This window comes from Caretta caretta, chromosome 10 (genome assembly GCF_965140235.1).
Source record: "Caretta caretta isolate rCarCar2 chromosome 10, rCarCar1.hap1, whole genome shotgun sequence".
NCBI lineage: Eukaryota > Metazoa > Chordata > Testudines > Cheloniidae > Caretta > Caretta caretta.
Genome location: NC_134215.1, coordinates 58,113,691 through 58,649,508, shown reverse-complemented (window position 1 = coordinate 58,649,508; position 535,818 = coordinate 58,113,691). Strand labels below are relative to the sequence as shown.

General features: G+C 41.3%; 6 protein-coding genes, 1 long non-coding RNA gene and 1 other non-coding gene across 21 annotated transcripts; 5 read left to right on the top strand and 3 right to left on the bottom strand.

Annotated features, from left to right (window-relative positions):
- Positions 1-41,789: 41,789 nt before the first annotated feature.
- On the top strand, positions 41,790-41,983 carry LOC125644464 (U2 spliceosomal RNA). The gene has a single exon (XR_007359024.1). It is a non-coding gene; the product is annotated as a U2 spliceosomal RNA (small nuclear RNA).
- A 4,005-nt stretch (positions 41,984-45,988) lies between these two features.
- Positions 45,989-120,184, top strand: LIPC (lipase C, hepatic type). The gene is made up of 10 exons (XM_048866734.2): positions 45,989-46,171; positions 46,380-46,509; positions 96,323-96,510; positions 98,573-98,752; positions 101,941-102,058; positions 105,317-105,550; positions 107,072-107,314; positions 113,267-113,387; positions 114,878-115,096; positions 118,857-120,184. The coding sequence occupies exons 2-10, from the start codon at positions 46,428-46,430 to the stop codon at positions 118,978-118,980; spliced, it is 1,509 nt and encodes a 502-aa protein (XP_048722691.1). The 5' UTR covers positions 45,989-46,171; positions 46,380-46,427; the 3' UTR covers positions 118,981-120,184.
- A 10,327-nt stretch (positions 120,185-130,511) lies between these two features.
- On the bottom strand, positions 130,512-257,944 carry ADAM10 (ADAM metallopeptidase domain 10). Its single transcript, XM_048866285.2, has 16 exons — positions 257,634-257,944; positions 219,109-219,259; positions 191,963-192,081; positions 189,027-189,185; positions 178,317-178,420; positions 174,565-174,714; positions 172,086-172,178; positions 169,814-169,997; positions 156,373-156,536; positions 153,705-153,888; positions 146,594-146,744; positions 143,655-143,838; positions 141,525-141,633; positions 140,799-141,019; positions 133,327-133,453; positions 130,512-132,715 (listed from the first exon to the last, which is right to left on the bottom strand). The coding sequence occupies exons 1-16, from the start codon at positions 257,686-257,688 to the stop codon at positions 132,621-132,623; spliced, it is 2,250 nt and encodes a 749-aa protein (XP_048722242.1). The 5' UTR covers positions 257,689-257,944; the 3' UTR covers positions 130,512-132,620.
- Positions 257,945-260,493: 2,549 nt separating this feature from the next.
- On the bottom strand, positions 260,494-265,232 carry LOC142073383 (uncharacterized). Its single transcript, XR_012670230.1, has 2 exons — positions 265,160-265,232; positions 260,494-260,655 (listed from the first exon to the last, which is right to left on the bottom strand). It is a non-coding gene; the product is annotated as an uncharacterized LOC142073383 (long non-coding RNA).
- A 204-nt stretch (positions 265,233-265,436) lies between these two features.
- MINDY2 (MINDY lysine 48 deubiquitinase 2) lies at positions 265,437-374,950 on the top strand. Of its 3 annotated transcripts, none has more exons than XM_048867543.2 (9): positions 265,437-266,225; positions 291,980-292,037; positions 302,299-302,363; positions 307,018-307,176; positions 309,579-309,681; positions 321,815-321,957; positions 349,240-349,413; positions 355,734-355,916; positions 363,302-374,950. In XM_048867543.2, exons 1-9 carry the CDS (start codon positions 265,542-265,544, stop codon positions 363,422-363,424), a joined length of 1,692 nt encoding a protein of 563 aa, XP_048723500.2. In that variant the 5' UTR covers positions 265,437-265,541; the 3' UTR covers positions 363,425-374,950. The 3 variants fall into 3 exon arrangements, with proteins under 3 accessions (XP_048723500.2, XP_048723499.2, XP_074989151.1); XM_048867542.2 differs by having other exon boundaries at positions 363,299-374,950; XM_075133050.1 differs by lacking the exon at positions 349,240-349,413 and having other exon boundaries at positions 363,299-374,950.
- A 12,289-nt stretch (positions 374,951-387,239) lies between these two features.
- On the bottom strand, positions 387,240-416,228 carry SLTM (SAFB like transcription modulator). 2 transcript variants are annotated; one of them, XM_048867539.2, is made up of 21 exons: positions 416,016-416,227; positions 414,909-414,996; positions 406,730-406,794; positions 406,146-406,334; positions 405,828-405,875; positions 404,715-404,742; positions 402,898-403,366; positions 402,299-402,348; positions 399,481-399,599; positions 397,429-397,578; positions 397,235-397,344; positions 396,961-397,121; positions 396,245-396,336; positions 395,833-395,996; positions 394,532-394,712; positions 393,810-393,934; positions 391,869-392,039; positions 390,911-391,225; positions 389,488-389,629; positions 388,373-388,530; positions 387,240-387,908 (listed from the first exon to the last, which is right to left on the bottom strand). In XM_048867539.2, exons 1-21 carry the CDS (start codon positions 416,187-416,189, stop codon positions 387,800-387,802), a joined length of 3,108 nt encoding a protein of 1,035 aa, XP_048723496.1. In that variant the 5' UTR covers positions 416,190-416,227; the 3' UTR covers positions 387,240-387,799. The 2 variants fall into 2 exon arrangements, with proteins under 2 accessions (XP_048723496.1, XP_048723497.1); XM_048867540.2 differs by lacking the exon at positions 405,828-405,875 and having other exon boundaries at positions 416,016-416,228.
- A 10,560-nt stretch (positions 416,229-426,788) lies between these two features.
- Positions 426,789-521,937, top strand: RNF111 (ring finger protein 111). Of its 9 annotated transcripts, none has more exons than XM_075133046.1 (15): positions 426,789-427,151; positions 442,076-442,965; positions 444,007-444,129; positions 447,060-447,186; positions 470,790-470,953; positions 473,625-473,822; positions 474,595-474,914; positions 475,978-476,233; positions 478,575-478,917; positions 488,217-488,342; positions 489,395-489,521; positions 509,937-510,029; positions 510,986-511,081; positions 517,030-517,157; positions 517,437-517,668. In XM_075133046.1, exons 2-15 carry the CDS (start codon positions 442,095-442,097, stop codon positions 517,546-517,548), a joined length of 3,084 nt encoding a protein of 1,027 aa, XP_074989147.1. In that variant the 5' UTR covers positions 426,789-427,151; positions 442,076-442,094; the 3' UTR covers positions 517,549-517,668. The 9 variants fall into 9 exon arrangements, with proteins under 9 accessions (XP_074989147.1, XP_074989150.1, XP_074989149.1 ...); XM_075133045.1 differs by lacking the exon at positions 517,437-517,668 and adding an exon at positions 519,135-521,937 and having other exon boundaries at positions 426,790-427,151; positions 475,981-476,233; XM_075133047.1 differs by lacking the exon at positions 517,437-517,668 and adding an exon at positions 519,135-521,937 and having other exon boundaries at positions 426,790-427,151; positions 517,054-517,157.
- Positions 521,938-525,305: 3,368 nt separating this feature from the next.
- On the top strand, positions 525,306-532,242 carry CCNB2 (cyclin B2). Of its 3 annotated transcripts, none has more exons than XM_048867531.2 (9): positions 525,308-525,891; positions 527,557-527,685; positions 527,765-527,890; positions 528,313-528,483; positions 528,558-528,716; positions 529,091-529,327; positions 530,208-530,348; positions 531,567-531,677; positions 531,954-532,242. In XM_048867531.2, exons 1-9 carry the CDS (start codon positions 525,868-525,870, stop codon positions 532,056-532,058), a joined length of 1,203 nt encoding a protein of 400 aa, XP_048723488.1. In that variant the 5' UTR covers positions 525,308-525,867; the 3' UTR covers positions 532,059-532,242. The 3 variants fall into 3 exon arrangements, with proteins under 3 accessions (XP_048723490.1, XP_048723488.1, XP_048723489.1); XM_048867532.2 differs by lacking the exon at positions 525,308-525,891 and adding an exon at positions 526,007-526,196; XM_048867533.2 differs by lacking the exon at positions 528,313-528,483 and having other exon boundaries at positions 525,306-525,891.
- Positions 532,243-535,818: the final 3,576 nt, after the last annotated feature.

Here is a 535,818-nt window from a genome sequence, read left to right as displayed (position 1 = left end):
CTATTTTAGTATTGCAGTTCTAGGAGCAATGGGCCCAATTCTTCTGTCATCCTGATCAGAATTCTGATTAATCCAATTGAATCCAAGGGGGTTACTCCAATTTACTCTGAAACTCAGTTACTCCAGATCTACACCAGTGTAACAAGGCAGAATTTGGTCCCATGTTTCATGGTGTAAGACAATTTTGCAACAGATTTTCTGTCCTGTGAACAGGCAAGGGGGAACAGAACTTACCGGCAAATTCCCAGTATACATAGCCAGCTCTTACACCTCTCACCAGGCATCCACTGAGATACAGGATGTTTTGGGGACGGAAAAGGGACCATAGCCAATCAGCTGGTGAAAGCTAGGTCAGCCCCTAGGCTGCTCTAATCTGCTCTGGGACTGGTACAGAAAATCAGGAAAGCTTCCTGCTTGTGTAACCAGAACCACGCAGCCATTAGTTTAGAACTGGAGGAGAGATTCCCTTACAATTACTTTAAAGTAAGGCATGATCCAAATTCAAGGCATCATGGAAGGCATAGCTTGAAGTGATAGGTTTAGACCATACTCTTTTCCCTTTGCCTTTCCAATACACATTTAACTGACTGTTCTTAAAAATACAAAGAATTTCTTTGCTCTTCCCCTCTTCCATTCTGTATCAGCTCCAGAGAATGCCAATAGAAGTTCCATGAACAAAGCACAAATACAGTCCAATGGAGATTGGCACTATGGATAATGGAGAATGCTACCCTTACTGAACAGAGTTTTGTTTTAAACAAAAGTCTTATAACTGTTATTGCACAAACCAGGGCATTTAGGAGCTATTGCAACAGTCTCTTCATCAGTACAATTAAGCAGAGAAGTTCCATTGGAATCTAATCTAAATCTGAAAAAAAAGTGTCTAAAATTTAGACTGGGTAACTTGACCATTGCTTCATTTGAACCCAATCAGTTTCATGCATAAGGGTCAAGGCGGGGGGAAAGGTGGGCCGGGGAGAGAGGGGAATAAATCCATAAAGAACAAATATCACACAAATGAAACAGCTAAGGAGCTGCAATACAAAACAAAAAGCATGTCCACAGACATGTACAATCCTAGGTAATGCCAAAACCACCAGCAGCAGCTTCATCCTCCTGGTCAGTAGATTATTACCTACAAGTGAGCTGCACTGTTCTGGAATAACAGTTTTTTATTTATTGGTCAACTTAGCCCTGCAGGGCTTCCTTTGTCTGCCAGAGAACAGTCTTCTTTGCCTGGCATAAGGTAGGTATTCTTTTACCATCTCTCTCCAAATCTCTATTAATTCTTAGTCTTCTTCTAGTGTCCTCTGTATGTGCTTGAGAACAGCTGGGGTCTGGTATCTCACAACCACTCTATAGCAATCTGAATATAAGGAGCAGACAATAAGGGATTTGAGAGAGCACTTTCTACGGTGAGTAGGAACCAGAGCTTTCATATTAGAGAGCACTGCTTTGAACAGCAGAAGAGCTAGAAAATCTCTGGATTTACATCCTCACATTGCCAGGATGCAGTCATTTCTGATGGACTTGGAAAGTATAACTCAGTGCTATTTGCAAATCCCAATGTTCTTTCCGGGTTGGAATTCTTCCTCAGCAGAGCTGCTGAAATTCAACATTTCTTCCACAAACCATTCCTTATCACAGTTTCTTCAATGATTAATTAGACTCAGTGCTGGTAGCCTTGGTAGGCTGGGATGTGTTTTATTCCATGCCAGTAATAGGAATGCATGCACAGTGAGAATTCATGACTCACAGCTTAAAGGAATTAATTCTTTTTCACATTTGGTTAGTCATTTCTGATGATATATATTGCTTTGAAATATTTCTACCAACACCTTTCAGTCTTTTTTAAAATATATAGTCAGGAACTAATATCTGGTGTGTGTAGCCACAAAATCATAATGCCTCGGTTTCCTATGTAAAGTTGTAAGAACAACTTTTAAAAAAAAAAGTTAACACAGAGCCAGTAGCCATTTTGATCTTAGAGTTGCTACAGATGACACACATACACACTGCTCTTCCATGGAGATGTTACATTTGCTCTTTCACGTTTCTTTATTGTTTTCCTTTATCTAAAATAAAAGTCTTCAGACTAAAAGTATATGGTTACTCTTTGTGTTTGGAAAAAAAAATAGCATCTCAACACTGGAATGGGGCATACACCCAGGGCCGTCCCTACCCATACGAAAAGTACAGAGCTGCGGTAGGGCACCAGGAAATTTGGGGCACCAAATTTCCTGGTCACAATCAGTGGCCATTTATTTTCCTTTACAAAAATGCAAGAGCAACAATGCATAAGTTTCCTTCTCCTGTGCTCTCTGGCTTTTTGCTGTTGCACTGACTGTATGGAGACAAACAGTACTTCTTGGGGGACTGCTTATCCAGTAAGGATTCTGATGCCATGAAATGGGGATGTTATCTGATGATGCTGTATTTTAATCATCAGTTTAAAGGGCAATTACAATATAGCACTGCTCATTAAGACCGACAATGCAGAACTCCTTACTAAGAGACAGGGCCAAATTCAGAGTGGTGTAAGCAGAGGAAATACTATTGGCTTCAGTAGGGCTGCTTATACCACAGCTGACTTTAGCCCATGATTCTGGGCAAGTACTATCACTTCAAGACCTGGTGGAACTCAGTAAAAAGCCTGAGGCAACAGGAAAGTGGTGATTCAGATATTCTTATCTTTTTTTAAGGAAAGAAAACAGTCTATCACCACCACACACAGCTCCAGCCAGCCACAATTAGCTCTTATCAGATCTTGTTCAGCGGTGTTGCCAGGGAAAGACAACCCACTCCGCGGTGAGTGGCAAGAAATGCTAACATAAATGGTTGGCCCTTGAATGCAGCCAGACTAACTCTTCCTTGAGTGTTTCAGCTCCTTTCACAGCCTTACATTCACTTGAAGCACAGAGGCTGAAGTTCCTCTGTGTACCAAAACAACAGGTACAGCACTGGCAGTGGCCGTTGGGTTTCTAACTTGACCTTTGTGCCTCAGACAAAGGTCTGGGGGAGAGAAGTGCACAGTGTTCATGCCCACAGAGGCTTTTAGCTCTCTACACTGCACTAAAAAGTGTGATCTTGTTAATTAATGCCAGTTACACTGCGATGGGGTTTCTGGTGCTGTGAACACCTGCCCACTATAAGCTGGACTGGAACCACCAACTCATTTCACACAAACCATCCTACAATCATTAGATGTCAACAACTTTTGGTCACCATCACCTACAGAAAACCAAGGAGATGGTGTCTGAATCTCATTTAGGAGAACATTTGGGGCTCAAGACCAAGGCCAGGGTAAAGGTTGTCATTAGTTAGTAGCACATTCTGGTGACAGTTCAGCACAAAATAATAGTTGCAGTGCAAAAATCTCATGAAATCATTAGTTTGCGAGACTGTCACCATCTTGGGCCAAACATAAGATTTTAGCCTCATCCAAAATCCAAACCTGAACATAGGTTCTTCTACTGTTCTAGTTATCACCTGGAACCAGAACTGCAGGGTGGGGGTGAGAGAGATCCAGCAACATGAATTCAAATGTGAACTTAATCCCCATACACCTCATGAAATCTGATGTTTTGTTCTTGATCTATCTCCTACCATTAACTTGGGCTGCATTCATCCATTGACCTAAAGGTGAAAGAGCTGGGCAAAAATGAGAGCCTCTCTTTTCCTCTGTGTTGTCTCTGTTCTCACTCCTCCTTTTTATTTCCTTCTACTCTGCTCTCTCTCTCTCTCTCTCTCTCTCTCTGCTGTACCCTGCATATGTGAACAACAGCAGAATGAAAATGACTAAAATCCTGATCTCTGAAGCACTTCCAGCAATGCTCCCTGACTGGGGAGGGAAATGATACAGGAACTGGAGACACCAGCGGCTGGGCCTGCGGTGTGGTTGAATGCAATCTTCGTGGCTGGACTTGTGTTTCAGCTGCTGTGTATCCTAGAACCGAGATTTGAATCTTGTTGCCAAAAGGCCACAGCTCCCTCAAATAAAGCAAGAGAAAACCCCCACTGCACAAGTGAGAGTAGTGATAAGCTTGCCTCAGCTAAACAAACATGCTGCACTGGCTTTGGTGAAATTATTTGTATTATGGGCACACCTAAATCCCTCAGTCAGAACGGGGGCTCCTTTACACTGAAAACTACCTAAGGACATGTGCCCGGGCCCTGAAGCACTTACAATCTAAGATGACATTTGACATACAAAAGGAGGGGGAAAGGAATATGTAAAATTTGTCTATTTGACTGTATGGTCATTATTTTTCTCATAATTATAAACAGTAAGTCCAGCTATCCTTATCTTACCCTCAATCAACTCATTTCATATATACAGCAAGCCAGCAGTGGATCTTGAGGAGATATTTGGAGGAGGTAGCAAAGATCTTACAATCCATTTGCTCATTTTTACTGGAGTCATACCCTGAGCTGATAAGTACAAGGATTTCACACACTGACTCCTAAATCCCAGGGCTGCTTGGTATGCTAGATCACTGTTCCATTTCATATGTATATTCCACAGTATTAATTTAAGTTTGTCTGCATTCACTTTATTTTCAGTCTACCTACACTATCACCTTAAAGATAAATCTCCCTGAATATTCTTCAATTTATTTATCTTCAATTTCAGTATCCTCAGCAAATAGTTATCTTACAATTGATATTGCTATCCATCATAATTAGATACAGCAATCAACAAAAAGATGTCTCATAACTGACCCCAAAGGAAATGCACCATTTTCTAATAGTCACTCAGTTACTTGTTTCTGAGATTGATCTCTATCCATTAAGCTATTTTTCCCTCTCACACAGAGAGTCTTCACTATAACATCACCATGGGACCTTAAATTTTTTTTAATGTAAATTTATTCTGCATTATATCGCCTGTATTAGCTGTGCCAATCATGGCAGTGATACTGTATCCTTGAAGAAATGCAAGAAGATAATGAACCAAAACCTTCCTCTCCTAAATCCAGCTTGATTGGCTCTTATAAAATTAAGTTTTTCACAGTGTTCCTTCATGAAATTCTGCAAAACAGACTGCTAATATTCTCAGTCACAACTGTTGTTAAGGTACCTAGGCAACTCTAACTGCTTGCCAATCTTTCCTAACCTTTATCTTGAATTATGTTTACCCCAGAATCTGCTCTTTTAAACAACACATTGGGATTTAATTTCTACTCCCATTTCCCTTAAAATTCATGGGTATGTATTATTTGGACCTGCGTTCACTCTAAGAGATTGCAGTGTTTAAACAACTGTTTCCATTCTTATCTATACACTAGCTAACACTTCCTGTGTCCTAACAGGAAATCTGATCTCTGCCATACACAGTTCTTTATCCTTTCATTCCATTTTAAAGCCAGCTGGAAACTAATTGTTCTTTAAGGGCAATGAAGTGACAGGACATCCATTAGCTTCAGTAAGAGCAGAATTTGGCCTTAAGTCTTCTATGTCCTTACAGGATTTCCCTAGACTCCCCCTGAATTTCCCCAACACCCTTCCCAGTTACATGCAGTGGTGCCAATTTAGTCGTTGGTTGGAAATTTGAATTGAAATTGAAACATTAATACACACTTTAAAAGCATATACAGTATATGAGAAAATACTTGTACCTGAGAAAGCATAATGGGTTTGAAAAGTATGAACAAAGACTGGCTTCCTCACACAGCTGTTATTTATGACAATGTTGGCACATTTGTTTCGGCTATATTGGCCTACCTAATAATTTCAAATTATTATTTATAAGCAAGGTCTGAATGAGCTCTCTCCTGACAGCTAGTGATGAGCCAGGGGTAGATGTAAAGGCTTCAGGACCAGACTGTATTTACATGAACACACCTACTCTGCCTAGGTATCCAGCGGACAGCTGTGCTACCAAGTGATCAGTTTTGGCTGGTATTGGGTTACAAATCACTTAAGTATTAAATGTGGGGATTATGAAATGTTGTTATCCTTATTGTAGGAGTAAAGGGCAGCAGAACTGTGCTTAGTCTGACTGAATGAGGGGGTCTCCCTCAGGGCTTAATTTGCACTAGGGCTTGCCAGGGCTGAGCCCAGGCACCTCTAGGCTCAGCAGTTCATAGCCCTGGGACCTCTGGGCTTCTCACATCAGTTCTGAAAGTAACAAACTAGCTTGAGCTCCAGCACCTCTTTCGTTACAAATTAAGCACCGGTCACCCTCAACTGAACTGCACTCCCTAAGCGGAAGGTTTGGATGCCAGATCCTAGTGAAGAGAGAGAGAGAGGGTGGGGTAGAGGTGTTTTGCTTGATTAACTGTGTGGGCTCTGCCTATTTGACCTGTCCCCTCTCCTGTTTAGAGAGAGAGATGATTAGGCTTCATAAGTGACCACTAGAGCTGAAATCACTAATAATCAGGTTTAAGAGTTTAGACCTGCTGTGGGACAGTGTTTCTGTGGAAGAGACAAACCAGCCAGCACTAGCAGCGAGGTTCGCCCACTGAGAGCTGGGTGGAACCACGAGAGACCAACTCGCAGAGGTCACAGTGGCAGGTGGCAGCAGAAGGTGACAGTACAGGGCCATTGGGGACGGAGCGGTAGAGTGAAAGGTGGCATGACAAACAGAAGCAGCCAGAGCACTGGACTATGTTTTAGTGACTTCACTACAGAATGTTAGATTTGTGACTGGGAAACTTATATAAATACATTTCCTAGTAGGCCAAGATTTTTAAAATGCATTATTTGCCAAGGTCATTATCTCACATCATCGCTATCTCAAGAGGTCATTATCTTGGGGAGTTTCTGTACTAAAAACTTTATTATAATTATTTTTATGTAATTGGTCCAATGGTCCATCTATCCCAGTATCCTGTCTTCCAACAGTGACTATTCCAGGTGCTTCAGAGGGAATGAACAGAACAGGGAATCATTCAATGATCCATCCCCTGTCATCCACTCCCAGCTTCTGGTGAACAGAGGCTAGGCACGCTCAGAGCATGGTGTTGCATCCCTCCCCATCCTGGCTAATAGCCATTAATAGATCTAACCTCCATGAACTTATCTAGTTCTTTTTTGAACCCGGTTATCATTTTGGCCTTCACAACATCCCTGGCAAAGAGTTTCATGGGTGACCGTGCGTTGTGTGAAGAAATACTTTCTTTTGTTTGTTTTAAACTTACTGCCTATTAATTTCTTTGGGTGACACCTGGTTCTTGTGTTAAGTGAAGACATAAATAACACTTCCTTATTCATTTTCTCCACATCAGTCAAGATTTTATAAGCCTCTATCATATCCCCTGTTAGTCATCTCTTTTCCAAGCTGAAAAGTCCCAGTCTTTTTAATCTCTCCTCATATGGAATCGGTTACATACCCCTAATCATTCTCTGCCCCTCTCTGAACCTTTTCCAATTCCAGTATATCTTTTTTGAGATGGGGTGACCAGAACTGCATGCAGTATTCAAGATGTGGACATATCATGGATTTATCTAGTAAAAAAGTGGAGGAGCTTGGTTTGCCCGACTGATCAGTTAAGCCAATACTGAAAACCTATATGAAAAGCCTGCAAAACACCATGCCTCTGCCATGCATCAACATGCAGAAAGCCTTATAAGCCAGTCACTGTCAAAGCCAGTTTTAGAAGAACTTAATGAGGCTGTTAAGAATGTCTGTGAACCAACATGGCTGTTGCATCATACTTTTTATTTAAGCAAGAGATACCACACACAACAAACTGGAGGCCAATGTTAAGTGCATTGCCACTTGTTAATCCTGAAGTTGGACACTGGTTTCAAACAAGACTGGCAAATGCTTGCTATCTTTCTGAAAAAACTCAGCTGACTCTCTAGAAGCATGCAGTGCAACAGTGAAAGACACAGCAGTTGAAAAAGTGAAGAACTTTCTCACCATATTCAAAATATGTGCATTCATGGTTGATGAAGCACCAATACAAATAGGCATCAAGTATTAAGTCATTGCGTATGTTATCTTGATGTCTGTGGTAGGCCAGTAGATGCATTCTAGATGTTCAGGTTATAGAAGACATATCAGCTGCATCTGTGACATCTTAGAAGAGTTAAATGCTTGTAAATTGAACCCCAAACAGATGGCTGCTTGTGCAAACTTCTCTGGAAGACATAGTAGAGTACAAGCTTTGCTCAGAGAAAAGGGTAACCCTAATCTCTCCTATACACACTGCAGAGACCATCTACTCCAGCTAGTGCTAGTACAAGCCGCAGAATCTTAAAAAGACATTAAAAAGCCACAAACTTAATGGCTGATTTTTGCTGAAAAAAAGAGTATGAGTCCAAAAGGACTGAACATCTTGGAAACAAATAGAAGATACACTGGGATTGAAGTTCAAATTAGTCCAACCTGGGGAAACCTGCTGGCTTTCTCATGAGCGATGCTTGGCTGTTGTCTTAAAGTTACTGCAACCGTTATTACTGGCTTTGGAAAGCATCCACCAAGATAGGACAGATTTAAGTAGTGAGGCTGGTGGACTACATTTGTTACTAAATTCAGAGAAGATTATTGTCATTCTCTCTCTTGTATGTCTACTGTTGAAACCACTTGGGTCATTAAACAATGTCAACCAGGCATCTGCTACAACAGTGGTAGATCTTTGTCCAGCAATAGAAGCTACCCTTGGATCAATCAGAGATATCCATTGAAAATGTACTGGAAGAAGCAAAGACTTCAGTCCAGAAGCTGATTAATGAAGGTACTTATATTGACTCTTTAAGTGAAGAGGACAAGAAGTGTTTGTTAAGCCAACTGAAAAAGTACACAGACTCGATTCTTACAAATCTACAGTAGCAATTTCTGGATTCTACTCAATCTCCATGTAGCTTTTACAGATGCCTGTCTTATAAAACACCTACAGTGGAGTGGAGTGAGGCACTACCAGCAATAGAGCTGCTATGTGATCAGGACAAAATAGAGAATTTTGAACACAGAGTGGAATATTATACGATGAACGAAGATTTAACTTCAACTTCTTTCTCCTCACTAGTTGTTCGACCCAATCTTTGTGCTATGTTTCCTGGGATGAAAAAAGTAGGAATTTATCACTTGCTACTCACAGTCACAACCGCTACAGTTGAGCATACTTTTTCCTCATTGAATAGAATTTTGTGTTCTGAAAGAAGTCGCCTTTTGCCTGATCATGAGCATATCATAAAGGACCTGAAGTAATGGACATACAAGAAGACACCAAAAAGTGAAAAATTACAAGAAACCAAGATAGATGTAGATGTAGCTCTTCGTAGGAGGCTTGAGTGGCCAACTTTAATTTTTGTGATGATTTTAAAACATGAGTTAAATCTAATAAAATGGTTGTGAAACATGTTTCAGTTTTTACTATGGCGCCATACAGCCCACCTTTGCCCTCACAGTCTCAACCCTTGTTGGCCTCACCCGCCCTAAATATTCCAACACCTCCCCTAATCTCAATTCTTGGGGAAAACACTGCTTATCTTTGATCTCTGTTTGCCCACTATAACGAGTGGACCAAATACATGTAGATGAGTGATGTGGTTGTCTCACAGAGAGAATAACCTTTAGTTCATGTGGGAGAGGCCTTGCTGTTAAAAAAAAAAATCCAAGTTACTTTCCTGGATCCCTGTTTGTGTGTGAGATTTACACGGTAATTGTATCTCTGGTCATATGGATTATTATACAAGTAACCTTGTTTGAGAATATATTTGAAGAACATGTTAATTCTGCAGTCTTTTTAAAAGTGTGGCAGCATTGTGGCTTCTATTGTAGAACCCGCAAAATAGTGACACTAGCTGGTGACCACTATTCACTGTGTCTAAGGAGTGAATTTTCATCAATGTTTGTTTGAAAGCTTCACTTTACAGTGCAAATTGTTGCATCAAACTGTAATCTGTTTCAAAGTCAGGTGAAAGGGAGTGTTCTGATTTTGTTACATACTATGAGACACAGAGGGCCAGATTCTGGTATAACATAGGTACCTCTGGAGTAACGTCACTCAAGTCCGTGGATCTGCACAGATACAAAACTTAAGAGAGATCAGATGCAAAAAGCTGGAATCAGAAACTTCCATGCTACTTTGGAGTGACAATTATGTGGATGTCCTACTGCTAGCTGGTTCACCTAAGATGTTTAGGAGTCTGTTACTGTTCCAGATAACAGGCCTAGTTCTTTAGCTTAAACAGCAGAGACTCCTTGATTTCAAAGCAAGCAGCGGCAGGGTTTTATCCCCACTGAGTACCACATTGAGATTCTGACATTCATGTAGATTTCATAGTTATTTCAATACAATTCCACTATTTACCCTCAATTAAATAAACAATTATATGGATTTAGATGCATAGGTCACTTAGGCACATCTGAAAATTTTACCATTCTAAGTTATATTTTCCTTTATATCAGTACATCTTCATATTTTCTTGTATAGTTCCTACCACTGAGGCTATAACTGAAGAAATACAAAGCCCAAAAGAAACAGGATTAAATGCTACTAAAATACTGTGCTAAGATTTTGTAATTTCAATATTTAACATTGTGTTCTGACACCAATAGATGTGTATTTGGCATCACAGGCTAAAGCAGATGTTAAGGCAAGAAAACTGGTAAACACTCAACAGTGCAAAAGGGTTCTATCCTGATTCAGGACTTGCTGAAAACATGCTATGATTGGCTAATGTTGTGTCTGCCAATTAAAGAGAGCTAGTTACATTATTTATTTAAAACAATATCTTTTAACAAAAAAAAGGGTTATTTTTCAGTGGGTTGTTCAGGAGCTGATCATAGTTTCCTCAAATGCATGCATTATTCATTAGTATTCAGTCTATGGGGGTTGTTCATAAACTGTTCACTTTGATTAATCACCATTTGTATTATAGTCGCCTGGTATAGATTTTCTGTTCCCTGACTGGATGACAGATTTTTCAGTCTAGAGAATAACTTCTGTTTTCCCATATACAAGGAGAACCCTATACTTTCAAACACAATTCCCTTTATTTTACATTAAAAAGAACAAGCGAGCACAAAAGTAATACAGATACAAGCTACATACAGCACAATGATGATTATAAGTGCTAAATAATGAATAGCCCACTTCTGAGATGAACGTTTCAATAACATGAAACAAACTTCTGGGACATTTTACAGCAAATTGCACTTAGGTATTTTATTCACAGCCATTCATAAATGAAGTGTTTGGGTTTTTAAAATATTTACACAGTTCTACACTAACTAATTATTCAACTCCTCAGAAGGTTCACAGGGTGCTTTACTCATTGTATGTGTCTCCTGCACCTTAGAACTCCTGGTTCTCACCCAGCCCTGTGTTTTTGGGCCGCAGGTCCATCACCAGAATCATAAGGAAGCCCAGCAATCCAAGCCACTTTAACACTACTTCCCTCCTCCTAAACCAAACACTTGCACCCATACAGAATCCTACTGAAATCAGTTGGACCTCTCGCACAGACCTCCATGCCCATACAGTGTTCCTAGTGTCCCAATCAAGTCAATGGGACTCCGAGCACAGACCCCTACACTGTACAGTGCCCCACACCAAAGTCTGTAGGATGCTATATGGACACCAATTCTGCACTACTGGATTAATTACAGGGCTAGGGCCTTGGACTGGAAGCTCCTCAGGGAGGGACCATGTCTGTTTCTGTTAAGCACCAAGTCCTCTTTTGGGCACACAATTTTTTTTTTTAAATGATGGGAATAAATTGCTGATTTTTCCTGACTTTCTTTGCTCACTAGTGAAAAAGAAAGGCGCTGTAGCAGAACGTGAGTATGCAAGGGTAGCTGTGCTGTACCTACTAAACTCAAGTTATCTATGGCGAGAAAACCTTCAAGTTCTGGGATGTAATCTCTGCTTTCAGGCTGCTGGATAAATCAGGCAGGCACAGTTGTGCTTCCATTCACAGCATAGGGGCAAAGGTTAATGGAACTGGCAGCCTCTCCTAGAAAATTTGTTCCCTACATCCATTGTATCCATTTGCAGTTTGAACAAAGTGTTATTTTGGCATGTGGCTATTCCCTGGACAAACAAGTTTGCACAGATCAGTTATTTATTTAGCTGCTTTCTTTTTTAAGCTGTTTGTTTTAGAAATAGTCTAGCAACTGAACATCTACACCTAAAAACATGAAAGGTGAAAAGTTCAGGTGCTATGAGGTGTCTGGACAGAGGGACAGGAAACTGAGCATGCTACTGTGATTGAGCAGTTTAGGAGGTAGATAAAACCTTTAAAAGGCTCTCATATCTTATGCTGTCTCATGCTTCCTGCTCTCAGTTTCCAGGCAGAGTCTGAATTTCCTTTTAAGTATCTCTGACATCATTTAGTCCAACACATAGCGCTACAAGAGGCTGAACATCAAATGTCTTGAATTGTGTATTAGGTCTCTCTGCAACCTCCTTCATCTTTGCTTCTGGAAGATTAACAACAATCCTGTAGCTAACCCCTTTTTACACACAAAGCATATGATTGAGTCTCCTATTACAATAAATCTATATCCTTCTTTTGCTTCCCAGCGTTCTCTCATTATGCTTTGCTGCACAGTGAAACGATCCTTTGAATCATATTCAGTGCCAACCAGTACCTGAAACCATAAGCACTTCATTTCCCTATATACTATTCCTTTTATGTGTCCAACAGCATCTCCTGCCTTTTACCTATTCACCATTTGAGAGCCACTAGTTTTATCTATACTGCGCCTCTAAAACACCCTCCACACAGTTCTCAGATATTCTGGGGCTAAAATGACAACACTCCTACAGTACCTTTGGTCTCAAAGCACAATACAAACTATGCCCACAAATCACTTCACACACGCCTGAAATGAAGCAACTCATAAGCTGAAAGGCAGCAACTGCTTAATAGTGCATTGCAACATGACCACAGTAGTTAGGTCAGCAAATGGTGAATAAATTTGTTCCATCTGAACTTGCTTTTGGGTTTTAGGGTAGGGGTAGGAAGAACGTAATTACGGCAAGTTGGAATTTGACCAGGACAACAGTCTCGAAAGATTCTTTGGGAGTTTTAAATGACCATGAGTGATCAGGATCTTAATTTTACATTTAATCTGGAAGATGAATGGTCACTGTGTTGTCAATGAACCTCTAACTGGTTTGCCTCAGAACCTTTTAAATCAATATCTTATACCTCCTACTCTCTATCAGACAAAGATTTTACACTCAGTACAATGCAGTCCCCCTGTTTCAACACAACAGCCTGGTTTTAAAGAGAGGACTGGGAATGCTTATAATTTACCATGTGTGTTGAAAAACCTTCATTTGTTTTGAACTAATTTCAAGTTCTAATTGAACTTCATTTGTTTTGGTCTGCAGCAGGCAGAAAAAAAACAAAAGCTTCTAAATAATGGTTTGGGAACAAACTAGGCTTCTATTAGCAACTTTAAAAAAAAAAAAAAAGGATCTCTGAGCTCTGCCAGCTCCCTTGAGCAAAAAAGGCTAGTGTCCTTTTCTGTTCTCCCTTCTGAAAAAAACTAAACAGCTTCACTTACCAGTGAAAATACCTTGAAATGTTGGAAATAGCAATTTAATTATTTCTACTCTACAGTAGTTCTATGACTTGATTTGCATTAGTTCAATACAAAATAAACGACACCCTGAATTTAGAGAGCTGTGAATGACTGGAAAGGTATGTGCACACTGCAATTAGACATCCGCGACTGGCCCTGGGGCTCCTGGGGTTTGGGCTAAGGGGCTGTTTAATTGCAGTGTAGATGTTGGGGCACAGTCTGGAGTCTAGACTCCAGGACCCTGTGAGGTGGGAGGGTCCCAGAGCCTGGGTCCAGCCCGAGTCCAAATGTCTACGCTGCAATCAGACAGCTCCTTAGCCCAAATCCAGCGAGCCTGAGTCAGGTGGCATGAGCCAGCTGCGGGTGTCTAATTACAGCATAGACATACCCAACGAGGCCAGAAAAGAGAGCAAATACAATATGACGACACTGACACAGGTCCACAATTTCACTCAGATTCACCAAGTTCTAAGATTCCTTTTATGTCAGGTGTGGTGCAACCAGAGCTCTTGGACCAGAGCTGGCCCACCTAGTGTTTTGTGTGGAACCACATAAATACATTTCAATTTTTCAGAATTTGATTTTTCATTTAAAAAAAAGTTTCTAGCCTCGTGACTGCAAAGAAAGCTTTCAAAATACGAAACTGTGTTGTCTTGATTCTGCAGACAGCCATAAGCAACAGCTCAAAGGTGTGAAATTTTCTGCCTCAAATTCATCTCATCAAGATGTGAACTCTAAGCCTAATGGTGACACTTCAAATGTGAGCTATTTAACCAACTATTTTGTAGTTGATCATTTTAGCAGATGGAATGGGAGAAGGGGTGGGAGAGAGGGAAGCGGGAGGCTGAATCTTTTAGCCTGTAAGCTTTTTAGAGCAGACACTGTCAGGGCCTGGTTACAGCTGCCCAGGAGAGTAAGACCACCCACGATGGCCCTGTGTAGCTCCCTGCACCTTGGATCCAGAGGTAGGCAAGAGAACGGGGGCAGCATGCTGCATTCCCTACCCAAACCCCTGGGATAACAAAAGGCGGTAGAAAGGTATAGAGCCTGCAACTGGCTGGCCAGCAGAGCTAAGGGCTGGCCTACACTGAAAACTTGCATTAGCATAGCTACCTCTTCCACGGGCTGTGAAAAATCCACACTGCAAGAGATGTAGCAAAACCGGAGTAGACAGAAGAACTCTTCCATCAACCTAGCTACTGCCTGTCAGGGAAGTAGATTAACTGCAGCAATGTAGTTACTGTAGCGAGTGTCTAGGGAAGCAGAAGCTGTGTTGCTATAGCATTTTAAGTGTAAACATAGCCTTAGTCAATACCAGGGGAGGGGAGCAAGCCACACCTGGAAGTAGTTGGTAGCAAGGCACTCCTCCCTTCCCCACTTCCCATCTACAGGAGCAAGAGGAGACAGGGGCTCTTCCCAGATGGCACATATACACACAACCCTGTACTCAGAGCATCAGGCAAAGCACCAGTAGTTCAGTTACTGCATAAAAGCCCAGGCTACCCTACAAACTTTTGCTGACCTAGCTTTGTCGGTCAAGAATGTGAGGAGGTGTGATTTGTGACTGATAGCTCACTAAACTCAAGAAAAAGCTCCTTGTATAGCTTCTCTTCTACCAATATAGCATTTTCATTTTTATTTTGCTGGGGCGGTTGGAAATATTACCTGGACTAAGCTATACTGGCAAAAACACAGTTTTGCTATTATACCAGCAAAGCTTTCCAAGTGTGGATGCGGCCATAGCATACTGGTGTAGCTATACTGGCAAAGCGATCCCAGCAGTACCGGATTTATCATGGTGCCAATGGCTCCAGAGTGCCGGGCCCAAGCTCAGAACACTCAATACTGATTTCCTCCCCTCTCACAGCACTGCAGAAGCCAAGGCTCTGAGAGCGAGCCTTGGAGCAGCAGGGATCCAGCATGGGAGCTGAGAACCCATGGGGCCCTGGGAACTGTAGTTCCTTGGCCAGCTCCCTGCCTATAGATCCAGCCCTGGAGCAGGGAATGAACTACATTTCCCAGCATTCCCTTGGCAGCTATCAAGAGGAAAGGGAGGGGGAGGGAGTGGGGAAGCTGTGAGACCCCATGCACCGCAGCTTGCTGTGAATGGAGAGCTGGCTGCTAGAAGGGGGCAGAGCCACCCAGAGGATTCAGGGGGCCTGGGGCAAAGCAATTTCGGGGGCCCCTTTCATAAAAGAAAGTTGCAATACTATAATATTCTCCGGGGGCCTGGGGCAAATTGCCCTACTTGCCGACCCCCCACCCCAGGCGGCTCTGGAAGGGTGTGGCACTGTGAATGGGGAACAAGTATGCCCAAGGAGTAGAAGGTTTTGGCCCAGATATCACCCTCAGAAGACTTCCCCAGACTGCATTAGGGATGCTGGTGTGACCTTGCCTGGCAGCCCACAAAAAAGGAATTGGGTGGACTAAATGGACTGTGCACCTCTCTTTCTGAAGGGAGGTATGTGGATCCCACCAGAAGTTAAAATGAAAAGTAAGGAGGGAAGGCTCTACTAGAGGACCTGGGCAGCTTTAGATACAGTACAGGAGGATTTCCACTTCTGAGCCATGGAAGCAGAAATTGGCTTTTCCTTTCCAGATTTAACTAATATTCAGAAAGGGAATCTAGCACCTGCCTACCAGATTTGAACACCCTCAAAATTCAGGAGTGCTCAAGCTCAATTTAGGCTGCTGTTACTTTATTTCTCCCAAATGAAATATACTGATCGACTGTAATTTGCTGTAAAAAAAGTAGGATAAAATTGAGCAACAAATGCTGGCATCTTCCCAGTGCTAACTAGGGCTGGAATTGCTATTTTCAACAGCCATTATCATTTTTTTTAGTTTTGTTTGTTTAAAAAGAAGACAGTAATATTGCATTGGCAAATTCCCCACAGAAACAAAGAGTGGAACAAAAGAATAACAAAAAGACACCTCAACTTTTATGTAGGACAGTCTTATAATATGGATCCAGATAGCCTCCAATCACACAAGCTCAAAATTGTTCCACTTTGCTGACGTTTTGTAACCGGGTGGGAACCAGTCCTGTCTGTGCGCTGGGCACAACCAAAATTCCTACTGAATTCAGAAGTGCCTTGCTTTGGTAACCATACTACCTGATATTTTCACCCTTTGTAAGCAAAGCAGGTTTACACTTAGTAATTAGGTGGGAAGACTCTCAGAAAAAGTTAGGTGATGTAGGAGGTGTTGCTTATTCACTAGGTAATGTGAGACCTTCCTGTTACAACAGTAAACCAGTGCAGCATAGAATGCACTTTGCTCCTAGAGTCTAGAATGGGGTCCTTTGCTTCTATACACAGCCCATTAAAGACAATGAAAAAACTCCCACTCACTTCAACAGGCTTTGGACAGAACTGGTTATACATGGGGTAACTCCACTGTCTTCATAGGGTCCTGGTACCACAGCGGAGCAGGACCATGTGAGCTTGTGGCAGAGCTGCTGCTCAGGGATGGGAACCTCCTGGCACGACAGCCTCCAAAATCATTCAGGCTGCACTTTCTGCTCGACTATGTGCTACCTGAGGGATGCATGGGAATTGGTCGCCTCTGCTGGAGGTGATGGGCATCTCAGGTACTTAAAGCCATGGCCTAGAGGAGGGAAGTGCCTAACTGCAGAGTATGCGGCTGCCTAGGGCCAGCACTGAGGATTTAGAGTCTATAGTGCCGCCGTTGCAAGGTTCAAACATGCTCAGCCTTGGAATCGCCACCCCTCCTTAGACTAGTAGCTACAGCTATCTAAGGCTCGCCTCTGGCGATTGGCCCCATGGCTTTAGCCAGAGAAGCTGCAGGTGGCTCTGTGACTTCTGGGGGCCATTAAGCTAGGAGCAGATAAAGAAACTGGAGTTAACCTCAAGGAACAGAGGTCACCCATAAGAAAGGAATGTCAAGGGAAGCAGGGAAAGAGGAAGCAGGTCAGGCTTGCAGGGGAGAATAGCGTCCAAGGTAGAAGGGAAACAGGCCTGGGGAGAGGTGATGGTGACCAGGTAGTAGACTAGCATGTAGATGGGAGCAGAGGGAGAAAGGCTGATGACTTCAGGTTTCCAGGGGTTAAGTCCTCACTTCGGGGAAATGGTGTTTGCAAGTGGCTTGCTCAAATGGCAGGATGGATGCTGAGGGAGGGATTTGTCAGAATTGATCAGGTAGCTGCTGGCTTTGGGACTCTGAGCGGAGACTAGGACCGCATACTGTGACTGGTGAAATAGGGTGGTTCTGGAGACAAGGCTATAGAAGGTCTGAATGAGGAAGGAGATAGATCTGTGGGGAGTTTCCCCTGATCACGACAGAAGTTCTGCTCACTGGACACTGGTAAACCCACGTGAGTGTACAGCTGAATGAGAAAACCTGGGGGCTGAGGGAGCTGTGTGTGGCAACGCAGATAGTCACGCAGAGGTGTGTGATCAAAATGCAAAATGTCCCCGAGATTCAGCACCGGGTATACTATGGCACTGCCGCACCAGGCCCACAATGATGACATGCGGGCTCACAAATATGTGTGACACCAGGGCTCACAGAAGGTTAATCTGGCCCTGGATCCCAGTATAGATCTGGCCAAAGGCTACAACCTACCCTTGACCCTTGTATCAAACTCCCACAGGTAATTCTGTTGTGGGTTGAGAGGAATACACTCTTAAATATAGAATTCAGCCCATCTCACAGAACAAGTTTGAGTCCCCTGCATCAAAACAAGGCTGTATAGCACATTTTCCAGAAAGACCTTCCGATTCTACAGATGCATCCCTCAAGTGAAAATCCCTCTTCAAGGCTCCCCACCATACTGCGTACACATATATTAATATGTACCATATAGAGAAGGCCAGGAGAACATCTGGGACAGTTTCAACCTCTAGGTAAAATAGCCTTCCTCAGAGCAGGAAGTTTATTGAGGGAGCACTGCATGTTATGAGATAGGACTAGGACAGTTCTTCCATCCAATATAATGAAGTTGGAGCAAGCAGTGTGAGACTTAACATCTCTGTGACTTTCCACCTCAGGAGGCCACAACAAAGCAAAGGACTTTTTTCCAAAAGTATTTTACTGTAAAAATGAATGAGTAATATTAATGCCTAAAACATGCATCCTGGGAACAGGAGGCTGCAAAATATTAAATTAACTCTAGACTAGATTAGCATAGCTTTGATCTGCAAGAACAGTACTGGCAATAAAATGTAACTTTGTACTGAATTATTTTTAAACCTCACTGTAGTTTCTTCTATTGTTGTGTGTGTGCCTAATCTTAACTTCAAATTCAACATGCAAGTGACCCCCTGTGTTTAAGTCTAGCCCAGATTTATGCAGAACACACATCCTCCTTTTTCAAAGGGTGACTGATCCAAGTCCAACAACTATTGTCAAAGGATGCATTTTATTTTTGGTTTAATGTTAGCAGCTGAAGTCGAAAATTTGAAGTTCATGCCGAATGTGTTTAACAATGTTATATTTTAATAAATCAGATAACAAGCCAAAAACTCCACCCTAATACTCAAAAGACTGTCAAATTTGCCATCACAAAATGCACAAACGAAGGTGATTTTTATTCCCTTGGGCGACTAGCATACCCAGACAGAGACTGTAACAATCACTTTTGAAGTTTTTCCATTTTATATATATCTGAGATTCTGCCACTCAAACCGGTACAGTGAACCTAAGTTTAGAGAAATATAAAAATGAAGCCTATGTCCCAGAAGGTACTCACGTGCTTTAGTTAGTACACGTGTAACATATTTACAATTTAAACATTTTACACTGATTTCCCTCTCCCTGCAACTGAAGCTTTTAAGGATCTCTGTCCATTTTCTTCTAAGGTTGAGAACTATTCTCCTCATGAACCTTCTCACTTCGACAAGGATACTCACAGCATATTCCTTTTGCGAGGAAAGTAGCTGACTAGCGCTTCCTATAACGTTGCTGTTCAGTCATGGAGCTGTGGCCATCCTGCCATGAACCCAACAGTCTCCCTTCTGAGAAGCTTCAAAGATCCACCTGCTCAGGAGGAGCAAGCTACAGTCATTCCTAAACCTGGAGTTGCTGCACACTATAGTGCAAAATGCAACAAGGCCACGAGGGCCATTCACAAAGCCTGCTCAGATGGGTCAGATTTTCAGTGGGCCTCCTTGAGTGTACCTGCAGACAGATCGAGTGCATCCATTTTGCATACTGAAAAACCACCAACTGAATTATGAGTGCTTAGACTGAACAGAAAAGGAGACTCGCACTCATAAGCATCAGAAAAAACTAAAGAGCCTTGAAAAGGAAGCACTTTGTATTGGAAAATGGCTGTATGTATTGGCATTTTACATTTGAATTTTTGTTTATTTGGTATAATGGAAAATTGCAGACGTTATACAATGTCAGCTATTACCATGTACATAATAATTGGGCCACATAATTCATTTCTAGTAGCTGTTAGTAGGAAGCCAAGTGTAAAAGAAATAGTTTATGACCTAGCCCTTTTACTATGGATTTATGGTTGTGTGTGACCTTCAGTTAGCAAAGCTAATGTGATTCATTACACTGAAGGAATCGGAGTATGTTTTCCAAACTCTTATTTTGAATCCTTAAAATCCTTTGCCTTTTGGTTTCTTCTGTATTCATTTTGAAGAGTGAGTAATTTAACATATGAGGTAGTTTTTCTTCCTGTAATTGGCTCATCCATTTAAAGATAAATAAAGCTAGCACTGCTGCTTTCCTATTTATGTTTGTTTGTTTTTTAAAATTAAATTACTTCCCTTGAAACTAAATAATAATGGCTCCAACTACAAAAATCAAAATGAATAGCGTCAGCAAAAAGGGGGGGTGGAGTGCACCACAAAGAATACAAATGGAAGGAAGAGATGAAATGTCCAAGCTTGCAATCTTGATATAGCCAAAACTCCCAGTGAAGCCATGCCTGACTGTAAGTGATATGCTCCATTCAGTATTGATGGTTTTGCTGAATACTCTACAATTGCAGTGATCTGCTAAAGACTTAATATCTTTTGTTACTGAATCCAAAATGTCACATAAATGCCCAATCCTGTAATCCCAAGTAAGGGCTTCCTATGCAGGGGAGGGAAGAAAAAACAAACAAAAAAATGAAATGAAGGATAGAGATATAAAAAAAAATTATGGTTAGATCAAAGACAAATACAACCTGTAATCTGCTCCATTTCTTAGTGCTATATCGATTTTGACAGAGGTCCTGAACTATGTGCAATCTTAAAGTCAGGGTTTTAATAATTACAGAAAATGACACTTGATTGTATTCTTAGCTCTTCAGAAATATTATATAGTGGATAGATTAAAATAGAGATGTGACCTTTATTTTCTATCAAAATAAAGAGATCACAAATAAAGGTTGATTTTATTCAACATAACTGGAGTTGGATGTACAGACTGTTACACTAGAGACAAGCACTGTTGAATACTCCAGAAGCAAGGATGCTAACTTCAGCCCTTAAAAGAGGGGGAAGCAAGTCTTCAGAGACAAGGGAGCTGATTACTTTCCTCAGATGATACCAGGAGGAAGTAGATTAGTATTGCCACAGGAAGAGATGAACACCCCAAGATGTAGCAGGCTGATTACAGAATAAGATTGCTTTGTAAAGATTAGATTAGTGGTCTCAGAAAGAGGTAAAACAACTCAGGAGTGACATGTCCAAATCATAGCCAGCATGACTTAGTGCCTCATTCTTCAGTTATGTATCTAGAGGAACCATCAGTTCATTGTAGGAGGGCCTTTCAGATACTGGCACAGCTCTGATGAAGTTCGGCATAATTTGTGAAGGCCTTTGGAGTGAATGTGCAATTCTTGCATTGCTTTCGCATTTCAATAAAGTGCAATTCTACGGTAACATGTTCAGTGTTTGATTTATAATAACCCAACCCCATTTTCTAACCTGAAGATGTAGATATGTACTGACCTCTTCTATTTTATCAAACCCTATTGTCTAAAATAAATCACTCAAAATAATTTTGCACCATCCAGCAATAGATCACAGCCCATGCTCACATGCATAATGTTTCAAAAAAATTTGGTTGACACGATGCGAGCAAAATTTATTAACAGCACATTTGCTTTAATCTATCCAAAAGTACAGAATAGTATAATAAAGCAATACATTGCATTATTATTTACTTCAAAATGAAGCCATATAGAATGCATATTGTAACAAATCTCTAGCTACGTAAGATTTCATGGTCGTCTTCAACACAATAGCCAAATAGAACTTCACAGCAACAGCAGGAGTAGAACTCCGGTCCCCCTGCTCCAAAAGTATAGACTTTTACCAATTACATTGGAGGAGAATTCCCATTAATTATGGAAATGAGTAGACTGACACACAGTTGAGTAGTTTTGATTGCATCTAATGGAGGGCAGTGGTATATGAACACATTAGCTGCTTCGTTGCTAGTATATTTGTCTCTAGGAAAAAATATCTATTTTAACATGCGCTTCCTATCCAGCAGTAGGGATTGCTTAAATTCAGCTGTTTAATAAGCTGCCATCACTCCACCTATAGGCTAACACACTGCACTATACTTTATATAAAATGCATAAAATGTATCTATCCAAATTTACCTAAGATTTCTAACGGAATACAGAATGAGTGATTTAACACAAACCATTCTGCCAATGCATCACTGCTCCATTATTTTACAATTGTTCTGAAACCAGGACTAAGAATAGCTCCATTAACTGTCAAAAAACTGATTAGAGAGACCAACGTGGCTACACCACCACAAAAAAATAATTGTAAGATGTTTTAATGTGTTCTGAAAATTTTTGTCTGATCTGTAGTTTCTCCTTCAATATAACAAGGCAGCTTACAGCAGACATGGCTTAAACTGAATCTGAATTCAATGTGTAGCAAAGAATCTCATATTTCCAACTATAAGCCTGTAGTGCTTTTCATCTAAAAAGGTGAATAACAGCTTGAAAAAGCTTGTAACTAAGATTAAAGCTTAAAACCTCCATAGACCTTGCAAAGAGCATTTAAAAAAAGCAGCAGATGGGAAGGGTAAATGCCTTTGCACACTGAATTATCAAATACCTGTGAACCTGGTATTATTTGAAACTGATGTTACCCAAAGATCTACCCAAATGTTGTCTTATGCAATCAGTAAATTAACAAAGTTTAATTTTATAGCTAATTTCATAATAGTGCCACAGGTGCCATGGGAGCAGACCTGGGTTTTGGCAGACAGGACTCTTACCCTGCTAACGCTGGGCCGGTCTCTTTCCATTACTGATCGTGGGTACCAGGGATACTGAAACTGGGTCTTCGTGGACAATCCATTCTGGAGCTCAGTGTCCAATCTGAAGGAATGGAGGTGCACTTCATGGATTTCTCAAGATGATACAGTTTAGACAGGTGTCCACAGATAGGGGCAGACCAAGCTGTGATTAAGCACATGGCTCTCACAAGGCAAAACAGTCAGCAGCTGTGTCCATCTTTGAACGGAATTAATCCATTACAAGACAGGCTGGGCTTATGGTTTTGGATCCACCATTTCAGGCAGCAGAGATGTGAGGTGCCAAACAAAATTCATAAAGAAAGGTTTGTTTTTAGAACAAAACAAAAAAGACGGGGGGGAAAAGAGTGAGGAATTGAATCCTGACTGAGCTAAGGTAACAAAATTCTACCCAGGAAGTGGCAGACAACATTGGTTCCCTCCCACCACCACAGGCAGGGAGAGGGAACTGCAGAACGGTTGTAATTCTTTGTTTTTATGTTTTTCATATCCATGATCTGTAATCTAAAACATTAACTCAAAAGTTTTTGGTATGGGAATGTACAGTTATGTGTGGAAAGAAATGTATTCCTTTAAAATGTCTATTCCTTTAACATTGTTGTATACATTGTCTATTCCTTTAACATTGTTGTTGTATCTGTGTTGGGTCCCAGGGTATTAGAGAGACGAGGTGGGTGAGGTGATCTCTTTTATTGGACTAGCTTCTGCTAGTGAAAGAGAGGCATTCAAGAGTTTGTGTCTCTCTCACCAACAGAAGTTGGCCGAAATAAAAGAACTCATCCACCTTATCTCCTATTCCTTTACCAGGCATTCCTTTAAATGAGTTCTATTGTATAAAAATAGCAGAAATATGTAAAGGAAAAAACAGACAACATTTTCCTTAAGCTCTGCTACCAACAGCTAGCCTGAGTACATCTTCAAGCACCCAGTCTGGGCCAGAGCTATCTTTTTGACTTGTGGTATTTGGAGGAAAGGTGCTATATAAAACACTTTATGGACAATTCACTCAGCCTCATGACACTCCCAAGAGGTAGGTTTTATTATACCCTGTGTACAGATGGGACATCAGTGCCACAGGGAGGTCAAGTGACTTGCCCAAGGTCACACAGGAAGTCAGTGACAGAGCAGAAACAGAACACAAGTCACCTAATTTCCAATTCTGTGCTTTAACAACTAGACCATGCTCCCACATCTGCCTTTAATAAGCTTTTAAAAATGGCTGGGGGAGGAGGGGAGAAAATGTTCAGTTCAACAAGTTTCAGAAACCAAAAGGCTACTTTTCCTGTTGTGTGGGGTTTTTCCCCTTCAATTTCCAAACTAAATTGGCAGTGATTCTAAGCAGACCTACACTGTGTGCCTTTTATCACAGCTTTCTGTGCAGCTACACAGGCACCTGCACATCACGTTTTCAAAGTGATACTTTTAACCGAGACTGTCAGTCAGGAGAAGGTAGATCTGTAGATGCTTTGACAAGCTGCTACTCAGGAGAACTCACTGGTTCCATGGAACACCAGTATCTTGGAGAAAGTATAGGAAAGGAGAAACAATTGATAATAGATCAAGATGGGGTGAGGGAGAGACAGATCTCACACTAGCAGAATATAGGAGTAAGGGGAAGCTAAAGAGAAAACAGAAAGAGAACACATTAGTAATGTTAGCAGCAATATAGATAATTAATAATATTTTTTCTATTAATAATAAAAGCACCATTGCCACCACCACGTGTTTTAACAAACAGAAGGGTCTTTTCCTGCCAGGTCATATATAAGTGACACACTAAATAATGTCCCAGTACTTTAAAGTAACTCAGTTTCCAAGAGTAAAAAATAGTTTGCATTTATGCCATGTGTAGCATATGAAAGAGTGGGATGGATCAATGAACTCGAGCTTTCATGGTATTTTGTGGATAATAACCCTGTTTTATCTGTGATGCGTGTTGTGGATTTATAGATTTTTAAAGCGAAAAGGGATCATTCTGGTCAGCTACTCTGGACCTCCTACATCATGAGAATCATAGTATTTCACCAATAATGCTTGCATCAAGCCCAATAACTTGTGATTGAATTAGAATATATCATTTAGAGAGACTTTAAAGACTTCAAGTGATGGAGAATTTCCAATCTCTCTTGGTAAACTGTTCCAATGGTTAATTGCCCTCACTGTAGAAATGGTCATCTTATTTCTGTTTTGAAGTTTTCTAACAATCTTCCAGCCATCGGATCTTGTAACACTGCTTGATTGAGACAAAAGAAACCTCTAATATTAGAAATATTCTTCCTGCATAGGTACCTATAGACTGATCAAGTCACCTGTTGAGATTCTCTTCAATAAACATAGACCAAACTCTTTCATTCCAAGGCACATTTCCTAGATCTCAAATATTCTTATAGCTCTTTTTCTAAACAGTCCCCAGTTGTTATATGGGACACTGGATGTTGTTAGAAAGGTTTCTTACTGACTTTTGTAAATCCGACATGTTTTTCTGATGTCAGTTCATGCTGAGAATAAGAGAGGGTAGGACAAAGAGTAAAAGTAATCTTGAAATCCCTAAATTTTTGATGCCATACATCGAGCAGAAGGGGATGGGGAACATACAGAAAAACCTGCCTAAAGAGAAGAGTTGTTAAGCTGCTTTATTATGTATATGACCCCATTCATGTAACGCTCACCTATTTCCCCTCCCACAGAACACACCTGATCAGTCTTGTCATCTGATTAGCCCTTCGCTACCTTTTGTCTTTTAGGCAGGTATGTTCATTTGCTTAAAGCTACTGGCTGAACGAAATCTACTTTAAAAAGCAACAAGCACAAACTGGTCCTTTGGCTGAGTATATCATGGCTACACAACCATCACCATCATGCTCTCTCAGTTACCACATTTTCGCTTGTGCATATAGCATATGCCCTGTGACTTGTTTGCAGTGCATTTGGCTTCAAATAGTTGCTACTCACCGATGGAGCATAAAAGCTTTGTGCTATCTATTTTGCCCCCGGTAAAATATTTCCACATATAAATTAAATACACCCAGAATGAAGCAATGCAGAAAGTAAAAGAAGATTCCAATGTTTTCTATAAAAAATTCCCTCTCTCCTAGCGGACTCCAGAATGCTAACATTGGGGTCCACAGATAGAAGTGGGTGTTTCAGGGCCATGAATACTGAAATTTTACTAATCTGTTACAACAGAAACAACTGTGCTAAATTCAGTGTTTAATAGTTTTCCTAATTCCTCATTTCAACCGTAGAACATCAATATCCATAGGACACTAGCACAAAACAGATTGAATTCATGCTCACAGTCACTTAATTTTAACAATGACATGTTCCTGCAAGTCACTGCAATAGCTATGGACACCCGGATGGCACCATAGTTCATCAATTTTCTTACGGTTAATCTAAGACTACAAGTAACACATAAGTGTTTCACCTATTGCCAGTGGACTACTGGTATTTTTATTTATGCCAACAGAAGTTGACAATTTTTAAAGCATTCTGCAATGCCGTCACTAAATTCCTCCCAACCATTGCTATTACTTTCCAGAACAAATCAATTTCCTAGATACAACTGTCAAGGTGAAAAAAAAAACAATGGGTCATTGAACGCTGAATATTCCAAATGTTCACATACCCTAAAGAAGCCACGCTTCCGGTTTGCACACACTAAAATACCTTCCACGTGTCTCCAAATAGTCATTCCTACCACTTCCAGCCCAAGCAAAAAGGAAAGAATGATGCACATGTTCCATGCATGAGGCCTTTTCATTTGCCATGGGTGAGATCTAGCTGGAATGACAAAGGAAAACAGACTGCTGGGGTCCTGGCTGGGATGGAAGGGAGAGGTGGGGAAATCACCCTTGGCTCCTACCCTCGCAGCCTGACTGCACAGTCCCAGAGGGCACTGATGGCTCCCCTCACAAGGCAGGGAGCAGCTTATATTGCTTCTCCTGGACACGGGCTGCCATTCACAGCTGTTTTCTTTCCCCACTTGCCCTTCCCATGGGTACTTGTTTTATTGTGTCTTCTGCTCAATTTCCCAGTTTGCCCTGGTTTTTGGTGAGCCACCTTTTGAGGAGATAAGAAGGATCTTTCCCACATCACAGGCTGCCTGTTATCGGTGTACGTTTTTCGCCTTCAACAGACTGCACCGGAGGTGTTTCTGGGGAGGGGTATTGGACTGTCAAGCTGTCTGGAGTGGTTCATGAACGTGGGTGCCAACCTCAGGGCAAGCGGTTACAAACCAGCACACAAACCCCGAAATGGTTGTGTTGTGAAATTAGATTTCACCAACCAAGTATCAAGTGTTAACTGCTCAAGCACTACATCAGCCTTGACATAGAGTCACCGACAGCCCCCTTGAGCTCTCCTGTCTATCTTGCCACCCAGGCAAGCCTGTCTTTGTGATAAATGGCCCCTCACATCAAAAATCACAATATTCAGGTTACTCCCAATCACTTACTCCATGCCAATTGTACCTTAGATCTCTCAAAGACAGCGCTTGTAGCCAGTGCTATAATAAACATTTAGTTTAATAACTACAAAAAAGTAATAAGTTATTTACAAGGTTTAAGCTGCTAAATACACATGAGTTACAGTCTTAGGTTTCAAAAAGTAACAGATCTTGCACATTAAAGCAGCTTCTACACTTCCTTTAGCACTAACCCAAACTAAGCAGCTTGGGGATCCTTGTTTATGCTTAGAAATATTGTCCTCTCCATATTCCAAGCAGCATAATGATAGAGATCTTTCTGGTCAGGAATTTTTATTCCCTTCTCCCAGATGAGAGGAGGATTCGTGCACATCCCCTCTCTATGGGGTACAGGGAACAAACAACAAAATCTTTTGTCCACTGATGTTCTGCAATAGTTCCTCTGGTATCTATTGGCTCTCTTTCGTTGGGCAGGAGATAACACTTCCTGTGGAAAACTAATATCTCACACCTGGTAATGTTTCTCTCCTGACTGTGGGGGTTTCCAGTTACATAGCAAACACTTTTATAGTTTCAAAGCAAATACTTAAATATTACTTTATAAAACATAGGATACAGATATTATAAGAGAGATGAATGCATGAAGCAACTCTCAAGCATTTCATGAAGTCCAAACATCTCTATAGATCTAATACCTAGTTTAACAAAACTATTACAGGTGAGCCAGACTAGTTTCCACCTATGCATTTGTCAATGCTCAGTGAGGTCTAGGGACCTTGGTATGAACTGACACCTGGTCTGCCAGCGTCACATGAACTATTGAGTTATTTGCACCAACTGTGTATCACATGTCCGGTATAGGTTAACTGAGATACTAGGATCCTGAGTTATTGCTGAAGCCCTGGGCACTGGCAGGTGCAATCTGGCTGGATCCTTACTCTCTGTTACATGGCAATGGGAGGGCTTCAATGTCTGGTGCAGAAAGACACTTTTCACCTCATCTCTCGCATGAGGAAAGCACGGGAGTGGTGGAAAAGAATATCTCTGGTCTTCCTGGTCCTGATCCTTGGGTAGGATTCACAGGAGGGGGCTAGTAGTACTCCCCTCTTAAGGGCTGCTCTGTCTTCACAGCTGTTGGTTTGCAAACTTCTTTGGAGTTATACCAGCGGGTAGTTTGTGTGGGATGATGCCACCTGGCAGTTTCTCCCCTGGGTCTGTTATGTCGCAGCTAATAGCACTTGCTGACTTGGCTTTAACTAGATCTCTTTATGAGTTATTCAATGCAGTGTCCAGACCAAGCGTGCTATTACACCCAGCGCAGTTGAAATGTAAACGCAGTATTCACGTAGGTGGTCAATGTAGCCATTTCTTTTCACTCTAACTTTCCTACTTGTACTTCAACTGGAAGATATCTGTGGCTTTAAGAACAGCCCAAGGACAGAGGGCTCCCAGATACCTGGCAATTAATTGCAGCTTGCTTAACCAGTTCAGTGTACCCCAATTCTTTAATGTCATGGAATGTATCTGATAAGTGTCATGCAAGGTACCAATGAAAAGCTCATGACTCACTGGTTATTCATACGGCACAATGTAGCTGCAAACAACTGATGCAGAGTTATGGAGAAACTGAAATTATATTTTTTAAAATGTGTTCACCAGCTGAGCAGGCGTTACCCCACCCTAAACAAAGGAATGTGGTTTTTCCACCTGGACATTACTGCCAAAGTACATTAAAAAAAACAATGAGAATGTATTTACATATTGCCTAAACAGACTCATCAAGCTAACAAGGGGTGGAGGCAAACCTCACACTCTCACAAGGGGGTGGGGGTGGGGAGAGATTGACACTCACAGATTTAACGTTCATGTAAATACAGCGGTGGGGGCAGGACTTACATAATTTGCATTTTAGCAGATAATGCAAGCATCACTGAGTCTGGTATCGTTTATAGCTTAGAGTGCCAATCTCAGGGCAAAAAGAAAAGGAGTACTTGTGGCACCTTAGAGACTAACCAATTTATTTGAGCATGAGCTTTCGTGAGCTACAGCTCACTTCATCAGATGCACGAAAGCTCATGCTCAAATAAATTAGTTAGTCTCTAAGGTGCCACAAGTACTCCTTTTCTTTTTGCGAATACAGACTAACACGGCTGTTCCTCTGAAATCTCAGGGCAGACTGTCAGAAAACAAGGCAGACACCCCAAACTGGTGATACATCCTATAATTAGATTTCATTAAACCAGTAACAAATGTGCACTCCTGGACTACTATGTTAGTCTTGCCATGGAGCCATGGACAGTCCCCGTAAGCTCTCCAGCCCCTCAGACAAACTGGAGTTTATGATGAAAGGTTATTAAAATCAAAATTCACCACACATTAGGTTACTCCCACCCCCAACGGGCCAATCACTTACCCCAGGTCAATGGATACTCTTGATCTCACCAAAGACAACACTGTAGCCAATTTCTCTAGTAAACTAACTAAAAATTTGTTAGCTAAGAAAAAGAAATGAAAGTTATTGAGGGTTAAAGCAGTTAAAATACATTACAGGTGAGTCTAAGTTTGTAGTCTAATCTGCTAGTTCTCCATAAGTCTCTCCAGGTTGCCCTAAATGGCTTTAGGGACCTTGGTCTTGCATCTGGAACACCCCCTGACAGCATCCAAATAGATCAGAGATACAGGATCATTCCCCTGAATCAGTATTTATAGGCCCCACTCACAGAAGGCATGCTGACAAGCGTCTTGACCCATGTAGGTGCTTCCTTTGATGGCGAAGATTAGGCAATGCAGACTGGGACTGTGAATCCTTTGCCGTTTAATGGTCCTTGCTTTGAAGTGATCTTTTCATTTACATTTCCAAGGCTCCAATTTCCAATGGGCAAACATAATGTAAACACAATGTGATAGCCAGAAACAAACAAACAATCTTTCATTAGTTTTCATGAAGTTTTACATATTAAGTGAACTCACATCTAAACACTAATATCCATTTGGACTTGGTTAGCCTTAGATCAATATAAATCAACAGGTTTTAGATGAGCGAAAAGAACACTATTAGTGTTGGGCAAACGTAATTATTGGGCATATGCCATGTATATGAACAGCCCCTTTTTTTCTATTCTAACAAGTGAATTGGTTTGAACACATTATGATCTTTTACCATTTCTTTGGTTTCTATTAGCATGCGAGTGAATTAGCCTGCTGCCTAGGTTTTAGCTTGCAGCCTGCTAGGCAGCATCACACTCAGCAGGAAACTTCCTTCACCGGGAGACTCCATGTCTCCTTCCTCACAGTTTGAGTGAACTTTATGTCGGGGTAACTCCAGCTGAAGTAACAAACTGTTGGATATTGACCCTAAAGGAGCAGCAAACTAACTTTCCTCTGATTGTTCCAAAGCACATGTTTTTTGGGGGAGAATTCAAGGCTAAGGAAGTGTAGAGTCATTATCAGATGTTAACCAAAGCCGGTGGAAGTCTGGGATCTGCAGACAGGCTCATGGATCAAAGGCATTGGACCAGGGCTACCCAATGCATAGACAGAGGGCATGCTGGTTGCTGACTGTGGGCATCCCAGGCAGAGCACTACAGTAGCAAAGCTTTTGGGCACTTAAGAGTTATAGGGTAAGAGGTGACAGCTCTTCACCAGTTTGGATTGTCCCACAGAACATAACAGCATCTACCTTCCACTCCCCCATTTAAAATTAATTTGGTGCTCACAAAAAAAAGATGCAAAAGTTAAACTTCAGAGAATGAGATCCGCAGAATGTATGGGGCGCAGATTCCCTCCCAACCCACAATCGACATGCCTAAACACTGCCCTGAAAATAACTACAACACACACTCAGCTAGGCTTTGACTCAGCACTAGTGACTGAAGTGTAGTGTAGTGTAGATAACTTCTGTGTAAATGGCTGAAAGCCTTATTAAAAAGTTTGCAATTCTTATAGCTTTGTCCGTCCATCATAGGAATTTGCAGAGCCGGGTATCTTAGTATAAGAAATGGAAATTCTTATTGCCTGCCTTAATAAGAACCAATCCTGCTCCCTTTGTACAGGCAAAGCAAACTTTACACAGCTCTTCAATTCAAGTTACAACACATTTTGAATCCTTAATCTGTAGTATTTGCAAATAAAGCAACATTGAAAAACCCAGACAACTAGCAACAATCCTTATGAAATACATCCCTTAAAGACCACATCATCCAGAATAACATCTGCAGTAACCAGATTGACAAGTCTCACTGAACTTTGAAACACTCTTGTTACTTCTCCAAAAATAATAAGGGAGAAAAATGCAGACAGATTACTGCAATATCTGCTGGTACAAATCCCATTAAAAGCCATCACATTGTTCTTCATAAATCAAGATTGGGTGAACTGACCAGAACCCTTACGAAAAACATGACCTGAACGCAAACTGAAATCAAGGTTCAAAAGGATGAAATGTTTAAAAAAAATTCTTTTAAAAATATCTTTGTTGCATGCCTCTGCCTAGCTCCAACAGAAACTGCTGAAAATATTTTTATCTAATATTGCAGATTCAGATAGTGCTTCTCTAAACTTTCTAAACAAACTTTGAGCTTAATCCAATTGAACCTCTGAACTTTCAAGGATCTTCCATCTCTAAAATAAACTCACTTCCTATCATATAATCTTCTATGAACACAGGAAATGCCATACTCCATCAGACTGGTGGAGTATCTAGTCCAGTATCCTACCTCCAACAGGTTTCAGAGTAGCAGCCATGTTAGTCTGTATCCGCAAAAAGAACAGGAGTACTTGTGGCACCTTAGAGACGAAAATTTATTTGAGCATAAGCTTTCGTGGGCTAAAACCCACTTCATCGGATGCACGCAGTGGAAAATACAGTAGGAAGATTATATTATATATCTCACACACACACACACACAGAGAACATGAAACAATGGGTACTCTGAAACCTGTCATTATGCAAGGCACTGAATTTAGCCGTATGGAGTGGAAATCTGTCAACTTCATGAAAAAACTTGTACAGATACAGACAGACATCATCTTCCTTTCCAAATGCAAACAGATGGACATCACCAAAAGGACTGAAGGTAAAAAATCCATTACAATCTACATACTACACAGGCTATGCTGACAGATTGTGCCACACGCTCTCAAAGAAACTGTGGAACCACCTGATCAACATCCTCTACAGCAAACAGGTAAAGATTAAGAATGAGCTCTCAAAACTGGATACTCTCATAAAAAACCAACCGTCCACACAAACTTCCTCGCGGCTGGACTTTACAAAAACTAGACAAGCCATTTACAACACACACTTTGCTTCTCTACAAAAGAAAAAGGATGCTAAACTATCTAAACTACTACATGCCAGAAGGGACCACAACAGTAGTTCCCTTAACCCACCCAGAAATATTGTTAATCTATCCAGCTACACTCTTAGCCCAGCAGAAGAATCTGTCCTATCTCGGGGCCTCTCCTTCTGCCCCTCCACCCCCACGAACATGATACAGTTCTGTGGTGACCTAGAATCCTATTTTCAATATCTCAAGGAATATTTCCAACACACCTCTGAACAGCATACTAACCCACAGAGACCTTCCAACCAACACTACAAAAAGAAGGATTCTGGGTGAACTCCTCCTGAAGGTCAAAACAACAGACTGGACTTCTCCATAGAGTGCTTCCGCCGATGTGCACGGGCTGAAATTGTGGAAAAGCAGCATCACTTGCCCCATAACCTCAGCCGTGCAGAACACAATGCCATCCACAGCCTCAGAAACAACTCTGACATCATAATCAAAAAGGCTGACAAAGGAGGTGCTGTCGTCATCATGAATAGGTCGGAATATGAACAAGAGGCTGCTAGGCAGCTCTCCAACACCACTTTCTATAAGCCATTACCCTCTGATCCCACTGAGGGTTACCAAAAGAAACTACACCATCTGCTCAACAAAATCCCTGAAAAAGCACAAGAAGAAATCCGCACAGACACACCCCTAGAATCCCGACCAGGGGTATTCTATCTGCTACCCAAGATCCATAAACCTGGGAATCCTGGACGCCCCATCATCTCAGGCATTGGCACCCTGACAGCAGGATTGTCTGGCTATGAAGACTCCCTCCTCAAGCCCTACGCTACCAGCACTCCCAGCTACCTTCGAGACACCACTGACTTCCTGAGGAAACTACAATCCATCGGTGATCTTCCTGAAAACACCATCCTAGCAATTATGGATGTAGAAGCCCTCTACACCAACATTCCACACAAAGATGGACTACAAGCCATTAGGAACAATATCCCCGATAATGTCACAAGAAACCTGGTGACTGAACTTTGTGACTTTGTCCTCGCCCATAACTATTTCACATTTGGGGACAAAGTATACCTTTAAATCAGCGGCGCTGCTATGGGTACCCGCATGGCCCCACAGTATGCCAACATTTTTATGGCTGACTTAGAACAACGCTTCCTCAGCTCTCGTCCCCTAATGCCCCTACTCTACTTGCGCTACATTGATGACATCTTCATCATCTGGACCCATGGAAAAGAAGCCCTTGAGGAATTCTACCATGATTTCAACAATTTCCATCCCACCATCAACCTCAGCCTGGACCAGTCCACACAAGAGATCCACTTCCTGGACACTACAGTGCTAATAAGCGATGGTCACATAACCACTACCCTATTCCGGAAACCTACTGACCGCTATACTTACCTACTTGCCCCCAGCTTTCATCCAGACCTCACCACACAATCCATTGTCTACAGCCAAGCTCTACGATACAACCACATTTGCTCCAACCCCTCAGACAGAGACAAACACCTACAAGATCTCTATCAAGCGCTCTTACAATACCCACCTGCTGAAGAAGTGAAGAAACAGATTGACAGAGCCAGAAGAGTACCCAGAAGTTACCTACTACAGGACAGGCCCAACAAAGAAAATAACAGAATGCCACTAGCCATCACCTTCAGCCCCCAACTAAAACCTCTCCAGCGCATCATCAAGGATCTACAACCTATCCTGAAGGACGACCCATCACTCTCACAAATCTTGGGAGACAGGCCAGTCCCTGCTTACAGACAGCCCCCCCAACCTGAAGCAAATACTCACCAGCAACCACACACCACACAACGAAAACACTAACCCAGGAACCTATCCTTGCAACAAAGCCCGTTGCCAACTGTGTCCACATATCTATTCAGGGGACACCATCATAGGGCCTAATCACATCAGCCGTACTAGCAAAGGCTCATTCACCTGCACATCCAGCAATGTGATATATGCCATCATGTGCCAGCAATGCCCCTCTGCCATGTACATTGGCCAAAACGGACAGTCTCTACGTAAAAGAATAAATGGATACAAATCAGATGTCAAGAATTATAACATTCAAAAACCAGTCAGTCAGAGAACACTTCAATCTCTCTGGTCACTCGATTACAGACCTAAAAGTTGCAATTCTTCAACCAAAAAACTTCAAAAACAGACTCCAACGAGAGACTGCTGAATTGGAATTAATTTGCAAACTGGATACAATTAACTTAGGCTTGAATAGAGACTGGGAGTGGATGCGTCATTACACAAAGTAAAACTATTTCCCCATGGTTATTCCCTCCCCCTACCCCCCACTGTTCCTCAGACTTTCTTCTCAACTGCTGGAAATGGCCCACCTTGATTATCACTACAAAAGGTTTTTTGTTTTTTTCCTCTCCTGCTGGTAATAGCTCACCTTACCTGATCACTCTCGTTACAGTGTGTATGGTAACACCCATTGTTTCATGTTCTCTGTGTATATAAAATCTCCCCACTGTATTTTCCACTGCATGCACCCAATGAAGTGAGCTGTCGCGAACGAAAGCTTATGCTCAAATAAATTTGTTAGTCTCCAAGGTGCCCCAAGTACTCCTGTTCTTTTTGCGGATACAGACTAACACAGCTGCTACTCTGAAAACTATGATGAGAGTGATCAGTTAAGGTGAGCTATTATCAGCAGGAAAGAGAAAAAAAAAAACCAACCTTTTCATAGTGATAATCAAGGTGGGCCATTTCCAGACATTGACAAGAATGTGTGAGGAACAGTGTGTGTGTGTATGTGTGTGTGTATGTATGTATGTATGTATATATGGGGGGGGGGATAAACATGGGGAAATAGTTTTAACTTTGTGTAATGACACATCCAATCCCACTCTTTATTCAAGCCTAATGTAATGGTGTCCAGTTTGCAAATTAATTCCAATTCAGCAGTATCAGTTGCTTCAGACAAGCAGCTCTAAAATAGACAATTATAGGACAACCTGCCATAGGGAAAGTTTCTTCCTGATCCCCATTAGTTAGAGTTTGAGTTCATCTTATAAACCCTCATGCTTCAAAATATATTATTCTGCACTTTGGGGTTTGTTTATCATGGCTATTCCTTACTCTTTCATAGATTCCCATTTTCATTGTTCAGAAATATTTTCAGATTTGATGTGTATTTTACCCATTTCTTCTTTGATTTTTGTTGTCTGCTTGGTCTTCTCGTTATTTTATTTAAAACGGTTTCAGATACATTGCCTCTCCAGAGGGATTCAGGTTTTGCTCTCATAAGCGTGTTAACTCCTAAGAGTCACCATCAATCAGCACTTGAATGTTTAATGTCTTTCAATATCCTTTGTTTTGCCACAGTTCTCGGGCTTTTATTTTAAGTGCTTTCAAGTGTATCCCTCTTCAAATATTTGCCTACAATGATCCCTGGTTGTCTTGTTCTGCTGTCTTCTTTATTCATAGGAACGATCAATCAATTTCTGAAACAAGCCTGCTCTCTATCTAGTATCAGAAACATTTGCCTCCTCCCAAGTGCAGCCAAGGAAAGGGAGGTGAGTAAGCATTGTTGTTTTTACCATGCAGTCATCTCTTTGTGATGTACTTTTATTTGAAGTGAGGGAGGTGAACAAGCAAGGCTGCTTTAAAACAGAAATTGCACTTGTCTTTGCTGTTTTTGCTTAAAACCTTGAAGCTCTGTTCCCAAAAGGAGAAGAACACAACAAAAACATAAAAATGCCATGCATGAGGCTGGGTTGGGTTGCAGTCTTTCAATGAAATTCTTTATGTATGTTTGAGTAGTTTATTTTACATGCAGTACAATGAAGGGAAAAGACCTTTTACCTGAACAAACACAAGCACATGAGTAAGCACAGACTTAATGCACTTCGTCACACACAACAGAAGGCCGTACACCTGGCAAGCATGCCTGATTCTTACCACGGGTTCCATGAAATATCTATCATGCTTGTGGGGGCAATAAGTTCCTTTACATGTAAGCTTTGCCATGTAGAATTATGGAAGGCTTCCCCCTCTCCCCCAATCTTGACCTCCTATATCACCACTTTTCAGAGTAACAGCCATGTTAGTCTGTATTCGCAAAAAGAAAAGGAGTACTTGTGGCACCTTAGAGACTAACCAATTTATTTGAGCATAAGCTTTCAAATAAATTGGTTAGTCTCTAAGGTGCCACAAGTACTCCTTTTCTTATATCACCACTGACCAGGCACTGACGTAAAAACAGGGCTTCTTAAATACACAAACTGTTCATAAAAATCAAAACCTAGAATCCATAAGAAGATAGTTGTGGTGGAGCTCACTCACCCTTGCAGATCCCCTTTGCATTGGTGTGGGGTGTTGTCGTGATCTTTGACCTCAGCATCTCCTGTCAGCTACCTGCCTCTGGCCCAGGGTCTTCTGTGGCTCAGCCCTCAGGCCAAGACACTTAGAGTTCAGACCCCATTCTTTCAAGGCAACTAAACACATTACACATTATCTCTAAATAAAGGGCACTGAAGGAAGTAGACTGAAAATGTAAATATTTTATTTACTGAAATTACACAGAAGAACCCACTATTACTATTCAGTTTTATTTATGTCTGGCTATTGTTTAATTTTCAATTCTCTTTTAAAAAAACATTTAAAATACAAGTTTCTCAGTGGTGCTGGTTAAGGGTTTTTATAGTTATCAATGAACACAGCTACACAGGATGTGGTAAACTGCCTTTTTTTTAGCTACAAGAATGCAATTCTGAGCCCAAGGTACGGATTCAGGGCAAGTATAGGTGACAACCGCTTGATTCTGAGTGACCAGTCCAGAAGAGATGTCACATGCATCATAAGCAATAAAACAGACTGCATCTTGCAGAAGACACTCATTTCACAGGATCAGGTCCATGCACACTAAGTTATTTTACTCAGAAGATGAAACTCACTGGCCCCTTAAGACATTGGAAAACATTGTTACAAAGCTCATTGGCCCTATTGCTTTTCACCTCAAGCCTTGGGTAGCTCAATGGAGCTATGCCAGCTGATGATGTGGCCCATAATGTTTCTTCTCAAGCTGAAAGACAACTTTGTAGTATGCTGCTCTTTGTCTGTAGGTGGTTGAAATCCCCCTTGAAGAACATAAGGAATACTGCACATCATTATTTGAGCTTTAAAAAAAAATGGAAGTAAAGCTACTAAGTTACAGAGCTCCAAATTCCAATATTTTTCCTTGGGATGCACCAAAGCTTCTGCAAATACCAAACTTCCCTGGCTGACAGACAGCTAGTACCAGCAACTTCAACCCTGTACCTCAAGAAAGGACTACGGTGTACTCCCATTTAGCCAAAACCCTATTATCCGAACCTCCCCATTATCCAAATCCCTTCCTTGTCCCCCAGCATGACATACATGCAGGGCAAGGAAGGGATTGGGATAATGCAGAGGTTCAACTTCAGATAACAGAGCAGAGCTCCCACTCCCCCACCCCACCCCCAGAACTGTGAGGAGCATGAGCCCCTGGCTACAGGGGTGGCTTCCCTACTGCTGAATGGCTCCTGGGTCAGTGCAAGAAGCCAGAGCCAAATTAACCTTTTTGTGGGCCTGGTACCAAACATATTTGTGGGCCCCCATGGGGTAAGGGAGGGGCTGGGGGCAAGCACAGCAGGGCGAACAGACAGGATCCCCCTGGGGTGGCACGGAACTGGTACCTACCTACCTCTGCCAGAGCCAGGTCTTTCTGAGCCAGTTTCTCTCTCTCTGAGCTGCAGCTGGTGGGGAGTCTGACTGCAGTTACTCCTGTAACTAGACTTTTAGTGTCTGGTCAACACTGCTGACCAGACACTGGCAGGTCCACTTTTCAACTAGACTTTCTGGTCAAAAACCAGCCACCTGGCAACAGGGGCACCGGAACGGGGGAACCGGGGGGCCATGGCCCCATCACTTTTAGAAGTGGGAAAGCTATGCCCTCCCACTTTTTTCCTGTCTGGGGGTGGGGAGCGGGGTAGGGAAGGAGCAGAGAGGAGCGAGCCATGGGTGAGGCCTCAAGGAAAGAGGGATCAGGGATGGGAAGAGACAGACTGAGGTCAGGACCTTGGGGCAAGAGGCCAAGTGTGGTCAGGGCCTCCGGGTGGAGGACAGGCAGAGCCACAGGGGGAGAGGAGTGCAGGTGAGGCCTTGGGGGGAGGACCAGAGCAAGGGAGGCTACAGTCCAGGTGCAGTGGCTCCCCCATTTCTCAGGGCCTTCCAGCACTACTAAGTTATTTTACTCAGTTATTACTAAGTGGGCCCAGCCTGACGGTGCCATTGTAAACCCGGTACTTCAGGGAGCCTTTTTCGGCCCCACTGTCATGGGAGTGAGTGAATGGGGAAGGACAGGGGAGCTGCAGAGCCAGTGATCCCTGCAGGTACAAGATGTAGGGAAGGCTGCAGTCCTGGCAGCGCAGAGCAGAGTTCCAGCCGGGGGGTGGTGGCTCTGTTCTGTCCTGCACCTTGCACCTGCAGTGATTGGGTGTCACTGGCCCCCCAGAACCCTCTGCAGCCCCACTGTCATGGGAGTGAGTGAGTGAGTGGGGCAGAGCTAAGACCACTCCCCAGCCAGGACTGTGAAGAGGAGCAGCCTCGAGCCCCCATTGCAGAATGACTCCTGCCCTCTCAGCTATCCAAACTCCCAATAACCTGAATAAAATCCATGGCCCTCTCCTCTGCTATTCAGATAATCAGGAGTATACTGTAGTGATTAATTCCCTGAAGCCAAATCAGGACACAGCAAAGTCCATGTGTCCCAGGTGCCGGCTTCTCAAATGCTTTCCCAGGTTGCCTTTCCAGTATCTAGTTGCGTTTATAATCCTCCAGTTCCCGAGTCCTGTGTTTCCTTAGCTTTGTAGCCTCCAACTTTATTCAGTCAATGGTGCAGGGCCCTCTACTGTGGAAATCCTACCCAGAGGCACTGCTGCTGCTTCAATTCCTGTTTCACTTGAGGGTCTGCAGTCAATGCGTGGAGCCCCAAGAGCAGCCAGCTTGCCCAAGAGACACATCCCCCAGCAGTCTCCACCCATGGGACTACTATGGAGTTCCAGTCAGATTTTAAAGCCATCTTCTTTTGGCAGCCCCACCAATACCAGCTGCCCTCTTCCTAGCATAGCAGCCCCCTCTAAGCAGTGGGATACACGTTGTACTCCACACATACCCTAATAGGAGTTCCATAAAACAGTTACCATAAATATAACCATTAAAACATTACAAAGCTTATTTTGTCTAAACCAAATAGAAACTTCTCAGTCACCTTATGAGAGATGCACATTACCAAGATGTAAATTTTGACATAACCTCACATATACATATAGTTGAGTTGTGTGTGAAAAGCATGCTTCCAACATGCCTTTTAATGTCACCAAACAGCCAAATCAGAATGGTCACAGGTTTTACGCAAAGATCCAGCAGGAATCCTAAACTTGGAGATTCCAGCTTCAATAATTGTCTATATGGAAACAGACATCTATGGTATGCCTTAGGTCTGCTGCAGTCACTATCTACTAACAAACCTATTGGAAGCTAAATTCCTATGATAATACGATCCTTCCTTCAACCAAGGGATATAGCCTGTGAATTGAAACAAAGGAATACCATTTAAGAAAATGATCATCTAACAAAGTGGGTATTCACCCACGAAAGCTTATGCTCCAATACGTCTGTTAGTCTATAAGGTGCCACAGGATTCTTTGCCGCTTTTACAGATCTTTCTATGCCTTTCCTATATGCTGAAAGCTTTTGTGTGATCTCTGTGTGTTACTGACTACAATTTTGCAAATACAGACTAACACGGCTGTTATTCTGAAACCTGAATTTAGTAATGAGAGCCAGTCTGCAACCCAATTGAGACAGAGCAGCTCAAACAAAGTTGGCAACTCATTTATTGCGTGACCTGTCAAATATGTGGTAGGATTGGCTAAGTTACAATTTAGATATGAAGCACTTTTTCTCTGTATTTAATCAGGAAACCTCTACCTTTAAAGCATATTCTATTGTAGGAGATCCAGTCTTCTCTTGATGAGTGTGTATTAAAGTTAATTGGAATTACTCATGTACATCAAATGGCGATTAGACCTAGGAAAAAGAAAAAGACCCTGATCACATGTAGTGTGAATGGGATAGCCTTACGAGGGGCCATTGTGAGCAGTGACTTCCCTTAGAAAACAATGGCATCTGTTTTCTGTTGGCTAATGTGCCATAGCATGCAATTTTATGCTACATCAATTTATCTTAAATGCATGCTGTGGAATTTCTCATTCTAGTACTGTACAAGTATTCCCAGAGCAATGCCCGGTTTCTAGCCATTATTGCTCGTATTACTGTCAACGCTGAAAGCAAATTACTAATGCTGCTAGCAAAATATGAATTTGCTTTATATAGCAGAAGTATTACCTGGAAATAGGAGTGTTGCAATAACATGACCATTGACTTCAATGTGGAAGTTGATCGGGGTGGGGAGTGGGGGGTTGGAGGGACACACACAACAACACCCACAAGAAAGTGTTAATTGTGCATACTAGTTGGAAATTATGCCCCAGTTAAAACCTTTAGACCAAGACAGATATTGTCATGAAGGAACACACATAAGCACAATTTGTTAAAGATATTAAATTGTTTTAATTTCACAGCACCTTCCATCTAAATTTCCAAACCATTTTTAAACCTCACCTGAATTTAGGCCTGTGAGGTCAATTGTGTCATCATCCTAATTTTTCAGAGGAGGAACAGCAGTCCAGAGAATTTAAGTTACTTGAACAAGGTCACAAAAAGTGTGACAAAACACCAGAAGAGAACTCAGATCTCCCTTACATAGAAGATGAGTAATGATTAGTTTCCTCATACTGAGGAACCAGAGCCACTTCCAGACAAAGCAGATGTCTTTCCAGATCTCTAACAATATGTCTGTGCTTGTTTTTGTCTATGGCATGTTTTATTGTGCTTGTTTTCTAATGTTCTGATAGTATTTTTTCCTGTCAGCTTGTTGTGACAGTCTATACTATTATGTTTACCATTGGAGGACTGAAGAGACAGTTATTCAACAGTCCAGACCGTACACTGAGTAATGTCACACTGGTGTAAACTTCTTACTTGGGTTCATTCCCTCTCTACCCATTGTTTTCTCTTGATCCTTTTAACTGTGACATATCTGCAGTATCATGGATGCATGCAGCCACTGACTTTACACGCGTTTTTGGGTGCGACAGAGAGCTGAAAACACCTTCATACTTTCTCTCAAGCTCCCCTCAGGTTTCTGAGGAGCTCCCCATAAACAGCCACAAGCCCTCTGAGGCAGGGTCTGTCTTTTTGGTCAATATTTTTACAGTGCCTAGCAGCTAAAATCAAGGTGTAGTCTCTGTTCTTATCAGTTTAATATCTGATATGTCCTTAATTTGAGGACTGTATATTAAATTGATTTTTGAAACAGGGGGCTAGAAGAGGATCTTACTCTGTCCACCCCATGCATTGACCTGGTATTGCAGTGCCTCCGGGAATAAAAAAAAGAAAAAACAATTGAGTGGGTCGGGGTCCATGACAAGGGCTCCTAGGCACTAAGGTAATACAAATAAATAAGATAGTGGAATTTGCTTCAGGTTTTTGTTTATAAAGCCTAACAAATCAATTTATAGTACTAATATGGGATTCAGATCCATCTGGGCTTCTGAGCTGCCAAATGAAAGAATGTCCTGTAACAAGTTACAGCATGCTAAAGGAGGAAGGGTTCAGAGGTGACGTTTGAAAATAGCTTTTAATTGTAAGACCAATTGAACAATGAAATAAACTGTGACCATTGCATAGAATGGATCATCACTGAGAATGCCACACTCAGGGCTGAGACACCCCAAGAACTAGTACTTTATTCTATCATGAGAGTCACCAAACCAGTAACAAAATGAGCTTCTGTAGTCACACTAGTTAACAAGAAGCGAAAATCGCAGACCGCTTTAGGCATTCCAGATCCTGGTTCCCATCCAGACAAATTAGTCTAATATAGTGAGAGGTTACTGAAAACCCAATTCACTGTACATGAGGTTCTTCTACCAATCCCAAAGGATGAGACACTTATCCCCGGGTCAATATATATTTAGGATCTTACCCAAATATGATGCTGTCAGCCAATTCTTAGTAAATTAAAGATTTTATTAATAATAAAAGAAAAAGAAGAGTTAAATGGTTAAAGAATCATATACAAGTGATTGGAAAATCCTCAGATCAGAATTGTAGCATTGATGGTAAATTTGCTAGTTTGCACAAAAGTCTCTCTGGAATCATTCCAACAGGTCAGAATCCAAAGGCAGATTAGATGTAGACTCAGTTCAAGTCTTTCCACTCATTTTCCAGGGTATTTCAAGTAACTACTTGGAAGATCTCAGTCCCATGGCTTAAACTTTCCCTGTTCAAAGTTCAGCAGACTAGAGATGCAGAATCAGGCCCGAGGTTTCTCTTTTATAGCTGGAACAGGCTGTCAAGTGTTTTGAGCACCCCATGTGACTGCGGCTCCTTCTTTGTTGAGCACATACTGACCCATTCATGGAAGTTAACATTCCATTTCCTATGCATTCACAGGTAATCTAGTTACACTGATTGCTGGTCATTCATTAAGAATAGCAATAGATAAACTGAAGACAATATAGGTAATATTACCAGTTTCCTGCAGTGACTCACATCTTTGATCTTCAGGTTAACTGAACACAATCGCATACATAATGTAAAGACAATTAAGACATGAAAGGGACTTAGGCAAACATTTATCATCTCCCTTGATTCCTATTACTACTAATGAATGGGTTAGTGATTGCTGGTCTGCTTACATCTCTTTGATATTCACACATATGAATTGTACTGATTACAATTGCAATGCCTTTTGTTAATTTATGGGTCATACACAGGGGTTAGTAGTTTGTTATGCTGGTGAACCAGTTAAGTGTCACAATCCCAAAATGATCACCGTGTGCTCAGAAACAGGTTAGATTAGTGAGAATGATAGGAGCAATCATGCAAATTAAGGGCTTGAGAGGATAGGATGACCCTATCTTCTGGTTTCAGCTATTCCATCCCATGCAGATAGTTCTGGAGTTCTTATTAAAGCATTTTCTCTCTATTTGCTATTTCTAAACAGCAAATCCTTGCAAACAAAGTATAGCAGAGAGTTTACAAAATACTCTTTAGAGCACACTGAGTCTACTTAACCGTTCTGACAATATAGTTCCTGTGACACTTATGTTCTCATTAACGAGGTCCTCCAGTTCTTGGGAGAATGGGAAATGGCACTCTTCCGCTTCAATCATATGCCTTCACTTTTAGCTCCACTTTTTCCTAATTTAAGAGGATGTCCCAGTTCCGATTTATAAAGGAACCCATGAGATGTGGGTGAAATGCAGGATTTGAAGGCTGCAAAGTTTATAGAACTGTAGAAACATTTTTCCAGTTGAGATTCAGGAGCAAATGCTCATTACATTTTTCCCCCCTCAGGTGGGAAGAACTTCTGATGTTCTCTTGATTCCCTGAAGATCCATATTTTTGTGCAGCTGTAATCTCTAGGTGACATCAGTTAGCCAATGTTCTTCCACCTAAGTAGTCCTCCCAACTGGCACAGTGTGAACCTTTCATAACAAAAGGAAAGAACTGATTAAAAGTAGCCAGTTTGGGATTTTAGTGTGCCCATGGAACTCAGGATGGTTTTCACATAAGAGTTACCACAGCTCCCACACCGGTTAGTAAACTTGGACAAAGATTTGAACACATCTGACTGAACTGTGATTTTGGGTGGAAAAAACTGAATGTCACATTTGTGCTTTGCTGTGAGGACTTTTTGTTTTGCTTGAACGGGAATAAAAATAAGCCTCAAGGCACTACAAATTCCCATGAAGAGCCAAGTGAAAAAAGTTAATTTGAAGTTCTGTAAAGGGAGAATTTGGTTCACAAAACTCCATTCCCAACACCTTCCAGCATAAGAGGTGAGATACCTATTTTTCATTCCTCATCTTGGTATCTGCACAGTGGGGTAGAGATTAATCCAATGGCACTAGAAAGGCTCACCTGCAACATCCAGATCATCTCCCACTCCATAAATCTCATGTGAGGGGATTTTTTAGGAAAGCCATATCAGGCTCCACTCAGAGATCAACCCAACAGTGTTTAATTACTTTGGCCCAAGCAGAGGACTTGCCTCCAAATCTGCTGGTTCTCCTAAGATCCACTGAGATCCTGTGCCTCTTCCTCATCTCAGCTCCATTGGAGGGGGACTAATAAGGATTCCCGCAGCTGTGACTGCTCTTGGGACACCCAGGAAGGTCTCCAGGAAATCCAGGACGGTTGGGAGCCATAGACATGTCTCCAGGGAATCTCCTTGGGGCTAGGCAACCCTTTGTCCTTGGCTGCTCAATTTCCAAGAAGTCTACGGGCAGGCAGTTGAGACAGCTGAGCCCCCCCAGTTCCCTAATACTGTAGAAACCTAGCTTAAAAGCTAAATTTGTTAAGGAAAAAAAGTATGTAGAGATCTACTAATATTTCAGAAAAACAAAGTGATCTTCAGTGACCTTTTCAAGTTTATGATAGAAATGCTCAAAATGATAGTTAAACCATGGTGATAGGAATCATGAAGTCAAGCTATATGTAAAGTGGTGCACTGGATCAGCAGGTTACAATGCTCCTGTGGTAGTAGTCTTTGCATTCTGGAGTGAGTTTGTTACAACAAAGTAACGCCTTATCCCAAAAGTAGTTCCAGAGAACTTTGTGGAACTGCATTTAATATAAGGCATTACTCCACTGGAGAAACGGTGTCAAAATCCATCCCTAGGAGGAACTCTGTCACCTTAAAGAAGCCTTTTAAAAAAAAAGTTTACTATGTTCCCTCTAAATGCCTGTAGTTCCCTCAGCACTACACCTCACACATGACCAGGGCAGAAACAAGCAATGCTCCCTGCCTACTTGACACTACAGTACACACCTTTGTAGTGACATTCATACACATCACAATTATTAACTGCCTGCTCTGATTTCCAGTAGACAATGTACCATAAAAACAATGACAGGTTTCAGAGTAACAGCCGTGTTAGTCTGTATTCGCAAAAAGAAAAGGAGTACTTGTGGCACCTTAGAGACTAATCAATTTATTTGAGCATAAGCTTTCGTGAGCTACAGCTCACTTCATCGGATGCATGAAGTGAGCTGTAGCTCACGAAAGCTTATGCTCAAATAAATTGGTTAGTCTCTAAGGTGCCACAAGTACTCCTTTTTTTCATACAAACAATGACTTTTCTTTGTAGTCACCCCTACACTCATTAACGGAGGGAAATATCAGTTAATTGTGCTTTGTTAATGAATTTCTCACACAAGATAAAAATCTGCCCACTTACTTTAAACTAAAAACATTTTCTTCTTGTACAAGAGCAGTTATCTATTATAGCACTGAAGTTAGCAAAACTATTTATTAAGTGAGGCATTTCAGCGTATCACATTTGATTCCTCCCACGCCCCACTGGCTCCCTTCTACACACACAAACCCCAACTTGGATGTCTCTAGGTTTGTGAACTATTTAGATTAGTCTTTTTTTTCCCCTTTTAGTCATTTTGCAATATGTTCAGACTGAGCCAACCAACTCTGAGCTAACTACCCGCCACCTTCAGCTGCATTTCAGAACAGAATATTCACCCTCATTGTGATCTGTTCAAAACTGAGCATTGCTGAATAAGGTAGGGATCCAGCTCTAAATTTAATTTCTGCCAAAAGCAACATAAAATGAAAATGTATGTGGATGAAAGCAAATTCAGTTCACATTAGAGTGAGGCACAGAAGGAAAATATTGGAACAGTGAACAGAACACTTAAAGGTTAAAGGTTAACAATTAATGGGTAACCATTCCTTCCAAAGTATTGATAATCTTCCATGTCTCTTTGGCAGCAGAAAATTAGTAGTGAAAGCCTCAGTGTTCGTGTGGAAAGAGAAGAAATGAGAAGTTTCCGATTTCTCTCACTTTTGTTGCTTTTCTTCATCTTTACTCAAGCAAATACACATGGAGGGAAGAAAAAAGGTAATATACTGGCTAATGTAACTACCAATCATGATTTCTGTTTCAAAGTTTGTGCTATAAAGATTGAGAAACTGACTCTTTGGGACTCAACATGCTTTTTTGAACATTATGTTCTCTTAATCAAATGCATGGCCATTAAAATGACATTTATAAGAAAATGTAGCTGTTTTTAAATGAGAGGAAACCATTCTCAAAGAATGTAGCTGTAAGGTAATCTGACCTCTAACATGTTTGACGACAGTTAAGTTAAAAAATGTATTTGTCTGAAAACTCTCTTGAACCAATCGTGCAATCTGTTCTGTGAAAGAATATTTTCTAAAACAGGGAAAAAGGTCTCCAGAAATTTTACAAATTGCTTCATTAATTTATTTATTGGTGGAGTGCTGCTGGAGTGAAAGGGGTATATCTTTGAAATCTTGTGTGTAGAATCATCTAAGTTGTTGCACCCCCATTTTCTATGGGAGTGTGCCATTTTATGTTGGAGTGTCCCTTTGATTATTGGAATATGACAACCACAAAATAGTACTAAACCTCTCTACTTTGCAGGACCAGCTCTAGGCACCAGCAAAGCAAGCACGTGCTTGGGGTGGCACAATTCCAGGGACAACATTCCGGCCACCCCCTTTTTTTGGGGGGGGGGGGGTTGGGCAGTTGTGCTCTCGGAGCTTGGGGCTGAAAATTTTTTACTTGGAGCGGCAAAAAACCTAGAACCGGCCCTGCTACTTTGCCAAAGTTAATTTCATATTCAACCTTGTAAACCACAAATACTAAGTAGCAGTTTTCCTTCTTATCTAAGGTTATTTCCAATATTTTAAATCTGGAGGGGATAATATAGTTTCATCCCTAGACTGAGGTGAGATCAGGGCTGGCTCCAGGCACCAGCTTTGCAAGCAGGTGCATGGGGCAGCATTTAGAATGGGGTGGTGCCTTTTGGGTGGCAGCGGCAATTCGGCAGCAACTGCTTGGGGCGGCAAAATTGGTAGAGCCGCCCCTGGGTGAGATGTAGAGTTGTACACCGGCAGTAGAAGTATGTCCTTTGTTGGTAGCTGTGTAAGGTTTTATGATAACAATTCTATTAACTATTTCCCATCAGAGAATACTATACACATTACTTGCACAGTGATTTCAATTCGGGAGGGGGGAGGGGGTTCTGCACCCCAAGCCTCACTTTGTGTTTCCACTTTCTGACATAACAAAAACTTTAAGAAAAACCTCAGTCAAAACCAGTTTCACTCAAAACTATAATCTGTTCCAGGTTCCCACACCGCTGGGCCACAGGTACTTAAAAGGCTGACAACTCTTAGCAAAACATTGACAGGCCTACACTGAGTTTCAAATTTTTAATACAACTCAGATGGAGATTTGTTTGTAGTTTGGGGTTTGATTATCTCCATATAAAACTTTGTGTGTTAAAAGTTCAGGTCATTCATCAAAAACATGACAGCAGGTCACTGTACCCCAGGTCCTCTAAGGTCAGAAGGCTCACTTGATGCCAGTGCCCACTCCCACTCCCTTACCACCTCTGGCACCTTTTATAACAAGGCTACCATTCCTTTTTGTAATCTAGGCACAATTATGTCAATGGACTCCACTTGTTTGCTCTGTTTCCCTAACTTAGAATCTACCTAGTCTTCTAAGAAGCACATTAAGCATGTGTCCCATTAGAGTTAGCAAGCACATCAACGTTAGTCTTTTTTAAACGAGATACGGTTGATTAAAGAAACAAGAATAGGTAACGCTAAGAATTTATTTTAAAAAAAAAAAGTCTGCTCTGTTCTCATCTGCCCAGAACATGGCTAGAATGGTCTGCAGAGCTTAGTTACAAAGGTTAAAGTCTGGTTGCAGCAGCCTTGCATTCCAGAATCAGATTCTTATCTCACATCAGTTTTATACCACTATACCTCTTGACCTCAGTGGAGTTATTCTCAATTATTCAAGTAATAACCATTATTCTTTTTAAGGATTAAAAAAAGAATAATCAAAGTGTGAACAGTAGTCTAAATTTCAGGTTTGAAATACATAGAATGACACTCCTTTCAACTGGATTTGAATTTGTGGTTAGGTTAGACTTGGCCCCTCACCCTTTCAAAGCAAGGAAATTAAGCACCGGGTAGTTTATTGTGTGAGGGTATTTAGAATGGAAAGACACTAGCAGATGTCATTTACTTCAGTGGGATTTGGTGGGTCATTGTTGCCTCAGAAAAGTCAGGCTCTTTAGGTTAGGACATCTAAATATGGATTTAGGAGTTAAGCTTTAAGTACCCACATTTGAAAATTTTGGTCCAAGGATTGGTCTGACTGGTCTCTGCTTAGATGTTGAAGACCCAGATCCCATTACATTCCTTGCATCCTTTGCCAGAATTCCCCGTTGTTGGACAACGTGCTATAGATTTGCTGGCTGCTGCCCTCTACACCATCAGTGGATGCATTTCATTAGAGATACTGTGTAGACATACAGCAGCAAAGTCCTTTGGAATTAAGAGTTCTATCACCTAAAAAGGTTACTGCATCTTTGAGGGCTTCGCTGAAGATTTTCAAGATCTGGCAACTGCAAAAGTGAAACTCCAGACATGAATCTTTCCCATTGAAATCCAAAATATAACTTCAGTCCAGTTCAGAACTTTTCTTTTGTTCATGGAAATACCCAATCCTAGGGTCTAGAACAAAGAACTAGCCATGCATCAAACAAGCTTCAATGTTTTCTTCTAATACAAATGACTGAACATCTTAATGAGGGGCTTACATTCACCAGAAGAAGAAAACATAATAGGCATTCACTTGATGTGTGCATTGCTTTCCTTTTCCTGCTACTATTCACACAGTAGCGATCACTTATACAGCACACTAGAAAAACTGGAACAAAGTACATTTTCTTGATAATACAGTAGTGCATCTATGCAGCACTGCAGAAATGTTAATTGTTTGTGGTTTTCTTCATTCCTTTCAAAGTAGAACAGGTGATATCGTTTTAGTGGGAAATATCAGTCTATAGATACATTCATTATTAATTATTTTCGCCAATGCTTGTTGTTGTTTACCACTGGCTTATGTGGCATATTTTGTCATACGAGAGCTATGCTGAATCTACTTGAAGTTTCAGGGTTAATAGTGGGGTTTCATTAACTATATTAATAATGCAGTTTTCAACTTTATATTGCTCAGCAGAGTAGCCTTAGTGTAGTGACCTCTTTTCCTATGTATTAGCTACAGCTGAGAACGGTTTGCTGAAGCTAAGTAAGGCTTCATATGAAGTCAGAGAGTGTGGCAGTATTTGGATGGGCCAGCAGCCACTTCCAAGCAGCATGCATAAGATTTCCTAGCAGAATAAGCAATAACCAGCAAGAGACACAAAAGAGGCCATCTATCTGCACATGCCAAGTCTGGGTGATAAGATTCATTACTTTGGCACCGGGCCAAAATGAATTATGATCCTCTTTATACTATTCCCCTTTTAAAAAAAATTTACTGAAGAATTTCCCTCTAAAATGGTTTACCCAACAATGAATTTGTGAAAAACAAAGGCAGTTTACACAGTTATGAACTCTTGTTAAGTACTCTGATTTCATAAAAGTGGCTCCAGTTCTTACCCATTAGTGTGCTGTAACTTCCCTGAAAGTGTTAACTTGTAGAAGGCTAATTTCCTCCATAAGCAGCTAGCAACAGCCTCATGACCTCACATTATGATCAGCCAATGAAAGTTTATTCTGGGAAAGCAATGTATGTGGCATGACACGCTCCACGGTCTCGGCAGTTGGATCTATGGCAACCTGACAGCACCTGCACACGCACACACACTGTTCAAGTTGCTTGTGCAGTTTCAGCTAAGTTCAGTTGAATTCGTCTTTTACCAGTAACACAAAATGGACTTCACTTTTCTAATTGGCCTCCAGATTCAGATACAACTACACCAAGTGCAACAAACGGTAAATACCAAAAAGGACGCGACAAAGAGGAACCCAGTTGAAATGGATTATGAGTGGAGAATCTATTCATACATGCAACTCTCTCTAACAAATTAAGCCACCTTGCACCACATAAGTCCTATGACTTACTACTGTTCAAGAATTTGATTCTCCCACTCGAATTCCCATGGCATACTACCTTACTCTGCAGCTAAATTACTGGGACCACTCACAGGGTAAGGTATTATACAATAGGGCTAATGGTGTCAGAATAAGGCCCCAAGGCAGCAAACAGGCTCCTATTTCCAGTCATTATAGCTTTGGAGTAGACAGACTCCCACAAGGCTCTGCTTCCGTGGCATGTTATTCCACACATTTTATGCTAAGCAAATATATAAAAACAGAGCTGAGATTAGATTGGTCATTTTCATACTTCTGTATATTAAGTCATTTACCCATAGTTCTCTTATTTCAGGTCAAACGTTCTGTAGCATGCCACTGAGTGATTTTAATTCCATATTTCAAGTGCCACTGCTCCACCATTGGGTAATGACGGGTCATGAGGCATGTTGGAGGACATCAATTAATGTTTAACTCTGTGTTCATAACTCCCCATTTACAAAGGCCACTCAATTAGGAGTCCAGTCAAATGTAAATTTGTCCTCCTCAATCACTTACAATACATGCTGGCTATAAAAAAACAGTCCAGATGAATTTTGATTTACCAGGATGTCCATGTTAATAAATGTTAGCAATTACTTAAACTTCAGACACTGTTCAGGAACAAATCCTATTTGCCTGGAAACTTAAAAATGTTTTTTTATAGACACACTAATGTTTATATTTTACAGGACTCTCAGAGGGAAAGGCTTGGTAAGGTGTGGTATTAGAGGGTCAAGTGGGTATTGTTTTGGATTGATCTCATCTCTAGTTGGCTATTTTCTGATTTGGGGATGAGAAGAAGCTGGTAGTTTTAATTTTTATGTAACTAAATTTTAACCTAGGGCAATAGCTTGAGACCCCCCCCCCCAGGGAGTTTCTGTATTCAAATACAGAATATATACATATCAAATACATAAAATATTTTATGTATTTGATATGTATATCAAATATTTTATGTATTTGATATGTATATATTTTGTTATACTAGCAATATTTCCACTCCAGAGCTTACATTGTACTGATGAAATATTTTTAAACCATTTGAGAATGGACTATGTCTAGGACCGTTACTGTTATCCAGGGGAATGCTTGAGAAGTACTGCATTTCTCACCACTGATTACAACCTCTGTAGTGATATATTGTTTATTACAGATATGGGGAAATATATACAAATATGAACTAACTGATGTTTGTAAGACATCTTGAGGGAAGCTTAACCTACAGCTTATCTCAGATACTTGATTTGTAAACTATGTATCTCTGCTAAATTGTATTATGAAGAATCTAAGGGGCTTTCCATATTTATTGAACTTATGAGCTATTTAAACCCCATTTTAAAAGGACAAGTCCTAGACTCCAACCCAAGTGCTATCCCCTGGAAGCTCACTAGGGAAAGTGGTTACCAAACCTTTTTCAGGCAACTGAAATATAACAAAGACTGATCTTGGCTAAATCAGCCAGTTCCTATTCAGATGTGTATGTCTAACCTACAACAGAGTTCCATAGCTATTAATCCCAGTTTCACAAGTGCATATAATTAAGAGAGCTGGCTAGCAGTAGCTTACCTGGACCCAGAACAGAGGCTCACCATTGAGAGCTAAATTGTCACAGCCTTTACTCAGCCATGCAGGGGAGTAAGGTCACCTCTGTTTAGCCTGCTCAGATTGTAACACCAGCTACAGAGGGGAAGATGGTGCTGCTTCACTGACTTTGGCTCAACCCACCTCAACCCCCAAAGTAGATGAACAGGTGCAGTGGGAGCAGTAGACTGTTCTGTGAAAAGGATAAAGTACAGTTCCTCCCTTGTGCTTGGGTGGAAGGTAACCCAACCAATTCATTCTCTGGTCTGCTCCTGGGATGGTGCAGCTATGAGGTTGTAGGAAGGTTGTAAAATGGCCATCTAGACTTAAAGTAGAGAAGGGAACTTAGATTATCAGTCTCGCAAGTCTTAAGTGCCAATATACATACCAGCAACTGGGGAGCAACTGTAGTGGAATGCTGCATTGAGAGCCAGCTGGCTCATCACTCAGTAATTTATTGTGCTCCATCTCCATCATGCTTACCTTCTGCTTACCGGGGAATAGAAATTGAAATCTACATCATTATGCAAGCTTTTTCTTTTAACAGAGAACAGTTTTTTTGGTAAGGAAAATAATAGATTGGAATTTTCTTAGCAAATGAGATCAAAGTCATGACAGCTGAGGAATTAACAAGAGGTGCTGCATGGGAAATCCTAGGTGACAGCTTGCTTTGATGAGGTTTTTAAAAAGTATGTAATGTAAGATGTGTATGTGTGTGTGGTATGGAACTTTTGTGCTTCCTTTAGTTACTAACAGTACAGTTTTGCCAGTTTTGCAAATAAAATCACTACAATCACTACTAAGAAAACAAAGGCCAAATTCTGCTCTTGTGCAGGAGTTGGTCAAAAAGTAGTCACAGAAGTTGATGGAGATGCTCCCAATTTTTTTTTATTGGGTAGCTAAGATCAGAATCTGGCCACTGCAGTCTTTAGGTTTTTATCTAATAGAGAATAAGTAGTAATAGCAGAATTTACTGGGGCTGAAAGTTGGGGCTGATTTCTACTTCTGTCAGATTTGAGGATATCTACAGAATGGAATCTTATATACAAATGTGATTAGAGAAGTGCTAAAACAGGAACCTACTTGAAAGTCATGCTTAACTATGGACTTAACAGTGCTGAGCACCCACCTGCCCCCACTGGAATGTGGCTAGAAAAAATAAAACAAATCAAGCAGACTAGACCTCGTATTTCTCCAGAGCTAAACGGATCTAGAATGTCAACTCTTCCGTTCTAAATACAGAACCTGTGACTTTTCTATTGGGTTCTAAATCTGGCAGAAAGCATCTCTCCACTTGCCCTTGAGCTGTATTAGTGGGGTGGGGTTGTGAGCAGCAGGGCAAAAATGTTTACACTTGACTGCTCACAGTTAAGTGCTTTAACTGAAGGGTTTTTAGGGACCTACTTATGGATTGAGGTGCCAGACTATAGGCACGCAAGCTTGAAAATTTTGGTTTACATGCACACTTCATAGAATCATCAGACTGGAAGGGACTTTGAGAGGTCATCTAGTCTAGTCCCCTGCAGTCATGGCAGGACTAAGTATTAACCATTAGATGTTCTACTACAGCACACAAACTACTGTGGATATTGGCAAAAAGAAAAGGAGTACTTGTGGCACCTTAGAGACTAACCAATTTATTTGAGCATGAGCTTTCGTGAGCCACAGCTCACTTCATCAGATGTGTACCGTGGAAACTGCAGCAGACTTTATATACACACAGAGAATATGAAACAATACCTCCTCCCACCCCACTGTCCTGCTGGTAATAGCTTATCTAAAGTGATCAACAGGTGGGCCATTTCCAGCACAAATCCAGGTTTTGGAATCTCCTATTGGGCTAGAGCCAGCTCCTGTTAATTCAATGGATAATCTGCCACTGACTTCAATGGAAGCTGGCACAGATCCTTATTAAGAGAGTTTGTTGCAGAAATCTCACACCAACATAAAAGAAGATATTCCAGACTTTCTTTCTGGAAAGTTTCAGAGTACAAATTTAGGTAGTAAGGGACTGAATTGAGTAACTCAGGCCTTGCCTATACTAAAGGGAAAAGTCTATCTAAGCTACGCAATTTGAGTTATGTGAATAGTGTAACTCAAATCAACGTAGCTTAGATCTACTTACCATGGGGTCCACACTATGCGACGCTGACGGGAGACTGCTGGATATATAAATTGAGCTAGAAATATGCAATATAGTATAGAATCATAAAAATGACAAGCAAAAAAAGATTCAAGAGCAAGTCACGTGAAGTCCTGAAACTGCAGAGACAGGGTACAGGGAATTCCTGCTGGCTGTTTCATAGGGAGGGAGAAGCATGTCACAAAACGTCCTTTCCCTTTCTTCTGTCTTCTCTGCCATACTTGTATTTAGTTCCCTCCATCCCATGCAAAAAGGAGTGCAGGGGGGGGGTGATTTCCTGTGGAGAAACTAGTTAACTTTCTGCTATTTTTAAATGTTAGATGTCAAGAACTCAATCCTACAAATTCGAGTGCTCTCCATAGCCACTGAAGTATGAAGTGTAGTAATCAGCCCCTTCCATTTCTACTTAGTCCAGGCTGGGATTTGGGGAAACGGTGACAATAAGCAGCACAGGCTCTACTTAGCTTTGAAGATAGAAAACCACAGTGCATCTGTGCCCAGAGGCTTCGCTTAAGAATCTCCTTTATATTAGTTACCACCAAGTCCTGCCTTTTTTTTTCCCCCTTCTGCGAAGGATACTACCATATCTATGGGTGTTGAGGTACTCAGTTCCTCACAACAGTGACTCCATAGTGTTGGGGGTCATGTTTCTTTTTAGAAATTGTCTTGCTGCAATAAATTTAAGGAGAGGATTATATCACCCTTCTTGAAGGGGGATATCATACCTACTGTGACAAAGTTCCTCCTCTGCCTTGGTGGGTCCTGCACTTATTGGCAGATTTTCTTGCCTGAGAGATTCACAACAGCCTTCAGTTTGGCCACTTTTGCTAGTGGCTCAAACCTGCTGTTCACTCAGCTAACCTCATCACTGGCCAGCATGGGGAAAACGGGAGGGGAACGATCCCCGCAGTCTCTGCTGATCCACCTAGTGGGTCGGGGGACAGGCCAGGGACCTTCCGTTCTGGTGGGACCTACAGTCCAGGACAACTCCTCCCCTATCCAATGGGGAGTTGGGGGGATGGGGTGAACCCAGGCCCGCCCTCTACTCCGGATTCCAGCCCAGAGCCCTGTGGATCACAGCTGTCTACAGTGTTTCTAGTAGCAGCTGTGTGACAGCTACTTTCCCATGGCCTCCTCCCCACACATTCTTTATCCTGACCACAGGACCTTCTTCCTGATGCCAGATAGCGTTTGTACTCCTCAGTCCTCCAGCAGCACACCCCCCACTGACTGAAGTGAGGTCCCTTATAAACCAGGTGCCCTGATTAGCCTGCCTGTCTTAATTGATTCTAGCAGTTTCTTAATTGGCTCCAGGTGTCCTAATTAGCCTGCCTGCCTTAATTGGTTCCAGCAAGTTCCTAATTGTTCTGGAACTGTCCCTGTTACCTTACCCAGGGAAAAGGGACCTGCTTAATCTGGGGCTAATATATCTGTCTTCAATCACTCTCCTGTAGCCATCTGGCCCGACCTGGTCAGACTACACGCTTCTGTGCACTAGGAGGTATTCTGAAAGCCTCCCTGTACTCCCCAGGGTGAACTTAGTTTAGGGTGACCAGATGTCCCAATTTTGTAGGGACAGTCCTGATATTCAAGGCTTTTTCTTATATAGCGCCCATTACCACCCTCCCCCCCCGTCCTGATTTTTTTTTCATACTTGCTGTCCAGTCACCCTAAGGTAGCTCTACATATTCACCAGTGCAGAGCTGTGGCTAAGTGCCAGAATTTAACTCACAGAGAGCAAAACTTCTTTCATTTAGTAAACTCTGTATGCTCAGTATACAGAATTTGAAATGTCCTTATTTGTGAGCATTGTTCAGCGCACATGGTGTTTCATTTCTTTCTTGTTGACCTTGGCTTGCCGAAGTGAACACCACGTACTGGTCAACTGTAGACTGTTTGGAACACAATTTTTGTAAAGATAACCCTAAAATCTAGGGCTTAAATTCTGCCTTTGAGTAGGACCTTTCTGCACAAGTAGTCCTATGAGTTTCAGTTGGACTACTTGTTTAATAAAGTACTACTACTACTACTGGCTCCATTAGAATTTAAAGGGCATCTTTCTCCTCTAATTTCATGGACTGATTTCTAATCATTTCATCAGCAAGAAAAAAAAAGCAGAAGGAGACAGTTCTGTCACCCTGCTGATGGCTTGTGAAAGGTTTAAGGGGGGTGGGGACATTTCTGTCTGGTGCTAATAATATTTACATTAAGGTGGTCTAGGGCACACTCCCCCTTGAAAAACTAGAGCTAATATAATTATTTTCTCCATAGTCAGCAATCTAGTCTGCCAGTTAAAATACTTCTGAGCTCTCTGGACACTTGCCCAAATTAAAGCCTAGATTTCCCTCAGACCCCTTTGTGCATACTTACGCAAATTAATTCTAAGTATTGGAGAGAATGTTTAACTATGAATGAATGATCCAACTCCTGTTCCAGTTTTCTTTTCAATATTTCCAGTTTTAACAAGGTGATTTAACTCAGACTATCAACCTCTGTACGTAATACCCTACTGTAGAATAGATTTGACAGATCTGTTTGCCCTTCTCTTCCCCATATCTCTCTCTCTCTCTCTCCCCCCCACTCCTTAGATCATTACTCTGAATTTATACTAAATACAGAACCATGAGCTTTCCCAAACACATTCACAGAAACAAAATCTCAGTCCTCCAAGGACCAGAGCAATTTCTGTTAGGCATTTCAGTGCCAAGGCAGGTCAGTGAAGTTATTATTAGCTTTAATTAGCACTCCTCCAAGCTATTGAATTCTTTACCTGCAGCCAAGAGGCATGCAGGTCAGTGCAGAATTCTCTTACTTCTAAGATCTAACTCCCATTCTCATTATTACAAGCAAGATACAAATATCACCAATGCAAACTGACTTTTGGTAAAGTAAGATTTGACCCATGTACCCAAAATGGCTATACAAGCAAAACTTTAGAGGAAAGAAACTCTCCACAGAGAGTCTAAGAATTTGTAAAGAAAATTCATTTGGTCCTACTAATTACAGACAGACCATGTGTTATATGTGGTATAACAGGTCACAAACAGATAATTCACACACTTAGCTCAATCATGACAATGTACAGTACTTTTAGGTCTGTGCTTTATGAGTCTGAATATACATGAAAATTGACTCCTCCTCCAAAAATCTGAACTACAAATACCAGGGCAGACTCAGAGGTCCAAAAACAAACTGATATCAGTTATGAAGTGGTCTAAGAATTGATGAAAGTCCACCAGCACATCATTCTCATGCACTATATGCATATTCTAACAAAGTGCCATGAGACCGGAAGCCTGACAGCAGCTCTCATTATTAAAAGACACTGCCACTTCATTGAGGGAGCTGCCGGAGGATTTATTTGGGAGAAAATATAATATGTAAAATCAGTGATTTTATTGGGATTAAGAGACAATCCACAGGGAAATCTTAAATCCAGAGATACAAATACCATGAAAAATAAAGTACAGCTATTACAGGAATTAAGAAACAAGATATTGTGTAAAACATGACACAAAGTACTAGCCCCCAAGAGAGAAATGCATCAATGGGTATTAGCCAAGTTGGTCACGGATGCAACCCGTGCTCTGGGTGTCCCTAGCCTCTGACTGCTAGAAGCTGGGAGTAGATGACAGGGAAGAGTTCACTTTATGATTGCCTGTTCTGTTCATTCCCTCTGAAGCACTTGGCACCGGCTACTGGGCTAGGTGGACCATTGGTCTGACCCAGTATGGCTATTCTTATATCCTCCACCTTACCCCTCATATAAATCCCACAGGATTAGAAAGAAAGTGGAAAGACTGAAAACATGCGGACAATACAACAACTCTTCAGTCAGCAGGCCTGGATTCGCTCATATGTGCTTGGTGAACTTACACATATACCCCTCCCCCCCCCCGCATATATCTTGGGGGAGGGGGAAACTGAATGTCGGAAAAAAATGGTCATAGCACAGCACCACTCACTCAAGTTTAGCCCACTGCCTCCCCATCATGATGGGGGCAGGGTGCAGACGGGCCAGTGTTGAGTGAGCGACATTTGTGACCTGGCACATAGGGTCACAGTACCACTCTGGTCTAGGGTTCCCCAATGTCCATGCAAAGGCCCCAAAATTCTTTGGCTATGCCATGTTACTCAGCTTTCACAGTGAAAAAGCAGGAGGCGGCCAAGAAAACAACAAATAAGCACTGCATGTCTTGGTGAGGTAATCTAGGTACAGCAAGGGTGAACAGGAGGTCATCAGATGTAGACAGGCAAATGAAGTTTAGCCCTCCATTAACCAAAACTAACTAGTCAACTGAACACAGATGTTTTCTGTGACAGGCTGGGGGCATGTCTGTCGAATTGCAAACTCCATTTTGGTGTGTGAATGCCATTTTGTGATTATAACCTTCATTGTGATCTCCATGTTGGATTATGGCACCCAGGTAGTGTTGAAAGCTAGTCTAATCCTGACAAGGTCAGTCTGTTCTTATAGATTCATAGATATTTAGGTCAGAAGGGACCATTATGATCATCTAGTCTGACCTCCTGCACAACGCAGGCCACAGAATTCCACCCACTACTCCTGTGAAAAACCTCTCACCTAAGTCTGAGCTCTTGAAGTCCTCAAATTGTGGTCCAAAGACTTCAAGGAGCAGAGAATCCTCCAGCAAGTGACCCATGCCCCATGTTACAGAGGAAGGCGAAAAAGCTCCAGGGCCTCTTCCAATCTGCCCTGGAGGAAAATTCCTTCCCGACCCCAAATATGGCAATCAGCTAACCCCTGAGCATATGGGCAAGATTCACCAGCCAGATACTACAGAAAATTCTTTCCTGGGTAACTCAGATCCCACCCCATCTAATATCCCATCACAGGTCATTGGGCCTATTTATCATGAATATTTAATTACCAAAACCATGTTATCCCATCATACCATGTCCTCCATAAACTTATCGAGTTTAATCTTAAAGCCAGATAGATCTTTTGCCCCCACTGCTTCCCTTGGAAGGCTATTCCAAATCTTTACTCCTCTGATGGTTAGAAACCGTCATCTAATTTCAATTAGGGTTTCAATTAGGGTTTCAATTAGGGTTCAATTTCTAAACTTCCTAGTGGCCAGTTTATATCCATTTGTTCTTATGTCCACATTGGTACTGAGCTTAAATAATTCCTCTCCCTCTCCGGTATTTATCCCTCTGATATATTTGTAGAGAGCAATCATATCTCCCCTCAACCTTCTTTTAGTTAAGCTAAACAAGCCAACCTCCTTGAGTCTCCTTTCATAAGACAAGTTTTCTATTCCTCGGATCATCCTAGTAGCCCTTCTCTGTACCAGTTCCAGTTTGAATTCATCCTTCTTAAACATGGGAGACCAGAACTGCACACAGTATGCCAGGGGAGGTCTCACCAGTGCCTGGTTTAACGGTACTAAAACCTCCTTATCCCTACTGGAAATACCTCTCCTGATGCATCCCAAGACTGCATTAGCTTTTTTCACAGCCATATCACATAGGATGACTATGAGCCGCCAATGATCAACCAATACTCCAAGGTCCTTCTCCTCCTCCGTTACTTCTAATTGATGCGTCCCCAGCTTATAACTAAAATTCTTGTTATTAATCCCTAAATGCATGACCTTACACTTCTCACTATTGAATTTCATCCTATTACTATTACTCCAGTTTACAAGGTCATCCAGATCCGCCTGTAGGATATCCCTGTCCTTCTCTAAATTGGCAATACCTCCCAGCTTTGTATCATCCGCAAACTTTATTAGCACACTCCCACTTTTTGTGCCGAGGTCAGTAATAAAAAGATTAAATAAGATTGGTCCCAAAACCGATCCTTGAGGAACTCCACTGGTAACCTCCCTCCAGCCTGACAGTTCACCTTTCAGTAAGACCCGTTGTAGTCTCCCCTTTAACCAATTCCTTATCTACCTTTCAGTTTTCCTATTGATTCCCATCTTATCTAATTTAACTAATAATTCCCCATGTGGCACGGTATCAAACACCTTACTGAAATCTAGGTAAATTAGATCCACTGCATTTCCTTTGTCTAAAAAAATCTGTTACTTTCTCAAAGAAGGAGATCAGGTTGGTTTGGCACTATCTACCTTTTGTAAAACCATGTTGTATTTTGTCCCATTTCCCATTGACTTCAATGTCCTTAACTACCTTCTCCTTCAAAATTTTTTCCAAGACCTTGCATACTACAGATATCAAACTAATAGGCCTATAGTTACCCGGATCACTTTTTTCCCCTTTCTTAAAAATAGGAACCATGTTAGCAATTCTCCAATCATATGGTACAACCCCTGAGTTTACAGATTCATTAAAAATTCTTGCTAATGGGCTTGCAATTTCATGTGCCAATTCCTTTAATATTCTTGGATGAAGATTATCTGGGCCCCCCGATTTAGTCCCATTAAGCTGTTTGAGTTTCACTTCTACCTCAGATATGGTAATATCTACCTCCATGTCCTCATTCCCATTTGTCATGCTACCATTATCCCTAAGATCCTCTTTAGTCTTATTAAAGACTGAGGCAAAGTATTTGTTTAGATATTGGGCCATGCCTAGATTATCCTTGACCTCCACTCCATCCTCAGTGTTTAGCGGTCCTACTTCTTCTTTCTTTGTTTTCTTCTTATTTATATGACTATAGAACCTTTTACTATTGGTTTTAATTCCCTTTGCAAGGTCCAACTCTACTTGACTTTTAGCCTGTCTCACTTTATCCCTACATGTTCTGACCTCAATAAGGTAGCTTTCCTTGCTGATCCCTCCCTTCTTCCACTCCCTGTATACTTTCTGCTTTTTCTTAATCACCTCTCTGAGATGCTTGCTCATTCAGCTTGGTCTACAACTCCTGCCTATGAATTTTTTCCCCTTTCTTCGGATGCAGGCTTCCGATAGCTTCGATTTAAAATAATCCCAGGCCTCCTCTACCTTTAGATCCATAAATTCTTCAGTCCAATCCACTTCCCTAACTAATTTTCTTAATTTTTGAAAGTCAGCCCTTTTGAAATCAAAAACCCTAGTTGCAGATTTATTTTTGTTAATCCTTCCATTCAGTTTGAACTGAATTAGCTCATGATCACTTGAGCCAAGATTATCCCCTACAACCATTTCTTCTATGAGGTCCTCACTACTCACCAAAACCAAATCTAAAATGGCATTCCCTCTAGTCGGTTCAGCAACTACTTGATGAAGGAATCCATCAGCTATCGCATCTAGGAAAATCTGAGCCCTATTATTATTACTAGGACTCGTCCTCCGGTCTACATCTGGGTAGCTCACGAAAGCTCATGCTCAAATAAATTGGTTAGTCTCTAAGGTGCCACAAGTACTCCTTTTTTTTTGCGAATACAGACTAACACGGCTGTTCCTCTGAAACATGATCACACAGTTTCCATTAGTATTTACTTTATTAAAAACATTGAAAAGGGCTCTATCCATATCCAAATTAGATCCCGGCGGTCTATAGCACACCCCAAGCACTATCCCAGGGGAGGCTCAAATAGTTTTCTTCCCCAATGTAATTTTTGCCCAGACGGACTCTGTCTTATCCATTCCATCGCTTCTTATTTCTTTACATTCTACCTCATCATTGATATACAATGCTACTCCACCACCTTTACCTTTATTTCAGTCTTTCCTAAACAGCACATACCTTTCAATACCTGTAGTCCAGTCATGACTACTATTCCACCATGTTTCTGTTATCCCCATAATATCTGGTTTCACTTCCTGCACCAGTAGCTCTAGTTCCTCCATTTTGTTACCTAGGCTCCTCGCACTGGTGTACAAACATCTTAATTTTTGCTGTTTGGCCTCACTCACATTCTGTACCCTATTAGGCATGGCCAGTATAACCTATTAGACAGCCAGTATAACCTATTAGACTGGTATCTACACTGCCCTTCCTCCTTATATACATTCTCCTACCCACGGCTATATCCTCTCTTACTTCGTTTTCTTCCCTCACAATGCTAAAATCCAGCGTGGAGATTACCTGGACATCTCCCAACCATCTCCCCCAAATTCCTAGTTTAAAGCTTCTTTGTGCTCATGTTATAGGTGGGATACCTACCACAGGGCTAAACAAAGAGAGCCATCAAATCTGATGGGCTAGTAGTTGAGACTATCTGCAAGAACAATTAACAAGGAAGGAACTGCAGTTTCTCAGCCTGAGCCACATGGGCCAGAAGGGGAGAGGGAGACTTTTAAAAAGATGGCTACTTCTCTGTGGTGGGAGCCAAATTGCATGTTATGGTGGCTGGCAAATAGATCAGGTTAAGAAGAGGAAGCGCTGCTTAGCCTGAGGACAGTGACCAAACCCAGGACTCAGACAAGGCAGACTGGATTCAAGGACTGTTTATTTTCCAAAGATCTGTAACTCACTAGTACTTTCAAGTGTCTATGGTTAAGAAATGCCTTTGCTAAGACTGTACTCTCTGCTTTCCTGACAGTATAACTAGAAAGCAGAGCTCCTCCAGCTAGGTGGATTTTGGGGGAATGTGTTTAAGCAACTGGGGGCACTGGTAGCAGGGTCCCACTGGCCAAGAAGAATGTCAGACATGGGGACTGCAGCTATCATATCAATTTTTTCAGAAGGCCTGTTGAGTGCCACAAAGCAAGCTATCATTCTGATTGACTGCCAGTAATGTCATTATCTTTGTCAGTAACATGCAGAAAATGCACATATCTGAGTTTTCCTTCTTTAGATGTACCATTTCCTGACACCAAAGAGCATTCTGAACATCAGAAAATTGTGCATTGCTGGGGTAGTCACACACCACCGGTCACAGTAATTGCTTGAACATATATTGTGTCGTGTCTTTTTGCTAAAATTAATTAATATAATGGGAGTTGTGTACCTGATTTCCCACATATCAAACTAAAAACAGTTAAATGAATGTCAAATCTGTCATGAACCTCTCTCTTGCAAACATTAAGCAAAAAAAACTCCCCCCAGAAACAGGCCTAGCTAACAGCATTACTAAAGTATAACTCTGCAGCTCACCCCTCACAATCAGCTTTCAGAAAGGAAGAGAACTAAATATTCAAACTGATTATGATAATGAACAGTTTGGTCACCGACTAATTCATAAGGTTACAAAGCTACGTAAAGGTTTCAGAGTAGCAGCCATGTTAATCTGTATCCTCAAAAAGAAAAAGGAGTACTTGTGGCACCTTAGAGACTAAGGTGCCACAAGTACTCCCTTTTCTTAAAGCTACCTAAAGGTTGTCAAGTACTGATATTATAATAGGTCCATATTCTGGGTTCAGATGTGCACTTAATCTTCCATTTTTCAGTTGCTGGAGGCACTAACAGATCAGAAAGAATAAGGCACTTATTTTGGAATTTTCCATTTTGCTTTTAAGCTAGGGATGAATTTTTTTTTTAAACCACATGCAGCCTCCAAATTCATGCAGTCAGAGGATTCATAGAAGATCAATGGCTAATATATATTTTCTTTAATTGGGTTTTATTAATTTCAGCATTCCATAGTAAGATTCTCTCTATTTGCATGACAAGGCTTCAGTATTGGTATGGTTGGACATACAAATTTACATAGAAGGTTACTTCATGGTGCTTTATTCTGATGCTCAGTCTGCTGATAAAAGCTTTCAGTTGAAAGTAACCTAAAATATTATATAAATATATATATGAGCAAGCTAATTTGAAACAACATGACATGCTTTGATAAGCACATTTCAACTCATTCCCAAAACCAAGACTCATGTCTGATATTATTTAACATGACAGTCACTCACAAATCTCTCATTAAATCAACGTGTATATTGATTCTTTGCCTGTGACATTTTCCTTTCATGTAATGGACCTAAAGCACATGAATCCAAAAAAATACAACTCATGCATTCAATATACTTGATCTGCAACAGCCAGTGATTTATAGGACAGTCCTGTGACACTTCAGATATTCCAAACATGGAAGTGAATAAACTATCCCAAGATAACATCTGATGAAGTGAGCTGTAGCTCACGAAAGCTCATGCTCAAATAAATTGGTTAGTCTCTAAGGTGCCACAAGTACTCCTTTTCTTTTTGCGAATACAGACTAACACGGCTGTTCCTCTGAAACCTATCCCAAGATGGCAGCCACACAAATTCCTTGAGTCAAGTTGTTTAAAAAAAAAAGGGGGGGGGAGGGGGGAATGCTATGGTTATCATCATTACAGTTCAAACTTGATGGGGGAATTTAGGATCTTGTTCTGCCAGCACTAAGTTAAGCCATGTATTTATTTTATGCAAACCTAATCACTATTATATCATATACAGAAAACACAAATAGGTTCCCTGTTTATGGAGGAATATGTAGCTAAAGTATGAAAATTCTTGTTTGCACTTGTTAAAAAAGTTATGAAACATAAGAATATAACATAAGTTATAAGAATATAACATAAGTTGCAAACATAAGTTCACCTCCTGAGAACTGCAGAGTTACACCCCAGGGGATCTCCTTGTTACACAGAGGTTTTGGGTTGAAGCAAGAAGATCCATGATTAGTTCACCAGTATTGGCATATACTGCAGTACAGCTCTGCTACAGCTCTCTGACCTGTGGTGGCTTATTTTACGGTTCATTTAACGTGTGAAGTTGTTTTGGATCAGGTAACAACTAAACATTTCAACTATCATGCCTGCTAACCAGTGTGTACCCTGTTCCACCTACATTCCAACAAGCAGCACTACAAGGTAGGGGAGGGGTTATGGTCAGACAGGTAATCACCCATCCGTATTACAAAAAGTTCCCTTGGACATTAGTCATTAGAAGTTAATAGTGGAGACCAAGGACCTGACCATCTCCAAGGTAGCTCTATCCAAGCCATGGTGACTCTTGGTACTTGAATCATGCCAACACAGACATGTCTATATGACTCCCACCCAGTCCATTCAATGTTTGTTCTCATGCTCCCAGCAAGTGTGTCTTTGGAAAGGTTGCTTCTTGCAACCAAGTAGGTAGCCATACAAAAGCAAATGGGTAAACTGAGTCACAATTTTCATAAAAATACTGTAATTTCCTACAATCTCCACATCTGGCCTGTAGGTCTCAGAAAAGGGACAGGATATTTGAGTAATATGTTATTATGCAGACAAAAAGCTCATAGCTGTGGTGATGAGCTCTATAAACACTCCAAAAGAAATACCTAAAGAACAGAAGTGATAAGCTTGTACGAATAGGCTGTTGTATTGCAGTGTAGCCAAGTGAAATATGTATACAACGTGCTTAAATAGAATTTTTAATAAAATACTTCTCCTTTATTACATGAAAGGCTGGCTGTCAGTGTCACTTGCAATACAATGAAATTAAAATAAAATTAAAATTCCTTTTCTAGGCAATAAAAGCAGCATTCCTTCTTTGTTTTCTGTATGTAGGTTGGTTGCGTTTTGCAGGGCTTTTAAAAATAATTTCAGTTAAGCTTCTAATTTGATACTGGAAATCAACTATGTGCAAGAAGGCAGCCAACATTCAATCAACAAAAAAAAGGTAGGTCTTTTCTTGCTGCTTTACTTTGAGTTTTGGATACAAAAACTCCAATGCAGCCAGTGTTGTTGTAGGTTAACAAAAGTGGAATAAGGGGAATAAGTTTTCATTTTTGAAACTTGGGAACATTGGCTCCAGAGTATGAAAATATTCTTAAGGGGACAATTCACCCCCATTCATCACTGTGATGAGTGCTCACAGTTACTTGAGCTTAGCAATGGACAAAGGTTTCCAAGTTCTCCTTTCATGATGCAGAGCCAGATTGTGCCGCTCAGCCTAGGGCCCAGGTATTTTCCTCATTTTACCCTAATCTGAAGGAAAAAAAATTCATTAAAGGACATTTTATGATAACATATTTGCTTGGAGCAGGGGTCCTAACTTTGCAAAGATCAATTCCTTGGAGGCTGGATTCTACAACTCCTCACTTTTCTTCCCCCCCCCCCCCCATTAGCCACAGCTGCTAGTTAGCTCTTTAAATAGCTGCCTAACAGCAAGCCTTGGAAATAACACCAAAAAAGGCTCTAAAGCAATGTGTGTTCTGATTTGCGAACAATGATCTGAGAAGTCAGGAACAGCCCAGCTGGTTCTGAGGTGACATTCACTGTGAAAAAAGTATTGTTTCACAAGTGGTTAGGTAAAAAACTCTAGAATTCCCTGTTATTGTCATGTGGCGATTTTCTTCTAAATAAGCCATTCTTAATGTTAAACTACTTAATAATAAAAGGAAATAATCAAGGCAAACTCTCTCACCACCACCACCACCCACAACAATCCTATTTTACCTGAAGCCTTCAGCTTTATGAATTTAGCACAACACTTATTTCCATCTCAATTTGCAGGGAGTTAGAAGAGAAAATCTCAGAGCATTCAGATGGGAATAAATACTGTATGAGTTAAAGACTGCTTGTCTTTGTTCTGCATGTTGTCCACTCTGAGGACAATTGGAATACTCACAGGAATACAGCCAGTAGGATTTGACAGGTTTCAGAGTAGCAGCCGTGTTAGTCTGTATTCGCAAAAAGAAAAGGAGTACTTGTGGCACCTTAGAGACTAACCAATTTATTTGAGCATAAGCTTTCGTGAGCTACAGCTCACTTCATCAGATGCATTAGGATTTGACAGTATGCCACTGGGGGCGGGGGGAGCTGGTGGGAGGAGGGGACAGGCCATGTGAACCCCAGTCACCCTATACTCCAGTACTTTTTCTTTCAAAAGGTGCTGTCTTTGGCATTCCTGCTAAGGTAGACTTGTATGCAGTATATATCTTCCCTCACAAGTGTGTCAAACCATTTGAGTTCAGCTGGCAGAAAATGCAGAGGCAACTGCTTTCAACTGCCTACATTTTTTTTTAACACCTATCCTTTTTATTGTAATACAAAAGAGTCCATGTGGCGCTGTAGGAAGAATGAGATCATATGCAGCCTCAAATAACTCTAAATATTCATTGTTGAGGTAGTTTTAAAACCATGCCAGTTTTGAATGGCTACATCTCTAAAAATCCATCCTCAGTTCGTTTACAATGATGACATCGCTGTATAAACCTCCTTAGCCCTCACACACTTGGCTATGCCAAGCATCATAAATGTAACCCTTCTGCCAGGTGGAGCTGGCAGCAACTAGGGCCAATTTCAATATCTAGGGCAGGGGTCTCAAAGTCCTGGCCCACGGGCCATCTGCAGCCCGAGAACCTCCGCAATGCGGCCTGCGGGGCTCCAGCAATTTTGGGGCCCGATCTCGCCCTTGGCCCTGCCTGCTGCCCCCAGGCGCTCCCTCCCCCCGCGCGTCCACCGGATGATTTAAAATGGCCTGGGGCCCCACCCACCCCCAGCAGCGCAGTGGAGCTGAGCAGCTTCCTGCGCGCTCACTCCACGTGGCTGCCAGCCCCTCCCTGCGGCCACGGGGCAGGGCTGTGCCTCCGCGCACTGCCCCAAGTGCCCCTGTGGCCGATGGGAAGCAGCACACTGAGGCCCCCCGGCCCGCCCCGCCTTGTTAAACACTGCACTGCCTGACCCCCTCCCAGAGCCTGCACCCCCACCCCTTCCCGGCTCCAAACTCGCTCCCAGAGCCTGCTCTCCCTCCCCACGTCCCTCCAGCCCCCAAACTCCCTCCCAGAGCCTGCACCCCCTCCCCAGGGCCAGCTCTAGGCACCAGCAATTCCAGAGACGGCATTCCAGCCATCCTTTTATTTATTGATTGATTGATTGATTGGGCAGTTGTGCTCTCAGAGCTTGGGGCGGCAAAAAACCTAGAGTCGGCCCTGCCCCTCCCCCTTCCCACACACCTCCTCCTACCCCCAAACTCCTTCCCAGAGCCTGCAACCCCACCCCCTCCTTCTACACCCCCAGACCCCCTCTGCCCAGAGCCTGCACCCAGTACCCAAACTCCATCCCAGAGCCTTCACCCCAGACCCCCTTCCAGAGCCCATCCTCTCACTCCTTCTGCACCCAAGCTCCCTCCCAGAGCCTGCACCCCAACCCCAGACCTCCTCCCCCACCCAAACTCCCTCCCAGAGCCTTAGGCAGGTGGGGGGCAGAGTTTGGGGGGCAGGGGCAGAGTTCTGGGCAGCATGAGTGACATTATTGGCCTGCTGGGAGGATTTGAGGACTGGCACTGGCCTGAAGGTAAATTGAATTTGAGACCCCTGATCTAGGGGTTCCTTTTAACAATACAAAACAGAACTGGCTTGAGCCCCTATCCCAACTCAGAAATTTACCACTACACCAGGGCCCCTCTAAGAGAATATCTCCCAAGCACTGAGTCAATGTATAACAAAAGAGCTTTTAATAAAAAGGAAAGGGAACCAAGCTGGGAAACACCACAACCACATTCAAGAGCATACGACCACAAGCAAACCCAACCTCACTGTGTGTTGAGCAGTGTCCTTTGCCCCATTTCCCATCTTGTGGTGGGAAAGTCCAACAAATCAATGTCCCTTTAAAATATCATTCCCCTCTCCCTCCGCTGCACCCCACTCACAGTTGGCTGCCCTTGGTTAGTGAAGACTCAGAGTTCAGAGGTGCATTCGTGTGGGGAAGCAGACACGAGGCTTGAACAATACCTCTGCTGCCCCTGGCTACTGTCTCCTGGCCATGGGCCCACTGTCCTCAGCCGCTACTGCTTCCACAACATCATGTTCTGAGGTTCCACCACTTAACCCAGCTCTTGATGATTTCAGCAGGTAGCAGGGCACCTCAGAGCCAGTGCAGTCTCCATGTTCACTGTCCCCACACAAGGCCTAAGTCTTCACTCCTAGGCTAGCTCAGCAGTGATGTCAGCTCTAGGAATCACCAACCAGCAACAAAAACTCTTAAGTGAGTCTAATCAGCTCCATCATTACACACTGGAGAGGGGCCCTCAAACAGTGTCTAGGACTCTTTGGGCAGCATCCACATCCTCAGTAAGAACACCTGTCCGTACCTAGGCGCCTATCTACTTGGCATCCATACCCCCTGCTTAGCAAGTGAGGGTGAGTTGAGAATGACTCCCTCAGTCAGGGCATGCAAAGCACAGTTCTGCTGCCCGTTACTTGTACAATAAGGGAAATGTTTCATTAGCCCTGCATTCAAATACTAGAGTGCTTGTAACTGAAAACCAGCCAAATTGATCAATTTGGCAAAGCAACTCCATCTACTGTTCCCCTAGGCAGAATAGGCACATCTATGCAAACATGATCAGCTCCTGAAGTGTTTTCCCCTGGCTTATCGCTAGCTGCCAGGGGAGAACTCATTCAGACCCCTGCTTACACCAGCAATATTTTTAGAAGCCTTCTTTGCCTGATAATTTCACAGCCTCTAGTCTACCATTCTCCTAATGAATACAAATTTAAAAAAACACGATAATTAAACAGAGAAATATTTCATCCTGTCAAATATTTGGCTGTCTGGAGCATGAGGAGAGGCTGGGATGGAGAAACTGATTTGTCTCCATAGCAATAAGAGGAAATATACCTGTAAAACTGTCTGCATTGATCTGCTGCAAGACGATTATTAGAAACCAGTCCAAATACCTAAGCAAATTTCAAGCATCCTTCACAGGCAGTGGTGACTAAAGGGCCATATATTGTTTAGTTACTGCCACACCATCAGGTTAGCTTCCCATTCTGCCTTTGTCATGGTCAGACTTCATTTTCTTGCTGAGGCTTACAAATGGTGCTTGCCCTCACCTAGCCATATCCATAATCCAGGACAAATTGTCTTACTTCCAAGTAGTTTTTAAACTAATGAATGTTAAAATAATGAATTGCAGGACATAAGAAGGGGGGTGGGAAATAAAGCAGGTGCAAAATACCCTTTCTTTATTCAACCACTGTAGAGGGCTCTGCTGAGAAGGCTATTTTTAAATTATAGAGAAATTCAATTCTCATACATACTGTATGTAACCCACAGCTTTGCTCCATCACTTGCACTGCTCTATGCATCATATGCCTCAAGAAAACACTTTTGTTCCTTAAAAGGAAGAACATTTCCTTCTACCAAAAGCCCACCCTATATCCAAGCAGACAGATGTGAGACATTGTGTCTTATCAACACAGTGGTATTTGATAGGTGTGGGCAGTCAGCAATACCTTCTTTAAGTATCCACATCCAATGCCGTGTGCCTAATCACTGCAATATTTGCTCAAGTGGATGATGCTCAGGGAGCATGCCTTAAGCATGTCAGGTAAATGAAGCTGGACCAGAATTTTATTTGTTCATTCTCATTTATTCCCATTTTTCCTCAAGCATCAGCTCTGTCCCTAGATTAGCTCTGGAACAGAACACTTTCACAATGGCAGGGCTTCTCCCCAGCTTCTAAGCATACACTGCCCCATCCTTTGAATAGCTTTACTATCCACACATGAGCAAAACCACAATTGGTTCTTCAGTTCACTTCTCAGCCAGTCTTTATACAGCCAGTGCAGCTCTCCACTTGCTCTACTACTCTTCTGGAACAACAGGTCCAGGGTAACCTTCCTGGGTAGCTGGCTCCCTGTTCCAAGGCCCCACCACAGGAGTTAGTTCCACTCCCCAGGCCCTGCCCCTTTTAATTGTCTCAACTGGGCCCACCTGCTCTGACACAGGGGTGCTCCACTTGGTCAACTCACAGGGACCACCTATTCTGTGATAAATACTATGAATAATTTTTGGTCCATCCACAAACATTTTCAGGGACATATTTCAGATAATTCACTTAGGTTACCTGCATTTCCCTCCATCCCATCCCCAAGAATCAGGAAGTTTGAGTTACCCAACTATATTGTGACATTAGAAATATACAACAGATGCACCAAAAGGATTCAACAGTTCCACGGAGCACCTCTCTGGGTTATTTTCTACCTCCTATCTCCATGTGAGTGAGAATGAAGAGAAGAGAATGGTGCGATGAAGATGAAGAGAATGGTGCGATTCCTTCCATAAAGGGTTGAAGCCTAACTGGAAAATGTTATTTTAAGTGGCAGGTGAACCTTCCATAGATAGATGGGTAGATAACAACCATCCAGGTGCACATGTGGCCTTTGTGACACTCGATTAAGGTTACAGGATTCTTTGCATGGAGATAATATCAGATACTAATTAGGAGTGGGTAAAGCGGTTTGGCTAAATCAGCAATCAAAACCTTTGCCCAAAAATGAAATCAAACCTTATCCCAAGCTTGAGAAGTGTTGTTAAATTTTGTTGTCAATTTTTCTTTTTCACTTCATTCAGGCAGAGACCACAAACCTGCCGAAATACCATGAGAAAGGCAGTCCTCCTGGCATTGCTGGCCTGGCTGAAAGCAAGAAAAACTGGAAGTTGCACACAAAAGCATACTCTTCTGAAATTGCCAGTTCAGTTTTTCAGACCTGAGAAGTTCAGTCAGCTAAACAGCTAGGCAGCTAAATTTTTGTATGTTTATTCCAACTTTGGTTGGAGTGCTGTTGTAGCCAGGTCAGTCCCAGGCTAGACACAAAGCGGGTGAGGTAATATCTTTTATTGGACCAATTTTGTGAGCTTTGCCCCACACTAATATTAACACTAGATCATTCTGACAGAAATTGTACCAGTTGCAAAATTTTCATTTCTACAAAACTGTCTTTTAATTTTCATGCAAAAACATTTCTAATGAAGGACGCAGTTTAAAAAAAAGTACATCCTGCTCCCCTTGCCTCCATCAGAAGCCCTTGATATACTCTGCCAGAGCACTTATTCTGCACAAGTGTTTGTTTTGTTCATGAGAAAAATTGTCATGCACTAAGTAATTGTGTTTTTACTGCAACCCCTCTAAGAAAAGAGGTAATAAAACTGAAGGATTGGAGGGAAAATTATGTTTAGGATGAAATGAACACTTTTTTTTTAAAGGAATAATTCTCACTACATTTCAGCAAAATGTGTCCTTTAGAGTGGCTACCACACAAAGTATTAACTCAGGACTACAGAGTGCTTCAGAAAAAGCATATCAGTTGACAGATTAGAATAACTGCTACATACCTTTGAAGTTAGAATGCTTAGAATACAAATACTGTAATTATATAGTTCTGTAATTATAGTTAATAGTTACCAGAAAGGTTAAAAACGAACTTGTGCAAAATAAAGGAATCTCTCTCCATTTAATTGAAGGTTTTGCTATTAGATTTGTCAGTCCTAGATGGAGGAGAATGTATTTCTCTTTATTTAAAAACAGCATGCTCTTTTATGTGAATCCATAGAGAAAATTATGGAAGTTATTAAACTCCCTGGTAGAAGTGTAATAGATGGAACTGGGTAGATTTTTTTGCTTGCAGTGTGAGTTGTTTAGTCTAGGCAGCCTCCATAAATCTGAACAAAATCCATGACGTTGCTACAAAACAAAATGAAAGAGAAAGAGGACACATACATCACATAATCTCCATGGGGGTTGGGTCAGTTCTTGGAAATGAAAGTGAATCTATCTTCAGGTGTTATTTACAGGTTATACTCAGGAGCCTTAGAAGCAAGAGAATTTCAGGAAACTATTGGCACCCAACACTCTTGGACCTGGAGTGCCTGTTCATCTAATATACCTTTTAAAAAGAAAATTGCAAGGCAGTATAAAAGCTATTCTAATTACTAAATATCTATATTAATAGAATAAACAATGGTGGAAGCAGCCATTATGGCACCTTCCTAACTTTGAGAGATAATAAAAGCAGCCATGCACCTGAATGCATAGAAAAACAAAAGATACCTTCAAAGGTTGCTGTGAAGTATTTGTATATTTCCTGCAAAATTCATGCTGGCTCTAAAAAAAGAAGGAATAGAGCTCACCATACAATAACTTTCAAAGTCTACTGCCTCTTGAACTTCCTTGCTGTATTTATATATAAAATACCTATTAACCAGTTCTTGAACTAGAGACTCTGCTAATGCTGCATTTCTTAAATGAAGCTTCAGACACTAGGTTAGCTCTTAAGAACACAAAGCAACCCACTACAACTCTTTGTTACCATTTAAATACCATCCACTGTTCAACTCCTTTCTTCCCACACTATGGGGACCACTCCAGCAGGTGTGTATAATGTGTGCTTTGGAGGAATAGGGACCGCAGTATGGAGAACTGTCCATGTTGAACTAAGGAATGTTCAGGCCTAGACCATCACTTCTCCACTATAAGCTATTCATTCTCAAGCTGACTGGGAGCTCAGAAGGAATTTATTTGATACCTATTCCTCTTCTCTCAGTGATATCAGAAGAGTGGATAAGTTTTTCAAATATTTTTGCTATCATTGTTCTCTGTCATGCCTGGCCATGATACAGAGACTCCACTGGTTTCTTTAGCTGATGATCTAGTGACAGTGGACAGAGGCCAAGTGTCCATGATGATATTATTACATTTATTCGCCTTTGATATGGCTGAGCACAAAGTATTGCTGATATGCCAGCAGGATCAAATTGGCCAATGGGATTGTTCTTTAGAGTCTCTGTTCTCTTCTTCTCTCGCAGATCTCAGAGAAGAACCTGGGAAGTAGCAGACAGTGGATAGCACCAAGTAGCTGCTCACTTGTGGTGGTGACAAAGGGTTCCAATCAGCCATGGTCACTGTGGCATGTATACAAGGCTGCCGGGGAGACTGTGAGGCACTGTGGGTTGCTGGTAGCACTCAATTCTAAGTTTCTTTTTCATCAGGCTGCACTTTGATCAGAATTGTCCTTGTTTGTCCAAGACACAGACATTAACTAACTTAGCTGCAGCTCAGTCTGGGGTGGGCAGAGGTGATGCTGGCAGTGCAGTCTGCCTGCTTAGCCTAGGGGGTCTGACATCTGCGCATTTCATCTGTGCTATGTCCATCTTTGAATTGCATTTGCTTCCCACTTGCTTTCAGGGGCAACTGACAGTGTTGATCCTAGTCTAGTAAATTCTATATACTCTAGGAATGGCTCTCTTAGGGGCCAACTCTCACACTATGCTTTATTATGATGGCAGAGGTATTTTTCCGGACAGTCACTGCTTGCACACTCTTGGAGAATGGAGGGTCCCCAGGAATTCAGTGTCTGTGATAAACCAAATTTATTAATTGGAGCATGGTACCAAACACATCATTTTGGTCAAACACTGGATAATATAGTGTGTTTGGTTGGGGTGCCAAACAGAGTGGGGGCTCTCTGCACTGCATATGTGAGACAGATTAATTTGTTGAGCCTTTATTTACAGTAAATCATCATGATCCGAGATGCCACAGCATTGGGCATATAAAAACCATAAACTAAACAAGACAGTTACAGTGGAGGCTTACAAAAAATTCATCAAAACATTACTTTTGATGTGCTTTTCATCAGTAACAAAGGAAACGGGTACAATGAACGTTTGTTGGACACAACCGGAGTTCCGAAGGGGCAGGCGTGCGGGATGGAAAGGAACTACCTACTGCAGTGGGGAAGAGTATTCATCAGAAACAAAATGGAACTGTAACCCACTAGTCAGTGTGTTACATGTCACCACATGGGCCTGGTCCACATGGAGGCTCATGCTTTAGCTCTGCAGATCTTGGGTTCAGTCACTGGAGATGACCAAGCTGATGGATGTCACAGAAGCACTACTGTATTTCCACAAAGATCTGTAAAGCATAACAGAACGGAACAATTTTATATTATTTTTGATTGGTCACTGACAGTAAGAGCAATGTGTACTGTGAATTCTCTATATCCACACACCTAATTGCCATAGATTTATACATCCTTGGTGAAAATACCCTATCACTTACAGTGTGACCAAGTGGCCAGAGCCACAGGACTGGAGGTCAGGATTCCTGATCAGCCAATGATCTTGTGGCCTTCAGCAAGACACTTAGCCTGTGTGTGTCTCAAGTTTCCCCATTTGTGTTGTGTGTGGTGTACTACATACCCATCTCAGAGCGCAAAGGTTAAAATAACTGTAAAATGCTTTCAGCTCCTCAGATGACAGGCACTATACACATAAAGCAGTTTTATCATCACGTTGACAAAAGACATTGCATGTTTGACTACACAATGAATTTCAATACAGTGGAAAGACATGGTTGTTCTTGGCAGAGGCTGAAGAAGTATGATTTATGCAGCATATCCTTTCCCATTCTGAATCACTGCTCTCTCACATGCATGAACTGCCTTCTCACCTTCTTTGCCCTACAGAATGTAACAGATGCTGGATTCAATATACCAGCCAAAAACTGGGAGCATGGGTAGATTTGTTACATACACCATGTGCTACATAGAATATGCACAGCAGGGGAAGGTGACTTTTTGGTGACAAAAAAATGTTAAGACAACAACACAAAATTAACCTCTTCTAGGGCACCTGACTGTCAGGATTATATTTACATAGCTGTTCTGATGCATAAGACCATCTTTCTCCTTCTGACTCTTTTAGTTGTCGCGTCTGTGCCTTGAACAGAAGGGCTGCAAGGATGTCACTCTTGCGTGATTTTGGTAACATTTGTACACTTACATATCTAAGCAATAGCAGATGTTCACCAGTGACATAACAGCTCCTTTGCTTTTCTACCAAGACATTGCTTTCGCTTTGGACTTTGAGTATGTAAGAGTTTGACCTCCTGGATAAAAAGTAAATTGTTCATTTTCTCCAGTTTTCATTCCTTCATATTAGAGATACTGTGGTAAGCATTGCTGCGTCCCCACATTTGCTATAGGAACATTAAGGAGGAGGATTCTCATGACTGCATGATTCAGATTCTTTGAAGGTTTTCCTAGACACTGGTATGGAGTTTCACATTGCCACCCATACTAAATCTCAGGAAAAACTTCCTAATGGTAAGAACAATAGGACAATGGAACAGAGTGCCTAGGGAGGTTGAAGAAGCTTCTTCACTGGACATTTTCTAAAGGACGCTGGATAGCCATCTGTCTTGGATGGTTTAAATACAACAAATCCTACATTTTGGCAGGGTGTTAGACTTGGTTACCCTGGTTGCCCCTCCTAACCCTATGCTTCTACCCAGTATGGTTTATAGCAGTGGTTCTCAAACTTTAGCAACCCAAGGACACCCATTTTGATTTACAGATTTTTGGGGATCCCAAGCCTCCTGCTCAGTCCCAGACCCCACCCCCATTCCATCCCTTCCCCCAAGGCCCCACCCTACCCCCCTCTTCCTGTCCCCTGCTCACTCCATTCCCCCTCCCTCCATCTCTCACTCTCCCCCACCCTCACTCACTTTTACCAGACGGGGGCAGGGGATTGGGGTGCAGGAGGGGGTGCAGCTCTGGGAGGAGTTTAGGGTGCAGGCTCTGCATAAGCATATACCCTTGCCCCCCATGCTTAGCAGCTTCACCAAACAATGTTTTGTTTTTCAAGTTTGGAGTTTTAGGGATCATTCATCAACTATGCTGAACTGATGGCCAGCTGTGGTGGGGAGAAGCTGAACCAGCTGTAAGCCAATCCTGGGGTCAGTTTCTAAGGGATGTTCTAATCTGCACTGGCTTGTAATGACTTCCCCGTGGGACCAGCACAGATAACAGTGCACCCTGGCTATGCCCCAAGAATGCCGCTCCCACCACCAGAACTGGAGGAGGAACAGAAGGGGCTGGCTTTATGCCATCGAGCTGGGCAAATCCTCAGCTGCCTATTTAGGACGGGATTAAGGTCCCTTCGCACGGCACTAGCAGTACAAGGAGACCTGAGCAGGGCCAAGGATTTGGCCCATATAATCTAATTTTACTTCCTTGACTATTAACCTGCGTTACTTCCAATACTCCTAGGTGCTAATTGTTCATATAACCAGTCTATGCAATGCATTTCTTTTATTCACTGCTCCCTCTGTTTCTTACAGCCCTTCGTTGCATCTCCTCTTAAGTTACTCCCTGTTCCTGCAACTTGATAAACAGGAACATGCTGCTTGTGCGCACACAGAACCCTAGTGATCTCAGTGTGGCTCTCAATGGGTGCAAAGATACACCCACACAGAAGGAGCTGCAAAATCCGGCTCTTATACTGTGAGCTCTTCAGAATAGGGGAGGCCTGTTCCTGCGTGGTTGTAGAGCAGCTAGCATCACATGACCTGGCGGCTGATGGTGGCCTCTGGGCACCACTGCAATACAAATAAGTAATACTATCGCCCTCTTTAGTATATTTAGTGGAGTTATTCCGCTCTAATACTGGAGTAACTCGGATCAGAATCTGGCCCCGTACATAAGGAAATCCAAGAGAATTTGTAAAATGAGTAGTTAATATTAAGTAGAATTTAAATCGGCTTACAGTTCAATTGTATACATATGACGTGGACATTAAATATAACCAGTATCAAGTGCATTTAAGTTTTGTTTTTCACTGGTTGCAATATCTGCTTCTTAAAATGTGTATTTCCCTTCCACATCGTGCCCTTTTCATATAACCAGTGGGAAACTGCCCTGTTTATTAGCAGCCAAAATCAATGAGGTTATTAGTGACGTCAATAAAGCTCTTGGCATGCTGCTAACCTGTACTCCTCTTTTTTTGGGGCTGATGACTGTTTCTGTAGCCAAAGAGCAAACACGCTCTGGTTGAATCATTCATAAGCACCAAAGCATGTGGGGCGGGAGCATTAGAAGGAGGGTTGTTTGTTTGTTTGTTTTTATAATAAGCTTCCATGGTGACAATGTGGTAGGTTTTAAAACCAGAAATATATTATAACCTTGAAGACATTCCCTGTCAGATTATATCCATTGCCACTGTGTCCACGTAATAACTAGCTACTAGTACTATTAATATTTTTTAATTTATAGGCATTTTTATGGTACTTATCTCCACAGCATCTCAGCTTTCCATAAACTTTAATGAGTTTGCAACACTAATATGAGGCAGAGGCCAAACTAGAGGTTACAGAGAGGTTAACTGACTTGCCCAAAGTCATAATGCAAGCCTGGGGCACAGCTGGGAGAGCCAGGTATCCTGACTCCCTGTCCTGTGCCTTGCCCACAAGTTCATCCTTCCATGTTTGTGAGTGCCACTGAGTCACGTAGATGAAATTGGCCCAAATTTCAGAGGTGTTCAGCACCCTGCAACTGTGGTGGAAGTTGTGGGTGCCTGGTGGAAGGCACCTGAGCAGCTACTATGTGAGGTCTCACTATATGTTGAAGCTGACTATCCTGGGCATCCTGGTCATTGCTAATTAATTTATTTTCCTCCATTATAACCACATTTACCACTCTGTGCTCCTTGCTCCAGCTTTCAGCACAACACCATAGGGGACTCAGCAACTATGATAGTCAGTCCACTAATTAGGGTGGCTAATTTTGAACATCCAAAAATTGTGAGTAGGGGGCTTGTCCCTAAGACATGCCCCTTGACCAAAGTTTTCACTCCTTCACAGGTGTGCACTAATTATCCCGCTGTCACCAGTCCACTTCTGAAGTGGCTAAATTTCAGTGATATTTTATATACGTCATTTGGGGAGCACACCGTCCTCTTGAGGATGAAAGGCACTAGAGCAATTTTCAAGATACCTTCAGAAGAAAAGTAGGGATCTGTGATATTGCATGCCAAGAGAAACTACGTGGAGCTAACTTGCCTTCTAAGATCAGAGTAAACACTTGAGACCTGAGCCTGCATGGTCCTGAGCACACACTAAGGGGTCTGAGTGCCCCCAACTTCCACTAATTTCCAAAGACATTCAGCAACTTGTAAGCCCTTTGCTAGCCTACTTCAAATCTGAACAGCTTCTTTCTTGTTGCTTGGCAGCTGCCCTCTTAATTCAGTGTTTGCTCTTTCCAAGCTGTCAGATCTGATCCTGTTTGGTGATCTCATCCTAACTGTGACTGGGCCCGCCGCCTATACCCTCACCTCTTGCTCCATCCCAGACCACTCGGAGACTTCCTTGCTTGGCAGCACCAGCATGTACTTTATTTACAGTGTTAGACTGTCTCCATCAATACATATCAGTGCTTCCATGCCCTTGCACTGTGTTCCCACTTTCTGTCCCTTTCTTTCAAGGAAGGAAAGGTTGAAGTGTCCCTACTCTGAAAACTCCCCTTGCCAGGCTCTCCTAGCTGCTGCCACACCATGCCCTCCTCAAGCACTTCCTTCCTGTGCGCCTTTTAAACCATTTTGCTGTTAATGGGCTGATTAGCTCATTAATTTCCTAATCCCAGTCTGACCTGGTAATCAGGCATAGCCCTGATCAATTAGGTCTTTGCTGGGGGAATCTAATTAGTGCTAATACTGACCAGAGTGCTGACTCATGCTCCATCTCGCAGCACTCTGTCACACTCACCTTTAAGATTAAGGGGATTTTCCTGTTGTTTCTGATTCAACATTAGACTCTCCAATTGGATCCCAGCAGGTATCACAAGGAAAAACCTCACACACTCTCCGGAAAGCTAAGAACACACTTTTTCAGGAAATTTGATAAAATCATTCCAGTTTTGGTTTTTCCACATACCAGGAATACACATGTAAAATACCCAGTAAAAATCAACATTGTGTGAGTTTGTCATAGATTTTCTTCATTGAAATCAAACAAACTTCCTTTCAAAACTGAATACAGCTTCAAGCTGCTTACTTCTACTGTACCACATTTGATGGATTATGTAGAGCTAAAGACTTAGTGGCCACAGACCCAGCTCAGTTTCCACAAACCATCCAACAACAACAACAACCATTCCAGTTCTAACAATAATTCTAATACTATGCATAGAATTTCAATTGATTGTTCAGTTAATTTATGATAAATCTCTTCTCCCCAACAAAATATCATAAGCAAAGATCAAAGAATTTCAAGAAATTCATTTCTTTTTCACCATTCCTACATTTGTTAACTGGTACGGTGCCTACAAAGAATGACTAATGGCACCTGGTGAATCCAAGCACAGCCTGTACTCCCAACATGGAAATCAATCACAATGAAACCTCAGCCTGACTAGGAAAATTGTGTCCATGAAAAAAAAGTCAAGGTTTTAACCCAAAACGTTTCCTTTATTTTGGGAAATTTGGTGCTCAGGAAAATTGACAGCCCTGGAGACTGCAGTTCTCTAGCCAAAGACCAAGAACAGCATGAGCAGTGGAAGCTTCCTTGTACTGCTCCACAAATAAAGGGATGAATGGATAGTTCAGTCTTCATGGCCTAATATAGTCAGTTCCTCTATTGAGGTTCACAACAAAATTTCTGGTTAGTGCAAATATTCAGGATGTTTTTAGGTTGTGTACACTGGCCTACTGTGAATTTTTAAATAAGACTTGAAGTTCCATTGTTCATTTTTCCAATTGTTGTATTTGTAGGGGTAGATGAGTAACAGGAGCAGAATTTTCCCATGTTTGTGGTTGCCACTAGGTACCACAGCAATGCAAATAGTAAAATAACAACTATACTGCATTACACTGTTGGAAATTAGTGCAATCTACCCAGCTCATTGATGGTTATACTCTCCAGTTTCCATACCCTCAAAAAATGGAGTACAGTCTCTTTTCCAGTTTGGCCCATGTAACATTAACATTTGTCAAGAACACTGAAATAGAAGTGTTCTGTCTAAACAGTGACCTTTACAATTTTCTTCAGTCTGATATCTTAGCATCAAAGCCCAAACATGTGGGCTTTAGAAATTGCCATAACGGAGCAGACCATGTAGCATCCTGTCTCAGAGTAGCCAATAACACACATTTCAGAAGAAGGTGGAGGAAACACCATATCAGAGAATTATACACGTAATAACTTGCATATAAGGGAATAATTCATATACCTAGGAAATTAGTGGCTGGCTTATGCCCTGACGCATGAGGGTGTATATCCCTCAGATGTTTTTAACCTCTAATATAACTCTGGATTTTCTGGTTTCCCCCAGCTTCTATCAGTGAATATCTTTTTAAGATGACCTGCAAAGCAGGGCAGGAAATACATGCAGAATAAAGTGTGCCTGCGTAATTTTCAGACTAAACCAGTCACTCACTGCTCCTTTATCTTAGGCAAGGTTTTATCTCAACAGACTCCTGCTAAGACATTCTGGTTAAAGGGAGGTTGTTTGTTGTGTGTGGGGGGGGGGAAATAACTTGACAAAAGGGTGAGGGAGAATGCAAATGAGTAGCCACTGCAAACAAATGACCCGATGATGTGAGGTGCTGAGCACCTGAATCTCCCATTGAAATTAAAGGGACACAATAGTGTAAAGCATCTTGTAGGTTCCAAGTCCAGAGGGGGGTGGAGGGATAACTCAGTGGTTTGAGCATTGGCCTGCTAAACCCAGGGTTGTGAGTTCAATCCTTGAAGTGGGCCATTTAGGGATGTGGGGCAAAAATTGGGGAGTGGTCCTGCTTTGAGCAGGGGGTTAGACTAGATGACCACCTGAGGTCCCTTCCAATCCTGATATTCTATGGTTCTATGAATGTCATCTTAGTGTCTGGTTCACACACAGCCTGTAGGTATCTGCAATAGCTGAGTTTTGTTTCTCACTTTTTGAGAGCATCATTGCTTTAATGGTATTAGAATACAGATTTTTGTGCCTTGAGTTTCCCTTTTCTGTTAAAACTCTTAATCAAGAAGAAAAACAAATGCCACATCAATATGTTATGGCTCTGTTTCTACAGTGTCTTCAGATCTTATACATCATTAGATTCATTGGGCTAAATCCTTAGATCCTGACCAACCCACTGAGGATTCTCCCAGCCTAGCAGCACCTGCTATGTCCTCCACCTTCCCAGATTATCGAACAAGGGGTGCAGCTGACACATCCCTTTGACTCAGAGATCCATGGCTGCTGGAATGCTTTGGAGTGTGAGCCTCTAGTGTAGATTAGAGCGTAGGTCGGGCTGCTGTAACTTGCATTGGGGGCTCAAACAACCACAGCATCCAAAGGCACCTTTTCCTCTTTCTTCACCCTCCACTTCATGGTCTTCCATGCTTAACGTAGCTTGGCTGGGCTGGAGGATCTCGCCTACGTTGTTTTCATGGATGTAGGTGTAGGATCTCCCCAAATGTGGAATTCTCCCCAAACTATTAACCCTGCCAGAGCAAGGAAAACACAGTGCTAGAGCAACAACGGGTTAAAAGTCCAATATTCTATGAGCCTGTAGTGCTACAAAAAGGCAGCTTTATACCTTTGAAAATGGAGATTTACAGCTTCCAGTGGGACACACATCGTTTACTACTAGCTGCCCAAGTTAATGCACCTTATCATGACTTTTAAAATATAATTTGCTACATCCTCTTCTACAGCTGGGGTCATGGTAACTAAGGTGATCTGGCTTTACAGGGAAAGTGATAGAAAAATCCTAATAAAAACGGTTTTAAACTCCCTAAAATAATTTTTCTGTAATGCAAGTGGTATACAGTATAGAAAATACAGGACAAAGGTGTGGTACAAAGGTTTTTTCAGCACTCATTTTGGACAGCCTGCATAACTCACTAACAGCTTTGCCAATTTGAAGTAATTCATCATCCCCAACTTAAGCTAAAAAAACCTTTATATCACACCACATAAATCTCTTCCTGTAATATATTATGTGAAAGAACTTTACGGATTAGAGCTGGAGTGCTTGATATCTATAAATTCAGAATAAAAATATTATGACAGGAGATTAATGAAAAAGAAAACACCTAATCAGTGTATAGTATAGAGAATCTACATGAATTCAGTCTAAGGTAAATAAGCAGGAGATTTATTTAACTTGGTCTTAATGGGACCAAGAACTAAAGAACTAAATGTTCTTTAATTCCAAGTCTTTTTTGCTAAGAAGCTTTCTTTCTGAATACAATGCATGAACAGACATAACCTGCAATGCATACCATTTACAAGAATTTGTTGCAGAAATAACTGCTTTGGATCATCTCTTGTTTATCAGACACCCACTGTAAGAGATGATGAAGAAAATTTAGGACATGCCCAAAATCTTCTGGGCCCTTTGATCTGAAATCAGTGAACACATTAAACTGTTATTTAGATGAACATCCCTAGTGACTTTCAAAGCAAACAGCTACTATGTGCTTCAAAACCAGGACTTCCCGGGCGGCTATTTTTGCCTTACTAATTCTTCCAGATTAAAACAGTAAAAACAAAATAAAGTTTTAAAAATTCAAAGGGTTAGATGAAAGGTAAGGAAAAAACAAAAACAAAACAGGAACACTAGAAAGAAGAGAAGGCAAAACCAGAAAGGCAAGGGGAAAGTACTAGCAAATGAAGTTTCCATGGGAAATATGTATTTCAATATTTTTAGCACCATTTCTACTAAAATCCAATTCTCTTGGAACTGCAACAATTTAATATACTCAGTCACTAAGTTATTTATCTTAGACTGAGACATCTGGCTTTCTGGGAACTTGCAAAGACATCAGCTTAATTCCCTGTAGCTTTACCACAGGCATAGCTCCGCTCCAGAGCCACCCATCTTCAGTGTCATGCAACAGAGCTATTATAGTGCCAGTGGTTTGGAAGACCTTACATGGTTGTTACTCTGATGGGTGAATTTCACCTCCCTTAAAGAGAAAATTTCACACACTGGAGAACTTCTGTAGAACAATCCAGGCATATTTCTACCTTGTCTTTCTCATAAACATTTTCACTATTTTAGCTAAATTTCAAATACAGGGTCATATTTCACATACTTTATGATCACTCTTCTCCTTCTGCCTAATACTGCGGTGCAGGAGTTACAATGAAATTGTGACATCTCAGCCATTTCCATGGCAAGTTGTCATCAGGCTAGATTGTCACTTCACTGCAAGATCATGCAGAAAGAAAAAGCGGGGATGTGAGGAGGAAGAACACTTCTATTTCTAGCACAGATATCTTTAAACAGAAGTCCAAAAAAACCAGTCACATCCTTTGCAAAACTGTCCTCTTTTTTCAAATTTCACCCTGTCAGTATAGCCCTGCTGTAAAGTGAAACGGGTATGGCAACCATACAGCTATGCAATTTTCTCCCTATCTTTTGCAATATATAAGGAGAAGAGGAGGAAAAGAAAAGAGAAAGAAATCATAATGTTCTGACTTAGTTGGTTATACAAGATATACACACAGTTTGAATCCTCGGATCAAACATCCTACCTCCCACATTTCTTATGTAGAGATGGGTTGTCTATTCATAACAAATAATTCAACAAACTTAGCCATCTTTTTTCACAAATTATCCATGAACAAACTTTGATTTTACTAATTTGTTCCTTATTCAAAATTGTTTGACTCAGCTGCTGTGCAGAGACCACTGTAGATCACAGTGACCAATATATTGTCTCATTGTTCATTTCTACTCACCTGTCCATTTATATTCATCCGTTGTCTCTTGTCTTATATTTAGATTGGTGCAGGGAATGTCTTTTTGTTCTGTCTGTACGGCACCTACCACTACGTGGTCCTGGTCTAGGACTAGGGCTCATAGAAGCTATGGTAACAGCAATAGAAACTATGAAAAGCGTATTTCAGCCTTATACATGTTCTTAAAAGCAGGAGGGAAATGAGAGCTCAAGATGGGCATCTGCACACTTTTGGCATGTATCTTGGCTAAAAAATTTAGTCACACATTTTCATACAAATATTTTCAGTAAATATCTCTGTAAAAGGGGAAAATCATTGGGATGAATGTTTGCAGAAAATAAATAAAAAGGGGCACATACAGTAAGAGTATATTCACAGTCTGTATTTGAACAAGTGTCCATGAATACTTTTTGCAGTATTTGCCCAGTTCTAAATCTGATCAACTTCAATAAGAATTTATTTCCTGTGGGAATTTTGTTGAAATAAAGAAGGGAGGGAAAGGATAATTACTTCCCTTTTACTTACATCTTTAAATGAATGTGTGTTGAGTTTAACATTTGTGGAACATACTAGTCCTAAGAATTTCTGGCAAGACTTCTTTTTGTTTCCCAGTATTGCTTCAAGTAGAATTAAGGATAGGTTAGGTGAAATTCATAGGGTATTGCTTTCAATTTAACAATCGCTTTCATACAGTAGAATACTGGACAATCCCTCTTGTGCTTGACAAACACTATTTAAGAGTTCAGAAGGTTAAATAGAACAAGTGTGTCTATTTAGGGGGATTAATTCACCCTATTTTATGAAGATGGGGTCTCCTCTAAACCAGTAACTAAACCTACATTGGCTATATTACTGTGACTGACAGCACACTCTACAAGGCAGAAGCATTAAAATCATCAGAACACTCTGACTAGGCAAGCTCACCCTTATGCAGTGGGCCTGCACAAAGCCTATGCACCATATAAATCCCATTTAAGCTCAATTTAAGGGTCCATGCACCCTAGATGAACATACCATGAGGAAAACCATGTTACCCAGTAACTAATGAAAGATGCTTAGCCCTTTCAGGGGTGGCACATCCTCCTAAATTTCTTTATATAAGAATAATCTACACTGTCTCCCTTTCAGAGACTATAAAGTGGAAGTCAGGAGACATAGGTTCTAATCCAGACTCTGTCTGAGGACTCTCTGCCTCAGTTTCCCCATCTGCTGAGGATAATCACCACTTGACTGTGGTACTGAGAGGACTAACTGATGTTTTTAAATTGCTTCAAGATGAAAGATGCTAAAGTGGTGCAAAGTTGGTATTTATATTAACCAGAAAAGGAAAAAGGGCCTCAAGCTGTTGAGACTCAGGCTCTTTCCATAAGGTTTTGATTTTTAATGAATGTGAAAAAGGGTTGACCAACAACTTCATTGGCTTTTGTGTTTCAGTCTTTGCCCATCTTTTAAACTAACCATTACTGCTGCTACACTTGGCTCCACAGAAAGTAAACATACTTGGAAAAAAAGATTACATCCAAGTTTTACACAACAAAAGGCAGTTTAATAGGGGAAGAGAAAGATTAAGAAGAACAAAGCACAAGCACCAGAAAATAAATGTCTGTTTGGATGGTTTTTGAGCCAACACAGTATTTACAACTAATGAGGGAAGCAATGTGGATTTGGCAAGAGGAGAGACAATTAACATAGCATGTAGAGTAAAGCAGAAGGCGAATCTGTTCATTTCTGTTTCTTGACATACAGGTTATGCTGCTTGTGCTGCTTCCTCTTTGAAAACCTTGAAACAAACACAGTATTATTTGACTCATATGTGAATATGTAAGGGAGCTGTTCAGAATAGACAACAGCACATGGGAGCTAAACTATCACAGCACTGAGCCTATGTTCACCGCCATCTCTTTAAAGATCTGCTAGAAAGGCTTTTGCTGGTCTTTTTATATTCTCAGAATCATGAAATGCTGTCATCTGAGACACACTTAGGCATTGGCAGTTTGCATCTCTCTTGGTCACCAGCCTGAATACTTACAAGAGAAGACAGTTCTGAATAAACAGCATCAACAGGAGTGTGACTAGGGTATCATAATAAACAGGTGATGAAGATCTCTGATCAATTATTCTTGATATAAGAAACCTTTGCAAGTAGCGTGCACTCACTGATGTTTTAAACCCAGGTCTGGATTAATGCTGGGGCTTTAGGGGCTGCAGCCCAGGGCCTCGGGCTAAGGGGAGCCCCGCAGGCCTGCGGCCCGGATGCAGCCCACTATTTCTTTCTATCCAGCCCACGGCAAGTCTCTGCACTGCAGGCCAGATATTGGTCCCCGAGCCTCGGCACCCCGCCTTTCCCCCATGGGCATGGAGCTGCAAGCGCCAGCTTGCCGATGTGTCCCAGCAGCCCCTAGGCGAGGAGCCTTCAGGGAATCTCTGCATGCTGCCCCCGCCCCGAGAGCCAGTTCTGCAGGTCCCAAAGCCACTGGGAGCTGCGGGGGTGGGCGCCTGCAGGCACAGACAGCATGCGCTGTACAGAGCGGCCTGGCCCCTCTGTCTAGGGGCCAGACATGCCGGCCACCTCGGGTAGCAGAGCAGTGCGGAGCCAGGGCAGGCAGGGATCCTGCCTTAGCCCTGCTGTGCCACTGCCCAGGAGCCACCCGGGGAAGTGCCTCCCAGCTGGAGCCTGCACCCCTCATCCCCTCCTGCATCCCAATCCCCTGCCCCCGCCCTGAGCCCCTTCCTGCACCCCAACTCCCAGAGGCCCCACAAAATCTAATAGCCCCAGGCCCACAGGAGTTAATCTGTCCCTGTTTGAACCACAGATCAAACAAATTGTACTTAATAAAGAAAAGAACAGTTGTGCTTAACCTGAATATTATTTACAGCTGTTTGTTCTACTGACTTGCATCTTCAGTGATATCAGTGTTGGGTATTTCTTCCGATTGTTCTTTCTGTGGAAGGTAGTTAAATAGTTTCTATTCTAATCAAATTTGGAAACCTAGTGAATAGGTCTAAAGTTCTTGCTAACACATGTACGCACATTCCAGTTATCCATTTTTTTTAATATGGCACAAAATATAATGGATTTTGTCTAGAACACAGTAGGGTAGGATAAGGATAAGGATCTTTGCTTAGTGGCTACTAATTGTATCTACAGCCAAAATCTTTGGTCCTTTTTAATGTTGAAAAAAGTTCATTAGATACAGACCACAGACCTGCTAGGTCCAGTACAGATTATATATAACATAGAGCAGATTGTCATATATATCTCACAGACTTATTTCCTGTGTTTCCCTACAGTGTGAAGCGGGGGTTTTTTGTTGTAGGTCTCAGAACGTGCCCTCCCACAGTGGTGCAGCTGAACTCCTGCACAGGGAAAAGTTTGGGGAGGACAGGCTGTTTTTTATTAGCCAATACAAAAATCATTTCTCTGGAATGGAGTAGGTGTTCACCTCCAGGTAGACGTGGGGAGGATTCTAACTTTCAGAGAAAAAATATCCCTCATGCTTCAAAGGTAAAGAATTCACAAAGGGAAACACAAGAGACAGCCACACGCCTTGTCACCCAGACTATGCATTAGTATGCAATTTTTGTACAAAGTAACACACACACACTCTTTTGTATTAACAGTTTCATTGACTGTTCAGGGGAAGCATAGGAATTGGCTCAAAAATCTGCTATATCAGCCTAAATTTAATCACTCTTCAGGCACCATGGACCACTAAGGCCACCAATACAGCCTTGCCTGTATCCCAGCCCATGAAATCCATACATCACCAATTTCAATTTTTGCTTTGTGCCATGATCTTCTTTCCAAGACCCTGCTTGTCTGTGACCTGTATCTCTCAGTCCTGTTATCTCCATGCATAGAATTCTACTTGTTCATGCTAACTGCCCAGGCCTCTTTACTTTCACCAATCGTCTTTCAAATGAACATCAGTGCACACGTACAGTATTCTAACTGCATAGCAAACACCAGCTGCTGTTTGTCCCTGAGAACCAAGCAGAGAGGATTGCATTGGTTTGACTCCTTCCAGTTCCCAAGACAATGTCACAATCCTTCCTGTTGTGTTTTCCCCCCAAAGGACAAGGAGTAGATAGAACCTGTTGACCAAACCTGGGGAGTGTTGAAAGTTAGAATGTTGGAATGACAAGAAAATGTTGCACGATCTGGAGCCCTGATGTTGACTGCACACAGTAATTTGAGTGCACTTTGGCTGGCCTATCTTACATATATGTCTAGTGCCGTATAAACCATAATAATCTGGAAAGTAAATGACATGCAAGGAATAACTGTGCTGTGGCTCCACATTTCCAAAACCAGCTTAACCTTTTTTCCAATAATTTTCCCAGCCAAAGAAACTCCAAAGCATTTTTATTCCCTAACTAATTTGGTTGTAGGAGTGCCAGTTTACTAGTGTCTAGGAACGTCTCCAGACTGCAGTGATTGCCCACTTTCAGAGCTGCGGGCCTCATCTCCCTCTTCCTCTCCCCCCTACCCTCCACCCCCACACACTTCTACTGTTTGCCAGGAGAGCTTTGGCTGAACTGGAAAAGGAAAGACATGGCCCTAAGTGCCCTGCTTGAGTGGAGCAAAGCAATGGTGCCCTTCTACCCTGTTTGGTAATCTTGTGCTTGGGTAGAGCAGGAGGCCACCTTTGCTTTCCACCCTCCCAGCCTGATTGGGCCAGTCCTGGTCATATTGGCCGAATTACTCTCCCATAAGGAAGGGAGGCAGTTCATATTGCTCCTCCTGGGCATGAGCTGCCACTTACCACTGTTTTCTTTCCCCACACACCCTTTCCAGGGGTGGTGGTTTGGTTTTTTCCTGACTTTACTACTAGATTTCCCTACTTTGCTCTGGGCTTCGGCCAGCTCCTTTCTGAGGGGAGAAGAAGGCTCTTTACCACCTCACACTTGCAGTTAGCGGTGGGGGCTTTTCACCTTCAACAGGCTCTCCACTGGGGAGGGGCACTGAGCTATCAAATTATTTGCGCCACCTGTGTAGTGTGTCCAGGGCGAGTTAACTGAGGTATCAACGGGCCTGAGTTATTACTAGGGCACCAAGCACTGATCATGTGGCAACTGGCTGGACCCTTATTCTGCATTGCATGGCACCAGGAGGGCTTCAGTGTCTGGCACAGAAAGGAATGCATGAGGAAATAGAAAAGGGGGATTTGAAGTCTTTCTGGTTCTGCTCCTTGGGTGGATTTACAGGAGGGGGCTAGCGGCACCAATTTTTTGATGACTGCTCTGCATTTATAGTGATTTGTTTGCAAACTGCAATGCACTTATTCTGCCAGGTAGTTTGTGGGAGGAGCCACCTGGCTGTTCCTCGCAAGTCACATTATGTCATAGCTAAGGCTAAGATTTTATCTCGGATATTTTTAGTAAAAGTCATGGACAGGTCATGGGCAATAAAAAAAAATTCACGGAAGCCATGACCTGTCCCTTATTTTTACTAAAAATAATGTGACAAAATCGGGATCTGTGGGTCCTTCACACTGCCAGTGGCAGGGCAGCTGGGAGCTCCGGGGGCCCACATTGCAGGTTGGGTGTTGGAGCTCCACCATGGCTGGGAGCTGCGGGGTGCCCCTGCTGCCCGTGTCGACTTGGAGTTCTGGAGGCGGGGCTACCCGCAGCTCCCTGCCCCTGTGGGTGGCAGGGGACCCTACAGTTCCCCACAGCTTCAGGCTGAAGTCACAGAGGTCTCTGGAAGTCACGGATTCCGTTAATTCCACGACCTCCGTGACTAAATCATAGGCTTAGTCATAGCTAATACAAGTTGTGGCCATGGCTTTAACCAGGTCTCTGTGTGTGGTGTCTTACTCACTGAGGGTCCAGTTCACGGCTCTGTGAATAGTTTTCAGACTTCATTATTGCATGCAGTCTTGTTTTAGCCGTGTTGATCCCAGGATATAGGTGAGTGACGTAATATCTTTTATTGAACCAACATCTGTTGGTGAGAGAGACAAGCTTTTGCGCTTATATACACCTGTAGAGCACTCTGTAAACTCAAAAGCTTATCTCTCTCATCAACACTTCTTTAAACTCATTATTACTTAAACTCCGATTTAAGAGTTCCACACAACGTTAACTCTAATTTTCTACATTACATCCTGCCATTTTGTGTGAGCTTCAGCAGATTATGCTTTGAAAGTGTACAGTTTGGGGAGTTTTGACAGGCACTTCAAAGTGAAAAGAGGCTCGTGAATAGGGTTTTAGATAAACAGCAGGAACACTGACAACACTTCCAGCAAGAAAAGCGCTGAAAGATCAATTGGTGAAACTAAAGCACTCAGAAAGCATCCATCTCATTAACCCTTGTTTATTAATGGACAAATATATATATTGTATCTGGGATTGGGGTTGCCTCCATGACCATCCTGGCTAATAACCATTGGTGGACCTATCCTCCATTAACTCAGCTAATTGTTTTTTGAACCCAGTTATAGTTTTGGCCTTCACAACAGATGCAATGAGTTCCACAGGTTGACTGTGAAGAGTTCCATGGTGCGCTCCAGTCCACTAGTCTATGCTATGCCTCCCCATGACCTAGGTCACAAGCTGCTACTCCTCAGTGGCTTGTGCCAAATTTTAAGTATCTACTAATTCTGGGGGCCTCAGTATATGGGTGGCTGATTTTCAGAGGTGCAGAAGGTCAGTGATTCTCACTAGCCATCCAAGCATGGAAGTACTCAGAATTTGAAACTTGGGTCTATGGCTTTATTAACTTGCGTATTTCTATGACAGAATCAAAACACCACAACTGACTACTGCAGCAGCCAACAGAGGCCAGATTTTTCTGGCTTTCAGCAAGTGAGGAGGAACAGGAAGTATTCAGGAAAAGTATCTCTTAGGCCTCCTGCTAGGTCCCCAGGGGAGGACTTTCCATCAGAGCTGCACCTTAACTCTAAACTTACAAAGACTGAGCAGGATCATTCCTTTACAGCAGTCACACAACACTTAATCATGTACCCCAACTCCCAGCAAATCCTGATAACAGATGTGCTGGCCTTCCCTGTTCTTACAATCCAACACCACGCTACAGCTCTCTTGTAGGTGTCACAAAATCATCATTAATAGGAAGCAAGGAAAAAACATCCTGTAATTCTGCAGCACATAAGGAAGCCATAATGGCATTTCCTGCAAATGGTCACCATGCTGCTTTGCAGGAACCTAGACTATTCGTGTCAAGGGAGATGGATGTGGCCATCTTGCATAGCCTTTTCTGGAAGGAGTTAGTCTCATATTAGGTTTGCACTTATAGAATCACAATTATAGCTCTGGATCTCACTTACTTGAGTAAGAGATAATATTTCCTATGGAGGAAAACCCTGAAATTGAATTTGTCAGCTCCCAGGGAAGCGGCCTTTGTTTTATGTATATATTTCTTTTCATGTACAGTGTAACACATTTTGAGCTAATCTTGCGCTCAATTCTCTGTAACAGACCTTCCAAGTATGTCTTAAAATTCTTAGTCCTGATTAGCACTGGATTTTTGAGCCTTTTTATTTTGAAAATATAAATGCACTATGGAACTTTGCAGTTATATTTTACTATGTAATTGACTAGCTTCTAGAAAAACTACAGCGACAGAGTCCACTCTGAAAGCTCAAAATTTCATACACTCTTTTCCTCTTGAAAACATTATGTGCATTAACAGATTGAGGCCGTGGGTGGTATGTGACTCCCGCATTTGGGGAGCCTGGACCTGAATGTTGGAAGCTCCCTGGAAGTGTGGAGGCCACCAGTGCCTGGACCATGGCCCCTCCCCCTGCTCTGCCCTGAGGCCCGCCCCCAATCAGCCTCCTCTCCCCAAGGCCCTACCCATGCTCCACCCCCACTCCACCCCAGGCCCTGCTCAGTCCTGTCCCCTGCCTACACCTTTCTGCCCTTCACCCACCGCTGGTACCTCTCTGTCCCTTCCCTGGAGTGGTTCCCCTCGCCTCTCTACCTTTCAAGGGTCCACAGGGAAGCAGCAGAGAGGCAGGCAGGGGGGAACGCAGGGGGAAGTGGTGGACTGGAAGCAGAAAGAGGAGCCATGTGGATGGGGCCACAGGGGAAGAGCGGGACATGGGAGTGGGACCTCAGGGCAGAGCGGTGGTGGCACTCCAAAGGTGCCAGGCTGGCAGCGTGCCTCTAAAGGGAGGTGTGCGGTATCCTGTTTGGGGAGGTTTAGCCTCCCCTGGCCTATTATACCCACTACCCACGATTGAGGGACTCCTTTGTCTCATAACACAGCAGACTCTGTTGGAACTTTTCACCTTTGAGCGTCATGAATAAGTTCCAAACTGGATTTTTAAGTTTTTCCTCCCAGACCTACCACCTAGCCAAAAGCTCACATCACAACCACCACATTCATACAAAAATCCCAATATGGTAATTTAATACTGAGCAACATCAAAAATATATATGTCAATGTATAAAATGCAGAAAGGTAAAGTCCCTCTGTATAGTAACTAGCAGGAATTCAGAGAGCAAAAGTGTTGAAAGAAAATGTAAGAGGAAAAAAAACAAAGTAAGGGTGTCCATTTTATTTTCTTCACTATATTTTTAAGTGTTCTTCTCATTTACTAAGAATACAATACATTTTATACCTTGGTGTAGGTAATATTCACAGCTCCTTAAAGTGAGTCCATGGTTAAGCATATCTGCTTCTTTAAACTGCCCCCCTGGTTTGCTGTGGCTTTATCTTTTCCTAATATTGCTCTTCTCTGAAACCAAAGGCCTCGCATACAAATTCAGCAACTCATGACTGTATGCTGTGAAAGAGAAATGATCAAGCTAAGTTCTAAATAGCTATAATGGTCAAATTGATTTTTAAAGAAAAATATGGCATACTGCATTACTGAAGCTGAGTGTTACAACAGTTAGCAAAGGGTTAACATCTCAGCTTTATTAACTTTATCCCCCTTTAAATGGCTGAATTGGATTTTCCTACCTGTGAAACATACTACACTGTCTGGAGTGACTTGCTGTTACAAAAGGGAATATATGGTAATTAATGACAGAAACAGAAAGCAGCTTCTCACTACAGTAATGCAGTTTTGGGAGCTTTACTGCCATGCCAAAGACATCATTAGCTTGACAGCCAATTAAAATATATTATTTGTATCAAATTTTAGATTCTAAAATGTAATGTCGAATGGGATGCTTATAACAAGATTAACAATGTTACAGTCTGATCTAAAGACAGAGAAATCAGATGTGAATGATGTGCTATGTATTGTGTAATAGAAAACCCCAATATTGCATGTGAGTAGTCCCATTGCTATGCATGCTTCCAGAATAAGAGCCAGCTCTGTACATTTATCAAAAGCCTCTTGCAATGTATTGAATTGACTCAGTTAATGTCATCAGAACCTGTGGTTACATTTATAACTGGAACATCAGAGATGGATGTATTCTAGAGATAGGACAGTATGTCAAGAAACATGGTTTCTGAAAAATGTCCGTAGGCATAAAAGTCATGAGCATTGATATTCTCAAACATCACTTTAATAATGCTCACTTTTGGGAGATGAACTACACACAGAAACATTTCTAATACAGTGGTATATTTTGCATGTATTAAGCAGCTTTCATCCAATAACCTAAAAGTACTTTACTCACTGTGAATCCCATTCCCCTACAAACCAACCCAGATTCTTATCCAGAGGAGCCACCCTCTCTTCAGCCTATCCCAGGACTCAGCTTCTCTTTGAAACCACCCACCCAGAAGGGAGCAGGGATAGAGCATACCAATGGAACCTCAGTCTGTGAAGGGCTCCCCTTTCTTCCTACAAGCACAAGGTCCATCAGCAAAATGCCAAGTCTCATTTACTTCTCTTAGCCTTTATCCCATGCTGGACAGTGGACATAAGCTCTAATGAATGTTTAGTTCCTAGAAATCTCCTAATATTAAACTTCCAATTTGTACCCTTTTTAACCTAACTGGACCTCCACGATGAGATCAAGAAGGCAGAAAATAAATAAATAGTGTAAAATTCCTTCCTGACACCAAAAACATTAGATTGGTAAGACCCACGGCATCCTGATAGCTCACTATACTACAACAACAAGGAGGAAGTACCGGGCAGGTAAAGATGCAAGGGGCCCCCAAATGCACAAGAAGCGTTTAAATTGATGGAAGGGAGATGCATCAGGGCCAAATAGCTTCTCAGCTCCACCCTGGTTGACCAATAGGAGACAGAGAACCCAAGGTAGGAGGGGCCCAGCTATGATATTTCCAGGTATTTGCTCATGATTAGGCCTCAACTAGAGTATTGTGTCCAGTTCTAGGCGCCACATTTCAGGAAAGACGTGGACAAATTGGAGAAAGTCCAGAGAAGAGTAACAAAAATAATTAAAGGTCAAGAAAACATGACCTATGAGGGAGGACTGAAAAAAAATTGGTTTAGTCTGGAAAAGAAAAGACTGAGAGGGGACATGATAATAGTTTCCAAGGACATAAAAGGTTGTTACGAGGAGGAGGGAGAAAAATTGTTCTCATTAACCTCTTAGGATAGGACAAGAAGCAATGGGCTTAAATTGCAGCAAGGGCAGTTTAGGCTGGACATTCGGAAAAACTTCCGAAGTGTCAAGGTGGTTAAGCACTGGAATAAATTGCCTAGGGAGGTTGTAGAATTTCTGTCATTGGAGATTTTTTAAGAGCAGGTTAGACAAACACCTGTCAGGGATGGTCTAGATAATGCTTAGTGGTGCAGGAGTGCATCCTTGAGTGCAGGGGACTGGACTAGATGACTTCTTGAGGTCCCTTCCAGTCCTACAATTTTATGATTCATCCCCTGCCTTTCCCTTATGGGAGCTGGTTATCATACCTGCTGATCCAACTAACATCTCTCCTCCCACCACTGGGATGGGGAGCAGGGGAGAATGACATTCTTTGCAAGTCCTTTTAATGAAAAAAAAATTGCACCTGCCTGAAGTGAGTCAGTAGGATCCAGCTGTCCTCTGCTCTTCCTGCAGCTGGGAGAGGAGTTTGCCTGGATCTAAGCATCCCCTGGAACCGTCCTGGTACTAATGCCTAGTGAAGAAGGATGCTTCTTCCCCTTATTAGGAAACATCACAACCAGGAGGGTCACTCCTTCGAGGTCCCATAAGGACCTGAACTTCTTGCCACATATGCAATGATCATGTAGTGGAAATATCCTATTGTAAAGTGACACAGAATGTGAAAGGGGCTTTTGAAAATTTTACCCCAAGTCCCATTTTCAAGAGAGACTCAGGCAGTTAGGCTCCTAAGTCTCTTTTGAAACTGGTATGGAGGAGCCTAAGTCACCTAGGTGCTTTAAGAATATTCTCCTGTATCTCCTACAAGGGTATGTTATCAGAAAGTACATGTACCACAACCTATACAAGGAATTTTTATCTTGACTTTCTAGAGACAAATCACTTGAGATCCGCTCTAATGGCTTCAGAGGTCACCCAAAACCCTAAACAGAATTATATGCTTGTATTAAATGGTTGCTTTAGCATACTGCTACTTGCTTTGCATCTACTAGCATATATACATTAGTTATATGTCCCCTGCAGAGTTACTATGTTATTGGCTATGCATGTAATAATGTTGTAGAGTCACAACAACTGTACCTTATCCTTATGGTAGATATTGTATCATGCACCATAATTATAAGGCCCATATTTCCTGTGTAATTTCAGTTATTGTGAGAGACAGGCTCAAAGCAAACCTCAGATTCAAACAGCATCAAACTTTGAAAAAGGTCAGCTTTTGACCAAGCTTTGCAGCTTATGCCTAGTTATTAACGGATTGTATTACGCAGCATTTCACTCAATAGAAGTGTATTTTTTTAAATAACTTTATTCCTCCATGTATTTTAAGCTGTACTGCATAAATAGTCTTTGCAGGTTTTGTATTCCTTGTTACTAGGTATGTTATATAAATTTCATTTCAGAGGCACTGGGGTCACAGCATCAGCACATTAGAATAAAGAAAAATCAACACAGCTCAGCAACCAAATTTCGACTCTATACAAACACAACTGAAGAAGGCTGTCTGATTTTGTTTGATCAGTTGGAAACTCTTGACAAATGCAGTTTCAATGCCTCTCTTCCTCTGGTGATGATAGTCCATGGATGGTCGGTATGAACTTCACATTATTTTCTTTTTAATTCAAGATGCATCTGATCTGATCTACTTCCCTTCTTATTATGTTACTACCAAAGTATCTTCCAAGGAAAGGTTAGGAAAAGAATGACTGCATATTTCCTTAGTAGGAAACATATCTTGAAATAGTCCAGAGTCTGTTACTCCCATTGAATTCGGAGACCGAATATCAACCTCTCATAGAGGAGACCTGTGTTAGAGATTATTTTCATATTCCCTGGTTTAAAGCCTGTAGAGTCTGAACAAGTAGCTGAATTAATGTGCTATGTCTCTAAAGGCTCAAGTACTGATTTCATTTCTGTTCTATTTGCTAACAGATACTTCCAGATTGTTATTGAAAAGAAGTGCTCAAAATCTCCCCACATCTCTTTCACACACACCTTGAAGAGAAATTCTCTATAAAACACTTTCAGCTGAAAATGGAGCCTTGAACAGCAATAAATAACCACTGAACTGGTTCCAAGTTAAAAAAAAAAATTAAAAAGCCAGTTCAAAAAGCCGTTCTAGTCTGCAGTGAATTTTGATCAGCTCTTCAGTTTAAAAAAATGTTCATTTAACAGACATTCAAAGCAGAATCTTATAGAAGCCACACTTACTAGCAAAGGTGGACAAAACTGTCTGAGCAAATCTTTTATCACAGAAAACTTTATAGGGCATTGCCCCCAAGCACATGGATGTAATACCTTTTGGCATTAGTAGGAGCTACAGATGAATAGGGATGGAGAATGCACCACTAAAATTATTTCAGTAAAGGACCCCAAACAAATATGTAAGGGAAAAAAAGATAAACAACTCTCTTCCGAATTCCCATTGAGCTTTTTGTAACAAAATGGAAAATGACGATGCAATTTGAAATTGGAAGAGGAATACCATATCAGAAGTTTGGACACAGTGAACCAGGGTTTCAACTTGTTCTGCAACCTGGTTAACAGTTCCAGTTTTGTAAAACTCAAGTGAAGTTCCCCATATCAGGTAGAGACATGTAAATTCAAGAGATTTTATTTGGACCCTGTCTACAATGAGGTTGAAATCTTGGCCTCATGGAGGTCAATGGCAAAACTCCCATCAACTTCAGTGGAGCCAACACTTTACCCTGGGTCTTTAACCAAACTGGGGGACCTTATTCAAACACTGTCCTCATTGAGCAAACAATGGGCCTGAGCCTATTCCCACTGAAGTCAGTGACAAAACTTCTTAACTTCAGCATGAGAGGGATCAGGGCCTGAGTTGGAACGCCATGCTTAAGCCAAATTTAAACATGGATTCTCAAACTCTGTTAGAGGGTCAGTGGAGAAGAGATTTAGAAGCCTGTAAGTGCCCCGGTGAAGGGAATGTATTCAATTAGTTTAACTTAATTCTGACAGCTTTAGCAATTAGAAAATTTGGCTGTATTAGATTTGATAGAAACTAAGGATTCTTACAATCAAAAAAGCATTAGGAATTTATGACCCATTGAATTGAATGGGACTCCTCAGGCAAATATAGGCTTCATGATCAAACCTTTAAAAAAAAAAGAGAGAGAGAGCGAGAGAGAGCGAGAGCGCACGCATGCTCACAACAAGAACAAAAGCAGGGCAGGACAGATTTCAAAATGATTGATGGAATTGTCTAGAAAATCAGAAGTCTGGAACTCTAGATGCCCAGCAATCTTTCACCACCACACCTACCCCTTTCCCTGTACCTAGGATTTTTGGAGGGTAGCTGCTGTAAAATGAAATATGAGAAATTACTCAGTTATCCCTAGAAGAGAGAGTAAATACAGTGGCACCTGTTCATTGTCAAGGGCCCATGTCAAAAGGCCCAAAAGTTGAATGCTTTTGATATTGGCTCTTGAGTTTGTTTTATCCTTCTGATCTTACTGCTATATGCAATCATTTTATCGTCATCCTCAGAAGTGATATACAAAACCTGATGACTACTAAATAATCCTCCTTGCTCACATATTCTCGTTTTCATGTAATTAGTTGTCAGGAATTGCATAGGAATGTACTTGGTAAAGAGGTTCTTCCCCCCCTCCCACCCAAACCCTTTTTTACAGGTAGATGGAATGTTAGAAGGGTGGATCTGGAAGATGGTAGCAGCCCTGAAATCTCAGCATAAACAAACAAATGTGATTATTGCAGACTGGCTTACACTTGCTCACCAGCATTACCCTATAGCAGCACAGAATACACGCAATATAGGACAAGAGATAGCAGGTTTCCTGGAATGGCTGGAGGTAAGCGCCCCGAATCAAAATGTGTTTCTTTGAGCAAGAGCTATTTTCTCCTTTTGTTTATGCTTTCACCTTAGTTCGAAGTTATGTTGTTAATGTGCTCTGCTTCACTCACTTACATTCTTTCATTGCAATGCACAAACAAATTTCTTCCATAAACTTTAAGATGACTTCATAAAAATTTTATTGTGCAAGAGAGAAACAGCAAGTGGCCTTCTGTTTATTAAAACATTTGATATTACTTTAGAGATGTGATCGTTTCATGCTACTGTAATTTTCTTTGTTCTGTTAGCACTTCTGCAGGCAGCTGTTTGTCTGAGTTATAGACCTGTACTGGATAATAAAGCTCAAGTTCAAAACACTTAAACTGACAGTGGTCGGTGGAAGCAGGGGAGGGATGAAAGAGCAACACATTTTCAGAGCCTGGTTTTGCGTGAGCATCACTGGCAAGAAGAATGGGCTTCGCTGGACAGGGGCGGAGGTGTTTTGGCTTCAGTTCCCATCTCTGCCACAGACTTTAAGGGTGATCTTGGACAAGTCTTTGCTTCAGTTCTCCACAGCTGGCACTAAGCACTTTGGTCCCCTCAGGCCCTCCCCAAAGTGGACTCAGCTGCTGTGGAAGCAGCAGCAAGGCCTGAGCTGTGCTAATGTGATGACTCCCAGCATTGGCCACTGCGCCTGGTTTCAGTTAAAGAGGGAGCACCCTCACAGAGACAGACATGTGCTTCAAAGCTGTCCTAGCTGTGGCAGGCAGCCATGCCAGAGCTGCATTGGTCTGATGGCTACCAGCTACTGTTTTTGCCATGATGGTGATGGAGGAGCGCGATGATGATATTTCAGCGGATGGGGGAGTGAAGACTGACAGAACAAGAGCTACCCCTATAAATCAGGTGCTTTAGGCAGCCCCCTATTTAGTGTGCACACACACACAGAGAGAGCTGGTCCAGGATTCCCCATACGTAAAATGGGATAATGCTTCCCTACCTCACAGGGAAAATATGAAGTCACAGGCCACATCTACATGAGAGAGATTTGTTGGCATAGCTATGTTGGTTGAGGTGTGAAAACACACACACCCACAAGCCTAGCCAACACAGCTGTCCTGGCAAAAACCCCAGTGTAGATGCAACTGTGCTGACAGAAGAGTGCTTCTATTGGCAGAGCTCATGTCATCTGGAGAGGTGGTGTCGCTATGCCACCAGAAAACTTTCTGTCAGCATACACTGCATCTACACTCAGGGTCTCTGCCAGTATAACTGTGCTGGTATAGCCGTATCAGCAAAGTCTGTATAGTGTAGACCAGCCCACTTCCTTTTAGTCACGGCTATGTCTACACTGAACTTTCTTTTGGGGGGAAAAAGAAGTCTGTAAAGTTGACTGAGAAATTTGTAACAAACGGTAATGAAGAGCAAAGCATCTACCATCGGTGATGGCAGGATGATGAGTCCGGTGGCACCTTAAAGACTAACAGATTTATTTGGGCATAAGCTTTTTTGGGTAAAAAACCCACTTCTTCAGTTGTATGACTCCATGCATCTGAAGTGGGTTTTTTACCCTCGAAAGCTTATGCTCAAATAAATCTGTTAGTCTTTAAGGTGCCACCGGACTCCTTGTTGTTTTTGTGGATACAGACTAACACAGCTACCCCCTGATACTTATGGAGAGTGGACACTATACCACAGAGAGCACGAAGATAACTGGTGTCACCCTTCTACTTTGTGAGATTAAAAGTAACCTTTGCTCTTGTTCAAACTGGGTCATGGTGGCAGTGACCTGAAGTGATATTTTGATAGCTGATCTATGTGAGACAAGCGGGTGGACTTAGTGCAGTTCCCAGAGGAGAGGTAGCACATCAGAGACATCACTGACGATCATACTTGCTAGCTGTCTCAGCCGACAAACCAAGGACTGACTACAGCATGGGGCTGAAGAAGTGATTCTGAGCACATTGCTGTGGCAGCATGGGTGGATTCCTTTATGCTGTGTCCCCCCAAGATTTACACTGGCTGTCACCTTTCACAGCTTTACATTCCATTGAGAGGGAGATTAAATTCACTGGAGAGAAAGTTCATAAAGTAAACAGTGCTAACAAAACACAGTTGTGTTGAAACTAATGAAACAACAACAAAAACTACCCCCAGCCCACTTAGCAATGAGAATTTTCCTTTCCACCCTCCAGAAGTGTATTTCTGATGTGTGTCCAACTGCTTAGAGCCAGATGTGAACACCTGAAATGGCCACAGTGGAGGTATCAAATATTTCAGAGGTGTATGTGTTTTAATTGAAAATACAAAGAAAGCCAATCTTAGAGTTCCTAGTCCAGGCGTTTAGGAGGCATCATTTCTAGTTTAGCAACGTCTGTTAAGAAAACTATTAATTTCAGATTTCCCAGGTGTAATTTCTGAGAATCACCTTTCACAAGAATTTACTGTTTTCCCTCTAAATACTTCTCTCTAGTGGAGATTGAGAAATGTAGCAGAATAACATGGCTTCCGGTAAAGTCCACCCTGAAAGGTTTGGATATTTCTGTAAGAGACACAAATACCACATTTTTCTTTCCAACTCAGAAAATTCTTGTGCCTCAGAGTGTAAGTGAAAGAGCTAAGATATATGCCGTATTGAGTAGGAAGAGTGATGAGCCCAAGGCCATTCTACTTCAGTGGGCTTGTTTCAGATCAGATACCCAGTTGTACAAATTAGTCCAAGAAATGACACTGATGTATCACTTTACATTTCTGATAAGAAGGCCTGTGATACTTTGCTTGCAATATGCATCAGTGTCTCAGTATGAGGTGACAGGACACTATATGTAAAGGATTGTTTTACCCTGTATTTAACACACATCCAGCAACTGAAAAGCAGAATACTGCAGACACAGATAATACAACACCTGCAACATTTCTAATGAAGATCAGCAAACCCCTGCTATTTCTACCCAGGGCGTACCTGAGCAGAGTATGTGAACAACAGTGTCTAATTGTATGGCAGTTTCCTGAAGTATGCACATGTCCAGTAGAAGTTAAATGAAGTTAAAACCAGCAAATGCCTTTTGTGACCTAAGCACCTCATTCGATCATTGGTATCAAAATACAAACTGGCTTGTGTTGTAACCGATGGGAATTCTTAGACAGCAATTACCAGTTTATTTTTCATTTTTTATGCACCTAAATCAAACTGCTGATGTCTTCCAGGAATCTGTTCAATTTTCCAGAAGCAATGTTCATCTAATTGGGTACAGCCTAGGAGCTCATGTTTCAGGGTTTGCTGGCAGTTATATTAGTGGCACAAACAAGATTGGAAGAATTACAGGTAAAAAAAAATATTTATAACTTTAATAGAACAGCCAGCTGGCTTCATTGCTTAAGTGTACTGATACTTAACAGCCTTATGTTACAGCTTACATTAGAACTATAATTTTTTAAAAATGAGCAATCTTATCTTCACTGATTGTGTGAGTATATAACAGTGATATTTACACTGGATTTTCAAAGGTTTTCTTGTAATTAATTTATTTCAGGAGTCCTATGATGCAGTGTGCTAAATAAATTTACGTTTGTACTGGTCTTCTTTTCTAATATAATTATTCCAAATTTTTACACACACACTGAGGTCCTGATTCTGAAAATACTTAGACACGTAAGCAACTTTGTATGCTTGAATAGTCCCAATGAACTCAATGGAACTATGCAAGTGTGAAAATTTACTCGTATGTGGGATCAAAAACTGAAAGATCTGCAGATATTGTTCTCTGTGGGCGTATTTTAGTAGTTATATAATTATTGCAGATATTCATGTCTTTAAAGGAAGGCCCATTGTTTTGTATAATGTAGTGCTGAACAGAGGTAAGCCAGACACCCATCATTTGGAACTGGATCCCCAAAACAAATATGTTTAAATCCAGTGTTTTGTTCAGGCCCACCACTATGAGGGAGCAAAAAGTAAAGTCTATAGCCTCAAGCTCCATATATGTTACAGTTTGCAGGACATCCACTACAGGTCCTAAGGTGAATCCTAGGGCAAAACTCTTCTGATTATTAGGTCTTATGAGTAAGGCCCTGTGTAAATAAAGATTTCATGGAGGGCATGGAAATCATGAAAATGCCTCCAAACTGTGATCTCTTAAGTATTTGTCCTTGAAACTGATTACATTTACATGTGAAATTCATTCAGTCCTTGAAATTGACTAACATTTGTTGTACAATTCATTCCATCCTCAAAATTGATTAATTTCAGTTGTAAAATTTATTCCCTGCAAACTCTGTGAAATTCAATACTTTGCCATGTCTGCTATGGTGAATTTTCTTTAAAAAAAAAAAAAAAAAAAAGATTTACGCAGGGTCCTACTTATGAACCTTCTTACTTATTTGCCTTCTCCAACCTGATCAAAACCAAAGTCCACACAATATCTAGAGTCCGAACATAAACCCTTCCTGGGGTTTGCCTGTTTAACAAAGGAATAGGAGATAAGATAAAGTTCAACTCATGCCTTTGCCCCAGGCGTGACAGCTCTCAGGATTCCTACCTCAGGCCTGCTCATTCTACACCCTATATTCTCTATTCCTGAAGAACTGCTCCTACCTCCCTTATACCAGGTGTCAAAATAAACCACTGCCTTCAGTGAGCCAGCAGAACTCACTGGATATTGCTGGGAAAGGGTTAACACCTGCTCACAGGGCGGGGTGTCTCAGGCACTGCCAGCCTTCTACAGATCTGTAGGAAGAATACCACAGCGTCCAAATGTATTTTCTCAGTTCACCACATGATTCTTTTTCTTTGACAGAAGCTGTAATAAGTGGTGAAATAAATGGAAGAGAAGCACATTTAGAGTCTGCCAAATGCTTGATATTTAAAGGCAAAGTGCACCCTTCTGAAAATATTTCTCTTAGCTGTAACCACTGTACTTTTTTCTTGGCTGGCCAACGCCTGTGCAAGGGCTCTGACAATAAAAAAAATGCAATTGTTGTATTTTTAGAGCTGTGAAATAGTCCATTTTGGACTAGCTGTGCATTGACTGCCGGTTTGTTCTCCTTCTAATGTACATTTTCTTGAAGTTACTCATTTTCTGCAGTGGAATGGTAATTAGAGCCTTGATCCTGCTTCCGCTAAAGTCTCTGACAAAATTCCCATTGACTTTAGTGGTGCAAAAGCAGGCCTCATCAGAAAAGCCATACGAACTCCACTTGCAACAAAGAAGCAGAATTTAGCACTTAAGCTTTTATTTAGGCTTTGGTTGGAAAAAGAAGCAAATTTCTCATTGCAAAAAGTTTATGCTCTAATGGGAACTAGATTCAGTTTTGAAGCTTCTCCCACTGGTGTAGACACTGGGCTGAAATTCTTCTAAGCACAGAATCTTAGGATATCCAGTACTTACGTGTTCTGAATTGGAAGAATTACAGCAAGGATCTTTCTTCTAATATTTCTGTACACCATCTTCCAGCCTGAGTCCAAACCAGGGAAGTGCAGAGGTCCAAAAGCATCAACCTAAGGATTCCACTCAAGTATGGTCCAAGTTCTGGGCAAAGGTTCAGAGTGCTTCTTATTTTATCCTAAGTAGTTTGGCCATCCCTAGCAGGAACCCTCAATATACCCTTTACCCTTTAAGGGTGAGCAAGTGAGAAAATGCTTAAAATAATTAAAATCCATTATTTCTAAATATAATTAGGTATATTCTTCAGTAGCACTGAAATAAGCTTGCAACAATAATCTCCATTAACTGAACACTGAATGGAAAATATCTACAAAAATTGGCCACACATTCGTTATAGCCAACTTTACTTTTAATACACATGTGCCAATTCTGCTCCCATTAGACAAGGGGATTTGCAGGACTATCCAAGCAGCATCTGGCCCAGAGTAGTCTTCTAGACACAGAAAAGCAGCTAAAAATGTACATGGGACATTAAAAAAAATTAGTTCTTCAATAGCCCTCAGAAAGTAAGGTGATAGGCACCTTGGAAAAATATTTAATAAACTAAATCTAACACTCCAAGTCTGGAATATTTTTTCTAAAGAGGGATAATTATTAGCCTTGAAGTACAGTCATTTGATGGTGGAGAATCATTCTGAATAAAAATAGATAACCAGACACCAGAAGCCTTTCTATAAACAAACCAAACATTATGAAGTCTCAGGTCTCAAATGTAAGGTAAAAGTCAAGCTTAACATGGAACACCTGTCTGCAATAGGGCCTCTGCCATGTGTGACCTCTGCAGGATTTAAAAACCAAAATTAAGTAAACACCCACCCAAGCAGACGTAGTGGCAGTGAACACGGCTTGTCTACAACAAACACATCTATCTCTTCAGGCTAGTGTCCTTGTATATATAGCAATTACTGTTTGTTAGTGTCTATATTTGCTTTTAACTCTTTGGGTGTAGTTGTGTTCCCCCTACTCGTGGCCTTTTTGTCCCTAGTCTTGTTTCTTAGCATGAAGAAGGCAAGCCGTCACTAAAAGTCTGGGCAGTCATAGAGTATGTTTTTCTCAGTTTTATGGTATTAATTTCATAACTTCTTCTGGTAAATCAAATCTACTGTAACTCTCAAACAGATTATTTGCATTTATTGTAGGCCTTGACCCCGCTGGTCCTTTGTTTGAAGGAATGTCACCAACAGACCGTTTATCTCCAGATGATGCAAACTTTGTAGATGCAATTCATACATTTACTCAACAGCACATGGGTCTCAGCGTAGGGATCAAGCAGCCAGTGGCGCATTTTGACTTTTATCCCAATGGAGGCACCTTTCAACCTGGCTGCCACATCATGCATGTGTATAATCACATTGCACAATATGGAATCACTGGTAAGAAGTGCTTTTTGTCATGTCAAGGAAGCATTGCAGTCTGACTGACAGCAGCTCTGAGAAACTTCTAAATGTCCATATGCAATTAAATAGCCTAAAGTATCACCCAATATAAACAACATACTGTAAAAGGGAGCTTTTCTTAGCTAGAAACTGATTACCTGATTTTTAAGCTGCTCTAAGCACCCACAGTTCACATTGACTTGAGTGAGAGCTCTGGGCACTTAGCACCTCTGAAAATTAGGACAAAAGCATCCTACTATCAACCAATTTGGAATGAGTCCAAGGATACTTATTTTGGGTACTGAGGCAAGAGGAGAGTTTACCCTAATTAAGACAGATACATTTACAATGCAATTAGTTATTTAAAATCAAATAAAATTCAGTACTGTACTACTTACCTCCCCGAATTACCTCCCCCCTTGCTACCCTCACAACCCTCAGGTACTACCCTGCAAAGTGGACAAACTCGCTCGCTCTCTCTCTAGGACCTTATTGCCAATTAGACAAGTAACAATCTAAGTTTTATATATAGAAGCTCTGTCCTAGTGTAGCGCAATGTAAATGTACAGAGACACCCCTGAAGGAGGTTGTAACTGCTGCAATATACTGCCGGAAGATAAGGCACTCATGCAGAGTGACAATTAGAATGATTTGCTGAAACACCAGAACAGGGCAGAGTTTGCCCAGCATACTGCATTCCAAAACATTTTCAGCTGTTCTCACAATACCAAGAAATAAAGCTATTAGATAGCCCATATCTGGCTTCAGCAGCTATGAATTAGGAAGCTCATGAGTGAGGATGTGTTTTCATAGTCTACCATGGTATATAACCACACAGAGAGGAAAATAAGATATAAAACTGTAATACTAAAGGAAAAGACTGTTAAAAATTACTTTTAAATTGAAGGCTGTTGATAGCAGCATGAAGAATAAGTACCCTAGTGTCAGGCTTGTTTCTCAACAATTTACTGTGGGAATAATGCATTCATGTTGTTCCTGTTGAACAACAACAGCTGCAAATGTGATTCATCAGGGAGGTTAGTCACTTAAATAGGTGTACGATATGCCAGGTATTACAGGAACAGCCAAAGTGCAGCACAGCGTTCTGCAGTGCAGCCCACAGTGGCTGTCCTCTTTAATATGAAGTGAAGTCTGAAAAGACTACAGATACCAGCATGCTATGTTCCATATGGAACAGCCAAGATGGGGCATTGCATTCTGGTATCTGTAGTCTGAACAATTTTATTAAAGAGGAGGATGTGTACAATCTGTTCCATTTTGTACACATTAGTTCCTGCTACGTTTGCCAGCTCAGTCAGTGTTTGGATGCTCCTTGATAGAATTAAGAATTCTACATGTGTCTCTGCGGGGATTGTCTAACTGATAGGATTTAGTAGTAAATATGATGTGTTGAGAAGGATCAATAAGATTTACATGGCAGCTTACTACACTGCTTTGTAACTGGCATGGGAAGTGGGGGCACGGGAATGTCAAGGGTTTTGCTATTATATTTTCCAGGGATCACTCAGACAGTGAAATGTGCACACGAGAGGTCAGTTCATCTGTTCATTGACTCTCTACTGCATGATGATAAGCAAAGCATGGCCTACTGGTGCAACGATATCCAAACCTTTGACAAAGGAATGTGCCTCAGTTGTAGGAAGAACCGTTGCAACACCCTGGGCTACAACATCAGAAAGGAGAGGCTCCAGAGAAACAGACGGCTCTTTTTGAAAACACGAGCACATGCGCCTTTCAAAGGTTAGTAGGTACACTTGCTCAGGAGCCCAACTAGAAAATGAAGTGAGAAAATTAACTAGGTTTTTGGATCTTGTTAAGTCATTTGCCTAAGTGATAAAATCACTAGGTCAAAATCAGTTTGTCCAGATAGTTGTGAATCCTAGTGGGCTTTTCCCCCCAGCCATTCCCTCAAGAGCTCTCTTAATATTTTAATGGGAGAAGCAAGTTGCATGCTTATCACACAGTAACTGTGGATTCGTGGTTTCTAAGCTGCTCAGGTCCTGATCTGCAGAATTTTCTTATAGCTAACTCAAACCGAACAATTGGTATAGCATATGCAGGCTGCCAGCCAAGCCAAAAAAAAACCCCCATAATTGCTCATGGAGACCTGTAAGACCTCCCATTCTGACTGTGGTACAAATTTTATCTGTAATTAGTCTATAGCAGACATACAAATGATTACTTTTCAAACAGAAGACAGAACAGAATAGTGTGGGTTTTTATAGGGTGGAATTGTAGAACTAAAATGAAGCTACTGGAATTCTAGAGTTATCTTCATTAAATCACTTTGTCAGGAGCACAATAACAGCTCACTATTTGAATTTGGAGAGAAAACACATACATAATTACACCAATTACTATTGGGGAGGGGGTGGAAATAGGTCTGATAGAGAATTACGGAATAGAGGCCTATCTGCACTATAAAAATTGTCAAGGGACCTGGTTACATACTAACTACAACATGAGTTCTCAGCTTTGGGACTGAGGGATGGGAGGATGGGAACTGGTATCAGGGGTTCAAAGCCACCATACCCTTTCCATATTGCTATCAGTAAGGGAGGTCTTAGAATGGAAGGGGTTAAGAACCACTGAGTTACAACACAGTGAACACACAGTCCCATCTTGTAGTGTAGCTGGGTCCATGCTAATGACTTGGAAACACAGTAAGAGCCCATCTACACTGCAAGACAGAATCAGGTTTAACCATGTCCCAGGGCTATTGTGCTGTAACCATGTCTACTGACACAATTGCTTTTGTAGTGTAGACGGGCATGGGGTGAGAGTTTGAAATAGTAAAGTAAAGAACACACCTCTTTTCATCACGCCCAAGGTCTTTGGTGGCATCCAATTACCTCTCGAAATCAGGACTGAGTCCTCCAGCCCAGGTCATTTCCTACAAATAGTTCTTACAGTAGTTAAGATGACTTAACTGCAGGTGGCAGACACACACCATCCCATTCCTGACCCCCACAGCTGTATGGGGGTGACAGGGCATTGGATAGTCAGGGGCAGCCAGAGTAAGAGAGGGGAAGGAAAGGCAAAGGCTGGCAGCTTGGGGAGGATGTAGGAGGAGGAGCCAGGAACAGGCTCCTCCCCTTCCCCCCACTCGACAGCTCTTCCCCTTTCTCCTGCTGCTGCTGCCACCTGCTGGCTCCAAGCTCACAGGAACTAAAAAGAAAGAGGCAGGAGAGCGCTGAGGTCAGAGGAGAGAACGTCTCTCTGTCCTCAGGGCTGTTGCCTGCATCACAGAGCATCCAGCAGCGTGGGAATTGCAGGGGAAAGCCTGTGCTACAGGAGATTCTGCTGGGACTCCACAGATGCAATGTGTGCCATGGGCAGTCTGGCCCACACGGTCTCACATGCTGTTAAAGAGAGTATGAGAATTGTCTGAAGGAGACACTGTGTTCAGTCCTTCTCCCTCTTTTCAGAAATAAGCTATTTATTGTCACCACTTTGGATGCTGAGAGGTTGCCAGAGGGAAAGGGGATGCCCACATAGTTTGCACATCCCTAGAACAAGCTCTGCTTATGTACAGAACTACTGAGTTTTGCTGCTTATCCTTTGCAGTATGATGTCCCCAGTGCTCAATGTATAATTCAATGTAATGCTTTCACACACATTTGGCTTCTTTTGAAAGATTTTTGGAAACCCTTCCTCTAATCCTAGTTTAAAATGCATGGCATTTACTCCAAACGGGGAGGCTACAAGCACAGCTCTGGCTCAGCTACTCAGACTGGACTGGATTTAATCCATATGAAAACAGAAAAAAGTTGACATTTTCTGAATTTCCTATTTTATTTTATTTTTAATTATGTGGTAAGCTAACTGTCATGGAACACATCACTCACCACCGGACAGGTGCCTCCTCCTGGTTGTTCTGGAGATTAGCTCGAGGCCAACACCCCATCTGTGGTCTGCACCCCATCACTCTTTCTCCGCAGTCCACCTGCAACCCTCTCACAGCATCAGGAGCCACTGCATCCTATTCATGGTTCAGTCCCCTAGCCACGTGACTATCCATGTTCCCCTCTTCTGGGGGAGTTTAGTTCATAGTCCAACCACTTCCCCAGTGGTGACTGCAGTCAATTGTCCTGCTACGTCCCCAGTGGCAAGTGGGAGGGACCCAGGCCTGCTCTCTACTCTGGGTCCCAGCCCAGGGACCCTCTGAATTGCAGTCACTTACTGCAGTCCTTTGCCTCTACTATCGCTACTACATTTCCCAGGCCACTTCCTCAGTCTCAGCAGCCCATCCGGAGCTCTCTCTCTTCTCCCCAGGTTCCTGCCTGCATTGCTTTGTCCGAGATGCTACAGGATTGCAGCCTACTCCAGACACAGTGCTCCCTCCTCAAGCTCCAGGCAGCTATAGCCCTGCTCTTCACTGAGGCTCTTTTTATACGGAGCTGCTGGGCCTTGATTGGCCGCTCCTCACAGCCCCTCTCCTATTGGCTGCTTTTTGCCACAGCCACTCTAGGGCTCTATTAACCCCTTACAGGCCAGTGTGGGGCGGATGCCCTATCATACTGCTCAAAATATATTTTGACATTTTAGGAGCCCCTACGCAGTCACTCTTCATTAGTTCTTCAAAGCAAAAATTTATTTTGGGTCAGCATAGTAAGATCACCTTCAGGATCCATGATTAAACACTGCTTTTACGGTAAGGAATCTACTGACAAATGTATCTTGGCAAAAGAAAAGATCATTGGTATTGCTTTCTTACTGGCATCTGGAACTCTTTTCTTACCATAAGCCTTAACTCTGTTGTTCCCAATGACTTTAATTTCACTTTTAAAGACATACTGCAGTTCAATTCCTGGAACTATTCCTGATGTAAAAAAAAAGAAAAAGCCATTCTCACAGACTTTTGGGATACCAAAAGGTCAATGCCTTAACAAGAGCTTTCTTTCATAGTAGCTGCAAAACAGTCCAACAATTGTGTAAGAATCTGTATCAAGTGATCCTGAAACACTTTCCCAAGAATGCTCTAAAGATCATGTGAAAAACTCAGACAGCAAATAATTAAGAAGCTCAGTGTTATACTTCCTCATAATCTTAGTTTCTTTATGAAACTGGACATTCTATTCTTCAAGTTAATGACAGTGTATCCAGGCCTGAAAGCTGACCTGATTTCATTAAAAAGATAGCAGTTGTAAGAAGATAACACGTTTATAATAGCACCTTTCATCCTGAAAGGTCAGTGTGTTGTACAGACCGCATGTATGTACGTAGCGGGGTCACTCACTTGCCACTGAACTGCAGCCATTCTGTGCAAGTGACGCTACACATCAGTTTTAAGGAGGGGGAGTGAATACTTTTCCATAAAAAGAAAAGGAGTGCTTGTGTCTCACGAAAGCTTATGCTCAAATAAATTGGTTAGTCTCTAAGGTGCCACAAGTCCTCCTTTTCTTTTTGCGAATACAGACTAACACGGCTGCTACTCTGAAACCTACCTTTCCATAATAACTACCAGGCAGGATTGGATAATAGCATGGAATTACCTGATCTGTAATTTGACCAGGAGAGCAGGATAAACATCTAACTCTTGCTAAATGTGCCCTGGAGGCGTGAATGCCCCAAATTAGTCAGGACATCTGTTACAGGTCTTATCCAGCAGATGGCTAGAAAAAAACAACCTTCATCCTGTGGGGACAGTGAAAGGGTTTTTGCCTTTAGCTTTTGCAGAAATATATTAGAAATATATATTCATAACATGAATCTCCTTCCCAAGTCTCGAAGATCAGTGCAGGCCCAGCTTTAATTTTACATGGTTATGAGCACAGCATTTGTAAGAGGTGCAGTCTAATCAGTGTGGTCTCATGTACCACAGTAGGTTAAAATCTATTTTTAAATGATAGATTTGGTGTTTAGTGGATGGATGGGTTTGGATACTTAGCCAAACCAACCAAGGGACCCATTCTATCCACCTCTCCAACCTCTAGGTCAGGGGAGGACAAACTATGGCCTGGGGGCTGCATCCAGCCCTTCAGACATTTTAATTTGGCATTCGAGCTCCAGCCAGGGAGTGGAGTCAGGGGCTTGCCCTGCTCTGTGCATGCCGGGGCTCCCCGCTCCACACTATGCATAGAGGCAGCCAGGGGGCTCCGCATACTGCCCCCACAGCTCCCATTGGCCAGCAATTGTGGCCAATGAGAGTTGCAGGGGCAGCACCTGCAGATGAGACAGCGCGGAGAGCCACCTGGTCACACCTCTGTGTAGGAGCCAGAGATAGGACATGCCACTGCTTCCGGGAGCTGCTTGAGGTAAGTGACACCTAGAGCCTACACCCCTGCCCCAGCCCTGATCCCCCCTCCCACCCTCCAAACCCCTCGGTCCCAGCCCAGAGCATCCTTCTGCGCCCCCAACCTCTCATCCCCAGCCCCACGCCAGAATCCACACCCCCAGCCAAAACCCTCACTCCCTCCTGCACCCCAACCCCCAATTTAGTGAGCATTTATGGCCCGCCATAAAATTTCCATACCCAGATGTGGCCCTCGGGCCAACAAGTTTGCCCACCCCTGCTCTAGGTGCTGCTCCAAGCAGCATATAGGGGCCACATAGAAAGGGCAAAGTGCCAAGGAAAATTCCCCCAAAGCACACAGGATCAGTAAGACTGGCAGAAGCAGACCTATACTATCCCCTTCCAAGCCCCAGCCTGGAAGGCTGGGCCTGCTGAAGGAAGGTGTGTTTGCCCATAGGGCTCAGTGTTATAGGGCATATGAACAACTCATCACTGTTACGTTTCTTAATTTAAAGCCAGTTGATGTACTGGGGGCAGATGGAGAGTCATCTTGCTCAGAAATCCTCTGATAGACAGTACTATATGAATGCTTTCATCAGCGGATAATGGTTTTTCCAAATGAAACTACTGTTACCATTACTTCTGACAGGCTGACCGGGCAGAGGATAGACAAAGTTGGGCATTCAAAGCTGTATGGCACAATTTGCACACACAGTCAGACAATGATTTTCTGCAATTTGCTACATGTGAAAACGACATATGACATTTACACTGATGATATCTCAGCCACTCTTCTCTACAACTGCATCACTTTTTCAGTTCAAAGACTTTCCCAAACCCTCTTCTTCTAGAACCCATCAAACCTCAAAGCAGTAATGACATATTTCTTCTTTCAATATGTTGAACAAAGTCATATTGTGAACAGATACGTGTTAAGCACAATGTATCATTATGCCATCAAGAACAGTCATCTGTTCTGCTGGGAGATGTTCCAGCAGATCACAGTGAGCAAGGCTGACATCCAGAAGAGAGTTCTCAATCCACGTGACTACTCCACTGCCCTTTCCAGTCCACAGAAGGATTTCTATCTATACAGCTGTTCAGAATCCAGGGAAGTCAGACCAGGAACTGCCTGCTTACTCTCTGTGACACACATCAGAAATTCTCAGAATTAAATCTTATGAAATCTGAAAGATTTCCCACAGAAAACTCCCCCCACCCATTTCCCCTACATCACACCACTAAAGAGAGCAGTGGGGACCCAAAAACGTGTCAGCTAACGCTGTTTGGCAATGATTGACAGCTGCTGACTTTTTAATGGTGACCAATGCATTTGATAAAATAAATAAAAGGGAAACGATTTTCAAGTGTCTGCTCTGAACTGCAAACTTCTGCTATCACATGAGTATGCTGCCTGCATGACCATGACTCACCTTGAAATTTCTTCTCCTGTGCAGTTTACCATTATCAATTCAAGATACACTTCATCAATGAAATTCAAGAGAAGCAGGTAGAACCAACTTTTACCGTCTCTCTGACAGGCACTAAAGAAGATGCTGAAAATCTCCCCATCACGCTGTGAGTATTAGACACAAAGTCCCTATTTTATGGTGGTGAAAAATGAGGCCACATTTTCTAATACAGGCTCACTTATATAATAAATATGCATCATTTGTTCTGAATTGCCTGGTTTAGTAATCTTCAATAAAGACGAACTGGAAATCATGCAAAACAAAAAAATCCAACAACCTTTTACAATGTTCATGCAAGTCTTGGTATGAAAAGTCACTATAAAATAAACTAGTCAATCTTAGAAGTTTTCTTGAACATTGAGTACGGCATCCTATCCAGTCAAGTTCAGTCCATCCCAGGATGAGCAGTTGTAGAATGCTGGGTCTATTTTGTGCAGTTAAAAGGCAATTTAACTAGAATGGGAGGTTCACCGGTAATGGTGGCTGTTGTCATGAGCCTAGGCAACATACAGAGATACTGTGTAGTATCTTCTTATGGTGACAGCATGCAGGAAGGAGAAGAGAAGAATATATCCCAAAAGATTCCTCTCCAACCAGGCCCATAGCCAGCTAACCACAGCTGACAGAGCGTTTGTGAAGTGAAGGACACACCCCACTTCCATTGCTATATGTCTTTTAGACTTGACCATTACAGAGAATCTGGATTGATGTAAAAGCAAATGGGAACTTGGGAGGTCCTTCCTGGAGAAACACTGAAACATCTGGTGTAATTCCCCACAGTTTAGACAAGTTTAGGGACATTTCTAATGAGGGATTTTCTGCAAAATCTGGGTGTTCTGTATTTACTGTTTTTCCACCTAGAGTGAGAGGGAGTTGGAGGCTCCTAGTGGGAAAGACCTTCGTGTAGTGAAGAAGAGGCACAGAGGGACTCCTTTTTGGGAAATATTTTCTTCTCCTGTCAGGAGTTGCTGCTGCTCCACAAATAGGCCAGGCTCCTCCCATTACAATCTCCCCGGTTTGTCAAATTCTCACACTTCACCGTCCCTGGAGGAGCAGAAGCCCTGGAGGAGCTGTGATTCCCCCAGACCAAGGAGAAGGGAAACACCTTCTGATTTTAGCAATGGAGGGGAACTGCCCCCACCCACTTTGATCCCTATATATATGGACAATAATAACAAGAATTAAGTCCCTCAAGTAAGGTCTTTGAGGCAGGGACTCTCTTTTTGTTTGTTTGTACAGTGCCTAGCACACTGGGGTCCTGGTCCGTGATTGGGACTCCTAGGAACTACTGCAATACAAAGAACAAATAATGTCATCAGTAGCTCAGTGGCTAACGTACTGACCAGTTTGTAAATGGGAAGAGTACAACTTTATTTTAATAGTAAATGCAGCACTGCTGTAGAATCTTGCAAGATTGTTTACAGTTAAAACATGCAGAAAGAAAAACACATTTTCTTCAAGTGTTGTTTAGATATTAGTGTCATCTGCTCTACCTCTTCAGATGGAAACCATAGATAGACCTATAATCCAGAAACTATCATTCACACAAAGCACATTTCAGTGTCCAGATCACTTTTGGTGGTTTTGCTTTTACAGCGTTGAAGGCATTACAGGAAATAAAACCTATTCCTTTCTCATCACTCTGGACATCGACATTGGTGAGCTAATGATGATCAAATTCAAATGGGAAGGAACTGCAGTTTGGGAAAATATCTGGGACACAGTTCAAACAATCATCCCCTGGACAAAGGGCAACCGTCGACCAGGACTTATTGTAAAGACAATAAGAGTCAAAGCAGGAGAAACACAGCAAAAGTAGGTGTTATAGAAATCACTTTTTGGAATAATTAAGGAGCAGTGTGGGCACAGATCTTGAATTATCAGATGTAGAATAACTAAGACTACAACTTTTGAGCTATGCAAAGAAAATAAACCTCACTTTACTCCAATTCACTAAACACCACCCACTGTGCCTGTCCATCACACTTTTCTGTCTCCCAGATGAGTTTAAATACATCAGTGGGTGGGATAGGGAGACATAAAAGAACTTACAAACTGCTTTGTAGCAATAGAAGGTGCGGGGAGTGGGCTTGGTTTTCACTGGCTACGTATAGAAGAAGCAGGCTTTGGTCTGCTCATATTTTGTGTATGTCAAGTATGAGGAGGGTGACACAGCTGCATCATAAATCCAGTTGTGATTCAAAATAGAGCTGAATTCAAGGATTAACATGCACCTTTAGATATGCCCAGGCTTGAAAAAAATCCCAGGATATTTGTAGGCCTAAAACTGAACTTTTTAGATAATTGATTGCTACATGTGGACTCCTGTTCTCTGACAGCAGCCTCTTTACCAACTGAACTCTTTGGAAGTCGCAACCCACCTAGCAACAAGCTTTGAGCACTTTGGGTATGTCTTCACTGCAGAGTTAACTGGGGCAGTCACCTGTGTTAGCCTAGCCAAGGCATGAGCAGCCACTCTGCAAAGTGATTCAGTCCTCCCTGGTGCAGCACGCACCCGTGGGAGTCAGCAGGACTTCTGGGGGCATGTCCCATGGTGCTTTATGCAGCAGGAATCTGAGCTGCTCTCTGATTGTTTCCCAAAGAACTGGGGAAATTGGGAGAACTTGTCTGGCCTTCCAGGCACATGGAGGAATTGTGGAAAGGCCTTTGAGACCTATCAGCACTGGAGTGGTTTCATCTGCAGGCTCATTACAAAGTAGGGGGGCCACTAGCTCAAGTGAAAATGGTGCTTGAGTCCTAGCGTATGCCCCCAGCTTGGACAACTAGCCCTGGTTTTAAGCACCACAAACTCTGGTGAGAGGGTTTTATGTGAGAGAGGATTAGAGACAACACGAAAGTAAGAGCCTAAGTTAACTCTGCAGTGAAGATTTTCCCTAATACAACTGATGACCAAAGGCAGCTTGCTTTTCTTTTTCTTTTTTTACATAGAATGTACCTGTCAGAGTCCCTAGGGACCACACAATATCTTTGAAAAGGCACACATTGTTAACGAATGGGAGCTTTATAAAGACAACTCCTCCCCTTTCCCCCCATCACCTGCCCCAACAATAACTCCCCCCAGGGAAAAGGCAGGGTGCCTTACATCATGCTCAGAAGGGCAACAGAGGAGGAAGCAGATTTCAGAACTACGCAGTCTCCTGGCTGATTATTGATTACATTAATTTAACACAAGAAGTCTGTTTTCTGATAAACTTGGTAGATTTTCTCACATTAGTTTCTTTTGCCCTGGTCCAGTCTCTGACAGATGAGCTATGTGTGCAGTATTAAAACTTATGTGGAGGCCCCTGCATGGTTGGCTTGTGTGTTAGTGGAATTTCCATGGTGGGTTAAGTATCCACAGACAGAGATACTGGAGAGGAAAAGCACCATACATAACATTGATCACTGCCAGTGTTTGGCAGTCACTCCTGCACTCTATGCTGCCATTTTTCTGGTGCTGTAGATGAAGTGATGAATTTTGTCAGGCGAACTGTAAAATCATTGCATTCTGTTTGCTAGGACTTAGATTTTCTTGAGTAAAAACTTCTACATGCAAGGTGAGGTTTCATGGTTTTCAAGAGCTATTACATCATCCCCCATAGACAAACCATTACAGTACCAGTAACATCAGTGCTTATATTTGTGAAATGGTTTGTCTATTAAAAAAAAAAGGAAAATTTTAGCCAGAAATGTTTGTAATGACTGCCACTGCTTTAACCTCCTGAGAACTAGCCATTTTAATTAAGGTTAAATGAGAACAAATTGTCCTACTTTGCAGAAGGCTTCAACCCTGAAGGGACAATTATATTGGTCTTGCTCCAAAGAGCTCAGGAAAGACCTCACAGCCACCAATAATATCTATTGCAGATCATTGAGGGTACCCCTACCATCTGCAGAGCCATAGTTCCCTGGTGCTGATTTGAAAGAGTGACTTACAGAAATTTACATAGTGCTTCAAACCTGAAGAAAAAAATTATACATTTACTTGACCACTATCTTTGTGCTCCTTTTGCTCTTACTCAAAACATTTGTTTTATAAATATTTTCCTCCTCACAGAACAGCATCTCCGACTTGATCCTGCCATAGAGTATTAATCCTGAGTTTTTAACATCTCATGTTGGTATGAAAATGATAATGGACCCGTATTAACTTAGCTCAGTTTGCTGCAGGATCAAATTGGAGAGTAAGACGCATTGGGCATGACAGAGAGACATGGTCCAACCGGAGTTTTGATAGTTTAAGAAAGTGTATACAAAATGTGAAAGGAATATGTGGCTGCTCTGTTTGAAATTCCTAAAGAGGAAGGTTCTTCCCTGACACTGTTGTGTGTGCCAATAATGTGCTGCAAGAGGACTCTCAAAATAGTTCAAAAGAATTACAATACTTGTGTGCTGCTTAGGGATTCCCACTGGAGTAGAAAAGGCTGGGGGTTGGCACCACAAAACTTTGTAGGTGTTTTAGATACAGAAAACAATGCTAAAGGTTGTTGGGTAAGTGGAACTGGATTTTGGTGCTGAGGATGTTGTAATAGGGGCTGACGAGGTGCTATTCTCTTTCTATGCAATCTAGAACTTCATGGGAACTTAAATAACACCGTTGCTGAAATTGTGCTTTGGGGTGAGTGAAAGCTTACTAGGTATTTCTAAAAGGAAGCACAAGGAATACTCAAGGGCAAATCTCTCTTTGAAAGAAATGTAGAGGTGTATTTAAATCATTTACCAAAACTCCCTTGGAGAGACCAAACTGCATGAATTTAATCATTAGCATATTGGGAATTTTAGATTATAAAATACTAGAAGAAACAAACCATATGTTTTGATTAGTCTTCCACTTTCCCAGGCACTTGAACAAACAGTTAACTATATTTTCATATCCACATTTTACCCATTTTAATCATTTGAAACATTTGTTTGTAATGATTTCATGTGCTAGATTTTCCCTTTGTGTAAAGAGTGGGACACGTGTCAATGAATGCTTTTTCAATAATGCTTCTTAAAGAGCAGAGGAGGGCTGTTCAAGGATGGGCTAAGCTTTCAGCTTCCTTTGAGACCTCATCCTCATAGCCTCAAAATGTTATTATGGCTGCATTTATACAAAGATATTTTCACTAAAATGTCCATCTATTGCTATTAATGTTTCAGCATCACACATGGTAGCAAGAGTGGGAGAACACTAGTGTAGGGTCCAGGCAGCTGCTGCTGTTTTAAGCACCATATTATCTATCAGAACAGATCTACATAACCTGATTCATGCCCCTAGTGGCCATCAGCAAAAATTTCTTCATGAAGACAATACTCACGAGAACTAGCATAAAGTATGGACAAACGGAAAGAACATACAGAAGCAGTAAACTAAATACACAGGAATCACCTATGCCTCACCTACTCCCCCCTACCCTGTTCTAAATACTTTGCTGCCAGATGTACATTCATAATTAAAAGCAAATGAAAACAATTAGGTATCTTATTAAAAAAGCAGAAAAAGAAGTTGAAGTCAAGAATACTATGGGGAACAGAACATTTACATAAAGAAATGTCCAAAAAAGGTAACTTATACTTTGTGTTTTCTATTTAGAATGACATTTTGTTCTCAAAGTGTTGACAACGTGCACCTGCATCCAGCCCAAGAGAAAACTTTTGTGAGATGTGCAAACAGCTCTCGGAGACTAAAGAGAAAATTCAGATTAGCAAGAACATGAACAGAGCTGCCTGTCAAGCATTAGTAAAATCCCACACCTACAACAATAGTTCAAACATTTTAAATATACCAAGTTTAACAAAAAACAATGTACACCAACAGTTCCAGAGGGAACAAGACAAAAATAAAAAATTAATTTTATTTTTGGGATACAACAATATACTGAAATATGCATTTTGTTTGTCCTTAAAGCTATTCCCAAACAGATCAGCTTGCAATTTCTTAGTCAATATCATGTGTTTATATCTAAATTGTTTTGAAATGCGGAAAGATAAAACCTGTTCTGGGGAAATGCAAACATGGTTACTTCAAAAGACTCTTGCTAAAAACTGCCGTTGAACACAAGGCAGATTTCATGTTGCTGATTCTTTAAAAAGCAATTTGCTTTCCAACTAGACAACTTGGAATAACAACAATTTGCGTACTCCAAGGTAGAAAACAATTTTATTAGCGACAAAACAAGTAGTTCACTGGGGTGAAATAATTCATAGGCTCCATGGGGCAAACCTGAATATTATCAGCTAAAGCATAGTTGAATTACTTACTAATGAACTTGGTGTGTAAATCACTTACTGCAAAAATATTCTTACTGAAGAGAGAAAATTCTCACACCTATAGAAAACTTTTATGAGCTTTTAACTGAATAGCTTGCTAACATTCATGAGCTAAGGAGTTATGAAGGTGACAGGCTCATCCTTGTCTGATACCCAATAAAACTTACAGCGTTATGAGCCAAATAATTGTACCTTTAAGAACATGTTTCATTTAAGTTTATTCTATTGGAAAATGCTTTGCTGTTCAATGTAGTGACAGAAATATTTTAAACTAATTTGCTTTGAAGAAATGCTTAGTGTACATTCCAGCTGATAGTCCCTATTTGCAGTCATGTTCAGTGAACTTCTGCACGTAAATCCTTTTCATCATGCTAGTGTAAACTCTAAAGTTATGTAAAATTTTCACAGTAGACTAACATGATTTACAAATGAAAAATTGTAAAACTTCAGCCATTTTAATTACATTCAGAGAATTATGAAACTTCAAGATTATGTATTTCCATTATTTCCTGTATCAATAGAAAATATGGAAAAAAGAAATAGCCCTAAGTTTCCTTAGAAAATTTTTATTTTCAGTTTATGATTGCATGTGGTAATCAGAAAAATAGTGTTTTGACACTACATTGGTCATTTTGTTATGCCAGAAATCAAAATTTATCATTACAAGTTTGTTTTTACTACTGTGATGTTTAATTTTATTAAAGTCTTTAAGGAATCTGAAATGTTTTTCTCAAATAGTGAAAAATGTTTATGGTTGCTGGTGGTCATGAGGCCTGAAACAAGCCATATCGTCACACCAAAAACAGATAAATGTTAATAAAATATGTACAGAAATTACGAGTCAGGATATTGAAAGATGTGGGAAATCAACAATTTAGGCAGATCTATCAATCTTTAAATTAGTGAGTAATTACTAAGGGCAGGTGTACACTACAAAATTAAGACTACCTAAATTACGTTGATATTCAGCTGCCTCAGTAATTAAATCACTTTTGCATGTCCACACTATACTCTTTGGGTCAGCAGTGTATGACCTCACTACCAGTGCTTGCATCAAGGCAGAGAGCAGTGCACCAGGGGCAGCTATCCCACTGTGCAACTTGCCACCACCTAGTGCAGGGTATTTTGGGAAGGGATTGCAATGCTTCATGGGGGCAAAGGAGTTGTGCATGGGTGACGGGGACCATGCTTTCAATGTCTCATGATGCGATAAAATTTTGGAATAGAGAAAACTGCATCCCATGATGTTTCGCACCTCTTTTCAAAAGCCCCACAAACATGCACCTCTGCCATCACTGTGTGAAGCATGGAGCCCGCCCAGCTCTCCACTATTGTGATGAGTGTTGCGAGCACAATGCACCTGATCATGCAGTATTTGAAGAGCTGCCAGAGGAGCCATAGAGGAACATGATGATTCCTTGGAGGCTAATGTGCTGTAGGACATAGAAACAATTCAAGGTTGTTGTTGGCATTCATGGAGAGGCTGCAGATGGTGCAGCAACACCAAACTGAGACCTGCTCTGACCGTGGAGAAGTGAGTGGCAATCGCTGTGTGGAAGCTTGCAACATCACATTGATTCCCCACAGATGGGTAGCAATTTGGAATTGGGAAATCCACTGTGATGCAAGTGTGCAGGGCCATCAACTGCATCCTGCTACGAAGGACTGAGACTCTGGATGGTTTTGCAGCAATGGGGTTCCCGAACTGCAGCGGGGCGCTAAATGCTATGCATATCCCTATTTTGGCACCAGACCACCTTGCCACAGAGTACATCAACAGAAAGGGCTACTCTTCTATGGCATTGCAAGCGCTGGTGGATTACTGGGGATGCTTTACCGCCATCAATGCAGGATGGTCAGGGAAGGTGCATGACTCACGCATCTTTAAGAACACAGGACTATTCAGAAAGCTGTAAGCAGGGATTTTTTTTTCCAGACCAGAGAATTACCATTGGGGATGTTGAAATGCTTTATAAATACAGGGGAAAGAACCTCTGAAAGGGAAAGAACAATCATTTTCATTTCACAAACACATACACCAACAGTCTCTCTCACAGGGGAACGTATGTCACCTGTGAATATCTGTCCTCTCCCCCATATGGAATGGTAGGGTAGTGCAGCGGCCCCAGCCACCATATGGAATGTGGGGGAGGGGGGGATTTAGGGAGGTCCCAGAATGCAGTTCTCTATAAGCTGCAGAGGGAGGTGCATGGGGCTGTTGAACCTGAAGGCCAACAAGAGTCTCCAGCATGTCTGCTTGAGAAGTGCTAGTAGCTCTTGCTGCACATCTCTCTCCTTTCTCTCTGCTCTTCTCCTCTCCTCTCCACCCGTCCATGAGGGTGATCCTCCAAGCCCTGTGCTTGGTATCCGAAGCACCAGAGGCTTGCAAGATCTCTTGCAACATGTCACTGTGTCCTCTTCCTTCTCCTCCTGATCTGGCTGAGCTGCTCTGCTAGTGTGGATGGATTTCAGAGGAACAGCCGTGTTAGTCTGTATTCGCAAAAAGAAAAGGAGTACTTGTGGCACCTTAGAGACTAACCAATTTATTTGAGCATGAGCTTTCGTGAGCTACAACTCACTTCATCAGATGTTTACCGTGGAAACTGCAGCAGACTTTATATACACACAGAGAATATGAAACAATACCTCCTCCCACCCCACTGTCCTGCTGGTAATAGCTTATCTAAAATGATCAACAGGTGGGCCATTTCCAGCACAAATCCAGGTTTTCTCACCCTCCACCCCCCCACACAAATTCACTCTCCTGCTGGTGATAGCCCATCCAAAGTGACAACTCTTTACATAATCAAGTCGGGCTATTTCCTGCATAGATCAAGGTTTTCTCACATCCCCCCCACCCCCATACACACACAAACTCACTCTCCTGCTGGTAATAGCTCATCTAAACTGACCACTCTCCAAGTTTAAATCCAAGTTAAACCAGAACATCTGGGGGGGGGGGGTAGGAAAAAACAAGAGGAAACAGGCTACCTTGCATAATGACTTAGCCACTCCCAGTCTCTATTTAAGCCTAAATTAATAGTATCCAATTTGCAAATGAATTCCAATTCAGCAGTTTCTCGCTGGAGTCTGGATTTGAAGTTTTTTTGTTTTAAGATAGCGACCTTCATGTCTGTGATTGCGTGACCAGAGAGATTGCAGTGTTCTCCGACTGGTTTATGAATGTTATAATTCTTGACATCTGATTTGTGTCCATTTATTCTTTTACGTAGAGACTGTCCAGTTTGACCAATGTACATGGCAGAGGGGCATTGCTGGCACATGATGGCATATATCACATTGGTGGATGTGCAGGTGAACGAGCCTCTGATAGTGTGGCTGATGTTATTAGGCCCTGTGATGGTGTCCCCTGAATAGATATGTGGGCACAATTGGCAACGGGCTTTGTTGCAAGGATAAGTTCCTGGGTTAGTGGTTCTGTTGTGTGGTATGTGGTTGTTGGTGAGTATTTGCTTCAGGTTGCGGGGCTGTCTGTAGGCAAGGACTGGCCTGTCTCCCAAGACTTGTGAGAGTGTTGGGTCATCCTTTAGGATAGGTTGTAGATCCTTAATAATGCGTTGGAGGGGTTTTAGGTGGGGGCTGAAGGTGACCGCTAGTGGCGTTCTGTTATTTTCTTTGTTAGGCCTGTCCTGTAGTAGGTAACTTCTGGGAACTCTTCTGGCTCTATCAATCTGTTTCTTTACTTCTGCAGGTGGGTATTGTAGTTGTAAGAAAGCTTGACAGAGATCTTGTAGGTGTTTGTCTCTGTCTGAGGGGTTGGAGAAAATGCAGTTGTATCGCAGAGCTTGGCTGTAGACAATGGAGACACCCTCTCAAGGCCACATTTCCACTTGCAAAAGATACTGTGCTCAGTGGTACTATTGAGAGTGTTTTCACAAGATCAATGGAAACTTGGTCTACACTGAACTTGCTCCCTTGAGCCACACAAGTTACAAACACTACATTCTCACTTCTCCTTGGGATTCACACAGCATGGCAGCAGTCGCGGGGTGTGGGGGAGTAGGGGGGTGAGTTGGGACAATAAAGCAGGGTAGCTCGTGGGCATGAGTATATGCGGATAGGGTAATTGAACTGAATACTGGCACTGTTTTCCACAAGTGGTGGTGATTGTAGCTGACATCTCACTCCTGAATGGAGGCTGAACGGGAACCGCTCCTGCACATGTCCAGAGGCAGACCAGGTCTATATGCTGCTCGCTAGTGTGCTGCAATGGTGCCTGCTTAAGAATTGCTGAGTGACATGGGAAAATGTCCTACCGTGGCAGAAGAAATAAGTCAGCCCTCCCCAGAAATCTTCAGCTGAGGATTGCAGGCTACACCCAGGAAAGTTTCCTTGAGATCTCTATGGAGGACTCAAGGAACAGACCAGTGCACGTAAACCAACTCCTCTGCGAGGCTCCCCTCTGCCTAACCGTACAGGGGATTGAGACGCAAATAGCGACTTTACCTCCATTGGTTATTTCACTACCTCTTCTAGCACAATTGAAAAAGAGTAAGTGACCAGATGTGCCCCTGCCATATCAAAGCAAACTGCATACTTACCAGAGATTCCTTCCCCTGCATCAGGCTCACCTATGCTGGACTGTAGGGACAGACTAGACTGCTCTGGCATCAAAACAGGTTCTGACTCACCGCACCACTGGATCTGCCCCTCCCCCCATCACTGTCCCCCATAGTCCTCCTCTTTCTCATCCTCTCTGTTTACTTCAGGAGCCTGTGACTCCCACTCCCCTAAAGTATCCACGTGGCTCGTGGTGGTAGTGGTAGGGTCTGTGCTGACAACGGCATGCAGCAGTTTGTAAAAGCGGCATGTCTGCAATTGTCAGCCTCCTTTGCCTTCTGGTACACCTGCCACGGGTCCTTGGCTCCTGCACCGCACTGCTGCAGATCCCTCTTGTAGCCCTCCTCTCCCCATGCCCCGAGCAATCTGCTCAGAGACATCGATGTTTCTACGTCTGAATTGGAGCTGTGCCCGCACAGCTTCTTCTCCCCACACACCCAGGAGATCCACCACCTCCTGTGTACTCCACACGTCTGCAGCACGGAGCCAGCCTGGTCAGCTGCTAGGTGAACACTCCATGCCGACCAAGCAGGAAATGGAAATTCAACAATTTGCAGGGCTTTAAAAGGGGAGGGGCTTGTATCTGTGTACCTGGCTGCCGGGCAGCGGAGTTCAAAGCAGTGACCAGAGCGGTCATGGTGGGGTATTGTGGGACATCTCCGGGAGACCACTAAAGTCAACATAAGCAACACAGCATCTACACTGACATTGTGTCAACCTAAGAACTACGCCTCTTGAGGAGGTGGAATTATTAAGTTAGCAAAGTGGGTGAGTTACATCGGGGGGAGTGACATATTAGTGTAGATCGGGGTTCTCAAACTGGGGGTCATGAGCTGTCAGCCTCCACCCTCACACCCCACTTCACCTCCACCATTTATAATAGTATTAAATATATAAAAAAAAGTGTTTTAAATTTAAAAGGGAGGGGGGAGTCGCATTCAGAGGCTTGCTGTGTGAAAGGGGTCACCAATACAAAAGTTTGAGAACCACCGGTATAGATGCTTACAGAGTTAGGTCAACATAAGCGGCCTTGTGGGAACTTAGCTCTGTCATGTAGGCCAGGACTAAATGTTGAGGTGGAAACATTTGCTAACAATTCATTAGCAGGGGACTAGACTAGATGACTTCGAGGTCCCTTCCAGCCCTACATTTCTATGATTCTATCTTATTAGCACTCACAGGCTTTTTTAAATAGCTACCATTCATTTAAAATAAGCCATGATCTTAAATTCAGAAACCAAAAGGGTGATCAGTAGCTGGGATATAAGTTGAAGCACACTTAACTGGTGAACAATACACCAGTTTTCTTCCTTGAAAATACACCCAGTTCAGAAGCTGATGTGGCAAAAGCAACAACTACTGGGAATAAGACCCTGATGAGATGGAAAAAGTCTGCCCAAACTGGCTAAAAGGGCTTTGTGGTCTATGCTGACAGGGACAGATTCTAACCCCAGGAAGAAAATCTTTGGATCTTCAATGGACACAGTAAGTTTTGTGCTTTAATAGGTCTCACTAAAAGAGGAAAGGTTAGATTTTGTTCAGCTCCTGGCACTAAGTTGTTTCTCAGTGCTAGTATCTGATTGCTGCAGAGATCTGACAGTCCAAAATTCAGCCTATGCTTGATACTTGTTCATTATTCTTATGGCTGTGCCTGAATTTCCTCCAGGCCCTGGCAGGCTATGTTCAGTCAAAATCTCTGAAGACTACACTCAAAAGCCATATTAAATAAATCATGCTTGGTATGGCATGATAAAAAGAATCTTAAGGCAAGGGGGTCTGCCCAGACATAGGTGTAATGAAGGATCAATTGCCAATTCTGTTGTCAAGCACCAAAGCCACCAGGGCCAACTGGGTACTACTCAGATATTAACTCAAGCTTTCACTTTTATTGGTAGGACCCTACCAAATTCACAGCTGTAAAATCTGGTCTCCCCCGTGAAATCTGGTCTTTTGTGTACTTTCACCCTTTACTATACAGATACCATAGGGAAGACCAGCATTTCTCAAATTGGGGGTCCTGTCCCAAAAGGGGGGTGCAGGGTTTGCAAGGTTATTGTAGTGGGATTGCGGTATTGCCACCCTTACTTCTGTGCTGCTTTCAGAGCTGGGTGCCCAGAGAGTGGCAGCTGCTGACCAGACGCCCAGCCCCAAAAGCAGTGTCCTGCCAGCAGCAGCTCAGAACTAAGGGGGGCAATGCCATACCAGGCCATCCTGACTTCTGCGCTGCAGCTGATGGCGGCTCTGCCTTCAGAGCTGGGCTCCCGACCAGCAGCCGCCACTCTCCAGCCGCCCAGCTCTAAAGGCAGCGCCATTGCCAGCAGCAGCGCAGAAGTAAGGGTGGCAATACCATGAACCCCCCTATAAACCTTGCGATCACCTCACAACCCCTTTTTCGTCAGGACCCCTACAGTTACAATACCATGACATTTCAGATTTAAATATCTGAAATAATGAAATTTACAATTTTTAAAATCCTCTGACTGTGAAATTGACCAAAATAGCCCTTGAATTTGGTAGGGCAGTACTTATTGGATCTTTTGAAACATCCTGTATGAGAAAAAAGCTGGTGGGAAAGTGTATGAAAGATCCATGTGGGTGAGTCTTGGGAGACTGAGTCAACTAATAAGGCCTGAATGTCCATCACTCTTGAACAGCAGACACCCACTTTTTGGTTGAATGTTTCTAAGTCAGGAACTGAATCACTGACTTTCCATGATATTTAGGCTTCTAAGTGCCTAAAGGCTCATCTACAATGCACAGCATGGGGTGTGATTTCTAAAGCATGCTAACAGGTCGTGCACTAACTGGTCCATGTAGACCCTGCTGGTTCTCACTCAAAGTTCCTTAGTATACTTTAACATAGTGCTATGGAACTTTGAGTGAGAACCAGCAGGGTTTACACAGACCAGCCAGTGCATGGAAGTGCGCTTTAGAATTCACACCCCTGTAGTGCACATAATCCCATGGGGTACACAAGCCCTCAGTCACTTTTGAAAATGGGATTTAAGCACTTTTGAAAATTTTACCTCAAGTACCTTGTATTGAGACTTCCCCCTCCAGCATGCTCTCCTTGAAAAAGTGAGATGATATGTGGTTATTCACCACCTCTGAGAGGGCCTTCATACCTCTAGGAAGCATGACTCTCTGGACCTTTCAAATGTGGTCCCACGTAACCAAGGGAAAACCAGGGGAGAGTTTACACATGAAATTTGGCTTGTTGCACATACTATACATCATCCAAACAGGCTTAAGAGCAGCTGAATCTCCAGACAGACAATTGTGTATTCCATCTTAGAATAAAAAGGTTCTTCTGATACTTGCGGCTATCTGGTTTCCTAGGTGAATTAGTTCTCTGGTGGAAACAGTGTGGCTTTAAATAAAATTAAGAAAACTGTGTACCTCAACTTCTGACATCTATGTAAGTTAAATCCACCTCTTGCTCTGCTTTGACTATGACATGACCATTGACAGGAAAACGTTAATTCCCTTCCTTCCAGTATCATAAACCACTATACTAACTTGTGAACAGTCTGTGGTGTGTAGACAACGCAAATAGTCCATAGAGCTGTTTCAATAGAAAAATCCCAGGAATTTACAATGAAGGACAAATTTGGATGTGTATGCCTTATGCAGATGTAGAGAGGTCTTGCATTCACTTAGCAGACACCAGATGCTAGTGTCTCCATCTAGAAGCGTACATCTTTACAAAACTACATTTCTCTGAGGTGCTAAAGGGCCCACAACTGTCAATCCCCCTTTTCTTAAAAAAAAAAAAGAGTAAAACTGAATATATTCTAAAGAAGAGTTGAAGAAGCAAGTGGTCGGTGGCCATCATATTGTATTGCCAAGTTCATTAAGCTCACCTTGACTGGATTTTTTTCAAGTCCAGGACAGGATAAAGAATGGCTTTTTTGATCAATTCCAACTGTAAATCTCACTAGATTCTCTTCAAAATTCATAACAGTTCTATCAAACTAGAAAGTTATGATAATTAAAGACATCCAGTATTCCTTCTAGCTTCCTTGAAGGCTGGAAGAATGTTTGTGTTCAGAGGATACTGAACAACTGATCTTGCTTTTATAGCAAGGGCCCAAGGCTAGAACCCAAATACAATTCCACTATAAGGCTGAAGTCACAGGCACCCTTTTGCTACTTCATATGATGAAAGGCATCCATATGAAAACTTAACAAATCTGCCACAAAAGCCACCATAACAGAGAACAGCTGATTTTAGGTTTAGTGTCCAAGATATCTATGTACGTGGGCCAACATTTTCAAACTTGTTTTTGTAAATTTAGACAGCCTAAATACTCATTTAGACACCTAAATAAGTGGCCTATTTTCAGAGACCTGTGGGTGCAAAATACCTTTAAAAATCAGGCCACTTCTTTGAATGCCTAAATGTAAATTTAGGGCCTAACTTTAGGAAAACCAAGTACGAAACATTTGGATAATATCAAGATCTGTACGGAGGCTGCTGAAGCCTCAGCATCAAGGAAACCTCCTTATGACTGCTTGATTTGAAAGAAATCCTCCTGTAAAGAAACCATTATCGCAAAACTGGATACCAGTAGATAATGCATCTTTGAAGATTTTCTAAAATTGTCAGCTAAGAAAATTAAAAGCAAAATCAACTGAATATATATAGGAGTTTTAACAAAGCATGTTATCCGCAAATATGCAGCAGCAGTTACTCTCCTTTCATCCAGATTCTCATTTCTTACAAATCCAAGTCTCTAAATACCTTGTCCCAAAAGATTTGAAAGACAAGCTAATCTGGTACAACCAACACTGCTTGCACTACAAGTGTTATCAATTCTAATAAAATCCAAGAAGTTCTAACATAAAAGGTGCCTAGTGTTTGTAAACCAGTTACAGAGAGTTCAGATATATTTATAACTTGACTCTCTAAATTCCATTTAAAGTTGCAATGGTTATTCCTGAATACTTGTTAGTGGTGCCTCACTTTTTGTTCACTGAGATTACTGCTCTCTTTCTCTCTTCAAACACAAACAGAGCTTGAAACCAAACCATATCAAAGTCATTATACCTTAGTTATACAAAAGCTAAGTGCTTTTAATCACCTTACATGAACTAATGTTTCCTAGTTCTATTCACCTTTCTTCAAAATTAGTAACTCTCCCCTCTGCTTTCTTTATGTGAGGTGGGAACAGTAATGAAAAAGTGATAGAGCCACTGATTTATAGAGTCTTTGCTGCTTTGATTAACTAGATAAAATGTCATGTTAAAGGGAATCACATGAAGACCTTCTTTCGGACATTCATACCATTCTGGCTGCACATTCTCCCTAAAGGAAAAAAGCTGTTTAATGAATAAAAATGTTTTAGAAGTATAAAGACAACTGAATTCAATTAGCAGCTATATCCTGGGGAAATCAGATTAGTTACCAAAAATAAAGCCATTTACACACACTTACTACAAGGAATAATTTAAAAGAAAACAGGAACCATGTTTTCAAGTGCTTATAAGTCACTTTTCCTAATTTCAGTTCACAGGCATCTTTATCCCTATTTAGGTACCTGAAAAGGTTATCTGGCTTCCAGAGGTGCAGAGCTCCCACTGATAATCTAATAATTCTCTTTGCACCCAACTATACAATTTAATTCTAAGAGCAAGCATTGATGTCAAAATCATGAAAATGGTACATCAAAGCATGCCCAGGAATTCCTTAGATCAATTTCTCAGTTAGGGAAAAAAAAAAAAGCTTCAAGCATATATTCCTTAGACCGTACAACCTTTGAACGAAAGATGCGGCTAGCAGGCCTTTTAATATAAATCTTAGCCCAACCAGTTAAAAAAAATCAACCAATTTTCAAAGATCTGTCCACTAAAAATTAAAAGCTACCTATGTTGATAGTTTTAATACAGACAACAATCAGATTTGCATAGCATGTTTTGAAAACTTATTCATTAGCTATCTTCAGTGAATTTTATATTAATTGTCATAGATAAAATGTCAGAAAGTGAATTTATTTCACAAGATCAAGCCAACTAAAGATCTACCTTATACATCTTCAGAGTTATTCGCTTAATTTTTAAACATAACAGCAGAGAAGGAGTTTAAAATACTTTGATCAGAAGAAACAAAAGAAAGATAATTTTAGAGCTTTATCTTAAAAAGAGTGTTTCCACTGACAAATTTTACTTTATTTACTGCGTGAAGCTCAAATTGGGAGATGTGGATAACACTTTCTGGTGTATTCATAATGCAGTTATTCTTGTTCTAATTATATCTGTGGTGAAAGACAGAAAAAGTAGGAGGAAGCAGCATTTGTATACTCCTTTTGCTTTGAGTTTAAAAAGCAAGCAAACCTTCAAGATAATTTCATCAAGTCTATTTATTAATGCATTTCAAGTTTCAAAAAAACCATACATATCTTTGCACAATACTTTATTTTTTGCAATTTTAGTAAAAATTTCCAAAGTGAACAAAAAAAAAGATACTGTATAAAACACAGTGGACATTAAATTGACAGTAGTATTAGATCTCGTCTGTCTTGATCTTTTGTTTTACCACATTTCGACTTGCAGTGGAGAGTTCAGTGCACATCTCTTTTCAGAAAACATTTAACTTAGACTCAAAATAAAATAGGGCAGCATGTATCTGCTGAAACCCCACCACAGGATAACACTACGAGCAAAAAATTTACATGTCCCAAAGATTATCACACTCAAGAAGTTACTAAGAACTCTTGCTGAAAAAAAGTCACCATTTTAGAAATGCAAACCCACTTCCAGTCTTTGCACAGTCTGAAAACAAATGTATTTAAAATGATTTAAAAGCAACTACATACATTTCTAACTTATTAAGACTGTTTGGAATTATTTATAGTCTATGGGGTTTCATGTACAAAATTTGTCTCTAAACCATGTACAAAAAGCTGTATTTTGAAAAAAGTCACCACATACTGTACAAGTTTACAAGGAAGAGATCCCATTATATTCTGTAATATTTTTGGCCTTGCTGGCTTGCGTCACATTATGAGAATGATTGTGTAAACTTTATACTCTTAAAAAAAACAAAACCAAAAAAGAAAGCCTGTCCAACCCTTAATAAATTTTCTCCTAAGCAAAGCCAGGAAAATTATAGCCATTTGCCTCTAATTAGCTTGCAGCTTTTGGAAAACAAGCAATAAATATGTCACAAGCGTAAACTTTTGTAATGCCCCTTTCGTTTCTGCATAGCAGTAAGCATGTTAAGACATTAAATGCTTTTGTTTTCTGTTTTAAAAAAATGCCAATTATTTACATTCGTACTAAAAACTTTGGAATGGGACATTGTGCTGTTTGAACTTCACTACTGTTATAAAATATTTAAGGGAAAATCAGTTGGCCTAACTATAATTTTAAGTCAGCTACAGTAGCTGGAATATTACTGTATTTTAGTGGTTATTCATTAACAGTATCATGCTGGAAAGTTATCTAAATATTTGATAAATTAAAAAATAGAAACTACAGCTTTTCATCCTTCCCATTTCTTCAGAATCATGAACGTAATTACCACACTACGAATATCTGAACCCAAATAAACCGGTTGCAGTCCTTAAAAGAAGTTGTATAACAGGCATATTTCTCTACTAAAGCATGGAAATATTTCATCCAAATCTTCATTATTTAACAGAATAATCAGACAAAAATTAAAAATACTTATGCTGAACTACAAGAAATCGGACATTTATATAAAATGTAATTTTGAAACATTCTGGCATATGCGAAGTTTGCACAACACCTGTTGCATGTACTCCCAAAAGAGCATTCAAACTTGTGTGCTATGTTTTAGCAGCTGTTTGATAAAAGATGAAATGAGTACTTGAACCAACTCTGATCCAAATAAAAAGTTTGAATTGATTCAAAACTGCTGTGTAAAGCATTACAGAATCCTTGACCATTATACACCTCCATCCTCTGTTATCCTGAGTAAGTCAATTAAACAATAATTTCTTCATTAATAGCGGAAAAGTTTTATAATACAAAGAAACATCCATATTGCAATTCTTTTGTTTACAATTGCACACAGAAGTACGGGTGTACATTAGAAATACATGTCTGCATATAACAATTTATATACACTGGCAGGTTATGTCTCCAATGTTGAGGTGGTCTAGCTTCCTACCCTTAATTGGCAGTTGAAAAATATATACATATATATTTTCAATTTGTGAATAAAAGTCTTACAAGAACCATGTTTGTCTGCAAGTGAAGAAAATGCAGCAATGAAGAGCAGAAAAGGGGAAAAAAAAACATGATAATCTAAGACGTTTGTGCCATTAGGTTAAAAATTTCTGTAAGAAAAATCACTTCTCTCTCTGGAAGGTCCAATAATTAAAAATTAAACTCCTCCACTTGTTTGAGGACATAACATCTTGCCTTTTTTCCTTCTATTTTTTGTTTGAGAGTAAGACTGGGGACAGTGACTTAATAGGTTTTCTTTGGAGTGAAGTTTTCCCATTGTAGGCACTAGGAAGAACCAAGGCATAATCTGTAGTTAACGTCTCATGTGTCCCATCTGATAACTCTCCCGGGGCCTCTGACGTGGTGGTGGTTGAGTGGTTTGTGGTGGTCTCCTCCTCTTTAAAGTGCCTGTTGTAAACAGAGAAAAAACATGAGTTTTTAGGGAAAAAAATAAATCAAAGAATGCATTTTTAAAAGAATGACTGCCAATAAAGTGAAGTACAATTCTGATTAGACAAATTAAATATGAAAGGATATTTTCATGCTTTGTGAAAAGCACAATATTTAAAATTGCAATAAGAAAAGTTTTAACAGACAACTAGCTATGTGGTATGAACATGTAATATATTGTAAATAAACTGCTACATACAATGATTTTCTGACAGAACGGTGGTGTAGGGAGAGGGAGTAAAAGGAAGTCTATGTTAGTAATTGCAACTACCACCACTATACTTTCCACATATTCCATATGTTTATAGTCCATATTTTGACTAGGAGGATGTGAGATGTAATTTTCTCTCTGTCTACACAGTAGACAAGATTTGAGAAATAGTTCTATGGGGTTATTATGGCATGAAAAAAGCAACATGCGTAACCTTTTAGTTTCCCAGTGCCAGACTACGAGCTATAGAACTAGCATTACGGTTTCTCAACCGTTTAAAAAGGCAAGGCATATAGTTGAGAATAAAGGCTCTACCTTCTTACCTCTCTGTAGTCTTAATCAACTTGGATGTACTTACCTGGGAGTGGTTTAGGAGGAGGCAACTTTGGATTACTGCTCGGAGTATGAACACTGCATATTTTAATGAATCCAGCCATTAACATGATCAGAGCAATTCCCATAAGCAATACTGCCCACCAGTGAGCCTAAAACACATTACAAAACAAGATTTAAAAAAAAGACAGTACATTGTTAAATTTATTTGGCTGAATTCTGTAAGGTTTCTCATACAATGAAATATACTAACAAGTTACATAAAATAAATTAGTGGCATTAATGAATTTATTTAATAATCCATTTAATCACTGTTAGGCATTTATTGCATCTAATCTGGGTGAACATAGACACTAAACTTCCCCAACTTGAAAATAGCTTTTCTGAGCTCTAGCATTGTTGTTTCACTTAATGATTAATTCTATTGCTATTTTATTATAGTAAAAATTATAGAAGTCACAAATCTTCCGGTGCCAGCTATCTATAAAAGCCAGCACCTCCCATGGATTTGGCAGACATATTCCAAGGCAGTGAGTAAATCAATTCGCAGTCCGGAAGAAAAAGCCAAAAGAAAAAGGACAAAGTAATAAGTTGCTGTACTGCAGCTTGGGGCAATTCAGCAACTAGGTAAGAATCTGCATATTTTTCAGAGCTCTTAGCTGGCCTTTGCTTTGCACGCAGAAAGCAATGAAATCTAGCCATAAAGTAAAATTCAGGTACTACTAATGAAAAAATGACAAAACATAACAGAAGACTGCAGAAATTGATTCTTAAATGCTGTTGCAATGGAAGTAAACATATTCTAGGGAGAATACACAAAAATATAATCCATGGAAGGAAAGGGCTTTCAGGGAGAAGTCCTTGACTCTGGAATTCATTCCTCCAACACTGGCGAGGATTTATTACTTTCAGGACATACTGTAAACATTTCAGTTTATTAGAGGCTGAAGGAGAAAAAAGTGAAAATGGAGAAGATCTTTTTATGGTACCTTTGACCTGTTGAGTTCATTAAGTGTATTAATAATTCTTCGGCTATGTCTACACTGCGTACCAGTTTTCATTACAAACCATAATGAAAAGCAAGTGGTATCCACACTGCTATGTAGCTACATGTCAGTGAAAGGCTCTGGAGAGGGGAAGCAGCAGCGAGCTGGAACCTTTCCCCATGAATCTCACTATCAAAGCCTTCCCCCACAGCGGGGAGAAAGCTCCAGCAGCGGTGAGCTGATAGAGCCTTTCTGCACAGCTCCCCGCTGTAGGACACTCTTCCTCTGACAGGGGAAGGCTTCAGTGGTGGGACATCACCCTGCTAAAAATAGCAGTGTAGACTGGGAAGGCACTGCTTGGGCTGTAGAGAGCTGTGTATGGTATTAAAGCTGGGTAGATGCCCACAGGCAGTGCCTCACTGCCTACACTGCTATTAATACCCAGGGGGTTCCCAACTGGTGGATAACTATAGTCTTTGCTACTGCTAAAGTTGTCTAACACCTATTATAACCTTGTTTACAGTTACTTAATTTAGACAAACTGGTTGTTCAGATTGGAATTTTCCATACTTTCTCTCTGCCACACAATGGAAGCTTTTGTATGTCTGCCACTTTCAAGAAATCAGTTAGTGAAACAGGTACTTTTGCCTATGTTAAATTCTGACGTTTTAAAAACAGCTGTCACACCTCAAGGATTCAAATTAGGAATTTGTTATTTGGCAGGGAGGATGTCTGAGGTTGGAAACATGTCATTCACTGTCTCCCATGAAAGCAGACATTTAGCCAAGTTACAATATATAGAGAATTTGCATATGGGCACTACAGTTTGATCCCTACTTGTCCCTTAATTTTCTCTACAATCCAACTGCACTGCATGTGCTCCCAGGCCCCAAGCGAATCTCCTGCGTTACGTGCCTATGATAAGAACAGAGCAAGCCTTCCAGCTGAAACACAGGCCGCTTCCTGCCACCTCCCTATTCTTCTTAAAATACTTTTCAGACTAAAGGAAGGTGCACTGGACTGGGAATGGAAGACTGAGTTCTAGTCTTATCTTTCCTTGAATAATATTAATTCTGTGTACTTCACAACCTCTATTAAGCAAGCTTTTGTATCCTTAAATTTGGAGGGTAGTAAGTTTTCTGTCCATCAAAGGCAACTGAGGATCTGAGACACTGCACAGGTTCGCTTCTGACAAAATAGAATCTAGGTCTCTAATATAGCAAACCAAAATCTTATCTAGTTAATCACACTGCCTCTCAAAGAATGTGCCAAATCTACGTGCTTGGTTATGTCGTCTTATACAAGAGACAGGCAACAGTGAGCACCGTGCAAGCAAAAAGCATAACTGACAAACCACCACCACCTATAAGTTCTCTTTCAGTCCTCTGATCAAATCAAAGGCAATTCTCCACTCCCAGATCAAGGAATAGAACACAGGAATCCCAATTCCCAGCATTTCAGAGTGGCAGAGCAAAAACCACTCAAAATTGTGTGCTACAGCTGCACATGAACTTTTCTTTAAGAAAATTCTATAAAAACTACGTTAAAAACCTTGCTACAGTTGAAAAGATAAGCATTCCAAAATTAAGAAATGCCAGATTTATTGTGCAACTTTTATTCTGCCCCCTTCCATTTTTGCTTTATGACAGTCTAATTACATAATCACACGCTATTTTCTCATAGGCCTCTAACATATTGGGAGGTGAATGGGACAAGGTTTTGTAAGCAGTGAGACTTGAAATGTGGAAAAGAGACAGCATGCAATGATGTAATTAAAAACTGTATAATAATGCATAGGCACAAAGGGGCAAAATTAAGGTTGCACAGGCAGCTGTTAACTTTCTGAATGCTTTAGTTTGCAATCTATAATAATTTTCATTTAGTAGTTTTTGTATGGCATATGAATGAAGCTGACAGATTTATTACATTCCATAGCTATACATATTACGTCTCCATTTGCTGCATACATTTAAAATCTGCATGCCTATTTCTATAGAAATTCATGAGATTACTTACCTAATTTGTATATGCTAATAGTAAATGTAATATTTTATCAAACATTTCTCAGTGTTATATATTTTGACTCATGCTTTTGATTTGGTGTAAATGGAACATTTTTGGTTCAAATGAAAGTTAAGCCATAGCAAATACACTTAAATTTATTTTTTAAGCATCTAATTCCTTTGAAGTGCGGTGTGTTTCATATTTCATCATCTATACAAAGCTTAACATATTACATGGCTGGTTAATGCAAACTATTTACCTGTGACTGGAGTTCTCCTGAAGGTAGCTTCCTGTAAAAAGTCAACTCTTTGGTCAGATCCTTGATGCACACTAGCAAGCTTCGTATATAAAGTTCAGAAACCCTTATGAGGCAGTTAAAGTTAACCACTAATGCAGTTAGGAAATAGTCATGTATTGTGTACTAGACTGTTTTAAAGACAAGATAAGGCTACCTTCACCCCCGCCAAAACACTGCTATAAACCTACACTACAGAGATATCTATGTGAAAAGCAGGGGCACAACAAATAGGGGGCCCAGGCCTGCCCCCTACTTGGCTGGCTCCGAGCAAAGACTCCAGTAGCTGCTGTCTCACCTCCTGGCCATGCCCAAGACAGCAATATTGCCACCCTTACTTCTGCGCTGCCTTCAGAGCTGGGTGGCTAGGGAACAGTGGCTGCTGGCCAGGTGCCCAGCTCTGAAGGCAGCGCAGAAGCAAGGGTGGCAATACCATACCAGACCATCCTTACTTCTGCGCTGCTGCTGCTGGCAGCTCTGCCTTCAGAGCTGGGCTCCTGGGCACCAGCCGCTGTTTTCCGGCCACCCAGCTCTGAAGGCAGCGCCGCCACTAGCAACAGCACAGAAATAAAGGTAGCAGTACCGCAACCCCCCTTACGATAACCTTATCATGCCCCCCCCCCACCCCACCGCCGCCACTTCTTTTTGGGTCAGGACCCCTACAATTACAACACCATGAAATTTCAGATTTAAATATCTGGAATAGCGAAATTTATTATTTTTAAAACCCTATGACCGCGAAATTGACCAAAATGGACCATGAATTTGGTAGGGCCCTAAGTATGGGGCAACTCTGCAGCCTGGGACCCACTGACCATACAGGAGTAACGGGCTGGGGAACCACATCCGTGCCCAACGAGGAAGCTCCTGCCAGAATCCTGGTGCTGTGGGCTGGCAGGGAAGGCCCCAGTACTTCCTCAATGTCCTTTCCCTTGGTGGGGCAGTAGTGGGGATTGCAGCCCTGATACCAGGGCTTTCCGCAGGGAGCTGGGGACCCGCAGACTGCACAATAAATCCCCCTACGCTCTCTGGGCTGTGCCCTACCCTGGCACTGGGGTCCCTGGACATCCCAGCACTTCCTTCCCTGGCTGCAGTCCCTGTGTCTGCCCTGTCAGCTGTATGTGAAGCTGAGGTATGCCTGCGGAGCACACTGTGGATTGTGTCCCACCATTTTCTTTGCCCCAGGACAGGCATCCTACTGGAGAAGGATCTTCCCCATGGACTCCCTCCTTAGAAAAATTCTGGCTGTGCCCCTAAAGTAGAGTGACATTAGAAAATTCCTTTTCCTCTCAAAAAAGGATATTTAGAGTTTACAGAGAACTGACTGTGTGCAAATACTAGAACAAATTTATGATGATAGTTTCTTAAAGCAAAAGGGAAGCGTTATATACCAATACTGTATTAGGTGTTCATCAAGCAATGAAAATTGCATTAATAAATGACAGTGTATTTATTTATCAGTGCTTCAGTAACCACTAAATTATGGTCAAGTGAGTAAATCAGAGTGAATTTCAGTAAGATTTGCATACTCAATTCTTTTAGGGTGCTTTGGAAAATCAGCTTTAATTTTTAAAGTATCAATTGTTGGTCTGAAAGAGCTGACAAAAAAACCCGGAGGTCTGCTCAGTGGAGGTATTTATATTATAAATACCTAGACCTTAGGATTACAAGGGACACAGGACAGCACATCTGATTTCCTACACTTAACACAAGCTATGCTGTACCTAGACATTTTCATTTTTTTTTCATTTTTAAATATTTCCATAATGACCTATCTTGCCAGGATGTTCTATTGTCAAATTGCTCTTACTGTTGAGGAAAAACTTCCCTTCTAAACTTAACTTTTACAGTGTTTCTGGCCAGCCTTGCAGGTATAACTCTCCCTGTTTGTTTTTGAGTATAACTATCATAAGAACGGCCCTACTGGGTCAGACCAAGGATCCATCTAGCCCAGTATCCTGTCTTCCGACAGTGGCCAGTGCCAGGTGCCTCAGAGGAAATGAACAGAACAAGTAATCATCAAGTGATCCATCCCCTGTCGCCCATTCCCAGCTTCTGGCAAACAGAGGCTAGGGACACCATTCCTGCGCATCCTGGCTAATAGCCACCGATGGACCTAGCCTCCATGAATTTATCTAGTTCTTTTTTGAACCCTGTTACGGTCTTATGGTATCAACCCCCACTTAATTTCTTTAAGCTATGCATGAGCCTCAATTTTTTCTTTACATAGCATATTTTTCTTCAGTTGCTCTTTGTATTCAGCATTATTGTGATCATACACAATTAGGTCTATAAAGGAAACCTTACGTAAAAAAATAAGTTTCAAGAGGACTAAAACCAAAATTGACTAGTAAATGTACACAAAAATACTATGGAAACAGAAACAGATCAATAATATTACAAAGGTAATCTAGGTACAAGCTTCAGCTGGTACAGAAGACTTGCCCACCTTCCCCATAGGTAAGGCCACCAGGAGCACAATGAGCCTGTGCTCAAGTCCCTCCATTGGCATGAGAAGCTGACCCAGAGCCAGTTTAAATCTTTGGTCCTGATCTTCAAAACATTTAATTAAGTCCTAGCTACAACAGAGACTGAATTTTAACCTCTGAACCACAGAAGTAGCGGTGCTCTTCTGGGACAATGCAGATCATGAAGTCCAGGATGAAAAGCAGGATTGCTAGTAACAAAGATTTAGATTTTCAATCTAAAGGCGTATGGCTACAGAACAAGCTTCCAGAACAAACTGAGCACATCCTGACTGTGTCTTTAGGAAACACTGCAAGTCCTTCCCCTTCAGAGAAGACTTTCCTTTACAAGAACAACACTAACATTAATACCCCCTTCTACTCATAAAAACCCAATCAAAATCAGAAGTTACCCCCAAACAAATCTAAAATTAATAAAATATAAAAAATAAACAGAGCTTTTACTCTGAAGAGAGAGTAGTGCCAGAGACTCAAAGTCCACCAAGGATTTTGATATTGCTATCAGTTTTATGAAGAAGGCATTCAGATTCCTCAGTGATGGGTAGCAGTATAAAACCCTAAAAACAGACAATTGACTTTGATTCTTAAATATACACTATAAGAACACCGTGGAAGTGTATAGGCTCACATTCAGACACCTATTTAAACATGCCAAACAAAGGACAATGCTGGTATAGTGAAAATAAACAGCTAATATTTGGCCTCAGAGTGGAGATGAATCCACTTAGCACCATATGCATCTAATAAATGTCTGGACAAAATATACTGTTGAACAGACATTTTAAAACTATGTTGACGGTACAGAGTTATGATTATGTATAGTTCATTTATGAAGTTCTCACAGATATTTTTGAAATAAATGGATGGTAATGACAGATATGTTGGTTAAGATGTACAGTGAAAAATCTGGTACCATAGACATGTAATGAATGAACTGTACAGACAAACTATAGAGGTACCTAATACAAAGGTGAACACACGAGTCCAACATGGAAAGTCACCAATGTTTCCTTGCAGCTCTATCTGCTGGATACTTTATTGGAAGAGTATAGTCCCTTAAGGATAAGGGATCAAAAGATATGCAAATAGCTACTATGCCCTGATGTTCTGAGGAACTGAGCATCTACATAGGAGATTTAATACAAAAGATTTAAGAGCTGGAAAAAAATGTCAGATTTTTAAAAAATTAAGGTGACCACTCAGTAAAATGAAGAGATATTAGTATGGTTAGAAGGAATAGCGTACTACACGTACCATAAGCCACTTTCTTCAATTGTCTCCAAAGGATATTGAACTTTACCTGCTAAACTTGCTAGTTGGATTATAAGCATGAAGAAGCCAACCAAAGAGTAAGGATTGAGAATGTACTTGAAGGGTATGTCTACACTGCAGTACAACACCTGCGGCTGGCCTGTGTCAGCTGACTTGGGCTCATGGGGCTAGTGCTGTGGGACTATAAAATTGCAGTGTAGACAATCAGGCTCTGGGACCCTAGGCAACCCAGCCTGTGCCCAAGTGTCTACACTGCAATTTTATATCCCAGCACCCCGAGCACAGTGTCATAGGTCAGCTGTGGGAGTTTTAGAGCAGTGCAGACATACCTTAAGAGAACACTGAAATACTGCATATACAGTCATGTTTATCATTAGCCACAAACATTGAATATATTCAATCCATTTTACAGGAATCTTTCATGCTTATGTTTTCAAACCATTAAGATACTTACCACAATCCATTCTGCAATATTTTCATACAGCTCTGGATTAAAAATTGCTTTCTTTAGTCTGGCTAGAGGACCATCAGCATCTACTAACCGACATCTCATGAATACATCACAATAGCCTTTAAAATCATTGCAGGGGGATCCAGGTTGAAGCGTAATGGTTTTGAGACTGAAATACTGCTCCCACTGACTAGATCCCGTACTTGCACAAGTCATTGGATCCACTGAAAAAAGTGAATATAATTGAAGACTGGATTTTATTTCAAGACAAGTTTAAAACAAAATACTTTGCATATGCATGAATGCGTAAAAGGATATCCAACCCACTACTAAAAATGTACTCTTACCCTATTTAAAAACTTATCAGGAAGTGGTAATGTAATTGTTTTTCATGAAGGTACTATTAACTTGAAAAACAAAAATATTTATGACTTATCAATGACCTATCAAATGGGCATTTTACTATTAAGGTCCACTGAGTATCTTTATGGGAGAAGCACATTGTTCATAATAGTACATAAGTAATAAACACTGAATTATACATTGTATATTTCCAAAAAAAGTGTTTTGGAACAGCAAGACCAAAGACTTTTTCCACATGCTGTAATTCTTACTCAAAACTTGGTAAATATTTTAAAATCACAAAGGTGACTTTAAATAAAATTAAGTCTAGTAAAAACCTTGAGAGATTTACTATTGTATTAGTGTTTAGAAGTGTGCAAATCTTACTTTTTTTCATGCAGCAGACATGGCACAACTCTTTATCATCCTTGCCATCTGAACTAGCACATGTACATTCATCCAAGCCATATTTCTCACAGATAGAACCAGCACATTGCTGTTAGAGACAAAAGGAGGAAGAATAATTCAAAATCATCTTCACATCCATTTGTAGCAGATAAAACAAATATCAATTTTAATAGACAAAAAGCATAAAGAGCAGCTCACTAAAAAAGAAACCTTAACACTTCAAAAGCAAATTTAAGCTATTTTTAAAGTTTATAAATAGTAATATTTTCTCTCACAGAAAAAAGTAAATATTTAATTGGTTTGGATTAATTTGGACAAGAATTTAAAATTGGATGGTTGAGGTACATACAGAATCTTAGGTTCTTTGATATGCCTTATTCCCATAAATGGGGGAGGCATGAAAACAGGAGTTGCAACAAATATATAGCACAGCAATATGCACAAAAAAAATTCTAAATCAAGACCACAGAACTGGAATACCTATTCATGAAAATAAAAATAGCTCAAAAGTATGAAAGATATGGCATTTCAATGTCTTCTTTCCCTTAGGGGAAAAAATCAGTAGCAGGAAAGAGTCTATAATACTGTAAGTAATTCGATGTTTGGATGATCTCAAAATCAAATTCAGAAGCAAGCAAATGAGCAGTGATCAAATTATGGGAAAAAAGAAGGGGGGCTCTAGTACTTTGCAGATGTTCCCTTCTTGGGCTAGATTGCTCTGCATGGTCCCCTACAGTATTAGCAATTTTAAAGTAGTCTCTGACCATATTGGAAATAAAATGCTAAAAAAAATTCATTAATACAGAGTTAAGGTTGCCCATTGGTAGCATGTGCCCTTCCAGAATGCCAAGTTCAGCAAAACTGAAACTTCTGAAAACCAGGAAATAGTTACGGTAAACGCCCAAGCAATCTTAACTCTGCCCTCTGAGTGATGCCCCACAATGCCCATAACACATTACTTGCATTCTGTCTTTTTGCTCTAATGGGTAGACACTACCTCCATTTGCCCTATGCCCCAACGCTGAGCCTACTCCTATGACAGAATACCACAACTGTAAAATTTAACCACTTCATACACTCTTACAACACCTTTGCACTTGCACATAGAATACCACCTAAATGTATACCAGATTGCCATTTAATTGTCCAGCGTTGTTTTTTAAACAGAAAGAAATGTTTGTTGGTAGGAGTTAGTGGTCAGTTGTTCTTACCTACGTTTGCAGCTGAAATGCTAGTGTGGCTACATAATAAGCAGCAGATTGACCTAGTATTTATATAGTGCTTTTTATCAGCAGATCTCCAATAACTTTACATCATTATCCCCATGTTACAGATGGGAAACTGAGGCACAGAGGTGAATTGGCTTGCCTGGCAGGATAGTGGCGGAGCCAAAAATAGTTCCAGACCAGTGTCTGTTCACAGTTATGTGATTCCTCAGTGCTCCTCCTGTCTCCTGGATATTTTGTTATTGCAGAATGTGGATAATGGCTGTGGTTTAAAATGTATGCAATGTGTTTATGTCCCAAAACCATGGACACTGTCGTTATAATAACTGTTATTATATGATTGTTAACAGTTACTTTAAGTGGGCAAGAGAAAAGACAGTTACCTTTTCCGTAACTGGTGTTTGAGATGTGTTACTCATATCTATTCCACAATAGGTGTGCGTGCTCGCCACGTGCACCCGTGCCAGAAGTTTTTCCCCTAGCAGTACCCACAGGGGAGCGCCCCAAGTGGCGCCCTCCATGGCGCAGTATAAGGAGTGCTGCGCGCTCCCCCCACCCTCAGTTCCTTCTTGCCAGACGGAAAAGAGGGCAGGATATGGAATAGACATGAGCAACACATCTCGAAGAACACCAGTTACAGAAAAGGTAACGGTCTTTTCTTCAAGTGATTGCTCATGTGTATATCCGTTGGAGGTGGGTAGGAGTTCACAAATTCCCGGGACCGAGCACAGCCCTGCCAAACCCAGCGTCTTCCCTGGTCTGGGAGACAATCGCATAATGTGAGGTGAACGTGTAAACTGAAGACCACGCGGAAGCCATATTGCTTCAAAAATTGTGCTTTGCAATATATTGTTAGTACAATAGTTCTGAACATTAAGCTCACCCCTTTAATGCAAACTTGTGTATGTCTGTTGCAATCTGTGAAGTTTGGCTTGGGATCAGATGCTGGACAGAGAGCAGTGAAACCATTACACATTCCTTCTCTTGCACAGTCAGAATCATTCCGACACTTATCAGTCTTGAGTTTGAAGCTACATTGTGCAGTACAGCAGGGGCCTTGACTGGGGCTACAAAGAAAAAAAACAAAAAATATATATTAAGAAAAATGCAGATTTTTTCTGGTGTTTCTAATGTACCCTGAATAGCAATATTGTTCAAGTCTTCTAAGTTTAACATTTACTGATTAATGGAGGTGGAATAAAGCAGAACTTGCTAAGAAATATGCACGTTTAATTGGAATACCACTTAAAACTACAACTGCATACAAAAATAGCGTCAGTTTTGTTATTTCCAATTTGTGTCAACAAAATGTAAACTGAAAAATGTTTTTTCGGGGGTAACAAATGTTTGGTATTCTGTATCCAGCAGTCATCTTGGTCTCAACTTTAATGATTAAATTATGAAAAACACCATATTTACATTACTTACACTAGAATAATTACTTTTGCATGCATGTTTACATCTGAACACCTTCATAAAAGTGAAATTTTAGGTTCAGCTAACATTGCCCAAGTTAAACTCACTACCTGGAGGAAGTTTAAAATTAAAGATGAAGTAAAACATTCTTTGAGATTTTAAATGGATAAAAGTTACACATTTTTATTTGTATTGGGTTTTAATGTGTGTACTGTCAAGTATCTTAGGCCTAATATATATATATATATTTTAAAGCAAAGTTTAAATATTTACTAGAAGTATCTACACCCTTTTCAATATTTTTGGGTCACTTTCATATCGTGCCATATGTGTTGCATTGCCTAGAAGCAAGGTAACACAGATGAAGTTTGATATGTAAAATCCAAGTGCCAGGAAAATCTATTTGATATCAAATTGTATACTTGGGTCACCTTCCTTCGACGAAATGTATCACATATGACACTATGAAAATGACCAAATTCTGAATAAATGTGGTAGAATATTTAGTCATCCACAACAGACAGGCAGATGTCTTATAATGCATTTTAACAAAGCAAAAATGTCTTTTGGAAATACCAGCCTCTACCTGAAAGTTCTCTTATAAATACGGACTTTTCAATATCTCTTGCCATTTGTAATTACTTGCACCAAGTGGTCCAAGGAAGTCTACTGTTGTAAACAGTGTTTGCTTCGGCTCATTGCATGCCTAAGATAGCAATGTGACAGTAAGTTGTATTGATGAACACAATACTATAGCCATTTTTGCTATCATGTAGGCTTGATGAGTGGAATTGTCTTCTAGTGCCAATTCTTGATTTTTTGATCAATGCCAAGTTCAACACTAGTGTCTGGCAAACCATTAACGTTTAATGTATTCATAGACACACTGGCAGCAGGGAGGATGAAAAAAGATATCACATGCAATGAAGTTAGAGAACAAAGCAGCCTTGTATAGCTGTGAGCCAAGAAAAGCTCATGCTGCTCTTAAATTAAGTCTTGTCTACAGGAACACTTATTGCATTGCAAACAGGGGTATAAATCTACCCTGCAGTGTGGACCCTAGTCCCTCATGCTAAAAATTCTGCAATGCTCTTCAGTCTACCCCGTTTTGAAACTGGGAAGATATAAGTGTCTAGCAGCAGAGTCCACACGGAGAGTTAGTGTGCAGCAAGCTAGTGTAGGACAGATTTACACCCCAGCTTGCCAGACACTAAGTAGACTAGCCCTGAGACAGCCTTCTACAACTGTTAGATTTGTCAAGATTCTGATCTCCTTGCATTCTTTATTCTCTCCCCAAACAGTAATAGTCAGAAAGAGAAAAAGGGTAGGGATCCAATTGATTCTCCCGCCCTCCCCCACAAATCTCTGATACTACTTAACATTAAGAATAACAGACCAAGGGAATGACAAGGGATTAATTACAATTTATACAGCCTTTCTTAGCTCAAGATAACCAGAGAATTTTGACCAGGGTACATATACGTACTGAAATCATCTAATGACAGTACAGTCACCTAAAGTATGACCTTAGTCCAGGTACTAGTGGGCAGATGTTCATATCATAAAATTCTTAACGTTTGACAAAAACTAAACATTCCATGGCAGCTTTAGTAAAGGAGCAAATTGAATTAACAGGAAGACTAAATTTATCAGCAGAATTTGTCCTAACTATACCTGATTTAATCCACGTTAACAAAGCTGCATGGAAAAGTATGTCCTGACACTGCACATTTGCACCTTCCTCTAGCTAAAGAGAGACCTTCAGTTTTAAGAGCTGTCAACCTGATCCTTTTCACAAGCACAAGATATACTGAGTGTCCCTGCTCAATTTTTCTGCAAAACATCCAAGATAGATCAGATAAGCAAGAAAAGGGACTTACAAATTTGGATTTCTTTTAAGACCTTGTCTACAAATGAACGCATTACCTTGCAGGACATCACTAATGTGATAAATATGATTTTGTCCTCAGTAGGGACAAGGACAGTAATGTTTAAGTGTGTTAGCTTGTTGAATTTAGCTCAAGGGATAACTACAACCAACCAACATTTTTAAACACAACTTGTCCCTACTTATACTGGGTCCTAAGGTGTACTTAATGTAGTTAGTTAGAAAGCATTTTAAATTATGCATTTTTCCAAAAGACTAAGAATAAAGTACTCTCATAGTTGCCGACTAAGAAAAAGTTACAATTAGTGCCGAGTTAAAAAAATAACATAATATAGTTAGTGAAATTCCCATTAACTGTTACTACTAAAAAATTAAGGACATTCTAACAATATAAATGAGATTAGACTTCAAGTGTCAAACAGTATACCTCATAGAAGATATTCCTAAAATAAAGCTTGCTAGCCTATCCATAAGTCTGAACAATTCAATAAGCGTAATATAACTGAAATATATAATACCTGCAAAGTTTGCCTGGTTTTAACTTGCATTTCTTATCTTCTGGTTGATTTGCATCGTAACAGCATTCATCTTTACACTGGTCACTGTATCCACAATCACACTGCTCTCCTTCTTCTACCATTCCATTACCACAGATGGGCTGGCCAGACTCTGAAAAATGTCAGTATATTTTTGTAACACTATAGAATATAAAAGACATGCATGGTAACTTGAAGTTAAATTGTCATAGGACATAGTTAAGCATGATTGGCAATGTCTACTGAAGATGGGATTAGTATTGGAAGTGCAGGTATGTTACAGATTAGGATTTTGTTGGGAAATTTGAACAGTACTCTTCAGCATCCAGCTGGTTGATTTCTACTACATATTTTGTTCTCATTTTGTATTCAGAACTTCTACTAATAACCATGGGAACTCCTTGTGCAAAAGAAAAGTGAGATCAGAGCTCAGGATGGAGATTTATGGAAAAATTCTCTAAATTAGCATTCAGTTTTCCTGCACTGCTCCCCCTCTTTCTAAAAAATTCTCTGACCATAATAGCTGTTTTGGTGTTCAGAACTGATAATGTCTAGAGCTGAGGTCCTTCGTACCAGCAGCTCCAAAGCTTTGTTTCACGGGGACTTGTGCATCCCCGCACTACTTTACAAAAGGTTCAGACTCAGTATCATTAAACAAGGCTCTGCAGTGACAATACTCAAAGAGCCACGGAGGATAAGACACTAGAATAGAATGTGTGTACCCCTTTAAATTATTTTTCGCACAGTTTGTGTGGATAAGGAGTTGAATACATAAGAGGAGGTTACTCACCTTGTGCAGTAACTGACGTTCGAGATGAGCATCCCTGCGGGTGCTCCACTTCAGGTCAAGGTGCGTCCCAGAGCTTTTGATCGGAGATTTCTACAGCATACGGGCTGTGCCTGCCTCTCGAGCAGTCAGTGTTCTAATAGCACGTGCACAGCCCGGGCTCCTCAGTTCCTTCTCGACAACGCAGTGTGTTACAAATTCTGAAGTAGAGGGGAGGAGGGCGGGTAGTGGAGCACCCACAGGGACACTCATCTCGAACATTGTCAGTTACTGCACAGGGAGACAGTAACCTCCTCCTCCTCCTCTTCTTCCTCTTGAGAGGTCCCTGTGGGTGCTCCACTTCAGGTGCTTAAAAGCAGTATACCTTAGGATAGATGGGACTTTGGATGAGGCAAGAAGGCTGCTGACAGGAGAGCTCTACCTAATCTGCTGTCAGACGCTGCAGTGTGGATGAGAACGTAGTGATTAGCAAAGGTAAGGTTCAATGCCCAGGTAGCTGCCTTGCATGTGTCAGACAGTGGGACATTAAGTAGAAAGGCTGTGGAGGAAGAGACAGCTCTGGTAGAGTGTGTTCTGATTGATGTAGGAGGTTGTATTTGCCTGAGTTGGTAACAAAGGCATATGCAACCAGCAATCCATTTGGAAAGTCTCTGTGTAGAGATAGCATTTCCTTGTGAGCACTGAGTAGGAAAAACAAAAAGTCTGGGGGTTTTTCTAAACAGTTTTGTTCTATCCCGGTAAAAGGATAACGCTCTGCGAACATCAAGAGTGGGCACTGTCATTTCAAACGTGTTAGCGTGAGGTTTTGGGAAAAATGTTGGAAGGTATATAGGTTCATTGAGATGAAAGGAAGAGTATCTTGGGTAAGAACCTTGGATGTGTTCGGAGTGTGACCTTATTGTGGAAAAATGTGGTATACGGAGGGTCCACCATAAGCGCCCCCATTTCTCCTACTTGTCTGGCAGAGGTTATTGCTATGAGGAAGGTAGCCTTCATGGATAGGTGGAGAAGGGAGCAGGTAGCCATCGGTTCAAAGGGTGTATCCATCAGGGCTTTGAGGACTAGGTGTAAATCCCAAGGCGTAGCAGGCGGTTTCACATCTGAGTAGAATGTCTGGATACCCTTCAGGAACCTTTTGGTGATTGGATGGGCAAAGACTGTTAGTTGTCAATCTTATGGTGGAAGGTGGTGATTGCCACAAGGTGGACCTTGAGTGAGCTTGTGGAGAGGCCAGATGTTTTGAGGTGTAACAGGTAATCCAATATCAGTGGGAGTGAAGCAGAAACTGGAGAGGTCTGCTTATCAGCGCATCAAGATGTGAACTGTTTCCATTTATGCAGGTAGGTAGTGCACGTGTTTTGTGTTCTGCTATGTAGCAAGACGGTGCGTACTTGGTCCGAACATGTTAACTCCACATTAGAGAACCATTGATCAGCCAGGCCCTTAGGTAGAGACATTGTAAGGCAGGGTGAAAGTTGTCCCCTGCATTGTGATAGGAGGTTTCTGAGTGGGGGAAGGGGAATGGGTGGCTTGACTGACATGCGAAGGAGGAAGGGGTACCACAGTTGTCTGGGCCATGCTGGGGCTATGAGAATGATGTTGGTTCTGTCTGTTCATATCTTCTGAATTACTCTGTGCAATGGAGGCATTGGTGGGAACACATACATGAGAGTTTCAGTCCAAGGGAGAATAAAGGCGTCTCCCCGTGTTTCCCCAGGCCTGCTCTGGAGCAGAATGTTGGGCATTTTTTGTTTGTAGCTGTGGCAAATAGATCCAGTTGGGGATAACCCCAGGTCTGGAAAACGTTGGAAAAAATGTTGTCACTGAGTTTCCACTCGTGCTGTATGGGGAACGATCGGCTGAGCTTGTCTGCAGGGTATTCTGAGAGCCTGGTATGTATGAGGTGGAGATGTTGTGTTGAAGGCACCTGTTCCAAAAAGCTTTACCGCCTCTGTGCAGAGGGAGCGTGTCCGGGCTCCCCCGTGTCTGTTGACATAAAACATGCATTTGATATTGTTGGTCATGATTCGAATTCGGCAGTTTGGATGATGGGAAGGAAACGGAGGCAGGCATTGCATTCGGCCTGGAGCTCTAGCAAATTTCTGTGAAGCTTGGTTTCTGGAGTGGCCCAGAGACCCTGAGTGGTGAGGTGGCCGATGTGTGATCCCTATCCTGTGAGGGATGCATCTGTGGTGATGGTAATTGAAGTGGGATCTTGTCGGAAGGGAATCCCGGTGCAGAGGTTGACTGGAAAGGTCCACAAGAGAAGTGAGTCCTTGACTTTCTGGGGCATAGTTAGTAACCTGTTTATCCTGTGCTTGTTTGGTTTGTATACCATGGCTAGCCAACCCTGAAGGCATCTCATGTACAGGAGAGCATCTGCGACCACAAATGTACAAGCGGCCATATGTCCTAAGAGCTGTAGGGAGTCTCTGACTGTAGTTTATGGGCTGGCATGTATCTGGGTAATAAGGATGCCCATTGTGCGGAATCTGTCCTGCCGGAGAGATGCAAGACCGGTGGTGGAATCAAAGTGAGTGCTGATGAAGTTGATTTGTTGGGTAGGTTGTAAGGTAGATTTGTTTTTGTTTATTTGCAAGGTGTGGAAGCAGTGAAGGATTGCAAGAGTTGCATGGTTTGATTCTAACTGAGTGGGAGACTTGAGGAGACAATCGTCCAGGTAAGGAAATATGAGGATTCCTTTTTTTCTGATGTGCGCTATTACAACTGCTAGCACCTTGGAGAAGACACGTGGTGCGGTGGAGAGGCCAAATGGGAGGACTTTGTACTGCTAATGTTGTGCTCCCACAGCAAACCCGAGGAAATGTTGATGGGCAGTGTGGATAGAGACATGGAAATATGCATCTTGGAGGTCAAGGATTGAAAACCAATCTCCTTACTCCAGCGTCAGAATCATCATTGGGAGAGTAAATATTCGGAATTTCTGTTTCTTGACAAACTTGTTCAAAAGTTTAAGATCGAGGATGGGGCGCCAACGCCGTTTTTATTTTCCGTCAAGAAGTAGTGGGAGTAAACCCCTTTCCCTCTGTGTTGAGGGGGTACCTCCTCTATTGCTCTGAGATGTTGTACCTCCTGACAGAGCAACTGTTCGTGAGAGGGGTCCCTGAAGATGGACGGGGTGGGGTGGGGGGGAGCTAAGGAGAGGAAGGAGATGGCATAACCCAGTCTGATAATTTCCAGGACCCATCTGTCCATAGTGATGGTTTGCCAGTTGGCCAGGAACAGACACAAACGGTGTCCAAAAAATGGTTGGTTGGAGCTGGCGCTGGAGAGGGTGCGAGGTTTTCTATACTCTCGACCAAGACTTCAAATTTGTTTATTTGGGTTAGGAGGGTGGGTCACCACTGCTTGCGGAGGTCGACATCGTTGGTTCCTGGGCCTATATTGCTGTTGTTGTGTATCATATTGTCTTAAAAGTGGATGTTGTGCAAAGGTGTGGTGATGCGGTCGTTGGTATGGCTGATATCTATATTGTCTCTTCTTTGATGCAGGCATTTGGATGCCTAAGGATTGGAGTGTGGCCCTGGAGTCCTTCATGGAGTGAGGGACCTCATTGGTCGTAGAGGCAAGGAGCTTGTTTCCATCAAAGGGGAGATCTTCGACCGTATTCTGTATCTCCTTCGGAAAGGAAGTAGTAGTAAACCATGAGGCCCACCGCATGACAATGGCCATGGCTGTGGGTCCGGCCGCTGCGTCTGCAGCATCAAGGGCGGCTTGAAGAGCTGTCTGGGAGATCAACTGGTCCTTGGACACTACTGCTTTAAACTGTTGTCATTTATTCTTCGACACATCAATCAATAAATTGCATTACCTTAGCATAATTTTTGTGGTCATATTTTGCTAAGAGCGCAGCACAGTTCACTACTCTAAATTGCAAAGTGGAAGAATACACTTTGTGGCCAAAGGAGTCCAGTCTCTTGTTTTCTTTGTCCAATGGAGTGGACTGGAAGTGTTGATATTTGTTTGTCTGATTGGCTGAGTCGACCACTCGCGAATTAGGTGAGGGGTGCGTAAATAGAAACTCAGAATCCTTAGATGGGACAAAATATTTGCAGTCCAGTCTCTTGTTAGTCGGGGTTATTGTGGTTGGGGTCTGCCAAATAGTTTTATCAGGTTCCATAATGGCCCCATTAATTGGTAGGGCTATTTTGGAGGAGGTCGTAGCTTGCAGGATGTCCGTAAGCTCGTGGTGTGTTTCAGGTACCTCCTCCAGGGTAATTTTGAGCTCCTCCGCTACTCTCTTAAACAACTCTTGAAAGTGAGCGAGCTCATCAGTAGTGGGAGATGGTGGTGGGGGCACCGTGGCGTCTTGTGGTGTTATGGCTGTAGAGGTGGTGTGCGGTGCAGTATCTTTTGCAGGGGTGGGGGCCACATCAGGTCTTATCTGGGTTTCATTGTAAACCGGCAGTGAGGAGCGTCTGACAGCTTTCCTCTGGGGATCCTGCAGAACACCTGAGTGTGGTGTATGTCCATGAACCCCAGTGTGGGGAGGGCATAGGTGGTCCCATTCAGGGATTGACATACCAGTGTGGATAGCCATGAGGATATGGCGATCATGCTGTAATGCATCTCCAAGTTGCAGGTAACTGAATCTGGGGAAAGGATTGAGAGGAAATCTGTTAATTGTATTCCTCTTTCTCATCCTCCCACACCTAACTGGAGGGGCTTGAAGTAGTAGGGGAGTACTGAAGGTAGGGTGCTAAAGGTCTCGGTGAGGTGCCGAGAAGAGGAGAGTCAGGAGCATGGGACACCCTTAATTCCTCTGGCTGTAGAAACTGCGGTGGAGCTGACTGAGCAGGAGTTGGTGCCGAGATAGCTGGTGGAGGCACAGTCTGCTGGGGCACCAAAGGGTGTCCTGGGGGAGCAAGCTGGCTCTGCGGAGTAGACGCCCCTGAGGTAGGCACAGCAAGGGAAGCTGGAGAGCTCAGGGGGGTCAGTGCTGAGAGTGGTGGCTGGAAAAGCAGTGCCGCAAGATCAAAGGACGGTGCCGCAGCCATCACTTGTACTGTCGGCACTGTAGCAGCTCTTAGCACGGTTGTAACAGAGGTGGCCGAAGGAGAGCTGAAAGAGGCTGGCAACTGGAAGCCCTGAGCCTTGGCACCGTGTAGTGGGGCAGCCGACTCACCGTCTGTGACTGAGGTGCCTGCCGCGTTGAAGGTGCTGAGCCGTGGAACTGGAGTTATCAGAGACCAGAGAGCTGGTTTTAACTTTTTGCCTGAGGAATGGCTCCTGAGGGGAGAGGAAGCTGGCTGTTTTTTTGTTTTCGCTTTGCCTCTGGAGGGTGTCTCAGAGGTTTGCTGGCCCGGGTCAGATGCAGGTCTAAGGGAGTTTTCCAAGAGCAGCATTTTAATCTCAAAGAGCACTGCTGAACTCCGTCTCTAGCCAGGGACGGCAGAGAAGGAACTGAGAAGCCCCGGCTGTGCATGCCCTATTATAACACTGACAGCTCAAGAGGCAGGCACAGCGTGTGCACAGCCCGTAGGGTACTGCTGTAGAAATCTCCAATCAAAGGCGCTGAGATGCATCTTGACCTGAAGTGGAGTACCCACATGGACATCTCTTGAAGAAGAATGGGCAAATGTTATCAAGTTTTCAGAAACTGTAAAGGGGAGAGGGTAAGTCGGGGTAGGCAAATTTTTTGGCCCGAGGGCCACATCTGGGTGGGGAAATTGTATGCAAGGCATGGGAAGGGGTGTGGTGTGCAGGAATGGGCTCAGGGCAAGGGGTTGGAGTGCAGGAGGGGGTGTGGAGTGCAGGAGGGGACTTGGGGCAGGGGGTTAGGTTGCGGGGTGCAGGAGGGGTTTGGGGTACAGGCTCCAGCCTGGCAGCAGTGTGCAGTGGGACTAAGGCAGGCAACTTGCCTGCTCTGGCCCCGTGCCGCTCCCAGAAGTGGCCAGCATGTTCGGAGTGGCTCCTGGGAGTGGGGTTGAGCAGACGGCTCTGCTGCGCTCTGCCCTCGCCTGTGGGTACCACCCCCGAAGCTCCCACTGGCCGTAGTTTGCCCTCCCCTGGAGTAAGTTCTACTATGAGAAATTAGTCTACATCCTATCATGCTAACCGATATTTTCTCATTGTTTCTTGTACTCCGTCAGTCTGTCCATATCTCATCTGCGGTTTCTTGTTTTATACTCAAACTGTAAGCTCTTTAGGGCAGAGACTTTTTGTTCCATGGCACCAAATGCAACTGGGTCTGATCTATGACTGGGGCTCCCAAGCGGTATCATAATACTGATACATAATAAAGTTAACTCTTTAGCATTTTATAAGGATGACACAAATACATACCAACAAAACAATTATTTCTTTTTTTCTCAAGAACTTGGCTGATATTTCGAACGCTACAGATGGAGAACTTGTTGTTGTTAAGTTTGTCCCCCGATGTAGCTCTTGCATACATGATATAATTGCCATTTTCTTTCTGCCCCAAGTTCTTGGACTCTCCTGGAGTGCATTCCGTTCCAGAATCATGCTGCAAAGCAGAAAATTGTCAACTATTTCAAGCAGATCAGTTTCTGTCAGTTAATTTGCTATCTTTCAACCTATGTGTATAATAGACCCGTATGGGGTAATAGGATGAGAAACAAAAGCTCATATAAAACTATTCCCTTTTTAAAAACAAGTGTACCAAAAAAAAAAAAAAGGGACATTCTACACAGGTTTCGAATTGAATCAAATAGACACATAATAGAAAAATATAGCATTACAGAAGTTAATGGTACCTAGAAATGAAAGTGCATCAGTGGAAAATGATTCCATGAAGGAAAATTGTTCAAAATTCTGAATGTTAAAATTATTCTTCTTCCCAAGGTTTTATCCATTAATAGCTAATATAGTGTTATTTTTTCTCCCCATCCCATCCTCTGTTTCATCTATCATCTTAGAAAAGCCTAAGAGCAGCTAGATACTTAACTGTATTAAGATCAGCAAAAATTCCATAATTGATGAACCCCTACTACCCCCCTCAAAAATTAATTTCTTGTAACGAGGCTGCTCTGTTCTCGCATCCACAAGCAAATCCCAAGCTAGTGAACTCTGCATCTGCTATAGCGGAGGTATTTTCTTTTTAGACCTACAGTAGTCTGGACAGGCTCAGATAGTTCAAGGACAAAGAAGCAATGCAGAAGAAGAAACCAATGTTCTGTCTGACCAGATATATGCCATGGTTATTACTAAACACTGAATCATCTCCAAAGCACTGACCCAAATGACTATCACTTGTCTATTTCAAAAAGTGAAGAACATCAGAAGCACAGGATGAAATGGAAAGTCACGACAACATCTCCAGCTTAAATGTTAATGGTGGTTTATCAATCTCTGTGTGTGCTGGTTACAGCAACACATCACACACGATCCTTTCTTTTACTGCTTTTACGTTCTATCTGAAAACTTTTGTCAGTGCTCAAAAACCTAACTTCTGTGAGAGCAACCATATCATGTTTACACTAGAGAACCTGACTGTCCAACTGAAATGATTAAATAAAATTGGCTTAAGCTCAAATAGTTTGATGCGTCCATGCTTAGCCACACCGACTGGTATAAAGAATCACAGCAGTTTTACACACTAGCACTGTTTTAGACTACTTCAATTACACTGCCCTCTGGGTACCTGTCCACAGTTCCTGGTATCTCCCAAAAGCAGAGGATTCTGAGATTTCTGAATACTGCCAAATGTCTGTGGGACATTAATGGGAGGACCAGCAGAAACATCTCAGATAGTTCACATTCACACTGTAGGGAAAATGTGGACTTAAGTATGATATGATTTGTGGGGGAAGTCTATTTCTATCCACACTATGGAGAACTGATCATTTATACCACCACCTGGTAACATACATGGAATACTTTATAATATAGAAGTTTCAAAGATGATGATAAATGGCAAAAGCTTTGAAAAAATATTTGACAAGAGTAAGAAACTGTTTAATACCAATATTGTACTACCACTTTTGCCAACTGATTTTCCCAGAATATGACCCAACCCTTCCAAGTATATAAATGTGCACTTTTAAAATGGTATTACCACAAAGAATAGCAAATTTCCTGACAAGTATATCGGCTGACTATCCAAGATCAAACAAGAGTTTCACAGGCAAGTTCAAAAATGATGTTTCAATTGGTCCAAAAAGATTTTCACTCTGACAGATTTCCTACTTCTTCCATCAATGCACACTGTTAACATTCTGGATTCTTGTTCCAGCCAATATGGTGGAAGTTAGCTTAATGGTTAAATTTCTAGTTTTCTAAAATGTAAAACTTTAAAAGTGACACATAAAAAAGGAAATATTCTCCATTTTTCACCACCACCACCCACAAACAACAGAGAAACAAATAAAAACTCAAATTTTTCAGACTGTCACAGTCAAAAGCCTTGAACATAGCACGTGAAGACAACTAATTCAAAATCCTATTTACAAGTGTAACTCAGAATAACCTGCTTCTCAAAATAAATTAAAAAACTTTAAGGTATAACAAAAAAATGCAACAGGGTACAAAGGAAAGCCAGTTTTATCCCCATTGTTGGGTGAAAGGACATAACCAAAGTTTTGCCTCATGAGCTGGGACCCTTCCCCTCACTCTCCATAAAATAAGAACTAGTATTTACTTCTCACCATAACACAGATGCACACATATAGATTATACACACTTTTTTCAGAAGAGTAGTCATGAATAAGTGCAGTATAAGAAAGGCTAAGCCAGTAGTTGCTGTAAGCAGCTAAATGAGAAATTAAGAATATTCACAAAAGTCCTGTGGCACCAAGTTCTTCCGTTTGTAGAACATTCACAAAGATCTTAACATATATTGCTTATCTGCGGTCTTTGCTTTTCTTTTGCATGCACACCTATTCATTTATTTTATTAGTATACACATAATGTTAATGATGAAAACATTTTACTAAGTTATTCCCCCCCAAAACACTGAAAATTTGTAATGGAGCAACCATTTAATACTTACAGGAGAACCAAAGTTATGTCCAACCTCATGAGCAAAAGTGATGTGAGAAACCTTAGGAGGGACGTGAGAGCCATAGTTCTGAACAGTGATGATTCCAGTATTTAAGGACTTCTTTTTACCATCAGAATAGAGCTTGCTCTTTTCACATATTCCCCCAGAGCTCCCTGCATTTAGAACAAGAGTTAAACAGCTCAAAAATTAAAACATTTTGAAAGAAAAAAGGTGAGTTGTATTTTTTGCTCTGTATCTTAGTTGAAAACTTACTCTAACTGTATTACAATACTGAACGTGTGTAGAGAGCCACATCAGTGTTTTTTAATCCATTTGGTACTCCTTTTCGAGTAAAGGATATACTATTTCTGAATACATAAAATTCTGTCCAGTTTCAAGGAAAAAGGCTAACGTTCACAATGTTCAGTTGCATATACTTCAAACCTGCTTTTAAATACTATCTTCCATTTTCCCCCAAAAAGTACTTGTAAAAGACCTAAGATTAGCTACATATCCTAGGGAGAAGGAGTGACTCATTTCTTCACAGTACAATTTAAAACTGAAATGTGGTTTTGACAGGTGGTTAATCATATATGTGTTTAAAGGTCAACGATCAAGGAAGTTACACCCAGTGTGTGAAAACGCAGTCCTGAGACTTATTTTGCTGTAAAAACATTTTCAGAATCTAGAATATTTGCTTTCTAAACAAGTTTTGTCTTGCTAAAGTCAAACTGCAGTTCAGCAAAGTAAGTCTCATGAAATAAGTACTTCAAGGAATAGCCTCACAGGGGAAGGGTGATAAAGATTCATACTTTAGCACCTATAAGTCAGTGAGTAAAAAGTTCAAAGTGGAGCCTTACTATATACTCTATATTCACCCATACATTTCAATGCAGCAGGTCTTAAAGGACAACTCATCTTTCTTTCATACTACAAAATGATCAGATTCCTAAAATCCTCCTTAAATGGACTAACAAAACATTCCTTAGCTGCACATCCAACAGCTGTTAGTCATCCAGACTCCATGTAATGCATTCTTAATTGATTAAGAAATCCTGTACAGATACGAGATAAAACGTGAATGCTATCCAATAGATCAGAGATCGGCAACCTTTGGCATGTGGCCCACCAGGGTAAGCTTCCTGGTGGGCTGGGCCAGTTTGTTTACCTGCCGCATCCACAGGTTCGGCCGATCACGGCTCCCACTAGCTGTGGTTTGCCACATTTGCACACATGGCAATGTGTGCTGAAGGAAGCAGCGCGAGCCGAGGGATGTGCTGGCTGCTGCTTCCTGTAGCACCCATTGGCCTGGAGTGGCAGTCAGCCGAACCTGCAGACATGGAAGGTAAACAAACCGGCCTGGCTCACCAAGGGGCTTACCCGGTGGGCTGCATGCCAAAGGTTGCTGATCCCCGTAATAGATGCAGATAAAGTTCTTGTGAGTGGTGCTTGTGAAATCTACATTCCATCAGCCCTACCCCACTATGCTGCCATGCTTCCCCAGCCAATGGGCCAAAACAGACCCTCTGTGCCACTTTCATGGAGTATTAGGGCAATTAGATCCATGTATTGAATTTCCTAGACTCTTCCTTAGGACAATCACCAACACTGGTCTGATCGATTGATGGACTGGTGATCCCTCGATGGATTGGCGATCCCTTGATTTGAGGATGATCTCTACCATGGATTTACATATGGGTCCTGGACTCTGGATCCTGGAACCGCAAATCTGCCCGGAGTAGGTACATACATTTTGTGACAGGATGATGGCCTGCTGGGAGAAAGTTATTTCTTTTTCCTTCCTCCTCTCTCTCTTTTCAACTTTGAGGACAAGGCACTTCTCCTCGAAGCAGGCCAGTGCCTGATGGAGGATATGGCGCCATTGGGGTCGGTTGGTTGCTTGCTCTTTCCAGCTTGTGATGTCCACATCAATTTTCTTAAGAGACGCTTTCAGTGCGTCTTTGTACCGTTTCCTCTGACCACCACGGGATCTCTGACCATGGGTGAGTGAAAGTAGAGGACTTGTTTTGGGAGGTGAGAATCTGGCATCCGCACACAATGTCCAGCCCAGTGAAGTTGGTGCATGAGAATCATTGCTTCAATGCTAATGACATTGGCTTCAGCGAGGATGCTGGCATTAGTGCAGTGATCTTCCCATTTGATGCAAAGGATCTTCTGGAGGCATCGCTCGTGATACCTCTCCCAACTCTTGAGGTGCTGTTGACAGGTCACCCAGGTTTTGTGTCCAAAGAGAAGTGTTGGAACAACAATTGTTTTATAGACCTGGATCTTGGTGGCCTGCCATAGGTCATGGTATGTGAAAACGCATCGAAGCAATTTCCCAAAGGAAGCACTTGTGCACTGAATTCTGTGTTGGATCTCACTTCCAAGTTTTGCATTTTGAGAAAGTTGGCTACCAAGGTAGCAAAAGTGCTCAACTGTCTCCAGAGTCTGACACTCAAGGTGATTTGTTGTGGGTCACGTTCAAGGCCTGAAGCAGGTTGATAGACCACTTTAGTCTTCTCAATATTGAGTGAGAGTCCTAGGCTTCAGTAAGCTTGTGCAAGAAAATCCAGTATGGACTGAAGGTCATTCTCAGTGTGCGCGAGGATGACACAATCCTCCGCATACTGAAAATCAGTAATGGATGCCCTGAAGACTTTAGACTTCGAGCAGAGACGAAGATTAAAGAGCTGCCCATCCAGTCAATTCCACTGGGGGAGATGATCTCGACTGGGCAGAGATCAATGTTCGTCTATACAGATCCCTCTGTGTCGTACAAGGGTGCTGAGAGCACCCCTGCAAGGCCAATTCATCTGCATAACCTAGTCAGAAGATCTAAATGGTACGAACAACAGACATGAATTGCCATACCGATCAGACCAGAGATCCATCTAGTCCAATATCCTGTTTCTGTCAGTGGTCCTTACGAGATGCTTCAGAGGAAGGCACAAGAACCCCACTATAAGGGATAGTGTGTCCCCCACATTAGATCTCATCCTAATCCAATAGCTAGATTTTATCTGAAGGCCTGAAGCATGACAGGGTTTAATAAAGCTTACACATTTTGGAAGGGATGATTATACTACTGGACATTCTTGTTATCCACATAAATGTCCAATTTTTTTTTAATCTTGTTGTTCTTTGCCTCAATGACTTCCTGTGGCAATGAGATCTACAGTCTAATTACTCATTATGTGAAAAAGTATTTCCTTTTGAATTTATCACCTTTTAATTCCCTGAATGTTCCTTCCTTGTTCTTGTGTTATGAGACACAAAGAGCAGACGCTCCCAACTGACCTTCTCTGTGACATTTGTTTTTTTTTTTATGGATTTCTATCACTGCCTATGTGTCTCCATGACATTACTGAAAATGACTGCACAACACTGTCATCAGCAGGATGGGACACAATAGTGAAAGAACAGAAAAGTCATTTGGCTGGGGGAAAATGTGCCCAATACTTAATACACAAGTAGGTATTGATAGTATTATCTAGGTATTGGATAGCTTTAAATGAATTTACTTCAATTTGATCACAACCCTAAAAACATTTGTATTAAGTTTTTAGCTGGTGAGAGGTGATTTTATTGTTTACGAAACTCAAGGGTGTAGTCGGATATTTGTTTTTATAAATATGTAGAATACAAAATAATTTACACTAGATTTATTTTCAGACAAAAATACCATCAAAACCTATGGCGAGAAACTGGGCTCAAATTGGTCAGGAAATTTTTGAATGATGAAAAATAGTAGCTTGCAGTTCAAAAACAGAGCCATTTCTTTTGTTATCACTATGCACAGAGAAACTCTTTGAAAGAACAGAGTAGAACTTTCTGTTTCAAGTCCTGTCCGATATGGACTTTGGCCCCCAGTTCCTTAAATGAATAACTGCTCTTGACATCAGCCCAAAAGCAGCTGTGTGAATTGATGGAGTTAAATCTCCTTTACTTGAATTACCCAGAGAGTAGGCAAGGATGTCTAATGTCTCTTCTACTTTCTGGACTGGCCACAGAGCCTTTTGCTCAAAGGACAATGAATCCATCACAGGAATGAAACTTGTAGGACCCACATCAGAAAATAGCATATATAGATGTAACATTTTTATCTAAATCAAATATTCTCTAAAATTATTTGCTAAAATAATCCTGGATTTTGGGAAAGTCTGGATTTAAAATAAATTATGCCAAATCTGAAATACTAGCTATAAATTTGCCAGACCCTGAAAGTCACTCCTTCACAAAATGTTTGGGTACGAATGGGCAATAAATTCTGTAAGATACATGGGAATTCAAATCTCAACCTAGAAAAGCTTTATCATTTAAATGTTAACCACAACTTCAGCAAATGAAAAAAGATTTGGAGTTCCGGGGGAAGTATACAATTTCTTGATTGGGAAGAACAGCCACCATGAAAATAAACATTCTGCTAAGGATATATTTCTTGTTTCAAAATTTTTCTATGACTAGCCCAGATACAAACCTAGGAGGAATACAGAGGATGCTGTTACAATTTACATGGAATAAGAAAAGGCCAAGAGTGAGTGCAGATACTTTGTACAGATCCATTGAACAGGGTAGACTAGCTGCTCCAAATGGCAGTTTCTCAAATGTGGGTCCAAGAGGGTACTCCAGGGGGTCCGTGGGACCTGCAGACCAACTCCTCCCCCTGCTCCCCAGCATGCAGGAGGTTGCTGGGAGGGAGGAGGAGGAAGGGGGACAGGGCTGCTTGGGGGAAGGGATAGCAAGAGGCGGGGAAGAGGAGGGGCAGGGGTGGAGCCTTGGGGGAAGGGGTAGACTGGGGGCAGGGCCTGGGATTCAGTGGGCAGCTTGGGGGCCCACAGTAAAAATTTTAAATCAGAATACGGGTCCTCAGGTTACTAAAGTTTGAGAACTGCTGATTTATGGTATCATGCCGGCCAGCTCAAAGCAGGAGTGGAGTGGGGGTGCCCAGCCAAACACTGGGTCTTTATTGAACAGAAAAATTGTGGTACTTTAAGTCTCTAGGTCGCTCCAGAAGTTTACACACATCCTTTAGCAAAGGCTACTCCATGGGTTTGGGATAGAATTAGAGAAATTCTTTTCTCTCGCCAATCACACCCATTGCAAATATTCTAGATCTTAAAAGAAATTGCAAACCAGAGAGCTTCAAAGACTGGGAGAGCCATGGAATACATGTGGTTGGCCAGCCTATTTTGGGCTTGTCTACACTTACATTTTATAGTGCTCTAACTTGCTGGCTCAGGGGGGTGAAAAAATCACCCCCGAGTGCAACAAGTCTAAGCGCTTTAAAGCGCTAGTGTGGACAGGCTCTGAGTACTGGGAGCCATGCTCCCAGCGTTCTGAGATAATCCCCTCGCACGTGACCACACTTGCACTTCAAAGCGTTGCCGCGGGAGTGCTCCCATGGCAGCGCTTTGAAGTTTCCAGTGTAGCCATGCCCTCAGTGAAGAAACTTTTCTAACTTGTTTAGAGATCACAACTAATTTTAACTGGCACTAGTACTTTCAAGTAAGGCATTAGGTTTCTCAACTTTCTAGAAAACCTGTTTTATACAGAAAGCTAACAAATAGAAGCGATGGTATCTGGTCAATTAGGAAACAAAAAAAATAACTAATTTGTATTAATCTTTGCAGACAGCTTTCCTAACAAAAAAAATTCATATATGACTCACTGGGGAAAGGATGTGGATAGACAAATTACCCCAGAGAAAGGGGGTTTAGTCTGGGAGAAGGGGGAGGGGAAAAAAAAAAAGGAGGACCAGTAACCTCAGCCTGAAACACAATTTCTTGAAGATACTGTTTCAATGGCCCTTCAAACCAACCAGGCTAAAAGATATTGATAGACTGAATGGGGATACATGTTAGAGAAACTGTGGTGAAAAAGGAGATTTTATGCATATATGGTGTTCCGTTCACTCCTTGGAGAGTATTGGGAAAAAGAAACAGTCCAACCATAAAGGAATGGTTTATTTAAAAAAAAAAAGGGGGGGGGAGAGGTTGTGGTTATGGAAAAATTAACATACAAACTACGTACCCAGCAAGAGACAGAAGACAGATAGATACATAGATAAAGGGTTACCTTTTATTCAATACTCAAGAACCCAGCAAAGCTATCCAGTTTTTTGGTTTTTTTTTAAACATTTGATAGACACACCTGACCTATTAAACATGTATATTGAGATTTCACTCAACTTCATAAAAATCAATAGAAATGGCATATTACAGGTGTTTTAATGATGCTCACTCTGTACTATAACACCCTATTAAACAGAAACATTGATGACTATACTCCTGTATGTCTCATTAAACAAAAACTAACTGTTTTAATAATTGTTTTGTTTCTGATATTTACATGGCCAGGACTTGTCAACTTTTAAACTATTTAGGAAATCTTAACAATATAACTTGGTCAGATGCTTGTGAATTTTTAAATAATGAGAACTTTTTTAGTTGTGGGAATGCAAAAAACAATGCCTGTCATAACTACAGTTAACTTTTATTTTGTGTATTTTAGACATGATGTAATTAATAAGATCTTGTGGAACCATGGACACTAAAGTCTAGGTTTGCACAGCTGGAATTTTTAATGAGACATAAGTCTATAAAAATTTACATTTACTCAAAGCATAGACAGAATATTGGGAAAGCCAGGTTAGAAATCTTCATTCTCGGGCTTATCATACAACACTGATAAGACATCCAAGAATAAAAGGTGCCATATAGACTGATCAGTTCCAAACTATTCATCTTGTAAAACTAATGTATCCAGTGTGTTCCAAACATAGCATTTCCTAAAGGATCAATTATACAAATAAGCAATATGCGGTAGCCAAAGCAGCAGCTGTTGGTTTTTTTTGGCAACTCAAGAACAATTGTTTTAAACTAATATGCTTAATATTTCCAATTTTTAATGTTCCTGAAAATGAAGTTGAACCTATAATCCTAACTCCAGGCCATGTAGGTCACCATTTAACACAAACATCTACTATTTCCCTTGAAATAGAGGACACTGCTGCCAAATACCACAAGCTGCAGTGAAAGATAACATGGCCAAATACTCTGCAAGTCTTTCATTAGTGATCAGCAAGCTTTCACATATCCTACAGTGAGAACAATGAACAGCCACCTATTGAATTCAATGCTGGATACCGAACAAGATTAACTAATTCACATGCCTTGCTCATATTCAGAAGTTTCTAGCAAATCAAATTCTAAATTTCATCCACTTTTCTGCTTCAACTTCCAATCTGATTCCACTCACTAGTCATGTCCCTGTTCTCAATTACAAGTGACTTCACCCATTCCTCTTCCTCAACTTCTACCTACTTCTATACAGGTTTGTTTCCCAATAACCCTAAGCCTTGAAAAGAAATCTATGTTCTAAATAACTTCTCTGAACTGTAGTCTATGTTTATTCAGACTGAAGTTAGAATCTGTTTCTAATATAAAAAAATCATGTTCATGTAAATATTTCAGAGATTAACTGATTGACCAAAAAAGTTGTAAGAACTAGGAAGTAAAGGGTGTGGTCCAAGACGACACTAAAAAGATAAGGAGTACTTGTGGCACCTTAGAGACTAACCAATTTATTTGAGCATGAGCTTTCGTGAGCTACAGCTCACTTCATCAGATGTATACCGTGGAAACTGCAGCAGACTTTATATACACACAGAGAATATGAAACAATACCTCCTCCCACCCCACTGTCCTGCTGGTAATAGCTTATCTAAAGTGATCAACAGGTGGGCCATTTCCAGCACAAATCCAGGTTTTCTCACCCTCCACCCCCCCACACAAATTCACTCTCCTGCTGGTGCTAGCCCATCCAAAGTGACAACTCTTTACATAATCAAGTCGGGCTATTTCCTGCATAGATCCAGGTTTTCTCACATCCCCCCCACCCCCATACACACACAAACTCACTCTCCTGCTGGTAATAGCTCATCTAAACTGACCACTCTCCAAGTTTAAATCCAAGTTAAACCAGAACATCTGGGGGGGAGGGGGGTAGGAAAAAACAAGAGGAAACAGGCTACCTTGCATAATGACTTAGCCACTCCCAGTCTCTATTTAAGCCTAAATTAATAGTATCCAATTTGCAAATAAATTCCAATTCAGCAGTTTCTCGCTGGAGTCTGGATTTGAAGTTTTTTTGTTTTAAGATAGCGACCTTCATGTCTGTGATTGCGTGACCAGAGAGATTGAAGTGTTCTCCGACTGGTTTATGCATCAGTGTATTGTCAGAAGTATGAAGAGTCAGTCTTTGTGTCAGACTTGTCTAAGGAAAAAGCAATTGAGTATATTAGAAGACAAACCAAGCATGACCAAGAATACACTTTCTGGTCACAAAATGGATATGAGAACAGGAAAGTATGGTAGGTCATCCATTTAGCATTCAGATACTCTAGAATTAAGTAAGGTATTATCATCTAGCCCTGGTCTACACGACAGGATTAGGTCGAATTTAGATGCATTACGTCGATTTTATAATAAATGCACTACACCAGCAACTCCGTTCCGTCAACCTAAAGGGCTCTTAAAATAGACTTCTGTACTCCTCCCTGGCGAGGGGAGTAGTGCTAAAATCAACCTTGCTGGGTTGAATTTGGGGTAGTGTGGACGCAAATTGACGTTATTGGCCTCCAGGAGCTATCCCAGAGTGCTCCAATGGGACTGCTCTGGACAGCACTTTCAACTCCGATGCACTAGCCAGGTACACAGGAAAAGCCCTGGGAACTTTTGAATTTCAATTCCTGTTTGGTCAGCGTGGCGAGCTCAGCAGCACAGGGGACCATGCAGTCCCCCCAGAATCGCAAACGAGCCGCAGCATGGACCGAACGGGAGACACTGGATCTGATTGCTGTACGGGGAGAAGAATCCGTGCAGCTAGAACTCCGATCAAAAAGAAGAAATGCTGATATTTATGGCAAAATCGCACAGGGCATGATGGACAGAGGCTACAACAGGGACACACAGCAGAGTTGTGTGAAAATCAAGGCGCTCGGGCAAGCCTACCAAAAGGCAAAGGAGGCAAACTGTCACTCTGGGTCAGAGCCCCATACATGCTGCTTCTATGATCAGCTGCATGGCATTCCGGGGGGGGGGGGGGGGGGGTTACGGACCCTACCACTACCCCACCACTGCCTGTGGACACCTGCAAGGGGTGTGGGGCGGGGGGGGGGGGAGAGAAGGAGAGTCTCAAATCAACATGGAGGAGGATTTGGTGGATGAGGAAGAGGAGCAGAATGTGCAGCAGGCAAGTGGTGAATCCATTCTCCCCGGCAGCCAGGACCTTTTCATCACCTTGGAGCCAATACCCTCCCAAGGCAGGATCCCCATCCCTGAAGGCAGAGAAGGCACCTCTGGTGAGTGCACATTTGTAATTACAGTACAGGGTTGAAAACCAATAGTATTTAATGTTTGATTTGCCCTGAAGACTTGGGATACATTCGCGGCCAGTACAGCTACTGGAAAAGTCTGTTAACGTGTCTGGGGATGGAGCGGGAATCCCCCAGAGACATCTCCATGAATCTCTCCTGGAGATACTCTGAAAGCCTTTGCAGAAGGTTTCTGGGAAGGGCTGCCTTATTTCTTCCTCCACAGTAGGACACTTTACAACGCCAAGCCAGTAGCAAGTAGTCTGGAATCACTACAGCACAAAGCATGGCAGCGAATGGTCCTGGGTTTTGGTCGCATTCAAGCAACATTCGGTCTTTATCTTTCTGTGTTAGCCTCAGGAGAGTGATATCATTCATGGTCACCTGGTTGAAATAGTGGAATTTTTGTAAGGGAACAATAAAAGGACACTGTTCATGCTGGGCTGTTTGCGCTTGGCCGAAAGGGATCATCCCATAGCCACCCAGCGGCAGGAGGGGCGAAGGGATCATCCCAAATAGCTACGTGGAGAGGTGGAGGGAGGTGTGTGCTGCACCTCCACCCGAAAACCGCAGTCTTTCCTTTTAAATGGCAAACCCAACCAGCATTGCTTGCTATGGGAAAGGAGGGTGCTCCAGTTTGAAAACATTCCCACATGTTATGAAGGCGTTAAAAGCCAAACCTGCGTACCCTTTGGCTTACCATGGCTGCCTGGAAACTGAATGCTGTTGCCCAGCCGTTTGTGATGTGTCACCATACCGGCAGGCGCTCAATATAAAAGGCAAAATGCGACCTTGAACCTAAAGCACATGTGCTGTCTGCTGTGAATTGCTTGATTCACTGTGAAAGAGTCTCTTTTGTTCTCAGAAATGTATCATCTTATATTTTACTCTCCCTTTTTATCCCCCTGCAGGTGCAAATGTTTCTTTGCTCCCCCTATCATCTCCATCGCAGATTAGAAGGCAAAAAAAACACTCGCGATGACATGTTTTCCGAGCTCATGCAGTTCTCCTGCACTGACAGGGCACAGCTGAATGCATGGAGGCATTCAGTGGCAGAGTCCAGGAAAGCATTAAGTGAGCATCATGAGAAGAGGCAGGATGCAATGCTGAGGCTAATGGGGAAGCAAACGGATATGCTCAGGCGTCTGGTGGAGTTGCAGGAAAGTTAACAAGAGCACAGACCGCTGCTGCACCCACTGTACAACTGCCTGCCCTCCTCTCCAAATTCCATATCCTCCTCACCCAGACGCCTAAGAACACGGGGAGCCACTCCACTCCAGAGGATGGCCCAAGCAACAGAAGGCTGTCATTCAAACAGTGTTGATTTGTAGTGTGGCTACAAGTCAGCAGTGTGCCCTGATCCTCCCCTCCGAACCCAGGCTACCTTATCAGTTCTCTCTCTCTCTTTTTCTTAATTCATAAAGAAAAAATGCATGGTTTCAAAACAATAGTGACTTTATTTCCTTTGCCAGCTATGATCAAAGGGGGGAGGGTGGTTGGCTTACAGGAAATTAAAATCAACAAAGGGGGCGGGTTTGCATCAAGGAGAAAACACACAACTGTCACACTGTAGCCTGGCCAGTCATGAAACTGGTTTTCAAAGCCCCTCTGATGTGCAGCGTGCCTACCTGTACTCTTCTAATCGCCCTGGTGTCTGGCTGTTCAAAACTGGCAGCTAGATGATTTGCCTCAACCTCCCACCCCGCTATAAACGTCTCCCCCTAACTCTCAGAGATATGGAGCAAGCAGTAATAACAATGGGAATACTGGTTGCGCTGAGGTCTAACCCAGTCAGCAAACAGCACCAGCGAGCTCTTAAACGTCCAAAGGCACATTCTACCAGCATTCTGTACTTGCTCAGCCTATAGTTGAACTCCTTACTACTGTCCAGGCAGCATGTGTATGGCTTCATGAGCCATGGGAGCAAGGGGTAGGCTGGGTCTCCAAGGAAAACTATTGGCATTTCAACATCCCCAACAGTAATTTTCTGGTCTGGGAAGTAAGTCCCTTCTTGCAGCTGCTCAAACAGCCAGGAGTTCCTAAAGATGAGGATGATGTTGATGTTGGTGAAACGTCCCTTGTGATCCACCAGTGCTTGCAGCACCATTGAGAAGTACCCCTTGCGATTTATGTACTGGTTGGCAAGATGGTCCAGTGCCAAGATAGGGATATGCATTCCGTCTATCACCCCACCACAGTTAGGGAAACCCATTGCAGCAAAGCCATCCACTACGACCTACACATTTCCCAGAGTCACTACCCTGGATAGCAGAACGTCAGTGATTGCAATGGCTACTTGAATCACAGCAGTCCCCACAGTAAATTTGCCCACTCCAAATTGATTCCTGACCGACCGGTAGCTGTCGGGGGTTGCAAACTTCCACAGGGCTATTGCCACTTGCTTCTCAACTGTCAGGGCAGCTCTCATCTTGGCATTCCTGCGCTTCAGGGCAGGGGAAAGCAACTCACAGAGTTCCAGGAAAGTGGCCTTATGCATGCGAAAGTTTCGCAGCCACAGGGAATCATCCCATACCTGCAAAACTATGCAGTGCCACCAGTCTGTGCTTGTTTTCTGGGCCCAGAATCAGCGTTCCACTGCATCAACCAGCCCCACTGCCACCATGATGTCCCAATTGCCACATCCTGTGCTTTCAGGAATGTCTGTGTCCATGTCCTCCTCACAATTGTCCTTGTGCTGCTGTCTCTTAGCCAGGTTCTGCACATACTGCAGTATAATGCGGGAGGCGTTTACAATGCTTGCAACAGCAGCGGTGAGTTGAGTGGGCTCCATGCTTGCCATGCTATGGCATCTGCACGAGTAACCCAGGAAAAGAAGGGTGAAATGATTGTCTGCAGTTGCTTTCACAGAGGGAGAGAAGGAGGGGAGACTGACGACATGTACTCAAAACCACCCGCGATAATGGTATTGGGAGCTTAACCCAGAATTCCAATGGGCAGCGGAGACTGGGGGAACTGTGGGATAGCTTCCCACAGTGCACCGCTCCGTGAGTCGATGCTAGCCACGGTTGTTAGGATGCACTCCGCCAACTTAATGCGCTTAGTGGGGACATACACAATCGACTGTATAAAACTGATTTCTAAATATCGACTTCTATAAAAACCAACCTAATTTTGTAGTGCAGACATACCCTTAGATTGAAAGAATGTTGCAACTAGTTTTCTCCATCCATTAGACATATGTTGAGCTCCAATATTATTCAACTGCTGTTTTACATTAACAATACTGGCTCTTTTCTGCAGAGGGAGATAGTTGTCTATCCACATGGATGAAAAGATTTTCCTTGCTAGGTGGTAAATGGTATTTCTCCAATGGTCAAAGTCAGTCTCTAGAAAGATTTTCTCTTACGTCACACTTGAGTAGGTATAAGACACTATTGGAATAGCAGATTTTCGTAGCTCCAATGCACGTTATCACAAAGGCTCTGTTAAATTTCTCCACATGAAATGACATAATAAAATGCTATCAGGAAATGGTTAGAAACAGAAAATTAAGATACATGGCTGGAATGAAATTGGTCAGAGTCTCAGTGAAATTTAAAGAAAAATCATCTAGGAAGGGCAAGTACAGAGATATTGTTTCAGTACCTCTGCAGACATCACTACATTGGTTTATACTCTGTTCAGATTTCCAAGTTATTTGTATCCATAAGAGCTGGAAGCCAGAGATCTTGGAGTACAAATCTATGGCAAGGCGTGAATTTTATGGCTGTAGACTGTTGTAGAATACAAGGAGCCCTGGTTATAATTTATTTGAAGCACTTCTGACACCTCTTTCATTTCACTGGTCACTCATACCTCGTCAACTATTCGCCCAGAGAATTAAGGTGCTGTTATAAAGGAAAGCAATGAATAGGGGAATCTGTGTGACTCAAATCGTTAGTGGCACATGATGTACTGATGTTTACATAATTTCAAATCATACATTATCAAAAACTGTGAAGAATCAGACCTACAAATATTTCAGTAAAGTCAACAGTTGATATTTTTCTTCCTTGCTCCTACTTAAAAATACTTGGTTTCTGTAGGAGAGTACTCTAGTTATGGATTAATCACCTGAAGGGGCTCCAACCCAAGCCAGACCAAGGACACCATCATCAAAATCACGGTCAGTAAATACATAGGCCAAGCAATAGTCGTCATGATTCTGCTCAGAGTTCAGTTCCAAAAACTTCTCCACACCAATATTAGGAAATCTGAAGGGATTGGAAGGGTCTCTCTCATCAACAGTTGTGTTGATCTAAAAGTAAATTCAAGTTTATACTGAATCAGACACTGCATTTTTGTCCAGCTAATACAAGCTTGCTAAGAAAAACTTCCTATTATCAACTGCGGTGTCAAATAATTACATGAATATCTAAAGATTTATAGACACTACATATCAATTCATACTATCTGGAAAATCCTGAGCCCTAAAGTGAACTTGTTTCATAAAACAACGTAACTGCATTTATGTGGCAAATTACAACCTCCTTCTTCCTTCAAATGCTTCCTGAAGACAAACTTCATCCACAAGAATTAAAAAAAGGGTGTATTTATAACCTTAATTCTACATTTCTGAAATTGGACTTTCATCTGGTTATCCAGTTGACTACTGTATCTACTTTAAATGCAAGTTCCTGGAACAAAAAGATTGTATTACATCCTGTAAGGTACACTGATCACACATGCTACTACCTCATAGCACACGAAGGTCAGAATGCTTAGATACAGCTAAGAACAAGAAAAATTTGTAAAAAAGTGTCCGATAGAGTAAAACTGCATGCTCAGATTAAATCTTCAACATAAAGCTAAGAGCAAGATTTATGGGCTATACGTAAATTCCATTCAGCTCATTGTACTGTGGAAGTCTCTCCAATATTTTTTTCTGAGCACAAACATGCACTAAGGCAGAAGCTGATTAGAGGTTTTTTTTTTTTTAAACTGAACACAACGAAACATGCAAGTATGCACAGAGCAATTTCATGTGTAACAGTCTAAAAGTTGGAGGCTTAAAAGCAATGTGCAAAAGGAAGTTTTTTTAAAAATTGCACTTTGGTCTTTTGCTTTTTTATAATGTATAAAGGCAGCCTTTTAATAGAAGTTTTTTTTCTGCTTTTATCTTTTTATTTTTAAGAGTCAGGCATATCAAGTAATCCAGTCTGGTCTGATCTTCCCTATTTTTTCCCAGAGGAACTTTTCAGTGGTCTGGTGTATTGTGAGCTACCTCACACCTTAACCCAGGGATCGGCAACCTTTGGCATGCTGCCCGTCAGGGTAAGCGCCTGGCGGGCTGGGCCAGTTTGTTTACCTATAGCGTCCACAGGTTCGGCCGATCGCAGCTTTCACTGGCAGCAGTTCGCCGTCCCAGGCCAATGAGGACTGCGGGAAGTGGCACAGGCCGAGGAATGTGCTGGCTGCCCTTTCCTCAGCCCCCATTGGACTGGAACAGCGAACTGCAGCCAGTGGGAGCGGTGATCGGCTGAACCTCCGGACGCTGCAGATAAACAAACTGGCCCAGCCTACTAGGGGCTTACCATGACAGGCCACATTCTGATTGCCGATCCCTGCCTTAACCCAAGAGGCTGGAGTGCTGACTCTTCCAAAAAAAGACCTTCTTTCTCCCAAGCTGTTTATATATTAGTTACATAGGTGTTACAAAGATTAAAAAAAATCTTTAATACTAGACTACAATCCTTTCCTCTCAATTGCTCCCCCTTTTAGTTGGTCTCTTGTAATGTCAGATATCCTTCCAAGGTAGATTAATTCATTTGAAGGCCAAAAGAGACCACCAAGATCACTTAATCTAACTTCTTGCATAAGAAGAGCCACAGAGTTTCACCTGAGCTGGAGGGAATTAATCCTCTCCTCCCTGTACATAAACAAACCCTGTTTAAAAGACTCAAATTTCTAATTTTTGAAGGTCACCACTTATCTCACACACTTAGAATTTCAGGCCTTCTTTGTATGTCAAAGCAACAAGAAGGGAACAAGCACAACAGTTTCCTTCTTTGCAAATATTTTAACAGCCCCCAAGTAAACTCCTATATTTCTACTGAATTTCCTGTCCCATCACTGCTGATAACCAATATGTGAGAAGCTCTGTCCCTTAAATTAGTCCGCTATATCAAACACTTAACTGAAACATCACAAAGCCATAATGAAAGCCATGGCTATGTGAATATTAAGACTGCAAGAGCACTGAAGAAATTAGGTAGGAGGACAATTATAACAGACTGTTTTTAACATGAAAGTATCATATAGTCAGCAAAGATAGTTAAATGGCAATAATTCTTTTAAACAAACACTCCTCACATTCAGATATGACTGCAGCAACAGAATTACTCACTCTTATTCGTTTCACCATGAAACTGATGTTACGGATTCCTGTGAAATCTGTTGACTGGTAAATTGTGTCAATTGCTTTAACATGACTGGATATCTATTAATCAGAAAGAGAAAAACTGAAGTGTTTACAGTCAAAAAATGTTTTCTACATACTATACTACACAAGAAAACTTCAATGCAAGCATCTTCACGTGAAAATTAACGTGCAGTATTAACTTTCACTAATATGTGATAAAGTACCCTTAATGAATAATCAGTATACATAGTTCAGACCATAAAAATCTTCGATATCCCCTATTGCTAAATTAACTTTGCTCACCCAATACAAATAACTGGAAATAATTATATTTGTTTGTGACAGCCATTCAATTTACCCTAACATCAAAGTACAGTGAAAAGTATCCTCAAAGGATTACATTATTTTAAAGAACAATACACTGGAAAAGTTTTTATTTTGTAAATTGTCATTGCACGTTATTCTATTTTTTACTAGAAAGCAAATATGAAAAACCACCATTTGCCTTCTTAAGAATATGGGATAAAGTTTTCAAAAGCACTTAAGTGACTTAAGGATTAAAATGACAAAGGGACCTAGGTGCCTAATTGCCACTTTAAGTGGACTTATGTCCAATATTTAGGGACCAATGAGATCCTCAAAACCCCCACTCAGCTGGCGCCTAACATTGCGGTCACCTAAATTTCCATGCAAGTTCCTGCCAGTGGGCCTGCACAAAACTGCTTCAGTCTTGATGTCCGCCCTAGCTTGCACCTAAACACCTGTGGGATTCTCAAACTAAGCATTCATCTGCCTATCTCACCTGGGGTGCCCAATCCATTAGGTGTGCTTAGAGCACACCTAATCTGTGAAAAAAGAGACAGCTGGGGATGACCAGATCAGGAATTTGGGGGAATGGGAAGGGTGGATGTGTGTCCAATAGTCAGGGCACTCACTTAGGATGGGAGAGACCCATTTTCAAATCTCCACTGTGCCTGCTTTGGAGCAAGCGCTTGAATGCAGCTTACCCACATTCCAGGTGAGCGTCCTAACTCAATTTCTCCTGTTGAAACTGCTCCACTTTATATAAATAGATATTCCCTGGACCAAAGATTGACTGTAAAGCTCAGTACACAACTCCACAAGAGAATTCACAGGTATGAATGCTGAACTGAAATAGGCATTTAACTCCAGGTTGGAGGGAAGCGCCTAACTACCTTTGTGTGGCAGGGCCTAAACCCCACCCCTTTCCCTCAGTATTTCCTACTGGCTAGCTTAAGCTGCTCCCCGTTCAGCTTGTTGCCTTTTTCTGAACCCCATTCTTATGCACTTAACTCTCACCATGCATTGCCTAAATTGGGGCTGTCCACTGGACAGCTGTAAACCTAAAAGTTTAAAAGTGTTGCAAAGCTTAAGTCCCTTTGGGGATGTAGACCTCAGGAGCCCAAGCCCCATTTTCAAAGAAGAGATATAGGCTCTTAAGTCCCATTGACTTTCCATTAGGTGCCTAAGTATCTAACTCGCTCTTGAAAATGGGACTAGGGCACTTCTGAAAATGTTACCCATTATGAATTGTAGCTGTACAGTCCAATGAACTATTAATCTACATTAAATTAGATGCAAAAATGGGCTGTGAAGCTACGGAACACTTCAAGAAGAAGTAACACGTGTTACCTAGATTTTTTTTACAAACAGAAGAGGAACCAAGAAAGTAAATTTCCTGGCTAGGAATTCATTGAAATAAGTGAAGATTGTCTACTTTTAGTTTCTTCCTACTCCTTCACTGACCATCTACTGAACTTGTCTCTATAGGAGTTGGTCTTACTGGAAACGTCTATACCGCAGCTGGGAACACGGATCACAGCACAGGTAGACACTAAAATAGCAGTGTGGACGTTGTGGAACAGGCAGAGGGGCTCAAGCTAGTCACCAAGTGCAAGTCCTCCTGACTCCTTGGGTTTGCGCTTGGGTGGTTAGCCTAAGCCACAACCTGTGCCGCTATGGCAACAGTGCTTCAGCATGTTAGCTCAAGCAGAGCTAGTATGATTGGTCTACCCAGCCTAGAAGGCATGCTCCCAGCTGCATTGCTGACATACCCACTGTCATTAACTGAAAGTGCTCAGAGCTTACATTGTGTAGCTTTTCTCTTGAAATGCTAACATAGCATTTTTTCAGACTTTCATACAAGTCTGACATTTCCAAAAGGAACTCTTTTCCCTGATTTTCACAGGTGCTAAACACCCACAACTCCCATTAAAGAGAGGTCCAACTGCCTATCACCTCTGAACATTGGGCACGTGGTACCCTTGTGGTGGGTCAATGAGAAAGCTGCCTTAATAATGCCAGGATAGCAGTAGCAGACGAAAAAGTTTAAACAGACCTAAACATGAAAAGCACCATGATAAAAATGCATTTGTCTAGACTATTCCCTCTTAAAGAGAAAAAGAACGGACTCTTGGAATAGTGACTAAAGGCTTACAAATACCTGTGCAATCACAGCTTCCCTTGTTCCATAATGCTTATAGAACAGATGATCAGTCTGAATGTAGAGCTGACAAGTATTTTTTTCAGCTTGAGCTGCACGTTTTTTTCTTAAAAGCTCTGGACCATTGATGTTATATTCTTTGTAGGGTTTCTATACATATATAAGAAAGCAATGAAGCATTAATTTTGTACATATTCTTTTAAATTAAATCATATTTAAAAACACTAATGCTTTTTACATGAGTGCAGTATTCTTAAGAGAAGAACACACATGAAGACCTCTATTATCCTATTTATTATAGGAAAGTTTCCTAAATCCTGAACTAGGCTAGTCTTCAAGTAGGTCATCCACTTCATAAGCACACTTTAGTCATAACTCCTCTGAGTTTAGCCCTGCAATTTAGAATATAGCCAACAAGAACAGAGAAGTTTTGGTACCATCATATCACAGGAATTCTGTGCCTCTAAAACCTACGAAACCATAATAGAAAACTATGTAGCTCTTTGCAATGGTGAAGAAACAAATCCAATTTGTAGATATAAACATCAATTCTAGAAATGTTTCCTCACCACAACAAAAAGGTTGTTACTTCAGATCATTACTACTCTAACAGTCATTAACCTGAACAAGCTGAAACACTCCAATGCTTGAATGTGGAATGAAGTATTGCCAAACAGCCAGAATAATGCATCCACTATTTCTGCCATTCAGAGCACTGATAGCTAACACATTTGCCTTAGCGGCATTCACTGCTTTATAGCTAGGGCCCTACCAAATTCACCGCCGTGAAAAATGTGTCACGGACGGTGAAATCTGGTCTCCCTTGCCGTTAAATCTAGTCTTTTGCGTGCTTTTACCGTATACTTTACAAATTTCATAGGGGTGACCAGTGTTTCTCAAATTGGGGGTCCTGACCAAAAGGGAGTGAGGGGTGGGCTTGCAAGGTTATTTTACGGGTGTTGCGGTATTGCCACCTTACTTCTGCACTGCCTTTGGAGCGTGTGGCCTGCAAGCGGCAGCTGTTGGCCGATGGCCCAGCTCCAAAGGCAGTGCCCTGCCAGCAGCTCAGAAGTAAGGGTGGGCAATACCATACCGTACAATACCCTGGTGCCCAGCTCTGTCCCATACCATGCCATCCTTACTTCTCCATTGCTGCTGAAGGCAGCTCTGCCTTCAGAGCTGGGCTCCCAGCAAGCAGTCGCCGCTCTCCAGCTCCAAAGGCAGCGCTGCCTTCAGCAGCAACAAAGTAGTAAGGATAGCAGTAGTGCAATCCCCCCTACAATAACATTGTGACCTCCCCTGACAACTCCTTTTTGGGTCAGGACTCCTATAATTACAACACCGTGAAATTTCAGATTTAAAATAGCTGAAATCATGAAAGTTAGATTTTAAAAATTCTACCACCATGAATTTGACCAAAATGGGCCATGAATTTGGTAGGGCCCTATTTATGCCTCATCATCCTCTGGTAGGTCACATCTACACATGGCAGTTTTGGGGGAAAAGTCCTGTTGCTCCCAACACTGGATCCATCTGCACTGGCTCAATTGCACCAGTGTTAGCAATTTCTTGAGCCACAGTGTAAATAGGGTTTTGGCTACCAGTGCTTTTGTCAGCAGAGTATCATCTAACCGCTGAAAGTAAATCTATTGGACAGCTCTGAAAATAGTCATGACAGTTGAAACCATCCACACTAGGGATCAGGACATTCCTAACACTGGAAAGATCATTTTTAGCTAGAGACAAGGACTTGGAGCAAATCCATAATGTAAGAGATTATTCGGTAGGATCTTAGATGGATACTGCCAGCTTTGAAAGACTCAATTTAGCAAGTTGACTTATTAATCAAGATAATTAAAATAAAGTTGCAAGTACTGTAGCATAAGGGACTGTGGGTGCAATTTTCAACAGCATCTTAGTGACTTAACACAATTCACACTGATTTTCAGTAAGACTTTGGCTCCTAAAACACTAAAGCACTTTGCAAATCCCACCTGAGCAGGTCTGTTGAAAGTAAAATTAATTTAAACCATTAGCATCTGAAGCAGGTTTTACCCTTCAAGGTCAGAAAATGGATGCAATTTGCTTTGTGGCCCTCCCCCTTTCCAGAATATGTAGGGAATGAAGAAAAGAAAATATTTCACGTGTAATTAGCTGTATTTGCAGGATTTCCTCACTGAAAGTTCCAAAAATATATTAACATATAGGGTGGATATATTAAAGGAAAATTTTAGTGCTTATTACAATGAGACACAAACCATTGTCTAAACTAAGGCATAGTCCAATGGAAGAAAGAAAGATTACAATAATGGTTTTTAACGTTATATGAACATGCAGTTTTATGGAGATTATGGTATTCAGCGATCAGTTTGCTCTGTGCTGTTTTTACTGAGGGTGGAGTGAAGGTTACTTTTAAAGAAGGCAATGTTGTGTTTAAGGAGTACAACCTTATCTAATTTTTAGCCTTTTTTTAAGCTAACAGGTTCTTGAAAAGTAACATTCAGATATGTATCTGCAACCTTAATAGTTTCATAACCATTTCGTTAGTCTTTCAGAACTAATATGGAACTTGGCAGAGCAAAGGACTTGGAATGATTTTCTTCCTGAGGTCTACAGGAGTGGAAGTCCTCATCTGTGCATCTCCTAATATCCACTAAAGAGTATTTTGCCTTTGCTGAAGATATTAAGGTTGCTAGGAGGGGATCCCCTCCTCTGTGCACATTTCAAAATATGTGAGGCAGTGAGGGGAGAAATTAGGAGACTAAGAAGATTACAAAGGACAGCACAGAGGGGCAATTCTTCCCTCCTTCCTGTGGATCTCCCAAGGTTCTCATAAGGAACACCTAAACTCCTATGCATCCGAGGAGAACCAAAAAAGTAGGGCTCCACATTGGGTAAATTTTAAGTGCCTTTCCATTCAAACTTTCATTGCCTGCTGCAGTCATTCTGAGGCTCATTCCACCCATGTTCCTTAATTTGCCTCTGGAAGGTGTTCAAATTCCATAGTGATGGATATAGTACAAAGAATCTACATGTAACAAAATGAGCTACTTGCAGACATAAGAAACTCTTGGGTCCCCTGTGCCTGTAACCAATAGATTGCTCTTCACGAACCAACCACTCTTCCCTCTCCCCAGAAACCTTAGGAAGCTGGTTAGTCTTCAGTGGGTTAAAGCTGAATTGCTAGTCACCAGACAAAAACAAACAAATAGGCTTTTCAGCGTGACTAACTTTTCAGTTCCACGGCTGACATGACTGGTTGCAGATTTTAGGTAGTGTAGAAGCAAAGTCTGACTGGTAATAGGAACTCATTTGCAACCCTAATTATGGAGTGGCTACTGCCACTCTATAATACTGTAAGAATAACTAACTTTGAGTTAACATCTACCCAGACCTCCGTTCTGTATACAAAACATATTCTCAACTGAAACCCAAGTACCTGTGCACATATGCACCTTCACTGACATGAACATAACATACCAACCAGCATATATACTACACCTGTGTTCAGGAACGTAAACTTTTGGACATACATTTAAATAGCTTTCAAAATATAAACAATTTAAAGACAGGAAAATGATTTTTCAGATACTTTTGTTAAGCTGGAGAAGTCCTCTGAAATTGTATGGGCAACTTTGAGTGGAGGGCAGGTGAGGTGGGCTAGGAAAAGAGTGTATGGGCACATACAGAGGAGCAATACCAATATTTAATTTTCATTTTATCAATAGGATCCATTATACCATGTGCTATACCTGTGTTGTTGGTTCCTCTACACCAGTCATTTGGTACTTCTGCATTCTTTCAAACACGGAATGATCTGCACAACCGCCTTGTGGTCCATATTTATGAGGATACTCTAAAATGTTGGGAAAATTAGGTTATTTTGATTTTTCAACTTGTGAATATTTGTTTAAATTTTACTTTTATGTATAAAATGTGAAAGTATCAGATTAATTTTCAGTTAGTGTCCAATATTGCTCACTTGATACTTCAAGGAAAAATCTCTAATCTTCAGAGATTGCAACTTGAGTATGCAACAGAATATCTGAATTTTTTCAAGCTTAACTTAATTTTTCTCAGTTTCTTTCACACAAAAATGAATTGTGAAACTTAAAATACTAAAAAATACTAAAACATGGATAGTTTTAGAATGAAAAGTAAGCTTTAAAAAAAAGTGAACTGAAGCATTTATCTGACCAGACTGTTTAGGATTTTGATTCGACTGCAAGAGCTGATGACATCATTGGCCATTAAAGAAGTATTCCTTACATTAATTTGGTTCTAATAATGTCATGAATTCTTGCTGAAGAAAGGAAGACCTTGAAATTAGGTCCTGGTAGGCAAGAGGAAATTATCTTATTACTTGTTTTACAATATTGGTCATTTTTAATTCTACCCAAGGCATTCTGTTAATGTAAAGTAACAAGTGCCAGATTTTAAAATCCTTCATTCACTTGTGAACTTTCTTACTATACTGGAGCAACTTTATTCTCTCATCAACCCACAAATTTAAGTCTCACTAACATGAATATGACAACAACAAAACAATCACTAGTGACTACTCAATGTAAGCTTAAAGTTAAACATATTCAAATATATATATTTGCTCTTATGGGAAGTGTATATTTTATATAAACTAGGCCATACGTAGAACCATTTTCTTACATAATGATCGGAATTTTACAGGTGGGTCTCTCTTTTTACAAAGGAAAAGCTACGGCGCAGAAATTTAGTGAGTTGTTCACAGTCGCACAGTAAGTCTGTGGCAGCACTGGGAAAAGAATTCACGTCTTAATTCCCTGTCCCATTTTCCAGCAACTGGACCAAGTTGCCTGAAGATTGTGCTATAGTGTCCCAAGTTGAATAGTCTGTAGAATATTTACAAGTTGCACGGGTTGTATTTTATAACCTTTGCTGCCATCTACAAACAAAATTAAAAGAACCTTACAAGTCATATGGTACTTTAATATTTCAAAAGACTTTCAGAGCTGTTGGGGAACAATTAAACATCTTGGCCCTAGACTGAGTAAGTACTTCAAATTGTAACAGTAGGATTTTCAATGATTTATGAGCATTGCTACTAAACCGAACAAAAAATCTCCAAAAACCCATGTTTGGAAAATATAAGAATGCGCTGCTATTAGGGCATGTTCTTCCCTATAAATTTCTAACTCAAATAAGAAAAATAAAGGTTAACAAATAATTTAGGATGCTTTTTATGATGAAGAACAGAATGTATGAAAACTCAAGTGAACAAAGGCTCAAATTGGAGAACACCAGTCCAGAGACTGAGATGACCATCATGAAATGGAGAGCTTCCCGGTACAACAGAAGTCAGTAACTTGGATCCCTATCTGCTCCATTTTACTGTGTTATATATGATCGAAAACTTTAAATGACAATGATTTTGTCTGAAATTTACAAAGGAAAAAACTTGTTAAGTCCATTGGGTGGACTTGTGCCTCAGTTTCCCACCTTACAGAGGCATTCTGGTTTTACTGGATGTATCAGTAAATACAGCTTATTGGTCAGTGTTTTGGCAGAGTGTAACCATAAGTTATGTCTACAGTAGGAGTGCTTTACTGGTCGGTATAAGTAGACCTGTATACTATACCAGCAAAGTGGTCCTAGTGTGGAGGCAGTTTACACCAGCAAAGCTATGCTTTTACTGTTACAGCTTATTTTACACCCCCACCCTGAGCAAAACAGATATTGGCAAAACTGTACTATTACAACTGCATCTAGACTGGAGCTTTTGCCAAAAGAGCTAACTAAGTCAGTGCGAGATCACACACTTGGGGGACACAACCAATAGAGCTACTCTGTTGAAAGTCTAATGTAGACATGGCCATACCGTGCTTTAAAAAATGAAAATAACTTTGTGGGGAAGCAGAGAGAAGAGCAAGATTTAGAATTACTATAATCCGATAGTTAACGGAAACTAAGCTACAACCGTTATAAACTTCAAAGTCTATTTCTAACTGCACCATACCCCTAGAGTACAGAATCCAGATCAATGCCACAAAACTAGTTAGTTTTCTGCAGCATAAATCACTGATACTACAAAGCAAAGAATAAAGCATTTACCCTTGCACAATGTTGACTAAACAAAAGTAGTTTGTTTCAACAATTTGAAATGCAAGATGGTAGTGTTCTCCTGTTCTAATAGAAATGTGCTTCCTGAGATGAGAATAGGGACATGGTACAGTATAACTGTAGGTGGCACCCACTACATGTGCAGTGGCCACTTCAAAGCTACAAATAGTGGTATTTACTATTTAGGGAAAATGTTGGCTTTTAAAATAGGAAGAATAGAGAAGAGAAATGGGAACCTTATGGGAAAAGGAGATGCAAGAATGGGAATATCCTGTGCACAAAAAGGAAGTGAAGAGTGACAGACTTGCCTCTAGGACAATGAATGCTATTGTCTGGACAATTAGCATGAACCAATGACATTTTCTTTAAATAGCAGCTAACTCCACAGTAGGCAAGAATGCAGTGTCTAAGCTTACCGCTACAGATTTCCTTTTAGAAATTCAAGTCACTGTCATTTATTGTATATTTAACTTTAATTTCTTAAGTGAAAAATTTACTAAAATTGAAATAATGGTGTTCCATATTGATTTTCTCCAACTTCCAATTCAAATTTCCTCAGTTTACAAGTAAAAAGGACTTTCTAAATGACAATGCAGAGAACCCGAGAACTGCATTCAAAGTTGTGATCTTTTTGTCCCTCACAAACTCAACACTAAATTTCTAAATGTATCAGCTTGCTAACCATTTTGCTGATTAGGTGAAAGGCAGAATAAAAGTATGACTTTCAGTGAAGAATTAGATGTGATTAAAACAGAAAGGGGCATGCATATCTGTTGAGTAAGGGGAAGTTTACACAATCACTTTTGCCAAAAACAACTTAATTTTAAAACTATTTTGAAATTTGCATTTTCAAAGAAAAATACATTTCTATCCACTTACATTAAAATTCTATTCCAATGTCAAATGAATTCAATGTACATTTCCCTGAAATGGTTTAATTTCCTATCTAGGGAAATGAACGTAAGATGGGAGCCTTCTCTTTCAAATCCCAATTCCTGATGTCAAAGGATCAAGTCGGGATGAATGTTAGAGTCAAATGGAAGTATATCATACAGTGAACTCTAGTTTTAAAGATACAGTATTCAGTACAAATTGTGGTTTTAAATTAAATCTCAAACTGATATATGTATGTAAAAATAACCTTTTCATTATATTTAATAATTAGCATAGATCTTCTTATAGCTTACGTGTTCCTGAGTTAGATATTTGCAGGAAGATTACTGCACTATTGAACGGCTGAGTGAGCTTTGCTTTGCGTAGTCTGCAAGTTTCAAGAAATACTGCTTTTCAAAGATAGGTTGAGAAACAGCACTTGTTTATGGATAAACAAAAGTCCATTAGTTTAATACACTGTTAATATTGTAGGATCTATTGTCCACGTCTTTGGAAAATATGGCTGCATTACAAGAAATGTTTGGAACACTCATATCTTCTTTTCAATGAAATATCACAACTCAGAACAGCAATACTTCGTTCTATGGGAAAATCTTTGAACTAGATAAGTGCACAATATTTATACTTCTACCCAGCATGGGCAAAAGTCTGTCTGATGTTTTACTGTTTAATACTGCCAGTTGTGAAGGAGGGGAATTGAATTTACAGGGAAACTTTAAATAAGCTGTGTCTTAAATCCAATTATGTTCATAATCAGCTTTAGTCACATGATGTAATGAAGGTCACACGTTAGTTTTTGTTGCAAATCTAATATTGGCAAAGGTTATCATAAGGTATGTTTCTTTTAAAGGCCCTTAAACACAAATCAATCATCTTTTGGAGGATTTCATTTTCTGGTGGTGGGATAGTGAAGGAATGGGTGGGGGAGTGGGGCGAGAATAAGAACAAAGCAAGCAGTCCTGGTGCTGGATCATTCTCAAGCAACAACAAAAACAAAAAGGAAGATCAATAATTCAAGTTGAAATGCACCATATATTCCTCCCCATACCCTTTTCTACCCCAGAAACAATGTTACACACATTTCCACAATCACAGAAGAAAAAGGTAGTAGGCAGTCTCAGAAAAGACTGAACAGAAAAACCCTAGTATTTCATTTTCTATTTTAGGATTTGAGGTGAGTACTTAACTTTTCTTGTAGGGTTTAACACTACAACACACTGAAATTTACAAAGCCACATAATATTACTTTTGCTGTAGACCCAAACCAATTAAGAAGATTCTACAATACACATATGATTTTTCTGTTAATCCATTGTCTAGGACTTTAAAGAATACGGTTAACAAGCTTTCCTTACCTGAGAGAAATAGTGTAGTAGCACACAGACTTTATATAAAAACTATTTCTTAAATGTGTTTTATAGAGAGATTTTAAAAAAAATTTTCTCTGTCAAAATGAAAACTTTCAAAAATAAGCTATTTGATTTATGGCCCAGTTCCTAAATATAAAGATTACTGTAAATGGTCGTGTTTGCAAGAAGATTGACAACACAAGTCATAAATTCTCCAACTTATTTTTTAATTTTACTGATAATGAATGTTCAGTGACTGGCTGTTGCCAGGATCTTTTCAGCTATTTTTTACAGGATTTTGGCAGCTTTCCCTAAACTAGTGACAATGTCATCACAAGACCTTTTTTACCCCAATTAGGCATGTCAGCTTCCTCATAAGTGCTCTTATGTTCTGTATTTTTTAATATTTTTAGAGAGGATGGCTGCGACCTAAGCTGTGGCATGCAATAAACCAAATTTTTTTTTAAATTGCTGACTTAACCAGGATTTTTTCCAAAATTAATGCTAGTTTAGGATGATTTTATTGAACCAAGTTGCCTGGCTCCAAGATAAACCTCACACTTGAATTTCTGGGGAGCTAAAGAGTGACGGCCAATAGAAAGTGATGACCAACAGCACATGTGTACCAGCAGATTTCACATACACAACCACCACACAATCTTCAGGGTGGCAATAGAAACCCCTTCCTTAAAAAATAAATAAATAAATAAAAGCCACTCACTGGCCACCACAAATCTAAATTAGGACTCTTGTTCTTACAGTCCAACAGGACCTTCAATATGGCCTGTTCAGCAGCACCGATAACGAAAATAGTGTTTGGTGGGATCTGTCAACAATGAGCTGCCTTTTCAGGCAACAAGATCACAGTTTAAGAAGCTAAGAATGCACTCAGGGATTTCCTAAAGTCTGTTTCCTGCAGTTTAGGCAGATATTTCCCACTTCCAAAAGAATGATACCAACAGCTTGTATCTCAAATGGACTTATAAGTTTGTGGTTTGTTTTTTCTTATAACCGTAGCATTCTTTTCAGAGATATGTAGAGACCCCTTAAATGAATATTTTCCTAGGGTTTCTCATATCTGAATATGGGGTTTTGAAGTCCCATTTTCAAAAAGTTTTAGGGGACAAGAGGCCCTTTGTGCAGTAGCAACCTTAAAGAGGTTTTAAGTGATATCAAAACACAACAGACACACCCAAGCCATATTATCAGTGTATCGAGACACTAACTAGCTGATGGTGCCTACCATCTCTACCAAGGGAGCTGGCTTGAGATTCTGGTACAAGTGATACCACATTTGCAGTCAGGAATTTTTCAAGCCGTTTTACTATAGCAAATGCTACTCAAAATGAAGATCCTTCCCATGATGGCAACTTTTTAGAGAAAATTTACTGAGATGAGACTAGAACTTTTTTAGGACCTTTTTCTGCTGGCTGTTAATTGTTCAATTGGAATATTGACACCAAACAAGTTTGGATTAATTATTATCCTTTTGACAGATAGCTGTACATTCCAAAACCACTAAATTATTAGAAGTTGTGGCTATGCTAGTATTCAGAGTAATATAGTTCCAAACAGAACTCATATCCACTTAAAAAAAAAATATATCAGTAGCACTACATTTCTGCTGTCCAAGGAGCAGCAGGGCAGCAAGGACTGCCCATTCATTTCAGTGTGGGCATGACTCTGAACTTGGGGGATGAGGAGGAGGTGCCAGAATAGCCTATGATGGTGAGTGCTAAAGTAATGATGCTTCCTTGAATCACAATGGATTAGGCAGCGCTTCTCTGATGCTTTTAAACTCCTGTAGGAAGCATAGCTCCCATCTGGTTCTCCAGTTGTCCTGAAATAGCCCTTGATCCTAGCTCCAGCTTTCGCAGAGCTGACCAGCAGAGGAGCATATGTCTTCAAAAGGCCAAGTTCGGACACCCCTTCCGCACCACAACTTTCCAGTAAACCTAAGAAGGGCACCTGGACCTCTCTACTAAGCCTGCACTGGATGTAAAATAGGATGATCTTCTGGCCAAAGAGTTGCAAGGTAATACATTGAACAACCGTAAAACTATTTTTCCTATTCTCCTACAAGTGTTAGATATTTGAAACAGAGGCCACATTGGGGAACTTTTTACACATAATCCCTTTAAAATCCCTACTCTCCTTACTTAATATTTAGTGACAGCCATAACACTTTAACACTTCATAGCTATTCTGCCTCCCAGTTACATGTAATGACATTAGTAACCAGGGATGTTTTAAGTAAGAAATCATTTTTTACTCTGTCAGAATACCAAGTATAATATCAGTCTGGAGAGCAAGAAACCAGGTCACTCTTGATTTTTTTTTTTTTTTTCCTATTTGTTAGTAAACAGTGCTATCAACTAAGCAATGTATGGTTAAATAATTAAAAGTACACTGGATTTAGACACATGGTTCCTCACTAGAAGTGATTTAAGAAAAACTAACAATTTTAAAACTTCTATTTATACGTTAAACCTGTATTAAAGGAGTAGTTTTTTTCTGAACTATCAATCACTCACACTCGGTTCCCATAACACCTTCAAAAATATTTTTATCTACAAGATGGTGACCAAAAGTAGGGGGCACAGAAATGCAAGTTGTAATTAAAAAAACACAATTTGTAAATGATGAATAATGCTACATTACCAAAATAAGGACTCATCAAAACAGGTACAGGATTTTTTTTTTTTAAACAATTAAAAGTTAATACGCAACTTTTCCAAGGCCTTGAAGAGGTCACCAAAATTTCCACTTCCTTTATGACTTACTGTAAAAGATTTGTGAGCAGGATTTCCCTTCCACAACTAACCTGAGTAAACATGCAAGTTATTTTGTATTTAATAATGTGACTCGTGAACATATTATATAGTTCACATATTTAAATAAATAAAGAATTCCTTTGAAAGCCTTAGTGTGTGGAAGAAACTGGTTTCTAAAACTAATCCATCAATGAATGTAACTAATTTGCATCATATTGCCACTGAGTTATAAAACAGTTTGACTGGGAGTGGCTCAGGAATCTGAAATCATTCATTTTGTGTTCAAAGTCATGAATAGAAGGCTGCCTTCCACTGGTCACCACATCCACTGTAACAGACAAAAGCCTTCTTATAAAGATGACAATATAATCCCCATTTACAAAAAACCCTTTTGTCTATTGAATAAGATTTCATTGAGATGCTAATCATATGTTGCATTATGGTGCCTGAAAAGGCTCAAAAAGTATATTGTTTCAAAAGGCTCAAACACGGCTGACCAAAAATATTCCATCTTAAAGCAAAAAGATTCCTTCCCCTCCCCCACAACCTGGTGAATTAGCACTGAGAGGTGGTTGTTTTTTTTTTTGTTGCCCCTCCAGTGCAAGCTGCTATCTATGTCAATCTGCATCTATTTCATGAGAGTTAGAAGTAGTTATAGATTATACAGCAAGAGGAACTAAGATTTGTGTGCTCTTGTTTTCATTTTAAAAAGTTCTACAGAGCCTGTTTCATTAAACTACAATTACAAACAAGATTACATATCTAAGACAGTATGCTTTGAAAGGCAAAGAAAGTATAGGGTCTCACTGAATCATTTTGAGGTGTCTTAGTAAACATTATACATTAATTTTTAAAATATTTCAATGTACGGAAGCCCTGAAGTTATCCTAAGCTATCAATGAAAAATCAAAGCAAAATTAAAGAGATGATGATGAAGAAACTCTTCCCATTCTAACAGAAACTCAGGAGGACGTTAAAACAGCAGCCTCTAAAGCAGTGGTCTCCAACTTTTTTATGCCCAAGATCAGTTTTTTGAATCTAAGGGTAACCCAGAATCTACCCTGCCCCTTCCTCAAGGCCCCGCCCCTTCCCCAAAGCCCCGCCCACTCCACCCCCCATTGCTCACTTTCACTGGGCTGGGGTTCACAGTGTGACAGAGGCCTCTTGGCTAAGCCTGGGGAAGGGGGTTGGGGTGCAGGAGGGTGTGAGGGGTGCAGGCTCTGGGAGGGAGTTTGGATGCAGGACTGAATATGGGGTGCTGGCTCTGGGAGGAGGTCAGGACTGGGGCTTGGGGTGTAGGAGGGGTTTCAGGGTGCAGAAGGGGGTATGGGGTGCTGGCTCCAGAAGGGAGCTCAGGGCTGGGGCTTGAGGTGCTGGCTCTGGGAAGGGGTGTGGCTCCCACTGGGCAGCGGGCGCAGCGAGGCTAAGGCAGACTCCCTGCCTATCCCAGCCCCACACTGCTCCCGGAAGGGGCCAGCTTGCCCCTGCAGTGGGGTGAGCAGGGGGCACATGGCTCCTTGCCAAAATAAGGAAGCAACTGACACAGGATTATGGAAAATAGATCTTTTAAAACTTTATATATTTTTGACAAGATTATAAATCTGGTAAATAAAGCAAAATAGTTTTGATGTCATGTACTGACTCCCTAAGCTTGAGAGCCCATGCTGCGACGCCCATGCTGTTTTTTTAAAATGCGTTAGCTTGAGCTCCAGCTGCAGTATAGACAGACCCAAAATTGAATCGTGAATAGGGTACAGTCATCAAGTGGGGATGTTTCTAGTTGGGTCTCAGTGATCAGTTCCTGGCCCTATAACTACTTAACATTATCATCAACGTGCACATGCAGATGCAAAGGCTCAGGGAGTGGTAAGGAAGACAGGTCACTGGTACAAAGCAATATGGATCACTTGGTAAGGCTGAACATATTTTATATGGCCAAATGTAAAGTTATACATTTAGATCAAAGAATAGAGTCTACTTGCAGAGTAGGGGACACTATCCTGGAAAGCAGTGACTCAGAAAAGGTATGTGCTCTGCAGCGGATAATCAGCTGAACACCAGCTCCCAGTGTAGTATTGTGTCCAAAAAGGCTGCTGCGAACGTGATCTTTGGATATATGAACCAGGGAATCTCAAGTAGGAGTGGGGAGTTTTTATTACCTCTACTGTGTTGGTGTAACCACTATTGGAATGCTCTGTCCAGTTCTGGGGTCCACAATTCAAGAAGGATGTTGATAAATTGAAGAGGGTTCAGAAAAGAGCCATGAGAATGATTAAAATATTAAAAAATAATGCCTTACCTTACAGCAATAGACTCAAGGAGCTCAATCTATTTAGTTTAACAAGAGAAGGATAAGGGGGGACTTGAGCAGTCTATAAGTACCTACGTGGGAAATGAAACTTTGATAATGGGCTCTTTAATGTAGCAGACAAGAGTACAGCATGATACAATGGCTGGAAGTTGAAGCTGGACAAATTCAGAATGGAAATAAGATGTAAATTTCTAACAGGGTCATTAACCACTGGGAAAACTTACCAAGGGTGGAGGTGGATTCTCCATCTTAGGCCATTTTTAAATCAAAATTGGATTGTTTTCTAGAAGATATGCTCTAATTTGAACAGGAAATAATTCAGAATGTACAGAAGTCTTATGGCCTGTATTACACAGGAAGACTGACAAGATAATTACAATGGTCCCTTCTAGCCTTACAATCTACGACCTTAGTAGCTAGCATTTTCTGCACTTTCCCATCAACTGAAAATTCCCATCAGAACAGTGTTCCAAAATGCTAGCTGCTGGCTGTTACTGCACCTTTTAAGTACCAGTCTGAAGGAGTCTGGGACCCATGTGTGCAGGGAAAGCTGTTGCTTTCTACACTGCTAAATTGGGTATCTTTCTTACCTAATTATATTAATCTAGGAGCACTTTAATGTGAATTTAGATTACTCATCCCTCCTTTTGGATACCACAGAACTTCACAAGAAAGCACCATGGTCAGTATGTGACATTTTAACAAGCTCAAGGGAAGGCTTCGTGTTTACTTTGTAGGAAAGATCTCCACTAGTACACCAGTCTTGCAGCTAGAGGACTAGCCCAATTAGCGAATAATAAAACAACAACAAAAGTTTGAAGTGGGGTAAGGTTTGTGCCTGCTCTAGATTCCTTTCAGACCATAACTGCACATGGATCACTTCAGGACATCATGACTCGTACTGTTGTATGATAATGAGCATCTTGTAATATTTGTCTCCATAAACCCCTGAGTTTGAAACTTACCAACGGCTTAGGCAGTTTGACATTTAATGAAAACGTTTTCGCTTTGTCTACAGCACAAAGTGGGAGTACTTACTAATATCATCTTCATGATAAATGACGGAGTGAAATGGTAGGGTTCTGTCCTTAATATATCTCTCTGCTGGCTCAACATAAAAGGTGCCACTGTGAGTCTGGATGAATCCTTCAAATCTTCCATCAATAACAGATCCGTGGCTAAAGCTTCCCTGCTCACCTATTAAAGAAAGCAGCAAATGTGTTTTGAAAAAACAACATTTATACCCATCTCAAAACATTCTTACAGTTTATATACAAAAACGATTCCAAAGAATACACTCTGAAATCAATACAGGGAAACAGTGTGTGAATTAACCTTACTTACGAGAGTACACCTGAAATATGAATTTGAAAAGGAAAGTCTGAAGAACAAAGCTCTAAAACTAAAATTCCCATGACCACCTCAGATATATTTTTATTCACATGCAAAACAGTTAACATACAGAAAGTAATAGGTACTCAGCAAAGTCCTGTACTCATGATCGTCCAGAATATGAGCCTAATTCCTAAAATTCCAACATTGGCAAACCAAGAAATGCAGAATTAGGGTCCTCTTACATGTATCTTAAAAGGTTAGTGTTACAAGAACAAAATAAGTGTTAAAAAGCAAAACATTGAAAAGTGTTAAAGCAATACTTTCCCACAAAACCAAGTGATTCCCCCCACAGGGATTGCTACAGGAACTGGGATTACCACAGTATCATAACGCCCTTTCCCTAACCAAGCCCTGTACAGATCCAAATCAGCACTCCTATTCAGGCTATTAAATGGACACTCACTGTATTCTGTAAAGCATCAGTGATCTGAATACTTGCTACTGGTTGGAAGAGACTAAGGGATGATGAAGACTCCTCTGTTCAGGCATGAAGGATTAAAAAAGAATTAAGCTCATATGGGAAAGTCATTTCAACTTTTCATTTGCTTATTTGCCAATGTTTAAATTGGGGAAGTTAATCTTATGTTCTGAAATAGAATGAGGCACAAGGCAATGGCGGAGCACGTATATCCTACAAATATATTTTTCCATGTGAATTTCCAGTTTTCAAAAAATTATATAGGGCATGATTAAGGGGCAATTATAGGACCAAAGGGGTGCTGTAGAGAGGCTTTGCTAGCACTTCTCACATGTCTACAGTTAGCAGTTGGAAAGAACAGCAGGACTGGTGAGTAGACTTTCAGCCTGGGTACCCCTTTAGGACCCAGCAGATCATTTGCATTTGAGAATGGCTCTGATTCCAGAGACAAGATGAACCCAGATGAATCTGTATGTAGTCTCCACATGCTTAAAACTCAATCACAAGAGTCAGATGGAGGAGAGGATCTGAACTCATGGTCACTGGGACTGCAGATGAGCACCAGCCTCCTCAAGCAACCAGCTGAGTTGAGGTGAGTAGATCAATTGCCAGAGCCTCTCATTCACTAAGCATTTCCTTGAAGATCGCAAACTGATCTTTAGTCTTAAGATGAGCCTCCTACAATTTCCCTGACCTTACATCCCACCCGTGCAAACTCTGAGAACTACGTACCAGTCCATGGTATAAGCTTTGCCTGCTTATTTTCAGCTCCCTACCCTAGCTTCACTGTGTACCTGATTTTAGAGCACTTAGCAAATTAAAAGCTGGTCATTTGTGTGACCCTCTCTCACGAACCCTTTAATCAAATAACCCCAGATTTCCACTACATAGCTTACCTCAGACTCTGACAGGACATAGCTGTCTTGAAGACAGTCTGGCTATACACAAGCATTCAAGCACTTTGAAATGTAAAAGCACAACATTTTGTAGGGGCTGTATCCCAAGACAACCATGAAAAAAAAAAAGACTGCAAATTTACACACACACAAAATTTGAGCCCAGAACACACTTAAGGAAACCAACTATGTATCCCTGCATGTCTTCCAACTTTGGGGGGGATGGGGTGCAAGGAGGGGTGCAAGATGGGGAAGATACCATAAGTACATCACTTTGTAGATGGTGCTCTCTTATGGAGATACACAAAAGATTTTGGTTCCCATTAACAATGTATGAACCACCAGTAGGGGAGACCACTCTTCTCCCCCAGAGTTTACATCTCCAGTTATATATATTCTGGAATGCAGGCATTTATAGTTAATGACTGAGTTATTGATTCTATGCTGGTGAAGACTCTCTGGATTCCCTTCACCATTCATTCGTGTGAGCATAAAGTTATATAGTTCAAGGTATGCGAACTCTTAAATGGAAGTAAATTTGAATGGGCATCAAATTCAATTTTTCATACTCTATCACCTGTAGCCATTTCATAATCCTTGTAGAAACTTAGCAGAAAACTTCAAGTTTTTCCAGAAAGCATCATGGGGAAGGTCAGGACTAGCTTCCACGTTCAGCTTGTTCCAAGGGCTAAGCACCAGATTACACACAATTTTTACAGGGGCCTCCTTTTGGTATATGGGTGTCTAATTTCACCACATTGCTTGTCAGAATCCCTCAGGTACCATGTTGCCTGATAATGTAGTTGGGCCACTTAGTAGTATAACTGGATAGGGGATGGTCAAATCAAGTGTTCAGCCATCTGGTTTAGTTCATCTTTAAGTGAAAATATACAGACTGAAGTCACCATCTGTTTGAAAGGAAGGAGGGAAGGAAGGAAGGAAAGAAAGAAAGACTATATTCGGAAGTGCAGTACCCACATTCTTGAAAAGGTACTTAAAATGAAGGCCATTCAGACTCAATGACTCCAAAAAAAAGTTAAGAAAATATTTTGCAATAAGTCCACCAAAACTAAGTTAGGAAAAGATTAATCAACGGTCCATGCATCACATTTTAGTATTTTTTCAATTAAGGAAATTTTAAATTAATATTTTTGAACAATTTGATCAAATATTTTCCACTTCATAAGTCAAAGCAACATTAAAATAAAATAGCATTTGCTTAAAATCATTGCACTTTTTAGTCAATGTGAAATTGTTGTACTTACCATATATGTGTCCAGTGTAAATATGGGAGGTATCATAATCAACTACTTTATTTGATATTTCTACTTTGAAGTCATTACTAAAGAGGGATGTATCTCTCTTCATTCGAAGGTTGAAGTGTCTATGAAGTAAACAAAAGATAGTAAACTGAAATATAATTTCAATTACACAAGCACTGCTGAATACAGACTGTGTTAAAATGTAGGTTGTAAATACACCCTGCAAATCCTTTAAAAATATTACCAATATGGAAACAATATTCCTTACACAGAGCATGAGACAGGCAAACATATTACAAGAATGATTTCAGTTCAGTACATAATGGCATTCAGATGTTTCTGATGTAACTGTACTAACAAAATAATGTGAGAAAGAAATCATGGCCAGTCTTAAAGTTCACAAACCTAATCTTACCTGCTCAGCCTTAACTATGGATTTTGTTCTCACTCCTCCATAAAACGCGGGAGTAACTGAAGGAAGAGCCATCTTTTCTTTGATAATGTATTATAAAACTATTCAAGTTAGTAATCTCTTCATTTTCAGTTTATTTTGCTTGCAATTTCCAGCATAGAGACTTAAAGTCTAGGTATACTGTTGGCTTAACTGGATATGAAATTCAAAAATAAGATGGACACCAACACTTGTAATAAAAAGTCCACAAAAATATGTAGGGATTACTACATGTAACTATAGCAGTTCAATTCTATCTAAATTGAACAGATTTACTTATATTTAACACTCAGACTACATTTAATCCCACTAGAAATATAAATGATCTCTCTTTGGAAATCAGGAGCACAAGTTTATGATTCAACCTCTAATTTAAGTGGAAGAAAAAGTTATCAAGACATAAAACATGTCAACTTGGTTGATTTTTTAATTTTTTTTTAAATAAACATGACAATTTTTACAAACTAACTTTGTAATTAATGAATAAAAACAGTCCTTTCACTAAGCCAAGATAAGGTTATTGTCTGAAAAATGCAAGAACTGAAATATCGTAATTGCTGCAATAACTAATACACCACTAGTGATCCACAACTATTAAGCCCAAAATTCATTTTGACTCCAATGCTATTATTTGTATTACAGTATGACAAGTGCCACATTACTGAAGAATTTTTTAAAATCAACAACTGCATAGGCCAATTGAACAAAAATAATAATCCCCTTTACCTGGAAACTTATTTTAGTCATCTAAATTAATCAGGACTGCAACATTTAAACATTATGTTTTGCATGTAGAATCACCCTCCCAATACTAGAAAGCTCTTAAAATAAAATAAAATAAAATCAACCTGGGTTTTGTTTTTAATGAAGTTTGCAATATCAGTTTCATTTAGGTCTTATTTCTATTGTATGACTCTTCCTCATTACAGGAGTGCCTTACTGTACATTCAAACAATGAGATGGACACAGGTGCTGCTGCCACTGCTAAACACCAAAGGAGTGGATGCACATGAAGCCAGCCACCTAAGGCCGGGTCTACAGTACGCGGTTATTTCGGAATTAGCAGAGTTAATTTGAAATAAAACTGATTCTGTCTGCATGACCAAACCGGTTTTTTCGATTTAAAGGGCTCTTTAATCAGATGTCTGTACTCCACCTTGGCAAGTGGAGTAGCGTTAAAATCCAGATTGCAGTTCCGGGTTTCAGGTACTGCGGACGCAATTCAACGTTATTGGCCTCTGGGAGCTATCCCAGAATGCTCCCTTGTGACCGCTCTGGACAACACTCTCAACTCCGATGCACGAGCCAGGTAGGCAGTAAAAGCCCCGGGAACTTTTGAATTTCATTTCCTGTTTGGTCACCATCATCACAGGCGACCATGCCATCACAAGAGACCATGCAGTCCTGGATTTGCAGATGAGCTCCAGCATGGTCTGAACGGGAGGTACTGGATCTCATCACATGTTGGGGAGATTAATCTGTTATGGCAGAACTACGTTCCAAAAAAAGAAACACAAATACATATGCTAAGAAGTCTCCAGGGCCATGACGGAAAAAGGCTACACAGAGCAGTATCATACAAAAATCAAAGAGCTCAGGCAAGTATACCAAAAAGCCAGGGAGGCGAATGGGCACTCTGGGTCACAGCCCCATACATGCCGCTTCTACCATGAGCTGCATGCAATTGGGGGGGGGGAGGGGGGGTGATGCCACCACTACCCCACCACTGTCCGTGGACACCTGCAAGGGGGGAGTTGCACGGAGAGAGGAGGATGAGTTATTGGAGGACGAGGAGGAGGACAGTGCACAGGTGGCAAGTGGGGAATCAGTTCTCCCCCCTAGCCAGGAACTATGCTTAACGCTGGAGCCAACAGCCTCCCCCCAATCCCAAGGCGGCCTCCCGGACCATGACCCTGGAGAAGGCACTTCTGGTGAGTAAGAACCTTATTGGAGCCACGCGGTAGAGGGAAAACCCAGCCGCGCTGAGCTGTTCATGTTTAGTTTAAAGGGCTCACCCCTGCTCAGAGCCTCATCGGAGCCACGTGGTGAGTGCTGGGGGTGTGTGTGGGGTGTTGTGTGAAGAGATTATCCCAGAGAGCCTGTAGGCCCTCCTTTTATATGGCAAACCCACCAGGCATTGCTTGCTATGGCAAAGGGGGCCTGGCAGTTTGAAAGCATTGAAATGAATGCGAAAGAAGCAGAACCTGCATGCCCCTAGGGCTTACCATGGCTGCCTGCAAGCTGAATTCTGTTGGCCGGCTGCGTGTGATGGCTTACTCACACCAAAGTGGTAGGCACTTCAGTATAAGAGGCAAAATGCAACCTTGTACAGAAAGAACATGTGCTCTGCACTATGAATTGCCTGTTTCATGGAGAAAGTGTGTCCCCTTTGTTCTCTAAAATGCATCTTTTAAAATACTACCCTCCCCTTTTCTCCTAGCAAGGAACCAAATGCTCCCCTATCAGCAGCAGAACTTACCCAGCTCTAGAATCACATAGGAAGGGAACAGTGGCAGAAGTTGGAGATGCTGTCAAAGAACACATTTCCCTCACAACATACGTGCCTCATAACACAAAGGTTCCAATCAGAGCTTCACTGGCAGGCGGACTTAACATAACGTAAATTCACGTGTGCAACACAGACAGACATTCATCCTTCTCAGGCTACAGAGACAATTATCCTTACTGAAATCTTGGATGGAGATTGTGTTACAGAATATTATCCTCCTCTCCTCTTGTAGAGACTCTTACTGAAATCAGGGACTCAGTGTTCTAGGTACTATATAAGCATAGCAAGAGATGGCCCTGCTCTCAAGAGCTTACAATCTAAATATACAAGACAACATAATATTACCTCCATTTTGTAAATAGGAAGCTGAGGAACAGAGATTAAGAGATTGCCCAAGATTCACACAGGAAGCCTGTGGCAGGGTATTACCTCCAATCTCCCTAGCCCCAGTCCAATGCCTTAACCACTAAACCATCCTTCCTAATTTGTTTTGTGACATAGATGCATACCATGATCCACTCTAATATTCTGGGACCGACATGGCTACAACTCTGCATACATCCTGCCTCAGACTAATGCTTACTGGTTAACCAGTTAACATTTTACATCTCTACTGGAAAGAAATTTCCTTTTTAAATTCCAGATTTGCATTTTTATTTTAAATGGTTTTCCATACATGGATATAGTAATCGGCTTTTTAAATAAGCCACAGCCATAACTGAACACAAGTAATTTATATATCAAAATAATTACAATAGCTGTTACAGGTACATGCCAAACTGGAAAATTTCATTACACAGAACTGCTAAGAGAATTTTTTTGTATTTGAAGAATAACTAATCAAATTAGAGAGACAAACCTGAAATAAGCACACATAAAAAGGGTTTTACTTGGCTTGTCATTTTCATTTTTGTAGTGATAATAATAAATACTGTTGACTCTTTCCATCTTTACTTTCCCCTTAATCTGCGGGCATGGAAACAGTTATCAGATCAATATTGACATCTTTTACATCCATTATTTAAACATACAAGAAAAAAACCAATTTCTCCCCCATACATTCAGATGTACACAATACAAACACATTCTGATTCATAGTTTATATAGTGAAACCTACTGTCCATTTGTGCTCACAGTATAAAAAAAAATAATGGGGGCTAATGTCTGAAGTCAGTCACATAGTCAGTCACTTTCAATCCAATTTTGTTCCATATACACCTCAATTATATAATAAATATGTTCACTGTTAAAGTTTCTTAAAAATATCTTCAACATTTTCTTGATATTAAGACTCAATTTCACCTAAATTCAGAAAAATGGATAGTTAAGTCTATATCCAGACAAGTTTTTTTCTTTGATTTTTTCAATACAAACACCAATATGAAATGCAATAAGCAAGCCTCCAAACACAACTATCCTTATATTTCTATGGCCATATTACTTCTTCAGTAATAAGAAACAAGGCACTAAGTTTCCTGTTCTCTAACCTACTCCATTATAGTGCACACCACTCCAGCAACAAACAGCATGTTATTTTATGTACTAATCTTTTGAGAAAGTAATCTCAACCCTCAAAATTAACATCTGGTAGATTAGCTTTAAGTAAACTAGTAATTTATGACAGGATGAGAAATGCACACTGTTACACAGCCTATAAGATTAGGTAGATGAACTTTATATTTGGTAGTAAGAAGAAAACTAATGTCTCACTGAAAGTTTGTGTCTACAGGATGTCCTTATGCATCCGATGAAGTGAGCTGTAGCTCACGAAAGCTTATGCTCATATAAATTGGTTAGTTCTAAGATGCCACAATTACTCCTTTTCTTTTTGCGAATACAGACTAACATGGCTGCTACTCTGAAACCTGTCCTTATGTAAACAGTACATTTCTAGACATATATACTATATGTACTGGTAAACCATAAATATTTAGAGGCCGAATGACAAACAGATGGAAAACGGAAGAATTCACAGTCACAGAATAAAACTAAAATATTAGCTATTACTTTGTTTTGATATTACATTGACAAGTTACACAACTGCCCTGGTCACCAACTTCATCCATTTTAAACAATAAAGTTAATCCAGCTGATGATTCACAATATAATGAAGTTCACAATATGCTCTTGCTTAGGCCTGGTCTACACACTGGTTTAAAGGTGTTGTTTTAAACAGACTGTTAAAACCTGTGTGTGGAGATTCTTATCAGATTATGCCTGTAAATCAAGATAAACTAATAAGGCAGGTTTAAACAGATATAGGTGTCCATACACAAGGTTAACAAGGTTATACCAATTTAAATACATTTTTAAAAGGATTTAAGTCAAACTGGTGTGTGTAGACAAGCCTTTGACTAGATCCCTCTGCTGAAACTCTAATAACAGATCTCCACCCTCACATCTGATGGACTGCTATCTTCCTCCTGGGGAGGCCCATGTGTGAAAGAATGACCTAGTCTCCCTGATTTCATTGGTGTTTGCTAGAAATCCTAGCAAGACCTCTGTCACAGCTGACTCAAGTGAATGGTATTCTTTCTAAAAGGAAATTCAAATATTTTTATTCTGCCTACAGAACCTTAACTTAGTCTATATGCTCAGAGCAAAGAATGATCCTTGATCTCTGTATTACATGTGATACAGTAGCATATTATTGAAAATAAAGTACTGTAAGACTAAACTTTTCCAGTTCTAATTCATATAAACTGAAGTCAATCATGAGCTATTGGAAAATAAAGGACAAGCTTATTATTATTATATCTAAACATTGAAAACTACATAACTACTCAAGAGAGGAATGAAAAACAGGTGTAGGAATACTATATAATCAGGGCCAAATTCTCCTCTCGGACACACTTGCTCAACTAAAGTAAGTGGAATTGAGAATGTAGCTGGCCTTATTACAAAAGGAAATTATATACAAAGTCAGAATTATTGGATTCAACCTAAAATTACACAGAGTAGGATAAGCAGGCTCCCTGTCTCAACTGACACTAAAATATTCTTCTGAGGTATTTACACATCACTCGTCAAACTTGCACTTTCTACTCCACAATGGCAATTGTTGAGGTAGGTTTGCTTAGATGGCCTGTACCTTATGATAAAGCTTTTTCTGTTGATAGCTGAGAATGGTAAGTATGGATTCCCAGGATGTACACAAACTGGCGTATAAGGTAAACTTCCAGTATCCACTGGAATTAGCATTCCTGATTTCTAAAGGCACCACTATGTTCTAGTATATGGGTAAAACTACAGATTACACACAAATGCTAATTAAAGTAGTGTGACTGAACTTTTTATTATGAACAGAGCAGTTTGAACGATCAGCCAGTCACAAGTAAAAACAGACTAGAGTTTTAAATAAAAATACATCCCTTTATGTTTTTACAGACTCACTTCACTCTTTCCTCATCACTTCCTACTCACCTCAATTAATTTACCTAAATTAAGAAATCTGTTTGTTCCAAAAATGTTTTTAATCAGATTATCTAACAGGCCTTCTCGGTCATTTGCACATACTCCAGGGTAGCAAAAGAATAATCAGTCATAACTCAGTAAGTTTGGTGAGTCACTAGCACTAATTTTTTCTAATGAGTTGCGGGAATTTTCGACTTTAATTCCAAGGGGAAAAAAATGGGAGCGGGATGAAAGTTATTTCAAGGATGAAGTACAATTTAAATTAAATTAAGCCCCAAACTTTAGATAGGCAGTGGTAATGATGAAATTCTGTACTACATATTTTAAAAGGTAGATATTGGTTTAAACCCACACAACAACGTCAATTTACAGTTTGGGATCAAAGTAGTACCTCGACAATAGGGCTCCTACCTTTGAATTTCTGTTCTTGGGGATTTGCATTGTAGTCTCATTTTATTAATGTGTTACCTATCATTAGTAATGAAAGCAAATGAACCATTTTGCTCAGTACAATTATGTAAACGGACATAGCAGAACTTCTTAAAATGTATAAACTGAATTGTGATACATTTGAAATATAGCTTTGACCTTCTTGCTTACAGCCACATATTGCTGAAAAAACTGAGAACACCACACAGGCAATACCAATAGCCAGCATAGGCTAAGATATGTTGCTTGAACACTGGTTAAATAATCTTTTTCACTCATTGCCAAAAAACAGCTAGTGTACAAATTCTCTCATATTTCATGTTTGCCACATTAGCATAAAAGTACATTTCATACAGTGATGTTACCTACAGAGTTGAACTAAAATGTTCAAGAACTATGGTTTTAATCATGCTTACTACTGCTGATTTTTAGGTTTTGTTTTTTTCACTAAATAATTAAAATAACAGCAATAATAATCTATGATAGATTAACTGATTATATACAACCATGGAGATACAGTAATGAGCCATGTTTAAGTTACTGCATAGTTTGACTATTTTAAAGCAGTTTCAACAATTTTACTAAAAAAAATTTACAACTGTGAGGTCAGACTGTCCCTTTATCATAAAGATTTGTAGGTGAAACAACAGTTGCTACCTATGCTCAGACAAAACCTTGGTAGTTTCTCATAAGCTTTAATTATATCTATCACACATTTTATTTTAGCCAAAAAAGGTATGCACAGTATTACTGCAGAAAAGCAAACAGTTGAAAACTTCTGACATGCTTATTTTGACTGAATATGATAACAGTTAAGGTATGCAAAACATTTAGTGTTTAATTCTGTATCAGGTTCCAAAAATAGGAGACAACTGTTATCCTTTTACACAAGACAACTTGGGAAATCTCACCAAGAGAAGTTCCTGTAAACTAGGAAATGCAGCTCTAACCAAAGCAAAGACTAACAGGCATGTAAATGCAGCCTTAGAGTCCCTAATCTCCTCCTTCCAATTTCGCACAATTTGTTAGTTACTCTTTCCAACTTAAAGCAAGCTTCTAATTACTTTCTCTCTCCCCATAGTTGAATAGTTTCCACTTTTCCATTCCCAGTTTACTTCTTACACAAAGAACCTTACTACTTTCATTTATACTGAGACAAAAGCATTATTTTACAGACCAGCTGAACAAGAATAAAAAACAGCCTCTGAAGCCCTGAAAAAGTCTGCATCTGGATCCAAACTTGAGTTTAAAGTGATCAGTCCAAACTGCAGGCATTTTTATAACAGAGAGCTCTTTCATATATATGTTTCAGTTCACTAATAAAATTTCTGTAGGAAAAAATGAGCTAAGCATGCAATGGAACGGCTTACCCTATAAACCAATAGATTCTTTTTAGAGTCTGTGTTTTGAGTATCTTCTAAACGCTGAAAAAACCCTGTTACTAATCTGTTCTATAACTGTTGTTTGAGATATACGGCACGTCCATTCCTCGCAATGTCGGTGCACCAAGCACCCAGCCACTGGAAATTTCTTCCTTCAGCAGAACCTGTTGGGCAGCTCAGGCTTCCCCTACTGCCATTTGCCACTGCATGCAGGTTTAAAGGGCAAAGCCATTCCTGCCCCTCCTCCCCCGTTCTTTTCTGCTCTACCTCTGATGAGACAGGTAGGAGGGAGGGTTCTGGAATGGGCATGTACAAAACATGTCAAAGAATAACTTATGGAACAGGTTAGTAACTGTATTTTATTTTTTCCATGATTGCACACATGCATTCCATTCTTGGCAACTTTCAAACTGTAAGACAGGAGGTGGAATCAGAATCTATTTCAATAAAGATTAGAGAATAACTTGTCTCACTCCACCATTGTCACTGGAGCCTTGAGCCAAGGCTCTGACGTCCAAGGTATCCAAACACTCTTCCACTCTGGTGGTAGGTGGCTTTGGGTAGAATACAAGCAAATAAACTGGTTGGATTATGGAAGAAGAGGAAACCACCTTTGGGACGATCTTTGGATGAGGACGCAGGTAAGCTTTGTCCTTAAAATAGATCATATAGGATGTTCTGACATTAATGCCTGCAGCTCTCTATTCTTCTGGCCGAGGTAATGGCCACCAAAAAATGCCACATTCATTGACAGATGCAGCAACGAGCAGGTAGCCAGCAGTTCAAATGGGGAACCAATAAGTCTTGACAATACTAAGTTTAGATCCCCTGGGGAAATGGGCTCTTGCAATTGAGGATATAATTTGACTAAGCCCTTTAAAAACCCTTATGGCCAGGTCATTGGAGAAAACAGAATGATTGTCCACTTTAGGATGGAACACTGAAATAACAGCCAGATGTACTTTGATGTTATAATTGCCAAATCTTGGTGTTTCAGGTATATGTAGTCCAGAATTTGTTGAACTAATGAACCGGTCAGTGATACCCCATATTGGCAAGACCAGATGGAGAAACATTTCCATTTAGCAAGTAGCTCTCACAGAAGGCTTTACTTCTTGAACATCTTCCAAGCAAGCCTGATCTTTAGCATCTATCCATGGAGCATCCACGCAGTTAAGTGAAGGGACCGTAGGCTCAGGTGGAGTAGGCAACAGTGATCCTGGGAGATTAGGTCTGAGTCTACTGGAAGTGAAACTGCAGGTTTCACAGACAGTGCCAGGAAAGTGGAGAACAGTGCTGATGGCCCATGCTGGGGTTATAAGTGTGACACTAACCTAGTCCAGTTTTATCTTTAACAACATCCTGCAAATGAATGGGATTGGTGGAAAAGCACAGAGGAGTCTTGCCTGACCATATCAGTAAAAAGTTGTTTTACGGAACTTGGGCTGTGACCTCATATGGAACAGAGCTGCTAATGCTTTCGGTTGGACTGTCACAAATAGGTCCACTTTGGGAATCTGTCTGCTGAAAGATGTATTTGGCCAGATCAGGGCGAAGAGACCACTTATGGTGACTCGTAAATGATCTGCTCAGCTGGTCTGCTAGGTCATTCTATATTCCCGGCAGATATGATGCTTCTATATCTACTGAGCTGGCAATACACAACTCCCAGAGGAGAGTCACTTCTTGACAGAGTGGAGAAGAAATCCTCCCCCTGTTCGTTGAGGTAAAATATTGTCGCCTCAGTCCATCTCATTTGTGGCTGCATGCTTTGCATATCACTTTTAAAGATGACAAATAAATCAATATAATTTCAGTGAAACTAGTACCTTTCATTTTCATGACCTGTTCAAATGTAGTCAGTAATTACTTGGTTTAACATATCCAGGTGTTTAACAGCTTTGAAGATTGAAGGCGCTATAAAAAGAACTATACTACATCAAAGACTAAAAAACTAGCATAACATGTTAGCAAACTGCTCTGGGACCACGGTGCCCCTAACCCTCAGTTCATAATGACTGCACAATCAACATACCCATTCCCTACCCAAAAAAAACCTCATGACAATCATTGCTGAAGTAACATCAGCTTGAACACATTAATAAAAATGAACTTATCCATCAAAACAGTCAGTAGTTTGGACTAATTTCAAGTGAAAATTGAAGGGAATCTAAAGAGTTCCACTGAATGGTAAGGAAAAACCCCTCAAAATTCTACTTGCCAAATAAGGCTCATTCCCATTCTGAGCTTAAGTGATTGTCAGATAATTTATATGTTCCAAAGTTATGCCTGTAGCGGAGATGAAGACTTCTTACTCTGCAGTACCACCAGCACATTAAGAACATTTTAACTGAAAATGTGAATACTGGAATAAGACCAGTATGTTTTAGAATTAAAAATGTCCTTACTAATTGTCTCATCGTGACCAGCCTTTCCCTCTCCCCTTCACTGAAGAGGCTCTCTAAACTGTCAGTATTGTCAGGATGCGCACCCTTTTGCAACAGCATCTACTTTTGCGGCAGTAAGGTTATGGCATCCAGAAATTAATCTTGTTCCATGTTAACCCAGTGGTAACTGGAGTCCAGGGTACCATGCCTGAATGTAGTTGGGCTGTTCAGTAGTATATAATTAAAGGGGCTAATCCCCATTGCCACAGGCCTATAGTCTGAACTCAAGATAATTTGCTGAACGTTTTTCTTACCCAGCTTGTTCTAGCAAACTTGTTTAAGATTTATCAATTAAAAGCATTGATTTGGCTGTATGGTAACTACACTGCCACTTTTTTGGCTTAGTATGATTATTTTGCCTTCCTACTCTGCTTGCCCACTCTTCTGACTCCACTGCTAAAGGCAGCCATACAGTGCTGACTACACTGGCCAATTGGAGCCACTACATTCAGAAACATGCAGGATGAGCACAAAAAGCAGAGAACTGCTGCCACCAACAATTCCTGTCAGTCTCCTGGGGAGCAACTGCACTGCACCCACTGCAAACAGCATCCACTGGTCACTCAGGGCCCAACTGTGCAAGCCATCCCATAGGTGCCCTCTGTTGTCAGTGCTGACCAATGAAAATACCATTAGAAATACTCAATTAGGTGAGCACATTAAAAAATTGTTCAAAACATTTGGTTTAAGATAGGATTCTAGTTTTTGAAAATTTGCATTTTTGACAGTTATCAGATGTAGCCATTCTTACTTGTAAGTCAAAGACTGAAGCAAACGTATAGATGGTATTTTGCTACTGAAGTTTAAACCTTTTTATAATAGATATTAAATACTGAAATAGGGTCTTAAATAATCTTTGAATCAAATTAATCTTACAGACCACAAAAATATCCACAGGTCTAACCATGTGAAAGGCCTTTCAACTTACACACAGTTAAAAATTAAAAACTGTCATATACCACGTGTTTTAAAAACGGCTTTTTTCTAAAAGGCTACACATTCCAACAGAAGTTAATTCAGACACTTGACTTCAAACGGAATTATACGAAATGATTTGCAATAAAAATCTGAAAAAATCTTAGATTAGTGATAAACTGTGGAGCCTTTGAAAAACTGTTTTGAGTGTACCTGTAATATGATTTAGTAATATGCAGATGTAGTCATTTGTCCTCAAAAAGCACTTGAAAAATCCACTTGTTCACTCACCCATGGTGAGTAGCAATCTTTCCCAGGGGAGTGTCATCAATTTTTGCAGAATCTATGCAGAGGGGGGGTTAGTGGGTGTGGATGACGGACTGATGGAACAAGTTAGAAAAAAAGTATAAGGAAGAGATAGTAAATTACCTTTTTTAAATTCATTAAGTAGAAAGCTAATTGACAGTACAGTTAAACAGAAGACAGTTTATTATTCCTTTGAATATGCATGGGTCTTGGTTGTACCTGTATTTTTCACCCTGATTGGCAGACTTAATTCTGGGACTATGAGGTGTGAAGTAAATTTTTCAAATCCTGTCCTAAATTAAAATAATCAATTATTAATTAATGTCTAGCACAATAAACTCACCCTATAATAGAACTTCAGAGTTACCTATTTAAGATTATATTTGTTCTGCTGTTGGTATGTTGGCAATGTCTATGCTGAGAAGAGTCCTTTTCTTTTTCCCTGAAAGGCAATTTACCATTACTCTTCAATTTTGGGGACAGTTTCATTCCTTTGATCAAAGTTTCTACCTTTTTCAACGCAAGGTCAGGGACCCTACAGGAGCAAGGAGTTGAGCCAACACAAGAACTCAAGTAGATTTATAGTCCAGTTTGACAAAAAGAAAAGGAGTACTTGTGGCACCCTAGAGACTAACAAATTTATCTGAGCACAAGCTTTCGTGAGCTACAGCTCACTTCATTGGATGCAGTCCAGTTTGGAAGTTGCAACCTCAGGAGTTAATATGACAAAATACAGCTTCCTACGTTTAAGTTGCAGACTTCATGAAAGATTCAATCTTCCACTCGAGAATCATGAATTACCTTACAATGATCATTTGAGATTAAGGGATAAATCTGATTTACAAGATTGCTGTAGAAGCCTAGCTTTTCTTTCAACCTTAAAATTAAATGTAATATTAATAGCTCATCTTAAGTGATCATTCTCCTTACAGTGTGTATGATAACACCCATTTTTTCATGTTCTGTGTGTATATAAATCTCCCCACTGTATTTTCCACTGAATGCATCCGATGAAGTGAGCTGTAGCTCACGAAAGCTTATGCTCGAATAAATTTGTTAGTCTCTAAGGTGCTACAAGTACTCCTTTTCTTTTTGCAAATACAGACTAACACAGCTGCTACTCTGAAACCTGTCATTATGAAAAAAGGGTTTGAAACTACTGCTGGAGGGTTTATTAAAGGAAAGTGATCATAACAATAAGGCAATATTTGTGATCAAAAAGAAGTCTGTTAGAAAGTAAAATACTGCCAGTGAGATGGAGACCAATATCCCATATTAAGAGGTAAGGCATATAATGGAGTAAGTTAAACTCCTTTACAATCAAACTCCCTTACACATACTTACCCTCACATATCAGCAAATCAGTGTAAGTTACATTGGGTGTTCACAAACTCTTTCTTTCTGAGGCCCCCCCCCAACATTCTATAAAAACTCCACGGCCCACCTGTGCCACAACAACTGTTTTTCTGCCTATAAAAGCCAGAGCCAACATTAGGGGGTAGCAAGCAGGGCAGCTGTCCGGGACCCCACGCCACAGGGGGCACTGCAAAGCTAAAATTGTTCAATCTTTGGCTTCAGCCCCGGGTGATGGGGCTGGGGTCCCAGACTGCAATCCTGCATGGCGGGGCTTTGGCTTTCTGCCCTGGGCCCTAGTTAGTCTAATGGTAGCCAGGTTTGGTAGACCACCTGAAACCAGCCTGCAGATCCCTGGTTGAGAACCACTGAGTTACACCATATTGGAGTCCCTCTAGCGTCTCATTATTTCTGAATTCACTTCCCAATAGGATACCGAGAGCATTAGGGGACCTACCTGAATGAGAATCAACTGGGTTTGCAAATCCTGGGCATATAAAAATAACTGTAGGCAGGTTAATTTTAAATCTAACCTATACTTCTTGCACATGCAATTTTTCATTTTCTCCTATTTCAGACCTTGAAAAAATAAAATAAGTTTTGTACTGTCTGCAAGGCAGCAATGTCAACTGATCTAAACAAAAAGATTTATGATTCTAAAGATTTAACAGGTTTCCATATGTTACTCTGAACGGTCTTAATTTCCCTACTGAGCTGGTGTTTTATTATGTGTTAATTTTAAATCTCAAGCATTAAAGCTGCCAAACAAATGGTACTTAGGTGATTATCCAATTATAAAAACTTATTGTAATATCTGTTCCTGAAGTTGCAAAAGGTTTTCTTTATTTGGTAAACTTATCGTATAAGAGCTTGTTTTAATTTGTATTTACAAGTTAAGTGCTTTGTGTGGTTGTGGTGTACTGTGCATTTTGTTTTAGTACAAATATTGAAGTAGTAAGTTGTCAGAAAAACTATACACAGTAGTGAAAAAACGGTTACTTACTTTCTCGTAACTGTTGTTCGAGATGTGTGTTCACCTCCATTCCACATTAGGTGTGCGCGCGCGTTGCAAGCACAAGCATCGGAAACTTTTCCCCTTAGTGGCTCCCGTTGGGCCGGCAGGGCCCCCCGAGTGGCGCCACTGCGCCGTGCACATATACCCCTGCCGGCCCGACCCCCTCCAGTTCCTTCTTGCCGAGGGGGAGGAAGGTGGGTGGTGGCATGGACGTGAACAACACATCTCGAAGAACAACAGTTATGAGAAAGTAACCGTTTTTTCTTCGAGTGTTTGTTCACGTCCATTCCATATTAGGTGAATCACAAGCTTACCTCTGGAGGAGGGTGGGAGTCATGGAGTAACTGATCCGAGGACTGCTCTGCCTCCTGCCACGTCCTCTCTGGCCTGCTGGTTGACCGTGTAGTGGGTCGTGAAGGTGTGCACCAAGAACCAGGTGGCTGCTCTGTAGATCTCCTGGATCGAGACCTACACTAGGAAAGCCATGGAAGTCGCTTGCACCCTGGTCGAGTGAGCAGTGATCACCGGGACCGGAACACCTGCGAGCTCATAGCATGCCCAGATGCAGATTGTAATCCAAGACGAGATCCGCTGCACTGACACCGGGAGGCCTTTCATCCTGTCAGCTATGCCCATGAACAGCTGCGCGGATTTTCAAAAGGGCTTGGTGCGCTCCAAATAGAATGCCAGCGCTCGATGGACATCCCAGGCTGCGGTGACTACGATCTGTATGCGGTTTTGGAAAAAACACCGGCAGACAAATGTCCTGGCCCAAATGGAATTGTGAGACCACCTTAGGGAGGAACTTGGGGTGCAGTCAGAGCTGCACCTTATCCTTGTGAAATACTGTATATGGTGGCTCAGAGGTGAGAGCCCTCAGCTCAGATACCCTTCTGGCCGAGGTAATGACCACCAGAAATGCCACCTTCCAGGAAAGGTGGAGGAGGGAGCAGGTAGCGAGGGGCTCAAAAGTGGGTCCCATGAGCTTAGAGAGGACCAAGTTAAGGTTCCATGGAGGGACTGGGGGCGTGAGTACGGAAACATCCTCTCCAATCCTTTAAGGAACCGTCTCACCACTGGGTGGGAAAACACCAAGCCCCTCGAAAACCCCGGATGGAAGGCCGAGATGGCCGCCAGGTGCACTCTGAGTGAGGACGGGGCCAGCCCCTGTTGCTTGAGGTGCAGGAGGTACTCTAGGATGGCTTGCACCGGGGCCTGGCACGGCTGCACCTGTCGGGGCTCACACCAACAGGAGAACCTTTTCCACTTGGCCATATAGGTAGCCCTGGTAGGGGGCTTTCTGCTGCCAAGCAGAATCTGCTGCACGGGAAGGGAGCACTGGCTCGCCAGGGCGTTTAGCCACAGAGCCTCCAAGCCGTCAGGTGCAGTGATTGTAGGTCGGGGTGGAGAAGCCGTCTGCTCTCCTGTGTAATGAGGTCCTGGTGTAGGGGCAGGACTACTGGGGCCTCCATTGACAGCTCTAGGAGCTATGTGTACCAGTGCTGGCTGGCCCAGGCTCGGGCGATGAGGATCACCGCCGCCCTGTCCCTGTGCATCTTGAGCAGGACGTTGTGCACCAAGGGGAGCGGGGAGAAGGCATACATCAAGTCCCCTCTCCACGGGAATCGCAAACATGTCTGCAAGCGAGCCCGGGCTGCGGCCCTGGAACAAGCAGAACCGTGGGACTGGGTGTTGGCCCTGATGGCAAACAGGTCTACCCGGGGAAACCCCCGCCTGCTGAAGAGCGAAAGCACGACGTCCGTCCTGAGCGTCCACTCGGGCATGTGGTACGTCCTGCTCTGGGAGTCCGCCAGCTCTTTTTGTACCCCTGGGAGATAGGACACCTCGAAGTGAATTGCATGTGCTATGCAAAGGTCCCAGAGTAGGAGAGCCTTGCGACAGAGTGGCAAGGAACGAGCCACGCCATGCTTGTTTATATAAAACATGGCAGTAGTGTTGTCTGTCAGAACTGTCATGCTGTGATCACTCAGAGTGGTGTGAAAGGTCTGGCAGGTGAGACAAACCACCCTGAGCTCCTTCACATTGATATGGAACGACCGCTCTGCTCTGGACCGCAACCCCCTGCGTCATGAGGTCCCCCAGGTAAGCCCCCCACCTGTGGTCTGAAACATCCGTCACCAGTGTCAGGTCTGGTTGTGGGACGGCAAAGGGGATACCTTCACAAACCACAGGCTGGGACTGCCATCACAGCAGGGAGTCCAGCACGTCCCTTGGCGCTGTCACTACCAAGTCCTCAGATCGGCCCACTAGAAGCCAGTCGTCGAGGTACGGATACACCCGGATTCTCTGCCTCTGTAAGAAGGCCGCCACCACCGCCATGCACTTCGTGAACACCCTTGGGGCCACAGCTAGACCAAACGGGAGAACTGCAAACTGGTAATGTTCTTGGCCCACGGTGAAGCGTAGGAACCGTCGATGTGCTGGGTGGATGGCGATATGAAAGTACGCGTCCTTCATGTTGAGGGCAGCGTACCAGTCCCCCAGATCCAGGGAAGGGATGATGGTACCCAGAGAGACCATGTGGAACCGGGCCTTGACCAGGAACTTGTTGAGCCCGCGCAGGTCTAGGATGGGGCGAAGGCCCCCTTTGGCCTTGGGGACGAGGAAGTACCGGAGGTAGAGCCCCTTCCCCCTTAGGCCATGCGGCACCGCCTCTACCGCCGCCGCCTCTAGCAGCGAGAGGACTTCCTTCTCTAGGAGATGCTCATGAGAGGGGTCCCTGAAGAGGGATGGGGAAAGGGCGTGGGAGGGAGGCGAACTGCAGCGAGTACCTGTTCCGTACCGTACCGTGAGTAAGACCCAACCTGTCTGACGTAATGGTGGACCATGCACGGGAGAAACGGGACAGGTGGTTCAGAAAACAAAGGGACAGATCCGGTGACTGGTCTGGTACGCTGTCCCTGAGCACACCTTCAAAAGCCTGGCTTAGTGCCCGGCTAGGGTTTGTGCTGGCCTTGGTTCTGGCCCGGCGCATTATTGTTACTATTGTTGTTGCGCTGTCGCCTGTTATCCCTGCCTCGCCTACGGTAAGGCGCGTGCCGAAGGTGAGGCTGGTACTGGCGTTGAGGGGGAGGCTGCAGCTTAAAGGGCTTCTTCTGGATCGCTGGGGTGTGCATACCCAGCAACTTAAGTGTAGCTTGCGAGTCCTTGACGCTGTGCAGCCTCATTTCTGTCTGGTCCGAGAAGAGCCCTGACCCTTTGAAGGGGAGGTCCTGGAGTGCATTCTGGATCTTGGGCGGCAGGCCTGACTCCTGGAGCCACGCCAAGCGCCTCTTGACCCGACTGTTCTAGCCGCTGCGTCTGTCGAATCCAGGGAGGCCTGGAGAGAGGTCTTGGCTACTGCCATGCCCTCGTCCACCAGGGCTGTGAACTCCTGTCGGGAACCTTGCGGGAGGTTGTCCTTAAACTTCTCCACCACCGCACAGGAGTTGAAATTGTGCCTGTTGAGGATGGCCTGCTGGTTCGCAGTCCTCAACTGAAGGCCCGCAGATGAGTACATCTTTCTACCAAAAAGGTCTAGGCATTTCGCCTCCTTGGCCTTAGTGGCCAGGGCCTGCTGTCCATGGCGCTCCCTTTCATTTACCGCTGAGACCACTAGGGAGCATGGACTCGGGGTGGCAGAACAGGAACTCATAGCCTTTAGAAGGGGCAAAATATTTATGCTCGACTCCCTTGGCTGTTGGAGTGCTGGAGGCTGGGGTCTGCCATACAGTCGTCTTGTAGTTGGACTGAATGGTCTTAATGAGCGGGAGTGCTATTCTGGATGGACCTTTGGGGCTCAAAATGTCCACCATGGGGTCCTCCTGCTCAACTGTCTCCTTGGCCTGCAAACCCAAGTTCTGGGCAACCCTGCGCAGCAATTCCTCGTGGGCTCTATGGTCTATCGGTGGAAGGCCGGACACCTCTGAACCCACCACCGCCGTATTCGGGGAAAACAAGGAGGTTAAGCTGCTGCTCAACCCCCTCCAGTTGGTCTTCCTGCTGCCCTTCTCCCGTGGGAAGGGCTTCCGGCTCAGGCCGGGGCAGGAGTCCATGGGATAGCACCAGACTCTGTGCCAGTCTCTCCCATTTATCCTGCGGGGAAGCTGGAGGTCTGGAAACTGTAGCCTCCAGCACCTTCTGGAATCAGTGCAGGGACCAGGACCGCTGCACTGAGTAACTTGCCCTTGACGCTCCTGATAGGCCCAGGGGGTCCAGAAGGGCCAATGGCCTGACGGCCCCCATTGGGGTTGCCAGCCCACCTGAGGGTCCCTGCTGCCTGGGGCCCGGTGCAGCTAGCTATAGTGGCCAGAGTCGGTGCCAGACTGCAGCGATGCCGATCACAAAGGCCATGGCGGTGCCAATGATCTGCACCGGGGGAGAACGAGCAGCTCCTGGCTGAGCGGGAGCAGGACCGGTATCCCCGGGACCGGGACTGTCTGCGGGAGTCCTCTGGCAAGGGCTGTCTCAGCACCAGGAGGAGTTGGTCTCTGGGTGGTGCCAGAGTGTGGCGTGCCCCTTCCGATGCCTCCCTGCGCTGACCCACTGCTGGTGCCGCAACCTCCTTCTGGGCCGCTGGCAACTGTGAGTCTGCGGAGTCGGAGCTCAACCGGGACCAACTTCGGGAGCGGTGCTGGGACGGTGTCCTTGAGCAGCACACCACTGCCAGCTTACCCCTCGATAGCACCCAAGACATGGGTGCCGGAGGGTTCTCCCCATATGGGAGGGGGCTCGCCACCGACAGCTCGATGAGGTCCTTTACAGCCTCAAAGGTGCCAGGCGTACAGGGCTGATCCATTATGCCCTATAGCCCATTGTCCGCACTGAGCTCACTTAGGTCCGGGCTTGGTGGGACTTGTGCTGCCGGGATCGCCGGTGTCAGAGCCGGTGCCTCGGCCTTCCTGCTCTTATCGGCGCTCGGTGCCTTGGAAGGTGCCAGCCTCCTATGTGGGGAATGACTGCGCCTTCATTTTGGCTGCGCAGGGGATGGCACCGGGGAGGACGAGTGGTGCCGGGGCCTAGCCTGGCACTCTGGGGCCAACAGTTTATGGTGCTTAGCTGGTGCCGGGTCTCTCGATGGCTCCGCGGCACTATGCACTGAGGAAGTCTGAGCCAGCATTGGGCACTCTGGGCCTGGTGGCTGCAATGCACCCTCCATCAACAGCTGCTTTAGACAAAAGCCTCTTTCTTTCCTTGTTCTTGGCTTAAACGCCTCGCAAATCCTACACCCTTCAGTTTGATGTCCGTCCCACAGGCAACGTAGACATGAGTCATGGGGGTCACTAACTGGCATAGGTTTGCAGCATGTGGCGCAAGCCTTGAAGCCGTGGGCCTGCGGCATGCCCTGCAGCAGGTGCTAGAAGCCTCCAAGCACCTAATGACTTAAGTGTCCACAATAGGTATGTTAACAAACTGATAACAGCTACTCTAAAGGCTAAGGGACTGCTCTTCTACGAGAGGGAGAGAGAGAGAGAGAGAGATTGTTCCAATGCTGCCATGGAGGGTAAGAAGGAACTGGAGGGGGTCGGGCCAGCAGGGGTATATATGCACAGCGCAGTGGTGCCACTCGGGGGGCCCTGCCAGGAGCTGCTAAGGGGAAAAGTTTCCGACGCTCAGGCAGACAGCGCACGCACACCTAAACGTGAAATGGACATGAACAAGCACTCGAAGAAGAACAATAGTTATATACTGGACACTACTAGCAGAGACTACTTATCTAAATATCAGTTCAATTAAAATGACTCAAATGTAAAGAGATGTAAACGTCTTTGGTCTTAGTGTTTTTAAGCAGAATTCTACAGATTAAAAGACAGATCACACTGAAGCCAGCCGGCCATACTTGAATACTCTGATTCTTCACACATTGTTTTCCCACCAATGCCACCAGCAAGTTTTCTGGACACTGAGCTGAAGGGTATTTTGATTCTTCTCTATGCAGGGAACTGATAGCAGTTAAAAATCAAGTAATGAAGTAGTATTACAGCCCTAGCCTGTACATCAGATATTTCTGTAGAGAAAAACCAGCTCTAAATGCACCACGAGCCCAGGAAAGCAGTTACAATATGAGGTCCTCTGCATCTTCACCCACAAACAAGAACTTTTCTCAGCAGTAGCCTCTGATCCTCGAAAAGCCCCAGAAGGAAACAGAGCCACAGAAAACAAAAGTTTTGTAGGTGGTATCAGAGCTGTTCAATTAAGTTTATGAAACACCCATCTGGTATCGTTAGATTTTTGCTCTGGAAAAATTTCAGCAAGTTACAGCAATTAATTCATGAAGTTGTTCTAAGCGTTCAAACCTTTATAAAGAATTATTTTGATAAGTGCATGTACATAAAAGCAGAAACTTTTTTTTTAAACTAATGCAAGAAAATGTAAACACAGCAAGGTATTGTTCTGAATTGGAATGTTAAACAAAAATTGAACAGCAAGTTGAAATTTAATTAGTTTTCAATATTTTGAAATATTCATAAATTAGTATTCCAATAATATTCTTTAATTTTCAATAAATATTTTGAGATACATTTACCATTAGCACAAGTGCAAAAGTGCTTCTCCCCATCTAAAAAGAATAGCTTTGTTCTCCTTACAAAAACATCTCGTGTAGGAAGTCTTTGGATAATTGCTTGGAATTACAATTTTTCATACTTCTGCAATATTTTAATGGTATGTTATAAAAGTCACTATGCCTAAGAAATAAGCCGAGGTCTTCAAAGTCAATTTAAAAGGGTAAAGCTTCTGAAATGAGAATTAAAGCACTGTAATAAAAACATATAGATGCACCACACTTCTACAGGTTTCAGAGTAGCAGCCTTGTTAGTCTGTATCCGCAAAAAGAAAAAGGAGTACTTGTGGCACCTTAGAGACTAACCAATTTATTTGAGCATGAGCTTTCGTGAGCTATCATCCGATGAAGTGAGCTGTAGCTCACGAAAGCTTATGCTCAAATAAATTGGTTAGTCTCTAAGGTGCCACAAGTACTCCTTTTTCTTTTTGCGGATACAGACTAACACAGCTGTTACTCTGAAACCAAGCTAAGGTAAGAATTCAGTCAGGGAATGAGGTTTTAATATATAAATTCCCCCGCTAATGCCCCAGTCTTACAACTGGCTCCATGCAGGCAGACCACTACACACAGGCAGAGCCTTAAAGTAGGTCTACACTACAAACACTTCAGCAGCATGGCTGTGGTGCTGCAATGTAGACACTTGCTACAGCAACAGAAGGATTTCCATCGCTGTTGTAAATCTATCCCCTCAAAGGTGGTAGCTAGGTCTGTGGAAGAATTCTTCCATCAATCTAATGGTGTCTGTACTTGGGCTTATGCTATGTCTACATTGAAACCGCTTCAGCAGCACAATTGCAGCTATGCCGCTGTTGCACTTCAGTGTAGACACTCACTACAGCGACAGGGGGGTTCTCTCACTGCTGTTGTTAATCCTCCTCCCCCCAATAAGCAGTAAGTAGGTTGATGGAAGAATTCTTCCATCAACTTAGCACCATCTACAACTGGGATTAGGTAACCTAACCCCTACAGAGCTCAGGGTGTGGATTTTTCATGCTCCTCAGAAACGTGGCTGGGTTGACCTAAGTTTTAGGTGTAGACCAAGGACTTGTCTGGTGCAGCCCATTGCAGACTCAGGGTCTATGTTTCAAGACATTTCACCTAAACCCTACAAGCTCAAATGGGTCTGCACTCAAGATGACTTTTGCAAACAGATCATAAGAGACATCTTTTCTGGGTGGTATTTTTTTAAGTGCCAGTTTACTGTAGTTAAGTGGAGAGGGAGAATATTGCACAAAGTGTATTTACAATCTTTGCTAGCATGATTTAACAACAATCAGTGCTTAAACCTCTGAAACACACCAAGCAGTAATTTTTAATGTATATTCAGAACAGAGTTATGACTGAATATCAAAGAAATCAGTTCATACAATAGCAAATGTAAAAAACTAAACAGATTTATTCCATATTACCATAAAAATAAGTTTTGTATAAAACAAAATCTATATTCATAGTTAGGAATCCCAAGGCTGAATATGTGCCCTTAACCCATCCACCGACCTATGTACATAATGATTTCTTGATCCAATATCTGTTTACTTAAGTTGGCAAACGTCACCCACAACATTGAATTGCTTGTTTTTGTGGCTGAAACTCCAGCACCACCAGTTTTAAAGTGTCATAATTTTATAACACTTAATTGTTTTGAATGCATTCTTAAACTAAAGGGCAAAGATTAAATATACACACAATGCTCAGTGTAGAAATTAACGTAAGAATTACCAGACCAGACATATCTAGTCCACTATTCAGCCTGCAGCAGTAGGCAGTACCGCATGTTTTAGGAGAAGGTGCAAAAATCCCAATTGGGCAATTTTGTACTAACCTGCTGTGATTATTTAGAGATCTACATAACACTTCTGAATTGTGGTTGATTTGATGAAGTTTCTGCATCACTAAATGTCTCAGGGGATGTATAGTCAGTCATCTGCTCTCAGGGCTGGTGTCGTGTCTCTCCCAGACCAGGAGCAATGGATAGTCATCATCAAAAACAGCTCTTACTCAAGAGGGAGCACCTTAGGACAATGGAAATGCTGAAGCCTATGGGAACCTGTTCAACCAAGTTTGTTCACAGAGTGGGGGTTTGGAGCAGTGGCTTTTCTCCATAAGGGACACAAAAACCAGGGGATAGGCTACACTGAAAACTTACATCTGCACAGATCTCTCTCTCTCAGGATGTCAGAAACCCATCCTCAGAGATGTAGCTATGCCGACCTAACCCCCGGTTTAGACAGGGCTAGGTCAATGGAAGAGTTCTTCTGTCGATCTAGTTACTGCCTCTAGGGGAGGCCAATTAACTACAGCAACAAGAGAACCCCTCCCATCACTGTAGTGATTGTCTGCACTGAAACACTGCTGCTGTATAGCATATTAAGTGTAGATATAACCTAGGGGCGGGTATAGCCCTTTAAAACCAGAAGCAGAAGAGAGAGAGAACGAGAAATATTTGACTGCGGGACACCAGCTGCAGCTAGAGGAAACGGACTGCAGAGGTCAGACAGTGACTCCAGGATCTGGAAGAGAAGCCTGACCTGGAGGAATGGAGTCCTGGAACCACAGGAGGACACAGAATACAATCCCAAAGAATGCTGAAAAGTGTTGAGGAAACTGAGGCAAGGATTTTAGCGCAGATGTTTCTTGTTTTGCCTAGATCTGTACCTCTGATGCCATCTTATGTGAAGAGTGATAGATAAACTTGCCTACGGTTTCCAATACTATTTGCTTCAGCTATTAGATGTCTCTGAAGGGATAAACCATAAAAGCAGAGTGTCCACAACATTGGAATTCTGGGATGGATGTAGTTAAGCTACTGGAAAGTCTTGGGAAGATGATGCTAGTATCAGGGCCTAGGCAAGCGGGCAATATAGTCCCAGCTCGGAGAGAGGCCAGAGTTAGATGGAGGATCTTTACCCTGAGAGTGTGCTTAGAGACCCAAAGCCAGAGGTAGTGCTTGGAGTCTGCTCAGAAAGCCAAAACACACAGAAGTCCAGTGCTGAGATCTAAATTCAGCGGCCTGCTGAGTGTCTACAAGGAGCTCAACCAGAACTGTGACACCTGTCTGTGTAGGAAGTTTCCTCTTAACCCCTTCAGTAAGAAGTTGGCTTATGCCCTGAAGCACACAGATTTATATCCCTTCCGTACTTTTTTTTTTTAAAATCCTTTCTAAGGTAACTGCAGATGTTCTAATGCTATCTTTTAAAGAAACCTGTCAGGTTCCTGGACTCAGTTACCTTATGGCACTGGAGTGCAACAGCCTAGTTTACAGTGGAAAGTATTTCAAAGATCACTATCTAAATTTTATTTAGCTATTTTCATCCAGTGGAGCTTTAAAATTAGCATGTAGATAAAGCTACATATATGGATGACTTATCCACCATTGAAGATACTTATGGTAAAACGCAGCAGATAACTATCAACATACTATGGTAATATTTAGAACATGGAATACCACACGAGCTAAATTTTTTAGGGAAGCAAAATGTAGTAAGAGATGATGGAATCTGTTTACAATACTGGTACTTTTCTGGAGAGTGTCATTGATTATTTACTGATCACAAGTGGTCAATGTGAAACTGAGGATGTCATATCACGTCCATATCAAATTATAAACCCCATGTTGTTTCAGGGCTCTACTTTCCATTGTAATCATTTGGAGCATGACCTTCATGCTGCATTACAACCTCCTTTGTTGATCAGAGCATCCATTTTGTAGCAGCAGCATGACACCTAGCAGAAAGACTGTCTGAGAATCTATGGCACAACCATCAATGTTGAATGACTCTGCCCTATTGGAACAATGTGTTTTCTTCCAGTAGGGCCCTTGACTTTAAACGTCTCTATACACATAACAAAATAGGGAGGGGAGCTGAAGCACACAGGCAAGAGGGGGACTCTTCTAAGCAAGAGGCCAGACCATCGCAACATGCAAGAGTTCAGCAAACTTTTCCAGTCACCCTCTCCGCTAATGGACCGCGGGTTAAGAGGGCCATGCTGAAATATTTTAAGATAGCTATATATTATATATATACATACATACACACACACACACACACACCCCCCAGGATTACATACATATTCACAGTGTCCCAAATACTGCAGGCCTAGCTGTTAACGGTGCTTTGCAAGAATATAAATTCAAATGTGTAATCTAATAAAAACACTACTACTACTACACAGAGGTGAAAGTAACTCAGGACACTTACTGGTATGGGGGCGGCTCTGGCCCCTAGAAGGGGCAGGGCTAGGGGTCAGTATCCCCCAGCCAGCCCTTCCAGGCTGCCTGGTCTGCGCCGCCTGGGGTTCCCGTGGCGATTTAAAGGGCCCCTTCTCCCCGTTAGCAGTAAAGACGTACAACATGTTTCCGCCCCGCGCTTCCTGTCCATTTCTAGGTCAGTGAGTTAGTGAACAAATCTGTAGTGCTACACAGCAAGTTCCTGTACCGCGCGTTAACGAGTCTCACGTGTTAAATAGGTAGCGCTGGGAGGTATGGCGCTACCGCGCGTTAAGTGGATTCGCATGTAAATGGGCCTGTACTGTAAACCTGTATTGACCTAGATACATCACTCGGGGGCGTGAAAAATTCACACTCCCGAGAGACATAAAATTAAGCTGACCTAAGCCCCAGTAGTGACACCATTAGGTTGACAAAAGAATTCTTCCCTCAACCTAGCTACATCTCTCAAGGAGATAGATTTACTATAGTTATAGCCGACAGAGCTAGCTTTAGCATCTTATTTCACTTTGCAGTAAGTCAAGGAACCTACAGGCCCATATCCTGCAAGATATTAGCTTAAGCAGTTAACATAAGGTATAAATTATCATAAGGCTTTGAGGCCTGTGAACTCTGGCATAAATAAATGGCAAAGTCACTCTGAGTTTTGGGGAACTGGGAATAGTGTGCTTAAGGGAAGGGGCTGTCTAAAATGCTACCAGGTTACCACGGGAATGCTGAACTGATACTAGGCTTGGATACGTTCGGATAGATTGTCAGCAGATGCTTAGCCATGGATTTGCCCTGGCAATTAACTGATGTATATAATAATAAGCTAAAATCATTAATATACTTATCTATAGGGTAAAAGTTGGATATGGACAAGGGATGCTGAGCATTTGAATGAATATTCATGACAGCCCCTGGGCCCTACAATAGGCCAAACCACTACATAAAGGGGGTCATTGTCGTCTGTCAATCTGGACCATCGGACTTGTTTGGCATGCCAGGGTCAGAGCAGGTTGCCTCTTACCATCAGATCTCCAAGCAAGGGTATGACTATATGAGTATATATATGTGAGGAACGGCACAAGATATCACCATAAATCTGTATTTTTGCTATCTTTTTATCCGGTTTGGAGCTTTGGTGGTTTTACTAATTGTGTTCACAAAAAGGTGTTAAAGCTTTGCTTTGCCCTCAGCCTGAGTGTCTACATTATGTACTCTGGGGTTCCCAGCCAGATATTGAACTCAATAACCTTGATTCTGTCATGCCAAATCCTGGGACTAGAACTTACAGTACTCTCTTTAAATTAGTATTAATGGGAAATCAATAATAATTGATAACTACTAAAGAATCGGGCAACACAGCAACAGAAAAACCCCTTCCGTCGCATAGCTGTAGAACTGTGCTGCTGTAGCACTTGTAGTATAGACAGTCTCAGAGCAAATTTGACCATAAAAATCAGGAAGTGCAAAAGTTATGTTAAATGCAAGAGTTCTCTTTTTTAAAAGAAAATGCTACCGGCAGGACCAGAGTTTTTCAAATCTTTGCAGCACAGTGCTAGTTTTCTCCCACACACCCCATTTATCTACAATGACACTATGGAACTACCTAATTTTCTCCGGCAACATGGAATTAGGTAACTTTAGTTTTCAGTTATGTTTTCATGCACAAGAATAGAAAATGCATTTTTAGTGGCTTACAAAATTCAGTACTTTGTCCCAAATTGGACTATTTTCTTCAATGAAGACTACTCATAGGCAAAAGTTCAGTGTACAACTTTGTGCTATTCACAAAGTCCAAAAATGCATTACAAAACCAAGAATAACTATGCCACTCCACTCTTAATATATTTCAAAAACCAAAAGAGATTTAATCTTAGCCAAAAATTAAATCTTTGGTTTGAGGTTAAATAAGAAAATTTGAGTAAGTCTAAGTAAAAATGAGAGGTAGTTACAACTCAGTGTGATTTACTCTGAACACTTACAATTAATTCACTTGCATTATAAAAGGTATCTTTAAAATATTTTAACATTCAAGTTACATAACATTCATATGCAGTGGTGTAGTACTTCAACCAATGCACTTGTATTTTGTTAAAATAAATGGAAAGTATTCTTAAGGTGAACAGCCTTAAATAAAAATTACTCACCTTCCATGCGCATGAAAATTTAGGTGCAGAAACTGGTCTTCATGCAACACTGCTCTTTTGGCACGCTGGTGTTTTTGGTGTAATGAATCCACATCATATGACAATCCTTCATAATGTTTAATGTATTTATTTAAAGGATTTCCATACTGGCCTGTGAAAAGAAAAAAAAAACAGTAATCTGAGTCTCAGCATTTCGAAAGTATCAGTGAATAGAACTTGATGTTTTTCTTTTGCACTCCTAAAAGAAAAACATACTTGTATTTTCATTCTGCAATGCTAGCATTACAGTTTCTACTCAAAATTGAAGGCTTACTTCTGCAAGCCAAAACATGGCGATTAAAAGCAAGTCTAAACGTGCAGTGATACAAATATTCTTTCATGTGATAACTGTGCTTCCAAAGCAGTTTTCCATGCAAGCAAAAAAGGCTGAAGAAACATCCCTGAGGATTCAGCTTGAATTCAAGCCTCTTGGCCTAGACATTTCCCTGCAGAAGGTTTTTGACTCCTGTTGAGTGCATGAGAAATTTGGAAGAGAAACCTGGCTAACCTGAGGATGGAAGGGAACTGGAGAGCTGGCCAGGAGCACTGGTATTTGAGAGCTTTGCCTGGATCTATATGTAGTGCAGACAGGGCCCAAAACAATGATTTTAAAGTTATGCTAGACATTGAGTACTTCTGCCTTAGTACAAGACTCACTGCAAGACTAGGTATCTGAACAGTCAACTGGCATTGATAAGCTAGTGAACTGACTTCTCTACCGCTGTGTAGACATCTGCCTGAAGACAAATTCTGGGTATGTGCTAAATTAGACTGCTAAAGCAACCTAACAGACAAAAGGATGGGAAGAAACAAAACAACGAAAACCAAAGGAAGGGACAGAGGATGTTAAATGGGAGGGGCATTAGAAACAGGAAAACAGGAACCCGGATGTCAAAGCTGATGGTGAGCAACCTGTGGAGTAGACAGGAGGGGCTTGGAGCAAACAGCATCTCTGTGACATTTCCCAAGTAAAACTTCAGAAAGAAAAGTGAATCTCCAGGGGACTGAGGGTTGCTGCTACTAACTCAAAATGGATGAGTGACTCCTGGGCTGGCTTTGTCTTGAAAATTTCTTCCTCCCACAAACCCTTATGGATGGGAGAGTGGTGGGGACTCATGCCCCGAATGGTGAATTCTATGTATTCAATGCTCTAGGCCATTACTTGTTTCCCTTCTATTTCATATGTTTCATATTTTTAAATAAAAAGTGAGTAAGACTTCTACTTCTATTTTGGAAAGTGAATATGCAAAAGTGATAGTACAAAATAAATTTCACACGTGATCGTTTGAGACAAGATATTCTAATAAGTCCTGACATTCATTAAGTGTGTTCTAAGCAATTATTCTTCCTACACAAGTATATTCACTATGTATAGTTTCCTTCAGTATCTGAAGCAACACAATCCGCATGTAAATTCTATGCATGAAGAATATTGTTTCAGAGTTAATAAGGCAAGCTAAAAGAAAGCTTTATGGAAACAACTAAAGAGGAAGTGATTCAATTGTTCAGACTGGGGACAAAAAGACAAGTAAAAGCTTAACTGTGGAAAGTAGTGTGGAGGAAGAATAGAGGAACAAACTCAACAGGAGAGGAAGAGATGAGTTGATGAAGATCAGCTATAATATTTTTTATATCTTGCAAAGCATTTTGAATTGGATATAAGGCACTTAAAGTGACTGAGCATGGTGATTTTGCTCCCTAAAGTGAAGGTTTCGGTCCAGAAATCTAAACCCTTAAGAATTCAAGGTGCTCATAAGAGGAAAAGCAATAAAAAGGTGGGTGCCCTCAAATTCCAGCAAATGAATGTAAACTTCAGGTGTTAAACAACTTTGAAAATCAGGCCAAAAGTTATCATACAGAATTCAAGAGAGTTTTGATGCCCCGTCATTGTTGCATTCTTTGTTCGAATGGGACACTAAACTACTACAGCATGTTGAGGAAAATTAAAAACCAGCTACCCTAATTAAAATAGGCCTTAAAACATTACACACATTTTGCATGCAGAACACACGAGTGTTTGCCATTGGTACTTTGTATGTAAATTTATATAGTTGGAGACAAGGAGGCCTTCAGTATTGTCATTAAACCCAAGCGGAAGAACAAAATGACCAATTTATAATCCTTCCTCTTGCAAATTCATAGAAATAGCTTCATCTGAAGCTGCTGTATTTGAAGAACACAATGGATTAGGCAGTCACGTGCATTAAGACAGCATTTTACATGTGAACATAGTTAATAATGTTGTTCAAATGTAAACACCAATTCTGCAGCAATGTACAAACACTAATTTGCAGTTAATTATGTGAAAGTCAAATTTTTTTTAAATAAGCCAATAGTTCTAAAACAAAAAATGTCTTTAGTATAACTTTTGCCAACCAGACTTCTAGAAGAAATGTTCAAATAGTACCAATATTTATTACTCAAGCTTTGCTCAGTGACTTGCCAAATCTTCCCCACATCATCCCTTTGATAGGGTATACCCCATGACTTCAAAGATGGTTTGGAGAAATACTCTGGTTCTAAATGTGGCACTGTGATTTGGTATGAAATGGAAGTAATGACAAACAAGCAGATAAAAATGGAGCAAAAGCACCATCTTCACCTTCACTCAGGATTAAGTGGGAGTAAAAGGAATTTCAGATAATTTATTTTTAAAGTTAATACACACAGTTGTTGATATCCAAGTTAATGTACTGGAAGTAAGATATGCGGTCTTTTATTTCCAGTTTTCAACTCCAGATCTGATCACTATTTAGTTACCTATATGAAATGGACTGGTGATTTGAACATTTCCTTGTGCAAAAGTGTCCATATAAAAAAACTCCAAGGACAAAATTTCTATCTTGTTCTACTTCTGTTACTGTGGCACATTCACCATCTGCTTTTTTCTCCCTTATGATTTTTTTAATGTGCTCACCACACTTAAAACTGGTTGCTCATCTATTTGAGAATCATCTTTTCTATTCTCAAGGTTCTCCTCCTCGGAAACTCATTCTTCTGTTTCCTGTCCTTGATCTTCCAGAACTTGGCCTGGACTATCCCCTTTTCTCTAGAAATAAATTGTCAGATGGGATCTGGAGGATTTCACTATGGTAAAAATAAACATATCCAAGGAAAAATCAGATCCGTGAGTTTTCTCCAAATAATTAATTTAAGGGTAGGAGAAAATGTAGTTTTCCCAATGAGTAAGTAAGTAGTTTAATCCCAAACCAAGCCAATCCCCTGGATGCCAGGACTCTGTTGCTCAGCCCATCTCCCTGGCCAGCACAGCTCCACAGGGATTTCCCCAAACACCACTATCCCCTTTAAAGGTAGTTTTCCAACAGAGAAGGCTACTGAAGAATTAATGCAGCCCCCAAGACTTTACCTCTGTAACTTGTGGCATTTGCTGCCATTAGATAGCTACATGTTATGTTTAAATAAAATTTCATTTTTAAATTTAATTCATTTAATTTTCATTCACCTCCTTGTTCTATGAGAAGATAAATAAGTGCTAGAGAAAGTCAATCTGAAGGCATTCTTATCTCTTATGTCACCTCATTCATTTCCTCATCACACTAATTTCAATCTTTAAAAATATCCTGGATTTTCCATACCTCCAGTAATTGTCCCCCATTTCTGAATCTGTTATACTTCTGGTATATTTTTTCTGGAGATGAAGTATCCAGAAATGAACTAAGTAGTCAAAGTAGAGGGTTTACCATTGATTTGCACCTCCCCTTATCTCCGTAGCCAAATTCAAGTGAGGATTCATCCTCCCAAAATGAGGACAATAGAGCAGAGGCCTCTGTGTATGTGCCAAGAGTGAGACAGTTGCAAATTTAGTTTCATTGTAAGTTGCTACCTTCAGTTTTTTTAGATTTTATATTCATGGTTTTAATCCAGGCCATTACTGTGATCGGATCACTTTCTATTGTAAAACAAATACACTAGCACTGCATTTGAATTTTCTTTTCCATTTCTGGCCCCCAAAGGAAATTATGCATGCTTTAACTATTGAAGCAAATACTGGTATACTATGCGCAGCTTAGAAGAAGAGCAAGGGTGAAGCAGTGAGCTTTACATTTGGATTGGAAGGAGGCAATGTTTACTCTACTAAGACATGGTTAGGCATGGCTTTTCAGAGAAATCACTCCATAGCTGTACATAACAGAATTTTGGTTGGGACACCATCTTTATGATAGATTCATTTCAAGACTCTCACAGTTTTTACCCCCATATACAAGTTCTGCCCTGCTACTGCTGCAACAAGGGAACGATACTACACACTTCATCTTCCCTAAACACAAAAGTGTTCTCCATGACTAGCCAATCGCTGTATTTCATTTAGATTTACACAAGAAAAAATTCCCATGCAAAAAAAGTTAAATGCTCCATCAAAGGATGACCACCCAGCATTAAATTACATACAAGAAACAATTAACTCAGCCAACCAATATACTATTCAAAGCAACAGAACAGCCTCCTAAATCATAAGAACACTCAGTCTTTGCTCCAAACTATGTCAGATACGTGGCCCTTTATGCATGCTATCCACCAATACTATAAAGTAAAAATGGTTGATTATATTCTGGCTTATTTATTTGCTTTCATGTACAATTACATTTTAAAAAGAGAAACTAAGGACTAAGCAGACGTAATTTTTAGGAATACTCTGCAATTAAGTACTGCCGATTCTTCAGGCTCTTTGGCAGAGCAGTAATTACATTTGCCTAAGCATAATAAGTTTAAAAGGATTTAACTGGAATGAAGTCTAAAATATCAAAGAATTTTTTAACTCACAGTCATTTCATACCTGGCTCTTATTAATGTCACTTTATATAAAGGCCATCTTTTATTCTCCCAAGTCAAGCATTCAAAGGAACATAAACACGATCTATTTTCAGCCTACCCTGCCCAGATCTCTTATAAAAGTTCAAAGCATTTATGCTATAGTAGAGAAACAACACCTAACTTCCTGACAGTATAACAAAGTATTAAAGCTAGTTTCTGTTTTTGCTTAATTTGCTTTTAAATAGATTCACTAGAGAGGTGGAAATAACCTCAGAAGTGCATTCTATCCCATTTCATTCAGCCTGGTAAAATATTAAGTCCAGCAACAGAGAAACATCATTCTCTAATTTAAAGAATATTCAAAGGACCTGTTCAGCTATCAGGAAAATGGTTCAGCTACTTTGGAATGTGCATGTTCTGCATGAAGATGAATAAATGGGTTAATAAGCTAATCAGGCTGGGATAGGAGACACCTCTCTCTCTTTTTATTTTTTATATACACACAAAAGAGAGAAGGGTACCCATAAATTCCCTTAAAGATTAAGTGGACCTTCCAATAGCATAGGGGCGGGCAAATTTTTTGGCCAGAGGGCCACATTGGGTTTCCAAAATTGTATGGAGGGCCATTTAGAGGAGGCTAGGTCTCCCCGAACAGCCAGCTGTGTGTGGCCCGGCCCTCGCCTCCTATCTTACCTCCCTGCTTCTCGCCCCGTGACAGCTCCCCCAGGACTCCTGCCCCATCCAACTCCCCCGCCCCATCCCATGACGGCCCCCCCTGGGACTCCTACCCCATCCACCACCCCCTGCTCCCTGACAACCCCCGGACTCCCAACCCAACTGCCCCCTGCCGCTCCCTCCAACTCCCCCCCATTCCTGACTTGCCCCCCCGGGACCCCTGTCCCATCCAACCACCCCTTCTCCCTGTCCACTGACAGCCTCCGGAACCCCTGCCCCTGACTGCCTCCCGCCGCCCCATCCAACGCCCCCTCTCCTTCCTGACTGTCCCCCTGCCCCCCAGGATCCCTGCCCTCTGACCCCCCCGACCCCTGACGACCACCCCGAACTCCCCTGCCCTCTATCCAACCCTCCCTGCCCCCTTACCGTGCTGCCTGGAGCACTGGTGGCTGGCAGCAATACAGCCGCGCCGCTCAGAGCACCAGGTCAGGCTGCGGATCTGCAACTGCGCTGGACGGCCACCCAGAGCATTGCGCCGGCAGTGCGGTGCACTGAGGCTGCGGGGGAAGGGGTCACAGCAGGGGAGGGGTTGGGGGCGAGCCTCCTGGGCCAGGAGCTCAGGGGCTAGGCAGGAGGGTCCTGGAGGCCGCATGTGGCCCGCAGGCTGTAGTTTGCCCACCTCTGCAATAGCAGGTATCAGAGCCCTAGTCTATGGGGGAAGTAGGAATTCACACACCCAAGTTTGTTTGCTGGTCTATTTGTAACATTTAAAAATATCAGGATAGGAGGGCCTCATGAAAATCATCTTTTTTAAGCTAACAACTCTTAAGAAGTTTCCTTCAGGAAGTCTCACCTAGAAATATTTAGGGCAATGAATCATGGCAAGTAAAGTAACATGTAGACTGGCAGGCATACAGCTGATCTCCACTCCACTGCGCCAATTAGTAATTAAAATGAGGCTCACTAAGATACCTTTCTAAAAAGTGAGACCACGAAGACCATAAACTACTTTAAATTACATAACAATGAGTACTGAAAGTTAGACAAGGTCATGGGAAAATTCATAAACCTATCCAATTTTTTCAAATCAGAATGAGCAAGCGGAATCCACTCTTCAAATGAGTGCCGAAAGAGGTAGGAGCACATATATAGTAAAGAGTTAATTCAAGGAGCAGATTAGAGCTGTGAATTACTCCTTGACTTTACAGTTCTAATTTCAATAGGACATGGAAAACAAGTTTAAAAATAATTTCCCATCTTTTTAGTCCAGTAAAAAAGTTAGGAGGACATCTTTAGCACCTGGTTAGTAAGTGCTGGATGCTTTTTTGTCCAGACCCTGTGTCCAAGCGCAAACACTTGATTACACTGTAAGAACTATGAAGCAGTAGGGAACACCTCACCAAGCTGGGTTCAATCTCCAGCAGACATTCCCATTCAGGGCGGGAGGCACCCCCCTGAAGCAGTTGTAGTGGCAGGAGGAAAGTGAGTACAGACCTCTAGAGATTTGGGAACCATCTTGAAAACCTTTTAGGAAAAAAAAGCATTGATGTCAGCAGGTACCTAGTCACTTTTTTTTAATGAAAGGGAGCTATTTCTTTCTATGGAGCTAGCATAGAAGAGAGAGCACTCTGAGTTAACAAAAGTGGAACAGTTAAGCTGGAACAACTGTAGAGAAGATAAAGGTGTGAAAATCATTTGAAGAAGCTAGTAAAGCAGCAACAAAACAAAACACAAAAAACCCACCACCAGGCTTTGTAAGCTTTTACAGTTTGCTTCCATGCTGGTATATTGTCTATCTAGATTATAAAGTCTGAAGAGTGGGATCTGTCTTATACATAAGGCTACGTTTTAGTCACGGGTATTTTTTTTTTTAGTAAAAGTCATGGACAGGTCACGGGAAGTAAACAAAAATTCACGGCTCGTGACCTGTCCATGACTTTTACTATATACCCCTAAAACTTGGGCAGAGGGTCAAGTTTTGGGGAGGGGGTGGTCCCGCGGGTGCTGAGGGAGGTGGCCCAGGACCCCGCTGGTGCTCGGGGGAGGAAGACTGGGCAGCAGTGTGTGGCCTGGGACCCTGCTGGTGCTGGGGGGACAGGGTGAGCAATGGCATGTGCCCAGGGAACCCCGCTAGTCTACGCTAGACTACCCGGCTCTGCAGGGGGCAGCAGAGGGGCCAAGGCAGCAGACGGGCCAAGCCTAGGGGGCTCCACGTGCTGCTCCTGCCAGAAGCACCGGCTGGGCAACTCCCATTGGCCAGGAACTGCAGCCAATAGGAGCTGCAGAGTTGGGGAGCCCCCTGCCCCTCTGCAGCCTAAGAACTGCAGGGCCATGCTAATGGGAGCCAGGGAGGCCCCCAGCCTGAGGTAAGCACCCCCCACACTTCCCAACCCCTGGCCCTGAGCCCCCTCCCACACACCAAAACTGCTGCTGCTGGCCTGGGGCTGCCCACTCGGGCAGCCCCTGAGCCAGCACTGGCCGCTGCAGAAGTCACAGAGGTCCCGGGAAGTCACAGAATCAGTGACTTCCATGACAGACTCGCAGCCATACTCATGCACAATGTCAAGTATATTTAAAACACAGTTAGAGTAGGACACTTAAACTGACAGTCTAACATCCAGAAGTGGAAAGTACATAAATGGGACATCCCTAAACAAGCATTTAGAAAATGACCAGAGCTCAGAAAAAGTAAGTGGACATTAGAAAATAAACATGAATGGATTTCAAACACTCTGAAGCAACATCCTAACCTTTCATTTCAACTGGGCCAGGTTTTCACCCTTTGTTTTGCTATGGTGAGAGGAAAAAAAAATATTGCCATTAATTTTGTCTGTAGGTTCAAAATATAGACAGGTGGTAATTGTGCCTCTGGGCCTTTTTCACAAAAATATACTTTAAAATACCAGTTTCCTGAAGTACTACAAAACTGATTGAACAGAAATGCAAGCAATTTTTCCTTTATATAAAAAAGTACATGTCATAAAACAGTATAAATAATGCAGCATTAGGAGTTGCTTAAAGGCACTTTAAAATATGCAGTCAACTAATATGAAGCTACATGACAGGTCTTGCAACTAAAATACCACAATTCTGTAACTTCTCCCTTAAATTAAATACTACACCAACTGATATCAGAAACTTACATCTAATCAGCGTGATTTCAAAATATTGAACACTATCTTGACTTATTGTATACTAAAAGCCATTTATGTTTTCAGCTAAATATGTTCTCTAATTCAGAAGTTACTATGGTATTTTGGTTTCTCTCAAAATAAATACATACAAGTTCTTAGCTAAGCTGACATAAAAGTGCTCCCAGTTACCCCACTGTTAGTATAAAAGTGCCAACAGAATAACTGGGCACTCATGTCCCATTTACTTTCCCCTACCACAGTGGTAAGTCAATTATTTTTTGTCAAGGTCCAGACGCCAGAGAAAATAAACAATAATGATAATAAATAATAAGTAAATAAAAAGATTTTGGGGTGCTTTCAAAAGTGTGTGGCAGTCCAGATTTGGCCCCAGTCTGCCTATATACTACCCTTGCCTTACCATTTGTTCTACAGAATACCATTTTCTGACAAAGATCTGAAAATTTACTGTTAACTATCTGACCCAAAAGGGGTGGTGGTAAAAAAATGAATTAAAGAGCACAAGCATCTACTCTAGACAAGCTTCCCTTTAAAAAAAAGTTTAAAATACAAATGGACATACGGCCAGGGAATCAAGTAGGAAATACCCATATCAAAACTCCAATAGTGCACAAGCAATAAAATCTCACAGCAGTCATTTGTAAATGGTTCATAAGCTCCCCTGAAGCTCACATTACTCAACGCCTGAATCTCCCCAAAATTTTGGGGAGCAGACTTCATAAGCAATTGCTTTGATGCACACAGGAAAATTCAAAGCATATCTTCCTATTATCACTGTTGCACATTTAATAAGAAGGTAACTGCAGACTGCCTGCTCAGTGGTAAGAGTTTATCTCCATTTCTCTGTGAAATTAAAGCAACAAGAAGGGCAGAAGAAAAGCACCTCTAATTCCTTTCCCTCCTCTCAGCAGTTGGGAAACTGTGGGGACAGGAGAAAAGAGTACAGTAATGGAGAACTCCCCAAGAGCACTGGAGGGGGAGAAGTAGGTAGATAGATAACTGCATAATTCTGCCTCCTGAAGACATCTTGTATGATTCACACTGCTGGATTTTTACCTGGGAAGACACTCAAAACTGTCCAAGCTCAAAGGTTTTCGGTCTCTAAGGACATGTCTACTTGGGGACAAAATCAACGAGAGGTGAGAAATCTATGTGCATAAAGTAGCCCCTGCACATTCAGGAGTGAACAGCAGGGGGAGGGGTTTTAATGAGCTTTAATTTACCTTGACATGATTTACCTTACATCTTGTGAGGGTTTCGGCAGGTCTATACTTAAACCACTGCAGTGGCTGTGCCGCTGTAGCGCTTCAGTGAAGACGCTACTATGCCAACAGGAGAGCTTCTCTCATTGTCATAATCCATCTCTGTGAGAGACGGTAGCTATGTTGACGGGAGAAGCCCGCGGATGGGGGTAAGGTCAGTATAACTGGATCATACAAGGGTGTGGGTTTTTCACACCGAGTGACTTAGTTATACCAGTGTAAGTCTGTAGTGTAGGCCTGACCTTTGTCTAAACAGTGAGGTGATGAGCTCTATTGGAAGGGTGATTTCTAAAGCACACAAATGTGTTGTGCATTAATGGTGCAATCTCAAGCACTTAGAAACCACACTCCCATAGTGTGCATTGATGTACAATGTAGACATACCCTAAGAACCCACAGTAGTGGGCAAAAGAATGAATTGCTTGTCTTTTGGGGACTGCATGTTACCACATAGCTTAAACCACCTTTTGGAACATTTCACTCAGTTTATGATTTAGCAGTCAGCAGAGACTGCCTAAAGAAAAATAAGCCAAAGTGAAAGGATTGCAAAGTTAGAGAAGACTAAAGAAGTGTAAAGATAAAATAAAACAACCTTCAGGAAGGTTCCCTCCAAGACAGGGGAAGTGGATGAGTGAGAATCCTAGTAAATGAGATCTTCAGAAAAGTAGTAACTATCCCTAACACAAAATACCAACTGGGCACAATTCTCACTGCTGAAGAATAAGTAGTTTGAAGGATGTCTCAAAAGAAAAGACGAAAACTATCAAGAGCAAGACCAGCAATGAACAAAGTTTTAAAAACAAGAGAAAGGGAAGATACTTCTCAAAAGCATCAGGCTTAAGACTTTGAAAGCCTGTAGAGAGCATCTAAAGAACAAGAAAAGGGAAAGTGTGGCCAACTCAAAAAAGTACATCCTAAAATAAACTCTGGGGAAGAGAAAGGTTTTTGGATTCTTACTTTAGAAAGAGGTTCTCCAACCCTGAGAATCCAAAGTGGAATTCCTTCTAGAGACAATCCCAGTAATGGTGATTTATAAACATATGTATCTGCCTTTCATATGCCCAATGAATACAGCCCTGAGTAAGTCAGTAGAAGCTGTTCAGTGTCACATCAAATGAGCCTTGACACATAGCCTTACACATTTAGGCCACCCAGGTCATTACCATTTGCAATTCAGTAGGATAGTCATTTGGACACAGTCACCTTAGCAACAGTATTGCCCAGGGAACTCCTAGGAAATTAAATGAATTTGGTGATTTTCTAAGGGTGGTCAGACTGCTTCAAGTAGAACTCTTATTTTTTTCCCTTTGATCAAACATGTGAAGAAGATGTACACTCTGCGAAAATGTTTCCAAAACCATACGTTCATTAAAGTGACTCCAAAACTGAATGAAGGCCAAGCACCAAGCCTGAAATCTCTGAAGTGCTTGAAACTCAAAAGGCAAAGCCTAGTCACAGAAATTAAGTTCTTCTTAGGTATCTGGAGGTCAACATTCCATCAGTACTTCAGAACCAGCAGCAGTGAAAGAGCAAAGTCAAAGTAAAATGAATATTTGAAAGAAACAGGCCACAGTGAAAGGAAGAGGAACACTACAGAGTTTACCTGAAGTAGGCTGAAAAGACAATAGTACCAAATGGAGAGAGTGCTTCTGCAGAGAGCCCCTTGGTGACTATGCTCAAGGAACTGACTACAGATAAGAGTCCTATGGCACACAAGCAATAGAGGGAGGGAGCTCTCTTCTACCTGCTACATCTGTGGTTAAGGAACAAAAAAGGTGAAGAATTTCAGTTCTACCAGTTTCTACTAGGAAACAGGCACCCAGGAGTGAGAATCCCAAAGAGGATCTCTTTAATTACAAAAAAAAAAAAAAAAAAAGAGCTCTCCTTGCATCAGCTGGAAGATAATTTGAGAGCTTTACATTAATCATACATCTAATAGTCAAAAGCTGTTGCCCCATCCACCAGGGTCCAAGGACAGGATCCGGAAGAATCCCAGTTTCTTCCTCCTTTTGAGCAGAATGACTTCTCACTTGACCTTACTTCCTCATGCTTAGTGTTCCCTTACACTAAAGTATTTGTATCTAGCTCTGGTTACTCTAGCTAGAAGCTGTCTGGTAAATGAAACAAAATGAAGGAATAGGGAAACTTAGATCCCTGAACACACCATCTATCACCCCCCACTTCAAACAGTGGAGTAGCAACATATTTTCAGTAGGGCTGTCAAGCTATTAAAAAAATAGTGTGATTAATCGCACGATTAAAAAATTAATCACGTTGTTAAATAATGGAATACCGTTTATTTAAAATATTTTTGGGTGTTTTCTACATTTTCAAATATATTGATTTCAATTACAAACACAGAATACAAAGTGTACAGTGCTCACTTATTTATTTTTGAACACAAATATTTGCACTGAAATACTTTTTTTTTTTGTTTTTTTACAATTCACCTCATACAAGTACAGGTGCAATCTCCACCATGAACATTAAACTTACAAATATAGAATTATGTACAAAAAAATAACTGCATTGAAAAATAAAACAAAGTTCACTCAGTCCTACTTCAGCCAATTGCTCAGACAAACAAACTTGGCTACCATTTGCAGGAGATAATGCTGTACGCTTTTTGTTTACAATGTCACCTGAAAGTGAGAATAGGCATTCGCATGGCACTGTTGTAGCCGGTGTTGCAAGATACTGATGTGCCTGATGCGCTAAAGATTCATAAATCCCTTCATCTTCATCCACCATTCCAGAGGACATGCTTCCATGCTGATGATGGGTTCTGCTTGATAACAATCCAAAGCAAAGTGGCCTGATGCACGTTCATTTTAGTCATCTGAATCAGATGCCACCAGGAGAAGGCTGATTTTCTCTTTTGGTGGTTTGGGTTCTGTAGTTTCCGCATCAGAGTGTTGCTCTTTTAAGACTTCTGAAAGCATGCTCCATACCTCGTCCCTCTCAGATTTTGGAAGGTACTTCTGATTCTTAAACCTTGGGTTGAGTGCGGTAGCTATTTTTAGAAATCTCACATTGGTATCATCTTTGCATTTTGTCAAATCTACTGTAAAAGTGTTCTTAAAACAAAGATGTGCTGGGTCATCATCCGAGACTGCTATAACATGAAATATATAGCAGAATGTGGGTAAAACAGAGGCGAAGACATACAGTTCTCCCGCAAAGAGTTCAGTCACAAATTTAATTAATGCATTATTTTTTAACTAGCATCATCAGCATGGAAGCATATCACTTGGAATGGTGACTGAAGCGTGAAGGGACATACAAATGTTTAGTATATCTGGTAGTAAGTACCTTGCAACCTGGCTACAAAAGTGCCACGCAAAGGCCTGTTCTCACTTTCAGGTGACATTGTAAATAAGAAGCAGGCAGCAGCATCGCCTGTAAATGTAAACAAACTTGTTTGTCTTAGTGATTGGCAGAATAAGAAGTAGGACTCATTAGACTTGTAGGCTCTAAATTTTAGATTGCTCTCAAAAGCAAAAGAGTTATGTAACAAACAAAAACCAACATTTGTAAGTTGCACTTTCATGACAAAGATTGCTCTGTAGTACTTGTATGAGGTGAATTGAAAAATATTATTTCATTTATCATTTTTACAGTGCAAATGTTTGTAATAAAAATATAAAGTTAGCACTGTACACTTTGTATTCTGTGTTGAAATAGAAATCAGTGTATTTGAACATGTAGAAAAACCATCCAAAATATTTAATACATTTCAATTGGTATTCTATTGTTTAATAGAAATTAATTTTTTTAATCATAATACATTTTTTTTAGTTAATCGCGTGAGTTAACTGCAATTAACTGACAGCCCGAGTTTTCGGCAAGAAAAGTGGGGAAAGAACTACTTTGGAGATATCATATGCCTTCTTACAAACACTAGTTTATAGAAGATGTTTTACAGCAAGACTTCCTTTGGATATATCTAGATGTGGTTTAAGAAGTTTGCTATTCTGGATTGTAGTAGAGAAGCTGCATTTTGGTACACCATATAAATGTATCTGTGTTTTTACCTTTGTCAATTCACTTTTTACATAGTTCTTTAACACTTGCCTGTATTTTCTTGATTTGTTTTGTATCCTTCTCTTTAAGATTAGTCTGCCTATTTAAATCTGTAATTATGTGGCTCATTTCCCCTTTAGTTATTGTATATGAGCTAAATAAATCTGGGTTACGTCTTCACTAGAAATGCACTGCTATAGCACTTCAGCATAGACACTTACTAAAGCGACAGGAGTTACCCATCAATGTAAGTAATCCACCTCCATGAGAGACAGTAGTTAGGTCAACAGAAGACTTCTGCTGTTGATGTAACATGGCCTACCATCAGTGGTTACATCAGCTTAACTACCTTGCTCAAGCGTGTGGTTTAGGGGGAGATGTTTGTTTTTTGATTTTTTAAACACCCCTGAGCGATGTAGCTGATCAACCTAACTTTTTAGTGTAGCCCTGGCCTTGGTCCCACCACCCGGAAGTCTTTGACAACACTGACAATACAATATTCTTTAACAAGCAGTAAGCTTCAGGAATTCATGAAGACTCCGGTTCTACGTTTCATTAAGAAAGTTTTGCATAGTAAAACTAGCATTTGCATCATGTAATTTATGCCAGTTCAGCTCAGTATGGTCCAATAGTTACAAATAATGGCTGAAAACAAGGAAGAGCCACTGACTCATAGTATGACCTAAAGCAAAGTATAACCCTCTGTGACACATGGCTAGAAATGGTTAAACAGCTTGTAGGCTGAATGACCCAAAGCCTACCTTTAAAAGTCATGCTAGAAAGGTATGCGAATGATAATTAGAGCCATTCGTGCTAAATAGACTAGAACGTTGAAATGCAAATCTATATTGTTAGAATTGTGTGCATCTTAGATGCTACCTGTAAACAGACAGTCCCTGTCAATATAACTATTGATTCAGAGATCAAAAGGGAATATTAAAATTTAGATGAACCTTGGGTAAAATAATGTCATTGTCTATGTCTCTGAAGTTAGTACTAGACCACCTAAGGGACAAATTGCCCTATGTTAATTTGTGTCACTAATTAATGGTGGTGCTTAGAAAGCAAAAAGTTACATCAAAAGCCTATTGTTGAACCACTTGACCAAGCAGTCCTGGATGCTAGAACACTGTATAAAAAGACCCTTGGGTCCTGCTCATCTCAGATCTGCTTAAGCTTCATGGGGGAAGTTTGAGTCATAAGACAGATCCCAGTTATGCTGGTACACCCTGAATATGATATTGGGACACTGCACTATAACCTATGAGCTATTTCTGAAAGAACACTTTGCAACCAGAAAGCTCACCATCTCTGTTACGAATCTGAACCTCAAAGAATTGAGCTCATGTCTGTATGTATATTGCTCTTTTAACCATGCTCTCTTTTGCTTTTTAATAAATTTTAGTTTAGTTAATAATAATTAGCTATAGTGTGTATTTGGGTAAGATCTGGAACATTCAATAACCTGGGAGGCAATGCATCTGATCCTTTGGGCTTGGTAGAACCTTTTCTTTTATATGATTAAATAAGATTCACAGGAATCTGCATCATATTTGACTTGGGTACCTGGATGTAATAAAGAAGCTGTTTTGTACTGGCTTGGTAAATTTAAGTATTGGAATATCCACCAGCTTTATGGGGACTGTCTGCCCCAATCTTTGCAGTTCACCCTAATTGAGTGACCACAGCTGGTCCCCACAGGGACCCCAGTCACACACACTTATACTTCAGTCAGCCTATTTGTGAAGTTGAACTAAAAAATAAATAAATCAGTAATTCACTGAATGACAGCTGTATTTCAGATTAAACTTTTGGGTAAATAAATCACAAAATAAATACAAATTATTCAAGTAAAAATACTATTTTAAGATAAATTGCCACACCAGACTATCCCTTGGAAAACATATTCAGTATTGAAATCAAAGATTTGCTTTGAGTAAAGGCCTGATGATGGTTTCTATCAAATCTAGTCTCTCTAAGATACTCCGTCAGACATCTTTAGTACGGTAGTGAAAGAAAACCCAAAACTGAAAGAGAACCACATTCTACATATCAGCCAGTCTCTAGAGCAGTGGCTGTCAACCTTTCCAGACTACTGAACCCCTTTCAAGAATCTGAATTGTCTTGTGTACCTCCAAGTTTCACCTCACTTAAAAACTTACAAAAATCAGACAAAAATACAAAAGGTGTCACAGCACACTATTACTGAAAAATTGCTTACTTTCTCATTTTACCATATAATAATCAAATAAATTGGAATATAAATATTGTGCTTACATTTAAGCTTATAGTATACAGAGCAGCATAAATAATTGTTTATGAAATTTTAGTTGTACTGATTTCACTAGTGTTTTTTATGTAGCCTGTTGTAAAACTAGGCAAATATCTAGATGAGTTGATGTGGCCCTGGAAGACTTCTGAGTACCCCCAGGGGTACACATACCCCTGGTTAAGAACCACTGCTCTAGAGTATGTTCCTATCAAATATTAACTCTCCTTGACCCAACATTTAGTCCAATCATGAGCATGATATGTGCTCACACAGGACTTCAAGACTAGAAAATTTCTAGCTTGTATCTGGTCTTCTATTGTAGAGTGAAATTTGAACAGATTAAAAATATATCAGTGAAGAAAATCATGAACCTTCAATAATTTGAGACTTTCATCATGTAATGAATTTACAAGGAACTATTTGTACCTCAGGTAACAATGGTATGCTTACAAATAGAGATTAAGCACTTGTTTCCCCAAGCAAACTTCAGATGAGTCACCTTTTTTCCAAGAAAAACAAGACTGAGTTATTTAAGGTTCTTCTGAAAGAAAAATATTTAAAGAAATCAAATTTTAGATGCCACTAAACTGAAAGAACCATCTTGTACTAGCCAACAACTGACATTAGATTTGATTTTCTGAGTAAATCAACGTTTTCAAATTTTTATCACTTTGCATTTATCACTGCTGTTAACAGTGGTATGATGGTACTTCACTTTTAAAATAAGTGGTAATGAACAAAAAGGCAAGAAAGTTCACCTCTCTTCTGAATTTATGCTGATGTTAATATTTACTGGAAGTCTCCTTCACTAGTTACTACAAGATCAACAGAAGTGAAACCTGAGGACAACAAGGAGTCTCCTGGGCAAGTGATTTCCCTTCCGCAGAACCTAGGCTCTCTTAAAAAAAACAAACAAACAAACAAACAAAAAAAACAAAAAACTTCTACAACTTAACAGTTCCAAAAACCTTTCAAATATCAACTGCAAGTAAACAAATAATGTACTGTTTTCCTCAGTCTTAAAACAAGACTCTCTCAGTGCCTCTGCTGATCAGAGAGTGAGCGAGCAAAAGTTACCAGTGTTAGTTTTCCTTGTTTATTTGTGACCATGTGGGGAGCAGTGAAAATAATTAGGTCAGTATCACTCTGTTACTGATTAGGAAAGTTATGAGCAAAGGCACACATTTGAGCCATTCACGGGGGAGCACACTTAATGGTGGCTGCTGGAGGGAGTAGAAAGCAGCCTCTCTCACACCCCCAGCAGCAAAAAAAGAGGGAGAACAACTGACATCTAACTAGAGCAGCCCCCAAGGAACTGAGGTGAAGTAAAGGAGCAGAATTCCCACCCACTTTCATAACAGCCAAGAAGCTCTGGAATGAGTGAGCAACAAAGAATGCTCTTCTCTGTTCCAGCAGAGATAGGGGAAACTGCTTCATATTTATCAGATTTCAGACAATGTGAAAACTGAAACCCTGAAGTCAGGTCCTGGGACAGCCCCTTGTCAAAATTTTCAGCACCTCTTTTCCAGCAGATGGGGCGGGTGGGAGAGGGAAAGAAGATTGGTGTGTTCTTGGTATATTGCCCCTATTCTAGTCCATCTGTGACAGGTCTTTGTCTAACTTGTTCTTAAAAAACTCCAACAGATTCCACAACCTCTGTAGGTAATTTCTTCCAATGCTTACCTATCCTTAGAGTTGGGAAGTTTTTCCTAATAACCTAAGTCTCTGTTGCTGCAATCATAGAATCATAATATCAGGGTTGGAAGAGAACTCAGGAGATCATCTAGATCAAGCACCTGCTCAAAGCAGGACCAATCCCCAACTAAATCACCCCAGCCAGGGCTTTGTCACGCCTGACCTTAAAAACCTCTAAGGAAAGAGATTCCACCACCTCCCTAGGTAACCCATTGCAGTGCTTCACCACCACTATTAAGTTTTTCTTAATCTCCAACCTAAACCTCCCCCACTGCAACTTGAGACCAATACTCCTCGTTCTGTCATCTGGTGCCACTGAAAACAGTCTAGATCCATCCTCTTTGGAATCCCCTTTCAGGTAGTTGAAAGCAGCTATCAAATCCCTCCTCATTCTTCTCTTCTGGAGACTAAATAATCCCAGCTCCCTCAGCCTCTCCTCATAAATCATGTGCTCCAGCCTCCTAATCATTTTTGTTGCCCTCCGCTGGACGTTTTCCAGTTTTTCCACAACCTTCTTGTAGTGTGGGGCCCAAAACTGGACACAGTACTCCAGATGAGGCCTCACCAATGCAAAATAGAGGGGAATGATCACATCCCTGGATCTGCTGGCAATGCTCCTACTTATACAGCCCAAAATGCTGTTAGCCTTCTTGGCAACAAGGGCACACTGTTGACTCATCCAGCTTCCCATCCACTGTAACCCCTAGGTCCTTTTCTGCAGAACTGCTGCCTAGCCACTCGGTCCCTAGTCTGTAGCAGTGCATGGGATGCTTCCATCCTAAGGGCAGGACTCTGCACTTGTCCTTGTTGAACCTCATCAGATTTCTTTTGGCCCAATCCTTTAATTTGTTTAGGTCCCTCTGTAACCTATCCCTACCCGCCAGCGTACCTATCACTCCAAGTTTAGTGTCACCTGCAAACTTGCTGAGGGTGTAATCCACGCCATCCTCCAGATGGTTAATGAAAATATTGAACAAAACTGGCCCCAGGACTGACCCTTGGGGCACTCTGCTTGATACCGGCTGCCAACTAGATATGGAACCATTGATCACTACCCGTTGAGCCCGATGATCTAGCCAGATTTCTATCGACCTTATAGTCCATTCATCCAGCCCATACTGCTTTAACTTGCTGGCGAGAATACTGTGGGAGACCGTTATCAAAAGCTTTGCTAAAGTCAAGGAATAATACATTCACTGCTTTCCCCCCATCCACAGAGCCAGTTATCTCGTCACAGAAGGCAATTAGGTTAGTCAGGCATGACTTGCCCTTGGTGAATCTATGCTGACTGTTCCTGATCACTTTCCTCTCCTCTAAGTGCTTCAGAATTGATTCTTTGAGGACCTGCTCCATGATTTTTCCAGGGACTAAGGTAAGGCTGACTGGCCTGTAGTTCCTTGGATCCTCCTCCTTCCCTTTTTTAAAGATGGGCACTACATTAGCCTTTTTTCCCCCCCCATCATCTGGGACCTCCCCCAATCACCATGAGTTTTCAAAGATAATGGCCAATGGCTCTGCAATCACATCATCCAACTCCTTTAGCACCCTCGGATGCAGTTTATCCGGCCCCATGGACTTGTGCTCATCCAGTTTTTCTAAATAGTCCTGAACACTTCTTTCTCCATTCAGGGCTAGTCACCTCCTCCCCATACTGCGCTGCCCAGTGCGGTAGTCTGGGAGCTGACCTTGTTTGTGAAGACAGAGGCAAAAAAAAGCATTGAGTACATCAGCTTTTTCCACATACTCTGTCACCATAACTTCTTGTGCTGTCCTCAGTGCATATGGAAAACAAATGGTCACCCTCCTTGTTATAAACAAACGTTTACACACTGAAAGATTTATGTGCCCTCTTAGTCTTCGCTTCTTTAGACTAAAAGAATTTTTTCAAATCTTTCCTCTCTGGTCATGTTTTCTAGTTCTTTAATCATTTTTGTTGCTCTCCTCTGGACTTTATTCAACTTGTCCACATCTTTCCTGAAGTGCGATCCCCAGAACTGGACAGTACTCCAGAAGCCTTATCAGTGCTGAATAGAGTGGAAGAATTACTTCTTGTCTCGCTTACAATACTGTAGCTCCAATGAGAGCCATCCAGAATGATGTTCGCTTTTTTGCGACAGTATTACACTATTCACTCATTTAATTTGTGATCCACCATAACCCCCAGATCCTTTTCTGCAGCATGCGGTGCTTAAAGTCCATCTCTGGCACAGTGGCTATTTTGTGATAAAATAGCAAGAATAATCAGCCTTAGGAGTTCTTGCAATAACTGTTGGTTCTGCTAGGCAGCAACACAGACTTTGCTAAACCCTCATCAGTTACTTCTGTATAGTGACCTATCAGGAACCAATATTGCTATTTCTCCCCACAAAAAGTAGACACTGACAGGTTTTAGGTATTTTCACTGCAGTTACACATTCCCTTTTTTGCATTTCAGCAGTGTGTTCCTAGATAGGTTAGTTGTGGAAGGATCTTCTCTTGCTGTATTAGGAAACAGCCATTGCCACTTTAGAGGGGCTCATGTTACCCTATTCCTATGAAAGGATGCAGCAGCACTATCTGTGGCATATGCCTTTTTATATGTAGCTTTCCTAGAATGGGTTTCAATCTTCGATTACTCTGTACCAAATAAATAGAGCCCTGTGCAGATAGAAATCAGCATCCACTGAACCGTCGAGCCACAAGGACCAGAACATGGGACCAGCGCTCCCAGGAGCCAGAGCCCCATGCTGGCGGCTCCTCCAGTGCAAGTGTACCACCCCAAGCCCTGCCCCCAGCCCTGTCCTCCAGCGCAGCTGTACAGACCACAGACAGGAGACGCAGCCACACAGACAGTGCATGGAAGAGATGGGTGCTGTACAGCAGCACGGGAGGAGCTGCGGGTACAGGGCACTGGCTCCTGAAAGCAGCGGCCCCACGTTCTGCTCCTTTCGCCACTGGGGTTCCAAGGAGAGCCCTATAGTTCAGCAGATACCGATTTCTATCCATGGATAAATGATCTGTATCTGCTAAGGGCTCTACAAATAAACATCAAGGCTTCACACTGAATGATGCTACCTTACATTTTCAGAAACACACAAAGTTAACATTAATATTACAATAGTGCCCAAAGGGCCCAATCAGGATTGGACCCCCATTGTGACAGGTGTTACACCAACACAGGAAGATGCGGTCCCTGCACTGCAGAGTGTGCAGTCTAATTTAAGACAAGACACAGAAGGGAAGGAGAAAGACAAGAAGATTAATCATTGTAAGTACACATGGTTACACTGGTTGTGTGGGTGTTCTGCATTGATTGGGAACCTAAAAAAAATAAAAATCAGTACTTCTGCTTATTTTTTCCCCAAAGACTTTGAAATGTTTGAGAGTTATGCTGAGGAATGCAAATGGCCACAAGCTAACAGTGGAAGCAGCACAATTGTCTAATGATTTTCCCCATTCAAAAAAATGTATCAGGTAACCCAAAATGTAGGACATAACTTGGCAGCCCGTAACTTCTCAAAGACAAAACAAAGAACAGTTACTTTCCTTACAGTAAGTGTGGTTCTTTCAGCTGTACTGTCTACAGATTCCACTCTGGCCCATGCACACAAGATCAGAATCTTTTTGAATAGCAGTGTCCACTGGAGCCCTGCCTGCGTCCTCGGTGCTCTTACCACCTGTGCTTATAGCCAAGGACATAAAGAATGGAATAGGTTCAAGTGTCACTCAGTTCCCTCGCCAATATGGAATCCCATCAGCACAGGGCTCCAAATTAGCAGGGAAGGCAGTTGGGTCATGGAATCTGTGTGGACAAGACCTCTTGAAGAATCCGATGAAGTGAGCTGTAGTTCATGGAAGCTTATGCTCAAATAGATTTGTTAGTCTCAAAGGTGCTACAAGTCCTCCTTTTCTTGAAGAATCAGTTACTGGAAGGCAAACATTCTTTGACCATACAGAGATTCCACATGTGGTGACTATCAAGTAGCTATTTAGTTGCTTGGACAGTGGTACAAAGAGTTCTATTTGAATAGCTATTGCAGGACAGCCTTACTAACACCATCATCCGATCTGGAAGCCTGCACTATGGAATAGTGAGTTGTAGATCGAGCTCTGTGTAACTGCTCTATATATCCCATGTATAGGATTATTATCCAAACAAGCAACAGAGGATGCTCCAATATGATGAACTTTCTTCACTAATCAATAAAAAAAATCCTTGTATAGAAACCCACTTGAATAACCTCCAAGTGGATACAGGACAATCTTTAGTCATAGAAGCAAATGCCAAGGACATATTTTTAGGACCAAGCCTACCTAAATAAAAAAAGAGAACGCTCTCATTATGTCTAATGTGTGATGCTTCAATTCCCCTGTGTTAGAACGAAGCATGGGAAAGAAAACTGGGAGGTGAATGGACTGATTTGTATGGAATTCTGAAGCCACCAAGTGCAGGAACTTCAGGTGAGGTCTAAGGGTAACTGTCCTGGTAGAAAGACCATTTACAAGGGGCTGGAAGTGAGGGTTTAACTGCTCCTAAGCTGATGTAATGGTCACCAGAAATGCTGTTTTCATTGCTAGGTGGCAAAGGAAGCAGATTGTCATGGGCTCAAAGACGGGAGAACACCATCAATCCAGTTAGTACTATAATAAGGTACCAGGAAGGAGGCGGCTCCCTAACTGGTAAAAAAAAATCAAAGAAATCCTTTCAGAAATTTTATCATCACTTAAGGTGCCAAAATAGAGTGTGCTCTGGATAGGATGATGATCTGCAGCTATTACTGCTCGATAGACTTCGAGCTCATTGATAGTCCAGATTGCTTCAGGGATAGCAAACAGTCCAGTATTGCTGCAAATGAAGCGGTCAATGGCAAAAGTTGAGCTGCCCAGATAGGAAACCTTTCTATTTGGCCTTGTACATCTGTTTGAACAAAGATTTCCTGCTTTGAAGCAAAACATTTTGAACTCCTGGTTCAACAGTTTCTCCGTAAACTTCAGCTAGCCAGCATCTAGGCTGTCAGGTGTAGTGCTGGGTCTGGATGCAGGATCTGGCCTCCATTCTAGGACACTAGGATCAGGCAGAACCACTAAAGAGACAGTTGCTGTGGTCATAACAGAACAAAATGGGCTCAGGACCCAAAGAAGGGATGGTAGAAGCTAAGTCAACTATGTGGAATTTGAAACAACAGATGTCGAAGACCGAGGATGGGTCTCCAACCTCCTCTCTTTGGGATTAAGTAGTGGGAATGAAAACCTTTGTCCTTGAACTCTAAGGGCAATTTTTGCACTGCCCTCAGTTGTAAAACGGAGTCTAACTCCTGCTTTAACAGTCTCATGAGAGGGGTCTCTGAAAAGGGACATGAGGGGTAATTAAAGAGTACTGTTTGGCTGTTTGCTATCCTCATTTGTAAGCTTGCAAATGGACAGACCTTCCAGCCAAAAAAAGGTATTGATTTTTAGGATCCTTATCAAGGGTGGACTCTGGGAGACCTTGCTGCTTTGCCTTCCCTTAGGCCGCTTGTACTGTCAGGGAGTCAAGTGCAGAAGGCTGGTAAGAGTACTTGAGCCTTTAGCTGGAACCTTATACCTCCAGTCAGCGCCCTTGCAGGTAGCTGGAATTGCCTTGGCAGGTTTGTGTAATCCCTGATTTATGTGAATACACAGCCTTCCTGATGCTGCTATATTAAGGATACACACGGATTATGCTACTTCTTCTAAGGAAGAGGATGGCAGAAATACTGGATGTTACATTAGGTCTTGACAGACCTTGAACTCAAACAGAGGCTACAATGGAGGACTGAAGGCTTCTCTGGGGGAAGAAAAGGATATAGTAAGAGGTGCTAAGTACTCCAGCTCAGGCAAGTAATGATCATCCCCACTGTCCTTCTCTTGACCTAATAGCTGCAGATGAATTAGCTGAATTGGGAGTTTGGGAGTCTGAATCTGTCTACAGGTGAATGAGATCTGACCCTCAATATAAATGAGGATGCTGACTTTCTGGAGCAGAGTTTTATACCCCAAGGGAACCAGTATGAGCATAGCTGATATGGATAATGTGGGGAAGGAGGCATGGGGGAGACCAACTAAAGTTCTCCCTAGATCTCTTTTTAATACCCCGGGGGAGGGGGGGCCCCTCTGGATTTCCTCCCAGACTCCCACTGCAACACCCGCAGGGAAAACAGACTCTTCCCCTGCTCGTGTCCTCTGCTCTGCTGAGGAAGAGGAAAAAGTAAACTGTTTCTAGGGAAAAGACAGTCCTATCCGACACGCCTTGTTTAAGGCATGGAGATGCCCGTATCAATGAGACTCAGCTGGACACACATGGGAAACAAGAAGCTGGGAGTTTAGCAATAACTTCCCTTAAACATTTTCAGCCAATTGAAAGATACTGGTTCGATGCCAAGATATTGAAGCACAGACAGCTGGTGCTGAAGCATCAGCTGATAGAGAGGTGACCAACACTGGTACTGTAAGGGAAGCATTTGTTGTCGAGGTTCTGGGCACTGAACTCAGTACTGAGTGCAGCATGGTCCTTATAATCATAAGGAACTTTTGATGCTATCTTCCTCTTTGGTACCAAGCTACTAACACAGCCCCCTGATTATGGCTGTTGACAGAAGTAGTCTGAAGAAAGCTGTGGCTCATGTCTCCTGCATGGTGTTGGACAACCTACACCTAGCCCCTTCCCTGGAGTGGTGGTCTTTCCTGCCTCTCTGGGACATTGACAACAAAAGGGGTGACTAGTAGTAGCCCTCATGAGCCGTGACTCCACTCCAGACTCCATTAGCTGGAAGAGACTGACCTGTCTGCTGAGGATTCTCAGGTCTCCAAGCCCGTGGAGACTTGTATAGACTTCTCAAGTAGTAGAAGCTTGAGTCTTGCCTCCCTCAAGTTCCTTCTGTGTACACTTCAAAAAGGAACAATACATATAGCAACACTTTGGTACATTTTCCTCTGGGAAGCACATGAGGTACAGAGAGTGCCTATCATTAACAGGTCTACAATCAAATCAAATGAGATACAGTTCTTAACCCTGGTTGCTTGGTGTCTACCATGTTTGAAGTACCCCTGCATGGGGGGAGGAGGGGAAACTTAGGCGAAAGGAAACTACAAAGTTTATTTGGGTGGCTAAGCCATAGGCAACAAAAACCTCATCAACTCTACTAACTACACTAACACTAATTATGACTATAACTCAACTTAAAATCTAGTTCACACAGTGGAAGGGATGAGGACTTCGCAAAGGGTTCCATCTCTCTCACAGTTGGGCAGAAGGAACTGAGTAGTGGTTTAGACCGCTCCAAAGGCAAAGACACACACCTAAAAATAATCTAATTTTCCATGCATGGGGCACATGTGCACCAAGAATGGAATCTGTGGAGACAGACAATCACTAAAAGAATAACAGCAGATTGCTCTACATCAGGGCCAGAGGATAAGGTGTTCTCAATGTGGGAGTCTCCTCCTCTACAAGGTCACAACTTTCATTTAAAATTCCTTAAGCACAGAACTCAGTGTGTAAAATGAATATCCCTTGAAAATAAAGTTAGTAATACTGGATGGACCATTTATATCCACGCAAAGTACCGAGGAAAGCCAAATTACTCTATCCACCCTGTTTTAGAGAGGATGATTGGATGGATCAAGGGATTTTACATAAGTAAGGCTATGTTTTACTCATGGGTATTTTTAGTAAAAGTCATGGACAGGTCACGGGCAATGAACAAAAATTCACAGCCATGACCTGTCCGTGATTTTAACTAAAACTTGGGCCGGTGGCTGGGAGACCCTCGCAGGCACTGGTGCCCAGGTGCTGGGGGGGGAGGAGGGGGATTGGTGGGTTTCCGCATGTTCCTGCAGCTCTGGCCAGGGGGGCTCTGCACACTGCTGCTCCCGCCACAAGCGCTGGCTCTGCAGGCGCAGCTCCCACTGTCCGGGAGGCGCAGCCAATGGGAGCTTCGGGGGCAGGGCCTGCAAGTGTGAACAGCACATGGAGCCCCCCTGGCCTCTCCACCTAGGAGCTGCAGGGACATGCTGATGGGAGCACCCCCCCCAGCCCCAAGCCCTCTCCACACCCAAACTGCTTCTGCTGGCTCAGGGGCTGCCCAAGTGGCTGCAAAAGTCATGGCGGTCACGGAAAGTCACGGAATCCATGACTTCCATGACAGACAACACTGCCTTAAACATAAGATATGACACATTGCTCTCCTGTGTCACAAATGTTGGTCCAAGACAGGTGAAAACTTGCTAGCATTAATTACAGAGGTAGTGAAATATGGTAAAGTAGTAGCAGGGTAAGTACAAAGACTGGGCAGGAATACAGAGGGTAAGAGGAAGGGAAAAGTACTACAAATGACTACAAATATTACCACCACATTGTTAAACTATGTTCAGTGTACATACATATGAACAACTTTCACCAAGTTTATAAACCCAAGTAACTGACATTTTTGTTAATCTTAATCCCCACACTCCCTATTTCCCTCAAAATGTTTTTACTTCAACCAATTTTCCGAGGTCTACATTTAGAATCTAATTGACTACAGAAAGTGACTAAGATAGAGGTATAGCACAAAGAGACAACAAACAACTCTCACACAGAGGTGGGGGTGACAAGGTAGCTTCAAGCCACCTTTGCACCCTCCTAATTCTGAGCTAGTCACGCATAACAGATATAACTGGGGACTAAGTTACAGTAGCTCAGCCACTGGTTACCTATGGGCATCATCAGTACAGCACTATATGCTACAGCTTCACTCTTTTCTCCCAGAATTTATGGGAGGAGAGGACATCTGTGGCTGTCTTCCTCACTTCCCAGGCTGGGAGAATTCCTCCCTGGACAGATCCAGATTTTAGAGCTCCTTTTCGTCACACTAGCCCTTTTACCTGGCTTGCGGGGGATGAAAAATCTCACCCATTGTGTTTATCCATCTGTAAAGCTCTTGACAGAGAATATATTATGCTATATCATGGCTGTTTGGTGGCCTATGAAAAACGAGTTATTACTCAGTCTGTTCCTAATAAATAACCTTGCCACACCACACAGTTACCATCACTGACCGCTCTGGAATCAATCCCAGCAGAGGGGTTAGAGTAGTCCTAGAAGTAGTCCTTTCATATCACGATTGATATGGCAGGGTGGTCTGAAGTTTGCACAGATGTCTGTGGTACAGTAGAGCCACAGAATTATGAACACCTCAGGAATGGAGATAGTTTGTAATATTCGTAACTCTGAACAAAATGTTATGGTTCTTTCAAAAGTTTACAACTGAACACTGACTTAATACAGCGCTGAAACCTTACTATGCAGAAGAAAAATGTTACTTTAACCATCTTAATGTAAATGAAACAAGCACAGAAACCGTTTCCTTACCTTGTAAATTTTTTTTTAAACCCTTGATTTTATTTTTTTTAGTAGTTTATGTTTAACACAGTACTGTACTGTACTTGCTTTTTTTTTTGGTTTCTGCTGCTGCCTGATTGTGAATTTCTGGTTCCAAATGAGGTGTGTGGTTGACCAGTCACTTCATAACTCTTGTGTTCATAACTCTGAGGTTCTACTGTACTTTTTTTGTACCTATACCACATCTCTCGCCAGTATTATCTGCCACCTTTCAAGAACACTAAACTTACCTTCTAAGAATGCATAAGTGAATAAAGTGGGAAGTACGCCAGATGTTTGAGGAGAAATTAAATGTGAAAACACCCCCCCTTGCGATTTTTTGGGTGAAGTGTTTTATGTGGAAAATTATGTGATAAGATTATGTTCAGATATTACAACTGTTAGCCCAAATAATTTCACTGAAACAATGCAAAATGTCATATATGCAGGTGTGACTGCAGCTGAAAAAATGAAGCATTGTGCACCCACATATTTAGATTAAAAATCTGGCCTCTATCTTCCACTAAAAATTACAGTTATACTAATAACACTGTTCTCTCCTACTTCAAACAGTGGCACTCACATCAGTAATTTGTCTGTGATACACCATATGTGCCCACAACAATAATTAGCGATGACTAGGACTGCAGATTTGTCACGGTATTTTTTAATAAAAAAAAACCTGATCACAGCAAATTTAGTAAAAGTCACAGGATACTACATTTACTGTGACTGCTTCCTGAATTGATAAAAAAATGCCCTCCTCGCCCTCCTGAGGGGGAACGAACCATCTTCCACCCTTGGCATAACCCTAATCCCTACCCAGTGTGGAGGCAAGGCCTGGGGCAGGAGCTGAAGAGCTAGCCCAATATGTAGAGTTGGTGCCCTGCTCTAGGCATTGTGAACACGTGTTGCACAATCCAAACAGAGTGGCAGGCTGGCCAAACCTGAGCAGCTCTGTGACCTGGTATATCAGGTCACAACACACAGAGCAGAGAGCAAAGCCCAGGCTCAGGCCCAGGCCCAGGCCCACCTGATAAGAGCTGTTGCTGCAAGATGAGTCACAGACACAAAAAGGCAATAGACAAAGAGGAAAAATCTTGCTATATATGACTTTTTTCACGGCATGATAAGCTTGCAGCCCAAGTGATGACCCAAATCTGTGGAATTTCTAAAGTTATTTCATACCTCAATGTTATATAGAGTTAAAGACATGAGTCAAGAAGTTAAACGAATATCACTGAACAGTTTACTATAGATTTCAGACTCTAATAAACAACATTTATAGCTGGTCTGATCAGATTTGTATAACATCAGCACACAATTTCATAGTTCACAAGTCTAAATGGCAAAGTTCCTCACCATTTTAAGGAAGATGTTGTAAATCACTGTTGTGAATAAAATACAATCTCTCAGCTGCAAAGCACACAATAATCCTCATTATAATCTACTGAACTCAAAACTATATTGAGGACTTCACATTGCTTGATAGTAAGACAAGTCTTACTTTGAAGTCAGTAGCTCAAACCCAATCCAAAAAAGCCAAAAGTCATTACAAAATCTGATGTATGATTGACAGGCTATTTGAAACTGGTTAATGGTCTCAGCCTAGTTCCTACAGGACAGCTGTCCACATTGCAAGAGCATCATTGATTGGCAGCTTTATAAATGTCAGCATAGGGAGTGAACTACTCATCACTGGAGGGAGGGAGGGAGGGGGGGAGGAGAGAGAGAGAGAGAGAGAGACTCTCACCAGCTGAAGACAGAGGTACATTAGAAAAGACTTGCAAAAAAACATTTCATGAACATTTACCAGTCCAGTTATAAAACTTATTTGCTCATGTGAAGATAAGATTTAACCTTCCATCAAGGTGAAAGATTGAACAGAATTTTACAGAGCTGCATTAAGAGGGAAGCTTGCATTGCTGGTCCTTTTTTTCAAGCTAAAAAGAGAACTTCTGTATTCAGCAGGGTCATGCTGCTTTTTCCAGTAGAAAAGATAAGAAATCTCTTAAAGGGACACAAACATTTCTTTTTAGCTTCTACTGTTACAGTTAAAGTTTAAGGATATGTCTACACAGAGTTGGCATGTAGAAAACTGAGGGTATGTCGGAATAAGGTCGAATTTATAGAAGTCGTTTTTTTAGAAATCGGTTTTATATATTCGAGTGTGTGTGTCCCCAGAGAAAATGCTCTAAGTGCATTAACTCGGCGGAGTGCTTCCACAGTACCGAGGCTAGAGTCGACTTCCGGAGCGTTGCACTGTGGATAGCTATCCCACAGTTCCCGCAGTCTCCGCTGCCCATTGGAATTCTGGATTGAGATCCCAATGCCTGATGGGGCTAAAACATTGTCGCGGGTGGTTCTGGGTACATATTGTCAGGCCCCCGTTCCCTCCCTCCCTCCGTGAAAGCAAGGGCAGACAATCGTTTTGCGCCTTTTTTCCTGAATTACCTGTGCAGAGGCCATACCACGGCAAGCATGGAGCCTGCTCAGGTAACCGTCACCCTATGTCTCCTGGGTGCTGGCAGACGCAGTACGGCATTGCTACACAGTAGCAGCAACCCATTGCCTTCTGGCAGCAGACGGTGCAATACGACTGGTAGCCGTCCTCGTCGTGTCCGAGGTGCTCCTGGCCACGTCGGCTGGGAGTGCCTGGGCAGACATGGGCGCAGGGACTAAATTTGGAGTGACTTGACCAGGTCATTCTCTTTAGTCCTGCAGTCAGTCCTATTGAATCGTCTTATGGTGAGCAGGCAGGGGATACGGATTGCTAGCAGTCGTACTGTACCATCTTCTGCCGGGCAGGCAAGAGATGAGGATGGCTAGCAGTCGTATTGTACCATCTTCTGCCGGGCAGGCAAGAGATGAGGATGGCTAGCAGTCGTACTGTACCATCTTCTGCCGGGCAGCCATGAGATGTGGATGGCATGCAGTCCTTCTGCACCGTTGCTGCCAGCCAAAGATGTAAAAGATAGATGGAGCGGATCAAAACAAGAAATAGACCAGATCCGTTCTGTATTCATTTGCTTCCCCCCCACCCCTGTCTAGGGGACTCATTCCTCTAGGTCACACTGCAGTCACTCACAGAGAAGGTGCAGCGAGGTAAATCTAGCCATGTATCAATCAGAGGCCAGGCTAACCTCCTTGTTCCAATAAGAACAATAACTTAGGTGCACCATTTCTTATTGGAACCCTCCGTGAAGTCCTGCCTGAAATACTCCTCGATGTAAAGCCACCCCCTTTGTTGATTTTAGCTCCCTGAAGCCAACCCTGTAAGCCGTGTCCTCAGTCGCCCCTCCCTGCGTCAGAGCAACGGCAAACAATCGTGCATCTGAGTTGAGAGTGCTGTCCAGGGCGGTCACAATGGAGCACTCTGGGATAGCTCCCGGAGGCCAATACCGTCGAATTGTGTCCACAATTCTAGGCAAATTCTACAGGCATTACAATTTGTGTACCCCAAATTCGAGCCAGCAAGGCCGATTTAAGCGCTAATCCACTTGTCAGGGGTGGAGTAAGGAAATCGATTTTAAGAGCCCTTTAAGTCGAAATAAAGGGCTTCATCGTGTGGACGGGTGCAGGTTTACATCGATTTAATGCTGCTAAATTTGACCTAAAGTCCTAGTGTAGACCAGGGCTTTGATATAAATCTACAGTGCTCTAACATGCCATGGTCTAACTGGCCATGTGGACCCCGCTCACTTAAAGTTCCATATACATTTTCCAGGAGCACTGTAGATTTACACCACATCGCACCTCGGATTACTGAGAGAGTAGCAGCCGTGTTAGTCTGTATCCGCAAAAAGAAAAGGAGTACTTGTGGCACCTTAGAGACTAACAAATTTATTTCAGCATAAGCTTTTGTGAGCCATTCATCCGATGAAGTGAGCTGTGGCTCATGAAAACTTATGCTCAAATAAATTTGTTAGTCTCTAAGGTGCCACAAGTCCTCCTTTTCTTTTTTTGAAAGAGAAAAAGTATACTTTCAGTGTGTTTACTTTATACTTAATGTGCTATCAAATGTAGTTTCATTGTTTCGCTCTGTGTATGTGTATGTGTGCGCGCCCTTCATATAGACACAGGAAACAAAAAACAAAAAATAGGAAAGCGTGATTTTAAGTTCACAAGAATTGGCAGAGGGACACTGACAGATATAGTACCTGAAACTACCTTTAACTATTTGAAACAGATTAGAGATTTCAAGTTGATAGCGTTCCCTCACAAAAACAAACTTTTAGATAAACCTTTGTGAAAAACGATTATATACCCATATAAGTTTGCATCATACTAGGATTCTGAATGCATTTTAAGACACTCTGCAGCTTCTGCACCCAACTTACTGTTAACAAGTATTCCGAAAAAATACATCGCATAAATATTTGCAAAGACCCCCACTCAGTTATATGCACTGGAAGTCATGCAGTAAAATTAAAACGGACATTAGGAAATAAATTAACAAATGTAAGATACACCATAAATACTAGAACTTTAATTTTAAAGGGACACCAACCAAAAAAAAAATCATATCTATTTAAATTATTTTATGTAATAGTTTAAAAAAAGTACAATTTTCTTCCTCTGAGTTTGGTGCTTAGTAAGTTTCCTCAGAGCTAATTTCCCTTATTTGTGGGGGTTTTTTTACACAACAGGAAAGAAAAACAAAAGAATGTGTTTTAAACAAAAAATGGCAATAAAAAGCAAGGGTACCTCAAGTTACTAAGACTTTTAAAACAAAAACTGAAAAAAGAATTTCAAAATGGCAGTGTTCTTTTATCACTGAAATTTAAAGACGATCCAAATTTGGTAGTACTACAGATGAAGAAGGTCACACATGAACCTACATCAAATTTTTTAGCTTAGCTAGATTTAGAAACTGCTTGAATTCCATCATGTACCTCACTGCTGAGTTAACTCAGGTGCTCACTCAGGTGTTGCTCCTAAATCCCCTCTCCCCATCACACACAAAACCCTCTCCCATGAGGTTGGTGGTGCTTTAAATCCTAGCTGTCCGGCTTGGGGTATAGATTAAAGCTCAAATGCCACTTCTGTTCGGGCTGGTAACACACCCGCTCTGTGGTGAGGATGCAGATTAAATCTCTTAAAACGCTAATAATCCTCCAAGGTATTGCCACAATTCCCTCCATGTGCCCACAAGGACAGACAAGTTCTCTCACAATTCACTGGAGAAGAATCAGAGCAGCTCAGCTTACCAGAGCACAAAGAACCACAGAATATACCCCCAGAAGTCCTAGTGACATGAGTGAACACAGCACTTGTAAGGATATAGCAACTCAGGTATAGCTTTGCAGTATGGCTCACAATTGGACACGGCCAACCCAGATCCTCAAACCCACGTGCCAATCACACAGGTTAACTTTTGAGGCCAAAAGTTCTCCCAGGCCCATTTCCTATCCCACACTTTTCTATCCCTCAACTAGAAGACCATGGACTATATTCACCTTCTTTGGAGACTGGAAGCAACTCATTTTGGAACCAGGGTGGATAAAAATCAATGATTTAATAAAAAAATTTTAAAAAAGCATTTTATGGAAAAAAAATCAATCTAAAGATAAGGATATATTATAGCTCAAAGCTATCTCATCATGGAATAGGGATTATAAATTATAATTCTATGAGACAATATATTCATGTAATGTTTAAGAAAAGTTTTGTAAATGAGTTCCAATAGTTCATGGATTAGGGACCCAATCTCATCGGGTTCCAGGGGCTTCTGTATAGATTTAGGTTCATCTTTCCATCTACCCAATGGGATTCAGTGCTCAGTCTAGAAGATATCATCAGAGAGGCTTAGTTTTGCAGTTCTCAAACTGTGGATTTGTGTCTCCAGAGATAACATGCTTGTTAACAGCAAAAATGTTTTAAAATAAATAAATAAAATATAGAGTTGAGAAATAACAGACCTCAACCCTATTGTCCCGCTGCAAATTTGTGTACACAGAGTCAATCCCTTACCTCTCTCTAAAAGTGCAAAGTTTCAAGGAGTTCAATGAATAGAAGATTGCTGGGTGTGGAATAGATCTGGACAAGAAGTAGTCTGGAGATAAATGTGAGAAGGGAGGGACAGGCAGTAGAAACAAAAGTGAAACTGTTCTGAGCAGCATATTCCAGAAGTCTTCAGGTCTTTCTAAGCGTAGCCTTCATTGATTTGAGATCTACCATACCATTCTCTCACTAGAAGGGAAAACCTATAATAGCAGCAGGCCCAGTTTGGGAGAGACCCAGTTTGGGAATAAGAACCATTCAAGAAATATATGTTTGCTGATGATGTTTTAAAGAAAGTCACACCAGTGAACTAGTAGAAGTCACTTCAGCACTTGGATTCAGAGACTGTTGAAGCAATAATCTCACTTTTAACAGCATTCACTTCTTCTGCTGGTTTAGAAAGAATATTTTCTTCCTTTGTACTAATTCATGACAAATTGAGAAATCGTTTGGGACCTGAAAAAGCAGGAAAGCTTGTTTTTCTTTTCCAGATTATGAACGAACAGGAAAATGAAGGTGAAGACGACTGAGTTAGCTGCAGAAGCCAATGTTTTAAGTTTCTCATGTTGACCCAGCTTACACAATTGATTTAATATTTGGGGTTTTTTTTTAATTGCATATAACTATTTTAGTTAAAAACAATTTTAACAAAAACAAACCTGATTTTAAAAAATGTGAATGTTTAAATTCAAAAATTCATATGCTTGTTTTGTTAAAATATTATATGTTTGCTGTTGAAGAAAAAAAATCCAGAATATATAACATTGTTGTTTTAGTTAAATAAAACAATTTAAATGTCTGTCTGGCGATATTCTCCTCCTAATACTGCATGGCAAGACAATCCTCCAAAATTAATGATTAACCTGTCGAATTGGAGATAGCTGCTTCAATTACCTTTGGTAAATGAAATAACGAAACCATCATTCATTTTCTGATATAGCTGTAAAACTAATCTGAAAAGTTTTCAAAATAAAAATATATATAGTGTGTACCTCCTAAAAATGAAACCTACTTCTATCTGTGAGTTGTGAAGAATATGTATTAATGTTATAACAACCAACAAGAATGCACTTTTATGTAGAAATCTATGATTAAATCGAACCTTCCTGACTCGTGATTTAAATCAAATCCACCCTGTTTGGAACTCATTAACATCATTTAATAGTTGCATCCTGCTTCCTCATAGAAAACTGGTATGCGTAGTGTGTGCTAAATGTTGTCAAGAACACCCACACACACACGCATCACTGCCTTGCTTGTGGATGCAATAGTAGTGTAAGTCACTGAATAGCCCCTAAACCAAATGCCTCCACAGTGCTCAATTTAACTTTTCGAACTGTACATTAAAAATTCTTATAAGCAATAAGAGTAGTTGTAGCTGTGTCAGTCTCAGGGTATTAAAGAGACAAGGTGGGTGAGGTAACAGACCAGAAGAGCTCTGTGTGGCTCAAAAGTTTTTCTCTCACCAACAGAAGTTGTTACAAGGTGTGTGATGTAATATCTTTTATTGTATTTCTTATAGACAATAACTAATTTCAGGATTCTAGTTTCTAACTTTTAAGTTAAGACTTATCTTTTAAAAATTCTTAACAGCTTTAGGTGCATGAAGCCAGCAAGTTTGCATCTCTCTAAAACAGATCTCCAAATGATTCCACTTCTTCCAATTGTGAAAAATGGATGTATATGCTAATTACTGTAACCCTGTAACTGTAGAGCTGGATCACTTTTTTCTGAATGCTACATTTACTTAGCTTCAACACAATTTGCTAACAGAAAGTGGTCTAACTTCAAGACAGGCTTTTCCCTAAACTCTTTAATCATAGACAACACCACTTATATGACAGTAGAGTTTCTCCTATATAGGTAAGTATTCCGCTTCCCTAAGAGGTGGTACCTATGTTGACAGGAGAAGCCTCCCATTAACATAGTGCTATCTACACGAGGAGTTAGGTTGATATAACTGCACTGCTCAGGAGTGTGGATTTTCCACACCCCTAAGCGACGTTATATTGACATAAGTTTGTATAGGCCCTGATCCTTAAACATTTATGTATATATGTTTGTAGGAATTGGTTCTGAATGTTATTAATAAATGTATTAATGATTACAAAAGATCACAATAAGGACATTTCAATAATCATTTTGCCCTAGAACAATTTATTAAGTGACAGTACTTTTTAGAAGTGGAACCCAATGAAAACCGGTTGTCACTGGAACCTGAGCATGTATAGAGTTTAAGTGGTTTTCTAAACAAACTTTGTATCAAGCAGGCTGGAGCCATTCAACTCAAGGTGATTTGTCAGATGACTTAAAAAAATATATATATTCATTCAAATCAAGTTAAGGCTTTATAAAAACTGATTTGAAAATTTGTGTTACTATGACAGTTTTAGATTACAATTTATAATTAAACTATAAATGTTGCTCCTTTTGATGCCAGTACTGATAGATGTATTTGAATTTTACAGAACTGTTATGAGCAAAAAACCATATTACATTCAGAATTAAGGACCTAATCTTGCTAACACTTAAACAGGTACATTCATTTCAATGCATCAAGGTGAATGTATTTTACTGAAAGCTTCTTTTAGTGGCATAAAACCATTGTCACTTCAAAACAAAATTGCATAAGTTATTTAGACATTGAACATATTAACAAAACTATGAACTGTTAATGTGTACGTCAACATTTTAAGAACCATTTAAGCACTCTGAGGGTGGTATTTTCAAAAGCACCTATGTGACTGAAGAGCATAAATCTTAATGACTTTGAACTGTAAACACTGATGGAGGACCACTGCCTGGTTGAAGTTATTTCAGCTTTCTTGACTTGTGTAAGTTCATTATATTGGAAGGTAGTATTGGTTGGAAATAGAGTGCTGGCAATTTGTTTCTCAATTTTGTATGAGTTTGTGCTGCTTTTACAGTTATGTTTATAAGATTAGAGATGTGTCTTTTCCCTCTATACGTTAACATTTTAAATGTGAAGTTTTAGTTAAAAAAAAAATCTGGGGCTATAAACTGCAAAAATAACTACAGCACATCCACTGCAAAATGAAAAGTAAATAAAACACGTAAATAAAAAATTAAATAAAAATAATTTGATTTTTTAAAAATATTTGTCTACATCGCTGTAAAACACATATTTAGATTCCAATTAAAGACAGACTTCTATGCCTCCAACATATAATGCGAAACTGAGAATGATACCTGATCCATGTTGCATGCATCATTTGGGGGGTGGGGGGGCGGAAATGGATACCAACAGCAATCCCAATATGTTACTATCTCTGCTGAGGATTATGTTTACACACAAAAACATAGGTCACAGGTTTGATACATTTCCCAAATCTATATTATATATATATAAATATAAATATAAATATAAATAAATAAAAATAGAACCCCATTCCTCTTTCATTGGCTAATCCGAATATGAATTTCCAAAGTAAAACTGACAGATCTGGACCTAAAACTGGCATCCTGTGAATTTGCTTTTGTACATTCTAAGTTTACTCTCAGTGTACTTAAAGCATTATTTTATTGCTTAAAATAAGCAGACCACCACAAGAATGTGGTGATTTTAAGAACAGAGGATGAACTAACTCAAATGCTCCCATTGTCAGAGCAATTTAATCAATTTATATAAAGTGTTGAGGAAAAATCCTTGAATAGTACTCCAATATATTTTAAAACAAGAACGTTATGTCCTAATATTTGCAAAATTACAAGAACATCAGTACCAAAACTTGGTCCATATTCTGACCTATATAAATACTAGATACTGCAGGATTAGTGTGTGTTTTGACAACATAAACTGGATTGCTTTCTCTGCTCTATCTTAGAAGTATTTTTCTGTTGGCTCTGCCTAAAAACTGTGTTCTGAAGTCTTCATGTAGCTACTTCAAAATTGTTTTATTACAATTCATCCAAAATGACATCTTTTGCACAATCCCATTAATACTGAAATGTACAGAAACAGAGCTCAGACAAACAGAATAAGTGACAAGTAAAAGTCCCTTATCAACGACTCTATCCATCCCTCTATCAACTGCTCCACCTATGCTGCCATTAACCCTTCCATTTCCAGAGTCATCTCCCCCCCCCCCCCTCCAAAAAAAAAACACCTCCCCTAATAGCTTCCTAATCCCAAAGTGCACTTCACGGTTAGGAAGCCACTATAAAAATAGTGTCAAAAGCAACAGCGCTTCTTCCAAGATTATGGTTCCCTGGCCTGGGACAGAGTTAAGCCCCTAGCTGTAACTACAGTTCCATTCCAGGAAATCCCAGCTTTTATATTCTATTTCCACAGCAGATAAGGCAGCTCTAACTTCTTTCACTAACCATACTTCCGCCTTTAAAAACCCAAGTGACCTCAAAAACTGGGAAATTATTATATAGAAACTGGAGCTTTAAGAAGTGTTAACAAAAGGCTAAATCATCTTCCCAGACCTTTAAAACACAATAGCTTTCAACTTTCAACCACTCTACTTTCTCTTGAAGATGTTCTTCCTTGGGGAGAGGGAGGATGTTCCAGCCAGTTTACATCTTTTATGTGCCTGAAAGTGGTTTGGTGAGGTTTACTGTATGCCTTGTTGAGGGCGAAAGACAATTCACCAGGCAACAACCACCCCCATGCTCTGCTGTTTGTTCGCCTTGTTCTCTCTCAAACACAGACCATCTTACCGCTCCCGTCACACAACGGGCGGGGGAGGAAGATTTAGAGAGAACAACAGGGAACGAGCTTGGGCAATCACAGATCCTGAGGCCATAAAGAAAGTCCCAGAGGACGAGGGGAAGGGAAGTGAGACCCAGCCTAGGAACCATGGGGCAGAAAACAAATCCCAGCGGAGAGATTTTTCGGGGGAGGAAGAGGAAGAATTCAGCTCAGTGACCTGCGGGGAGAAGAATCACCGGGTGGTGCGGGGATTGGACCCAGCCCAGTAACGGGGGGGGGAGGGGGGGCGACAAGAGCCCGTACAGGAAGGTCTGGATCCGGCCCAGCAATCTGGCGGTGGAGGGAAAGAGAAGCGCCCACGGATCTAACCCAGGCCTGACATGCGGGTAACTCAGGGGGAGATCCCCGAGAAGCGGGGCCCAGATCCGCTCCAAAGACGGGAGCCAGCAATTGGAAGAGGCCCCGGGCTCCCTTCGAGGCTATAAATGGGGGAGACACGGAGCGCCCCCTCCGCGGCCTCGAGCAGTCCCCTCACTCGCCCCCAACAAGGGGTGGCAGAGACACCGCCCGGTGCCAGGCCCCGTCCAGTCCCTACCTCCGGCTCCGGCCGCCCAAGAGCAGAACAGGATTATCGCCCCCACCAGCACCATCTTCGCCTGGCCCAGGCCCCGCCGCCGCTTCCTCCTAACCGCAGCGCATCCGCTCCGGCCAGGGACTGGGATCGGGAGGGGCACCGAGGCGCTTCCCTTCGTTTCGCCGCCGCACAGGCAGACGCTTCCGCCCGATCCTCCAACCCTCGACTCTGCGACTCGTTCCACCTCAGCGCCCGCCCGGCAGCGCGCCCCTCTCCTGGAGCCACAGCCACTCTACCTCCGCCGTCCGTCCGCCCGCCCCCCGCGCGACGCCCGCACCAGGGAGGGGCGGGGCTCGGGGGCACGCCCACAGCGCGCGATCGGCCACGCCACACCCCGCCCCCCCGCTCAGACCCGCCTCCTCCCACGTGGTACAGGGAGCCCCCGAGCCAGACCCAAGCGTCGGGGCGTTGCTGGAAAATAGTGTGCCTGCTGTCTTAAAGGGGCAGCGTCCCCGTCCCCCACGTTTCATTGTTCGGGCAGAGGCGCTGGCGTGGGGCGTGCACGCGCAGCAGCATGCACTAGCAGCACACTGTGAAGACCACCGCTGCACCGACAAAGGGGCCGTGCAAGGTGCAAACTGCAAGCAGACGCCTACTCCCCCTTGCCCAACGATACAGCCTCCCTCTCCCAGTACGCGCTTCCCCTACGTTCAGCAGGAGCTGTCCGGAGCAGAGCTCCTGTAAATATTTTCAAATCCCCCAGAGGTTTTATAGCGCGGGGGTGGGGGTCCGGGAAATACTCTAAGAATTTAAGCCCTATCTACAACCCACAATGAAAAGGGCTTCCTCAACTAAAGTCTAGATCTCCGTAGACGAGTGATCCATTACCTTCTCCCTCACACCTTTAGTGCGTGAAGCCTCCCGAGTCCCCATGCTATTCCTCCCTTGCCTTTTTCCCTGGGCAAACGTGACTAGTCTTGATTGCTCGCTTTCTGATTCTGCATGTAGAAACAATAGGCCCAAGAGTTAAAGGCCCCTCTTGTTGCATTATATTGTTAGGAAACTGGCATATTGGGTCAGACCCAGTATGTGCTCCAGTATCCTCTTTCTATAAGTAGCCAACACCATATGCTCAATGGGAAGGTGCAAGAAACCGCAGAGTCAGTGCTACCCCAGAGAGTCTGCTATGGGGCCCTATGCAGGAATATTTCCGTCCCCTCCCCAGTCCCTTTTGCAGCCACTGCTACAAAGCAACAAACATCTTTAAATTTGTTTTTGTTAATATTTCTGATAGGCGGTAGGATGGGGGAGATAATACCTCATAAAGTGGGAAAGAGCTTCCGATGATAAACGCTTGCCTGTGCTAAAGCGTAACAACTAACACAGAATGTCTGCCTACAAAACTGTTTCACTAAAGCTTATGCTCAAATAAATGTGTTAGTCTCTAAGGTGCCACAAGTATGCCTTTTCTTTTTGCAAATACAGACTAACAGGGTTGCTACTCTGAAACCTAAAACTCAGGACAGCTTTCTCACCCCCATGGCCTGATCTCTGGCTTTTTTAAAAACGTGTTTGTCCTCGGTTTAGATTTTAAAAAACATTAGAAAAGAAGAAAGTGAGTGAGAGTGGGTGAGTAGGAAGGTGTGTGTGCCGGAGGGGGGGAAGGGGGGCAGTCAGACTCCTTATCTCTGGTAAAAAACAGCTAACTTTTTTTACATACTCTAATTTTTTCTTGTGATTTTTGTATAAATCCAAACTTTAAAAAGCAATCTCGTGTATTTTTTTGTTAATTTTGTTTTTTTATTAAAATACATATGTAAACTCCCATCAATTGCCAGTTTTCATATTCTTGCCCAGTTGCTGTTTTGGTACTTTAAAAACACTATTTTTAAAAGGATAGGCTAGTATCTTAAGCCTTTTTAGTTCACTAAACTTCTACAAAATATCCCTAAGAGTGGCCTTGTTTTGTTAGAGTTCAGTCAATACTGCTTTTTCATGTTAAACTTTTAAAAAAACTAACATAATGCTTCAAGCAGGCCTCACTGCATACAGAATATCCTTTAAAAAGGTTATGTTATGTTACATCTCAGTCAGTGCTGTATTTTCATGTTAAATGTTAAAAAAAAAACCTTTATATCATGAAACACAGCATGTTTAGCAAGTGTTAAAAGTATGAGGGAAAAGTCAAGAGGGGGGTGTTCTTCAGATACGCTATCTCTGAGCTTCATGCAGTCACAAAGCGATGGTTTTTGTCTTTTACAGTCAGTAAATGAAATAAAATACTTGTTATAACTTTCACAAAGTGTTTTTCAATGCACTCTCACCATTTGTTAATACTTTAACACGTTTTAAAAGTTAGGAAAGAAGTCCGCATAAAAAAAACAGCAAACTGAAGGGGTGACCCCTAGAGCATTGCTAAAGCAGACTATAGTGTATGGATCACTGGGTAGCCTAATTACAGTAGTCTTATCCATTTTTAAAATGTAGAGAAAGCCACAGCTCCAACCTGTGATATATTATTTTAATAAAACCTATGGACCCAAAACAAACACAGGAGCTTGTACCTGTCCCTCAGCACACTGGCTGCAAACCTTTAAAAACAAAGATATTCTGATAATGCAACAGAAATATTCATATTTAAATCTAAAAGTCCTAAGAAAATGAAAGCTTCATATAACTTTCACATGGATTTGTTAAAAAGTGGGGAGGAAAATAAACTTCTCTCTGATCCACTGGATTACAGAATAAGGGGAATATAAACTAGCTGTTACTAAGGTTCTGTGGTTTTCACTCTGGGGTGTTTCTGCATGCTCATATTTTTATTTTTTTAACTGAAACACACATAAAAATGTTAAATAAAGGACTCTATCTTCATATAGGCTTGTCTTTTAAAGTGTTTATTTCATTACAAAATTTAATATATCTTTTACTTGTATTTGTTGAATACAACTGACGGAACCCAAGACCGGCAGCGGGCAGCCTTCTTTTCTCTGATCCACTGGCTCACAGATGCTGTTTTTGCTGCAGCTTCAAATTGTCCTCACTAAAAGCATAGGGAAAAGCTTTTACAAACTTTTTGTTAGTAAGGGTTTGTGGGTTTAACTCTGGACTGCTTCTGCACGCTCATGTTTTATTAAAAAACCTATAAATGAGGGGATGTTTCTTCATATAGGCTTGTCTTTTCAAGTGGTTATAAAGCAGAGCTTTATTCCTTTACAAAACTTAATATACCTTTTACTTGCTTTTGTTAAAAAGTGGGGGAAGAAGCAGCCTTATCTCTGATCCACTGACTCATAGATGCTGTTTTTGCTAACGGGCTTTGCTGCAGCTTCAAATTGTCCTCACTAAAAAATGACCAATTTTAGTCTAAAACATAGGTGGGAAACTTTTAAAAACTGTTTGTTACTAAGGCTTATGGTTTTAACCTTTATTAAAGCACCTATGTAAAAGGGCTACATGGCGGGAAAAATGCTTGGGGTCTGTTTTTTTTTAGATAAGAATAAGGCAGTTAAAGGGGGTGAGTAGTGAGGGGAGGGGAGGGAGATGGCTCTTGTTTAAAAATCTTGGGTCTATAGGATTGCTTCAGGAAAATGTGTTCCATGATGCAGCTGTAGAACAGCATGTGATTGGTCCAATCCAAAGGTGGAGATAACTAGCCTGAGGGGCTGTAAACCTTGGAAGCTCCTTCTTTCCCCAGAAACAGTTGGTAGGGTAAGATCTCTCTCTCTGACTTAACCATGTGTTGTCTATCTTTGCCCTGTCCAAAGGGGCTTTCTTTTCCCTTTTCTTGCCCTGTTTTCACTTTTAATCTATCTTCATATGTTTCTCTTTTATTTAACTCTTTTTAAATGCTCTTTTCTTAACCTACCCTTATACTGTATTTAACATTTTAAATGCTTTTTTATTAACCTCCCTTTATAACTTTTTACCATGTGTTTACTAAACAGTCTCTGCTTTATAAAATTCCTTTTTTTGCCACGTGTGTTCTTTTTTTAACCTCTTTATATTTTTCACTTTTATTTAACTCTTTTTTAAATGCTCTTAACCTACCCTTATATTTAATACACCTTTTAAACTTACCTCAAAATTTATTCTTTAATAACACGCCAAACTAGGCCTTTAAAATCATCTCTCCTTACTAAATCTAACCAAACAACCTTTCTTTCCTTTTTTCCTCTAAACCTTACCAAAGATTTTTTTAAAAAAAAAAATCTTTACGCTCTCACTCTATTCTTTCAACCTTTTTCTCTAAGCAATAAATCAAATGTGTCAAAGCTCAAGCACACAATATACCCCCTATTCAAACATAAATAATATTTTTTTTCAAAATGGCCGATGGTGCCAAACCTTGAATCCAAGGGAAACAGAAAGGGAGGGCGGGACATAAGCCCTAAATGGGGCGTGGAAACCTGTCAACAAGTACATGATGATGAATACTATCGAGGTATATGCTACTAGCGCTTACACTAGAGAGCTTACACTAGTGCAGCTATGCTGGTGTAAGCTCTCTAGGGTAGCCAACACCATAGCCTTATTTAGCTTTGCAGGAAACAAAAATCAATGGCCAGTACTGAAACAGCAAAAGAGGTGATAATTCCTTTGAGGTTTATCTTCACTAATGTGGAATCAGGGTATGATCCCACAAGAAGGTAGGGTAGATTCCAGCTTGAAATTCCAGGGCTTTTGAGGCAGGAACTCTCAACGAAGAGCTTGAAAGTGGTTAAAAAGCTGAGCCTGAGAAGACAAAGGCTCTGCAGAAAAGCAGGCTACAGCCTGGTCCTCAGGAAAATGAGGCAGAGGTTACCAAAGCTAAATCAGGACTATCTAACTGGATGCAGCAGGAGATAAATTTAGGTAAGACAATATATGTTTAAGCTTTTGTTGCTTTAACCCTTTTTGCTCTATTTGTTATGTTCCTATGGATAAATAAATACTATATTTTGAACAAGTTGTTCTCTGTCACTGTATTTACAAACTGGTCACAGTCCCCAGAGAGAAGACTTCAGTAGGGGCCAAAAGGTAACACAAAATGCTGCAGGATTACAATGAAAGATTTGTTTACGGTTCCTGCTTTCAGGTTACAGTGAGACTATCACATTTGCATTCAACCTCTGTTGTCAGGTCACAGTGCTACTGTCAAATAACCCTCGCCCCACAACTCCCTCAGGTTACAGCACATTCTATCTGACTTCAGAAATGGTATAGCATTTGTCTGTGATGGTGCTGTTATTTTTTGACCCAATGAGAAAATTATCAAGAAAAGTCAACAATAAGCAATTTATAAAAGTGTGGAATTGTTTATTATGCACTCCTATTTAAAAGGTTTTTTTAAAAAATAGAGGAGGACACAATCCAGTTTTATAGTTTGCTTTTCAGAAGTTGTCAACTATGTACTAAAACATCAAATTAATATTTAAATTTTAAGGCTTTGAACACTTGCTTTTAGTTACTGTTGTCTTGTCAAAATAGTAGAAGAATATTTTACAGAATAAGTTAGAAAGGCTGAGTTAGTTCTTCCATTTGATTAAAAAGTATCTGTAAGAAGTATTACATGAGGATATACACAGGAAGGACTAGGAAAGTTACAAGAACATCCATTGCTTCACAGGACGCTACTCATGCTGAAGTAATTGTTTCCAAAGACTTTAAACAACACCAAGAGAGAAGGAGGGATTTTTAGAGTGAGAAACAAAGACAGATAAGATTATGGAAAAAGAAAATTCTTACTTGCCCCGCCTCACAAGTCTCTATCAACCCTTCATTTTACAAACTCACATTTTGATCTCAGTTGGGGATTTTGCTTAGTATTCAATTGAATAATAAAGTGACAGTTTTTTTTAATGATGGTTTACATTAACCATACATTTATAACATTTTAAAGCATAGATGGTTCACAAATGAATGCATACCACTGAAAAATATATATAGAAAGGAAAATAATTCCCTGGAACTGAGACGGTATTTAATATTTTGTGGATGATATTTCTCCCAGCTTCCCCAGATCCCTGATATTGACAGGAAGCGAGAACTTTGTGAGGTTTTCATCTTTGTTATGTTACAATTCCTTTCAGAAGAACATAATAGTCCTTTGGTCATAGTCAATAGCTATTAGCCAGGATGGGCTGGGATGGTGTCCTAGCCTCTGTTTGCCAGGAGCTAGAAATGGGCGACAGGATCACTTGATGATTACCTATTCTGTTCATTCCCTCTGGGGCACCTGGCACCGGCCACTGTCGGAAGACAGGATCATAGAATATCAGGGTTGGAAGGGACCTCAGGAGGTCATCTAGTCCAACCCCCTGCTCCAAGCAGGACCAATCCCCAATTTTTGCCCCAGATCCCTAAATGGCCCCCTCAAGGATTGAACTCACAACCCTGGGTTTAGCAGGCCAGTGCTCAAACCACTGAGCTATCCCTTCCCCTAATGGATAATGGGCTAGATCAGGGGTTCTCAAACTAGAGGTTGTGATCTCTCAGGGGTTCACAAAGTTAATACATAGGGGGTCATGAGCTGTCAGCCTCCACCCCAAACCCCGCTTCATTCCAGCATTTATAATAGTGTTAAATATATAAAAAAGTATATTTAATTTATAAGGGGGGAGTCGCACTCAGAGACTTGCTGTGTGAAAGGGGTCACTAGTACAAAAGTTTGAGAACCACTAAGCTACATGGACCTTTGGTTTGACCCAGTATAGCTGTTCTTATGTTCTTTTCAGAGTAGCAGCCGTGGTAGTCTGTATTCGCAAAAAGAAAAGGAGTACTTGTGGCACCTTAGAGACTAACCAATTTATTTGGGCATAAGCTTTCGTGAGCTTATGCTGTAGCTCACGAAAGCTTATGCTCAGATAAACTGGTTAGTCTCTAAGGTGCCACAAGTACTCCTTTTCTTCTTATGTTCTTTGTTACAGCTCAGAAAAGCAGCTGCACTGTTCCTTTAAAAAGGCTGTGACTGGAGCCCTCTGCGCTGGTCCTATGCCCCGAGTTTCAACTTCCTGCAAAATAGTGAGAGATGCTTGCAAATGTAATTGTTGTGAGCCCAGATTCCTTTTCGTTGTAGCAGTTTGCGCTGCCCGCTCCTAACACGCTATTCCAGAACTCGTGCACGGCTTGCAATGAATAAAAAGGTTTTAAAAAGTATCTAAGGCACATCTCGTTCAGATAGCTGCATTGTGCCTTATATTTGTTCACGGACATTATTAGCAAAATAACAGAGTAACTTGAGACTGAACAGCAAACTGTTGGGTCCGGGGAGAGGAAAGCAGCTATTGACTTTGAAAGGAAAACGTGAATCTTCAAAGACACACAAACGCTTTCAGCCTGTATGATAAAATGGGGAACCACAAATTAAGTCAGCAAATTGAGTATTGCTTGGGAATAGGGAGTCGGCTTTGCTGTTGTTTTTTGGCTTAGGAAACAGGTGCCTGCCCTACCCGTATCCTGAAGGCACGAGCCACGCACACGATTACATGGTGGATGTCCAACTGGACATTGCAATTACCACATCCGAAACTGCCAAGCACGCGCTCGCCTCTTAGCGCCCTCCCCACCTGTTCCCTCGGGCTCGCGCCGCTGGGCCGCGCGCAGTCCTTCGCCACTCCCCGTCGGACTGAAACCCGTCGGCGCTGCGTGCCCTGCTTCTCGCGCCCTTCGCTTCCTCGGGCTCGCGTCGCTAACGTACAACCAGCTCCTCGCTCCGCCCCCTGCCCAGGCTCAAATCGAGCCTCTAGGCCGCGCCTCTCCTACTTCTCGCGCGCGCTCCCCACCCCAGCGGCGATCTGAAGCGGCTCCCCTCCCACCCACACGTCCCAGGGGTGGCGCCGCGGGGCGGAGCCGTTGCCGCTGTCATGGCGTCCAGGGCGCTGCTGGCGAAGGAACAGCCTCTGCGGAGCCAGTAGAGAGCTAGGCGGGCGGGCGGGTGGTGGTCCGGCCATGGAGAGCTTGGCGCAGCCCCCGCCGCCCCCGGGCGCGCTGAAGAGGGGCGGCGGGGGCGCTGCGGGCCGAATCATCCTGGAGGGGTCGGTGGAGAAAGAGGCGGGGGGTAGCAGCAGGGGTGGACCTGTGACTGCTGAGGAGGGCGGCGGGCAGTGGGGTCCGTCCCCTCCACTTGTTCCCCCGCCTGCCGCGGGCCCCGGGAGGGACTCTCCTGCCTCGCTGGGGTCTCCCGTGGTGGCCGGTGAGAGCCGCCGGTCCGCTGCGGACTGCGCGGAGCCAGCCGTGACTGAGAGCCCTGAGGCGGCTCCTGCTTTGGAGAGCGGCCCCGGGGAGGCCGGCAGCAGCGGCGACCCCAGCCCCCCAGAGGAGGAGTCGCGGAGCTTGGACTCCCTGGAGTCCTTCTCCAACCTGCACTCCTGCTGCCCGAGCAGCTCCGAGCTCAATAGTGATGCCGAGGAGGCGGTGGCGGCAGCAGAGGGCAAGGCCCCGACCCCCGGAGGGGACGGGCCCACGGCGGCGGCTCAGCTCTTGTCGGCCTCTAAGGAGCGCTTTCCCGGCCAGTCGGTCTATCACATCAAGTGGGTCCGCTGGAAGGAGGAGAACACACCGATCATCACCCAGAACGAGAACGGGCCCTGCCCGCTGCTGGCCATCATGAACGTGCTTCTGCTGGCTTGGAAGGTATCGTATCCCCCGGGCCGGGAGTAATTGACAATGTCTATAGCAGGAGAAACGCACCTGAGGCTTCGCGCAGACCCAGTTACAGTCTCTGTGATAGTGGAGATGCGCACAGCCCCGCACTACATATATCTCACTTTGTGTTATGATTTGTAGAGCTCTGGAAAAGTAGAAGATGCTTCACAAACCTAATAGCTATTCCTGTAGCCCTGGAAACATGCACAGTACTTCTGTAATCACAAATCTATATAGTGTGACAACCTATACACAACTATTTATGTCAGACCTATTACTACAGCATTAGACACTACGCTGCTGAAAGGGAAGCCTATTATTGTTGATATGCTTTACATAACACTTAAAGTGTGCACATCTCTCACTCCAAGTGCTGGGAAAATACATGGGATCTTGCAAAACAGTTCTATTATTTGTACTGTGTAGCACTGGCAATATAGGTAAGACTGTGTTTTGTAAAGTGCTGCTATTTTTAAGTAGCAATAGTAATGTAGATGGTGCTTCACAAAACAATCATAACAGTGATATATTACTGGAAATATGTGTAGCAGTCTATGAAATTGAAATCTGTTCTACAAATTCGTGGTGATGGGAACACGCATGACAATTTGCAGAAAGTTACCTGTTTTCAGGAGTGCTGGGCCTGTATACAGTTCTTTATAAATATAAACCTATTATTGCTGTTTGGCAAATTAATAACTGGCATAGTGTTTTACTAAGCAAATCCCTAATAATAATTACACAGCTGTAATTGTATACAGCATATTGTAAAGATCTAATATTAATTAGTATTATATGTCAAGGTTGTGCAAAGGACTGGTAACCAGAAACTCCCATGTTCTAATCCTGTCTTGAATAATAACTTATCCAAGGCTGCAGTGGAAATCATTTTAACTTCTGACTCAATTTTTCCCATCTATAAAATGGGGATAAGCCTTCTCTACAATTCATAGCATGGTGTTAAGATAAATATTTATAAGGGGATTTTGAAAAGGAAGTAGCTATTAATGCTAAGTAGTAATTTGCATTCCCCTTTAAAACCACCCAGAGGGTTTCCCCTCTCAAGAAGAGCCAATTATCTAACCCAAACAGATGCACCCTGACTGTTATCCCACGTACTGTAAGATATTGTGACAGCTCTGGGCAATTGCATCTGTATTTCCTCTCATTGGTCAAGTTAAGGGCACCCACTCTGAGGTTTCTAGCTCCTCAGCCATTTTCTTTGTGGGTGGAGACCCCCCCCCTCCCCTTCTGATCATGGTATTTCCAAGCTGCACAGTTCTCTGCCTTCATTATGTTGTTCCCAGCCCAGACAGGTTACCTGAGGATAACAACTTGCTTTCTCTTCAGAGATGGTTAACAGGTGTAATTGCTATAGTTATAAGTTACCACAGGTTACATGTTCATTACAGCTTCAGCTCAGAACAAACATCCAGCCTTAGGAGGCCTCAGCAGGCCCAGTCCTTCCACCTTTAACCTAAGGAGTGGGCTAATCTGTGGACCAGAGGATCTGTCTGTTTGCTGGATCAAGAAGAAGGCCCTGAGCTAGTTTAAAACAAGACTGTTTGTTCAAAAATCCTTTCTTTGTCTGTTGGTCCTTGGAGAATCCGTTTTGAGCTAGTGCAGTGATTCTCAAACTTTTGTACTGGTGACCCCTTTCACATAGCAAGCCTCTGAGTGCAACCTCACCCCTCCCTCTCCCCCCCCATAAATTAAGAACTCTTTTTTTATATACATAACACCATTATAAATGCTGGAGGCAAAGCGGGGTTTGGAGTGGAGTCTGACAGCTTGTGACCCCCACCCCCCCCGTAATAACCTTGTGACCCCCTGAGGGGTCCCAACCCCTAGTTTGAGAACCCCTGAGCTAGTGCATATCTCTCCAGATGGGTGGCTTCAAAGGGTTGATAACAGAAGTAGTACATTGGCATTCCCCATCCTTACTAATGGAAGTCCATACAAAGCCACAATAATACACAATTACATTCTTAATACAGTGTACCCCAAAGGTCTTAACCCTAATTGAATAAAGTTTAACTTAATTCAGTAAAGTTTATCTTAATTCCATAAGGTTTGTTCAGGATATTACCAGTCTTTCACAAGTATCACTCAGGCAATCAGCACAGGAAGGCTTAGGGCAAGAAGTAGTTTTTTTGAAGAATTTGAATGAGCAAGGGAAAGATAGAGTGGGAGGCTGTTTCAAATGTAGCGGGTGACATGAAAAAAGTAAAGAGGCAAAAGTGGTTAAGAGGTAGGTGTTGGGAACCTTCAGGATGTACAAAGCATTTTATAAATGTCAGTAGAGGTTTTACTTTTGACTTAAATGGGAGCAGCATTGGGCCAAATATTCATACAGCTTCACTACTGAAATGCAGATATCTTTGGCACGTAGGGTGGCAATCAGGATTATACTATATTATACCTTCATAGATCTCCAGGTGGAGATGACATTATAAACAAAGCAAAAACCTACTTTTAAAATTAACCCAGACTGTCTCCTTCTCCAGAGTGAAGTGTTTTTGTGCCGTATTTATATGTGATGAAACCCCAGATTAGAATGTTTGTAATTAAGAAACAGTGTTCTCCTACTAAATAGAGGGATTTTGTTTTAATTAGAAAAAGATAAGTGGTGTTAATCCAACAATTATTGGTGTTTTTTTTAAAGTCATAAGGAAAGATATCTCCTAAATATAGTCTAGTCTTATATTTCATTTCCCATTAGAAAGAAGGGTGCAGTCACTATGACTCGGGCTCCGTGTCTGTCACTGAGGTCGTGGAAGTCATGGATTCTGTGACTTCTGCAGCAGCCTGTGTGGCTGACCCCGGGACAGTCACATGGGCCAGCCGCACTTTTCTGCTTTTGACAAAACAGTGGGACACACAAGAAATGAAGAGAGGATAGTAAAAGGTGGGGGAAATATAGCTGCTTTTGCTGTTTTTAGGATACAGTTATGGATGGATGCTTTGGGCTGGCAGGTTGGCCACAGCAGCTGTTGCTCTGGATGCTGGCTTACCTGCCTGGTCAGGAATGTAATTTGGCTGGCCTTTTCAGGTTCCTCTCCTTCACTGCTTCTTCTAAGGCTAGACAAACCTAGGTGGGCTGCCTTGTCTTTTCATGCTGGTGCTATGCAGTGCAGTTTGTTTTAGAATTGAGTAGAAAAGTTGAAATATACAAGGAGGACAGGAGGAAGATAGTGGAGGGATAAAAAGGGGGAGCAGTGATGGTTCCCGTTGGTATGCCAAGGTCTGAGTTTCACAACAAAAATTTTCCATTAGTAGCTCCCCCCCCACCCCCCAGCAAAGTCTCTTCTTAGGGACCTCAAAAATGGGATGTTGAGTGGAATAGCCCATCCTCTTATTATTTTGTCCACCAAATAGGCTTAATTTTTTCAGCACCAAATTGGGTCTGTTGATTTCTGGTTCCATACTCCTCTTGTTTACCAGAAGTGATCTTAACACAGTCCTTGGTTGGCTTTAGTAGACAGTCTTTTGCATTTATTCTTAAACAATTTTATATAACAAGTAATTGGGACAATTTATGAACCTTTACCTACTTTCCAGCTATTAAACTCACAGTTGGAGTAGAACCTGTGATGCCCCAATTATTACCATGCATAATATGTATGTATAATTATAGACTCTTACCCTGCACCCAAAATTTTACATGACTTTTGTGATCATGTGCCACTATGTATTTATATGAGTGAACAGTGTAATCTCTGATTTTATAAATAAGGTAACGATGTTTCCCTGAAAAATCAGAAGTCTCTCTAATTTCAGGGACTGTCCTAATATTCCTGATAGTATTACAGAAGAGAGTTCTGTCCTGATTTATGTAAATTCCAGCAGATTGGCTACCAGAAGTAGCTGCTAGCCAGCTAAATTGGTGAAATTGATCACACACTGAGCGTACATGTACATGGACCTCCACTTAATTTGTTGTACAGTAATATTTTACCCCCTACATTTAATTAAATCTCCTGGCTAAGTGCCCCACACCAACTTGCTTTACTTCCCCATCACCCCCTCCCAAACTATAATCAGATATATGTTGACACTGGTGAGAGTAGCAAGCTTATTTGCAGCTGATCTGCACCATGTCTGTATGTAGCTGGCTACTGATCCAGGCTGATGATAGGTGTCCACATTCTGCTCACTCTCCCTACACCATAGGTGAAAACTGGATTGTGGCAGGGAATTGTGGGGATGGGAACAAGGTACCAAAGCCTGAGAGTTAGGATAAAGAGAAGGAGTGTACTGTGTGTGTTAGGGAGAGATATCATGAGGTATCTAGAGCGGAAATGTAGAGCAGAGTGCAGCAAGGATGTAGGGAGAAGAAAAAGTGAGGGAAGTGGGGGGGGGGTGGAGAGGGAAGAAAGATTAAAATATAGAGAATAGAATAGTGGTCTTTCTCCTCCTTTCTTCACCCATCAAACCCTTTACCTCCATAGGTGTTACTGTTTACCTTGAAAATCTGGTCACCCTATAAACAAACATGTCATGGTCTCAAACTATTGTAAATAACATTTACAGCAACTTAAAGTAAGGGGTATGTCATGATTACAGGGCTAACAGCATCTCTGTGCCTTTCTTGAGTGCATCCCCTCAGGTGACTTGTACTTTTACCTATCCTGGGGTGGAATTCCACAACTCTCCCACTCTTAAAGTAGACCCAGGGCTACAATATTCTGTGTATCAACTGTTCTTACCGAGCAGGTCTGACTGACTTCATACACTTGTGGTTCTTCCTCTCAGGAGTCTGACCAGAAGCATATGGTGATCAGACTTCTTAAAACCAATAAAAACAAAGTGTTTAGAAAAGAGGATTTTAAAACAGTCAACACCCATGCCTAATTTACCTAAAGGCTTACCATCCTCTGACTGTAATCTTGGCAGGCCTAACTTCTTCAGGCATCCCATCCTGTCTCTCTAGCCCCTCCCCCTGATAATTACCTGATTCTGTTGGGAAAGTTCCTTTAACCTGCCAGAAGTCTTTCATGTCCCGTGTTTACAGGAATTTTGTGGATTAGCTGCAGAGGAGGCAAAATCTTCAAAGTTATAATCATGGCATTGTTCCTCTGCAAACACATGAGGGTTGTAAAAATGTGATTTTTCTTAAGTCATTCCTTCCCTTCTTGCCTGTTTTTTTTCAGACTCTCCTGTTGTGTTAAATCAATATAGTGACACAGAAAACGTCTAAATAACGAGGTTAATATACAGGATTCATAGAATCATAGGACTGGAACAGACCTCAAGAGGTCATCTAGTCTGGTCCCCTGCACTCATCGCAGGACCAAGTATTATCTAGACCATCTCTGACAGGTGTTTGTCTAACCTGCTCTTAAAAATCTCCAGTGATGGAGATTCCACAATCTCCCTAGGCAATTTATTCCAGTGCTTAATCACCCTGACAGGAAGTTTTTCATAATATCCAACCTAAACCTCCCTTGTTGCAATTTAAGCCCGTTGCTTCTTGTCCTATCCTCAGAGGTTAAGAACAATTTTTCTCCCTCCTCTTTGTAACAACTTTTTATGTACTTGAAAACTGTTCTCATGTCTCCCCGCTGCTTTTTTTTTTTGGGCAACAGTGTTACACTGTTGACTCCTATTTAGCTTGTGGTCCACTATGACCCTCAGATCCCTTTACCTCGAAGAAGTACCATACTTTTTGCGGAGTCACTTTCAATTTTGTTTGTGTGCAACTGATTGTTCCTTCTCAGGTGGAGTACTTTGCATTTGTCCTTATTGAATTTCATCCTGTTTACTTCAGACTGTTTTTTTCAGTTTGTCCAGATCATTTTGAATTATAATCCTATCCTCCAAAGCACTTGCAACCCCTCCCCACCCTAGCTTGGTATTGTCCGCAAACTTTATAAGTGTACTCTCTATGCCATTATGTAAATAATTGATTAAGATGTTGAACCGAACAGAGCAGCTCTAAATTCATCGTAGATTATCTCTGACTTTTGTATATACAGATTCATTGATCAGATTGTCTAAAGTCTTTTTAGCAATTCACATTCTACTGTTAATCACAAATACTGAGTCTACCTTGACTTATTGAAGACCTTGGGTAGTTCTTGATCAGTTTAAGTTTCAAAAAGTTTGCTTTGGTAAAAGTTGCAGTAACTGGCAGGGTTGAGCTGTACAGTGCAGCAAAATAGGTAAATATGCTCCAGTATTTTTTTTCTAATGATTTTTTTTCTAGTGGTGATGAAAATGCAATCTGTCATTTCAGCAAGATTTTTCAGTTCTTACTCTGTCAGGTAGAAGAAAAATCAATCAGTATTTTTTTGAGAACTCCACATCAGTATCAGCCTTAGAAATTTTGAGTAGGGCTACAAAAAGAAACATTATGTACAACTAAGTGACTCTGAGAATTCTGCCTCTGTTTAATCACACTTCTGGGGTAGTACCTCTGGCAACACTTGAGTTTTGATAACCTTCTGGAAAAGCAGTACTCATTGGGTCTACACAAATACCTCCTTATATATCAAATGTTTGTAACCAAAATTGTAAGAAAGTTGTGTGGTTCCCAACTAGCACAGCTCCTTCCCCTAAAGAGAGATTAGAAGTTTGAGGAAGCAGAAAAGATGAGCAGGTAACATGAATGTGTATAAACTGTACTTTCAAAGAACTAAAATTACTGGTAAGTAACTTTTTATCTTTTGAAGTGGCTCTGTAGATTCCAACTTGGAGTCTAGCTTGCAGTGCAGCCTCCAGGATGTTGGGCTGAAGTGTTAAAGTTAAATAAGAATTGCAGAACTGTTCTCTCAAAGCAAATCTCAGATTAGTGTGCCAGATTGAGAGAACAGTTCTGTATAAATGAACACCAGATGGCAGCTGTGATGGCAATGAGACGGGCAGTCCATTGAAGCAAGCCTTTGGAAGACATGGAGCAAAGTGTGGCTATCCTTTCAGACTTTATGTATAATGGCCTGGCACACTGAACAACATTCTGATAAATGGCCATTCCCAAGGCATATTGGGCAGCAGATATTAGTCAGACTCTGCAGACAGAGAGGGGTGAAATGCACTACTTAAACCCAGGCTCATTCTCTGTATTTCTTGGATTGGCTGTGATGTTTTGAACCAAAGCACCTGGGAAATTAAGCTGTGCAGAAACTATTTAAAATTCCTTAGCTAAAACAAATTACTTAGATAAGTAGTTTAAAGTCTAAATTACAAGAAGAAACTCGTAGATGTTTGGTCGAAAACCAGAAGCTCTTCTAGCCCCAGAGCAAAAGTGTCTAGTCACCCACAGCTAGCCTCAGAAAGGAAGGAATCCCAAGGCATTTGGGGACCACAGTATGCTTTGAATTCCTGGTATTGTAAGGCAGTGCTTGTGTAGTCCAACAGTCACTGTTTCCCTAGAAGGATCTATGTCAAAAAATCTGCTCCTTCACAAATGTGACCATTCTAACTTCTCTTCTCTTTTCTCTGATGGTGGTCCTATCTGTCCATGACGCCAGTTCTGACCGATGTTTGGTCAATTTTCCCATGACCATTGTGATGGCTTTTAGGGCACCCAGCATTGAGTCACCTTGTCATCCCATGTCTCCCACGTGAGGGAGTCTTGACTGTGCCTGGCTGGGTGTCAGCTGCTGAATATCACTGGTCTGTTGGCCACTCAAGCACTTTCTTCTGAGCAATGTCAGCCCTGTCTTCACCTGCAGGTTAACAATAGGTGAACCCTTGTCCCCAAGTCCCTTTGAATTGTTCCCCTTGAATATCCAGCCTTTGACACTGGCTACTCACAGAAATTCCAGCTCCTCTGCCCCCAAAGGAGCAGTGTGCCCAAGTTGTACCTTAAACTCCTCCTTCTGTATGATGTGCAACATTTATAATAGAACAAAATAAGGTTTATATAAGAGAGGATAGAGATTCTACTAGAAACAAGAGTGAGTGATGGAAACGAATGATTAAATATGAAACAATCCTAAAACATGAACCTGGGTCTAAACTTATAATAGTTGTCTTTTCTGTTTAATAAAGTACATTCTCCCCCCCCCCAGATCCAGTCTGTTGCAGAAATGGCTGGCTTCCTAAGAATCAGGATCCAGTATTTCATGAGAACACTTCGTGCTTCAAGATCTCTCTTCAGAGAAAGGATGCAGAGTACCTCTCTTTCCTGTGTTAACTGAAATAGTTTTTCGTTTCCATTCATAGATAGGGTGAACCTGTAAGGTGGGAAATTTATCCAAATCAACAGCTCAGTCAATTTTCACCTTTATTTATAAATGTTCAGACAGATTTATTCATATTTTCTGAACATACACATATGCCAGACAATAGACAGATAAGACGGAAGAGGTAGGGACCCAAGTTATGATGTTCCAAGGTACTGGGAAGCTCTCCTGCACTTCATGATGGTTGTCTTGGTCGCTGGTCTGGTCCTTCAGTCTCATTTCTTCAGTTTCCAGTACAGTATTTCTCTGACTTGGGCTCTTGTTCACTTGGGTTTTTATAGTTTTTCATATTGCACGTTCATTAATTGCCCTCCAACCAACATTAAGAGTTGTATTACATAACCCATACAATACACATGCACAAGCTTCACTTTCTATAACTTTTGCTGTCTACCCTGTTTTCATGTCATCTTACTCCTGTTTTTCCCAATATAGAAGCTTTTAGCATGACATTTTGTGTGCGATTGTACTGATTAACTTCCTCTTGTTTCTTCCAGTACAATAAATAACTTTACTTTTTTCCCTGTCAGCTGTGAGCATTATCTAAACAAGTGTATGTGAAAGAAATGAATGTGGTCTTGCCATTCTGTCAGGCAAGACTAGGCCAAGGCATAAATATTACACAATCCAAACTTATTCACTGTTAGAGACTTATAAAAAAGTGAGCTGTAGCTCACGGAAGCTTATGCTCGAATAAATTTGGTAGTCTCTAAGGTGCCACAAGTACTCCTTTTCTTTTTGCGGATACAGACTAACACGGCTGCTACTCTGAAACTTATTCACTGTTGTGACATTTGCCAGGGCGCAACCTGAACTACTGGACTGCTGTGTTTCCTTAGCCCTCCAGCCTAAGATGTCCTTTACACTGCTTACCTGTCAGAACAGCAACCCCTCTAGGCTCTGCTCACTCACAGTGGCTAGCATGTAAAGCAGGGGTTCTCAAACGGGGAGGGGGTTGTGACCCCTCAGGGGGTTGCAAGGTGATTACATTGTGGTCACTAGCTGTCAGCTGTGTGGAGCTGGCAGCCCCAAGCCTCAATTAAATTACCCCCTTAGTTTATAAGAGGGATCACACTTTGAGACTTGCTATGTGAAAGGGGTCACTAATGGAAAAAGTTTGAAAACCACTGATGTAAAGTCCCTCCGAGCCATCCATGAATAGATACAGGGTGACGCCTGCATATCACTCAGTCTCAAAATAGGAAAATGTAATTGTAAAACCACAAACCTTGGCAAGAAGTTTGAGGTGAATAGAGTACCTGAACTACTGCTAACCTTTTTAAAGAATTGACTAGGATTCAGGTTAACTATGTCCCATTTACTGATAGGTTTCAGAGTAACAGCCGTGTTAGTCTGTATTCGCAAAAAGAAAAGGAGTACTTGTGGCACCTTAGAGACTAACCAATTTATTTGAGCATGAGCTTTCGTGAGCTACAGCTCACTTCATCAGATGTATACCGTGGAAACTGCAGCAGACTTTATATACACACAGAGAATATGAAACAATACCTCCTCCCACCCCACTCTCCTGCTGGTAATAGCTTATCTAAAGTGATCATCAGGTGGGCCATTTCCAGCACAAATCCAGGTTTTCTCACCCTCCACCCCCCCACACAAATTCACTCTCCTGCTGGTGCTAGCCCATCCAAAGTGACAACTCTTTACATAATCAAGTCGGGCTATTTCCTGCATAAATCCAGGTTTTCTCACACCCCCCCCCCCCCCGATGTGAGAAAACCTGGATTTATGCAGGAAATAGCCCGACTTGATTATGTAAAGAGTTGTCACTTTGGATGGGCTAGCACCAGCAGGAGAGTGAATTTGTGTGGGGGGGTGGAGGGTGAGAAAACCTGGATTTGTGCTGGAAATGGCCCACCTGATGATCACTTTAGATAAGCTATTACCAGCAGGAGAGTGGGGTGGGAGGAGGTATTGTTTCATATTCTCTGTGTGTATATAAAGTCTGCTGCAGTTTCCACGGTATACATCTGATGAAGTGAGCTGTAGCTCACGAAAGCTCATGCTCAAATAAATTGGTTAGTCTCTAAGGTGCCACAAGTACTCCTTTTCCATTTACTGATGTTTTCAAACTTTTAAAATAATAGTTCTCTCTCATAGGTATAGTGTGGATTAGTTAATGGTTGTACAATGAAGCCTCAGATATAAAGTGCTTGTAGACCTCTTTTTTGCAGATTGTTGCAGTATAGTTACTTTGGAAATGAAACATTTTGTGGAATTAGGTGGTTTCAGGTATGCTGTTACAGGGACTGTGTATGAGTACTGAAGATTTTGTTAATTTCTATTTTGCTGTAGAAAATGTAAGTATTAAAAAAGCCCCATAAAATCATATAATTTGAATGTAAACTAAATAAATGATTCAGCCATTACCAAGGTGTCCTATATTTAATCTCACTTTAACAAAGAAAGGACACCTTTTCAGTGGCTTTGATTTAGGTCCTTTTCTATAACTGCATATACCATATGTATGTCAGATTTATCCTTTTCAGTTCATGAATATCAAGCTGGATAAAAATTGATTTAACATTCTTATTTAAGTCTGATCTTTTAAATTACATTAAACATAGGTTTAATTTTTAACAAATAGGACAACCTATATTACGGCGTAAATTTACTACAATCCATTAAAATATATACAGGAAATATTAAGCAGTACATGTTTTTGGCCTAATTTTAAAGAAAGTCACACCACTGGGGTGGTGGAAGTCACTGGTTAAGAACCTGGACCCAGAGTTTGTTGACATGCTAAATCTGCTTTTGATAGCAGTAACCTTGTCTGCAGGTGCAGAGAAAATATTATCTTCAATTTATTTAACTAGTTCAGTTCAATGACTAATTCATTCAAAGTTAAGAAACCAATGGGAGTTGAAAAAGCTTGTTCTTTTCCAATCTATCAATAAAAACTAGTCTTGAGAGGAAGAGATCTACTCATTCTAAAATCTTGAACATGGTGATCCGAAACAATCAGTGCAGATATTACTTCCTTTGTTTAATAAATCAGTTTTTTTAAATGCAAAAATGTTTTGATAAACTCTATTTCTTATGTATCCAGGACATTTAAGGTACTTTTATTTTACTAGTTAACAATCTGAAAATGCTGCTTTTGTGCATTTTTAATTGAATTTGAACTTCTGTCAAAATCATAATCATTTGACACAAATCACAAGTAAAAAGACCCCAACGGTTAATAAAGTAAATAAGGAATATGTCATTCTCAATTTTCTAACATAATAAAATGTAAAAATTAAGAATCTGAATAAAGGTATGGTGAGCTGTAAAATTGCTTAAATGTGTATAGATATCTAATGAATTCTCCTGATTATTATAAAGATACACCAAATTTAGTGTAAAGCATATATGTAGTTGAAAATCAACATGTTATAATGGTTACCAACCAGTGAGAATCAGCTTTACTTTAGGAAAATAATTAAAAAGTACAAATGCAAAATGTGATTAAAATTGATTATTTAAATTAACATTTCCTGCATGCTCATTTAAATCATAATTAAAATGGGTCACTTAAATCTTTTTGATTTAAATTAATTCACCATGACAAATTTTAAGGAGAGCTATCAGAGTGAATTTAACTGGAAAATTTCTCAAAATTATTATGTGGCACTTATATGCAGTCTTATACTTTAGAAATTATATGGAGAAGTAAAAATATAACACACTGTGCAAAATGTGATACCCATAGCTAAGGTTGCTAGACGCTTTCCATCAAAGAACCTATCTTCAGTTGCTTATAACTTTGCCAAACTTACACTTGTTTGCACTGAAATTTTCTGTTCTAGGTGTATGCCTAAGGCTTCTCATGGTGGTTGTTGAAAGTGGTCAGAAAAAGTGGTTTGACAGTTTCCAAGAGTGAGGTTAGGGAAAACTACATTATTTGTCCATGTCTTTTTTTTTTTTTTTTTTAAAGTTCTTTATTGAGAAACTGACACCTCCATTATTTGTAGCAAGGGATTGAAATTTAGTAGGGCATCAGGCATGTGCTTTTTGCTCTTCCTGTGAAAATTTGTCCACCACTCCTTTGAGGGCAGAGAAGCTAGAATATCTGTGAGTAGCCAGTGTCAAGGGCTGGATATTCCAGGGGAACAATTCAAAGGGACTTGGGGACAAGGTTCACCTATTGTTAACCTTTAGGTGAAGACAGGGCTGACATTGTTGAAGTGGCTCTGTAGATTCCAGCTTGGAGTCTAGCTTGCAGTGCAGCCTCCAGAATGTTAGGCGGCATAGGACCTTATTCGCCTGATGGCACCACCTTCTCCAAGGAGGAATGAGGCACCGGTGGTAACCTGGCCACCTATTCCATCTAGGGGCAAGCCAGCAATGTCACTCTGCTCTCCATCTCTAGCATGTGACTCCCCGGCTGTCTATGTGGGGGAACTGCATGAGTTCCCAGAGGTCTGGCACCACTCACTGGTACCACCCAGTACTGCTCCTCCGTGGTCTTCTTTTTTGGAGACCTCAGAGTCGGAGACCAGAGTCCTATCATTCAGATAAGTCTAGCGGCAGGAGGTCTAGATCTAGGTGGCACTGCCAGCTCCATCCGGCATCGTGGCCACCTCAATGGCAACCACCAGCTCAGTGGCCTTCTGGACTCCCCGGGCTTCTCGTGAGGCCCAGAGTCAGAGCCAGGTATCAAGATCTAGGTCTGCGTCAGTCATGTCTACATCCTTTATTGCCTCGCAGCACCTGGCACCGAGACTATCTCCGGGTACGATGCCGATGCCTCCGCATGCTGCTCTGACCTCGGCACTGGCAACCGTCTCGGCACCATCGGCACACCAGCCCCACAAACAACATTAACCTTCTTGGTGCTGAGGGCAGTGACCAACGTCACGTGCCAGTTCTCTCGTCCTCCCCAGATGAGGCCGTTGCGAGCACTTCAATGGCCCTGGCCTTAGAGGATTGAAGGGTTCTGCAACCGTTGTTGCGCAGGGTAGCCCAGAACCTGGGGATCTAGGCAGAGGAACTGGTAGAGGATGCTGATCCCATGGTGGACATCCTTGTCCCCTCTGGGCCCTTGCGTATTGCGCTGCCATTCATCAAAACTATAAATGAGACCACAAAAACTTTGTGGCAGACTCCGGCCTCTTTGCCCCGTACAGTGAAGAGAAATAAGATGCTTTTTCCTCCCCTCAAAGGGATACGAGCATCTCTGTACTCATCCTCCACCCGACTCGGTGGTGGTGGATGCTGCAAACCAAAGGGAGCACCAGGGGCTTCAGGGATCATCCCCTAAAAATCAGGAGATGGAAAAAGGTGGACTTGTTTGGGAGGAAAATCTACTCCACCAGTGGTTTGCAGCTCCACATTGCAGACCAACAGGCCATCATTAGTAGGTACTGTGGCGCGATGGCCAAGTTTGCTGAACTACTACCACCAGACTCCTGCTCTGAATTTAATGCCTTGGTCTGGAGGAAGGCAAACTCATTGCTAGGGCCTCCTTGCAGGCTGCTCTTGATGCTGCGGCCACCCAAACCATGGCTACAGCAGTGGCCATGAGAAGGTCCTCTTGACTCCAGGCCTCTGGACTACCTCGCGAAGTCCAACAGACCATTTAAAACCTACCCTTTGAAGGTCAGGCCTTAATCTTTGAAAAGACAGACAGGAAACTGCACAGTTTAAAAGGCTTGAGGGCCACCCTCAAGTCCCTAGGCATATACAGCGCAGGCATTTCAGGCTTCAACCTCCTCTGCAGTTTTACCAGCAAAATTCACAGGACGGTTCCTGGAGGAATCATAGAATATCAGGGTTGGAAGGAACCTCAGGAGGTCATCTAGTCCAACCCCCTGCTCAAAGCAGGACCGATCCCTGACTAAATCATCCCAGCCAGGGCTTTGTCAAGCCTGACCTTAAAAACTTCTAGGGAAGGAGATTCCACCACCTCCCTAGGTAACGCATTCCAGTGTTTCACCACCCTCATGTGAAAAAGTTTTTCACAAATATCCAACCTAAATCTCCCCCACTGCAACTTGAGACCATTACTCCTTGTTCTGTCATCTGCTACCACTGAGAACAGTCTAGAGCCATCTTCTTTGGAACCCTCTTTCAGGTAGTTGAAAGCAGCTATCAAATCCCCCCTCATTCTTCTCTTCTGAAGACTTAAACATAGAATCATAGAATAACAGAGTTGGAAGGGACCTCTGGAGGCCATCTAGTCCAACCCCCTGCCCAGAGCAGGACCAATCCCAACTAAATCATCCCAGCCAGGGCTTTGTCAAGCCTGACCTTGTCAAGCCTCCCCAGTTCCCTCAGCCTCTCCTCATAAGTCATGTGTTCCAGTCCCCTAATCATTTTTGTTGCCCTCCCCTGGACTCTTTCCAATTTTTCCACATCCTTCTTGTAGTGTGGGGCCCAAAACTGGACACAGCACTCCAGATGAGGCCTGACCAATGTCAAATAGAGGAGAACGATCACGTCCCTTGATCTGCTGGCAATGCCCCTACTTGTACATCCCAAAATGCCATTGGCCTTGGCAACAAGGGTACACTCTTGACTCATATCCAGCTTCTCGTCCACTGTAACCCCCTAGGTCCTTTTCTGCAGAACTGCTGCCAAGCCATTCGGTCCCTAGTCTGTAGCGGTGCATTGGATTCTTCCATCCTAAGTGCAGGACTCTGCACTTGTCCTTATTGAACCTCATCCGATTTCTTTTGGCCCAATCCTCTAATTTGTCTAGGTCCCTCTGTATCCTATCCTTACCCCTCCAGCGTATCTACCACTCCTCCCAGTTTAGTCTCATCTGCAAACTTGCTGAGGGTGTAATCCACACCATCCTCCAGATCATTTATGAAGATATTGAACAAAAGCGGCCCCAGGACCGACCCCTGGGGCACTCCACTTGATACCAGCTGCCAACTAGACATGGAGCCATTGATCACTACCCGTTGAGCCCGACAGTCTAGCCAGCTTTCTATCCACCTTATAGTCCATTCATCCAGCCCATGCTTCTTTAACTTGCTGGCAAGAATACTGTGGGAGACCGTGTCAAAAGCTTTGCTAAAGTCAAGGAACAGCACGTCCACTGCTTTCCCTTCATCCACAGAGCCAGTTATCTCGTCATAGAAGGCAATTAGATTAGTCAGGCATGACTTGCCCTTGGTGAATCCATGCTGACTGTTCCTGATCACTTTCCTCTCCTCTAAGTGCTTCAGAATTGATTCCTTGAGGACCTGCTCCATGATTTTCCAGGGACTGAGGTGAGGCTGTAGCCTCTCTGGCCTGTAGTTCCCAGGATCCTCCTCCTCCCCTTTTTCAAAGATGGACACTACATTAGCCTTTTTCCAGTCATCTGGGACCTCCCCCGATCACCATGAGTTTTCAAAGATAATGGCCAATGGCTCTGCAATCACATCCGCCAGCTCCTTTAGCACTCTCGGATGTAACGCATCCGGCCCCATGGACTTGTGCTCGTCCAGCTTTTCTAAATAGTCCCGAACCACTTCTTTCTCCACAGAGGGCTGGTCCTAGATTCATAGATATTTAGGTCAGAAGGGACCATTATGATCATCTAGTCTGACCACCTGCACAACGCAGGCCACAGAATTTCACCCACTGCTCCTACCAGAAAAAACCCTCACACCTATATCTGTGCTATTGAAGTCCTCAAATCGTAGTTTAAAGACTTCAAGGAGCAGAGAATCCTCCAGCAAGTGACCCCGTGCCCCATGCTACAGAGGAAGGCGAAAAACCTCCAGGGCCTCTTCCAATCTGCTCTGGAGGAAAATTCCTTCCCGACCCCAAATATGGTGATCAGCTAAACCCTGAGCATATGGGCAAGATTCACCAGCCAGATACTACAGAAAATTCTTTCCTGGGTAACTCGGATCTCACCCCATCTAATATCCCATCACAGGCCATTGGGCCTATTTACCATGAATATTTAATTACCAAAACCATGTTATCCCATCATACCAGCTCCTCCATAAACTTATCGAGTTTAATCTTAAAGCCAGATAGATCTTTTGCCCCCACTGCTTCCCTTGGAAGGCTATTCCAAAACTTCACTCCTCTGACGGTTAAAAACCTTCATCTAACTTCTAGTCTAAATTTCCTAGTGGCCAGTTTATATCCATTTGTTCTTGTGTCCACATTGGTACTGAGCTTAAATAATTCCTCTCCCTTTCCGGTATTTATCCCTCTGATATATTTATAGAGAGCAATCATATCTCCCCTCAACCTTCTTTTAGTTAGGCGAAACAAGCCAAGCTCCCTGAGTCTCCTTTCATAAGACAAGTTTTCCATTCCTCGGATCATCCTAGTAGCCCTTCTCTGTGCCTGTTCCAGTTTGAATTCATCCTTCTTAAACATGGGAGACCAGAACTGCACACAGTATTCCAGGTGAGGTCTCACCAGTGCCTTGTATAACGGTACTAAAACCTCCTTATCCCTACTGGAAATACCTCTCCTGATGCATCCCAAGACTGCATTAGCTTTTTTCACAGCCATATCACATAGGATGACTGAGCCGCCAATGATCAACCAATACTCCAAGGCCCTTCTCCTCCTCCGTTACTTCTAATTGATGCGTCCCCAGCTTATAACTAAAATTCTTGTTATTAATCCCTAAATGCATGACCTTACACTTCTCACTATTAAATTTCATCCTATTACTATTACTCCAGTTTACAAGGTCATCCAGATCCTCCTGTAGGGTATCCCTGTCCTTCTCTAAATTGGCAATACCTCCCAGCTTTGTATTATCCGCAAACTTTATTAGCACACTCCCACTTTTTGTGCCGAGGTCAGTAATAAAAAGATTAAATAAGATTGGTCCCAAAACCGATCCTTGAGGAACTCCACTGGTAACCTCCCTCCAGCCTGACAGTTCACCTTTCAGTAAGACCCGTTGTAATCTCCCCTTTAACCAATTCCTTATCCACCTTTCAATTTTCCTATTGATCCCCATCTTATCCAATTTAACTAATTTCCCATTTTCACGGTATCAAACGCCTTACTAAAATCTAGGTAAATTAGATCCACTGCGTTTCCTTTGTCTAAAAAAATCTGTTACTTTCTCAAAGAAGGAGATCAAGTTGGTGTGGCATGATCTACCTTTTGTAAAACCATGTTGTATTTTGTCCCATTTCCCATTGACTTCAATGTCCTTAACTACCTTCTCCTTCAAAAATTTTTCCAAGACCTTGCATACTACAGATGTCAAACTAACAGGCCTATAATTACCCGGATCACTTTTTTTCCCTTTCTTAAAAATAGGAACTATGTTAGCAATTCTCCAATCATATGGTACAACCCCTGAGTTTACAGATTCATTAAAAATTCTTGCTAATGGGCTTGCAATTTCATGTGCCAATTCCTTTAATATTCTTGGATGAAGATTATCTGGGCCCCCCGATTTAGTCCCATTAAGCTGTTTGAGTTTCGCTTCTACCTCAGATATGGTAATATCTACCTCCATATCCTCATTCCCATTTGTCATGCTACCATTATCCCTAAGATCGTCTTTAGTCTTATTAAAGACTGAGGCAAAGTATTTGTTTAGATATTGGGCCGTGCCTTGACCTTCACTCCATCCTCAGTGTTTAGCGGTCCCACTTCTTCTTTCTTTGTTTTCTTATTTATATGACTATAGAACCTTTTACTATTGGTTTTAATTCCCTTTGCAAGGCCCAACTCTACTTGACTTTTTTAGCTTGTCTCACTTTATCCCTATATGTTCTGACCTCAATAAGGTAGCTTTCCTTGCTGATCCCTCCTTTCTTCCACTCCCTGTATGCTTTCTGCTTTTTCTTAATCACCTCTCTGAGATGCTTGGTCTACAACTCCTGCCTATGAATTTTTTCCCCTTTCTTGGGATGCAGGCTTCCGATAGCTTCTGTAGCTTTGATTTAAAATAATCCCAGGCCTCCTCTACCTTTAGATCCATAAATTCTTCAGTCCAATCCACTTCCCTAACTAATTTCCTTAATTTTTGAAAGTCAGCCCTTTTGAAATCAAAAACCCTAGTTGCAGATTTATTTTTGTTAATCCTTCCGTTCAGTTTGAACTGAATTAGCTCATGATCACTTGAGCCAAGATTATCCCCTACAACCATTTCTTCTATGAGGTCCTCACTACTCACCAAAACCAAATCTAAAATGGCATCCCCTCTAGTCCCCAGTGCAGCAGTCTGGGAGCTGACCTTGTTCGTGAAGACAGAGGCAAAAAAAGCATTGAGTACATTAGCTTTTTCCACATCCTCTGTCACTAGGTTGCCTCCCTCATTCAGTAAGGGGCCCACACGTTCCTTGACTTTCTTCTTGTTGCTAACGTACCTGAAGAAACCCTTCTTGTTACTCTTAACATCTCTTGCTAGCTGCAACTCCAGGTGTGATTTGGCCTTCCTGATTTCACTTCTGCAAGCCTGAGCAATATTTTTATACTCATCCCTGGTCATTTGTCCAATCTTCCACTTCTTGTAAGCTTTCAGGATTTCACTGTTAAGCCAAGCTGGTCGCCTGCCATGTTTACTATTCTTTCTACACATCGGGATGGTTTGTCCCTGTAACTTCAATAAGGATTCTTTAAAACACAGCCAGCTCTCCTGGACTCCTTTCCCCCTCATGTTATTCTCCCACGGGATCTTACCCATCAGTTCCCTGAGGGAGTAAAAGTCTGCTTTTCTGAAGTCCAGGGTCTGTATTCTGCTGCTCTCCTTTCTTCCTTGTGTTAAGATCCTGAACTCGACCATTTCATGGTCACTGCCTCCCAGGTTCCCATCCACTTTTGCTTCCCCTACTAATTCTTCCCGGTTTGTGAGCAGCAGGTCAAGAAGAGCTCTGCCCCTAGTTGGTTCCTCCAGCACTTGCACCAGGAAATTGTCCCCTACGTTTTCCAAAAACTTCCTGGATTGCCTGAGCACCGCTGTATTGCTCCCCCAGCAGATATCGGGGTGATTGAAGTCTCCCATGAGAACCGGGGCCTGCGATCTAGTAACTTCTGCGAGTTGCCGGAAGAAAGCCTCGTTCACCTCATCCCCCTGGTCTGGTGGTCTATAGTAGACTGCCACCACAACATCACCCTTGTTGCTCACACTTCTAAACTTAATCCAGAGACTCTCAGGTTTTTCTGCAGTTTCATTCTTGAGCTCTGAGCAGTCATACTGCTCTCTTACATACAGTGCAACTCCCCCACCTTTTCTGCCCTTCCTGTCCTTCCTGAACAGCTTATATCCATCCAGGAGGAGGAACAGAGTAGCAGGAAGAGGCTGTACCTATCCTCGGACCAGAGCTCTGGCCAGACCAAGCCTTCCTCGGCCAGAAACAGGCCTTTTGAAGATGTGCACGAGATGGCACACCTGCTCCGGAACTGGATCCACCCCGCCTTACCTTCTCGTCACGATTGTCCCCTTTCTATCCTGCCTGGGCCCATATTACATTGTTCTACGTACGGTAGAAAGGGGATATTCTCTCCAATTCTCTACCTTCCTGTCCTTCCACTCCCCTTCCCCGTCTCTCTTCAGGGACCCTTCTCATGAGCAACTCTTTATACAGGAGGTGCACTCGTTCCTCTCGCTGGGAACAGTGAAAGATGTTCTTCAGGAGCTGAGGCAAGGGCTTCTATTCCTGGTATTTCCTAATACCGAAAGCCAAAGGCGGGCTAAGGCCCATTGTAGATCTATGCGAACTCAACAAGTTCATGAAGAAACTCAAGTTCCATATGGTCTCCTGGGCCTCCATCATCCCTTCCTTGGATCCAGGGGATTGGTGTGCTGCCCTCGATTTAAAGACTCATACTTTCATATAGCAATAACTCCACCCCACAGAAAATACCTCTGGTTTGTGGTGAGCAACAATCACTACCAGTTCACAGTCCTCCTGTTTGGTCTGTCAGTGGCACCTCAAGTGCTATGTACACGTTCCTGCACAGGCGGCAGGTACAAGTTTTCCCATACCTTGATGTCTGGCTCATCAAGGGCCGCTCCAGGTTTCAAGAGGAGGCACAAGTCGACTTCATAAGAGCGACGTTCGACGAGCTGGGCCTTCTTCTGAACAAGGTGAAATCAATGCTGTCCCCAGTTCAGAGGATAGCCGTTATGGGGGCAGTGCTGGACTCGACACAAGCCAGGGCATACCTCCTGGAAGGAAGGTTTCAGGCCCTCAGCTACATCATTCAGGGTCTTGGGCAGTTCCCCACCACCACAGCAAGGAATTGCCTGAAACTTCTAGCACACATGGCTGCCTGTACCTATGTGATGTAGCATGCCAGACTCAGACTTCGGCCCCTTCAGTCATGGCTAGCATTGGTGTATTGGCCAGTCCGGGACAGCTTGGACAGGATCGTGACCCTGCCTTGTCCTGTCCTCGACTCTCTCTCCTGTGGTGGCTCGGCTCACAGGTGGTACGTGCAGGGGTCCCCTTCACCAGCCCACAGCCGTCTTTCACTAGTGATAGATGTGTCAACCTTGGGCCGGGAGCACATCTGGGAGACATCAGGACTCAAGGCCTTTGGTCTCGGGCAGAACTTGCGCTACACATAAATGTCAGCTGAGAGCGGTATGCCTGGTGTACCTGACTTTCCGTGCCCACTTAACATGGAGATGTTCATCACTTATGACAGACAACACCAAGGCGATGTTTTATATCAACAAACGGGGGTGCACACTCTTCTCTCCTGTGCCAGGAAGCCCTCGTGCTGTGGGACTTGTGTAGGGCATTCGATATACTTGTAAGCATCGTACCTCCCTGGGGCACAGAACCAGTTGGCGGACTATCTCAGCAGGTCATTCCATGGCCACGAGTGGTCCCTATGCTTGGACGTTGTGATCTCAATCTTCCATCGGTGGGGCTTTCCCCAGTTTTGTTTGCCCCATGACTCAACAGGAAGTGCCAGCAGGTTTGCTCCTTCCTGAATCAGCCCGGGCTCCATCACGGATGCATTTCTGCTCCCGTGGGGAGGCCATCTACTGTACACCTTTCCACCCATTCTGCTTGTTCAGAAGGTACTCCTCAAGATTCGGTGGGAACGAGCTTTGGTGATATTGTTAGCTCCAGCCTGGCCCTGCCAACAGTAGTACACATCACTCCTGGAAATGTCCGTGGACGCTCCAGTCAGCTTGCTGTTCTTCCCAGACCTATTAGCTCAGGATCATGGCTGTCTCCAGCACCCGCACCTCAAGTCACTGCACCTCATGGTGTAGAAGCTCCATGGCTGAACCTGATGGAGCTTTCCTGCTCAGACCAGGTTAGGCAAGTCCTCCTTCGTAGTCGGAAACCCCACCACCAGAGCTAACTACCTTGCCAAGTGGAGAAGATTTTCAATCTGGTCAGCACATCTTTCCTCCCCGATGCTCACCACTATTCTGATTATATTGGATTACGTTCTCCATCTCAAGCAGCAGGGCTGTCCATGTCATCAGTAAGGGTTCACTTGACTGCCATTCTGCCTTCCATCCAGGTGCAGAGGGCCGCTTGGTCTTCGCCAACCCTATGGTCAGCTGTTTCCTGAAAGGTCTCGACATGCTATATCCACATGTCAGGCAGCCGATCCCAGTTTAGGGCCTTAATCTGGACTTTTCCAAACTGATGGATCTGCCCTTTGAACCACTGGCAACTTGCTCCAATCTCTTTACCTCCCGTACAAGGTGGCGTTTCTGGTAGTGATAACCTCAGCTAGGAGGATGTCTGAGCTCAAGGCTTTAACATCAGAGCCTCCTTACATGGTGTTCTATAAGGACAAGGTTCAGCTCGGGCCTCATCCAGCTTTCCTTCCAAAAGTTGTCTTGCAGTTTCCTATCAACCAGAATATCTTCCTCCCTGTGTGTTATCCGAAGCCTCACTCAAATGGCAGGAACAGAGGCTTCGCTCATTGGATGTCCGCAGAGCACTAGCCTTCTGTATTGAGAGAGACTTTCAAAATGGCTTCGTTTATCCAGTTATTTGTCGCTGTGGTAGACAGAATGAAAGGTCTTTCTGTCTCTTCTCAGCAGATTTCGTCATGGATCACATCCTGTATTGGAGAGTGCTATAACCTGGCAGGGGTGCCTGCCCCTTCGATCACTGCGCACTCCACCAGGGCGCAGGCCTGTTCAACGACTTTCTTGGCTCAGGTTCCTACCCAGGAAATATGCAGAGCAGTGACCTGATCCTCCTTACACGCTTTCACTGTGCACTATGCAATTACCCAGAGGGCCAGAGACTATGTGGCCTTTGGCAGAGCGGTACTCCAATCAGCAGACAACTCCGACCCTGTCTCCTGAACTTGGGCTCGTGAGTCATCATCTGACTGGAATTGGCATGAACAAGCACTCGAAGAAAAAACGGTTACTCACCTTCTCGTAACTGTTATTCAAGATGTTAATGTCCATTCCAATACCCTCTCTCCTATCCCTCTGTTGGAGTAGCCAGCAAGAAGGAACTGATGGGAGGTTGACTCGGCTGGGCCCTATATTGGGCGCCATGAAGACGCTACTCCAGGGGCGCCCAGGCCAATCCTATGGATACTGCTAGGTGAAAAATCTTCCGACTGTTATGCATGTGGCGTGTGCACACCTGATAGGAATGCACATGAACAACACATCTTGAATAACAGTTACAAGAAGATGAGTAACTGTTTTATTTAGGCTCTAAGTACTTTCCAGCGAAAATACTTAACTGCCATGATGAGAGGCAGTGTCTTTAGATATGGTTGAGCTCCCCCTTTTTGGTGGCCCACCAGATTACTGTGAGAAGATCCAGACGCTTACTTGCCTTCATGTCAGTAGGCTGCAGCCCTGTTTCCTCCATTGGCCTGTCTGGCACATGGCCTGAGCACCAACCGCGTATGTTACCTCTTCACAGAAATGGAGCAGTGCTGGCTCACCTGTGGCTTAAGTAGCCCTCTTCCAAACTCCACCTGAAGATGTGAGTCTTCTGCTTTACGCCTTCAAGGGGCTACGTGGTAGGTGTAGCAAGTAACCCACAGACATTTTGCACAGAATTCTAGCACATTACTTAATCGCATGAGAAATACACAGATCTATATAAAAATAATCATCCCTACATGCATTTCCCTGCCTGAGTTTCCTCACCACTCCGGAGCATTCTTTGGGCTGCGTACAGGGTCCTCTGTGGGATCCAAGATCCTTTCCTTGCAGCTATATGACTTCTCTGTCAAAACATGGAGCCTCTCTTTCTAGGTCAGCTTGCTTCCTGACTGTGGCCAAACCATCCTCTTCCCCTCATTTTCCTATACTTGTATCTTATTGTGAATTTTCCCCTGATCTACCCAGCCTCTATGGCCAACATCAGTATGTTGGTATCTTTTTGTCCTGCTTGGGGAATTTCCGCTCTGCATTTCCCCTCTCCTTTCAGACAGGATGAGGCGGTATTCCCTTCCAGCTCAAGCAAACATTGTCCCAATGTACTTTAGCCTGCATACAAGGCTGAGTTCTAATGACTCAGCGTTGTCCCTGGTCTTTGAACAATCCTGCCAGCCCATGGTGGGTACACATCAACAGAGGGGCATTCATGATACTGTTTTATGAAAACTACTATTACTTCATAATAACCAGAATTTGTAAGTTATACATATAGATTACCCCCAAATCATTAGAGGCAGGGATTAGTTCTAGACTAGGCAGGGCATTAAAGATAATCCACTATTAGTGTGAATTGATGGGATGTGAACGAGAAGCCAGTTCAGAGACTTCAGCGCAGATGTAATCCCATATCCTGACATTGCTTAAGTGGATCTTATTTTCTATTAGTTATAGTTTCTGCTGGAACCCTCTGGGGAGGACGAAGCACGTTTTTGTAGTCAAGTTTGAAGGCAGCACAGGCATCTAGCTCTTGGAACGTCTACGTAACAGAAAAATAGCTATAGTTTCATGGCCTGCTGTGGATTGTGAAAGACAGTATGGACCAATATTGCTGCTTGGGGATTTAAGGGTTTATCTATACAGGGGAATTACTGGAAAATAAGTAGGGTGCAAATTTAGATCTCAATAGCTATTCTACTTTGACATTTTGTGTGAATGCTCTTATTCCACACTGAGTGCCTTTTAGCAGTTTGGGGTAATCCATTTCTAAAATGAATTAACTTGAAACTTAAAGGCACTCTTCGTGCAAAATAAGTGTATCCATATGGGGAGTTAGTGTGGAATACCTGTTCAGCAACAGCTATTCTGGGCTTCTTCCATGTGTAGACAAATCCTTGCAACCGAATTCTAGGGCTGCACGCCATTTTGGCAAAAATCTTGTATGCACACTTGCCAAAGGATTTGAAAGTAATTTGTTTGTAGAGTGTTAGTGAAGCCCTGTACAAATAGATTTGATTTGCAATTAGGTTGAGATGTTCTGTAAGTCTAATCGTTCTAAGTAGTTCAGTTTTAAAAGGTTTCAAAAATGCACTTGTCTAGGCAAATGCTGCCATCAGCTTCTTGAGAATCAAGTATTAAGGTTTTTCAGCCCATATGATTCTGAAACCTTTCCAAAATTATAAGTGTCACCTGATGCTGTTCTGTCTTCCAGAGTTTTCAGGTGAGCTCTACTGCTGCTTATGCTGTTTATAGTTTTGCCAAGATGCAGCAGAGTGAAAACTTGTCTTGTTGGTTTCCATTTCTGCTTTTTTTGAATCCCACTGGAAGCAGTGAAACTGACAATTGAATTTCATTTTCATCAGTTGCAGAAGTAGTCACTGGAACTATTTTTCTAAAGAGGGTGACTCAGTTGAGGTTTGGGCTCTGTGTTCAGAGTTGGTAAAGAAGTAAACAGAGAAGACTCTCTTATCTTCTAGCAGCCCCAAAAGCTGATACAAGCTGAGACTGATACAAAAGATAGTGCCCCAAGCAAGATTCAGGGATTTCAGCACCAATTCTTTCTTTATGTGTGTGTATATGGAGAGGGGTTTCACTTCGGTACTTCCACAGGAATTTGGCCCAATATTTAGTATCTATTTAGGTTGTAAGTTTATTCCTTTTGTGATTAGGTATTCTCTTTAAAAAAAAAATCCTCTATCTGTATTTGCATGATGGAGGGGAGAGAGGAAAAACTTGATGGGATAATTTAGAAAAGTGAAATGCAATAGAAAGAGGGATGGACCTTGTGAGAAGGAAGGAAAAATGTAGGAGAGGAAGTGGAAGAAAACATTCTAGGGAAAGATCAGGAGTTGGAGGGGAAGAGAAAGGAAAGAAAAGGGTGAGTGAAGCAAGGAAGGAAAAGATCGTTGAAAAGCAAAAGATGTACCAAGTAAATTTTTTTTTAATTGTATATAGTGGAAAGTTGACCATGTTACATGAAATACAGTATGCAACTCTTATCCCTTTAAGTTGTGTGACCGTATGCTCAGGTTGTGGCAGAGAGATCTTTCACCCTTGTTTGTGTTTAGTTCATGTACTAGAAAGTGTTTTCTATTTTTTGAAATATTATACTATGATATCCCTTAAAGGTATCATATAGGATCTGGGCCCCCTTGTGTTACGTGCTGTATAAACACAGACAGGTATGGTCTCTGCCCAGAAAAGCTTGTAAAATCACTTTTTGATTTTAATATAACACAGACTTCCTCAAATGTACTCAATTTTTGAAACAAAATCCTTTTCTTTCACAGGTCAAGCTGCCACCAATGATGGAAATCATAACTGCTGAACAGCTGATGGAATATTTAGGTTAGTAGTGATCCAGAATAGATTTATAATTGTATTTAAGAAAGTAGTTTATCACTTGGTAGAATTACATAAGAATATTTTTCCATCAAACTTTCTCCAGCCGGTTTTGATTGAATATAGGTTACACAAAATATAATCTGGTATATTAGACTACCTTTGGTTACCATTTATGCTTTTCATTGGTGCTGCTAATGGAAGTTCTGTGCTCTACCTTTGTGGTTAAATGTAAAATGTTGCTGTGGCTGCCAGCTTATGGCCTGGATCTTGCAGGTGGCCTGGCCTCATGCTCCAGGATGCCAACAGACATCTTCTCATTCCTGTTCCTTGCTTTGTTCATATTGTATCTTCTGAAAAGTACTAAGACAATTGTTTCTTTTAATTATCTACAGTGACTTTATATTTCTCCTTCTTGTTCTTGCCTAATTATAGGAACAGCAAAAACTTAATGTAATTGGCGTGGCAGCTGGGGGTCTCTTATTTGCAGGGACCACTTCATTCTCAGGTTCAGTCTCTAACCCATCTGCAACTTTCCAGAGGACAAGTCTAACTGATAGTTCAGAAAATAGACATTCAAGGTTCAATCATCACACATCTTAAGCTCTAGATACTACATCCTCCTAGCCTAATAACTTTGGAGTGATGTTTCAGTTTCTTGTATCAAATTAACCTGAAAATGTGAAAAGAACAATTTTCTGTATAACATTCCCTCACTAGGGAATAGTTTATCGTGGGTTAAAGTAACAAGGAGGAAAAACCTCTAAAGATTAGGCATTATACCAGTGGTTCTCAAACCTTTGGTCTAGTGACCCCTTTCACATAGCAAGCCTCTGAGTGCTTTTTAATATATTTAACACAATTATAAATGCTAGATGCAAAGTAGGATTTGGTGTGGACGCTGACAGCTCGTGATCCCCCATATAATAACCTTGCAACCCCCAGTTTGAAAACCCCTGCGCTACACAATGAATGGACCTGTGCTACTGTAGGAAGCACTTGTGCAGATAGATGGTTTAGATTTACTTTTTATGAGAATGTATTATGGAACTGTGATTGGTGCTTCCGTAGCTGAGGTGTGTGGTGTGGGTTTTTTTCTTAAAGCAGGAATTCAGCCACTTTATGTATAAGGAATACAACATATCCTTCCCACAGTTATAGCACTTGATCTTTTGGTGCAGAATGAATTTACAAATAAATTTGGTTAATGAGTTTGAAATAACATCAGTTTTAAAGTTTTTTTGTTTTGTTTTGTTTTTTTAAATGAGTTCTTTAAGAAATTTAGTATCCAGTGTCGGAACACTTTACTAAGCTTAATAATGGAATAGCAGACTTTTCAAACTCCCCATAGAGTTAAAACTCACTGAAATCTCACGCATTGGCTCCATTTGAAGGCATTCATTTTATGATTAGTAGTAACTTTCTGCTTTTACTTTTCATAACTGAGGCTGATTAAATATAATTTTGGTCTTCAGGGAATTTCCCAGAGAACTGTTCTCTTGGGAAATGGCCACCACCTCTTGTTGTTCTCAATAAGAAAGAAGTTAAGCCACGCTGAGGAGATCGTGGACCCTCACGGCCGAGGGTCTCAATCTTCTTTGAGAGCAGCTTTGCTTCATTGTTACTTGGAACAAAGGGAGGTAATGTCTGTTTTGCAAGAGATCATTTTAACTGAGGGCTACTGTCATCTCTGTCCCATCAAGAGCTATAGGGAGATGGCAAGAAAGAATGGGAAACATCACATGGTCTATATGGCCATATACATATCTGTAATTTGGAGCTGCAATTAAATTTTTCTTAGTTGCTATAATTCAAAAATTCTTGTTTGTTTTTTTTCCCAGTAGCCTTTCTTTTAATCTACTGTTTGAAGACTGTTCTAAGCATATAGATTGAGGTTATTTATGAAATTTGGTAACCAGCACCTATTACCTATAGCAAATAGTGAATAATAATGGCGATTTAAAACACTTCTACCATTGCTAATGCTACAAAGAAACTCTTAAGCAGCCCTACTAGTAAACTGGCTATGGAGAATATTCTATAACATTTTCATAAGGATGAATTACAGCTCTGGACTTGTTACCCGGGGTTCTTTCAACCCAAAGTTCTTGGTAACTTTTACTCTGTGCGAGGTGGGGTCAGGAAATAAATCAGGGGAGACACGGCTGTGCAACCAATAGGTGGCTGGCACAAACAGGACAACACGAGTGCTTAAACCCTTAAAGAAAACTCGTTAAGCAAGCAGATCCAATGGTCAATCAAGAGGCTCCTTCTGATTATTGATTAACCAGGTGTGAGTTTTTCCAGAGTTTGCAGCCTTGAGGCCCCAATAGACATCCTGCTCTTCTAAAATGCATGTATCAGCAGCTTCAACACAATGCTTATCAGGAAGGACACTGGGTCAAGCTGCCCTTTCTGTGGCACCGAAAACCACCTCCCCTCCTTCTTTAGTCAAGCTGAGTTTGCTACATGGCCACTTTATGTCTTGCTGACTTGGCTGCTTTTAGCAATAAGCAATAGCGATTTCAGACACTTTACTGGTTTGCTGACATCTCCCCGTACAGACTGACTGACTACTTCTTTGAGTGATTGGCTAAATGGATTTTGCTCTTGGTGTGCATGTGAGATGGTTTCTTTTGGCCTGTAGAGTGTGGGGCTATGCCTGCATCCTAGGTGTCCTTTTAACCCCCCCCCCTCACCTGGTGGTGTAAAGGTTGGAACAGGTCCAGCTGTCCCTGAGTTCTTTCTTATGGCCTGTGGCTGTGAGACAGAACCTCTGCAGTTGTCTCCCTTGCTCTGGACACTGTGCTAGCAGGTGTTAGTCAGAATCAGAGTTTATATATTTAATCATCTGTTTACAAAAACACACATCTTTTTCCCTTAGATAAACTTGTTAGGTTAGACACTCTCCTTTCCCCTCCCGAGGGTATTAGAACTCGTAGGATTTTAAATCCTATATTTCAAGTTCAGGATGGTGATTATGATCTCTGTAATTCCCTCATTAGATCTTCAGGACTGATTTGCAGCTCTTGACTTGCAAGAGGCCTATTCTATATATCAATCCATCCAGGCTACAGGAAATAAGTTGGATTCCTGGTGGAAACATCTTGCTACCAGTCCTACTCTTGGTCTTTCCACAGCACTGAACGTATTCACTAGTCGTGGCAGATTATCTAAGGAGATAAAGAATCCAGGTTCATCCATAAATTGACTACTAGAGGATTTGAGGAAGATCACCACTACAGGCAATTAACTCAATGCAAATAAATCTGATGTGATTTGCCTCACTAGACCCCCATCAAAAGACAAAAAACTGTACTGACTCGGCATAGATTTCTTAGGAACACTGATAGAGTCCAGGTCAGTGACAGTTTATCTTACACAAAAGATTCCAAACAGTGATATGTTTTATCAACCCATTTCAAGATCGGCTAAGAACATCAGTAAGAACATGTCTCAGGCTACTAGGACCCATGGCCTCATGCACTTAGGTCAGAGATTATGCCAGACTTCATCTACTTTCCATTGCAGGATGGTTGAAGTTGAAATCAGTGTATTTATCCAGACGGCATTGCATGGACATGATGGTCACAGTCCCTCAAGAAGCCTTCTCCTCATCAGGTGTACAACGGAGTACCTTTCTACAGACTGCTGCCTCCCAAGACACTCTGTCAGCCATCTCAAAAAGCTTTTCTCTACATAAATATCTAGAGCTCAGAACTGTCCAGCTGGCATGAAAAAGCATTCCTGGTTCCACAATACATGTTCTGACAGACTACACCACAACTATGCATTATGTCAACAGGCCAGGGAGGAGCAAGATCATTCCCTGCTCTATCAGGCAGCCATGTGGCCATGGAATTGGTGTATTCTGAACCAAACCACACTGGTTGCCTTGCACCTTCCTGGTCTTATTATTTGCATAGAACAGCTGATAGGCTGTTCTCAGAGTACCATGAGTGATCTGTCAGAGACTTAGTCCTACATAGCATCTTTCACAAGCGGAGATTTCCAGAAATAGACCTATTTGCCACAGACCAGAACAACAGAAGTCTGACAATCTGTTTAAGAGGGTGTTGGAGTCCATCTTCCCTGACAGATGTCGTGCGTGTGTGTGTGTGTTTGGGGAAAAAAAAATTAATGCATACCTTTCCATCAATGCCCATGATGCCGTGGGTACTGAGGAAACTCCAGTATGGGCCAGACAGTTCTGGTATTCAGAACTGATGAGCCTTTCAACACAGCCACCATCACCTTACCGGCCCTGGCTGCATAGTCTTTGAGAACAGCAGTTAGATTATACACCTGGACCCCACTCTGTTATATCTGACAGCCAGGATGCTGACTGGATGATGTCCACAGAAAGAAGCTTTCTTCTGAGGTTCAGAACATTCTGGTCTAAAGCAGGAAGCCTTCAACCAGATTTAATTATACAGCTGAATGGAAGAGATTTTTTCATTTGGGGATCTCGGCACCAGCTTTCTCCCCTGACGTCACCAATTTCAGCAATACTGGAAATCTCAATTTTTCAATCAGCTCCGTAAGGTTCCTTCTAGCAGCAATATCTGCATAACACACTCCTATCCAGGGCCATGTTTTTCCACCATCCCATAGCAGGAAGATTCCTTAAAGGCCCCATTTGTGTTTTTCCACTGATTTGGAAGCCCCCCTCATCCTTGTGACCTCAATATAGTATTGGTAGACTTGGAAGGATGAGATTTTCCTCGATAATTGTCATAAACGTCAATTTCACTGTACACTCACAAACCAACCAGAAAGTATTTTCTTAATCAAAATTTCCAAATAGGCAAAACAGGAGAAATGCTGCTTGAGAACTTAGTTTGATTTAAGGATATTTACTTTGTATATTTTGACATTTGATGCTGACAGTTGATGTTAACAGTTATAAAGCTTGAACATTTTTAATCTCATCTTCTGTCATTGTCTGACCCCTCCCTCCATGATCTCCCTCAACTGTGAAAATGTAAATAATAAAAACTGTAAACCGTGCTTAAAAATAAACATCAACAGTATCTGTCAAAATAATAAAATAAAAGTTCAATTCTGCCAAGCCTAAGTATTAGCAGAGCTGATGGATTCTTCCCCCCTCCCACCTTAGTGCTGAGCAAGCTGTTCCCTTTACCACCACCACCTACCTGCAAAGACAGCTTTTCTTAGTAGCCTCACATCAGCTCAAAAGATAGGGGCGAGTCAGGCACTCATGACAGATGGTCCCCCTTATTAAGTGTTTCATGAGGACACAGTAATTTTTGGATCTCTTGCTAAAGGTCTGCTAGGTTTTCTAGATTATGGTAAGAAGCTGCCTGTTGTGAGGAAATTCCCACTGTTTCATTCTTCTCAGAGAGCCTGTTAGGAGATGGTAAGTTAATATCTGATAAAGGAAGAATTAACTCGTACGGTTTGTGGCAAAAGATGCTCCTATTGGGATCCAGGAAGTGGGCGGGCAGAAGCCCGCCCACTGCTAAAGGGTCCCTCCCCCACCCCCAGCCTAAGGGAGGGATCCACAGGACCTGGAAGCCAAGTGATTTTGGGAGACAACTAATAAAATAACATGAACAGGGTCAAACAAAGGGAACCTGACGGGGATACAGAGCAGAGAACCGCGGACAGCGCCCACTGCTCCTTGAAGGCATCAAGGGAGTCGGTGGATGCCGCCCAGAGGAACTATGCCTGGATGCGTGAACGGACGGAGGAAAATAAGCCTTACAGTCACAGTCTCCATCGGCCAACCTCGTCTCCCTGGTTTTATAGATGGCCGTTTTAGCCAGGGCCAGGAGGAGGTTGACCAGGAGGTCCTGCGGCTTTGTGGGGCCACGGATAGGGAGTCATAGATAAGGAAGTGAGGGGAAATGTGTAGCCAGAAACATAACAAAATATTTGTGAGGAGCTGGAATAGGGGCTGCAAACTGGTGCACTCCAAGTAAACGTGCGCCAGGGTCTCCCTCCTGCTGCAGCAGGGGCAGGTGTCCGGGTAAACCGTGCCAAATACACGCCCATGCTCATGGCCCCGTGAAGGAGCCTTGATGCTGCAAGGCAAAATGAAGCAACATTGGGAGGATTCTGAAAGGCTGGTAGCTAACTTGTGTGTGTATAGAGTAATGGGATGGGACAAGAGCCTTTGGTCTGGTTGGTCCCCACACATCTCTTACTCCCAAGAGACAGAAGATTATGCTGCTTGTGGGGAAAGGAGTTGGCTCTTTGCAGTACTCTTAGCCAGTTGGCTGCTGCCAATATCCTCAATTTTTATATAACTTGATTAGTGTATTATACACAAATTAAATAGCTTATTAGATCTGGATGCATTAGTCAAATTCTACAACTATTTGAAACTAAATCTAATACCATGTTTTAATCTGACATATAAAGCAGATACTGCTATGTTCTATCAGTGTCTACAGATCTATTGTTTCAGAGGGTCTGTAACTCATGCCAAACAACAATTTGGGTATTGATTCAAGATCTCTCATTAACTTTGTTTAAGAATGTATTTGTCTGGGGTTATGATCATCTGTGCTGTGCGGGCATTGCTCTATATTATTTCATCACATCTTAAAAATCCAAGTCTAGACAAATGTTTTAGGATTTTCTGATCTCTTTGATAAACTAATAGCTAACAGAGATGCTGAGGGTTGGCTGCCCTAAAGAGTGAGATTTACAGTCCCAAAGAGTGAGATTTTCTAGCTGGTGTGTTAGATCACCTTTGGTCCTTGGTGACCACCAATAGTCCAGGGTTTAAACCAACTGGCACTTAATAGTTAGTTTTAAAATGTACACTGCTTAATATTGCATATGAAACACTTAAATGTCCTAATTCATCATAACGTCCAGGGCACGTGAGCATTCTGTATGCAATGCAAACTGATGGATTTTAATAAAAACAATTTATTTGCTGTCTGGAACAAAAACCTGGATGATGGTTGGAGATCCCTGAGGACCTGAGTTGTTAACGCCTGGTTTAGGCAGATTGTCAGTGGACAGTATAAGAGAAATATTCAAAAATAAAATGTTTTTATATAAACCTAACAAAGATAATTGTTTTATCAATACAACAATGTTTATTTTGCATATCACTTTCTCATAGTGATCATCCATTTGAAAAACACTTTTTAGTAGGACTGTCAAGTGATTAAAAATATTAATCGCGCTGTTAAACAATAGAATACCATTTATTTTAAATATTTTTGGATGTTTACTACATTTTCAAAGATACTAATTTCAATTACAACACAATACAAAGAGTACAGTGCTCACTTCATATTTATTTTTTGATTACAAATATCTGCACTGTAAAATAACTAAAATTATATTTTTCAATTCACCTCATACAAGTACAGGTGCAATCTCCATCATGAAAGTTGAACTTACAAATGTAGAATTATGTACAAAAAAATAATTGCTTTGAAAAATAAAACAATGTAAAACTTTAGAGCCTACAAGTTCACTCAGTCCTACTTCAGCCAATTGCTCAGACAAGCAAACTTGGTTACCATTTGCAAGAGATAATGCTGTACGCTTTTTGTTTACAATGTCACTTGAAAGTGAGAATAGGCATTCGCATGGCACTGTTGTAGCAGCGTTGCAAGATATTTATGTGCCAGATGCGCTGAAGATTCATATGTCCCTTCATGCTTCAGCCACCATTCCAGAGGACATGCTTCCATGCTGATGATGGGTTTCGTTTGATAACAATCCAAAGCAAAGCGGCCTGATGCATGTTCATTTTCGTCATCTGAATCAGATGCCGCCAACAGAAAGCTTATTTTCTTTTTTGGTGGTTCGGGTTCTGTAGTTTCTGCATCAGTGTGTTGCTCTTTTAAGACTTCTAAAAGCGTGCTCCACCCCTTGTCCCTCAGATTTTGGACAGCAGTTCAGATTCTTAAACCTTGGGTTGAGTGCAGTAGCTATTTTTAGAAAGCTCACATTGGTACCTTTTTTGCATTTTTGTCAAATCTTCTACGAAAGTGTTCTTAAAACGAATATGTGCTGGGTCATCATCCGAGACTGCAGTAACATGAAATATATGCAGGATGTGGGTAAAACAGAGCAGGAGACCTACAGTTCTCCCTCTCCAAGAAATACAGTCACAAATTTAATTGATGCATTATTTTTTTAATGAGCAGCAGCAGCATGGAAGCATGTCCTCTGGAATGGTGGCTGAAGCATGAAGGGACATATGAATCTTTAGTGCATCTGGCATGTAAATATCTTTCAGTGCCAGCTACAAAAGTGCCATGCAAAGGCCTGTTGTCACTTTCAGGTGACATTGTAAATAAGAAGCAGGCAGCAATATCTCCTGACAATGTAAACAAACTTGTTTGTCTTAGCGATTGACAGAATAAGAAGTAGGACTGAGTGGACTTGTAGGCTCTAAAGTTTTACACTCTTTTTTGTTTTAGAGTGCAGTTATGTAACCAAAAAAAAAAATCTGTTTGTAAGTTACACTTTCACCATAGAGAGTGCACTTCAGTACTTGTATGAGGTGAATTGAAAAATACGATTTTTTGTTTATCATTTTTACAGTGCATATACTAGTAATAATATAAAGTGAGCACTGTAAACTTTGTATTCTGTGTAATTGAAATCAATATTGAATGTAGGAAAACATCCAAAAATATATAATTTCAATTAGTATTCTATTGTTTATAAGTGTGATTAATCACGATTAATTTTTTTAATCTTGTGAGTTAACTGTGATTAATTGACAACCCTACTTTTCAGTAGTATTTGATTTGGATATAATTGCTCATAGTAAATTTACAGCAAACTAAAATCAGATTCTAAAATAAATGCAAAATTAAAATTAAGCTTAAATAAAACACAACCAAATAATAGTCCTTTATTTTTACATTTATTTGAAGTAATTGAATTTAATGAATCTGAAGCTAACAAAACATAGATAGAAAGCTGTAGCTCACGAAAGCTTATGCTCAAATAAATTGGTTAGTCTCTAAGGTGCCACAAGTACTCCTTTTCTTTTTGCGAATACAGACTAACACAGCTGTTACTCTGAAAACATAGATAAAGGATTCAGGTTTCACATTTCTTTTAAAATCTATATTGGTTTCTAATTTGGTGTCTGATTTTATTCATGTACTTTGTTACATTGCCATGCGGCCCCTTTGCTGCTGTTACAATTTCTTTTGGTGGCTTAAACTTGAAATATGACTCAGGATTTGCCAGCTTCACTTGGATAATAGAGGGCTGTTTCCCATCTAGTCCAAGGGTTAGTCTGAATGGGCAATAAGGCTGTCAGGAAAGATATCTTTAAACAAGGGACTCAGGTGGTCTGCACTTGCAAGAGGAATATTTTGCTGTGCAAGCAGAATTGTAACTTTCGCTTCGGCATGTGTCTCCAGGGGAAAAAACACATTTTGAACAGAAACAAAGTGTAATGTATAGAAACAAAGATTTGAATATTTTATAAAGGTTAAATATAAAAATGGGAAATAAATAGACAAGACATTCAAACAGTATAACCAGCTTTTCACAAGCATGTATGTTAATATGATACAAATAGGGAGGGGATATTTTTGTTTGATGTAAGAATTGCAAGTTTGTGTCTGTATAACTTTGTATATATAACCTACTGTATTTTAATAATCCTATTGCCTTGGATAAAGGCATAAACTATATTAATATTTAACTCTCATCAGGACACATTGAAAACTGTACAGAAAACAGAAAAACTTGGACCCAATAAAAATTAATTTATAAAACACTAAAAGAACATTGCAAACAATATTTTGTCAAACTCTAGGAATAAATGACTGTACTAGTGCAAAAAAAAGGTCAGCAAATAGCATAGCTACATGCCCAACTGAAATGTTTACCTGTCATTTGAGTTTCACTTCTGATGAGATTGTGTATGTGCTTTTTCTCTAACAATTCTGATTAAAGTTCTGAGGAAGTGGGCACTCATCAGTTCCTATGGTCAGAGGGGATCACTGACCTCATATATAACAGGGGTCATAGAACTTCCCCCAAATAATTCCTAGATCATATCTTTTACAAAAATATCCAATCTTGACTTTAAAATGTCAGTGATGGAGAATCCACTATGACCCTTGGGAAGTTGTTCCAGTGGTAATTTTTTTTGTTTGATTTATTTATTTTAAAGGTTGTTAATTAAAGATGCCACCATTTTGTCAAAGAGCTTCAGGCAGATAGAGGTACTCTTTTTAAAAGTTGTCTAAAGCTTTGAGTTGTAGAATAAACTATAACTTGAAAACTTTTTTTTTTTTTTAAGGAGACTATATTCTTGATGCAAAACCAAAAGAGATTTCTGAAATTCAACGTCTAAATTACGAGCAGGTAAGAAACAGAGTTTCTAAAAAAGCAATTTTTTGTTTTTCAGTAATGAACTAAAGCTTTTTTTTCCCCACAAAATTACTTTTGTTGAGATTTGTAAAATTCACCAATGTATGGAAAATAGAGCCTTTGTTCTTATTTATTCAGTATCAAACTTAGTTTTACAGTATCTATCCTAAAGTAGAGAAGATTAGTTATTGCTATACGAATCACTTTCTTGAAAAAATACCTTTTTTTTTCTTGTTTATAGTAACAGATTGGCTTTGGGCTTAGTGTTCAATCTGACTTCTAAGTCTCTGCCTCTTTTCTAGCAAAGAAAATAAAATGTCTTTGCATGCTGTTATATCCGCCATGGCAAAATGAGTTCCTTTATCTGCAGCAAATATAGTGACAGACTCCATTGTACTTATTTTAAAGTAGTTCATATTTCAGTTCAGATGTCCCTGGAGTACTGATGGTAGGTACTTATTCTGAGAAATCTGTGATCGCGGAAAACCATGCTTTTCAGATTAGCATACCCTATTCAGATAGGAATAGAAAACTTAATCACTTAAAATTTGTCTGTAGATGCTGCTGTAACCAGATCACAGAAGTAGTACAGAGAGTCTTAAGAATTCTCTGAAGTGTTTTATAGCTATTTCTTTTAACTTCAGTTGAGGATATAGTAGTTGATATACTTATTCCATTTTTAAATATAACTGAGGTAAAGGTGTGTCTACCATGTACGTATTTTTAATAACAAACCTGTTGCGGTTACTACTGGTATAGAGTGATTGCTGCATTTAGTTTCAGAGGTGGGTGATCCTATGTATATGTTTGAAAAGAGCTTTGGGAGCCTTTTGGGATTAGTTACTATAAATATTAATTTTTTAAAAACCACCCTGTAGAGGCAATTGGGGTATGTGCAAATAGTAATTTTCTTACTAAAACCAAAAATCACTATACGTAGCCAAATTAAAAGGACGTGATCTATATGAAGCTTTTGAAAATGTATTCTATGATATAGCACCAATAATGCATTCTGAATTTTTTAAGTCCTTTTTTAAAATGTGCAACTTTTTGTGCTTCCTGTTGATGTTTAAGAAGTGACTGATAGCAACACCAGCCAGGATGCTCAGCTCATTCCTCACTTTTGTTTCAGAACACACTTTTGTCTGATGTCTCTTCATTTTCACTTTGAGATTTGATGATGCTTGTGATACTGGTAAACATCTTCTTGTAGGATCTGGAGAAAGATGTGTACCATCAATAAAACAGTGAATCTGACCACAAAGTAGATTAGATGGGAGAGGAATGGAAAGAAATATTTTTTTCTTTTATATTTTGTTTATTGTAATCTTATAGGTTACTTGTTATGAATGTATACCTAACTTTGTATCTGTTTTCAACTGGAAATGGATTTTCTTGCTCCATTTTAACTACTGTACTAAAAAGGCAAAGTGACATCATGAAAGCTTGTATGCAAGCTCCTATGTAAGTGCTAACTGTGACTAATGAAAGCAGTTTTTCTTTAAAAGGTGTCTTGAGCCACTTGTGGGTGTTTGAAAGGCAAATGTCTAGGAACATGAGTTCGCAATTTCAACCTGGTATCTAAAATCAAGGTGGATGTTGCTTGGTTCATACATCATCCCCACTAATAAACTGAGCATTACGCAGATATAACTGAAGTCACAATTTTGAGACAAAGGGCTTTCATAAGCTAAGGCATAAGTTGACATTTAGGGTCTTTATTCCTGTATTGACATATTAGTCAGAAAAAATGCATGGCAGTGCACTAGAGATTGCACTTCTACAAATCGGGCAAGCTACAAAGATTAGATCAGTCAGGGACTTCAGTGTCTAGTGCTGTTAATGCAGCATCATTCACCAACTTTACTTCAGATCTTGAAAAGAAATCCCTTAGAGTAAAAGTGTTTGGGAAAATACATTAAGAAATCTAAAACTAAGGAAACTGATTATTGCTCCTGACTTTTCAGGGAGAGGTTCCTAACCTCTCAAGAAGAGGCACACTAATGTGCCATGCAGACCTTGCAACAATGCACAAAAATGACAAACCTTTGTGTTGCTACAGTTGGTATTTGATTGTTAAATTGCTTCTTCTCAAGGAACTGAAACTTTAAAATCTTAGAACATGATTTTAATCACTTGTATTGCCTTAAGCGATTAGGACAAAACATTGAGATCATGCAGAAATATTTCTTATTACAGACCTTGCTAAATTTACAAGATGCACCTACTAGTCAGTGTGAGATAGAAAAGATGAAGGGGATCTGTGCTGGTATGTTCCAGTAAGAAGAACATGATACACAAAATAATGAACAGTATATAGAGAAGATAGGAGAAAAGTGGAACAGAAGTACCCAACCTAATATAAGGAAAAGTGGACCTTTTAATGAATCAATTAGCAACACATTTCAGACTAATAGGGAAACAGTTTTTCATAAAACACGCAGTTAGCTTGTGGAACTGACTGCCACAAGATACCAATGAGATCAAGAGCTTTGCAGAGTTCAGAAAAAGGTTGACATTCATGTTTATATTGATAATGAAAACATCTAGATTACAGTGGAAGAAACTTCCCTATGAATAGGCTATTCCTGTTTACTGTAAAACTGTTTACTGTTTACCATAAAACTGTTTACTGCAGTATTCTTGCATGTTCCTCTGAAGCAGCTGGTATTGGCCACTGTTGGAGATAGGATACAAGATTAGATTGACCAATGATCTGGTAAGGCAATGTTTGTCTTTCCTACCCATCCCAGAGTCTCCTGGCTGCTGCGAAGGAGAGAAGCTTTTGTTACTGTACTCCTCTCCTCAGCTTCCTGGCTACTATGGGGTGAGGGAATAGAGTGGGTCAGGTCTCCACTGTTTGACTTCTCACCTAGAGCCTCTTCGGTGCTGGGTAGTGTGAAGAAGTGTCGTCCTTCACCTACCTTTAGTCTCCACTTTTTTGAGTCTGTCTCCTCTGTGAAGTGCCTGCTTCTGGTGCTATGTTGAATTGCTTTTGCTACAGCAACAGTGTAAATTTGATACAATTCTGGAGTTTCATTGCTTCCCACAGGTTCTGAATAGAAGCAGTGAAACAGACCCGAGTCTAAACACTCTGCTGGTGCTTGGTAATGCTGTGCAAAGGCATTGGAACTGACCTCAGATTTGGGAAGACAATGCTTAGTTGGTTTGCATTTTGGAATATTTACTCTAGAACCATAAAGAACAGAAAAATAGTTTTTTAACTATTTAACTGTTTTTTAAATTAAAAGCTTAATTTTTGTAGAAACTGCTAACATATGCCCCCAAGTAGCAGGAAAAGCTTCCTACTTGCTTCCGGTGAGTGAATTTTTCTAGCTCCATCTACATGTGTTCATAGCTTATTCCCTGTGCATAAAATTCTTAAAGGAGAGGGGGGGGGATTTCATTGGGAGTAAATGATTAGAATTTTGAAATGGAATTATTTTACTTTTTATTACTGGATCTCCTTATTTGGTTTTGGAGGATTTACACGTACATCTTATATTCGCTGTGCAAATTGAGTGGTATTGTGGAAAATGAAACTGACATGGAGCATAGTCTTTCAAAATTATCTAAAATGATTTATTTTGTGTTATAAACTTTGAGTGGTGTAGCTGACATATAATGCTTCATGTGTCCAAGTGAGTGCTAAATTATCAGTGGTTACAATAAGTCTTGTGGTTTAGAAGTTATTGGAAAAATATTGTATAGTGGTAGACACAGTGTACTGGAATAAGGTTGAAGAAAATTAGCTACCCATTTACTCTTTGGCCTCCCCTTACCCAACTGGATGGGTTTACCATGTAATTGTCATACAATTTTTTTTTTTGGTATGTTCCTTTACATCTGTAAAGAGGCTAGTGTAGGTATATTTTCACTTCCATGCCAAATTGCGTTGTAAATATATAAATTGTCATATTTATCCAGTATTTTCTAATCTTATTAGTGCTCACTTTGTGGAGTAGCAAACACAATCCTTCTTATGGCAACCTAGTTGTTTCATCTATTTTCTCAGCAAATATTTCATAGTGCTCCAGTGAGGGTATTGTATTTCTAAGAATGCCATTCGAGTTTCATAATACAGCTCCTTTTGTTTGTGTAACATGGAACCAGAGTCTTCAGCCATTGCTGATGTGGGCATTATAATAAACTTATGCCTCAGATGCTATTCCAGACTCTTCTGTGCATTGCTACTTTCCCATCCTTCAAATCAATAAATTGAAATCAGGGCTGGAAAGTAGGAAACTGATCTTATTTAAAAATAAACTCTTTACTTTAAGTCTTAAGGCCAGGAGCTGTCTGTTATACAGCTTGTACATGGGACTGGGACCTCTGACATACTACCTCAATATATATAAATAGGTTTAATGAACTTAAATTGTGCTGTTTAGTACATGTAGATTATTTGTTCAATAAAATTTGTAAATGAATTTATATTTTCTTGTATTTGAAGACATATCTTAAGTTGTGATACTGGTGTAACTGAGAAAATGTATTGAATCCATTGTTTACCTAATGTGCCCTTTTGCAAGTTGTATATAAAACACTGAATCAGATGAATTATTAACTTACAAGAGTAGCTACCAAGTGTAGAAAATGCTCTAGTGCCATCCATTTGGTTCATCTATATTTTTCTTTTTGTTGTCAGAACATGAGTGATGCAATGGCTATCCTACATAAGCTACAGACAGGTCTGGATGTGAACGTGAAGTTCACTGGTGTACGAGTTTTTGAATATACACCTGAATGCATAGTATTTGACCTTCTTGATATCCCTTTGTACCATGGATGGTTAGTGGATCCTCAGGTAAGCAAAATTAGCTTAGATGATGAGTTATCTATTTCCTGTCTGAACTATTTTACATTTTACTGATGTGTATGGCACATCAGAATTTTCAGATTCTTGTTTAATTTTAACCTAAGGCTCCTAGTCTCTCTTGTTGTTGTGTAGACAGGAGTTACAGTGAGCTGATCATGTTTTCTTTTGAGTCTGCACCCTGAAAGATTAAAATTTCACCTTGAAGCGTGGTGTGAAATCATACTGTTCATTTTAAGGGACTATAACTTTGCAATGATTGAATATTATAAAGTTCTAGATTTTAGACAAGTCTATTTCAAGTCCTGCATCAGTGCAAAATAGCACTGCTGGTCTAGGGAAGTACTGAGTTTGTTTTTGCCCTTTCTAGGAGTGGTATTCATTTCTTACCTTGTTTGCTCATATAAGAGTTTGGACACTAAGAAGTTAGTGAACGTGATGTGACTTCCCTCCTTCCTGAAATTCCTACCTGCTTTTAGCAGCTTCTGTTTCAAGAACTGAAACAGAATCAACAAAATTTCAACAAAATCAAGTTGAAAAAATGAAATTTTTATCTTAAACAAAATTATATCACTTATTCTTAAGATGGGCTGGCTGAGGCGCCATCCACTTAAGAAAAGAAGGTGATACTGTTTGGCTGGGGAGTTATACGGCTAGAATAGCCTCTCTGTATGATTGATGTGTTCCTAATGATTTGTAACTCTGTCTTGTAATTATCTAGGCTCTTTTCTAGTTGTGTTTTTTGTTTCACCTGGCAATTTTCTTGGCCAGAAAATGTTTTCATCTCATTTTAGCACTACAGACAGCAACCCGTCTCTCTCTGATGCACCCTACATCTATAGTTCAGACCTTTGTGAACTCTATGGGTGACAATGTTGGAGAACAGGAGAAACAATAGTTGTTGTAGTTTTGGCCAAGGGAGAAACACACATTGGTGTTCCAAAACTTTTCTGGTTTCCTGTTTGCTTCCAGGTGCAAATCAAGCCTTTCTTACTGATATTAATAGTTATTTATTATTAGGTTAGTCTTTTGTGGCACCAGCTATGACTGAAGCCCCGCTGATTTAGAAACACATGAAAAAGTGATCCTTGGTCTGAAGAACTTAGATTTTAAGTTGGTATTTACCAAGTTTTGTCTCAGCTACTTGAGCATCTGACTCTGTGATCTTCCAATATGGTTTAAATCAGCTGACATGCTCATGCTATAGTTTCAAGATTTGAGTATCTTGAGATTTGGTCGGGAGGATGTCTTAATGGAGGGACCTTAATTCTGGAAATCATTTCCCATGCTGATGTAACAGATCCAGAATTTCCTTAGCTTTTTACATTACTTTAATGTAAAAAGCTAACTGTTCCCACAGGTATTTCTCTAACAGATAACATCTACATTTTCAATCTAGATGACATTAGTTAACTTGATTTTTGTATAGATCAAGACTTATATGAGCTTCCGGAGACAACTGTGGCAGACATATACTTTTTTAAATTGTGAAAACTTTGTAATAGCCTTCCTAAAATAGGAATGCATTATTTTTTGGATGCTAAATGTTTGAGTACTTAAAAAAAACAAAAACAAAAAAACTACTAGATGAAGCCATCTAATTTTTTAACTTTTTTCTTTGGGATCCTCTGGAACATACATGTAAGTGACTTGCAGCACATTATAATGTATCCTAAAAAGGAATAAAGAAATGTGGCTTAAGTAGGCATGTATTGATTGATTTTTATGTGACCCACATGACACATTGGTTCTGCAGAGTCTAAGTTTTCACATTTAAAAAATAAAGTTTGTAACTCTCATGGTTGCAGAGAATCTTCCAGATGTGTACCAAGTACAACTAATGCAGCCTGAGTTTGCAGGCTGCCTGCAAGAATGGGTCTGGAAAGTATGAAGGCATGATACAGAAAAAAGGGAATAAGAAAGGAAGTGGGAAAAAATTTGTTTTTTATAAAAAACCAGCATATTCCCCACTAACACAACTGAAAAATAATTATGTGCCAATAACACAACTGAAAAAATAATAAATAACTGAAAGTTGAGATATTGATTAAAAGACTGATTCTACCCCTGATCTTTTTATGTAGATCGCCCACTCATATAACTCTGTATTGAGGGCAGCGTGTAGTATTAAACTTAAACCCTAGCTCATACTCCATAATTAAAATGGAATTTTGCGCACTCCACAAAATGTGTGCTGCATCCTTGGGTTAAGGCTTTTCAAACCAGGGCTATGTATTGACCTTAGTGTGGTATACCCAAAAGACTAAAACCTCTTGTGGACAATTCATTTTTGATATATTTTATCTTGTTATGAACACTTCCAGTAGGCACACAGGAGCAAACAATGGATTTTCTGTTCTTCATAAAGATAAATGAATTATTTGTTTTTCCAGATTGCTGACATTGTGAAGGCAGTTGGTAATTGTAGTTACAATCAATTGGTGGAGAAGATAATCTGTTGTAAACAGTCGGACAACAGTGAGCTGGTTAGTGAAGGTGGGTGAATGCTGCCATTGTAATTTTTTTCTTCTTTAATTACTGGAACTAATGAAGTGCAGTATCCATTTATACATTTTTAAAAATTATTACACTTTTTTTTAATTATACATTTTGTATATTGGTCTGCTGTATATGTAGTCTGTCCCGTGGTGGTGACATCCATGTGATATACTGCATTAATCGTGCACACTAAATCTCAACTGCATCTTTGCCCATTAAACCATCTGCACTGGGATTGCCCTCTGAGACTGGAATTTACAAAGCTTTGCAAACCTCTGAGCTCTGCTATTTTTAAATTTTAAAAAGCTGGAGAAATCTTTCTCTTCTTACAGAATTTCATTAGTTTGAGGTCTCATGGGCAACGTTCAGTCAGGGTCAGTGACAGGTTTCAGATCTGCTATGTCTCAACATATCTTGTTTAGACATGGAAACTTTATATCATTTGGAAAGGGGAAAATCACTATTAGAAAGATATAGTACTTCTACGCATGGTAGGTCTCAAGATTTCAGACTGGAAACATAAAGAAAAGCTATTATACGTTATTGTTGAGACTTGTAATCTATCAGCTGTTCTTTCTGTGGTTTGTGCATTTGGACTCTGTAATAAGGGAGCCTTCCTTTACTGGTGAAGGGATATGAAAAATAGTGTCAGTAAAAATGCACATGTGTAAACTGCACATGTGTGAGTGAGTATGTATTTCACAAAAAAATACAATCTATTTTTGTTCTAAAGTTTGATCCATAGACTATAGTTGATTCAGGCAGGGATTAATTTTTGGAGCCATCATTAGTTGGAGGCTCATTATGTTTGTTGCACTCAGAGGCAGAGTCTCTAATCGGTAGTGGGGGTCATCAGTGGTGATCTACAGAAAACACAGGAGCTTAAAATTTTTCATTCAACTTTTCAGTTACTGCAAGGTTTAAATCCATTGTGCTCTGAAAACAAGTATGCATCACCATGTATTCAGTTTTCTATACAATTGCAAGTATAGGTAAGTAGTTTGAGAGTTTGAAGAGCTAAAGATTATTCTTGAAATATTCAGGACTGGTGCAAGCTTTATTCTGATTCTTCTACAAATAGCCTTACTTTAATACTTTGAAATTTAAATAGAAGTATAGTCTATTCAAAAAATTGATTCAAAAAATTCATTCAAAATTTCATGGGTGGACTCCATTTTTAATTTGAAGTTAGTAGTCTTTACAATACTGTTTCTAAATATGCCACAGAAACCATTGTGAAAATGTTGTTTGTCAGTATCAGAAGGGGTATAGCACAAGCCTGACCAGTGTTTAGTTTCACAAGGCTTTGTGACTTTTGCAAACTGTCTAATCTCTTCAGTTCCATAAGGTTTTATACCTGAGGCAGTGTGTTACAGAGGATAGGTGTGACATTCTCTACCTTAAAGTAGCATCCTGGGACCTCCCCCCCATATTCATCACTAACATGAGATTATGATGTGTGTTATACAAAGTATACCTTGTGAGGTATCATTTAACAAGTCTTGATCTGTTGAACATTTAATATGCTGTTGGATGGTATGTACTGTCATTGTATGTGAAGTTAAGTATCGCTATATGTGTTACTGAAATATGTTGTGAGGTTGGGAACGCCCACAGCCAGCCTTTCAGTTACAACAAAGAAGGCCCCGGACAGTGTTAATAGCCCTTCAAGAAAACAATCCTATCCCAAAGGCTCTTTAAAGCAGTGGAGATTATTGCTTGTCAAATGGGGACTGACGGATCCCTGCAGCACAGCAAGGATCTTTCTAGCAGCTAGAAGAAAGTATAAAAAGAGAGACAGTGACATCACTTGGCCTCTCTTCCCTCACCCCAGATCTCAACACCTAAAGCACATCTGGAAGACAAAGATTTTGAACTGGGGAAGTTTGGTCTCAGGCTGGAAGGTAGTCCAGTCTGTGTGTATTGAAGAACTGTAACCTGCTTGTATCATCTGTTAGGGTGAGACACTGCTTGATTCAAATCTTGTTTAGTCTGTTAGAAATGCAGTTTAAATTCTAACTATTTTATTTCTTAGATAACCAACTTTGATCTCTGTGCCTGCCACTTATAATCACTTAAAATCTATCTTTCTGTAGTTAATAAATCTGTTTTACATTTTACCTAAAAGTGTGTTTTGGTGGAAGTGCTTGGGAAATCTCAGCTTCGATTACAAAGGATGGTACATATCCACTTTCCTATGAAGAACAGGCGAACTAAATATGAACTTACACTGGTCAGGTATATGGAGCTGGGCGGGAGGGGGGGATTGGCGAGAGCCTCTCTATTGATGGTTCATGAGTGGCTGGGAGATCATTCATGTAACTCAGTTGGCTGTGTCCCTGCCTATGAATGCCTGTGTAAGTGCAGTACCTGTTAGAGCAGTGGATCTCAAACTTTTTTTTTTTTTTTTTTTGCGGACCACTTGAAAATTGCTAAGGATTTCGGAGGACCACTTAATCTTTCCAAATGTGGTTTGTACTGTTAGCTAACTATTGTAAAGCGCTTTGGATAAAAGCACTATATTAAAAAAAGATAAACAACATTGTTTATTCTACAAATAAAAGCACACAACTCATATTTTAATATCGATAGACTTACCTTTCTAATGTGATAGTTGTGCCCCTTTTCTCTGTGCTGCAGCTGCCACAGAGCTGAGGCTGGGAAGGAGGGCTTTCTCTCCCTGGCAGCTGCAGCCCTGGAGCTGGGGAAAGTCACCTCTTTTTCTCTGGCTGCCGCAGCCCTGCACATCCCAAATTTCCTCCACCCCTTCTTCTCACCCCACTGGCCCCTACCACCTACCCCACCCCCCAAGGCCACCACCTCACCTTATATGTGCATCTTCTCCAGGCACCTAATTAGTGGAGCCATGCCTGCGCGGCTCCACTAATTAGGTGGATGGCCCTTCATTCTCTCGTGTGCAGCTGCCCAGGTTCCACGAACCACAGTTTGAGAACCTCTGTGTTTGACATGAGCCTCACAATGTGAGAGGCAACCCAGGCTAGTAGGTTTGGAGGGCTAAGCAGTCTCACAGTCCAGGTTGCACCAGGAGATTCTCTCAAATCCTGTTCCAGTGTCCTATTGTGGCAGATTTAGGTTTTATTCCTGGCTCTGCCACTTGGCTGCTGTGTGGTTTAAGGCAAGCCAGTTTCATTTCTCTATGAACTCTGTTTCTCCTCCAACCCTTTGTCATTTTTATTCAGATTATAAACTGTCTCCTGCTGTGTATTTGTATAGTGTTTAGTACAATAGTACCCCAATCTCAGTTGGGGTCTCTGTGCTACTGTAATGAAAATATAAATAATAGTTCTTGGAAAAAATATCCTCTAGGACAACTAGGTAAACACTTAACCTCAGATTTTTAAAGATATTCAGGCATTGCTGCCCTCGTGTTGTAACACCTAATTGATTTATGAGCCTAAATTTCATATTCAAAAGTGATTTAGGCAGTGCACTCAGAAATGCCTAAATAAGGGTCCAAATAATGGTCTTGAGCCACTTAAAACTTTTAAGTTGCAAACTAATACATGCATTTGCTCTAAACTGATGACTATATAAGCCAGTTTGTTTTAACAAATATAAAATTCTTCTTATCTAAATATAATAAAGGGGCTACCTTTAGCTCTCATTACCTTGTGGGAGGAAATACCCCTGTGCTATCCACCTCTACCTGGAATCCTTTCAGCTAGTTACCATCTTCCCTGCATAGGCAGGTACCATCCGGAACCACAACATGAATGCTTAACTCAAAATTTAGAATAAATATGACATGGTTTATGAGGTACTGGAAATATTGGGAAAGTGGTAATTTTCCATATTATTAAATACAACCATTTTAGGTTTTCTACAGAGTCATGGAATTTTAAAACTCATTTTGTCCATATTTAGAAGTGGCTTCCAAATAACAGATTGGGGAGCTTTATAATAGTCCTGTACCATGATGCTGTTTAAGAGAATTACAGAATTGTTTACAAGAATAAAGGTAATAGTAGAATACAAATAAGATTTACAGTGCTGATATATACTGGTCAATCTAACAAAGGCATTGTCAGCTGTAAAAAATGGGCAAGTCTTCAAAGCTCAGCTGTTTTGGAGCTAGATGGTTGAAAAATGGAAAAAAAAATTTTTTTTCATTCTTACTTTACCAAAATATTACTGAAGATTTTGGTAGGTGTTTTCAGAAAAGTTCATCTTTGGACAGGGACCAGGTATGGAAAAACATCCAAAAAGGTGACTTTTTTTTTTAAAATCCTGCGACCTTGTAAAACTGTTAAATTTAACTGTTTTGAAAACTTGAGGTATTTGTTTGCTTATAAGGAGCCTGAACTATAGTAAGTGCAAGAATGTTAAATGGAATAATCCTTTTATGAAGGCTCTAATATGATTGAATTTTCAGTATGCTCATAAGGGAACACATTACTTCTCCCTTATTTACAATCTGTATTGAACAGCTTTATAGCCCAAACTGTTGGAAATAGGTGGGTAACTGTCTCTTGTAGTGAAATGCCTCTGACAGTGTTGGTAAAAATTATTTTTGATTGGCCACATTTAAGACTTTGAAAATAGCTTTAAGTACATGTAAAGTACATTATTAAAGCTGATCTGAACGGTGAGGGAGGCACAAAAAACTGGTTGCATACTTTTTTGTGCATCTTCATAATGCATAAAGAGAGCCTGAAAAGTTTGTGTGTATGCGTGGTTTTTTATTTAGTTCATATCTTACTAATATCAGAAATGCCAAGTCCTTTTTTTGTTCGAGGCCTTCTTCACAAGACCTGGAGATTGTGAACGGGGATCCCGGGAAGGTTAGATAGCTTTTCTTTTGTTAGGCAGGCATTTGATCTAAATAGATGTTAATAAAGTGGACAATTTTAAATAGTGTGAATAAAAATTATTTCCCCTCACGTTTCTTTTTCTTGGTATTTGCAGTGTCATAATATTACTAGTTCTCCAGCAATCCACAGACTCTTCCAGGAAAAACAGTAAACAAACCTGAATTACTACTGAAGTGAAGTGGGAGATTGCCAATCTGTGTCTGTTGCCTGGGGGAGTCCTGTGTCTCCCAGAAGTGCAACTTCCATCTGGCCCTCAAGTCTAGGGTAAGGGAAAAATAGAGAAATTAAACTCAGACTGTTAAATGGCTGAAGGGAGCATTCCATCAGCTTCTGAGTCAGGTTAGTAAATGAACTAATACATCTGTCTCCAGGCAGATCCAGCACCCCGCAAGCTTCCCTTGAGAAAGTCCTTTTGAAGCCTTTAGGGAAGGTTTCCAAAAAGAGGAACATGGACTCTCACCTTAAGGCGACAGCTCTGAAAAGATCTAAGTCCTTGGTGAGATCTAAGTCTCCAAAGCCTTCACATCTCTACTTATTACCTTCTGAGTTGAAGGATTCCTCCTCCAGTATCGCTGTGGCCATAAAATCCCAGAGCACAAAGGAAAGACATGGTTCTGATAAGGCCTTGGTAACCTCTACTGCCAAGGAGGGGAAGCTTAGAGAGTTGGGACTGGCACTGTTGAGTTCAGCCCAGCCTTCGGTACCCATGCATGCGGCACCCTTAGGCAACAGCACCAGACACCATCGGTGTCTACTTCGGTACGTCCACAGTGGCTTTGGCGACCATGGTCTCAGCTACCTCAGGGGTACTACTCCCCCTACTCAGTACCAGAGGAATTCAGCTCTACTAAGGACCTCTCAATAATGGATGAACCACAGTCCCCCCTGCTGCTGGGTACTGAGTATCTCTTAGTACTGAAACCTGATCTCTGGACTACTGTCCTCTAGTACTGCAGGATTCTCTACTGTTTCCTGCAGGTGCTCCCCCTTTGGATCAGATAGAGGCAGATGAAGGAGACTTCCAGTCAGTATCCTCTATTTCTGTTCATGGTTCTCTACACATCCATTCAGGATCCCATTCTCTGAAAGTCATAGGGAAGATAAGGCTAATTTATCAAGGGTGGTGAAACCATGCATGCCACTTCTACTTCTCTGTGGGCCCTCCAGTGGCCATTCTGGGGCCCTGAGCTGCTTATCTACAGCAACGTACCGGTGGTCTGGCAAAATCTCACAGGGAGGGCAGAGTTGTACAGCATTCTCCTCCCCAACCAGCCCTCACCCAGGAGGCGACATTTGAGGAGCGGGCAGCTAGGGCGAATAAGCAGGCCCCCCTCAAACATCTGTTTCATTCTTGCATCTGGATGAAGCAGTTATGCCTCCACTACCATCCAGCAATATAAAGACTTCATAAAGAGGGTAGCTGACACCCTTCATATTTCTCTCGAGGAGGTCAAGGATTCACAGCACAAAGGGTTGAATATCTTGTAGTCAGCAACACTCCTCAAGGGTGTGTTACTAATCAATGAGGTGCTCCTAGATCTAGCTAAGATGATCTGATGGACACTTGCCACTATTCTAACCATGTGTAAAGGGGTGGATAAGAAGTGTTTATGTTCCCTCTAGGGATTCTTTTTGTTCTCCCATTCCCTGCCTAACTCCCTGGAGGTGGATGTGGTAAACGGGGGGGGGGATGCAGCACTTCTCTCTTCCCCCCCCATATGAGACAGACCAGAAAATGCTGGATCCCTTTGGGTGAAAGGCCTATTAATCAGCAACCCTTTCAGTTCAGGATTGCAAATTATCAGGCCCTGATGGCTGAATTATAATGAATTTGTGGCTTTCGTTGAACATCTGCCCCAAGAACATAGGGCGCAATTCTAATCCATCTCAGAGAGCTGGTTGGTGGCCAGAACTGCTGTGGACACTGCTGCCAGGTCCTTCTCCATGGCAGTGGTTATGAGAGGGCATTATGGCTCCATCTTTCAGGGTTTTTGAGAGAAGTACAGAACAGTGTGGAAGATCTCCACTTGACAGTCATAAACTGTTCTTGGAGGCCACGGATGAGTCCTAAAGGACTCCAGGGCTACTTTGTGATCTCAGGGCATATATACACCTACATATAAGAAAAGGTTTAGTAGGTCACAGACTGGCCAGAGATCACATCCTACTCAGTTTTCCAGATCCCATAGATCCACTGAACCACTCACAAAGACAGATTTCAGAGAGGGGGTTGCATGAAGCAATAGTTTTGGGTTGGTTGAGGGTTCAAAACCACCTCTGCCTCTGGATTTACAGCTGTGCCTATTAGCCCACCTCCCTCGTTTAGAGACCAGCTTGCCTACCTCCACCATGGTTGGAGGCAGATCACTACAGACAAGTGGGTAATAGAGGTAATATCAGGTTAAACCATCCATTTTATGTTGTTCTAACTTTCATTCCTCTTCCCTGTCCCCCTTCAGGGCCCCTCTCGTTAGCTTTTATTGAGACAAGAAGTGAAATCTTCTTCGATTAGGAGCAATAGAACCAGTTCCTCCTCCTCCTCACAAAGAGCAAGAGATTTTACTCTAAGTATTTCCTTCTGCTGAGGGACGATGAAGATTGATCTTACATCTAAGACTTCTAAACAAGGTAGTAAAGTCTCAAAAATTCAGAATGTTGACTCTGGCAGCTATAATTGCCTCACTAAAGAAAGAGGATTGATTTTCAGCTCTTGACATACAAGATGTCTATTTCCATATAACAATACACCCATCATATAGGAAATACCTATGCTTCACTCTAGGCCAGGATAATTTCCAAACTGAGTGCTTCCTTTCAGCCTTTCCTCAGCCCAAACATTGTTCTCAAAAGCCCTGACCGTAGTGGCTGCTTAACTCCAACAAGAAGCGATTCTAGTCTTCTTGTACCTCGATGACTAGCTACTCAAGGGCCGTTCCTACAAAGCACTGCTGTCTTTCACCCAGATGGCCCATGCTCTGTTCCACGAGTTGGATCTGTAGTTGAATGTAAAAAAAAATCCACATTAATCCCTATACACGATACAGTTTATAGGGGCATATTTGGACTCATTGAAACCAGAGCCTATGTTCCCTTAGACACATTTGTCATCTTGTCAGGTCTGGTACAAGCAATTCAGGGGAGACCTCAAAACACAATAAGCTCCTGGGACACATGGCAGCTTGCACCTTTGTGACCAATCATGCAAGGCTATCTCTCTGCTGCTTCCAAAAACTGTGCTAAGGCTATGTAGTAGTCCTGTTTGTCCAGATAGCCCTCTTGATCAACTGAGAGAAACCACCCCTGATTCCAATGCAAACGTTAGAATTTATAGGAGCCAGAATAGATTTGGTAACAGCTCAGGCATACGTATCTCAGGATAGGCTCCTTGCAATCCAATCCCTAGTAAATGGGATGATCACTAACCCGGCCAGGGGTGTGCAGACTTAGCTGACACTGTTGGGTCATGTGTCCACATGTACATATGTGATGCTGCTTGCCAGACTTCACCTGATGCCCCTACAACTATGGCTTAGGTCAGTCCCCAGGAACCATCTGCTGAGCAAATCAATGGTAATATTATTCCGTGTCATGAGAGCACTGACCTGGTGCCTACCCCCAACAATGTTCAGAAAGGAGAACCATCTGAAACCCCATAAACATCCTGAACACTGATCACGGACTCATCTAGGACAGGATGGGAGCACCCACCTGGACCATTGCCAAATATAAGAGAGATGGTCCCCGGAGGAGGTGAGACTACACACAGAAGTGCTGGAGTTTTGGGTCATCAGGCCAGTGTGTGGTCTCCTCCTGGTCCTATGGCACGTTGTAACACACAAACCAACAAAACACTGGCAATATATTACATATGCGAGGGGGTGTGCTATCTCCCCCATTGGGTAATGAAGTGATCAAGTTGTGGAATTGGTGCTATGAAACATCCCTTTGATAATGCTGCACCTGCCAGGAACCAGCAGTGACATAGTGGGTTTCCTGAGCTGGCATTTAGTCACTGACCACAAGTGGTTGCTGCAGAAATTCACCAAGAGTACATTTTCTGTTGTGGAGGACATGGGTAATAGATCTGTTTGTCACCAGAGATAATGCAAAGTGCTCCAGCTTTGCTCCAGAGGCCATGAATACAGAGTCCCTCCAATCACATTCCTTTTGGAGTGGAGTTAAAGGCTTTGTTACACCTTCCCACTGATTCTACAGAGTGACTATCAAAGCCAGATGAGAGCATCTCAGGCTCATCCCCATAACTCTGTAATGGCTGAGACAGTTCTGTCTTATGAACTTGCTACATCTGTTGGTGCAACCCCCAGCAAGATCCCACTCCACCCAGACCTGTTATCACAGGGACAGTTACTTCACCCAGACCTAGTGTCACTACAACTGACTGCCTAAATGCTGCTTGGATGAGTATCCTGGAAAAGGGCTGCTTGTCACTTGTCCAGGGTATCTTGATTCTAAGCAGGAACCCATCCATGAGAAGAACCTACTCTAAGTGGAAGAGGTTTTCCATATGGGTGGCCCAACAGGCTTCAATACCTAAGATCCTGGACTGCATACTGCAGTTGAAGTGCTCTGGACTTGACTTCCCTCTGATACGGTCGCTCTTCATCTTCTCTCCTCTTACTGTATCAAAAATCCTCAAGGACCTCACATGTGCTGATCCAGTGGTCACTCTCTATAGTACTGTGTTGACCAGACTAAATATTTCATGTTGTCCCAAGCCTGTTCTCTATCCCTGCTTTTGGAGTCGTTAGCCAAAAAGTGCTTTGAGTTGCATGGAAGCTGAGGGGGGTTATGGCTACATTTCCCTCTATGTAAGTGGCATCATAGACTATCAGGGTTGGGAGGGACCTCAAGAGGTCATCTAATCCAACCCCTTGCTCAAAGCAGGACCAATCCCCAATTGTTGCCCCAGATTCCTAAATGGCCCCCTCAAGGATTGAACTCACAACCTTGGGTTTTACAGGCCAATGCTCAAACCACTGAGCTATCCCTCCCTCCTCCACATTGATGACATCTTGAACTACAGTTACATGATAATGTAACTATAGTTATATTACTTTTGTATTAGTAACAATATTTCCTTCAAGATGTTTCTCTCTCTCTCTCTCTCTCTTTCATATATATATTTCTGCTGTGTGCACGCCTTCCACTCTACTACAGGATCTTGTTTCATTTGGTTTCTGTGCTGAAGGAAGCGAGTGGTGGTTGAGCTGCTTCACCCTCTATGCCCCCAGTGCAAAGCATGAGGATACTCAGGGCCATGGGTGGTTGCAAAAGACACTGTCAGTCAAACAACTCTGATCCTGAGTAAATGGGGCGCACATACACCAAGAGTGGAATGAATAAATATACACAACACATCTCAAACAACTCTGGTTAATGTACGTTTCCTAGATGTGTGACCTTGTGTTTTGTCTGTATTAAAATGCTTGCTGCTTAAAGGTGCCCAGGTTATTAAACGATCCAGATCACTCTGCAGAACTGACCTGTCGTTATCACTGTTTACCATCCACCAATTTTGGTGTCATCTACAAGCATTGCCAGCAATGATTTTATATTTTCTTCTGGATCATTGATGATAAATATATTGAAGAGTTGGACCAAGAAAAGATCCCGGTCAGACCCCCACTAGAAAACCCCCTATTGAATGATGATTCTCCATTTACAGTTAGCACCTGAGATTTTCCAGTTAGCCAGTTTTTAATCCAATTAATGTGCTACCTTGATTTATTATAGTGCTGTTTTTTTAAAATCAGGATTCCATGGTGCTAAGTCAAATAACATGATTGGTAAAATGCACTGTTTTTGTACAAGAGAGATTTTTTAAAATCCCACCTCTGTTAAATTATTATCATTATTATTGATTTGTATTACATAGGAGCCCATTGTGGAGCAGGACCCCATTATGCTTGGCACTGTACAAACATAGAACAAAAAGACTGCAATAAGATTGCAGTAAAAAATTTAATGCTTTTGTGACCGTCCGTACAAAATTTATTATAGTCTTGTAAAAAGGGTGAACATAGGGATACAAAGTATGCCTTCTGAGGTATCATTTGAAAATTCATAATTGGCTGATCATTGCTGTCTTGGTAAAATATGTGTGGCAACATTATAGGTAAAGTTACAAGATTTTACTGTATAATATTACTGAGATGTTACAAGTTCAGAAAAGCAGGCATAAACCAGTTCCTCAATGACAAGAGCCAAACTGATGCTTCAGGTGTCAAAAAAATCAAATGGACTTGTCACCTGGTTAAGTGGCCATTCTTTGGCAGGAAAGAGGGTGTGAGTGAGAAACCTACATTTTTGGCAAAGAAACAGCTGGAGGTTCACATCCCCACAGATTTTCTGTCTCCTGAACCACACTTGGAGATCTTTTTCAAAGAAAAAGAACTATAAGAAAGGGGAACAGGTGTCCCAAAACATTCCTCCCTTTCTTTCTATCAACGGCAACTACAACACCTGAGGAACGAAGAAACAGATTTGGACTGAAGGGGGAATCCTGTCTGAAAGGAAATTAGCCAGTAAGACTGCTAGAACATGTGGTGAGAGAGACTTTTTGCTTTAAATTCACTTAGCTTATTAAGTTAGGTATTAATTGTATTCTTGCCTTTTATTTCTTTGTAACCAGTCCTGATATTTATGCCTCATTACTTGTAATTACGCAAAACTTTTTCTGTAGTTAATAAACTTGTTTTATTGTTTTATCTAAATCGGTGTGCTTGGATTGAACTGTTTGGGAAACTTTGGGATAACAGGATTTGTACATAACGTTTTCTTTTAATAAAATATATTTTATTTATATGAGCATGTGTTATCCAGGAGAGGGCTGGGCAATACAAGATGCACATTTCTGGGGGAAAGTCTGGGACTGGGAATTTGCTCGTGTTGCTCTGCAGTGTAATTCAGGAGTGGCTGGCACTCCAGCAGTATAGTTGGGAGTAATTTACATGCTGAAAGCTCTGTGAGAGCAGATCAGGAGTGACTGCTCCAACAGCAAAGCAGTGTAAAAGGCACCCCAAGCTGGAGAATTGAGAGGATGCAGCTTTCCATCAGTTCAGATTCTACCCTGGGTAATGTCATAGTGTCACAGATGTAAATTGAGAAGGAAAGTTAACTTATTTTCTTCTAGTGAAATCTAATTTGATATAAGCCTTGAGAGTTCATTTCACTAGCTGAGAGAGAATTTTTGATATATTTAATTTTTTTATGTAGGTATGTATGTATTTAGATGTGTATGATGGACCCACAGTTAATAATCTGCATTGCTTTTATAGGATTTGTAGCTGAACAATTTCTGAACAACACAGCCACTCAGTTGACATACCATGGGTTATGTGAGCTGACTTCAGCAGTTCAGGAAGGAGAACTTTGTGTGTTCTTCAGGAACAACCATTTTAGCACCATGACCAAATATAAGGTATGATTATTAATCTTTTCATTGATTTTTATTGTCTGTGTGTCAGCTAGAAAAAGGGAATTTGCACAGATTTGTAGTGACAGACTAATAGGCTGCACTTTCTTACTGAATTTAAATGGTGGAGAAATATGACCCATTCCCAAATGACTACTATAAAAAGCAGCTATGTTTTAAGGTATATGTCATATTTAGATTAAATTATTGTTTTTGATAACTTAGCACTGTTTTTAAAAAATTAAAATAGCTAAATATTTTAGCTGCTTATTATAGTATTAGAAAAACTATTAATCTCTCCCCCCCCCCCCCCAAATAAAATTGTTATACAGCATTACTCTGGTTTAAGATCTTTGAGACAAGGTATTTTATTATTGGAATATGGATTATACAGGGTTTATACCCTTTCACTTTTATATTGTTATATTGCTGAATTTCTTGTCTTTGGATATGCTAACAATTGGGTAGATACTCTCACGAAGCAAATCATTGGACAATGGGTGAACTCTTTCTACCAGTTAATGTGTTTAAAATACAACTTGTACTCCTGGGGAATTCTACACCAAGAAATTAAAAATTCTGTACACAATATTGCATAATTCTGCATATTTTATTTGTCAAAATAACACAATATAATCATGCCAGTTTCTATTATTTTGGTAATTTATTTCAAAATACCTGTCAAGTATGTCTGTAACAGTACAGACAAAAAAGAACCAGGAAATATTTTTGACAAATAGATTCCTTACTAGGCATATTAATACATAACTTTAAGTAATAATTCATATAAACTGCAATACAGAAATGTATTTCCTGCATCCTTCAGAAGCAGTGGGGGTAATGGAGGAGCTGAGGGAGAGGGAAGTAATTGTTGGGAAGAAGCCTGGGAGTGAACCAGGAGGGTTGTTGAGTGTGGGTGGGAGAAGTATGGAATAGGGGGCTTTTGGGGAGGGAGGGATTGTTAGGGAGTTGGGGACCCTCCCCCATACAGACGCTGGCTGACCCTTAGCCTCTCCCATTCAGTCAGGCACATCTGCCCCTGTCCTCCTGTGTACTTGCAGTGCCTCCCTCATCCTCATGTGTCCCTGCACCCCCACTCAGCCACCCTCTCCCCATGCATCCCCCTAACACCATGTGTCCCTGCACCCACCAGTGCCATTTAGCCCTTTTGAACCCCAGTGTGTGACCCTCCCCAGCAGCCCCATATGCCCTGCTCCTCCTGTGCCTCCTCACCTGGCCCCGTGGGCAGGGCAGTGTGAGGAATACAGACTCTCCTCCACCAGCCTATCAACTGCTTGCTGCTATGGCTGGTGAGCTGATTGCCCTCTGTTTGGTGCCACAGCATCCCCTGGTGGGCAAAAGCCATAACTGCAGTGACTCTCCAGCATTTTGTATTTTCTATGGAGAGAAAAATAATTCTGTGAGGGACATGAATTCTGCACATGCACAGTGGCACAGAATTCCCCCAGGAGTTAACTTGACCTGTCTATACTAGAGTTTTTAAAAGATGTTAGTTAAAATGTTTGAGGTAACTTTTTAAAAATACATCTTTTATCCTAGACTAGACAAGCTCTTTATGTGTAGACAACTTGACTAGCATGTAGCTAATGACAGGGTAAATGAGTTCAGTGCTAGGTATGACAACAGCCTAACTGTTTATATTTGCAGAAAATTGTGGAAACAGTGCCTGGGATATGGCCACCTCTGATTAGTTAGCAGCATCTAAAATTGTGGAAAAGCCAATGAACTTCAGAGATGAGAGGACTCTTGTCTGACATCTTCTCTTGAAATTAAAATGATAGGGATTTGAAATTTCTTTGTGTGTAGGAAAGGGTAAACTCTTTATGTCCTACAAAGCAATTACATAGAGTGGAAGGTAAACCACTTTTATTGGCCTTTTTGTGACGTGAGGAAAGAGGTTGACATTAAATTTGTAACCAGTCAAACAAGGTTCCCATGGGAAACCAGAGGTAGACTAAGACTCAGTGACTGTAGGGCTCACCAGCTCCATGGATGGAAGGATCTGTCTCATTCAGGTTCAAAGGCACTCGTGGAGCACCATTGCTTTTAAGACAACTTTACAAATCCTAAAAGGCTGCTGTGATTGAATTAACCATATAGGGTTATCCAGAAAGGGGCACTGTCAACTTTGAACTCAGTCAGCCCTCTTGGGAGAGAGGAGTGACCAGGTCTTTGGAGACAAAAGTTCAGAATGACAGAAGTTAACCAACCCCTGGGTGGTTGATGAAGCTGAAAATTCTGACATGGAACTCTAGCTAAGTTCTCTCAACATGAGTGTGAATTTTAGAAAGTTTTACCTTTCTATATTAAAGCTTTGTAGTTGTGCATTAGCCAGATTTTAGTAAAGGAGCCTTCTTTTTTAATTCATGTGTATTTATTGTGCCTTGTAAATAGTGCTAATAATTGCTAATTTTTTTACTACATTGTATTTAAGTTAGTGTGTCTCTTCTAGACCAGAAACCATAAGCTGGAGTACAGGTTAAATGTACAATGATGTTGGACAATGTGATTGAGGGCAGAATTTGGCTGGCAGAATCTCCTTTTTATCAGTGTGTGTTTGTTTGTTTGTTTAGAACTCAAACAGTTTTACTAATTATTACCATACTGTCCCCAAAATGCAACATTACTTACAAAAATGAACTTGCCACTTTTTATTTACTACTTTTTAATGTTAGTGATAAGGTAATTTTTTTCCAATTTTGTCGTACTAGTGAAGTAGTTGAAAAAGCCAACTTGACTTTTAGATTGAATTTGTAGGTATGACACTTTGAATAACTTTTTACTTGTAAGCTTGTTTGTCTCTAGTCACCTTTTTTACTAACTTTTCAGAAAAAAAGACATGCTTTGAATTAAGTTAATGTGGAATACAGCAACAACCAATAGTTACAGGAGTTGTATTCTGCAGTCTAAGACAACAAGGGAGGAAGCTAAAATAGGCCATTCGTGAACTTGTTGGGGGGTGGAGGGGAAGACTCTGAATACTGGGTAGAAGTCTGGATGGAACTGGAGTTGGGAAGCAAGATCTTCTGCAGAATTTTAATCTCTTCCTATAAGCCTCTCCTCTGTTGTGGGAAGGAAAAGAGGAATTTGTGCCTCAAAACTTTATCATAGTCAAATTTAGTTAATTTAAGACTCCATTCACATCCCAAATGTGCACAGACTACAAATATCTGTGAACAGCCTTTGTCATCACTGCTGAGGTGACAGTATGTGCTATAACTCTTGTTGACCACAGATATTTAGAATTTTTGCTGCTAGAATTAAAGCCAGAAAAATAGTAATTTCTTCCATGAGGTGAGACATTCCTATGATTACAAAGATATGGTCTCATAATAGAACATAATATTCTAGGAGATCTTACAGGTCTCCAGTTACGTTTATGTGGCTTCATGCCCAATGAAAAGTCTGAAGAAATGACAAGTGTTTCCATCATTGTTACTGGTCTGTTACTTTCAAAATGTGAAAAACTCTGTATAACTCATTCCTTATGGAGCACTGAATAATTAGTGACCTGAATAAGCTGTGCAAATTTAAGACTTTAGATGCTACTTTTATTCCTTTCTTTCTTTCTTTATTTAAATATAGCCTTGTAGATCATTGTAATGATGTTTGTAACGTGGACCAAAACATTGCAGGAAGGGTGGGAGTGGTTGTGGTTGTGTAGGGGGATATTTAATGTGGCCTTTTTAAATAAAAAGGACCTGTCCTACAAGCACCAACTGTTTTGAACAACAAATAAATGAGATTTAGAGCAATATTTCAAGTAGAATCAGCCAATCATAACACAAAGTAATATTTAAAATAGTAAAAATGCATTAAATTCACTTATGATATTGTAATTTAAGTTTTTAAGATGTTAAGTATGTTTCTGCTGTTCAGAATGGACTGAAGTGTCACTTTTTTAAACTAGTGAAATATAATATGGGCCAAATTCTGTCCTCTTATCCGCACATGGGAACAGTGTTATTTTTAGCCAGAGACCAGTATTTGGATCAGAGTTCAAAACTTGGCTTTTAATTTTCATCCTGGGTATTTTACCAGTTTAGCACACTTAAATATAGATTATATGGTGAGATCACTTTAATACATGAAAATGCTGCGCCTCTGGGATTATAGACTACACCTTTTTAAGTGACCAGCAATAATATAGTATGGTTTAGGACACGAAATGAGTTCCTATTACTAAAAATACATTTCTAAGACTGAAAACAAATCTGGTTTTAAATTGAATTTAAAATATCTGAAAAATATCATATGTTGTCAGTATATTTTACTCTCATCCTACTTATAGGTATCCAGCAAATGAAAGGTATTGTCGACTTTGAAAATTGTGTTTAACATTTAGCAATACAATAGAATCTCATGGATTTAGACTTGTTAATAAACTTGTCCCCACTTTGCTATGGAGATTTAACACCTGAATAACAGACTTGCAAAAATAAAGAAGTTTTAACAATACAAAATATTTGTATTATTCCATACATTGAATATTATTCAATATTTGAAAATTCGTTAGTACTGTAGACAATTAAATACTCTTATAAATTAAGATTAAAGTATACCTATTTAATTATCGAAGTACATTTTGTGGTGCGTTATCCTTGGTTTTAATTACTTATTTTTTACAAATTCACTAAGGACCCTCACCCCAGTCGTTTCTGTGAATTTGCGAGATTCTACTGTATATTTTCTGTACATTTTACATCATTTTAAATTTTTGCTTTTCATAATATGAACAATCTAAAATATCATAAATAGTAAATGACTTTTTCTGAGTGAAGTGTGACTGAATAATTTCCCAGCATGGGTTATTAAAGTCTAATGTGCACATTTACAAATCAACATTTTGTTTTCACATTTTAAAACTGAGTGAGCTAATAAAATTGCTGTCCCAGTAGAACCAATAATTCATCCATGAAGGATCCCAGTAGGTACTTGGAAATGTGATAGAAAGCTTCATGAATAAAACTTCTGATTTCTAAGGATTTCTTAATTGGGAGCAGATTTCTTATGAATTGCTTATAATACTGTACATACTGGCAATAATGGTGCACTGAACAACTCTTTAAAATTATAATATGCTGTTACATTCAGTTTGTGCATAATTAAAATATTCATAGACATACCTAATACACATGTCCAAATCAGGTGCTGATGTATACATATGGCTGATTAGTTGGGCAATGGGCATATGTGATATATAGGTCCTGCACATAAATTAGATATGTGCAGATGGATTGTGCATGTTTTACTTCAAAAATGTGACTCAAATTTTTATTAAGTAAGTTAGACAAAAGATGGCATGCTATTTGATACATTTACTATGTTATATATGTTTGTCTCTGTTTATCTTGGTGGAGAGCAGATGTTACTTTCAAGGGTTACTTTTCAAGATTTGAGGCTTATTATTTTCTAGAAAACTACCGCAGTGAATAATTAAAGCTAAACTATAGCTATAAAAATAAATGAACAAGGTGCATTTTGATGCATTATACTTGTTTACACTTGCTCAGTCAGAAATCAATAATTAACAGTGGGATATCAGTGGGTTACTGTTAGTGAGCCTATAGTACAGTACAGTCCAGCTTCAGTTTTAGTTCCCTTAATGTAAATTTCTTGGTGCTTAGTATAAATAAATGTAAATAGTACAGTAGCATGACTTGGAATGTCTTGTATGCAAAACATTTCAAACTAGGGTGTCATGGTTTCAACAGGAGTTACAAGTGCTGAATATTCTGGTTACTTATATGCCATTATGTAGATTTAGATGTTTAACTTCAGGCACATAATGTTGAAAACTTTGGCCATAGTCTTTAAAACTACAGTTTTGGGTTTTTTTCATACTGATGATCTCTAAAAATTGTTAAGTCCTTTACTAAACGACTCACTTTTCCAGAAATTTAAACTGGCACTACGGAACATAAGATGGTTTGATTAGAAGAGTACAGTGCAAATTTAGTTCTTGTTTTTAAAACAAGAAGGGCCAATATAATGTATAGCTTTACAAGTCAGCTGGAACATTTATAATCTCCTTGAGACTTTAAAGGAAGTTAATGTAGGTCATATATTTCTTATGATATAAAATTTGACAGGAAAGCATCTTCACTTCCAAATTATCAACAAACTAATTATTTAGTAATGAGACTTTTGGGAGAAAATGAGAAAAAGGTAAGCATTGTTCTGTGAATGAGGTGATCTAAGCAGGAGGGCAGACATTAGTGAAAAGGCCCCATACTAATGAAAACTAACCACAAAGTCATTTTTGTTGTTGTCATGACCACATTTATTTCTACTGTGTATGAGATTCAGTAATCTATTGAAACAAAATACAAGATGCTAAAAAATATGGTCATACAAATAAATAACTGATCTGCTACTCAGTAACACAATCTGCTCTTAATGTTTATGCTTGACCTCCAAATCTTGGCAGTAGTAATTGAGCTGTAGCCAGCACTGCTTCACGCATCAGATTTCTGTTCTAATTGAGAAGTGATAGAAATGTTTACTCTATAATTATGAGATGAACAAAACATTTAAATATAATTTAAGACAGCAGGATTTCTTTGGCTGAAATGCAATATAGTCAGTGGCAGAATTAAGGCTGTTGTGACTTGGAGGATGCATGATTGAATTGGTATAATTGAAAATGAGGATGTAACTTTTGTCATTCTTCCCAACACATAGATATTATTGCTAGCTTCCAGTGCACAGAGTATGTTACAAATGGTTTTGGGGGAGATAGGATTTGAGGTTCAAAAATCACTACCTTTCTTATATTGTTTCCACGTTAAGTTTTATGTTGTTTCCCACTTAATGAGCATGAAGCTAAACTTGCCAATATACTACAAATGAGTAAGAAAATACACTAGAGGTCTTGAAAATTAAATATTAAAATATTATTCCATTCTGCAGTCTCTGCTACACCAGTGTGGAATGCTTGTCAGTCATTCTTGTCACGCAAGTGACACAGAGATCAATCAAATTGCTCCAAAAAGTTTGGCCTCAAGGATTCTTGGTCACATACTGTCTCCTAAATTCTCCAGTTTTTGCTCAGAGTACATCGTAAAAGTACCCTTGCTCTGTCATGGCTGAAAAATAAAAAAGTTACTCTGAGTCAACAAATAAAATGAGAAAAGGGGACAAGAAATGTCTAACTTGCAGAGTGCCTCTTCAACCCCCAGCTGCTGGGTCTATTTGCCTCTGTTGCTCTGAGGACTTCTAAGACCATCAGGTGACACTGATTTGGAGCTTCCTGCTGTTCCAGGACCTTTTACCTCAAGATCAGCTAGGAGTTCTGACAATCATGTCTTGGCAGCACAGAAACCTACAGAAGAGGTAGGAAATTCTGCTCAGTCTATTTCTAATTTCCAGAAGGGACACAATGCACCTCTGTTCCTTCTACTCAATTTAGTTTTCATTATAGATAATTCAGTTGTGGAAGTGAGGTACAGACAAGACCTCTCACTCAGCCTACCATTAAGACAAAGAAATCAGCTTCTACTGCAAAGGCTAGCACTATTTTTTGTTGTACCCACCTCCCAAGAGCATGAACTCAATTTCAGCTCAGCCAAAGTCCGATAAGGAAAATCTCATTGGGGACAGCTATGAAGAGTTAATCATCCAAGTGCCTTCCTTTCTCTCATCCTCTGAGATAACCTGGTAGAGGATGATGATGATAAGGGTGTTGAGTCTTCCAGGTCGTAAGAGGTACTGAAGGACTTAATGACTTCTGGATGAATTTCCTGTTTATGCTGAAATTATTACTAAAATGCATAGAATTAAACCTTCTACTTATACATTGCTACAAGGGAACTCTAACTTATAGTAGAGGAAGAAAAACCTAAGAATGCAGTTCATCTGTGTCTGTCAGAAAATATCTTTGTAAGATGCTCATGACATTGAATTTGCCTTTCCTGCTAATGCTGCCAAGCTTTATAAGTTCCCCAATATTAATGTGAAATGCTGGTCCTCAGTCCTTAAAATAGTTTGTGGTGGCTGCTTGGATCCCACTGAAGTAAAAGCCAGCCCCAGAATCTACTTGAAAGAGTTTTAAAATCTTATAGGTCTATGGCAACCCATCTAACCATCTCAGTTCATTCTTTCTACATAGCTAAGTACCTAATAAAATGGTAGAAAGGAGAGCTCTTGGCTTCTCCTGAAACAACTGCTTCTTCATCTCTCCACAAATTGTCAATTCATTATAGTTTATCCTGCTCTTACCTCTATGATACAAGTTCAGACTGTTTTTGTACTACCCTTTATATGGATTTCCTTGCATTGTTAAGCAGAGTCTCCATGTCTTTGCTTTTGGACAAGATACTAAATCACTGCTTAATTCAAGCTTGTGTCCTTTCTGTATAGGGAGGGACATGTTTTCAGGGAGACTTTATAAAGCCATGAATGACCTTGCTGAAAATGTCTCATCAACTAAACATAAAGTTCAGGCCTTGAAATAGACCCAAACATTACTTTTAGTAATCTTGCTCTTTGGTGGTAAACCAAGTAGGAACAGTTACTGAAATCAGATCCTGTTGTCCCATGTAAACAAGGACGAAGTTGGGAAATTAAATTCTGTCCTTTCTGAGAAATCTGACCCTTAAGGTGTTTCAGAGATACAGGCTAGGATTCTTGTATTTCAAAATCACTGAAGCCTCCTCACTTCCAGCTACTTGGCCCACTTTGTAATGTCCCAAGGCTCTTAGTTTCTGGACTAAGATGGTGCTTAAATGGTGCTTCTTTATTTAGGAAGGACTCTTAGCCATGTTGAAACATTTGCAAGATCCTCAGTGAAGAAATTATTTATTTCATTTGTTATCATACCCCTGAAAAAGTCAGCAATCTGTCCATTCTGAAAAGCAGTGGTTAAATCACTACCTCATTACTCTTCCAATCCAGGAAGTTCAAAATGAAGTTTAGACTCTAATCCTAGCTAAAAACCCAAGCAACTCTGTGGCATCTGTGGGCCTTCAAGACTATTTTCTGTATGTGCCAATACACAAAGTCACAACTATGAAGTTTTGCCTTAAGGTCTTGCATCTGTTCTATTGTATCTTCCTGTTGGATTTAGTGTAATCTCTGCAAGTTTTAATGATCTTTACAGCAGCAGTACTGTAATAGCCGACAGGAGAAGAGGGAAGTGATGGTAGTCATACTGCTGCACTGTGTGAGAGGGGCTCTATCTTCTGGATTACCTCAGATCCGGGCCTCAGGTTGCACCCTGGGCTTGTTTTTGGTCCCATGTTCTCAAAGCCTTATATTTTGAGACCTGGCTATTAATAGCTAGTACAGATTAGCCATCTTTAAATCACAATTATAGAAAATGGGTAATCTCCGCAAACCTGAAGTTGCAGGAATATTGGAATGCTAACCTTTTTGTAAGTTATTAGTACAAGAGTTTGCAGTGCAAATCTTTTTGGAAGAACAATTCTTGATAGCTTTGGTAGCTTAAAAATGTCAACCTTGCTATAAAGCATTCATGTACATTACATGTATGCACTCTTGTACTTGAGTGTTTGTGTTGTTCCCAAAACTCAACATCATTCTTGAATTTTGAGGTTGAGATGCAATTGATTTACTATATTTCAAAGAAGGCTGAAGTATATGCTAGTCTCCAATTACACCTGATGACACAATGCACTTAAGTTACCTGAGCTGCTGATTTGAGCCTGGCTGTAGCCTACATAACTATAATAAATAGATACAATTGTTAGTAATTTAACCTAATTTCAACATAATTTCTTCAAATATAACATTAATTTTAATAATATAGAAATTTGGAAGTGTCTTTATTCTGCTAAGATAGTTCAGAATAAAGAAAAGACAGAGATACTAATTTTTTATAGGACCCAGTTTTTAACTGTTAACTCTAATAGATTTATTTTAAATTCTCAGACAATTAATCCAACACTCAAAAAGTAAATTCTGTAAGTTTTGGGGAGGATATGCTGTTTTTCATAAAAAATAGAGGTTGAATCACTTTAAGTGCAAAATGGAACTCAGCTTTAACTATGGAGTTGAGTTGTAACCGGTGCTTCCATAGTGGAATATAAATATTTACTGAAAAACTTGTTTTTTCCAACCAATAAAAGTATATTGTGTTGTCATATGAGACCAAAATGCAGAAGAAGCTGTGGGATTTAAATTTCTTAGGTTAGTTCAGCTAACGTGCATTGCAGAGGTGACTTGTTGCATTTCATAGCCTTGTCTACATTAGAAAAATTTTAGCTTTGCATGCACAGTTGCATACACTAGCAACCCCATGTCCACATAAAGAGCTTGCAGCAGCTCACAGAGTACTGGAATCATAGGTGCTGGAACTAGGGATACTAGGGGTGCTGCTGCAACCCCTGACTTGAAGTGGTTTCCATTATATACAGGGTTCACAGTTTGGTTTTCAGCACTCCCACTACACAAGTTATTCCAGCATCCCTGACTAGCACTGTGGCAATTGCTCATGCTCAAAGCAAAGCTCACCACCATTGTACTCTGCATCAGATCAGTGTGCTCCATTGCAGTGTTAGAACAGTCTGACTGTGTTGGGGTTGGAGCTGCACCAGTGAGATATAACTGTTTCACCAAATCCCCAGTTTCCTCAAGCCTGCTCATTTAACTTGTAAAATAAGTGCTTATATCTATTTTTGCATAAAGACAACTTTCAAAAGTATCCAGTTTCCATTTTCAAAAGTCACTTGGGTACTTAGGCACCTAGGTCACTTACAGTCTTCTGAAAACTTTATTCAACTTGTATATGTATACACATTTGGACACTTTACATTTTACAAATAGAAAACTGGATGAAGCAGTAAATAGAAATTTGCAAGGAGCTGTGGGATAGTTGCCTACGGTTCAGTGTGAGTGCAACAGTTTTCAGCGAGTGTTGTTTGTAGACATGGTGAATTGTGATCGCCCAAAAGAGGATGGATACTATGGATTCTCTGCAATGTTGCACTCTGCACTGGGTGTTTATCCATAGTGCAAGTTGCACTGATAAACTTAAGTAGTTTAGACACAACTGAGGGACACACATGCTAGCAGATTATTTATTTATTTATTTATTATAAAACGCTGGCTACAGAATAAAGATGTCACCTGGACTGGTTGTTGCACCTGATTAACAGAGTCCTTGACATATGAACACAAAAAGGAACAAAATGTAGAGGAAAACACAAGCTTTGCACTGTTTGTTCCCTGTCACCGTATAGGGCAATGTTGTATGTTATTGTTTGGAGAGTTAAGCAATATTAAAATATCAGTCTTATTGATATCCTCACACTGTGCTTTTATGCAATATATAGATATCTCTTGATATTTTATTTTAATTTCATGTTGATAACTACAATGTCACTTTAACTAGTCCATGGATTAAATGACCCGTGACTAGAAAAGTATGATATTAACAAGCATTCTTCAGTCAATAATGCATTTTTAGTTTTCAGTCACATCATTCACATTAAAAGGAAGACATTAAAAAATACAGCAACAGCAGTTTTAAGACGGGAGCTAATATTGCCTTTGTCAGCGGTTTAACATGAGAGAGTAAAGAAATTGTTTCCCTCTCCAAAGAATTGGATTTTGTTTTGTCTGTTTATAAAAGTTATAATACTCTGGATGTCACATCCAGACCTTTAATAATTTGTTCAAATTTATACACATTATAATTTTAGAAAAAATACCATTACAAGCCTAATTTGATGAATAGATTTTGGAACATGTAAGGAATATAGGCTTGCATAAATTAAGTCTTTTAGCCAAACTTTAATATTCCTGCTATGGAAAACTGTATTATGAAAATCTAATGTAGATGATACTTCATACTCTGTTACCTGACATTGCTTATTAAGTTAAAAGTTTAAATGAGTATTGTGATGTATTCTTTGTGCATGTTTCTTCTGCTTGTGTTCATAAAGAGATGTTATATAGTGTATATATATATTGCAATTGGTGAGAAAATTTCAATTATTGCCTAAAATAATGGGGAGAATAAATTGATAATTCCATAAGAGTATAGACAGTTTCCTAATCACTTACATAACAAGTTGCACTGGATTTTTTTTTTGTACATTTGCACTTGAGCATTCGTCTCTTCTGTCCCTTACCCTTAACTTTCTAACAGCTTTTGGTTTTGCGGGCCTTTAATTGTGCAATAGTATTTTAAAACTGTTAAAGATGTGATTTTTTTTTTTTGAGATTTGCCTCTGCTTTCCATTACACAGATAATAAGTACAGCAAACGATAATCCCCCAAATCAAGGAAAAACAGGACTGTAATGAGGGGCTCTGGTAAGATATCTTAGTTGGACTGTTTCCCTCTGATATGACTGCTTACACACTCTGTTTGCTTTACAGAAAAGTAACAGGAAACTAATTTCCTGCCTGGACTGTCAAGTGTGTTTTGTGGTGATTTTATGTAGGTTAAAAAGATATTTTCTTTCTGTATTAAGAAATCTGCATAGTATTTATCCAAATTCTACATATACGTCATAGAAACACTTACAATTTTTCCTTTTTAAGCATCAGTAGATTTATCTTTGTAAAAGTAGTGAGCTATTTGTGTCTGAGAGATTAGACACACACAACATTAATGCCATTTGGCACTGAATATAATTTAAATTATTCGAATACTTTTGCTTGTCTGGTAATAGTACTATTTTTAGTCTTAAAGATCAGGACCATCAAATCAAACGTATATAGTACTTTCAAAAAACAAGTACGCAGTCTCTCAGTTGTCTGATAGTTACTGTAACTAGGCACTCAACTATATTATTCCCAAAATAATTATGTGTGTTCATCTCAATATATAGTATTTTTGTAACACTGAAAGGGCCTGATCCAGAGCTCATTGAAGTCAATGGGAATATTTCCATTGACTTAAAAGGGCTTTGGATCGGACCTAATGTGTTAATTTTTCAGGACTAAGTTTTTTAAGACAGAATGTAGTTTTAATTTTCAGTTTTCTAGGCTGATCAAAATTTACGTATTGGTTTTATAATGTATAAACAAAACAGAAAACACTGTAAAAATTTTTTATAAATCACTTTTATAACAAGTAATCAGTGTATGGAATTAATTGTTAGAAATGTCGTGCAAACCAATAGAACCAGTAAGTGCGTTGCCAATTAATACATAAAGGCAACTGCTAGAAGAAATGTGGAAAAAGTATATTCATGTTAAGACTACTTGTAGCTTGACATGCCACAGCCTATGCTCATTGTCCTTGCATTTATCAGATTATTTATCTATAAACAGAAAAGTATTAGATGGCTCTTCAGAGAAACAATCCCATTATCAAAACTTGCATTTGAGGCTTTTATGTGTAAGGCTAAACTGTGTGTATATGTTGTGAAGGCCAAGACCATAACAGGGTTCAAAAAAGAACTAGATAAATTCATGGAGGATAAGTCCATCAATGGCTGTTAGCCAGGATGGGCAGGAATGGTGTCCCTAGCCTCTGGGAAGCTGGGAATGAGCGACAGAGGATGGATCATTTGATGATTACCTGTTCTGTTCATTCCGTCTGGGGCACCTAGCACTGGCCACTGTCGGAAAACAGGATACTGGATTAGATGGACCTTTGGTCTGACCCAGTAGGGCCATTCTTATGTTCTTATTCTTATGAATATATGAAGTCTTAGACATTCAGGATAAATATTTAATATTTCATAATTATTCAATAGGCTTAACATCTACTAAAAATAAATACACCTCTACCCTGATATAACATGACCCGATATAACACTAATTCAGATATAATGTGATAAAGCAGCGCTCTGGGGGACAGGACTGCGCGCTCCAGGGGATCAGCACATCAGCGTGTCTGGCTCCGACACGCTGCTCTGAGCGGTGTGTTAAGGGTGCCGGGCCGGGGCCAAGGGGTTGGATAAGGGGCGGAAGGTCTCGGGGGGCAGTCAGGGGACAGGGAACAGGGGGGGTTGGATGGTTCAGAGGTTCTGGGGGCGGGGCAGTCAGGGGACAGGGAACTGGGGCATTGGATAGGGCGTGGGAGTCCTGGGGGGCTTGTCATGGGGTGGGGGTGTGGATAGGGTTGGGGCAGTCAGGGGACAGGGAGCGGGGGCGGGGAGTTGGATGGATCGGGGGGTTTGAGGCGTCAGTCGGGGCAGGAATAACAGAAATGCTCGAGGCCAAAGCAAGTTCAATATAACGTGGTAAGATTTTTTGGCTCCCAAGGACCGCGTTATATCTAGGTAGAGGTGTATCACTTGTGTGCCTGTGACTAATTTTTTAAACCCTTCTCTTCTATACCCTTTCTGATAACAGCTGTTACTGCAGTATATATAGTAATGTTCACTGTTAGCTTTATAGCCCTTGAAATGTATATTTCTAAAACATTGCTATATCAGTTTGTCTTCGTCTTTGTATTCATTTTTAATTCCATATTTTGTAAACAATGAATTCTTAACAGTCCATCACAATTCAGATAAAAACATCTATGCTTAATAATGTATAATGTATTGTAGACTCTCAGCAAGCATGGCCCAAAAAGCAGGCCACAATTACTTAAATGGATTCATCACATAAACTAGAAACTTCTTATGTGCAAGATATCTATCCTTATATCATTGACTATGCTCTTACAACCAAATCTCATCATTATTTCTGTTTTCAAGATCAACAGCTTAAAAATTCAGTTTTTACTGACTGATGAATTGAGTTGCCTGTGTACATCACTCTTAAGAAATTGCAGGATTCTTAAAACCTCTCCCCTTATGACATCAGTTTGAGTTGTTATGAGAGGCTGTAATAGAAATATATGAGAAATGACACCCAAAAGAATGGCAGTGCATTCAACTAATATACAAGACTTGAGTTCAAGAAAGGGTCTTGCTTCCAGATTCAGATCCTTGATCAGTGCATCCTCAAGGAGATTAGATTAAAACATGTTAGTATTCAATGTCAGATTAAACTATTGCGCAATATTTGCAATTTAAATATTTTCTTTTAGCTTGGGAGGGGGCAAGACATGATCACTTTTCTTATAAAAGAAGACAGGAAGAAAATTACAATACAGAGGATAGGAATTAATTTCAATTTAATCTATTATATGACCATCTTCTCTAACATATTGTTGCCAGAAACATGCAAAGACTACCTCATAAATCAACTGTACATTTGTTTTACTGGTTACAAACCACAAATTCCAGATTGTCACTGTCTCAAATTAAAAACAATATTTACATAGGAACACAGGTTATGGAATACTGGAAATACTGATGCTCCATTTAGTTCAGTAGCCAGATTATGGCTATTACACAGGAGTAGCACAACTGACAGTACATGATGGTCAAACCTCACCTTGCTCTTGTGGTTTGCTCATTGCTTCTCAATACTGTATGCAAGATTGGCACCCATTTCTCTCTTGATACCAAAGACTACCTGAACAATGGTAATATATGGGCCTCTACGGAGCTGTTTTTGGGTAACTGCAAAATAATTAAAATCACGAGATCTATTTAAGTTGGACCTCTAACTGACAGGTGCCTAGAGGGGGACTTTCCCCATATTCCTGCAACTCATAGTTATTTATCCCATTTTGTACTTTGCTAGGCTTTGCTCATGTGAACCAGTTTATTTTTGAACTAGCCAATTGCAGTGGTCTTGCTTAGATGGATCAGTAAAATCCGAAGTACTTTCTCGCCTTAGAGGTGGAAATCGTGTATTAAAATGTTTGTCTTATTATAAAGTAAAATATCTGCAATTTGAAGATAATCATGATTTATATACACCTATTAAATTGCAGTTTTTAAAGCAAAAGAAAAAAATAGTAGCAAACATTTTCTTCAAGCTTGAAACAGTTCTCCGGTATCAAATAAATTTTGGCTTTGAAATAGTTTAAGAAATGTTTAGTTTTAGTCTGATGGGGAACATCTACACAGGGATAAAAGACGCATGCCATGGCTGTAGCTGGCCTGGGTCAGCTGTGGGGCTAAAAATTGCTGTGTAGATGTTTGGATTCAGGCTGGATCCCAAGCTCTGGGACTCACAATCTTCACAGGGTCCCAGGGTGCAGGCTCCAGCCTGAGCCCAAATGTCTACACACAATTTTTTCAGCCTTGGAGCCCAAGTCCTGTAAGTCAGAGTCAGCTGACCTGGGACACCTGTGGGTTTTTTTATCCCTGTGTAGACATATCCATAGAAGTTATGAAATATTCTTTTTAATATTTGTAATTGGATAACTGAACTTGTCACAAAAACCTTTTTACCTTTCAAAGACCCTTGAAATGACCCCTTAAAAAAAAAAGAAATCATCCTTCCTGTTTGAAGAACATCTCTAAAGCATGTAAATATTCTCAAGTATTTTTCTCAAGTTGCAGTCCATATTGTATCATTTTAGAAGCTTTATTTACACCTTTATTTGCCTTTCTGAATAAAATCTGCAACTTCATTTAATGTGATCCAGTACTTGTTTAAAAAATGAACTAATTTACTATACAAATAAAAACCAGATGGCTGTAATAAATAAAGGATCAAATACATTTGTACAAGGGTTCAAAGATGGAATATATTAGGGTTGTCAAGCTATTTAAAAAAATCACAATTAATTGCATGAGTAATCACACTATTAATAATAGAATACATTTATTTAAATATTTTTGGATGTTTTCCACATTTTCAAATATATTGATTTTAATTTTAACACAGAATACAAAGGGTTCGTGCTCACTTTATATTTTTTGTTACAAATATTTGCACTGCAAAAAACAAAAGAAATAGTATTTTTCAGTTCACCCAATACAAGTACTGTAGTGCAATATCTTTATCACGAAAGTTGAACTTACAAATGTAGAATTATGTACAAACAATAACTACATTCAAAAATAAAACAATGTAAAACTTTAGAGCTTACAAGTCCACTCAGTCCTGTTTCTTGTTCACCCAATCGGTCAGACAAACAAGTTTGTTTACACTTGCAGGAGATAATGCTGCCCGCTTCTTGTTCACAAAGTCACCTGAAAGTGAGAACAGGTGTTTGCATAGCACTGTTGTAGCCGGCATCGGAAGATATTTACATGCCAGGTGTGCTAACAGTTCATATGTCCCTTCATGCTTCAGCCGTCATTCCAGAGGACATGTCCATGCTGATGACAGGTTCTGCTAGATAACAATCCAAAGCAGTGCAGACCAATGCATGTTCATTTTCATCATCTGAGTCAGATGCCACACTCACAAGGTTGATTTTCTTTTTTGGTGGTTTGAGTTCTGTAGTTTCCACATTGGAGTGTTGCTCTTTTAAGACTTCTGAAAGCATGCTCCATACTTCATCCCTTTCAGATTTTGGAAGGCAAATCAGATTCTTAAACCTTGGGTTGAGTGTTGTAGCTATCTTTAGAAATCTCACTTCGGTACCTTCTTTGCATTTTGTCAAATCTGCAGCGAAAGTGTTCTTAAAATGAACGGTTTAGGAGGAACAGCCGTGTTAGTCTGTATTCGCAAAAAGAAAAGGAGTACTTGTGGCACCTTAGAGACTAACCAATTTATTTGAGCATGAGCTTTCGTGAGCTACAGCTCACTTCATCAGATGTATACCGTGGAAACTGCAGCAGACTTTATATACACACAGAGAATATGAAACAATACCTCCTCCCACCCCACTGTCCTGCTGGTAATAGCTTATCTAAATTGATCAACAGGTGGGCCATTTCCAGCACAAATCCAGGTTTTCTCACCCTCCACCCCCCCACACAAATTCACTCTCCTGCTGGTGTTAGCCCATCCAAAGTGACAACTCTTTACATAATCAAGTTGGGCTATTTCCTGCATAGATCCAGGTTTTCTCACATCCCCCCCACCCCCATACACACACAAACTCACTCTCCTGCTGGTAATAGCTCATCTAAACTGACCACTCTCCAAGTTTAAATCCAAGTTAAACCAGAACATCTGGGGGGGGGGGTAGGAAAAAACAAGAGGAAACAGGCTACCTTGCATAATGACTTAGCCACTCCCAGTCTCTATTTAAGCCTAAATTAATAGTATCCAATTTGCAAATGAATTCCAATTCAGCAGTTTCTCGCTGGAGTCTGGATTTGAAGTTTTTTTGTTTTAAGATAGCGACCTTCATGTCTGTGATTGCGTGACCAGAGAGATTGAAGTGTTCTCCGACTGGTTTATGAATGTTATAATTCTTGACATCTGATTTGTGTCCATTTATTCTTTTACGTAGAGACTGTCCAGTTTGACCAATGTACATGGCAGAGGGGCATTGCTGGCACATGATGGCATATATCACATTGGTGGATGTGCAGGTGAACGAGCCTCTGATAGTGTGGCTGATGTTATTAGGCCCTGTGATGGTGTCCCCTGAATAGATATGTGGGCACAATTGGCAACGGGCTTTGTTGCAAGGAAACAGATTGATAGAGCCAGAATTGATAGTTGCCAATTGTGCCCACATATCTAATTACACTAATATTGTGTATTATGACAAATTATTTAAAACAGTCAGCAGATGGAAATATAAGAAACTTTCTATTTTTGTTGGTTTGGTTTTATCCAGTTTGAAAAAGTTCATGAACATATAGGGGTATCTGCCTAATCAAGAAAAGATAGACTTTTTCCTAACCATCTTACTATTCCTGTACCATCTACTGAAGATTACAAAGGGAAGGGATTTTGATAATCACTTAATTTGTAGAAAATGTTGGTAATGAGATTGCTGATCTTAGTGTTCTGTGTTTTATTTAATTCCCATAGCTGTGCTGAAAGGTGTATAGCTGATCTCAATGACTTACAGAGAAATACACAATACTACAGCAAGCTTTTTATAGTTATAGAGAGATTCTTTTTAGGAATGAGACAAAATAGAAATGTCAGATTTTGACATCCTTTAAAGTGTTGGTCATTTGATCTGAGTACTTGGATCTGAACTTGCCCCTAAAATTTTGATTTTGTGTCAGAGCTAAAACTAGAAGAGCTATGTTTTCTGGTTTACAGGCAGAACACAGAAAATTAATAAAGTGTAGACAATAGTCTAATATTGATAATGGTTTTCCGTCAATTGTGTCAGATAAGCACAGGCTCAATTTGAAGGCAGTCCAATCCCTCCTGGGAGTTCCCTAGTGCTCAGAGAGGGAGTGTGCCTGCTGCTGTATCCCTTAGGGTGATGCCAGATATTATTTTGCCCTGTGCAGATAGCTGATTTCAGTAACCAGTGTGGAGAAGTGTGACCGTTTCTGTCCCTTGCAAATTTGGGAAGTTTCCTTGTGGCCTCTCCCTCACTGCCAGTGCCAGGCATGATATGGTCCATAATGTTCTCTCCTCACTGAGGAAAATGTTACTACTTGACAGAAGTTTTTTTAATAATTTTACTATAGTCTTTTCTATAGGGTAGGCAAGACCAAAGCACAAACAATAGAAAATCATTAAAGGGGAAGTTTTTAGCTGTATTTGACGTACTGGCTTTTACTCCTCCTGCTGTTACAGATTCTTGTAGTATTGTTAATTGAATTTGAGTGAGAGGGTTATGCCACCAGTTTTGGGGCTAGTAGTATTGGAGTATTAGTTATCAAATGAAAATCTTTTGATAAACAGCATAACATTAATGTTGCCTGTCAGCCAACCAGTTAAAAATCCCTGACAGGTCTCTCTTTTGCCTTTATTTATTTGTGATGGGGGGCCTTTGGAGGAGGAACTTTGGACTGCCAAAATGAACTGTTGTTGAGAGACTTTGATTTGTATGTAAGCAGTAGATGAGCTGCTCAGTGGCAACTCAGTATGATTAACCATAATATTAGCCAGATTCTGAATTAAAAGGATACTAAAGAGAGAAATAAAGGAATAGTTGCGTCAGGACACTAATCCTGAGATACCAAGCCTTCCAGCAGTGAGACAATTATTTGAATGTTCACTAAATTGATACTGAGTGAAATCATGGTTCTTTGAGGACTACATGAAAATACTTCGTTTTATGCCCTGGTTCTAGTGACTTCTCCAAAAATAAAATAATAATAAAGTACAGTTGGTAACTTTTTTGATAGTCTGAGCAGAACCCAAGTATTGCATTGGTCTGGAAGTTGAACTACCTTCTCATTACAAGAGGGTGGGGTCTCTAGATCAAGTTTAAAATGTCATTTGTGTATGTAAGAACACTTGCAAAATTGTTGCTAGTACTGTAGCTGTTCTGTTCATTTGATGTCTTTAATGACCATTACAGTCTAAGGGGAAAAAAAATGTGATCATACATGTGATGGTCATATCCATGTGATAATTTGCGCCACTGACCACTTTATTTGCACTCTACTCACTAATCCATCTCTACTGATATTGTTATCGTTCCAAACTTCCAAGCAGGAAAAACAGTTGCCATGGGGGTTGGGGTGAGTGATGTAAAACTGCCCCATTTTTATATCTATTCTGAAAGAGTAAATGGAAAAATCACTAAAAAAAACAAACAAAAAAACCTCCCACTTCTTTCTCCTTGCCACAAAAGAGAGAAATGTTTTGAAGTCTCCACTTGCAGATAGGAAAGAAGCCATCCCTTAGGGAAGATTTGGCTTATACAATATTGTAGTTTATGTACGAGACTTCAGAACTTCTTCCAGTATCAGTCCTCAAAAATCTACGCTCCAAAATGAGATTTCTCTGTGTAAAACCCCCAAAACAAGTTTTGCTATCTAAAGTTACTGGACATAAATTGTTATACAACATTTTTAGGGCTATGTGCAATAAATGTCTAAAAATTATTAATAAAATTAAAATTCTAGTGTCTATAGTTGAAACACTTCAGAATTGCTTGAATTGTAGTATGAGGTTAGTAAATTAATTCAGTCTTTTAATCTAGTATGTGACAATTAGATTTCATAGGCTTTTTTTCATGGAATAGAATAGAATCATAAAATATTAGGGTTGGAAGGGACCTCAAGAGGTCATCTAGTCCAACCCCCTGCTCAAAGCAGGACTTATCCCCAGTTTTTGCCCCAGATCCCTAAATGGCCTCCTCAAGGATGGAACTCTCAACCCTGGGTTTAGCAGGCCAATGCTCAAACCACTGAGCTATCCCTCCCCCCACACATTTTCTTCACATAAAATTTAAAAATGAACTTTTTGTAGTAAATGTTAAGTTGTTTCACAATATTTTTGATAGCTATAGAAAAGAAAATTAGGCATGGACCAGGTCTGCTGCATGCTTTCCATGGGCCAAAGCTTTGAAGTTTTGTCTTTACACTTTTTTTTTAAGATGACTGAATGAATGCATATTTTTATATTAGCATAATGTAGTTAAAGGATGGCAACATTCTGTCTGTAAAGAGCAAGTATTTGAACACTTTGATACTCGTAGGAATGCATGCAAGTGGTGGTACATTAATTTTGAAGGAATAAATGGGCCTAAAGCATCAAAAGTGTTAACGTGACCCTGTAATTGTCCAGCATTAAACAGTTTTAAACAAGGTTCGAGGTTTGGGATACGGCCCCTTCAGCCTGCTTGATACCCTGGCAAACACATCATTAAACATCCTTTTAACCTTTTATTAAAGATACAGAAAAGGAAGTTAAAGCATTTGAAATACTAAGTATTAAATAAGGCTTTCATTTTCAAGTACCTTGATCCCTTTAGCTGGAGAGAGTTTTTAAAAAGGAACCTCCCCTGCCACCACCCTTGTTTCGCTGTCATTTAGGCCATTCCTATCCTATGCAGTGCCATAGCTGTGTCGGTATAACTGGCTACAGTGATGGAAGGTGTTTTTGCTTCGGTACAGGAACACTACCTCCCCAAGCAATGGTAACTAGGTTAAGGGAAGCATTCTTCTGTCAACCTAGCTGCATCTATAGTAGGGGCTAGGTTGACATAGGTATGGCAGTTGGGGTGTGGATTTTTTTTACCTAAATTTTACATGTAGACAAGTCTTTAGATGGTATTTAAAATGGTAAAAACTGTCCTTTCTGGAGAAAAGAGAAGTTAGTTGAAATGGGCTGGAGCTATAGTTGTTGAAATCCGATCCCATTTCCTGAAAGACAAAACAAGACAAATACACAAGTGGGGAGAGAAAAGAACAGCAATGATATAAAATGGAGCTGCTGTCTCTGGTGTTAACTCTCACTTGCAACATGACTGCTAGAAAAAAACAGCCACACTAAGAAATTTGCACCTGTGTCAGGCTGTTTGGGCCATTGCTTTTAGTTGCCTATTTCTGATCACAGGCTTACAGTAATGTTGCAAAGCATACAGTTTTAGCTGATTAGGCCAGACTTCTCTTAGACAGAAGGTGAAAGGATAGGAAAGAGAAAATATGGGATGGAGAAGGAGAAGGAAAAGGACATGTGAGGGGTTGGGAGTAACAGTCTCTTATCAGGGGGTATTTGGGAGTGAGCCAGAGCCAGTGGAGGAGATGACGTCATTTGGGTCCCTCTCTTGGCCAAGTCTGGTCAGGACATCTCTGAGGATCAGGGTAATGAAACCCTGATGATGTCACAGTGGATCCCTGATTCCCAGGAGGCCATGGGAGTAGCAGCCATGATGATGAAGCCTGCTCCTTCCCATTCTTTGTCAGCCAGTCATCGCCTGTGATTTCCTCCTGCCCCCAGTTGTTTTTATTTTAAGGACCCCAAAAGGCAGCGCTGGGTGGAATAGCTCATCCTCTCATTAGGTCTAATTTCCAGCCCACAATTTTGGTTCACTGATTTAAAATCATTCTAGGAAGGAAAATGCCAAAGAAACCCACCACAGTGGCATTTAATTTCAGAAAAGGGAACAACATTAAAATGAGGACTCTAGTTAAATGGAAATTGAAAAGAACAGTTGCAAGAATGAAATGCCTGCAAGCTGCATGGGAACTTTTAAAAACACCATACTACAGGATCAAAATATATGTATATCCCAAAGAAAGAGAGAGTAAGAGCTCCAAAAATAACACCACCATGGTTAAACAGAGTAAAAGAGACCGAGACAAAAAGGCATCCTTTAAAAATTGGTAGTCATATCCTTCTCAGGAAAATAAGATTATAAACTCTGGCAAGTCAAGTGTAAAAGTATAAGTAACCAGACCAAAAAAGAATTTGAAGAGTAACTAGCTAAAACCACAAAAACGAACAGCAATTTTTTTTTAAGTGTATCAGAGTCAGGAAGCCTGCCAAACAATAATGGGGCCACTGTATGATCAAGGAGCAGTCAAGGAAGACAAGGCTGTTAAGGAGAAGCTTTACATCAGTCTTCACTGCAAAGGATGTGAGGGAGAGTCCCACACCTGAGCCATTCTTTTCAGGCAGTAAAACTGAGGAACTGTCCCAGATTGAGGTGTCAATAGAAGAGGTTTTGGAACAAATTAATAAACAGTAATAAGTCACCAGGACAAGATGGTATTCACTCAAGAGTTCTGAAGGATCTCAAATATGAAACTACAGAACTACTAACTATGGTATGTAACCTATCACTTAAATCAGCCTCCGTACCAGATGACTGGTAGATAGCTAATGTGATGCTGATTTTTAAAAATGGCTCCAGATGCAATTCTGGCAATTACAGGCCAGTAAGCCTAACTTCAGTACTGGGTAAATTGAAACTGTAATAAGGAACAGAATTGTCAGACACGTAGATGAACAGGATATGTTGGGGAAGAGTCGACAGAGGTTTTGTAAAAGGAAATCATGCTTCACTAATCTATTAGAATTCTTCACGGGACATCAACAAACATGGACAAAGGTGAACCACTGGATATAGTCAACTTGGACTTTCAGAAAGCCTTTGACAAGGTCCCTCACCAAAGGCTCTTAACTAAAGTAAGTAGTCTTGGGATAAGAAGGAAGGATCTTCTCATGCATCAGTAACTAGTTAAAAGATAGGAGACAAAGGCTAGGAATAAATGGTTAGTTTTCACAGGGGGGAGAGGTAAATAGCACAGTCCCCCAAGGATCTGTACTGGCAGCAGTGCTGTTCAACATATTCATAAATGATCTGGAAATAGGGGTAAACAGTGAGGGTGCATAGTTTTCAGACGAAACAAAATTACTCAAGATAGTTAAGTCCAAAACTAACTGAGAAGAGTTACAAAGGGTGTCACAAAACTGTGTGACTGGGCAAGAAGATGGCAGATGACATTCAGTGTTGATAAATGCAAAGTAATGCATATTGGAAAACATCATCCCAATTACACATACAAAATGATAAAATAGCTAAATTAGCTTTTACCACTCAACATAATGTGCAGCAGCCGTCAAAATAGCTAACAATGTTAGGAACCATTAGGAAAGGGATAGATAGTAAGACAGAAAATATAATCATGTCACTATATAAATTCATGGTGTTTGCAGTTCTGGTTGCCTAATCTTTTAAAAAAAAAAAAAAGAACATTAGAATTGGAAAAACTATAGAGAAGGGCAACAAAAATTATTAGGAGTATGGAACAGCTTCTGTATGAGGAGAGATTAAAAAGACTGGAAGTGTTCAGCTTGGAGTAGAAACAACTGAGGATATAATAGAGGTCTATAAAATAATGAATGGTGTAAAGGAAGTGAATAAGGAAGTGTTATCTACCCTCTCACATAACACATGAACCAGAGGTCGCCCACTGAAATTAATAGGCACCAAATTTAAAACAGATACAAGGAAGTAGTTTTTCACACAATGCACGGTCAACTTGTGGAACTTGTAGCCAGGGCATCTTGTGAGGACCAAACTATAACTGTGTTCAAAGAAGAACTAGATAAGTTCATGAATGATAAGTCACTTTGGATGGGCTATTACCAGCAGGAGAGTGAGTTTGTGTGTGGGGGGGGTGGAGGGTGAGAAAACCTGGATTTGTGCTGGAAATGGCCCAACTTGATGATCACTTTAGATAAGCTATTACCAGCAGGACAGTGGGGTGGGAGGAGGTATTGTTTCATTATCTCTGTGTGTATATAGTGTCTGCTGCAGTTTCCACGGTATGCATCCGATGAAGTGAGCTGTAGCTCACGAAAGCTCATGCTCAAATAAATTGGTTAGTCTCTAAGGTGCCACAAGTACTTCTTTTCTTTTTGCGAATACAGACTAACACGGCTGTTACTCTGAAAAAAGTCCATCAATGACTACCAGCCAAAATGGTCAGGGACTCAACCTCCTGCTCCGGGTGCCTAAACCTCTGATTGCTGGAAGTTGGAACTGGATGAGCGGGGATGGATCTCTTGATAAATTTCCCAGTTTTGTTAGCTCTTTCTGAAACATGTTGTCAGACAACAGAATACTGGGCTAAATGGACCATTGGTCTGACCCCGTATGTCCATTCTTATGTTCTTGTGATTTTCACTCTTCTCTTTTTTTACCAGACATGGTCCTAACACAGTCCTTGAGTTATATCAGTAGGTCTTTTTGTTTGAACTGATTCAGTATGTCTCCCTTTTGCATCTTTTTCCATTGACATTTATTGATACACGTGATTGGAACATTTTGTAAACTTTTTATCCACTTTCCCACAGTTAAGCTTACAATTAAGGTAAATTTTTAGGCCCAATTATTACAAAAGTGGTCAATGAAATAAAAGTAGAGGAGGGCTAATTTAAAAAAAAAAAAGGATTTGTATTACAATTTGTTACAAAATGGGTATTTGTATTTAAATCTTCCCTTGCTTCCAATTCCATAATTGTGCGGGTACGTTTGCAGTCACAGAAATGAGTACCCATATTTGTGTAGAATTACTGTGATTGCATGCACAGTGGTGACGAGTATGCAAAGGACCCTTTAAACAATTAACTGACCAATTGATGCTCAGTTATGAAATCTGGTCCCTAACATTCAGTCATGTATTTATGCTGAGAGTGGGAGAACCATCTGTGTTGTTACTTCTGCTTAATTAGATCAGTTGCCAAGAAAAAGATTAATGAGGTTTTTGGTTAATCTTAACAGTGGATAAATAAAACTTTTTTTCTGTTTAAATTTAATTATTGGAGGTGTCTAAGAGCTGGTTAATAGTTTATAGTTATAAATTTCTGTATGCTGGCATAAATTTCCCACTGTGCAACCCTGTTTTTACTTCATGCTGCTGCTCAACGCTTTTTCAGCTACTAGGTGTCAATTCCTAACAAAAGTGAAGACTAGATGAGATCAAACTGGCTATGTAAGATTAAGCCGATATGATGGATAAGGGAAGCACTGTATCTTTTAGCAGAATTGTTTATCTGGCCTTTGTAAAAGCATATTTTGCAATCTCAGGCCATATTGAGTTCATTGCTGGCCCTGAATTCTCAGCTGACAGCTATGGTATATTTTTGGCTTGTGGGCTGTAACTGTTCTCCTTTGAGAGAAAGGATGATTGTAAAGTAAAGGTACATGATTGGAATTCAGGCCATCTGGGTTCAATTCCAGGATCTGTGACAGTCTTCCTTTATGACTTAGGGCAAGTCAGTTAACCGCTCTGTGCTTAAATTCTCTATATGTGGAAAGGACATATTACTTGCATCCCACTCATAGCCTGGTCTGGTTAGGCTGTAAACTTATTGGGGCAGGGATTGTCTTTTCCTGTGCATTTGCACAGCTCTTAGCCCACTGACTCCGATTTTGGTGGGGTCTCTAACGCTGCCATAATAGGAATAATATATAATCTGATGTGGACAGGGTCGCAGTGAGCCATGGCTTTATAATGTGAAGGCAAAAAAGCTGCAGTAAGATCTACTTGGGGCACCACTGAAGAGGACTTGAAAGCTTCAGCTACTGCTGAAGTTAGCAGCTCCCCTTGAGTTGGAGAGCTCATAACAAAAGTGCTCCATGACCTGCATTGGCTGCCAGTTTGCTTTTGGGTGCAGTTCAAGCATTAGCATCTATAACCTAATAATGGTCTGAGACCCACTTATTGGAAGATCCTCTCTTGTCTCCAAGCCCTACCATGGGAGTTAAAATCTGTTCGGGTTTTTTTTTTTTTCTGTCCTGGAATTTACATTGCCAGTAGCCAGGTATTCCCAGCAAAGGGCCCACACCTTGGAACCTGTTCCATCAAGTAGTTTGAGAACCCAAGTTGGTGAGACTATGTTTTATGTTTATTGTAATAGGGAATGGGAACTTTAGTTAATATGCAGGATTTTATTCTCCTGTGATGGATTCTTTGTATTGCTGTAGGTTGCCAGTGTGCCTTGGAAATGAGCACTAATATAAATCTCAATATTCCGTACTGATAACAGAAGTATACAAATAGTTTTAAATCTGAAACATGGGCATAAATCTAAATTATCCTCATTCGGTTTACTGAATCATGGAGGTTCAGTTAGTAGGAATAATAAGTAAATGTTTCAGACTGTAAAGATCTACTTTTATTCCTCTTATAGATTCTATCCTTATTATCCTTCCATTTAGGGTCAGCTTTATCTGCTGGTGACAGACCAGGGTTTTCTTACAGAAGAGAAAGTTGTCTGGGAAAGTTTACATAATGTAGATGGTGATGGAAATTTCTGTGACTCTGAATTCCACCTTCGGCCTCCATCAGACCCAGAAACTGTATATAGAGGGCAGCAGGATCAAATTGATCAGGTAAATCTATTGCATTTCTCCAGCTTTTGTAGGGTGGGATTTTCCAAAGTTGTCCCATTGAAGTCAATGGAAGTTCTACCACTGACTTCAATGGGATCAGAGTAAGGCTGACACTGATTGTTTTTGAAAATTGCTCTCTAGGAAAAATGAACCCATTTTCCAAAGATTCTGCTGTTGCCTCTTCACATGGGTATTTCTTAGCGTGTTTTGTTCAGGTACCAGAAGTCAGATTTGACATGTTAAGGAATTAATGTACATTATTTTAAAAAAAAATCATACTATGGAATTTTTGCTTCTTCGGATGCTTGTCCATATGCACGTTCCACTCATAGTGTGCATATGCCTCAAGAGCTCAAGATTGGAGACTTTTTGGCCAGTAGTATCCATACGTGCATGTGCACCCTGCCAATCCTCATTGCTCTGCAGTGGGGGCATATAAGGGAGAAGCTAATCAGCCACCACTCAATTCTTCTCACATCCTTTCAGCTTAGAAATGAAGCCCTGATTGTCTGAGAGACTGCCAGCCGTTCTCTACTAGTATAGTTCTAGCTCTGATTTCACAGTTTATATAGTCATAGCTTAGTCCATTAATAGATATAGTTATCGGATTGTCTGTTGTTATTGTTAGTTCTTTAGGGATTAATCACCAACAGCATGGTATCATCTGGTTCTCTTGGATTGAAATGCTGCCCCTTGTGAGGGAACTGTCACAGTCTCAGATTAACATTCAGAAGTGCTTTGATTGTCTGAAAGAATCGTACATTCCTAGCAAATGGGCAATTTATAAGTCTTTTAGTTCTAAGGCCAGGGAAGACAGGAAGGCTGGTTTTCAGGTCTTCCTCATGACTCAGAGCCCCAAAGTACAGCCTGCAAGAGCCCAATTACTGCCCAACTTCCAGGCCATGAGGTCTGTGTCCTCAGACAGCCCACAAGGCTCCAGGAGTCCGAGAGGCAGAACACCTACCAAGGCTTTGTCTAAGAGGAAAACCTGCCCACAGCACCTAACATCTGCTGAGACGACGTGGCCCAAAATGATTCCTGCCAAAGCTCAGTCTCATGCCGATTCCGACTGGATGGCACCAAAGCACCCCGCACAGAAAACTCTGCATTCACAAAAGAACTTGTTTAATCCTAGTACCATCTACCTAATACTCTATAGATGCATTGTGAAATGGCCCCAGCACTGATACTCCTGGCAGCAGGGCCAAGCTGACCTAGGCCAGACACCAGGGGCCTCTCCTGTTCCAGAATGGAGAATGTAAAATATGCTGAGAGAACCTGGTTCCAGACCACCAATCCACAACACCTTTGCTGAAGGCACCATACAAGTACTAAGCACCAGTTGATCTCCAGATACAACAGGACCTACAATCTCCCTTACTGTTTGTAGTGTTGTTGTAGCCATGTTGGTCCCAGGATATGAGAGCAACATGGTGGGTGAGGTAATATCTTTTATTGGACCAACTTCTGGTGGTGGAAGAGACAAGTTTTTGAGCTTCAGAGCTCTTCTTCAGCTCTGTAAAGCTTGAAAGCTCGTTTCTTCCACAAACGGAAATTGGTCTAATAAAAGATACTACCTCATCTCCCTTATTGTTGGCTTCAGCATTACAGTCAGCATCGACTTTACTAACTGGTGTGGCACTATCTGTTCCTAACGCACTGGGAGCCACAGCACCACCCACGTCAACATCACCCATTAATCAGCATTTTCCATTCTTCTTATCTTCAGAGTCAAAGGGTTAGGAAGATCCATACCAGTAGCATCTTTACTTGCCTCAAACCTCAACATTTGATAGAGTCCAAACACTCTTCACGGGAAAAATACTGGGACCTTTAAAATCTTGACCCGTGGTTCCCTATCTCCTGGCCATCAGGCTCATACCAATCAATTCCCATGTGGCCCTATTGGGAACCCTGGTCTGCTCAATCCAGTTTTAGCCAGATGGACCAGCACCGCTGCCAGGAGATTGTTTCACCCACAATATCAGTCCCAGAGGCTACCCACTTCTTGGTTCCGCTTCAACCGCAGGTAGAGCAGGAAGTTATGGAAGAACAGGAACCAGAGGGAAGCCTGCCAGCTCCGGTGGCCCTGTTCTTTGTCCCCTGATGAGGTTGTAGTGTACCACCAATGGCCTCATAATTGGACAATTTCAAGGACTTCCAATATTTATTAAAAAGGATATCTGAGGTCCTTCAAATCCCTATTGAGGAGGTCCAGAAGCAGACTCATAAATTAGTGGACATACCCCATGCTGCTTTGGCAGGAAAAATAGCCCTCCCTGTCAACAAAGCTATCATGGACACAACCAAAACTGTGTGGCAAATGCATACTTCAGCACCCCATTGCTCTCTTAGGGCAGATAGAAAATAGCAAGTACCTCTCAAGCATGCAGAATTCTTTTACAGACACTTTCCTCTGTAGTCACAGTAATGAAGGAAAGAGCAAAACAACTCAAGTCCACACCAAAAGGAGGACTAACCAAAGAGATTAGATAAATTTGCCCAGAAAGCCTACCCTTTGGCAATTCTACAGTTCTATGTGGCCAATTACTAGGCCATATTAGCCAGTTATGACTTCTGATACACGAGAGACTGCATGCCTTTACAGATAAACTGCCAAATGAGACTTACAAAGAATTTGTCATTAGTCAGCAAGGGCCAGCAAATGGCCAATACACGTAAGCGAGGCTCACTGGATATGGTGGAAACAACGATCAGATCATGGTGATGGTGGTTGTTATGCAACAGGCATTCTGGCTTCAGGGCACTAGAGTACAAACTACATCTGTGGCATCACTGTGAAAATTTTCCCATATCAGTCATCTGTAAAGCATCTATTTGGGCATCAATACACATCATCATAAAGCACTACACCCTCACTGAGTCTTCTAGATCTGATGCTGTATTTGGTAAAGCAGTTCTTCAGTCATTGTTTAACTAACCATTCTAAGCTCCCATTGTTGCTTGGGAGTCACTATCAGTGGAAAGTGTATATGGACAAACACTTGAAGGAGAATGGCAAGTTACTTACCATGTACAGTAAATGGAGTTTCTTGAGATGTGTTGACCATATGCACTCCATATCCATCCTTCCATTCCGTCTGCCTTCGAGTTGACTTTGGGGATTCTGCAGTGGGAAGTGCTGACGCACATTGCCCTTAAATGCCCTCACTGCAGATCACAAGGAATGGAAGGTGCATGCACGCCATATGGATAGCGTGAGCCAAAAAGTCTCCAATCTCAAACTCTCTAGGTGCATGTACACTATGAATGGAATGTCAACACATCTCAAAGAACTCCAGTTACTGATAAATTACTGTCATCCTATTAGTAAAAACTTAGTAGCTTATGCTAGTTTATGAAAGCTACAATATCTAGCCAACTTCAGATTTGGTCTGTAAGGATTTTAATTCTACATGCTGTTGGTAATTTACCTTAAAAGCATGGGTTATCCTGTCTGTAAGGGTTCATAAATTAGAGAACAGTAGTACAGTACATAATTGTGTTTTGATATACATTATTTCAGATCTCACTGTCCTCACTGAACTTTGCCTTTTGATGTCAATTCTGCAGAATGGAAAAACAGTAGTATTCATAGATTCTAGTTTGTTTGTCTTATATTAGCTTCTAGAGGCCTCTTCTAAGAGGACCCATTGTGGTAGGCAGGGTAGAAACGTACAGCAAGAGACAGTTTCTGCCTCAAAGAACTTACATTCTACGTAGACAAAACCAATTAATGAGTTCTTAAAGTGTATTTGAGAAGCATTTTTACATATTTTAAAAAGCTTCAAATATGTGTAGGCAGATGCGTTTATAAATTTAAGCACTTCAGTTAAAATCTGAGATAATCCCCCATATTAACATGTCCCAATATACATGTGTAGGTTTTGATAATTTTCTGATAATATAAATCAAGACTTAATCTTATTCCCTGCAAATACATGAGTGAAATTTAGAAAATTTAGAAACATGAGAAAAATTTAGGGGCAGTACCTGTGGTACTGCACAGTCAGTTATAAGCAGAGACTAGCCCAAACAGATGTCTGTAATTGAGCTGATTATCTGAAATTAATGTTATCAGATTTAATTTGTTTGGAGCTGTTGAAATAATGCAAAAAACCAACAACCATGGTATATCAAAATTAAACATTAAAAAGCTGGCATATCAATTTTTCTGCTAGGGTGAAGTGCTACAATTGTGGGGAAAATACGCTTGAGAACAAATTTGGAATGATGACTCTGTACTGGCATTTGTTGGAATTGAACACTTCAGGGCAACCACAAAAATTCAATGGGTTGGATTCTCCACTGTGATTTTTATGGCTCAAAGCAGCCATAAAGCCAGCAGTGATGGGCACTTAAGATTCTCCTTGGGTAAGGGGAATCCCCAAGTAGCGTAGAGCTGGTATAGTAGCCTTTTATGGCTAGCTCCCAGTGCAAGGGGCATTTCTGAGTGAAAGAGAGATGGCTGGGGCATCTTCACTTGCTGGAAATCCATGGCTGCCACGGCACCTTGATGCTGTGGACAACTGTAGAAAAGTTAGCTATATATCTGTATGTACACTTAGTTCTTGACGAGCTAGGGTGAAAATCTAACTCTCGCAATCCTGCTGTGCATTATTTGTGTGGAACCTGCTTCCACATACTAAAAGTTCCCTAGTGTGTTCAATGTACTCGTGTTTTAAAGCTCTGAACTGGAAGACTGTAATACCTCTCTTTCTTCTATTGATCAAGAAGAAATTCCATTTTATTTTGCTATTACTACTACTATTTTATTTGGCTGAAAGGTGTTTTCCCATGACAGCTCCCTCATGGCAGATAAAATGAAAACTAAATTCAATACCAATAATAACTGATAGCTGCAAAACATTCTGTTATTCTTAGGTGGTGCAATACAGTACAATTCTGGATGACATATCTTCATAGTAATGGAATATTTTTGTTTGATCCAGTATTACTATTAAAGTGCAGCTTTTGAAGAATTCCTTTGCAAAAGTTACAGTATTGTACAGTAGCCTAACAATCAGAAGTAGCTAATTTAAATAGTGACAAAATATTCTCTTACTTAAATTCAAAATCTTTGCTCTCCTCTGATATAAAATTAAATGACAGAGGGACACTTATCCAAATATGTGTGTGCTTTTTGGGAAGGTCATAACCTTTCCTTCTTTAAGGAGTTTGTGTAGATGTGGAAGGGGTGGAGAAGCAGTATTCACAATAAGCAGATGGTCTGTGCATCCAGTAGTAACCCTGAGTCAAAGCACAGATTTTGCACTGGAGATCATCTGTCCATCTGCAGTCCCCTGAGACTTATCATCCTCTCCCCAAGTACTGGTAGTGCCTGGGTTCTGTTTTTCTTATGTCACCAACCGCATCGTGTAAGCTAATGCTCCTTGAAGGGACATTTACTAATGTTACTGTGTGCAGTGGAAGGGGAAATGTGCCACATAAAGCAGCTGATTCCTGCTTCTGCACCTCTCTGGCTTCACATTAAACTGACTTTCCATGTGGTTGTCTGAGGAGAAAAATGTGAGTACTGTATATGGTAGTTAGGTTAGGGGAAAGAGATGTTACTGCACTTGTCCATGCCCCCACACATAGTTTTTCTGAGGGATTTCTGCAGTTTTGCTCTCTTCTGCTCTTGGTCTAAAGTGCTTTTGCAAAGCACTGTGATAATTAAAGTACTCTTCTTGAATGATAATATATTGCAACATGAATATTTCTGAAAGGGTAAAATCACTAGTTCATATAACTTTAGCACTTTGTCCGTGTGGAACTTCATTCTCTTACGTGCTTAAAATTTAAGTGAGTATTAACATCACTGAGTAATGATGGTCTGTAAGTCATAATCCCTCTGCTAGATTTTCAGAGCAATCCCCTTCCCCCAAAGATAGGATGAAGATTTTTGGTGGAGAATAGCTTGCTCATAGTGGTTTAATGGAACACTAATAAAAAAGGGAGGTGATAATATTAGGAATTTAAAAAGTAAGCCCATATGTAAACAAAGTTTTTTTTATATATGTTTGTTTACATATGGATAAATATTAAAAAAAAGTTATGCTGTAGATATACTGCAGTACAGAACAGAGTCAGAGAAGGTATACAGGTGCTCCTGTCACAATTCCTTCCTTGATCTGACTTCGTATGGAGGCTTTAACCAGCACTTTTAAGTGGCCATTCAACATAAAAAACCATCCAGGAAGCATAAATACTGAATCCTGGAGCTCTCATTTTTAGAGGTTCATGGAAGTCCTGTTACAACTTTGGCTTATCATTAGGGTAGCAGAGGAGTGTTTACTAATAATGAGTTTACTTCTTAGGACTATCTGATGGCATTGTCTTTACAACAAGAGCAGCAGAGCCAAGATATCGATTGGGAGCAGATCCCAGAAGGAATCAGTGATCTAGAGCTAGCAAAGAAGCTGCAGGAAGAGGAGGATAGGCGGGCTTCTCAGTACTATCAGGAACAAGAACAAGCAGCTGCAGCTGCTGCTCAGGCCCAGGTAAGAGCATATTCCATGGATAGAGTACAGTTATTAGCTTTATTTAGTTTCTGGTAACTTCATTAAAACACAAATTCTTACTACTGTGAGTGTTTTACATCAATGACAAGTTTCATTCAGTATGAAAAGGATACTGTCTGTTTGATTTTCTTCCATAGCATCTTACTTTACCTCAGATTTTATAGGCAGCATTATCATAGCAATGTTCATAGAACTTGCTCTAGACGTGTAACACTAATACCACTAACACTCTGTACAGTGAGTGAATATGACGATTGTACAACAAACTTTAGGAAAAATCTTATTACTGCTAGAATATGCATGCTAATTCCGTATCAATTTCTGTCAGTGTCATGGTAAATTAAACCAGGTTGCTAATGGCCTTGGCATCTACACCAAGATTTTGCTAAGACTATTAAATAGGGATGCTGATAAGAGTTATAATTGTAGTTACAGAAATTGCATTGAAACAGAAGTAGCACCGTGCAGCATTTCAGCCATCTTTGGATGAAGAAGAGAAAGCTGATCAGGATTTTTTTAATAAGACAATCCTATGAAAAGCTGAAACATATATCTTTTGGATTTTGAATTTTTGTATACTGATTAGCATGCAGAGTTAGGTTTTCATTATTCAGCTATTAGCAGCTACAGCAAAATGAGTTTTTAACATCTTATTCCTCTCCTACATCATGACTAGAAATGTCACTGAATGCAGTTCTGCTTGTCTCACTGTCCCTAAATAATCCCGTTTTCAGTTTTGCATAACTGTTTTGTACACACCTAATTGTATCTGACTTCTGAAACTAAACCAACTAAAAAGCTGCATAAAACCCCATTTATCCAACTTGCATTTAATCGGTAAGTTCTTATTCATATCTGTTTATTCCTCATGAGACATTTTCCTTGTTATTTCCCCAGTCATCCAAATGTGAGGCAGCAAATGCAAAACTTATCCCTGTGTATGGGTGAATCATAAAAGCTGAAAAAAGTTTGTCTCAAATTTATTCATTAGACTGCAGAACTGACAAAGAGGACAGAAAACTCAAAATTGACTGAAGCCTTCTCATTCAGGGGAAAAAAAAAAAGTAGCACACAGAGAGGGAGAGCATCTTCCAGCATTTTGAGGGTGCTGCTTGTTAACTCAGTGATCATAGCCTGTGCAATAGACGTCTTGGCATTTGGCGTCAAAAAAACTCTGCCTTTATCCTGTTAGTTTAGTCCAGTGGTTTTCAAACTGTGGGTCGTGACCCAGTACTGGGTTGCGGAATGTAAGGCACTGGGTTGCGGTGGTTCTGGTCAGCACCGTCGACTGAGCCATTAAAAGTCCCGTCGACAGTGCTGCCTGGCTAAGACAGGCTAGTCCCGACCTGTTCTGACACCGCATTGCACCCCAGAATGGCCTGGCTCCTAGGTGCGGGGACCACGGGGCTCCACGCGCTGACCTCACCCAGAGCGCCAGCTCCGCACTCCCATTGGCCAGTTCCCGGCCAGTGGGAGCTGAGGGCAGTGCCTGCGGGCAAGAGTCGCACAGAGCCACTTGCGTACCTCCGCCTAGGAGCTGGACTTGTTGCTGGCCGCTTCCAGGGCACAGCGCGGTCCATGGTCCACCCCCACTGCGCCACTGACAAGGAGCTGCCCAGGGTAAACCCGCACCCCAATCCCCTGCCCCATCCCTGAGCCCCCCGAAACCCGGAGCCCCTTCCTGCACCCCAAATTCCTCATCCATGGCCCCACCCCAGAGCCTACACCTCCATCCCAGAGCCCTGACCCCCTCCTACACCCCAACTTCCTGCCCCAGCCCAGAGCCCCCTCCCACATACTGAACCCCTCATTCCCAGCCTCACCCCTGCACCTCTACCCTCTGCCCCAGCTCCGAGCCCCTCCCAAACCCCTCATCCCCAGCTCCGTTGAATCATGGGCATCAACAATTTCCTTCAACTGTGTTGCCAGAAATTTTTTTTGAAAACCGCGGATTTAGTCCACTGTAATTACTGAATTGTCAGAGGAGATATCCTCAAGTTATCTGTTAAATAATATGCAACTATGCTACTTTCCCACAAACCACATTATAGGAGTTTGTGCTCTTGCATTATGTTATGTAATACTTTAGTTTGTAGGAGATTTGGTAATTGCTTTTATTCTGTCCTTTTAATTTTATGTCAAAATATCAAATTAGCGGTAGATGACCATAGAATTTGCAGTCCAGGTCCTCTTAGGTTGTTTTGTCAAGGTAAATAATTATGTTCAAGATACCGTGTTTAATGTGATTTATATTCATCTATGTAAATTGTCACCTAACTGAATTTTTTTAATTGCCCTTCCTGATTCTGAGATCATTTAAAAAAAAAAAAAAAGCACATTTTTAGTTGCGAAAAATATTCAAAAATTGAAAGTAAACTATCACAGTGAAGTCTGACTGAGTCTTCAGACAGACAGGAACAATAACTCAGAAGTGTGAACTGCACCCATTAATCTAAACAAGATGTTAACACTGAAGCACAATTATGACAATATAAATAACACTGTTACGCTGCTCATCGTTTTAGCAGAAACATCAAATTACTGTGTTTATCTCTCACTGTTGGATGCAGCTACAGTTATTTGGTCAAGATGTGAAGGGATTAGCCAGCTGCAATAGAGTTGCTGGGATGGGGAAGAAGAAATCCATGTACCTGCTCTCCCAAATGTAAAGTCATCTCTGTCCCTTCCCATAGTTGGCTCCTTAGGGCTTCAAGTACCAAAAGCATTCACTGACTCTTGATTATCAAAAACTAAAATGATCTCCTATGGCTTCCTTGTTGCCAAAAGTCCCAGATTTTCCATAATTAGTAGTCAAAACACAGCATTTTCAGTCTGCAGCTTCGAAAATGTAGTTTGTCTTTGATTTGAAAAAAGAAAACTGAAAAATCTACAGCACAGTGAAACTCGGGGGGGGATATTATAAACTAAATTAAATTTAATAGCAAAATAAATTATACAAATGATATGGCACTGATTGAACTGATCTGGAACAGGGTCGCATAATAGGAAGAGTGCTTGGGGCTCAATACTACACATTATTTAGGTCTGTTGTGCTGTATAAGACAGATGGGACTTTGATTGTATTTCATTTGGGCTGTGGGAATCTGTCTTTCTCGCTAAAAATAATTAATTTTGCATGTTAGTTTTAACAGACCTCAAACTGAGGACTTGGCTACACTTGTGAGTTAGAGTGCATTAAAGGAGCCCCGGGCTCACTAGCTCACCACCCGTCCACTCTGGCAATGCACGTAGAGCACTCTGACTCCGCAGCTAGAGTGCTCCTGGTATTCCACCTCACGAGTGGAATAACGTTTGGTGTGCCCCCGCTGGAGCGCTGCGGCGCCAGTGTGGACACCCTGGTCTGTTAGTGCGCTCTGATCGGCCTCCAGAAGTGTCCCACAATTCCTGTTCTAGCCACTCTGGTCATCACTTTGAACTCTACTGCCCTGCCCTCAGGTGACCAACGGTCAGACCCGCCCTTTAAATTCTCTGGGAATTTTGAAAATCCCCTTCCTGTTTGCTCAGCCAGGCGTGGCGTGTTCTCAGTGAGTCTTTCCAGGTGACCATGCCTCCACATGCCAGGCGATCCCCCATATGGAGCAATGGCGAGGCGCTGGACCTCAGTGTTTGGGAGGAGGAAGCTGTCTAGTCCCAGCTGTGCTCCAGCCATAGGAATTATGATACCTTCGGGCAGATATCAAGGGACATGATGGAAAGGGGCCATGATGGGGACGCGCTGCAGTGCAGGATAAAAGTGAAGGAGCTGCGGAATGCCTACCACAAAGCCCGTGAGGCAAACAGCCGCTCCGGTGCTGCCCCTGCGACCTGCCGTTTCTACAAAGAGCTAGACACAGTACTTGGGGGCGACCCCACCTCCACTCTGAGTACCGCCATGGACGCTTCGGAGCCCAGTTCAACAAGGCAGGAGGAGGAGGAGCAAAGTGGGAGCGAGGGTGCTGAGGCAGAGGAAGACACCCCAGAATCTCTAGATGCATGCAGCCAGGAGCTGTTCTCAAGTGAGGAGGAAGGTAGCCAGTCGCAGCGGCCGGTGCTTCGGGAAGGACAAACACCAGAGGAGGTTCCCGGTAAGCGGCTTTTATTTTGGGAAGAAAGTTATTCAGTGCGGGCTCTTGGGGTGAGGAGGGTTAGGGCTGAATGCATGCCTAGATGCAGAATCAGGCGTTGATGTGCTCTGTCACATCACGGTAATCGGCCTCAGTGATCTCTTCAAAGGTCTCATCCAGAACTTGGGCAATACGCTTGTGCAGGTTTCTCGGGAGAGCCACTGTGGTCCTTGTCCCAGTAAGGCTAACTTGTCTGTACCACTGTGCCATGTGGGGCAGGGGGACCATTGCTGCACACAGGCAAGCTGCATAGGGGCCAGGGCAGAAGCCACATTGCAGTAGAAGACCCTCCCTTCCTTCCCGGGTCACCCTCAGCAGCAGGATATCTTCCAGGACGAACTCCTGTGGAAAATGTGGGGACAGTGTTCAGTATAGAGGCCCCCTGCTGCTGTTGGCTCTCCCCAAGGCACAGAAACCCAGAGGACAGTACAGCCGTGAAACAATCAGTCACGCTTGACCCTGTGCTTACTCACCATTTTGGGGCTCCCGTGCGTTATGTGCGCTCGCTTTGGGATGGGCAAATTATGCTATTGTGTAGACTGTGCTTGCCCTTAAGTACGGGGGAATCATTGCTCTGTCTGGTGTGAACAATGCTGCCTCTGTTAAGTGTTGCATTTTGCCTTACAGATGCAACCTTGAGATCTCAGCCATCTGTTTTATCACCGGCCGAAAGACTCCAAAGAATCAGAAAGAGGCCACATAGAAGCAAGGAAGACCTGTTGCATGAAGTAATGCAGCATTCAAGTAATGAAAATTAAAAAGTGCAGGAGTGGCGGGACAGTGAAAGGAGGATCTGCCAGCAGAATGAGGAGCGCCGACACAAAAGCACATTGCTCCAGCAGCAAAGCACGGATTGGTTGATAAGCATAATGGAGCGCCAAGCGGACTCTATCCAGGCACTCGTAGCCATGCAGGCAGAGCACTACTGCCCCCGCCCCCCCGCAGCCCTTGTCCCAAAACTTTTTCCCTTGTGCCCCCATGTCACATCCAACCCACTATCCCCAAAATCCAAGTTCTTACCACCACAGCTGCCTCCAACACCTGTAGCTTCACCACCCAGCCTTGAAAACTACGACCCTTACCCACTGCACTCAACCCCCATCACAACCCAGTATAGCCATCCTGAAGTGCAGCACTCATTGCACAGCACTCCAGACAGGAAGGCTGAGTATGATAACAGGACATATGCAAATCTGTGATTGTACCGTTCCCCACCCCACCCCCTTGCCCTTTCTGTTTCTCAAGCAGGTGTGTTTCTTTTCAATAAATGAACTTTCTTTTCAATAAATGGATTTTTTGGCTTTGAAAACATACTTTATTATTGCATAAAGTAAAAGATACCTTAGCCCAGGAAAGAAACAGGCACTGCAAGTCAGTGTAGCAAACAGATTCCTAACAACACTGGAACCACTGCACTTCACTCCCGTGCAGGGCACCAGACGTTACTGGTAGCTTTCAGCCTCAAATTGCTCCCTCAAGGCATCCCTAATTCTTGCAGCCCTGCACTGGGCCCCTCTAAGAGCCCTGCTCTCTGGCTGTTCAAATTCAGCCTCCAGGTGTTGAACCTCCGAGTTCCATGCCTGAGTGAATCGTTCACACTTCCCCTCACAAATATTATGGAGGGTACAGCACGCAGATATAACCACGGCGATGCTGTCATCAGCCAGGTCCCGCTTCCCATACAGAGAGTGCCAGCGGCCCTTTAAGCAGCCAAAAGCACACTCCAGAGTCATTCTGCACCGGCTCTGCCTGTTGTTGAACCACTCCTTGCCGCTGTCAAGGCTCCCTGTGTAGGGTTTCATGAGCCACAGCATTAAATGTCTCCAAGGATCATAATGGGCATTTTGACTTCCCCTACGGTGATCTTCTGGTCTGGGAAAAAAGTCCCAGCTTGCAGCTTTCTGAACAGGCCGGTGTTCTGAAAGATGCATGCGTCATGCACCTTTCTGGGCCAGCCTGCTTTAATGTCAATGAAACGCCTCTGGTGATCCACAAGCGCCTGGAGATCCATAGAGAAATACCCCTTCTGATTAACGTACTCGGAGGCTAGGTGGGCTGGTGCCAGAATTGGAATATGCGTCCCCTCTATCGCCCCTCTGCAGTTAGGGAAACCCATTTGTGCAAAGCCATCCACAATATCATGCACGTTACCCAGAGTCACGGTTCTTCTGAGCAGGATGTGATTAATAGTCCTGCAGACTTGCATCAACACGATTCCAACGGTCGACTTTCCCACTCCAAACTGGTTAGCGACCGATCGGTAGCTGTTTGGAGTTGCCAGCTTCCAGATTGCAATAGCCACACGCTTCTCCACCGTCTGGGCAGCTCTCAATCTCATGTCCTTGCACCGCAGGGTGGGGACGAGCTCCTCACAGTTCCATGAAAGTGGCTTTTCTCATCCGAAAGTTCTGCAGCCGCTGCTCGTCATCCCAGACTTGCATGACGATGTGATCCCACCACTCAGTGCTTGTTTCCCGACCCCAAAAGCGGCATTCCACGGTGGAGAGCATGTCCGTGAATGCCACAAGCAAACTCGTGTCATAAGCGTTATTCGAGTCGATATCCTCGTCAGAGCCCGCACTGTCACTTTGGATCATAAGGAATAACTCGACTGCCAAACGTGACATGCTGGCAAGACTCGTCAGCATACTCCTCAGCAGTTCGGGCTCCATTCCCGCAGACCGAAAGGGAAGACAGAGCGCGCAGTACGAAAAATGTTGAAAGATGGTGCCAAATGTGGACGGAAGCACAGGGATTGCTGGGATGCGAACCGATGCATCACAGAGCATTCGGACAGGACCCAGAATGCCCCGCACCTCCTGCCTCCTTCCCACAAGCCACAGCGCCAGAATTGGAAGAGGTGTTCTGTGGGATAGCTGCCCATAATGAACCGCTCCCAATGCTGCTGCAAATGCCGCAAACGTGGCCACGCCAGTGCCCTCGCAGCTGTCAGTGTGGACAGACTGCAGCGCTTTCCCTACTGCACTCTCCGAAGGCGGGTTTAACTCAAAGCGCTCTACATCTGCAAGCGTATCCATGCCCTGAAACACTCTGTGCCTGATGGCTGTAGTTTGCATAATTAATGAATATTAAAGTTAGTGAGCAAGTTTCAGTTTCCATTAGTTACTGTTCCCAGCCATATGAATTTTAGACAGGAATGTTGATTCAGGAACTACCTTTAGCATTTAGAATAATATTTCTCTTTGCTGGTTTTGATTTTTCAAGTCTTTCTTCCAGCAGATGCAAGGAGCTGCTTCTCCAGCAAGTGGAAGACAATCTGGAAGTAGTGAACGCAAACGAAAAGAACCTCGAGAGAAAGAGAGGGAGAAAGAGAAAGAAAAGAATAGTTGTGTTATTTTGTAACCGGGGATGGATTTTGCCTGGAGTCAAGTGCATGTCCTCAAACAAAAACAAGGAATAAAATGAAGACAAACCTGTTACATGCCGCCTGTGCCTGATTACCCCATGGATTTATTCACGTTTAAGGAGAGGATGGGTGACTACTTTGTTACAATCATACAGACTTTCTTCAAAGTCATACAGTGCGCTCTGTGTGAGATGGAATTCCATTACAATGGGATGCGGCTGTGCTTTGAGTCAGTCATGAGAAATACTGCACCTTGTAGCTAAACACACAAATCATGGCAAGTTTTGTGTCATAGTGACATGCGTTACTTATAATATCAGTTAGTAAGCTATTTCATCTTCTGCTCTAAACAAAGAAAGGAGGTAATTGATTTTGTCAGATTTCTTCCTGAAATCTTTACATCAGCAAAACAGAATCCTATATTGCTTTTCATGGTCTGACAATATAACTTAGACTGGGCATTTATGGTTTTAGAGCCCAATATGTTTCTGGGCAAACTGTCTCCATAATGCACCCAGATTCCTTTTGTTCAAGAGCTGGTAGGCCATTCTTTAACCCATATTTGTGCTGGGTTATTTCTACCACTGGGTTAGTTCTACCACCATGACCTTAGTCTCATATATAAGTTATTTGTTAAATATCATACTGAAAATTGTGTGTCATGGAAAAATGGGGTGTCTATTGATAAGCAAGATAAAGATTTATTTTGCTTTTCTTGAAGTTAAAAACTGGGTATCACAACTCAGATCTTATCAGGGTCAGACACAAATAATTTAATAGTTTTTTTTTCTTTGTTTAGTATCTTCCATTATAGGTAAACTGGACCAGAGAAGTTGTTATTTATTGATCTCTCCATGCAACACGTGAATGGTGGTAGGAAACTGAAGTCTCTAATAATGCTTGTCCTGCGTAGGAATGCAGAATTAAAATAACTAATTTAATATCTGCCTTCATCCAGAAGTACCTTGAACCGTAACATGACTTTAACATGTCCATTTGTATATTTAAGCTAGTATACTGTGTACAAATACTTTTAAAAATCATGTATCAGTAAAAAGCACACTTTTGTAGGGTGAGAGAAAGGTTAAGCTAGTCTCTCAAATTGTTTGGAAAGGCACTCAGATGTAGTATCACTTTGTTTTTTAAATCATTAGTTTAGAGTTATGGAAAACTTCTATAGAAATAACCAGATTTTCTAATTTATGGGAACCAAGTAAACATGTTACATCTTGTAGTATTTATAGGTTACAGGAACAAAATACTTGTTGAATTTTATTATGAGGGTACTACAAATCCTCTTTCATTTCAACAGGGAAAGTCAATAACAACTACCTTGTCGCTGATCCTTTTGATAAAGTTTTTATTTAGCAACTTGTAGACACTTTTGAAAACAGCTGCTTCTGCTGGAAAAAAAGTTCCGATTCACATTCAAAGGCTTGGTAAGTGCACTAATATACGTGAGTATAGAACAGTTTAAAGCAGCCAACTGGAGTATGACATTCATATATTTTGAAGTGTGGCTTGGGGGATGTCCGTGGAACTCAAAATTTAAAAAACCCTCTTGATTTCTGAATTTGAGTCCAGTGTTAAAGCAATGCTATAAAATTGTTCAAGTGGAATAGCCTCCATAATTGGAACCAGTCATTGCACAAACCTATTACATATTTAAATAAACAAGCAGGCTGATAAAGTAGGAATAGTTCTCATGATAACTGAAGAGTCAGTCTAGATCACTCTTAGTTTCTTCCTCAGCTTTTTTCCTTCTGTCCACTTTCTTACAATTTCCTTTTTGTAATACTGAAATGATGATGAATGATTGAAGGGGATCTCTCTTTCAGACACAAAAATCCATTTCTTCAGACAAAATTATACGAATATAAATGAGGAACACAAATGTGATGGTTTGCTTTACATAGAACTGAAAATATTGACATTGTATTGTATTGGAGGTACAAAAACTTTTAACCATATATTTTTTAAAAAGCAGTCTGTTACTGATGAAATATTTCCAAACTCATATTTACATTTAATACTCTTGAAAAATAAATGTCAAGTTAAGCTTCTGTTACCTTATTATTTCCAATGACAATACTGGCATTGTACATTCACTTTTAAAACAAATTAACTTAGATTGTTGTTGCTACTATCAAGTACATCTTTTCGTAAAATAAAGTAAATCACTAAAAATAATTCAATGTACTTGCTAGTATCAGAAAACTCTGTTTAATATTCCTACTTCATGTCTTACTGACACCCCTGAAACATAATTTGATATACTTACGGCAATATTGGTATATTCAATTCCAGTGGAAGAAAACAAATTAAATGTCAATGTTTGTTGTAAAAATCTCAGACTTTCCAGATAATTCAGTTTCTCCTTCAATAAAGGAGTTACCAGTTTCAGAAATATTGTGGCTTGATATTCATATTATTCACAATAATTCTTGTCAATTTGCTCTTTCTTTAAGGGTCTGGATGGCTAAGGTTTTTCGTAATATTGAGGCTTTTACTCTTTTACTTCTAGGACATTGGTGTGCATCTAGCCCAACTTGGTAGTGACCAAAATCATAACTATATAAGCTAGTACCCAATATGAAATGAGTTTGGTGGTCTTAATTAATTTCCTACAGGACTGATGTCTACATCACCAAAACTCCCATAACAGTTGTCATCTGTTGAGCATCTAAAGAATCCAAAGATTGAATAGTCATTGAGACTGAACTACTCTCACCTGTAATGGGCATCCCTTTAAATCAATATTGGGGAATATTTGTGGAGCACAATAGGAAGATTTATACTCCTAACTCCGGTACTGTAATCTGTTCTGCAGTGCTATTACTCTTGCAGCTTTCTACAGAACTAGGCTTATTTTTTAAATAATTTGAATGTTTGGTTATTTTTACTCTATTCTACCCGTTAAGATACTTGTGTGGGGGTTTTTTGTACCAAGATGTACTCTGTGGGTATCTCCTCCTGATATACAAAGATGGATAGAGAGCTCTCTAGGGAAATATATTGGGAGTTACATGGAACCCATTTCACTGCTAAATATAATCCTCATTAATCCTAATATAGCTCTACTTACCTTTCTAGTATAGACATACCCCGGGATCAGGAACCCACACTTCCACACCTTGTTTGATATTTGTCAAACTATTTTGGCTTCTTAAGCTTGTACCATAATGGTTGCAACATTGTACGGGATTGCTTTTGGGTATTCAGATTTGTATGTACAAAGTTACTGAAAAATGACTCCCTTACTTAATACAAGGCAATTCAAAATCATTTGATGTTATTCAGCCCAAACACAAAAGTAAAAAGCGTATTCAATACTCCTCTAATTTAAAACCTACCTTTTTTCTTCTGATCCTACATATATGAAAAGTGCAGTCAGCCCTTTGCTCAGTTCAGTTTCCTGCTGGTGATGTCAGACCAATTTGTAAAAGATATGGTCCGTGATGTATCCAATTTTGTGTAGTTTTCTAATGGTTTTATTTGTTTTAGAGTATTCAACTTTTAAAAACTTGAGAAAGTGTAACCTTAAACAGCAGGCAGCCTGCATGTTCCTAGGTGATCTGATCAGTGTGATGTCTTCCACAGATTGTATATCGGGGTAAAAGAATCAAATCAAGCATTAGTTTGATTGTCCTGAGATAGTGTCTTACTCCAGGCCAGCTATGAGAATAAGTTGTTTGCAACAAGAAAGGCTTGTAGCATCAGTCTAGACTACATAGCCAGTTATGATTTATGGTAGAAGGTCCTCTATGGTGATAGGCATCAGTATAAGAATCTTGATAGGCTCTGAACCACCAATAAGAGAAAACAGATATGTTTTAAAGTAGAAATTTGCAGAATTCCCTTCTTACCCTGTGTATTTGGAACATACAACAACATAATAGTAATTTCAAGCTCATGATCTGAAGGGGGTGGTATGTGTGGTTCCTGGTTGGTTGTCCGGGCCCCATCTAGAAGGTTACTCTTACTTATGCAGCTGGAATGTTCTCCAGGAACAATTCTCTCCCTCTAAGATATCTGGAGCACAGTGTGTGCTGGCCAGGTCCCCTCCTCCCCCAAACAATGCCTGACATGCCCACTTGGCAGGAAGGGAACTGATTATTGGCATTACACCAACTGTCTCTTTTAGGGCAGCTTTTGTCCCTTCATCCCCTCTTGTACTGCTCCTGGGCCAAGAAAGGGACCCATTCTGTCGGGCCTCTCAGCAGTTCTGTTGAAATGTCAATCTCAATGATTAATTTTGTTGTCATTAATTTAAGTTGTCTTTATCTGAAAAATTGCCTCTGGAGAGCTTGCTGCAGTTTGGAAGTTCATTGCTGTTTTACAGCTATCACTTTCCTATTTTGTAGGCTTACTTGTGCATATAGAATTAATCTGTCTTGGATGATTCTGTATTTCTAACTGAGAAATATAACTGCATGGTTGTCATTTGTACAAGAAGCAATATTTTGAGGGCATGTAAAAGAGTTGTTTTGTGGGAAGTGTCAGTTGTCCGGTCTGGAATCCCATGAGGGAATATTCTAGTGGCATTTTCGAAACTCTGAATAGGACCCTCATATGTTTTAAAATTGGCAGCTTACAAAATACTTTCTGGTGACTTTTTGCTGTATGGATTGATTTATACCTTTCTTTTCATCCAAAATTTTTTGTTGATAGAGTTTACATCTTCCTAAATGGAGTGAGTAACCATTATCAGAATTTTGCCCAATTCCATGGTTCCTACGTCTGTATAGGAAACAGTGTTACGCTGTAGTCCTGGCTAATGTAGTCTTTCCCTGGGCCAAAAGAAAGTGAAATGTGTAAAAACAAACAGTTTCTCCACCCCTAAATGCTATGCTTAAGTCTTTGTAGTAACAAGAAAAAAGTCTCCAAGCTGGTAAAACTTGCTACAATTTTTTTTCTTTGAAATTAGATCTTTCATGGGCCTGTAACTTTTATCATTGCCCTAATAGTGACATAATTGAATTTTAGCTCAGCTACAACTTTGACAGTTCTAGCTTTCAGCCTGATTAAGCACAGGTATCATGAAATTAATAACTATGGGAGACTTAACCATCCTTCTGTGGTACTGTAGAAGAATAAAACTAAGATTCTCCCAAAAGAATTTGTTAAATTATATGAAGTACTCTTGTGGTTGTTTCAAACAGATTTCTTTTAGCATAAAATCCGACAGTGGGATTTTCAAACTTGTATTGACCTAACTGTTCCCACTGAAGTCCGTGATAAACCTCTAACTGACTTCACAGAGTTAGGACATTCAGATGAGATTTTCAAATGTGCTCAGCACACAGTTTTAGTTTTGCTTTTTTATTTTTTTTTAACAGTGACTACCTTTTAAAGATTTTTTTGTGTGAAAGAACTGATTAGTATTAAATGTTTCTGTTCAAGTCTTCTATCTTGTTCACTGGTATAGCAAGGACATGTCTGGAACTGTCAATAAAAGAAATGCCGGACAGTATCTAAAAGTGACTGAAAATTGTGAATTACAGCTATTTTAAAAGTTTTCTTTTATTTCATTAAATATGAATCCCAATGCTGTGCCTCAATCATTGAGCTCTCTTTGTGCTTTCTGAGAACTCTGCTATAGGAGATATTGAAACTGAGTTCTAATTCGTACCTCATTAGACTAAGTGTGTGGCTGGTCATGAGTTAATTTAACATTTTCTTTGAACAGCTGCTTCTAGACTTCCTTGTGTGGTCCAGAGCGCGGATCTGTGGAGGTGACAAAGCTGAACTGCTGATGCATATAACCTAGTTTTATTCTACACTGGCCACTTTTCAGATATGAGTAACTTTAGCATATTAATTTTCTTTTAAAATAAAAATCCCTAAATACACATTAGGGACTTAGAGACGCATTTAATTATAGGGCATACGTTAACCTTTACTCATAAGCATAATATTTGCTAAAAACATTAAAAACAATTTTAGAAATATTACTGAGCAGAGACCATGGATACTAGGCTTATCAGCTGTGATACTTTAAAACACTGAATTATAACCTTATGGAAAAACTGGAAGGTGTGAAAATGTTACAACAAACATCATTATGGTACCACTGGCATGCACCTCTTTAATATTTTTCCTTTCCAAATTCAGGGGAAAAGAGGGAAGATGTAAAAATAGCTATAGGAAAAAATAATGATCTTATCCTTTGTCCCTTATTATAGAAAATGGGTGGGATTTCTCAAGAGCATCTAAGGATTAAGCAACCAACTCCCATTAAAAGTCAGTAAGATTTGGGTGCCTAGCTCCTTTAGATGCTCTTGAAAAATAACACCCTATATGGAAAATGTACCTAAGACAGAGGCTAGATTTTTCTCTAAAGGACACCTCTGACCATTTTGCTTCATAGAGTATTTCAAAATGCAGCATTTAATTTTTTTAAATTTAGTAATCTGGGAAGGTGTCAGATTGACAGTACTCATAGCTGAAATCTTTTTGGATTACAGAACAAGAATAGCATGGGTAACAGCAGATAAATGCTTTTTACAATGTTGTATGTGCTTTTCCTTTCCTCATGTTAAAAACAAACTAGTATCTATTCATTATTACAGTTGGTTTAAATATTTTATTTCATTCTCTGGATCTAGCTTTAGAAACAATTGATGTTTATACTTTCCAGTCTTTATCAGGGCTGACGTCCTTAAGACATTGACAAATAGAGTCTTAAGTCAACGGGGATATTATTAAATGTAGAAGATCAGGGTATATATTTTTATTCACCTATATTTTTATTCACCTTTCTTGTAAGATACACAGAGAAAAAAGGTGTCCAGCATCTTAGAGGTAAACAGAATATAACTGACTTTTTGCAAGTGTTTAAAATGTACTTATGGAATTCCAGCAAAATTTCCCTTCTGACTTACCCTATATTCTTTAGCAAACAAAGATTGTTCCTATAATCTTTTCAATAACCTCTCCAATATTTTTTTCCATTCCACTTGCCCATGTCTATAATGGGACCGTGTTCTACTTATACTTCTTTCCTCTGGCTACTACCTTTTTTGGTTCAAGCTATGGCTATTTCTATGCAGAGGATACCCAACTATGTATTCTTCTTTGTTTTGGTATTTCCTCACTTTGTCTTCTACTGTATCAAATTCTTATTTTGGTAATTGGTAAGAAAAGTACCTTTAACTAAAATTTCCCATTTTGACTCAAATTCATCCCGTCTATCATGAATTCAGGTGTTTGACTTCATTCACAAATCTTTCCTCTTACCTATACCAGATTTATTATTTGATTATAACAACTTCTACTGTCCAAACACACAGGAAGACACAGTCCCCTCCCTGAAGAGTTTACAATCAAAGATTTACAATTCTTTATATGGTCACCTAACCTATTATTTGCCTATTTTATTCCCTCTTGATTTTTAAACCACCATAATGAAGTTGGAGATAGGGAGACTGTGAAAGAGGGCATTACTTTGGCACCTCAGTTTATTTGTTCTTGATACAGTGGTTCATCCCTCTACCCATATTCAGTAATAGAACAGCTCATTTCTCAGAAATCTACATTGGTTGAATGTAAATTTCCAAATTAAGTGTGATGTTAATAAATAAGTTAAGTTTCCAGCTCCTTTCTTTTAGGTCTGATATGGAAATAATTCTCCCATCTTCCACCTCCACAGTTGCAGATTACATCTCAAGATCTCTTATATTTCAACCACGCTCTAAAGCCCAAAAGCTGGCTTTACACATACACATGCATTTTCCTTCTCTAATGGAAAAACACCCCTTGTGCCTTGCTGTTTCTCAATGCCAAGTCTTTTTCCTAAACATAGCTATTATACCTCTGTTCAGCTCTACCCAAATAAATATGGAGCTACCATATTTATAATGAAATCTATATAGTTTACTTATATTTCCATGTATGTAATAAGTTGTGATACTGTGGTATTCTTGTAATAATTTGATTATCAAAACTGCACTCGTTTCAGACAGTAGTATTGATTATGCTCAGGGTTATATTTTATACTTTTATTTATAAATTTCTGTTTTGGAATATTGAGTGTGTCATAGTCCTGGTCAAACTCCCCCAGCTGGACACTCACTAAACTGCTCTGTTTGGATCCACACACTGCATATGAATGCTTTTCAACTCCTGTGGGCCTGGGTAGACTCAACGGCAGTCTCTCTTTGGCCTCCAGGTTTGTTCCCCAGCCCGTAGATGCTGTATGGCACCTGTTCTCAAAGTCGGCCTCCTAAGACGTCCCAGTAGCTTTGGCACACCTACCCTCGTCTTCCACGCTGGTTTATGGTTAACCCCTTCTGGGACATGTGATAACTGAATAAAATCAGACACTTTGCAGAGGGATTTCTAAACCAATCACTCATTACTTGCGATAGCACAAGAGAGACAAATCCATGTAAAATAAGCCACATGTACACCCTTCCCTGCCTCCATTTCCTCACCACTCTTGAGTGTTCTTTGGGACTCAGTGTCTATTCAGACTTGCAGCTCCCCTTTCCTGAACTTCATTCTTCCAGTACAGTCTTCTCTTCCTTTTCTGGTTGGTGAGAGAGAGCTACTCTGAGCAGCCCTTCTCTTTCTGTATCTTGATGAGCCTCAGACCCCCATCAGGTGATCCACTGCTTGGTTGTCAGCCTGCTTGGAAGAGCTGGGCTCTCTGAGTGGTAGCCAGCTCTTTGTCAAGGGAGCTTCCAATTGAATGGAAGGTCATCAGGATTTAATGACTCCCTCCCATTGCTAGCCCTCTACGAGAGGCAAGAATTTCTCTTGATGTGTGTGTTAGCTCAATATGAAGACTACATAGCCAAAATAGTTCTACAATCAAAGTGGTCTTCACAAAACAGAATGAAGGTTGCAGCTTGATACAGATAGATGCAGACTTACACTAATCCATCACAAGGGGGTAATACTGATTAGAATTGAAATAGTTAGAGGAAAAAGAATAGTGCACAAAAATTGATGTATAATCATTTAGCAACTCATTATTTATCTGTGAAATGTTTGTACGTTCAGCTGTGTTGAGGCATAATTATGTACAAAGAACATTTAGACACTTGGATGAAATGTACTATATAAAGTACTACCTGCAGCATTGTTCTTCTGAAATTCAAAAGAATGCATAGAAAAGGGCCACTGACATTGAGGAAAACATTTCACATTTGAATGAAAAGTAGATAAAAACACAAAAGGTTTGACAAATATTGACATTTGATTGTTTTCTTCTATTGTAATACATTTGTGCAGAATATAGCAGCATGAATATTTACATCTTTTTTTTGACCAAATACTTTGCAGACAAGTATTCTGCTCAATTACTTGAGTTGATATTAGCTTTCAGAACTGTAACAAACTGCTGTATCAATAACAGTCCACAGTAAAAAGAAAAGGAGTACTTGTGGCACCCCAAGTACTCCTTTTCTTTTTGCGAATACAGACTAACATGGCTGTTACTCTGAAACCAGTCCACAATAATGCTTCCAACTCAATGGAGATTGTGTAAATCCACTGAAAACATTTACGGAATACATGGAGGAATAGAATTTATATACTATACAAACTTGAAGCCTCAGGGCTTGTCTTCACTACAGCTGCATCTGTGTCGACAGTTGAGCACTCTCCTGTCAATGTAATTACTGCACCGCAACAAGAGATGGAAGATACGTTGGCAGGAGCGTGTCTCCCGCCGATATAGCACGGTGTAGACAGCGCTTTAAGTTGATGCAACTTACATCACTCCAGGGGGTGGCATTTTCACACTACTGAGCGGTGTAACTTACATCAACTTAAGTGGCAGTGTCAACAAGTCCTCAGAAATATACTCTTGTGTGCTCTTCACGATCATTCCCATTTCGTGACCAGCAGAGGCTAGTGGTGCAGAGCTAAGTGTCCACTGGTTCCTGGAACTTGAAGTAAAGTTTTCTAACCGTTTGGTGGATTTTATCATTAGGTTTTTTTTTTCTTTTTCTACTGAACAATAAATACCACAATCCACTAAATATAGAAGTCCAATTCTTAATGCCATCTTTAAAACGTTGTGTGACATTAGACTGGAAATGAGCAAGGAGTCTGGCAGTTTATTGTACATTGGAGTCAGTCTCGCAATTCAGTCAAAGGTTGCACAGCTAATTGTTAACATGTATATCAGTATTATATAGTCCCCGTAGTAATCAAGAATTTTATAGTCATGAAGATTGGAAGAAGAAAAGCAAGACTCGGTATATACAATTTTGATTTAACTACAATCTTAAACTGGATTTTCAAATGAGCCTAAGGGAGCTGGGCACTAAAATACCATTAATATTCTTTGAAAATTCTAGCCATAGTCTATAGTCTCTAGCCCATTCTCACCGTGTTGAGTAAGGGAGAGGTTTAAAAATGTGAACAAGTATTAAGATTTCCTTCCATCTGGTTTAAAAGATAAAACTAAACTCCAACCTGCTTCCATTATTAAACTGCAAATTGGTTTGATTTTATATTATGCATTTAGTTAAAAAAAATGATCTGATTGTAAATCAAAATGACCATTTTATACTACTAAATTTGTTTCTAATACTGCCAGAGAAGTTTGAAAATACAGTTCTTGTCCTACCAAATTTCTTTACATTTTGGCAACCATTACCTTTCCCTTGTGTTTCTAATTGAACTTGATTTTCTATTCCTACTACTTTTGGGCCCAAGCATCAATTGTTCTCCTTATTCAAGGAATAATATTTAACTACTAGTACAGAGCAATTAGAAGGGGCTCAAAATCACGTTTAGATGTTTTACATCAAACATGTTTTTAGTTTGCAAATTAAATAGATATTTATATAATATAGTCTGCAAGGTCCTTTAGGTTCAAATGTTTAAAGGTAGGTCACATTTTTGGTGTAAACACTTCAACAGCATGCTTTTTAATTAACTTAAATCTTGATAGGTTTAAAAAGGGACAAAAATTACAAAAGAATTATATAGGAATTTTATTTACTATAGGAAAAGAGTGCTATAGGAAAACCTAGTTTTGTATTTGCAAATGCTAGGTAACACATTCTGCTTAAAAAACTATGACCTCTTTGTGAGCAATGTAAGTAGATAGATATAATGAACCAGTAAAATTACTATCCTATTTATTTTAAACTACATCAGTTTCAGCACTTTGTGGACAGTCTGCACACTAATAGCTGCAAAGTTATCAGATAGATATTATATTTGATGTACTTAATTTACAGCACCAGATTTTCCTTTCTGGCATACTTAAGAGTTGGCCATTGAGACTGCAGGCAAAAATAACCATTGAGACCCTGTCAGAAATTAATTAGTGGCTATGTGTCTGAAAACTAGTTATATTAGAAGCAATTTGATTTTTGTTATAGCAAAAGTGTCTGTGTGTATGTCCAGAGACGTTAAAATATTGTAATATTACTGATAACTCTTGGAATGTTTGACTGTTCTAATTATTACAAGACTGTACATCAGTGAAATGAGCTGGACTCGCCCTTTGATACAATTTGTACTTCTTAAAAAGTAAATACTTAACACTTTTTTTCCAACGTTATTGTAACATGTTGCTATTTTATCACAAACTTTTGCCCTGTGCTTCTGCTTTTGTTGTACTGCCTGTATATGTTCTTAATCACAGTCTAAATTTGATAAGATTTAACAAAAGCAATCAATTCTCTCTCCTTCCCCTTTGAATTATAGCCCAATAGACTTCAGCCACCATACCAATGTGTGGTATTAATGGCAAAAGAGTGAACATTATCGCACCCTCTTCCATTTTCAAAATTTCTTGTTAGCCACTAAGTGCCAATTCTTAAGCAAAAGGGTCAGCTTTAAAAAAAAAAAATTTTCTTCTACCAGGAATGACTGCATTGCCTCCAGCTCCCACAAGTGAGTGCAGAAAACCACCTCTAGTCCTTTGTAGTAGTTTGATATAAATAATGTTGTACGACTGACTTCCTACCTTTCAATCACAGTATCCCTCTGACTGAAAGACAGGATACATCCGCAAAAAGAACAGGAGTACTTGTGGCACCTTAGAGACTAACAAATTTATTTGAGCATAAGCTTTCGTGGGCTACAGCCCACTTCACTGGATGCATGCAGTGGAAAATACAGTAGGAAGATTTTATACACAGAGAACATGAATGTTATAATTCTTGACGTCTGATTTGTGTCCATTTATTCTTTTACGTAGAGACTGTCCGGTTTGGCCAATGTACATGGCAGAGGAGCATTGCTGGCACACCATTTGCAAACTGGACACCATTAAATTAGGCTTGAATAAAGACTGGGAGTGGATGTGTCATTACAAAAAGTAAAACTATTTCCCCATGTTAATTCCCCCTCCCCCCCACCGTTCCTCAGACGTTCTTATCAACTGTGGGAAATGGCCCGTCTTGATTATCACTACAAAAGGTGTTTTTTTCTTTTTTCTCTCCTGCTGTTAATAGCTCACCTTACCTGATCACTCTCGTTACAGTGTGTATGATAACACCCATTGTTTCATGTTCTCTGTGTATATAAAATCTTCCTACTGTATTTTCCACTGCATGCATCCAGTGAAGTGGGCTGTAGCCCACGAAAGCTTATGCTCAAATACATTTGTTAGTCTCTAAGATGCCCCAAGTACTCCTGTTCTTTTTGCGGATACAGACTAACATGGCTGCTACTCTGAAACCTGTCAAGGATACATCTGGATTTTCATAATGATTTTCTTTGATTAAGCTTTCAGCATTGTCTTAAGTATTACTTGCAGAAGTACATATCAACTTTTTTCGTTTGTTTTACAATTGCCTTTTGGTATCTTGTTTTATATGTGTGTATGGGCTCACGTTAACAAAAAGGCATGCTCTATACTATTGGGGAATTTTATACTACAAAAGTTGCTGCCAGTGCAGCAGCTGCTAAAGGTAATATGGTAGTTTGAAGTATTTGTTCTTCTATTTATTAATTACATGGTTTTGATACTGGGCATTTTGTTTTGAAAAAATAAAGTAACATGGAGAAAACCATTCATAAGATCCCTTCTTAAGAAAAAGGTCAGTTCAAAGAAACATTCTTGTTTAACACTGATTATTTGTAATGTATTTAAGATGTCTTTCCTTAGTAAAACATACAGCAAAATGAAAAAAAAATCTTGTAATTGCTGAGCTACATTGCTTCAAGGGCTTCATTGCTTTATGAAGCTTTAGCTGCCAGCTAAGCTATTTGTCTTGATGCACATAATATTAACAAATCACAATATGAACATGTTTTTACAATTTCATATTAGTTATTGCAGATCTTACCTCTGGAAAAAAAAATTCATATTGAAAACTATACTGAAAAGCAGCATAATTTAATTAAAATCCAGTCATGTCAAGAGTCAGATAAATACACTAAAATCCTGTTTTACAAAGATTAATATGAAAGAGAGAAGGGTTTCAGTCAGTTACTTGGGTATCCAATATTGCATTACATCTCAGTTTTTGCAAACTGGATCTGTTTTGCATTTTAAGAGTCTTAGTGATTAATTTATATTGTTTTCTAAAGCATTAATTAAAATCTGTTTTACTTAATCTTTTAAAAGAGAATAATGTAAGGAACCAAAAAATTCCTTGGTAAGGTTCAAAATCTGAGATTTTAAATTTTCAGAGAAGTCTAGTTTCTATGAACTAGTTAGATGAAAATTAGCTTTTTAAAATTTCTGTACTACTAAAAGGAAAAAAGTATTGAAACAGGAACATTTGAAGAATCACTGGTAAGTAGAGCTTTCTTCACACTTTAGCCTGCCACAATTTATGTATGAGACACAAGATGGGTGAGGTCTTATCTTTTATTGGACCAACTTCTGTTGGTGAGAGAGACAAGCAACAGAAGTTGGTCTAATAAAAGATATTACTTAACCAACCTTGTCTCCGTAATATCCTGGGACTGACATGGCTACAACATTGCATACAACAACTTATGTATGTGAACAGTCCTCTAGAACTTAATGTGCATAAATTGAACTGAGGCCTAACTGGCAAACTGTTTAATGTAAAAAGAAAAGGATAAGCTTTCGTGAGCTACAGCTCACTTCATCGGATGCATTCAAAAGTCTGCAGCATTGGGGCCTAAGTGAGCTAGTTCTCTGTACTGAACCCAAAGATATGATTTATAAATGAGCTTGGAGGGTTGGGGTTCATTTGAGTTTCATTGTGACATTAGCTTTTCAAAGGTCATCTTTCATTCTTATGACTACAAAGCAAAAAAGGGTTAGTGTAGTTAAAACTCTGATTTTATCTTTAAAAAACTGTTAAAGGTGTAATTTCAACCCACAACAGAATCATAGTTAAAATAGCTTTGGGCTTTAAATTCACTCCACTGTGCCTAGATATTCTGGCACCTTTGCTCATTGGGTATTTGTGCAATATTGTACTTGGTCAAAATTGCAACAAGTTGACAGTCTCAGGCTTAGCTTTTGTGCCTTTTTGTAACTTAAGAGAGTTTTCAAATCAAAAAGCCAAACATTGCTCTGATTGAAATGTTGTATGCAGTGCCAGCCTGAGAAATGGAGTCACAACCCAATTATAAATAATAAACTTTATAAATAAAATGCTGATAGACCCTCAAATATAAAACTTAAGACAGTTTTCATTAGGAGGGGAGAAAACCATAAATGTCCTTTTCGTGGTCACTGCTAAAGCAATGCTGACTTCTTAAAAGTTTGAATTAAACATTACATCAGTGGTTCTAAAATTCTGTACCACCAGGGGTCCACAGGGTTGCTGGTGGTCCCTGGCGAACTTATTAGTTGAATGACGCTAGGTCCTCATTTGCAGCTACTACTTAATAGCATTTTTTAAAAATCCTAAAAATACTTTCCTAATATTACATTTCCAAGTAGCAATTGTAGTGTTTCTATGGGGATTGTTGTTTGATCATAAATGGGAAGGGAGATGGTCTACAATATATTAAGATGTAGTCCACAGTATAGGATTTTAGAATCCCTTTCTTAAACAATGTTACCTAGTTTGCCATCTTCTCTGCTTCTCTACATCTGTACAACTGAAAAGTTACAGGTGACCATTGTACATTTGTTAAAAATAATAAAATAATAATACTTTAAGATTTTTCTATTTGGTACCATACTTTTATTTCCAGTCATTTAGTACACTAGATTCCTATGGAGAATGTTACTAACCTGTTTTGTTCTTGGTCTGGATATCTCTGGGTGTGTTCAGAGAAAACAGATTTTTTTTTTCCTGATATGTTTCATACGGTCTATAGAGTTGAGTTTTATTGGGTTTAAACTTTCCTGTAACAGGATTCATGAAGATTAATGCATGCTATTTCTTGTAAGATGTCTAATACAGAATCCATGTAGTTAAGTGGCTCACAAAATTGACATACTATATTTGGCATCTGTGATTAGAAAGGTTTCTCCCTGAAAACTGAAATAGTTGTGGGAACGTTACAATAGTGTTTGCATCTATTCTAACTAATGGGAAAGTAGACCTTTGTATGATATTGCTGGTTGATCCATTAAGCACTGTGTATATTATATTCACCTCATGGAAAATGCCTGCTGTTTTGTATAATTTGTAATACAAAATGTCTCACTAAATTAAGGGTGAAGTATAACGAATGCTGATAAAACCCATTGTAATTTTATCCTATCTTGATATTTCTATTATACTGTTTGAGATAATTTCATTATGCACATATATTTTAGGTAAAACCTATATTATCTATATTATTTTCCTAATATAACTTTATTTAAGACCAAATAGGTATTAGCCTTTCAAGACATGTTTATACAGGGTATCTGTTTATAGACAAGATAAACAACTGTCCCATATAGTTAGAAATTACAACTTTCTCTGCATTTGATTTTTCTCCCTTTTTATTCCCACAGCTGAAGGATTAGGTAGATTGATTATTGTGCCATACCTTTTAAAATGTATCTGCAGATGTGCTTATGTAATAAACTTAATAATTTGTACCTCGTTACAGTCTCACTCTGACCTAACTTATTTCTAACTAAAAACTGTACTTACAGTTGAACCTCAGAGTTATGAACACCAGAGTTCTGAACTGGCCAGTCAACCACACAGCTCATCTGGAACCGGAAGAACACGATCAGGCAGCAGCAGAGATTTTTAAAAAAGCAAATACAGTACAGTACTGTGTTGAACGTAAACTGCTTAAAAAAAAAGGGAAAGTTTTAAAAAATATTTGACAAGGTAAAGAAACTCTGTGCTTGTTTCGTTTAAATTAAGATGGTTAAAAGCAGCAATTTTTCTTATGCATAGTAAAATTTCAAAACTGTATTAAATCAATGTTCAGTTGTAAACTTTTTGAAAGAATAACCATGTTTTGTTCAGCACTATGAACATTTCAGAGTTATGAACAACCTCCATTCCCAAAGTGTTCATAACTCTGAGGTTCTACAGTAATATCCAGAGTGAGTTAGAACAGTAGGACAGTAACAGAAAACAAATCAATCAATGTGGTTTATAACACTTTGTACCTGATAACTTTGAGGGGGGGGTTTTAATTTCTGTTGGCCACTTGAATTCTTCCCTGCCAGCAGATGGAGACGGTATAATTGGATCACTTGTATAAAAAGATGCTTTTTTACACAGACACACACACACTTTTCCAAAACAGCACAACGATCACGTTACAAAGCACAGATGATAGTCTGGACTGGTATGAGAACTCCAATTACTACATAAGAGCATGGATACTATTTTATAAGAGAAGTCTGTCTAAGGATGTCTTAAGTACCACAAGCATGTTCAGGTGTGGAATTGCTTTTCTTTACTGGTGTGAATTTTAGAGAAGTTCACATACTGGTCATTTTCAGCCTCACTTTGCCCTGATGGAAAAAGTGGAGTTCTTTGTGTGATATAACTTAAATTCCTCCAAGCTTTTGGTGAAATAGGCCCTAGAAAACAACTTCCGATAATCCGTTGTCTGATACTACTGGAATTATTTGAGGAATCCTTTAAAGAACCCTAAGAGACCCATCTCTGGTACATAACTTGCTATCTGATTTACCTCTGCCACCCTGTACATATTTAGGGTTCTGAAATACACAGTAGTTAGAAAAACATATTATACTGAACCAGACAACAAAAAATAACCAGATCCTCCACTTGCCCCATGCATCCACCCCAATATTTTTCATCAGCAGCCCTCTTAAAAAGATATGCATTGTAGTATCCCCTAAAGGACAACAGCTTTGGCTTATTTCAAACCAAGGAGAGAAAGCATATTCCAAAGGAAAGGGCCTCAGAACCCCATTAGCAGTCCCCCTTCTTTGACAGTGAGGATTATTACATAGTGGGGTCTACCTAGAGGAACACTTATCACTTTAAGTAACAAATAACCACTATCATGGTCCATGGTGGTGTTGCATCTGGGTCAGACTAGTGTTGTGAAATGGGCCTACGCCTTAATTGAACTCAAGGGTGAAGGCATTGGCTTGCTTGTTGAATGGAATAGCTCACTGACCACAAGACAAATGCTTAGTAATTTGCAAGAGCTTGACTGTTAACAGAATTGAGTTCAGCATGTTGGTAACTGACCTGTAAAGAGCTGAACTGCCTAAGTCCTTACTATTTGAGAGTCCTCTCCCTGTGTGGTACTGCTACAGCTTTACATCATGGAAGTGCTCAAGAGGAGGCTTTGACAGAGTAGAAGGGCCCTAGACTTTGGAATTTACTCACCCATGTTGGTCTTTAACAGCCTGAATTTGTCAAACCTCAGGACATGCTGCATGGCCAGTCCCTTTCCCAGGTTTTTGGCAAGGAGCAGAATTAGTGCATTTAAGTGGGAACCTATGACTGCAATTTTGTTTTCTTTTCCTCTGGGTGTCCAAACAGGTGCTTTGTTCATTTCTGAATTTTAAAACATATGCATCTTGTATTGGACAGACACCTTTTTAATGGCTATGTAACTTTGTAAAGTGTTCCATCAGTTAACACAATGGCAGTTGGTCAGTAAAGGTGAAGACTTTGTAAGAGTTATGGTATTTAATCTGCAAGTGTTCCTTTTCCCTGTGGGTAAGGCTATAACAAACTTCTGCTGGTATACCTATGCTGGTCAGGGAGGTAACGTGACACATGTAGCTGTGGCATGAGACATCCCTAAATGTTTTTACATATTGGCAAAATTGCTTTTGGTGGGAGGTGGCTGGAATTTGCTATATGGGCAAAATTGCATTTTTGGTTGGCTAAAGACAGTGTCTGCACTAAGATCGCTTTACCAGGGTAGCATCCTGTTATACCTACACCATCAAAGCGCTCCTAGCACTGACCTGGCCCTTAGTCTAATCCTCTCAACAGCCTGGAGAGTAGAAGAGGTTTTTTGGTGAGCTGTTGCATCTTGGCACAGAATAGCAGTGTGCTTTTAACTTCGGTGTACAGTAAAGATGCACCTCTTCCACTTCTGACAGTCAGGCTGGCATTGGTACCAAATCTTTGAGGGTCCTAGACCTAAAACTGTACAAATTATCGGCAGGAAGAGATATGTATTGTTATGTAGTGGCTAATACTGTGGGTAAATGCAAGAAATGGATCCTCTGCTTTGTTGAAAGCCACTTGAAACACTTAGCTTCTCTCTCTGCCCCCTGCATCATATGTCACTAGGTCCTTAGCCCACCCATACCCCCAACTGCTATTTCAAATCATTTAAGACAGGAACTGCCACCAGTTGCCACCTTTAATTCCTTTTCTCAGTCACCATCCCCATCTGTTCAGGAAAGATGAGCTTTTCAACAGAGCTGGATGGTGATCAGCTTTAGGCTAGTTTGGATGGGGTACAAGCACTAGAGCCATGGAACAATCTCCCCCTCCCCCTTTGAAAATCCTCACAAGCAGCAAGCCTGCAGCCCTCTTGTTTATAACAGGACTCTGCCTCTCTCCCGCCCTCATCCTTGTGAGCTCCCTGGAAGCATTAGAGTTAACCTAAAATAAAAATATTTTGAACAATTTGGAGCTTTAAAAGTCAATACTAACCTCTCAATTGTGACACAGCAACACACAGGCAGTTAGTGCATATTCTAAATGTGTATGTTCACTAATATTTTCTACTTTAGCAGGCTACTGCATTCTATATCAGCTTCAGTTTCCACATTGTTTTAGATGATGTTGTCTGAGATTGGGCACATTATAGTAATCCAGTATTGGTGACAAAAGCATAGGCCACAGGTGCAAGGTCTGTAGCTGAAACAAAAAAGCTGAAGCATCCCTAAGGTGATCTTGGAACATCTGTTCCCCCTCACTAGAATGTAGGGTTGCAGAATCTCCAGGAATTAAAGATTAATCTTGCATTAAAGATTGTCATGTGATGAAACTAACACTGGCAAATTGTAGAATGATTTGACTAGTCTCTAGTTCAGATGCCCTCAAAAAAGAATAAGAGCTATCTCCCTTTAAGCAACATCACTGCACTTTTATCGAAATTGAACTTTAGCCAGTTATTGCATCTCACCCCACCCCAAAAAAGCCAGACATTTAATAGCTCTACTGCCATATCCAAACACTGCTGGGGGCAGTAGTATGTAATGGATGGAACTCTGCAAAACTTGAGCCAGCCCTCAGAGAGAAGTTGCCCCATTCCACCCCCTGGGAAAACTCTGCAAGTAAAGCTAAGCACAAATCCACTCCTGTCGTAGTCTGCAGGCATATCAACGCATGAACCACGGAACTGAATGCAGATAGCACAAGCATCAGGGCAGTTTGCCTGTTGAGGTTACAGGGACAAACCATCCCAATGAGTCGAAAGAATAGTAAATATGGCAGGCGACCAGCTTGGCTTAATGGTGAAATCCTAGCGGATCTTAAAAAAGAAGCTTACAAGAAGTGTAAGGTTGGACATATGACCAGGGAAGAGTATAAAAATATTGCTCGGGCATGTAGGAATGATATCAGGAGGGCCAAATCGCACTTGGAGCTGCAGCTAGCGAGAGATGTCAAGAGTAACAAGAAGGGTTTCTTCAGGTATGTTGGCAACAAGAAGAAAGCCAAGGAAAGTGTGGGCCCCTTAATGAATGAGGGAGGCAACCTAGTGACAGAGGATGTGGAAAAAGCTAATGTACTCAATGCTTTTTTTGCCTCTGTCTTCACGAACAAGGTCAGCTCCCAGACTGCTGCGCTGGGCATCACAAAATGGGGAAGAGATGGCCAGCCCTCAGTGGAGATAGAGGTGGTTAGGGACTATTTAGAAAAGCTGGACGTGCACAAGTCCATGGGGCCGGACGAGTTGCATCCGAGAGTGCTGAAGGAATTGGCGGCTGTGATTGCAGAGCCATTGGCCATTATCTTTGAAAACTCGTGGCGAACGGGGGAAGTCCCAGATGACTGGAAAAAGGCTAATGTAGTGCCAATCTTTAAAAAAGGGAAGAAGGAGGATCCTGGGAACTACAGGCCAGTCAGCCTCACCTCAGTCCCTGGAAAAATCATGGAGCAGGTCCTCAAAGAATCAATCCTGAAGCACTTGCATGAGAGGAAAGTGATCAGGAACAGCCAGCATGGATTCACCAAGGGAAGGTCATGCCTGACTAATCTAATCGCCTTCTATGATGAGATTACTGGTTCTGTGGATGAAGGGAAAGCAGTGGATGTACTGTTTCTTGACTTTAGCAAAGCTTTTGACACGGTCTCCCACAGTATTCTTGTCAGCAAGTTAAGGAAGTATGGGCTGGATGAATGCACTATAAGGTGGGTAGAAAGCTGGCTAGATTGTCGGGCTCAACGGGTAGTGATCAATGGCTCCATGTCTAGTTGGCAGCCGGTGTCAAGTGGAGTGCCCCAAGGGTCGGTCCTGGGGCCGGTTTTGTTCAATATCTTCATAAATGATCTGGAGGATGGTGTGGATTGCACTCTCAGCAAATTTGCGGATGATACTAAACTGGGAGGAGTGGTAGATACGCTGGAGGGGAGGGATAGGATACAGAAGGACCTAGACAAATTGGAGGATTGGGCCAAAAGAAATCTGATGAGGTTCAATAAGGATAAGTGCAGGGTCCTGCACTTAGGACGGAAGAACCCAATGCACCGCTACAGACTCGGGACCGAATGGCTAGGCAGCAGTTCTGCGGAAAAGGACCTAGGAGTGACAGTGGACGAGAAGCTGGATATGAGTCAGCAGTGTGCCCTTGTTGCCAAGAAGGCCAATGGCATTTTGGGATGTATAAGTAGGGGCATAGCGAGCAGATCGAGGGACGTGATCATTCCCCTCTATTCGACATTGGTGAGGCCTCATCTGGAGTACTGTGTCCAGTTTTGGGCCCCACACTACAAGAAGGATGTGGATAAATTGGAGAGAGTCCAGCGAAGGGCAACAAAAATGATTAGGGGTCTAGAACACATGACTTATGAGGAGAGGCTGAGGGAACTGGGATTGTTTAGCCTGCAGAAGAGAAGAATGAGGGGGGATTTGATAGCTGCTTTCAACTACCTGAAAGGGGGTTCCAAAGTAGACTGTTCTCAATGGTAGCAGATGACAGAACGAGGAGTAATGGTCTCAAGTTGCAGTGGGGGAGGTTTAGATTGGATATTAGGAAAAACTTTTTCACTAAGAGGGTGGTGAAACACTGGAATGCGTTACCTAGGGAGGTGGTAGAATCTCCTTCCTTAGAGGTTTTTAAGGTCAGGCTTAACAAAGCCCTGGCTGGGATGATTTAACTGGGAATTGGTCCTGCTTCGAGCAGGGGGTTGGACTAGATGACCTTCAGGGGTCCCTTCCAACCCTGATATTCTATGATACATAGACTGGCATAGGTCAAGGATGTGAGACTTCAAACAACTGATCTGTATCACCAGCCTTTGCAATATAATTATTGGGCTTGGGGGGGAGGGTGCACTACTGGCTGATAGCCAGATTGTCAGCATCAAGTATTGCTGTAGTTTCTTATGCAGAAGCAGCTTCTTTAAGAGGAAAGCAACTCTACATTCCCTCAGAGACACTGATGTCTGCCAGCAATAGACCCACATCTCTGCTGGTCCTCAGGACCCGGGCCATAAGACTTAGTTAGGCAGAGTATCAAAGAGTAAGCTGGAAAGCAACCTCTAGTCCCTTTCTGCACAGCCTAGACTCAGTGAGGAAAATCTGGTATTCGCTATTTCTGCATACCTTCAACTTCCTCTACAGAAGCATATAGCACTGGGTTGAGCTACAGAATTTTACTCAAAATAATTAGAAGTTGCTTGATAATGGGGAGGGACTTATGTCAGTCACCAGGTGAAAGCAGCTGGCCCCTCAGCCCCAATACTTACTTGTAGCATCTTTGGAGAACAACAGCCTCTTCTCTCCTGTACAGCATAATTTTGAAGATCAAAATCTTTAGCAGCCAGATTTACCCCTCATCTTCCTTTATTTCATCTGGATGCCAAGGATGCACAGAGTACAAAGGCAGAGAAGGCAGCATCTTGAAGCCACCTTATTAATGAAGGATAGGCCTGAAAATGCAGACCTCCTTGAAAGTCACCTGATCACAGAAAAACTTCCCTCAAGGCCTTTTGGCAGTACTCTCATTCTACTTGCTTTTGGGGCATACCATTAACAGGGTCCTTGCCTGAATAGATGTGCCACCACATTAAAATGTAGGGGATAGTAGGTCAATCCATAACCACTTAAAAACTAAGCTAATTGCCACCCAATCCCAAAACTCTTGACTCATGGCATTGCAGCAGATAATCCCATGCTAGTCATGAAAATCCTGAGTTGAAATGGAGTAGTTTGTCATTCATCATCAGTCTCAAAAGCATCCAGCACCATTGAGGAACTTTGCAGTGCAGCAAGGCTATATATATATTTATATATCTATATCCAGTTGTAGTTTAACACTATTCTTCAACTCCCATGAAGTGAACACAGTATTAATCAGAGACTGGCTGGGTGAGATGAGAAAGATGGTTGTGTAGTGAAGGCACTGACTGCGACTCTAGTGAAATGCTTTCCATTCTTGGCTCCAATACTCTAGCAAGTCACTTGTGCCTCAGTCCTTGATCTGTAAAATGAGAATAATGCTCCCTCTACTCCCACTGGAAAGCTGAGAATAAATCCACTGTATCTGAGATTTTCAGAGGGTACTGTGATGGGAAGCATGCAAGTAATGAGATAGAAACTGTAAATATTCTATGTATTGAAGAGGAACTTGCTTCTTCAGAGCCTGCTAACCAATTGCATTTTTGATCACAAAAAAATCCCCAAACCATATCCTGTCCTATTTGTGAATGGAGGGCAAGTCTTCATCTCTACCCCCCCAACAGGCTACTTTGTTTCTCCCAAATTTGGTCACTCCTACTTCTAAATTAGGGAGGCATGCAAGGATTAAATGGATTGTTGATGCTAAGTGTAGGTCTTTGTTCCTTTGCAGGCCTTCAAAAGTACCTTTAACTTCTCCCCCCATGCTGAAATGTGGAGTCAGAGGCTGAGCATAAAAATAAAACAGGGACTTTTAGGGACTCTAGTGTTTAGATTCATCATACATCCTATGAAGAAAAAAAAAGTGATACTTCACATTAATGGAATTACACTCAGAGGAAACTTTTCTTTAAAATTGCCTGCATCCGATCTGAACACATTTTAATTGACTTACATCTCAACCTAAAATCAGAATTGTCTTCCGGATATGAACCGAGTTCTACTGGTAGCAGTATAGAAACTGTGGCTAGTGACTTGAACAAGCTGTCCTTTTTGATTACAAGGAGGTAGTTTGTAGAGAGTTTCAGCAATCAAAACCAGGCTGTCCCCTAGGGTGTCTATTGTATGCCATACAGGAACAGAGCTTGTGTTCAAAATGTGTCAGTTTTATTCTTTTTTGCCCCAGCAGACTGAAAGTTCCAGAAACTTACTAGGAACTATACAGAATATGAAGGTTTATTTCAAAAGAATACATTTGCAAGAATACACATAGATGCACTCAATGTAACAGTACCTTCTGCAAAAATAGGTTACATAATACCCAGAAATGCAAGAAAACCACCTTATTCTCTACAAATTAGAAAGCAGGTTTTATAGCCTGAACAACCTTCAAAATGGAGGTTACTGTTGTGTATGTTCTGTTCTATGGAGCTAACTTTAAAGCGTGACACCACAGAGCTAATGCTGGTAAATTAAACTACTAGCACACAGCTGCAAACTATTCCTTTATATTTATACAGTGTTAACAAATATTTTGGTTCCAATTTGTTTTGCAGAGCTCTAGTGCCGCAGGGAAAATGCTTATCAAAGATACACAAAAACTATCCAAAATTACAACGCAACTATTAAAAATGCCTCCAAAATTGAGAGGAAAAAAGTAATCATGTTAAAATTAAAAAAAAATTGAACAGGATTTCCAGACAAGACTTCCTGTTTGTATCAGGTAAAGTTTAGAAGAGATTTCAATAAGTTATCTTGAAACCAAGCAGCTGTGGATCCTAGAATCTTCGTGGAGGTCCACCCTTAAACGGCTTAAATCCTGAGCCACTTCCCCTCTGCATGGAATTGCCTGTGATCTGTACAACTCTATTAATTGGTGAAGAGTTACTGGAAACAAAGGTTTAAAAAAAAAGTGTTAAAGGGTATTCTGAGTGGAAGTTTTATGAGTGTCAAATGTGTGTGTGAATAGTACTAAATACTTATGTAACTCAATTGTGGAACAGAACTGTAAAACCTCAGGAGGAGAGGCTTGGTACAACATAATGAAAGCTTTCCTGACAAAGAGGAAGTTACACACTTTACAGCAGAATACACTGATGCAGCTGAACACTGCTGCTATTGAATAACTGCTAGTAGCAGTGCAGGGAATACTCTGCACTGTTATGTAAATGATCCAGATTCATGACTAAGCCAGCTCAGCTCATGGGAAAGATGAGTCATGTTGTGCAGCAGCGACCCCTTCAACCGATTAAGTGGCGTTGATTGGTTCTCATCCAGAAGGATTATGGTCGCAATGAAGAGCTTTGAGAGCTCAACAATGGGGAACCAGGGGAAAGGAGCGTTTTTTGTACCTTGTATGTGGAGACATCATGCCACCTCCTCCACGGCCATCTCCCATTCTCCTTGCATCATGATACCCACTTCCTTGAGAACTAGGTCCATGCCATTCTTTTCTTGGTCCAGTTTCACGACTATGGCGTTCAACAACATGTCTATCTTCATTATAATGCTGGCAAAATATACAGTGATTTACAGCAAGTCTGAAATGGTCACATGGCTTAAACTGCAATGTTTTGAGTTATTTGAAGGAAGTTACATATTTTATACGATGATTTTGGATTCTCTCCAATATACTTATGATGGAATTTACCCATTTCTCAACTCAGTGTTTAAAGGTAAAAATCACTTTACAAATTCAACAATTAGAACTGGCATTTCTGAGTCTGATCCTCTTGTTTCAAAATAAGATTTTTAACAATGCTAATATGGGAGCTCCTTTGTGGAAGTGTTTCTGTGCAGCTTTAATTTCTGGAAGGTGGCCTGGTTCCATGGAGTGGGAAATCAAGGAACCTGGATGCTATAACCAGCTCTGATACGGATATGTTTTGTGACAGTGGACTAGTAACTTCACACCCTCCATCAGTTTCCCCACTTGGAGAACAGCAATAATTATACTTCCCCTTTTTGTAGGATAGTTAATGTAATCAACAGATAGAGAAGAAATTGAGTCTTAGAGTTTCTTGGTTAGCCAGTGTCACTAGCAAGATTGTCACTACAGACTAAAGTGCCAGCAAGGCCAAGATTAGAACTCCAATTGTTCTTGGGATTTTTGTTGTTGTTACCGAACACTTTAGAAAGTGGGGTACATAATTATCTGAGACAGCATGCTAAGACTGCACTGTATTCCAGTTAAACTACTCTCCCACCAGTTGATGTGGTATCAGTGGTTATAACAGAATCTACATCCATCATTCTGATTCACCTGAAGCACATTAGATCACCAAGAGAAGTAACGGATACTCACTTTTTGGATATTTAATGGAAAGAAACACATTACCCTTTAGAACTGCACAGCAAGATGGGTATAGTGCTGCACAGCAGTATAAATACTATAAGTATAGGGTTAGCTCATTCTTCAATAGTTTCAGTAAACACTAAACAGTTATAGAGCAGTAAAGATACTTACTTGTCCTCCGCTTCCTCTTTCTCCCATGACTCCCCGTTCTCCCTCCCTGCTTCCATAACCAGAAGCACTGCTACGGCTACCGGGAGCGGCACTTCTCACGTGTCCAGACACCTCTCTTCCTGATCTTTCTGGTCTCTCTCCTCTGTAAGAGAATTATCTAGTCAAATTTTTCTTTTATTGGCACAAGGCAGTAGCTTTGTGTGGAGGCTAGACAGAATCCAATTTTCTGTATATTTTGGGTTCTTAGGAAGTTACTTGCAAGTCACTAAGCAGCAATTTATAGGTCTGAATAGTTAATTCATCTCAAAAATTGCTAATAAAAATAGGATACATCCTACATTCTCTCATCAAGAGTGACTTACCACACTACTACTATGCATGCCCAAGAACAGCATGGCAGAAAGCAAGAACAACAAACAACACATGGAGTCTTCGGTCTTACAACACAATTCCGAGGAACCAACTGTGTTGTAAGCCGAAACATTGTAAGTTGAACCCGCTTTTCCCAAAGGAATCAATGGTATGAAGGGCAGATTGGTTCCTGGACCATGGCTTGATACACCATTTTCACCACAATAACCCAGACTTTTGAACTAAAACTAAATTATAGATGACTACTGTTGCATCATCAGTGTATTTACTGTACACTGTATTTTGTAAACAGCATTCAAACAAACTCACATATGCTACTCAGAATGCTGGCAACACAGGCGCAGAAAGCCAGGGAGAACAGCACACATGCTGAGCCTCAGCCAATCACTGTTCAAGCTTTCTGACTGGCTCCTGGCCGGGCTCAGCCAATCAAAAATAAACAGCAACCCTACCCAGCAACGAGCTACACTGATGCCTGGAGGCCAATCAGAAACGACCCCTTCCAGCTCCACACCAGTATAATGCAACCAGGAAGTAATTTCAAGCGAACTTTGTGCAAATTGACAGGTTTCAGAGTAAAAGCCATGTTAGTCTGAATTCGCAAAAAGAAAAGGAGGACTTGTGACACCTTAGAGACTAAGCAATTTATTTGAGCATAAGCTTTCGTGACATCCGATGAAGTGAGCTGTAGCTCACGAAAGCTTATGCTCAAATAAATTGCTTAGTCTCCAAGGTGCCACAAGTCCTCCTTTTCTTTTTGTGCAAATTGAGCATCCTAAGGGCTAAGCGAGTGTTGTAAGGGTGGAACGGGCAGTCAATTGAAAAGCGTTGTAAGGGCATCTGACGTAAGTCGGATGTCATAAGTCCAAGGATTCCCTGTACAGTCAAGGTTATGGCAGACAACATGAACAGAATGCAAGTTCTAAACTGTGCCATTCTGATTATCTACTTTGTTTTTTAAAGCAAATTCTCCAGTTAACATTGATACTATAAATTGCTTTTATTAAAATCACTAGCAATACAGCTTTGTCTAATATCCAGACGACTATACCTGGCATCCCGTTTGTCTGTGCTTATGCCTCCCTCGTTCTTCCAATTAGTTTGTCTAGGTGGATTTGAACCAGTTTCTCTTGGATGACGACCATGTGATATTTCTGGCCTATCATGAATTATCACTGTTCTTCTCTCATCTCTGTCTCCTCGCACTTCTCGTCTGTCAGTATCTCGAAGTTCATTTCTTGGTTGTGGGGGTTCATTTCTTCTGGACTCACTGAAATTCTTAGGATACCTCTCAAACCCAGGCTCCTCTCTTCGCGCTGTCGGGCGTGTCTTTTTTCCTTCACTTTGATTTACAAAGCGTTCTCGCCTGTACAAATTGGAGGGCAGGACAGGTTATTTGGAGGTCCCTTCCAACCCTGATATTCTATGATTCTATTTGCTCAATCCACTAACTTCAGCTAGAACACCAGTTGCTTCCTTATCTAGTTCAGTCAATTTAGTAGCTATGTACATGAAAGTACCAAAGTGTGAACACCTACACTTACTGTACTTGTATAAACTGTTAGGAGATTCAACTCACAGCAGGTCTCATTAATTCCTGTAATGAGAACACTGTTACAGAAACACCTTTCCAGAATTATGAAATGGACTGGATAAACCAGAGAGCCAACTGAAAAAAGTATAAAATCAGTCTGTATGAATTTTACCAAAAAGTTTGGAAAAAAGTCTGTTTGGGCAAATGTTGCCATTTAGCCACATATTACATCAATATCTTATCTAGACTGCCATGAAAATGTAGCTCTATTAGCCTACTATAAATACTAGACACACTTCTCAGTGTTCTGTTTTTAAATGCTGAACGCGAACATCAAGCCTTATTAAAGCTATTTCCCTCTGTATCTGTCTTAAGGACTCAAGAGTAGAAATCTCAAACACTTCCCTGAGTCTCAAGCGGGTCTCCAGTACCTCTTAAAAGTAAAAATCTTAGTAATTATTGTCTGAAAACATACCTTTCAAAAGAGGATGATGGCACGGATGAACCCTCTGGGTATCGCCCCCTCTCTCTGTGGTCAAAGTCATTAAACCTATTCTGCTGGCGACTGTAATCAGAACCATGACTAAAGCGTGCATCTGTATCCAAGGACATCTTTTTATTCTCATTCCAGTAGGGATCATCCCGCCTTTAGAAACAGACATTTTAAACGAATATTTTACAACAAGTTACAATATTTGAATTGTAGCCTTTTTACTATAGTACAGAAGAGGTTAAAAGTTTTCTTCAAAGTGAGTCCGTCCATTATTTAGTCTTCAAGTCGTCTCCAACTCCTGCAACACATGCTTAGAACTGATAATTTGTTCCAATTTTTCATCAGTGAATTTGATAAATGCACAACTTAAGTCATTGGTTTCTGATGAAGGTCATTTTCTGATGAAAGCCCTGGCTGGGATGATTTAACTGGGAATTGGTCCTGCTTTGAGCAGGGGGTTGGACTAGATGACCTTCTGGGGTCCCTTCCAACCCTGATATTCTATGATTTTAGAACAAAACAAGTCTAGAACACCTGATAGTATTTTAGAACCAAGAATATTTGTCCACTTCAGGCAGTCTGAGATAAAATGGAAACTATCTATACAAACATCCGAAACTACTAGTAAGGGCCCACTGTTTGATTCCTGCACAGGATAGGATCTATGACCAGTGAACATCAGTAGAACTTAAGGTAAGAACTTAACTTTCAGACAAAAATTACAAGAGCTAAAATACACTGACATGTGGAGGATAACAGTATGCAGAATGTCCCCGTTAGCCTGGTCACTGGAGACATTAAATCACAGAACTATGAACAGATTTAGTATATTTGCAGGCTCACTAAAGAAAGGCTGTGTGTTCATTAACGTGCAATTAACAGCCTTGAAAACTGAAGTCCTATTTCCCATGAAATACGTACACCATTGATAGCAGTAGCTGTATTTTGACCCATGGGAAAATCATGACCACCTCGATGAGAGAGTGATTTTAGGCGATTCCTTACACACTGTTAAAAATATTAACAATGGTGCCAACTGTAAGAATTTTAGTCCCATTCTTATCTGATAAGTAGTGTTTGACATGGGTCAAACATTTGCCAGCTAGCAACTTTTGTCACTGACCACTCAACTGGGAAGAAACTGATACAGAAATCTAGAAGCCAAAGGCTCTGTATTGCATTATTGATTCACTGAGTCATCCAGCTCCCAGGATCTGAAGTCTAAACACCAAGTGGTAGCAGCTGGAAACTTCCATAACTGTTTAAAATCAGGACAGTAAAACAACACACGCGCACACGTACGTGAGATGCTCTTGTTGGGCCACGAGGACTATCATAAGATATTTCCTTCCTAGTACAGAATTGTCTCTCTCCACAGTTGCATTACATTGGTTTAGGCATATTAGTCCAGGGATTCTCAAACTTCACTGCACTGCCACCCCCTTCTAACAAAAATTACTACACAACCCCAGGAGTGGGGACTGACGCCTGAGCCTGCCCAAGCCCCACCACCCCAGGTGTGGGAGCCAAAGCCCAAGCCCCAATGCTCCAGGCGGGGAGGGGGAGGAGGAGGAGAGCAAAGCCCAAGGGCTTCAACCCCAAGTGGAAGGCCTGTAACCTGAGCCCCGCCACCGAGGGCTGAAACCCTTGTGCTTCGGCCTTGGGCTGTGTGGTTCAGGCTTTAGCCCCACACCCCAGCAAGTCTAATGCCAGCCCTGGCGATCCCATTAAAACAGGGTCGCAACCCACTTTGGGGTCCTGACCCACACTTTGAGAAATGATCTATTAGTCCTTAGCAAGTAGGTCAGCAGCACTGGGTACTCAGTTATGGTGGCAAGCGTTCTCTGCATGGACCCACTTAATGATAAACAGAGGTTGTTTGGTGGCATGAGCAACAGATTAGCAAATTGGAAAATACACTACCTGTGATCTACATCACGTGGACGTTTCAAAGAGTTCCTTTTCTCCTGTTCATAACGAAGCTGCTGCTGCTGTCGACGAAGCTCCTCCCTTTCACGAGCAATACGCTCTGCTTCTTTGCGACGCTCCTACCAAAAAAAATAAGGGAGGATTACTATGGAACGAACCCATTAGCTTTGCACTAGAGGCAAATATACAATAGTTGCTACAAATACAGAATTAATTCCCCACACACAATCAGATCAACTTCAATTTCTGTACTAATACTGGAGAAACTTGCAATACAAAAGAAGTAGTTTTAGACTATTGGGATCTATTAGACATAACTCACTATGTGAAAAAGCAGAGCAACAGGACCTTTGGTATGCCATCTCGTTAACCAAGATTTTGTCACTAGAAAGTTTTATACATTTCTAGTACCAATATGCCCTGAAAGGCATTCATTTTCTGTTTGCAGTAAATTCATAGTTATAGAAGAAATACTTGCAGACTTAAGTTAGATTTATGCGGCCAACAGAATCCTTTAGCCTCTTGATTGTTGACTTCCACCGAGATCTAGACAACTCTCCATATAAGCTACTGAACAGCCAGAGGGAAAGATCACTACTAAACTGTTTACATGTTATATTTTCTACTTAAGAGAATTACAGCAAATAAAATGGAAAGGATTAAGTTCAATATTGTAACTTGATGTAACACTACACTTTATGCATACTGGCCTGTACCTGTTCAATACGAATCCGTTCTCTTTCCAAGCGCTCTCGTTCCATTCTTTCCCTCTCCAGTTTTTGTCTTTCAATCTCCAATCGTTCTCTTTCCCTCTGCAAGCGCTCACGTTCCTCACGTTCACGTATGATTCGAATACGTTCTCTCTCCCGACGCTCTCTCTCAGCAAGTTCTCTTCGCCTACAACATTATTTTTAAAATATGGCTTATAGTGGCTGTTTGAGACTGGTTTCTCCTGTGCAATACTGCCATAGCTGTAGTCAGCAGGTGTTCAATTTGAAAGACATGGCTGCTGGCAGGGCCCTTTTTTTGGAATTCACTTCCTCCTTTGTCCCCAACAGCCCGAACTGGGTAATCTGTATGGCATGCTACAAAGCCCATTTATTTAAGGGGTCATCTGAGGTGCGCGTAGATTTGATGTTGATAGAATGGGGAGTAGGTGTTAGGTTTTTGTTTTGTTCTTGAATTGGCATCTGTCTGCTGCTACCGTCTGCATTTTGACTCTGCCTGGATGCCAGCCTAGCAAAGCTATATAAAGGTGTGAGTTAGATTCTTTGCTGTGTACAGCTTGTGGCAGCTCCAGCAGAGCTAGAGAATCATTACCAGGGAGCCAGTTACTGCTCCCCCAATTCTGACACTAGCTGGGCCACATGTCAGAGTGCAGCATGCTCCCACTCCTTCCCTTCTCCTCCTCCTCCCCCCTCCCTGCCACACTAGGCTGCAGGGAGGGAGATGTAGGAGCCTGCTGTATCAGCTCTACACCTGCTGGAAATCCCCACACCCACAGGACTGCAACCAGGTAACTCCTGGGTTGTTTCTGCTCCTTCTGCAGAGCATGACCCACATAGAGGGAGCAGAACAAAGCAGAGTATCTACCCAGCTTTAAAGTAGGACAGATTGGCCTGCTGGAGGCAAAAATACCAATCCCATATCATGCCACCTTGTCATTAAGGTGTAATTACTGAATTAGCTATTTCTAGTCACGCCTATTACAATCAATTGGACTAACGATGTCAATACTTTAAAGAAATAGATCGATCACATGTAAGGAAGGACATACCACAGACAGTTATGAAATACATATCCCTGTTATTCTACTCTATGGACACTAATTTCCGACTTTTTGCATCAAATTTGGACTTCAGATATGAGAAGTATTTTCATACTAATTTGAAAGCTGAGCATGGTGTTTGAGGAAAAAGCTTGATGAAATGCCCTATGATCAGATTTCTAAAAGTAATTTTACCCAATTAAATCTTAAAAAGTGGTCTAAGATGAAACAAAAAATTTTGATCACTACCTTCGGAGCTCAACTGCTCGACGTATTCGTTCCAATCGAACCATGTGCTCCCGCATTCTTTGTTCCTTCATTTTCTCAAAAGGCAAGATATCCTTTCTACCTCTGTACTCCCTGAACTTCATTTTATCTTGAATGAAACGCTCTTTGTTCCTTAGCACCGGTGGCTGTTAACAGAAATTCCAGTTATTTCAAAAGTCACATGGTACTAGGGAGATTTCTGGATACTATACTAGTTTACAATATTACAACCTCGAGAACTAGTTAGCGTATCAACAGGGCTGTCCATCTTAGACTATTTTGAAACTAACAACTATCCGCAAATAGTTACTTGCCTATTAATTGATGATAAAGTGGTTAGAAAGTAATATGGAGACAGACAAGGATTATGTGTCAAGTTTAGAGAGATACTTACTTTATCAAACCTTCCCCTTCTCACTGTCCTAGTGTGACCCTGGTCTCCTTTTGTTTGGTCTAGAACTACCATCTGACCTGGACTTTTTCCACCTAAGAAAAATGGTTTAACATAAGCATGAATTAAAGTGGTTTTGATTTAACACTACAGTTACAAATGAAAATAACCACATTTTAAGATGGTCATCTGCCTACTCTGGAAACAGATTTCAGAGTAGCAGCCGTGTTAGTCTGTATTCGCAAAAAGAAAAGGAGTACTTGTGGCACCTTAGAGACTAACCAATTTATCTGAGCATCAGCTTTTGTGAGCTACAGCTCACTTCATCGGATGTCGATGAAGTGAGCTGTAACTCACAAAAGCTGATGCTCAAATAAATTGGTTAGGCTCTAAGGTGCCACAAGTACTCCTTTTCTTTCTACTCTGGAAAGTTTACTTGCTGAAATGCAAGATATGAATCTTAAAAATTAAGATGACTATGATAGGACAGGTATGTCAATACATATCTGTGTAATAAACAAGAATACAAAAATCTAGTAGTTTATATGACAGCACTGGAATGACTTTTTAACTCAGCAATGACGACCCTATTACTGAAGGTTTTAAGGAAACAAGGTTTTAGGATTTATATGCAGTGGCATCTTGGGTATTATCTGCTGCCGTAAAAGCAAATGAAGAGATGAAAACAGAGGCAATAAGAAAAAAGCTATATTGCATACTTATTCGTTTCTTGTCTTCAGTTTTTTTAGTGGATTCTTGATTAGGGCCACTTGATCCATTATCATTCTTCTCATCTTTACCTTCAGTTTTCTTAGCTTCTTTACTTTCTTTTTTCTCAGATTTGTCAGATTTCTTTTCTTCTTTTTTGGCTGACTGAGTTCTTGTTAAAAAGGACACAGAGAGACAGTGAGAAAGGTTTGGTTATATAGTTTCAGTACACATCATTTTGTTTGGACAGTCCATCAAACCAGAAGATGCAAAGCAAGCTCTTACTTGCTCGTTTTATCAATTGATGCAGTCTTCTTATCCCCCATGTTTCTACTAGAACCGGATTTCTCATCAATTTCTTTCTTCAGCTCTTTCTTGGAAGGATCACCTTTTACCTACATTTTTTAGAAAGGTAAATTTAATAGAATGTGACCCCATACACAAATAATCCTTATGTAAGGAGTATACATTAAACTTACTTTCTCAACAGAAATTTGTTGTCCATGCAGCTCTGTACGATGGAGATGTGCAATACATCTAGCCACCTCCGTACTGGAAGACATGGTTACAATGCCATAACACTTTGCTCCAGGGCTTCGTGCATTTGTGACCACCTTTGCACTAAGGACCTAAAAAATATATAATTTGAAGAATAAAGCTTAACATTTTGGATCCAGCTGGTAGAGAGAGGAGAAGATAATCTTTATTCTTAGTGAAAATTCTCACTAAGGGTAAAATTTTCTGAAGTCTTGAATGTTACCCCAACTCTCAGCTTAGTCACGCCAAGTTGTGTATCTGCTCAAAAAGTAGACACAAGTTTTAAAAGTCTTAGCGTATATGAAATACAAGAATAAAATTAGTATTCATCTACTAAAGAAACATTTTGTTAAAACTTTACCACTGTTTAAGTTTGTTGGCTAGACAAGTGAGAAACCAACAACTTATACGGGCACTCTAACTTCCAAGAAGCAATCCACTCCACATGTACAGATGGAGGAGGGAAACCTCTTTTGAGAGTCAATACCAGACTGTCAAGTAATTTCAGTAGTGTGTCAGAATGCCTCTTGCTGAGAGGAAAGCACTGAGCAAGGTATCACCTCTGGCTCCTAGTGAAGTCAAACTTGCTACAAAGTACATAAATGCTGGGGCGTCATTTCTAGATTCTGCAGCACTGAGGCAGCAGACTGTACAGCAGCTTCAATAAATGGAAGTTTAAACATGCAGTATAGTAGCCTCTTTTGATATAGTTTTCTTTACACTATTTTCAAAATCAGTTTTTGATAGACCATAAATTTATTTATTTTACAGTAATGCAAGTCTACATTGTGGAAGGAGAAAAGGACAGAGCTGGAGGTTTCATCACTTGAATAGGAACAGTTAAGGATGTCAACATCTGAGGTGGCGTAGGAAGCAATTCAGGACTGTGGGATATACATATCAGATAGGTGTTTGTTAGATAACCAGCAGTGAAATAGTGTTCAGATGTAATTTATAAATACAAGCTTCTGGTTCTAATAACTCATTGAGATGCACTGTACACTCTTGAGCTTGTTTCAGGTGTGCAACCTGAGGAAGATACTGTAAAGAGCTTCTGAAGATTAAACAGATGCAACTATAAGACCCTAAAAATACTTAAATGAAGGTTTAGATTCTGTGGCAAACTGCATGTCAGTAGAATCCATGAAGTCCTGGTTTTAAGTCTACATACCAGGAAACAAACCCGTATAAACAGTTTTATGGATTTAAAGAAGTTTTGTTACGAAGATGGAAAGCCAAGTTAAATTAACAGTTAATACCTACATCACTGTCACAACTTTTGCAGATCTCCCCAACCCAAAACTGTGTAAAATGAAGTTAGCAACTGTCTAACAGAGCTGTATGTTTACATTAAGGTGTTAGTTTAAGGTGCAGAAGGTTGTGTGGATGCTTATTTCAATTTAAGAGGCTTCTCCATTTAGCTTAGAAGTCAACTAGGAACAAGTTTTAAACAGACAAATAAGCCACCCAGATAAGACCAAAAAAAAAAAAAAGAAGAAGAAGAGGCCATAGCCTTTTGAACTGTTCAGAGGAAACAGACTTTGGATCAAAAAGAATTAGACTCTGGCTATGAGAAACTGAAGACTTATGCAGCCCAACTCCTCCTTAATCCTGACATGAGGAGGTCATTTTAGGCTATGCTACAAAACCTTTCCATTTGACCACTCCAGACTATGGCATACGCATCAGACAGACTGACCCTTGCAGGTTTTGGGAAGGAGAAATGAGAACTCAGTTGGTATGCAGATAGTAACTCAATATTCCCACCTCCTCTCATCTCTCACAGAAGATGTTCCAACAAAATCCTCTTCCTTCACTGCCAAGATACTCCTGCATGGACACACACTTATTCTGATGGCAGCTCTTGATGTTACCGTTATGTAATTTAGGTTTTATATTAGTCAGTCAGATCTGGTCTTAGATCAGCTCATATTAAAACATGAAAATATGACAGTTAGGTTCTTTCAATCAAAATACTGAACACAAATAAATACCTTTCCATATTTGCCAAAGAGATTTTTCAAGTCAGCAGCTTTCGTGTTGGAAGAGAGTCCACTAACCCATAGGTTTCTAGTTGAACTGCCACTGCTACCACTAACACTGCTTGCACTTCCTGGAACAAGTTTCACAAAGAAAACTTGAAGTTACTAATATGTGGTCTAATGTTACCATGATCACTAAACAAAAGTCATTACCACCTCAATTCATACTTTGAGAAAAAGTATCATTAGGTCATACATAGTGAGCCTTCCTGTATAATACATACCATAGAATTTCATCCATCCAGTTACCCCTGTATTTAGCCCAATAACTTGTGTGACTAAAACATATCCTTCCAGGAAGGCATCCAGTCTTTTTCTGAAGACAAGATCAAGAATTCACCACTTCCCTTGGTAATTTGGTCTAATGGCTAATGACCCTGTTAAAAATGTGCGCTCTCTCATTTGACTTTGTCTGGCTTTAATTTCCAGCCATTGGTTCTTGTTATGCACTTCTATGCTAGATTAATGAATCCTTTAGTGCGTGGTATTATCTCTTCATGAAGGTACTTATTCAGCACTGTGAAGTCACCTCAATCCTTTAGTTTATTAAAAAAGAAGACTGAGCTCTAAGTCTTTCACTGTAAAATATTTTCTCCCAAGCTTCATATAATTTTTGTGGCTCTTTTTTGGACCCTCTCCAATTTTTCAACATCTTTTAAAATGTTGATAGTAAAACTGGATGCAGTATTCTAGTACTCACCAATGCCGGAGGGAGAAGTAAGATTACCTACCTACTCACTACTCCCATTTATACATCTAAGGATCACATTTGCCATTTTTGTCAGAGCATCACACTGGGAACTTGTGTAGAGTTGCTTATCCACCATGACCCCTAAATCTTTTTCAGAATCACTGTTTTTCAAGATACTGTAGGAACAAAAACTGCAGGTCATACCTAGATATTTGACCTTGCAGTTGTTTGTATTCAAATGCATTTGGGTCCTAGGCATACATACAGGCAATGCCAATAGTACCAAAATTGGAACTTCCAACCCTACAAACTATTTATTCTAAAAACAGACTTGCCACTGTTGTATTGGAGGGTCCTTAAATCTTTTCCCATGTAATCTGGAGAAAAGACTACATATTATGTACTGAGCCTAAGTAATAACAAAAGGGAAAAATTTGAACTACATCATTGACTGCAATGCTTAAGTGTACTATATTTAAAAATATTAGATGGGGAATTTTATGAATACCTAATGCTTAGATCTTTTTACAGTGTACTGCAAATCCAGCAGACTAAGTGTCCACGTGTTTTAAGATACTCCTGTGAAAATCTGTTATCTTTTGCTTTAGTTGTAACAAAATGGAGTTGCTGTATCCTAGTTATTAAAATATTATTTGACGTTATGTATGAAGTTAAACATCCAAAGAGAACATAATGAACATGTATCCACAATATTATGCGGGAAGTGACACTTTCACATTCAACGTGTGAAGTGTTTTTCTGTAGACAAATGCCATTTGCTGGACAGCATTCTGTTTAGTTCCAAATAAAAATGTTTTGTGATGGGGACAAGAATTCCATGCATGACAATTTAAGGACTTTGATATGGTCCCTCGCTGTGATTCTCCCCAGTGCTCATGGCCTTTTAGGCTTGGAGAGCAATTAGTTATCTTATTACGCTCACCAACTATCATCTATGTAATTCTTGTTGTAACAGATACAGTAAAAGCAAATGGAATTTCCCTGACAGACCAATAGCTAAAAGGAGTTAAGACTCTGCTAACTATATAGTAAACAAATGCCTGTAACTGGCATTGCTACTGGTACAGTTGACAGCTAGTCAGTTGGCAGCCTTCATTTTTTAATAAGGGTAACAATGCAATGCCAAGACAATTTCTATGTACAGTAGAATCTCAGAATTTCAAACTGACTGGTCAACCACATACTTCACTTGGAACCAGAAGTTCGCAATCAGACAGCAGATACAAAACAAAAAAGCAAATGCACTATAGTACTGTGTTAAAAGTCAACTACTAAAAAAATACAGGGAAAGTTTTAAAAATATTGGACAAGATAAGAAAACTGTTTTTGTTCTCGTTTCATTTAAATTTAGATGGTTAAAAGCAGCATTTTTCTTCTGCATAGTCAAGTTTCAAAGCTGTATTCAGCCAATGTTCAGTTGTGAACTTTGGAAAGAATAACCATAACGTTTTGTTCAGCATTACAAAAATTTCAGTTACAAACAACCTGTATTCCACAGGTGTTCGTAACTCTGAGGTTCAACTGTACATGAACTTCAGAAGAAAAGATTAGAGTATTATACATTCATGGACAGGGCTGTGACTAATTTTAGGTTCTGTATCTAAAATACTTATTCTTCAAAATAAAGCCATTGAGAACCAGAAATGGAGCTGTCCTTCTACTCATGATTGATCTGAAGTAGACTGATGTGTTTTAAAGTATTTGCTTAGGGCTAACTGACTTGAAAGGAGCTTGGAGGATTAAAAAAAACCACAGGAAAACTAAGGCCTAGTGTACTCCTACTATTATTGACTTCAGTCAAAAACTGAACCAATTCTCTAAGGCATTTTAGTCCATGGCAAGGAAGATATAACAGGTTAAGAGATGTTCTGCAGTAATTTAGCTTTTGGTCACCTCCTAGATTGATTCCCATGTATCGGATAAAGTAAAAGGTGGCTTTCCATGTATACTATGGATACAATAAAACTGTATACTATGGATACAATTTTACAGTATTCTGTGTTTAAATCACAAGATATAGCAATATAAAACTAAGTGCTACAGTAGGAGGTAAGTTACCTTTATCATCCTTTGATGTTGTTTTGCTTTCTTTGGATTCCTTAGCAGAGCTGGAGAAGCAAATCATCAGAAGAAAATTGAAAATACAGAATTTTAGACACTGCATTTTACACTACTACTAGCAGGCAAGTTAACATTTCAAAAAGGGGTGGACTGGGTTATATTTGTACAAAATGATTCCCTTATGGATTCTTGCACTGATTTTCCCCAAGATGCCTGAAGATCTAGATTTTCTGACAATTCTATTCAGTGGATATATGGCAATCTTCTCCAGATTTCAGGACGGGGACTTGACTTCATTTTGTGTTCTTAGAACTGATAGCTGTTCATTACCATCACCACAAGGACACTTAAACTTGTCAATTTGAAAAAAATAAAAAATAAAATGCTGACAATTCGACAATGCAATCAGTAGGACATAGTTTCTATACGAAGATCTTGAATTTTTAAAAAGTAACTTATGGCGGTCAAAAAAAATATCTATAGGCAGGAGCATAAGATATTAATTATAAGATGCTTGCTGCTACCCCCTTAATGTAGAGTGATCTTACTGAATGCTGGTACTCAGTATCGTAAAGAACGGACATAGAAAGACAAACCTCTTTGCTTGACCAGAGGCCCCAGTAGACGAGGGACCTTTCTTCAAAGTGTCCTTTTCTTTGTCTCCAGATTCTGCTTTCTTTGAACCTTCTCTGGCTTCCTTCTTGACAGGATCACCCTTCACGCAGTCTTCCTTCTTACCATCTTTATGGTTCTCAGTCATCTCATAATCCTTGCTTTCCTTCTCCAGGCTCTGTGCAATGGTATCCTGCCCATCTTTTGGCTTACTTGCTTCAGAATCTGTAATTTTCACATTTTTACCTGTTTCTAGGAGGTCATCACCATCAAAATCCAGAGTGATGGCATCTTCAGCCTGGATTGTAACCGATATGTTATCATCCTCAGCTTCTTTCACAGATGTGTTAGCTTCCATCTCTTCATGAGCCGTATGATCAGCCTCAGCTAGGCTTTCTTCTGAAGGCAGAGGTTTAGATACTTCTTGTATACCATCACCAGAACCTGCTTTATCTAAGAGGATTTAACAGGAATAAATATGGCAAAACAAGAAGTTTAAACAATTTTATATGCATAAGCTAGAATAGGACCTAGAAAATACAAAGCCAGTTATTAGCACTGATGGAAGATTACGGGGAAAAAACAAGGTGTATTAACATGTAAATAAATCCTTCACCCAGGATCACTCATTCGCCATGGCAAAATACATTTTCTAAAAGACAAATACCAACAAACAGTAGGAGTCAGAAAATGGTTCCATCCTGCAGATACCAGTTTTTCATAGCAAGTATCCATTTTCCGCTGTAGGTGTTAATATGCCATAAAGAAAGGCTTTCTTCAGATGCTTGCAGTTTGATTTATTCAGTGTTTGAAAACTTCCTTGTTGTAAGACTTTTAACCTTCCAAAATCCTTAAGAGTGACAGTCGGGAGAGTCTAAGTCAGTCTTCAATACAGTTTCAAGGTTCTGTCTTGATCCTCCTTTCTGAATGGTTGTTTGGCAGTCAAGATAGCTGAACAAGTCTGCTGCAGAAACCGAAGTGTGAACTTCGAAGTTCGTAGCAAACTGGTTTTCAGTCTTCATCCACTTTGCAGATTTTCAGTATTCATTCTCAGTCCCATAAGCAGTATCTCCAACAATATTCTTGCATTCTCACAAAACAGATGCTTCAGCGATAGGGTCCCTCGTAAATGGTGAGTCTGTAGGTTTATTCTCTAACTTCAACACTGTCCATCTTGTTTAAAGTGAAAGTGCTCCATGATCTTTCTAGTCCACAATATGTAGAATCCTTTGATTTCTCTCCAGAAAGTCTCTGGTTGGTCAGATGTGTCACACTTCTTCTGTAGCGTTAGTAAGTAGAATGGCTTTAAAAAAAAAGCCGCTGTTTAGACTCCTCCACGTTTCTGAAAGCTTCCTTTACCATCCTAAGCACAACCTGGCAGCATGTGGATGACAGTATGTGAAAAGTCAAGTAGATGATGGTCCATAATTGGCAAGTTTTCGAAGTTCAGTATAGTAATGTACTGTCTCATTCGGTTAAGCATCTACCAGTTACTGCAGTGCAAGTCTTCAATTTGTGCTTCAAGATTTATTGCACCATAGAAACAGAAGTCCTTGCATATTTGGTTTGTTTTTAATTAATAATAAGCATACATCCACCACAGTAACTGATATGTACTATCATCCACTCTTAAGAGAAAAATAAATCCACTGAGTACATGGATCTTAGTGAGCTTAATACAGAGACAGTCAATACTTAATACTAGAGACAAACCTAATGTTAACAGACTAAAAATTAAGCAAGTTTCACTTTTAATCTACCAGTTTAAAACCTCTCAACTCTACTAAATTTCAAAACATACCTTTTTCATTTTCTTCCTCTTCACCATTCTGCAAGACAGGGGGAAATCAAATTTAAGTATCTGTTTGTTATGAGAGTTTAAGCACAAAAGTTATGAATTTCAAGTCCACAGTAATCAGAATTTATGAATTAAGGAACTGTTTCCAAAAACTAAACAGTTTAATTAGAAGTTGATGGTACACATTGTTTATACCATCTTTTGTAGCCAGTGAGAATTCATATCACAGCATTCAGTAACATCTTTGTTTTCCAGTTAAGAACATTTCCCTTTCTAGAAAAGTTCCCTTTTCCATGAAAGGGAACTTACAACTGGTGGCAACACGTTACCAACTTCTCTTGTAGTCAAAGTGTTACTTGATATGTGTCTAGAGTTAAGGTCTTCAGAATGAGAGCAACAAGTAATATGATCTCTGTTCTGTTGCACTGTTCTACCAAAGGCAATTAACTAGTGTTAGCCTTGAAAGTGAGAGTCTCCCTGGTTTGATTATTATACAGGAAATGTCTGATACATATGCTGTTTAACAAATGTTTACTTTTTTGGGTTATCAAAGTTAACTGAGAGGAAGATGATGATCTACTTCCACTGTGTATGTATGTATGTGTATATATATTATTTTACATATTCTGGATGTCTTCATCAGAAGTGTCTGGAACGCTGTATGAATTTCAGAACTGGAAGAACTTTACTTTTTTTAAACAAAGGTATCTGAACCTTCATCTCCAGATCATCATTTTTAAAATTTTAACTTTGGAAATGAAGTTCTGAAATGAAAGAGAGGAGGATTTTGTATACATTGTGTTAGAGATACTACATATAGTTCTTAAGTTTCACTAAAGAGGTACCTCAAAGTATTTTTGGGTAGATTAGTTAAGTGTGTGTATAATGCTCCCACAAGAGCCAAGTATAGTCACTTTGAGAGGACATCTCGAAGTCCAGGTCATCCTTAATACAGCGAGCAAAGCCTGTATTGCAGTCATTTGCAAACATATGTATTATACCATCAGAAGCTCAAAGGTGCAAGCCTGGTAACTTAACTGAGAAAGAAGGTCACTTTAAGCCAGGCTTTGCTTCAATTTCCTAATCGCAAGTTTAACAAGACCATTTGGAACTTACATGGACAGTTGGAAATGTATCATCTTCTGTGTCTTGAAGATCATTTTCCTAAGTTGAAAACACAGATAAGGGGCTTGCTAAACAAGCTAGTAATAATGACACTTACAAAAGCATCTAAAGAGTCAGGAATTCAGCTCTGTACTACTTAGACAGGTTAAGAGGAGCAGGGGAGTTTGAAGAAGTACTACCTCTTTTAGTGAGCTGAATAAGACAGACTGAAAGAGACAAACTTTAGCCCCAAAGACTTTTAGACAGACTAAACAGAAATGTGTTTTTCGATGAAAGTTCATATAGATTTTAACAAGTGTGGCAAGGTACCTGGCTTTCAAAATCTTTTTCTGCATCTTCTCTTGTCTCCCCCTGTTTTGAATCAGAATATTTCTTTTCTGAAGGAGGCAGTTCTTTAGAATGCGAGTTCTCCTCTTCATTTTCACCAACTTCTTCAAAGTCCTTCAGTTCATCATTTCCATCTTGATCGCTTGCGTCTTGAACCTCCAACTCACTTTCCTTTCAATCAGAAGAACATATGGTATAACTAGAGGCATGAGCTAGATTTTCCTTCCAGTGAAACAGAGCCATTGCTTCTTCAAAAGGATATCAAATAGCTACATTTTCAACATTGTTTATTGTTGTCCTTCCTAGAGTTCCCATTTATTTTGAAGCACACAGCATGCTCACATGCAGAAAGGTATGCATCAAGATAAATCAAGCCATATAACTGAATGTGTGTGGAATAAGATATGATCAAATATCTTGTAGTAGTGTAAACACAGCATGAACAATGATTTAGATCTCCATTTAAGTTAGCTTGTGTCAAATGGACCTTTTCAGCTAAAACTTTGCTTCATTTACCGGACCAGAACAGTTCAGTATATAAGTTCTCAAAGAAATTTAGTTATTACCTTGACAAAGGAATCATCTTCCACTGAAGTATCACCACTTAATTCATCAGTTTCCTGTTTTTTACCTAAAAAGACAGGATACGCTAATGACTACAGTTGAAAGCAACTCCTTTTGTAAGACTTTACTTCATATGCATTATGGTGCAAGAGAAGGAAGGTTCAACTAACTGTTCTCCAGAATACTACAGCTCAACTGAATCACTCACCATGGTATAATTCCCAAAAAACATTATGTTTTAAGATGAAACTCAAGGGTTATGAAATGGAGTTGGTATGTAATCATTTGACAGTGCACAATCAACAAAATGGTGCTTCTTCAATTCTGACCTCTCCCCTTTAGAATTTATTCCTTGCTCTTCAGACTCAATTCTTAAATTTAAAAAAAAAAAAAGTTATGTAGTAATTCTGATAACAGTGAATGAAGTAGCATTAATTGTAGTTAGCAACCAACTCTAGGTACTAAACTTTAGAATTAAGACCTGGCAATGAATATTTTCCATGAAGTTGAAAATATTGACAACTCTCCCTCTGAGACCGCTGTCACAAATCTAGCATTGTGCATGTACTTTTTTTTTTTTTGGGGGGGGGGGGGGAGAGGGGTGGCAGTAAGGGAGTGGATAAGGTGACTGACAGAACTCCATTGGAGTCCATCACTTATCCTTTCCAGAGGAGTAACCCAGATGTTGTGCACTTCAAATAATTACATGAATAAAAGACACTGAACAACTTAATCCCAAGTATCAGCCTGTGAGTAACCTTTTAGAAAAGATCAAAATGCACAATCTGATCAGAATTGGTGCAAATGGGTTTCTGTGGGAATCCATGACCAGATGCAGCTGGGATGACATGGGCAATTATGATAACAACTTTGCCAATGAAGGCTTTTTGCTACTTAGTGTATTTGACACGAAGAACACATTAATGATTTGCTCTTCAACTTTTCACCCTCCCCTTCTTCCAAGGGATGGACAGTATATCTAGAGAATTGAAGTACATCACTCCTTAGCACAAACAGCCCCACATCCACCTTTGATGTAACAAAGAGAATCAGCTTTTTTTTTTTTTAATTCTTCTAAGAGGCAAGTTCTAAACAGCACTTGAAAACTTGAAAACTTCCTGACCAAACAAGACACACATTGACTGTTCTCTCTCATTAGTTACATGAGTAAGATACAGGTAAATGCCCAAATTAGTTTTTATAAATGCAATTATAGATCAATTCAGATTTGAATTAAAAAGGCATCCTTTTGCCATGTTTAGCATTGCTGCTTTGTATTTGGAGTGCAATACCATGAAATTAGCAAGGTACAAGTGGCAACGAAAAAATTATGATCAAAAAGGCATGTTTTAAGATGCTAGCCTTCCTTAGAAGGTGAGTGACTTAACAGAAAGATCCTTTCCACTCCATGGAATCCTCAGATCTTGGGAACATGAGTCTAATCTAGACTGTTTTAGAATGGTACTTTTTTTTTTTTTAAAGTAAACTTGGGCAATCCTGCCAGTGGCAGCTATATTCAGGTATGTTCCAACAATCTTCTAGTCCACGTAAACAAAGGATAAATGAAGAATGAAATGTAATTAAAAGCAGTATCACTGAACAGGGACTTTTGTACTTGTCCTTTCGGCTTCACAATTTGCTTCTTATTAAAACAAAAAAGAATCAATCAAATTGAATGCTTTGTTGGCATTCACAGGGCTTCTCCATGTTCTACCCTAGATCCTTGAACTTCTCCTGCACCTGTATCCAGATAAACACACACACTATGCTCATGAGGCAAGTGTTCTTGATGCTACAGGTGTCCAGCAAAGGCCTATTTCATTGAATAGCTGTCAGTCTCTAGACTCTTCAAAGGGTGTTTCTAAAATTCATCTGCTTGCCATGCACAGGAAAAATTAACTAGAACCATTTTGTGGGGGGAGAGGTGCTCTTCCCCCCCGACATGAAAGTCCTCAGACATTATGGCACTCAAAGGCATCTCTCTTGAAAGCCAGATTTCTGAAAGTGTCCTCATCAGAAGCCAAATGAATGGGAGTATCAGAAGGATTTTTCCATTTTTATTTTTTGTATAGCCAAGACCAGACAGGAGGACACTTGTTGCTACTCCAAGTCTCTCTCTCCATGATGATCAAGTACTTGCAGTCCACCTTAATACATTGAAATAAAAGCAAGCAGACATTTATTCCTTGATGTTACAAGAGCGTGTTCCAAGTATGAGAAAATAGTCCTCTTCAAGTGAAATTATGATGCCTCTGTCCCCTCAAAAAAGTATCAATACAACTTATTCCAGTGCAATTACTACTTAAAGGTGCTGATGCAGATAGTTTTCTAATGTTGGTGCAATATGGCTCTCTAATATTGACAGTATATCTTGACAAAAAGAGGCCCTCAGAGACTGAAGTGTTCAGTACTATTCAATGGTGCTGACGTAAATGAACTAGATTACTACTGGTCCATCCACAGGTGAACAAGGACAGAGTTATGTGTGCCCACACAGCTAAGGTCAGACCCCCGGAAAGCATTTTTCAGCAAGAGAACAATTGTTATGCAAGGTCAGCATAATCTAGAGGACCAATACTTAGGGCTAAAAGGCACATGTTATTGTCGCTAGAGAACCCCTGGTAGCCCACAGCAGTGCCTATGAAACAAAGCAAGATAGCAACACACAGGAAAGAATCCCATGCACTGCTACAGACTAGGGACCAAGTGGCTATGCAGCAGTTCTGTAGAAAAGGACCTAGGGGTTACAGTGGACGAGAAGTTGGATATGAGTCAGTGTGCCCTTGTTGCCAAGAAGTCTAACAGCATTTTGGGCTGTATAAGTAGGAGGATTGAAGGCGGATCCAGGGACACGATCATTCCCCTCTATTCGGCATTGGTGAGGCCTCATCTGGAGCATTGTGTCCCACACAACAACAACAACAACAAAAAAAGAGTCCAGCGGAGGGCAACAAAAATGATTAGGGGACTGGAGCACGTGACTTATGAGGAGAAGCTGAGAGGACTGGGATTATTTAGTCTGCGGAAGAGAGGAATGAGGGGGGATTTGATAGCGGCTTTCAACTACCTGAAAGTGGGTTCCAAAGAGGATGGATCTAGTCTGTTTTCAGTTGTAGCAGATGACAGAACAAGGAGTAATGGTCTCAAGTTGCAGTGGGGGAGGTTTAGGTTGTATATTAGGAAAAAGCTTTTTCATTAGGAGGGTGAAGCACTGGAATGGGCTACCTAGTGAGGTGGTGGAATCTCCTTCTTTAGGAGTTTTTAAGGTCAGGCTTGACAAAGCCCTGGCTGGGATGATTTAATTGGGGATCGGTCCTCCTTTGAGCACGGGGTTGGATTAGATGACCTCGTAAGATCCTTCATCCCACATCAGCCCTGACAGGGTTAAGGAAGCTGAGACAGAGACAGTTATCATGATAGGCCACACATGAGGGGCTTAGGCTGGCAAAGCAACCCCTAATTGAAAAATGAAGCTCAGCTGAGCAGGTATGGGCTGGGCTAGTATAAAGCCTAGAAGCTGACAACAGAAAGGGCTGCAGTGAGGGAACTTGCACCCACCTTCTGTTCATTAGAGAAGGAAGGAGGGAACCCCTGGAAAGAGTAAGACACTGGTTCTGAGGAAAAAAAGGTATAGTACAGCTTGGTCTACATTCCAAATTTTATGTCAGTATAACTATGTCCAGGAAGACTGTTTGCAGATTTGAAAATAGCTAAACTTGAACAAAAAAAACCTTCAGAAACAGACTTCAAAGAGAAACAGTAGAACTAAAATTCATTTGCAAATTTAACACCATTAATTTGGGCTTGAATAGGGACTGGCTGGCTCATTACAAAAGCAGCTTTGCCTCTCCTGGAATTGACACCTCCTCATCTATTATTGGGAGTGGACTACATCCACCCTGATCGAATTGGCCATGTCAACACTGGCTCTCCACTTGGGAGGTAACTCCCTTCTCTTCATGTGCCAATATATTTATGTCTGCATCTGTAATTTTCACTCCATGCATCTTCTTACCAACGAAAGCTTAGGCTCAAATAAATCTGTTAGCCTTTAAGGTGCCACTGGACTTGTTTTTGTGGATACAGACCAACAGAGCTACCCTCTGATATCTGATATAGACAGCGTTATGTTGACAGGAGGACTTCCCCGTTGAGGAGGTGGAGCTCTACACCAATGGGAAAAGATCTTCCATTGGCATAGGTAGCTTCTTCAGTAACTGCTACAGTGATGCAGCTGTGCCACTGTAGTGCTTAAGTGTAGACAAGCCCTCAGAAGAGAGAAGGGCGGAGAAGAAAACCCGTCGGGAGTAGGCAGCAGTCCAGAGAGAGAGAGAACGTGAGCAGCAAGACTGTGGACTGACCAGACCTTGGCTGCATGTTACAGGGTCTTTGTGCTAGAACCCAGAATAGGGTGCAGGTCCAGGTTCCCCTACTAGCCACTGACAGAGTGGCATTGTCTGGACAGCAGGTCCAGTGAGATTCTATACCCCAGAAGAGGAAATGACATGACTGGAGGGCCAAATCATGAAGAGGAAGATGCAGATCCTGGAACAAGAGAGGGCTCACAGTGTGAGAGAGTACAATAGGTTTAGAGACCTCAAGGGGAGGCATCAGCCCTGGAAGAGGCACCATCCACAATAAGTGAACACTGCAGGACTGTGCCCGATAATAAAAGGGGACAGAGATAAGATCACACTAATAGACTGAGGCATTTAGGAGTATCCCAAAGGAAACTGAGTTAAATGGTGGTGGAAGATTATCTAGTATACAACAGATGATCAATCAGTTTTTCCTGTTGAGAGACAGATGCCTCTTGAAAACTATCAGCCAGAGATATAGGTAACCAAGGAGTAGTGGCAGGGAAATGTATGTGAATACAGACAGCAGGGTTTATACCAAGAAACTTGATGTAACAAGTGGCATGACTGTATAAGTCACTTCAAATGTCACTATCTCCCTTGGATAGGATATTATAGTTCTACTGCACAGCAGTATTGTGTACAGTTTTTGTACTGACGACAAGTAGCATGTCTGACTGAGACAAAAAAATTGTGGAACAAATTCTGATTAGACAATTCTGCGTTGGTGGATATCATTAACAGCCAGGAAAACTAGGGGTCTTTTTTGGGGTAGAGATGTGCCTTATCTTTAAGTATTTTATTATTTTTGAAAGATTGACATTCAGGAGGGCGCTATATAATTTAGGGACATGAAGGTTAAGTAGTGTGGAGGAATAAGACGGCAACAGTACTATAGCATGTGCTAGTAAATATACATCTTTTAGTGATATAATGGGGTTGGATAGTAAAGGAACCAAATTCATTCTGGTGGTATCAGGGTCAGATATCTACAGGCAGATGCATGTTACTTCCACCAATACACACTGCCTTTAAACTGCAATTATGGCCTGAAATTAGACAAGGAAGTTTGTTATGTGAAACCAATGGGTCTTGTTTAAATATAGTTTAACAAATTAACTAATGTCCTTGCTTGCGTTAGCATCTTGGTATTAAAACTTGCTTTAATGTTTACTACTTATTCATCCTGTTTTATTTTATGTTATAGACAAAATGTTTCAAACTCAAGTTCCTGAGCATTAGCACAAAGCTGCAGCATTTGGGTTGCAAATACTCCAGGGGAATGTTCACATCTAATAATATTTCACAGAAAACATTACATAATTCCCTTGTAGGTGAGTTACAACATCTGACCTAGACACCTAAAAAGTTACTAGGATCTTCACATGTGGCCAGAACAACATTTTGGTGACAGCATTCAGCACTGAACAGGTGATTAAGGAAGCGAGATTTAAAAAAAAAAAAAATACAAAAAAAACAATGTGCCTGCACACGAGGTATTAGCTATTAAATCCAGGAGTGAAGCGGCACAACAGAAGTTATTCAAGCAAGTTCTATTTAGCACTCAGTTTTATCTGGGCCTGAAAAGTTGGACACCTATTAGCTTTTTTTTTTTTTATTTTGAAGACCTCTACTGGTTTGCTCTCTGAAAAGTCTGAAGTTGCTACTTCAATGGAAAAACCTTTGGTCTCCCTTTCAGATGTTCCAAAGAAGGCTCTCTTCCTTCTTATCCTTCCCCCAGCCTCCTTCTAATGGATCTACTACTTCCCTTACAACTTCAGTGGCAGTCCTGCTGTTCACAGCTTTCCCCCACCCCAGCAGTAGCTGTATCAAGTTCAGGGAGCAGTAAAATTGTCCTTACTATAATGTTCTGAATAGCAACAGTAAAGCCTGCTAGATACTTATTAGCTTCACCCTGCAGCAGCCCAGAGAAAGCTATGAGCAGCAGAAACTACAGCAGTTGGTTTGAAAAGTCTATCAGGGAGGGAAAACTGCATCTGTTGACACTAGAGGACTATTTTTGAAACCAGAATGGCTTGAGTCTTAGAGCTTGTCTACACATACAGTGGTGCAGCTGCACCTCTATGTTGAAAAGAGTGCCGTCCACAGCATTGTCCACACCGGCCCTCATGTCGATGTAATTTACATCACTTGCGGGTGGTTTATTCAGACCTCTGAATGATGTAAGTTATGCTGACATAACCTCTAGTGTAAACACAGGTTAAGTCTTAAAGGAAAGCTCAGTTTCTGAAGAAATTAATGGCTTAAATTCCCCTGCTTACCAGGGAAAACTTCCTGGGACAAGCTAACCAATGCATTTTTCCAAGTGCTAGTCTTTCCAACTGGAGGAAAGAGTCAGGTTTATAAGAGATTAAAGTAATAGCATTTTAGCAGAAAAGTTAAATCTCTATCGTGGAAGAGAAAAACAAGCAGGAGGGGAAACCAACATCATGGGGTTAAATGAATGCATATCATCCTAACCAAAGTAACTAACAAAGGAATATATGGTTGCTAAACAGTCACTTTGGTCTCACTGTGGATGAAAAGGTATTGCAGTAAGTCCACTGAAAGCCAAGACTGGGAAAATCTGACAGATTATATTGACAAATGAAAACATTCCTCCAGGATATTCACTTTAGAAGATGAACATATCTGAATACGGTAAGAGTATCATTCTTCCATGCAGTCAGCCAAGCAGTGTGTTTGTAATGTTATAGAAAACAAATATGAACAGTGTGAATTATATTCAGGTTCTATCAAAGGGCCCTTGTTAACAGAAACATATGTGAATCACGCAAGCATCCAATTATAATCCATTTCCATACATTTTCAAAGTGGGTGAGGAGAAAGTGAGAACTCATCTTAAGACCAATGACATCTTTTTGAAAAAAGGGAAAGGTTCATATTTTATAGGTAAACCTATAATTTCTACATATTTCTATAGAAAAGCTGGAAGCCACATCTTAAATAGCAGCTGTCAAAGACTTCCCCAAACAGAAATACCCTCAGAAGGCAGAGTGACAGGGTGGAGGTCTAGACTATCCAAGAGGGACCTTGTCAGAGGCCAATTCAATATAGTGGTGTGCATATCAGTCATGATTTAGAGGGCTGAAGAAGAAAGGAGGCAAACACTAACCATAGCAGCAGAAGGAGTAACTCAGGTCTTAGTTTACTTTTTGCTAAATACACAACCCAGTATAACAAGATCAGTAGAAAGGCTTCTAGATTTTCAAGCTTCCATACAATTTTAAGGTTTCCTCCTTAACAATGTAGTAATTTCAAATGAGAAAGTGAAATTGACTATTAGAAGCAAAACCAAGTCTATTTTGTTTCTTTTTGCGTTTATCCCAAACAGTACAGATAAGACTTATTCAAAAATTCTTTATGCAAGAATATCGGTTGAAGATTGACATGCAATTCCGTTTTAGACTGGCCACTTATTTTTGGTGTACAGTCACCTTCATCACTTGACACTTCCCCCCCTTCAAGTTCAATGACAATCTTAAATAGAGGCCGAGCATTTCCAGAAAAAACAATTAAGTAGCAGATACCAGTAAATGTGTGAGACAGTCAAGTGTGGTTTTTTTTTGTTTTTTTTTTTGGAGCGGGGTGGAGAAGAGAGAGAACCCTGTTTGACTAAATTTGTAGAAAAGTGGACAAAACTGTATCAAGCACAACTACTCATAATTTGGGCAGATATCCACAAGGCCTATTTCTCAGTATTCACAATAGGTAAAAACTTATTTTTAATTTGACAATTAAACTTTTAAAAACCTTAAGTAAATAGATTTTCACAATATAATTTGTATTAATAGGTTTTAACCTTTGCCTTTTGTTGGCTTCTTGATAGGTGTATCAGCTGAAACAGTTATTTCAATATTATCTGGATCTCCTCCCTCTTCTTCAATAGCCTAAATAAAACCAAATAAATAATAAATGTTTTATGAAATTTAACTAGAAGTTGATAATTTACATACACAAAAGCCTAATGACTTGTTCTTCCTAAATACAAAGTATTACTTAAGGGATTCAGATTAGATAGTACATTTAAAACTCCTGGAGGACCAGAAGAGGAAAATAATCTAGGTAATGGCAGCAACCTAAGTGATTAGAGTAACATTTTTACAAAATGTAACACAGATCAACATACTACTCACACAAAACGAAATGCTACAAGGCAATTTAAACGTAACGACAGCAACATTGAGGCTAGGCCAAAACCCTACGAAAATAATACTGTTACAAGAACATTCCTGCATTTGCACAGGCCGGCAACCCACCACAGTAACTTCGTGGCAGCCGTACCTTGAGATGCTCAAGCGATGTCAGAAGAAAGCAGACAGCCTTCTGCTGTAAATAGGCCCCATACAGACTCAACAGAGAAGGGTGCCGAGGCAACAGAACCACGGAGTTTACCAAGCAACGCAAATAGCCTCAGCCATTATGCCAAGCCTGAGCAATGGCAAAACAGGGGTTAGGGCCAGGCTGTTTTACAGGGGGAGCCCAGCACCGGAGAGGTGCCTGGCTGCGTGTGCTGGGCTCAATCCCGCAGTACGGTGCTGCCTCTACCTCGGAAGGGAGGTGGCAGATGAAAAATGCTGTGGCGATGTCCAAATCCAGATTTCTGCTCAGACCAGCCCAGGGCACCACGCCCAGCCTCCACCACCAACCACATAAGGATTTAAAACAGCCGTGCGGCGAGCTCGTTTGCGGTCGCCAGGGCTGCGCGGCCAGACGAGCCCCTCAGCGGGTGCGCAGCGGTCCTCGTGGGCGAGGGGCACAGAGACCCCTCCGGGGCAGCGCCGTGAACGGCAGGGGTTCGCCCGCCGCCGGAGCTCAACGCCGGGCAAGGCCCCAGCAGGCTCCCGAAACCAGAGAGCAAAGTACGGCCTGGCCTGGCCTGGCCGCGCGGCCTACGCCGGCCTCTCACCTGCTTGAGCCGGGAGATGAGCACGGTCTTCACCCCGGTGATGTCCAGATTGCGCCGCTTCAGCTCCGACTTGAGATCGATGACCCGCAGGTCGGTGATCTTCTTGCTCTCCATCTGGGCTGGCCCCGCGGACGGGGCTGCAGCGGGAGAGGAGACGGCGGCAGCGGCGGCCATTTTAGGGCGAGTGAGCGCGGTAGCTGCACGCACAATGAAACCCCCTCAGCCGCTTGATCCCGCCCTCCGTCAGTACCCGGATGGCGGCCGCACAGGACCGGGCTGAAACGGGCATGCGCGTTGCCCAGCTCTTTCCTGTTCCCCGAGGCTTACCTCGAGTCCCGCTCTCTTCCCCGCCCAGCCGGCCCGCCCTGCGCCAGGGGGCGTGTCTGGGGAGCTCTGGTCCCCGCCCGGGGGCTGGGAGAAGGGGGTGCTCTGTGGGGAGGAGGTGAAGGTGGAGCTGGCTATGGGCAGGACTGAGGGAAGTCCTGTTGTGACCGACTCCAGCCCCGAGAGCTGGGGGCTGTGGTATGTTCTCTGCAAGGCTCCCTGCTCGGCGCCCCGGGTTCTGTCATGGGCAGCCGCGGAGGGCCAGGAACCGCAGAGCCTCTGATCAGCCAGCCCATGCCTTCCTGTGCATCTCTGGGGCCTCTCAAGTTTGGGACCTGCTAGGCCACAATGGTAGAGTCCCGTTCTCCTAAAGAAACTGTATTAGCCTAAGGAAAACAGTATGATCCTGAAAGCTACTCTAGCATTGCCAACCCCAAATTCTCAAAAACATGAGTTATCCCCTTTCCCAGAATAATGAGATTAGCTTAGAAATCATGAGAATTTAAAATAATAAGCGGGGGATTCTTTGTATTTGCCTTCTGGTTTCTGAGCCTTCAGGGTTGATGTTTTCAAGTCTTTCTCTGCTACCAGGAGCCCTATCTGACAGGCACAAATGAGCTGAAGTTTTTTCAACTGTCTTAGGTCCTGTTCCAAGTCTAGACTGTTTTATGGGAGGAAACGCTTGGCTTCTTCAGCTGAAGGCTGAAGAGGGGATATGATTGGTCTATACAAATACATCAGAGGGTAAACATCAGGGAGGGAGAAGAACTATTTAAGCTAAAGGACAATGTTGGCACAAGAACAAATGTATATGAATTGGCCATCAGTAAATTTAGGTTGAAAATTAGAAAAAGGTTTCTAACCGTCAGAGGAGTGAGGTTCTGAAACAGCCTTCCAATAGGAGTAGTGTGGGCAAACTACTTAACTAGTTTTCAGATGGAGCTTACTAAATTTATTAACTGACTTATATGATATAGTTGCCTGTGATAGCAGGGGACTGGAGTGGATGACCTGGAAGTCCCTTCCACGCCTGTGTTCCTAATAGGGCTGTCAATCGCAGTTAACTCACATGATTAACTCAAAAAAATTAATTGCAATTAATAGCAGTTTTAATCACAATGTTAAACAATAGAATACCAATTGAAATTTATTAAATATTTTGGATCTTTTTCTACATTTTCATATATATTCTGTGTTGTAATTGAAATCAAACTGTGTATTATTTTTTATTACAAATATTTGCACTGTAAAAATGATAAAAGAAATAGTATTTTTCAATTCACCTCATACAAGTACTGTAGTGCGATCGCTTTATCATGAAAGTGCAACTTCCAAATGTAGATTTTTTTTTTGTTACATAACTGCACTCTAAAACAAAATAGTATAAAACTTTAGCGCCTACAAGCCCACTCAGTCCTACTTATTATTCTGCCGATCGCTAAGACAAACAAATTTGTTTCCATTTACAGGATATAATGCTGCCCTCTTCTTATTTACAATGTCACCAGAAAGTGAGAATAGGCATTTGCATGGCACTTTTGCAGCTGGCATTGCAAGGTATTTACGTGCCAGATATGCTAAATATTTGTATGGCCCTTCATGCTTTGGCCACCATTCCAGAGGACATGCTTCCATGCTGATGACACTTGTTAAAAAAAAATGCATTAATTAAATTTGTGACCGAACTCCTTGGGGGAGCATTGTATGTCCCCTGCTCTGTTTTACCTGCATTCTGCCATATATTTCATGTTATAGCAGTCTCAGATGATGACCCAGCACATGTTGTTCATTTTAAGAACACTTTCACTGCAGATCTGACAAAACGCAAAGAAGGTACCAGTGTGAGATTTCTAAAGATAGCTACAGCATTCGACCCAAGGTTTAAGAATCTGCAGTGCCTTCCAAAATCTGAGAGGGATAAAGTGTGGAGCATGCTTTCAGAAGTCTTAAAAGAGCAACATTTTGATGCGAAAACTACAGAACCCGAACCACCAAAAAAGAAAAATCAACCTTCTACTGGTGGCTTCTGACTCAGTCTGCACTGCTTTGGATTGTTATCGAGCAGAACCCGTCATCAGCAAGGTGGACCACGGGTATCTCCTGAGCACTCTGCGAGCGTTTGGCTTCAGACCCCAGTTTGTGGGGTTTCTCCAGATGCTGTACGCCTCCACAGAGTGTCTGGTCAGGTTCAACTGGACCCTGACTGAACCGGTCAGTTTCAGGCGAGGAGTACAGCAAGGGTGCCCCCTCTCAGGCCAGCTGTATGCTCTGGCAATCGAGCCCTTCCTCTGTCTCCTCCACAGGAGATTGACAGGGTTGGTGCTGTGGGAGCCAGAGCTGCGGCTGGTCCTGTCAGCGTACGCCGATGACGTGCTCCTCGTGGTCCAGGACCCGGGTGACTTGGCACAAGTGGAAGCTTGCCAGGCCATCTATTTGGCAGCCTCCTCCGCGTGGGTCAACTGGGTCAAGAGCTCTGGCTTGGTGGTGTTTGGATCATATTGAAGAAGTTCTGTATTAAAATCACAAATGAGTTTGATTCCCCATAGTTTAAATTCCAGGGTATTACTAATTAAGAGGTCTCTTGGTTTTTGGTACTGTTTCTCTCCCTCTCTGTGTGAAACTTGCAAGCTGCTAATTGTGTTAGTACATTCTAAGACAGAGTCTGTTCTCAAAGCAATTCTCTGTAACAGCAGCTACTCACACAGAGAGAGATTCAAAGCAATACTCTGTAACAACAGAAACAGCACCCAGAGACTCCCCGCCCTTTTGTTGTATTCATCTCGCTTTGTTAACAATTGTGATTAAAATAGAGATAGAGGATGTATGTGGATGGAGGCTTGGTGTGGATAATAACTGAATGATCAGGGAGGTGCCAGCCGAAGAATCCAGTGTCCATCGGCCGAAGAAGGCATCAAGTGGAAATAACCAGAGGACCCCCGGAAGGCAGACTGGAATCCACCCAACAGCCTCAAGGATGGGAGAACCAAAGAACAAGATAACATCTGGCAGCACGGAGCCGTCAGGAATGTGCCATCTGCTGATTGATTCAGCAACAGCATGATGAAGCAATTCCCATAGACTGGCATAGAAAGAAATTCCTATAAAAATGGGCTCTAGAAAGTGAGAACTTTGGGGTCTGATTCTGCAAACCAACTTCCAGGAGCATCAGATGAGCATCTGACAAGGCCCTGCTCCCTCCTCGTGTCCAGGCAACGTGGCCAGTGGCTTGGCATGAGCAACTCTAAGGCTGGTAACTGTGATAACAACCTTGCAGAACCTGTGTGTGTGTGTATGAATGAATGTGTGAATAAATATGAAATTGAATGGAATGTTATAGCTATAACTAACTGCTTACTATGATTCTTTCTGTATTCACAATAAATGTGGCCTTTTGCCTTTTCCCCTTTAATAAGATCCTGCTGGTTTTTATTTTATTGGTATAACAGTGGTAGGGGACTGATGGCAGGCGAGCTCCCTCCCACCCCCACTTCAGGCCATCTGGTGGAGCGTGAGTCTGCTGCTCTATCTCGGCATTTACCTTTCTGCCACGCATCCCTCTCTGCCGGAGAACTGGCACGATTTAGAGGGCGGGGAGATAGAGCGGCTTCGGAAATGGACAGGACTACTCCGGTGCCTCTCCCTTCGAGGGAGAGCGCTGGTGCTTAATCAGCTAGTCCTGTCCATGCTCTGGTACCGGCTCCACACCCTGGTCCCAGCCCCTGGTTTCCTGCCCAACCTCCTGACATCGATTCTGGAGTTCTTTTGGTCAGGACTGCACTGGGTCCCTGCAGGGGTTCTCCATCTACCCCTGGAGGATGGAGGGCAGGGCCTGAAGTGTCTGCGCACTCAGGTCCATGTCTTCTGCCTCCAGGCCCTGCAGAGGCTCCTTTATGGTGCAGGTAGTCCGGCATCGAGCATACTGGCGCATGCCTTCCTGCGCCGCTTCCAAGGGCTCCAATACGACCAACAGTTCCTTTATCTCCATCCGAGAGGTCTTCCGCAAGACCTCTCTGGGCTGCCGGTCTTCTACCAGGACCTCCTCCGGACCTGGAAACTGCTTTCAACAGCCAGGTCTGTAGTGGCCACCGAGGGGGCAGATCTCCTCGCAGAGCCCCTGCTACACAACCCCCAGCTCCAAGTGCAGGTGGCGGAGTCCCTCTCAGTGCGCCTGAGGTTGATCCTGGCAGAAGTCACAAGAGTTGGAGACCTCCTGGACTACGACCGGGGAGACTGGCTGGATCCCCTGATGCTCGCTCAGCGCATGGAGCTCTCCAGACCTCATACTCCCCGGCGCATACTTCAGGAGCTGAGGGCTGCTTTGCCCGCCCGCTGCTTGGGTTTACCTTGACTGGGTCCTGCACGGGGGTGCGCCTCACCCACTCTCCACCCCAGGCCTGCTGGACCTTTTCATCGGACCTCTTCCCTGTGGACCCAACCGACCCCCTCCCCACCACCACCACCACTTCACCATGAGCCAGCTGCACAAGCTGTAGCCGGTCTGCTTTCAGACCGCGCCAAGGAAACATCTATTCATGCTTGTGCTCCACGCCCTTCACACCGTCACCCTGATGTCCCGCCCCGATACAAAATGGCGGGACCTCCTGCCACCTTTGGAGGTTGAGGAGCCCCGGTGGGCCAGCCTATATTCCACCTTGGTCCCGAGGCCCGCCGGGGATATCAGTTGGCGACTCCTTCACAGAGCTGTGAGCATGGGCGTGTAGTTGGCGCAGTTCACCTCTATCCCAGACACCTGCCCCTTTTGCAGCGTGAGGGAAACCCTGGCGTGCACACATCTGGAGTGTGCCAGGCTGCAGCCCCTATTCCAGCTCCTCATGAATATTTTATTACGTTTTTGATTGCACTTTTCCCCTCACCTTCTTATTTATGCACTCCCTAACTGCGGCCCCACAAAGTCACAGGATCTTCTGGTCAACCTCCTCCTGGCCCTAGCTAAAATGGCCATCTATAAAACCAGAGTGAGGAGGTTGGCCGATGGAGTCTCCTGTGACTGTGGGGCCTATTTCCGATCCTCGGTCCGTTCACGTATCCAGGCAGAGTTCCTCTGGGCAGCGTCCACTGACTCCCTGGACGCCTTTGAGGAGCAGTGGGCGCTGTCCGGGGTTCTCTGCTCGGTGTCCCCGTCTGGTTCCCTTCATTTGACCCTTTGACCACACTCCTGTCCCTGTTATTTCATTAGTTGTCCCCCAGATTTATTTGGTGTCCAGGTCCTGTGGATCCCCCCTCTTAGGCTGGGGGGGATCCTTTAGCAGTGGGTGGGCGAAGCCGGATCCCAATAGGATCAGCAGGGATGCATGTCCCTTGGAATGGTGGTTGAAGCATGAAGGGACATATGAATCTTTAGCACATCTGGCACGTAAATATCTTGCAATGCTGGCTACAACATTGTCATGTGAACACCTGTTCTCACTTTCAGATGACATTGTAAACAAAAAGCAGGCAGCATTATCTCCTGCAAATGTAAACAAACTTGTTTGAGCAATTGGCTGAACAAGAAGTAGGAATGAGTGGACTTGTAGGCTCTAAAATGTTACATTGTTTTATTTTTGAATGCAGGTTTTTTGTACATAATTCTACATTTGTAAGTTCAATTTTCATGACAGAGATTTCACTACAGTACTTGAATTAGGTTAATTGAGAAATACTATTTCTTTTGGTTTTTTCCTGGGCAAATACTTGTAATAAAAAATAAATATAAAGTGAGCACTGTATACTTTGTATTCTAAGTTGTAATTGAAATCAATATATTTTTGAAAATGTAGAAATCATCCAAATATATTTAAATAAATGCTATTCTATTATTGTTTAACAGTGTGATTAATCGTGCAATTAATTTTTTTAATCCCGTGACAGCCCCAGTTCCTAATTATATGCAAAGTCTGTGTTTGCTGTGTTCTCTCTCTCTCTCTCTCTCTCTCTTCTGAAAGCAAAGCATGAAGCATAATATAGATTGTACATAAAGGCCTAATTGCAGACAGATAAATTATTAGTGATCCTTAATTTTAAAATTTAATGCATTTGGTTGCTATACAAGGAAAACACTATCTTCCACTCCACTGTGTAGTTTTCCTGTTGATCTATTGTTGAAGTAGTGTATAATGTAAAAGTGAGAAGAAGGTTGTAGAAATTAGTTTCTGCTTTAGCTCCAATACCATTCACCCATAAGATAGCAAGGAAAAGAACCATAACTTATTTAAAAATCAGAAATTAATATTCTCCATTTGATGTTTAAAACTGTGCATATTTGCTAGGAAGTAGCATGTAATCTCCTGATCTGAAGTTAGATCATGGAATAGAAGCAGGTAGTTTGTCTGTTGAAATGTAACTGTTTTAATTGTCTGTGATTCATCATGGAAAAATACAAAAACAAAAAACACCCACAAAAATTAAACAAAATAAAAATACTACACATTTCCTCCCACTTATTTTACCAGCATTGAAAAAGTATACAGATATATTATCTTTCCATGAGCAATGTGCTTGGTGGAATGTTTGGTTATGATTTTTTAATGAAAATATGAACTTAGTTTGCTCACAAATAAAAAATACTTCTCCCTCCATCATGTTAGTTACTTTTATACTTTATTATGTGATCACATAGAAGAAATTATCACTCTCACTACATCTCCTTAATCATGTGACTAGAAAACATCCAGCTGCTTGAGCACACTGGATTTATGTAATTTCTCAAGGCCACATTTTGCCAACGTTTTGTACACAGTAGTTTAGGACACTTTGTTTTTCCAGATATCTCAGGAAATGTACAATTATGTGAGTGGTGCACATTTATTGTGAAATTAGTGCTTTTGAAAGATGCTCAGTGAATGACATTACAAAATTAATTTCTGTATCCTCAGAAAAGGTACAGCACTGACAGCACTAGTGCTTGCTTTTCCACTCTGCATATGCTTCAATCCTCTTCTGCCTCACATAGGCCACTGAATTTAGGGACTCGCTTTCACAACACACACACAAAGTATGCAGATAGGGGTGGGGACAAGGACATTTTTCCTAGAATTTAAACCCCAAATATTTTCATTTAAAAACCTCACCTTTTCGACCTACAGGGAAGCCTGTTTCAGATATTAATGTTAGAAAAACATTCCCAAAATATAATACTGGTACAACTGAGTGGACTGTATATGGAATATGTTGTATGTCAGGTTTACTTGATTCTGCCTCTGTGCAGAGGGCTAGGCTTGATGATCTCTCAAGGTCCCTTGTTCCAGCCCTACATTTCTGTGAATGAGGCCTGTGGAACTCTATAGCTGAGAGCTCTGAAGGAGGAAGAGTAGTAGCCCAACACTATTTTCTGTAATTTCCCTTGAGGAATGAATAGAACCACTTTAGGGCTAGTTGTTTTCCCAAGGAATTGAAATTAGGAGGGTGTTCAAATTTACGGGGGGGTCAGGGCCGATGAGGGGGTAAGACCATGAGGGTGAAGGTGGGCAGTATGGCACCATAGTAAAAACTGAAAAATGTTTCATGACCATTTTATTAGATTTAATTCATGTTTTAAAATCATCACATGAGTATGGGTATTGTTAGCAGTGAGGTGGGGTATGAGAGCAGACTGTGGATTTAATGATGGCTGGGGAAAATATAGGTTTAACTGATATCCTGTGTGCAAGTATAAATGAGTTGTAAAAGGGTTTGAAGTGGTTGTTAAATTTTGCAAGTGTGGTACTCTGTCAGGGGAATAGACTCAGGTTTTGTCTACACTAGCACTTTTATCAATAAAACTTTTGTCGGTCAGCGGTATGAAAAAACACACCCCTTACTGACAGAAGTTTCACTGACAAAAGTGCTGGTGCGGACAGCGCTATGTCTGCAGGAGAGGCTCTCCTGCCAATGTAGCTAATGCCACTCATTGGTGGTGGTTTAATTATGCCGGCAGCAGAGCTGTCTCCCTCTGATAAAGAACAGCTACACTGGAGACCTTACAGTGGCAGAGCTGTAATGGTACAGCTGTGCTGCTGTAACGTCCGTAGTGTAGACATAGCCTCAATATTTGAGCATAGGGCAAGTGCAGATAGTACCTGTCCATTACAGTTAAAAAGCAGAGTCTGAGTGTGTGTTCAGGGTGTTCTGGGGTATCACCATAAAGGGTGGAGTTAAAGTTGTGTGGGCATTTACCTTAACTCTGTATTTCCTGGTTTTCAGAAGTTTGAGTTTTGCTGAACTTACCTTGTCCCTTCCAGAATGTCATCAGTGGGCAACCTTAACTCTGCATTAATGAAATTTTTGGCATTTAATTTCTTAGCGGTAGAAACAGAGAAATGTTTGCTGATAGTTAATGGCCATTTAGGCAGTTGTAGTTTTCACCTGAGTTTGTAGTTGATATACTGCTGTGGCTAGGTAATAATCAAAAGCACTTTTATGTAGCATGTTATAGCAGTAGCTCTTAGAGAACTTTACATCATTATCCCTATTTTACAGATGGGAAACTGAGGCACAGAGCAATGAAGTGACTTGCCCAAGGTCACTCAGCAGGCCAGTGGCAGAGCTAGGAATAGACCCAATTTTTAGTCTTTCCACTAAGCCATCTGGTTACTATGTAATTCCTAACTGCTCCTCCCCTCTCCTGTACCGTTTGGTATAGTGGACTAGGAATAATGGTCATATTTTGAAATGTTTGCAATGTGTAGTTGCTAATAGGGCCAGTGAAAGAGAGACCATAGATGGCATATGTCCCAAATCTAGACAATTCTAGACAGGTCATGGTTGTTACACTAACAACACTTCATGGTTGCTACACTAACTTTTTAAGTGTGTGAGAGAAGACTGCTGTGTATCTCTCATTCTCCACCTCCTACACGACAATCCCGGTAACATGTATCCTAACTCCACGCCCCGCACACACACATTTCCAGCTCATTTAGCTGTTAGTTGGCACCTAGAACACATCACCATCATCATCACAGCAGGCCCAGAGAGATGTTAAATGGCCCATTCATCTAATTGAGATGTACTTCCGATGAAGTGAGCTGTAGCTCACGAAAGCTTATGCTCTAATAAATTTGTTAGTCTCTAAGGTACCACAAGTCCTCCTATTCTTTTTACGGATACAGACTAACACGGCTGCTACTCTGAAACCTGTCAACTGAAAGAGACTCTGAAACGAGACAGATAAACAGCCTGACACAATAGCTATGAAACATGTGAACCATTTATACCAGTGGGTGTTTCCAATCCCACTCCTCAAGTGCTGGACAATTCTGGTAGATATTAAGCATACGCATTATCAGCTCCTCAGCCATCTCAGCAGTGTGTATCTTAGGAACCCCTTGTTCAAATGGCCACAAATTTGGATCACTTGTCAAACCCTGGGCTACCAGGCGGCACTCAAATTCCAAGGCAATCTGAGACACTGTACAGATTTTAGAACACATAGAACAGTGAAACTTTAACCAGAAAGCTGGTCTTAACCTTAACCATAGTGGAGCCATTGCTCAATTGTAATAAAGAGCCCAGGTAGTCTTCACTAGCATCCGTTATCCATGGGGACAAGGATCCATATCATAGGAAGTTGAATGGAGCTCTATCAGAGCACGTAGAGGCCAACCTCTTGACTTTTTAACTGGGTGAGATTCAGGATACAAGAAAAACTAAGTTGGCAACATTCTCTCTCCCTTTTATAATACATCTTTATTTACTTGTATTTTATTGTGTGATGGGGAAACAGTTTTGTAACTGTTAATGAACAATGCTTTAGCATAGGTCTGAATCCAGCATCAAAAATAACTTTACGGTGATTGAGCCTTCATAATGAGGAGAAAGAGAAGGGCAGCATAGTCTCTTGCAGACTCCTTATTGCAGGTGCATTCACCACTGATCTTCGAGCTATTTTTAAGTAAGTTTCTAACCCTTCTGGTTAAAGAGAAGAGTATGAAAAGATGAAGTGAGTGCACCTGAGAGCAGGGATGGCTCTACCAATTTTGCCACCCCAAGCAGTTGCCGCCATGCCCGGAAGAGCGACGGAGCTGCAGCTGAATTACTGCTGTGGGACACGGACTGCCGCCCCATTCTGAATGCTGCCCCAAGCACCTGCTTGGAAAGTTAGTGCCTGGAGCTGGCCCTGCCTGGGAGGCTCGGAAACCACAAAGCAAATACAAAGAACCCAGCATTTATTATTTAACAATATCTGGTGATTTGTGCGCCAGTCGCATGATGTGCTTGGGCCTGGCTCATGACTGTTTGACTGCTCGGGTTTGGCAAGACTGCTTTCCTCTCTACCCTTCTCCATCACGAGCCAGGCGTGGGCTCAGCAGAGCAGCCCTGGCTGTAGGACGGCTGCCGCGGCCATGCCCGCCTCCGCCCAACAGATGGCGCTCCTCGGCACAGGCCGTGCGCCACCCTAAGCCCCGCCCAGGCGGAGGAGCCGCACGGGAGGAGGGGCGTTCTGCGCAGCGGCTGCGCTCTGCAGGCTGCTGTAAAGCAGCACCAAGTGTCGCGCCGCGCCTGGGGAGGGAGGGCTTGGCAGCAGTAGCGGTCCGCGGAGGGGGCTGCGCAGCAGACAAAACCGCAACCGCCTAGGCTGCGCGTTCGCCGGGCGGCTTTGGGTGGGGAATCGGCCAGCGGGCGGAGGCCGTGTTGCGGCTCTGCGTGAGGGGCGGTAGGGCCCCGGGTGAGGGCGCAGCGGAGAAGGGAGCCGGGGCCTGCTGGGCCGGGCCAAGACGAGCTGTGCCGCGCTGGGTCCTTCCGGTGGCTGGTGGCGCCTCTTCCTTGTTCTCTCTTCCCCCTAGTGGGGGCTGTTACCACCCAGCGCCCCCTCCCTTGGCGTTAATGTCCCAGGTACGTTGGGGTCGCCTCCCTGGGCGGGGCCGGAGTGTGGCTGTGGGGGAGAGGAGGGAGGCGCTGGGGGAGGTGTGTATTGTCCAGCTTAAGGTGTGGGTGAGTCCGAGGCTGCTGATGGTCCCTCTGGTGCGATGAGTGGCAGATAAAGGGTCTCGGGTGAACGGGCCCGTTTGTTGTGTGTGGTGGGTCAGGCCTTTCTATGTGAATGTTAGTGTGACGGTGGGGGAGAGGGAATCAACGTAGGCTCTGCTGATGGAGTTGCCTCAAACTGTGGGGGTAGTTCAGCTGATGGAGACCTACTGTTATTTTTAAATGTCTCTCTGACATGCACGCAAAAACCTTCTCTCATCGGGGAGGTTAAAGTTGTTTTTTCTTTTTAAATTAGCCCCAAAATAATTTCCTGAGTGAAAGAGGTTTACATTTGGTGTGTGTCTATAAGAGATGTTTGCACTGAAGTCACAGGCATTAAAGACAAAAATGAGGGCACATTTTTAAAAAATCTCTGTGAAAGAGTAATCACTAGGTATATTTGGCATCTGTTTTTCATAACTGTCATTTTTTTGTGTTAGCTTGAGCATCTTTTAGTGGGGTATTTTAGGAGAATGTGACCTACTCCACTGTTTATAGGGGGCTTCAAATGTTTGTTTTTCCTGGTCTGTTCATTTCTTTTTGTTATTTTTGATGCTACAGAAAAATGTTTGTCTGGCTTGTCTTAAGAACCTGAGAAGAAGGTAATGCTTAAAAGGACTTTTTTTGTGCTAGCAAGTAAAATTACGTATCACGTATCACAAGTTGTTTAGTGTAATAGACTACTTTATAATTTGCTGGTTCAAAAAAAGAAATTATTTGTCTTGTTGTTAGCTATAAAAATGTTGGTAGGCTTTCTAGCAGACTCTTGTTGTTTATAGTATTGCCTGGGGGCCAGCTGAGAACAGGGCCCCATTGTGCTAGGCAGTATGCAGTGTAGTAGACAGTCCCTTTCCTGACAAGTGTACAGTCTGAATAAAGGAGACCGGTAAAGGGTAGGAGAATAGGATATAACATACCAGCAGAGTGATGTTTTGCAGTTGTCACGTTAATACCATGATCTATTAAAAATGTTAAGGGATTAGCTAAACGGAAAGACTGTGTGTGTGGAAATGGAATAGGAGGAGAGAAGGGGAAGGAATAGGGGAAATGTGTATGGAAGGTGGTGGGTGGCTGAGGTATGGGGATGGATTGGGGGCAAGCAGTCAATCAGGAAAGGGGACAGAATGTCCAGAGTCAAAACTGTAGGAAGTGGTCTGATGACATCACTGGTACAATGGTATGCTGCAGTACCTGCTGAGGCTCCTTGTGGGGAACCTAGAGTTCCTCAGCCAGCTAACACAAACTGCAATTTCCCTGTCTACATTAAGATCTTAAAATGTGTCCAACTATCATGTTAAACAAAAAACCTTTTTTTCCCTTAGTATGGATGAGTCTTAAGGAAGAGCAGGGGAGGTCTTCTGATCAACAAGAACAACATATGTTAATAAGCTTATTCCCTGTATATGTGTGTGTGTGTGTATATATATATATATATATTCATATTCATGGTTTTATGTTCTTCAGTGAAAACCTGTATTGTATTTTCAAAAAGGAATATTCTTTACACTTCAGTTACACATCTTCTGCTTTGGTAGTAACTTTCTATTTAGAAAGCTCAGTTAATGATGATCTTTTCATAGAATGATGAACCTGGAGGCTGAATTGTCAGATAATTGAGATAATGGCAAGAATTTCAAGAGGGTGAAACTTAATTCGTATGTAAACAAGACTAATAGCACAGGGCAAACCATCCATAATGTAGGCAGATGCTGCACAAATGATTTCCAAACAGCTCTACCAATGTGTCTTAATCCTGATCTGCAGTGCATATGCTATTCTTGTTCTGGAGCCTTCTGGCCCAAATTTACAAACACATATATTGAGCCAGATTGTATAGTGACTTTGTGATATGTATAATTTGGGACTGGGATGAGTTTTATTTTCACTTTGATTAAGTGAGTATTTGAACTCCATCCAGTTTCTTCTGCTCCCCGCTGCTGTTCTGAGCTATTTAAGGCTTGTCTACATGGGGAAATTTACTATAGTTACAGCAGTATAACTGTATACTCTTAAATTTCGCATTTTAGACAAGCCCTAAATTGGGGCTTGAAACATCTGCCTGACAGTTACTAGATAGAGGACTAAGTCTACTAGCAAGAGATGAAAAATGAAGGGCTAATGAGACTCTATTCTTTCTCGTTGCTGCCAGTGAGGTGTAGTCTTGTCTTTCCTGGTTGTTGCCAACAGAAGAATGTCCACTATTACCCCAGCATCTCCTGGCTGCATTGCGGAGGAAGAAATAGAGATCTCTGCTACTCTGATTCCCCAACCTCCGTTAGTTGCCTGTTCCTCCTCAGTGAATAACTCCAGTGTCTGCTTCTGCCCGTAGCTGTCCAAAGCAGTATCATGAAATTGTCCTGTTGATAGTGAGAACCTTGCATGTGGGAGTGAAACTAACAGTGGCAGTGATCAGTCTTGTTTCATTCTACTGCTTAGCAAAGCTATGAGCAGCAGCAATGAGTTGTCTGCAGATTCATGATGGCACTGCATCATTATAGTTTGTATTTGGAAGGTTTTCTTAGCAGCCACAAGGGCTGGAAACTTTCATTTTAAATGAAAGCTTGATATTGTGAGTTGATATTTCTATGACTTATCTTCCCATTTCCCTGGAAATAATACATCTAGTTTGTTGAAGCCATAAATTAAGGCTTGACCAAAGGCTTCAATAAATTTTTTTTCTTCGTTCTGTTCTAAAAAAAAGTAAGGCCTACTCCTGAATTCATTGATATTTTATTTGCCTTGGAGATCACTGAAGCTAAAACATTCCTGGGTTTTCAAATATTAATGCTTACATTTTAAAACCATGACTTACATAGTGTTGTTAACCTAACTGTCCACGTTTAAATCAAGGTTGAAGCTAAGAATACTAAATGTAAGAATGAAAATAAAATTGGAGTTTTTGTAACAGTATACAACAAGATTAGATTAAAAATTGAACAGTTTTCTTGTCAAACCAGTTGAATAGCTGTAGTACAACTAAGTTCAATGCATGGTACTTTTTTTTCTGTTGCTAATAATGTGGTTGACTCTTAGAATAGAAATATGATTGTGTGTGTTTGTGTAAAGAAATATCTTGCCAAGTCAGCTAATTAAAATATGCGGTCATAGACTTGAGTTCAGTGGGTTTTTTAGAGTAAATCTAAAGCTATGAGAACTTGTCTAACAATGAAAATGTGTGCCTTTCCAGCTTGCAAACATTCTCTGCTTGTCCTAGTATAGTCTCTTCTATGTACAAGTAACCTGGAATGTCTTTTCTCCTGTAACCACTTCTGCTTAGTAACCGTCACTGTCATTAATAAGGCAACTTCCCAAAATCTTATGTCGCTCATTTTATGCCATCATTGTTGCCATCTATGCACTTTGTGTAGCTATAATTCCTTTTGCTCTTTTGTAACAACTGTTTGCTCGGTGAGCTTAATGGATAAACAGTCATGAATTTTTAAAATTCCTTAAAGGGCTTTTTCATATTGTTCAAGTTCTTAACAGCTTCCTACATCTTGCTCTTACTAAAGCGAATAAATAATAATCTTCCCCTTGACCCCTTACTTTCAGATTACTAGGCAACGGTGTTCTTCTATATCTGGTTGTAGAAAATAGCAGATCATCTGGATTCTGCTAAAGATTTAAATACAATACTAATATAATTCTGCAGACTATTGAATGGATTATTTGCATATCTTGAACTTTCTCTAGCCATTTCTGAAATTTGGTTTTAAGTTTGTATAATTGGAGCTCTATAATTAGTCATATTAATAAAATATGGTATTTCTTATGTGTAAGCATTGAATACTTACCATGATTATAGGAAGGAATCCAGTTAAAGACGTTAAACTTTTTTTTAAAAAAAGCCAAACTTTGGAAGTATATTAGTATTATCTTTCAATTACAAATAGAACACCTCACAATGTTTATCATTACTATAGCAGTTTTTGAGTTTATAAAGTAATGTTGTTTTTAAATGAAATCCACAATGAAGTGAACTCAACCGAAAATGCCTCTATTCTTAACTTGCCTGATTGTGAATCCATATGGGTGTTTATAAATGGTTATCAAGATCTCCCATTGCTCTGATAGGCAAGTGTGAGTTCCAGAATGTTGGCACTCTAGGGTGAGCCTTTACATTCTTCTTGCTCCTGTTTTTTAGGTCAGGACCTTCAGACGGTCTCCTAGCTTAGTTCTAACTTTCCTGTTTTATTTCTTGGTAGGACTTCTCCTCTGATCTAATAGATATATTGTAAATGAAACTGTGGAAGTAAGGTTCTAATATCAAATGTAAAATAGTAATAACAAATGTGTGGGGTACTCTAATTGCACATCTTGATGTAGTTTAAAATATTTCCATTCATTATTAATCAAAAGTAAACGCTCTTTGTGTTGAATCAGAGCCCAAAAGCACTGTATAAGGTCTGGTCCACACTAAAAAGTTAAGTCGAAGCAGCAATGTCACATAGGGATGTGAAAAATCCGCCCTTCTGAACAATGTATTTAAGCCGACCTAATTCCCTGTGTAGACAGTGCTAGGTCGACAGAAGAATTTTTTTTGTCAACCTACTGCCTCTTGTGGAGGTGGATTACCTATGCTGATGGGAGCACCCCTCCCCCGTTGGCATAGGTAGTGTTTTCACGAAAGGACTACAGCAGTGTGCCACTGTAGTGTTTCAGGTGTAGGCAAGGCCTATGTAACCAGTCCTTTAGCCCTTGTCTTGATGGGCAAAAGGGTGGCTTTTTTAATTGTGTTAGCTCAGTTGAGTTACCTTAGCATGATTAAAAAGTTAAGATGCAGGTTGATAGATATATATATATCTGTGTGGATGTAGTTATACCAGTATAAAATAATTCATACTGGTATAATTTCTGATTCTGGAACTGGAATATGCTATACCAGTGTAAAGCACCTTTGTGCCAGTATAACTGTCTACACTAGAGCTGTTACTAGCATAACTTCTGGCAAAATAAAAATCACACCTCCAACCAACATAATTATGCGATAACGTTTTTGTGTAGATCAACTCTTGATAAAGCTAACATGATTAGAAAAACTCACATTTTTTGCCACTCAACATTTACTGTTGCCCCTCAAAGCATTACTGTTGTGTAAGATTGCTTTCATTTTTCATTATCACAGTTTTAAAAGGTGGGGAAATTTGTCCTAATGTGGATAAGATATTGACAATCTAGAAAGTACATAATATTGAACTCGTAGTGTGAGGGGAAGTACATATTGATTAACTTTGCTGGCTGAAGGTGAAAGCACTTGTGTAGCCTTAGAAGTGGCTATCAAAACAAACTGGGATTTGTGCTGCTGTTTTTTCATGACGTATAAAGGCCTGAAATACGCCCCAAACAAAGTCTACTTTTTTTTGTTGGAAATGTAGGGCTTATCTAACTTTTTTCTCCCTTAAAACTAGTAAGATTGCAGTATTACACATGCCATTGAAACCTTAAATTTATTCAGAATGTTTAAAACTTTTTTAAAAATACCTATTTAATTCCAAAGCCTGAATACTGTTGTGTTGCTGTTAAAGATCTAGTATTCTTCCACAAATGGCTGCGAGAGCACCTAAGTCATAACTGAGACCTTTGTCTAGCCCATCAAATAAGGGAGCACCAGACCTGTGTTTGATACTCCTAAGGGGAGAGGAAAAGCAGTAGTTGAACATTTTGAGTTTAAAAAAATAGGGGGTATGGTGAGCCCAGTTACCTGCCCCATATTCACTTAGCAGGACCGTTTAAAACAAACATACAAAAAAACCTTTAACTGCCTTGTCATCCCTGGTCCCAGTTTTCAAAAACATAAATAATATATTTGGCTGTGGTCTGACAGTATACAAAATTTCAAATTAATGAAGTTTGAAGTATCTGAACTATTAAATTCTCAGCTGCTAGAAGTTTAATGGAAAATCCCGGGAGATCCTTGTCTATAGGCTCAGTGCAAGGATCCAGCTGTAAGATCATGGCCTCAGATTTTAATGGGTGAGGAGAAAGAATCTGGAAAGGCCCATTTAGGCATTCATCTTAACCTAAAGATGCTGGTTGAAGCCCGAAAGATACTCATTGGTGTAAATTGTCATACTTCTATAAATGTGACTAGGCTTGTAGATTCTTAGATTTTCATATAAAAAATAGTGCTTGTACTGGACTGCTTCAAAAGCATGCTAGTTTTGGAAAGAAATATGTCAAAACACATGGAGCTGAAACTAGATGAAAAGTATTGTGTCATTGCTGTGGAAGTACTTCAGAAAAGTAAGGAAATTCAAGATGACGAGTACATGCATTTCTCTCGACCTTGAATGTGAGGGTTTGCTTTCATAAAGTACTTCCGCTGTGGAATCTTTGCTATTTAACGTCATGCATTGACTTCTTGTGTTGCAGTACCAGTTATTTGCAGTGGCAATAGATTTCAGGGAGTTTTGGGAAATTAGCATGCCTTTGTTTAGGTGTTGTGTAGTGTCTGTGTGTGGGGTTTTTTTGTTTGAGATGCTAGTAAAGGATATTAAACTGCTGCCAGTAGGAGACAAAATAGAAACCCAACAAAATAATGCAGATAGCATTACAGGAATCAAAAACTTACAGCTAATACTGCATGCTTAATTTTCCTTAACTACTTTAAGGTATATCAATTTGGCTGAGTTTCTTTCTTTAACACATTACATTGCCAATGTAAGACATGACTTAAATTCCTGGATGGGTCTTTCAACACTCGTTTCAACCTATCAGGGTGTTGCAGTGTTGTCATACTTACTAAGCAGGGCAGAATTTATAGGCTCTGAAGAGCTCTGTTCAGCCTTCCAAGGCCAAGGAAGGTTATCATGAGGCTGTGGACTACTTCTGAGGGGACATGGGAATGCAGGAAGGCTTTGATAAGTGAAATGGACGAACAATTTACCCTAAGGCAGGGGTTCTTCACAACAAATTTTTTGGTGGCCTCAGAGAGCGGCCATTAACTCTTGCTGGTGGCCACACTGACATTTTTTCTTAAAATTATTTATTTTTCTTAAAGTTAATAAAGTAATATGCACATATATACATCCAAATCACTATCATTTTTTTTACGTAAGGTTTTTTGGGGGGGTGCCCCCCCGCATCCGTCCTCACCCCCCCAACTCGCCACTTGCCTCCTCTCACCCCCCCCGAACCCTCTGCTCACCTCCTCACTCCTCTGCCTGCAGCCAGACACGCCCCCCTCCTTCCTCCTCACCCTACTGCTGGCTTGCGGCTTGCCTTCTCACATACACACACACACACCGCCTCCTCCCCCCCTGCCCTTTGCCTTACCCCCCTGCCTACCGCAAGGACCCCCACTTGTTGCTGGCTCGCCTCCTCACTCCCCCACCAGGGCCCGGCCGCCGCTTGCCTCCTTACCCCCGCCTTGCCACTTCCCTCCAACCCCCATTCTTTCCTGAGGGGGATAGACTCTTTCCTGGAGACCTCTGTCAGTCTCTGGAGAACCTGAAAGGTGGCATCACAGAATCTTTACTTATAATGTAAAATGGTAGTTTAAAAAAAATGCTCTGGCTATGTTGATACATCACAAGAAGAAAACAGATTTGATTGTTTTGCAGTTCATTATCTATTCCTGGACAGCACATAGATACAATAATGTAATATAGTAACTACTACACTTCTAATATTTTCTTAAATAGAATTTAAATAATTTAGCTTACTATAGTTACCTGCAGTGTAGGTAACATTTTGCAGCGCCATTCAGTTGTCCTCAGTGCACTTTCCTAAAACAAGTAAGTTATGTTTGGTATTCAGCATTTCAGGCTGTGATCAGATTCTCAAATTCCTTGTCATCTTGTTGTTGTGATGAAGACTGTACCAGAAAGGAACGTTCAGTACATATAATTAAAAAAAAAACAAACCCTGAGCTGTAAGTGGTGATCACTGAGCACCACTATTTGCTGTTTCTTTTAGATATTGCCACAGATATGTATAGGAATCCTTCCTCAAATATCTGTTAAGAAAATGTTTCCACATATCTAGTATTAGCATAGCAAAATAAGGTGGGTGAGTGGAAGTGGAGGAGACCTAAGTCTGAGGGTAGGTCTACACTATCGGGACTACACCAGTATAGCTGTGGTGCTGTAGATATGCTGGGATAACCCTGTAGCGTAGATGCAGCCAATGCCGAAGGAAGGTATCTTTCTATTGCTGTAGCAACACCACTTTACAAAATGATGGTAGCTATGTCAATCAAAGTATTCTAACATCAGTTTAGCTGTCTACACTGGAGGTTATTAGATTGGCATATCTGTAGTGGTTTGGGTGAGAATTTTTCACACTCTTAACTAACATATAGCTATATCATCCTAGATTTTAAGTGTAGACCAGGTCTTGGTGGAAGCTCTGGTGGAGGAGTGGTGCATCTCTTTAAAAAAACAAACAAAAAAAAGCCTCCGGTGCACTGTGAATATTGTGCCAAACAGTACCACTGTAAAGATGACCTCACAAAGATACTGAAAAAAGTTTTTGTGGCCTTTTTGCTTTCTGATTTGTGAGTGTGTGTATAGCGAGCCGGAAGTATTTTCCTGCTTACATTAGAAACATTAGAAATAGAAAGCCTGGGAAATCTAGTGTGTATGTGTAGGGAGGGGGATGCTGTGGGTTCTTCAACCTCATACTTGGCACTGAAGCAGGAGGAGAGGGAGAAAGGAGGGCCTGAATGTTGAGTCTTAAGCCCTTTCTTTAGTCAAATTGTTTAAAATGTTGACTTTATTCAACTCTGTTGATTAAATTTGCATTTTGAATAAACCCCCTCCTCCTTTGTTGACTCTTGTGGGTGTCAGCACTATTCTTCAGCATGGTCTTCCAACTTGGACAAGGCACAAATTTCTGATGTGGATAAAAACATGGAAAAACTATTTGAAAAACCTTTGGGTCACCTTTATACATCATAAAGTAAAATTGGCACAAACCAATCTTTTTCTTTTTGCGTTGCTTTAAAGGAAAACATGGATGCAATATCGATTTTGTGCCTGTGGCAACACTTAAATTCAGTGGTGGTTAAACCCCATTCCTTCCTCAGGCCAAAACAAATTAGGGCTTGCACTGGGGCTCTTTCAGCTTGTTTTGGAAGAAGCTTTACAGACATATATAATACCACTAGGCATGTTCTGTTTCTTAGTTCCTGGTAAAAATGAAATTGAGACTCTAAATCAAGTGCTTTGTTATAGGCTCCAGCTCCTGAATACATAACTTTGTACATCTTCAGTTGGCTATTTCTTAATGTGAGTGGTGTCTCTTATATCTGTGGGAAAAGCACGTAGGTGCAACTTTGAAAGTGTTGCTATGCTTCTCTATTCTGTACTGTTCATAACACTTTTTCTTTTCCATGTTATCTTTTCTTATTCTCTTAATCATTGGTTTTATTTTTCCCATGAAATACTTGTTTCCATCACAAAAGAATGAAAGAATAATAATGGAGGAGTGAAATGAAGTAAAAGTGGTGCTGTTCTCATTTTGACACAGTTCTAGCAAAAGAGACGTGGTACATCCAGGTACCAATGGCTTTTGATGATTAGCAATGATATTTTTTTGTCTACCTTGCTCCTGTGGTGTTTGCCAGCTTTGGAAAATTTTTGCTCAGAGGTTCCTAGAGAAGCAGATGACCACCTTCTGTGTTGTAGTAAATTTAAGTGGAGGGCACAGAATGCTGCTATTGAGGATATGTCTGTGCCCGAGTGACACAGCTGCAGCACTAGAGCTGTGCCTCTGGTGTGCCCTGGTGTAGACACCTGCTACAGTGATGGAAGGGTTTTTTTCATTGCTGTAATTCCACCCCCTCGAGGTAGCAGCTTGGTCCATGGAAAAAGTCTTCTGTTGACCTACTGGTGTTTATACCGGGGCTTAGGTTGGCTTAACTATGTCTCTTGGCGGTCTGAATTTTTCATATCGTTGAGCGATGTAGCTAGGTCAACTGAAGTTTTACTTCTAGACCAGGCCTAAGTTGTGCCCATGTAACAACCCTAAATAGCAAATGTCTCCTTTAACAAACTCTGCCTTGTGAAGATGAGAGTCAGAATCTGACTGCACTCTACCCACTGGTGGGAAAAGGTGTTGAGGGTGGTGTGAGGTGACAATAATTGGTTGACCAATTTCTAAATGACCAAATCTGCTTTTCAGATTCTCTGCAATGAGATTCTTCCAACATTGCTGATGTAATCTGCAATCCCAGTGGACAAGGGAATAAAGCATTGTTTCTTAGAGAGACACCACTTACGTGTAATACCATAGTCCCGTTTGCTTTATGATATAGGATAAATCCTACAAATATGGCTCAGGCTGTTTAATCAGGAATTTTGCTAATAGAAAGATTTTTTAAGAAGTCTAGAGTCTTCCAAACTGCGCTTAGGAAATCCAGGGCCCTGTGGATTTCATAGTTACTTATGATGGCTCTACTGCAGTAACTTCTCCCTGCTGCAGAGTTCTGTTTCAACAAGCTCTGTTGCTTATGACTATGAAGAGAATGCAATGTAAGCGTAAACTGATGCAGTGTTGTCTTTGAGTTTATATGCAGCCTGAAACCGTCTTAGAATTAACCCTGAAATCTAAAGATGACGACGTAAATGTTGGTATTAACTGTCTCATAGCTGCTGATCTTAGTAGAAGCAGCTAGCTGATGAACCAGAATTTCCAGTGTGCTACACCAGAGTGCCATCAAATTCTGTGGTCTTAGTGAAACTAAATTCTGTGGCTTTTTTCAAAGTAGACAAGGGCTTAGGTATTAGTGACATCCAAAATACATTTGTCCACTCCAAAATGCTACCATTAATTTGAAGATGCAGGCAGTAGTGGATCACTGATCTCTTAACAGATCATTCTGGTTGGTTTGGCAAAGTCCACATGAATTTTAAACTTGTTTGTGTACATCATCGGTGGTTTTCTCACCTTCGGTTAGAGAATGTAATGGCACTCATATTTCCATGGTGCTACTTGGTGTCCTGCTTATTGTTTGTTCTAGCTTGATTACTTTGAGAGGAATAGGAGGTGCTTCTAATATTATTGCAGTTATTATTGGAGTCAAATGCTTTTGGATTGTCCTTTTATTAGTCTAAATGGGAGGTGTATATACCAGTTGAAACATATTGACATTAAATACCTTGCCAAGGGTATTGCTGCTTTTATTTCACAACAATTGTAAGAGCAAAAGTGGTTGGTTGGGGTTTTTTTGTTTTGTTTTCCCCAGACTGATCTGTGGAGACGAATGTTTTTGCATACCAGCAGCCTAACATTCCAGCAGTGAGGGGAATCTTCCCTGGCAGCAAGTACCAGGGGAGCTAATATGATATGTGACACTCTCTCTGCCAATTTGCCACCATGTGTAGCATAGGGTAAAGTGTTCATGGAGTGAAAATAGCCTTGTCTATACACAGCTCTCCCATTTCAGTGTACTATAGCTCCTTTCTTATGAAAGGGTAGATTATATACATACATAGAATTTGTGTCAAATCTATTCAAATAGTAAGTTGTAACATGTCTTTTGTTTCACTTTACCTAGGTTGCTGATAAAAAAAAATAAACAATTGCAAATTACCTAAATATGTGCTGATCCAATGTCCCCATGCCGTAGTTAATCTTAGATACCTACCATATTCAGTTTTCCTTTTGGAAGATAATGGTTGCACAGGCTTAGTGGAATTAACACAAGGTACAGCTACATGTTTGCAGACACATTATATAATTTTACAGCTGTGTACAAGAAGTATCTGCCACTGGAACCCTTTTAAAAAAAAGTGTTACTCTGAGTGAATCTTGTGAACTGTCTGCATGACAGATAATAGGGAATGGATGTTTATGGTGTGAACTGGAAAAATAGGTTGAGTGCTGGGTGAATATGGGTATATCTACAGTATAGCTGCAGCTTTCACACCGTAATATAGATTCTTCCTAAATCAATGGAAGGGGATTTCCATTGATGTAGTTACTCCACCTCTCCAAGAGGCAGTAGATAGGTTGACAGAAGAATTCTTCCATTGACCTGGCTATGTCTCGGTTAGCCTATAACACTCAGTGCAAAATTTTTCACAGGCCTGAGCAACATAGCTAGGTAAATCTAATTTTTAAGTGTAGACAAGCCTAAGACCAGAGTTGCTGAGAAATTAAGTACTGTTGGGACGTGTAGGTGTATGGAGGCCACATTCTGAGGGTGGCAGTGGTGAAAGTATTCAACTTCTTGAATAGCCAGTCTAGTCCTCTCTCAATATGCAATAGGAGATGTAACTGCTTGGAGTTTTCAACTATCTCCACATCTGGTATTCCTACATATGAATTATAATTGTACCCCATTCCACATATGTGCGAGCCTTTTGTCATTCATCAGCTTCATCATGTTTTGTGTAGTGCCTCTTCCCAATCCATCTTCTTGAGATTATTCAGAGAGACAGAATCTAATGCATGATTTTCTCTGGGGGCAAATATGCAGAGGCTGATATACAAAAGACAGTTTGAGGAATCTTCCAGCCTCAGGCTATAAGGGTTTCAAAATGTTTTGGTGAGGTTAAGGAAATAGTTGTGTTCCATCACTGTGCTTGGTACCATATATTCAGCTGTGAACTTAGACCTTTTCTAAAAACAAAAATTTTACTAAAGGAGTGATGTTGCACCAGTTTATCTTAACCAGTGCACCTTGAATACACTAGCTTATAAAACCACGGCTTGAAGAATCTACTTAGAAAGAAAGAAAGAAAGCTTTTCTGAGCGAGCAACTGGGACAAAGCCGTTACATTTTGGAGAAACTAATTGATTAAAGTCAGATAACTAGCCCTTCAGGTTTTCTTGCAACTGTATAAAATGTGAAGTGATCTAATATGATCTTCATTCTTCCAATGTTTTGTTTCAATATTTATGACGCTATTCAGGTTGATATCACTTTGTTGCTTACCAGGAAAGCTATGAGCAGGAATAACAGGTGTGGCACTAGCTATTCATGGGATCAGGAAAGTATAGATTAGGAATCCTGCACCCCACTCTAAGGAGCCAAGAGTACAGTAGTGGAGGCCTTCCCTTCTTTAAAAAAAAAATGCTGAATGAAATGAGGGATCCTGTTTTCTCCATCCAGCAGCCAGAGGGGACCAGCAGAGATTCATACTTAAATAGTCTCTAGCTAGCAGCTGATATGAAAGAGAAAACCTAAGAATGGTTAAGGACAGCCCTGTGGTAGGTAGTGTAGCACCCTTGTCTTTCCAGCAGCTGGCTGTGGTTGATCAGAGATAGGCTTCTCATTATGGCAATGTCCTGGGCCATTTGGGTGGAGATATCTCTTCCACTGTAGAAGTTGCTGGTGGTGACAAATTAAAGCTATTTATATTTTCTGAATATGGTAATGTATCAGAGTTACTTCAAAAACATGCATCATCCTTAAAGGTAGTCTAGTATGATGACCATTTTTTAGAAACCAATAAGCAATTTGCTTCACACAGTCACTAATCTCTTGACAGCATGTTGAATTACTTGTGAAGTATTACAAGATATTTGTAAATTATCCCAAAGCTAATGCTTTTTCAATTTAAACTTTACAGTGTGTGTGAAATTAAACATTCTTTGGTTTAATGTTTTGACATTTTAAACAACATTCCCTCATTTTGTGGGGGGCAGAAACAAGACATTTTAGTATGTTACAGTACTAGTCAAAATAGCTGACCTGACTTAACAAAATATTTGTACTAGATCTTGCTGGACTCTGGAGGGGGAAAAAAGCCAAAGTTACTTGCGATTTCTAGAATTGTTTTACTCCAAACAGCTGATGCAGACCTCCTGATGGGGCAATAAAGTAGTGACTTCCCATAATGTACTGGCAAATTTCTGACTGGCTTGCTGGCATATTTCCTTTTGCCAGAATTCAACAAGACTTTCTAAAAGTATCTTGCGTATTCATATCTTTCCACAGAATTATTTACAGCAATGTGAAAGGCAAACTAGTTCTGAGACACCTATGTAATGTTAACATTATTAAAAAAATAAAACATGTTTGTTACAGTTTTAGGATGTCTTAAACATTGCGTTGAAATTGACAACCTCTGAGCACTTTGTAGGTAACATTGAGAGTACTCAGTGGTAAATCCCTTAATTCTGTAGCTCATTCCATGCTTAAGTAAAATAGGGTAATGGCCAGAAAGGAAAGGTTCTATGTTAGTTACATTGTACATATATGAAGACATTATTAAAATGATTTGAAACTCAAATTATTTCTTGGTAGGGAAACACTGCATAACTTGTACTGGATGGTTATATCCTTAAAGCTCGCTTGCTTTTGAGTTCCTTACTGGGTTTCTGTCTTATATCCTGGTGATTAGAATCTCTGAATATGCCATATTGGATGTCTTACTATAAGTTGTTGGCTTCTAGTGTAAAAGGTTGTTTGGGACCACCAGCAGGTTGAGTCATAGAAAGCCCATTATGTCATTATTGTCCTGTCTTAATATTTTGGAGTCACTATTCTTTCACCTATTTATATACCTGTAAGGCCCTTTAAATGCTGATGAGAGTTGCGTATAAAGCCCCCTTGGCCAAAGGTAGAATAGACATTTTGTCTGACTGCATTTCTAGAAATAATTCTAGAAATAAATAAATTGTCTGGAATAAAAACAGAACATATTTCTAGCAGAAAAAATACTTCATAAAACCAACATTTTTTCTGGCATATTAGTGAAAGAAGCAAAATAGCTAGCCATACTCCCATTAACAACCAAAAAAATACCACAACTTTTAGTGGCAATCTATAGCTATTCTAGTGCAACATTAATAGCAGGTTAATTTTTTTTTTTTTGATGCATGTCTGATTTTCTTTCCAGGACTTCTTTGTAGTTTTCCATGTCTCAATGGACTCCCAAATGTAATATAGTCTATACTATAAAAGCGGATATGAAGAGTGAAGTTCCCTCTGATGCACCAAAGAGACAGGAGAGTCTGAAGGGGATCCTCTTGAATCCTGAGCCCATTGGGGCAGCCAAAAGTTTCCCTGCAGAAGTTGAGATGATTGCCAATAAAGTAGGGAATGAATTCTCTCACTTGTGTGGTGACTCTCAAAAGCAGGACATGAATGGCAATCATCCAGAACAAGACAAAGGTATCGTAGTGCGGAAAAAACGCAAGAGTCAGCAGGCTGGCCCTTCATATGCTCAAAACTGTGGTGTTAAAGAAAACCAGGGAATTTTAGGACTAAGACAACGCCTAGAAACACAAAGTGAAGACAATGATTCTTCTTTTAGTGACTGTGTGTCTTCACCTTCATCTAGCCTACATTTTGGAGACTCTGATACAATCACATCTGATGAGGAAAAGGAGACCCCTGTAAGACATACTCAGGCAGTGTTGAGTACAAGTAGAACTCATAGTGCAAGGTCACAAAAGTGGCCTCGTACTGAGACAGAATCTGTACCTGGACTATTAATGAAAAGACCCTGTTTTCATAGCAATTCACCGAGAAGACCTCCATATAGAAAGAGGTTTGTGAAAACCAGTTCCTCACAGCGAACACAAAACCAAAAAGAACGAATTTTAATTCAGAGAAAAAAACGGGAGGTATTAGCTCGAAGAAAGTATGCTTTGCTACCCAGCTCTAGCAGTTCCAGTGAGAATGACCTCAGTAGTGAATCTTCCTCAAGTTCTTCCACTGAAGGAGAGGAAGACTTATTTGTATCTCCTGGTGACAACCACCAAAACAGTACAACTGTTCCCTCAGGTAAAATGGAGCTCTTGTTTTTTTTGAGTGAGTAATCTAGTTGGTTATTAATCTGTTCATTTTACGGTGAATAGTATGTGCATGGTTTTCCTTAGCCTTTTTGTTTATAGACCTTACAAATGGTGCTCTTCCTTTAAAAAAGGAAATAGGTTATTTGGGAGAGTGTACTATAGTTCTCCCATTAAGAGAGTTCAGTATTTAATATATATCTGAGTAATGATGTACTTTTAATTTGTAACAGAATTAAACTGAGAGTTTAAGTTCCTATAACTATGTTAGCCCTAAGTCCTGCACTAGAATAAAATAATGGTTCCCAGACTGTGGTCCACCGGCAGCATGGATAAGAATCAATGATTTTAAAAAACAAGCCATTTTTGAAATTAAATGCAGGTTTATATAAAAACATACGTAAATTGGAAATTGACAACCTATGTTAAGATCTAAACTTTTATTTCATTTATTAAAATTATTTAAATTAAATACAAAATATAGTACTGAGCAGTTTGTACAGTTTTGCTGCCGTTTTAAATAAAGACCATTGGACAGGTGAAAGTTACTGGCTAAATACCTGGAACCAGAGTTTGTTGAAGTTCTAAAGCAGCTTTTGAGAACAATAGCCTCTTCTGTATGTGCAGAGAGAATTTTTTTTCCATTTTAATTCAACTAATTCTGTTCAATGATTAGTTCAGACTTGAGAAACTAATTTGCAGTTGAACAAACAGGAAAGCTTCTTTTTCCTTTTCCAGTCTGAGTAAAACTAGGTATGAGAGGATGAGATCTTCGTTTTCTTCAATGTTTTTTAACTAGTGATTAGAAACATTCAGTTCACTAGCTACAGATAATAAAATCATTAATACAGGGTTCAGGTTTCCCAGTGACCTCTTGTAACCTTTCAGAACATTGAGTTCTGCAAAATTTAAACTTCAGAAAACCAGGAAATATACAGTTAGGGTACACACCATACAACCTTAACTCTGCCGTCCATGGCCCTAAAATACCCATAACAGATGTACTCATGCTCTGATTTTTTTGTCATTGCAGTGGAAAGGAGCTACCTACCCTACATTCAGACATTTAGGGCTTGTCTACACTTGAAAGGCTACAGTGGCACTGCTGCAGCACATCAGTGTAGATCCTACACTGGGGGTTCTTTCGTTGGCGTAGGTAGGTAGGTAGGTGTAGGAATTTCTCTCCACAGGAGAATCCTAGCTCCCCCCTACTGAGTTCCCTCAGCTTCTTTATCAGGTCCAGGTGCCTAATGATCCTTATGGAGCTCTTATCCCACAGGACAGGAGGCAGGCACAGGTGCACTAATTGGCTCTTACTCCTATCACCTGTTAACCCCATCTCTAAACCCCATCAGTATGTATATAAATAAGTGTCTTACCATTGTCTGTGGAATATGTAAATTTAGTTTCCTTTTTCCAATAAGCTGCTTCACTCATGGAAAGTGGGTGTGTATAATAGACTCCTGGAAAAATTGTCATGAAATACTCCTGAGGGCATTCTGCACCAAAATATTAAAAATTCTGTGCACAATATTTTAGAATTCTGCAATTTTTTTGTCAAATAAATGTGGAGGCTACAGCATGGCATTGGGGAGCACAGGCCACTGGCTGCAAAGAGGTGGGATCACTCTGCAGCTCCACCCCAGGACATGGACTCAGCGGTGGGGCTGCTCCCAACCCTGACACAGTGCAAGGACTGGGCCTGCCCCAGAAACACCCCAGGGACCTGCCCCTCTGTGCCGGGTGCACCAGGTGTGGGCAGGCAGGCTCAGCAAGGCAGGATCCAAGTATGGAGGGGCTTAGTGTGGGGGGATCCAGGTGTGGGTTGAGAGGGTTCTGTGTGGAGCAACCTCTGTGCAGGCGGCTCAGTGGGGGATCTGGGTGCAGGGGGATCTGGATGCAAATGGGCTTGTTATGAGAGCAACAGTAATGGGACTATGCAGGGAGGTCCAGGTGAAGGTGGTTGGGGCTCAGTGGTGGGGGGGGGGGTGTGGGTGGCGGAATAAAGGTTGGCAGTGGGGTCTGGATGTGGGGGGGGGGTTCAGTGGGGAGGTCCAGATGCTGGGGAGTGGGGCTCAATAGGGTGGGGATCCAGGTGAAGCTGGTTGAGGCTCGGGGGGGTGGTGATCTGGGTGCAGGTGGCTTGTCGTGGTGGTCCAAGTGCAGGGGGAATGGGGCGTGGCAGGGGAGGCTCTGGGTGTGTGTGGGGGGTGAGGCTGGAGGGAGACTGGATGCATGGGCTTTGAGCGAATGGGGGAGCAGCTCCCTGTACAGTGATCCCTTCCCTTCCCCTGCAGCTGAAGAGCAATGGGTGCAGGAAGCAAGGGGGGGGAGAGTTTGCAGAGCTTTCTGCAGCCTGGGGAGAAATCTGGGGTTGGGTCTGACCCAGCCCCAGATGCTGTACAGGGGAAGTGCAAGGACTAGCAGCTGAGCACGGCCCAGGGTATCTACAGCCAGGTCTTCCCCAGTCCCACCGTCTGCCCCACAGTAGTTTACCTGTCTGCTAGCTGTGCTGGGCACCCAAAACATACCGCTGGGGAGGGTCACATGACCACTCTTCCCTTTGCTTCCCCATCAGAGAGTCATTTTTCTGCTGGGAAGCAAAGAAATCTGTGGGGGACATGAATTCTGTGCATGCACAGTGGCGCACAATTCCCCCAGGAGTAATGAAAATATTATCATTAAAGACCAAATCTATTCTGCAAACTGATGACAATGGGACAATATTACTTGCCTATCAGAATATTGCTCTTGCAAAGTGAGTGGGTGAGCACAGCTTTGCAAAACTGGCTTAATATTTTGGGTATTTGACTCCAGCTGGCTGGGTAAAAATAATACAGAAATATTCAGTATTTAGAAAGTAAAAACCAATAGGCAATAACTTAATTTTTTAGCCTCTTGAAAAAGATTTGTTTGCCAAAAAGTTAGGGAAAAATATTGACAAGTGATTCTTCCCTTCCCTCCCCTCCCCCACCAGTTGAGATTTCACTTGTATGCCCTTGCAGTCAGCAGTGTTCCCAACACTCAGAAACTCTTATTTTAACATCAGAACATGCTGAATCTCTTCTTTTATATATGAATAGCTATGACAAAAGGAGGTGGCAAATACAGATTTAATTTTGTAACTGTTTACTTACAAGTTGTAGAAAACATAATGCAATTAGGACACAGTTTAAACTTACATGTAGTATTCTCCCCAAGTCTTTTTGGTCTTACATTTTTTTGGTGAGACTTCATGCAAGTTACAAAATGCATCCAATCATCAAAACTGAAGACACAATTTCTACTTTCTAATATGTTTCCTCTAAAATACATAGCCCTCACAGTCTCTTACCCAAAAGTCTTAGTAAAGGGATAGGCTGTGTAAAAATGCTTGTAAGTTCCAATGTGTTCATGCAGGCTCCTTTAAGATTTAGATCACAGTTTGGCACTCTTCAGTTCTTTCTAAACTCCTTTTCTAGTATACCTTTTAGGTGTTCATTAAATGAAATAAAGTGGTACAGATAATGAGACTAAAATGTTTTAAATTATCTGTGATAGAAGATTGCATATCTACTTGCTGTCTGTTTCTAGCCTTTGAACTTCATCTTATTTCCATTAACTGTAGAGATGTTCAGTTCAGGATTATCAGTTATTTTTTTATCTGTTGCTTTGGTAATCTAAAACTGAAAAATCTCAGTAAGTTGAGTTGTGTTGTCTCCCTCAAAACCTAAAAACGTAGTTGTTGAGGGTTCGGAGAAGGTAGTGTTGAATCAATCCTGTTTCTCTGAATAATTATTTTGGATCAGATTTGGTAGATGCTTTTGACGGGCTTGCATTACAGATTTGTTACATTATCACTACTGTATCCCTTTTACTTGTGTATATACTATAAAATGCAAATACACTTTAATAAAGGCAGTTTTTTAATATATAAAGATAAAAACCTATAAACAAAAAATGAATTCCATGAGTGCAGGGGACTGGACTAGATGACCTCTCGAGGTCCCTTCCAGTCCCATGGTTCTATGACTCTTGTATGAAAAAGGCAATATCAAATGTACATAATCCAAACTGTTGATTTTTCTCTCCCCTTCCCTGCTCCAGGAAGTATTGATGAAGATGTTGTAGTGATTGAAGCATCCTCCACTCCCCAGGTCACTGCCAATGAAGAAATCAATGTTACCTCAACAGACAGTGAAGTGGAAATCGTAACAGTTGGAGAAAGCTATCGGTAAGATTAGCCTCTATCTCTTTGTATGGTGGGTGAGTTGAGCGGGATAGTTTATCTCCTGTGTAAGTAACTTAAAAAAAAATGCTAACCTCCTAAAAATGTGGATATCAGTTTAAAAAGCATGTTATACTTTGTGTGTGTGTTTTGTATAGTCTTCATTAACAGCCTGAAAACAAGCAAGAAGTAATGTTGTTCAAAATGGTTTGTATGTATGGAGGATATCCATATCAAAATTTGATTCTCATTTCCACTAGTGATCCTTGGTTTTAGGACGTTGGACAAAATCCACAAGGATGTTACAGATGTCTGTCTGTCCTTGCAGAGTGTCTGATGAGCCACAAGTTCTCCAGGTTGAGAATTTGCCTTCCTACTAGAGCTAGATGCTTTTGTCAGGCAACTTTGCTTGAAGCAGAAAACTTGGCACTGACATGTGGAGCCACTGAAGTGCCTCTGCAACAAATATATACATATCTATTTGTTGTTGAGGGTGTGTTGCAACTTCTAAAACTTGAAGGATTGTAGAAATCATTTTTAGAAGGTGGTTGTAACTTTTTTATCAAAGCTGATTTCTGATAAAATTAACTAAGGGAGTTACATAGACTCAGACTTCAAGGCCAGAAAGGACCATCCTCTAGTCTGACCACCTGCACATTGCAGGCCACAGAACCTCACCCACCCACTCCTGTAATAGACCCATAACCTCTGGCTAAGTTACTGAAGTTTTCAATCCTTGTTTTAAAGACTTCAGGTTACAGAGACTCCACCTTTTACACCCTAGTTTAAACCTGGAAGTGACCCATGTCTCATGCTGCAGAGGAAGGTGAACAACCCTTAGGCTCTCTGCCAATCTTACCTGGTGAAAATTCCTTCCTGACCCCAAATATGGTGATCAGTTAGACCCTAAGTATGTGGACAAGACTTACCACCCAGACACCTAGGAAAGAATTCTCTGCAGTAACTCAGAGCCCTCCCCATCTAGTGTTCTGTCTCCAGCCGTTGGAGATACTTGCTGCTAGCCATCACAGATCAACTACATGTCATTATAGGCAGTCTCATCATACCGTCCTCTCCATATATATATCATGATCAATCTTGGAGACAGTTAGGTTTTTTGCCCCCCTTGGAAGGCTGTTCCAGAACTTCACTCCTCTGATGGTTAGAAACCTTAATCTAATTTCAAGTCTAAATGTGTTTATAACCATTTGTTCTTGTGTCCACACTGGCGCTTAACTTAAATATCTCCTCTCCCTCTGTGGTATTTATCCACCTGATGTATTCATAGAGAGCAATCATATCTCCTATCAGCCTTCTTTTGGTTAGGCTAAACAAGCCAAGCTCTTTGAGTCTCTTATCATAAGGTAGGTTTTCCTCTCCTCAGGTCATGCTAATAGCTCTTCTATGCACCTGTTCCAGTTTGAATTAATCATTCTTAAACATGGAGACCAGAATTGCACAGAGTATTACAGATGAAGTCTCACCAGTGCCTTGTATAATGGTACTAACACTTCCCTGTCTCTACTGGAAATACCTCACCTGATGCATCCTACGACTGCATTAGAGTTTTTCATGGCTGCATCACATTGGCAGCTCATAGTCCTGCTGTGATCAGCCAGTACACTCAGGTCTTTGAATAATAATATTTAACAAGAATGACAAAATGATATTCCCGCAGAGTCATTTGGTTTGAATAAATTAACTGCATTCTAATCATAAGCATCTACTTCTTTGAGCGTGCTCCTTAAAGCAGTAGTGGGTCACTTATTTGGAAGTGTGTGTGTGTGTGTTTCACAGAAATATCTGTTAATACAACCCCCACTTCCATAAATGTATTTTATAGGTCTGAAACATGACATTTGCTTCAGATTAGTCTGTGCACCAGCAAGATTACAGTCCTAATAGGCAACATAAAACAAGATAACACACAGTGGGAAGGAAAGGGAGGAGAGACAGGATAAATCAACTTTATTTTTTGCACATAGTATGGCCTGTAGCTCTTTATCTTAATTTATTTTCGTTTTTAAAATCATGAATTTTCCTTTGGAGTACTGTTTCTTGTTGACTCTGCGGTTTTAGCCCTTGCCTATTTTCTCAGTCTTGTGCATTTTTAACTCTTGCCCATCATCTTCAGAGATGCCTGCTCAGTCCACGTTAAAGTACATTATTAAGAGCTGCAGCAGTATTTGTCAGGATGCTTGGAAAGATTTTTCAGATACCTCTCAAACTATCACTTTAAGCTTTCTGTGTATTGTAGATAACCTTTAAAGCATCAAAAATGTGCCTAGATTAAGCTGATTGCATTTATAGAACATTAATTCAAGGCTTGATTAAAGATGGATGGGATTCGTTTACATATTCAGCTTTTTCTCTGCTCAGCATAATTAAGAAAAGGTTTGTGTCGTAGCCAAAAGGACTAAAGGAGAGTATCAGATAAAGGCTAGGAGTACTTCTGGCACCTTAGAGACTAACCAATTTATTTGCCACAAGTACTCCTTTTCTTTTTGCGAATACAGACTAACACGGCTGTTACTCTGAAAGATAAAGGCTAGTGTTTCTCTTCTCCTCCTCCCCCAAATACATGAATCTGGCTCCCATTGATGGCAATGGTAGCCTTGCCAGTGGTAGCAAGATTAGGTCAAAGGCCTGTTCCAATGCATTTTGATGACATCTGTCAATAAGTTTTAGATTGTATTGAATTTGCCAGCTCCTTCAATATTCAGATTACTGATAAATTTAAATCTTTAATTTCACTAATGGCATGGCAAGGGTAACAGTCTGTTCTTCTACTGTTTACTACTGGTCTTCAGCTACGAGGAAAAGACCTCCTTCTAAAACAAAGCACTGTATCCTTGGCAACTTTCAGTTGAACACATGCATGTAATTACTTTGTCTTTCTCTACAGTTTTATATATTTGTGTTTTATAATAGCAATGCTGATCTTCAGCTCTAGGATTCAGTCATCTAATGACCAAAAGAGGTCCTCAACTCGGCCTTAAGCCTTAGGTTCTTCCAGGCAATCATTAAATGCCAGAAAATGCCCTCCCTACCAGTCAATTATTCTTTACTGTGGTGAAGTTATCTTAGCCCTGGTCTACACTAGGAGTTGAGGTCGAATTTAGCAGCATTAAATCGATTTAACCCTGCACCTGTCCACATGATGAAGCCTTTTTTTTTTTTTGACTTAAAGGGCTCTTAAAATTGATTTCCTTACTCGACCCCCAACAAGGGGATTAGCGCTTAAATTGGCCTTGCCGGGTCGAATTTGGAGTACTGTGGACGCAATTAGACGGTATTGGCCCCCGGGAGCTATCCCAGAGTGCTCTATTGTGACCGCTCTGGACAGCACTCTCAACTCGGATGCACTGGCCAGGTAGACAGGAAAAGGCCCGCAAACTTTTGAATTTCAATTTCCTGTTTGCATGGTCACCTGCAGCTTGCCATGCTGGCCAGAGCTCATCAGCAGAGGTGACCATGATGGAGTACCAGAATCGCAAAAGAGCTCCAGCATGGACCGAACGGGAGGTACGGGATCTGATTGCTGTATGGGGAGAGGAATCCGTGCTATCAGAACTCAGTTCCGGTTTTCGAAATGCCAAAACATTTGTCAAAATCTCCCAGGGCATGAAGAACAAAGGCCATAACAGGGACCCGAAGCAGTGCCGCATGAAATTTAAGGAGCTGAGGCAAGCCTACCAGAAAACCAGAGAGGCAAATAGCCGCTCCGGGTCAGAGCCCCAAACATGCCGCTTCTATGATGAGCTGCAGTGCCATTTTAGGGGGTTCAGCCACCACTACCCCAGCCATGTTGTTTGACTCCTTCAGTGGAGATGGAGGCAACACAGAAGCAGGTTTTGGGGACGAGGAAGATAGCTCACAGCAAGCAAGCATAGAAACCGGTTTTCCCGACAGCCAGGAACTGTTTCTCACCCTGTACCTGGAGCCAGTACCCCCCCTGAACCCACCCAAGGCTGCCTCCCGGACCCGCCAGGTGGAGAAGGGACCTCTGGTGAGTGTACCTTTTTAAAATACTATACATGGTTTAAAAGCAAGCATGTTTAATGATTAATTTGCCCTGGCATTTGCGGCTCTCCTGGATGTACTCCCAAAGCTTTTGCAAAAGGTTTCTGGGGAGGGCAGCCTTATTCCATCCACCATGGTAGGACAGTTTACCACACCAGACCAGTAGCACGTACTCTGGAATCATTGTAGAACAAAGCATTGCAGTATATGTTTGCTGGCATTCAAACAACATCTGTTCTTTATCTCTCTGTGTTATCCTCAGGAGAGTGATATCATTCAGGGTCACCTGGCTGAAATAGGGTGCTTTTCTTAAGGGCACATTCAGAGGTGCCCGTTCCTGCTGGGCTGTTTGCCTGTGGCTGAACAGAAATGTTCCCCGCTGTTAGCCACGGTGAGGGGCTAGCCACTTGGAGGGGGGAGGCAAAATGCGACCTTGGAACGAAAGCACATGTGCTGTGTATGTAATGTTAACAGCAAGGTTTACCCTGAAAGAGTGTAGCCATTATTCTATAAAATGTGTCTTTTTAAATACCACTGTCCTTTTTTTTTTCTCCACCAGCTGCATGTGTTTCAAGGATCACAGGATCTTCTCCTTCCCAGAGGCTAGTGAAGATTAGAAGGCGAAAAATTGCACTCGTGATGAAATGTTCTCTGACCTCATGCTGTCCTCCCACACTGACAGAGCACAGACGAATGCGTGGAGGCAGACAATGTCAGAGTGCAGGAAAGCACAAAATGACCGGGAGGAGAGGTGGCGGCCTGAAGAGAGTAAGTGGCGGGCTGAGGAGAGGGCTGAAGCTGAAAGGTGGCGGCAGCATGATAAGAGGAGGCAGGATTCAATGCTGAGGCTGCTGGAGGATCAAACTAATATGCTCCAGCGTATGGTTGAGCTTCAGGAAAGGCAGCAGGAGCACAGACCGCCGCTACAGCCCCTGTGTAACCAACCGCTCTCCTCCCCAAGTTCCATAGCCTCCTCACCCAGATGCCCAAGAACACGGTGGGGAAGCCTATGGCCACCCAGCAACTCCACCCCAGAGGATTGCCCAAGCAACAAAAGGCTGGCATTTAATAAGTTTTAAAGTTTTAAACTTTTAAAGTGCTGTGTGTCCTTGTCCTTCCCTCCTCCACCACCCCTCCCAGTGCTTCTCACCTCCACCACCCGTCCCGGGCTACCTTTGCAGTTATCCCCTTATTTGTGTGATGAATTAATAAAGAATGCATGAATGTGAAGCAACAATGACTTTATTGCCTCTGCAAGTGGTGATCGAAGGGAGGAGGGGAGGGTGCTTAGCTTACAGGTAAGTAGAGTGAACCAAGGGGCGGGGTGTTTCATCAAGGAGGAACAAACAGAACTTTCACACCGTAGCCTGGCCAGTCATGAAACTGGTCTTCAAAGCTTCTCCGATGCACACCGCACCCTCCTGTGCTCTTCTAACTGCCCTGTTGTCAGGCTGCGCGTAACCAGCGGCCAGGCTATTTGCCTCAACCTCTCACCCCACCATAAACGTCTCCCCCTTACTCTCACAGATATTGTGGAGTGCATAGCAAGCAGTAATAACAGTGGGAATATTGGTTTCGCTCAGGTCTAACAGAGTCAGTAAACTACACCAGCGCGCTTTTAAATGTCCTAATGCACATTCTACCACCATTCTCCACTTGCTCAGCCTGTAGTTGCACAGCTCCTGACTACTGTCCAGGAGGCTGCCTGTGTACGGCTTCATGAGCCGTGGCATTAAGCAGTAGGCTGGGTCCCCAAGGATAACTATAGGCATTTCAGCATCCCCAACAGTTATTTTCTGGTCTGGGAATAAAGTCCCTTCCTGCAGCTTTTGAAACAGACCAGAGTTCCTGAAGATGTGAGCGTCATGTACCTTTCCCAGGAATCCCACTTTGATATTGATGAAACGTCCCTTGTGATCCACCAGTGCTTGCAGCACTATTGAAAACTACCTCTTGCGGTTTATGTGCTCGGCGGCTTGGTGCTCCGGTGCCAAGATAGGGATATGGGTTCCGTCTATGGCCCCACCACAGTTAGGGAATCCCATTGCAGCAAAGCCATTCACTGTGACCTGCACATTTCCCAGGGTCACTACCCTTGATATCAGCAGATCTTTGATTGCATTGGCTACTTGCATCACAGAAGCCCCCACAGTTGATTTGCCCACTCCAAATTGATTCCTGACTGACCGGTAGCTGTCTGGCGTTGCAAGCTTTCACAGGGCTATCGCCACTCGCTTCTCAACTGTGAGGTCTGCTCTGATCTTGGTATTCTGGTGCTTCAGGGCAGGAGAAAGCAAGTCACAAAGTTTCATGAAAGTGGCCTTAAGCATGCGAAGGTTTTGCAGCCACTGGGAATCGTCCCAGACCCGCAACACTATGCGGTCCCACCAGTCTGTGCTAGTTTCCCGGGCCCAGAATCGGCATTCCATGGCATGAACCTGCCCTATTAGCACCATGATGCCTGCATTGCCAAGGCCCGTGCTTTGAGAGAAGTCTGTGTCCATGTCTTCATCACTCTTGTCACCACGCTGATGTCGCCTACTTGCCCGGTTTCGCTTTGGCAGGTTCTGGTGCTGCATATACTGCTAGATAATGCATGTGGTATTTAATGTGCTCCTAATTGCCAAAGTGATCTGAGCGGGCTCCATGCTTGCTGTGGTATGGCGTCTGCACAGAAAAAAGGCGGAGAACGATTGTCTGCCATTGCTCTGACAGAGGGAGGGGCGACTGACTACATGGCTTACAGGATTGGCTTACAGGGAATTAAAATCAACAAAGGGGGTGGCTTTACATCAAGGAGAAACAAAAACAGCTGTCACACAGAATGGCCCCCTCAAAGGTTGAACTCAAAACCCTGTGTTTAGCAGGCCAATGCTCAACCACTAAGCTATTCCTCCCTCTTGTATTTCAGGCAGGACTTGAGGGAGGGAGGGGGGAGCAAATGAATACAAAACAAATCTGGTCTATTTCTTGTTTTGATCCACTCCATCTATCTTTTACATCTTTGGCTGGCAGCAGACGGTGCAGAAGGACTGCAAGCCATCCACATCTCTTGGCTGCTCGGCAGAAGATGGTACAATAGGACTGCTAGCCATCCATATTTCTTGCCTGCTCACCATAAGATGGTAGAATAGGACTGCCTGCAGGACTAAAGAGAGTGACCTGGTCGAGTCACTCCTAATGTAGTCCCTGCACCCATGTCTGCCCAGGCGCTCTTGACTGACGTGGCCAGGAGCACCTCGGACATGACGATGACGGCTACCAGTCCTATTGTACCGTCTGCTGCCACAAGGCAATGGGTTGCTGCTGCTGTGTAGCAATGCAGTACCATGTCTGCCAGCACCCAGGAGACATACGGTGACAGTGAGCTGAGCGGGCTCCATGCTTGCCCTGGTATGGCGTCTGCACAGGTAACTCAGGAAAAAAGGCACGAAACGATTGTCTGCCGTTGCTTTCACAGAGGGAGGGAGGGAAGGAGGGCCTGATGACATGGACCCAGAACCACCCGTGACGATGTTTTTTGCCTCATCAGGCATTGGGATCTTAACCCAGAATTCCAATGGGCAGCAGAGACTGCGGGAATTGTGGGATAGCTACCCACAGTGCAACACTCCGAAAGTCGACGCTAGCCTCGGTACTGTGGAAGCACTCTGCCGAGTTAATGCACTTAATGCACTTAGAGCATTTTGTGTGGGGACACACACAATTGACTACTTAAACGATTTCTAAAAAACCGACTTCTATAAATTCAACCTAATTTTGTAGTGTAGACATACCCTTAGTACTTCCTATTCAGACCAAAGTCATGTGGCCTGGTCAGGCACATCACAGCGTTTCCAGAATTACAAATTTTGTTGCTGTTCTGCTGAACAGAATGTGCCATCAGCAGTCTTAAAATTCCAACTTAATTCAGAGTTTTAGTTTCAAATATTGTGAATAAACTGAACATTCTGACATAGTTGTTCACCACTATTTAGAATACTGTTCAAAGCAAAAATAAGTGTCTGTCTTATGTTCAGCTTCACATAACTCTCATATAGATAAAGCAGGTTACATTTTTTAAAAGTCAAGGATGTGTTTTGGAGGGAAGTAAAAATCTAAGTCGAGTGAGAATAAAACATGAAAATACAATATACAGCACTCTAATTTATAGTATCACTTTTCTGCCTAATCTAGAAGATAGGTTTTCTTACAATACCTATTTTAAATGTATTGAATAAGTCTTGTGTAAGGAATGGGTAGTGTTAACACACACACACCCCCAACCCGGATAGGTCATAGTAGTTTATGAACTTGTCATTTTGGTTTCAGTAATTTGGATGGCTGTAAATTTAAAAAGAGAAATTTTACAACTTCTTTGATTCACAAAGTTTTGAGGTTTTTATGTCTATTTTAGGTATTTTGCCATCAAGTTAAGTACATTTGTTTTCTATATCCTTTACAGTTTCTATACCCAATATACACCCCAAAAAATGGAGGTCAGCTGGTGTAATGCTCTACTTATCTCATATAATAGAAAATGCAGCCTTTATTTAATTTTTAATGACTTTAGGTTCTGATCCTGCTAATAGTTGCACGTGTCCTTAACTGTACTCCTGTTAGTAGTCCCACTTATTTCAATGATAGTAAAGGTAAGTACATATGTTTTTGTGGAATTGGACTCTTATAACAGAGCATCTTAATTCAGTGAGAGAGGATGTTCAGTGTCACAGGAAATCTTAGCTTTAATTTTTTTTAAATATTCCCTTTTGAAATTTTTCAAAGAAGTCAAAGGATATTAGATATGTCTCCTACTAATATTAATGGAAGGTATATCTAAACCCTTTAGACTACTCAACCCTTGGGTTTTAAATTTCCTGTTAGAAAACTGACCTGAGGACTCCCAGGTACAGCTGAATTTGCTTCATGACATTCTTCTGCATTCTTCAAAAGCTGTATGGAAAGAGGTCTGAGAGATTATATTAAGAGACATTTGTGGAAGGGAGAGAGAGGGAGGTATTAACAATAATTTCTTTAGTAAATGATGAGGTTTGTGTCTCTTCAGCTATTTTTCAGTTGACAATATTTTGCATGCTAAAGTAGGTACTTTCCACTGTAGAAATGTATGTTATATTCTAGCTCTATTAATACTTGACTATAAGAAGACTGATAGTGAGAAAAGGATCTGTCATTTTGTTACCTGCAATCCTACTTAATGAATGAATTATATGGCACATGCGGTATTGCAGAGAAGTACTGTTTACTGCAGATTTGGGAGTATGTAAAATATTTCCATTGTTGCCATCAAATCTGTTATGGTTAAAACATGGATTATAGTAATTCCTGTGTTGAGCTATTGATCCCCTATTAAGTGATGACTCATTGAGTAGTTATTAGATATTAGCTTTAGCCCTATTGTTTAAAAGGTGCTTGTGAGCAGCTAACTGTATTTTTGATGATTTAACTTTTATTCAAGTTTGTCACTAGACTTAAGTAATGGTAGTTTAAAATTTGTCCCTCCTCTGGGGGGAATTATATTAGGATTGAGACATGTAGTTAATCTTCAGATATTTGATCGTAAGTGATATTCTTTCTCTTTGCCAAAACTAACGTAAAAATCATATTTAAAATTCTGAAGTGCTAATGGCCTGAGAATTGAAAAGTTCAGTATTTTAAAAAACATTAAATTTGTTAACCTCAAAATGGGAGATGAAATAAGTATGAGAGATCCGAAGTTGTGACTTTGTATAAGGAACCTGTTAGTATAAGGAATCTGTTTGTGGGAGACTTTTGAAGTTAGTTGATCCCTACTCTCTTGTATAAGTAAAACAAAGTAAGGGATTACTTCTTCAAACACTGTTTAAAAGGTGATAGTGTATCAAAGAACCCTTAACAAAGTACCTAAATTATGCATCAGGTATATGTTTAATTTACAAACTAGTGAATTAAAACTGGAGCAAAAATTATGATGCTTTATAGTACTTTATTAAAAAAAAAATAAACAGTGCGCGTCAACTTTTTTTGGTGGTAATGAGATGGGGAAATCTTCTTGGAGCTCAGCTGACTGTCAGTATGTTGAAATTAATCCCTACTGGCCACTCATAGTCAAAGAATTACTAGTTAAGGTCAGAAAGAAGAAAATGTAATAGTAAACAAAGCACTTAAATTATTTGGTTCATGGTGAGCCCTTCTTTCAGATGATGGTTACTCGTGGTGAGGGAGGAGGATACTGAGGGAAAATATGCCTGCTAGAACTGTGTAAGGAACAGTAATTCCATTTTGTGGAGGATTTTGAGAGCAACTTGTTTTTTGTTTTGATTTGGTTCAAAATGTTTTGATTTTTGTAGCAAAACCCTGCAAGAATTAGTTTCTCAGATAACAAAATGTTTAGTCCCAAATGTCATAACAAAATATTTTGACCTGGAACAGAAATTCCACTAGTGGCCATGTTGTGTGCAGTTTTCAGTGTCATTTAATCAGGGCAGGGAAGAGGGGTAGCTGAGGAGTAGGACGCTGACTTTTTAAAACAAACAAATGGACTAGGACGAGTAGTCGTGGTGGTGGAGAGGTGAAAGAGGAGTGGGGCCCCTTACTACAAAACTCTCCCTCTCCTCCAGTGTTTGGGAGCACTTTTCTGTGGTGATGGGGCTGTCAAACATGGCTGTCTTCCACTACTGTGAAGGGGGGGGCCTCTTGAGACTCCCCATAGCATCTTAGTACCACCTCCTTAGGTGGGACCACAGATTGCCAGTCTCACAGACTGCATCCACTATGAATACATTGAGGCTGAGAGCTGTTGTTGACAGCAGTTCCTGCACCTTGTAATGCTATCCAGAAACTGACTCACAACCAGATTGAGGCAGTGAGTGAAGCTAGGGATGTGGAAGAGACCATTGTGCTCTGTCTTTATGATTACTCCCTTGTTGCTGCAAAGCCAGCAGAGAGGGACCTTAGCCATTCCTCTATGACATCATGCAGCTTTTCCAAGATTATGCTGAAAACCATGACTGTGGCATGCTGTCAACTGAGGATGTACATGTTACCAGAGCTGCTGCCAGTCTCTCTGCTGCTCCTGACCTAGTAGGCTGTAACATATGTAGTCGGCTGTCTGACCACTGAGCCATATGTGAGTAGTCAGGTGTACCCTTCTACATTCAGTTACCCAGACCATACTGTTTTGCAATTCTTAAAGTAGCACACTGATCTGATACTGCCTTGTTAGTAAAACAGGAACATCTAGGAATCTGATACAAGGGGACTTAATCTCACCCTACACGTAGGAAAAAGGAAGTATGTCCATACCTAGCATCTTTGCACATTCTGCTGCATGCTCCTGGACTTAGCTGAAAGTACTTGAGTGCTTGTCCATAAGTATTCCACCACTCAGTTCCTTCTCACTATCCACTGCTGCAAGACTGAGCTCCTCAGTGTCTGCATCTTTATGCATCCCTTTTTGCTCTTAGCTGTAAGTATGTGTACTCCCTTCTTTTTCTTCTCTGACTGGGAGTGTCTTGGTATTGGGACATAAGGAGGGATGTTATTAAGTCTCCTAGGTTTAAGTATTGCCCCTCTTGGAGATTGGCAGTTCTGGTAAATGATGGGCACATAACATGCCATTTTGTTTAGGAGAAGTACATCTCTGATAAATGTGTGGTGTGCAATTCCTTTTCTAGAAGGTCCTTGAAAGCTAGAGAGGCACATTTAAAGATAATTTTGTTAGATCTATCTATGCAGCTAGTCACTGATCTGGGGAGGGCAGACCCCCTTTGAAAAGTTTCACCTCAGTACAGGAGTGTCCCCATCGGCTTCAGATCCAGTAATTCAGCTCCAATCTGGAAAGACCCGTGATGGCTTCAGACAGAGGTAGGGCTGATAAAACCTAAATCCTCAGATAAGAAGGGGCGTTGCTAATCTGAGAAAAGCAGGGACAAATCTCAATGGGAGTTTCCCAGCGAGAAGAGGTCTGTCATCTCACCTCTTTGGTTCTAAGGGGACTTTATGGATTGATGTGGGTAACCACTCTGACGGAGCGTGGTACTGGGGCTTTGGGACTACTTGGGGACTCACAATCCGCTGCTGCCAGGGCATCAGGGATTACCGGAGCACAGAGTGCTTTGGAGTCAGTTACTATGGTACATACCTCATCAGCACTACTCCCCTAAACGCTACTTGCTTCTACACAGAGTGTCTGTACCAAGTGCACTGGCATAGCCAACCCTAAGGTTTGTGGCACTGCCTCTCTCAATACAAAAAAGCATGCAGTAACAATGGACCTTCAGGTCTTATAAGAGTCAGTCTCCCTTGCTATCCACTGGACTAAAAATCCCTCTTGTGGTACTGATGCCTTTTATGTCATTGGCACAGAGTACTGTTCTGGGGCTTATGTCCTGTGGAATCCTAGTACTCGGGCTTCTGATGCTTCCCCTTCCTCCCCCTCCCCCTTAGGTTTAGAATGTTCATTGTCCTCTTCTGACACTCAACACAACAGGGAAGGCAGGGAAGGCTCCCTTACTTACTACAAATCTGAAGGGGAGTGTCAAGGTTCCTTCCCCACTCTGAACTCTAGGGTACAGATGTGGGGACCTGCATGAAAACCTCCTAAGCTTACTTTTACCAGCTTAGGTTAAAACTTCCCCAAGGTACAAACTATTTTACCCTTTGCCCTTGGACTTCCACTGCCACCACCAAACGTTTATCTGGATTTATTTTATTAGGAAAGCGTTGTTTGGAAATGTCTTCCCCCCCCCAAATCCTCCCAACCCTTGCACCCCACTTCCTGGGGATGGTTTGATAAAAATCCTCACCAGTTTGCATAGGTGACCACAGACCCAAACCCTTGGATCTTAAGAACAATTAAAAAACAACATTCAGTTCTTGAAAAGAAGAATTTTAATAGAAGTAACAGTAAAAAAAGAAGTAACAATAAAAAGAATCACCTCTGTAAAATCAGGATGGTAAATACCTTACAGGGTTATTAGATTCAAAACATAGAGAATCCCTCTAGGCAAAACCTTAAATTACAAAAAGACACACAGACAGGAATATCCATTCTATTCAGCACAGCTTAATTTCTCAGCCATTTAAAGAAATCATAATCTAACGTATATCTAGCTAGATTACTTACTAAGTTCTAAGACTCCATTCCTGTTCTGTCCCCGGCAAAAGCATCACACAGACAGGCTCTTTGTTTTTCCCTTCCCCCAGCTTTTGAAAGTATCTTGTCTCCTCATTGGTCATTTTGGTCAGGTGCCAGCGAGGTTATCCTAGCTTCTTAACCCTTTACAGGTGAGAGGATTTTTCCTCTGGCCAGGAGGGATTTTAAAGGGGTTTACCCTTCCCTTTATATTTATGACAGGGAGTAGAGGGCTTCACTTAGGACACAGCAGGTTTGTGAGTAGACACTTGCCCTGGTGCTCCTTTCTGATATAATGTTATAACATAGCTCTGTTGGAACCTGTGTGGTCTTTAAGGTCCTAGATATCATGCCTTTGCATCTTCTCCTAGAATGAGAACCTTGTGAGACCCTGACACTCCAATATTCACCGCTGTCACGTAATTAGGATATGTTTTGTAAAAAGTATATCTTGTGAGGTATCATTCTAAAAGTCTTGATCTGCTAAACATTAATATTGTTTGTGTTATTGTCATATGGGAAGTAATGAAGTTTGGCTATGTATGTGTTACTGAAAGATATTGTGAGGTTGAAAACACCCGCAGGCAGCCTTTCATGTACGACCATTAAAAAGGCCAAACAATGTTAATGGCTTATTCAGGGAATGCACACAAGCATAAAGATTACCCCAGGAACTGTGTACAATAGAAACATCTCAGAGATAGCACTACACAATGGTAACTGTTTGACCCAGGTCACAGCAAAAGAGCTTTCCAGCAAGTGGGAGGAAGATATAAAAGGGGGACAATGACCTCATGAGGGTACCTCACTATCCCTGCAACATCAAACCTGGAAAGACCTGAGGGGCAAGGACTGAACTGTAGGAAGTGATGGTCCCAGGCTAGAAGGATCTTTAGCCTATGTATGAAAACCTGGGAAAGCCAAGGCAACTTGTACCTTAAGAATCTGCCAGCCTGTTTATCACTCAGAGTGAGCATTTGCTAATTTATATCTTACCTATGTAATGTGTTAAGCTCAGTTTGCGATTTGTTTATTTACTAAGCTTTGATCTGTTTGCTATCCCTTGTAATCACTTAAAATCTGCCTTTTGTAGTTAATAAACTTGTTTTGTTTATTCTAAAATTTTGTGTAATTCATAACTGGAGGGGGCCAAAAGCTGTGCATATCTTCCTGCACATTGAGAGAGGAAGCGGATTTCACAAGCTTACGCTGTACAGTTTTCTGTGCAGTGCAAGACAATATAATTTTGGATTTGCACCCCTTAGGGGGTGTGCACTTGAGTGTTGAGCAGTCCCCTAGCTGATTCTTCCCATACAGAGCTGATTTCAGTGTCTGTGTCTTTCTGCAGCTGGGCAAGTCCCTACCCCATGTGTGTGCTACAGGAGGCATAAGGGCCTGGCACAGCAGGACAAGGTGAGGGAGTCCAGGCTTGATGACTCCAGTACATCAGGTGGCACCCCGGAGTTGGGGACAACCCATCACAAACCTCTCCTACCCTGTATCCGGAAACTGCAGTGTCTCAGATTGCAGTTCATGAACCTGACAGTTCAGGCAGTATCAGCAGCTGTTTTGTCCTCATCCCTATCTGAGGCAGTGGTGGTTCGTTGAGTGCTGGTCCTGACATGTATTGCACACGAGGGTATGCATGTGTGCCATGCGCCTGAGTCCGGATAGTCTTTGTAAATAATGTCACTTGGCCTGCACATTTGCAGTTGCTCTCCTCATGTTCTAGACTGAGGGCAGAAGAGGCAGTGTGGGCTAATACTTCTCCAGTTCCTTCTTATGTACCACATGGCCAGAGTCAGAATCCTCTATGTCCACAGATTTCTCCAGCTTCTTTATTAGTCAGTAAATATATATTGTAAATAGTTTTATTATTTAGCATAATTAAAATTTTAATACAGTAAGGTTAAGCTTAGCTCTTCCCCCTCTTGGGGAGTCCATTCCCACAGACTGGGAATGATTCCCAATCCTGGGAGTCAAGAATTCAGTCCCTTACCCTAACTCTTTCTCTGTGTGTGATGAGCACCAGTGCTGCCTTTGTCTGGGCGAGATGAATATCTCGGCAGAGTACAGCATTTGCTGCTGCTTTTCCCTCTTGAACATGTGAGGCTTGTGAGCTTTGGTTGAGAGAACACCTTATAGAGAAGCTCATGAGACCTCACTCTGATCCAGCCAGGGAGACTACCCTCTACATTGGCCTCAATGACACCCACCTCAAGCACAAGCTTGGGAGTGGAACCTCGAGCTCCTTAGCCCAATGAATTGTCATTTAGGGCTTCACACGAGAGTAGGGGGCACTGTCATGGATTTGAGGACAGAGCTGCATCCAAATCTCCTCCTAAGAGAAGTGACCCATCCCCAGCTCCATGCAGGTGTGCCTTTGCATGCAGATCTTAAGGGCTCAGGGCTGCTTAAGACCCCCAGGAAGGAGGGTAAAGCATGTAAGAAAAAGAATCCATCTGTTGTCTCCTAAACATAAAGACCAACATCCACTGGTTCCATCGAAGACTGCTAGACCTGACTTTTCAGTTGTAGCAGTCACCCTTTCTAAGGACCATCCATCCCAAATGTCTTGGGAGGTAGCGGCAACATCAGTCCCGATCACTGGAATGCCCCAAACACTGGGATGCACAGACACCTATATCTTGGCAGAGGATATCTTCTTCCATTATCCTCAGTCCGCTCTCCTTTTGGGCTTCATCCTCCTGAGAGACATTGCCACGCCGGAGATGAAAACTACTATGACAATACGGGAACCCTCTCCGCTCCAACCCTCAGGCAGAAATGTTCACTCTCCAATACTGATGGCCCCACTGGTGAAATGAGACCTTAGAAGAGCTCGGTGTTCTGACCTATCCATCATCCTGTATTTTAAAGAATCCTTATTGAGGTTACGGGGACAATCCATCCCAATGTGTAGAAAGAATAGTAAATATGGCAGGCGACCAGCTTGGCTTAACAGTGAAATCCTTGCTGATCTTAAACACAAAAAAGAAGCTTACAAGAAGTGGAAGATTGGACAAATGACCAGGGATGAGTATAAAAATATTGCTCGGGCATGCAGGAGTGAAATCAGGAAGGCCAAATCACACCTGGAGTTGCAGCTAGCGAGAGATGTTAAGAGTAACAAGAGAGGTTTCTTCAGGTATGTTAACAACAAGAAGAAAGTCAAGGAAAGTGTGGGCCCCTTACTGAATGAGGGAGACAACGTAGTGACAGAGGATGTGGAAAAAGCTAATGTACTCAATGCCTTTTTTGCCTCAGTCTTCACAAACAAGGTCAGCTCCCAGACTATTGCACTGGGTAGCACAGCATGGGGAGGAGGTGACCAGCCCACTGTGGAGAAAGAAGTGGTTCGGGACTATTTAGAAAAGCTGGACGAGCACAAGTCCATGGGGCCAGATGCGCTGCTTCCGAGAGTACTAAAGGAGTTGGTGGATGTGATTGCAGAGCCATTGGCCATTATCTCTGAAAACTCATGGCGATCGGGGGAGGTCCCAGATGACTGGAAAAAGGCTAATGTAGTGCCCATCTTTAAAAAAAGGGAAGAAGGAAGATCCTGGGAACTACAGGCCAGAGAGGCCTATAGCCTCACTTCAGTCCCCGGAAAAATCATGGAGCAGGTCCTCAAGGAATCAATTCTGAAGCACTTACATGAGAGGAAAGTGATCAGGAACAGTCAGCATGGATTCACCAAGGGCAAGTCATGCCTGACTAATCTAATTGCCTTCTATGACGAGATAACTGGCTCTGTGGATGAAGGGAAAGCAGTGGACGTGTTGTTCCTTGACTTTAGCAAAGCTTTTGACACGGTCTCCCACAGTATTCTTGCCAGCAAGTTAAAGTAGTATGGGCTGGATGAATGGACTATAAGGTGGATAGAAAGCTGGCTAGATTGTCAGGCTCAACGGGTAGTGATCAATGGCTCCATGTCTAATTGGCAGCCGGTATCAAGTGGAGTGCCCCAGGGGTCGGTCCTGGGGCCGCTTTTGTTCAATATCTTCATAAATGATCTGGAGGATGGTGTGGATTACACCCTCAGCAAGTTTGCAGATGAGACTAAACTGGGAGGAGTGGTAGATACGCTGGAGGGTAGGGATAGGATACAGAGGGCCCTAGACAAATCAGAGGATTGGGCCAAAAGAAATCGGATGAGGTTCAACAAGGACAAGTGCAGAGTCCTGCACTTAGGATGGAAGAATTCAATGCACCGCTACAGACTAGGGACCGAATGGCTCGGCCCCAGTTCTGCAGAAAAGGACCTGGGGTTACAGTGGACGAGAAGCTGGATATGAGTCAATAGTGTGCCCTTGTTGCCAAGAAGGCTAATGGCATTTTGGGATGTATAAGTAGGGGCATTGCCAGCAGATTGAGGGACATGATCGTTCCCCTCTATTCAACATTGGTGAGGCCTCATCTGGAGTACTATGTCCAGTTTTGGGCCCCACACTACAAGAAGGATGTGGAAAAATTGGAAAGAGTCCAGGGGAGGGCAACAAAAATGATTAGGGGACTGGAACACATGACTTATGAGGCGAGGCTGAGGGAACTGGGATTGTTTAGTCTGTGGAAGAGAAGAATGAGGGGGGGATTTGATAGCTGCTTTCAACTACCTGAAAGGGGGTTCCAAAGAGGATGGATCTAGACTGTTTTCAGTGGTAGCTGATGACAGAACAAGGAGTAATGGTCTCAAGTTGCAGTGAGGGAGGTTTAGGTTGCATATTAGGAAAAACTTTTTCACTAGGAGGGTGGTGAAACACTGGAATGCGTTACCTAGGGAGGTGGTGGAATCTCCTTCCTTAGAAGTTTTTAAGGTCAGGCTTGCCAAAGCCCTGGTTGGGATGATTTAGTTGGGGATTGGCCCTGCTTTGAGCAGGGGGTTGGACTAGATGACCTCCTGATGTCCCTTCCAACCCTGATATTCTATGATTCTATGATCCCCTGGCAGAGAGCAGGACTGCTGGTACCTGATGCTGTGTGGTCCCTCTCAATCAGTTGATCCCTTGTATTTGTCCTAGTGGGGCCCATGGGACCCATATGGCAGATCCATCATGAGCCCTACCACACTTTTCCCACATGGCATCTACCAAATCCATTGGAGTATGAGGAGGAGGAAATGGATCCTGCTGGGATGATTTAGTTGGGGATTGGCCCTGGTTTGAGCAGGGGGTTGGACTAGATGACCTCCTAAGGTCCCTTCCAACCTTGATATTCTATGATTCTATGATCCAGTACTGCCAGGGACCTCATCCTCTTCACTGTCTCTGCTAGACAACTGCAGACAATGTCAGGAGCTCCTACAGAGGATAGCAAATAACCTCCAGATTCCTCTGGAGGAGGTCCAAGATGCCTGGCATCAGCACCCTGACATCCTATAGCTGATAGGTCCCTGCAAAGTAGCTCTCCCAGTAAATAAGGCCGTCATGGAAGCAGCCAGGGCTGTCTGGCATGCCCCCGGCCCCCTGCACTCCCACACCTAAAATTGGCATTATTTCGTCCCAGCCAAAGGAGTGGAATTGCTTTGCATATACCTAATGCCCTACTCGCTATTGGTGCAAGCAGACCCAGAAAGAACAAGGTTACAACACCCAGCAGTCACCTGGCTGATAAAGGCTCAAAGAGATTGGAACTTCTGGGAAGAAAGGAGTATTCCTCTATAAGCCTGCAGCTTCATATCGCTACCTATTAGGCTTTGTGAGCAAAATATGACCTTAATTACTACTTCAGACATGCCAGACTTTGAGGACAAGCTTCCCCTAGAGGACAGAGCCCAATTGCAAGCCTTCATTGAGGAAGGCAGACTAGTGGGGGGGAAACGTCCCTACCAGCTGCAATGGATGCAATGGGTGTGGCATCTAGAGGGTTACTTATGAGTGGTGAGTCTTGGCTTCACTCTTTAGGGTTCCCATGGGAGGTCCAGAACACCATAGAGGATTTACTATTCAAGTCTCACTTGTTCCACACAAAAACTGATGAGTCTCTACACTAGTTGGTTTATAGAGCCTGTTTAGTCTCTTACTTGATTGGTTTTATATGGACCTCTAAGTGATACATCTTTGTATTTTCATGTTGCTTGCTGTTTACTGTAATTCTTAGGTATTCTTTCTCTTTTTGTGTATGTACTTCTGTATTGTACAGAAGTCAGTCATCTTTCACTTTCAAATAGGCATGATGCACTTTCTAAAATAAGAGCATAACACATTGAAAGGCATGGGTTCAAAGTAGAGGTTGATAACGTGGAAAATAATCTAATTATATCCCCAGGGAATAGCCATAATTAGACTTATTGATACATATGGTAAAATGAAGATAGAAAGCTAGGGTTGGAAGAGAGCTCGAGATGTCAGCTAGTCCAGGCCCCTGGGCTAAGGTAAGATTAAGTATATCTTGACCATCACTGACAGGTGTTTGTCTAGCTTGTTCTTAAAAATAGCCAATGTCAGGGATTCCACAGCCCTCTTGGTAGCCTTTTTCAGTGCTAACTATCCTTCGTTAGAAAGTTTTTCCTCATATATGATCTGAATCTTCCTTGTTGCAGATTACTACATGTCCTACTGTCAGTGGGCATGGAGAACAATTGATCAGTGTCCTCTTTATGACCGTATTTAACATATTTGAAGACTATCAGGTCCCCCTTTAGTCTTCAGAATAGGAGACTGAACATGCCCTTTTTTTAACCTTTACTCAAAAGTAAGTTTTCTAAACCTCTTAGCATTTTTGTTGCTCTCATCTGGACTCTCTCCAATTTGTACACATCTTTCTTGAAGTGTGGCACCCAGAACTGGACATAATACTTCAGCTGAGGCCTCACCAGGGCCGAGGAGAGCAATACAATTACCTGATTGTCTTACATGCATCGTTCCTGTTATTACAACCCAGAATATTGGCTTTTTTCACAACTTCATCATGTTGTTGGTTCATATTCAAGTTGCGATCCATTATAATCACCAGTCTTCACCAATACTACTGCCTATCCAGTTATTCCCCATTTTGTAGCTGTGTATTTGATTTGCTCCTTCCTAAGTGTAGTACTGTGCAGTAGGTGCTGACTTCAGACAAGTTCTCACATTTGTCAGTCATTTTGAATGCTAATCCTTTCCTCCAGAGTGCTAGCAACCCCTCCTAGCATGGTGTCACCTAAAGGTTTTATACATCCATTCCATTATCCAAGTCACTAATGAAAATATTGAATAATACCAAACTCCCAACAGACCCCTCCGGGAGCCCACTAGATACTTTCTCTCCCCCCCCTCCATTTTGATAGTGAACTGTTGATAACTACTCTTTGATTATGGTCTTTTGCATGCATCTGATAGTAATTTCATCTAGCCCACATTTCCCTTGTTTGCTTCTGAGAATGTCTTGTGGGTCTGTGCCAAAAACCTTACTAAAATCAAAATATATCCTGTCTACTGTTCCCTCCCATCAATCCACTAGGCCTGTAACCCTGTCAAGGAAAACACATATTGGGCATTCATGAGCCTGTTGGCGTTATGGATCAGCAGTCTGATGAATGGTTCCTACATTTCAATTAAAAAATGTTGTCATTGCTTGCTAATTACTGAACAACTTCTTAAAGTTTGTGTGTACTCTAGATTAAAACTAGATGATCATTGGATTCATGGAATCCAGTATATAGGCTAAGCTGATACAAAATTTATAAGAACATTAATTTTAGGGGAGTGTATTTTTTTGTGGAGATGGGTACAGTACTACTAGCTCATGAAGTGGCATTTCTCTTTGCCCAACCTAAGCCTCCCAAAATGTTTCTAGCTTTATAGATTCTGCTTTCCTTGTATCAAATCACAGATCTGATTCCTAAATTCAAATCAAATGTTAAAAAAATCCTGATATTTTTTTTCATGTATTAGCTCTGCTGCACAGTCACATAAGTGCTGAGCAAAACAAGGCCTTGTATCTTATATGGTGTTATGAAGCAGTTTTATTGTTCCGCCATGTCACCAAAAATTAGCCCTCTGGGCAAGTGGAAATACAAAGGAACTTTTTCATATTGTATTCACTTTGTGGCTCTCATGTAAGAATATTGATTTGGTAAATACATTAAAATATCACAATTTTTTGGAAATATAATAGAAATGCAATCTAAATCTGTCAGTTTCTTTAGTAACAGAGAAGATTGGCCTATAATACAAAAAGCTTGCATGCTGCAGGAAAAAAATCTAACATCAGAGCTCATAAGGTCTACAGAAGTGGTGGTTTGGGACGGAAGATAAATGTAGGTGATCATGCTTGTGGTGCAGCATGCCAGCATTCCACTATGTCTCTATTCCTGGTGGACTTCCTAAAGTTCTAAATGCAGCATTTTCCAATTTGGAAAATCAGGCCATTGTTGTGCTTAAATATTACAGAGGAGGTAAGTGCCCACAACTCTCACTGAACTCTAGGAGCCCCGGGTGTTTAACATCTCTAAGGATAAAAGTAAAATGTTAAATGTGGAATTTAATTCACTTTTTTAAATTAACAGGAGGGGAGTGGTTAGTGTGCTTTGACCTGGGGTTCGTGACAGAAGTCTATTAAGGTGATTAGCAAATTACCACATCTCTTCTAGGTCTACCCCTAATCTACCATACACGCTCTCCTGTAGAACTCAAAAGATCTACATGAAGGGAACCCCACAACTGCAGAGTTCAGGAAGTCTACAGCCTTATTTCTCCCCTCCACAAGTGGAGTCTGTGGTTAGCCAGGTACTTTGTGGGCAGCAGGGGTTAAAGCAAAAAGAAATCCCAGCATATGAAAGGTATCTCCCAAACTATCTTAACTGCTCCCCTGTAAAGATCCCACAAGAGAAATTGCTTGGGGACATATTAACCTTGTCACTGAGTGCAGAAACTAGAATGCCTTACTTATAATGGCAAAATGGTTGTACCTATTCCATCGTCCTTTATGGGCATATAATGTACACAGAAAGGCAGGCATACTTGCTAAATTTCCAATTAGATAAGTAGTATATGTAAGCCAGTCATTCCAAATTCTTTGATTCCATGTGCCATAATTATAGTATCATTGATTACAGAGCTAACATATAGACTTACAGAAACACCATGAAATTGAGGCAGAAATAAACCAAAGTATCAGACTGTGTCCTAGACAAATTTGTATGGAACCAATTCTGAAATCAGTGCTCTGTGTCTGTCATTTGTAAACCTTATACACTTTCTGGGTGAAAAAAAATTAGTATGTCTGGAACTGTAGGTTGGGGGATTTGATTATGCACTTACGAATGATGATGATGATGATGGGAGGATGGTAGAGGTGAGTTACACTTTACCAATATGATGGCTTTTCCAGACTTGGGATATCTAGTGCTGTAATAGTAGGTTGAAAGAAATTAGTGAAGATGAGGCTGGCATTGTTAAGCAGGTAGAATTAAGATCCTTTTAGATTACCTTGTCTGTGCATTTCTGTATTTTGAATGTAAAGATTAAACTTTAGACCCAGACGTCTGACTTTTCTGGGTTTCTAATGCTTGTATTTTAGGAAATACAACATTGATGTAAGGGGCTCTACCCATAAGTAACTGATCTATTCTCTCAACCTTAACCCCAGTTTAACAGATTCTTTGGTCTGGGTGTTTGGCTTGTGGATGGATTGAATTTACTTGGTGTAAAGTTTCAGCCTGGAAAAATAAAACCAGTGGTTTCCATGGGCATAGTTCACGCTTATGCTTACTATCCCTCCCAAAGTTTATGTGAGAGAGGGTTCTGAATTATTTCTAGAGAAGAAAATAATAGCATATATTTGAAGGGATTATAAATTCAGAGGTTGTGTTCTGAGTTTATTTTAAAAATACAGACTTAATTATATAACAGTAGGTAAAAATCCTCAAAACAAAATCTCAGACATAAGTGAATAAAATAACATACAAAACAATACCTATAGTGTTCTAGATCTTTTCATACTGTGGACATTCCTGTCGTCCTTGGTATGTCCGGTATTTCACTAATTTGATACAAATAGTGGTGTAGAGAACTGAGGGTTGGGAAAGACACTTCTTTGTTTTTTAACTTTGTATAAAACAAGGGCAGGTATAAGCGCTAAATGGTGGGAACTCTGGTTTCATTTTGAGGTTTTTCCTTAACCTTATCCATATTTTCAAGTCTTATTGTGGTACTCTTTCCAGGCAGACTGTATGGCAGTATTAGACTAATGAGCTGTAACACAGGTGTGAGTCCTGCCTCTTTGGATGTTTGCCAGAACTGGAATACTCCCAAAGCTACAGAAGTATTAGTGAATAAGCTACTAGTGTGTATTGTTTAGTGGTGTATTTGAATGTGGCAGATCATTTAGAAAATCAAACTTTTCCAAACAAATACAGTTGGAACCAACTCACGGTGAGCAGAAAACTTAGTTTCCATCTCTGAAAACCGGACTCAAGAGAAAATGTATCAAGTCAAGGCCAAACGTATGTGTTACTTTTCCAGGCAGCTGTATTTTTTTTTCCCCCCTTCAGGTCTCGTTCGACACTTGGACACTCACGATCTCACTGGAACCAGAACTCTAGCTCTCATGCTGCTCGATCACAAGAACAGCGGAACCGTAGTAGGATTTCCACAGTCATACAGCCACTGAGGCAGACTGCAGCGGAAGTGGTGGACCTCACAGTGGATGAAGATGGTAAGTTATAATTGTGACTTAGATCACTCTAATGAGGATGCAGGATGAAAGAGAGGAGGGAAAGGGGGATGTTGTCAGCAGAACAGAAAACTGAGTTAACGCTAACAAATGAATAGTTGGTTGCTATTAAAATATAGGTGTTGCAATCACAAGGATAAGCCAAAATAAACCTGCTAGTCAGCTGCTCCTTACAAACTAAATCTTGAGCGTTGTTGCTGAATTTACTTATGCTAAAAATAAACATGTTAGTCTAGTGGACATTAAATAAAAAAGTAGATTTTTTTACTGGATTAATGAGAATTTTGCTCTTCACTATGAAATTGTAATGGATTGAAAGATATGCAAAGTAGCAAGATTCAAGTTTAACAAAAGATCAAAGAGTGACTTGTCAGTCAGTTTGCCATTTCTCTTCCTAACTACTGTCTATCTTTATCATGAGGCTCTACATCTCAGAATTAAAACAAAGGGGAGAACATCAGAAGCAATTTGGCTTATTTTTAAACAGGTAGAGGAGTTAGAAAATCTAAAAAAATTGGTATCTACACTCATCTTGTTGGCATTCTGAGTTTCTTAAGTCACGGTAGTTTTTTTTAAAGTAGAAATTCTGAGAATACTGATTAGGAAAACTATATTAGTACTTTTTTCTTTGAGGAAAGGCTATGTCACTTGCAATCTAATGTTGACATGGTAAGTCCTGGAGTTCGTAAGTTTTAAAAGCAATTCTGTTGCCAAGTTATTGCCCTGACTTTACTACTTAACTCATACTACCGAAAGCTTACTCATGCTGTTTGTCTTTCTCTTGCTGTTTGAATGCTCTGTCTGTAAAGGGAGAGCAGTTACTCTAGAAGACAGTAATGGAGGTAAAATTCTGATTTCACCTGGAACTAGTGTTCCCATTTTAAAAGCCAGTGGGTCAGAGAGACTCATACAGCTGGCTTAAAGAACCACTATAAAATTCCAGCACACCTCATAACTGTAATTTCCAGGGTGTCTGTGTGTGTGTGTGTGTGTGTGTGTGTGTGTGTGTGTGTGTATATACAATATGAGGAACTGATCTGTGGGCTCAGGGAGGCAGGCTTAGAAGCATTAGAGAATAGAACTAGTAGGCAGGGCTTCAGTAGTGCTGTCAGCATGTCTTTGTAGAGAGCAGTAAGGTTAAGATAAATTAGAGTACTAACTTTTTATGTTCTAGTGTAAATTTGGAAACTTTTTCACAGTGAAGTTTGATTGTGAGGACCGTGGTTTGGGAAAAACTTTCAAAAGGACTCATTTAAAAATGTCTCTGGCAAAGTCAACTAATCTTAAACAAAAAATCTGGAAAATTGTTATAGGAAGAATTACTGTGTGAAATAGATACAATTACACCACTTAAATGTGAAAGAAGATTAGTAATTCTGCTGTTAAGTGAAAATCAACTCATCCTTAACTATGGAGTTGCTTAGGTATCTCCACAGTAATTCTCAAGAGACTCTCTCCCATTGTAATTGACTTTTCTTGCCTAACTCAGTGATTCAATGGTCTAGTGTTGATGGATCTTACACAATCTTCAAGGAAGAGACTGTGATATTACAAACATTGCATAATGACATTACATTGAATCACAGGACGAGCAGGATAATTGTAAAACCGGGGAAAGCTTCTATTTACACTCTATCAATAGTAAGTGGTATGTTGGGAAAGAGTGCCAGGGGACTATTTTAATGAGATTTTAACTTTTCCCCTAACTTCTGGAAGTCGCTTCTAAAGCTTCCAGAAGGTACTTAAAATCTATTGGCATTTTACTGGTTGAAAATAAGGAGGAAAAAATTGAAAGTAAAGAGGCTTTTTGAAAAACCTTATTCTCGAACATACTTTTTGGAAATATTCTACTCCAGTGTTTTGAAAAGGAGATAATTATAGCAGCTCTTTATTACTACAGCTATGTGCTTTAGTTTAATAAACAAATATTGTTTGAAAATGTTGGATTTCAAAAGGGGTGCCAACTTGTTTTGTAATTTTTACATAGTTAATTATGCCCAATATCAGAAGCAGTTTTTAAAAATCAGAGCCAGTATGACACACTTGGAATTATTAAACTTGTGTAAAGTAGAACCATAAATTAAGAAATATGCAGGTTTTTTGAAAAGCCACTGGACCAGGTTGTGTAAAGTTGTACAGTTCACTGATATGCATTAAACACATGATGGTGATTATGAACTACAAGTAATCATATAACTGCTTGCTTAGGGATATGTGAAAGTCCATAGAAAATACAGTAGTAAATAAAGTCAGTACTTGCATCATATATTACAATGACTTAGTTGCCTTTCTAGTTATGTATAATTGCCAAATAAATCTAAATCTTTGGTTTGGCTTGTGGAATGATTTTATACTGACCTTTTACAAAGTTTTTTGCTTTTTTTTAGTAAAGTCAGACTACTCACTATAAAACTCTTCATACTTTGGCTTTTTCATACTTGTGGGGGAAATAGAACTAACTTTCACATTTTATTTCCCATCAAGCCACTTGTTCTGAATTTATCAGCGTCTGGTAGAAATAGAATCCAAAATTTCATGTAAAATAAACAGTTGTAAGGAAAACTGAATTTCTTGGGAACTTTAAAAGCTTAAATAGCATGTACTGTTGCAGTAATCATTATATTGATTCTCTGTAATGTCCACACTTCCATAGAGCCCACAGTTGTGCCAACAACCTCAGCTAGAGTTGAAACCCAGATTGTGAGTTCTGCTTCCGGTAACAATACCAATACATCTACCTCAGAGCAGGCCTCTGATGCTGCTATAAGTGTCTCCAATAGCCAGATCTCTACAGCACCAGAGACATTGACTACTCTTCCCAATAGCAACACTGCTGGGACTTCAGTGGGAGGTACAGAACAATAGAACTTTCTCAAGATCTGTTTTATGTTTAAATTGCTTTGCTACCTGTTGAAATATGCTTAGGCCTGGCTTTACTTTGTTTAAATGAATTATTGTGTCTGTGTAGATACTGTTTAACAGAATGGCAAATTTAGATATTTTTCAAAGTAACACAGTTTTATTAATATTTAACACAATAGAAATTAAAGGCCCCATGAGTTTAAGGCCAGACTCTGCCTGTCCCTGTGCTAGAGAAGAGAGATCTTAAGGAAACTGCCTCAAACACACACATGCCGGGGTCAGTCATTGTTGGACTTGAGGGGAGCATGAGGTCAGCTAGTACTACCTGCAATACTAGTAGACCCAGGAAGGGACTTCTCTGGCCACAATATGTGTGCATGGGACCTTGTCTGTGCCCCTAGCCAGCAGCTGCAATGAAATCTGGGTTTGAATGCACTCTGAATGTAATAATGCAAGATTCTTCCTCTGACAATTCATATGAACAGATCTAACTGATTAGTTTCAGGACTTCTCAGAGGAATCATTGAAACCACTTTTCATATCCTTTTTAAAATGTTTTAGTTTCAAATATCAGTTGGTGAAGTCTCCTGTAATTTTGTTTGATGTGGATGTATTTCCTATCCAATTACTCACTATTTAATGGGTTAATGATTGATTAAATCCAGATACTTCTATTTCAGGCACCATTTCATGATGCATCTTCCACTTCCTTGCCCAAGTTTCAGCAACATTAAATTTGTTTAATTTCTCTCCATTTTAAGATGATGTAAGGAGAACTGCCTCTAGTACTACACTGGAAACTGGTCCTCCTGCCATGCCAAGGCTACCATCATGCTGCCCCCAACATTCTCCGTGTGGAGGATCTTCACAGAATCACCATGTATTAGGACACCCTCACCCAAGTTGTTTTCAGCAGCATGGCCACCACTTTCAACACCACCATCACCACCACCATAATCCCCACTCAACTGTCCCACTGTCTCCTTCGTTCAGTGACTCCAGCTGCCCTGTTGAAAGGCCGCCTCCAGTGCCAGCTCCTTGTGGAGCAAGCAGCAGTACTGGCACCAGCTACCATGACCAGGCATGTTTAACTTTTATGATTTTTCACTTTACAGTTTTAAAGTGATGTTAGCGGAATAATAGAATAATAAGTGAATTCCCAATTCAGTAGTCTTATCTGTGGCAGGTATAACAGAGGCTTGAAATAGGAAAATTTAAAGCACGAGTTCTGAGCAGTGAAATTGAAAAACAAAAAACAAACCAAAAACAGAAACAACTCAAAATGTGTTAATTTGATGTTGACACTATCTGTCACTTGTACACCTCTAAAATTTTAAATGTTCCTGTTTTTTAAAAAACAAAAACAAAAAAAAACCCCAATGGCTTAGAATATACTCCACATACTTTGGACTCTTTAGAACTACTTAAGTATATAGCAGTCTTCTCTAATATGGCCTGTGACTCCAAAGGTAGGCTCTTGAGGTTAACAGTTCTGTGATTAATTCAGCCACTGCAGAAAAACTAATTTGTCAAATATGTTTTTCAGAATCCTTTTTAGAATATTTGCACTTCAGTACTTCATTTTATGCTAATTTAACTTCAGGTTCTCTTTAGAAATACCTCTTATTTGTCAGTTGTTGAAAATTGCAGTTTCAGGCCTCTGAGAACTGAACTGTATAACTTATTCCTAGAACTTATGATTTTTTTAAGAGTGCTTTTTGTAATAAAGCTTTTGGTCATTTTTATAACTATGAAACTTATATCAGTTAGGCCCAACTAAGAAGAATACTAAGGTTACCGTTTGCATCTATGGAAATGTACAGTGAAGTGCCCTCATGGGCATTGAATTAAGACTTGTTTTCGGACGAATGATTATAAAATAGAAAATAATGAAGCTAAATTGAAGAACTCTTATGAGCATGAACATTCTTGTTCAACTCCATCCTCCTTCACTAAGCTTGTGAACTTTAAACAATAATCATATCTAAAGAGTGCTCTACATTGGGGCCTTAAGCATTTTATCGCATTAAATATTTCACGTGCAAAACATTGCAGTAAATATATTTTGTTGTAGCACACTTAAAGGTGACCTAGCTTTAAATATTTGAAGAAATGCTTGAAAACAAGTCAGTTTGTTTATACAGCAGGCACTGCCAGTAGACTTAAGCAACAATGGTATAAGAAGTCATGGAAATGGTGCTTTCCATGGAGCATCAGCATTTGACCCTTGCTGTCCTGGTTCTTCATCCCGAACTGCAATTTATGGGCATCAGGCTGGTGCTGGCCCAAGCCAACCAATAGCAATAGATGGATATGGAACAAGCATGGTTGCACAGCCCCAGCCCCAACCTCCTGCTCAGGCCTCGCTCTCATCATGTCGACATTATATGCACTCTCCTTGTAAGTACACTTACTCTACCTATAAATATACTTGTGTGAAATACAAAACAGGAAAACATAACTTCCCTGACAACTTTGGTTATACCGTCCTCTTGATTAGGCCTTAGAACCAGCATTCCTAAACCTACAATAAGAAATATTTTTACTGTTGGTAAACCATCAGGGTCCTTCTGAGAATCCTTGCAGCATGGAGGAATTTAAAATAAACAGATAATCCAGTATGTACTGCTTTGACTGTGCCTAAGATATAGAAAACATGAGGCTTTTGTTTTTTTAATGTTTGTTACTGTGAATTAATTCTGTACCCTAAAAGTACCAACTTTATATAAAAACAAAACGAAAAAAATCCTTGAGGTTGAAATAGTGAAAAATGACTTTTAGGGTAAATCATCTTTGTGGTATAATTAAAAGGAAACTTTCCTTTTTTAAAAGAGCATTTTTAGATAAATTGTTTCCCGCATAGCACTGTATACAATTTATTTGAGAAGATTCTAGGACCTGAAATTTGATCATCTAAAGTAATGCATGGGAGTATTTCTCTCTAGGCTCACTCATTTTTTATCTGAGTTCAGACACACTAAGTTTTTCAAATTTATACTTATGTCAGATTTTTGAGGCTTTCCCCCTCGACCCGCCTTATTTTACATTAACTGTTCATTTTCTGATTCAGTAAATATCAGACTTTAATATTTTTTTTCTCCCCCACTTTATCTGAGACTGGCAGTCTAGATCCTGTACTGTTCAGTCATTTCCTTAAGAAGTAAGGATGTATTCTCTACTTCTTTTTTTTTTTTTTTTTATTTCCTTACTTTGGCGTCCATCTTGCAGGGAGCTCTGCTTGGGCAGACTCATTAAGTCAGTGTGGCTTCTCATAAGCATAGGGATCTACCCATGCAGAACTGATTGTAGGGTTGGGGCCTTTGTGCCTTTCTTCTCCATTTCTTTGCCTCTCACAATCCATTTTTAAATAATGGCTTTGAAATATTTATGAGGATAGTATACAAAATTAAATACCTCTTTGACGGTTGTTGCACACAAAGGGAAACCTATTTAGTGCTTAAGAGTGTGTCTACACTTCAGTGTAAACCCAGAGTTCGAACTCAGGCTCAAGCCTGATCCCCACTTCTGTCTACACACAAATCATGCTAACCCAGGCTTTGGATCCAGGATCCCACAGGGGTTGAGGGTCCAAGACCGAGTCAAGCTGGAACCCAGGGTTCAAGCCCTATTGCTTTGCAGTGTAGACACATCCTGACTGGACTCTTACTCTGGGAGTCCACCATAAGTGTACCATAATCTTGTGGGCTGACTTTTTGTCCTCTGGACAGTTAACTTTGGTGGACAGTCAAGATTTCCCACACTGCACCATGACAAAGGGATATAGTGGCCACTTTTTTGGGGACGGGGCTAGGAAGTCTGGGATTATGGGTGGTTGGATTATGGTCTGCATAATGAAGTGTAGATGCTGGAGCCTCAGGTTGGGACCCAGGGTTCAACTATTCCTAACTTGGCCAGTAGCCCAGCGTTTACTAACTCAAGTTCTGCTAACCCTGGGGTTACATTGCTGTGTTAACATACACTAAATGTCAGTTGGGGTTGCCAGAAACTTATTTTCTTGGAACAATGCCAAGTACTCAAAGATGCTTATGTTTTGAGAACAGTAAGGGATATGGACTTGCTAGGAGGCATTGGCTCTTTTATGATGATGTTGATGATAATTCTCATTACCACGGTAACATGTAGCAGCCCTAGTCATAGGTCAGGACCCATTGTGCTAGCTGCTGTACAAACACAGAACAAAATTCCTTTCCTCTTGTTTCTCTTAATACATGAGTTCTAAAAAAAGAAGAGGCTGACAGCATCCTGGTAGTTTTTAATCAGGTGTGTTAAATGGATTTTTCTCAGACCTTACTTTTTTTGTCAATATTGCAATTTTGTCAATATTAGCAAGTCCGATTTTTCTATTTAAAAAAAAAATGCTTATTTTTTTTCTCATGCCCATCAGTCCTCTTATGGCAGCCAGTTGGTTATGTATCCTTCCATCTCCAGATATCAAGAAACATCCTATGAAAACTGGCTTTCTGGTTGCAGTTTTTCATTTTGTCTTGCTCATCTACATGATGGGAAGCTTTGGCTTTTATTTCACTTAATTTGTGAATTTCACATGTTGTTGATTTGTCAGTGCCTGTTAATCATTGTGAAAAGATAAATGCTCATGTTATAAAGATATATTTGTATAGGAGTAGAGTGCAGTACAGTATCGGCATGAAGTTATTGTAGTTTCTTATGCATTTGATTGAGAAACTTTACGTAATACATTAAAAATGCATTTTCATTCCAGATGCTTTGACGAGACCTCTTCATCAGTCTTCTGCATGCCCCCACTCTCATGGAAATCCTCCTCCTCAGCCACAGCCTCCACCCCAGGTGGATTATGTTATCCCTCATCCAGTGCATCCCTTTCATCCTTCCATCTCTCATGCCTCTTCTCATCCAGTTCCACCTCCACCACCAACTCACCCTTTAGCCAGTGCAGCTGCTCCAATTCCACAGCATCTTCCACCCTCACACCAGCCTATTACCCATCATATTCCTGCAACTGCACCTTCAGCACAGAGGATGCATCCTCATGAGGTGATCCAGAGGATGGAGGTCCAGAGAAGAAGAATGATGCAGCATCCAACGTATGTCATAAATGTTTAGTTATTGTTCTGAGTACATTTAATTCCTTATCCTCTGTTTTTTTTAAATGGTGCATGTGACTCTTAATTGTAATACCATGGTTAGTGGATAATTACGATTAAACTGTGGTGAGATGTGACTCTTGTTATCTACCACCACAATTAGCTCTTGTATTAGCAGTTGCAGTAGAAAAGCCAAGGATTAAGTAAGCACTGAGGCTGAACTACCCTCTCACTTGTCAAGGTGGCCCCTCCAGGAAGGATCAGAGGTACCTTAGTGGGGAAGCTTGGGGAAGCTAGTACTTCTGTTGCCCATGCTTTTCCTGTCCTGTGAATAAGCAGAGTTCAGTTTCAAGTGCAAGCAATTTGCACTTTTTTATTACCACTAACAGGTAATTTCCAGCTTCCAAGCAAATCCTTAAATGTTTTTTGCACTGTTGAAGTCAGCAAGACTTTTTTAAATATAAATTGACATTTTAAAACAAATGAACAACTGAAGGCGAGTGAGATGGTTTTTTAAAAAAAATGTTGATCTTGGAAATTGTGAATAAAATCACTTCAATTTTCATCTACATTAAAGCAAACATCATTAATAGAAATTTTGACTTTTTTTCCATAACAGTGCTATTTTTTGGTGTGACCACAAAAGACTAATTAGTGGGAGCTGTTCAGGGTTTTAAGGTCAAGAATTCTGGACCCATGTTGCTTGTTGAAAGAAATGTAACTTTTTTTTATAAATGTTACTAAATCTTTTAAACAAAGAGAGAAAATAGATCACCAAACTAATTTATTATTAAACTAAACTAAAAATAAAGAAATACAACTACCAAATCAAGGTCAAATCAACCAACCAATCAATCTGAATGCTGGATTGGAGTTAAATCATAAAATATGTTAAATCATCAAACTAATTCGAGATAACCAGTCCTTAGAATTCTCTGGAGAATTTATAAGAAGGTGGCTGTATGTTTGGCTATAACCACAACTATAAAATGTTACCAGTTCTAATCAATCTGTGACCTAGATAAATTTAGTTTCATTATTAAAAACTTAATCACTAATAGTTTCATTATTAAAAACTAACATCTGAACTACAACCTCAGGCAATTGAGCTTCTTTGTTAGAATTCTGTTCTTATGTGGTGGCTAACCCTTTCCTTCCTCCATTTCCCCAAAACAGATATTACAATACAGACTTATATCTTTGATAAGCAGAAGTTTGACAACTCCTACTTACAAGAAACTGGTCATCTGTAATTTTTGGTATCCCAGGCCTTTTAATTACAGGACACAGAACACACTTTAACCAAGTCTTTAACTGTCTTTTAGGGCTGTTTAAATTCGGGAAAATTACTTTCTGGCACCTTTCCCTTGTGGGCTTTGAGTGCTTATAGACATGCATGCACACAACTACATTTTCACACCCTAAAAGTAAAGAATATTAAAAGGCTGGGACACCGCCAGCTAACGAAAAGAAAAGAGAAAAATAGAACAAGGAAAATAACAGGATTAACTCTACAGCTGTCAGTTTTATGGACTTTTATGGAATAGGAGCTGGAACTGCAGCCAAGGAGCCAGATAATGATGTTTCTGGCACAGCGCTTCTTATTACTGGCACAGTACTTCTTGCTAGTGGACTTAGGTGCAGGGAGAGACAGGTCAAAGGCTGGCATACCTATTTCTTGTTGTGAATTACTCTCCCTGATGTTCCAGAACCCTGAGAGTGATAACATCAGTTTTCCTTCAGGTGGCTCATTGGCCCAAAAGGCAAAGCATCACTGCCTTACTGTTGATGCTTATAGTTTGCAAACTTTGCTTACTGAGTCTTCCAGTGTCTCCAAGGTCTTCAAACAAATCTGGTCCAAGGCCTATCTTGGAGCCATGCAACCTGGCCCAGTCAGTTTCAAATTAGGTAATCTGTAGCTGGCATTACTTCTGGAAAAATCCTTTTCAAACCAGTAATTAAAAAAACTATTCAAGGTTTTACATGCCACAGAGACTGAAAGTCTGTGACCCCCCTGTCAGGGTTCCCTCCCCATTCTGAGGTACAGATGTGGGGACCTGCATGAAAGACCCCCTAAGATTATATTCTACCATTTTAGGTTAAAAACCTCTCTAAGGCACAAATTCCTTTCCTTGCCTTGGACGGTATTGCTGCCACCACCAAGTGATTCAAACAAAAATTCGAGAAAGGGTCACTTGGAGTCCATATTCCCTCAAAATATTCCCCCAAACCCCTTCACCCCCTTTCCTGGGGAAGCTTGAGAATAATATACCAACCAGTTGGTTACAAAGTGAGCACAGACCAAACCCTTTGGTTTTTAGGACATTGAAAATCAATCAGGTTCTTAGAAGAAGAATTGTATTATAAAGAAAAAGTAAAAGAATCACACCTGCAAAATCAGGATGGAAGGTAACTTTACAGGGTAATAAAAAGATTTGAAATACAGAGGACTCCTTTCTGGACTCAACTTCTCAGTTACCAAAAACAGGAATAAACTACTTCTTAGGATAGGGAAAATTCACAAGCTAAAACAAAAGATAATCTAACTCATTTCCTTGCCTTATTTACAATTTTTGTAATCTTAGATGAATCATTTCAGGTATGTTTTCAGGAGATGTTTTACCTGCCTGGTCGGTCTCTCTCTCTCTGTCTCCCTCTCTCTCTCTCTCTCTGTCGGAGAGGGAACAAAACAGAGAGCACAAACAAAACCTCTCCCCACAGATATGAAAGTATCTTCTTTCCTCATTGGCCCTTCTGGTCAGGTGCCAACTAGGTTATTTGAGCTGCTTAACCCCTTACAGATAGTGTTTCAGTACAGTGGCAAGGAGGGATTTTATGCTACCCTGATCTTTGTTTATGACACCCCCAGCTTCCAAAACAAAACAAAAAAATTCCCCTTTTTGTCATCAATTTATGGACAGACCACTATAAAAAGACCTGTACAAATAGCTGACTAAACACTGAGCAATAATCAATTGCTCACCCACCAACAAAACTAAAAAGTTAAACAGCTTATGTCTAATGTCATCACTTCTTGCAACAAGACAATTTACAGTAATTTCATAGTTTCATCTTTTCATAATTTAAGGCCAGAAGGGACTATTAAACTTTGTACCTTCAAAGATGCTAAAGCCCTGATGCATGATATGTAATGTCATTGAGTTACAAGGGTTATGAGCATTTTTGAGGGTACTGCAGTCAACCTCATTCTCCCCATGAAGAAAGGGAGTGAGCATCGGGTCTCATAGATTCACAGATTCCAAGACTAGGAGGAAGCATCATGACCATCCAGCCTGACCTCCCCCACACACAGGTCGTAGAATTTCTCCCAGAAGCTGGATTAAACCATATCTTTAAAAAACATATCTAATCTTATTTTAAACTCTCAGTGATGCTGAGTCCACCCCCCCCCCCAAGCTGTTCCAATGTTTCATTATGCTCCCAGCTAGGAAACTGCATCTTTAATTCAACATCAATATTTGAAACTAGGCTGATAGGTCAAACAGTTTATATTGTAAAATGTAATCTTGATAGACTGAAGTTACTTTAAAAACTCTCAAGGTGAAACTTTTATTTAAAATTACGGTTGTCAAACAATTAAAAAAATTAATCACGATGAATTGTGGAATTAAAGAAATTAATCGTGCTGTTAATAATAAAATACTAGTTATTTAAACATTTTTCAATGTTTTCGACATTTTCAAATGTAAGTGTACCACGCTCACTTTATATTTACTTTAGATTTTTACAGTGCAAATATTTATAATAAAAAGAAATAGTATTTTTCAGTTCACCTAATACAAGTACTGTAGTACAGTCTCTTTGACACGAAAGTTGAACTTACAAATGTAGAATTATGTACAAAAAATATCTGCGTTCAAAAATAAAACAATGTAAAATGTTAGAGCCTACAAGGCCACTCAGCCTACAAGGCCACCTACTTCTTGTTCAACCAGTTGCTCAGACAAACAAGTTAGTTTACATTTACGGGCGATAACGTTGCCCACTCTTGTTTACAACATTACCCGAAAGTGAGAACAGGCGTTCACATGGCACTGTTGTAGCTGGTGTCACGAGATATTTATGTGCCACATACGCTAAAGATTCAGATGCCCCTTTATGCTTCATCCAACATTCCAGAGGACATGCATCCATGCTGATGACTGGTTCTGCCTGACAATGATCCAATGTAGTGTTGACCAATGTATGTTCATTTTCATCATCTGAGTCGGATGCCACCAGTAGAAGGGGTTTTTTTGTGGGGTTTTTTTTGTTTTGTTTGTTTTGGGGGTTTTTTTGTTTTTGGTTTTGGTTTTTTTTTGGTGGCTCAGGTTCTATAGTTTCCGCATCAAAGTGTTGCTCTTTTAAGACTTCTGAAAGCATGCTTCACACCTCTTCCCTTTCAGATTTTGGAAGGCACTTCAGATTCTTAAACCTTGGGTCGAGTGCTGTATATCTTTAGAAATCTCACATGGGTACCTTCTTTGCGTTTTGCCAAATTTGCAGTGAAAGTGTTCTTGAAACGAACAACATATGCTGGAAGAAAAGGAGTACTTGTGGCACCTTAGAGACTAACCAATTTATTTGAGCATGAGCTTTCGTGAGCTACAGCTCACTTCATCGGATGCATACCGTGGAAACTGCAGCAGACTTTATATACACACAGAGAATATGAAACAATACCTCCTCCCACCCCACTGTCCTGCTGGTAATAGCTTATCTAAAGTGATCATTAGGTTGGGCCATTTCCAGCACAAATCCAGGTTTTCTCACCCTCCACCCCCCCACACAAATTCACTCTCCTGCTGGTGATAGCCCATCCAAAGTGACAACTCTTTACACAATGTGCATGATAATCAAGTTGGGCCATTTCCTGCACAAATCCAGGTTCTCTCACCCCCTCACCCCCCTCCTAAAAACCACACACACAAACTCACTCTCCTGCTGGTAATAGCTCATCCAAACTGACCACTCTCCAAGTTTAAATCCAAGTTAAACCAGAACATCTGGGGGGCGGGGGGGGTAGGAAAAAACAAGGGGAAATAGGCTACCTTGCATAATGACTTAGCCACTCCCAGTCTCTATTTAAGCCTAAATTAATAGTATCCAATTTGCAAATGAATTCCAATTCAGCAGTTTCTCGCTGGAGTCTGGATTTGAAGTTTTTTTGTTTTAAGATAGCGACCTTCATCTCTGTGATTGCGTGACCAGAGAGACTGAAGTGTTCTCCGACTGGTTTATGAATGTTATAATTCTTGACATCTGATTTGTGTCCATTTATTCTTTTACGTAGAGACTGTCCAGTTTGGCCAATGTAAAATGATTTAAAATGATTTAGAAGCGTTGTTCTAAATCAGCCATAAAAATGTTGGCATACTGTGGGGCCATGCGGGTACCCATAGCAGTGCCGCTGATCTGAAGGTATACATTGTCCCCAAATGTGAAATAGTTATGGGTAAGGACAAAGTCACAAAGTTCAGCCACCATGTTAGCCGTGACATTATCAGGGATAGTGTTCCTGATGGCTTGTAGTCCATCTTTGTGTGGAATGTTGGTGTACAGGGCTTCTACATCGATAGTGGCCAGGATGGTGTTATCAGGAAGATCACCGATGGATTGAAGTTTCCTCAGGAAGTCAGTGGTGTCTCAAAGATAGCTGGGAGTGCTGGTAGCGTAGGGCCTGAGGAGGGAGTCTACATAGCCAGACAATCCTGCTGTCAGGGCAGATCAGTGTCAGATCAGTGTCAGATCAGCGGCACTGCTATGGGTACCCGCATGGCCCCACAGTATGCCAACATTTTCATGGCTGATTTAGAACAACGCTTCCTCAGCTCTCGTCCCCTAAAGCCCCTACTCTACTTGCGCTATATTGATGACATCTTCATCATCTGGACCCATGGAAAAGAAGCCCTTGAGGAATTCCACCATGATTTCAACAATTTCCATCCCACCACCAACCTCAGCCTGGTCCAGTCCACACAAAAGATCCACTTCCTGGACACTACAGTGCTAATAAACAATGGTCACATAAACACCACCCTATACCGGAAACCTACTGACCGCTATTCCTACCTGCATGCCTCCAGCTTTCACCCTGACCACACCACACGATCCATCGTCTACAGCCAAGCTCTGCGATACAACCGCATTTGCTCCAACCCCTCAGACAGAGACAAACACCTACAAGATCTCTGTCAAGCTTTCTTACAACTACAATACCCACCTGCGGAAGTAAAGAAACAGATTGATAGAGCCAGAAGAGTTCCCAGAAGTTACCTACTACAGGACAGGCCTAACAAAGAAAATAACAGAACGCCACTAGCCGTCACTGTCAGCCCCCAACTAAAACCCCTCCAACGCATTATTAAGGATCTACGACCTATCCTAAAGGATGACCCAACACTCTCACAAATCTTGGGAGACAGGCCAGTCCTTGCCTACAGACAGCCCCGCAACCTGAAGCAAATACTCACCAACAACCACATACCACACAACAGGACCACTAACCCAGGAACTTATCCTTGCAACAAAGCCCGTTGCCAATTGTGCCCACATATCTATTCAGGGGACACCATCACAGGGCCTAATCACATCAGCCACACTATCAGGGGCTCGTTCACCTGCACATCCACCAATGTGATATATGCCATCATGTGCCAGCAATGCCCCTCTGCCATGTACATTGGTCAAACTGGACAGTCTCTACGTAAAAGAATAAATGGACACAAATCAGATGTCAAGAATTATAACATTCATAAACCAGTCGGAGAACACTTCAATCTCTCTGGTCACGCAATCACAGACATGAAGGTCGCTATCTTAAAACAAAAAAACTTCAAATCCAGACTCCAGCGAGAAACTGCTGAATTGGAATTCATTTGCAAATTGGATACTATTAATTTAGGCTTAAATAGAGACTGGGAGTGGCTAAGTCATTATGCAAGGTAGCCTATTTCCCCCTGTTTTTTCCTACCCCCCCCCCCCCGCCCCCAGATGTTCTGGTTTAACTTGGATTTAAACTTGGAGAGTGGTCAGTTTGGATGAGCTATTACCAGCAGGAGAGTGAGTTTGTGTGTGTATGGGGGTGGGGGGGTGTGTGAGAAAACCTGGATTTGTGCTGGAAATGGCCCACCTTGATTATCATGCACATTGTGTAAAGAGTTGTCACTTTAGATGGGCTATCACCAGCAGGAGAGTGAGTTTGTGTGTGTGGGGGGGTGGAGGGTGAGAAAACCTGGATTTGTGCAGGAAATGGCCCAACCTGATGATCAATTTAGATAAGCTATTACCAGCAGGACAGTGGGGTGGGAGGAGGTATTGTTTCATATTCTCTGTGTGTATATAAAGTCTGCTGCAGTTTCCACGGTATGCATCCGATGAAGTGAGCTGTAGCTCACGAAAGCTCATGCTCAAATAAATTGGTTAGTCTCTAAGGTGCCACAAGTACTCCTTTTCTTTTTGCGAATACAGACTAACACGGCTGTTACTCTGAAACATATGCTGGGTCATCGTCCGAGACTGCTATAATATGAAATATATGGCAGAATGCGGGTAAAACAGATCAAGAGACGTACAGTTCTCCCCCAAGGAGTTCATTCACAAATTTCATTAATGTATGATTTTTTTAACGAGCATCATCAGGGTGGAAGCATGTCCTCTGGAATGGTGGCAGAAGCAGGAAGGGGCATACGGATATTTAACGTATCTGGTATGTAAATATCTTACAGTGCCTACTACAAAAGTGCCATGTGAATGCCTGTTATCACTTTGAGGTGATGTAAATAAGAAGCGGGAAGCATTATCTCCCGTAAATGTTATCAAACTTGTTTGTCTTAGCAATTGGCTGAACAAGAAGTAGAACTGAGTGGCCTTGTAGGCGCTAACATTTTACATTGTTTTGTTTTGAGTGCAGTTATGTAACAAAAGAATCTACATTTGGAAGTTGCACTTTCACAATAAAGAGATTGCACTACAGTACTTGTATGAGGTGACTAGAAAAGTGCTATTTCTTTTATCACTTTTACAGTGCAAATGTTTGTAATCAAAAATAATATAAAGTGAGCACTGTACACTTTGTAGTCTGTTGTAACTGAAATCAATATATTTGAAAATATAGAAAAAATGCAAAAATCAATAAATTTCAATTGGTATTCTATTGTTTAGAAGTATTAAAACCGTGATTAATTTTTTTGAGTTAATCTTGTGAGTTAACTGTGATTAATCAACAGCCCTATTTTAAAATACAAGATTTTTGAAGTTTATACTGTATAAAGTCTGTATTCTCATAGGCTGTTTCTCTCTCAAAGATGACTTTTGACCACTAGCATAAGGAGACGTTTTGGGAGTCATTATGAAGCTGCGTTAACTTTTGTTTAAGGAGCAGTTTCTCTGTCTATTGTCACAATTCCTTTCGCAAGAACCAAATAATTGTGGCAAAGTCTGATTGTGGCACTCTCTGATGTGAGAAGGTTGAGAATAGAACTTTTAGTTAAGTCCACTATTACTAACTGATTTGGCTATTGACCAGGCAGTTTTTCTATGTCATTCTTCTGTAGTAGCACAGAAAACTTTCAGTTCCTGCCAGGATAAATTACAGGTTGGTGGTAGTCTTCTTGGGGGAAGATTGCTAGAGATTTTGTGCAGTAAAGCAGCTACCAATAGCTAAGCCACCTGCAAAAAGCACCATCTGGCAAGAGAACACTACACGTGGTTGTTTGGACATGAAGCCATCCACCCCATGTTCTGCTTTTGGGAAACACAAGTTTCTAAACTGACAGAAAAATTAAGCAAAGAGTAAACTTATAGCTACTACTTCCCTTATAGAATTATATGCTTCCAAGCTTTTAAAGTTTTAAAAATTTTCCATGACTCCTTTGGAAGTATCAGCTGATGGGTTACAACCAACTGTTCCTTAGAGTACATTATACAAAAACTTCAGATGCTCCTTGTTCACCTGTTGCATGGAGAAACTGTACTTCTATCATGTGGACTAAGAGAAAATGAGCTCTGTATTATCTATTAAGAGAAATTGCTGCCTTTTAACCTAGAAAACAGAAGTATTGCTTCATGTGAATACCTAAGTACCTTAATCTACCAGGAAGCTGCAGATTAAGATATGGATGACTTTTCAATTGTGACTGTCTCTGGATCTTGACATATAATGATGAAACTGAATTTTACTTTGGCAAAAATGGTTAACCTCGTGTTGAAGACTTAGTATTTTTCTGTAGTCATGCCTGCCAGATAAAGGTTGAATCATTATAGTTTTAACTCGTGCTGTCTTGTATTCAAACTCTTAGACGTGCACATGAACGGCCTCCTCCACATCCTCACAGAATGCATCCCAACTATGGTCATGGGCACCATATCCATGTGCCTCAGACAATGTCCTCACATCCTCGACAAGCTCCAGAGAGGTCTGCCTGGTCAGTACTCTTAATTCCTCGTTAGTGCCATATGAGTTGGTAGGTGCCCATTTATTGGCATTTGCTATATGACCTTTCATCCTGAGAATATGTTGATAATGTTTTGATTTAATTTAACAAACTGCCAAGTGCATGTGCAGGCTAAAATGTGTTAACATGGCTCTCTCTATAAAGTGCCATTTTGTTTGCTACTAGCCAATTTAAACATTTCCAGTTTGCTTTTACAAATGCCAGCAAATATCTACCATTTTTTAACAATGCTTATACAGTTGAACTGTTTTGGTACCAGTTATTGCAAATGAAAGGAGTTCAAAACTCTTGTGTATTGGCAAAAAGGAATTTATACAAAACATTTTTTGAAGTTAAAAGTTCAGACCTTTTGAACTATAAGCTAATTTACCTTTCCTCTTATCTGTGACTGAATTTTTATTTAAAAAACTTTTGCATCTGATATGTAGTAAGAGTAGATTTTAACTGAACTTTTACTTCTGAGCTTGGTCTACTCATAAACTACTAAACCTGTAACTTTGTAATTAGTTTTTCTGTTGTGTTGTTCCACTCCTAGTAACCTGTGGTTTACAGTGGCTAGATAGCTCTGGAAATTCTAGAACTTTACTACCTAGGTCTAAGATAATATCTCAGATCCATTGGGCAACTTCCTGTAACCACAGTGATTAATGGAATGGTGAACTGCAGAGGACTTATTGTATGAAAACACAGGATTCCAAATCAGTAATAGAGTAGTTGTGCATAACACATGATTTCTAAGTTAAGTCTGTACTGGTATTTGTTGTTAATTTTATTTTTACTGATTTTTTTTAATTTAATTTTTAAACCAGTTGTTAAGTCACAAACACGTTATTTGAACCAATGATGGGATTACAGAACTGATTAAATGGAAAATATTTATTTTAAAGTAATTAATCTTTTATTTAAAATGTCCTTTGAGCGTGTGTTTTAGATGCCATGATATAAATTTCCAAAACCATAGAGATGTATCTAGAGGGCAAAACGTAACTAGACTAAAATGTTTAATTTTGCTTATGTGACAGGGAACTGGGAATTGAAGCTGGAGTGGCTGCAGCTACATATCCTCCAGGCCCATTGCACCCTCATTTGGCACACTACCATGCACCTCCTCGACTTCATCACTTACAAATAGGGGCTCTTCCTTTAATGGTAAGGAGATAATATGTGGAAACTCATATGGTAGTTAATCATTACCTGTGACTTCTTAAAGAATTAATCCTCTTTTGTACAAGGTTTGTTACATTTTAATTGGATATGTATAGAATTTTACAAATAATAGTGGTTCAACTGAACAAATGCAGAAAAATCTATTCCATTGTTTCATGTATTGATACTAAATGGGAAGCTAGAACAGACTTGCATTAATTGAATAAAATACATTTAGGACAGTAACATTTCTAACTTCAGCCTTGTAAATGGAAGACATCTGAATGAAATTGTTTCTTGCATAATAATGCATTGACCCTCTGCATCTGATTTAAAAGTTCAGATCTTACTGTAACTGGTGTCACAGTGCTTAACTTTCTAAGCAGCATGTGCGAATAGTATTGATGCTTATTTTATAGTTTATCTTGCAGCACAGTAGGAGTTAAATCTTAGTTCTTCTTCGAGTAGTGTCCCTATGGGCGCTCCACTGCTCTGCTAATTGGAGAACTTCGGTAGCAATCCATCCCGCCTGCACATGCACTGCTCCCCTCCTGCCACAAGACTATTTTCTTTGCTTCATTTACCTTTTATTTTGGTCGTTGCCTTAAAAAAATTGTCTTCTGTGGACTCCCTGAGGGAGGGGACGCTCCTGGATAAGGGTATGCCCAGCTTGCAGGACTTCATCAGTGACTGGGATAGATTCTTTGCAACTGAGTCACTTTTTGGACTTGTGCCAGCAACTGAAGCCCAGATCTAGGAAGGACAGAGAACTGATGCTCAAACTCCTACTTATGGAGTCAGTCCTTCAGCCTCTGAAGTCCCGATGGGAGCCATCACTGTATCTGCCCACTTCAAAGGGGGAAGAGCTCAGAAATATGCCTGCGAGCCACTCAGGTAAGGCCTCTAAGAAAAGGTCTGTGAGTTCCCGTAGTAAGCCCCGATTGAGCTAAAAATGATCCCTGGCTTGTCCAGTATCATTGGTACCGATGGCACTGAAGCCATCTAAATCTGGTACCCGGGGCACGCATGGTATCGAACTGAGAGGGCAGGTCAGAATGCCTAAAGACCCAATGGGCACAGGCAAAGAAGTATCGGTACCGCAGGGGTGTGAGAAACATAGAAGATCCACCCCAGGGAAGACTGGTACGGTCGTCAACATTGTAACCGCCGATGATACGCCAGGCACCAACAGAGCTTGCCATCAGGTCTGTGTTTCCGACTGTCGGTACAAGCCTCTTGGCACTGACAGGCTCCACCAGTAGCGATGCCCTCTGCACCAACAGATTTCCAGTGCACAATGTATTTTTCGGTGTCTGACACCAGTTTCTTCTCTGCTCAGTACAGGGGCCCTGGTACCAAGTTCACCCAGAGCCCTTGGCTCACCAGTGACCTCCTGCCATGCACCACCCTTTTTGTCATCAGAGTCAGAAATTGACCAAGAGGACCTAGCTTCCCAATGCTCTTCTCGCCCACCGTATGGAGCCCAGTTTCACTATGGACACTGGGCATACCAACCCTCTGATGCACAACCTCCCTGGTTTGGGCAACCGAGGTACCAACCACCGGTCCCCTTACCATCACAGTGGCTGTACTGGCAGGTCCAAAGGCAACAGGCCTCCATCATTACTAGTATGGCCTATCAGAAGCCAAGGAAGTACACTCCTTCAGCCGCTGTCTCGAGGGCCTCAACTCCCCGACCAGGGAAGGGAGGAACCAGAGGCCAAAGTTGAGGAGGACACTTCTTCAGCCCCTTTCTCATATTCGTCACCAGATGAGACAGTGATGCTCCCTCTGCCATCGATGGAGGACGACTTTAAACTGTTCCAGGACTGGGGACAGGGGATGGCAGAGGCACTCCATATACCTTTACAAGAGGTGTCTGAGTCATGTCATAAGCTGGTGGACATTCTGCATTCCTCCACCTCCTCCAGAGTGGCCCTCCCTATTAATGAGGATCTACTGGACCCTGCTGACACGATATGGCAGACTCCCACGTCCGTCCTACCAACTTGTAAGAGGGCAGACAAGAAATATGTGCCAGAAAGGACATGGAATTCCTGTTCTTGCACCTGACTCCCAATTCGATCATTGTGGACACAGTTAACTCTAAATGCCACCAACACCACTTTAAGTCCATCACTTATGACTGGGACTGGAAGCACCTGGACTTGTTTGGCAGGAAGGCCTCCTCCTCAGCTACCCTTCAATTCAGAGTGGCGAACGATCAAGCCTTGTGGGCTAAATATGAGTATCAGAACTATGTGAAGTTTAGTTCTTTTATTGAACAACTCCCCTATTCTCACAAGGACCAATTTAAAACCTTAATTAATGAGGGCCAGCTGGTGGCAAAAAGTCTCTCCAGTCTGCACTTGATGCAGTTGACAGTGGCACATTCTATTTAGACTGACATTGTAATGAGATGGGCCTCGTGGTTTCATCTCTTTGGCTTCCCCCAGGAGGTCCAAACAGTGGTGGAGGACCTCCCCTTTGAGGGGACAAAATTATTTGCTGAACAGACTGATGCCTCCCTCCACACGTTAAAAGGTTCAAGGGCCATTCTTCAATCCCTTAGGATCTATACACCTGGGTACCAAAGAAAGTACCACCATTCAGCCACCATTCAAGTCTTGCTCACAATATTCATCTCAGTTATCCACGTTAATATACACAGAGATCTTATGAATCTGAGGAAGAAGCCCAGGTTCTCCAGATGAAAGATGTCGGGAACTCAGCAAACTTCCTCTCAGTTCTCTACCTTGAAGAAACAGTTTTGACGTGTTCGTTGAGGTGCTGTAGAACACTCATGCTAGAAAACCCCACCCATCCCTTTGGAGATAGTCTCACCCTGTTCCACAGCACCTGGGAATGGATAACTGCCAACAAATGGGCGTTGGAGATCATCCGAGATGAACACTGCATCCATTTCTCCACCCTCCCCCTTCCCATACCCCTTTCCCCATCCTCTTCAGGGATCCTTTTCACAACACCTGCTAAACCAGCAGATTAACCACCTCTTCAGCATAGGAGCCATAGAGCCAGTGCCCGTACATCTAAGGAGCAGAGGCTTCTACTGTTGTTACTTCCTGAAGAAAAAAGGGGGTTGGAGACCCATACTGGACCTCAGAATGCTCAACAAGTTTGTCAAGGCTGAGAAGTTCAAGATGGTCATGTTATCTACAATCATTCCAGCATTAGAAAAAGAAGACTGGTTCTCAGCCCTGGACTTCCAAGATGCTTATTTTCACATCTTGATCATAACTGAGCCACAGACATTACCTCAGGTTCACGCTAGGCCAAGACCACTACCATATGGAATACTCCCTTTCGGCCGCTCATCGGCCCCCAGAGTATTCTCCAAGGTCATCTTGGTATTGGCGGTCCACTTATACTCTCAAGACATCATGATTTATCCTTACCTGGATGACTACTTTCTCACAGGAGCCGACCGTGACTCCATTCAGACGGAAGCACTCCTCCCACATCAAACATTTCTCAGTCTCTCCTCATTGATGGAGACAGTACAATCCAGCCCCCAAATTTTGGCTAAACATTGCCTCCAGCTCTTGTGGAACACAGCTTTGGGCACATCAGTTATTGCCTATGCAGACTATACATGAGATGCCTCCAGGCATGTTTGGTTTGGTTTATAGGCCGAACAGAGACAACATAAATGACTATTGATGCCTACCAGGGTCAAGCAATTCTTGGACTGGTGGAAGGACCCAGTAAACATCTGTTTGAACAAACAGGATTGAACAGTCTTCCCCATCTCTACTCCTGACCACCGATGCATCCCTCAGAGATGGGGGTGTACATCTCAATGGTCACACAATGCAGGGCAAATATCTCCAGCTAAAACATGCCTCCACATCAACCTGCTCAAACTCGGAGCGATCAGAAACGGGCGCACTCATTTCCTCCAGCTGATCAAAAACATGCACGTATGGGTCATGACGAACAATATGGTCTCCGTGTCTTACATAAACGATCAGGGAGGCCCCAGGTCTTATTCCCTATGTGTAGAAGCATCAAAACTGTGGAACTGGTGCATCTCCCACAATATCTTAATATCAGCAGCATACTTATCAGGAATATACAGCACGACGGCAGACAGTCTCAGCTGCAAACTCCCACACAGTCACTAACGAGAGATAGATTTGATGGTACTCCATGACATTCTGACAATATGGGACATCTGTAGTAGACCTATTCATTACCACAACAAGAAATGTCCACAGTACTGCTCCATGGGAGACGCCCTCCTCCTTCAATGGGACAGGACCTTCTTTACGCCTTTCCCCCATTCCCTCTAAGATGGAAAGTCCTGTTGAAAGTGAAGAGAGAGCAAACATCATACTGATTGCTCCTACCTGGCTCAGAGAGACGTGGTACCCTTACCTGTCACAGCTGCCACCGTGTCCACCAATAACGCTTCCAATCACTCCTTACCTTCTATCCCAGAATGAGAGATGCACTCTCCATCTGAATCTGTGGATTCTGTGGCTCAAAGTCTGGCTTCTGCACATAGAGACATCTTGCTCTGAGGAGGTACAGGAGGTGTTATTGCACAGTAGGAGAGGAACTACTCACCATACTATCTACAAAAATGGAAGAGAATCCAGATCTGGTTCCAGCCCAAAGGTGTCATCCCTAATACATCCATCCTACTGGTGATCCTGTTAACTCTCAGGAATTCAGGACTCTCTCAGTTCACTGAAGGTTCATCTAGCAGCACTTGCAGTCTTCCATTAGCATGTAGAATGATACTCAATCTTCTCCCACCTGACTACAAAGAGGTTTCTCTAAGGCATAGCAAACTTCTTCCCACAACCCAGACCTCCCATGCCTCCATAGGATTTCAACCTAGTATTAAAATGTCTGACTAGGCTACCATTTGAACCCTTGGCCACTTGTTCCTTAACTTACCTTTTTATGAAGAAGGCATTCGTCATCGCCAGCACCTCTGCCAGAAGGATTGGGGAAATAGCGACTCTGATGGCGCATCCCCCTTTCATTGTGTTCTTCATGACGAGGTCATACTGAGACCAAATCCAAAGTTCACTCCCAAGTTGTCTTCTGCATTTCACTTAAATCAACTTATTCAGCCTCCAGACTTTTATCTCAAACCTTATCTATTCCCCTCATACACTCGACATGAGGAGAGCCTTGGCCTTCTGTTTGGAGAGGACAAGAGCCTTCAGAAAGTCTCCAAGACTCTTCTTCTCCATTGAAGATGGGTCAAAAGGTACGGTGAGATTTAGCTCAGAGGCTCTCTAACTGGATTTTGGACTGTAGTAATCTGTTACCAATTGTGTAACACAAAACCCCCATCTTCAGTATGCATGCATTCTACGAGGTCAGTCTCCTCATCCATTGCCTTTTCCAAGGGTATCCCTATATCAAAAATCTGCAGAGCAGCTACCTGAACTTCTGCACGCACCTTTGCAGAACACAATGCCATCCTGGGGGATTCTGTTGCAGATCCCAAATTCAGTGCCACAGTACTATCATCCATATCAGACTCTACTTTGAAGTCCCAATCTCCAGTGGTGGGCACTGCCTGGGAGTCACCTACGGTGGAGCACCCATAGGGACACTACTCAAAGAAGTTGTTACTCACCTTGTACAATAATGATGGTTCTTTGAGATGTGTGTCCATATGGGTGCTCCACGACCCACCCACCTCCTCTGTACTTCGGAGTTCTAATAGTTGACTCTGCAGTAGAGAAGGAATTGAGGAGGGATTGCCTGTGCATGCTGGTTAGCCTTGTGGCAGGCGGGGAGCAGCGCATGCATGGGCAGGACAGATTGCTACCAAAGTTCTCCGATCAGCAGCACAGGGACACAGACACACCTACAGGGGAGCACCCATAGGGGGACACCTCTTGAAGAACTGTTACTGCACAAGGTCAATAACTTCTTCATTTGGTTATACAATATTTCAAGATAATTTTGGGTATCAAGTGAACCATTTCTTATGAAGGGGCATCATTAAAATGGAGATACAGCACATAATTTCTGTTGCATAAGAACAGTGGCATGGGGAGATAAAAATATTGATGTTGGAGCATAAATTTCCCTTGTTTTGCTAAATTAAAGCATCTATTTACTTATTGATTCAATTTTTTTTATCATGTAAAAGTGGGTATCCTAGGCACCCTTGCTATAAATCACTAGGGCTGAGTAGAGAACTTGCAAATTTTTGGAATAATAGTTCTTCCCTTTTATAACTTGTTCTTATGTTGCTTAAGGCTTTGCTAATTAACTACCATGGTAAAATCTTCCACTACTTCGATGACGTATCAAGATTCCTATTGCATTGATGCTCAGTTAGCATACTGTGAGGTGAACCAGTTACTTGTTGGAATGTATGAAAGTAACAGATGGCTAGCTCTGTCAATAGTGCAACCTCATTTTTTGAGTGGTAGGTATAATTCCATATTTTAATATGGTCAGCAATGCACTGGTTACTGCACAGTCTATTCAAGTAAGTGTGTGTGTAATATATATATATAATTTTATTTGTTTTTAATCTGTGTTGCATGGTCATTTATACTGGGGTGGCCATATTTAGTGAACCTGCGAGCTGCATATGACAATCTTCAGAAGTTCAAGAGTCGGAGCGCGCCTGACCGGGCTTGGGGCTTCAGCCTTGCAGCAGGGTGGTGTGGGGGTAGGGGCTTCAGTCCTGCTCCTGCTGAAGCCCAAAGCCCTGGTAGCACACCTCACAGGGCTGAAGTCCCAAGACCCTACTCCTGACTGAGCGGAAGCCCTTAACCCCACCAGTGTGCTGCAAGGCAGAAGCCCTGAGCTCCCCACTGTTCCTCCTCCACCCCCACCCCCCGGGTAAGCTCCACTTTAACTATAAAAGAGATGCATGCAGCTCACAAGTAACGTTTGGCCACTCCTGATCTATACGTATCCTAATTGTCATACGATTTTTAAATTAGGTTAATGATCTTCAACGGGACAAAACAATTATATTTTCTTCCTCCTTTTTTATACCAGATCATTGGTAACATACGTGAATAACTTCAGTTACTTTCAGTGCATAGATTCCTAATGCAGATGTCTACTGTAATAGTCCAGTAACCTATACAGGCATCAAAGGGAATGAGATTCATGTTCTTTATGCATCTTTGTTCCAGCTTATTTTTAAAAATAAGAACACTAAGATTCAACAGGAAACAGCAGAAATTATGATTACGGAATCAAACTGTTCTTTGCTCAAACTTGCAATGGCCCTGCTAAAATAAAGTACTTAATTTGTACTATGTAAATAAAAGCAGGCTCAGGAATGTATTGATATGGGAATGACTAGCATGTAGCATGAAGAAAAGAGGATGAGAGAGAGAAGCTGTGGGAATAGATTTTTAAAACTCTATTTTAGCTCCCTGTTTATGTAGTTTGGTCATATGTTTTAAGATTGTACTTTCACATGCACTAAACCTCACTGCATGGCAATGGGCTAGAAGGCCACTGATCGTTCCCTTGGATTCCAGCCTTGATGGAAACTATCAAGTTGCTTTTGGAATTCTGCTGCTCTTGAAAGATATTGCTGTTTTCCCTCATCAGTCTGCAGTTGCCAATGTAATCACTTAATGTTATGCTACAGTAGGTGACAACCTGGTGTGAATGTGTAATAGAGCTGGTTGATTTTCACAAAAAGAACTGCCTCAAAGTACATTTATTTTTGGCCTGAAATCAACTTTTTTGTTTCTCCTTAAAGGATTGCGAATATAGATTCCCTACATGTGGTATGTTGGTATGCTCTATATGGAAAGCAGAAACTCTCTCTAAAAGCAGTCTTTGTTGGGACCACATGCATGCTTGCTAATGGATTTAAACATTCAGACTTGAGGATATTAGCACTGTGGCCTTGACCCCACCCAGTTTCTGTTAATCTACTGTGATAAAGAACCTCAAAGTTTGAGTCTTCTGTATTTACCTTGAGGAGCTTTTTACCTGTTTTGTTTAGTGTACAACTCGTTCTGAATAGTACCTGCAGTCCTGGTTAGTTCCACACCAGCTGTTAGGCCCTGATGGCATTGTAATAGTCAGGATTCGAATATGTGCCTCTTGGAAGACAGCTTGTCTCTGTACATCTTGGTCAAGTGTCTTTGGCAGGGACCTTCCCTACCTTCCCTGGGTCTGCTCTATTTGTATGCACTTATGTGCAAATCAAGGAAAGGCTGAGAACCAGTTGAAGGCTTTTCTATTGTAATTGGCCTTACATATTCAGTTTCTCATGTCCCCAGTCCAAGCACCTGCTTGACCCAAACTCTATTTTGAAGTTCCTAAGGCAGAAGTGCAGAGCAGCTTTGAGATGCCAATATGACTGAAGGCTGGCTTCAGAAGCCTTGAGTAATCTACATTCCTCTCCACCTCAAACCCCTAACTTCAGACTCTCCAGATTTGAGTAATAGGAGACACCATGGATCTATCTGGTCATTTATTGATTGAGAGGGATACAGGGTCATTTTAGGCTGTCTATACTACACAGCTTTTAGCAACAGGACTGTGTCGCAATAGCCATGCCGCTAAAAGTCGCGCAGTGTAGCTGCTGTTCACTGGCTCTCCTGCCGATAAAATACTTCTACCCCAATGAGTGGCATTTACGTTGTCGGCAGGAGAGTGCTCCTGCCAACAATGCTCTATTTGCACTGGCACTTGTCATGGCAAAACTTTCATCTTCTAGGGTTTGGGTTTTTTTAGCACTTCTGAAAGACAAAAGTTTTGTTGTTCAATTGCCAGTGTAGGCATAGCCTTAGTGACTACTGATGCTCTGTTTAGAGTAGCAGCCATGTTAGTCTGTATCCGCAAAAAGAACAGGAGTACTTGTGGCACCTTAGAGACGAACAAATTTATTTGAGCATAAGCTTTCATGCTTAGACAGACCCCAACCTGAAGCAAATACTCACCAGCAACCGCACAATAAAAACACTAACCCAGAAACCTACCCTTGCAACAAAGCTCGTTGCCAACTGTGTCCACATATCTATTCAGGGGACACCATCATAGGGCCTAATCTCATCAGCCACACTACCAGAGGCTCGTTCACCTGCACATCCACCAATGTGATATATGCCATCATGTGCCAGCAATGCCCCTCTGCCATGTACATTGGCCAAACCGGACAGTCTCTACGTAAAAGAATAAATGGACACAAATCAGACGTCAAGAATTATAACATTCAAAAACCAAATGGAGAAGTCTTCAGTCTCTTTGGTCACTCGATTACAGAACTAAAAGTCGCAATATTACAACAAAAAAATTTCAAAAACAGACTCCAATGAGAGACTGCTGAATTGGAATTAGTTTGCAAACTGGATACAATTAACTTAGGCTTGAATAAAGACTGGGAGTGGATGTGTCATTCCACAAAGTAAAACGATTTCCTCATGTTTATTTTTCCCCCCTACTGTTCCTCACACGTTATTGTCAACTGCTGGAAATGACCCATCTTGATTATCACTACAAAAGGGTTTTGTTTTTGTTTTTTTGTTTTTCCTCTCTCCTGCTGGTAATAGCTCACCTAAACTGATCATTCTCGTTATAGTGTGTATGGTAATACCCATTGTTTCATGTTCTCTGTGTATTTAAAATCTTCCTACTATATTTTCCACTGAATGCATCCGATGAAGTGGGCTGTAGCCCACGAAAGCTTATGCTCCGATAAATTTGTTAGTCTCTAAGGTGCCACAACTACTCCTGTTCTTGATGCTCTGTTTAGTAACTCTTCTCCCCCTGCCAGCAGCAGCAGTTCTTGGCAGATTCTGCTCTCTCCTATTACACCTATTTTTCTGATTCTTCCTCTTTGTTGAATCTCAGTGGAACTTGCACTGTCTCTTGGGGTTCATCTGCTTGTAAGATCAGAGACCTGGATTCAGGGTTTGGACTCCTCACTATCCCAGATGGTGCAAAGATGCCCTTTCCAGGGCTCTTTGATCTATAAGGCTTTGCAGAGGATCTCCTTATAAGAGACGGAAGAACATATCTGCTGGTAGAGGGGTAGGCAATGTAGCGGCTCAGCTCTAGAACAGTGGTTCTCAAACTTTTTTTTCTGCAGAACACTTGAAAATTGCCAAGGGTCTTGGCGGACCACTTTAATGATCTTTCCAAATGTTGTTTGTATGGTTAGCTAACTATTGTAAAGCACTTTGGATAAAAGCGCTATATAAAAAATACATAATAATTGTTTTTTTGTTCTATAGATAAAAGTACACAACTCATTTTAATATCGTTAGTCTTACCTTTCTAATGCAATGGATGTGCCTTCTCTACCCTGCCATGGCAGCCCCCAAGCTGGAGCTGGGAAGGAAAAGGATCTCTCTTCCCCCCACCGCAGCAGCTCCGAGTTGGGGCTGGGAAGGAGGGCTATCTTTCCTGGGCAGCCACAGCCCTGGAGCTGGGGAAAGTCACCTCTTTCTCTGGCTGCCGCAGTCCTGCATGTCCCAAATTCCTCCCACCGCCTCTTCTCACCCCAGTGCCCCCTCCCCCATTCCCCCCAAGGCCACCATCTCACCTTACATGTGCGTCTCCTCCTCCAGGGTCCAGGCACCTAATTAGTGGAGCCCCGCCTGTGCAGCTCCACTAATTAGGTGGGTGGCCCTTCATTCTCTTTTGTGCGGCCACCCAGGCGCACACCTTAGAGGAAACTATCCACGGACCACAGTTTGAGAAACTCTGTTCTAGAAATTTCCTCTGTGCTGTAGAAGTATTCAGAACCATTGTCTTTGTCGTACCTCTTCAACCCATTAGTTTTTTTGGCCATTGTGTCAGGCTTTTGAGGGTTCTCTGCTACCAAGTCTGCAACTGACATTGGCTTCATCTTCTAGGATGTTGTAGCTTCAATAGATTGGTAGCTTCTGTATTGACTCTGAGATCCAGTCCCAGAGTGGTTGAACCACATGGTTCCACCCTTGAGAGAGGTGAAGAAAACCAGGCCTGTCACCTGAGGGCAGTGATTAAAGTGGTGTGAGGTGGGGGGTATCACAGATCCAGCAGATTTATTCTTTTAAAATCAAGCTGGTTGCTGAAAAACACACTTTAAGAACTATCTTACCAAAGCTGCTGCTCCCCTCACTTTTTTTCAGACCACTTTATGCATTGCCTGAGGAATGCTCTGAAGAAGGACAAAAAGGGGGACTAAAACTCAGATCACCATGTAACTGTGACAGAAGGACTGAGATTTCCCTTCCAACTAGAATACATGCAAATTAGGTGTCTCCCTGGGTAGGGGTTTCAAAGAGCACCAGGGGCCTACTTCAGAAAAGGGTGGGGAAATTACTAGTAGGTAAGTAAATTATACTTTTGACCCTTATGGGCACATGATACTCTATGATCCATTACAGCTGGGAAGTAGGCAGCAGTAAAACAAATCTCCACAAGTGGAAGGGAAACTTAGAAATCAAGAAAGCTGAATCAAAAGGAAAAACAGCTTTTATTTCAGTGTCGGGGAGTTATTTTGTTTTTTAATTCTTCCTTCCTCCCTCTACCATATGAAAGGGTTTTAATTAAGGCAGATTGAGAGAGGGAAGACAGAATCTCATTTTTAAGAGCTTCTTCAGACTAAACATCTATTTTAATTCAGTGTATTCTTATTATATCACTAAAGTCCGGGTAGCAATATGGCAAAACTACCTGAATGAAGCACTGTGCTGTTTTCCTATCTAATGACCACCTCCCTGATTGAGTGAGCCTTCACAGAAGGAGGGATCTTTTATGAACAGTTTTTAAGCCTGGCAAACTCCTGACTATATCTAGCTGGAAACAGTGGATATGGATGCTCTTCATGCCCCTTTAGTCAGCAGTCTAATCATAAATTTAATTTTCTTCAAGTAGTTTTTTCATAAACAATTTGAATGTCTGAACCATATTTAAAGTGTGCAACTGATTGTCCTAGTTGTGCAAGGGCTTAGAATACATAGCTTTCACTTGAACCAATTTAACTTTTGGGGCAGAAAACTGTCCTGAAGGCCTGAGAATCACCTGAGCTGGAAAAAAAAAAATTACACAGGATTACAGTTGGATAAGCCCCTCTAAATTTACTAACTCTCCTGGCCTGTCTAATTGCTAACAGGAAAAAACACTTGCACAGAAAGTATGGGGAACTCCTGTCTATCTTTAAAATAAGAGATTAACTGAAACAACATATCATTCTGTTTGTCTCCTGTGGGTGTCTCTGCACTTAAGGAATTGGAAAGGTGCTGTAAGAAGGGCTAGATGTAGACAAAATATGTTACAAAGCTCCTAACACTTAGGTTCAGATGTTCAGGAAACCTGTCCCAGGACCTCTTGGCTCTGCAGCAGAAATCCAGGAAATTCTTGAGCCCCAGCTTGAACTGGTTTTAGGGCTTCCATGCCGCATGATGGGGCGGCTCCAAAGCTGTACAGACCGTGGAAGTCTGGTATCACCAGCAGCGCACCAAGTAAAACTCACTTTCATGAGACAGCTTGAGTTCAGTGAATTGGCATTTTCCAGTGAAACTCTCATCTGGAAATTTCCAGCCAGCTCTACTAACCACCTCAGCAATGACAGAGCAACCCCCAATGTACTGGGCTACCCTGCCTGATAAACTGATTCTTTTGCTGCTGCCCCCATCTATGACCTGCCCCTTGAAGAGATAGTGGAATGCTACTATTAATCATGCATATATCAGTAAATAAAAATAGATGGAGAGGATAGGGAGAGGGAAGAGGGAACCCCATGCTTGGGGGGAGTGGGGCAGGGGAACACTGGGTTTGTCATGGGAGCCCCCACTTTGGCAAAATGGCTGAGCAAGCCTGGCTGCAGGGGACAGGGATGGCTGGCTGGGGAGGGCACCCTGCGTGGACTGCAATAGAGGGAGGAGGCTCCTACAACGGACAGTGGAGATGGAAGGGGGACAGGTCAGTGCCTGGGGGAGCAGGGTCCCCTGATCCTCCCACTGCAAAACAGCACAGCCACATCCCATTGCCAGCAACTGAGATGGAGAGGATAGCTCGTTGCACTGGGGATTGTCCCCGATACTTTCCACTGCAAAATAGCAACCCCCCTCCCCTGCCACCAGCTGAGGAAGGGAGGAGGAAACCCTCCAGCTTTTCCTCTGCTGCTCCCCTGACCCCAGCTCTCCATCCTCCCCCCCCCCCCCCCCAAATCCCTGTCTTCCAGACCCTTACCCTATGCTCTCCACACAGGCTCTGTCAGGCAGGGCAAGTGGATAGGGCTGTGTGCCCTGAGGCTGTGCTGAAGGGTCCAGGGTCCAGAGGGGAGTGGAAAAATGTGGTTTGGGTGGGGCAATATTCCGCTCCCCCCCCCCATATCTCCATCCTTGCTTTAGCAGGGTGGACTCCACTGCTGTGTTTTCTCATCAAATATTGTTTTGCTGTAGATTCCAGTTTTCAAATCTGGGAGGGACACCAGGGTGGGGGCGGAAGGAGGAGTTAAAAATGACAATGGAAAGAGCTTCTGCCTGGAAGATAGGAGGCTCCGCTATGGCCTGCCCTCCTCCCTCTTTTGATTTGTGGAGACAAGACACTAGGGAGTTAGAGAAGCAATTGGCTCTCAGAACAGCTCATAATGTAATGTCATCAAGTGGAAGCTAGAGAGGTTATTTTAAAAAAACAAAAACAAATAAAAAAAACCACACCACCAAAAAGCCTCCATACTTGTAAAAGGAAGAGGAATAACCCAGTTTTAATGGATCAGAGATTACCAGTAACTACTGTCGATCCAAATAATTGCTCATAGACATCCCTCCCCCCAAACTCCCCCTCTTTTAAGTCACAGCCAAACTCTTTATATTGTCATGTTCAAACTATCAGATCTGTGAGGGAAATATATGTGGTTCTCCAACAGATGCTGCTTTTTTGAGGGAGGGAGGGATCAGTTCTGCAGATAGATGTATGCACATCAAACAAATTTAGCTTTATACTGGCAATTATACTGAGTTACATTTACTGGTAAGTAACCTTTGTAAACAATTCATCATGAATGTTACATAACAGTTTAGCGGCATACACTTAGCCCTGGTCTACACTTCGGGGTTAGGTTGAATTTAGTCACGTTCGGTCGATTTTAAAATGGATGCATCCACACAACCAACCCCGTTCCGTTGACTTAAAGGGCTCTTAAAATTGACTTCTGTACTTCTCTCTGGTGAGGGGAGTAGCGCGAAAATCAACCTTGTTGGGTCGAATTTGGAGTAGTGCAGACGCAAATTGACTGTATTGGCCTCCGGGAGCTACCCCAGAGTGCTCCATTGTGACTGCTCTGGACAGCACTTTGAACTCCAATGCACTAGCCAGGTACACAGGAAAAGCCCTGGGTACTTTATTTCCTGTTTGGTCAGCGTGACGCTCCATCATCTCAGGCATTGGCACCCTGACAGCAGGATTGTCTGGCTATGTAGACTCCCTCCTTAGGCCCTATGCTACCAGCACTCCCAGCTATCTTCAAGACACCACTGACTTCCTGAGGAAACTACAATCCATCAGTGATCTTCCTGAAAACACCATCCTGGTGACTATGGATGTAGAAGCCCTCTACACCAACATTCCACACAAAGATGGACTACAAGCCGTCAGGAACAGTATCCCAGATAATGTCACGGCAAACCTGGTGGCTGAAGTTTGTGACTTTGTCCTCACCCATAAGTATTTCACGTTTGGAGACAATGTATACCTTCAGATCAGTGGCACTGCTGTGGGTACCCGTATGGCCTCACAGTATGCCAACATTTTCATGGCGGACTAAGAACAACGCTCCCTCAGCTCTCGTCCCCTAATGCCCCTACTCACGCTATTTTGATGACATCTTCATCATCTGGACCCATGGAAAAGAAGCCCTTGAGGAATTCCACCATGATTTCAACAATTTCCATCCCACCATCAACCTCAGCCTGGACCAGTCCACACAAGAGATCCACTTTCTGGACACTACGGAGCTAATAAGCTATGGTCACATAACACCACCCTATACCGGAAGCTTACTGACCACTATGCCTACCAACATGCCTCCAGCTTTCATCCAGACCACACCACATGATCCATTGTCTACAGCCAAGCCCTACGATACAACCGCATTTGCTCCAACTCCTCAGACAGAGACAAACACCTACAAGATCTCTATCAAGCGCTCTTACAACTACAGTACCCACCTGCTGAAATGAAGAAACAGATTGACAGAGCCAGAAGAGTACCCAGAAGTCACCTACTACAGGACAGGCCCAACAAAGAAAATAACAGAATGCTACTAGCCATCACCTTCAGCCCTCAACTAAAACCTCTCCAACGCATCATCAAGGATCTACAACCTATCCTGAAGGATGACCCATCACTCTCACAGATCGTGGGAGAGAGGCCAGTCCTTGCTTACACAGACAGCCCCCCAACCTGAAGCAAATACTCACCAGCAACCCCAGACCACACAACAGAACCACTAACCCACAAACCTATCCTTGCAACAAAGCTTGTTGCCAACTGTGTCCACATATCTATTCAGGGGACACCATCATAGGGCCTAATCACATCAGCCACCCTATCAGAGGCTCGTTCACCTGCACATCTACCAATGTGATATATGCCATCATGTGCCAGCAATGCTCCTCTGCCATGTACATTGGTCAAACTGGACAGTCTCTATGTAAAAGAATAAATGGACACAAATCAGACGTCAAGAAGTATAACATTCAAAGACCAATCGGAGAACACGTCAGTCTCTTTGGTCACTCGATTACAGACCTAAAAGTTGAAATTCTTCAACAAAAAAACTTCAGAAACAGACTCCAAGGAGAGACTGCTGAATTGGAATTAGTTTGCAAACTGGATACAATTAACTTAGGCTTGAATAGAGACTGGGAGTGGATGGGTCATTGCAGAAAGTAAAACTATTTCCCCATGGTTATTCCCTCCCCCCACCCCCCACTGTTCCTCAGACGTTCTTGTCAACTGCTGGAAATGGCCCACCTTGATTATCACTACAAAAGGTTTCTCCCCCCCACCCCGCTCTCCTGCTGGTAATAACTCACCTTAAGTGATCACTCTTGTTACAGTGTGTATGGTAACACCCATTGTTTCATGTTCTCTATGTATATAAATCTTCCCACTCTATTTTCCACTGAATGCATCTGCAGCTGTAGCTCACAAAGCTTATGCTCAAATAAATGTGTTAGTCTCTAAGGTGCCACAAGTACTCCTTTTCTTTCAGCAGCACAGGTGACCATCCAGTCCCCCCTGCCCTAGAATCGTAGAGCATAGAATGTTTCTACACTCCCCCTATCATCTCCATCCCTGAGGTTATTGCAGATTAGAAGGCGAAAAAAAGCACTCGTGATGACATGTTTTCCGAGCTCATGTGGTCCTCCCGCACAGATAGGGCACAGCTTAATGCATGGAGGTATTCAGTGGTAGAGGCCAGGGAAGAATTAAGTGAGCGCGAAGAGCAGAGGCAGGACGCGATGCTGAGGCTAAAGGGAGAGCAAACGGACATGATGAAGTGTCTGTTGGAGCTGCAGGAAAGCCAACAAGAGCACAGACCCCCGCTGCATCCATTGTTTTACTGCCTGCCCTCCTCCCCATGTTCCATAGCCGCCTCACTCAGACACCCAAGAACACGGGGCGGAAAGGCTCCGGGCACCCAGCCACTCCACTCCAGAGGATGGTCCAAGCAACAGAAGGTTGTCATTCAAACAGTTTGATTTTTAGTGTGGCTACAATAAGTAATGTGGCCTTGTCCTTCCCTCTTCCCCCACCCCACCTGGGTTACCTTGTCCGTTATCTTTTTTTTTTTTTTTGATTAATAAAGAGAGAATGCATGGGTTTCAAAACAATAGTTACTTTATTGCGAAGGGGGGAGAGTGGCTTACAGGGAATTAAAATCAACAAAGGCAGCGGGTTTGCATCAAGGAGAAGCACACACAGCTGTCACACCAAAGCCTTGCCAGTCATGAAACTGGTTTTCAAAGCCTCTCTGATGCGCAGTGCCTTGCTGTGCTCTTCTAATCGCCCTGGTGTCTGGCTGCTCAAAATCGGACGCCAGGCGATTTGCCTCAACCTCCCACCCCTCCATAAACGTCTCCCCCTTACTCTCACAGACATTATGGAGCATACAGCAAGCAGCAATAACAGTGGGAATGTTGGTTGCACTGAGGTCTGACCTAGTCACCAAACAGCGCCAGCAAGCTTTTAAACGTCCAAAGGCACATTCAACCACCATTCTGCTCTTGCTCAGCCTGTAGTTGAACTGCTCCTTACTACCGTCCAGGCTTCGTGAGCCATGGGAGCAAGGGGTAGGCTGGGGTAGGTGCGACCGCATGGTGCTAGCGGCTGGGAGAGCAGCCTGAGGCAGAAGCCTCCAGGCCGCATGATATTCCAGGCAGGACTGAATCTCCATGAGTCAAAACTTAAAGAAAAGAATGATCTAGAGTCTCTGGCTCCCATTCAGTGCTCTAAGAGAAAGATAGCCATGTCTGTCCAGGCGCCCCTGGTCGACCTCACTGAGGTCTGCCAGGAGCACCCAGGAGACGTGCGACATCTGTTAGTAGCAATGCAGTATCACGTCTGCCAGCAGCACTCAAAGATGTACCATGACAGTGAGCTGAGCGAGCTCCGTTCTTGCCGTGGTATGGCGTCTGCACAGGTAACCCAGGAAAAAAGGCGTGAAACGATTGTCTGCCATTGTTTTCACGAAGGGAGGGAGGCCTGCCGACATGTACCCAAAACCACCAGCAACAATGTTTTTGCCTCATCAGGCATTGGGAGCTTAACCCAGTATTCCAATGGGCAGCGGAGACTGCGGGAACTGTGGGATAGCTACTTACAGTGCACCTGTCTGTAAGTCAATGCTAGCCACGGTAGTGAGGACGCACTCCGCCAACTTAATGCGCTTAGTGTGGACATACACAATCGACTATATAAAATCAGTTTCTAAAAATCGACTTCTATAAAATCAACCTAATTTCGTAGTGTAGACATACCCGTAGACGGATCCACTCTGGAATCATACCTTCTAGGCTTTTGAGTCTCCTTGTTAATAAGAATTGAGGATGGGGGCTTTTTACATTATATTAGTCTTGAAATATTTGCTAGTCTGAGGTTCCTGTTCAGTTGCATATTTACAGAGAACTCTCCTTCTATGCTATGCTCCCCTGGAAGCCTGGCACTGGGAGGCCTGTCAATTTATAGTAAATATTCCAGTATACCATGTATGAGTGTGAGTGTGTTTTTTTTTTTACATTGGCAACAACTCCTATCTCATTACTTGATAAGCACACTTAAATATTTGAACAAAAAATATATTCTCAAAGTGAACTGGTACAAATAAAATCATTGTTGCTGTTGCCAAAGCATTTAAAGTTACCTATCCATAGATCCCTACCAAATTCATGGTCCATTTTGGTCAATTTCACGGACATAGGATTTAAAAAATAGTAAATTTCCTGATTTCAGCTATTTAAATCCGATCGCTGTGTTGTAATTATGGGGGTCCTGATCCAAAAAGAAGTTGTGGGATGGTTGAAGGGGAGGAGGGTGTTACTGCAGGGTAGGTTGCAGTACTGCTACCCTTACTTTTGTGTTGCCTTCAGAGCTGGGCAGCCAGGAGCCCAACTCTGAAGGCAGAGCTGCCACCACCAGCAGCAGCACAGAAGTAAGGATGGCATGGTATGGTATTGCCACCCTTACTTCTCTGCTGCTGCCTGCAAAGCAGGGCCCTCAGTCAGCAGCTGCCACTCTCCGGCCACCCAGCTCTGAAGGCAGCAGCACAGAAGTAAGGGTGGCATGGTATGGTATTGCCAGCCTTAGTTCTGCGCTGCTCTTGGCGGATGCTGCCTTGAAAGCTGGGTGCCCAGGCAACAGCTGCTGCTCTCCAGCCACGCAGCTCTGAAAGCAGCTCAGAAGTAAGGGTGGCAATACCACGATTCCTTCTAAAATAACCTTGCAACTCCCCTGCAATTCCCTTTTGGGTCAAGACCCCCAATTTGAGAAAATCTGATCTCCCCTCTGAAATTGGTATAGTACACAGTAAAAGTGCACAAAAGAGCAGTTTTCACGGGGGGGGGGACCAGATTTCATGGTCCGTGACACGTTTTTCATGGCTGTGAATTTGGTAGGGCCCTACGTATCCATAAAGCTTTTTTTTATGCAGTCCATACAACAAAATATTTTTGAATCATTGTGGCTAGAAAGAGGCAGTTTAGCGATTTGTCATGGCATATTGTCCATGCCATAACTATCTTAAAGGTGACGTTGATTAGTTCCACTTAGTCACATTACATATTTTATAAATTTGAACAGAAGTGATCGAATGAAATCTTTGTTAAACCTTGCTTGAATGTACTTCCCGCTAATAAAAACAAAAAGGTCATGGAAGTATTCAGCATAAAAGTGAAAGTTTAAATTCTCCATGGTATCATCTTGCATTACTGATTTGCTGAAGACTTACCAGCCACTACTTACAGCAGTCAGGAAGGTGCTAGCTGACTCTTGGAAATACTGCTTTCCCCTCCATAAAGTTAAACATAACTTCTGTGCTTACTACTCCTCAAGATCTTTAGGCAGATATTGCTCATTCTGGGGGCTTGACTCAGTTTTCATTTTAGCTTGGCTGCTCACTTTTAAGGTGAGATGAACGATTTTTATCCTCTTGATAAGCCATGACAAGAACAGTTTTTATAAAAAGTGTTAAGGATGTGCTTTCAAAATAAGGTCAGGACTGTTATTCATACATAGTACAGTAGTACTTAAGGAGACTAGTTGGGATTGGCTCCCAGTGTGCTAGGCACTGTATAAACATTCATATAATCCCTGTTCCAAGGAGCTTACAATTTAGGTTATTTGGGTTGCATTTTAAAGGCTTACCTAAACTTTGGGTGTTATATCTTGGATTTGCCATTGTAAATTTTAAGAACTGTATTCAAAAATGTATTAGGTTGCTTGGATGAGATAAGAATATTGACCATTGTTATGGAGTGAGTGTTTATCTTGATTTTTATGTAATATCTAAAGTTTAATGGTTGAGATGCTACAGCAGGTTTGATAGTGATTTAATACATCAGTTTTAGGCGTTGGGTTTACCAAAGTCCGAAAATATTTGAGTGTTTATTATACAGATCAGGTTGAGATTGTGAGAGAATTGACAAGGTTTAAAGTATTTGATACATTATGCAGAAGGTGGAGAGAACCATAATAGAAGAGCATCTAGTCTCCCATAAGGGTTCTTGCTTCTGGTTATATTAGAGAGCACTAAAATAAGGAAGCTCATTGTGGTTTTTCAGTACTTATTAGTTGGATTTGTATGTGCTAGTTCAAGTTGGGCAGTATAAATGATGAGACTGAGTGACTTCAATAAAAGCAAAAGGATCTTATATTTTGCAACATGAACAGTAGAATACTGAAACTGTTCTGAATAGGTTTAACTTACGTCTGCTATTTGAATAGGTTCCAGACATGGCGGGCTACCCTCACATCCGTTACATTTCATCGGGATTGGATGGAACATCATTCAGAGGCCCTTTCAGGGGCAATTTTGAGGTTTGTAATAGAATAAACATAGATATATGCCAAAATGTGTTGAGGGAATGAGGGGAGGGTACGCTGCAGGATTAGCCCTGCATATGGATGTAAAATAAATAAATGTATAGAAAATGCCCTTAATTTTTAGAATGACTTTTGGCTGTTATCACAGACTAGGAGCAGAATGGATACTAAAAGTGAGTGAATTGTAACTGAAAAAAGTTAGTCAATAAAAGGTGCCTTTTTCCTGGACAAGGTGGCATTAGGTGGCTATTAACTGACACTACATCTAGCTGTTACGATAAATAGGATGTCATACATTCCAAGACAGTGGTGAAAGGTACTGGTGCCTCTAAACAACTGAGATCCACCTCATCAGAATGAAACTTGGCAACTTTGACAGTGCTGTCCTCAATTTATCATGTAGTACAGGAACTGAAGCTGTAAATATGGTATCAGATGCAGAGAGTTAATGAACTAGTCCACTGGGGAGGAAAAAAAAAACCTTCAGTGAGAGCTCATGGTTCTAATAAATTTGTATTGCTGGAGAATAAGAAATCAGTCACTGTATATCTGTTGTCTCTTTCAAGCCTTAATGACTGTTAGGAAGCAAATATATTCGAATAGCATTTTAATTATATTTTCCTCACTAGAGACACGAGTATTTATGAACATACCAACCAGTCATTTCTAGATTATAAAAACAGTTGCCAGTTTTTAGGCGTAAAACAATATTTTCCTATCTCTTAAAGCGACAAAAAGTGCTGTTTATCTTTATTCAGAAAGCCCCAACTTTTCCTGCACATCGTAGATTTAATTGTAATCCTGCCACTCTCAGGTAAATTGTCTGAGAGTGAATAAGTTGGAGAACTAATGGTGTTGACTGGTATATCATTCTGTGGATAGAATAAAACTAACAACTGTTTAGCTACTGATATGTCATAGTTCTTACCATGGTTATCCCTTGACTTCAGGAGTTGATTCACTTGGAAGAGCGACTAGGCAATGTTAATCGTGGAGCCTCCCAGGGAACTATTGAAAGGTGCACGTATCCACACAAATACAAAAAGGTGAGGATATCTCTACATTTGTATGTTTACTTTTGCAGATATACTAAATATTACCACTTGCAGTGTTACTAAAGGGCACTTGTCTTCTATATGCTCCTAACCTAAAGTTTTGTAAGAAAATTTTATCTCAAAGTTACTGCTATTTTGAGAATGACACCCAGACTTTTTACCTTCGTTATGGACTTTTCTCCATCCCAGTTTTTGGTTAATGTCTGAATGAGGAGCAAGTACTATTTAACTGAATTTAATTTTTCTTTCTTGTTTTAAGATTAATTCCAAATTCCTCAGAATACAAAAAAAAAAACAAAAAACCTAAAGATATGGGCGAAGCTTCATTTTTTTTTTAAAGAAAAAAGTTAGTCCAGTTAATGAAAAGGCAACTTATAAACATGTCCATACATCTGGGCAAAAGTTATTTGTTTGCATTTAGAGCAAGGAATGACCCATATATTATTGTAGATATGTAGGAAATTAAGAAACAGTGCCCTGCTGGGCTATGTGGAACACTATAACACAAATGTAAAGGATGAAAGCCCATAGGTTTAGAGAAAAGGAGTACTTGTGGAACCTTAGATACTAACAAATTTATTTGAGCATAAGCTTTCGTGAGCTACAGCTCAATTCATCGGATGCATTCAGTGGAAAATATAGTGGGGAGATTTATATACCCAGAGAACATGAAACAATGGGTGTTATCATACACACTGTAACGAGAGTGATCACTCAAGGTGAGCTATTACCAGCAAGGGTGGGGGGGGAACCTTTTGTAGCGATAATCAAGGTGGGCCATTTCCAGCAGTTGACAAGAACGTCTGAGGAACAGCAGGCAGGGGAGAGGAATAAACATGGGGAAATAGTATTACTTTGTGTAATGACCCATCCACTCCCAGTCTTCATTCAAGCCTAAGTTAATTTTATCCAGTTTGCAAACTAATTCCAATTCAGCAGTCTCTCCTTGGAGTCTGTTTTTGAAGGTTTTTTGTTGAAGAATTGCCACTTTTAGGTCTGTAGTCGAGTGACCAAAGAGATTGAAGTGTTCTCCGACTGGGTTTTGAATGTTATACTTCTTGACGTCTGATTTGTGTCCATTGATTCTTTTACGTAGAGACTGTCCAGTTTGGCCAACGTACATGGCAGAGGGGCATTGCTGGCACATGATGGCATATATCACATTGGTAGATGTGCAGGTGAACGAGCCTCTGATAGGTTGGCTGATGTGATTAGGTCCTGTGATGGTGTCCCCTGAATAGATATGTGGACACAGTTGGCAACAAGCTTTGTTGCAAGGATAGGTTTGTGGGTTAGTGGTTCTGTTGTGTGGTCTGGGGTTGCTGGTGAGTATTTGCTTCAGGTTGGGGGGCTGTCTGTGTAAGCAAGGATTGGCCTCTCTCCCACGATCTGTGAGAGTGATGGGTCATCCTTCAGGATAGGTTGTAGATCCTTGATGATGCGTTGGAGAGGTTTTAGTTGAGGGCTGAAGGTGATGGCTAGTAGCATTCTGTTATTTTCTTTGTTGGGCCTGTCCTGTAGTAGGTGACTTCTGGGTACTCTTCTGGCTCTGTCAGTCTGTTTCTTCACTTCAGCAGGTGGGTACTGTAGTTGTAAGAACGCTTGATAGAGATCTTGTAGGTGTTTGTCTCTGTCTGAGGGGTTGGAGCAAATGTGGTTGTATCATAGGGCTTGGCTGTGGACAATGGATCATGTGGTGTGGTCTGGATGAAAGCTGGAGGCATGTCGGTAGGCATAGTGGTCAGTAGGTTTCCGGTATAGGGTGGTGTTTATGTGACCATAGCTTATTAGCACCGTAGTGTCCAGGAAGTGGATCTCTTATGTGGACTGGTCCAGGCTGAGGTTGATGGTGGGATGGAAATTGTTGACATCATGGTGGAATTCCTCAAGGGCTTCTTTTCCATGGGTCCAGATGATGATGTCATCAATGTAGTGCAAGTAGAGTAGGGACATTAGGGGATGAGAGCTGAGGAACCGTTGTTCTAAGTCAGCCATGAAAATGTTGGCATACAGTGGGGCCATGTGGGTACCCATAGCAGTGCCGCTAATTTGAAGATCTACATTGTCCCCAAATGTGAAATAGTTATGGGTGAGGACAAAGTCACAAAGTTCAGCCACCAGGTTTGCCGTGACATTATCGGGGATACTGTTCCTGACGGCTTGTAGTCCATCTTTGTGTGGAATGTTGGTGTAGAGGGCTTTCTATATCCATAGTCGCCAGGATGGTGTTTTCAGGAAGATCACTGATGGATTGTAGTTTCCTCAGGAAGTCAGTGGTGTCTCGAAGATAGCTGGGAGTGCTGATAGCATAGGGCCTGAGGAGGGAATCTACGTAGCCAGACAGTCCTGCTGTCAGGGTGCCAATGCCTGAGATGATGGGACATCCAGGATTCCCAGGTTTATGGATCTTGGGTAGTAGATAGAATACCCCTGGTTGGGGTTCCAGGGGTGTGTCTGTGCGGATTTGTTCTTGTGCTTTTTCAGGGAGTTTCTCGAGCAAATGCTGTAGTTTTTCTTTTGGTAACCCTCAGTGGGATCAGAGGGTAATGGCTTATAGAAAGTGGTGTTGGAGAGCTGCCTAGCAGCCTCTTGTTCATATTCCGACCTATTCATGATGACAACAGCACCTCCTTTGTCAGCTTTTTTGATTATGATGTTAAAGTTGTTTCTGAGGCTGTGGATGGCATTGTGTTCTGCACGGCTGAGGTTATGGAGCAAGTGATGCTGCTTTTCCATAATTTCAGCCTGTGCACGTCGGCGGAAGCACTCTATGTAGAAGTCCAGTCTGTTGTTTTGACCTTCAGGAGGAGTCCACCCAGAATCCTTCTTTTTGTAGTGTTGGTAGGAAGGTCTCTGTGGGTTAGTATGTTGTTCAGAGGTGTGTTGGAAATATTCCTTGAGTCGGAGACATCAAAAATAGGATTCCAGGTCACCACAGAACTGTATCATGTTCATGGGGGTGGAGGGGCAAAAGGAGAGGCCCCGAGATAGGACAGATTCTTCTGCTGGGCTAAGAGTGTAGTTGGACAGATTAACAATATTGCTGGGTGGCCCCTTGTGGCATGTCGTAGTTTAGATAGTTTAGCATCCTTTTTCTTTTGTAGAGAAGCAAAGTGTGTGTTGTAAATGGTTTGTCTAGTTTTTGTAAAGTCCAGTCATGAGGAAGTTCGTGTGGAAGGTTGGTTTTTTATGAGAGTATCCAGTTTTGAGAGCTCATTCTTAATCTTTCCCTGTTTGCTGTAGAGGATGTTGATCAGGTGGTTCCGCAGTTTCTTTGAGAGCGTGTGGCACAATCTGTCAACATAGTCTGTGTGGTATGTAGATTGTAATGGATTTTTTACCTTCAGTCCTTTTGGTATGATGTCCATCTGTTTGCATTTGGAATGGAAGATGATGTCTGTCTGTATCTGTACAAGTTTATTCGTGAAGTTGACAGATTTCCACTCCATACGGCTAAATTCAGTACCTTGCATAGTGACAGGTTTCAGAGTAGCAGCCGTGTTAGTCTGTATCCGCAAAAAGAAATGCCTTTTAGTCCAATTGCAGCCCTTGGCTATATGAGCTAAAATTCTGAAAGAAAAGTAGATGGATTTGTAGTCAAATTCATACTCTTTAAATCTTCCAGTATTCTATTTAGATCAGTTAGACCTGAAGTATTCGGCAGGAGCCCCTGACCTATGCAGCATCCTCTCTCCCAGTTCTCTCCTCCCTCTGCATCTCCTGTCCAGTTTCATCAGTACAGCATTCCTTTTATTTTTATCTTCAATTAATTTTACTCTGCTTCTAAATTTTAAAGTATACTGCAAAGTTCTGTACTGACAAAGTAACTTGGTTGTAGCGGGGGAAAGGTTTAGGCAGCTGGGTAGTGGATATTTTAGACTTTTTGTATCCAGGAAGGTGTTTGAGGCAAAGGGGGACAGGTAGGTAGGACGGGTAGTCACAAGTCGGTTGAGATCTTTTGTTACTATAGAGGGGCTGCATCTTCTCTTTAATGCCGCCTCTTGGGCAAAGACAGAGAAGTGACAATTTTGTTCCCCATCCCACTGACCCTTGATAGCATCTAACTGCCCCACTGTACCATTTCAGAGTATCTATCACTACCTCCAACAACAGTGAATAATCACATAGCTGATCATTTCAGCAATGATATCAAGCAATGAAATAATTAATGGTGACATTTTAAATTGTCATTGGTCTTCATTGCTCACACTGTGGAGAATAATAGATGTATTTCATCTTAAGGGTTGTAACGAATTGTTTACAGACTTGGGCAGACATCATTGTTCTTCTTTGAGTGCTTGCTCATGTCATTTCCATTCTGGGGTGTGTGTGTGCCGTGTACGTGGTTGCCAGAAATTTTCTCTAAGTGGTACCCGTTAGGCTGACTCTGGTGACCCCTGGAGGCCCGTGCTCATGCACTGGTATATAGGGCAGCGCCGACCCTGCACCCTCTCAGTTCCTTCTTACCGCCTGTGACAGTTGTCAGAACAGCCTTCCTTTCCTTTGTGAAAACGCTTGCCTAGTGTTTAATCGAACTGTATTCTTGTAAAAAATTATATTCAGTAGTTACTTAGTTATGCTTAGTTTTTTAGTAGTTGGATAGTCCCCTTTAGGGACGTTGCTCCGGGGTCGGGGCATGCCCGAACTGTGGCAAACCTATGCCAGTAAGTGATCCCCACTCCAGCTGCTTGAGGTGCCTTGGGGAAGTGCATGTTAAAGAATGGCACAAGATTTGTTGTGGGTTTAAACCAAGGACATAGGAGGACAGGGACATCAGGCTCAAAGCCCTACTTATGGAAGCAGCACTCAGGTTGGCCTCCGAGCCGAGCAGATCAATGCACAATGCCCTGCCGGCACCAGGTCGAGAGAGGGTGCTCCCCAGTGCCCAAGGGAGGCGCAAGTTACTACCTATGTCAGGCCACTCTCCCTCCCCACAAAGACAGATAGCAGCAGCACTTAGCCCTGTCTGGGACCCTCCCCTGACCTTGAACTCCTCACCCACCTTCAGGTTTTTATGCTTGAGTCACCCAGAATGGAATCAACATGAGCAATCACTCGAAGAAGAAAAGATTACTCACCTTTCATAGCTGTTGTTCTTTGAAATGTGTTGCTCATGTCCATTCCATGACCTGCCCTCCATGCCCGCTGTCAGAGTTGACGGCAAGAAGGAACTGAGAGGGCGCAGGGCTGGCGGCGCCCTATATATCGGTGCACGGGCCTTCTGGGATCGCCAGAGCTGGCCCTACGGGTACCACAAAAGGAAAATATCCAGCAACCGTGCACATGGCACACGTACACCCTGGAATGGAATGGGCATGAGCAGCACATCTCGAAGAACAACAGTTACAAGAGGTGAGTAACCACTTTTTTCCATTACTCTGTTCTCACTTTGAAGGCTTCCGTAACTCTAAGGAATAGACTTTTTTTTAAAAAGGAAAGCTTTGATTCTGGAGTAGTTATGTGGAAACTTAAAAATAATCCACAAGTATGAGGCAATTTAGGCCGTTGGAGACTACATTATATACAAGACCCTGTCAGTAATATGGATGGTGGTCTTTAATAGGTAAAGGTTTAAGGTACCAGACTTTACATGAGAATAATTCAACCATCGGTATGAGTTTTGTTTGAAATGTTTGTTCATGCATGAAATGAAGATATTCATATGCTTAGAGACAAAAAACATCTTAACTTCATAGTCCCAAATATCTTTTAAACTAACATTTCAGTCTTTATTAATTCTTTATGCTCTTATATCTATACTAATTTTTAACTGTTTAAACGTTTGATATCTAGTCTTTAGAAGCAAGCAAGTTGAAGATTTACTTTTTAAAATGTAACATATAATTTGTCAATCAGATGTTTTCCTAGAAATGAAATGTTGAATATGCATAAAAAGAGATTCTACTCAGTTTGTCAATAATGTCATCTCTACTAATAAGGTAACAACTGATTGGTTCTCACAGAGGAAACTGCACTGCAAACAAGATGGGGAGGAAGGAACAGAGGAAGACACAGAGGAAAAGTGTACCATCTGTTTGTCTATATTAGAGGAAGGTGAAGATGTCAGGTAAATAAACACTACCAGTACCTAATAATCAAAATCTAGTGCCGGAACACCTTTGGATATAGCACCCAGGAAGCAAAAAGTTTACTTTTAAATTTTGCAGCGTAAAATACTCCTGAGGGGATTCTGCGCCAAAAAATTAAAAATTATGTGTACAATATTTTAAAGTTCTGCACATTTTATTAGTCAGTAAATGTGGTTCCAGCATAGCAGCGGGGAGCAAAGGCCACTGGCTGCATTGAGGTGGGAGATCACCCTAAAGCCCTTATCTCCCTGTTACAGGGACAGCAGTGAGGCTGCACCCGACCCTGATACAGTGCAAGGGCTGGGCCTGCCCCTCTGCACCAGATGTGGGTGGGCAGGCTCAGCCCAGCAGGATCCAAGTGTGGGGTGAGAGGTTTCTGTGTTGGGCAATCTGGGTGTGGGTGGCTTTACAAAAAATCTGGATACAAAGGGGCTTATTGGGGGGCTTGGGGTGCAGCGGCAATGGGACTCTGTTGGGGATCCAGGTGAAGGTGGTTGGGGCTCAGTAGAGGGGTCTGGATGTGGGGAGATGGGGCTTTGTGTCGGGGGGGTCCTGGTGCTGGGTGAGTAGGGCTTGATGGGGTGGGGGTCCAGTTGCAGCTGGTTGGGGATCAGTGGGGTGGGGATATGGGTCTGGGGGCTCATCAGAGGGGTCCAGGTATAGGGGCATTGGGCTTGTCAAAGTGAGGGTTTGATGGGCCTGCTTAACGGGGGAGCCCCAGCTACTGCTAAGGGGATGTTGCATGCTATCCTTCCACTCCTCCCCCCCCCCGATTCCCCTATTCCCTTTTCTTCTCCATCCTCATTCCCACATTCCCCTCCCTGTGCCCTATTCCACCTGCTTCTTCCCCCCTTCCCTGTCTCTTCCCCCCCCTTCCCTTATATCAGCACTCACTGTTGCACAGAAAACAGGAAGTCTCCCAGCACACGGAATGGGAACACGACTGGCACTAGGACCCAGGAGGTGGCATTCAATCAGTGGAGCCAGATGAAGCTGCCTTTAACTGGGAAGTTCTGTGCTTGCAGAAATGATAGGGCAGGTAACCCCGTGTGCCGCCTCCCCATGCCTCACCTCTGTTTGGAGAGGGGCAATCCCGATTAAAAAAAAAACAAACTGTACCTATGGTCGTCCCCCCACACGGCTTCTCTGCCATTTTCTGCAGGGAAGAACAGGAATTCGGAGGGGATTGGGGGAGGCGCATTTTCTGCTGTTGCACAGTCACGCGGAATCCCCCCAGGAGTAATGAAAGCCCTCGCTTGATATGTTTAGAAATACATTTAAACAAGGGAAATCTGTCTTACTGTCAGTTATCGGCAATAATTCTCAATTTCTATATTGACTTTTTTAATAACAAATTATAGTAGTACGAACAGCTTTTAGGGGCCATTGGCTCATCAGATCCTATATCCTACCTCCAACAATTGCCCGTGCTGTTGGTTCAGTGGATGGTGAAAGTCCTCTTAATGCGCTGAGCTGATTGTCCAGTACCATAGAACTGGTGAAGAGGCAAATGGCAGGTCAATTGTCAGTCAAGCGCACGTCTTAAGCCAAGACTGATAGCACTAGTAAAAGGTAGATATGGTAATTGCAGGTGCTATTAGTTTCCTTTTAAAAATCTAACTATGCTGTCTCCCTCACTGTCTTGAACAATGGATTCCATGGGTTAATTCTACACAGCCCCATTCTTCTTTGCTAGTGCAAGTCTGGAGTAACTCTACTGAACATACAGCAGAGTTACATCACTGTAACAGAGCATAATCTGTCCCATAGTATTCTGCATTAAAATGTTCTATCATTTTTAATCTTACTGACAATTTAGTGGAGATATATCCCTTTGTTCTTTCATTTTTGGCTGGTGCCAATTTTTATATATAAAATGAGATTTCAGCAACAAGAAAAACTAATAACACTGTAAATACTATATTAAAAATTAACTCTTTCTTTTCTGGTGACAGGCGCCTTCCATGTATGCACCTTTTCCACCAAGTGTGTGTAGATCAATGGTTGATTACTAACAAGAAGTGCCCCATTTGCAGAGTGGACATTGAAGCTCAGCTGCCAAGTGAAAGTTGACACCATTTTCCAGAACTCTTGTCCTCCTTCTCACTCCCTTCCATCCTTCCTGGTACTGCAGTCTACCAAAGATGGCATGACTTACCTGCGCAGATATGGAAGCATTGATCCTAGAGTGCTATCTCTGCTATATGGTACAACTAATGCTAGACCTACAGTTTATGTAGACAGTTGAGTTTCAGTGTATTTATAAAGCTTTTTTAGGTTTTACATTTTTTTCTTTTAATTCATTTTACTGTATTTTTGCATGGTTCCTTGTATTGCATTTGTTTGCACATATTATGGGCTTTGTGACCCCAAACTTGCAGGCAAGATTAGCTGCTTTAGTAAGTAGAATTGTGTGTTGTTCCCTTCCCTCCCAAACATAGTATCAAGCTTTGAGAATATGATTTCACTCATTACTAACCTCGGATTTCTTAATTTAATCAATCATGTATTTTAGTTTAATGTATAAAGATCATCTAGAAAAGAATAATATTGTATATTAAGACATTCCTTAATTAGGAAAAAATGGCTGCTGTATATTTACAATGTCAGTTCTGAGTCAAATACCATCCTTAATACTGGGAACAGAATACAAACTATATTCGGTCTGACTGATACAGCTGGTATACTCCTCACCAGAGTTTTGTCTGATCAAATTTTATGTTTTTAAACTTTCAGCACAATACAGATATATTTGAATGTCAATATTAAACATTTAGACTGCTGTTCAGATTGTATTTATCATTTTCTTACAATGTCTAGAAATTTGAATCCCTAACTTAATATTTGTTGCTGTGAAACAGCTCTAATGAACACTAAATATTGATTTCAATTAGCTGGATTGTAGATACTTGCAGATTGAATGCATTTTTAGGGAAACAAATATGTAGAATTTTGTTCAGTCTTCTGCTAAGTATGTCAAATTACCTGCACACATTGGTTTTGTAAAGCCATTTAATCAGAACCTAGAATTGCAGTTCTTAAGGCAGGATCCATGCATTCTTAGAACTTTTAAAGAACCCAGATCTCTCATGGGATTTTTATTAGTTTTAAAGTTAATAAAGTCAGCTAAATCCACCTGTCACTTGTTTTGTCACTAGTAACTTAAAAATCTGTAAATCTCTGTAGAAACTGACACAAATTATGTGATTACCTTGTTTTGCTTTGATCATAGATTCCCTCTTTATAAATTACCAACAGTCCATCACTGATTGAAAATATTTTCTATAGTTAAGATTTGCTGCATAATATAGTATATAGAATTAAATTAATGTACTAACATTTCTCCTTTGGAGGAAGTTTTAATCCACTTCGGGACAAGTTCCTTATCAAAATACTTTGACACACAATATAGTATAGTTTATTTAAAATGTGTTGAAGAGAGGCTCAAGAACATCAAGACAGTATTACTGTCACAACCTGGAAGAGATGTTCCTGTGGGATCATATATGAACATGTCAATAAGCTTGCATTAAGCCACCTGCTTTGTAAGTGGATTGAATAATAAATACCTTCCGTTTCCCTTGTGTCTTTCATAATCAGTTAAGTGTAAAACAGTTTACAGTAAAACACAAATCAAAATGTTTTGTTTACACCTAACAAATTGTGATCCATTTATAAGTGTAACCTTATCTAATTTGATGCCTGTTTGTCTGGTTAAAAGCAGCTTCCCCCCCCCCTTTTTTTTTAATCGTTTCATGTCAGGAGTAGCATTTTCCAATGCAATGTCCATTGCTGGCAATAGACTTAATACCTCTGGCACTAAGGCATTAAGCAGGGAGAAGTTTTGTCCTAACAGTTGTGATTAATGGACATTTTAAAGCTTACTTGCATTGTTAAAAGTAAACTTAATTTGAAGACTTGAATCACTTTTGTGTTTAATTTGGTGGCGTGGGGTGAGGGGGATGAGGGAGAAAGCTAATGTGATTTGGCTGCTCCAAACTGTCATGGTTTTAAACTGAAGCTTCTTAGCGTATGTAGCTATAAGGACCTGTGGCTGGGTATGAAATTGAAGCTGTAGTGGATAAAATTAACTGGAAAGACAAAAAAGGAACCCTTTTCAACTCTTCAGTGCATATGAAGAAAAAAGGAGGGGAGGTAGCTTTCCAGGGGTGCACCCCAACTGATAGTTGAAGGTGGGAGGACACTCACTTTTAAAGTTACATCATAGGTACTTAGAGACATGGAAATAATTGAGACCCAGGGTGCACAATGAGTCCACTTTGGCATACCTTCCAGGGACAAAGAAGCACAGACTTTTTTTTAAAAATGCACCAGATTTCGGTGTCTGGTACTTAGAGGTATTTTAGTGGCCCATGAGTTGACCTATTTTATAACTGCTACTGATACTGTCTTGCTTTTAAATGTATACATAACATATTATAAAGTGATGTTTAACAGTTATGTGTCAGGAATCTCAGTTCCTGTTATGTGCTAATGCAGGGGCTAATAAACCTGCAGCCTACTCCTATTCCAGAAAGTTGTGACCTGATATAATTTAGGGAAAGGAAAATTAATGGGTTTTTGAAAATTTCCACCACTTACTGTGCTTTACTTGCTTAGATGCATTGCCTTAAGTTTTCTGCAGCATCTTTGACTTTCAAGATAAGTCTCAACAGTATGCATCAAATTACTTTTCATATAAAATTCCATTGTCAGAACAAATCCTTTTGTATGCAATAAATAAAATGTTAGACTGATCATCTGCAGTCTGTTTTTTCATAAAAGTTGTTTTCAATTTTGCCTTCTAGTGTTTAAGCTCTTCATTTGAACAATAATTCTTTGGCATAAGCTGTTTACTTGCATCCTAACAATGGATGTGTCTGTGGGAACATCACAACCTCAGTATGAAAGGATTAAATATTTTATAAAGCTCCAGCTATATACAGAAGTCAGTATCTTAATTAAAATAGTGGATTGTTTGAAATGCTACACCCACAGCATTTGTCATTTTCTCTACAACTAAGAGAATTTATGCAAATTACTATGATTTGTTTACTTGTGTACATAAGATAACACTTTGATTTATTTTGCTGTCAAAGTGTAAATCCAGTTGTTAGTGACCATAATACTTGCATGGTATTTGAATTTTCTCCCATGATGATAGCAGCGTAAGTGACTGAACCACAAAAAAGGGTCTGGAATATGAAAGGGAATTTTCAAACACCTTCATGTTGATTGTTCTACAACAAAAAATGTGAGTGAATTGAAAAGTAGCTTCTGAAGCGGGAGTACGTGTGCTTCATGCTGATGAAAACTGAACAACTATCAAAACACCATGAAACAGTGAAAAGTAGTGGTGATGATACCATGTATTGGGTGCTTACCTTTGATGTTTTACTTTACCTTCCACTATTATTACTCTGACAGGTTTCAGAGTAGCAGCTGTGTTGGTCTGTATCCTCAAAAAGAAAAGGAGGACTTGTGGCACCTTAGAGACTAACAAATTTATTTGAGCATAGTCTCGAAGGTGCCACAAGTACTCCTATTATTACCCTGAGATACCTTGAGTTTTTTTCCTCAAGTAGGCAAAAATTTTAAATCTTTACAGCACAAATGCATTGTACCACTGAATCTGGGAAAACCTTCAGCATATGAGAACTTGCTTTCTCACCATTTTTGTATGGTGATTACTTCCATGCAAACCTGTTGAGTTGTTGCCTGCATAAATAATGCATGTACTATAACAAAGATTTGCTGTGGAACTCCATATTAAGGAAAGTAAAAAGTCCATACTTGGAGCAGCCTCAAAGGCAGACCTCCCATTATACTACTGTCCTAGTCTGACTGGGACTGACTATAAACATAAGTGACTGAAACAACAAGGAGTCCGGTGGCACCTTAAAGGCTAACAGATTTATTTGGGCATAAGCTTTCGTATGCCTGCATCTGTAATTTTCATTCCAGGCATCTGAAGAAGTGGGTTTTTTACCCACGAAAGCTTATGCCCAAATAAATCTGTTAGCCTTTAAGGTGCCACCGGACTCCTTGTTGTTTTTGTCGATACAGACTAATGCGGCTACCCCCCGGATACATAACTGACTGAAGAACTAAAGGATTTACTTTGAAACACTGGGGAACATTTACGCAAAGCTGAGTCAGAAATGTGCATGACTGGCTACATCTGAACACATAATGACATTACGTGGGATAATAGAGGGAGAAGTTTCAGAGTAGCAGCCGTGTTAGTCTGTATTTGCAAAAAGAAAAGGAGTACTTGTGGCACCTTAGAGACTAACCAATTTATTTGAGCATAAGCTTTCGTAAGCTACCACTTCATTGAGCTGTATCTCACGAAAGCTTATGCTCAAATAAATTTGTCTCTAAGGTGCCACAAGTACTCCTTCTCTTTTAGAGGGAGAAGTGTTAGAGCATATCCCATAAAATGGGACTGTCCTGATAAAGCAGGAAGAAATTGAGCCTTAAAGCAAAGAAAACAAATTGGTATGGTATGGCAAAGAATGACCTTTCTTAAGACAGTTTAAGATATATAAGATCAAATTAAGACAAATGGATAGGTTGGAAGACTTAAAATCAGATCATTACGCTCAAAGGCTGGGGCACAAACGTTTTAATTAAAAAATAAGAAACCTTGAAAGAAACAGAAGTATTAAGTGCTTGTACAGGTGAACACAATGAGAGCTAGCTGGAAGTAGTAACATTCATTATTGGATTCAGAGTAGCAGGTGTGTTAGTCTGTATCTGCAAAAAGAAAAGGAGGACTTGTGGCACCTTAGAGACTAACCAATTTATTTGAGCATAAGCTTTTGTAAGCTACAGCTCACTTCATTGGATGCATTATTGGAGTAGCATGGCCATTAGATTTCACCTTGTTGAAAAATACTGTGCTGATTTTTCAGTTCTGCTCTCAAAAGGAATAAATATTTGATGATCCTACAGTGAGTGTGGGGAATTAGAGGAACCCTAATTCATGCTGTGCTTTTTAACTTTTGCCATGGGCAGGTATATTATAGCCATGCTACCTAACCTTTCTTTGAGTCATACCCATATCAAATAGACTTTCACCTGTAATAAATCACAGGTGTTACAAGGCTTAGCTGGCTACAACAGCCTTTTGGGGTTCTCCACTGTAAAGAAATATGCACTTATGTATTATAGTCCTGCCTATTAACAATGCAGTAGAACTGTATTTTGGACTACCTCTCTGCTTGAATATTAGCCACTGCTCCTATGCAACTACAGGAATACATTAAAAGAAAAAAAAAAAGTGTAGGTGGATATACGTTGCTCAACTGTTCTAAGACATTACCTTGAAGCACTTCATATTAAGGTTTCAATACCTAATTTTCCCACTGTTCCATTTTAAAAATCGAGGTTTGTAGGACAACTTCATATGCTAATGGCACAGATCTTAACCACACAATATATGTTCTATAAGCTTATGCTGGAAGATGAGCTTCTGATAAGTTTAGTGGGCCCTCAATGCCAGAGAGGCCTTGATATTTTGTTGGATAGGGCAAATATTACTACGTGTTTGGTTCACAAGGTATAAAGGACCTTGAAAGTCATTAGGAACTTTAACATACCTATATATAATATGAAAAATAACTGGATAAGAGAAAAAGCACTAAACTGTACTGGGTTGTGTGGGTATGTGTGTATATATATGTGTATCTATATAAGGGCTATTGATTAATAACAGCTCACATGATTAACTCAAAATTAATCATGATTAAAAAATCAACTGCAATTAATTGCACTATTAAATTTATTAAATATAGTTGGATGCTTTTCTATACATTTTTAAATATAGCAATTCAATTACAACACAGAATACAAAGTGTACCGTGCTCACTTCATATTTTTCTTACAAATATTTGCACTGTAAAAATGATAAAGAGTATTTTTCAATTCATCTCATACAAGTACTGGAGTGTGAGCTCTTTATCCTTAAAATGCAACTTACAAATGCGGGCTTTTTCTTGCATGCTCGGGCGAGCTGCAGCCAGGCGGGGCGCTGCCCAGGGCGGAACGGGGCTGCCCTCAGCCCGGGCTGGGCGCGGGAGCGGCCAGGCGCGTCACTCCTCCTACACGCGCGCGCGCCGTGGGCGGTGCCTGCCGCGCCCAGCCCCCTCCCCGGGCCGCTCTCTAACGGCCCCGCCTCTCAGCGCCGCGCGCTCCGCTTGCGGAACGAGGCCGGTCCCCTTCCCGCCCCGCTTGGCTCTGGCGGTCCAGCCACTAGGGACCGAGGGGTCCCGTCCCGAGTGCTGCCTCCACCCGAGGTGACTACGTCTCCCAAGCTCCTTTGCGCAAGGTCCGAGCTCGCGAGAACTCTCAGTCGTAGCGGAGATCTGGACCGGCTTCCTTTGAAGCTTTGTTTTTGTTAAGATCTCCATTCCCGCGGAAGTGCTTCGAATCCAGTTTTCCCTTCCCGGCCAAGGGTCATCGTCACGGCAACGTATGGGGCGGAGCCCGAATGCTGGGCCAATCAGAGGAGAGCATCCTATGAAGCTGTCCAATGGGAGCACAGGCGGGGCGCTATTTGAAGCTGAGGGCGGCGCGCCAGGCTAATAGCGTAGTAGCTGCATCAAGAGGCGGAAGGGGTGTCGGGGTCGCTTTCATTCCTCGCTCTTACAGCCCGACCGTCTCCAGTCAAGAGTCGCCGTCCTCATGGCGCTGGTCCGGCGCGCTGCGGTGAGTGCGGGCCTGGGCCTGGGCCTGGGCCGCCGGCGCCGAGCTGCGGGGACGCGCTGGATCGGGCAGGCGGCCGCAGAGAGCGGTGCGGCCGGAGCAAGCCGTGGGGTTGGGGCGGCGGGGAGCGCGCTGGCGCCCTGCCCCTGCCCACGCTGGAGAGCGCCTGTACGGAGACCCCTGCCGTCAGGCTAAGGGCCCGGAGCAGTTAAATGGCCTCTGCGTAGCCCCGGCTGGGGACAGTCGGAGGCTTCGGACCAGGCTGCACGTGAAGCTTCAGCCGGGCCAAGGTCCCCTCTACGCTGGAGGTTTGTACTACCTCCGCTGAGATACGTGCAGCCCGCCTGCCGCACAGCCGGCGTGTCAGCACTCGCCGTCCCCGCGGAAGGGGTTTTCCCGTTGTCAGAGTCAGTGCACCCCCTTGGGGAGCTGTAGTCGGTCAGTGGCACAGTGGTGTCTATAGCCGGGGCTAGGTTGGTTTAACTGTATCTGCCTGGGGTGGGAATTTTTTACACCACTGACTAATATAGATAGTTTTAGGTGTAAATAAGGCCGAACACTGAGGGTCTGAGTGGTTTCCCTGGGGCAAGTTAGACATTCAGGACTAAGGTATTGATCCCAGTTGTGTCCGTCAGGCAGGAAACTCAGCAGATGGCGAGAGCAGCCGTTATGAGCATGCTTTCCTGAGGGAGCAGACACAGAGCTGCTTGTGCACGGTACTTGCTCTGGAGATAGCATGGGGATTTTCCAGCAAGTAAAATGCCTATTGTTTGTTCTGTGCTCATGGATATGGGATCTTCTGTATCACTCGGATTAGAATACAGCTGCCTCTGTTGGACTCCTGTTTTCTGATGGAAACAACTTTGCAAAGTCCCAAATGCAGGCAAACTGTTCAGACAAAAGGGATAGCAAAAATTTAACTTCTACCTTGTGACCACTGAAATGTTCTTACAGTAAAGTAAGTTTTCTTAAAGACTTGTGCATATGTAGATGTTAACCTTTGAGGTAATGCTTTTTTACCTTGTTGAAAGCTTTAGTCCTTATGAAAGACTTCTAACTTCACAGTAACAAAGAGAGGGCTGGGTTTCAGTATGGCTTTTAAGGGCTTGGATACGCTATCTAAAACTGAGTAGGGGAGCGCTTCAGTCCTTTGAAGTACTGTGTGTGCCGAAATAACTCTGAAAGGCAACAGTCTTTTACCATGCAGTGTAAAATGCATAAGGCAGTAATTCCCTCTCTTTAAGTGATGACCTAAGAGAAACCAGTTTGGTCACTGGATCATCTCCATGGAAATTCATCTTTAGTTACAATTGGGTGGACACACTAAATAGCTAAGCCACAGGTGAGCATTCTAAAACTGATGCTAAAAAAAGCATGGTTTCTAGTTAGGAAGAACAAGATTTGGGTGACTTCATCTGTAATCTCTCTAAATGTAGTCAATTTTTAATTGCACTCTCCATAATGCATCTAATCCTCCTTTATTCACCTCCCCATCCTGCTGAGCACAACTATGTGCTGTGAAACAAAACATGGTATAGTGGTACTGTGGGTGCCCAGATACCATGGTGGTGGGAGATTTTGAGATTAGTATAATCTGAAAGTAACTAGTTTTACTTGGAGTTGATTTAGTTTAGTTTTTTTAACCTTGTTTACAATTTTCCTTTGCAGATTACTAGAGGGGTGGAGAATGCTATGACAGGACTTAACAACAAAGCCAAAAGTCAAGTGACTAACAAAAGGGCTGCTTTGGAAGAGATTGGAAATAGAGTTACAACCAGAGGAACACATGCAGCCAAGGTAAAGCTGTAGTTCAACTCTAGCTGTCAGAAAAGCAACTTATTAGTTCTGAGTTAACTGTTGTTCTTTCCTCTGGTAGAAAACAGAGAGCTTCAAAGTACCTGTAAAAACTACAAAAGGAGCTACTAAACCAGCAAATGTAACTGCACAACCTAAACCTCCAGCTGCAGTAAATTTAACTCTCAAAGAAGAGACTGTTCCAAAGGTAGGAAATGGCAAATTCCTATGTCACTCTCCAGTTCCTAACCCTTGGTCCTCCACTCTAGCTCTTTCTAGGCCAGAGCTTTAACACTTCAGAAAAAGATCAGATTCATTTTATGATATTATTCCTGGCTTCAGTCTATTAGCTTACAGTCACAACTAACTTGGGATGTGACATAATACTACCCATTAGGACTTGCAAAAACTTGTCAGATCAAGAAATATATCTATAATGGGTAAAGGCCTTATAGGCTAAAATATTGTAGGTATCTTAAATGGCATGTAGAGTCTTAGGTTTTGGTAGCTGCTTTCCTAGTTTGTATTACAGGCAAACGCCCAACTCATGCGGGGGGGGGGGGGAGAGAAAGAGTCTTAAATGAGAGAGACTTAATGTATGGGCCTCAGTGACTATAATCTGTCCACTAGATTCTGTCTCCAACCCCCATGGATGTATCCATGAAAGAAGAGGACCTGTGCCAAGCTTTCTCTGATGTGCTGCTTAACAACATAGAGGATATTGATGCTGATGATTGGGAAAACCCTCAACTCTGTAGTGACTATGTAAAAGATATTTATCTGTATCTGAGGCAGCTTGAGGTATGGATGCGTAAGTACTACACATTCAAGTGAAATTAAGCTTTCAGTCTTTCATATTGGTCTCTCTTTAACAGCTGCAGCAATCAGTACGTCCACACTACCTCAATGGGAAGGAGATCAATGGGCGTATGCGTGCAATTCTAGTTGATTGGCTGGTTCAGGTCCACTCAAGATTTCAGCTCTTGCAGGAAACACTGTATATGTGTGTTGCAATTATGGACCGCTTCTTACAAGTAAGTATCTGAAACCTGATCCAAGCACATTGTACAGGCTTATGAGACTCATTAAATTAGTACACTCTAAAATAACTCTTGTCCTCTGTTTATGGTTTTTGGGTTACAGATGTTCCAGGCAAACTTAAAATCTGTTAACCTATAATTTTCTACCTGAGCTAAAAGGTGGACGTGGTAGTCTGACTAACACAAGTCATTCTAGGGACACAGATGCATCCCAAGGCTAAATCTAGAAGTCTTGCATGCTGAAAACCTAAATGGGGAGGGGGAAAAATGTGCTGACTCACTGAATGGAAATTCATGTCTTGTACTTGCTGAAAGGTAATACATCATGAAGATTAAACAGTTCTCTAAACTCATGTTACCTTATACAGATTCACCCAGTATCCCGTAAGAAGCTTCAGCTGGCTGGTGTTACAGCATTGCTTCTTGCCTCAAAGTATGAGGAGATATTCTCTCCTGATATTGCGGATTTTGTTTACATCACTGACAATGCATACTCTAGCTCTCAGATCAGAGAGATGGAAATGATGATTCTTAAGGAGCTGAACTTTGACTTGGGACGCCCTCTGCCACTTCACTTCTTAAGGAGAGCATCAAAAGCTGGTGAGGTAGGTACTTCCTCTAACTATCTTAAAATCCTCCTGCTTATGAGAGACTAGTATTGGAGGCATGGAATGTCAGGACTCCCATTAACACTTCATTTAGGCAGGGTGATTTTTACCTCATGACTTAAAGCACCATGAGCTGAAGGAGACTTTCTGGTGGGTGGGCCGTGTACAGCTGAATGCTTGTTATAGGAAAAGGACTGAGCAGTATTAAGTTACTTTGTGGTCATGGAGTCAAGCAACTCATCAGCGTTTGCTGCAATTCATAACATGATTGTCTCAAATTTTACAAGCTTCATGTTGAGGCTTCTGTTCTGTCTTTTAAAAGATACTAAAACTATTGTTGTGGTGTGGTGTTAACTGAAGGAGACAAGGATATTTGGCTTGCCAGCTCAAAGAATAGAAGCCTTATTGAGTGAAAATTAGCTGTAATACCTAAGCTTACTTTTTTAACTTCTTTAACTAATCCATTGTCTTATTCTAGCTTCTCTTTAGGGAAAAGGTGGGACTCTCCTCATTTGCTAGGTCTGTTATGCTAGTATTATGCTATAGTGCTTGTTGCAAACACTACAGGGAATATAATTCAGCTATTTTTATGGGGTGAGGAGAATATTGACAATTCTGTTAGATTTGGGTTAGACTGAATTTGAGCCCTGTTAACCTGGGAGAACAGGTTAAGGGTCTCTTGGCCTCTCTCTCCTGAAGGAAGAGATCAAATTCCTACTTAACATAGTTTCAAAGATTTGTATGACTGAGAACAGGGTCAACAACTCTTTTCCAAACGGGAACAAGAACATAAAATAGATTAAACCTGGACCACCTTGATGGTGGTACTATAATGAAGTGACAAATTTCATGAACTAACAAGCTGTTGATCTGGCAGGCTGATGCTGAGCAACATACACTAGCAAAGTACCTGATGGAGCTGACACTCATAGACTATGATATGATACATCATCATCCTTCAGAGATAGCAGCTGCTGCCTTATGTTTGTCTCAGAAGGTTCTGGGGCAAGGCAAATGGGTGAGTTGCTTTTTGTGATTTGTTTAAGGCCACAGAATAGATGGCTGTCAAACTTATGAAGTATGTAAGCTGCACTCCAACATAATGAGTAACTGCAAAGTATAGCTGTTAGGATAAGTAATCCAAGAAATGTAGTAATAAATGGAAAGGTTCCAGCTTGTTGCCCTTAAGCACTGGAATGTTCAGGCCTACCAGTAGTTGGAAGGCTAGAACATGTTTTGTCACCGTGCTACTTAGCACACCGGCCCATACTAGCAAGTAACTAAACTTATCAGGAACAACAATGGCAGGAAAAGCCAGCTTGACCATTAGGTAACATGCCTTGAGTATTTTCCCTTGCGGACGATGGACCTTTTAACGCTTCAAAAGACAACATCAAAATGTCCTTGCTTGCTAAATAGCTAAGCCTAATAACCTTTCAGTCAGTGAAATGGTTTTGGTCAGTGTAAAAATTCCACTTCAGAAAGCACTGCATTCTGATATTACAAAGAATAGTGATTGCATGATGGTGAATTCCAACCACAGCTACTGAACTTCTAAACTATCTGCATGAACTTGTTAGCTTGGTTTACAGCTTTTGCAAAAACCAGTTCTTGGACAAGGTGGGGAAAGACCACATCTAGGAAATAGTGTCAAGATACCACAGTAGACAACTTGGTACCAGTTTTACTGAGACAGGCAGTCAAAAGTAGGTGTCTACCTGTGGCCCTCAGGCATTTTAAGTAAACTTTGCACCTAGATTATGAACAAAACATGTTTTGAGTTGTGCCCTGCAATTCTTAAACTGAAGTGTTTGAATCAGCCCTGCTGTTACAGGGGACCTCTCCTCCCAGCCCCTGTGCTGCACAGAGCAGTTAGAAGTGTGCTGAGTAGTTGCTGAGCACCTGTTGAGGATTTTTCTGCCACTGAACCTGCTCAGCACACAAGATTCAACAAAACGTCTTCCCTAAAGTATTTATTGTGGCCTCTTGACGCTCCTGGAATATGGTCATAAGGATTTCATATATTCATGAGTGGGATGCCACTACTCTGGCCTAATAGCAAGGATGATTCTGATCTAAGCTACACACGGTAAAGCTCAAGTTCAACTTGTCCCCTCTAATGTCCAGTCTAAACCAAACTTATTACAGTTGTTACCTGAAGCAAACTGTAGCGCCTCAGGCAGGCATAATGTTTGTTAGATGCTACTCTAGGGTTCTGACCAGTCTTGTATTGCAGGGTGTAAAGCAGCAGTACTACACTGGGTATGCAGAAGACAGTCTTATGCTAATTATGCAACATATGGCCAAGAATGTAGTAAGAGTAAATGAGAACTTAACAAAATACACTGTAAGTATACACTAAGGGCAAATATCTAATTATGCTTCAAATGTTATACACTAATGTCTTTGACAGATGTCTCTTGCTTCAGTTTTACTCTATAAAAGAATATGCTCTTACTACCTCTTTTGACTATTCAGCAACTTCCTGGCCCCTTTTCAAAGTGCTCCAGTGGAAATGAGTAGGTGGCTTAACCACTTACTAGTAAGTAGTCTGATCTCTCTCTAGCATGGCACAAAACAATGTAAACTTGATATTACTTAACAGTCTCTCTAATTCCTACAGGCCATAAGGAACAAGTATGCAAGCAGCAAACTCATGAGGATCAGCACAGTTCCTCAACTGAACTCCAAAACAATCAAAGACCTTGCTTCATCTCTCTTGGGATAATCCTAGGTAGACAATTCCTACTCCATGCACTTTGTCAACATGCCATTGAGGCACAACTGCTGCTTTTGTACATAGCCTTTCAATCTTAGTACAGACCCCTCAGATTCACTCTGAAAGCAAACTTTTAAACTTGCCCTTTAATACTCTTGTATATCTAGAAATAAAGCTCCTTTTTTAAAAAAAACTCTCCCTGGGTATTACTTACACTAAGTGTAGATGGTGCATGTGAGAACTCAACTTTCACAAGCAATGTGAAAAGACCTACTTCATAAACTTTGGGTAGACTTCAGATGATCCTCATAATAGGCCAGCAATCAGAACCTTAACAGTTTAAAACAAAGCTCTAGAGTACATAGTTGACATGAGTCCCATGCCAAGCCCCCTGAACATCTACATTTAGTGAGTAGAGTGCATGATACTCTGGGGCATGATACATGGAGGCCAGCAGAAGTGGGACATGTATAAGCTGAAACTGTAGCTTCTGTCCAGACAGTGCCTCTTGCAGGGCTGAGCTGCCTGGAGAATGGAAAAAATCTACCCCTATAAGTGATGGCTTGATTCAAGTCCATGTAACTGAAGCTTCCTCCTCCTATCAGAAGGAGGAAGGTAGCAGGAAACTGGCAATTGAAGAAAAGGGTTCCCCCTCCAAAAGCTGCTTAGGATGGTTCAACTACTCATTAGTTCATTATGAACTACTTCGAATCTCAATGGAAGACTATTGGGCTAGAGCAGGGGTCAGCAACCTTTCAGAAGTGGTAGGCCAAGTCTTCATTTATTGACCTTAATTTAAAGTTTCACATGCCAGTAATACATTTTAACCTTTTTTGGAAGGTCTCTCTAGAAGTCTATATATAACTAAACTGTCATATGTAAAGTAAACAACATTTTCAAAATATTTAAGAAGCTTCATTTAAAATTAAACAAATGCTGCTCTTACACCACTCAGCCTGGGGTTCAGTTTACCTTGGCCAGCAGCAGGCTGAGCAGGGCCAGCGGCCAGGATCCCAGAGCGGCTCAGCCCACTGCCACTCAGCCTCCTGCCAGTCTGGGGTTCCATCTGCTGGCTCCTGCCAGCCAGGGTCCCAGCTGCTGGCCCTGCTCAGCCTGCTGCTGGTCTGAGATCCTGGCCCTGCCCATATAGTTGGTACCTACCTTCTCCCTGGTTCTAGCCCCTTCTCTTCTTCTCCCTGCACTAAGCTAAGGGTGGGAGTGCACTGAGCACAGGGCTGGGGGGTGAAGGAGCAGGCTGAGGGTTGGGGTATAAGGTCTGGCCAGGAGCTAGAATGAGGGAGGGGGCTCAGGGTTGGCAGGAGGTTTGGGGGTGGAGTGCTTACCTGGGTAGCTCCCATTTGGTATGAGGGGTGCAGTTGGGAATGTGGGGTGGGGTGCAGGAGCTCCTGTTTGGTGCTCAGGGTGGGAATGTGGCGGGGGGGGGTGTGCAACAGTCAGGGCAGAGGGCTGGGGCATGTGAGGGGGTGCAGGAGTTGGGGGTGTGGGGGGTGCTGGAGTGGGGGCTGGGGGGCTGCTGGGGGCAGGGCAGAGAGCTGGGGTCATGGGGGAGCTCCACAGCCCTGTTCTCCCACCTCTTCTCTGCCTCCTCCCAGGAGCAGCCAGCTTGCTATGGCTCTGCTTCTCCCCCTCCCTGGCAAGGTCCATCAGCGGCAGGGAAGGAGAGGAGGAGGGGCAGGAACCCAGCATGCTGGGGGAAGGGGGAGCTTGCCTGCTCTGCAGCAGCAGCTAGCAGGACCAAGCTTCTTCACCCTGTGGGGGGGGGCAGAGAAGAGCAGGCCAGGGTGGGCAGGATTTTTTTAATGGCATGCTGCTGCCTGCTGGGGTCCTGGCCTGGGTTCAGCAGCAGGCTGAGCAGGGCCAGTGGCTGGGACTCAGCAAGCAGCAGTGTGCCATTAAAAATCAGCTTGTGTCATCTTTGGCATGCTTGCCATAGGTTGCCAACCCCTGGGCTAAAGAAAGCATGTGGTTTAGGTGCTAACCTAGAAGGAGGGAGACCCACCTGATGTGCAGGGCCTTGAACTTGGAGCAGCTTCAACAGAAGACAAACCTGCCCCAGAAAATAGACTACTGTAGTAGGTGGAGTGCTCTCCTGCAGTGTAGGGGTCCAAAGTTCTGAAATGGGTTGAGGCCTAAATGGTCAGTAAACTTCATGTCAATTGGGACAGTTCCAGGCTGCTTAAAACTTTTTTTTTGGGGGGGGGGGGGGGGGGTCAAACTATTCCTCTGAAAAACTTTGCTTATCTTTATAGTTGTACCTCAACAGTCCACAATAGTGTTACTAGGAATCTGCTGCACTGGCCATATGCCTGGGGGATGGTATCTGAGATCATTGCATGCACACTGCCACTCCCTTTAATGGTTTGCCTTCTGTAGAGGCTTATTTACAGCTGGAGTCGGTCAGGTGCCCTTGCAGCGTGTCTCAACAGGGGGTTATTCAGGAATAGCTTCAAGTGGATTCCTTACCTAATCAGAAACACCTGTCATGTAGACAAGTCTCAGGCTAACTGTATTAACAGAAGTTTACAATACTAGCAAACACTATGGAGTACATTAGCAAATCAAATCTCTTAACAAGAATCAAACTTCTTCCTGTTTATGTTGAGATGTAAGCCTTAGCCCAGCTTCTTGAATTCATGGAAGTCTATAGCATATTGACAGGGATTCCACTATGACGAAATTGACTATAATTATATATTTGCATTATTGCATACTCATCTGTTACATGTGAAGGTGCACAATAAAAATGGCAGGTGACCAATTGAGCAGGGACTTAAGCAAACCAGCCTTAATTAAACTACATATTGTACAGCATTCAAACCATTTACCTTTGTGCTATAGGGGTCAGTGTATGGGGAAAAAAATGACAGTATGTGCCTCAGCTAGTGCAGTGATGGTGACAATTTTACCGCATACTGCCAGGTCCAGTGTGGTTACCTCAACCCACCTCTATTATTTACATCACTGTAGTGACTAGGAGCCCTCTTCAGAAATTCAAAATTCCCTTTAATCAGTGCTATACAAACAGAACAAATTCTAAGGGGAAAGTGCCATATGCTGACCCTTCTAATGTTATCTCAACTCTGAATTTGTAATCCCTTCTTGTATTTCTCCTGCTGCCTATTGACAGATGCTGCTTCCCCAGGGTAAAGTTCCTGTGCTGAGGCAATTCTACTCCCTCTCCCTGCTCCCCTGGACCCTTGTGCTGAGCTGGTTCCAAGGAACACACTCCTAAAACTTGTTCACCAAAACACTATCCTCTCAAAAGTAACTCCTACTCTATCACGTAGGAGAAGTAAGCTAATACTTATGTCCCCTTTTTAAAATAGTACCTTCTCTTTTATCAGCTCTCCCTGACTTTCCTTTGTTGGCTATTCCAAGTTGGCCTTTCATGTTTGACTTTGGATTGTAAACTGCTGCAGCCAAGGACTATGCTTGGTTTTGGCTGTTTCTGTACAGTGCTCAGCCCACCCTTTTAGGCACATAATCTACAACCAGTGCATTGTGGAGGGACAGTGGGGTCGGGCAGTTTAGGCTCATTACAGGTCCCAGATTTAAACTTCAGAAGACTGCCTTTAAAATCCACTTCATATTCGCTTGTGCAGTACTTCCCTCTAGCCTAGCGGTGGGCAACTTGTGGCCCTTCAGGATAATCTGATTGCAGGCCACGAGACTTTTTGCTGATGTTGACCATCCGCAGGACTATCCCCCACAGCTCCCAGAGGCCGTGGTTTGCCATTCCCAGCCAATG

Bases quoted from the DNA above. Each gene is read 5' to 3' on its own strand.
- LIPC (XM_048866734.2), top strand. From the start codon at position 46,428: ATGAGAAGTTTCCGATTTCTCTCACTTTTGTTGCTTTTCTTCATCTTT. The intron at 46,510-96,322 runs GTAATATACTGG...ATTTCATTTCAG, and splicing joins ACATGGAGGGAAGAAAAAAG to AGGCACTGGGGTCACAGCAT. The intron at 96,511-98,572 runs GTATGAACTTCA...CCTTTTTTACAG, and splicing joins TGATAGTCCATGGATGGTCG to GTAGATGGAATGTTAGAAGG.
- ADAM10 (XM_048866285.2), bottom strand. From the start codon at position 257,688: ATGGTGCTGGTGGGGGCGATAATCCTGTTCTGCTCTTGGGCGGCCGGA. The intron at 156,537-169,813 runs GTGATTAATCCA...TTCTAAATGCAG, and splicing joins TTGGGTTGGAGCCCCTTCAG to GGAGCTCTGGGGGAATATGT. The intron at 146,745-153,704 runs GTATGTATTTGT...GACATTTTTCAG, and splicing joins AAGAAATAATTGTTTTGTTG to AGTCTGGCCAGCCCATCTGT.
- MINDY2 (XM_048867542.2), top strand. From the start codon at position 265,542: ATGGAGAGCTTGGCGCAGCCCCCGCCGCCCCCGGGCGCGCTGAAGAGG. The intron at 302,364-307,017 runs GTAAGAAACAGA...TTTTGTTGTCAG, and splicing joins AACGTCTAAATTACGAGCAG to AACATGAGTGATGCAATGGC. The intron at 349,414-355,733 runs GTAAATCTATTG...TTTACTTCTTAG, and splicing joins AGCAGGATCAAATTGATCAG to GACTATCTGATGGCATTGTC.
- SLTM (XM_048867539.2), bottom strand. From the start codon at position 416,189: ATGGCCGCCGCTGCCGCCGTCTCCTCTCCCGCTGCAGCCCCGTCCGCG. The intron at 414,997-416,015 runs GTGAGAGGCCGG...GGTTTTATTTAG, and splicing joins TCATCTCCCGGCTCAAGCAG to GCTATTGAAGAAGAGGGAGG. The intron at 395,997-396,244 runs GTAAGTATCTCT...TTCTGTTAACAG, and splicing joins GAAGGGGAAGGTTTGATAAA to CCACCGGTGCTAAGGAACAA.
- RNF111 (XM_075133044.1), top strand. From the start codon at position 442,095: ATGTCTCAATGGACTCCCAAATGTAATATAGTCTATACTATAAAAGCG. The intron at 442,966-444,006 runs GTAAAATGGAGC...TTGTCATTGCAG, and splicing joins CAGTACAACTGTTCCCTCAG to TGGAAAGGAGCTACCTACCC. The intron at 510,030-510,985 runs GTTTGTAATAGA...CCTTGACTTCAG, and splicing joins CTTTCAGGGGCAATTTTGAG to GAGTTGATTCACTTGGAAGA.
- CCNB2 (XM_048867531.2), top strand. From the start codon at position 525,868: ATGGCGCTGGTCCGGCGCGCTGCG. The intron at 527,891-528,312 runs GTAGGAAATGGC...TCTGTCCACTAG, and splicing joins AAGAAGAGACTGTTCCAAAG to ATTCTGTCTCCAACCCCCAT. The intron at 531,678-531,953 runs GTAAGTATACAC...TAATTCCTACAG, and splicing joins AGAACTTAACAAAATACACT to GCCATAAGGAACAAGTATGC.